General features: G+C 37.9%; 5 protein-coding genes across 14 annotated transcripts; 1 reads left to right on the top strand and 4 right to left on the bottom strand.

The window, feature by feature from the left end:
- The first annotated feature begins 40,428 nt into the window (after window positions 1–40,428).
- Window positions 40,429–53,629, top strand: LOC126752662 (ras suppressor protein 1). 2 transcript variants are annotated; one of them, XM_050463623.1, is made up of 4 exons: window positions 40,429–40,845; window positions 46,645–46,993; window positions 52,619–53,240; window positions 53,314–53,629. In XM_050463623.1, the coding sequence occupies exons 2-4, from the start codon at window positions 46,855–46,857 to the stop codon at window positions 53,399–53,401; spliced, it is 849 nt and encodes a 282-aa protein (XP_050319580.1). In that variant the 5' UTR covers window positions 40,429–40,845; window positions 46,645–46,854; the 3' UTR covers window positions 53,402–53,629. The 2 variants fall into 2 exon arrangements, with proteins under 2 accessions (XP_050319580.1, XP_050319579.1); XM_050463622.1 differs by having other exon boundaries at window positions 40,429–40,876.
- Window positions 53,630–61,797: 8,168 nt separating this feature from the next.
- On the bottom strand, window positions 61,798–426,690 carry LOC126752527 (disintegrin and metalloproteinase domain-containing protein 10). 6 transcript variants are annotated; one of them, XM_050463402.1, is made up of 14 exons: window positions 426,508–426,689; window positions 425,711–426,006; window positions 417,267–418,795; window positions 363,162–363,194; window positions 144,816–145,012; window positions 144,189–144,696; window positions 81,432–82,153; window positions 76,732–76,878; window positions 76,496–76,656; window positions 76,197–76,431; window positions 75,069–76,115; window positions 74,408–75,008; window positions 73,882–74,107; window positions 69,196–69,290 (listed from the first exon to the last, which is right to left on the bottom strand). In XM_050463402.1, exons 3-13 carry the CDS (start codon window positions 417,328–417,330, stop codon window positions 73,968–73,970), a joined length of 3,855 nt encoding a protein of 1,284 aa, XP_050319359.1. In that variant the 5' UTR covers window positions 417,331–418,795; window positions 425,711–426,006; window positions 426,508–426,689; the 3' UTR covers window positions 69,196–69,290; window positions 73,882–73,967. The 6 variants fall into 6 exon arrangements, with proteins under 6 accessions (XP_050319362.1, XP_050319363.1, XP_050319359.1 ...); XM_050463404.1 differs by having other exon boundaries at window positions 74,408–75,005; window positions 425,711–426,690; XM_050463401.1 differs by having other exon boundaries at window positions 425,711–426,689.
- Window positions 232,437–235,014, bottom strand: LOC126752580 (piggyBac transposable element-derived protein 3-like). Of its 2 annotated transcripts, XR_007666008.1 has the most exons (3): window positions 234,798–235,014; window positions 232,565–234,528; window positions 232,437–232,497 (listed from the first exon to the last, which is right to left on the bottom strand). XR_007666008.1 is itself a non-coding variant. In XM_050463494.1 (2 exons), exons 1-2 carry the CDS (start codon window positions 234,812–234,814, stop codon window positions 232,743–232,745), a joined length of 1,803 nt encoding a protein of 600 aa, XP_050319451.1. In that variant the 5' UTR covers window positions 234,815–235,014; the 3' UTR covers window positions 232,441–232,742. The 2 variants fall into 2 exon arrangements, 1 of the variants encoding a protein (XP_050319451.1); XM_050463494.1 differs by having other exon boundaries at window positions 232,441–234,528.
- Window positions 426,691–429,107: 2,417 nt separating the features above from the next.
- On the bottom strand, window positions 429,108–436,162 carry LOC126752529 (protein shuttle craft). 2 transcript variants are annotated; one of them, XM_050463408.1, is made up of 7 exons: window positions 436,074–436,162; window positions 434,909–435,932; window positions 433,504–434,577; window positions 431,317–432,942; window positions 431,074–431,255; window positions 430,109–430,460; window positions 429,108–430,026 (listed from the first exon to the last, which is right to left on the bottom strand). In XM_050463408.1, exons 2-7 carry the CDS (start codon window positions 435,422–435,424, stop codon window positions 429,925–429,927), a joined length of 3,852 nt encoding a protein of 1,283 aa, XP_050319365.1. In that variant the 5' UTR covers window positions 435,425–435,932; window positions 436,074–436,162; the 3' UTR covers window positions 429,108–429,924. The 2 variants fall into 2 exon arrangements, with proteins under 2 accessions (XP_050319365.1, XP_050319364.1); XM_050463407.1 differs by having other exon boundaries at window positions 436,022–436,092.
- Window positions 436,163–440,690: 4,528 nt separating this feature from the next.
- LOC126752575 (tyramine beta-hydroxylase) lies at window positions 440,691–514,725 on the bottom strand. 2 transcript variants are annotated; one of them, XM_050463488.1, is made up of 9 exons: window positions 514,138–514,725; window positions 488,894–489,249; window positions 453,205–453,563; window positions 445,581–445,729; window positions 445,129–445,520; window positions 444,884–445,050; window positions 444,618–444,800; window positions 444,371–444,558; window positions 440,691–442,055 (listed from the first exon to the last, which is right to left on the bottom strand). In XM_050463488.1, the coding sequence occupies exons 2-9, from the start codon at window positions 489,036–489,038 to the stop codon at window positions 441,755–441,757; spliced, it is 1,884 nt and encodes a 627-aa protein (XP_050319445.1). In that variant the 5' UTR covers window positions 489,039–489,249; window positions 514,138–514,725; the 3' UTR covers window positions 440,691–441,754. The 2 variants fall into 2 exon arrangements, with proteins under 2 accessions (XP_050319445.1, XP_050319446.1); XM_050463489.1 differs by having other exon boundaries at window positions 514,150–514,725.
- Window positions 514,726–527,272: the final 12,547 nt, after the last annotated feature.

The raw sequence follows: 527,272 nt of genomic DNA, 5'->3' as shown, positions 1-527,272 counted from the left end.
CACAACACGTGCGGGATGGGATAGATACCGAGAGTTGAAGAAGGAAGCGAGATGCATTTGTAGACAAAAAAGAGATAGAGGTCAAAATGCGTGAGTATGAAAAGCTTGACAAGCTGGCCGACAGGGGTAATGCTCGAAAATTCTACGGAAAAATGCGGCGACTAACAGAAGGTTTCAAAACCGAAGCATGCTCTTATAGAATCCCCACAGCAAACTAAAATTATGGAGGGAACACTTCAGCCTGATGAATGGATGTGAAAGTACAACGCCAGGAGAAAGCGAACCCGATTTCACAATCGATGACAATGGAGCAGACCTTCCATTGCCCGACCATGAAGAAGTTCGAATAGCAATGACCTGTCTGAAGAACAACAAAGCTACGGGGGCCGATGAATTGCCGGCCAAGCTATACAAACACGGCGGCGAAGAACTGATAAGAAGCATGCATCGTCTTCTTTGTAATATATGGTCGGACGAAAGCATGCCCAACGATTGGAATTTAAGTGTGGTCTGCGTATTGAGTGAAAGATTAAAGCCCATCGTCAACAAACTGATTGGACCTTATCAGTGTGGCTTTAGACCTGGCAAATCAACAACCGACCAGATATTCACCATATTCCAAATCTTTGAAAACGAGGTTTCAGACAAGGCGACTCTCATTCGTGTGACTTCTTCAACCTATTTCTGGAGAAAATAATTAGAGCTGCAGAACTTAATCGAGCAGATACAATCTTTTATAGGAGTGTATAGCTACTGGCGTATGCCGATGACACCCGCGCCGATAGTTCTGCTTTCTCCAGACTGAACAAGGAAGGAAAGCAAATGGGTCTGGCAGTGAACAAGGGCAGGGCAAAATATCTCCTGTCATCAAACAAACAGCCGTCGCACTCGCGACTAGGCTCTCACGTCACTGTTGACAGTTATAACTTTAAAGTCCTAGATAATTTCGTCTATCTTGGAACCATCATATACAACACCAAAAATGTCAGCCTGGAAATTCAACGTAGAATAACTCTTGCTAACAGGAGCTACTTCGGACTGTGTAGACAATTGAGAAGGTAAACTCTAAAAGTCAATCATTATTCCCGTTCTACTACATGGTACAGAGGCCTGGACGATGACAACAACTGATGCGTCGACGTTGCGAGTTTTCGAGAGAAAGGTTCTGCGAAAAATTTATGGTCCTTTGCGCATTGGCCACGGCGAATATCGCATTCGATGGAACGATGAGATACGAGATATACGACGACATTGACATAGTTCAGCGAATTAAAAGTCAAGGGCTATGTTGGCTAGGTCATGTTGTCCGAAAGGACGAAAACCGCCGGAGGAAGCAGAGGAAGAGGAAGACCTCCACTGCATTGGAAGGACCAAGTGGAGAAGGACCTGGCTTCGCCTTGAATATCCAATTGGCGCCACATAGCGAAAAGAAGAAACGACTGGCGTGCTGTTGTTAACTCGAATATAATCATGTAAGCGGTGTCGACGCCAGTACAGAAGAAGAAGGTCAAGGTGTTGAAAATTATTTCTACACAAAATACAAAAATTCTCAGCGACAGATTTGCTACAAGCACTGGCGTTGGAGCTTAATGTTATTGACGGCGTCACAACGAAACGCTTTATTCCCTAAAAGAAAATCAATAAAACATCAGGATTATTTTTATACTCTTCCACTCCCAGAAGTAAGCGTCGGAGGCCCTATAAAGTATATATATAAATGATCAGTATGTTGAGCTGAGTCGATTTAGCCAGGTTGCTGTCTGTCCGTCCGTCCGTCTGTATATATACAAACTAGTCCCTCAGTTTTTAAGATATCATTTTGAAATTTTGCAAACGTCATTTTCTCTTCAAGAAGCTGCTCATTTGTCAGAATTGCCGATATCGGACCACTATAACATATAGCTGGCATACAAACTGAACGATCGGAATCAAGTTATTGTATGGAAAACTTTCACATTTGACGTGGTATCTTCACAAAAGTTGGCGAAGGTTATTTTCTAAGATAATAATGTAGAAATTGTTCAGATCGGTTAACTATAGCATATAGCTGCCATACAAACTAAATGATCGGAATCTAATGCTTGCATAAGAAACTTCCTCATTTAGCGATATGGCTTCACGAAATTTGGTATGGGGTTCTGTTCATAGAAATAATGTAATATCGGAAAAAATTGTTCAGATCGGCTCACTATAGCATATAGTTGCCATACAAACTGAACGATCGGAATCAAGGGCTTGTATGGAACACTTTCGCATTTGACGTGGTATCTTCACGAAATTTGACATGGATTACTGCTTAAGGTAATAACATAATCTCCGAAAAATTGTTCAGATCGGCTTACTATAGCATATAGCTGCCATACAAACTCATCACGAAAGTTGACATTGATTACTGCTTAAGGTAATAACATAATCTCCGAAAAAATTTTTCAGATCGTATTACTATAGCATATAGCTTCCATACAAACTGAACACATAGTTACTAAAGTAAATGCACCTGTGAGGAGTATATTTTTATATATAACGTTTTTTCTTGTTTTGATATTCAATGCTTTGAAAATTAAAAAAAAAAAAACCAGAGTAGAGTTCGGTTGAAGAGAGAGTTCCAAGTCAGGCTTTTCAGGCGGTTAGGCCTTAAGTGTTTATTATACCATTCCTGTAAACAGTTCTATAAAACACTGACAGCCAAACAATTGAAAGTTATGGTATAGAGCTGTGGACCTGTCGGATATTGCTCAAATAATTTCGAGTTGATATTTTTCAATGGTAAAGATCTGATTTCATTTTATCAGCGGGTATGGGACTTTAGAGGTAGGAGCTTGCGAATACAATCAGTGCTCCACTGTCTTAACTTTTTCTACTTTTATTTGAAACACAAGATGTAAGTATCAGGCTACAGAAAAGAAGTTACACTTGAATAGAAAAGTTATCTAATTTCTGATAAATGTTATCAGATTGATAGAACCGTATTTTTCCGCCAGCTTACTTTCTCAAAATGTTTGTATCTTTGGCAAACTGCGTTGCTTTGTTTAGGAAATGAAGCTCCAATCGTATTACTCTTCTCATAGCAATATCCTCAATCATCACATGTTGCAGTTTACTAGATTTAAGATTGAATATCTCATGCCGTGTCAACTATTGCTCCAAGCTGCCTAGAAGCCAAGATCAACTGAGCTCTACTTTATGCAAACACGTGCATAGGTAAGCTGAAAATGCAACACTTCGAGCGAACTTAAACTTTGGTATTTGTTGCAGAGATAATACGAGCACTTAGATGCCACATGACGGACACATTACGATTGATGCTGGTTGCAACATTTTGCGGCAGCACCACATGAAGTGCACCAAAACAGCTACGAGTATCTCCGGTCACATTTGCAATTTGCAACGAATCCGAGCCAACGCCGGCCTATGAATGCTATTTACCACCGACGCATATACTTAAAAGCCAGGGGTCAGCCAACGTGGCAGATTGCCATTAACCGCATCGTCGCACATTAACACTTGCCAAATGAGTTGACTTGCAGGCGAGCACTGTTCTTTGAACTTAAATAGACACATTGGTCGCTTGCATGTACATCTAAAGCTGTGGCTGTAGAAGTAAAGAGTGTTCATGCACCGCTTTTATCAAGCACCTACACCATGAACGTGAGTTACACAACAACAGGGCACACCTACCGAGTGGCAAGTTAAGGTAAACAGTGAAATATGCAATCCTTAGCAGGAAAAGTCTTGCAACCAGTTCTGTATGGACGGTGCAGCTCGTCACTCAGCTAAATGCCTGCAATTTGCTTTTGCCAAATACAGACGAGGACTCCTAGTACTGCGAAATCTATGTCTGTAAATAACATGCTTTGAATCTTGATGAACGTACCAGCACCTACTTATTCAATCTTTTCGCAAATATATCACCTGAAAGTGAGTGAATGGTAGTTGCAATGAGTGATTATCGCTCAAAAGCCCTAGCCTCCTTCAGCTAAATTGAAGCCTGTGTGTATTTGAAGTTAATCCGTTTTTGACAATAACAGTTCTAAGCTTTCGAGACCTTTATACGGTTGTGGATTTTTCAGTATTCCATAAGCCGCATTAATTTATTAACTTATGGTTAGGAGTATGAGTTATTTTATTAGAATGAGAATGACTTTGGAGATGTCAATCTCTACACATCCAACATTAACACAGAAAAAAGGGCTAATATGTTAGTATGAATGTAAATTTCAGTCCAATCGTCAAATAGGTTCTTAACTTTGGGTTCTGGTCTTTGGTTCTTAACTATAGTCGCCTTTTCGATTAATTAACCGGCCTTTGCTTATTAAGGCGGTAATTTAGATGTATTTTCCACACAAAATCTTACTTTACCACATTAATTCTTAATTGAATTGAAAACGAATTGGAAATAAAATGCAACTCGCCGGGTTGTTGTCCGCACTGAAAATTTGGCTGCGTGTAAGTTTTTGGTTTTTGGTAAGGTTTGTGTCTAGGCTGTAGATTTGGTTGTGTGCATTGATAAAAGAGCAATCACGTGATGAATTTTAATCATTAGAAAAAGTACAAAAACACAAGTAAGTAAAACAGCTGATCGTCAATCGATTAGTCGGCTGTGCGAAAGGCAAAAACTGGTTTCTCAATTATAATTATTTTGTACTAAATTAGTGCGGCTGTACGAAAAGGCCATAAGGCTTTAAAGTAGTCATTTATCATATGGCAAATAAGGAAGAAAACTTAAGATCAGAACTAGAATCAAAACTAGACTATACTAAAGCCAGCTTCTTAAAAGTATAAATAAGGAAAATGAGGAAGTCGAAGACCATAATAAGAGTCATCACTATAAAACTGGATTAAAGATATTAAAGAAAAGGAGAGTAAAAGATAAAATTGGGTATAACATTACTTTAGGAGACGTTTTAAAATATACCTGATTAAGAATAGTCTGCTATCAATTCTTGCATTCAGCTAAGTTCTCGACGTCACGATTTCTAACCTTGTGGTCATCCGAAAAGTAAAACAGTAACATATTCTGGATTAGTATAAATGTATTTATCTTATGACGCAAAGTAAAAAATATGTAAGGTCTAGTAAAAAGAAATCAATTATTTTTGCATAAAATTAAAGGTTTTATTTAGCATAATAAGAGTGATCCGATTTAGGTCAAATATGCACCGTTTTATTTGATAATAAGATAGGAACAGGTACTAATCATTTGGTTCAAGGGCTGTAAGTTCGAGGCATAAGAATCGCCTAGAGGTTCAGGTGGGCCACTATCAAGGTATTTAGCTGAGGAAACACAAAGAGGAAAAACAAACGATTTTGTATCATGCTGAACTCCTAGAAAATCGAAAAAGCATTCATAAGACGGTCGGAATCCGCTATCGATACAAAAAATTATAGTTGTATCGATATTTTAATCAATTGGTTTTTCAGAGCATATTGCAGTTTTGACATGTTTAAGTGTGCTCTGCCCAATCCACAAAACGCAAGACACACCACAATTTGCGTCAACTACCGTGGGATAAGCCTCCTTAACATCGCATATACTAAGGTTCTATTGAGCGTTCTGTGTGAAAGATTAAAGCCCACCGTCAACAAACTGTTTGGACCTTATCAGTGTGGCTTTAGACCTGGCAAATCAACAACTGACCAGATATTCGCCAAATCTTGGAAAAGACCCGTAAAAAGAGAATCGACGCACGCCACTTCTTCGTCGATTTCAAAGCCGCTTTCGACAGCACGAAAAGGAGTTGCCTTTATGCCACGATGTCTGAATTTGGTATCCCCGCAAAACTAATACGACTGTGTAAATTGACGTTGAGCAATACCAAAAGCTTCGTCAGGATCTGGAAAGACCTCTCATCTTATCAAACAAACAATCGTCGCACTCGCGACTTGGCTCCTATGTCACTGTTGACAGTCATCACTTCGAAGTCGTAGATAATTTCGTCTAGCTTGGAACCTGTATTAACACCACCAACAATTTCATCCTGGAAATCCAACGCAGAATAACTCTTGCCAACAAGTACTACTTCGGACTGAGTAGGCAATTGAGAAGTAAAGTCCTCTCTCGACGAACAAAAACCAAACTCTATAAGTCACTCATTATTCCCGTCGTGCTACTAATATGGTGCAGACGTTTGGACGATGACAACAGCTGATGAGTCGACGTTGCCAGTGTTCAAGCGAATAGTTCTACGAAAGATTTATAGTCCTTTGCGCTGAAACGCTGACCTGTATGAGATATACAACGACATTGACATAGTTCAGCGAATTAAAAGACAGGGGCTACTCTGATTAGGTCATCTCGTCCGAATGGACGGAAACACTCCAGCTCTGAGAGGATTTGACGCAGTACCCGCCAGGGGAAGCAGGGCAAAAGGAGGACCTCCACTCTTTAAGAAAGACCAGTTGAAAAAGGATCTGGCTACACTTGAAATCTTTTATTGGCGTAAACAGCAAAAAGAAAGAACGAGTGGCGCGGATGTGAACTCAGCTAGAACCGAAATCGAAGGATAATAAAAAGATGCTAAGCCTCTTAGGAAAGGTTCTTTAAATAACACCTTTTTTGCAGTTTACCACCTTTTGACTGAGTGTAGCGTGAGATTGACGAGCACAGGATGATTAACCCTAGACAGCTAACCTTCGTCGATTCGACGAGTACGAGAAAGAATATTCGTTTCCTCTCTTGCCCGCGAGGTTTGATCATCCCAACGTTGCTTGTCAACTCAGTGTTCGCTGAGCTTTTCTGAGAGGCACACGTGTTTGGTGGGTAAGTACGATATTTTTTTAGATATTACGATAATGCTCGTCGTTTCGACGAATGGTTAGGGATTTAATGTAATATATGTTTTTTATTTTTTACAGTTTTAATCATGTATTCAAGGCGATTGCTGTGTGTGGAAAGTATAATGCGTTTATTAATGAACGAGGACGATGACGGGGCATTGGAGGAGTTATCCGATAGCGAAACTGAAGACACTGAATTGGTGGATAATGTTGAAAGTGATAATCAGTCAGAAGAGTCGTCATTACTTTCGGGCGATGAAGACATTCATGAGGGGGTTTCTGGTGCTTTGATGGATGATGTGCCGGGACTTGCAACACCTTCTGCTTCAAACGAATTAAGCTCAGGTAACGATCCTAGTATTTTGGCATTTGCAGCACTATCCGCAGTCGGTCCCGTCATGTTTGGGCTACGCGCAAAGGGCGAACTTCGAATAGAACTGCAGCAATAAATATAGTACGTGGAGCCAGGGGGCCAACTCGCGCAGTAAAGGATATTGTCGACCCGCTAATGTTATTTGAACAATTCATAACAAATCAGATAGTAGACGAGATTTTAAAATGGACAAACTTAGAGATTGAGATGAAAAGACAGAACTATGAGTCAATATCATCTACGCAAAAACACTAGCAAAAGGAGATCAGAGCCCTGTTGGGAATTATGGTGTTAACTGCAGCATTGAAAGACAACCATCTGACCCTTGATGAATTGTTCAATTCAGAGTATTGTGGTACAAGATATGTATCTTGTATGAGCAAAGACAGGTGCGAATTCCTTCTTCTATGTCTACGTTTTGATGATAGAGCAGTTCGCTTACAACGGCAAAAAAACGATCCTTTTACCCCCATAAGAGATATATGGGAAATGCTTATTGTCCAGTGCCGCCAAAACTACGTTCCCAGAACAAATGTTACTGTTGAAGAGCAGCTACTGGCTTTCCGCGGCAGGTGCAAGTTCAGAATGTTTATACCAAATAAACCCGACAAGTATGGGGTCAAGTTAAAAATGATGTGTGTTCCATATCTCGGAAAAGGAACCAATACAGGAGGGATGCCTTTGGGAGAGTACTTCGTAAAGGAACTTACTCGTAGTATTCACGGCACGAACAGAAACGTTACCATGGACTATTGGTTTACCTCAATACCACTAGCAAAGCAATTACTTCAGCAGCCTTATAAGCTGACAATTCTAGGAACATTACGTTCTAATAAAAGGGAAATTCCAGAAGAAATGAAGAACAAGAAAAGGAGTAACAGGAATAATCAAACCACCGAAGTCAATACATCCAGAAAGGTGAATACATCGATGTTCGTGTGTATGATGGACCCCTTACACTTCTTTCCTTCAAACCTAAACCATCAAAAATGGTTTACATGCTTTCCTCTTGTGATGAGGAAGCCTGTTAATCCAGATAATAAAAACCACGCATGATAGAACAATTCTACAAAAGGTGGTGTTGACACATTTGATCAAATGTGCTCTGTAATGTCATGCAGCAGAGAAACCAATCGATCGCCAATGTGCGTTTTCTATGGAATGATGAATATAGCATGCATCAACAGCTACATACTTTATTGCCACAATGTCTCGGTACAGGGTGAAAAAATACTGCCTAGGCGTGATTTTATGAAGAAGCTGCATTCGCAACTTGTAGAACCTTGGCTGAAAATCTGACATGAAATTCGTACCATGCCGACCCACACCAAAAACAAAATAACAGAGATATTATTTCCCAATAATGATGAAAATCAAGGTTAAAGCCAACCATCAGCCACCAATGACCTTCAACCAGCAGAGGCACCAACTAGTAATAAAAGGAAAGCTTGCGGTCTATGTTCCTATAAAGAAAGGCACATGACAAAGACGGTATGCGCAAAATGTAACACTGCAATTTGTGGTGAGCATAAAGTTGATTTTTGCATAAAATGCTCTTTAAAAAATTAGTTTTTATATCTTTTTCAAAATATTTATAGTGTTTTTATTAAAGTACGCCAAAGAAGAAATGTCTGTTATGTGTTTCTCTATTTTAAGTTTTTTTATAAATATGTTGTCTTCTCGGATCTTATTAAAACTAGTGCCTTAATTAAATATGTGTTCAACAAATACAATTTGAAATAGAATATAAAATGAATGTTTTATTTTGTACAATAGTTCCTGAAATACATATATTTGCAATTAAAATAATTAAAGATTGTTTAAATGCATGAAATAAAGACACTCTAACAATGCTCGTCGAATCGACGAATGGTTAGGGTTTATAGGGGGCTAGTGAAGGTTAGCTGTCTAGGGTTAAAAGTAAGTAAACACTCAGCAAAGTGGCGTTCACACACTTGGGTAAAATTTCAATGATACTACTCCTCGTTTTTGTATGTGTGTACGGCAAAATCTTATCAATACTTCCTTCTGGACTATCTTTGACTGATCTTTGTAAGGTCAAAACTAAAACTCATTCGATAGGATTTGTAATGAGTCGTGAGCAAAGCCAACTTCAATAGATTTCTGGCTTCACAAAAAATTGTCTTTTGTGTCGAAGCCTGATCGCGAACTCGAGAATTAGGCTTGAAATCTTTTTTAAAATAACCACTCCTAATCATATGTCTTTCGCTATGCTTTTTATTTGTCAATCTTATAGAACATACATTTATGTCAATATTTTAACAGTTTGTTTTCTAGTGTCTGTCAGTTTTCTAAATGGTTCTTTTAAGCTTCATACTCTTAGTTGAAATAGAAGTTCGCTTCTTCAACTTTTTTAGTTAACCAAATGTCCGCCCCACTACAATCTTCTTCTGCTTCTACGACGCACATAGTGCTCAACCTGGAAATGTATATATACATATGTATTCCTCAACTTCTAACACGTACTCTCACTAATCACAACGTTTATCATCATGCAACGCATGACATCATCTTGGCCAACTAGCTGGGACGTGTTGCCGATTTTATCCCTAGCTGACCTATAAGCGCATGGCGCAAACCACATTTCCCAGAGCGACAGAGCTTTTGATTGTTGTGGCAACTTTTTCATTACGCTCTACTCTTACTGCTTGCCGCCCTAATGTTAATTTCGCAAAAGGTTATTACTTACAACGAAGCCGAGAGCAAAGTGACGGAGATGAAACGGGTGCATAGCATATGAATTTGCTACTTAACACAGAGACAACTGTCACTGCGTGCCGTACGCCGCTTAGCCTTCATGACATGTACTCATCTACTCATCCACACTGAGTAGTTTCGATTATAGGGAAACTTTTCTGCTAATTTTATTGGCCAATATAATCATTTGTTAACTTATTGGTCATGTAATCAGTGGAATTGCATAGAGCCACATAATGTCAAACGAAAATGACAACAAAGCAAATGAGGGAAGAACGTCAAATAAACTGCTTCTTCGTGAGCTTCGTGCCGCTTGTCAACAGTCCGCTTTGCCTGATTTGCTCTGCTTTTGACTGCTGTTGACCAAATCCTCATCAATGACCAACTGATGATTGGCCCCAACGACTATGCCACAAAACTTATCAAAGTGATATTATCTAAGCAAAATAAAATCATAGAATAAGAAGCCATCAACAACATACAAATGATATTGTGCCTTGTAGACACTAGTTGCCTCTGCTGGAGAAATAGAAAGTATTATTTTATTTATTTATTTGTGTATTGAAATGTATTTCTATGTATTTGTGGCCGCCTAACAAGGAATCGAGAATGCAATCAAATAAAATAATTAAATGTCAAAACAAATCTTGTTGTAACCAACTGAAGAGCGTAGGTACTTACCCTCACACTCATATGATATATGTATACTTGTGAGCAAACGTATGGAAACCCCTCAACTGCAATTGAATTTGGTTGATATCTCTTAATAAACTAATACTTTTGCATACACCGACATTTATACATAACTATAAAGGGTGTGCCTTCAATTTTGTCGGTTCGAAAAACGTGAGTAATTTCAAGAAAAGATCTATTTTTCTATTTGAGTGTCGGCTTCCATAACTTGTTAAAGAACTTTAGGCAGTATAGCAATGGCTTTAGCTCGAAAAAGTGCCCGGAACTCGGCAGCGGTCTTAACAATGCAATCGCTACTTATCCACCAAAAGATCAACTCTGCCGATGTGGCTTCGTGAGTTTAGGTTCGACGGCTGATGCAGCGATCGCAGTTGTACTACCATATACAGTCTTTTGTAAAGTCATAAGAAATTGTATCGGATCTTATTAGTCGGCAAAGCACCTTAAGACCAAAAAAAAAATTTGCTAAGACCATTAATTTCTTTTCCCAACAGCTCGGTGTGATATCTGAATATATGAGCTGCGAAGTCTTTAAGCATTGATCTCGCAAACGCGGGACTATGAATAAGGAAGAGTTGAAATGTTTTCACCTCGTCTTCTGCCATACAACTTCTGCAGCTAGCGTTCGTTATTAACCTTATAGCGTGGACACCGCTAGACAAAGGACAGTTAGAACTCTCACAACTAGGGAGAGGCTAGCCTTGGTGAGGACAAAGAGCTAAGTGGATGTCTTACGATTGAATGGGTTGCCAAAAGGATCTTGCGACAGCGCTTGAACTTATGGTAGCTCAGCGCTGAACCAGCTCTGCAGTAGTAGAACATACAAGGCGAGTAGAGCAATGGCTCGTTCCCATCCTACTGACAGCGGGGCACCCTAGCATTTCCTTGCCAGCTTTATGTACGAGTACAGCTACCTATGATTCCGCTGGGGTCTTGTCTTGTCACAAAGTTCCTCGATGCCTTGAGTACGTGGTTAGGGATTAATCAGCCTTGAAGGCGCGATTAGTACAATTTGCCTGCACAGTCATTGTAACCCTTGTTTTTTCAGGTTTTTTTTTCGCTTTCAAAAACTAAAAGTTGGTTTGGTCCAACTCTGGACTTTGCAGTCACTTGTTTGTCATGCATTTTATGATCTTAAATGGATGAATGAAAAGATGGTCCACCCTGCATGTCCACTATGCATAAACCACTTTATTGTTACTTCTGTATTTTTGTTTAATTTGTTTCCAAATTGCATGTAGAAAATTCATTTCCATGACAAGAGTGAACTGCCCTCATCTCTTCGGACGTAAACGTACCTGACATCGCATTTTACCAGACAGTCAGTCACAGTCACAATCATTTGTGTGCTGACTGTCTACGTGACTTTTGTGATATTTTGCATGTAACTGAATATTTTAGAAGGTTTAATTGATGAGGTAAAAATTGCAGGGCAATCTTACAGACATACAAAAACATATTTAACATATACATATGTATGTATGCAAAAAAAATATGTTGCATGGTCGAAATAGAAATAGTTGTTCCAATGCTTTCAAATAATGAATTTGCATTTCGAGAGCTTTAAAGTTAGCATAGATGATTTCGTGTGTATGAGTTATGTTCCTTCACTGACAGCTTAACTCGTTTTGACGAAGTATTAAAATATGGTGCTTTGTAATTTGTGTGTATCCCTCGCACAACAAACACACGAATCAAATCTTTTCTGAGGAAAGTCGAAAGTTTAACTCGTTTAACACAGACTCGCATCCTCTACTAAATTACGATAACTAAGTACTGCGTTGTTTTAGAAGCTTTCAAATAGCTCTTACGGTATTAACGATCCACGTGAGTATTTCAAAGTTAGCTCCCAGAACTACTCACGGGTCAAAAATATTATTTTATTTCCTATCCTGGTCAATTGCGTGCTTTTTGAAGACCAACTGATCTTTGTTAAAAGAGTTTTTACATTCCATATCAGAGTCCTCAATCGTGTCAAAAGGCGTAAAACATTGTCTTATGAGTCTAGTTTTTGGCAAAAAAGTTGCGATGAACCAATGACAGTACGAGATAAGCAGCTTGATCCGGCCGTTTCAGATGAATAACTTGTCATAAATGACGTAAAACGTTCAAATAATATTTTTTGGGCCGGCAGAAGAAATTCATAGCGCACCAAACCACGTTAATCACCTCCAAATCCTCACCTTAATTTATGGTCACATTAATATTAGGTGGTCAAATATCTCCCTTCCGCCTTTTTATCTTTTGAATTTCGCGGCTATGCATAAAGCGCTACGGAGCTCGTATCTGGCAATACTATACATCTTTGAAAGGTCTTGACATAACCTACAAAACGACGCCATGCATACTTAGTTTGGATATTGCATTCAACAGTTATAGAGGTGTAAACATGGAGTTCACTAATGCCGAAATTCGCGCTATTTTAAAGTTTTCCTTCGTTAAAGAAAAATCCGCTAGAGAAACATTCCGTGAGATTAATGGTGTTTTGGGGGATGGTACTCTATCATTTCGAACTGCGGAGGCATGGTTTCGACGATTCCGAGCGGGTGAAAACGACACCATGGATAAGCCAGCCGGCGGAAGACCTGTGACGACGCATATCGATCAAATTATGGAAAACATCGAGTTAGACCGGCATGTGGCATCTCGCGACATCGCCCAGAAGATGGAAGGTAGTCACAAAACCATTTTAAACCATTTGCAGAAGGCTGGATACATAAAAACGCTTGATATTTGTGCGCCGCATGATTTGACGCAAAAAAACCTTCTGGACCGAATCAACGCCTGCGATATGGTGCTGAAACGGAACGAACTCGAGACATTTTTGGAGCGGATGGTGACTGGCGACAAAAAATGGATCACATAGTACAACATGAAGCGAAAACGGTCGTGATCGAAGGCCGGTGAATCATCCCAAACAGTGGCCAAGTCGGAATTGACGGCCAGGAAGGTTTTGCTGTGTGTTTGGTGGGATTCCGGGTGGCCGCTTTCATGTGGCCAGACGCTTAATTCTACCATCTACTGCGAACAACTGGACCGCTTGAAGCAGGCGATCGACCAGAAGCGTCCAGAATTGGCCAACAGGAAGGGTGTAGTGTTCCACCAAGACAACGCCAGACCACACACTTCGTTGATGACTTAACAGAAGCTACGTGAGCTCGGATGGGAGGTTTTAGCGCATCCACCATATAGCCCGGACACAGCGTCAAGTGATTACCGCTTGTTCCTGTTCATGGCGAACGCTCTTGTTGGTGTAAAGTTGAACTTGTGAAAAGTGGCTGTCCGAGTTCTTCGCAAGTAAGGAGAGGGGCTTCTACGAGAGGGGTATTATGAAGCTGCCGTCTAGATTATCGAACGAAACGGCGCATATTTGAACTTGTTTAAATGAGTTAAGCATTCCCCCACTCTACCCGGCAAAACTGGCGCACCCTAATAAGACAGCTTAATTCACCACAGCTAATGACACCAACACAACTCACCATACCTATGCACCCACTCATCAAAAAGGATGGACAACGGGAAGCAGATACAATTCGTTCGACACACTGCGCACATCAACATTCGTTTTTTCGACACCCGTCCCGCGCGCTACAGTTTGAACATCGACAGCAGCGATCTATATACATCTTCAACATTCGTCCACAAGAGATTACATGCTACTGCGCCGCGTCGACACCATCATTCGTTTTATATTCTTTCGTTTTCGACAACAATCCCGCGCGCTGCAGTTTTGTATTGTGACCACCGGGTTCAAACAATTGGAACATTCAATTTTGAAAGCCTTTAACGTATCATTTAACCTTAAATAAAAATTATACAAATTGAAAGACTTTCACAATACACTACATTGTTATTAAAACCTGGAGTGATACGGCTATTTATACTCTCGCAACAAAGTTGCTAAGGAGAGTATTATAGTTTTGTTCACATAATGGTTGTTTGTAATTCCTAAAACTAAAAGAGTCAGATATAGGGTTATATATACCAAAGTGATTAGGGTGACGAGTAGAGTTGAAATCCGGACGTCTGTCTGTCCGTCCGTCCGTGGAAGCTGTAACTTCAGTAAAAATTGAGATATCATGATGAAACTTGGTACACGTATTTCCTGGCTCCATAAGAAGGTTAAGTTCGAAGATGAGCAAAATCGGCCCACTGCCACGCCCACAAAATGGCGGAAACCGAAAACCTATAAAGTGTCATAACTAAGCCATAAATAAAGATATTAAAATGAAATTTGGCACTAAGGATCGCATTAGGGATGGGCATATGTGGACGTAATTTGTTTGGAAAAGTGGGCGTGGCCCCGGAAGAAATGGCAGAAGGAAGCTGCACTCAGGCTTTTTTTAAAAATTGAAAATGGGCGTGGCGTCGCTCACTTATGGACCAAAAACCATATCTCAGGAACTACTTAACCGATTTCAATGAAATTCGGTATATAATATTTTCTTGACACCCTGATGACATGTACGAAATATGGGTGAAATCGGTTCACAACCACGCCTTCTTCCAATATAAAGCTATTTTGAATTCCATCTGATGCCTTCTCTGTATAATATATACATTAGGATCCAATGATGATAGCGGAATAAAACTTTACACAAATACGGTATTTGAAAAATATGTAAATGACGGATAATGAAATCTCGATTATCACTTTATCATGCGAGAGTATAAAATGTTCGGTGACACCCGAACTTAGCCCTTCCTTACTTGTTTCAAATAATTATTGTGTGTTTCAAACACATAACATGCAAAAAATGGATTTGTTGTCATATAAGAACTATATCACCAATGAAAGCAGTTGGTATAACCGCATTTTGTGTGTAAAGAAAGAGTTTTTGTCTGTTTTTACCAAAATTGGAAACAATGGTGGCAACGTTGTTCACAGTGTTTATGACGCCATCATTTATTGTCAAAAAATACGAAATCTTTCAAACTGATAACACAAAAGAACATCCTGGTAAGTAGGTAACTGGGACTCAGAGAGATTGTACGGCTATATGCCAAACATAGGACATTTCTGTCTAAATTTAAATTTAGATACAGATATTTTGAGTTCTGTGTTCTGTTGAGAGAATATAAGTGATAGCACTCGGCGAAATCAACGACAAGAGTGAAGGAACTCGATGGAAAAATATTTGTGTGGAGACCTATCCGAACGTGTCCTTTAGAGTAGGTGAATGAATGTGAGTGATAGCACTCGGCGAAATCAACGTCAAGAAGTGTGAAAGCGGTTGGGCAGGTCGCGAGATAAGTAATTTCACCCAAAAGAGGGCGGCGATACGCCCGTCGCATAGTTTTTACCCGGTCTCCTATTCAGACTAGTTTTGGAAGCTATTGTGTTCAACTAAATCAGTAAATAGCTGAACGTCAATCACTGAATCGAGTGTAAGGTTGGACACTCCAAAGTTATGTACTCTTTCGCGCATGGTATTCAGAGGTGGCTTCTTCTTCATTTTTACACGCTTAAATTGTTTGCCTTTCAGAGAGGATATTTTTAGAGAAAAAAAAGATGATGAAAAACTTAGTACTCGTTGCAATGCGTAAACAACGAACGACTCTTATTACTAGGAAGTTGTTTGAAAGATGTCATGTTTTCCACTCAATTTCTGTTTCTTTGCTAAATGAAGGTAACAGGGATTCTAATTTTGATGATTAGGTAAGTATTTCTAAAAGATGATCAATTTTGAGATTCCCTAATCTTTTCAAGAAAAAACATAGAAACTTCAAATTTAATGGGGAAAATTTATTAAATATTTAAATATTATCTCTTTTAAATGTTGGTCGCGGCTATGTCTCATGTGGTCCATCCATTGAGTTCAATTCTCGAAGATTCGTTCGAGAATTTCGACTGGTAATTGGCCAATGACACGCGTCATGTTTTGCTTCAAGGCCTGAATCAAAGCGGGATTGTTCCCATAGATTTTAGACTTTACATATCCGTTCAGGAAAAAGGCTAACGGTGAAAATTATTTCCTCACCGAAAAACTCTCTCAATAATTCCATTGATTGATACGATACCGTATTTTTGAAACCAAATGTCGCCGAGATCACGAGCTTCAATTTCAAGCATCAAATAGTCGGTTATCATGGCCCATTAACTGTCGTCATTGACGGCTACGTTCTCACCGGCATCATTTATGAAGAAATATGGACCGATGATTACACTCGGCCACCCAACCGATGTTTTTTCTCAATCTCTTGTTGTTGTTTGTTCACAAACCCATTGAGCCTGAAATAGACCTCATCTTCTTTTTCTTCTTTACTGGCGTAGACACCGCTTACGCGATTATATCCGAGTTAACAACAGCGCGCCAGTCGTTTCTTCTTTTCGCTACGTGACGCCAATTGGAGGTTCTAAGCGAGGCCAGGTCCTTCTCCACTTGGTCCTTCCAACGGAGTGGAGGTCTTCCTCTTCCTCTGATTCCCCCCTAGGTACTGCGTCGAATACATTCAGAGCTGGAGTGTTTTCGCCCATTCGGACAACATGATCTAGCCAGCGTAGCTGCAGTCTTTTAAATACGCTGAACCATGTCAATGTCGTCTATCTCATACAGATCATCGTTCTATCGAATGCGATATTCGCCGTGGCCAACGCCACTGCCAGACTCATTTGCTTTGCTTCCTTGTCTAGTCTGGAGAAAGCAAAACTAACGGTGCGGGTGTTGAGGCCGATGATATCAATATCACTTTAGCTCGCCTTCAAATGGATGTTCTCAGGCTACCCAGAGGATACATGGTCGAAGACCGGAAGTCGTGAGCTGCTTGAGCCATATGTAAAAGAATTGTTTCTGGCCATTACCAAGTGAATGGCGATGGGAGAACTTTCCTCATTTGCGTGAACTTTTACAATGTCTACATCCTCCCGTCGTCGAATCTTCTTCGAACTTTTCAAGAGCCCACACAGCGCAGCGATGTCGTGTAGGACGGTCGAGCAGCGCCAGTTATTGCACAAGCTGTATTTTGCACGCTTCCATTTTAGAATCTCGACGTAAAATGCGCCAAGTCGTTCCATACGTCAGTCTGAGTTGCTGTGGATGGCGCCGAATCGACCTCCACGATTTGAACGATTTGTAAACGTTGATCAGGCGTACATGAGTCTTTCCATGATGATATGCCAAACCGTACTAAACAAAAATAACATGATAGCACGACTCACGCATGATCTGTCAAAAAAAGCTATTGAAAAAAGTACCTCTACTTGGATCCATTAATTTAAATCAAAAGCTATTTTACATTTAAGAAATAGCTTTGGAAACTCAAAATATACCTATTACCTTAAATGATTTCGAAATATACTGTTTCCATTACACTTAAAAAATATTATGGAAACGGCTTTAAAGAATTTAATGAAACATATGTTTTAGGTGTATGAAATAATATTATCTTTTCACTTCCAATTTAATTCACCAAATTTCAGCTAACCGTTATGTAAAGTAAAGATACGACAAATGTCACTTTTAGCTTTTTATTGTCTGCAGGAGTTTAAAGCAGCCCCTAGCTGTAAATATACTAACTGAAATTTTGCAGATGCCGTTTATTAAATATTTTCTTTCATTCGTGAGCTTACCGGCTACACATCATCCATGTCCTGTGGATTCAATTGCGGTCCTCACTAAGCATAAATATGCTTGAATGTTTTTGTTTTGGTTTGAAAATCAATTGCCAAAAAGATATATTGGTAAGCTGCTTTGTCACAGGATTAACCACCATAAGTTACGCTCAGCACCGCACAGAGCCACCACTCGAACTAAGACCATTAATGGCTCACTTTTCGCTCTTTAATGCTTGTTAGCACAGCACTCGCTTTGCTGGCCAAAAGCTACGCCTTTGTCCTTTCGCCAAAAATAAATATTGACGAATTTAAGAAAAGAAAAAAATGACAATTTCGGAACCAAAAACTGAATTACAGAGACCTTGCTAGCAAGTTAAGAGATTAAAATTGTGGTTGGCAACGATGCACGACGAGCCGTGAAGGTGGCAATGGACAACGTGGTCTCCGACAGCACACACATACGCGCATATGAAGACACAAAAACAAAAAAGAATAAAACCATCACGAATGAAGTGAATATGGATTGGCCAGAGTTCGACAGTTGGGACCGTTGTTTACCTCGTGTTGTTTACACTGCTACTGAGGAAAGAAAAACGTCGCAAACACGAAAATCAAAGCAAAACAAACTTCGAACAAGCAAAACACCGGACAATGAAGGACAAAAAGCGTTTTAGGTAAATAAATGGCTTCATTACCAAACGGACGAGCGCAACAGACGTGTTGCACGGATCTGTAGCTAAGCATTTCCTCGACTTTAAACCATATGAAAGAAGTAACTTCGAAAAAGCAACAGCAACAAAAAAATTTGTCACTTTAATCCGACTGATACTCGGGCATTACAGCTGCACTGTGCCGTCTTACGTCACTGCTGGTTCGAAGCGCGTGCAGCAGGACGTATAACTCAATGTTACAGAGAGAGTATGGAGAACAACAACAAGCATATGTGTATCATGCAACCTACAAAAAACAAACAGCATTTTTTCCAATTCTGGAAAATTTATTTTAGCTGAACGTATCCTTTACTTCTACGGTTTATTTTTCATATCAAGCCCATAAACGCTTTTTCGCATATCCCTTACTACTCAAAAAAGCAGCAATTTCAGCCTACAAACTTTTTTAATTTCTTTCAACGACGTTTTTTGGCCATATTATTTCACAAGCAATCGACCTATTTTATGTGATTCCCTTTCATTGTTACATATGAGCATGGAATGCTTTGATTTCAGTTGCGTACGCCATTTTTTCTGCCTCTCACTTTTCACTTTCTTTCCAATATACGTAACACATCTCTTTTAGGCGGCCATCAATTCTTTTTGAAAAATATCTGTGGCTTTAACCGCCTACTACTACAAGTTAACGAACGCTATATAATAAAGATAACTAAGTAAAATATCAGTAAGAGCAGGCAGTCGACTATTTCGTAAAAATATAAAAACTTCTATTCGAGTTTCGTGGCTACGGTTAATGGAAAGATGGAGGACCCGGTTAATGGAAGTCCTCTCGTAGCTAGTTCCCTCCATTTCTAATCACCTTATTAAGGGGGTATTCTACTCTAGAATTTCGAAAAATTCGATTTTTTTTGATATATTTAAAGTTTAGACCCTTAAAAACATATCCTCCAAAGGATTTTTAAAAATTAAAATTATTTTAAGGCCACTTGACGCAGTACCTAGCCCGGTTCGGCTTGACACACTTTTTTAAACGCGTTTTTCTCGAAACTACTTTTTTCCACACGGCACCGGCATTATCTCAAGTTCTATACAACCGATTTACTTGAAATTTTGTGTGAACCTTCTTTATATAATCCTTTATCGTTCCTACCAGCATCGTGCCAAAATTTTTGTTTTTAATATTTAAAAAAAATTCAGGAATTTCAAAAAAAAAGCGTAAAAAATGATTTTTTATTTTCAGGCAGTCGCCATTTTTCAAAAAAAAATTTTTTCGTGTTCCCTGAGGTAGGGACTATAACAGCATCCTTACTGATTAAGAATTTCTTTTGATTTTGTTCTTTTCAGACCCCCAGGAGAGTCAGTATCATTTTTTTGTACACCTGTCTCTACTAACTCACTTGATATTGTCGTATATGATCCATTTTTCGTCGCCAGTCACCGCTTCAAAAATGGTTCGAGTTCGTTCCGCTTCAGCAGCATATCGCAGGCGTTGATTCGGTCCAGCAGCAGATGGTTTAAAATGGTTTGGTGACCAACTCCCATCTTCTGGGCGATGTCGCGAGATGATACATGGAAAACTTTAAAATAGCGTGAATTTCGGCGTCAGTGAACTCCATGTTTACACGTCTATAACTGTGGAACGCAATATCCACACTAATCATGCATAGCGTCGTTTTGTAGGTTATGTCAAGACCTTTCAAAGATGTATAGTATTGCCAGATACGAGCTCTGTAGCACTTTATACATAGCCGCGAAATTCAAAAGACAAAAGGTGGAAGGGAGATATTTGACAACCTAATGCATATATTATAGTGTCTCCGACGTTTCCTTCTGGATGATACAGCATACAATATACCGTGTCTATGGTATAAAACTGGAACATCTCCTCTGAGGTATCCTGGTTATTTTCGTTTGAATTTTCCTTTTCCGTGAGGGGTGCCAAAATTGTCCGCCGCAGTAGATAAACCTTTTAACTATTCAAATTTCTGAAGCGGGGTCAAAGTGCTTCTATCTGACACCAATTAATTATTGTGATTTAAATAAGATCAAAAACTTATGTTTTTCTTATAGAGTATTCTTCTTAAAAGCTTATTGCGATGCTTCTAGTTTCCTTTATATCTGGTAACCCAGTAATATAAAAAAATGTTTTTCACAGCCATACTTTCGACTACAAGCGGTCGAAAACACCTCAAGCGTTTAATTAGTGAAACCTTTCATGCATTTTTTTTCTTAACTCGTTTCTTAAAAAAATTGAAATATGGCCTTCGCCACTTACTCTGAACTGCTCAAGGGTTAACTCAGAAAGGCGAGGAGAATGTGGCCGCCTATGAAAATTTCCACTATCACTGATTGCTCCACACAACTCGGACGATACATACGTGTATAGTAGTATGTAAGCGCATCACTTCTGTGAGTGCGTTAATTTGGAAGCTTTGCCGCTGGGCATTTGCTTCTTTTTGCGCTTTTGTAATGGAAATTGTAATTGATTCGGGTTCCCCACATTTTGAGAATGGTATTAAACAGCGAACTGAAAAACAGAAAGAACTGTGAACACTTCGACGTATACCTGCATAATATCGGATCACAGTCAAGCAGCAGAGGACATATTGAAACAGTCAGTCCTGGAGAAGTAGGTCTCAATGGGAAGTAAAAGTATTACTGCAAAATGTACATTCCCTCGCAAAACTTTTGATACAGAGCTCTTCGAAGCGGCCTTTAAACCCACAACTTAAACCGAGAATACGTTGTCAACTAATAGTTGCGCCTTCGTGATTATGGATCTATGACCCACCATAAGAGACCATTTGATGTATATATGTCTAAGCATCTACGACGCAACCATCATACACTAGGGATTCCACTGGGGACTGGTGAGCGACACAATTGCTCAACTGCGAAAAGAATCCCAGCAAGCAAGACTATTATATCACGTGGCTTCACTGAGAATACAAGGTTTGTCCGGAAAGTAAAAGGAAAAATGTATTGAACCAATAGTTATAATTCTTTAAAAAATTTCAAATTGGGAGGCACGGGAGGCATTCTCCAAAATAGCCTTGAGTGCTAAGGCGCATGGCTTGGATCCCTTCTATCGTCTCAAAATGCTTGCCTTTTATCTGCCTTTTCAGGCAAGAAAACAAAAAACAGTCCGCGGAGCCAAACTTGGGTTTGCGCAGCTGCGGAAGCCTAGGGATGCATGCTGCTTGGATCCCTTCTGTCGTCTCAAAATGCTTGCCTTTTATCGGCCTTTTCAGGCAAGAAAACAAAAAACAGTCCGCGGAGCCAAACTTGGATTTGCGCAGCTGCGGAAGCCTTGGGATGTCGGCTTTGGTTAGGTAGCTGTTCACAAGAAAGGCGGTGTGAGCAAGGGCGTTGCCGTGGTGCAACTTACAATCGGCTGTGATGTCTTGTCGGACCCGATTGACCCTTCGTGCTCCATTATGAACCAAAGATTTTGATATATTTAACATCTGGTCAATTAAATGAATACTTAGTCGACGGTCTGAGTTCCAAACTTTGCGCACACGAGTCACATTGCCGGTGTTTGTCGAAGTCGTAACATACTTGTTACTTTACATAGTCACTAGGTAGCTATAAAATAGGGAATGATTGGGCTTACATAAAAGCCAAAATATCAAAAAAAAAAAAAAATTTAAATCAACAAAAGATTTCATACCCCACAACACCCCACATATCTGGTGGTCACTTTTTGTGGAATATGCGGAAAATTTAGTCGCAAGTTGCCATCAAAGACTTCAGGCTATAGTTGGCGATGTGGGAGACTGGTTCATGTATTGAATAAATGTCAGCTGTAACAAAACCTTGTAATTTCTACAATTACACATGTTTCCCAATAAACGCTACCTACACTTTAGAAACCGAGAAATATATTATTTTTGCACGCACTGTGACGTATTTCATTCCCACTTTGAATCGCTTTCTCACAAACGTAGTAAGGTTTCTATCATCACGTTTAGTAGAAATTTCTTTGTAATTGTACCGTATAATATTTCTAAATTAGCCTAAAATAACACAAAGCCATGAAAAACGAAAATTTTCAAAACCACCCACCTTCACTTTTATTGTAGTGAGTCCCACAAGTCACAGAGTATTGCACATGACTTGTTACACAAAAGTACTCTATAAAAGCCACACAATTGGCATGTCCAAAAGCTTACTTTACTCTATAGAATATTTTGTGAAGTTGTACTTTTGCTGCAGTTTCAAAAAGGTATTTAAATAGCCCATCGCATGGGATTAATCTTCAACATGGGTTGCTTTGACGTACGCAAGTTTCATATGCACATCATTTATTACTTGGAACTCTTCGACTGATGATAGTTATTAACATATTACAGTTCTACTTATTTACTTCAAAGCAAAGGTAAAAACCATGAACTGTTTTACATATGTATGTACATATGTAGGGTATTTTTAGAGAAATATAATTTTATAGTGAAATAGTTGTCAAACCAGTTGTTAAAGTGGTGATACCATTTCACTATAAAATCCTATTCCTCTAAAAAGGCTGTTCTCTGTTTTCTGTTCTAGTGTTTGATATACTATATGTATATGATAATATATGTATGTATATACATACCTAGTAGTATAATATATCAGTTAGTCTGGCAAGCAACCGTGTGAAGGCGTAGACCGAAAAACTGATGTATTTTTTCCATTGTCGTGAAGGCTATATGGCTAAAGTTCTCTTTAATTTCATAATATTGTCGGAGTAGTAAAGTAAGAATATTGGAAATTTCAAATATTTCTCGGAATTGTGTTGAGTGAAAGCCTTTACATCAAAAACTCACCCTTTATGTGGATACATACTATAAGATGTAAAATTTTTAAAATATATCATAAGGTTACGTCCACGCGGTGTGTTCAAAAAATGCGACGAGTTTCAACATAAAATAATTTACAGCGTGAAAGCACTTCTGATAATCTATAAGCTTTTCCATGTATGCTCTATGTTTTTTCTCAATTGTATAAAGAAATTCTCAATTCCCATATCGTGGCTGACTTCCGTTTGGAAAGCATTGAGAAAACTCAGGGTGAAATATTTTGTTTTGCAGTATCTATGATTATATTTCACATGCTCGTTCATAGTTCACTAAATTTTGATGCCAAAAAGAATAGATCATAACTTAAAAATAAACGCTCAAATAGATATAGTTACACCATAACTATACAAATTAAATCAGGACGAGCCGAATAGAGTTCGGAAAAACATTCTTTCAAATCAAGCGACAAATGTGGCGGTGCCACGCCCATCGTCCAATTTTCACACCGGCTCGCATAAAGCCTTGTCATACCATCTCGGAGGTAAAATTGTTTATTGATTTATTGCGCCTAATAAGGGTAATGAGCGGAGTCATCTTCCGACGATTTCACACTGACGGTAGTATTTGCGCTCAGTAAATTTGGTTATTGTAGCTTTAGTAGTTTAGGAGATAAATATTTTAAAGTTATTAGAGAGCCGGGTCATGCTTACATTATATCTTAATTACAGATTTATATCCTAATTTAGTTATGACACTTTTATGTTTTAGGTTAATGGCGATTTGTGGGCGTGGCAGTGGTCCGATTACGCCCATCTACGAACTCGAAACATACCAAGTGTCATGGAGATATCTCAATTTTTACTCAAGTTACAGCTGGCACGGACGGACGGACGGACACCCTAATCTATCTCGCTTAGTTTTAGCTGATACGTAAAACCGTTAGGTAAACAAAACTATAATATTCTGTAGAAACTGGTTGCAAGAGTATAAAAAAGTAAGAAATGGAACAAACTGGTTTAAATAAAAAGATGCTAAAAAGAGAAAAGCCAAATAAAAAGTGCGGGAAGCTCAAGAAGTAAGTAAACATTTTTTTCAATTTCATCTTTTTCACACTATTGTAAGAAGTCTCGAAAGTATTTGTCAGTGTAAATTTGGGTGATTTCATTTGAATAATTTATGAGCTATATATTTTAGGCTTCTATTTTTAAAGTATTTTAGTCCAGAGGTGTTGGTTTTTTATTTTACTTTTCGGCTTAGTTATGGAAATTTATACATTTCCGGTTATTAGCGGTTTGTGGGCGTGTCAGTGGTCCGATTAAGCCCATATACAATACCTTGCTTCTAATCAAGGTACATATTAACAAGTTTCATCAAGATATCTTAATCTTTGCTCAAGTTACAGCTTACACGGACAGACGGACTGGACGGGAGTCAACTACGGAATTAACAATCACCAACACATTGATTTACCGCATTTTGACCGAACATTTGGGCTTATGAAAGGTGTGTGCACGGTTTCTTCCGCACAAATTCACTGACGACCAAAAATTGCTCAGAACGAACGACGCTTGTGACCGATTATTTGACCAAAAGTCACATTTTAACCATTAACCACTCCCCGTATTCACCTGATATGGCACCGTGCGACTTCTTCCTTTTCGAAAAATGCATTTGCCCATGAAAGGAAAGCGTTATGCAGACGCAGAGGCCATTCAAAATGCTTGCACCGGCATACTGGCGGCCATACCGGCCAACGAGCTGAAACACTCGTTCGACATGCTTTTGGACCGTGCAAAAAGCTGTATTGAAGCAGAAGGAGACTATTTTGAATAAAATAAATTGATTTTGCCGAAAAAACCATTTGTACTGTTTTTTTTTTTTTGTTTTTTAAGTCCTGTCTGCTTTGGAATGCACCTTGTACTATATACTGGTTTGATATCGGCGGTTCCGACTAATAAGAAGCTTCTTGTAGAGAAAAGGATATGTACAAAATTTCAGGTCAAGATTTCTAGAACAGAGGAACTAGTTCACGTATATACAGAGATGGACGGACGAACATGGCTTAACCGACTCAGCTCCTCATTCTGATCATTTATATATAGTTATTTTTTTTGAGTGTAAGAAACTTCGTGACAAAACTAATACCTTACCCTGTTCATTACATCAATTCGGTCCAGATGCTCCACTAGCGCCCAATATAGTTTATATTTCGTAAAATTATTATTTTATGGTTTATATATCTATTATTTTATTAAAATTGATTTATACTATTATATACTTTACGCAAAATTGGCCAAAATTGATGGTGCGAACAAACAAATTTAACCTGATATAAATTGCATGTGTCAAAAAAGAATGTTGGCGCTTTCAACTCACAGCTCTCTATTTGTTTTATTTGTTGCACATTAATGGTGTTATAATCGCCCTCTCAATTTAGCACTCCGAAATTTTGCATACTCCTACACTTTGACCTTTCACAGCACTCATTGCACTGAATTGCAAAGTTTTGCCAACACGAAATGAGCGCACGAGCTGCAATATTTAGAAATAATTGACAAAAACAAAGTTTTAATAGTGGCCCTCTCCCAATGCCCATTTAAAGCGACCCCCTGCCGACATCCACTCACCCTTTTGACAGATGCGCGGGGAAACCGCAACTGCGGCAGCTGGCAGCGGTTTGCCTTACATCTCGGTTGGTTAAGTTGCCGGTTTGGTTGGTTGTTTAGTTGGCTGAATGTTGAATGGTTTGTTGCCTGCCAGGTTGTTAGCGATTTAATGGTTTGTCAATAAATTTAGAGCAAAACGTAAAAGTTCTGATGAAAAATCACGGCACACCGCGCAACTTTGCCATTGTTTCTCTTATTTATATTTCGTATTGTGAATTTAGTTGGCGGTTTTTCACCGTAGGCGCAACTTGTTGGCCTTCAGCATATTTTATGCTATTTTTAAATGTCATGGAGCATGTTGGTGAAACATTACGAACGCCGAATTTCCAAACAGCAACAAATCTGTGATTAATTGGTTGTAATAAATTCCAATTGCACGCAATGAAATTTTCGAATGTTTGTTTTTGAAGCGCTCTCGGTGAACATAGGCGTAGAGCAATTGAAGTCGAATAAAGTTTGGAGGATTTTCAGTTAAAATTGATATATCGTACCACTCGGTGGTAGTGCGTTCATACACTAGTCATTCAAAAAATCAAAGCTTAATAGCAGTGATGATGCTAACTTTTTATACAAACGCTTTCGCGGTTTTAGCCGAGTTTTCAACAGCGCGTTCTTTTTTCTTCTTTTTCGCTGTTTGGCGCCTATTGGAGATTCCAAGTGTAGCCAAGCCCTTCTCCAATTGGTTTCACCAACGGAGTGGAGGTCTTCCTTTCCTCTGCTCCCCCGCCGGCTCTCGACACAGTGAGTACTCTCAGAGCTGGAGTGTTGTCATCGACCTAACCAGCGTAGCTGTTGTCTCTTAATTCGCTGAACTATATCAACATCGTCGTATATCTGATACAGCTGATCGTTCCATCGACTGCGGTATTCGTCGTTGCCATTGCGCCAAGGACCATAAGTCTTCCGCAAAGACTTCCTCTCGAAAACTCGTAACGTCAACTCATCAGATGTCATCGTCCATGCCTCTGTACCATACAGCAGGACGAGGATCATGAGTGACTTGTAGAACTTGGTCTTTGTTCGTCGATAGAGGACTTTACTTTTCAATCGTCTACTCAGTCCGAAGTAGCACTTGTTGAAAATAGTTATTCTGCGTTGGATTTCAAGGCTGACATCATTGTTGGTGTTAATAATAGTTCCACGTTAGAAGAAATTATCTCCAACTTCAAACTTCTGACTGTTAACAGTAACTTGGGAACCGATTCGCGAGAACTGCTTGTTCGACGACAGGAAATATTTCGTCTTGCCCTTGGTTACTACCGGATCCATTTGTTTCGCTTCTTTGTCCAACGTGGAGAACTAACGGCGCTAAGGTTATGGCCAATGATATCGATATCGTCGGCGTACGCCAGCTGTTGTACACTCTTATAGAAGTCCGCGGAATATTCCGTCATTGACAAATTTTTATTATTTTTTTATATTTGTTTATAATGTATGTTTATATAGTATATGTATATAAGTACATCATGCGATTTGATTCGTATGCACAACCAACCTCCTCAGACTAACAAGGAACATGTATATCAGGTTTCAAGTATATATCTATTTTTTTAACTTAAACAATCTTTTCACGGGAAGGTGTATAGGCCGACATCCGGAATTCAATCTCATTTTCCTGATCATTATCCCTGAAACCCTGTTCACGTTTGGTACAAAGCTTGCAACATTCTTAAGGAATTATCGGAAGCCCAACAAAGTATGTATGTATATAGTATACAAATGTTCAGCGTGATTATCTGTATGTAAATATGCGAACTACTCCTTAAATTTTTGAGATATCGATATTAAATTTTTCACACGACTTTTTCCTCCCCTAGAAGCTGTTCATTTGTCGGAAACGCCAGGTTGTTCAATAAGTTTTGCCGTTCAATAAGAGGGGACCGTGTTACTAAATTTTTTGTTTTGCTTTGTTAGAATACCCTTCATATGAACGTTTGTGAAGTTTCATTTCAATCTGTCAACTCATTCTTTGTTTACAAGCCATTTGGTGTCGCCGTGTCACAGTATTTTTTTTCAATGGAAAAATTTAAATACCGTGCAGTGATGAAGTTTTTATGTTTGAAAGGTGTAGCACCAACAGAAATTCACAAACGAATCTTGAAAGTGTATAAGGATTATTCACCTACAATTAGAACAGTAGAAAGATGGGTTGCTGAATTTAAACGTGGTCGTAGAAGCCTTGAAGGCGATCCATGTGAAGGATGTACCAGAAATCATAGCCAAAATACAGGATATGGTTTTGAACGATTGTCGATTGACTGAGAGAATTTAGTAGAGGCCCTACACATCGCATTAGGCAGTGTGAGCCAATTTTTAAGTGAAATTTTGGTTTTTAGAAGGCTATGTGCACAATGGATGCTAACAATGGAACAAAAACACATTCGAATGCGACTTTCTCAGCAACATTTGGAGCGTTTTAAAAAGAATAAAGTGGATTTTGTGCGTCGATTCATCACTATGGATGAGACTTGGGTCTATCACCGTGATCCTGAATCAAAACAAGAGGTTAAAGAGTGGTGTGAACCTGGTTGTTCGGCTTCGAAACGAGTTCGTATCCGAAAATCGGCCAGGAATGTTATGGCATCAGTTTTTTGAGATGCGAGCGAAATTTTGTTGTGGATTACTTGCAAACTGGTAAAACAATTAATTCTGCATATTATTGCAACCTTTTGGACCAGTTGAAAGAAAGAATTTCTGAAAAAAGATCCGGTTTGTAGAAGAAAAAAAACTTATTTTATCAGGACAATGCACCGTGTCACAAGAGCATTTTGACAATGGCTAAAATCCATGAATTAAAGTTCGAATTGTTGGAGCATCCACCTTTTTCACCAGATTTGGTCCCCAGCGGCTTTCATTTGTTTCCAGAACTCAAAAAATGTATGCGTGGCAAGCCTCTTTCATCAACAGAAGAGGTAAAACGGCTGTTGTTTTACGTACCTCCCGAATTCTCACTTCAGGGATGGGATCCACAGATTGTAGGATCGTTGGAGCAAGTTTATTAATGTTCAGAAAGATTATACAGAATAATAAAGTGTATTTTGAATCTTAAAATTGAGTTTTTCTTATCAAACGACAAAACTTATTGAACAACCTGGTATAGCTGCCATGGAAGCTGTTCAACTCAGTTTCAACCAAAAATTGACGAAGGACAGGATTTAAGAGATTTTAGTATTGGAAAATCAATTTCCTAAAAAGACAATATTAATTTTTATTTCAGATCACTCCCTTAACAGGCGTTACTATATTGTCCTTAAATATCGTATTTCAATACCAATTAATTTAGGTCATTAAAATAAATAATCGAATTCAAAACAATTTTTTTAGCAACGCCACTGTCATTGCCTAACAATTAATTTTTTCTCTGGATTTTGGTAGATTTAGCTGCAAATTTGTTGTTGACTTTTCTCGCGTATTGCGCATAAATCAGTTTGACACCACTTCTTATGCTTTCAGTGCTGATTAATTGCAAATCATTTTAGTTATCAGATTTACGGCAAGTTTTGGTTGAATAGCCGAGGACAAAAGTTGCGGCTGGCAATATTTAGTTTTCAAAAACTTAAATCGAACATTATCACCGCTATTAGCTATAAAACAGATTAAATATAATTTTAATTTTTACTTTAAACTAACATTGTATATAAGAAGTTTTCTTGGCACTGGACCTGCCCTCCGATGTGACCTGGGATGCGAACCCACGGAAGAGCTGTGGAAGATCACGGAGAACACGGAAAGAACTTATTATTGGAACTGATGTTAATTCCCACCATATAGCCTGAGGCAGCCCGGAATGTTAGGTTAGGGGATTTGCTTTTTTCGACTACATTAATTCTAAGGACCTACTCTCCAAAAATATAGGTAACTCACCCACCTTCATTAGTAGGCGTAGCAGAGAAGTCTAAGGCATAAACTACAAGTAGGGTAAACGTAGTATCGGATTAGAGTTCCTTTAGAGCATAGGTAAACCAACTTCAAAGGTAATATGGGCGGCCTAGAGCTACCCATATATTGTAGTAGGTCCAAAACAAACTTGAAGAAATTTAAAATTTTAAAATTATTATTATGTTCTTCAAAATCTACAACTTTGCCCCAGTAGATGTACCGAACTTTTTTCTAATCTTCGAAACAGTTGCTAATGTCACATTTCTATAATAGCCTTCAATGCGCGTAGCAATTCACGTTTAATGTCTTAACTTATCTTATCTATCCCGATTGCTTGAGTTTGCCGAATAGCCAGAAGTCACATGGAGATAAATCAGATAAATATGATGATTGTGGCACGATACTGGTTGAAAATTTGGCGAAAAACTCACGAAGACTCAAGCAGTATGCGACGGTGAATTATCGTGAAGCAAAAACCAAGAGTTGTCGGCCCATAACTCTGGCCTCTTTTTACCGAATAGCTTCGCGCAAATGACGCATAACACTTAAATAGTATTCTTTGTTGACAGTTTCGCCGGTCGAAAGGAATTCGGAGTGTCTCACACATCGATAATTCAATAAAACTGTCAACATTACCTTGATTTTTGACGTTTTGACGTGGTTTTTTTCGACTTCGACTCACCTTTGCCACGATATTCAGCGAATTGATTGTCTGTTGCGGACCGTAAGCATAAATCCAATACTCATTGCCAGAAATAGTACATTTCATGACATCCTGGTGATGATTTGGCAACCACTTTTCTTAGGCCCAAACGATCTTGGAAAATGGTTTTCACTGATCCTTCCGATAATCCTACGATGTTAGTAAGATCTCTGACTGTTAATCGTCGATTCTCAATCATCAATTCCTTTTTTTATTGACGTGTTGATCACGTCTTGGCTGTGTCCTGGACGGGATGTATGGTCAACGCGTTCTCGTTCCTCTTTGAATTTTTCAACATTCTGAATGTTTCGGCAATAGAAATTTGAATCCGAAAACAAAATTTAATGGAACTTCTTTGTTGAATAATTTCACTCATCGTACAAATTGCCTAATGCATTTTACGTACTTCAGAAAGACAAGCGTATACTAAACACTAATGATTAATTTGATATGGCATTTGGCACAGATGTCACTGACAGTCATACCAACCTAGAAAAATATATTTTTACCAATGATGGGATGCATACCAGACCGCGTTTCGTGAAACAAATGCAAACTCAGAATAGCAAGACCCAACTCATACAAAAGGTCTTTGAAATTTCCGCTAACTGGGCGGATGACCATGGCCTAACTGTCAATTCGCAGAAAACAAAAATCTGTCTTTTCGTAAGTAAGACAAAAATTGCACAAATCAACTTCACCTCTTTAAGGAAAAGAACTAATGGACCCAAGCTCTGTCCGATATCAAATTGCGAGCAGATCTTCCAAAGCTTTTCGAATCTGGAACTCCTGTAAAAGAGCCATCGACCCGATAAAGTGTACTGGCTTTCCACAACTGTCATCTGCCCCATACTAACATATGTTGTCATATTGGCCCTACACACTGAAAACTATGTCAACTAAAGCTTTGGATGTTATCCTTGACATCTGACGAATTCATATACAAGTGAAGTATGAAAGGACTACTTGCGGCCAGCCGGCTCATGATTTTAGGTCATTGGAGTCAGACTAGGTATCATCAAGGGTATAGTATAATATTCGGCCTTGTTAATGATTTCAGGTTAAACCAATGCGACCGAAAAAAGGTGATTGGGAATGAATATTATTCACGATCATCTCATGTTGTCTCTTTCGCGATACAGATTCCTCTGTAGGGGAACGGAATATGACAACTTTTATACGTTTATGAAAACATTGATGCAGGGGTATGGACGATGACAGCATCTGATGAGTCGACATCACAAGTTTTCGAGAAAAAAGTTCTGCGGAAGATTTATGGTCCTTTGCGCGTTGGCCACGGCGTGCTGCACAGCACACCGCACTTTCATTACTTCCAATACCTTCGAACATCAAATTAATTCATGCTTTCAATTTCCCATAAATTTCCAATAAATAAACTTCCCAACTTATTGCTTTCCAAACTAACTCGATCGAAAATAATTTCCGTAACAATTTGTGAATTTGCTGAATTATATGCACAACTTAGCACATCCTTGCCGACGCACACACACACAGTACTAGAGAACTCTTCGCAAGTGTAATGTGTCTAAATACAAGCTGTGGTTGTCTAAGCAGTTGGCAGCTGATTTTCATACGCAGAAATCTCAAACTTGACAAATGAAGCGTATAAATTCGCATAAACACGAACACAAAGTGTACAAACAAAGCGCTAAAAGCGCACTACGAAAAATACCGGAATAAAAAACAGGAGATAGAAGATCAAAAACTCTGTGAAACACTTAAACCAAAGCCAAATTGAGTCCGACCAAAAAGCGGAACCGAGCCAAATGCTGTCGCCGCTCGCCGTCGTCGCTCGCTGCTCGTTTATGTTTGCCATTTTTGTTGAAAGTGTTGGTTGATGGCGCTGGTAATACCACAAGCACCGCAACAAAGTCACAACGTTACCGCAACACCACACCGCCACTTGTACAGCGCTCCATAATCCTTGCGCTCCATCATGCCTGCCATTGTGTCTCGTACCACGGACCACTTGCTGTAGTTCAAAGCTTTTGTTGGATTTGTTGCAGTATTCTGCTCATGCGGTGTCACAGGTGGTAAAGTTTTGTCAACTATTCCCGGGCCCGCTGCCGGACACCGCCGCCGCATATTCTTTGCGTCGTGGTTGCGCTTCCATTTTACATCCTTTAGCACGACACGCGCAACATCTGCTTTGCTGCATGTAACTGCTCGCAGTCGCAGTCGTAGCGAAGCGGTGAATTCTATGCCATCGATTCGATGGCTGGTGTAATTTTCAATCGTCTATCAAAACGTTTTCGGGCGAGCATTATTGTGCTGCGGTCGCATGTCCGCTTGTTTTACAGACTAAAAGCCCCACCAGCACTTACATACCGGCTTACTTACCGTTACTCTTGGGCGCGCGTACTACACATTCATAGAAAGGATAATAGTTTTTGGTTTTGAATTTTATGGATTTCGATTCGAAAGTTGATTGTTACATTGGCGAGTCGTTTTTGTTTTCGTTTGCATACATTGCTGTAGCATTTGCGAGTGCTTTTTCGTAGCTTTTGGAATGAAAACATTTGCATGAGGCATTTCTGTGCGGTTAGCTGGAGTAAAAGTATTGCGTGCGAATCCAGAAAAAAACCCTTTGAATGTGATGTGAAGGTTTTTATTAACCAGTGCTGATCCGATTTCGTTTGAATCTTTTAAGCTTTTCTTTTGAATATCATATAATCACACTTTCTAATGAAAGATAGGTTAGTTTCATTGGTATAACTGCTCCATCAGTTTTACAGATATAAATCATACAGAGAGATGTAGTGATGAAAAACTTGGTATTGCCATATGAATAAGAATTCAACTCAGTTTATTCAAAAACGGAAATTTTTTTCATAAAACCGGGCAGCGCTTTGTATCCACTTTGTTGGTCTCTCTTTTGACAAAGGAACTAACTAAGAAGGAAAGGTAAAGTGCGTACTGACGCGAATATGGCGAACTCTCGTCGAGTTCCGCATATTCAGGTGAATTGCTATGCGCTCCAAAAACATAGTCAGATATTTCAAAAATTATTTTCTAGTCTGAATTTATGCAAAATGTACCTAGCACTGCATATTACTAGGCAATGTTGAAGAATTCCACTGTCGTGCACTGGCTCAAAACATAGACTGGTCGTCGATATTTTAATTCAAACACGAGATTACTGAACACGTAAAGACTGGCAATCATCTGAAGATCTACATGAGAATATTATCGTATATTATTATCACTCGATGTACATTTTAAAGTACTATCACTCAAATTTCATTTTAAGAGTTGTATACAATTATAAGGCCGAAAAAAGCGAATTTTTTAGAATTTTTTGGAGACAACCTTTAAATTTATTAATTCAAGCATTTGTACACATATTATGATATCTTTTGACTGTATTTTAAGACTTAGTATTAGTAAAAAAAATATTTATTTGGAAAGTAACCACAGCTGATATCGGGGATCACCATGTAGCGGTCGATTCTCTGAAACTAAAAAAAAAGGTTTCATTAAAGTAATGTTAAATCCAGTAATAAATCGAGGTTATAAGCAAAATAAAAATAAACAAGTAATGAAGGGCAAGTTCAGGTGCAACCGAACATTTTATACTCTTGCAACTTGCAAGAATCAAGGCCAGAAAAATACTTTAAGGTGTAAAGCCAATCATATAGGATAAAGTCAGCCGGATATTCGAAAATCCTGATATTAGTTATATAGGGGCTAGGCCAAGTTTTCGCTCAAATTTATCTATTTTAGGCACAAAGATACACTGTTAGGAGTAAAATAAGCTCTCTTATTTTCATTAGGATCACCCCGATATTGGCCGGTATATGCGGTACAAAGTCAACCGGAAGTCCGAAAATCTTTAACAGAAGTATTGCTCCGATTCAACCCATTTTTGACATACAGACATGCCATTACAAGAGAAGGTTTATGCCTTAGTTTCAGCTATATATCAAACCTTGACCGACATTTTCGATCAAAAGTCAACTATAGGTACCGGGGGTCTAAATATTCGGTACCTAGGGGCTTGAAGGTAGGTATCTTTTATGCAACAGTCGGTAAATTCAGCCTCCATGCGGAAACATCCACAAATGGGTTGAGGCTGATCGACTTCGCCGGGGCCCGAAATATGGTTATCTGTAATATTCGATTCCAGCATAAACAAATTCATCAAGCTACCTGGCTGTCTCCGGATCGAAAAGCCACCAACCAGTTCGATCATGTTGTGATAGACGGAAGACACCTCTCTAGTGTTCTAGCCGTGCGTACATTCTAAGGTACTAACATCGACTCGGACCACTATCTTGTTGCAGCCAAGATTCGCACCCCCTCTGTGCAGCGAAAAACGCACGTCAACAAACACAAGGAATGTTCGACGTCGAGAAGCTGCAATCACAACAGACAGCCGAACGATTTTCTACTCGGCTTACACTCCTGCTCTCTGAGAGCACTCGTCAATAACTCGGTATAAGGGAACTATGGGACGGCATTTCAAGCTCCTTACGTTCAGCTGCAACCGAAACCATTGGTTTTCGGAAAAGAACAGCTGTTACAATGAGGAGTGCCGTATCGCAGCGGAGAGAAAACAGGCTGCCTACCTCGCAACGTTACGATCGACCACTACACGTGCGGGATGGAATAGATACCGAGAGTTGAAGAGGGAAGCGAGACGCATTTGTAGACAGAAGAAGAAAGAGGCCGAAATGCGTGAGTACAAAGAGCTTGATAAGCTGGCCGTCGGGGGTAATGCTCGAAAATTCTACGAAAAATTGCGGCGGCTTACAGAAGGTTTCAAGACCGGAGCATACTCTTGTAAAACCCCCAAAGGAGATCTAGTCACTGATGCCCAGAGCATACTAATAATAGGTTGTCAAAAAAGCCTTGCGGTATTTTCGCTAGTTGGCGCTGAAAGCGCGTAGTTCTAGTTTTATTCGTCGCATCGGGTTATGCTATACCTTTTTGGAAAGCTCATTTCACGCGCTAACACGTGTTTGATTGATTGTCGTCTTTTAAGTCATTCGTGAGTTATAGCGTCGCAAACATGGAGCAAAATAAAGAGAAAATACGGCATATTTTTCAATACAGCTACGATAAAGGCAAAAATGCATCTCAAGCCGCCAATAAAATTTGTGCAGTTTATGGACCCGATACAGTTCCCATTTCCATCGCACAACTATGGTTTCAACGATTTCGTTCTGGTGTAGAGGTGGCCACGCTTCGGAAGGCCTGTGGTCGAAAATTGCGATAAAATCGCTGAATTGGTCGATAAAGACCGGCATAGTAGCAGCCGTAGCATCGGTCAAGAGATGGGCATGAGTCATCAAAAATTCATTTCAGTTTCAATAAAAAAAAAATTCAATAAAAATACCGCATGACTTTTTTGACAAACCATTATTATGGAGGAAACACTTCTCCAGCCTGTTGAATGGCAGTGAAAGTACAACGCCAGGAGAAAGCGAACCCGATTCCTCAATTGATGACGATGGAGCAGACGTTCCATTGCTCGACCATGAAGAAGTTCGAATAGCAATGACCTGTCTGAAGAACAACAAACACGGCAGCGAAGAACTGATACGGAGCATGCATCAGCTTCTTTGAAAAAATATGGTCGGACGAAAGCATGCCCAACGATTGGAATTTAAGTGTGCTATGCCCAATCCATAAAAACGGAGACCCCACAATCTGCGCCAACTACCGTCGGATAAGCCTCCTAAACATCGCCTATAAAGTTCTATCGATCGTATTATGTGAAATATTAAAGCCCACCGTCAACAAACTGATTGGACCTTATCAGTGTGGCTCTAGGCCTGCCAAATCAACAACCGACCAGATATTCACCATGCGCTAAATCTTGGAAAAGACCCGTGAAAGGAGAATCGACACACACCACCTCTTCGTCGATTTCAAAGCTGGCTTCAACAGCACGAAAAGGAACTGCCTTTATGCCGCAATGTCTGAATTTCGTATCCCCGCAAAACTAATATGGCTGTGTAAACTGACGTTGAGCAACACCAAAAGCTGCGTCAGGTTCGGGAAGGACCTCTCCGAGCCGTTCGATACGAAACGAGGTTTCATACAAGGCGACTCCCTATCGTGCGACTTGTTCAATCTGCTGCTGGAGAAAATAATTCGAGCTGCAGAACTTAATCGGCAGGTATAATCTTTTTTTAAGAGTGTACAGCTGCTGGCGTGTGCCGATGATATTGATATCATACCCTGTTCAGGGCATACATTTTTCTGGATAATTTTTGTGAACAGTGAGTACCACATAGACTTAGTAAACAATTTATTAGTCTGGAATAATATCTAACCGAATTTTTTACAGTGTAATTAGTACCCATGTCAAGAAATTAATACCCCAGTACAAGAATTAGACGTGAACCCTCGTGTTGAACTGAAATATACAATATACGAAAACAGTCCGATAATTACGCGCAGTGCTGCCACTATTAAAAGAGGTATTTAATATCGTGTTGTATATTCTCATAGAAAATTACTCTCAAAACTTCACCTCAATCGGACTCTTGTTTAAACTGAGAGTGGAAGAGAAAAAGAACAATATCGGTCGGTTCTTCGATTCTTATTTCATGGTGGAAAACTCGCGCAGTGAAATAAAAGAACCCTTAAATGTTGCAATAGACATCACAGTCGAATCTGCTCCGAACTGAGTTCCAGAAAGACGGCCTCATTTGACGAAGAAAAAGTAATTTCCTCAGCCGCCAGAATCAAATTTTTGGAATTAAACTGATGTCTCTCTAGATTTTCCCATGCAACTTCCTTTCCTCTTTATATATATATGTATATATGTATACCTTCTGTGGAATACATATATATATATATATATAACACATACTAATCATATGGAGTAACCTCATCCTAATGTTATATGTTTTTTATATGGGGGCTAGGTAAAGTCTTCGTCCAATTTTACACATTTTAGGCACTGTTATCAGTGAAACACGCTCTCATTTTTATAGAGATAATACACAAGTTGGCCGATATATGCAGCATAAAGTTACCTGGTAAAACGAAAATCGTTGTGTTAGATATATGGGAGCTTAGAGAAGTATTAACCAGATTCAACCCATTTTTTACCCTCAAACACACCATTGTCGGGAGAAGATTGTCCCTGAATTTCAATTCTATATCTCACACATTGACCTACTTGTATGCGGTTAAAAGTCAACTATAGCTAATGGGGTTCATATATTCGGTTCATAGGGGCTTGAACAGATTGGTTGGATTTCAACAATTTTTAGGTGGAATACTCTAAAGGGATTATGCGTACAAAGTTGTGTGTGTTATACTAATTTCTTCTTGATTTGTATACCGAAAGGTGAAAGATCAAATAAAATTTAAAATTGTGTTGTATGGGAAGTGGGCGTGGTTGCAATCAGATTTCGCGATTTGTGAATCTTGTGAAATAAGACTGTTAAGAAATCGGTTGAGCAGGTCCTGATATATTACCTAAAAGTGGGCGGGACCACGCCCATTTTCCAATTTTTACACTGGCTTTATTAAAAATCCTCTTACACTATCTCAGGGGTAACATTTAAATGTCTCTGGCGTATTTAGTTATTAATTCTTCGTTCTTTTTTATAGTTTTTAACAGTACCGTTATATGGGAGTGGACACTACTACCTCCCGATTTCCTGTCGGCAAAAGTTCTTATAAGAATTTTCCTAAGCGAATTTGACTATTGTAGAAGTTCACGCAAGTGAGGAAAGTTTTCTGATCTCCATTCACTTAGGAATGGCCAGAAACGATTCTTTTACATATGGCTCAAGCAGCTCACGACTTCCGGTCTTAGACCAAGTATCCTCTGGGTAGCCAAAGAACATCTGTTTGAAGGCGACTAAAATAAGAAGGCGAAACATCCCCTCCACAGACTTGTGCGTTGGGTTTGAGACCCGCCACGTAAACAAAAAACCGCGCCAAACGGAAAATTACCAACAGCCTCGGATGAGAAACTTCCCCGGAATGTCCGGTCTCTTAATTGGGAAGGTGCTGCTGCCCAGCTGCGAATTAAAAGACAGCGGCTACGCTGGCTACGTCATGTCGTCCAAATGGACGAAAACACTACAGCTCTGAAAGTATTCGACGCAGTACCCGTTGGGGGAAGCAGAGGAAGAGGTAGACCACCACTCCGTTGGAAAGACCAATTGGCGCCACCTTGCGATAAGAAGAAACGTCTGGCGCGCTGTTGTTAACTCAGCTATAACCGAGTAAGAGGTGTCAACACCAGTGAAGAAGAAGAAAAAGCTGTATTGGGCTATGGGGGCCCGCCCACTTTTTCAAAATTTTTAGCCCATAGGCGTCTATTAATTGGAAATGCTTTATATCGGGCTAAAGATTGTCCAATCGGCTTTTGAATTGCCAAAATTTTACAAACCTTCGCCTATTTAAAATCCTTTATCCAATCAAAGATCGACTAGATATTTGCAATTCTCGTTTGAATTTAAAAAAATTTAATTTCGTAAGAGTTCAAGTTTGCACTGCAATCGAACAGAAGAAATGTTCTCATTTCAATACAATTAAATTCGAAATAAAGTATTCAATAAAATTCATAATGAACTGTAAATGATTTTGTGCGTAAGTCATCAGCTTCATTTACGTTCACCCAAGAATGATAGAATACAAGATTACGACACTAGTTTACAGTTAGTTTTTTTCGGTTTAGCTCTTGACAATTCTACAAAAAATTTACATTGTGCAACAATTTCGTGACGTCACACTTATATTGAGACAGATGTAACCAGAAAAGTAAACACTTTTTTGAAATTCCCAAAATAAATTACGTATTTGCAGGAAAAATTTCAGTGGAATGTTTAGAATATTGTTGAGAGAAAATATGTATATAATGTTTTAACATCCACTAAGTAGCATGTGTGGAAATTGTTCAAATGAAGAAAACACTGTTGCTGCATAAATATATTAATTTTTTAAAATGAAAACTTGTTGTAATAATTAAATACGTTTTTTCCGTTTTTCATGCCCAAAAAATTGGTGTTATTTTGCAAAAGAAATGATATATTTAATACTCACAATTCTTTTATCATAATTTTTCATCTGATACATTGAACTTATAATATATGTATATATTTATATACAACACAAGAAACGTCTTCTCCATTTGAATCACAGCTAATAGACATTTTATTATCAATAGGCCGATATATTTCTTTAGAAATGATTCAAATCTTTTCACTCAACAATATTCAATCGCTTCACTAAAACTTTTTATTAAAATCGAAAGAATTAATAATATTTTGCGAATTTACAAAAGTGTTTACTTTTCTGTTTACAATTTGCAAGCCAAAATGTAATTATGGTTTCATAATGGCGGTTGTCGTAATCTTGTATTCTATGTCAGTATTTTCTGTAGCTATCAAATGATATTGAAACACACACACACACGCAAGAATCAAACATGTATATACATATGTATGTTCATCATCTGTCAATTAAATAGTGCGGTAACAACAACAAAGCAAGCAGTGGCAGCAATATTTAGTTGCTACTAACCAGTTTAGACGGCCAAGCAGCATATGTTGTAAGGGTGTCTGTGTTGTAGCGCTAATCCAATGTAGCCACTACCTCGGAGGTGGGTGTTAGTATGACACATTGCGCCGCCGATCGACCCACTGTGAAGTGACTGCGCCTGTCGCTGCTATTTCTGTGATAAATTATAGAAATTCTAAGACAACCGAAACTTGTAGTATGCGTTGATTTATCGAACGGATTGGACGACAACGGCTAAGAAAAGGCAAACCAAAATTCGCGGAAGGTGTAATTGCAGATGAATGTGTGTGCGTGTGTTATAGAAGTGAAGTGCATAAATGGGTGAAGTTCACAGTGGTCATAAGCAAAAACATGCAGAATCAATTGAAAATGTTGTAAATAGTGTAAAAACAACAAGCACCTGGGAAAAGCATAGCCGAAATTAGTTCAAAGTCAATTTGTCGTTTGTGCGCGTGTGTTGGTGCAACGGAAAATTTGTGCGCCGCGAAACCTGATTGATGAATTGCAGTGAAAAGTGTAGGCTTTTCAAAAGCATTACAAAACATATGTACATATATACCTATGTGCATAAAAATTTTACAACAGATGTACTAATACTATAGATACATACATATACATATACATAATATATATTGTGTGTATATAGTATTTCAAACATCTGTGTCTAATTGGAAAGCAGAAACTGTGAAATTGTTTTTTTGATTAATTCTACATATTATACATATACATAAATACACTATTACCTAGGAGTATATATTTACCATATATTTTCCTTTGCCAAAAGTTAAATTTTGAATATTTTTTATGAACTAAATAATATTATACATATGTATATGTAATAATCCAACCAGCTGTGACATATGTACTTGTTAAATGATTTGTGTGAATAATTCAAAATTTCCATATTTGAGTTACACTCGTGGCCACACAAACCTTACCACTATGCTTACTTAAATTTTTTTCTTCGGTGATTTTCTTCACTTTGTTTTTTTTATGTTTTTAGTAAGCAGAATTAAGCTAAATTCTACAAGTATTATCTAATTATAATTATAGTTTTTAATTTATTACGTTTAATGAGTAAAACACAAATTAGCTTTTCTGTGCTTATACAAAAGCGGCCGATTTTATTGTTGTTAAAGTGTTCCACCGACTAAACTTCGTGTTTCAATTAAAAAACAAAATAAATAAATATAAAATATTAATTTCTAATATAGTGTAAATGAAAATAAATTAAAAAAATAAAAAATATAATTTTTTCATCGAGCTCATTTTGTAAAGCTCACTATCTTTCACTTGATTTATCTATAGCTGAATGTGTTTTGCTTTTAATCTTTATTATTTTGATTAATAACATGTCATTCACTTATTTATAAATAAAAAATGCCTATACGTAGGTTGCTATATATATTTCTGGCCTAATAATGTAAATAGGCATATTTATCAACGAAAATGGTTTTTTTCCTTTTTTTTTTTTTTTTTTTTTTTTTTTTTTTTATTTTTTTTTTTTTGTCGATTGCTGTTTTGTTTCGGGCTCATACGCATAGATCCATGATTCGTCACCTGTGACGATCTTATAAACGTCTTTTGAAGCACCGCGATCGTATTTTTTCAGCATTTCTTTACACCAATCCACACGAGCCTTTTTTCAGCGATTGTCAAATTGTGCGGGATCCAACGAGAACAAACCTTTTTTACGGCCAGGTGTTCATGCAAATCGAATGTATGCTGGTGGGAGAAATAGGCATGCCTCTATCTGAAGGTATGTTACATGACGGTCTTGCATTATCAGTTCACGTACGGCATCGATGTTTTCTGGCACAACGGCTGTTTTTGGACGACCTTCACGGAATTCGTCTTTGAGCGAGCGTCGGCCACGATTGAATTCGTTGTACCAGTTTTTCACAGTGCTATAGGATGGTGCTTCATAGCCATACAAAGATTTTAGTTCATCGATCCACTCTTGTCGTGATAATCCACGTCGAAAGTTGTGAAAAATGATCGCACGAAAATGTTCACGAGTTAATTCCATTTTTTGGCCGAGATGAATTTTTTAATTCCCTGTAAATAAAACAATTCACGATTAAATGACAAAACGTTCTGAGTGATGTTATGCTAAAAAATGTCAAACTTTCCAATGGAAATGTCAGATTGCACCTGGCAACACTTAGTGTTGCCCTAGGCCAGAATATATATAGCAGCCCTCGTACCGCTATAAAATGTAGTCAAATATGCACAATACTTGAAAATTTTGAGTGGTAAGGTTTGCGTGGCCACGGGTGTACTTGATTGTAGCGTTGCCAGCTTAAAAGTGGTCAGAGCAATAAAACAAATTTTTATTTAAATAAAGTGCTCATGAATAAAACAAAAAAATAAAATTTCATACGTTTGCCAAAAAGTGTTGAATCAATTGTTAAGATGAAAGCAGTGTTTGGGGAAACAGGGGATTTTAGTATTAATTTATAAATCTCGAACCTTTTATATGTTGAAATAATATCACGTTATTTATAATTGTAATAAGTGATTACAAAGTACTCAACTAATCTTTTCAATTTTATTTTTTTATTTTTCATAACTAAATGCATACACATACACAGCTGTGGTCAAAGGTGCAAACAGGTGCTTGGAAAATATTTCAAAAGTGGTTGTTGCTCCGCCTCCTATTAGGTTTAATGTAAACATCTTTCAAACTAATAAACTTATATCAACCAAACTGAAAAATAAACTCTTTAACCCTTCTTACCATAGTCATATCAACTCACTATATAACGGTTGACTTAAAAACTACTAAAAGTGGATAAATCAATAACTAAATTCGTCAGAGTTATGATATTTTACAACTCCAGTGATAAATTTGGAAGATGGTCCTGGCACCGCCCATATTTAGGTGAAAGTTCATATCTCCGGACCTATTTTACCGATTTAACTAAATTTTATACTTTAGATTCTTCTAATAATAGGTTGTCAAAAAAGTCTTGCGGTATTTTCGCTAGTTGGCGCGCGTAGTTCCAGTTTTATTTCGCATCGGCTATACCCTTTGGAAAGCTCATTTCTAACACCTGTTTGATTGATTGTCGTTTCCTTTAAGTCGTTCGTGAGTTATAGCGCCGCAAACATGGAACTACGATAAAGGCTAAATTTAGCCGCCAATAAAATTTGTGAGTCCATTGACTTACAGTTTCCATTTCCACCTCATAACTTTGTTATAGTGCAAAAAAATAAAAGTCGAAAGAGACAGGCGAAATCGGTCATCAAAAATTCATTTCAATTTCAATTACTTTTTTGACAACCCATTAATCATGTTATACACAATTTCATCTGTTCTTTCATATTCCAGTATACAAATAAAGCACCAATTAATATAACGGAATAAAATATTCGGCGAATAATGTCTTTTAAGTATACCACCTTATGACTAAAAATTGTCCACATCCAACAAAAACTGTTCAAGCCCCAAGGCATCGAATATTTGTCTTCAGTAGCTATAGTTGACTTTATACAAAAAATATTGCCCAAAGTTTGAGAAATATAATTGGAATTCGGAGAGAATCATTTCATGTTAATAGTACGTCTGTGTGTCGAAAATCTAATATATAGATTTTCGAAGTTCCGGGGGACTTTATAACGCCTATATCGGCCAATATGTGAGGTATCTCAATGAAAATGAGATAGCTCTTTTGTTCCGAACAGAGAATCTGCGTGCCTAAATTGATAAAATCGGGTGTAAACTTGACCTAGCCGGTATATAGTATAACTAATATCAGGATTTTGAAACATCCAGCTGACTTTACTCCATATGATTGGTGACTGTTTGTGAGGTACCTTAATGAAACCCTGGCGACATTGATATGAAAATATATATGCTAAATTCAATTTCAATCCTCTTTTTGCAAATTGACGGTAAAGAAATAGTATGAGGTGTTAACAATACTTTTTCTACTTGGATTTTTATCCGGGAAACGACTGTCAACTCAGCACCATTCCTCAAAATTACTTCAAGGATGTTTTCTGTCGCTACAACAACAACAACATGTCATCAATACGAGTAAATTTGGACCTAACGAATAAAACAAATAATTGACATTAAACGCATAGACTGGCTTTCTCAAATAGAGAGAGCTCCTGATAACTTTGTTGTTGCTCTCATTAAAAATTCAAACTGAAACGAAAATATTGGGTAGTCGAAAAAGTCTTTTCGTGTTTCTAATCAGACTTCAACTTATTTTTTTTTTATATTTGTATTAATAAATAAATAAACTAATATGTACCATTTTGGTCGACCACTTTTTGCCATTTTTCCGCTAGAGACATACCATCAGTGTAAATCGAAACTTCGAAATATCCAGAACGGAAGCGAGCGAACCATTGCTGTGCTACACGAACTGATACAGCATCGTCTCCGCAAACTTCACAAATTTCATTGGTGGCTTGCGATGCATTCTTCTTTTTTTTATACAAAAATTTCAAAATATAGCGAATTTCTTCATTATTTTCACTCATTTTTGAACTGCTTTAACTTTTCTTCAACTTCCCGAGTTTAATTTTTTTTGGTTAAAGATTTAGTAGGGTAATATGTTTTAAATTTTTTTTTTTTGCATTTTTTGTTCTCTTATACCCTCAGAATTAATGTAGAAACCCATTTTACCATTGGAAGGTTTCGAAAAAGGCCCAAAATATTAATACCGCTCGACGTTCGGACACTCGGAGTTCGCTAGCCCTTTAAACGAGTTTTTCTCAAAACACACTTTTTTAAACTGGCGGACATGATTCCGGTCGAACTACTCAACCGATTTGCTTCATTTTTTTTTTTTTTAAATGTTCACAAAACGCCTGGCTATCGTCCCTACTAGATTCATAATTTTTTATAATTTATTGACAATGTTATGACAAAATTTATGTAAAAAAACATGGGGAAAAATTAAAAAAAAAAACGTGAATTACTTTTTTATTTATCAACATTTTTTCATGATTCTAGTAGGGACGAAAACCATTCACGTACATTTTAAAAATAAATTGGGTTTTTGTGTTTCAGATGATCCAAACATGAGAAATCGTGTCCGCCAGTGAAAAAACGCATCTCATTCACCCAGCCATTTCTCCGACAGATGTCATCAAAAAATTCCAAAAAAATTTGTTTATACACTCCACGATATACCTCATGGCATGTGAAAAAAGTTCTATTGTAGAATAAAAATTTCTATGAAAAAAAATGTCAAAAAAACAGGCCAGATTACCATACTGACCCCTTATATGAAGTTTAATATCTCACCTTTCGAACACTATATGGTATGACACAATGTGATTGGTAGCACTGGAGATATACGACTCCAACGACATCTAATGACAAAATGCGAAAAGACTTTTTCGACTACCCAATATATAAGTAATTTATTTAGGAATGAAATCAAATGCTTAGTGGAATTTCTTCCTAATGTTATCTTAAAATGAAGCCACTGTAAAGAAATGGTTTCGAGTCAAGATAGTAGAGAAATTAATTAATAACATACTTGAAATTAATTCTTAAGAGAAAATTAAGGACAGATATGAAAGAGATGAAAGTTGTTGTGGAACGTAAATTTCCTAATACCGTAGAAAAGTATATAGAAAGTTGCAATAAGAATTGAAAAAAAAAACGATACAAGAGAGTAACAGACTCTTTAGCTCGCAAACTATGTCAGTGATAATAAAGTACACAAATTATGCCAATCAAATATTTTGTGCCTTGGTACTCGTATATGAACTTGTGCTTAAACTTTTCGGAAAAAGTACTCATCGAATTATAATACTTCAATTATTACTATCAAGATCCAAAAATTGCCCAGCTATAGAACTAAATCTACAAAATTAATACAATATTTTCAAAAGCGACAGAAGTTATTTCTAGATATATAATCGTTTTTGTGCCGGAAAACCAATTAGATACGATTTATATTAAAGATGCTAGAATGAGTGTTAAAATTCTTGCAGAAAAAACTGGTCTTATATTACAACTCTTTAAAGTTTTTTTCATCAGTTTTGAAGGATAGGGAACAAAAAGACTTTCAAACCCCAAAAGAAAATATAAATTTAATTTAAGAAAAAAGAAATGAGATCGAAGTTGAGGATGATAATAGTTTAACCACACAAATATACATATATTATGGTAAATATACCTCTATGTTGGATAATAATATTCCATTAAAGGGAATATATATGTAGATAGCTATCATTATCAATATACATTAATTTTATTTAGCTAGCTGCTGTTATTTTGATCGCAACTGTAGTATATGTGTAAATTTTATAGATATTTTATATTTTCATTTCTTACAAACAAAGAGTGAAAATAAAGGAGAAAGAAATATATTTTAAAAATTTCTCACCGTAATAAAAAGTGCGAACGAAAATTAAAAAAAAAAACACACAAAATAAAATAAAAGCAGCAAAGTAAAAGTAAAAACAAACATCCAAGCAAAAGACAAGAGGAGAGAAAAAACTCACTCAAATACTAAACATTCTCTAACAGCGCAACGACCACCACCAGCTAAAATGAGTCAATCGTGTCTGCCAGTCAATGCCAAAATGTCGAAGGCGAAGAAAGTGTTGGATGAAGCGCGTGAAACGCAGAACCGTGAGCTCGATTTGGTCGACAAGGGCATTAGCTCCTTCGAGGAGCTGCCGGGATTGTGTAAGTGTAAACAAAAGAAGTGATTAACAATTGTGAACCAATTACTATAACAAAATGTTCGCAATAAATGCGACAAAGTATCACACATTGCCCCTCAAACTGTGCTGCCCACACGCATTTGACTATGCAATGACCTATAGAAGATATAAAATATTGCCTGGAAATTGTGTAAATAGTGTTCTTTAGTGCTTTTATGATTAATTGCAAATATTTTAATGCAAATTATGTGCCGTTATGTTATGATATTGCCTAAATATTAAATATGGTCTGATATTTGGCATACTCATACGGTTCGTGATAACTTCAATATGCTTATGAGATCATCACGACAGCTGTGTGATACATACAAGTACATACATACATATATGGTAGGCGTTTTCGTTGCCCTCAACTAAAGTAGTATGCAAACGCTAATTTTAACCGTGCTAAAATGAATCAAAGCAATTTTTGGAATATTAGAGTAACAAATTCTCATAATTGCCCATATAAGTTATCAAATATTATATCTAAAGTACCATAAAAATAGTTGTTTGTGCAAGAGAGAGTATCTCTATATACTTTAAGGGTTGTTACTTGTTGCTTTTCATACAGCACTTTACGCAGAGGTGATATTTTTGGGTTGAGAAAAACGTAAAACATTTTTGGCATTATAAAAAATTAAATTTCGATTTAAAAATAATATTATTAAGAAACATTTTTAAAATTAAAATTTTCTAATGATTTGACAATTTACTGTAAAAACATATCACTGATTAAAAAAAATAGCTGTAAACATAAAAAAAGGCTTTTCGCGTGATTCCATGAAGCCGAAGCTACCCAACCTATATACGATACCTTCGGCGTTCCTCTTAAAAAAAAGAATCCATAATGCCAAGAAAAAGTCAGCGACAGTAATAAACAATTATTTCATAATTTTTGACAAAAAAAAAAAATCATTATGATGGAAGGGTCGGATACACATACATATATATATGATTTGGAAATAAATAATTTTTGCTTTTTTGAGGACCACAAAAGTTAAAGTTTTGAAATAACTTTTATTTTGTAAGCGAAAAAATAAAAATCCAAATATAACGATTATTTTGTGTGGAACACAATATCGATTGCAAAAAAACTTATTAAATTTGATTTTTTGTTCATTTCCTCACAAATGTTACGGTCCCTGGAAAAAATTGTTTATTTTCCTCGTGAATTTTATTGATGATTTTTTGTGATTTACAATCAATTCTTATTCAGTTATTAAGAAAAACACAGTTTTATTGGTTGAAATCATGATTCAATTATATAAAATTGAATTGATAGGTCAACTCCAAAAACTTTCAAAATATTGTTTTACTCCTAATGTCAAAATTAGTCGTTTGGTTTTGTTTTCATGAATCAAAAATAAATTTTCGTATTCAGTTATCACTAAAAAAACACATTTCATTGTTTGAAATTTTTGAAAAATTCATATTTCTTTAGGAAGATCACTATAAAAATTATGAAATTACTTGCTAATTCAAAAAAAAAAATTCTTTAAAATTTTGTCTAAATATTCTATATGTAAGAAATTATTATTACAACATTAACTTATTATGAGTAATAAAATCACTATGCTAGTTTCAATCGGATTAATAAAATTTTCAATGCTCAAAAACTATGGTTTTCAAAAATATTCAGACATTTTTTTAAACTCAACCAACAAATAACAATTATTTTGAGACTTTGATTAGATTTTTTTGTTTTTGTAATTTTATACTACATTCACTACGTTGTTATGTAAATATGTTTGCAGAAGTATAGAAATACAACTGATCAGCACTACCTTTAACGGGTCAGTAGGGTAATATTTTTTCAAAAAAAAAAAAAATTGTGTGCATTTTCTGTTCCTTTATACGCTTAGAATTAATATAGAAACCCACTTTACCATTGTAAGGCTTCGTAAAAGGCCCAAAAATAATAATTAGGGGTATGTCAATTTTTCAACGTTTGTGTCCATCTTTGTATGCTTTTTCAGTAATTCAAATTTTAAACGCGTTTTTCTCAAAACACACTTTTTAAACTGACGGACATGATTCCGGTCAACCGATTTGCTTACTTTAAAATGTTCACAAAACGCCTGGCTAACGTCCCTATTAGATTCATAATTTTTTATAATTTATTGACAATGTTATGACAAAATTTATGTAAAAAAACATGGGAAAAATTAAAAAAAAAGTTAATTACTTTTTTATTTATCAACATTTTTTCATGATTCTAGGAGGGATGATAACCGTTCACATACTTTTCAAGAATAAATTGTGTTTCAGATGATCCAAACATGAGAAATCGTGTCCGCCAGTGAAAAAACACATCTCATTCACCTAGCCATTTCTCCGACAGATGTCATCAAAAAATTTGCTTATACACTCCACGATATACCTTATGATATGTGAAAAAAGTTCTATTGTAGAATAAAAATTTCTATGAAAAAAAAGCCAGAAAGACAGGCCAGATTACCCAACTGACGCCTTAAATGAAATATCTGTCTACCGAAATGAATGCATTTATAATAGTCATATTCCCCTTCATAGTACTTTTTTAGTATGATTAAAAATTTTGTCTCCTCGGCAACACCGGCTAGATTTAAAGAATGAATTAAGTAATTAACATGCACTATTTTTGTTTTCGTATGTACATATGTATAGTGTCGAATGCGTGACGACATATACTTATGCATTTGTTTCTCTGCGCGTACATACATAATTATTTTCTAAGAGCACAATTTAAGATACACTCGCGAGAGTACTATTTGAGTGTTATTAATGGAAGCAGCCGCTCTCTGTTGACATTAGCTATGTAAATATTAGCTATGCGCATTGGTACAGTTTGAAAACCACTGTAACCCCTTTAGTCTTTGTTTACTTTAGTAACCGGTTGGATTTAAGGGAAATTGTGCGAGGAAAACGTTTAAATTCTCAATATTGACTATTAGTTTCCAGGAGAGTATCTGTAATTGATAATTTAATCTTCAAGCCCTATCGATAAGCTATTTCATCTGTGTATATTAATTCTTTATGAGGCAGTGGCTTAATTTGTAGGCAAAAGGTATAAATACTTAAATCATGCAATTTTGGTCATTGTTGCCGGCATTTTACTCTCTTAAAGCACAGTGCATTAATGATATCATGCGTGTTGCGGATCACACTTGGCTGCAAAAAGGCGCTTTTTAAGAATTTTAAGGATATATTTATACATATGTCTTTTAGAAATAAACAGTAAAATTAAAAAGAAACAAGAAAAACGTTAACTTCGGCTGCACCGAAGCTAATATACCCTTCACAGGTGCATTTCTTTTAGTAACTATGTGTTCAGTTTGTATGGAAGCTATATGCTATAGTAATCCGATCTGAACAATTTTTTCGGAGATTATATTATTACCTTAAGCAGTAATCCATGTCAAATTTCGTGAAGATACCACGTCAAATGTGAAAGTTTTCCATACAATAACTTGATTCCGATCGTTCAGTTTGTATAGCAGCTATATGTTATAGTAGTCCGATATCGGCAGACGAGCTTCTTGAAGAGAAAATGACGTTTGCAAAATTTCAAAACCTTATCTTAAAAACTGAGGGACTAGTTCGTATATATACAGACAGATGGACAGACGGACAGACAGACGGACAGACAGACAGACAGACGAACATGGCTAAATCGACTCAGCTCAACATACTGATCATTTATATATCTACTTTATAGGGCCTCCGACGCTTCCTTCTGGGTGTTACAAACTTCGTGAAAACTTAATATACCCTGTTAAGGGTATACTCGTAAAAAAATAAATCTTTCCCGTGTTACGCACGGCCGGCGTTTTAAGAAAGTTAAATTTTACCAAAATTCTTTATTGATAATTCGAAAAATTTTGTTTCGAATTTTAATTAGTATGCAGTTTATCACTGAGGGGTTACATTATAAAAGGTGATCCATTTCTAGGTTTTTTAATTTTTTTAAGAAAAAATACAGAAACTTCGTACTAAATGGGGAAAGCTCATTATCATTCGAAAAAACATTATGTGGCATTTATTTTTTTAATCATGGCGTGATAACGATCGCCATTGATGATTAGGTACTCATCGGCATCATTTTTGAAGATAAAATAGACCTCTTAGAACTTTTCCGTAAACCGGAAATTTTACTTGTTTACATACCCATTGATCCAGAAATGGGTCTCATCTCTAAAAAAAAAATTTTGTTCGAAAACGTCGAATCTCTTGGAACTTTTAAAGAGCTCATAGAGCGAAGCGATATCGCTTAGGACGGTCTAACACAAGCTGCATTTTGTTACCCATTCACCATCTCAACGTAAAATGCCCCAAGTCGCTCCATACGTCAGTCCGAGTTACTGTGAACGGCGCCGATTCGACTCCCTACGGTCTGTACACGCTCTCAGCCTCGGTCGAATATTATCCAATACTGAATTTTGGGTCTCAAGATGGGTGATCATGTTGCGAATAGTACGATCAGTAGCCGATTATGTTGACTATAGCTTGAGCGAAGCGTGCGAAGCACCTACCATGATAAAATGCCAAGCAATACTGAACGAAAGTAGCATAAAATGCCAAACATTACTGAACGAAAGTAGCATGACAGCTGGAAACGACTCACGCGTGATCTGTCAAGAATCTGTCCTATTGTATCACCCGGTCCTTCTCCAACTGGCCTTTCCAACGGAGTGGAAGTCTTCTTCTTAATCTGCTTCCCCCGCCGGATACTGTGCCGAATACACTCAGACCTGAAGTGTTTTTGTCCGTTCGGACAACATAATTTAGCCAGCGTAGCCGTTATCTCTTGATTAACTATATTAATGTTGTCGTATAACTCAAACAGCTCATCGCTTCAACGAATGCGGTATTCGCCGTGGCCAATGCACAAAGGACCATAAATTTTCTGCAAAACTCGTAACGTCGACTCATCAGATGTTGTCATCGTCCATACCTCTGCACCATATAGCAGGATGGGAATAAAGAGTGACTTGTAGAATCTGGTCTTTGTTCGTCGAGAGTGGTCCTTACTTCTCAATTGCCTATTCAGTTCGAAGTAGCACCTGTTGGCAAGAGTTATGGAATTCGAGGCTGACGTTGTTGTTAATGCTGTTCGTGTTCACGACCGTATTACTTTTGAAAACTTTTTGTTAGTCGCCGCATCTTTTCGTTGAATTTTCAAGCATTACCCCTGGCGGTCAGCCCAATTAAGTTACATGAGAAAATTAATATACTCAATATGTTGTGGAATGTACCACCACCACCAAGCTCACCACTATGATGAACTTGTAAAGTGTTCATGTACAAAATTTTATAAATATTTGGACAAAATTTTGTACAAACAATTTTGCACGGTTTACAAATTAGAATGAAGTCAGATGGCCGATGGATTTTTTGAAAAATAACTCTAATGTCAGAAATACAGTTGGAGATCATGTATCTGTATCTACCGCTACTCGTATTATTTATTTGAACAACAATCTAATTGAATTTGCCATAACCGTCGTTATTTAATGGTTAACTATTACTTTCCCATTATCATTAAATGTAAGCCACCAGTGAAGTTCTCTACCTTCACTGTCTACAATTTTAATGGTATTAATTTACAATTTTCCTCTAATTTCAGTCAACATGTCCTACATCACGCGCCTCACACTGAGCCACAACAAGATCACCATGATCAGCCCGGGTATTGCCAACCTACTCAATTTGGAAATATTGAATTTATCCAATAACGGTTTGCGCGAGCTGCCCGTATCGCTATCGTCAATGCCGAAATTGCGCATACTAAATGTGTCGCTAAATCGTTTGGACAGCCTGCCACGCGGTTTCGGCGCTTTCCCCGTGCTAGAGGTATTGGACCTCTCCTACAACAATCTCAATGAAAATGTTTTGCCGGGAAATTTCTTTATGATCGAAACACTTCGCGCACTCTACTTGGGTGACAACGACTTCGAACACATTCCCAAGGAGTTGGGCAATTTGAAGAACCTGCAAATACTCGGCTTGCGCGACAATGATCTGCTCGATTTGCCGCGTGAAATTGGCGAACTGACGCGTCTGCGCGAATTGCATATTCAAAATAATCGGCTGCAGGTGCTGCCACCGGAAGTGGGTAATCTGGATTTGTTAGGCAGCAAATCGGTGATGAAGATGGAGGAGAATCCGTGGGTGGTGCCCATACAGGAGCAATATCTGCTCGGTATTAGTCACGTCATCGAGTACATAAAAACGGAAACATACAAAATGTGAGTTGAGTTGAATTCGGTGCTACGCATTATTGAGATTAAAATTTTTTATGCAAATACTTCTTCTTTGCAGTCTCTACAATCGCCACATAAAGAGCGAACGTGGCCCACCACCGCCAAAGGCCGATAAGAGCAAGAAGGCGTCACGTGTACGCGCCTAAGCTGACTCAGCCGAATTATCGCTGCATAAATTTCGAATTTGCCAGACCGTTGTGCCTTTGTGTGGAAAACAAAATGATTGAAACTAATGTTTTTCAAGTGTATTAACCATAAATGTTTTGTAATTGTATTTGCTGCCGGCACCAAAGTGCATTCGCATACATACTGATATAATTTTGTACTAATAATGTTAAGTAAATGTTAAATTATTTCAAAACCTCTAAACATAATATTTAATTTTTTTTTATAACGGCCAGGCTCAAAATATGCATTTCTTCTTAATTTCAGGGATTTTGATTGGAGAAACTTCAAATTTAATAGAGAATGCTTATTAACATTTGAAAAAATATTAGTTGGCATTTATTTTTTGAAGATTATCTCTTTCAAATGCTGGCCGCGGCTACGTGTTATATGGTCCATTCATTGAGTTAATTTTCGATGACTCATTGGAGAATTTCAACTGGTAATTGGTGAATGACATGCGTGATGTTTTACTCCAAGACCCGAATCGGAGCGGGATTGTTCGCATAGACCTTAGACTTTACATATCCCCACAGAAAAAAACCTAACGGTGTGATATCGTACAACCTTGGTGGCCTGCAGACCGGTTCAAAACATGAAATTATCTGCTCATTGAAGTGCTCTCAATAAATCCATTGATTGTTGCGATGTGTAGGAAGTGGCGCCGTGTTGGTTAAATCAAATGCCGCCGAGATCACGAGCATCAATTGCAGCCATCAAATAGTTGGTTGTCACGGCGCGATAAAGGTCGCCATTGACGGTTACTTTCTCACCGGCATAATTTTTAAAGAAATATCGACCGATGATTCCATCGACCCACAAATCACACCAAACCGTTGTTTTCTTCTGGACGAAATGTCATTTCTTGAATCTCTTCAGGTTGCTCTTCGTCCCAAGTTTCGCAATTTTGCTTGTTTACATACCCATTGAGTCAGAAATGGCCATCATTGCTGAACAAAATTTTACTTGAAAATGTCAGATCTTCTTTGAACTTTTCAAGAGCCCAAAGAGCAAAGCGATGTCGCTTAGGACGATCGAGCGATTTCAGTTCTTACGCTTTCAATTTAAGGGATCGTTTCAGGGTGAAATTTTCGAAAAAAAAATTAGATTTTTTGTTGTATTATCGGATATTAAACACTGTAATAAACATTCTCTCAAATTTTGTAATCGAAATTCAAATTATTACGGTCGCTATAGCTTTTCTTATAGAAAGGGAAAAGAGCGGGAAACGGAATGAGACAATTTTTAAACGCGTTTTTCTCAGAATGGTATTTTTCAAAACGGTTTCCACTCTCAAAGAAAGAGTTTTGCAGATATCAATAAATCTTCCTATTTTTTCTACGAAAAACTGTCGAAAGAAATGGGCCAAATTTGATACATTTTCTTGAAACCGCCGCCATTTTGTCAAATTAAAAAAAAAATTGCCATAGCGCAATACTGACTTTCCTACCGATTAATAATCATTTTGAAATTTTTGTTTTAGATCGAAATTGCGGTCGCAATCGTGAATATCGTACAGGACCTTTTTTTTACATGTCATTTCAACAATTTATTTAACTACTATATACCCAATAAATACACATAAAAAATTATTTTTTATTCGTCATGAATGTATTTGTTCATAAGAAAACCGGACCGATTAGTTAATTTCAACATAAAAAAAAATCGAGAAGATCTGTAATTTTTTGGAGGGTCACACTGAGACAATCCCTTAAGATCTCGACGTAAAATGACCCAGGTCATTCCGTCCGACAGTCAGAGTTGCTGCGAACGGCGCCGAATCGACTTTTCACGGTATTCGTGTAGACACCATGGATAAGCCAACCGTCTGAAGTCCTGTGACGACGCATACCGATCAAATAATGGAAAACATCGAGTGAGACCGGAATGTAGCATCTCGTGACATCGCCCAGAAAATGGCAGTTAGTCACAAAATCATTTTCAACCATCTGCAGAAGGCTGGATACACAAAAAAAGCTTGATGTTTAACGCAAAAAAACCTTCTGGACCGAATCAACGCCTGCGATAAGCTGATGAAACGGAACGAACTCGACTCATTTTTGAAGCGAATGGTGACAGGCGACGAAAAATTGATCACATACGACAATATCAAGCGAAAACGGTCCAAGCCGGGATTAACGGCCAGGAAGATTTTGCTGTGTGTTTGAAGGGATTAGAAGGGAATCATCCACTATGAGCAGCTCCCTTATGGCCAGACGCTTAATTCTACCATCTACTGCGAACAACTGGACCACTTGAAGCAGGCGATCGACCAGTAGCGTCCAGAATTGGCCAACAGGAAGGGTGTAGTGTTCCACCAGGACAATGCCAGACAACACACACTTCGTTGATGGCTCGTCAGAAGCTACGGGAGCTCGGAAGGGAGGTTTTATCCCATCTACCATATAGCCCGGACATAGCGTCAAGTGATTACCACCTGTTCCTGTCCATGGCGAACGTCCTTGTTGCTGTAAAGTTGAACTCAAAATAGGCTTGTGAAAAGTGGCTGTCCAAGTTCTTCGCAAATAAGGAGGGGTCATTCTTCTAGGGGGATTATTATGAAGTTGCTGTCTAAATGGAAACAGATTATCGAACGAAACGGCGCATATTTGAACTAAATCCGATCACTGTAACACTTTTTATAAAGCATTGAATAAAGAACAAAAAAGCGGAAGGGAGATATTTGGCAACCTTACATATATTTATATATTAGGGTGGCGAGAAAAGTTGAAATCCGGTTGACTGTCTATCTGACTGTCCGTCCGTTCATCAATGCAAGCTGTAACTTGAGTAAAAACTGAGATATCTTGATGAAACTTTGTATGTGTACAAATGATCGGACCACCGCCATGCCCACAAATCGGCTTAACCGAAAGCATATAAAGTGCCATAACTAGGCATTTAATCCAATATATAAAATTCTCGTGTCACGGTGTACGTTATTGAACTCCTCTGAAACCGCTCGACCGATTTTCGTGAATCTTAGCGTGCATATCGGCTAGGGTGGAGAATCGAACAACATCTATTTTTCATCCTCCTAAATGTTAAGGGAAATTAGAAAATTCCCAAAAAGTAACATTTTTCCATACAAATTTTTTTTTCAATTTTTGTTTGTTTTGTTTTTCAATATTTTTATTTGTCAAATATTTGAATCATTCAATTTCGGTCGCATGCTTTTTTTATTCCGGCTATTCAAAAGAAAAATTATTGAAAATTATTCAGTGAAAACGTTATGTTTCACATAAAGTGATCAATTACAGATTGAAATTTCGTACGAAGCTATTATCGATCGGCGTTCCTTTTGCCATCAACGTATGGCAGCCCAAGACGAACGAACGACTATTCCCAGGATGCGATGACATACATGTGGATTTATGGAACGCGGTCAATCAGCAAGCGATCGTCACGATGTCACAGCACGACTTTTCAAACAGCGATGTTTGATGGACTTTATCTTGAAGCAACATATGGTACATATGTACATATATATGGTGCTGTTAGATGCTGGATGTATTCTGTTGAGTAGCAAAAAAAGTTAGCCGCACACAGTAAGCCAGCAATTACAATTGCTGGAACATGTTAATCACTGGAATGAAAATGAAGTACGCACACTTTCCGCTATAAACATTTGGAAAAATCAGCCTTCAAATCCGCGTCTAAAAATTGGAGATGGATCAATTCCGGTGGTTCGATACCAATTCCATCTGTCGTTTATCTATTCACGAAAGATGAACTCATCACGAATGTTCGGACATTGGCCAAATTATTGTAACTATGATTCCTTAAGTGCACGCGCAATGTTAGCTGCCAAAAATACCGATGTTGTTCACTTAATCTAGAAGATTCAAAGTCAAATTCCGGGAGACTTGCGCTCATACAAATCGATCGATCGTCTTGACCATGAGACGAAGCCGCGAATTATCAAGTGGAATTTCTAAGTGCTTTGGAGAGGCTTGGTATGACACCGCATTATTTGCGTCTAAAAGTTGGATCTGTCGTTATTATGTTTCGCAATCTTCAAGCACCGAAGCTGTGTAATGCAACCTGACTGATTGTCAGTTTTCAAAGAGTTCTACAATTTTCCATATCAGTTCCAACGCATTCCGTTTCCAGTGAAAATTGCATTTGAGATAAGAATCAATAGGACACAAGGATAGTCGCTAGAAGTGTGTGGCATAAATTTGGAAATGCTATGTTTTTCACACGGCCGGATATACGTGGCGTGCTCACGAGTTGGAAAACCATCTTCTCTGTACATTTACGCACCGAAACAGAAACAAAAAAATATTGTTTATCAAGCTTCGTTACATTGAAAAAATTTGGAAAAATCGAAGATAAATGATTTTCAACACAATATAAAATCAACTTTCTTTTCATTTCAAAACACATAATTTCAGGCAGGACAACGGCTGCCGGGTCAGCTAGTTAAGATATAAAACTGTAATTTGGTACAAAGGTACAAAAATTTTGGAAAAGTGGGGGTGGCATAGCCCACTAATAAGTTTAATGTACGTATCTCCTAAGCCACTACCGCTACAACCAAATTCGCCCTGCACGAATATTATAAGAACTCCTACCGATAGTGTCAATGAACGAAATCGGATGAAAAACCCGCTCACTCTCCATATAACGGTACTTTTCAAAACTACGAAAATCTCGATAAGTCAATAATCAATGCGCTAGAAACATAAAAATTTGCCGTCGAGATTGTATGATGAGGGTTTATAGGGGCCGGTGGAAAAATTTGGCTTGAATTGTTGTGTTGGATTTTGTAAGCCCGCAATGAGCCTTTTCTAAAATCGTCCATAACATGGAAGGGCATAGCTCCAAATGTTGCGCGTGTTAGCGGACGGATTCATTCGGGTTTTCTGCGATAATCTGTTCCACAGCAACAATGGCGTCTTTAGTGCGCACTACTTGAATATGGCATTTCTGAGGATGCAAATTAATCAACAGTGTAAACATGATGAAAACTGATCCATAGTTGCTGAAATTAGAGATACCGTAGAACGATTACTATGACGATTACTATGATCCGAGTGGTTCTTTTCGTGGAAATAACGTGCCTTGGTACCGATGTAATAAAAAAAGAAGGTGAAACTGCGTGCGAGTTCTCTATCTGACCGAATTGAAAAGGAGTTTATGATTCCTCTGAGACGACAAGACGAGAAACGGTTGATCGATGTGAGATTCGTATAGGAAAGAAGATTATAATCGGCTGTGATGTTATCTTATGTGGTGATGGTACTCTATGATGGCGCCAAGTGTAGTGACATTGCTCTCAGTTGAGTGGTATTAGGTTGTGTCACTATTTTGCCGAGTGATAGAAAGGAAGGGGTAACAGTACTTTCAGAGAAATTTCATTTAGTCGCTTAACAATGTCGACAATATATGGCAATGTTTCTTTTCGTAGGATATTCTAGAAAACAAGAATATATTCGAGGAAATTGTTGACAAAGTTTAATATCTTTTTTTATTATTTATCATATATGCCATATAAAATACTTTGAACATTTTGCGTGATGAAAATGCTGTTTGACCTTAATTGCAAAAAATTTTGTGTGAAATCTGGTCAATCAGCCAAATCAACATAAAATCCGAATATCCTGTATTCGATGAGACCGGAAGGAGACGCTGTATTATGAACTTCTGAAACACCGTGAAAACATTAAGGAGGAATACAACTGACAAAACCTCATCAAACTAAAGCGAGCGATTGCCGAAAAATTCTCGAAATTTTCAACTAGATATATGAGACAAGAATTTTACATCATATTGTATAACGCTGGTCCTCATATTGCAAGACCGTTTAAAAGATGTTTGGGAAATAGCGGCTGATAAGTTATGTCTCAACCGCCTTATATCCAGACCTTGCCCCTTCTGATTATCAACACCTAGGTGACCTCCGAAGCAAATGCAATGGGTGCATAAACTGTCTTCTTCAATTTTTCTCCAAAATGAGTTTAGAACTGGCTAAGCAAAAGACAGAAGTCTTGCTCATAAGTACTAGAAAAGTGGAGGAAAGTATATCTCTTGCCATAGGGGAGTGTGAGATTTATCACAGCCACAACTAAAGTATCTGGAAGTAATAATACAATGGAATACAGGTAAAGTGAATAAAATCCTAAACGCCTTACGAAGAATGATGGCAAATAAAGGATGCGTGCGTTCCAGCCGGCGATGTTTACTCGCAAAGATAATGAGATCGGTTTTATTATACGCGGTCCCAATATGGATCCAGGCGATAAGCACAGTGATCGAACTGTCGGCACTAACAGTTATCAGTGCTTTCCGAAAAATGTCAAGGAATGTTGCTGAAGTAATAATCAGTATGATGCCCATTGACATCCAAGGTGACGAATACGAAAGGTTAAACAAGTTATCCGAGCCGTCTGTAGGAGCCAAAAGAGAGGAGAGAAACAATATGGCAGCAGCGGTGGCAAACCTCTCTCAAAGAACAGTGAACCCACAGACTGATACCTGACATCCATTTGTGGATAGACAGACCACATGCTGGCCACCTAACCCAAAAACTAAGTGGACATGAGTGCTTTAGAAGCTACCTGCCAAGATTCTAACATGACATTAGTCCAAATTGTTCGACGTGTTCAGAAAACTCGTGAAGACTCGTCCCCGCTTTTTAAGTACAAGAGCATAACTTTAAACTACACTCGATGGTAATTTTACCGTGGAAAATTTGACGACACTCATGTGTCAGATCAGATGACTCAATCAGGACAAAACTGAGTCTTATAGAGCAGATTAGACGTCCGTCAATCCGTGCCATAGACTTATCAAGTTGTTCAATAAGTTGTCCCAAAAAATTTTTAATTTGTTGGAACACCCTTCACATGAATGTATGTGAAGTTTCATTTCAATCTGTCAATTCATTCTTTCTTTAGAAGCCATTTGGTGTCGCCGTGTCACAGTATTTTTTACAATGGAAAAATTTGAATATCGTGCAGTGAAAAAGTTTTTATTTTTGAAAGGTGTAGCACCAACAGAAATTCACGAACGAATCTTGAAAGTGTATAATGATTATTCACCTGCAATTAGAACAGTAGAAAGATGGGTTGCTGAATTTAAACGTGGTCATAGAAGCCTTAAAGACGATCCTTGTGCTGTATGTACAAAAAGCGCATCAATACCAGAAATCATAGCCAAAATACAGGATATAGTTTTGGAAGATCGTCGATTGACTGAGAGAGATTTGGTAGAGGCTCTACATATTTTAAGCAATATTTTATATGAAATTTTGGGTTTTAGGAAGCTGTGTGCACAATGAGTGCCGCATTCGCTAACAATGGAACAAGAACGCATTCGAATGCGATTTTCTCAGCAACATTTAGAGCGTTTTAAAAAGGATAAAGTGGATTTTTTCATCGATTCATCACTCTTAATGAGACTGGGGTCTATTACCATGATCCTGAATCAAAACAAGAGGCTAAAGAGTGGTGTGAACCTGGTTGTTCGGCTTCGAAACGAGTTCGTATCCGAAAATCGGCCAGGAAGGTTATGGCATCAGTTTTTTGAGATGCGAGATAAATTTTGTTTGTGGATTACTTGCAAACTGGTAAAGCAATTAATTTTGCATATGATTGCAACCTTTTGGACCAGTTGAAAGAAAGAATTCGTGAAAAAAGATCCGGTTTGCGGAAGAAAAAAATCTTTTTTTATCAGGACAATGCACCGTGTCACAAGAGCATTTTGACAATGGCTAAAATCCATGAATGAAAGTTTGAATTGTTGGAGCATCCAACTTTTTCATCAGATTTGGCCCGCAGCGACTTTCATTTGTTTCCAGAACTCAAAAAATGTATGCGTGGCAAGCCTCTTTCATCAACAGAAGAGGTCACAACGGCTGTTGTTTTACGGACCTTCCGAATTCTCACTTCAGGGATGGGATCCACAGATTGTAGGATCGTTGGAGCAAGTGTATTAATGTTCAGAAAGATTATACAGAATAATAAAGTGTATTTTGAATCTTAAAATTGAGTTTTTCTTATCAAACGACAAAACTTTGTGAACAACCTAGTAAATGTCGTATCACTCCCAGGAAGTAATACTCAATCAGGATCAGTGGGATTGTCGGGAGTTGAGAGTAGGTTAGGTTTGGCGGTTTGAAGTTCCTCGCTCCCGCTATAGATGCGCCAAGAAGAGTTGTTTGAAAAATGAAAATTTGAGCATCAGACTACAAACCTTTGTAAACATTTCTGTTGCAAATATTTTTAAGTAGGGTTGTCACCACTTTGAAACATTTAATTACATTTACTGCCACAAAATTATTATTAGCGATACCTATGATTTAGACAGAATAATATTCGGTGGGAGCAAATGGTATCCGCAACAACAACGCCTTGCAAGAAAACACGAAAACTTCACATTTTTCAATATTTATTTTTATAAAATAGTAGTTTTTTTATTGTTATCCATTTCATGTTTACGACAAGCTTTTGTTTTGTAATATTTTTGTATTGATCTTTGTATCTTCTCTAATTAATTTGTTTTTACATTGTAATTCTTCAATAGCTTAAACGAATATTCACCTCAACTCGCTTTCCATTTAATACTAGTTTTGTTTTAAATTAATAGTATATGTTCTTTTGTTGTTGTTGCTATTTGAGAAATGAAAAACTAATATGTACCATAGTTAAATGTGCTTTCCTTTGTATTTGTAGTTCTCTTTTTATTCAATTTTATTAACTCCAAAACACACACATTCTCGTATTTCTGCTTGTACATATGTATGTATGCATGTAAGTATGTTTGCTTGTATGAATTGTTGCCAATAAATTTAAGTGTTGACTTTTATCTACATATATCTTGCCTTCGCTTACACTTAATTAGAGTTATTTATATATATATATATGTTTTTATTATTTTATTTAATAAGTTTCTTTAATTCGCACTTAGAGGCTAATATGCACTTACTACTTAGCTTTTATACGCATTCATATTTATTTGCATAATTATTTATATTCAAATATCTCTTTTGCTTTATTTATATTAAACTTACTATTTTTAGAGTTCAATATTTACAGTTAGAATATCTTTGCATATTTTCTTGAATTTATTTTTTCGCGACTTTATTTCTTTCTTATTCTTTAACACTTTGTAACTTTAAGTTTCATATTACTATACACTTTCTTAAGAATCTCTTCACGCGTTTTGTATTTGTTTGTTTACTTTCGGTGCTAACCTTACCTTATTTGCTTTTTACATTTTTCTTTGAGCAGAGTTGTTCAATATTTCCAGACAATCATTCATTCGTGTAGCAAAATTAAAAAGGTCATAAAGTTAGTACTGAAGAAGGTTTATTTGGTTCATATCTCTAAACACTTGTAAAAAAATAGAAGAACTTTGAATAACTTCATAAAGAAAATAGAGGGAAATATAAAAGATTATACTAAAAAAATATAATTTTATAGTTTTTTAACTTTCATCGATTGATGAAACTTGTTTTCATACTCCAATTCTTTATATATTTTAGATTTTTTTTTTAATTTTGAAGTTCCGAAAAGTCAAATAAATAATTATATGTACTTTTTTTATTTCTTTTTTCAATAAATAAATAATAATAAAAATAACTAACACTCTCAGTTGTTAAAATTAAAAAAAAATAGAATTTAAATAAATTTTGAAAGTAGGAAATATTCTTAATACATATAATATAAATGTTTTCTTGCTTTTTTTCGGCTTCTGCACATTATTTTTAAACAACTTTAATTGATCTGATGGAAATGTAAATTATTATTACCCAGAAATTGTAATTAAATTTTTTTAAGTTTTTTTTCAAAACCACAAGCCTACGAGTGGTCCAAAGCCTACAAAGACGGTCGAGGGATCGTTTAAGGCATGCCTCGTTCTGGACGACCTTCGACCTCTTCAACTGATGAAAATATTATAAAAGTGAAGGATTTTCTGCTTGAAAATCGTCAGACGAGTGCGATCGAATGATTTTAGTGGATTTTTTCGGTATGAACCCGTTCTGATTTTTAAAAAAAATACCGTAAACAGGTCTCTTTGGACATCGTTTCACTAACAAATTGAAAACGGAGAAAAGAGTAGAATCTAACATTTGAACACCTTGGAATTCCCAAGCATCCACTTACAAATTGGTACTGACAATTTAATGCAATTTTAGTGAAAAAATATGACCTTTGTCTTTATTATATCATGGTCAGAGGAAAATATTTAAAATTACTCATTGAATGAGCGAGTTTTACAATTTCAGTTGGTGGATATAGTGAAATTATTTACGGAAAAATTTAATTTGTTTTAATTCGGTAATATTGGAATCCAACCCTCCTTCAGTCCTCAGAAAACATTGCCTAGGGAGAAAACGCAACTTGGTTAGACATACCAGAAATCATAGAGTTCACGTACAATCTGTCAAATTTCGATATTAATTCAATACAATGCTTTTAACTTGTTTCGTTGAAGATCATTCTAATTCTAAAATTCCCAAGCGAAAATCATGTCAAAATTATGAATAACCATCAAAACAATGCTGTCAGATCAAAATTTGTTCAGAGTTTGCTTGATATCTGTTCATTCCCGCATTTGCGTGAATAAACGATTTAAAAATTACAAATAACGCGGGATCCAAGAAGTACTTTTTAGTACAATAGCCTAGACAAATCACGCGTGAGTCGTGTCAAGCTTGACTCAACTTATGGTCAACTTAAGCGTACTTTTCGCATCACATCACCCATATTGAGACCCAGCGTACATTATGTGATAATATTCAACCGAATAGACCACTTCTAGCATGCAGTGAAGAAAATATAGCTGAGAGTGTACATGAGTCAAATTTTTTTCAGCTATGAGGCCCATTTCTGGGCAAAACTGCCGCATTTGGGACAAACAGAAAACTGAAAAGATTCAAGATCTGTCATTTCATCTAGAAAAAACAACGGTCATTGGTCCCTATTTCTTCAAAAATGATGCCGACTGTTTTACGTGAGAAATTTAAGCTCGTGATCTCGGCGACATTTGGACTAATGGATTTTGTGCAGGCCGAGTGGCCACCAAGATCTTATGATATAACACCGTCAGACTTTTTCCTTCTAAAGTATACGCGGACAATCCCGCTTCGATTCAGGCCTTGGAGCAAAACATCTCGCGTGTTATTTGTCAGTTACCAGTCGAAATGCTCGAAAGGGTCATCAAAAATTATACTCAACGGATAGACCATCTGAGACGTCACCGCGGCCAAAGAGATAATCTTCAAAACATAAATGTCAACGTATGTTCTTGCGAATGATAATAAACATTCTCCATTATATTTGAGGTTTATGTATTTTTTCATTGAAAAGAATAAAAGTATTTCTTAAAATACCCTTTGAAAAGATACCACGATACCAAAGATTAAATAAAAATTTCAGTATTAAATCTAAGCTGCGAATATAAATAAAAAATTAATAAAACTTATTAAAATAAAAAAATTAATAAAAATTATTAAAATAAAAAAATACCGAAAGTGAAAGTTTAAAGAATTATGTAGGTATGTATTTTATACTTTAAGTTAATTAATTCATTTGAGAATTTTATATGAACTTTTCACAAACAATACATATCATTGTGAAATAGTACAAGTTTCCAAAACGTATATTTAAGCGATTCTGCTTATATACCGTTACCATTTAGTTGAAAGACATAAAATTTGCACAAAAACATTCCTCCATTAAAAATCAAATGTTAAGCCAAACGCATTTTTTTCGAAGATCAAAATACTTCACGCATAAAAAAGTAACTGAACAAAATAATATCAAGCGAGAGTTGTAAAATGTAAAAAATACAAAACATTATAAATTTCTATAATAAAAGCATATTTATTTACTACAATAACGGACAGTGATGAGCTACATAATTTCCAAAATAGGCTATCATAATATGAAATATTTATTTTTATATATGAAAACAAAGTTTTGCACAACTTCGCCGTTAGGTGGGTTTGAATACATTCATAAAATTTCATAAGCAGAGTTTTCTAGCATGCAAGGTAAAATATGATTGAATTTCATTACAATTTCATATGCAACACTTTGTAGCACTTTAATTTCATATGTTTATCGCTAAAAATACTAAAAACACTTTTTAACTATCGAAATGGAATTCAAAATAGCACTTAAAATACAAATGCGCTCATTTATCGCTCATATTGACACTTAACGCTTAGCTAATGTAAAGAAATAAGGCTAAAAAGTCTATGAGGTAAACATAAACACAAATTTACTTTTTTAGCATACAAAAATACTTTTTTTCTATTTAGCATAACAAAATGAGTAAAACGTTTACAATTTTGTTCGTAGTGCGGAAATTTTACTTTATAAAAAAGATAAGTATTAATATATACAACTCGTTTGAGTGCATAATTCATCTTTGTTCTTCTATTCTTAATGTAGAGTCGCACATGCTCACGAAACTTATAAGTAATAATTATTTTCTTTTTATAAAAATAATGAACGCATTAAAGCAAATTTTTTGTGGTATTTATGACTTTCTATGCTTTAAGATATATTATTTTATACATATATGTATTTAAGTGTATACAAACGTTAAGCATTTAATACTAAACTAAAATATATTTAAAATAATGAGGCATTCACGACGAAAATTTTAAGAAACAAGCTTATTTTAATTATTTATATGTATTTAATGCAGCAATGTAGCGTATTCTTTATAAGTAATCAGTGGTCAGAATATAGAGTAGAGCCGGGGCAGCAGCCAAGATACTTAGCGCTAAGAAAGTATTGTAGATTTTTCGAAATTCATTTTATATCTCTACATTTATTATAAAATATTTCACAAATTCTTGTAAATATTTAAAAACATATTTAAAATTATTTTCCCGATAATTACTATAGTTAGCTTTGTTTCTGAAGTGCTAGTAGCTCCCAGCCACCAGGAAGAAGAAGAATGCGAAAAAAGACAAGTTACTCTCACAAAGAGCGAGCTAACGTCAAAGTAAAGAAACGAAAAACTAGCAGGAATTAGTTAGAAAATATGAAAATGTTGTTCTTTATAATCACATCATATCAAAGCTTGTAAATTAATCAATGGAATTTTTATTTTCACAATTAAAAACTATTAAACTGATAAAATTAAAAAAAAATCAAACATACATAAATCGCTTCTTCACACATGTATTTAACAGCTGTTGCTTCGAAGGGTTATTTCCAGTTAGCAGCAATGTCACTGGCAGAAGTTAACAGCTCTCTCTGCTTTTACGCTCTCAATTTGTGCTCTCTTTTGCTAAATTCTTGGGTTAGGTAACGTTTTTCCAGCAGAAATTTGACGCGGTAGTGATAGTTAGCACTTGAAAATCAAATCGGATAAACCTATATTAATTTCTTTTGTGATTCCATGTGTTTTTGAAGTAAACAAATCATATATAATATTATAGTTTTCGATTTCTAAAACTTTAGATTTCAATTAATATAATACAATAATAATAATAGCATAACATTAGCATAAATAGCAACTAGATCCTTGGACAATTTATTGAAAATCCTCCGAGCATTATTATTTTTACAACAAACATAAATCAGTTTGCGCTCAAGGCAATCATTTTTCTTTAAGAAAATGTTTTTAAAAACAATAGCGGGTTTTCCACTTTCTCTCAGGATATAGTTAAAAAATATGAAATCATCATTAAAAATAAGAATAGAATTTTTTTAATAAAATATTAACGTATAACTTTTTCCAAATAGTTAATAAATTGAATTTTAAGTTCTCAAGCTTTAAGTTTTATGAAAATTTGCTGAAGCACTCTTTTGAAATACTAAATTATTTACTTTATTTATTTATTTTTTAAAAATAAATTATTTTCTTCATAATTTTTTTTTACTAATTGCAAATTTTTTCAAATTTTATTTTAGCACTAACTCTTTAATACTTTTTGCAAAATTTTATAATTTTTTAACTTGAAAGAAAATTTCAAAATTTTTATTATTTTTTCTAGTAAAAAATATTTTATTACTTTTTAATATTATTTTGCAAGATAAGTTCGGTTCGAAAGATAAGTCTTCAGCGAATTCGAAATGTTTTAAGATATTGGAATTTTAAAGTAAACTCTAATCTTCAGAATTTTTTTTTTAAGTTTTTAATTAACAATTTAATGTTTTATGATATTGACAATACATTTTTAGATATATGAAAGTTATAATTTTTATACCTAAACCGTTTTACATGTTTTTTGGCAAATTAAAATTTGTTGCTTTAAAATATTTTACATAAATTATTTTTTTTAGTTAAAACGCATATGAAATTGCTTTTCTTCCTCCTACATACTCTAGATCAAGGCTGCCTGCCCATTTAACGCCACTTTCCAGTAAAAATAAAAGTTAGTCATATAAAAGTCAAATTTTTACACTCACGTTTTTCTTGTTTTTTTGCTACTAAAATCGTTTTTTAACAAATGTGTGATGTAATTAAGATTGTAGTTTTTGAAAATATTAAAAAATTCGAACACTTTTCTTTTCATTATGCAAATTTTTGAGCTACTGCCACCCATCAAACACAACTACAATGAAAATTTGCAATTTATATACAACTTGGTTCACATTCAAGGTTCATCAGAGAAAAGATCACACCATTCTAAATTAAAAAAATAAAATTGTTGTGCGTTAGTAAGTCGCTGTTTGGGTAAAAAACTTATAGAAACCTTGACACAATATTTTTGGTAGGTAATCATAAAATTTAGGTATTAGTTTCGAACTGAGCGCTGACTATTCGATTATTTAACAGAAAGAAAAAATTGAAAAAGTAGTTGTCATGTAAATGTATTTAACAATCAGTTTTAAAAAAGTTTAAATAATTTTCAACTAATACAACTATATCAACACAGAAGTTATGAAGTGAATTTACTTATAAAAAAAATTATATATGAAGTATAAAAGAGATTTTTCTTTTCCTAACAAACAATCCGTCGGTGCAACTACGTCACAACGTGGCAAGCGGCGCAATCTTGTACCCTATGAACCTTGCTCCATACCCTTCATTAGTAGTAATATTGAACTTTACATATCTATTTGTTTTATCAGTGATGTGAAATTAAATTTATGTCTACAGTTTTTGTTATCAATATGCTTTATAGTCTTTTTAACGTGCTGGTGTTTGGTTTCTAAATATTTCTTTCAAACACACACATTGCTTACTATGCTTCTTAACTGTCTTACTTGTAATGTTCTGCACAAAATATCAATTTGTTGTTGTTTTTACTTTTAATTTACATCATAAATTGTATTAACTATATATTTTAGTATTATGCCTTTTTTCATCGCAATTTATTCAACTTCGAAATATACATTTTTACCTATGCTTACACACTTTTTCACTATTTACTTTAGTTTTCTTACTCTCAATTTATTATTTCATATATCTTTTAATTTTTTTGATTATTTTTATGTACTTTTTTGTGTATTTTGTATATCAATTAATTTAAAAAATATATATATGTATGTATATTTATGTATTTTATTTACTTTTTGTTGGTTTCTCTGTTGCCTTTGTATTGTATTTTTTTGTTTTTTTGTTTCTTGCTTTTTTATTCAATTTAATTTTTTTTTATTAATTTTTTGTGTTTACTTTATATAATAATAATTAGCGTAAAAAGTACATTTACATTTAATTTGAGTTCATTTGATTTTTGTGTTGTTTCTGCAGTGGTTTTTGTTGCTGTTGATTTTTGCTGTTGCTGCTGCTGCTGCTCTGCTGACTGCCGTTGCTGCTGTCAAACTTTGCTGTTGGGTGGGCGTGTGGTCGCCTCATACGCCCCCCGCCCCAGCGCGGCATAGGCATCCGCATACAGCTCGGGATTATGCAGCGATGGCGGCCGATTATAATTTGCTGGTTGCGGAACGACGGCTGTGCGTTGGCGTTGAGGAGAAAAGTAAAGCAAATTAGCATAATTATTATTAATTTTATTTGATGGAAAAATGTTCATAATGAATTTCGTTAACTTAAATTAGTAAAATAAATAATTGCACATACATACATACATACATTGCGGTTATTAAAATAAATTGGTTGCTTCAAATGAGTTGCTGGCACGCAGGTTAATTTTGTTATTTCTTGCAGGGTTGCGTTTTCAATATTTCAAATTTTCAGTATTTAAGGTAAAAGTTATTAAATTTTAAATTTATTTGCGCTCGTTTGATCTCAAAAATATGTTGACAAACTAGCAATGTTGAACTGTTTCTGGTTACATTATTTTGTTTACCACATGTGTGGGGAATAATGCTGCGTTGTGGTACTTTACATTTTGTCAAGATTGACATACAAGGTGCTTCCCAAAGTAAACAGGACTTTTTGAATCTAGCGCCCCCTGTTGGCGCCATCTATATGTCGACTGGTGCGTTAGAATCTGTTATCTTTATTGATTGGCCAGTGAGAATTTCATGACATTTCATTAATTCAAAGTGAAGTTATTGCGTTTTAAGTGTCAGTATGTTTGTGTTATCGGTGCGAAAATGAGCTTCGAATAAAGAGCCAACATTAAATTTTGTTTTAAAATTTGTAAAACTCTTACCGAAACGTTTCAATTGATGAAACAAGTTTATGCCGATGATACCGGCCAACGAGCTAAAACACTCGTTCGACATGCTTTTAGACCGTGGAAAAAGCTGTATTGAAGCAGAAGGAGACTATTTTGAATAAAATAAATTGATTTGCCGAAAAAGCCATTTGTTCTGTTTTTTTTTTTTAAAGTCCTGTTTATTTTGGAATGCACCTTGTAGAATAACAAACAGCTTTTGACCTCATAAAATCTTCATAAATAGTCAATATTTTGTTAATTTGTAATGTGCACAAAATAGAAGTGTAAAACAACAAACAGTGTTTTCATTTTATTTTATAAGCAGTTCAAAACTAATTTGAAGGGGGGTTAAGGTTTCGAAAAATCGATTTTTTTTCTCTTATCTTATTGTTTATCATACTATCAAGAATTAAATTAACTAAAACTTTAGGTCGATAGAAGCAATATTCTTATAGTTACTGTCTTCTTAATCTCCTGGCCTTTATTGCTCTAACTCTAACAGCTGCCGGCGGTCGGGACTGCAGTGCAGTTTTAGACGCGTTTTTTACAAAACTACTTTTTCAAAGTCTGCAGTCACTGTCATTTCAAAACTACTTGACCGATTCATTTCAACCTTTGTACACATTTTGACATATAAAATATCACCCCCACCTTTTAATCTCTTTTTTTACATTAAGTGTGTTTTCCACACATAAAATGGCGGAATTTGTAGTGGAAAATAACAGTTTTCACATACTATATGCCCCTTACATTTCAGCCACATGAATGATAGACAGTGGTTTAATAACATTAATAAACCATTTTGGAAAACACAAGCTTTTTTAGATGACGCGTTTATAGCCGAGTTAACAACAGCTCGCCAGTCGTTTCTTCTTTTCGCTACGTGGCGCCCTTTGGACAACATGACCTAGCCAGCGTAGCCGCTGTCTTTTAATTCGCTGAACTATGTCGATGTCGTCGTATATCTCGTACATCGTTCCATCGAATGCGATGTTCGCTGTGGCAAACGCTAAAAGGACCAGAATTTTTCTCTCGAAAACTCGCAACGTCGACTCATCAGTTGTTGTCATCGTCCAAGCCTCTGGACCATATAGCAGGACGGGAATTATGAGTGACTTATAGAGTTTGATTTTTGTTCGTCGTGAGAGGATGTTACTTCTCAATTGCCTACTTAGTCCGAAGTAGCACCTGTTGGCAAGAGTCATTCCGCGTTGGATTTCCAGTCTGACATTTTTGGTGGTGTTGATACTGGTTCCAAGGTAGACGAAATTATCTACGACTTCAAATTTATGACTGCCAACAGTGACGTGAGAGCCAGTTCGCGAGTGATATTAATATCATCGGCATACGTCAGCAGCTTTACACTCTTATAAAAGATTGTATCTGCTCGAATTATTTTCTCCAGCAGCAGATTGAAGAAGTTACACGATAGGGAGTCGCCTCGTCTGAAACCTCGTTTGGTATCGAACGGCTCGGAGAGGTCTTTCCCGATCCTGACAGAACTTTTGGTGTTGCTCAACGTCAGTTTACACAGCCGTATTAGTTTTGAGGGGATGCCAAATTCAAACATCACGGCATAAAGGCAGCTCCTTTCGTGCTGTCGAAAGCAGCTTTGAAATCGACGAAGAGGTGGTGTGTATCGATTTCACGAATATCTGGTCTGTTTTTGATTTGCTAGGTCTAAAGCCACACTGATAAGGTCCAATCATTTTGCTGATGGTGGGCTTTAATATTTCACACAATACGCTCGATAGAATCTTATACGCGATGTTGAGGAGGCTTATCCCATGGTAGTTGGCGCAGATTGTGGGGTCTCCCGTTTTGTGGATTGGGCAGACCACACTTAAATTCCAATCGTTGGGCATGCTTTCGTCCGATCATATTTTACAAAGAAGCTAATATATGCTCCATATCAGTTCTTCGCCGCTCGGTTGGCAATCCATCGGCCCCTGCTGCTGTGTTGTTCTTCAGACGAGTAATTGCTATTCGAACTCCTTCATGCTCTACCGTCATCGATTGGAAAATCGGGTTCGCCTTCTCCTATCGTTATGCTTACACTGCCATTCAGCAGGCTGGAGAAGTGTTCTCTCCATAATTTAAGTGCGCTCTGGGCATCGGTTACTAGATCAACTCTTTGGGTTCTACAAGAGTATGCTCCGGTCTTGAAACCTTCTGTTAGCCGCCGCATTTTTTCATAGAATTTTCGACCATCACCCCTTTCGACCAGTTTGTCAAGGTCTTCATACTGTTATACTGTATGCAAATGCGTCTCGCTTTCCTCTTCAACTCTCGGTATCTATCCCATCCCGCACGTGTTTTGATCGATCGTAACGTTGCGAGGGAGGCAGTTTATTTTCTCTCCTCTGCGACGGGGCACTCCTCGTCGTACCAGCTGTTCTTTTGCATTTTCCGAAATCCATTGGTTTCGGTTGCAGCTGTGCATAAGGAGCTTGAAATGCCTTCCCACACTTCCCGTATACCGAGTTTTTGACGAGTGCAATAGTGCAAGTCGATTGAAAATCGTTCGTCTGTCTGTTGTGTTTGTTGGCGTGCGTTTTTTGCTGCACAGAGGCGGATGCGAATCTTGGCTGCAACAAGATAGTGGTCCGAGTCGATGTCGAGCGCACGCACATCTAAAACACTGGATACGTGTCTTCCGTCTATCACAACATGTTCGATCTGGTTGGTGGTTTTTCGATGCGGAGATCAAGACAAAATCTACTCCCAGGTGCCGAAAAAAATATATATACACATGTATATATTGTGTTTTGGACTAGACATATATCACCAGTGATGCATTGGCAGCCAACGTGTTAAAGAAGAATTGTTTTGCACGAAAAAGAACAAATTTTTTAATGTAAGTTTTGGATGAAATGACCTATATATATGTACATTTTATAAGGTCTGCGATATTTCCTTCTGGGTGTTACAAACTTCGTAGCAAACTTAATATATTCTGTTCAGAGTAAAGAAAATCGTTGATAGAGGTATCATCTTCTTTTTTCAGTTTGATTTTACGATTTTGTGAACAGAAATATAATGTTGCCAAAGCCATATATAATTTGGGAGTCATATGTCATGCTCAATGTTTTTAATATCGAAGTTTTGTATAAACTTAAATTACTCCCAATCGGACACTTTCTGACCTAGCTTTTTTCTTAAGGCTTTGATTGTTATTGTGGTAACAAAATAATTGTTTATTTCTACAGAAAATTTTTTTTTTAGTGGCAGAAAATTATCCATAAGCAATTTCTTTCAACGCGAGAATGGAACTATCTTCAAATAACTGCATGTTCTTTTCTACTTAAATTTCCTTCAAGAATACTGAGAAAAAAGTCGATAATCTAGCCAATTTCTCTTTTGAAGAAAATTTTCTTTCTAGAAAATTTGTTCACATTTCTCTATTCTGGCACACAAACAAAAAACAAAAAAACATATCCGCAGTCATTCGTTAAATAAAATGTAGTAGTAAGTATGTACATATATATGATGTTTGTATATACATATGTATATATATATATATATAAAGTGATATTCATGCAATAAAGTGGTTAGTTGCGTTAGTACATTTACTTGTTAATAAAAAATCGCAAAAAAATAAACCGTTTTTTTTTTTTTTAATTTTTTCATAGTTGTATACAAAACCAAACGCTGGTACATGCTGAAACAAAACAACAACATTTAATAAAATAAGTACAAACAAACGACAACAACAAAATATTTGCTTGCAAAACAACTACACATTTCAATTTGTATTTTGCACAGGCAAAATGAATACAACAACGAAAAGAAGAAACAAAAACAACAAAAAATTTAAATCGCATATCGATTATTGAAGTTAATAAAAAGTGGCACAAACGCTAAAGAAGTGAAAGAGTTAATCGAAATAATTTGTAAGGGATTTGGAAAAGTGTGTCATACCAATTTGGTGAGAGTGAGAACGTGGAAAAATATCTATATAGAGCATTTGTTGTGGTGTGGAGATCTGTGGGTACACGTATATGGGTTCAGTAAACGACCTTGCGGGTTTTTTTGGCGACGGCCTGCTGTGCGCGCTGCGGCGACTCTTTGGAAGAGCGCCTAGCAGCGGCAGCCGAAGAGGTGTGTGCTGCTGGATTACGGGATTTATTTCGTTTGGCGGCCGGTGCTGTGTTTGATGATTTGAACATTTGTTTGTTTGTATAGTGTTGAAAGAAAGAAAATTAAATTATTTAAATAAAATTGGGTAAATTAACAAAAAATAAAAAAATAAAAGAAATTTAAAATATTATTGAATTTGTGCGCAAAAAAATTCAACGAATATTTAAAAGGCGCGCACGCAATAACAATAAAAAAGAAATAAACGGAAAAGTAGGCAAAAACTTGCACTGTAACTAAAACTACGCGCGCCGCTTCTTTGGCGCGCCAGAGCGTTTTGCCTTTTGTGCCGCTGGCGGCGGAAACACACCTTTCGGCGGCGCATAATATGCTTGCGAGAGCGTTGCCTGCACTTGTTGTTGCTGTTGTTGTTGTTGCGCTTGTACCGCGCCGGTTGGCGGCAGTGGCAACGGCATTTGCTGACGTGCTATCACACCAGCGCTGGGTCCTCCACCAACGCCGCCGCCACTACCACCGCTAACTAACAGCGCACCATTGGGCACACCACCACTAACGCCAACACCAACACCACCACCACTACTGACGCCAGTGGCTACACCACCGACTATAAGACCAGGTGGCGGCACATCTGCATACCCGCCATGTGTTGTGCTGCGTGTACCGCTCGTGGGGCGCGTTGACGGCCGCGAGCCACGTCCATTAGCTGGCGCACGCCCGCTTGCTGCTGCAGCTGTTGCGCCGCTTGCTGATGTACGCCCTGAAGCGTGATGGTGACTGTGTTGTGGACCGCCGGTAGGCAGTGGCACCACGGAGTGACCACCCTGATGACGGTCCCAATGATGCGGATGCGCGCTGCGATGATGGCTGTTGGTCGCCACGCCGCCGCGTTGTTCGTGCGCAGGCGGTGGTATGCTGCGTGGTCCGGCACCGCGCCCTTGGTGATGACGCTGCTGTGAATTGAAGATTTATTTTAGCGAAAAGTTTGAAAAATAAAAGTATCACGAACTCACCATGCGGCGTAGCGTATTCATAGGCGCGCGTAATGTTTCGCTAATGCGACGCGCGCGACGCTTCTTCGGATTCGAGCTGGGCGTGTGCACGGCGCAGCACTTAATGAATATGCCCATCACAATTATAAAGCCAACGCCCATTATAACTACATAGTACCAATACTCGGTGACCCACTGCGCAACGGTCAGTAAAGTTTCGCGATTCAGCAATAAATTCTTCAGTCGCACCAGCGGTCCATCCGCGTCAACGGCGCGACATTTGAGAAATACATCACAATAGCCCTGGAAGTTGTCGCATGGTGAACCAGGCCGCAGGTTAATGCCACCCTCTGGCAGTCCAAATTGATGCGCGAATTCACTAGTACTACGGCAGGTGCCAGTATCATTGCCATTCTGGCAGGCGAGTTCGCACAAGCGACGCTTGTCAACATGCGGCACCGCCTGCGAGGTGAGGAAACACTCGGTCATATTCCATAGCAGACAAATACTGCCAGAGCATTCACCGCGTATGCAGAGCGCAGTGCCGTTGTTGCATTTTGTTTTATCATCACGCGGCTTTGGCTCCGGACACTCGGCTGTGGTGCCATTGCATGTGCTCGACCAGGAACATTCCGTCTCTTCTTTGCATTTCTGGTGGTTGTTCGATGGCACAAACTGGCATGAGTTCGACAGACAACAAGGTCCCTGTGATGGTGAGCATTCCGTTTTGGCGCGACGCGTGCAACCCTTCGCCGAACTGTTCATCGATAGGTCGTATTCGCTGATGATACGTGGATAGCAGCAAATGTCCTTGCATTCCTCCTCGTTGAAACCACAATCGCACTCTTCGCCGGATTCGACGATCTTGTTTCCACAGAAAGCGCCCTCCGATACCTTGAAGCAGTCACGTTTCGTATTGCCCACCAAAACATCGAGTACATTGGAGATATTGCGTATGGAACACGGTGAGAATTTGGAATTATTCGGTCTGTCGCCAGAGGTCGCGCTAGCAAACATAATAAAGTTTCCGTTGAGACCGCCAGGACGACATTCCAGCGGATAGTCGTGCTGCAAATATATTGATTTTAAAAATTAAGGTTTGAAGAAAAGCGGAAAACAACAAAAAAAACACATGAAACTGCAACTCACCGGTGATCCGAAATTGTGACCGATCTCGTGCGCCAGCGTCAGTTGTGACACCTTCGGCGGCACACGACTATTATAGTTGACGAATGTTATGATACCCGTATTTAACGAGCGTTTTGTGCTTTGATATTGCCCACCGACGGTTTCGGTGTAAGTCTTGAATTTCTCACAAATGCCACCCGAAGCACCAGAGGCGCTGGCTACCCAAGCTAGGCCCAGCGTGCCGCCGGTAAAGTCTCTGTGTAAGCAAATTTTCACAATTACTATTTGTTTGTTAAATTTTTTTCCCCGGTTCTACTCACCTATAAGTGAACACATAGGCTAAACAAAAGTCAGAGTGATCCTCCAGCGAATGCAAATTCAAAAAGTTCGACACATCCATGTGCTCATTGCAGAAGGCATTGTGCGGACCATTGTATGAATTGCGACAAGCGGAGTCGTCATCGATTTTTATGCGTTGCACCTGTTGGTCGGTGTTGGAAAATGTCAACAATTAATTACATTTTAATCATCTTTGTTTGATCTACTCAAAACTAACCTCAAATCGTATGTTGCGGTGCTCGCTACGTCCATCGAATTTCGTATTGCGATATATATAATTAACGGCAGTTACATGATGTGCGATTAATGAAGTGATCTCTTCACGCGTCTTTACGTCAACCTCATATTTGCGGCCACGATCATGCTGTAAGTTCAAGAAAATTTATATAAACTTAGTAAACTCAATAATTTTTATATTTATAAATAAAAACAGAGGTTAACTGTGTACTCATAAATAAAAAAAAAGTTAAAAAAAGAACGATCGTTCAGTTCGTATGGTTGCTATATGCTATACATAGTGGTTCGATCTAAAAATTTTTTTCGAATATAGTACGGTTACCTTAGACTATATTCCACTATTGCGAATTTCGTGAAGATATCTTGTCAAATACAAACATTTTTTCATACAAGAACTTGATTTTGATCGTTCAGTTTGTATGGCAGGTATATGCTATAGTGATTCGATATCGATTCGAACAAATGAGGAGCTCGTTGAGCATAAAAGAACGTTAGCAAAATTTCAGAGCGGTATCTCAAAACGGAAGGAATTGTCCCGTATATGCGGACATTCAGACGACCATGACTAAGTCGGCTCAACTCTTCGCGCTTATCATTTATTTATATTTTATAAGGCCTTCTTTTGACTTCAAAGTGGTAAACTTAATATATCCCGTTCAGAGTAGAAAAATTCAAGTCGCAATTTTTGTAAAAAAATTTTACAAAACCAATAAATGCTCTGTTTGAAAAAAAGTAGGCAATCTTACGTCTTTAGAATATTGTCAATGGTAACAAAAGATGCTATTGTACCGAGTAATTGAAAAGCTTATGAGCTGGGTTTGCAGGCTGCATATATATCTCTATCTTAATGCAGTGTTAACAATATTTGCTTAGGAAGTCTCCACTTTTGGATCTAATTTTTAAACCTGAAAATCATTAAGGTAAGAGGAAATGAGGTTAAGAATTTGAAAAATCCGACGGTGTAAAATAGCAAATATCTGTTCTATTTTTCCCACGCAGAATATTTACATAAATCCATACACCGTTCATAAGTTTCTATAACCTTAAAGCTCAACTTGTTAATTTCGAGGCACCTCGGTTATATTCAACAGTTTCTATGAAAAGTTGATTCCAAAATATTAGTTAGGATAGCTTTCCTTCTAAACAGGTTACCTAATGAAATAATCGCGCTTGGTTGAGACCTTTTTGGCCTGTGTGCTTACTAATTTGAAAATAAATAGAGGAAATACCACCACTGAATTGACGTTCAACTTTATGTTTGATGAGTAAGTACTTAGTAAAAACTAAGTGTTGTTTTCTTCTGGTCCTGGATTAAAATGCATTTTGACATATGAGATTTGTTCAAAAAAGAACGGGAACTTTCGTTTTTTGTAAAAAATATTTATTACTTTGTCTACTTTAATGTTGTCGCTTTAGAACTAGCCGTCATTTGACATTACCAAACCAAAACCACTCAATTTTGATTTTAAAATTTTTGAAAACACCTCGTACTTAATTGTACTCTCAACTTTTAACTTCCTTTGGGCTCTACTTACAAGTATAAATATCTAAACGTTTCTTTTTGACAAAATACTCTTATTAATCACTTCTTTATAGGTATCAAAAAATATATTTTTATTTTTATTTTTATTTCTATTTTTTTTTTTAATTTTTTATTTTATTTCTATTTTTCCGTTTCTATCAAAAAAATTGTTACGACTGATGATGGTTCAGTATTAAAAATGTTTAAATCACGTCGCTTTCAGGTTGCATTTACCATTAACCCAACTCTCCCCTGCCTACAATTTTTTCCGCCACCCACTCAAGTTAATACACACCATATGCCTTTAAAACGCCGTTAAATCATTCCGCATACACAACGATTTTTTCACTTTACCCCACCATTTTATCCGACTACAGGTATCTACTGTCAATCGCATGAGCTGAACATCCGAGCGGGTAGTGAACTTATGCAAAAATTGCCGTTAAAAAAAAAAAGTAAACAAGCGGATATTTCGGAGTCAGCGTTTGAGGGATAAACAATTACAAAAACAAGGGAATTAGACAAGAGTGGAAACAAACAAACTTCTCGTAGGAGAACAAAAATTATTAAAAAGATGAGAGAGTAAAATGTCAAACAAAGTGTAATCTAAATGTTTCCAGTATTAATAGAAAACTAATTCAAAACTAGCACAATGAGTACTTAGTTTTCATGATCACCAGTTCTCCCAGTTAAGATAAAGAATGTAGGCGACTTCAGCACCGGTTCAGGTAAAATCTTAAAGGGTTTTTAAAGAATTTACTCTTCTTCACATAATATAAAAACTCCCGGTGCTACAGCAAAAGCTCAAATAATAATCCAGAAGCTATTTGAAGCATTCCATTTAACGGTTACTAAAAATAGGCGGTTATACTATAAGACTTCCAATCACCAATAGTAGAGTAAAAACTTTTCGAAAGTTATAGGAAAATGTTTACTAAAAAGTCTGCAAAAAGATTTACAAAAATTGAAGACGATGCCAATTAGTTTTATCGAAGGTGGAATAACCGTAAACTGACCAAAAAACTATCGAGTTTGGAGGTAATGTAGTTAAATGAATAAAATTTTTGTCATTCCCATTTTTCCTCGGAAGAGTACTAATTTGATAAAAAAGAGTGATCCAAGAAGAGTCGTGTCAAGCTGTCATGTTATTTTTGTTCACTATTTTTTGTCATTTCATCATGGAAGGACTTACGCCTGAACCACGTTTACAAATCGTTCAACTTTATTACGAAAATTCACGTTCTGTAAAGAATGTGTTTCGGGCGCTTCGCTCAACTTATGGTTAACATAAATTGGCCTACTGAGCGTACTATTCGCAACACTATCACCCATCTTGAGACCCAGCATTCGTTATTGGATAATATTCGACCGAATAGACGACGTCCAGCACGCAAAAAGAAAATATAGCAGCCGTAGCTGAGAGTATACATGAAGACCGTGGAACGACTTGGCGCATTTTATGTCGAGATCTTAAATTGAAAGCGTACAGCTTACAGCTTGTGCAAGAACTGAAGCCGCTCGACCAGCCCAAGCGACATCGCTTTGACTTATGGGCTTTTGAAAAGTTCCAAGAAGATCCAACGATTTCGAGTAAAATTTTGTTCAGCGATGGAGCCCATTCCTGTCTCAATGAGTATGTAAAAAAGCAAATCGTTATCGCGCCATTGTAACCGACTATTTGATGCCTGATATTGAAACTTGTGATCTCGGCGACATATGGTTACAAAAAGACGGCGCCACTTTTATTGAGAGAACACTGCGGTGAGAAGATAATTTCAAGTTTTGGGCCGGTCGATTGGCAACCAAGATAATACACTGTAAGACTTTTTCCTGTAACGATACGTAAAGTTTAAAGTCTATGTGGACAATCTCGCTTCGATGTAGGCCTTGGAGCAAACATCACGCGTGTCATTCGCTAGTTACCCGTCGAAATGCTCGAACGAGTCATTGAAGATTGAAACCAACAATCTTCAAAAATTAAATAACAAAGAATGTTCTTTCGAATGATAATAGACATTCTCCGTTATATTTGAAGTTTTTTTCTTTATAGATCACCCTATAGAAAGGACAATATGGTTATCAGAAACTACAAGTAAGTATCTTACAAATATTAAGTCAGTTATGTTCAATTCGTGGAATTATTATAAGAGTGTTATTTTTAGTTGTGTGGTTATCACCGAAGATCCGAATGTGTCAATCTGCTATCGTGCGCAGCAATCGGAGCTGTTCCCTGCACTTTATGGACGATTTTGTGGAAGGAACAGAAAAAGAAATTTATTGGGGGCTTACAAATTCCAACTCGTGCAAGAATTGAAGCCGAAATATCTAAAGGGCGTCACATGTTGGGTGAATGGGGACAAACAGAGACGGCCACCGATCCTGATTTCCACAAAAAAATTTTCCTCGGCGTTAATGAAAAAAATTGTCGTATACGAAGTGGTAATAAACCAGAAACTACTATTAACTCAGCCTTACAGCCTCAAAACGTCACTGCTTGGTGTGCTCTATGGGCAGAGAGAATCATTGGTCCATATTTCTTCATTACAGTGAATGAAGAATGCTATAGAGTCAATATTATTAACTTTTTTGTACCTGAATTGTAGGATGTTGATGCGGGTGCCCTTTGTGGTTCCAATACATACCACTCAATTTATTGAAGTAACGTCTTGGTGAGCTCAAAATCTCGCGTCATAGGCCTGTTCAGTGGCTTACAAGATGGTACGATTTAACACCGCTGGACTTAGTCAACAGATAAGCTCGAGGCTAATGCCGTCTCGGAAGAGAATATTCGGAGCGTCGTTGCTGACCTATGACCCAGTTGCTGCAAAAAGTGGTCGAAAATTGCGTCTAACGATTCGAATTTAGTCGAGCTAGCCGCGGTCGCTTGCCCGAAATTATTTTAAAGTATATCTCTTGTTTTTATAATATGAATTTAGGCCACAACATTAAATTATACGCGTTTGATTTATTCTTGAAAACAACTTGTCCAATGTGTACTTTTTGGAACAACCGTTTCTCATACGACAGGAAAAATATGCAAACTAGTAACCAATTTTATGCAGAACCAGTAGCTCCTCCACAGGGGTATATACCCATAAATTTGCACACCCTTGGAGTCACTTATGCAAAGTAAGTATTTACGTCTATTTTATACTTACATCAGCAATTCCTTCGCGTATGTGCCGCCAAATCAACGGATCCGTTTGTATGTACAGTGAACAGGTATTCTTGTTCTCATTCGGATTAGCGGCGGTAGCGCGACGCACACGTTCATGCACCTTCGCATGCCATTCGTCACGATCCATGTTTTGCGGCGTATACTTGCGCCCTGTTTCCGGGTCATAAAATGCGCCAGAGTAGCCGCTACCGCTGCCGCTTGGCAGGCCATAAATATCATCGGATTGTGCCTTCGGCGAAAATGGCCGCCACGCGTCACCGTCGTCATCGAAGCGGAAATTTGCAGCTTTGGAGTATTTTTGATAAGGATATTTGAAGTCATCCTCGCCAACGATGCTGCTGGCTGTCCTTGAGTTGCCGCCCGCTGTTGGCAACGACGACGTCGTTGAGGCTGTTGTAGGACTTGAGTATTTTTTCGGTGGACGCTGTTGCGCGTTTGTTCCGCCTGTTGCTGTTGCTGATGCGGCAGTAGGTTTTTTATGCTTCTTGCTTGTCGGCTGTGCAGCATTATCTCCGGCTTGTTCTGCAGCATCTTGCGTTTGTGTCATTCGCGCGCTGTTCGGTTTGATTAATTTGTGCTGTTGCTTTTGTTGGCTAACATCGTCCTTCGACATCGGTTCTGGCAACTCTTCGACGGCAGAATTTTGTATGCTCTCCATCCATTGGGAAACTTCCTCGGTAATGCCGCAACCACCAACATGCCCTGTTGATTACGAAAAAAGAAAAGAAACAAGAAAAGAGAATGCATATTAGAACAGATGCGTTGGCTAGAATAAAGTGTGGGATGAGGGAAGAAAAAATATTGCAAAGTAAGGCGTTAAATTTCACGAAGAGAATGAGATCCGGAATTTGCTGTAAGTGAGAATATTGCTGATATGAGAATTATTGTGTAGGGAGGTTCGAAATAAAGTCTTAATGTGTGGTATGAAACCCAATATGAACAGGTTAGATTAAATTGATATCTCTGCAAGAAAGAAGAGACTTCTATAAGACCCGCAACCCTGCTACGATAGCTGTCGTTTTATCAGCTTAAAAAATTCTCCTTACTTCTAACTTCCGAAATTTTGAAATATCATTTGAGTCTAAGAAAAGTGAGGTCACGATTGGTTCCAAAACTTTCTTTTCAAATTACGGATTCAAATACTTATCGCCAGCCGAACTCATCGCCATCGAAACCTTTTTTTGTCAAAGAAGGTCAAAACACGACAAACCACGTGTTGACGAAAACATCACGTCAAAGCGGGTCAAAAATCCTGGTTACGTTGAAAGTTATCTTCTATTATCCAAGTGTGGTGCGCTCCACTTTCCTTCCAACCGGCCAACCTGTCAACAAGGAATACTATTTGAGTGTTATGCGTCGTTTATGCGAAGCTATTCGTAAAAAAATACCGGAATTATGAGCCGGCAACTCTTAGTTTTTGCCACAATATTACATCGATTCTTCTTAATTTTTTCGCCAAATTTTCAACCAACATCGTCCGTGGTTGAGGGATTTTGACCTGCGGGCCTTCTGGCTATTCAGCAAACTGAAAGGATGGCTCCGGAGAAACCGATTTTAGTCAAATCAAGATACTAGTCGTGAATTGCTAGGCGCATTTAAGGCTATTGACTTTAACAGCTGTTTCGAGGATTGGAAAGTCAAGGGATCCATAGATTTTGAAGAATAAATTAAGAATTATAAAATTATGAACAAAGTATTACTACTTTTTGCTTATATTAGTAGTTTTAGAGATAGTTTAAAGCGTTTTTCTTATTTCAGGTTTACTAAAAATAGATCTTCATTAAATCGAGATTTTGTGTACATTTGAGGATAATCATATTGTATATCTATTTTCAGTACAAAATAAGAAATACATAATATGTGTCGAATATTAATTTAAGCAACAGAAACGAATTTGGTAGGCCAAGAACATGTTAAAGAACTTGGAAATTAGAATTATCTATGTATATATAAACCTCATTCTATCGAAATATTGGGTAGTCGAAAAAATATTTTCGTATTTTGTCAATAGATGTCGTAGCAGTCGTATATTTCCAGTGCTACCAATCACACTGTGGCATCCCATATAGTGGTTGAAAAAGGAAATTTTAAGCTTCATTTAACCAAAAAAAAAATTTAATTCCGGGAAGTTAACAAAAAAGTTACAGCTGTTCAAAAATGAGTGAATGAAGAAATTCGCTATATTTGAAATTTTTGTATAAACAAGGAAAGAATGCCACGCAAGGAACCAATGACATTTGTGAAGTTTACGGACACGATGCTGTATCAGTTCGTGTAGCACAACAATGGTGCGCTCGTTTTCGTTCTGGAAATTTCGATGTGAAAGATACACCTCGCTCTGGTCGACCTATAGTTGAAAAAGTCAATGATATTATGGAAAAGACTGACCAGGATCATCACATAAGCAGCCATGACATCGCTAAGGAATCTAACATTCATCATCAAACGGGTTTGAACCAATTAAAAAAGGCTGGTTACAACAAGAAGCTCGATGTTTGGGTACCACATGAATTGTCTATGAAAAATTTAATGGAACCGGATTACATCTGTGATTCTTTGCTGAAACGAAAAGAAATTGAATCATTTCTGAAGCGAATGGTAACAGGAGAAGAAAAGTGGATCAATCATGACAATAATATGCGAAACAGATCATGGTCCAAGCGTGGTAATGCTCAACAAATGGTCGCGAAGCTAGGACTGACGCCTCGAAAGGTTATGCTGAGTGTTTGGTGAGATTCGAAAGGAATCATCCGCTATGAGCTGCTTTAGCTTTGTCGAACGATTGATTCTCCATTTTAATGCATTTTATATTAAAGATTGTCAATTATTAAGTTCCATTCGCTTCTGTAGTAGTTTTTAATATAATTTTCAAGACCAGGGTAGATATGGTGAGCTTGTTGTTTCTTTCAAATTTCTTCCTCTTCACATACAAGTATATCGCCAATTTACAAGCATTAAAACGAGCCAATAGCTCACGATCAACCCTTTGTAAGATAAATAGTGTTATTCATGATGTGAAATGCAATAAATACCCATGAGTATTAATCTTTACCGCAGCATTTAAATAACAAAATAAAAGGTAACCATATCAAACAGCCAAAAGCTAAAATCAGTATTCCCTCACTCACTGACAAGCCAGCACACACCGAGGCGAAAAGCATTAAATACCGCATATAGTAGGAAAACACACCGGAGCCGGGCCGAAAAGCCTTCATCACTACATTTGCATGGGATTAATATGTGTGTAAATACTTAATTAAGCATTTCATTAAACCACACCGTTAAGTTGGCTGCTTGGCAAGTTGCCGAGCGGACGCTTCTTATGATTTTTAATGTACGACAATTATCCTTACCAAACCGGAAGATCAGCAACATGATACGCTATGCTATGCACATACATATGTACATATATGTAACTACTGGAGGGATTATGTGTGTTTGTATATACAATATATATGTGTGTGTGTGTGAGGTGAGCAGGTGTATTGTTGTTAATGATAGCGCCCCGAATCACGACAGTAAACAAATAAACGATAGGAAAATTGCGAAAAATGAGGAAAAATAGGTGAAAATGGGAAAAAATTATGACAAGCCGCTTGGAGGAAATAAAAATTAAGAGAAACAACGAACGAAATTCCCCCGTCAAATAAATAATCAAGGCGAAAGTGCTGTGCCGCATTGTACTGAGCGGCTGAAGCTGTGCTGTACGAGCGGTACTTGTGGGCAAGGAGTGGTCAATAACCAGCAGCAACAGGGCTAACACACTTTTACATATTTACAAGGTGCATTCCAAAGTAAAGAGGATTAAAAAAAAAACAGAACAAATGGTTTCTTTGGCTTTCCTTTCATGGGTAAATGGATTTTCCCGGAAAGGAAGAAGTCGCACGGTGCCTTATCAGGTGCATACGGGGAGTGGTTAATGGTTAAAATGTGATTTTTAGTCAAATAATCGGTTACAAGGTGTCCTTCGAATGTGTTGAATTCTGAGCAATTTTTGATCGTCAGTCAATTTGTGCGGAACGAACCGTGTACATACCTTTCGTAAGCCCAAATGTTCGGTCAAAATGCGATGAATCGAAGTTTTGGAGATGTTCGATTCCATTTCCATGAATTTCAGTGATGATTTTGGCTGATTTTGGCTGATTTTTGATGAATTCACGCACAGTTTCGATGGAATTTCCGGTGATCACGGATTTTGATTGGCCCACATGTTGATCGTCATTTATGTCCTCACGACCACTTTGAAAACGTTGAAACCACTCGTGCACTCTGGTACGGGATAGGCAATCATCGCCATAAATTTGTTTCATCAATTAAAACGTTTCGGTAAAAGTTTTAGCAATTTTAAAACTCTCTTTGTTCGAAGCTCATTTTCGCACCGATAGCACAAACATACTGACACTTAAAACGCAATAACTTCACTTCCAATCAATGAAATGTCATGAAATTCTCACCGGACAATCGATAAAGATAGCAGATTCTAACACACCAGTCGACATATAGATGGCGCCAGCAGGGGCGCTAGATTCAAAAAGTCCTGTTTACTTTGGAACGCACCTTGTATGTGCATGTATGTATATATATGTGTGCCAACTATATAAAAATGTGTAAATAAATTAAATAAAACTAAAAATGGGGAAAAGCCAATGCCTTGCTGCTGCACATATAAAATATACGTATATAGACTAATACATACGCATATATATTATAATATTACCAACGTATGTGCTGTTGATAGGAAATAGTGTTGACGCCGCTTTTATTTCATTTCGGCACTACTCCATTCCGGTGAGCCTTGGTTGCCTACCATTCGAAAAAACTATGACACACACACATACGCACATATCCACACACACATACCAACGAACGAACAAGTGTTTAAAGGTAAGTTATGCGCGCGAAATACCCGTTGGTAATTGCAGCGGAAATGCGTCGACGGATTGTAGTTGCATGCCTGGGAAAGGGAAATATCATCGCCAACGGTGGGTGGGTTTAATGTGGCATATTTGCAAGCGCGTGTGTGTATTTGAACAATACATGAATATGTGTGGTTATATGTATGTCGTTACAGTTTCCATTTTGCCCATAAGGCATACAAACATACATATACATATATATATACTCAAATTCTTGCATACTTAAATACATTAGCACATATCTGGCGCTTTTGGCGAGTTGATGTAATTTTTGCATTATATGCCCAAGTTTCCACGCATATAATACCTCCATATATAAGTACATACATATGTATATGAATTCACAATGGCTACATACATATTTATTTGTTAATTAAAATTCTCACTCATTTCTTTCCAAAGGCTGTGTGGCAATGTCGAATTCTTTTATAAAATACACTATTATATTTACAGCTGCGGTCAGAATAATAGGCGCGACTGCCAATAAAATGGAAAAACAACAAGATAACAGTTCTTCTGACCGATAAATAAAATTTCTTAGCAAACGAGTTTTACACTCAATCTCGGAATTGAGTGTTCCCAACTACTGGCGTGTGCTTTAAAGGATAAAAGCATGAAGAATTGGAGATTGAAAAATATTTTAAAAGTAAGCGTCTTCGATTCGTCATTTCTGCCCACGCTATTTTAGATATAAGAGAGTATCATCATTATTCAACTTGTTGTTCTAATTTTAGAACAGTTTTATTATCGCCAATGCCTTACGGGTTTACTATCTAAAATTAAATTATATTTACTTTTCTCATTGATATTATAATATTTAACAATATTTAAAAACAATATTTAAGATATAGCTGTTTAGGGGACACGTATTGATGGATGCTATTTAAAGTCAAGGGGTTATTAAAATCTTATTTTGCGCGGAATGAAACATTTTTTCGTCAAAGAGAGAAGTGGGACTGAATTGTGAATGTCTAAGAGAACATGTCAGCACAAATTTGCGATGAGTTTATTCAATTCTCAACTCTCAAACGCTTGGTGAATCGAATATACTTTAAAGGGAAACTTTTCTCTATACTATACTCTGTTTAATATTGGCACGAGGGAAGAAATGTACGCCTAAAGAGCAGAGAGTAACAAAAAGCGTGCGAAAATGATGAAAAAGGTTCAGTATAAGTTAGCTTAGGTAACGTGGCTGATTTACATGAAGTCAAAAAGAGTCCCATTTTCATATGTAGCTAAGAACGCCGGTCCTTTGTGTTGCCAAGAACTCAAAACTGTAGATGAAAGCACTTTGTCGGAAATTTTTCTATTCCAATCTTTGTTCGCCTAAGGTATGCTGAGATGCTTTAACTTCAGTCTGGTTTATGGTACAAAGTTTCTAGACATACTTGATATTGATAGAGTCTCGTAAAGAGCAAGTAAATCAGTGAACCTCTTACGTCTCTCTGGGACAGAAGGATCTCGTTGCTGCATTGGTGATGGTTGCTGATCAATGCTTATTGAGCTCGGGGTCCAGAAAATAGTAGTGAAGTCATTGCTACTAAGTGCTAATATTTAAAACTTGTGATACACGAAGAATATCTTTAATTTTTATGACTAAATAAACCGATCGGCTGCAAAAAAAGCACAGCATATTGTAGAAAATAGGTCAGCAGTTAAGAACATCGTGAACCAAGTCCGATCATAATCGAAAACAGTAAACATACTGGTGTTTATAATAATAAATTATATAATTCTGAAGGGAATGGTGACAGAAGACAGAAAGTGCATCAAATACGACAATAAAGTGCAAAAAAGATTACGGTTCAAGAGTGCTGAAGCTCAACAAATGGTCGCGAAGCTAGAACTGACGCCTCGAAATGTTATGCTGAGTTTTTGGTGAGATTGGAAAGGTATCATCCACTATGAGCTGCTGATCGAACGATTGATTCTACATTTTACTGTCAACAGCTGATGAGATTGAAGATAGCAATAGAAAAAAAACGGCCAGAACCGATCAACATAAAGGTCTTCGTCTTCCATCAGAAGAACGCTAGAGCACACACATTTTTGATGACTCGGCAAAAAATGGGAGAAGTTTTGAAGCATCCACCATATAGTCCTGACCTTGCACCATTGGAATACCATTTGTTTCAGTCAATGTAGAACTCTCTTAATGGAGTAATGTTCAAGAGAAGCCTGTGAAAATTACTTGTAGCAGTTTTTCGCCGAGAAACCAGAAAAGTTTTACACTGATGGTATAATGTCTCTAGCGGAAAATGGAAAAAGTGGTCGTCCAAAATGGTACATATTTGGTTCATTAAAGCTCATTATAAATATAAAAACAAAAAATAAATTGAATTTTGATTAGAAATATGAAAAGACTTTTTCGACTACCAATATAGAGGGGTTTTCAAGATGAGTGATATGATGTATCTTCATAAATACACACTAACTGTTAAGAAACTTAAAACTTTTTTATTTAAATTGAAGTAGAATTTATACAATTAAGTTCTAAATATAACAATCTTCAAATAACCTCAACGACTTCGTTTGCAGGAACAAATTCAATAAATAAAATGTTCGAGTACTTTTTGCAATTAAACAAGTCGTATGTCGTAAATACCACGTAAAATATTGACTTCTAAAGTTTTAAGAGAGTCTGGTTTATTGCTAAAGACCAATGACTTCAAATAACCCCACAAGATGTAGTCGAATAGTGCTAAATCACAACTTCTTGGAGGCCATTCAATGTCACAATTTCTTGAAATAATCGAATCTTCAAACTTTTCTCGCAATAATTCGGTTGTTGCAAGTACTATGTGACTTGTCTTGTTGGAACCAAATGTTGTCAGCATCAACGTCTTCCAACTGCGGCCATATGAAGTTGATTATCATCGATCTATACCGCTCTCCATTAACAGTAACGGCGTCACCAGCTTCATTTCGAAAGAAATACGGGCCGATGATTCCACCAGACCAAATATCACATCAAACTGATAATTTAGGTGAATGTAATGGTTGTTCATGAATAATTTGTGCATTTTTCCGCAACATAATCGACAGTTTTGTATATTTACCGCACCAATCAGATGAAACTGAGTCTCTTTGGAGAAGATGGTTTTCTTAAACTTAGTTTACGGCGATCCAATGGGTTCAGTTCTTGAGTGAGAACAATTTTATTTGAATACAAGTCCAAATCCTTTCCCTCAAAATTTGCCAGGTTGGCGTTTGAGACAGTCCCAATTCATAAGAACGTCTTGGAATCGGCAAATTGCGGTCTTTAGCAGTACTTTGGTCTAAAATATTTTTAATAACCGAATATGATATTAGCACAAGGAATTAAGCCAAAAGTATAAGTCGAAGAATTTTTGAGTTAATGCAACTCTTTCGAGACAAAATATCAAATTTTATTTTTAGGGTTGGTTCATTCATATTATTATAACCGCAGCTGTAAGTTGGCATGTGCTTTGGCATGTACACACTCGAATTTAATGCCGGCTTGAATGCAACAATGACGCTTTTTCCTTTCAAACAACTTTTTGAGTATTCTTATAAATATATAGGTACATATATGTACATATGTATACGTGGAAGTACATTCCGTACGTGGATATACATACTTATATGCTTTCATTGTATGCAATCAGTAGCGCATTTCGATGCCAACAACCACATGATCGTGTTAAAAGTGGGACAATACGCATCCGTATAAATAAATGCATAGCTGGCATTTTTTCACTTCGATTAAACGGTTGCATTTAAGGTGAGTTTGCGGTTTCATTTTGCGCTTCGCATTCAGCTATTGTGCGCTGAGAAAGGGATTTGCTGGCGTATGCTATGTGAACGGATGGAATTTGTTGAATGTTAAAGAATTCGAGAATTAAATACAAAATCTGCAATGTTTTGTGAGCAGCATTTTCATTTCTACAGCTCCTCTGGGTGTAATGAGAGACTGTCTACAAATAGGGTGCAACTACTTGGGTAGCGCCGTTTGAAGGGGTTATATAGTAAGTGTCCATTACTATTCATTGAGCATTTATTGCGAGTGAGTGAAAATGAGATTTCATATAACGGTGATTTTATATCCGAATGTGAATATATTGCAGTTATTTTTAGTTATTTAACAGTCGTTGATAGCATACATAAAATATACTCGAAAATGGGAGAATATCTTTTACTTAAAACTCGCTCCATCGATTTCAATAAATGGCAGTCCCGGAGTGTTCTACACAAGCTTAAGCCCTTTAGATGGCGCTGTGGTAGTTATTGGAAATACATACATACATATTAGTTAAGGTAAACAAATGCTTTCCAAATAGATAATAATAACGAGGATAATGTATGGTCGATTAATATTTTTGATCTTTTGTTTATCTATTCAATGGGAATGTATGTACTTTGACTTAAGCTTTATAGAATTCAAAGTCAAAGTTGCCGGAAACCCGAAATTAAAAAAAAAATATTGAACCAATCGTTCCAATTTATTTAAAAACTTTCAAAATAGGCTCTTTCTGCGTCGATGCAGCACTGCCAGCGCGATTTCTATGCATTTAAGGCGTCGCGGAAAGCGTTCTCCAGAATAGCCTTGACAGCCGAGGTGCATACTGCTTGGATCCCCTCTGTCGTCTCAAAAGAAAAGGTACATTGCCTCTTTCTTTCGGAATCATACTCAAAAATCCATGATTCATCACTTGTGATTATGTTATTCAAAAATTGTGGGTCAGTTTCACACATGTTCAAATTTTCTTGGCACACTTCCACTCGCCGCAATTTCTGGTCATCAGTGAGCACTTTTGGGACCATCTCCGCGCACACCTTGCGCATGTTCAAGTGCTCCGTCACAATGTCATGAACCACAGATTTTGATAAATTTAACATCTGGGCAATTAAACGAATACTTAGTCGATGGTCTGAGTTCAAAACTTTGCGCACACGAGTCACATTGTCGGTATTTGTCGAAGTCGTAGGTCTCCCAGCACGGTCTTCGCGAAACACACCATTTCTTGCTAAAGCAACATCTGGGTAAGCCTGCTTGATCATATCAAACGGCTCTGTCGCAGATTTACCGAGTTTCACACAAAATTTAATTGCGTACCTCTGCTCTAAGGCACGCTGCACTCACAGAAACACCTTGTTCTGACTCTTCAGGTGCTCAGAGATAACTGACCAGCCGCTCGTTCGTTAGCTAGGAACGCTGCGCGCGCTTCGGAGTACAGTCGCGGCGGAAGAAAATCAGTCCTATTACTTTCCGAACAAACCCTGTATAGCAGCCTTAGCTGAGAGTCTACACGAAGACTGTTGAGAGTCGATTCGGCGCCGTTCGTAAAAACTCGGACTGACGTATGGAACGACTTGGGGTATTTTACGTCGTGATCTTAAATTGCAAGCGTACAAAATACAGCTTGCGCAAGAACTGAAACCACTCGACCTTCCCAAGCGAAATTTTCGAGTACCAAATTCTGTCCAACGGTGCAGCCCATTTTTGGACCAAAAGATATGGAAGCAAGTAATATTGCCGCATTTGTGACGAAGAGTAACCTTAAGAGATTCAAAAGCTGTCATTTCATCCTGAAAAAACAAGAGTTTGGTGTGATTTGTGGGCCGGTGGAATCATCGGTCCATATTTCCTCAGAAATGATGCTGATGAGAACGTAACCGTCAATGGCGAAGGTTATCACGCCATGATAACCGCTTATTTGATGCCTGAAATTGAAGCTCGGTATCTGGGCGACATTTGGTTTCAACAAGATTTATTGCGAGAACACTTCGGTAAGCAGATAATTTCACGTTTTCGATGTAACTGTAGATGTCATCATCTATTTCTCTCCGAAGTCCAATCGACAGTCATCCGCTGTACACGATGAACCCGCCCCAAAGCGTAGAAAAACGCAACAGTCGCGTGGAATGGGCATGAAATAGTTTTTATTGATTAGCTTGAAAAAGGAAGGACCATAGCGTTATTGGATCGTATGAAGGACGAAATTGCCGAAAATCGGCCGCATTTCAAGAAAAAGAAAGTACTGTTTCACTAAGGCAATGCACCGTGTCAGAAATCAGTGAAAACGATGGCAAAAATCCATGAATTTGGCTTTGAATTGCTTCCGTATCCACCGTATTCTCAAGATCAGACTCCTGGTGACTAATTTTTGTTCTCAGATCACAAAATAATGCTCATTGGGAAGAAATCTTCGTCAACTGAAAATGTGATGACATATTTTGTAGTAAAGCAAAAATCGTACTACAGATAATGATATCGAAAAGTTGGATAGTCGCTATTATCAGTGTATCACCCTTGAGGGGAATTTTGTTTATTTCAAAAAAAGAATTTCGTCAAAAAAAAAATATGTTTTACAGTGTTAGGCCGAGGACTTTTAAATTGACCTATTAAACTTGAGATATTGCTCAATACTGAAGGCACGTTGTTCTATCGTAGAATGCTCTATTTTAAGCCAAACTGTCAGCTGTCGATTTGTTGTTTTTTTTAGGAATGCTGTCACTTTACTACATATGTAAATGACGTTAAATATGAAGCTTGCATTAATTTTGGGACAACCTTTAGCTGTCTTATAAACTGACAGATGAAAGTCAAATTTTTGTATTTTCAAAGGATATCATAACCTTGGTGCAACCGAAATTTGTGTGCTGTCTAGCTCAATATTTCATTTTAGGCAACATTGCTCAAATATCATACATTGGCTCTAATAAAGCGATTTTAACTCACGTGAGTGTGACGTTTTTAGGTTATAACATAATTATGATTTATCAAATAAAGCCATCTTTGAATACATTATAACTTGTAAAAGAAGCGAAGATAAATGTAACATCTATCCAACTTGGTGCATAAAGAACTTTAATGAACATTTCTGACTTTCAATTTCATATTGAAGCAACAGTCGTTACCAAAGAATACCAAACCTAAGCAAGCAGGAGTGGAAGAGTGCACTCTCAACTCAAATCGAATGTGACGCGGGCAAAGATGTAGAATGCATCCCTTGAAACTGTAAATCAGTGAGACAAAAGTGGCAAATTTAATGCGGCAAATAACAAAAACCAGGCGACAAGCTAGTTCAGTGTAAGAGCATATGCAGGAGTTTGAAGTTGAGGAGCTAGCAGTCAAGGGTGGAATCATGGCCTTTGCAACGTTGCAACTTTGAGCGCAGATAAGACAAGTACTCGTAAGTTAGGCGACGACAAAGTGTGGGCGGGTTATTACGAGTGTATTGAAGGGGCCATGAGGACTATGTTTCTGCAGTTGTAGAGGCGCCAAAGACGTGACTCAGCGACTGCAATATCCACACAACAACAAAGAAGCCAAAAAGTAAACGCGCCAAAGCGAAAAAATCAACTCGCCGGCACCTAAAAGCAGACTATAAACCCATAAAGATAACAATTGTGCGCCACGGCTTTTGTGAAAGGGAATAAAGTGCTTGAAGGGAAATCGAAAATAGAGAAATATTATAAGGTAAATGCATATAATGAAATAAAAAGGGGAGTAGCTGGAGTGAACAAAACAAAGCAATAACGAATCGATAAGCGCGCAGTTAAATGCTATTGTCAAAGCTTGGTGGGAAGGAAGCGCAACGCCAGCGAAGCCGTTGACAACGAAAGCGCGCACTGAAACAGGTCATTGATACAGAGTGAGTAGATAAAAAGGAAGAAAAGAAACAAAATGTATTAAAATAACTGAAAAAGAATAAAGAAATAAGTTTAAAAAATATTATATGCGCCAAAAAGTAGACTACAAAACACAACAAATACGAGTATCAGCACACAAAACGGAATGCTAAGTCGCTAAGCAATTGAGGCGGGAAGAAGACTACATACACATACGGAATCAAGAGGCAAAAGTTAGATGGTCTAGCGTAGTGCTGAATTTATGCACCCGAGAGCAATGTCGTAAGAACACAATCGGTATTGTAGTGGTGTGACCGCTTGTGGCAGCGCCACTAAATATTTGCAGTATTTGCTTTGTTGTTGCTTTTCTTTTCTAACTCGACCGATGACTAGCTGTATTGTTGCATCCTTTGCAATTCGAAACAAATTTTGCTTCAATGCGTTTGAAATGCAAATTAAAGAGTCTATGGAATCACGGCTGAGCGCCACTAGACATGGTAGAAAGAACGAAGTGAAAAAACTAGAAATCGCGGGAGGCATGGATACAGTGATAAATAATACTCTTCTAAATAAAAGTGACGTACGGTCCAGTGGGTTCACGGACGTCTGAAAGCCAAAGCACCTGAAAAATAAATTGGAAACTACTTAAACTTCAAGTAGATAATATAATTTTTCTTATTTCTCTAAAATGCTTTTTTTTTATATTTATCCAAGCCTTATTTGATAGAATCGTCATCAAAAGGGGGGTCTCTCATCCGAGGCTGATTGCTAATTTTCATTGGTAAGATTTTTTTACGTAGCGGGTCCCAAACCCAGCGCACAACCCTGCGGAGGGGATGTTTCGCCTTCAAACGGATGTTCTTAGGCTACCCAGAGGATACTTGGTCAAAGACCGGAAGTAGTGAGCTGCTTGAGTCATATGAATCGTTTCTGGCCACTCCCAAGTGAATGGCGATCAGAGAACTTTCCTCACTTGCGTGAACTTCTACATATGACTCCATCCTCCTCCAGAAGAAGAAGATTTGATAGAATCAAGTAGGTATTGTGAACGAAATCATCAAATGGAAAACACCGAGAACGAGCCTTTGCGAATGGTTAGAATGATACAGAGACTCATCGCATGCGATACTTTCATTAAACAGGTCAGAGTCAACTTCGTAGAAGTAGTGTTTAAATGTTCTAGAATATACGGAATCAATTGCACGACGCCAAAAAACAAGGACATCTACTAAAAACCAGGAGCTGCTACATGGTAATATATAGAAGTCGAAACTTTCCATTTTTAGAAAATAGTACCATAAAAGCCTCGATACGAGAGTCCTGCAATAAAGGATGAACTTAAAGGCTGTTTCAAAAGTGGATAACACTTGAGGAAAAATGAACGTTTTCAACTACATGTATTACATCTGGTACAAATAGACGCTTTCTTTGAAGGGAAGAAAGGGATTTATAAGAATATTGACAAATTATATCCCAAAATTCAACCAAACTACCGAAAAAAACTTAAAAACAGAGAGAAATCGTAACTTTAAAAACCCTTTTAATGCAGTGTGGTTTCCTATTTGCTATTGTCAGTCATGGCCCACAACAATTTAAACTATCAGTTGGCAGCTTCCTTCGTCTTCCTCACTCTTATTACAAAATCATAAGTTTCAAGGCATACTATTTTTTATAGTTAAAAAATTTCGCTACTTTTCCAAAAGTGCACACAAAACATTCATCTACAGCAAGCTCATTCGTTACCGCAGCCAACTTCGCTTACGAGGCACCCAACTCGCCTTCTTCATTTACGTTATTCTTGCTTTGTCTGGCGCTCTTCTATCAATGCCGCCAAATGTGGCCAACTCGTATATTTTTTAGTCAGTATTTCCCTAGCTCCCCACTTTCACCCGCCTTCGCCAGCATTTATTATTTTCTTACTTTTTACACTCGCTTTTATGCGTGTTCTTTTATTTGGTGCGCAAACAATTCGCTTAATCCGTAAGGCAACATTAATATTTACACAAGAAACAAACGAAAAATGCAAAATGCAACAGTTCATACACCAGCGCCTGCCATCAGGCCACACACCATACCATGCACATCGTGCTGGCCATCACTCTGCCATTCTGGCATCGCTGAGGCAGGATACAGTGCAAGGGATGTGCATAAGAAGTGCTGCTGCAAATAGAATTTATACGCTCTTCAATGGCCAGCGAGCTACCTGAGCGCGCCTGAAGCACTGCAACACTGCAGAGTTTGCCGTCGAGGAGCTGTGAGATTGCTGCACGCTTATCCGCGCAGGTGGGTGGGTCCAGCATTCGCTCGCTGGAACAATGTAAATAACTCGCTGCCAAGTCTTTTGCCACTCACTTTCACACATACATACATAAACACACACACACAATCGGACGAAATAAAGAAATTCACGAAAAAAAAATTTTATGTTATTTACGAAAAAGTTTGCATATGTATGCGTGAGTGCGAGTGTAACGGTAACTAACGCTGAAACTGTAAAATATGCACAAAAGTTAAAAGCTACTTGGTATGTGAATTGTAGAAAAATGCCAAGAATTTTTTTAGTTTTGCTTCATTTTTTAGCTGAAAGAATAAAATTTTAAGTGCTGAAATGCTTGTAAATATATAATTTTGTAAGGTTAAGCGGGAAATACGATTTGATGTCGGATAAAATTTGGAGCTATATTTATTCATGCTGACTCCTAGTTGTGAAATTGTATTTCCAGAGGTCTAATTTAAAAGAAATGACATGGAGAGTAACTGACTGATCCCTGCGTAAGTAGTAGCCCTAAGATATGAATCGGAGTTGGAGAAAATGTTGCTCTTATTGAAGATGTCGTATAACTAATGTAGCACCATTTTCGAGGTTGATTTGCTTTCTATTTTTCTATGTCTTCATTCTCTTTAAATGAAGGATTGATTTTTTCACGAATTTTATAATAACCTACCAACGTCGACTCGTTTGAAAAGCTTTACATATTGAGATTTTATCCCTTTTATATTCGTGTTTCTCACTTGTGAGTGGGAACCAAGGTAATATGTTGAGTTCGGATAACTATACTACCATAGAATATAGAAGTGATCGAACAAACTCACATTTTCGTACGGAAAATATTTTTAATTAAGATATCTTCACAAAATTTAACACAGATTAATACCCTACAGCGGTACAAACTCCGAAGAAATTGTTCCGATCAGATGACTTTAGCATACAGCTGCTAATAAATAAAAGTCATGGTACGATTTTTTTTATACACTTTTATGCTATATGTAAACAATGTTAACTTCTTTTCAGCAACTCACTATTTTACGAATAGCCTATAATGGATAAAACGCATAACTGATGACACCAGTCAACAAAAAAAAATTTGTTTCTAGATATTGAAAAACACTTAAAAATTAATCTTCTACATCGATAAGTATATTAAAATGAGGGAGCTCATATGAGCATAAAAGAAATACAAACAAGTAAGGAAGGGCTAAGTTCGGGTGTCACCGAACATTTTATACTCTCGCATGATAAAGTGATAATCGAGATTTCATTATCCGTCATTTACATATATTTCAAATACCATATTTGTGTAAAGTTTTATTCCGCTATCATCATTGGTTCCTAATGTATATATTATACAGAGAAGGCATCAGATGGAATTCAAAATAGCGTTATATTGGAAGAAGGCGTGGTTGTGAACCGATTTCAACCATATTTCGTACATGTCATCAGGGTGTCAAGAAAATATTATATACCAAATTTCATTGAAATCGGTTAAGTAGTTCCTGAGATATGGTTTTTGATCCATAAGTGGGCGACGCCACGCCCATTTTCAATTTTTAAAAAAAAGCCTGGGTGCAGCTTCCTTCTGCCATTTCTTTCGTAAAATTTAGTGTTTCTGACGATTTTCGTTAGTCGGTTAACGCACTTTTAGTGATTTTCAACTTAACCTTTGTATGGGAGGTGGGCGTGGTTATTATCCGATTTCTTCCATTTTTGAACTGTATATGGAAATGCCTGAAGGAAATGACCCGAGATATGTACAAAAAACTTAGTAGGGGCATACGTCCAAATATGCTCCTCCCTAATGCGATCCTTTGTGCCAAATTTCACTTAAATATCTTTATTTATGGCTTAGTTATGACACTTTATAGGTTTTCGGTTTTCGCCATTTTGTGGGCGTGGCAGTGGGCCGAATTTGCCCATCTTCGAACTTAACCTTCTTATAGGGCCAAGAAATACGTGTACCAAGTTTCATAATGATATCTCAATTTTCACTCAAGTTACAGCTTGCACGGACGGACGGACGGACGGACAGACAGACATCCGGATTTCGACTCTACTCGTCACCCTGATCACTTTGGTATACATAACCCTATATCTGACTTTTAAGTTTTAGGACTTACAAACAACTTATGTGAACAAAACTATAATACTCTCCTTAGCAACTTTGTTGCGAGAGTATAAAAATATTCACTTTTAGACTGTAATTTCTTGTTATTTTACATTTATATATTATTGTTTATCACACATCTTGAATAAAAACGACTCTTGTATCTAAAGAAAAAGTTTTCTAATTATAATCTATAGTGAAATTGTAGAAAAAATATAAAAATCAGTAATTGCTGCATAAAAATCGAAGAATTGCTCTAATTTCTACGAAAGCAAACTTTTTCTTTATTTTTGTTAAAGGAGAAACAAATATTTAACATGTAGATGTCAGACCCAAAAATCGTGTTGACTGGTGTGATTAAGCCAATGCATATATCGCAGTTGGGCAAGTTCATATAAAGCTGCAAAGGAAAATGAGCCTAATCTACAAGATGGTGTGTGGTGCCATAAGGTCCGCTCCACTGCCCGTGGACGTCACAGGTGTATGGTTGACTTCATACCAGATCACTTGGATCAACCGACCTCTGACGGCTCCTTCTCTACCCATATACCAGCGAGAGAGTTTTGGTTGGGAAGAAGCCGTTGGAGGAGAGGAGCAGTGAGCTTCTTCACGGATGGGTCAAAGCTTAGGGGGAAGGTTAGTGGATGGTTTTACTTACGGAAGCGCTCTATCAACTCTAGTTTCAGATTTTCTGACTATTGCAGTATCTTCCAGGCCGAGGTTATAGCCATTAAGGTAACAGTAGATCTACTGCTCCAGAGTGCAGCCTCCTTCAGAGAAGTGAACGTCTACTCAGATAGCAGAGCGACGATATTAGCTTTGAACTCACTAAAAGCACTTTCAGGGCTGGTCAAAGTATTCCCATCTTTGCTATCAGCAGGAAACTGTAAAGCTGATGATATAGCAAGAAAAGGCAACATAGAACCGCTATCGGTAAAATGGAAGCGAGTCGGTGCTCCCGTATCCTCTTGTGGTCTACTATTAGACAACTATGCTTCGTGGAAGCCTGGTCAGTTTTGGACTACCATCGGTACATGCGCTGCCGCAAAAGCCTTTTGGGCCTATGCTCTATTAGCGTCCACGCAGTAAGGTTGTAATCCTACCAGACGCCATCTGTATAAACTGTGTGGAAGAAGATGAGGTGGAGACAACTCAACACTTCCTTCTTGAGTGTCCCGCGTTTGGTAGGTCAAGACTTAAGCATTTGGGGCGCATACTTTCACACATCCATGCAAATTTCTTCTGGCTACTAAGTGTTTCTGCTAATTTGTAAGTTCGAACACTGGAGTTCCTCTTTTCTATGGCCTCACAAAGGATTACATATAGTAGTCCACGTGTGATCTTTGATCAGCTATCTAACCTAACCTAACTTACAAGATAGTATACAGTTTTCACTAAATATCCACCATTATTCAACGCCTAACCGAAACTATGAATCAGACGTAAGAAAACGGCCAAAAGCAAAGGGATCCCCAATGTGCTACCAAGAAATATGGGTTATCAGTTAGACGAACTTTTGACCCTACTCCGTCATCACAAATTACTCTATAATCAGGATTAATAATAAAAAAAATGGCTGGTTTGCTTCATTGACTATTTGCGGGGCTTGACTGTCACCTGAGTATCATACCGCAAAATTCCTGTGGTACATGTAACCTACATTATTGCAACAATAAACAACACCAAGATATGGTTGAGAATTCTACTAATATATTAACCACCAAATCAGCCTACCCTCAAGCTAGGTCAAATTGGTGTCAACTGAATCTACCATCTGGGGCAAAACTAAAACAACAACACGCGTTGCTTAGAAAACATAATTTCTGAAAAGTACTATACTTTCCGCGAAATTCCCGCAACTCGCAAATATTTCCAGCGCTGTAAATTCGCTATTGAATTTCGTGCTCCAGTTTTGTGCGATTATGATGCCTACAGATGCAACCCAACATTGCGTATTTTTTTTTTTCAGCCCGCATTTGGCTTTGAGTAAAGCAGTGCGCGAAATTCAATTGGTAAGAATTTCACAGGAAAGCGGAACACATATACAGAGATCAATAAAAAGAGAGTGGAGGAAGAGCTCATAATGCTTGTGCAACAATGTTGTTGCTGGCAAGGATGCCCTCCTTTATGCATATAGAATGCAGCTGTTGCATATTCCAGAGGCGACAGAGATTCTACTTTTTATTTTAACTTCTCCTTTTGTTTCTTACTCCTTTATTTCGCTCCATTGTTGCACTTTCTGGCTGCGGTAAAATGTAGGGTTGCTTCGGCTTAAACTCAGTTACATGTTTGTGCTTGTTGTTTTTTGTGAACTAAAATGTTTTTTTTTAAGGAAATATTTTGAAAGCTGGAAAGCGTTGCATGTGAACTGAGTAGTACGTTTTCTGTTTACAATAGCTTTTAATTTCTTAAAACATAATAATCTCGTGTTAGTAGGGCCATTCTGGCTAAAATGTAAATGAAATTTGATTTTGAGTTAAGAGGAGAACATGAGCAAGGATGCTCTTGTACATAATACATGTGTAGAAGATTATAAGGAAAAATTATTATAAGAATTGTCGCAGAAATATTCGTTAATATTTTGAGCCACCAGTAGTCATGCATCTATTCCAAATTGTTATCGCGAAGCTCCCAAATTATTTATGGAATACCATTTGTGTGATATAATATCCCCCAATAATCAGATGTAGCTAAGTGTACATACATACATCGAAAGAATAGAGAGAGCATAGAATACTAGCAAGAAGAAATAATTTTCTTACAATTGATCATTTCAGCTACTCAGTCAGTATATAAGTTACAGGTTCTGTATGTCTCTTTAGTTCAAAAGCACTATATTCTCATATGTACTTTCAATACAAGACCTTTATTTTGATCAATCAGTTTGTATACAGCATATACTTTCATATGCGATATTGGAGGTTCTGACAAACGAGCCGCTCCTCTTCTTAAAAAATCAGGGACGACATCGCGAATATACAGACGATCAGACACAGCTCAATTACCTCAGCTTGTCATGGTGATCAGTTATACATGTACTATTTATAACTAATAGGGTTTCAAACGTTTCCTTTTGGGTATATCAAACTTCGTGACAAACTTAATACATCGTTTTCAGGCTACAAAGACACAAGCAAGCATTGACTTACGCCACTTCTTACCAAGTATATTATAAGAGACTTAAGAGAGACTTAATTTTTGCTTTGCATTGACGATCTTTCGCTTCCCGGTATCAGATTTAATTAGTTTGGTTAACTTGCATTTTCATATGCGACTGTATCTTGATTAATTTTTTCAACAGTATGTTTATCACGCTGTTCAACCTAACGGGGATCCAATAAACCAATACGCATATGTTCTGCCACCTTTGATGCCGGTATTTTTTCCCCGGTTATTGGAGAAATCAAATACTCACCTGTATTTGCTGATATTAAGCTTAGTTTTTCATTACAAGAACAAAATTGTTTAAACTTGTATTGACATTTTTGTGAAGAGATCCCGTATGTTTAACTGTCAAGCCAGCTTCACAACTGATCCAGAATTTCATAAGGCAATATAATGGGTTGTCAAAAAAGTCTTGCGGTATTTTTATTGAACTTTTTTTTTTTATTGAGATTGAAATAAATTTTTTAAGACTCATGCCCAGCCCTTTGCCAATGCTACGGCTGCTACTATGCCGGTCTCTTTCGACCAATTCAGCGATTTTATCGCAATTTTCGACGACAGGCCTTCCGGAGCGTGACGCATCTTCGACCACCTCTACACCAGAACCAAAACGTTGAAACCATCATTGTGCGGTGGAAATGGAAACTGTATCGGGTCCATAAATTGCACAAATTTTATTGGCGGCTTGAGATGCATTTTTGCCTTTATCGTAGTAGTACTGTAAAATATGCCGTATTTTCTCTTTATTTTGCTCCATGTTTGCGACGCTATAACTCACGAACGACTTAAAAGAAACGACAATCAATCAAACACGTGTTAGCGCGTGAAATGAGCTTTCCAAAAAGGGAGAGGCATAACCCGATGCGACGAATAAAACTAGAACTACGAGCTTTTAGCGCCAACTAGCGAAAATACCGCAAGACTTTTTTTGACAATCTATACTAAGCGGTGAGACTCAAAACGTTTTAACATTAAACAAACTCTTCCATCTTCCATTCCCTCCTTCCTGAATCAATAATAAAATTATATATACGAATTAAGTGGAGAAAAGAATGACTATATCCAGAGCGGTATAACCGTTAGATAATCTGTTACTCATAAATTTTATGATTTAAACTAGTGGTTTTTACGTAATGACTGCTTTGCCATTATGTTAGAAAAAGCCATTGTATTACTGGGAGACAATTTTTATGAGAGCGACGGCTCTATAAAGAGTCTTGGTTTAACAACCAACCCTTCAATTATATTATCTCAAACCCGTTTATGTTTCTCACGGATTCAAAGTTAAGCCACTGGTTTGTAGAAATTACCCCCTAAATTTTAAGATATTGAAAAACTATTTTAATTTTGAGCCGATTTGAAAGAAAGAGTGAAGTATGATTTGCATTAAAAAAACATTTTAAGAGAGCTTTTAAATGTTTTACAGACATATTGTGCAGAGAGCAATAAGTTTTGCGATGCTCGATTCAGAAGGTTTAAATAAGAAATTTCAAAAAAAAGAGAACCGATGCGTTTTCGTAGATATAAAGCGATATTCTTGATTTGATGCAACATGAATTTATTGTGGAGGAACAGACGGTCAATAACGAGTTCTATTTGGCGTTATAAATATTATAAATATTAATAAATAGATAAGTTTTATTTAAATTAAAAACGCATTATGAAAAATTATTCAAAATTGTGACTTTAAAGATATGTCAGTAGAAAAGTTAATAAAAACCGCAAAACATTTTTTCCATCTCCCTCAAAACGAAAGAATTGGGCTTCAATTAAAAATATATCTCATTCCCATTTTAAGTACACAACACAAGTGAACCATTTAAGGAGATAGATTCACTATAGAAATGCATTGTTGTTGGCATTGTCCGTTTCGGTATTAACTTTTTCGCTTATGAGCAGCTATTATTTCCAGCAACCTACCTCACTAATAGAAAAGTAAGCGATGGTCAAAAGCTTATTATCTTCTATGCACATGCACACACACATACATAGATTAATTCTACAATCTTTTTCTGCACTTTCGTTGGACGCAAATTGAATTCTGCGGCAGTCATTCTGATTCTAACTATACGCACACTTCCCCGCATAATTACACACACACCCACACAAGTGGCAACGATAAGTTATACTTATCCAAATGTATCCACTTGACGTCCCGCTCTCCACACCAGGCAAGGCACTGATTTCGCCACTAATTACGCATTCAATATGCGTGCCACGAAGCGTTGCGTGCCGGCAACATAATCATCAGGCAGTTTGTAATCGCTCGCTTCCTTTCTACAATACTTACATACTTACGCACTTATACTTATGTGCGTCTGCATCGACTTAAGCTGATACGCCGCGCTTGGACGTTGTCAGTTAGTCAGCCGATAAATATTTTCGCTGCGGGTGGTTGACATTTCCAGTCTCCAGACGTCAGCATCAGGCCATTTCGAAATATGTATACATATATTCTAGTCAGTGTAAAGGAGTGCGCGTGTATGGAAATTTGCATAAGTGCGCATGCGCGTGTGTATTCTTTGTTAAGCAAATGGCTTTTAAATGACGACATCGAAAAAAATCATTAAGTACGCTCCGCACGTACGACTTTATGTACGCACATACTTTTATCAGTTTATATGAAATCTGATGGTTAGTTGTAAGTTAGTCCGCCCTGCGCCATGTGACCATTCGTTCCATTTCGTTTTGATTAATTAAATATTAAGAGTTCTACGAATAGCCTGTATATACACTTATTGTGTGGTTGGCATTTTCCTTAAAGAAGGTCCCTGGGTTGCTAAACTCTAAAACATATTTTTTGGTTTCGAAAATGATTCGATTTGTGGTAGATGAAAAGTATAAAAGTGTAAAAGAAAATATACCGGATAGAAAATTAAAATAAATACCAGTCAGACCGAAAAATTCGCAACGTTGTAAAAAAATATATCTTTTTGTCAAAATTCAACATAAAAAGTCACTCATTCAAGCCTAGCGCATTCTCTGAGGATCCATACAAACTATTTATCTGGTATAAGCTATAAACTCTTCAAACTTTTCAAATACCATAAATTCGGAAACACTATAAAACATATAAAAACAAGTAAGGAAGGGCTAAGTTCGGGTGTCACCGAACATTTTATACTCTCGCATGATAAAGTGATAATCGAGATTTCATTATCCGTCATTTACATATTTTTTTTATTTCGCTGTAAAATTAATTAGATTCGATCAATTTGTGTGATTTGAGTATTGAATTTTATTTTCATTTCTAATGTATATACATATTATACAGAGAAGGCATCAGATGGAATTCAAAATAGCGTTATATTGGAAGAAGGCGTGGTTGTGAACCGATTTCACCCATATTTCGCACATATCATCTAACACCCTGATAGAAAAAATATTATATACCGAATTGCAGTAAAAGCGGTCAAGTAGTTCCTGAGATATGGTTTTTGGCCCATAAGTGGGCGACGCCACGCCCATTTTCAATTTAAAAAAAAGGCCTGGGTGCAGCTTCCTTCTGCCACTTCTTCCGTAAAATTTAGTGTTTCTGACGTTTTTTGTTAGTCGGTTAACGCACTTTTAGTGATTTTAAACATAACCTTTGTATAGGAGGTGGGCGTGGTTATTATCCGATTTCTTCCATTTTTGAACTGCATATGGAAATGCCTGAAGGAAACGACCTTATAGAGTTTGGTTGACATAGCTATAGTAGTTTCTTAGTAGGGGGCGGGGCCACGCCCACTTTTCCAAAAAAACTGCGTCCAAATATGCCCCTCCCTAATGCGATCCTTTGCGCCAAATTTCACTTTAATATCTTTATTTATGGCTTAGTTATGACACTTTATAGGTTTTCGGTTTTCGCCATTTTGTGGGCGTGGCAGTAGGCCGATTTTGCCCATCTTCGAACTTAACCTTCTTATGGAGCCAAGGAATACGTGTACCAAGTTTCATCACGATATCTCAATTTTTACTCAAGTTACAGCTTGCACGGACGGACGGACAGACGGACAGACATCCGGATTTCGACTCTACTCGTCACCCTGATCACTATAACCCTATATCTGACTCTTTTAGTTTTAAGACTTACAAACAACCGTTATGTGAACAAAACTTAATACTCTCCTTAGCAACTTTGTTGCGAGAGTATAAAAATAGAGTGAACAGCTGATGTGCTGCTTCTTTTAGTTAAATCGGTCTGTCTGTATGCCAGTTCGTCTGTATATACGCAATTTGAACTTTTTTTTCACCAAGAAACTGCTCATTTGGAACCGCCAATATTGGACAACTAAAAAGCTTAATTTACCACAAAGTTGTCATGAAATTGACCGATCAAACTCAAGTCCACGTATGGACAACTTTTTTATTTGATAAGGTATCTTAACGAAATTCGGCATAGATTATTACGCAAATTATCGCTACAATCGCCGAGCAAATCAAAGCAATATATAAGGTTGTCAAATATCTCACTTCCGCTTTTTTGCTATTTATTCAATGCTTTATAAAAAGTGTTACAGTAATCGCATTTAGCTCAAATATGTGCCGCTTCGTTCGATAATCTGTTTCCATATAGATGGCGACTACATAATACTCCCCTCGTAGAAGCCCCCTCCTTATTTGCGAAGAACTCGGACAGACACTTTTCACAAGCCTCTTTTGAGTTCAACTTTACACCAAGAAGGGCGTTCGCCATGGACAGGAACAGGTGGTAATTTACTTGGCGCTATGTTCGGGCTATATGGTGGATGCAATAAAACCTCCCATCCGAGCTCCCGTAGTTTCTGACGAGTCATCAGCGTAGTGTGTGGTCTGTCGTTGTCCTGGTGGAACACTGCACTCTTCCTGTTGGCCAATTCTGGACGCTTCTGGTCGATCGCCTGCTTCAAGCGGTCCAGTTGTTCGCAGTAGATGGTAGAGTTAAGCGTCTGGCCATATGGGAGCAGCTCATAGTGGATGATTCCCTTCCAATCCCACCAAACACACAGCAAACCCTTCCTGGCCGACAATCTCTGCTTGGCCACTGTTTGGAACGATTCATCGGCCTTCGATCACCACCGTTTTCGTTTTATATTGTCGTATGTGATGCATTTTTCGTCGCCAGTCACCATCCGCTTCCAAAAATGGGTCGAGCTCGTCTCGTTTCAGCAGCAAATCGCAGGCGTTGATTCGGTCCAGAAGGTTTTTTTGTGTCAAATCATGCGGCGCCCAAACATCAAGCTTTTTTGTGTATCCAGTCTTCTGCAGATGGTTTAAAATGGTTTGGTGACTAACTCCCATCTTCTGGGCGATGTCACGAGATGCCACATGCCGGTCTAAGTCGATGTTTTCCATGATTTGAACGGTATTCGTCGTCACAGGTATTTCGCCGGCTGGCTTATCCATGGTGTTGTTTTCACCTGCTCTGAATCGTCGAAACCATTCCTCCGCAGTTCGAAGTGATAAAACTATTACCATCCACAAAAACGTTTCTTAGAACGTTTCAACGAAGGAAAACTTTAAAATAGCACGAATTTCGGCGACTCTGTGTTTACACGTATATAACTGTTGAACACAGTATCCAAACTAATATAGTGTCGTTTTGTATCAACACCTTTCAAAGATGTATATAAAAACGAGCTCTGTAGCGGATATTTGACAATATGTAGTTATTTCATATATATAACTGTCATTTAAACTAAACGTTAAAAATCAGAATAAAGACCTCTTTATACCCTTTTATGCTATAAAAAAATGCACATGCAAAAGGTATTATCACTTCGTTGCAGCCGAAGTTGACATTTTGGCTTGTTTTTAATTAACTACCGTAAATCTTAAATTGTTATAATGATCTGTCACAATTTCTGCAGATTTTTACTCAGCAGCAAAATTACAAATAGGCATTGCCAACTCAAAATTGTTATTAGCGACATAAATGGAAAGGCGATATAAGTATAGTAAGTCAACTTTCAAGGGAAAAATGGAAAAAGATAAATTGAATTTTCGAATATTATGTAATATCGCGCAAATATTTAAAATTTAAATTAAGGGTGACACTATTCGTTTTATGTAATTTTGGATACAGAGCAAAAAGAAAATAAGATCACACTAGTTGCTACGGACATTTATCAGTTACCGAACGACTTAAATGGCAGGGAAAGGCTCCAAAAATATTCCCCAAACCTGAGTTTAATTAGAAGTGAGAAGCAATTTGCGGTCAACAAAGATAAACAACCATGAAATGCAACCATGCAGCATGCAGACATACAACTGTAAACCCACACAGTACTCGGCTAAGCAATGTGGCAGCACAGGCTGAAACAAAAACCAGCTTAGATTTTGGAAAGGTAAACCATAAAAATCAAATTCGGATTCGAAAATGTGCTGTGGGCGAGAGGGTGGTGCCGCCGAGGTATTGACTAAAAAGCAATCGAATGAATTTGCAACTGCCGGTTGCCGGAGGAAAAAATGATAAACCGCAAGGTAGGTAGGTAGGCAGCGTTTGTAGACACACAGTGAACAGGCGAGGGGCTATGCAAATATGTGAGTGGTGGGACGAAAATAGGCAGCTAGTAGAGTAGTAGAAGTGGTGCGTGCATAGAAGAGTTAGCGGGCAGCACTCGGCAAATTGCATTTTTGAGGGTTTCGACAACGAAACCAATTCTCATAACAAAAATGAAAGCAACAAGATGGCGACAAAGTCATGCCGCATACAGTTATGATACAAAAACAAACATATATATTCGTATATCTTTGATAAAAAAAATTAGTTTGGACTGATTAGATAGCTGTTGCTATGGAAAACATGAAACTACCGACTGCTGCCGGCAGACCTGAGAGACAATAAGGCAAGTGGATTAGAGTATAAATTCAAGTTTCAGGTGAGCTTTTGTAATATTGAATAATATGATATACATATATCCGGTACAAGTATATATGGGTCAGTTATACAGTTTTCCTAAACGGTGGCGTTCTATTTGGAGTGGCTATGTGATTTGGCCACGAAGCAATCTAAAAATTGTGCTTAATGACGAGCGCTGACTTGCTGTTGATCTGTCGCTCACTCATAGACTCATTTCTGTATGTATATAAGTTTATAAAGGGTGATCCATTTCGAGGTTCACTACTTTTGTAAAGAAGAAAAATAGAAACTTTAAATTTAAGGGGAATGCTTATTACCATTCGAAAGAACATGCTTTCGCACTTATCTTTTGAACAAAATAAAACACATCTCAGATGGTTCATTCGTTGGGCCCAATTTTGAATTCGTTCGGACATTTCGACTATTAACTGGCTAATGACAATCGTGATGTTTTGCTCTAAGGTCTGAATTGAAGCGGGCTTGTCCGCATAGACTTTAGACTACACATATCCTCACAAGAAAAAGTCTAACAGTGTGACGTAACACGATCTTGGTGGCCAATCTGCCGGCCCATAACGTGAAATTATCTGCTCACTGAAGAGTTCTCTCAATAAATCCATTGATTGCTGCGATGTGTGGGAATTTGCACCGTCTTGTTGATCGCCGTCGAGATCACGAGCTTCAATTTCAGGCATCAAATAGTCGGTCATTATTGCGCGATAACGGTCGCCATTGCCGGTTACGTTATCACCGGCATCATTTGACATATGGACCGGTGTTTCGTCGGATCATCTTGGAACTTTTCGAGGCGAAGCGATTTCGCTTGGGAAGGTGGAACGGCTTCGTTTCTTGCATATTCAATTTAAAATTTCCACGTAAAATATGTAGCAAGTCGTTCCATACGTCAGTTCAAAATACGCGAGACATATTCTTTACTTAACGTGAATTTTCATAATAAAGTTGAACGACCTTGTTTAGGAGTAAGTCTTTCCATGATGAAATGCCAAACAATACGGAACAAAAATAACACGACTCACGGGTGCTTTGTCAAAAATAGGCTATCGAAAAAAGTATCTCCACTTGGATGACCCGTTGTGACCAATATAAGCATAAATACTTAAAACTGACCATACTCAAACAAGCCGGCTGCGAATTGCAATTGTGTTTTATTGACTCTGTTTTGAGAACACTAGTGGTTCTTTACAATGAACTCAATCCAAATCTAACATGGAGTACTGATCACTTGAGCATAATTCTTCTAAGGCTTGTAGAATTCGGGTATAGCACCCTTCCATAGCACAGTTAGCGTAGGACTTTAAAAAAACTCATTGACTGCTTTCTTCCCTTCATAATAATAGTTAAGTCATACGAGTATCTCCGAACTACAAGAATAATCGACTGACCGCTTTGATGTTTGTACCGTAGAATTTGCAAAGCAGAGAAAATTGGATTCAATGGATAAAGGAGAGAGGTTCAGCTACATCACAAATATTCAAATTAAGGCTGTCTAAGCACATACATATGTGTGACATTGCTGAAATCGTTCATTTGTTCATCGGTATGATGAGTGTATATGGACACATATTTACAAAACTTGTACCCTTCGTCATTGAAAATCCAATGACCCTTGTTGTCGTTGAATAGTTCGGTTGTTTGTTGCTGCTTTCGCAAAGTAGTTTATATTTTTGGAAACTTTCCGCAATTCGATTTCACATTCTGTCAATAATTTCACACAGTGCCAATAATTGTTGTTAGAGTTGATTGTACTTGTATGTATGTACAGCTACGGACAGAGATATAAGACACCTTTGCTCATGAAAGATTAATCATTTATTTTCAGTCAAACTTCAATAAAAAAGGTAAAATTTGCAAATAAAAGGTTTTAATCAAATTTTCAGTGACTCAAGAATTATGAGATTAGAATATTAGAAGGAAATTTAGAGTTAATAGCGACAAAAATTATACTCGCTATGAATCAATGTCATTGACAATTCACGCTTTTCTCTGTCTGAACAACTTATTCCGAAAATGTACTGTTTTATTGCACAATAATCCATTCTAATGGGAAGATATCTTGTTAAATAAAAATAGTTTTCCAGCAAGCTACCTACATATGTATGTATAATATAGGTTGTCTAATATCTCCCTTCCGCTTTTTTGCTATTTATTCAGTGCTTTATAAAAAGTGTTAAAGTGATCGGATTTAGTTCAAATATGCGCCGTTTCGTTCGATAATCTGTTTCCATCTAGACGGCAAGTTCATAAAACCCACCTCGTAGAAGCCCCCCTCCTTATTTGCGAAGAACTCGGACAGCCACTTTTCACAAGCCTCTTTTGAGTTCAACTTTGCACCAACAAGGGCGTTCGTCATGGACAGGAACAGGTGGTAATCACTTGGCGCTATGTCCGGGCTATATGGTGGATGCGATAAAACCTCCCATCCGAGCTCCCGTAGCTTCTGACGAGTCATCAACGAAGTGTGTGGTCTGGCGTTGTCCTGGTGGAACACCACACCCTTCCTGTTGGCCAATTCTGGACGCTACTGGTCGATCGCCTGCTTCAAGTGGTTCAGTTGTTCGCAGTGGATGGTAGAATTAAGCGTCCGGCCATATGGGAGCTGCTCATAGTGGATGATTCCCTTCTTATCCCACTTAACACACAGCAAAACCTTCCCGGCCGTCAATCTCGGCTTGCCCGCTGTTTGGAACGATTCACCGGCCTTCGTTCACCACCGTTTTCGTTTTATATTGTCGTATGTGAACCATTTTTCTTCGCCAGTGACCATCCTCTTCAAAAACGGGACGAGTTCGCATATCGCAGGCATTGATTCGGTCCAGAAGGTTTTTTTGCGTCAAATCATGCGGCACCCAAACATCAAGCTTTTTTGTGTATCCAGCCTTCTGCAGATGGTTTAAAAAGGTTTGGTGACTAACTCCCATCTTCTGGGCGATGTCACGAGATGCCAAATGCCGGTCTAACTCGATGTTTTCCATGATTTGATCGGTATTCGTCGTCACAGGTCTTTCGCCGGCTGGCTTATCCATGGTGTCGTTTTCACCCGCTCTGAATCGTCGCCCAAACACCAATACTCTCACGGAACGTTTCTATAGCGGATTTGCCTTTAACGAAGGAAAACTTAAAAATAACGCGAATTTCGGCGTTAGTGAATTCCATGTTTATACGTCTGTAATTGTTGAACGCAATATCCAAACTAATCAAGCATAGCGTCGTTTTGTAGGTTATGTCAAAACCTTTCAAAGATGTATAGTATTGCCAGATACGAGCTCTGTAGCGCTTTATACATAGCCCCGAATTTCAAAGGACGAAAAGGCGGAATGGAGATATTTGACAATTAAATTTATTGTTTCGATATCAGAGGCCCCGACAAATGAGCAGCTCCTTCGAGAGAAATATCGATATTTTAAAAACTAGTTTGCGTATACAAATATACAGACAGACGGAGTGACTGACGTGCTAAATCGACTCAGCTCGTCATGCTGATAATTTCCAAATATGTTTTATAGGTTATCCGACCGTTTCCTTTATCAATGAAATCAAGAAACTTTTAAAAAAAAACCATCGAACTCAGAAGCAACATAATAATTCGAAAAAAGGAGACTTAAGAGGCTTGAAGACTTAAGACTTATGAGGCTTGAGGCCTCAATGAATAGACATATAGTGAATACATGAAGTTCATTGTCATCGAATCTCTCAAATTTATTACAGAGAAACCATTCTCTAAGATAGTATTAACTAACTATGCGCTTACATTCTTTGAAATCGCCAGTGAAGGCAAAATTAATAGAACAAATTTGTGATAGACTAAAAGCGTTTTGTCGATTTGTAAGGGTCTTATGATCTATTATATAGCGGAATAAGAAAACACAATGGACCGGTGTTCTAAGCTGTCCAAATGAGATGTCTGTTGGGATCGATCTCATAACCTAACCTAGTTGTTACAGTGTCGTCTACTATTAAAAAATACGTATAGTTCTTGAACGATCTTATTCATTTGGTAACCAGCTTTTTATATACTTTTTGATATATTTGAACAGAAGTTATTAGAACGAATCCAACTCTTTTGAGCAAGAAGAAAAAAATTCTCTCAGCTAATGTTCTAAACAATATCCCGACCAGTTCTGTGAGCGGTTGAAAAATACATTAATAGGATTAAAGAGATCTGGCAACTATCCGCCATCAAAATTCAAATACCTACAACTACCAATGTCACATGGATTAAATTCCACCGCATAGACGATGTGTCTGTGGCAGCGCTGAGTGCAACGCCAAATGCATGTTAATGCGTTTTAGTTGGAAAACAACAACGACAACAACATCAACAAAGGATGAGTGTCGCTATGCAATTTAATTTGCCGACGAATGTTTATTAAAATTTAAAATCTCATTTGAATTTCACACCTGTTCGGATGGCGCAGCAACCAATTGAAGGTACGGCTACTGTTGCACAGCCGCAGCTGCATCCGCATGGCACCACTGTCATTGTCGGCACCTGAAGCGCTGATGTATGCGCTGTTTTAATGCCTCCGAATGACATAAATAGGAAAAATAACAAACATTGGGCAAGTGTGCGTTTTCACACACTTTAATTATGGTACACGCACACGAATTCGCCGGCACATGAGTTTTGCGTTCAAAGCGCAAAATTTAGATAGAAGCTTCTCTCTTTCATTCGTATTTGAATGGATCAGTGTTTAGCTGTTAGTGAGGAATTTGATGATAGCTGCATTCAAATATTTGTGCTTGTCATATAAATGATGAATGGTTTGAGAATTTGAAATGAAGGAACATATTTTGTTTTAGAGGTTATAGTGAGGACGTTATACTATATATGGACCAACCGAGTTTGCAGTCGAAGTAAATAACAATAAATTGCGGGTATCAACTCCTAATGAACACGAATTTTTGGGTCGACAAGTGTTATTGGATGAGAGCAGACTCCAAGATTTCAATCCGTAAACCGATCGATCCGAGTAGCATTTATGCAAAGAGTCGAATCAAAACTAACGCTAATATAACGTAATATTTTGTACGACCATCTGAAAAAGAGCAACTATTATATGGCATTGTTGGAACATTGGAAGCACAAAATCTCAAACCCAATTTGAGGAAGAAAATCCACGATTGCAGGTATAATAGTAAAATTTTATAAATTGGGTATTCAACCAGACGCTTCACAGCGATTTTTTCACTTTGCAAACCTCGATATCTTCTTCTTCTTCTTAATTGGCGTAGACACCGCTTACGCGATTATAGCCGAGTTAACAACAGCGCGCCAGTCGTTTCTCCTTTTCGCTACGTGGCGACAATTGGATATTCCAAGCATAGCCAGGTCCTTCTCCACTTCTTCCTTCCAACGAAGTGGAGGTCTTCCTCTTCCTCTGCTTCCCCCGGCGGGTACTGCATCGAATACCTTCAGAGCTAGAGTGTTTTCGTCCATCCGGACAACATGACCTAGCCAGCGTAGCCGCTGTCTTTTAATTCGCTTAACTATGTCAATTTCGTCGTATATCTCGTACAGCTCATCGTCCCATCGAATGCGATGTTCGCCGTGGCCAACGCGCAAAGGACCATAAATCTTTCGCAGAACTTTTCTCTCGAAAACTCGCAACGTCGACTCATCAGTTGTTGACATCGTCCAAGCCTCTGCACCATATAGCAGGACGGGAATTATGAGCGACTTATAGAGTTTGGTTTTTGTTCATCGAGAGAGGACTTTAGTTCTAAATTGCCTACTCAGTCCGAAGTAGCACCTGTTGGCAAGAGCTATTCTGCGCCAGATTTCCAGACTGACATTGTTGGTGGTGTTAATACTGGTTCCTAAATAGTCGAAATTATCTACAACTTCAAAGTTATGACTGTCAACAGTGACGTGAGTGCCAAGTCGCGAGTGCGGCGACTGTTTGTTTGATGACAGGAGATATTTCAGCTTGCCCTCGTTCACTGCCAGACCCATTTTCTGTGCTTCCTTGTCTAGTCTGGAGAAAGCAGAACTAACGGCGCGGGTGTTGAGGCCGATGATATCAATATCATCAGCATACGCCAGCAGCTGTACACTCTTATAAAAGATGGTACCTTCTCTACTAAGTTCTGCAGCTCGAACTATTTTACCTCGATATCTGCTCTGTGTTAAATAATCTAAACGAATTTATAAATGAAATTTGAACAATTTGCTTCGCTTTAAATTGGCAGCAGCCTAACCTGTCTGGTTTCGTGGTTAATATGTCTTTTGAACAATAGTTTCCTTAAATGAAATCTCTTCATATTTTTCGTCGTTTTATAAAGTATTTATTTTCAAACTCATGTTATTGATTATAACCATACAAATTATACACAATGTCTTCCACTCTTCCCTTATAGCCTATACTTGGTTGTGAATTTGCTTTTTATTGGACAAACTCAGTATTTGGTTTTCTTTATTGGAAAGAAAGCTCACTGACTTTTTCATTTTTATTGGTGTGGAGATCGCTTACGCGGTTATTGCCGAGTTTAGAACAACGCGCCAGTTGAGCTCACTGACCACTTCCAAGATTTATAATCACGTTTTAAACTTCTAGCTCACGCCAACAGTTTCAGGTTCACTTTTCAAAACTTTCAAACTTGTCCTTGGGTTTTAGCGAGTTAACTGCATAGCTTTTAAGGCCTTAATTCTATTAGGGACACTTGATATTGTGGAAGGAATTGCTTTAGATGCTTGGGGAAATATAGACTATTATCTCAAATTTGGAAAATATCTTGGCATCTGCTACATGAAATAAGCCACCATATTTCCTATAGTCCGGTGACTCGATAGTTTGTTGAAATGCTTGCGAGTTGCCAATAACTGGAGTGCAACATTTTCATCAAAAAATAATTATCTAAGTAATTTGTCCTTCTCTTCTCAAGAAGCTATTTTGTCGGAACCGACGATTTCGAACCATAATAGCCAGTAGTTGTTTTACAAACCGATCGATATGTTTTAGTTATATATGAATATCTTTACGAACTCTCGTGTGGATTATTGTCCAATTGTACATTTTCTGCCAACAGACTGGGTCTATAAGCAACTGGCAGCGAAGTCAACTTTTTGACTGACAGAATCCTCCTTATTAGCCTTTTGTAATAAAGGGTATTCTAAATTGATGTTTATATACAATGCCACGGATTTTCGAATTGACCTAAAATTCCGTCTCGAATACAGCCTTGCCTTTCAGAGAACTATAGGGACAGAGGGATAATCATGTATACTAAGGGATCCAATCTAACATAGATACGCGAATTGGAAGTGGTACCTTTAAAATTAGGTATCAGAATCGCCTTAAGCAGCGCTCCATAGCATGGGTGTAGCATAGAAAATCTGTTATATTCTGACATGTATCAAGATCGTTTTTGACAATGCCTTTCAATCATTTCATAAGACATATTTAAAGTTAGAGGTGGCTTAGTTATATCGCAGACTTGCCACATAATAATCTCAGTATAATCCTTGGTTTCGAAGTTGAACGTAGGTACTTTAAACGTTCGAAGTCTTTGAGCATTCTCTGACCTTGCTTTTACAAATCTTCGATATGCAAGATCTCTTATAATCTCTCCGTCATCACCAATCATGACGAAAGTATCCATTTCGTTGGATTACTTTGTCAACGCTTGTTTTCATATCGGAATTCAAACAACGACTTAGGTTAATGGTTTTCCACATATTTTTGGCTCCATTAATGCATGAAGAATTACATTTTACTGTAAACCACATTGGTCCATAAACTTTCATAACGTACGTGGCTAATACAACTAGCTTTTCTTCTGGGTCAGTTTTAGTGGCATACAATCTTAGAATTCGATTAGCTGTTGTTAGCCATCTCGAATGGTTAAGGGCACCAGCTTCCATATTAGGTAAATCCGAAGAAAATATACCATACTGATAGCGGCCATTACGTCGTATAAATACTTTTGATCGGTACTAAGCTCTTCCCTAGTTATTTTGGGTGATATTGTAGGTATAACGGTAAATTCGACTATCAGCATTTACTGACAAGTATGTAATTGAGATCCGATGGCGCCCGAAAAGCATTTAGGTTCTATAGTTTTTCCGTCTAAATGTAATAAAAGATGACGTAGTGTTAACTCATTTGAGTGCAATTGACAGATAAACCACTGTAATGGCCTGTTTAATTCCTGCTCCATCAGACGAATAACACCACCTTTGAAACCCGTATTCATTGCAGTTCCATTGCACCCAACAACAGCTAATTCACTGACATTTACCGACTTAGATTTCAAATATAATAATATAGTGCCTTGAATATTTTTAGCAGTCCCCGACTTACAGTTGACATGACCAAAATAGTTGCATCCTGCTTCCGATTAAATCACATAATGATCTTCTATTTGTCGTTTTCTGTAAAATTTCCCTTTTTTATCAATACGAACCAAAGTCATATCCTTCCTTCCATCAAAATACAAACCACGAAGTATTTTATTGCAGTAAGTTTGCCACGAGGTTTGTAAGTGAAGTTAGTTTTGTTGTTTTAAAGAAGGAAGCGTCGGAGACCCTATAAGCTATATAATAGGTTGTCAAAAAAGTCTTGCGGTATTTTCGCTAGCGACAGAACTAGAACTACGGTTTTATTCGTCGCATCGGGTCATGCTATACCTTTTTGGAAAGCTCATTTCACTCGCTAACACGTGTTTGAGTGATTGTCGTTTCTTTGAGGTCGTTCGTGAGTTATAGCGTGGCAAACATGGAGCAAAATAAGGGGAAAATACGGCATATTTTGCAGTACTACTACGATAAAGGCAAAAATGCATCTCAAGCCGCCAATAAAAAGTTTATGGCCCGATACAATTTCCATTTCACAACGATGGTTTCAACGTTTTCGTTCTGGTGTAGAGGTGGTCGAAGATGTGCCACGCTCCGGAAGGCCTTTCATCGAAAATTGCGATAAAATCGCTGAATTGGTCGAAAGAGACCGGCGTGGTAGCAGCCGTAGCATCGGTCAAGAGCTGGGCATGAGTCATCAAAAATTCATTTCAATTTCAATAAAAAAAAAAAAATTCAATAAAAATACCACAAGACCTTTTTGTTTTGTATTATATAAATAGTGAGTATATTGAGCTGAGTCGATTTAGCCATGTCCGCCTGTCCGTCCGTCTGGCCGTCTGTATATATACGAACTAGTCCTTCAGTTTTTAAGATATCGTTTTGAAATTTTGAAAACGTCATTTTCTCTTCAAGAAGCTGCTCATTTGTCGGAACTGCCGATATCGGACCACTATAACATAAAGCTGTCATACAACCGAACGATCGGAATCAAGGGATTGTAAGGAAAACTTTCGCATTTGACGTCGTATCTTCACGAAATTTGACATGGATTACTGCTTAAGGTAATAACATAATCTCCGAAAAAAATTGTTCAGATCGGATTACTATAGATTATAGCTTCCATACAAACTGAACACATAGTTACTAAAAGAAATGCTCCAGTGAAGGGTATATTGGCTTCTGTGCAGCCGAAGTTAACGTTTTTCTTGTTTTTTCTTATTCTTCACAGTTGAAACTATATCGACACCGCCTATCATCATTTGTCTGTCTAGGTCTCACTAATGCCCAAGGCATCAGTACAAATTTAGCCAATATGCAAAGGAAAATCATTATATGGAAATAATAACTTTATGTGAGTTGCATTTTGGTAAAGGAAGGAAATATAGAAATTATACCGTTAGATTCCTATGTGAGACCATACGCGACAAATGTTATTCAAGCATAATTTTCATAAGGGATTTAAAGCAAGAAATTTACTAATACTACTATATTTACGAAAATACTAATATGTACACATCTATATATACTTGTACGTACAAATTTATGTGTATATGAATATGCAAATTCATTAATGGCTGAGCATAAACATAACAAGGTGTTGTGAACGAAAATGCATGAGCTTGACCAACTGATTAGACAACGAACAAACAGCAATACCCATATACACACGCTCACCCAAACCTTCATTTAGTTATACATATGAGTGAAGGGAAATTGTAAAGTGTGAGGCTACGCCATTGCGCCGAGAATTAGTTTACCCTAATGGAGTAGTGCCACGGCGGAGCGAGGAGTTCATTTTCTACAAAAGAGTAGAGCAGTGGTTTGTGTGTTGCATGCAACTATGAGGTATTGATTTGCATTCAGGCTGGGCGTATGTTCAGCTGAAGGCCGATAGCAGGCAGCTCGTGTAACCACAAATGTTTGCAGCTCAATGAGCATTGGGAGTCTCACCTGCTCCGTACAACGCAACAGCACTGCAAGCATCACAGAAACATATGTACAAATGTATGTGTACGTGTGCACACTGCAATCAGCCGCCTAAGGGCTTGTCTTTAATGCTCACCAAAACCTCTAACAAACCACCTGTGCCTCAATCAACGTGTCCGACTTCATGCAAATTTTCACATCGCCAAGCCGATACGTCGGTGTGAGTGTGGTGTTTGTGTGTGGTATACACCGATATGCATGCACTACCCCATGCGGGTGTAGTATAATGTTGTTGTTGTTGATTTTAATGGCATATTCGAGTAATACAATATTATTGCGTCAATAATAGTATTTTGGTAAGTATCGCCAATGTTGGCCGGAGGCTATATTCAAATGTTGTTGTTTTGTTGTTGCTGTTGTTATATTTGTACTTGTTTTTGTTGTTATTTCTTCGCTGCTGCCCGTAATTGTTGTTGGTCAGTGTGAGATAAATTTTAATGGGTAATCTAAGCAGGAGCAGCCATTAAAAGGGAGTTAATATGCCGACGAAGGCCAATGACTTGCCTACACTGCGCGAAATAATTTTAAATATCGCAGTTTACTCACGTATTTGTATTCCTGATATTTGATTCCATGTTACAGTGCATCTCCAGTTTGACCGATAATGTCTTCATTTGCTGGAATTTTTTATAAATCGCAAACAGTTGAAGTGTAAGTGATTTTCGTCAACAAAAACTGGCTCGTATTTGTTCGACTGAAGCAAAAGTTGCAAATTACATTCCTTCAAATGTGGCATAAACTCGCACTAAGACGTGTCCAGGACTCACAGTCTTAGTGATGAACTGGACTTCCATAAATCGGTCTGGTAGCTTTTCTTCTTCTTCTTAATTGGCGTTGACACCGCTTACGCTCGGATTACAGCCGAGTTAACAACAGCGCGCCAGTCGTTTCTTCTTTTCGTTACGTGGCGCCAATTGGATATTCCAAGCGAAGTTAGGTCCTTCTCCACTTGGTCCTTCCAACGGAGTGGAGGTCTTCCTCTTCCTCTGCTTCCCCGGCGGGTACTGCGTCGAATACTTTCAGAGCTGGAGTTTTTTCGTCCATCCGGACAACATGACCTAGCCAGCGTAGCCACTGTCTTTTAATTCGCTGAACTATGTCAATGTCGTCGCATATCTCGTACAGCTCATCGTTCCATCGAATGCGATATTCGCCGTGACCATAAATCTTTTCGCCAAGTAGCGAGTGCGACGACTGTTTGTTTGATGACAGGAGATATTTCGTCTTGCCCTCGTTCACTGCCAGGCCCATTTTCTGTGCTTCAAGGTAGCTTTTAATCTAATATTTTCCCAGTTTGCAGAAGTCAATTTACTTCAGAAACATTTCAGACAGATCAGTTAGTTAATTCTTTGTCAATCTGTTTGCTAACTTTTAATTTAATTCTAACTATTTAGACATGGATGGCTTTGTGCGATGGTGCGTTATCGTGATGAAGAATCCACGAATTTTTGCCCACAAACTCCGTTTACGACGGATAACGTCTCGTAAGCGCCTCATAACACCAAGATAATACTCTTTGTTGACGGTTCGACCAGTTGAAACGTATTCATAGTGGACGACACCACGAATACCGAAGAAAACAATGAGCATTACCTTCACTTTCGATCGGCTTTGGCGCGCCTTTGGGTCGCCATTCGGATGATTGCTGGTTCGTAAGTGTGTCATATTCGAAGACTCATGTCTCGTCACCAGTAATTATGCGTTCCATGAAGGTGGGATCCAAATTGGCTCGATCCAGCATGTCTGCAGCTATCTGCTCTCGATACCTTTTTTGAATCAAATTCAGCTCTATCGGAACAAGACTTGCAGCAACGCGTTGCATGCCCAATTTTTCATACATAAGCGTACGTACGCTCTCGTGTGACATCTCCAATTTATGGGCAATCTCTCTCAAGCTCACATGGCTATTTTCGGCAACAATTTCCCTCACTTTGTCAACGTTATCTGCGTTCACAATCGTTGAAGGCCGTCCAGAACGAGCCATGTCTTCGACGGTCTCCCGACCCTCCTCGAATGCTCTGTACCACTCGTAAGTGCGAGTTTTTGATAGAGCAGATTCACCAAAAGCCTTCTGCAACATTTTCAATGTATCGGCACACGAAAACTCGTTCGCAACATAAAATTTAACGTTGATCAATATTTTCGGTCCAACATTCGACAAACACTACGGAGGTCGACTGACATAAACAGTTACTGTAAACACACTGGTTGACGGATCGCGCTAATTTTTGGCATCATAATTAAGGACAGTTGTACCAACCTGGAAAAGAGATTTACTTGCCTTCCATATAAGCGGGAGATTTAAATGATACTTTCTTGACAAGGTGTATGTACAATAATGTATTGTATCTTAAATCGAATTATGCATTAATGACATGTTTAAAGTCTCTGACGTCTGTCCACCTATTTTCAAGTACAATACCTTCAACTCTATTGGATTTAACAGAGGCGGATAAAAAATATACTGAAACTGACATACTCGGAACGAAGAGGTAGCCCACTCAAAACGGCGTACAGTTAGAAGCATCCTGTCACTACGTAGGGTCAGAGTCGATCTATATTCCGATCTAAATAAAAAAAGTCGAGGCAAAAATTCGGTAGCTGGTTTACCAATAAAAAGTAAGTAAGATTTGGTGAAGACGCTTTGCAGGCCTTTCATCATCATTTTCCTGCTCGCTGTATCAAAGCGTTGCTCTCTAATCATAAATTTTATATAAGAAACTTGAATTCGACACGGACTGGTCCCTTGAAGCTCGACGTGCAAATCGAATCGATACAACCTTGCTTCATACTGTAAAGACGATAATATCGAAAAAGGTTACGATACAGAGCTTGAAAATCGCCGTCTTGACATCAGAAAAAATAGCGACGTATATGAAAATCTCCTACGAATCAAAACTCAAAACACTTTGGTTAAAGTTTCGGGTACGAAGATTTCCAATGATAGATTTATATCAAAAAAACAGAATCTTTTGCAAAAACGATCTCGAGTAAATGTCGCAAAGTAGATTCGTCGCAATTTTGCCAAACACCCTGAGGAGGAGAGGTGGTTTTATGAATATGATGTTGCAACTTTCAATCAATATAGCGAAGGGTAATGCTAAATATATAAATGTGTTTTACAGTTTTTGGACCCGTTTTTATATTGTGAATGGCTTAAGTGACCTATAAGTATTAAAAATTATAAATTATATCTTTGTTGTAAGGATTTTATGATTTAAATAAGTTACAACTCTTTATAGAAAACTCAAGACATGCAGGTATTTGAAACCAAGGAGATACTAAAATGTTATTTTGCACGAAAAAGTATTTCTCCACCAAAAATTGGTGATCGGACAAAGACAACTGCCATAACTAGTTCGAATGGTTACTCACAAACGATTGGCCGGTTCAACAGTTGGACCCCCAACGTTGAAAATATCATCTCTATTACTAAAACCATACATTTATCATGTATTCTCATAAGCAGTAATCTCCAGCAGTCATTAGATCAAAATTCTAAATTATTGCTAATTAAGCTCTACCTCTAACTTTCTCAGTTGACTGCTTTTGAAAAGAGCTGTCCATCTTTTTCGCATCTGTTAGCCTTTCTGCAAATAGTTTTATCATCGTCTCAGTGTATGAGTTGTGCAATTTTCCTATCGATTTCGCAATACAAATTCAAATTGTTTACGTATTTCCCCAACGAACACATCAACATCTTCACTTTAATATTGTTGACTGTCGGTGTGCAATGCTTTTGCCTGCCACTCTGTCGATAACAAAGCAAAGTGAAGCGACAAATAAGGATAATAGCAGGATATGCTAAATTGAAATTTCTTTCCAGTCCGACCCACCGGCATCGTTGAGCCATGCACACAGACCCAACAAATACTAAACAACAACAAGTGCAGCAAATTAATATGAAAATGTAAATATTTGCACAAATACTCACACATACACATACATGGAATATAGATTATATGAAAGAGTCCCTACAGGAACAGTGTCAGTGAACTGACCGGTAATTTGACAGTCACAGCTGAAAAAACTTTATCAGCGCGCAGAATAGAGTTTCCATTGAGGACCTTGTGCAAAAACTGATGTAAGCAAACGTGTGAGTTTGAGAGTGAGTTTCCATCTCTCTTTAACGCATGGGTATTCGGACTTGATTCACTATATATCTGTGTATACTGCTCACACACATGCCTTTCTCTGAGTCATTGCTGACCATAAATCTATCAAAGCAGAAAATTGTCCGTAATTACTGAAAATCTTTAATAGCCGCAACTTGTCAATTATGATTATAAATCTATCCCAAATGAAAAATTCTTTAGCACAGTAGATACTATTTTTTTCTTTCTTTAATAAATTTATAAATTCTAATGAAATACGATATAACAAAAAAATTCAACAATATGTGGAATTAAATACTGAATTAGGAAAAAAAATTATCATCCCGACTATGTATAAAGCGCTACAGAGCTCGTATCTGGCATTGCTATAAATCTTTGAAAGGTCTTGACATAACCTACAAAATGACGCTATGCATGATTAGTGTGGATATTGCCTTCCACAGTTATAGAAGTGTAAACATGGAGTTTACTAACGCCGAAATTCGCGCTATTTTAAAGTTTTCCTTCGTTAAAGACAAATTCGCTTAAGAAACGTTCCGTGAGTTTAATGGTGTTTTGGGGAATGGTACTCTATCACTTCGAACTGCGGAGGAATGGTTTTTTTGAAGCGGATAGTGACCGGCGACGAAAAATGGTTCACATACGACAATATCAAGCGAAAACGGTAATGGTCGAAGGCCGGTGAATCGTCTCAAACAGTGGCCAAGCCGGGATTGACGGCCAGGAAGGTTTTGCTGTGTGTTTGGTGGGGTTGGAAGGGAATCATCCACTATGAGCTGCTCCCATTTGGCCAGACGCTTAATTCTACCATCTATTGCGAACAACCTGACCGCTTGAAGCAGGCGATCAACCAGAAGAGTCCAGAATTCGCCAACAGGAAGGGTGTAATGTTCCACCAGGACAACGCCAGATCACACACTTCGTTGATGACTCGTCTGAAGCTACAGGAGCTCGGATGGGAGGTTTTATCGTATCCACTACATAGCCCGAACACAGCGCCAAGTGATTACCACCTGTTTCTGTCCATGGCGAACACACTTGTTGGTGTAAAGTTGAACTCACAAGATGCTTGTGAAAAGTGGCTGTCCGAGTTCTTCGCAAATAATGAGGTGGGGGCTTCTACGAGGGGGGTATTATGAAGTTGCCGTCTAGATGGAAAGAGATTATCGAACGAAACGACGCATATTTGAACTAAATCCGATCACTGTAACACTTTTTATAAAGCATTGAATAAAGAGCAAAAAAGCGGAAGGGAGATATTTGACAACCTTATATAAGAATTAAAAAATGCCTAAATAAAAATGAAAATTTTGACATTTCAATTGAAAATCAATTAACTTATGTATATCATATATATTTGAAAACTCTTTTCTTTCAAAAACTTTATATTTTTAACACAAAACTCATAAGAGTAGTTGTAGAGAAGCATGCAAAACTTTTGGTTTATGCAAGGTATAAGCTTCAGAGGTGCTTCACAACTTCCATAAAATCTTATGGCAATGTGTGCTGTCTCTTTTTGGCGTATACAAAAATAGCTTTTGAAAAAACTGTAAACATTGTCAGTCATTTTACTGTCAGTGCTGACAGTACTAAAGAATTCAGCTATTTCATTCTTACATATACATACATTCATAGATGTAAGCATTATAAGTCGTAGCTATCTCTTTTTAGCGAAAACAGTGACAGTCAGCTGACAAGTAAACTGCCCGCCACGACTGACATAAAAAATATAATTACATTGGTGAATCCATCAGCTGTTCCTGTAGGGTTATGCTACACGTTGGCTACAAGAATTAAGTTGGAACGTAATATTTCGGTTGGTATATTTCAATTCTATGTAACGGTACTCGTAAAATGTTCGAACTGCATATTAGAAGAGTATCTGAATTTGTATTTATTATAGCAAACAAACAGCTAGATCTTTATTCGTGTGCTTTTACTGGTAAGAAAATGTATAATTCCTTACACAAATATACATATATGTATGTAAGCATGTGTATGAGTATCCATGTATGTATATGTTGAATACAATTTCTACTACTCAATATGCATTTAGAGCAGATATTAATTTATTTTTTGCTTTGTTTTGTATTTTAACCTGTTGGCTATGCATTTTCTTCCGCTTTATGGCCGATTGAAATCTTCAGATATTCAACAAAAATTTTAAATTTTACTTGGCACAGTAAGGCAAGGCTGATTTTACTGAGACCGCACATATTCTAACTTCATACTCAGACATTTTTTATACTCCGTTGTCAAAATCCATATATTCCAACATTTATTCCTAACTATGCCTTATTCAAATTCAATGTTATAAGGATGCGAAGAAGTATAAACATAAAGTATGGGTTAGAAAAGAGTTAAGTGGCTTGTTATTGTTGTTGACGTTGTTGATGCTTAACATAAAGTTAAGAGTTTATCAAACAAATACAGGCATTGCCCGGAAAAGTAATAGGACTGGGTTGATTTAAAAAAATTTATTGAACCAATCGTTACAATTCTTTAAAAACTTTCAAAATAGGCTCCTTCTGCGTTGATGCAGCGCTGTCAACGCGATTTCTAAGCATTGAAGGCGTCACGGAAGGCATTCTCCAGCCTTGAGAGCCGAGGGCATGCTGCTTGGAATCAGTCTGTCGTCTCAAAATGCTAAAATACTTGCCTTTCATCGGCCTTTTCAGGCAAGAAATCAAAAAAAGTATGGGGGGCTACATCTGGGCTGTAGGGCGGCCGGCCGGCATGCCAGCTTTGGTTAGGTAGCTGTTCACAAGAAAGGCGGTGTGAGACAGGGCGTTGTCGTGGTGCAACTCCCAATCGGCTGCGATGTCTTGTCGGACCCGATTGACCCTTCGTTTGAGTCTCTTGAGGACTTCTACGTAAACCTTGACGTTGACGATTTGTCCAGGAGTAACAAATTCATTGTGGACGATGTCTTTGATGTCAAAAAAGATTATGGGCATCGTTTCAACTTTGCATTGGCTCATTCATAAGCGACCTCTTCCCGCCCTCCAAAAAGGCATGGTACCCCCGAAACACACCACTTCTTGCTAAAGAAACATATGGGTAAGCCTTCTTGATCATATCAAACGTCTCTGTCACAGATTTACCGAGTTTCACACGGAATTTAATCGCGTACCTCTGCTCTAACGAACGCTGCATTTTCGGGTGCACCACTCGTTCGTTAGCTAGGAACGCCCTCTGCCACCTCTGCCAAATCCAGTCGGTGCGCGCACGCTGCGAAGTACAGTCGCGGCGAAAGAAAATCAATCCTATTACTTTTCGGACAAACCCTGTATATTGTAACCAAAGGATTCGCGGAGGAGAACAAAGAACACAAATGAAACTTTTCCATTTATTGCTGTCTTGTGCTAGCCTCTTGCTTTGACTACAGCCTTTTTGGACTTTAGATCCTTAGATACTTCGATGCTCAAATTTCCTTTACAGGTTAGAACAGACCAGCCTTTCCGTCGGCTGTCTTGTGTATTCCAGTCAATAGCTTTACGAGTGATAGCATATGGGCATCGTCTCAGAACATGCCCACCCAAGCCACATGTTTGTTTTTTTGCAAACTTCGCTTTTTTAGCTTATGTGTGACCATAAGTTCGCGTAAGAGACGTTGACGGGCCAGGAAAAACTTGCAGCTTTTAGATGTCAGAGCCCATGAATTGTCATGTTTAACAGCTTTATTGAAGTATGGACTTAACATTGGAGTTAATGCATTTTATTTTGGTATGTCGTGTTACTATTGAGGAGTTATAGATCGCTTTGAGGGCATTGAAAGATTGGCTTGTCCTTCTTTATACGGTCGGTGATGTCTTTCATTGATCCTCTGTTTTTAGATATAAAACTGCCCAAATAACAAGTCTGTTAACAAGAAATAACAAAAGAGACGACCACCTTTTAATTTCGTTGTTTTCTATTTAAGTGAGAAATTATTGGGTATAAGTTGCATCTCATCAATTTCATTTTACGAGATATGCAAAATATTCGACCATAACATTTAAATACCTCTCAACGCTATTGGATCCTTCTCGATTGAGAAATATAAACTTTTGTCTAAATTTCATTTTGTTCCAACTACGATTTGAGCGCCGGGTGAAAACTCACTTTTGTACACTGACCGCCATTATGCATAATAGGATCCCTACGGCGAAGGCCCTCAGAGCGCTGCAGCCAACAACTTTTCCATACATAAAGCGCTACTGTTACATGTTCATATCTATCTAAAGGGCTATGTATGCGTCTAGCTTTCTAATTATGCATTCATGTTGCACGTATGTATGTATGCACATTTCGATTTTTGAATTAAGAAAATTCCACTACAATTCAACAATTTCATTTTGGTTTAAACACGGGCCACAACAACTATTTGCATAAAACACGACAACAAACATATAAAGTTATCTTGTGAGGTATTTTTGCACAATCCTTTGGATATTTCGTAGATATTTAGATAACCTGGAGGGAAAATACTGGTTCCGATCTAGCAAAATAGTGAACTAGTTCACAAAGTATTTGATTTCAACTATGTTTTAGAAAGTTGCTTTCAAAAACTATAAAATACAACTTTTAGCTTAGATTAAATCTTAAGTTTCCAATTGATTAACGTTTCATAGTAGACGGTCGACTGTTTATTTCATATAAACGTCAGAAAATTGTTTATTTGTCAATTACTAGGCGCAGGTTCACTCCACTGTCTACTGGTAGGTCTTGTGGGTACTTATTAGTCGCAGTAATAACCACTTTGTTTTCCTACAGGGTGCGTAGGCATGTTTGTGGGTGTGTGGTTACTTCACTTTTCTCACATTTTCTAGGTGGATTGATAACAAACAGACAACAAAACAGGCAAATAAATTTTGTGTGTGTTTCCATTTGTGGATATTTCGTAATTTGCAATTTAATTACTATTTTTTGTTCGGAATGTGGAGGCATACATATGTATAAATCATAGTTAGTTAAACAAAAGCATGTGTGCTCGTAAGCATGTAGAATTTGCCTGCGGGCATTTGGAAATGCCAACGAATTAGAGAATTTACTGTTATTCTTATTAATTTTTCCATTATGCAAATTTGTGTAAAGTTGGAAATAAAAACAGAGTTTTTCAGTTTTTGTAGTTCATAGTAAAAACGGGCATAGTCTTCCCCAGTTGCGTTCTAAAATTAGAGATTTAACAGCGTTTTTATCTTGAAATAAGTGTGTTTAATAAATTTACAGTTCCTTTTTCCGATACACTTGATCCAAAATATAGCTTGTGGGTTCTGAAATTGTGCTTAAGAAACCTATATCTAGAATTTATGTATATATTGGTACCGAGGAATTGAGGAAAAACGACTCAGCTTAAAAATTCTATAATTCCAGCTCAGAGGCTGGAGTCATGTATAGAAGTTCACGCAAGTGAGAAAAGTTCTCTGATCGCCATTCATTTGGGAGTGGCCAGAAACGATTCTTTTACATATGGCTCAAGCAGCTCACGACTTCCGATCTTTGACCAAGTATCCTCTGGGTAGCCTAAGAACATCCGCTTGAAGGCGAGCTAAAGTGAGAAGGCGAAATATCCCATCCGCAGGGTTTTACGCTGGGTTTGAGACCCGACACGTAAAAAACGCACCCGATGAAAAAGTACAACAAGCCTCGGATGAAAACGAATTAGGGACTACGAATTGAGGGCATGCACCTGGAATGTCCGGTCCCTTAATTGGGATGGTGCCACTGCCCAGCTGGTTGATGTGCTCGTTAGAGAGAAGGCTGACATCCAAGAAATGCGATGGACGGGACAAGGACTGAAACGAGTAGATCCTTGTGGACATACTGACTGACCGCTTCTGCCCAAAACTTTTTAGGTAAAGCAGAATCAATTAACATACATCGCACTTTTTCAGTAATTGTTCTATTTAGTCTCTCAGCAACACCATTTTGCTCAGGTGTATACGGTGATGTTTTTTGATGTATAATTCCTTCTGAATCACAAAATTTTTTAAAATTTTCATTCACATACTCAGTGCCATTGTCTGATCTAAACAGCTTTATTTTTCGCGAACACTGATTTTCAATAATTTTTTTGAATTTTACAAATTCAGCAAACACTTCTGATTTGTGCTTGATTGGCATTACAAACAGCTTATGCGAGAAATCATCTACGAATGTCAACAGAAAACGAGCACCAGAAAACGATTTTACTGAAAATGGACCCATTACGTCCGAATGTATTAAATCAAGAAAGTTTTCTGCCCGAGTACCACTGTTTTTAAAGGATGCACGCGTTTGCTTTCCTTTTACACAGACTTCGCATTTCTCCGTATTAACTTTTCCAAAGTTTATACCATAAGAAGTACATTTTACTTTTTTCAAATATTCTTGACAAATGTGCCCCATTCTTCTATGCCATAAATTATAATAGTCACGAGTATAAAATGCATTTTGACTTGGCGAATCACGATTGTACTCAATATTACAATTTAAACGATACAGATCATTTACAACATTTGCGGTGGCTATCAATTTTTTATCATTGTTGTAAATTTTGCATTTATAGCCTTCAAACACTACTTTGTTTCCATTTTTCGTCATTTGTCGTACAGATAACAAATTTGCACATAACTCCGGCACATACTCAACGTTTTTTACAACAGCGTTTGTCTTTATTTTATTAGCAAATAAGCACATATTCACGTCACCTTTTGAGTTAACTTTAATTACTTCATTATTTGCAGTAAGAATGTTTTTATTGTCTATCTTCACTTCATTTACAATCATTTCACGATTTTTTGTCATATGTGAAGTAGCACCCGAATCAACAAACCAATCATCTTTATTACGAATGTCTTGTGAAAGTAAATATGCGAAAAGAGTATTCTTGTTTTTTGTATTGTTATAATTTTGCTTAGTCTTATTAGGACAATCCCGAGCAAAATGACCAATTTTCTTACAAGAATGACATCGAAGCTTATTCGAACTCACTTTCGAATTTGATTTTTCTTTCGAATATAGTACATTCTCACCATTCTTATTAGAATTATCAACTTGCAACAGAAGATTTTTTACGCTATCAATAGTGAGTTTCTCTTTCGTATTTTCAACAGCAAGTACGAGTGGGCGAAATTCGTCCGATAGACCTGCTAATATTAACGAAGCTGTTAGCTCATCGTCTATATTGAGACCAGCGTTTTTGACTTTTAGTGACGTCATCACAACCGCATTCACATATTCTTGCACTGATACATAGTCACTAAGCTTGCACTGCACTAATTGCTTTAAAAGCTCTACCTTCCGCGTAAGACCCGTGTCTTCGTACGCACAGAACAATGCATTCCACGCCTGATATGCCGTTTTAGCTGTGGCAATATGAGAAAAGTTATTAGGTTCTACCATTAAGGTTATTTCAGCCAATGCACGCTCATCACATTCTTTATCCTTGTCCGAAATTTCTGCAGGTAGCTCTTTTTCAACTACCCTCCAGCAGTTTTTTATGACTAAGTATGATTTCGCGTGGCGCTTCCAGATATCAAAATTTTCACGCCCCTTCAATTTTTCGAACGGGAAAGCTACCGCGTTTGTCGCCATTTTTTCAAGCAACAAAATCCGAAATTATTTCGTTAAAAATAATTAATCCGCGTTTAACAAATATCAAAACGTTTACTTTACACGATTCCCGAAATATTTACTATTATATTTTGTGTCATATAGGCCCATAACCTGTTAAAGTTTGATATATGTATTCCACTGTGTTATAATAAAACAGCCTGTTTAGCGTGAAGTACAAACCGGAAGAGAGAGGACATATTTATTCATTAATTCAGCATAAACATATGATATTACAGAGTTGTATTTATTAGTACAAAGGGTCGCTCTTTCTTTACTTCAACACTAACGTTGCGACGTTACCGTCCACCACAACACGTGCAGGATGGAATAGATACCAAGAGTTGAAGAGGGAAGCGAGACGCATTGGTAGACAGAAAAAGAAAGAGGCCGAAATGCGTGAGTATGAAGAGCTTGACAAACTGGCCGACAGGGGTAATGCTCGAAAATTCTATGAAAAAATGCGGTGACTAACAAAAGGATTCAATACCGGAGCATACTCTTGTAGAACCCCCAAAGGTGTTATAGTGACTGATGCCCAGAGCATACAAAAAATATGGAGGCAACACTTTGCCAGACTCTGTTGAATGGCAGTGAAAGCATAACACCAAGAGATGGTGAACTCGATTCCGCAATCGATGACGATGGAGCAGACGTTCCATTGCCCGACCATGAAGAAGTTCGAATTATTACCCTTTTGAAGAACAACAAAGCGGTTGGGCCGATGGATTGCCGGCCAAGCTATTCAAACATGGCTGCGAGCAACTGGTAAGGAGCATACATCAGCTTCTTTGTAAAATTTGGTCGGAGGAAAGCATGCCCAGTGATTGGAATTTAAGTGTGCTCTGCTCAATCCACAAAACGGGAGACCACACAATCTGCGCCAACTACGTTGAGATAAACGTGTAAGGTCTGGTTATCCAGCGAATTCACATGACCCCTACGAGGCCACCGTTTTGTCTCAATTGAGGATATAAAAGCTGAATCGAAGAAGGCTCTGATGGCCATCACGACGGAGGATTTTTCTAAGTGCTATGATGACTGGAAAATTCGTCGCTTGTGCTAAAAGCTTATGAACTGTATTTTGAGGTTAAAGTTGCTGACAAAGCATGGGCTTCCCCTCATATCTCTTTTAAAACTTGTGTAACAGTGTTAACAGCTTGGTTAAAAGGTTCAAATCGTAAAATGACTTTTGCAGTGCCAATGGTTTGGAGAGAACCTAAAGACCATGTTACAGACTCATGAATATGAAAGGTATCGAAGTCTAAACATACGGTGCAGTACTGTAATTTACCATCAGCTTTAAGACCTGTCAAACACTGAACACCGTCGTATTCCAAAAGCATCAAAATCTTGAAGTCTCGATGAAGAACTAGAATCGACTAGCTCTCCAACTGATGTTACAGAAACCGCAAAAGAAATTACAACCGATCCTTTATTTGATTTACCAGGATGCTCAACAGTGCCTCATCTAATTTCACAGGGTGAACTTAATGACTTAGTTCGAGATCAAAGTCTTTTAAGATCGCAGTCCGAACTTTTAGCATCCAGACTACAAGGTTGGAACCTTCTCCAAAGTGATGTAAATATTACTGTTTACAGAAAAAGACAGAAAGACCTCACAAATTACTTTCTTCAAGAAGGGGATCTAGTATCTGTTCAGAAGTTAACCTCTTGATTAACGCACTAGGGCAGAAACATGATTGACGTGATTGACGTCTATTCATTGATTCCTCTAAACTTAGTTTAAAGGCGGTATTGATTTTGTGACTGAACTACTTACTGCCTATAAAAAAATGGGTTGCAACATGTCGCTTAAAATTCACTTTCTGGACTCCCATCTGAATTATTTCCTCGAAACTTTAGAGGCCATAAGTGACGAACATGGGGAACCAAGACACTGCTGATATGGAGAAACGGTACCACGGCAAGTTGAGTGCCAGTGTGCTTGCCGATTATTGCTGGACATTGTTAAGGGATACTCCAAAAACAAAATATCGCCGAGAAACATCGACAGTAACATTTTAAGGTACTCTTTAGTTAATAAAATAATATAACAATAATATCTCTATCGCTGTTTGGCTTTAAGCAAAAATCCTCATAGCAAAAAAACTATAGGTGATAAAAGAAATCTGTAGCTATTTTCTGCATTTGTGACAATTTTTACATAACAAACACTTTGTTCTACTTATGTCACAAAAGACAAGTGGCATTTTGTTTACCAGTATTATCAGTGTGGGTTTAGGTCTGGAAAATCCCAAATCTTGGAAAAGACCCGTGAAAAAAGAATCGATACCACCACATATTCGTCGATTTCAAAGCACAGCCGCGATGCATGAATTTCGTATACCCGTAAAACTAATGCGGCTGTGTAAACTGACGTTGAGTAATAGCAAAAGCTCCGTCACGATCGGAAAGGACCTCTCCCAGCCATTCGATACCAAACGAGGTTTCTGACAAGGCGACTCCCTATCGTGCGACTTCTTCAATCTACTGCTGGAGAATATATTTCAGCTGCAGAGCTTAATCGAGAAAGTGCCATCTTCTATAAGAGTGTAAAGCTGCTGGCATATGCCGATGATATTGATATCATTGGCCTCAACAACCACGCCCCTAGTTTTGCAAGGCGAAATATCTCCTGTCATTACACGTCTCTCACGTCACTGTTGATACTTTGTCTATCTCGGAACCAGTATTAACACCTCCAACAACATCAGCTTCGAAAAAGTACTACTTCGAACTGAGTAAGCAATTGAGAAGTAAGGTCCTCTCGACGAACCGAAGATCGAATTCTACAATTCACTCGTCATCCTCGTCCTGCTATATGGTGCATAGATATGGACGATAACAACTGATGAGTGGGAGTTACGAGTGTTCGAGATAAAGTTTCTGCGTTGGCCACGGAGAATATCCCATTCGAAGGGACGATGAGTTGTATAATATATACGACGACATTGACATAGTTCAGCGAATTAAAAGACAACGGCAACGCTGGCTAGCTCTGAAAGTATTCGACGCAGTACCCGCCTGGGGGAGCAGAGAAAGAGGAAGACCTCCATTCCGTTGAAAAACCAGGTGGAAAAGGACCTGGCTTCGCTTGAAATCTCCAATTGGCGCCAAGCAGTGAAGAGAAAAACGACTGGCTCGTTGCTGTAAACTCGGCTATAACCGAAATTGAATAACCTTTTCTTTTTATTAGAAACTAACCTGTTTTAGGTATTTCTTTCTAGTTCCTGAACTTGTCAATTTGTCATATATTTAACAATTAACATTACTTTTGAACTTATGGTAGAGTGTTTCTCAATCTTTGAAACGTTGATACTTGTTAGAAGAACTATATCATTTTATCTTTGCAGATTCTCCAATAAAACGTTTCATGCGCAAAACCTTCTGCGTTTACAGAAACCCTAAATGACGGAGAGAAACAGGAGAGACCCGAAGATGAAAGTTATATTTCCTATTCAAAATGATGCACAAAGAGTTCAGCCGATATAAATTATTGCCATCAATAGTGGCATAATGGTCGAAAAACCCATAAATATGTAAGCCGAAACATGTCGAAAATAAAAATCTCAACTTTCTCATAAAAGATCATATACGAAAATTTCGCCACTGAAATATGTTCCTTCCAAATATATCAGACTTACACGCAACACACTGGGGGCCAAGTGATTAGCGAAGCGTTGCGAACAAAGTACCCAGTTCCCTTTAATACTGAAATTATGCAAATGAATCACTAAATGCGCGCACAAATAGCGTATGCAGGTGAGGCAACCAAACTGCATGTGGCAGCACATGCATGCAGACAAACGAACACTCATCTATGGAGAGCCAATTATATGTGTATGTACACTAACACTACTACAACAAGCTGTAAGCGGTTGTTGCTGACTAACGCTGTCCTCAAGGGACATTGCCAGCAATTAAAGTGTGCATAACTCACTGTTTGCGGGGAAAAGTCAATGACAAATTTCCATATAACGGGAAGCGATAATGCATGTGTGTGTATGTGCGGCAAGCGCGATATTGTGCAGTTATGAGTGCGATTACTTATGCAGAAATTATGAAAGGGCGCTGACTTCAATTTCAATAGGGCGCAAAATGTGCTCTTTTAATGCGTCCATATGTATGTATGTGTAGATAGTGCACATGAACATGCATTTATTCGCGCATTATTTTCGTTTTGGCCTTTTTTGCTGCATATTTGTAGGTATCTTATCGGTGCTTGTAATGTTGCAAGGACTTGTGACTGGTGCCCCAGGGTGGCAATCATTAAATGGAGCTTAGCGTAGTAAAGCGAAGTATTTATAGGACAGCGATATTAGATTCGTACGAATGTCCTTAGGGTTAACTTAAATATAGAATAATTACTGTATCCGTGACTATATTCTTCCGTTTTTATTCTCATGAAACATGTTGCTACAGAGTATAATAGTTTTTTTTTTACATAACGGCTGTATGTATCACCTAAAATTAAGCAATATATATACATATATGTATATTAGGTTGTCAAATATCTCTCTTCCGCTTTTTTGCTCTTTATTCAATGCCTAATAAAAAGTGTTACAGTGATTGGATTTAGTTCAAATATGCGCCGTTTCGTTCGATAACCTGTTTCCTCTAGACGGCAACTTCATAATACCCCCTCCTAGAAGCCCCCCTCCTTATTTGCGAAGAACTCGGACAGCCACTTTTCACAAGCCTCTTTTGAGTTCAACTTTACACCAACAAGGGCGTTCGCCATGGACAGGAACAGGTGGTAATCACTTGGTGCTATGTCCGGGCTATATGGTGGATGCGATAAAACCTCCCATCCGAGCTCCCGTAGCTTCTGACGAGCCATCAACGAAGTGTGTGTTGTCTGGCGTTGTCCTGGTGGAACACCACACCCTTCCTGTTGGCCAATTCTGGACGCTACTGGTCAATCGCCTACTTCAAGTGGTTCAGTTGTTCGCAGTAGATGGCAGAATTAAGCGTCTGGCCATATGGGTGCAGCTCATAGTGGATGATTCCCTTCTAATCCCACTTAACACACTGCAAAACCTTCCCGGCCGTCAATCCCGGCTTGGCCACTGTTTGGGACAATTCACCAGCCTTCGACCACAACCGCTTTCGCTTGATATTGTTGGATGTGATCAATTTTTTGTCGCCAGTCACCATCCTCTTCAAAAATGGGTCGAGTTCGTTCCGTTTCAGCAGCACATCGCAGGCGCTGGTTCGGTCCAGAAGGTTTTTTTTGCGTCAAATCGGCACCCAAACATTAAGCATTTTTGCGTGTCCGGCTTTATGCAGATGGTTTAAAATGGTTTGGCCATCATACGGGCGATGTCACGAGATGCCAAATGCCGGTCTAAATCGATGCTTTCCATGATTTGATCGGTATTCGTCGTCACAGACCTACCGCCGGCTGGCTTATCCATGGTGTCGTTTTCACCCGCTCTGAATCGTCGAAACCATTCCTCCGCAGTTCGAAGTGATAGAGTACCATCCCCCAAAACACCATTAATCTCACGGAACGTTTCTCCAGCGGATTTGTCTTTAACGAAGGAAACTTTTAAGATAGCGCGAATTTCGGCGTTAGTGAACTCCATGTCTACACGTCTATAACTGAACGCAATGTCCAAACTAATCATGCATACCGTCGTTTTGTAGGTTATGTCAAGACCTTTCAAAAATGTATAGTATTGCCAGATACGAGCTCTGTAGCGCTTTATACATACTCGCGAAATTGAAAAGACAAAAAGGCGGAAGGGAGATATTTGACAACTTAACATATATGTAAATGATCAGGGTGACGGGGCGAGTTGAAATCCGGGTGACTGTCTGTATGTCCGTCCGTCTGTCTGTTCTTGCAAGTCATAATTAACTTATCTTAATGAAAATCTGTCAGCTGCCATTACTAAGCACTTTGTTTCCTCTAAATTTTTCATTGGGACTAATATTAAACGTCAAGGCATCGAATGTAGGAATGACTTAGGACACTGAGTCCTCTCCTTCTCCTCCTTCTTGAATTGCTTATTTCAGCTGCGACAGTGGCGTCTACCTTTGTAGATTTGCTTGCTAAAAATGCTTCAGAGATTATACATTGCATCAAGGTCTGGACTAACTGCAAGCCATTTCAGCACAGGACGACGCGAAAAACTCCTTTATACACTTTGGATTGGAGCACTGTACTGTTGAAACGTCCAACACCCACAGTGATATTCTTCTGTAAAATTTAATAAAATATCATCCAATACTTCTACATAATTGTCTGCGTTCATGTTATGAAAAAAAAAACATATTGGTGGGTGCCACGTTAGCTAAAAGCAGCCAAGGTCGTAAGATAGTCACTTTGGAAATTTCGCGAGTGGCACATTTGTCGCGGTTCACGAATGCGGTCCATCCAAATAGATATTTTTTCATCGCTCAAAATTATGGATTCTCATTCATCATCTCAGAACTTATGTTTGCAAACTCGAGACGAACCGTTTTATGACGTCGAGTAAGCTTTGGCGTAGGCAGTCGCTTTTGGTATTTTAAATTTGTATCTCCGCTTCAAATTTGTTGAATTCTTCTCTTTGTAACACTAGGAGAAAGTTCACTTTTCACCTTGAGACGATGTTCACTTGGCATTTTCGGTTAAAATCAGTAAGAAAAAACTGTTTAATGTCATCTAAAAGCACTTTCACTTAATGCTTTGCAATATTTCCAGTACCTGTAAAAGGCATCATCTAATTTCCTATCAATAATAACACAATTTTCGCTTTCTTTCTTCCGCGCGTTGACTGCATTACGCTGTTGCATAATAACATTAAAATGCACATCACACCTACACACATACAGGCATACGTGAGAAAAAGAAAAAGGCTTTTAGCCGCGCTACATTAAAGAAACAAGGGGGAAAATGCTGTTAAGCGCCAGCAAGGACAAGCGCATTAAAATCGAGCCAAATGCCATCCAAGTGACTGCTGCAAGATCGTAGCCAACGCAACCATACAAGCGCATGCATAAGTACGCACACCCACACGTATTTTTATGAACAAATGCTGATGCGCAGAGGGACGGACGGACGAACCGCTAGCGGACCCTTTTCTCGCTTAAAGTGAGCAACAAACAATTTCTTTATGTGGCAACACTCTGTTTACTATGCATTGTTATTGCCCAAGTGTCGCTGACAGCAACAAATAACGTATAAACGCAATAACACCAACAAACAAAGCGGCGTAAATAACAAATAGTGCGTCTTTCAACCCCGACATTAACCGCAACTAAATTCCGCATGAAATAGTAGGAGGGTTGCATGAGTAATAAAAATGCGTGGGCGCTCTGATAACAGTAAGATGAGGGGGCATAAGAGCTGAAAAGCGGAGGGATATTATGTATGGCATGGCACACTAAATGCATTTCGTTGTCCATTCATTGCCCAGTCTCTTCGCCCTTTTCTGTATTTTTTTGTTTGTGTGATATCAGTTCGTTGGGGCGTATACGTAATATTTATTTCTGCAGCTATGAACGGGTGTGAAGCGCGTGGCGGGAGGAGAAACGTTTATTTGTATGAATTCGAGAATTTATTATGAAGTTTCAGATTTTAACTTTTATTTGTTAGCAACACTGTTGCTTGCACACGCGTTCGCTTTCTGCTTGAGTTGAGTTGAAGTGAGTGGCAGCTCAATGCGCGAGCTAAGATATCTGTCAAAGACGAAATATGACCAGTTCAAAGCGAGGGCGAAAAAGTTATGGCTTTCAAAAAAAGTATATAAAAAACCGAATTAATTTAAAATAGATTATTACATAAGTTAAGATTAAAAAAAAGGAAATATATTAAATAAATAGAAAATAACAAAACAATAAACACAAAATTTAATCATATATAATAACAATAATAATAATAAATTAAAATATAATAAACCAAAATCAAATAAAAACAAGAAAAAACGTTAACTTCGGCTGCACCAAAGCTAATATACCCTTCACAGGTGCATTTCTTTAGTAACTATGTGTTCAGTTTGTATGGAAGCTATATGCTATAGTAATCCGATCTGAACAATTTTTTCGGAGATTATATTATTACCTTAAGCAGTAATCCATGTCAAATTGCGTGAAGATACGACGTCAAATGCGAAAGTTTTCCATACAAACCCTTGATTCCGATCGTTCGGTTTATATGGCAGCTATATGCTATAGTTAGCCAATCTGAACAATTTCTTCGGAGATTACATTTTTGCCTTAGGAAATAGCCTGTGCCACCTTTTGTGAAGATATATCGATAAATGAGGAAGTTTCCCATGCAAGCATTTGATTCCGATCATTCAGTTTGTATGGCAGCTTTATGTTATAGTGGTCCGATATCGGCAGTTCCGACAAATGAGCAGCTTATTGAAGAGAAAATGACGTTTGCAAAATTTCAAAACGATATCTTAAAAACTGAAGGACTAGTTCATATATATACAGACAGACAAACGGACATAGCTAAATCGACTCAGCTCGACATACTGATCATTTATATATATATACTTTACAGGGTCTCCGACGCTTCATTCTGGGTGTTACAAACTTAGTGGCAAACTTAATATACTCTGTTCAGGGCATCATAACATAACAAAAAGTGCCGTCCAAATTAAATAATACCCAATACAAAAACCGATTAAAGGCAAATTGCAGTTATATAATAAATAATTAATATATTAAACCTAATTGCCTCCATTAACAGCAATATAAAATCTCAAAGTTCTCTAAGTGAACCGGATTTTCGCAAAAATTTATATTACCTATAAGGGGTCTAGGTAAAGTATAGACTCGATTTTACCAATTTTTGTTAATGTTGTTCTCTTAAAAATATTCTCTCTAAGTATGAATATTAAACATCTTATTTGCTGGTACGGGATAGTTTCGATATAAAGTCAGTCATTGCCAACCGGCTGCTCCAATTCGGTATTCCTAAAAAGCCCAATATGGAATATGGAGTAAGATTGGAACATCTGTAGAACATTACACACAAACTCTGGTTAAATTTGGTTTAACAGTTCCTGAGATACAGCATATCACTTTAAAGAACATAACTTAACTCAGCCGAATCAATAATTCCTAAACTTGAAAATTCTATTGCAAGTGGTGTGAAATTTTTAATTATCGCTACTATCGATAGGAAACTTGTCGATACGTTGCCACGCCCTTTGTGCAATTTCGATACAGAATCCAATGAAACTTCACACTATGTAAAATGTGATACTCAATGCATCTGCCGCAATTATTTGGTGATTTATCGCAGAATTTTTAGTCGTTTTCAACACAACCCACTTAAAGGCTGCTTTAGAAGCATCAAAAAATTTAATTTTTTTTGTTGCTTAAATCTTTTTAAAAATTATCTAAGAATATGTTCCCAAAGTTATAGATGAGAATTCGAAATATTGTCGAAGCTAGAAGAGAAATAGTGACCGAGCGTCTAGCGGATATATGAGGGCTTGGGCAGAAAGCGAAAACTTTGACGTGCGAGATCTCGGTTTTTCTTTTTTACGATTTTTCTTAATTGGCCGGCAGGATAGAATACAGATTGAACGTCGTATGGAATTGGGGCAAAGTTTATTATCTTTGGCATTAAATTATCTTCTATTAAAAAAATAAAAAAAAAAACTAAACAACTTAAAATAAAAAATTTTTTGGTCAGAAACCACTTTTTTTAAATTAGAAATAAAAAAATTGCAGAATTTTACACTTTTTTTGGAATTTTCTTAGTTTAACTAGAAGATAATGTTATTAACAAATATGAATTTGTTTGAATTTGCGACCTGCAGCCTGCCCGCCGTCCGACAAATGCACATGCGAGATGTATCGGGCAATTGCTTCCCAAAGGCAGAATATCAAAGATTTCGTATTCAATAAATTATCGGATAATACTTAAATTTATAACTATAAGCCCTGAAAATTTCGTTTTAATAAATTATTTCTTTCCCTACCAAAAAAATCCTCAAAAAAAAACTGATTTTTTGAATGGGCAGGGTTATTCGCCATGTTCACAGTGCTATATGAGCTGCCAAAAATATGTACTCAGTGTACTATATACATATATATATGTATATACTTTAAACTTTTATGAGATGCATAAATTAAACTTTTTAGAGGGGTGGTGCCACGCGCATTTGCCTCAAATTCTGTTAAGATTTGAGTCAAGCACAGGCGTCCTAAAGGATGACTACTCCTCATGGACCTAGTATCTGAACTCCATCTGACATCGCAAAGGACCAAAACTTGTCTATGAGTGGCTCATTGGTCTACCAGATTAACCTAACATAACTTAACTTTCGGTTTATTTAAAGGCTTTCTATAAACGGCATTCTGTGGGCGTTACAATGGTTCGATTATGCCCATCTGACCACTCACTCCATTTTCCTACGAACATATGCATAAGATTTCCTTACGAAGTCTCATTTTTTACTCAAGTTATAGCTTGTATGGACGGACAGTCAACTGGAACTCAACTCGTGTCGTCGGAATATAATATACAGCCCTACATATAACTGGATTAGTTTTTGCACAAAAAACACTTAGATGAACCAATCTGTAACAAAATGTTGCAAGAATAAAAAACTTAGTACAGACTTAAACTGATTTAATCGCAATTAAGCACAGTAAATTTAGATTTCACAAATCTGTCAAATAAAGTCACATTTGAACAACGGAGTTGTGCGCATTCATACCTTCCTTGAGAAGTAGAGTGTGAGCGCCTCTCTTTTGTGGCGCCACGCCAAGACTACGTAGTACACGTGAAGCTTTGACGCCAATACGACTGTAAGTACGCACTCAGGAAATGTCTGCATTTCAACGCTGTTGCAGTTGTTGTCGTCAATTTCTTTTCACGCTGACACCCTTTCTTGCAAATGTGTTGTTTAAACAACGCACCGGAAAATGAAAGGGTGCGAAAAGTGTGTACTTGGTACTTGGTAGAGAACTTTGAAGGACCAAATGACTGGCTAGCTACACACACACTCACATCCACACAAACATTAATGTCGATTCGGGTTAAGTAAGTCACATATTAGCATAAACAAGTATTATATTTGCTCGCTAACCCTATAAACATTCGCGTGTGTTTTTGCATATTTCCTTACAAGCTCGTTGCTTTGCCCTCGCTTGACATTTTAATGCGCGTGCACTTTTGTGCACTTTGCTGTGCAGCATTTATGCATAATAGCAACGAAAAAGCAGCAAAGTAAGTGCAAATATAATTATGCAAAAAGCGAAAATCGATAAAGCAGCGCATAGCCGCGTCGGCGATAAAATAAGCGGCGACTACCATTAAATCCATTGGGTAACAGCTATTAAAATGAGTGCCTGGAATGATGCGACTATTAAGTCAAATTATGCGTGAGCAAGGGGCGCATACTTTTCGAGGTTACGAATGAACTGCTTGAAAAGAAACTTTTATTTGATATTTACGGCATACTAAATTGTATAGCGGAAACAAATATTTCACCGCGAGTTCACTAGAGCAGTTATGTGGAAGTTGGAGCAGTTTGTTGAATACTATCGATAACTTTGTAATCGATATATTGAATAACATCGACAAGTTTGTAATCGATATATTGAATAATATCGATAACATTGTAATCAATATATTTAATAATATCGATAACTTTGTAATCGATATATTGAATAATATCGACAAGTTTAATTAAAAATTTCACACCACTTGTAACAGAGTTTTCAAGTTTAGGAAGTATTGATTAGGCTGAGTAAAGTTATGCTCTCTAAAGTCAAATAGTTATGTATGTGTAAGAAGGCGGCACATACTTTTCGAGTTTATGGTTATATTTTATGAATATAAACTTCTTTTAGTTTGAAAACATTAATTTCATGTGTTTACTTAATAATATCGATAAGTTTTGATCGATAGTAACGACAGTTCATAATTGCACAACACTGTCATTAGAAATTTGTCCCCCTGACAGATACATGTCGATACTAGAATTAAATTTTTAGTGTATAAACATCAAAAAAGTGAAGAATGACCAAAAAGTGAAGTTGTTCGAGATAGCAGGCACTTTAAAGGTATCAACAGAACGTGTGTGACAATGGATGAAATATGGCTTTCACTTCGATCGACGGTCAGCCGAGTGGTCTGCACACGATGAACCCGTTCCAAAGCGTAGAAAAACGCAACGGTCGGCTGGCAAGGTTCTGGCGACTGTATTTTGTGATACGTGCGGCAAAATCACTATTGACTACCCTGACAAAGGGACGACGACGTTATTGGATCGTTTGAAGGACGAAATGGCCGACAAACAACGGCATTTGAAGGAAAAAAATGCTGTTTCACCAAGAAAATACACAAGTCAGTGAAAACGTTGGCAAAAATCTATGAGTTGGGTATCGAATTGGTTCTGCATATACTGTACTCTCTTAATTTGAGCACCAGCGATTTCTTGGCCTCAGATCTCAAAAGACTGCTCACTGAGAAGACATTTTCGTCGAATGAAGAGGTGACCGCCGAAACTGAGGTCTATTTTAAAGGCGAAATCGTGCTACAAAAATGGTATCGAAAAGTTGGAGGGTCGCTGAAATCAATGTATCACTTTTGAAGTTAACTATGTTGAAAAAAAAAGAAATTTGCCCAAAAAATATGTTTTAATATGTATGGTAGACCAGGAACTTTTCAATTGACCTGTTTTAGGTCACAAATTTATTTCGGTGATTTATTTTTATTCCCGCTAGGAGGTTTTTAGCTCATAAAAGTTGGTTCAATCAAGATCAAAGTAGACCCGCAAATTCCACCCAACCAACTAGAGAAAGATGAACTTTGCTGAGAGCGAAGAGCCTACTGAACCTCATACAATTTACAGGGATCCAGCGACTGCGCAGGCCCTAGACCATATATTCAGTAGTAAACCGCAAAAAGATAGCGTTTACCATTCTACAAACAGAAGTGCCTAACTACGATTCAGCTTGAAAATCTAGAGCTAAGGGACACTTCCTGACAATTCACCAATCCAGCAACTTTTCCCGCAAGCTTTAATCTGTCTGTAAAATAGTCAATTGCTTCCCGCAGCACTTATTTCCCACACAGACTATATATAAGTTAGGCGAAGTTTGTGAACCACGTGCCATCGAACGGAACAAATAATTATCGGACGGTGCAATATCTGGGAAATATAGTGGGTGGGGTAGGAGGCAGGTTTTAACGGGCTTAGCAACGTGAGGTCGTGTGTTGTCATGAAACAGAATCACTTTTTGTGCCTCTCCTAGTATTGAGCCCATAAGGAAGCCAAGTTCTATTATTTATATTATTGATAGTATAGGTCCGAATTAAGAGTTGGCACGTAGGAGAGCAGTTCATGGTAAATCAGGAATCATCCCACCAATCACATAGCAAAACTTTTCTAAATTTGTTTCGATCCAGCAGGTTTAGCTCCGCAGCAATGGAAACAGTGCTTACGTGGCGTTCGGACTCGAACGTTTCCCTTATTTTATGGACATTTCGACTTGACCTTCCAGAGCGTGGTGCATCTTTGACAACTTTGAGCCGTGTTCAACTATCTAATTTTTAGTAAGAATCTTTCGTACACCATATAGTTATAACCCGATAACACTTTCACAACGCGAGATACAAATTATTAAAGACAATATTGAAAATAGGGGAGAAATTTTGAAGTGAACGCAACTCTTAAAAACATGCGAATACTATTCAACATAATATTGTCAATATCTAACCATTAAATTCCAATTCAGCGTCACTCTTCCTCCTTCGTCTCACTCATATAAACAAATTATAGTGCTTACTTGCAGTATATTGTGTTTATTCTACATTGGATTACTTACGAGTTGCTTGCGGTGTATAATAACAACAACATTATAAGTGAAAGCAAATAAATAAAAATGCTCCTTACCTTCACGCACGTCCTTGTAAGCATCGTCGACATGCGACTCCTTGTAAATAATGGAATGGAAGCCAGTATTCCGATTGTCATCAGTTTGTCCGTTTTTATGATTTCCTCCGGACGTTGGAGACGCTTTCACTGTTCTCTCAGACGTTGTCCGCATACGCGCCGTTGTTGTGGTGGTTGTTGTTTCTGGCGCTGGCGATGTTGTTGTTGTTGGGCTCGTCGCCGGCGACGTTGATGTTGTTGTTGTTGCTGCAAAATATTGTTCTGCAACGCGTCGCTGTGCCAATGGCATTTGTGCGCCATCCGCAGCTGCTGTTGTTGCATTTGTTGTTGTTGGAAAATATCGTTTGGCATGTTCGACATAATAGGCATCACGTTCTGTTATTATTTTACCCTCGAATACCCCGTCCAGTATGGAACCAAATACATAACTATTACGATCCCCTATCACTTCGCCCTCATAGATGTGATCGGTGGACACATCCAGGGGGAGATTGTTGCTATCATAAAACTGCGAGGAAAAGAGCCGGAAATTAATTTTTTTAGAATTTCAAGTAGATTTTCTTTCGATTTCTTTGAGAGTATCAAAATAAAAAATGAAAAAAATTTTCTTTCGAAATTCATACTCACCTCTAACTTATCACTAAATGTATTTAAATCACGCTTTAGCCTAAGATGGAAGTGTCTTCCGTGTGCTGAAAATTTTAAATCTACATGATGATCTTTGGTCACGGATCGTCTCGCTCTATTGTGACTAGTTCGGATGTGTTCATGATCATAGTTGAGTACTTCATAGTGCGATATGTATTCGTTGAGTCGACGATGATCTGAAAATGGAGGCGCATAAATTAATCAAATGTTACTACTTTAATATAATTTTGAGAAGAATATAGTAATATATTTTATTTGAATTAATCTTTAAGTTTACACTGAAAGCTATACGAAGCCAATGGAAAATGTCAAGAACTACTTTATGTAAGGCTAATTGGCAGTAAAAACGTATCCTAAAACTTTGGTTTAATGTACATAGTACATATGATAAATTTTTTTTATTAAAATAATTCTTTATTATGTGTACTTTTCTGAAATACGAGAAGTGAAAAGGCTTATATAAAATATGCCTTGGTAGATACAAAAACACCTTACAGAACAACGCACCATTGTGGGCAAAAAACAGTAAGAGTTCTTAATTAAAATTTCGAGCGTAAACCCATTCGTCGAAATATTTTTTTTCTAGGATGGTATGACTATCAGTGACATCTGTATCGAATGTCACATCAAAATAATTATTAGTCTTCAATATACACTTGTTTTTTTTTAAGAGTAATAAAGTGCATTCGGCGATTTTAACGATTAGTGAAACTATTCAACAAAGAAGTTCCATTAAATTTCGTACGCGGAATCAAATTTCGGGAGCCGAACCATTCAGAATGTTAGAAAACTCGAGATCTTCTTGGCATCGTTGAATTATCGGAATGATCAAAGAACGCCATTTTAAAAGATCATTTTGGCTTAAGAAAAACGCACGATTGGTATCAAAAACACAATTTTTTTTTTTTCGAAAAACAACGTTTGTGAAACAATGCATTCCGTTTACCATGTTATGAAAGATATTATTACTGGCGATGAGCCTTAGATCTGAAGAAGCAGAAGATCAATCGGCCGAACCTCGTGACAAAGGTGAGCCGAAGCCGAAAAAACCACATCAAAGCAGGTCAACAGAGGTTATGTTGACAGTTTTCTTCGATTAACGAGGTGTGGTAAACTCTGAATCCCTTCCGGCCGCCCAAACTGTCAACAAGGAAATCTATTTGAGTGTTGTGCATCATTTTCGCGAAGCTATTCGTAACAAGCGGCCGGAATTATGAGCCGAGCACTCTTAACTCTTGACTCCTGGCTATCCAGCAAACTCAAATGACCACTCCGGGAAATCAAAGACATTAGATGATTTCGGGGTCTTGATTTAGACAACGACTCGTCCGCTCGCCGTTCAACTCACATGCAACGGTTGCATTTACTTTTTTTTTACATACTTTATTGTAAAATAAGAAAATTTAGTTTTTTAAATAAAAATTTACAATAGGAAAACGATCGATTCTGTGTACACTTGCAGTTTAAGTGTACCGATCCGGGACCAGATGGGTATTCAATTTATATATCAGATCTAACTCACAAACCATATTTCTTTACTTCAGCACAGAGCATATATATATGATTAATTTAACTGACATATCTAACCTATGGCACAAAATCTCAACTATTTAATATTAGATTGTCAAATATCTCCCATCCGTCTTTTTGTTTTTTGAATTTCGCGGCTATGTATCGCGCTACAGAGCTCGTATCTGGCTATACTATACACCTTTGAAAGGACTTGACATAACCAACAAAACGACGCTATGCGTGATTAGTTTGCATATTCCGTTCAGTTATAGATGTGTAGAGTTCACTAACGCCGAAATTCGCGCTATCTTAAAGGTTTGACCGAAAAATACCTTTTGGACCGAATCAACGCCTGCGCTATGCTGTTGAAACGGAACGAACTCTACCCATTTTTGAAGCGGATGGCAACTAGTGAAGAAAAATGGATCATATACGACAATATCAGCGAAAACGGTCGTGGTCGAAGGCCGGCGAATCGTCTCAAACAGTGGCCAAGCCGGGATTGACGACCAGGAAGGTTTTGCTGTGTGTTTGGTGGGATTGGAAGGGAATCATCCACTATGAGCTGCTGCCATATGGCCAGACGGTTAATTAATATCATCTATTGCGAACAACTGGACCGCTTGAAGCAGGCGATCGACCAGAAGCGTCCAGAATTGGCCAACAGGAAGGGTGTAGTGTTCCACCAGGACAACGCCAGACCACACACTTCGTTGATGACTCGTCAGAAGCTACAGGAGCTCGGATGGGAAGTTTTAGCGCATCCACCATATAGCCCGGACGTAGAGCCAAGTGATTACCTCCTGTTCCTGTCTATGGCGAACGCCCTTGTTGGTGTAAAGTTGACCTCAAAAGAGGCTTGTGAGAAGTGGCAGTCCGAGTTCTTCGCAAATAAGGAGAGGGGCTTCTTCGATGGGGGTATTATGAAGTTGCCGTCTAGATGGAAACAGATTATAGAACGAAACGGCGCATATTTGGACTAAATCCGATCACTGTAACACTTTTTATAAAGCATTGAATAAAGAGCAAACAAGCGGAAGGGAAACGTAACGCCAAACTCACCATACCGAACAGACCACGTCCAGCACGCAGTGAAGAAAATACAGCAACCGTAACTGAAAGTGTACGTGAAGGCCGAAGAGTTGATTCGTCGCCGCTTTCAGCAACTCGGACTGACATATGGAACGACTTGGCGCATTTTACGTTGAGATCTTTTATTGGAAGCGTAGAAGGTCCAGCTCTTGAAAAGTTAGAAGAAGATCTGATTTTTTCGAGCGAAATTTTGTTCAGCGATGAGGCACATTTCTTGCTCAATGGGTAATGTAATCAAACACAATTACCGCATTTGGGACGAAGAGCAACCTGAAGAGATTTAAGAGCTGCCATTTCATCCAGAAAAAACAACAGTTTGGTGTGGTTTATGGGCCGATAGAATCATCGGTCCATATTACTTCAAAAATAAACATTAAATATTCCGCATTAAATTTGAATTCCATGTATTTTTTCTTTGAAAAAAGTAGGGACCTCGAAATGGATCACCTTTTATTATCACGTAACTTTCGGTATTATTGTTTAAAAATTTATGTGTTATTGCATTATGAGCTTCTAGTTGCTTGAAGATTACAAAACTACTTTTAAAGACGTCGATGATTGCGATAAACGCCAAAAAAAAAACATAAGTAAAAGATGTGGCACAAAGTATTGATGATTGAGCAAACAGAAAATTATAATTGCGAAGCAAAAAATTACGAAAAAAGTCTGGAATTATTATGACATAAGCGATTTTAGAGTGTAAGATAAAGCAATTCGCCGCTAAAATCAGAAATAGAGAGAATAGATGACGTTTCAGAAGTCTGAGTGGCGAACTATAATATATGGTGTTTTTAGCTTGTGAGAAGAGTAGTTCTTCGCATAAAAGGGCTTCTTCGATTTATGAAGTTGCCGTCTAGATGGAAACAGATTATAGAACGAAACGGCGCATATTTGGACATCGGATCACTGTAACAATTTTGGGCAACTTTTTGTATAAACGCCAAACTCAATAAAAACAGTGAAGAAAATAAGTAAAAGATTGCAGCAACTGGACTGACACGAATTGAAGCGTACATTGAAAAGATGATTTTTTGAGCGAAACAGTGATGAAATTCAACGGGTAATGTAAATAATTGACGAAAGCAAAAGATGACATTTCATCCAGAAAAAAAACAGTCTGGTCCATATTACTTCAAAAAATATTAAATATTCACGCATTAAATTTGAAGCGAAAAAAGTAGGGACCTCGAAATGGATCACCCTTTATTATCACGTAACTTTCGGTATTATTGTTTAAAAATTTAGATATGAAGCATTTTAAAGACGTCGACGACTGCAATAAACGCCAAAAAAAGAACAATAAAAGAGAATAGTTGATGTTGAGCAAACAGAAGTCTGAGTGTGATAAAGCAACTATAAAAATCAAAAAAATGGCGAACTATAATATATTTAGCCGAAGATACACACAGACATATTTATTTAGGTAACCGCAACGAATATTGGGTTAATGGGAAATAAGTGAATCTTGTGACTGCAAGACACATACTTATTGTATTGTAGTATTGGTCGGTATTTACTTGCACTTGCCGACACATGCACACATATATATATGTATGTACTTATATACATTTTCACATACCCACACTCATCTTGAGACAACCTGCTGATCGCTGAAGCATTTTGCCAACTCTTACATCGAGTTAGTTACTTAGTTGTTGCTAAGTTGCCACATGCCACATATTGCCACCGCAATACAATTTTGCCGCCCCAACCATACATTTACGCGCACAAACACACGCATGCTCGAGCGCGCCAAAGTGCCTAATCCAAAGTGCCTGGCTGTGGTTCAACAAGATTGCTGTTGTTGCACACATTTTTACTGTTGTTGTTGTTGTAGGCAATTGCAGGCGTTTCACTTATGCCCAAAGTTGTTGCCAGCTTCATATGCTGCTACCAGCACCACCACCACCACATACCGAACCTTCCGAACGCCGCACATGCCACTGCTGTGTTGGTCGTGCAACACTTTTATGATTTTGTTGCATTACCACATTTGTTGTTGCCAAAGCTGCCCATTTGTCCATTAGCTGCCTGCAACATTTGTCGATTGCACATTATTGTTTCGCTTACGCCAGTGTGGCTGTGTGTGTGTGTGTGTGCGGGTTTGCACCGCAGCTGATTGCCACACTTTTGGGGCGCCACTTAACAAGTTTTTGTGTTGCTGCTGTGATTGCTGTTGTTGTTGTTGCGCTTGGTTGCCCACTTGCTTGCTGGGCAATTTTCCGAGCGACTGCCGCAGTTGCAATCAGTTTTGCTGCAGTTGATTTCAATTTTACAACACGTTTTGGCAGTGCCTGACTTTACTCCCGCCACCGCTGTTGTTGTTGCTGTTGTGTCTTATTGCTTTCGCTGCCACAGCCGCTAACGTCAATAAATATGTTATTGCCGCTGATCTGGGGCACTTGCTTGTGGCCGGGGCCAGCGTACAGGTTCTCATGCGCCATCGCCTCTCCCACTGCCACAATTTATGCGCTATGCCACACCCTCTTGCCGCTTCTGCTTCAGCATGTTTTTCACGCTTTCCCATCTACTCTCCATCTACACTGGGGCTTCTAATTGAGTTTGACCACATTTGGCGCTTAAAAACCGCTTTTCGCCTCACTTATAAGTAAGTGCTCACTTTGTGGCAAGAATGCCAGTAACAACAACAAGGAAGAGCTTAAAGCACGTGCTGTAAAAACAACAAAGATAGGCATCTACATAAGCGTAGCTTTGCTCCAGACAACTTATAGCATTGGCTCTTTTTCTGATCTTACTTCTTCTTCCATCTGTCCTTCTATGGGGTCAGCTACTTTTTCTTCGGGGAAAACAATTTTCTGGAGCGCAAATAACAACAGCGGTGGAAAACTTTTATAATTTACATATTTAATGAGTTTTGTTGGTATTGGTAATTATCATTTGCGAAAGCAAAAGCGATCAGCTGCGCTCATGTCGCGATAGGAATTTGAAAACTCTAAGCAAGCGGAAGAAATTACCTTATTAACTCAGAAAATGACAGTTATTGTCTGTATTAGAAAAGTTTCAGTTTAACATGGCAAGCACCTGAGGTAAAAATTCTAAAGTGCAATTCAAAAACATTAAGCTTCTCTTTTTTTCGTTTTTAAAAACACCTTTCTGATTATTATTAGAACAGGAAAGAGAGGCATTATAAAGCGATATTGAAGAGTCTTTATCACAGCAGCGTCAATAATGAAAGAAATAGAGAAGTGTCGTGCCATCATGGAGCGAAAGTATAGTCGCGGATAAAGCGATTGAAGATGGCGAGCGATGAAAGAGAAAGCGGGTGTATTTATTGTCAAAAGTATATGAATACTGAGGGCTTACAACACAGAGAGGAAGAGAATACAAAATGTATATCAAAAACCTAGTCATCTGTAAGAATGAGACATCGGCTATCCATTATTATTAACAGATTTTGCTTCCAGTTTGCAATCCAAAGAAGATTCTAGATAAGTTACCAACAACTAATATTGCACTTGAGTAATACTCAAGCAATGGTTTCTGGTTAGTGCTTGTTTCAGAATATTCTGGTATTGAACTAATATGAACAAGGTAGACATGGTTCAATTCGCACTGTTGCATTCCAAAAAATCTTCAGACTCTTTATGTAACGGATTTCCCTTTTCAGCCAATTTGAGGTATAAGAGATATGTCTTTCAAACTTTTTCGTAACTGTAGACTAGAAACTGATAGGTCAACATCCACATTATGTATTTATCGATTCTTTAGTTTAGACTTAGAATGTTGTGATTAAGGTCAAATATAACCGTTTTGGTCCATATCAGTCTTCTTGTGGATCTCAATCGAAAGCGTTACGTTTCGGAAAACTTGCAGGTTTTTGATGCTAGAGGCGACTAGTTTTTATGTTACACAGCCGTAAAGAAGTGTGAACTTAACATTGGAGTATGAAAGCTTTATTGACCTTCTTTATATGGTCGGTGACGTCTTCCCTTCGTTAGCATATATAATACTGCCTATGTAAGCAGGAACATATACTCCATGATAATAAGTTAAAAAAGGTCACCCTTTTCAATAAAATACAATACTTGCCTTACGTATTGATTTAAAGACATTTTAAGTTAACATATAAAGCGGCTTCTATTTTTACAAGAAACAAGTCTTTAAATTGTGTTACATTGGTGTTTAACCTTGTTTGAAGTATTTGAGCGATAGAAGCGGCGGTGTATATCGCCTTTGAGTTCTTTTTCACAAAACCTTCAAAAAAAGTTCAAAAAAGAACTAAAAAATTATTGTTAATAACACAACGATTCCCGTTATTAGGTGTTGACTCGAACTATTTCATGCATACTAACATATCATCTTGCCGAAAACTGCGCATAAAATAATTTTCCCCCTCAACAAATCGCTTAGTTTGCGTTTCTTTCCCTCTGGTGTGAAATGGGAAATGAAGAAAAACAAATGATAATGTGCTGAGTAACACATAATTTAAACAAATTAGTATTAACAAAACTACTAACGTAGGCCAAAAAACACACATCTAACAAGCTAATGTATACACTAACAGCTTAACTGCTTTACGGGAATAATAATGGCGACACACATCATGATTATGGTTCGAGAATGCCCGAACCCAAGCTAATTTACATACTCAAGTGGAAATGTTATCCCAGCATAACCCAGCTGCGAATACCTTGAAGCACACACAACTTGGATGTAGATTTTAAGAAAAAATAATCCACACATAAAAAAATGGGGTTGGCTGGGTCGCGTGGGACTATAAATTAGGCGTACACACCTGTCACAATACGAACATGTCACGACACAGGTATGCGGCAATCCCTTCGGGTGTTGTTTTTCGGTGTTTAACTTTGCGATTAATATTCTCGCGCTGAAGGCAACAAGATAATAAAGACCGAAGACCTTTTGTGTGTAAGAAATCTTTTTATACCAAATTTTTGGCACACATTTGCGGTTTATTTGCTTTAAGTTACGTTAATTGTATTTAATTAGAATTAGAGTTTTGATAGAATGGAACCAGACGAAACTGATATTGACAGTTTACTGAAAAATACTATAACTCTGCCGATGAAATTTTAGTAATAAATTTTCTAACCATCCATAACGAAATATTTCAAGATTGATGTTGTTGAAAAATTGAGTTGGAAATTAGTTCTTAACACTAAATCGAGCAAGTGGCACAAGTAACATTCTCAGAGGGGACAGCAATTCCGGAATCGGAATTTCACTTATGTAGATTGATATAATAAGATAGTCCATTTATCTTCGGATTGCAGACGACAAGCAGTTATCATGACTTTTACAGTTTTCACTTCAGGCTTAACTCCAAAATAACTTGTAGAAGTATATTATGGAAAACGAGGTCCTCAATCTACACTACTGGGTCCAAAATTGACTTTATACTATGTTCCCATCAAAAATTTTAAATTATTAGATTACATTTAATCTCTTCACTAATCTAGCCGTTCTCACTGCCGTTGCACAAATGATAAAAGAGATGTTTTTGCCATTCAAGAATTCACATCGCTTAATATTTATTAAAAGAAAACATTGTTATATAGTATTTTGTTATAAAAGCCATCTTCTTTTAAATATTTTCCCTATAATGGAAATAATGGCCGCATTTTTTTCTTTGGGAAACCGATTTTCAGGTGAATTCAGATTCATTGCGTTTAATTCATTTGTTTGTTTACATTTTTTTTCTTTGTAGTGTCTAAATCAGCTGTGATAATGTAATAGATTTCCAATGCGAGTTACAAAGTAGTTAAAACGTCGGAGGAATTCTACTGAACAAAGAAGGGAGTAAGAGAAAGATATATATGTATGTAAGTAGCTAACAGCTATAGGCGTATAGTTAGATCTCTAATGTGGATTTTGGCCAATGTTGGAGTTCCTTCTCAAGATACTGAAGAATATACATGACCTTTAAAAATTAACTATATTCCGTTCGTAGACATATGTGATATGTGCTTTGTTAGGGAATTTAGTTCTCATTTTATTTAAAGTCGTTTAAAACCGCTGTAAGGCGTTCACGATGTAAACGTGAAATAAATTTTAGTGAAGTCTAAAGGAGTTTGTAAATGCTATGACATATTTTCTCCAAGTATATGCCAATTATTCCTATTGGCTGGATCTTCCGCGCGGGTGTCGCTGCTTAAAATGCGTGGTCTCCAGATGCCTCTGGGCTGGTTGAGTAATGACATTGCATAACGAGTAATGACATTGCATAACGAGTCATGTCATTGCATAACGAGTTATGACATTGCATAACGAGTCATGACATTGCAGGCGGACAGTACAAAACGCTAGACGTAGAACCTCCAAATATAAAATTCAATATGGAACCCAAAGAAGCATACGAAAATGAAAAGAGTTCAGCGGGTCAATGCGCTGTGCATAACGGGAGCTCGAAGAACCACCTCGTCTATAGGTCCTCTTTGCCGAAAAGTGTGCGTCAAAATCGGCGGGAATACTGGCTGCACGAGAATTTAAGCATAGTACCTTCGAGCATAGCTCGTTGGATAAAGGCGCTTTAGGGAGCACTAATTATAATAAAGGTATGATAGCGGCGCGCAATATATTAAACATGTATGCAGTGTTACGAAAATGGAGGACGGAGTAGGCATAAGGCAGTCTTCGAAGCTTTCGGAACATTGCAGCATATTTTAGGAAGAAGTCTTTGCTATTGGAAATGCGGCTAGCAACTCTGGAGTTAACATCTACATACGTAGACAGCCAAATCAAGACAATAACTTTGTTTCGCTTATCGGCCGAACTCCCTCAAAAAGAAAGGCAGCTAGGAACAAATGGGTGGCTGATTACAAAACTATAGAATAGTGAACGAGATTGCTAAGAGTGGTGTAGGCTGTAAATTGAAAACGTAATCGATATTGATAAACGCAAACATTGTCTATATAACGATCTGGACAGAAGCTTGGCTAAGAAAATCAAAACGCTATGGAATGATCTGCTAGAGTGCAAAACTGCAAAAGTCATGTGTAAAGTGCTAGATCAGAAATATACAAAGCTCATACTGTCACTCGATATATGGGACTGTAAGAACAAATTGGACTACTCACTGGCCACAGCCTGGTACCTGCACACGACTGTTGAATGGGGCTGAGAGACCGAGAGGGCTACAGGAAATATCAGGAGCAAAGCATCAAGGAAGCAATGGAGGGTCTCTTGTGCATCCCTTGTAACCTAACTATGCCATGATTTGTTTAAGACAGTACTAGTAATATTAGATTAGGTCTCGGTATTAATATCTACTTCGGTTTACGGCTGGATTCTCTTTATAGCAAACGAAAGAATTGCAGCCTTCATAGCATAAGCAAGTAATTGTGCATAGGTTCAAAGGGTTAGCAGAAATCCGCTAGTAAAGGTAGTGTTGTAAGCTCTAGTAATAGTCAAGAATCTAGAGATTTATCAAATTCTTTTGAGGGAATTTTCGCTATAGATTACATATTTCATAAAGGAGTTAAATCTAGACAAACTAGGAGTCAAAATGAGATGATCTTGAATTTTTAATAAGGCGCTTGACTCAGAAATTGAAATACTTTTATTCCAAGCATCACATATGAATTTCATTTTGAGAATATACATTATTCTCCGAGAGAGTACCATAGAGGTAATTCACATTACAAGCACAATTACATTGCCGTACTTCAATTACATTTGCGTTACTTTACTTGTATTTGAGTAAATCATAAATTTATGCGTAGAAAAAAATGATTACGCAAATGCACTTTTTATGAGAGTGTGCAGATAAATAAAATAAGTGCAATAACGGTGTGATAAAAGAAGGTAAACGAAGCTTGGAAAGAAAAACTTCGCCATGAAAATGAATATTCAGGGTGAGTGTGTATGAGTGCGCAGACACTTTCACTGATTACGGGAAGATAAAAGGTGCGCAGAGCGGCAGGAAGTGCGTCGGTAAAGTTGGAAAGTAATAATGAGCCCGCCGCTCTGCCGCCAGTGCGCTGAAGTCACCTTCGCGCGGAAGTAATAACAACAAAAGCCGTCGATGCCAAAAGATGACGAGGAATCTGAAAAGGATGTAACAAAGCAACATGCCAAGTATGCATACACAGCTGCAAAAACACTAAAAAAAAGCATGACAGCGCGCCAATGAATGGCGTAGATGCGAGAGACAAGACAACTCAACTGGTGGGCTGAAATTTATGTGCGCGTGGTTGAATGGCGGATATGTGTTCATGCGAAAATGCCTCAGTATAAGTGCGGGTTAGTAGATGTCTGTGGCGCGTATGGGCACCAAACGCATAGCACGCATGCTGCAAGGATATTTTCTTCACGCAATTTGTATGTGTGTGCGTTGTGCTAGCGCAAAATCACAAAATTTTGTTGAATAAAGAAAAATGCAAATTGTTAGTGGCACAAAATTGTATATAAATACAACAGACTACAAAAATACATATACACATCACTCATGCATACGCACACACAACAACAACTGTGGCAGAAAATTTCGAGTTTATTTGAAAATTCCATAGCCTTTTAGTTGATTTGCTGCCAGGCAGTCAGCCGAAAGCCCTGAAAAGGCGTCTGCATAAAAATAAATATCCACAATAATATACTCAGCATACATCGTCGCAAGCGTAGCAGCAGCGCGCGCGCAATAGAGCGGAAAATATTTAAAGAAATATTCGCAAGAAAATATGCATCCGTTTGCGTCCGTGGAAAATTTGATAAATCATAGCTAAAATGCTACGAAATGCACGAAATTGTGAAGCTTAAGTGATGATTGCTATGGCAAGTGGTGTACAAGGCATAACAAAAAGCGTAAATATAAAAAGGAAAATACTATTTGCTAGACGAAGAGCTGCAATGCCGCACATGTGTAACGGGAAATCAAAGCAAATTTGAGTGGCGGTACGTGATATTTGTCAAAACGAGTATTTGTTGGTATTTTGTATTTATTTTGAGAATGCAAAGCATTCAATTACAGTAACTGGCGAATGGAAATTAAATCTGATAAAACGCATGAAAGACTGGAGATATTTTCAAAGTAAATTAAAGGCAAAAGACGATAGAATGCTGCACCACCTCACTGAGAGAGCGTCATTGGGATGGTATCCAGAATCTTTACTTGAATCTCTTCTTCTTTACTGGCGTAGACACCGCTTACGCGATTATAGCCGAGTTAACAACAGCGCGCCAGTCGTTTCTTCTTTTCGCTACGTGGCGCCAATTGGATATTCCAAGCGTAGCCAGGTCCTTCTCCACTTGGTCCTTCCAACGGAGTGGAGGTCTTCCTCTTCCTCTGCTTCCACCGGCGGGTACTGCATCGAATACTTTCAGAGCTAGAGTGTTTTCGTCCATTCAGACTACATGACCTAGCCAGTGTAGCCGCTGTCTTTAAATTCGCTGAACTATGTCAAAGTCATCGTATAAATCATACAGCTCATCGTTCCATCGAGTGCGATATTCGCTGTGGGCAATGCGCAAAGGACCATAAATCTTTCGCAGAACCTTTCTCTCGAAAACTCGCAACGTCGACTCATCAGTTGTTGTCATCGTCCAAACCTCTGCACCATATAGCAGGACCGAAATTATGAGTGACTTATAGAGTTTGGTTTTTGTTCGTCGAGAGAAGACTTTGCTTCTCCATTGCCTACTCAGTCCGAAGTAGCACCTGTTGGCAAGAGTTATCCTGCGTTGGATTTCTAGGCTGACATTGTTGGTGGTGTTTACGCTGGTTCCAAGATAGGCGAAATTATCTACGACTTCAAAGTTATAACTGTCAACAGTGACGTGAGTGCCAAGTCGCGAGTGCGACGACTGTTTGTTTGATGACAGGAGATATTTCGTCTTGCCCTCGTTCACTGCCAGACCCATTTGTTTTGCTTCCTTGTCTAGTCTGGAGAAAGCAGAACTAACGGCGCGGGTGTTGAGCCGATGATATCTATATCAATATCGTCGGCATAGGCCAGCAGCTGTACACACTTATAAAAGATTGTACCTGCTCGATTAAGTTCTGCATCTCGAATAAATTTCTCCAGCAGCAGATTGATGAAGTCGCACGTTAGGGAGTCGCCTTGTCTGAAACCTCGTTTGGTATCGAACGGCTAGGAGAGGTCCTTCCCGATCCTGACTGAGCTTTTGGTGTTGTTCAACGTCGGTTTACAAGGCCGTATTAGTTTTGCGAGGATACCAAATTCAGACATCACACCATAAAGGCAGGTCCTTTTCGTGCTGTTGAAAGCAGCTTTGAAATCAACGAAGAGGTGGTGCGCGTCGATTCTCTTTTTACGGGTCTTTTCCAAGGTTTGGCGCAGGGTGAATATCTGGTCGGTTGTTGATTTTCCAGGTCTAAGGCCACACCGATTAGGTCCAATCAGTTTGTTGACGGTGAGCTTCAATCTTTCACACAATACGCTCGATAGAACCTCATACGCGATGTTTAGGAGGCTTATCTCACGGCGCAGATTGTGGGGTCCTCCTTTTTATGGATTGGGCATAGCACACTTAAATTCCAATCGTTGGCCATGTTTTCGTCCGACCATATTTTACAAAGAAGCTGATGCATGCTCCTTATTAGTTCTTCGCCGCCGTGTTGAAATAGCTCGGACGGCAACCCATCGGCCCCCGCCGCTTTGATGTTCTTCGGGCGGGTAATTACAAGGGTATGCTCCGGTCTTGAAACCTTCAGTAAGCCACCGCATTTTTTCGTAGAGTTTTCGAGCATTACAGCTGTCGGCCAGCTTGTCAAGCTCTTCATTCTTACGAATTTCGGCCTCTTTCTTTTTCTGTATACAAATGCGTCTCGCTTCCCTCTTCAACTCTCGGTATCTATCCCAACCCGCACGTGTTGTGGTTGATCGTAACGTTGCGAGGTAGGCAGTCTGTTTTCTCTCCGCTGCAACACGGCACTCCTCGTTGTACCAGCTGTTCTTTTTTTCGAAAACCAATGGTTTCGGTGGCAGCTGTACGTAAGGAGTTTGAAATGCCGTCCCACAGTTCTCTTATACCGAGTTGTTGATGAGTGCTCTCAGAGAGCAGGAGTGCAAGCCGAGTAGAAAATCGTTCGGCTGTCTGTTGTGATTGCAGCTTCTTAACGTCGAACCTTCCTTGTGTTTGTTGACGTGCGTTTTTTGCTGCACAGAGGCGGGTGCGAATCTTGGCTGCAACAAGATAGTGGTCCGAGTAGATGTTAGGACCTCGGAGCGTACGCACGTTTAAAACACTGGAGACGTGTCTTCCGTCTATCACAACATGATCGATCTGGTTGGTGACTTTTCGATCCGGAGACAGCCAGGTAGCTTGATGAATTTTCTTGTGCTGGGATCTAGTACTACAGATAACCATATTTCGGGCCCCGGTGAAGTCGATCAGCTTCAACCCATTTGGGGATGTTTCCTCGTGGAGGCTAAATTTACCGACCGTCGCCAAGCACGATTTTAACAACGTGACGGGGGCAGCTCTGATAGGTGCGCACCAAGCGCTCATAGAAGGCATCTTTGGTCACATTGTCCTTCTCTTCCGTCGGGGCATGGGCGCAAATCAGCGATATGTTGAAGAACCTCGCTTTGATGCGGATTGTGGCTAGACGTTCATTCACCGGATTGAATGATAGTACTCGGCGACGGAGTCTCTCCCCCACCACGAATCCCACACCAAACTTGCGCTCCTTTATATGGCCGTTGTAGTGAATGCCACAAGGAACTACTCGTCTCAGTCCTTGTCCCGTCCATCGCATTTCTTGAACGGCGGTGATGTCAGCCTTCACTCTAACGAGGACATCAACCAGCTGGACAGCGGCACCTTCCCAATTAAGGGACCGGACATTCCAGGTGCATGCCCTCAATTCGTAGTCCTTATTTCGTTTGCCATGGTCATCATCAAAAAGGGGGTCGTTCAGCCGAGGCTTGTTGTTGCTTTTGTTGTTCTTTACGTGAATACGCTCCGAAATTTCTTAACTGATTTGCAAAATTCTTTCAATTTCTAATCTTCTAATAAGAGCTCTTTATTTGTATCTAAGCATTTGTCCGTTTCAAACTTAATAACTTCATAAATTTTTAAACTATTCAATTCGGACATTCTATTCGAAAGATATATGAATTTAAAAAAGTGAGTATTAGAAAAAAAAAACTTAAAACGGATTTTCAAACATCTGGTTGACTTTACATTTTTTATATTGGTCAACATGGGGAGGCATCTTAATGAAACTCAGAAGGAGTTTTTGCTATTTTTTTAATTAAAACAAACCTTTAAGTCACAGGCGGCCAATAAGCTTATGAGTTTTGAGAGACTTAGCAAAGCAAGTTTTGATATTTTGAAAAAACTGAATAAAACGAAATATCGTGTGATCTTATTGTACGGACCAAATGAGGAAGAAACATCCGAACTGCTTCCTATTTATCGAATTCCACATTTTTGTTGAGCTTTTCTTAGTTCAATATAAGATCATTTCTGAACTTTTTTAAAATTGGTTGGATAATATTTGAACTGATAAGAAACTTTCAGAATTATTTCGCGATATCTTTCGGCCCATTTCGGTATGTTGCTACAGAGTATTATATTTAGTTTTGTTCACCCAACGGTTGTACGTATCACCTAAAACTAATCGAGATAGATATAAGGTTAAATACTAAATATAAATAATCAAGATGACGGAAAAAATGAAATCCGGTTGACTGTCTGTCCGTCCATCTGTCCGTCCGTCCGTGCAATGAATGAAAAATGAGCAATAAATCATAACTAAATAAGCCAAGGACATTAAATTTTTCTCAACGAGATGGTATGAGAGAGCTTTGAGAGATGAGATCCGGGCGTAATCTACCTACAACCACGCTTACTTCCCATATAGCATAATTTTAAATTCCACTTGATTCGTTCAGTTTCTTGTATATAAATCAAGAAGCAATTAATATAAAGGGATAAAACTTTGCACTAATAATGTCTTTAGTGTGTGTCACCTTATTACCAAAAATTGTTTAAATCCAATAAAAACTGTTCAAGGCCCGAGGTACCGAATATTTAGACCCCGGTACCCGTAGTTGACTTTTGATCCAAAATGTCGGTCAATGTGTGATATAATAACTGAAATTACGGGATAATCCTTCTCTTATATTGGTATGTCTGTATGTCAAAAACGGGTCGAATCGGACCAATACTTTTCTTACCCCCCATATACTTAAAATAAAGATTTTCCAACTTCCGGGTGACTTTACTCTATAAAAATGGTTTTGCACCAAGAGTATAAAATGTTCGGTTGCACCCGAACTTAGTTGTTACTTGTTACTTTTTATTATGTGTATCCGGGATCAAGATTTGTCGCGACTGTTTAAAGTTTGCGATTATATCGGAACTTTTTAAAATTATGAGGCATAAGTTTGAGTCCTGTTTTAGAGAGGTTTCTGTACTTTCTTGAATAAATTATTTTTAAGATTTTTACTTTTCCGGGAAAAATTTATTGTTAAACCTTTTAGCATAAATTATTAAGTCATATAATCACTTTTATAAAATAAATTACATAACATAACTATTATTTTATAATTTTTAAAATAACATCGAAGTTGGTACATTGTAGTCAAACATTTGGTGGACAAAGCTTCACCATATCCAAGTCAATAGAGTTCGCTATGGACGCCTATAATATCGAACTCATTTAAGGTTCTCAACGATTTAATCTTAATCTAATCTTTAATCTAAATCAGCTTAAAGTATAGTAGTTGTGCTTGCTCAGGTAAATTGTTAGTCTATATGTTGCTTAAAAGCAAATATTTCGTAATTCCTTCGCGTTTTGAATGTTCCATTTATCTGGCGCTGTCGGACAATCTGCAAGACAATATCAGAGAAATTAACTTCCGATGCAGTTAAAAAGGTGATGTTAAACACGCTTATGCGACAAAAATTGTATTATTTCGCAATCTTGTGTAGATTAGAAAGACTTTCTCGCCAAATATAAATTTTTAAAGTGCAATGTTTGTGTGTGCGCTCGCTACGAAATAAATCCTTCACCCTGCTCCTAACATAATTTACATAGAATTGCAATTTTTCGCATAAATTGAAAAAAACAAGAGTGAAGCAGGCAATGTAGTATAGCATCATGGCTGTACACATATTGTTTGTAAACAAGGACACTTGTGGCCAAGAAAAGAAAAAATAATGAGCATGTGTGCAAAATACGAGTAACATACATTTCCATACATATATATATACATATATGTATATGTGTGCCCAAAAAATAAGGCGACATTGTATTTATTTTGAAAATTCTTTATTTATTCTTCCCCTTCAAAGTAATCCCAACGGATTTTCCAATCTTCGAAACACTGGTTGTAGTCACTTTCCGGGATGGCCTTCAGTTCCGTCTTCGCTGCGGCTTGAATCTCCTCTATCGTATAAAAACGGTGTCCCCGGAGCGGTCTTTTGAGCTTGGTGAACAGCCAGAAGTCGCACGGCGCCAGATCAGGTGAATACGGTGGTTGCGGAACGATATGGGTTGAGTTTTTTGCGAAATGATCACGAATTACGAAGGCAGTATGGGATGGTGCATTATCGTGGTGTAAAAACCAAGAATTGTCTTTCCACAATTCCGGCCTTTTTAGGCGGATAGCGTTACGCAAACGACGCATAACGTTCAAATAATATTCCTTGTTGACTGTTTGACCGGTTGGAAGGAATTCATAATGCACAACATCACGATAATCGAAGAAAACAGTCAACATGACCTTGATTTTTGAGCGACTTTGGCGCGATTTTTTTGGTCTCGGCTTTCTTTTGGCACGATATTCGCTCGATTGATCGGTTGTTTTCGGTGGTTCGTAAGCATAGATCCAAGTCCCATCGCCAGTTATAATGCATTTCATGACACCCCGGTAGTCGGAAAGCATCGTTTCACACACTTCAACGCGACGCCTTTTTTCCAAAAAATTCAATGTTTTCGGTACCAGTCGAGATTTGACGCGCTTGAGGCCCAAAACATCCTTTAAAATGGTATTGGCTGAGCCTTTCGATATGCCAACTTCATCAGCTAGGTCTCTAATTGTTAATCGACGGTTTTTCAACACCAAATCTTTGATTTGTTGAACGTGAGCTTCGTCGGTTGAGGTTGATGGTCGCCCTGGACGCTCTTCGTCTTCGACACGTTCACGGCCAGCTTGGAACTCACTATACTCATCACCAAAGGCTTTCTGCACCATCCTCAACGTATCCGCAGCAGAATATTGATTCCGTAAACAAAATTTAATGCAAATTCTTTGCTCAACAAATTTCGACATCGCAAAAAACGAAAAGCTCACTTTTAGCAGCTGACAAAACGACACGTATCTCAAACACTGATGAATATTTTGACATGAAATTTTACATAAATGTGACTGACAGTACTACCAACCTAAAAAAAAAAATAATTCTCCAAATCCTTCGACGCGCGCAGTTTAAATTCAAATGTCACCTTATTTTTTGGGCACACACTGTTGGTTTCATAATTAAAGCGAAGCGAGGGTAAAAATTTAGTTTAAAGCTAATTTTTCACTTGTAAGAGTAGTGAAATGATCAAGTAATAATATCAATGAATCTTAGAGACTCGTGATAATTTCAACTTTATGATGCGCTTACCACCAAATTAAATCCAAATTTTACAAAATTTCTAAGAAGTTGGAATTTGAATTTTTTTGCTCTAAAAATTAAAATTTACGCTCCAAATTGCAAAACTCATTTGTGAAAGTTTATCTTGTTGTTCCTAATTATATGTCCACCGCTGTATATGCAGCTCCATTTCAAACATATGCTTTAAGATCTCATACTTTAAAACATTTTCTGTTGTCCTTAATTATATGCACACCACTGTAACTTTTTTTTCGCCCTTAACAGCTCGTAAATATTTCTATGTTGGCTTGTACCTATTTTGTTTTCTGCTTATAAATGAAATAACGCACACATGGAAAATGCATTTATGCGCACAAAACAAGCATAAATTGTTTAGCATACTTGCGGGCGTTGAAGCGTAGCAGGAACTAAGAAAAAACGTTGGCTGCATTTTATAAGTGCACACAAAGAGCAAAGCAAGTACATAATTGTAATTCACCATTGAGAAAAATGTGCTTCATGTTAAGCACTTTTAAATGCATTTGCATGTATATGTGTGCATGTATGTGTTAGTGCCGGTTTTTACTATTCACATATGTGCATAACTTATTGGGTGGGTGCATTGTTAAGGCAACAGATTCCGAATGCGCACAATGTTATTTATGTGGCATGATTTTTCAATTGTGTTCCAATTTCTATATAATTTAAAATAATACCTTCAATTATTGTATTTTTTGTATCTTTATCTTTACATTTGAATACCTTCACCAAGAAGTTCAAGGTTACTGTTAGCAGTAAGGCTGAATGTAATGATTCCACTTTCGAGCTACAGCTTAGGGATAATACAATCAAATGGTACACCGATTGATCGAAAACACCGGAAGGAATTGGAGTTGCAGCACCACGTACTAAACTCTCAATACTTTTTAGAAGTTTACAGAGCATTTTTCAAGCATAAGTTTTTGCCATAAGTAGATGCGTAGAAATAAACCTCCAAAGCAACTATCGTAACTAACGTATAATCATTCTTAGCGACAGTCAAGCGGCACTTAAAGCAATCTCTGCCTATGCGATCAAATGGCTACTGGAGCAGGAGTGTATAGAACGGTTAAACAGTCTATCGGATTGTAACCAAGTTCACCTTATCTGAGTGTACGGTCAAAAAGGTATAGCCGGGAATGAACTGGCTGATGAGCTCGCCAGCTGCGTAGCATACACTAACCTGATAGGACCTGAACCCTTCCGCTTTTTTGCTCTTTATTCAATGCTTTTTAAAAAGTATTACAATGATAGGATTTAGTTAAAATATACGCCGTTTTGTTCGATAATCTATTTACATTTAGACGGCAACTTCATAATACCCCCTTCGTAGAAGCCCACCCCTCCTCATTTGCGAAGAACTCGGACAGCCACTTTTCACAAGCCTCTTTTGTGTTCAACTTTACACCAAAAAGGGCGTTCGCCATGGACAGGAATAGGTGGTAATCACTTGGCGCTATGTCCGGGTTATATGGCGGATGCGATAAAACCTCCCATCCGAGCTCCCGTAGCTTATGACGAGTCATCAACGAAGTGTGTGGTCTGGCGTTGTCTTGGTGGAACACTACACCCTTCCTGTTTGCCAATTCTGGACGCTTCTAGATGGTAGAATTAAGCGTCTGGCTATATGGGAACAGCTCATAGTGGATGATTCCCTTCCAATCCCACCAAACACACAGCAAAACCTTCCTGGCCGTCAATCCCGGCTTAGCCAGTGTTTGGAACGATTCACCGGCCTTCGACGAGGACCGTTTTCACTTGATATTGTCGTATGTGATTAATTTTTCGTCGACAGACACCATCCGCTTCAAAAATGGGTCGAGTTCGTTCCGTTTCAGAAGAATATCGCAGGCGTTGATTCGACCCAGAATAATGCGGCACCCAAACATCAAACTTTTTTGTGTATCCAGCCTTCTGTGGATGGTTTAAAATGGTTTGATGACTAACTCCCATCTGCTGGGCGATGTCACGAGATGCCACGTGCCGGTCTAACACGATGTTTTCCATGATTTGATCGATATTCGTCGTCACAGGTCTTTTGCCGGCTGGCTATTCCATGGTGTCGTTTTCATCCGCTCTTAATCGTCGAAGCCATTCCTCCGCAGTTCGAAGTGATAGAGTACCATCCCCCAAAACACCATTAATCTCACGGAACGTTTCTCTAGCGGATTTGCCTTTAACGAAGGAAAACTTTAAAATAACGCGAATTTCGGCGTTAGTGAACTCCATGTTTACCCGTCTATAACTGTTGAACGAAATATCCAAACTAATCATGCATAGCGTGGTTTTGAGATTATGTCAAGACCTTTCTAAGATGCATAATATTGCCAGATAGGAGCTCTGTAGCGCTTTATACATAGCCGCGAAATTCAAAACACAAAAAGGCCAACCTAATGTAATCTAGCTGGTTCTGCAACAGGGAGCCTGATACTCTAGAACACCTGTTAACTGACTGCATAGCAATCTGCAGGCGCAAGATAAAGACCCTTGGATCCATATTTCCAAATAGAAATCACATCGCCTTGCTAGCATCTAGCAGTGTATTGGAATTTAGCAATATTCAGGGCCTAAGTGGATCGTTGTGACTTTGGAGAGGGTACAATAGACCTAAGGTCGCGGTGCAATCCTCATCTATTTATCTTATGTTATATTATCATTATATACAGCGATGGTCTTATGATTAGAAGCGTAGTATATAAAACTCCTAATGTTCTTATATTGAAGTTGGTCCATTATCCCTCGAACACGCTCAATTGGGTCAATATCACGACAAGTAAAGGTTCCCAAACCCATAACAAACCCGCCAAATTGAACTTAGATTCGTCATTCTAGAGTACTCTATTAGGGATATTTTTTAACATTTCCTCTGCAACCGGTTCTTAATATTCTTTTGATTGAAAGGTGTTTTTTTGGCCAATGCACCCATGAAGGAGCGACCACCATATAGCAGGACGGGAATAATGAGTGACTTATAGAGTTTTGTTTTTTTTTCGTCGAAAGAGGACTTTACTTCTCAATTGCCTACTCAGTCCGCAGTAGCAACTGTTGGGAAGAGAAATCCTGCGTTGGATTTCGAGGCTGACGTTGTTGTTGAAATTATTTACAACTTCGGAGTTATGACTGTCAACAGTGATGTGGGTGTCTTTGATTAAAGGAGATATTTCTTCTTGCCCTCGTTCGCCTCCTGACCCATTTGCTTCGCTGCCTTATTCATTCTGGAAAAAGCAGAACTAACGGCACTGTTGTTAAGGCCAATATCGATTACCAAAATTTCTAATTATCAACATAAACCCAAATTTTCCTTCTTCATTATCTTAGTTCATAGCAAAAAATATGATTCAATCTTTTCCACAACAATTAAATTTAAAAGAATTGAAATATCCTCAATACTTTAAGGTTCTTCCGATGATAATTGCGTAGATAATCATCTCTTCTTTTATTTCCGTGTATGTGAGTAATTTAATTTGCTTGTTTTCGGCTAAACTAGTTGAGTAAAGTTGACATCCAAATTAAAAGACAAAAACAAGTTTTCAACCATGAACATAAAGAACAGAATAAATTGGCTGTGTAAAAAATAAAGCAAATAAAAAAGTTGGCATAATCGCTGGCGCATATTTTATAGGAAGAGACACATGCTCCGGCAATATCCTCCACACACATATGCAACTAAAATAAGAAGATAGCTTTTATTTGCGTGAGGCTGATGCAAATCGGCAAGAAAAATTGTCGGCGACAGCGACGGCAACAAGCGGCGACACAAAGTAACTAATTTGCCTTAGTACTTGCGGCATGGCGGTGAGGGAAGCGTGAGCTTCTCGTAAGCAGACAAATTGCAAGTGATGGCCGCACTCATGGATGGTATATATGAGAGAGTGTAGAAAGTGTGTATGAATGTAGCCAGTAGGACTCTGAAAAATACGGCTTAGGAGGCGAGCTTTTGCTTATAAATATTAAACGAGGTCAAGTCATGAAGACGGGTAAGAAGTTTCCTTATGTTTTCACTAGGTGGAAAACCTATTTTGAAAAGTCCTACAGGCAATGCTTAGAAAGCTTCGTATTCACATGTATATATGTGCATTAATCCAACGCATTTCTGGGTTAGAAGTACTGATTAAGCTTGTTCCCAGTAGGAACTGATATGACACAAATCTAGAGGCACGCATTGGGGATTTTAGTATTTTTGATTTGGTTTTAATTTAGGTTACGGCTAACATAGCATAAACCACTGAAGTTACAGTGAAACTCAGAACGTGTACTTTTGAATGAAAGCCCGAAGCAATTTTTCTTATATACTTATAACAATCAGAGGTCATAGGTCAGAAAGTAATGGAAACATAATTTCCGGAATGAAATAATACCTGAACTACATAAAGCGGAAGAAGTTGGTCTTGTGGTGATCAAGGGTAGTTCAAATTATCTGGAGGCCGTACACAAAAACACTACCCGTGTTGCGAACTACTTCACTGTTGTTAGCTTTAAATTTGCTAAAGTAAAGGACTTTGCCTTTTTCGGAACCAAAATAAATACCAGCAAAATTCAATGCCTCAAGATCAAGCGCACAATAACGCTTGCTAACAGGTGATACTTTCTGATCGGTAGGCAATTGAGAAGCAGATTCCTCTCTCGACGGAACAAAAATGTATCTCTATAAGTCACTTATCAGTCCACTTCTATTATAAGGCGCAGAAATATGAACGTTGAAGTAGCGCGAAGATAAAGCAATTGGTGAATTTAAGAGAACCGATATTCGCAAGGTCTTTGGAGCCCTCTACATCATCGATGAGTACTCAAGCAGGTGAAACCACGAATTGTATGAGCTCACCCGCGACCCGCATATAATTAAGCGCAGAAAAATCTAACGGAGGCACTAGTTAGGCAAATACGTAATTATGGTAAAGAAAACTTCAATGAAAAGCTCCTTCGATTCGAGGTCCATTGGTGAACAACAGAACCAAAAGCGCCGACGCATTTAATGGCAGGTCTGAATGGGGATGGGTTATATAACTGTCGTATTATTATGTTTTGACCGACATTTATTCACAAACTTTAGGCTAATGAGTAAATTATCTTACTAAACTACAGGATTTGTCAAAAACAGCTGTTTTATAAATCTCCACCGGCAGTGAGAATAGTCTAGATTATTGAATAGATAAAACGGAATCTAATTACTAATAAATATTTGGTCGGACCCTGGTCTAACGTCGCAAAGGATAGTTACAGCTGGCGAACTTTCGTGTTCATGGCACAGACCGGGCGAACTGATGAAGTGTCAGAGGAGAAGAAGAAGTACATCAAATTTATTAATATGAATTCAGGAGTATTGTGGCGCTTTGTATGCTGTATGAATGTAACGAAATTTTGTTGCGTAATGCAATTTCGTTGCTGTGGGTGGATTATTATTCCCGTGGCTAAAGAAGTTTTGTTAAAATATTTCAAGCAACATACAGGAAATTATAAAAAATAAAAAAAAATAAATATTTTTATTTTTTAACACAAAATAAATTTTCTACACAGTCACCTACATTTTATCTGCCCGATTTGCTGCTGTTGCCCCAGTTAAGTAACAACGCCAAAACATATGGCCGTGGCAAGAAAATGAGTTCAGCACATGTCGGTAGAGAAGGGCAGACAAACACACAACGCAAGAGAAGGGAGCTAAATGCGTATATATGGAAATAAACAAGCCGCGCCAGAGGTAAGTAAACACAAAAACAAATATTTCTATATATATATGGTAAGTATAAGTACTTAAGTAGCAGGGTAATGAGCATAAGGTGGTTGCTGGCAGCCACAACGAGGAGCACACACGAAGCCGCTGCTAGAAAGCGAAAATAAAGGCAGAAAGAGGTGGAGAGTGGAGCATAACGAGTCACGGAAGTGGTGGCAATGAAGAAGCGAAAAAAATAACGGTAAGCAAGCAATGTGCGGTGATTATTGGCAACAGCAGACACAACAGCGAGGCGGCAGCAGCTGCTGCTCCCGCCGTCATTTGATGTTGGCTTAAAAATTTGCCTAAGCTTCCGCCGGCGACGCGCAGCACCCACAAAATAAAACGCACATCCCCACACACACAACCACATACGTGCATATGTAATTTGTACATACATGTAGCTAAGTAGCCGGATTTGCCAGCGTGTGCTACAACGAAAGTGATTACCGAAAAATCTTTGACAACCGCGCATTGGCAACAGACGGCGCATGAAGTTAAGGCAGAGCAAAGACGGCTAAATCAGTTATATTTAAATATTTATATATATATATATATATTTGTAAATGTGTCGGATATATAAAATTTTTCCTTTATTGAAGGTTGGCGCATGTAGCTTTGTTAAGCGTGGCCCGACAACGCAAGCGCGGCGCTTATAGTATATGCCACCTCTAACCACATTTTCAGCTGTCATTTGGCGCATATTTATGCGACCTATGTTTGTTGTAATTGCATGGCTGTAGACGCTCGATATTTGCGCTTGATTGCTTCTGTTTTTAATCGCTAACATACTTATAGGCGCTCATGCACTACTATCACGCGACCGCAGTTGTGCCGGTGACAGCGCAATCAAGTAGATAAATGCGACTGACACTTTGAATATAAATTGACGCTCGAGTGTGAAAGATTGCCCATCTGACACGAAATAAATAAATAAATAAATGTGCTAGTTTCAATGAATTAGCGAAATTCAGAATAGTTTCGATGTCGGCCGGAAAGTATTGAAACAATTTTATAAGTAAGATTCATAAAATGTATGGAGATCAAAAATTAACAACCCAATTTGAGATTTTTTAACAAAAATATTGAATAAAATTAATTTTGTTTTTGTAAAATTAACAGATTATTGTTTTACCGAGTAACAATAACCCAAACTGGCAAGCTTGATAATGTTTTCGGTATTTGTGAACATCAAAACGGCTTTCTGTTTTGCTTTGTTGCCTGAGAAGTTCATTTGATTCATTGCGAAAAAGTACATTTGCTGCTCGCTACGAAATAATTTTGACACATTTTTTGAAAGTAAGTATTTAATAAAACTTAGCTGGTTTAGAGCGAAATTTACCACAATTCGAGGTAATTATCAGATTAAGAAGTTCGCTCTGGATACCGCCAATGTTTTTCAATGAAGCATATATGTATATCCGCCTGAAATGAAAAATAAAAGTTTCATTTATGACTATCAACTCTAAGCCTACGAAGTCTTTGCTTACAACTTACCGGACCCAAATTTTAAGAGTAACCTCTTACTGGAAAATGTGAAGGCCGCCATGTACACTTAAGACACGAAAAAGTTTCTACAAAAATTAATCAATTGTCATGAGATGACTTAAAATCTACTGGCACCTTTATCCCATATTCATATTAAATGGACTAATGGTAATGAGAAACAAAAACAACGTTAATTTCGGCTGCTCCGAAGCTAATATACCCTTTACAGGTGCGTTTCTTTTAGTAACTATGTGATCAGTTTGTATGGAGGCTATATGCTGTAGTAATCCGATCGAAACAATTTTTTCGGAGACTATATTATTACCTTAAGCAGTAATCCATGTCAAATCTCGTGAAGATACCACGTCAAATGCAAAAGTTTTCCATACAGCCCTTGATTCCGATCGTTAGGTTTGTATGACAGCTATATGCTATAGTTAACCGATCTGAACAATTTCGTCGGAGATTACATTGTTGCCTTAGGAAATAACTTGTGCCAACTTTTGTGAAGATACATTGTCAAATGTGAAAGTTTTCCATACAAGAACTTGATTCCGATCGTTCAGTTTGTATGGCAGCTATATGTTATAGTGGTCCGATATCAGCAGTTCCGACAAATGAGAAGCTTCTTGAAGAGAAAATGATGTTTGCAAAATTTCAAAACGATTCATATATGTACAGACGGACAGATAGACAGACGGACAGACAGACAGACGGACATGGCTACATCGACTCAGCTCAACATTCTGATCATTTATATATATACTTTATTGCCACTTATTTTTATATATATAGATAGGGTATCAGACGCTTCCTTCTAGGTGTTACAAACTCCGTGGCAAACTTAATATACCCTGTTCAGGGTATAAAAAAATACTTAGAACGTTTATACCCTAGGGATCGATAGAAAAAAAATTGAAAATAAATAATTGAAGGGTGCGGTAAAACATTTGTTTTTTTTGGCAAAATTCGTTTTTGTTTTTATTCCACATAGTTCCCTTCAAGGGTGATACACTGATTATAGCGATCATCCTCTAACTTTCTGATACCATTTTTCCGGTACGATTTGCTTTAAAATAGCGCTTAGTTTCGGCGGTCACCTTTTCATGGCTACTAGATTTCTTTAGAGCGAGCATTCTTTTGAGTTCTGAGAACAAAAAATAGTCGCTAGGAGCAAGATCTGCAGAATACGGTGAATAAGGAAGCCATTCGAATACCAATTTATGAATTTTCGTCGTCGTATTCATTGATTTTATGACACGATGCTTTATCTTGATGAAACAGAACTTTCTTCTTCTTGAAGTGACCCCTTTTTTTTGCGATTTCCTTCCAACGGTCCAATAATGCAATATAATAGTCGCTGTTAAAAGATAGTCGATGAATATTATACCTTGCGTATCCTAATATTCTAATGCCATGACTTTGCCACCAGACTTTTGCGTCTTTCCACTCTTTGGAGCGGATTCAATGTGTGTAGTCCAAACGGTTGATTGTCGAATGGTCTGTGGAGTTAAATGATGGAGCCATGTTTCATCCACTGTCACATATCCACACAAGAAATCGGGTTTATTACGCTTGAACATCTCCCAACACTGCCCCCAATCATCAACTCGTCATTGTTTTTGGTTAAAAGTCAGCTCGGACGCACCCACTATGCACAGAGCTCTCTCATATTCAAATACAAATTACTGATTGATATTATGTGCACGTTCCGTTGATACCTTTGGGGTGCCTGCTATCACGAACAACTTAACTTTATCCCTTTAAAATCAATATTTTATTAAGACCCGAAATTCCTTTTAATCCTTTTTTCACAATAATAAAAGTTGATTCACTCAAAAAGATATAATTTACACAGTAACGATCCGACATCTGTCAAATTTATACACACGTCTTTTGAAAATGAGGGCTGATATGGTTTTAATTCTAGTATCGCCATCTATGAGTCATGTCGGAGGCTTTTCAATTGATCTGTTATATATACCTGGGTCTCCGATTACCACAGAGTGTTATAAACCTAATTATTAGGGCTCCAACTATGAAACAATTATCTTAAAGTACGATCTTTTGGTTTTCAGTGTTATTTAATGCTTATCTATATACTGTCATTTAAGTTGGTGCACCCTGTATATGAAGGGTATCTTCCAGCTAAATGTTTATATAAACGAAATAAATTATTAACGAATTCATTTGTTTCATTTCCGTTCAAGCAAGCTTAGGCCTTTAAGTCTTTTAATAATAATAACAATATTATTGCAGTCGTTAAAGTTATGACTCGTAATCATTAACGCGTAATTCATTTGAAAGAAATGTTATGGCAGGGAAACCAGCTCTGAGCGAATGAAAATGGGCGACAGCCAAAAAATTTCCGATGGCAAATGAAGGAAAACATAAAATAATAAAGCACCTTTTTCGACGGTTCTTAATATAGTTATGGCAAATTAACCCAAAAAGCAACAACAAAGACAAAGAATAAGAGTTTCTAAGCATAATATTGGCAAGAACCGAAAACACAACAAAGAATATGCGGATTTTACAAACAAAAAATTTTGTCATCCTTTAAACCTCTTTCGAACAATAAGAGAAATTACGAGCTAATTGTTTGTTTTTATAACTTTTTCTATGGCGTGGGGACTTTTTGCTGATGTAGAGGGGGGAAATATTTTACATCTGGTTGGCTTTTCTGTTTCGAGCATTTTTTCTAAATTATTAACCTTCTAGTTGATTCATTGCGCATCAAATATTTTCAACAAGTGAGGTGGCGAATTACGGTTATAGGAGAGTACAAGATTTATAAAAAATCTATCATAAATATAAGTAAATTTAGAGAACCTCGAAGTGAACGTCGAAGACACTATATACGGTTGTCCTCCCTTCCGCCTTTTTCTCTTTTGAATTTCGCGGCTATATATAAAGCGCTACAGAACTCGCATCTGGCAATACTATACACCTTTGAAAGGTCTTGACATAACCTACAAAACGACGCTATGCATGATTAGTTTGGATATTGTGTTCAACAGTTACAGACATGTAAACATGGCGTTCAGTAACGCCGAAATTCGCGCTATTTTAAAGATTTCCTTCGTTGAAGGCAAATCCGCTGGAGAAAAATGCCGTGAGATTAATGGTGTTTTTGGGGATGGTACTCTATCACTTCGAACTGCGTAGGAATGGTTTCGACGATTCAGAGCGGGTGAAAACGACACCATGGATAAGCCAGCCGGCGGAAGACCTGTGACGACAAATACCGATCAAATCATGGAAAACATCGAGTTAGACCGGCATGTGGCATCTCGTGACATCGCCCAGAAGATGGAAGTTAGTCACCAAACCATTTTAAAACATCTGCAGAAGGCTGGATACACAAAAAAGCTTGAAGTTTGGGTGCCGCATGATTTGACGCAAAAAAACCTTCTGGACCGAATCAACGCCTGCGATATGCTGCTGAAACGGAACGAACTCGAACATTTTTGAAGCGGATGGTGACTGGCGACGAAAAATGGATCACAAACGACAATAACAAGCGAAAACGGTCGTCGTCGAAGGCTGGTGAATCTTCCCAAACAATGGTCATGCTGAGATTGAGGGCCAGGATGGTTTTGGTAAGCAATCATCCACTACGAGCTGCTCTCATATGGCCAGCCGCTTAATTCTACCATCTACTGCGAACAACTGGACCGCCTGAAGCAGACGATTGACCAGAAGCGTCCAGACTTGGCCAACAGGAAGAGTGTAGTGTTCCACCAGAATAATGCCAGACCACACACTTCGTTGATGACTGGTCAGAAGCTATGGGAGCTCGGATGGGAGGTTTTATCGCATCCACCATATAGCCCGGACATAGCGCCAAGTGATTACCACCTGTTCCTGTTCATGGCGACTGCCCTTGTTGGTGTAACTCAAAAGAGACTTGTGAAAAGTGCTTCTACGAGGGGAAACTGATCGATCAAGGTCAAGATAAAAATATTTTTATACCCTTCGATGCTATAAGAAATGCACCTGTGAAGGGTGCCATAATGGCTTGTAACTTTCAAGCTGCTTTTTGACTATAAAAGTAGTTGCGTGGTGCCGCCTTTAACTAGACCAAGTGTTCAAGCTTGTGAATTCTGGTGTTTATTTGGCGTGAACTGTAAATTCAAATTATGATACTGCCAACTACATATACATACATACATACACTCGGCGAAAAAAACCCACGCACTCTACAGAGTGCTTTTATATAGCGCAAAACTTGGATTCGTATTATTCTAAGTTAAACATTTTTCTTTGAGGGTCAACCACTTTTATTTAGTTTATGTTTCAAGCATTTTTATATAAAAAACTTATAGTTTAACACTTGTTATAGTGAAAAATGTAAAAACACACATATAACAAACCACAGAAGTAAATTTCAACTTTACAATAATGTAATTTTTGAACAAGTTATTTACATATTTTTTGTTTTATACGATTTTTATTTAGCATTAGAATACATAACGAATCAAAATAATATATTTTGTATAAAAAAATAAAAAAAATTATTAGTATTTTGTAGAACTCCCCCTTTTCCTAATAACCTCGGATATTTGTTTAGGCATCGATTCAAAAAAGCGTTGAAGATTATTTTTATTGAATTATTCATTCCGCACAACTTCAATAATGTTTTCTATTTCTTTTAGACTTTTTGGACGCTTTTCTCTTATCATTTTGCCCATCATTTTTCCCAAATAATGCCAGCAGTTCTCAATTGGATTGAGATCTGGACTGTTTCCTGGCCACGTGAGAGACCCTATTCCATAAAAATCTTTTTGTTTTGAAACCTGTAAGTGTTTGTAATAAGTTATTGAAAAATCTATTTCAATATTTTTAGCTTTGGTTACCGCTTTGGCTCTATGAAAAGGGGCTGAAACACCCTGAAAATAAACTTTTTGGGCGTGTTCGGACAGCTGCTGTTCAATAGTTGGCAAAACGCCTTCTCTCAAAATTCCAATTTATATTTCGGCATTCCAGATCTTTTTAGAATATTTAGCGGTCCAACACCAAACTTGGTTACACCACCACCCACACCATTAAATAAGGCGAATGCTTTCCGGTGGGCCAAACACAGTTTTCCAAAAACGCTCCCCTTTCCTACGACACACTGTAGCATTTCCGTCGGGTTCCAACAAATTAAATTTCGATTCATCAGAAAAAATAACCTTTCCCCAATCTGATGTAGTCCATGTTTTGTGTAATTTTGCCTACTCTAGTCGCTGTTTCTTCATTCGCGTGTTGAGAAGTGGCTTTTTTGCTGGACGTCGCGGTCGAATTCCAAGATTATTCAGCATATTTTGCATAAAACTTGTAGTTAATTTAACCTCAGTGGTTTCATAAAATGTTGCATTGATTGCTCCAGCATATTGAAAGCGATCACTAATGCACATCCGTTTAATTTGTCGTTCCTGACGAGGTTTTACTGTTTTCGGACGTCCACTGCCCTTTTTTCGAGCTAATCAATTAAAATACGTACATATAATTTTTAATTATAATACGCACGTTCCAATCCCTTATGCCCATTTCACGAGTTATTTAACCTTTTCTTTTTTGTTGACCCCACCATTATTAACTTTACTTGTTTTCACAACTTATTCAAAAGAAAATACCGCAAATTCTGTAATAAACACGTGCGGACGCTAACGGTTTTAACAATAAAGGTAAAATAATGTAGTCACATGACAAAACAGCCAAATAAGACAAATAGTGAATTTTGAGCAAATAGTGACAGTTCAAAATAAGAATATTAGAAAATTTTCGACTGTGTGGGTTTCTTTTTCGCCGAGTGTACATATTACATTATATACCTAAATACTAACCAAAAAGCCTAACGGCAACTTAATGTTGCATGCATTTAATTTCTCCAGTGTGCTTGTGTTTTCATCCTTCCGATTATAGACTTGTTGCACCCGCTCCGTACTTTCATTTCTAATTTGGCGCACTTTGCTTTTGCGGTCGTTCCCTGTTAGCAAGAAACTTCTGTAGAATTCAAATAGTTGTTTTATATTATTTAAGTGTATCTTATAGTTTTTGTTGCGCCACTGACCCGCATAACCCACTTAACCCAAATATTATGCATATTAAGCAGCGAACCGCAGCAAGCATGGCCGAAGTGGCCAGCGTTGGCATTTACATCGTTTGAACCGAGTGAAAGTGGTTGTAGGTGTGTGTGTAGAGCTGCTAGCAGTGACCCATTCGTAATGGCAGATAATAAAAGTGCTAGTAAATGTGTGTGTGTGTGTGTGTTGGTTGAAACTGTCAAATGCCGCAGCTTGAATGCAGGCATATTTTTGACAGCATATAGAAATTTTCATTTCACTTTGTGACATACTTTTTGATTATGAAATTCGCACAATCAATGATGACAGCGGCGATTATGACAAAAGGAAAATGCAAAAATAATACGATTTGAATGAATTGCCACTTGCAACAACTGTGCAAATTGCGCTGTCAGTCGCTAGATATTGCAAGAAATCGAAATTAGCTTTCAATTCATTGTGATTTTGCCATTTAGCTGAAATTGTATAACACTGAATGCGAAAACAAAAGACATAACTGCCGTGAAAATCATAAATCACATTAAAATCTTTCTCAAATGACAGTTTCGCAAATTTCATCTAAAAAGCCACAACGAAACAAAGAAATTGAGTGATTTGAATGAAAAACAGTGACAATTTAAATTTCAAATAAAATAATTGTCATTTCACAGCCAAAGCAGCGACACAGTGGTAGAAGATGGCAAAAACTAAATTAATAGAAGCTTTAACACCAAAACCTAAACAATCTAAACTGTGCTCAACAAGAGGTGAGTTATGCTTACTTATTTCAACCGAATTACCGTTAGGCGGAGGACCTTCCCGTTACAATTAAAAACTCATATTTGGAGAGGCTTTCTTAGAGGTGTCTAGGAACCTATTTTTGCGAGTACCAATTGAAAAAAAAAAAAAAAAAAATTTTGAATCACCCTAATATACATATATTAAAGTTGTTAGAGGGCGGAGGTACGCCCACTTTTTCAAAAAAATTTTCACAAGTGCCCCTTATTACTGAGATGCTCTGTATTAAATTACAGTTTTATATCTCAATTTAGTGTTAAGTTATGGCACTTTATATGTTTTCGGTTAATGGCGATTTGTGGGCGTGACAGTGGTCCGATTACGCCCATCCACGAACTCGAACTTTTTTTTTGCACTAAGAAACCTGCATCCAAGTTTATTCAAGAAGACAGCTTGCAGGGACGGACGGCCATACAGACAGTCAACCGGATTTCATTGTTTCCGTCATCTTGATTATTTATATTATATATAGTATATCTCCAGCTCCAGCTCCAGCTCTGAAAGTATTCGACGCTTACCCGTCGGGGAAGCAGAGAAAGAGGAAGACTTCCACTCCGTTGGAAGGACCAAGTGGAGAAGGACCTGGCTACGCATGGAATATCCAATTGGCGCCACGTAGCGAAAAGAAGAAACGACTGGCGCGCTGTTGTTAACTCGGCTATAATCGCGTAAGCGGTGTCTACGCCAATTAAGAAGAAGAAGATATAGTATACATATATATAACCCTATATCTATATCGATTAGTTTTAGGCGATCCGTACAACCGTTAGATGAATAAAACTACTAGACTCTGTAGCAACTGGTTGGAAGGTTAAAAAAATGTACATTTACGGAATTCGAAGTGCTTCAAAAATACGCGATTAATTTTAAAAATTTTGAGTCACAAGGACCTTATAGCCGCTCTCCAGCATCACCCTCGAAAAAGTGTTTCTAGCGGTGGGGAAGAAAAAATCAAATAAATTATATCAATTCCAAAAACCACAAAAAAATGTATTATTACTAAAGACGAGAGTATAAAAACAACGAAAATTGTTTCAATAGGTTTGGGGGAACTTTAACGTTTAAGCCCGCACGTGGTGCGAAAATTCATATTTGAACTATTTTTTAGTTAGAAGCTTTAAATTTAAAATGGGTAAAACTCGATTTGTTTTGAAAGTAGCGTTTTTGTCAATTCTTGATTTTTAATCTAACAAAGATCACTGAATGGATGGATATAGGATATAGTAGGACTTCATATACGGAGAGTGCCGGAATCACTGCAATAGCGGAAGACCATTTTTAACACCGACGGAAATCGTGTTTTCTAAGGAATCGTAGACTATATTCTTAAAATATGTATAAATACACCGTTCGGTACAACTCATACAGTTTTTTTTTGAAAGGCTGTTACACCATGCCCCTTAAGCACTGAAAAGTACTTAGGCTACTAGATGAAAAAATTAAAGCTGCGACAAAGCTTATTTATCTCATGCGACATGGTGAAAGCTTCATGTGTAATACACGGATTCAATGAAACTCAAACAATCACGAATATATGGAGCTCAAATGTTATGGTTATGGAATAATTGCGATCACAGGGTGTTAAATTAGTCTTTTAGCAAAGAAGCTAAGTGCTCAATTCGTACTGGACAATTATAAAACTTTGCCCAAAAAATGTACGGAATCATTTAAATAAAGCTGGATACAAAAAAAACCTCAATTCCATTCGTGAAACGCTGCTGAATCTGAACGAAACTGATCCGTTTCTGAAGTATGTGGGTAATTACTAGTGATGAATCGCTTACGGAAACGTTTAAAGAAAACGGTCGTAGTCGGAGCGTGATTAGCCGGATTGCACGGTGGTCAGCCAGGATTGATGGTCAGGGATTCGGAATGACGCGATTTACAGGGATTATGTTCTATGAGTACAATGTCCGACTGCACACATGATAGTGGCTCGCCAGAATCTACGCAGAAATTCCAATACATTCAACTTTTATGTCGGCAGCACCAAATAATTATGGTTCCGGTCTATGACGAATAATTTTGCTGGTGAAAAATTCACCTCAAAAGAAGCTTGTGGAAATCGACTTCTCACCTTCACATCTTCAAAAATACTTCATTTGAATTGCTAAATTTTTCTGGCAACTATATGTTATAGTGATTCGATCCAAAAAACTTTACAAATACCGTCAAATAAAAAGATTTCAATACTAGCACTAGTATTCGATTGTTCAGTTTGATGAAAGCTACATATATTCTATAGTCCGATATTGGTTCCGACAAATGAGCAGCTTCTTATAGAGAAAAGTACGTGTGCAAAATTTCAAATGGAAATCGCGAAAACTGAGGGACTTGTTGGTGTCTATATAGACAGATGGACATACTGACTTGGATAAGTCGGAAGCTTCAATAAGTACTTTACGGGTTTTTAATAATTAACTTAAATGTTCGCTTCACAAAAAAGATGGCAACCCTTCCCAGAAATATTTTCAACTGCCAGCCTTCTAGTACTATAGATTTGTTTTAAGTCAGTATGTATAAAATTAAGAAAAGGATCTTCTCGGCAAATATCAGCTATAATTTACTGTAGCCACTCAACTATTGATCGTCTTCAAAAAAAAGAAGAGAATAGTGATGTTTCGGCGCGTAAAAACAAATGCAGGTTGTACTCAAAAGTCAACTGAGAGAACAGACAACTTACTACGGCAGATAAGATAAAGCGACCGCTTTAAGAGTACACTTTCTATAAAAGCGGAGATGCAAACCTTTGACCAATTGGATTTAAGTGTCGAAACCGTACGTAGACGGCTTAGAAATGTGGATTTATATGGAAAAAAATTAAGACTGTACGTCTTTTCTGCGCGAAAAAATACCAAAATTGGGAGCAAAATGATTGGCAACAGATTTACTACTGACAATTTTTGTAGATTCAGGTAGATGTACTTTTTTCATGTTAGTTTTATTCAGTATTGTTTGACATTTCATTATGGAAGGACTTACGTCTGAACAACGTTTACTAATCGTTCAGCTTTCTTACAAAAATTCACGTTCTGTAAAGAATATATTTCGCAAGCTTCGCTCAACTTATGATCAACATAGCACATGTATTCCCAACACCTTTACCCATATTGAGCCCCAGCATTCATTATTAGAAAATATTCGACCGACGTTCAGCACGCAGTGAAAAACTTATAGCAACCGAAACGGAGAGCGCGAACGAAGACGGTGGAGAGTCGATTCGGCGTCGTTCGCAGCAACTTGGACTGAGGTATGGAACGACTTGGCGCTTGTTGAGAACTTAAATTGAAAGCGTACAAAATAAAACTTATGCAAAATATAGGAAGATCTAACGTTTTCGAGCCAAATTTTGTACCTCGATGAGGCTCATTTCTGACAAAGTTGTCGTATTTGGGAGGAAAAGCAAGAAGAGATTCAACGGCTGCCATTTCATCCAGTTTGAAAAGTGAACTTTCTGAATATGTGATGGTTATTTTTGAGAAACGAAAATTAATTAGTGAAAATTTTAGTTTGAATGAAAAACGAAAATTCCTATGTTAAATGTATGGGAATCTAAAAAAAATAGCGACTCCTTAGAGTTAAGCTGAGGGAGGATTTTTTGTTTGTCAATCACTAGCATTTGAGGGGGTAAGAGTTGAAAAAAATCCCAAAATTATTTTTGAAGCCCCCTAATGCATATGCATGTACGAAAAGTAAGCAAAATGCCTAAGTAGTCCTTTCAAGTAATTATTTTTCGTTGCTGATAAAACAAACCAACCAGCATAACCGCTTCCGGTATTCTGTGGGGCATGCAAATGTGTGTGTAGGCCCGTACTCTCATCTGTATTTGTTAGCAAATTACCGCAGACCACAGCAGACAATTAGCAAATAGATAGGCGGGGGAAAAAGTGACGAAGCTGAAAACATAAAATGGTTAAATTGCAGCAGCAAATTGCATAGAGACACACACATACATACAAACACATTTTGGAAAACTAACTACAGAAAAAAATAATTTATTTGCGGCAAAAGCAGAAGCCAAAGTACAAGGACTGCAGCAATAGCACCACACAGCTAGTCCGGCGTCGTTTATTAGATTTGGGTACAACAAAAGCAAAAACAAAAATGTGTCTGCCCACAACAAACGACAGTAAATTAAGTGCATATCTGTGTGATTTGAGGCGAAAATTGAATATTTGCACAAAATTCGTGCAACAAAAATGTGGCATTGCATGCCACTTCGTGTGGCGCAGATGAATGCTCGTAAATTTTGTAGAAACTTTGCACTTAATGTAATAACAATTAGAATGCAATTTGAGCAATGATATTTTTCTGAAAGCAAATATTTACAATTACAGTTGAGCGAACGGCAGAAATTTAAACGAGTTGAAGGCAGTTGGATTTGTAATTTCCTATAAAATTCGCCACACACGACGCGCTGCTCCACACCGACGTTGGTGTGGGTGTGCTGCCCGTACTTTTGGCTCGGAAAACTGTGAGCTCAAACTTAAAACGGTATTTACAAGCGCGGTATGTATGTATGTGTGCGTATGTGTGTATTTGGGCGCGCTGAGTATAATCAACGACCTCTTACGTACAGTGCATGCAACACTGGGCGCGCGCTGCTTACAACAAAGTCAGACGCACACTGACCTAGTTTCCGGTTTAGTTTCAGTTGCAGTTTTCAACATTGACGCTCCTGAGTGGAAATGTATAGTAGCGCACAAGTGCACTTCGATGCAACAAATACATGCCGCACGCGTGCTCTTGTGCTTGTTGCAAGTGACAGTGGCAGTGTCAGCAGACAAGGCGAACAGCAACAGCGGCAACTTAGTGCAGCGCAAAAACGCCAAGAAAAAACACCAAACGAAAACAACAACAATTAACACGAAAGTACTATAGATTATGCACGTAAATGCACCACCAAACTACTGTGGCCTGATCCACTTGCGCACTCCCTCCCCAGCCCCACACGCCGGCGCGTGTGTAATGTGTTGCATTTATATTTCGCTTTTATTTCCACAGACTTGCACACATGTGCCTTTTGGAATATGCTTTTTCTCTGTTTTTGTTGTTGTTGTTTTCAACTGTTCCACTTATTTTTGGTTGTTGTTTTTGTTTTCTCCTCGTTGTTGCGTTTGTGCATGTGCTTTCGGCTTAAAAAGCGGCGTGGCACGAATGTCAGCTGGCGCTACGTAGATATTGACTTTTTGTAGCATGCTTTTCGGCGCATTTAGGCGCACTTTTATGATGTCTTCACGTTTCTGCTTGTGTTTGCGTATTTGTGAGTGCGTGTGTTTACCCCAAAAAGGCAACGTTCTATGCTAGCTCTTCCGGCAAACAGACAAAAATAAAACAACAACAACAACAACAACAAAAGTAAGAACAGAAAAAGCAAAATGTTGCGCCTTTAACTTTGCTTAAGTAGACGTCTAAAGAGCTTGTGTGGATTTGTGGAAGATTTAAGTACAAACTTTTCCTTGTCTTGCAGTCTTAAAGAAAATGTCTAAGTGGCTACGTATTGATTAGTGGTTTGGCAGAACAGTTGCGTTAATCGGAAGAAAGCACCGCTATGCTGTCTGTATTGTTGTTGTTTGCCTTGAGGCATTAAAATCGTTAGTCTTGGGGAGTAAATATTCAAAAAAGTAACTCAATCTAGAAAATAAAAACCTGACTGTATATATGTTACCACTGAGGTTTCTAACAAGTAAGAAAAATAGAAATTCCTAAAATATTTATGATTTTGAGATTTAATTCAAAATATTATTGTTAATTCAATTATTTTTGAATGCATCATTTGCAAGTTTAGATTAGGTGAGGTTAGACTGGTAGGCCAATGAGCCACGCATAGACCAGTTTTAGTCCCTTGCAATATCAGATTTGTTGCAGTTACTAGGTCCATGAGGAGTAGTCATCCTTTAGGATACCTCTTTCAATGTATCACACCTTGGGGATCCGAGAAGCTTGCAACAGTCTTGCAAATGCTGGACAAGAGCGCAAGGGATGCTCCATTGTTTCTCTGAGAGTCTCTAGAGTCTTCTCCATCTGTCAGCCCCATTCGCCACCCGACAGCCACCAGTTAGTATGTCGATCATATTGCTACAGTTTCTTCTATCGAAACCCAATAGCAATTTTGTGTAATTTCGTTCTACTGTTTACACATGACTTTTGCAGTTTTGCACGCAGTTAACTTGTTTTATCGGGTTTTGATTTTCTTTACCATGCTTCTGTCTAGATCGTCGTTTGGACAATGTATGTCTTTCTCAATGTACAAGGTGCGTTTCAAGGTAAACAGGAATTAAAAAAAAAACAGAACGAATGTTTTTTTCGGCAAAATCAATTTATTTTATTGAAAATAGTCTCTTTCTGCTTCTATACAGCTTTTTTCACGGTCTAAATGCCGCACATAGGTTTCTGCTAGTGCATACAGCTAAAAATATAATAAATTAAAAATCAAAATCACGCCCCTTTTACGCCCACCTCCCATATAAGGTGAAACTTAATTTTTGACCTACAGCACTGATTTTTGGTACATAGCATTTTTATGACATTATATATGTTGGTGTTAAATTTCAATAATATCCGCCCACTTTTACGCCCACCTCCCATACAAACTAAATTCTCTTTTATCAAGTCTCTTTTAGCAACTTTTTTACATCTTCGTGACATTCTAATTTTTTTAATTTTATTTTAGTAGTAGAAAAATGTTTATGTACGGACCCGAAGACATTAATAAGTGATGCATCACATCTTCGTTAGTGGATATGCGTCCAATTCTTCTGGAATGATACATCCTATAGTTCCTGTAATCCTTGTTATATATATATTGCATACTTTTGGGCGGTAACTTGCCATTTTAGAGTATCTTATTGTTTTTTTCAAGGGGGCAATTTGGGGCACTGCTGAATTTTTTTTTATCATTTCGCTGAGACTTCAGGCTTTAATTCGATGTATGTATGTCGACAGCGGTAGACAGCGCTAAAAAGATGCACCACTTTGAATTTGAAGAACATTGAAATTTTGAGGCCAAATTATGTTGTTCCACAATATTTTTTATGCATTATTTTTTTTAATGGATTTTGATGCAAATTTTTTCTTTGATACATATTATAAATGAAAAATAATAATAAAGTTGAATTTCAATAGTTGTTTTATTGTATCAATGATTTGACTTTTGAGTAAATTTTTTGCTAATTTTGATGTTTTCCACATTCACCAACTTCGGGCAGTTCTGGACAAAAAACTAATGCAGATAGAATCCTAATACTTTGGGAAAATAATGTAATGAAATTTTCATTAAAATCAGACATTATGCCATTTTTGAATTTCAGCCACGGAAATACCAATGTGTGCCGCCGAACGAGTGTTTTAGCTCGTTGGCCGGTATGGCCGGCAGTATGCCGGTGCAAGGCTTTTGAATGGCCTCTACGTCTGCATAACGCTTTTCTTTCATTAGCAAATGCATTTTCCCAAAAAGCAAGAAGTTGCACGGTGCCATGTCAGGTGAATACGGGGAGTGGTTAAATGTTAAAATGTGATTTTTGGTCAAATAATCGGTCACAAGCGTCGATCGAATGTTGGATTCTGAGCAATTTTTGGTCGTCAGCCAATTTGTGCGGAACAAACCGTGCACACATCTCTCGTAAGCACAAATATTCGGTCAAAACGCCATAAATCGAAGTTTTGGAGATGTTCATTTCAATTTCCATGAATTTCACTGATGATTTCGGCTGATTTTTGATGAATTCACGTACAGTTTCGATGGAATTTCCGGTGATCACAGATTTTGAATGGCCCACTTGCTGATCGTCATTTATGTCCTCACGACCACTTTGAAAACGTTGAAACCACTCGTGCACTCTGCGACGGGATAGGAAATCATCGACATAAACTTGTTTCATCAATTGAGACCTTTCGGTAAAAGTTTCACCAGTTTTAAAACAAAATTTAATATTGGCTCTTTGTTCGAAGCTCATTTTCGCACCGATAACACAAACATACTGACACTTAAAACGCTATAACTTCACTTCCAAACAATGAAATGCCATGCAATTCTCACTGGCCAATCGATCGAGATAGCAGATTCTAACGCACCAGTCGACATATAGATGGCGCCACCAGGGGGCGCTAGATTCAAAAAGTCCTGTTTACTTTAGAAAGCTCTTTGTATGTCGCGTTTTCGGGTGTTAGCCGTACACCATTCTTGGCAATCTCATTGGCTATTTCATTGCCCTCGATGCCTTTGACCTGGCACCCAGTAGAACAGAAGTTGCTTGCTTCTGGCAACAGTTTCCACCTCTACCCTGTTTCTGCGGCAATAGCAAAGACCTCAGCTTGAAATATAGTGCATGTATTAAAAATAGTAACAGAAATACTTAATATTTTTGAAAATATTTTGTGACCTTTTTAAATCAAGTTTCAAAGATCAGGAAAGAATTCCCGAAAAACAAGTCTGCAGCCCTGATGAACCTCTAATTGTCTTGCCATCGATTTAAAGGTATGTCATTCTAATATGACAATATGAACAGTTTACACAACACGCCTCGACGCAAACAATGATGTTTTCGTATTCAGTACGACCAGTACAAAAGTATTATCTTTCGCAGTATGAAGCAGGTAATGGAGGGTCTTGGCTACTGGGAGATTCTGCTTTTGGTAACGAACCATCTTACTAAATCCATAAAGAAACGACCCATGATCACCAGAACAAAGATTCAACTAACAACATACAAAGGCGCTTAACAACGTGAAGCGCGTTAAAGAAGATCTAAAAAGTCGGTTTGGCGTTGGTTAAGACTAAAGAGTATCCATCGCAATAAATTTGCTATTATCTCTGGTGTGGCCCTCAGCATATAGCAATGGGACTAGATCCTTCTTCTTTCTGCAACAATCACTATTTCGGCATTTGTGAAATTCCGTGCCGAATCTGCATGCGATTCCGTGGAATTTGCCGAATATTAAACGTGAAGAATATAAAGATTCCAATTTTCAAAACAGGGCGAGAAATCGATTTGCTGATGTTCGAGAAAACGGAAATAGAACGATTTACAGAACATGGCAAACGATTTGAAAACGGAAAGTTATGCCAGGTAATGCTATTTCTAAAGGGTTCACAGTAGGCAACTTTTACAAAATATCAGGCAAAAACAATTTTTGTATTCATAGAACCGTCTCGAAACAGTACCGATAGAAACAAAAGTTGGATCCGAAATGGGTTACAATCAAACCCAAAATTCTTCAAAAAAAAGTTGAAAAAAGAAATCATAGAAACTTTTTATTCTAAATTTCAGTATAAATATAATTTGTTTAAATATTTATATAATTATAGAAAATTATCTTAAAAATCAACGTAATCTTATATAAAACAATATGCCTTAAAAATATGTAAACTGTTTTCCAGTGGTGGATCTTAATATTAGGTTGTCAAATATCTCCCTTCCGCATTTTTGTCTTTTGAATTTCGAGGCTATATTTAAACGCTACAGAGCTCGTATCTGGCAATACTATACATCTCTGAAAGGTCTTAACATAACCTACAAAACGACGCTATGCATGACAAGTTTGGATATTACGTTCAACAGTTATAGACGTGTAAACATGGAGTTCACTAACGCCGAAATTCGCGCTATTTTAAAATTTTCTTTCAGTAAAGGCAAATCCGCTAGAAGAACGTTCAGTGAGATTATTGGTGCTTTGGGGGATGGTACTCTATCACTTCGAACTGCGGAGGAATGGTTTCGACGATTAAGAGCGGGTGAAAACGACACCGTGGATAAGCCAGCCAGCGGAAGACCTGTGATGACGAATACCGATCAAATCATGAAAAACATCGAGTTAGACCGGCATGTGGCATCTCGTGATATCGCACAGAAGATGGAAGTTAGTTACCAAACCATTTTAAACCATCTGCAGAAGGCTGGATACACAAAAAAGCTTAATGTTTGGGTGATGCATGATTAGACGCAAAAAAACCTTCTGGGCGGAATCAACGCTTGCGATATGCTGCTGAAACGGAACGAAATCGACACATTTTTGAAGCGGATGGTGACTGGCGACGAAAACTAGATCACATACGAAAATATCAAGCGAAAACGGTCGTCGTCGGAGGCCGGTGAATTGTCCCAAACAGTGGCCAAGCCGGGATTGACGGGCAGGAAAATTTTGCTGTGTGATTGGTGGGATTGGAAGAGAATCATCCACTATGAACTGCTCCCATATGGCCAGACGCTTATTTCTATCATCTACTGCAAACAACTGGACCGCTTGAAGCAGGCGATCGACCAGAAGAGTCCAGAATTGGCCAACAGGAAGGGCGTAGTTTTCCACCGGGACAACGCCAGACCACACACTTCGTTGATGACTCTTCAGAAGCTACGGGAGCTCGGATGGGAGGTTTTATCGCATCCACCATATAGCCCGGACATAGCGCCAAGTGATTACCACCTGTTCCTGTCCATGACGAACGCCCTTGTTGGTGCAAAGTTGAACTCAAAAGAGGCTTGTGAAAAGTGGCTGTCCGAGTTCTTCGCAAATAAGGAGGGGGCTTCTACGAGGTGGGTTTTATGAACTTGCCGTCTAGATGGAAACAGATTATCGAACGAAACGGCGCATATTTGAATAAAATTCGATCACTGCAACACTTTTTATAAAGCAATGAATAAAGAGCGAGATAGTCGTGTTAGTTACACCATTTATAACTCAAGAAAGGCTGAACCGATTTATCTGAAAATTGGTGGGGAGGTAGCTTAAAAACCGAGTAAGGACAAGGGATAATTTATATAAATTCAAAAATTTAAATTTTTTTAAATTTAAATCATAAGCACTTGTTCAATATTCATGTAAGAATCATTTGAAAATTTTAGTTATTCAAAAATGGAAAGAAATAAGTGAAAATTTGCATATCGATAAATGCTTATAATATGACTTATATTGATTTTGCTCTTGAACCAGGCAGTTTTTTGAGGACCTCAGATATATTTAATATCACAACAAATAATTGCATTGACATTTTCGTCGTCAAGGTATTGTGGATACTTTGCCAGATTATGGGCGAAGGACGCAAATGCATTCATAACAAACCAAACCCGATATCTAGCATAAAAATATAGCGGAGTAACTGGAGTGCTGATATAAAGGTGTATTATAATTTGAGATATACAGAATATTTTCGAAGCATTGTACAGAGCAGTGCAATATTTAAGCGGGAACGAAGAGGTGTATGCGTACAATTTCAAACTGATCCTTCTTAAAAATAATAAAAGTGCTAAATATTGGGAATGGTAGAATAAAACTGCAACCGAATACACAGTGCAATGAATTAAAAGTGGCTCAGTAATTATTCGATGAATACTAGACCACGTGCATCCCTATAGACTGATGCCATAATCTGATCTTTTTGTCTTTCCACGCTTGAGAGCCATTTCATAATATGCAGTCCACTGGCTGACTATCGATTGGACTGGGTTGATTTCACTGGTGCACAGCCCAAATTCAATAGTATTTTTCCACCAGAAACCAATGCTTTATTAACACACGAAATGATTTTTGATTAATTTTTTTGTAAACTAACAAAAATACACCAAAAATGCTATATCTCCTTAACTAATAGTCATAATCTAAATAATAGAAATCATATCTATGTAACAGCCACAGTAAAACGAGGACGGTTCCTCTAGTATATTATAAAATATACAAATATCAACATAAGCAGAACGGTAGCACTTTATCCAAAATAATTGAATTTCATATCGGGTATCCAATATGACCGTTTTTAGCAGCGCCGAGAATTTCTTTGTACCCAACTTAATTACAGACATTTTCTTGTTCAATTTAAGACTTGACTGATAGTGAAAGTCAAAGCAAAAAAAAATATGAAAAAGTGTACTCGAACAATTCTGCTTTACTCGTATTTTTCTAGTCTAATTAAAATGCCTAAAGGTTATAACTAACTCGGCAAAACAGAAAACGGTCGAGTAAAGCGAAAATGAGTTGTATTTCATAATTCAGCAAAGCAATTGAAAATAAAGTCCATTCATTAAAATTGAAGAAAACGAAAGTAAAGAAGAGAGCTAAAGGATGAGATACAAATATTCAGCGATTATTGGCAATAACAAGTGGTAAGTAATGATTAAATGACCAGATGAGCGAGGCAAGCCGACGGTTTACTGAATGAATGGCAAAGAAATTAGCTGAGGAATTCATAAATAAATGAAAACAGAAACTAAGATAAAAGTGTATAAACGAAGTAAATGAATTTACGATGAGCAACAGTTAGCTAATTAGCTTTCGGAAATAATGAGACACTTCTGTTTGCTAATTAACGGTTATGAATGAGTGGCACAAATTTCAAAACTGGGTTGGACTAATTGCTAAGTAAACAAAACGAAATATGCGAATGGGTATGAAAACGTAAATACTTTGGGGGATGAAAATATTCCCTAAAGAATTAATAAAAAAAACTTGTTCTCATTACTTTCGATTTCTTACAACTGAACAAAGGGAAAAACGGCCAATCTGGCGGCGCTTTGTTAATAATTACGGAAAAAATAACAAATTTTAGGTGCAATTTTATTTCTAAAATTAATTACTATTAACAAATACTTTATCAAATAGTTTCAAATATTCTTAGGCTGTTTTTTTATTAATACTCTGTAGGCGAAATGAATTATGCACACGAAACACCGTATACTAGCATGTAGTTTTGATAATCCATATTCCCTACAATTGTTCCGTGTATTGCCGTATCCGAACCAAAAGCTGGTTCGAGCAGGTGTGCCGTGTTGCAGTGGAGCGAAAACAGACTGTCTACCTCGCAACGTTACGATCGACCACAACACGTGCGGGATGGGATAGATACCGAGAGTTGAAAAGGGAAGCGAGACGCATTTGCAGACAGAAAAAGAAAGATGCCGAAATGCGTGAGTATGAAGAGCTTGATAAGCTGGCCGACAGGGGTAATGCTCGAAGATTCTACGTAAAAATGCGAAACAGAAGGTTTAACATACCGGAGCATACTCTTGTAGAACCCAAGGAAGTGATCTAGTAACCGATGCCCAGAGCATACTAAAATTATGGAGGAAACACTTCTCCAGCCTGCTGTATGACAGTAAAACCATAATGCCAGGAGAAGGCGAACCCGATTCCCCAATCGATGACTATGGAGCAGACGTTCCATTGCCCGACCAAGAAGAAGTTCGAATAGAAATTACCCGCCTGAAGAACAACAAAGCGGCAGTGTCCGATGGGTTGCCTGCCGAGCTATTCCAAGACGGCGGCAAAAAACTGATAAGGAGCATGCATCAGCTCTCTGTAGAATATGGTCGGACGAAAGCATGCCCGACGATTGGAAACTAAAATTCCGCCGTTTTTAATCCACAAAAAGGGAGTAAAAATAGTGTTTCTGGCGTATGCCGATGATATATGTACATAGATATCATTGCCCTCAACAAGCGCGTCTTTAGTTCCATGTGTGGTAATGCACGAGGTCATGGCGAAATGGCTCCTGTTCTCAAACAAACAGTCGCGACTTGGCTCCCAAGTCACTGTTGACAGTCACAACGGAGTCTACGCCAGTCAAGAAGAAGAAGATTGAGGATCCATTTTTTATTTGAAATGATACAATACATATCGCTAGCGAACGCTCATCAATTGATCCAATTTCAAGGTACACTAAAGCATTGCCGGTATGTGGAGTGGCTACCATTACACCCCCATTTTAAATATGTATTTTAAACAATAGTTCTGGTGAAAAGCCCTTTATTATGCGTGCAATAGTATGGTCAATCAAATATTTCAAATTTACTTCAGATGAACGGTCAGTTACGCGTATGCAATTGAAGTAAGACTCCAAAGTGTATGGTGATAATATGAAGCCCCCACAGGCATCTAAGGAATAGGGGTTCGTGTGTTAACATCTAAGCTTTTGATCATTTTTGAAGCTATTACAGATTCTGAACTCAACATTGAAACAACTTGCGAAACGTTCCTTTCTTGAGTCATGTAAAAACTTACTCACGTTGCTACCATTAAGTCTTTCTGCAGGGTCTCATCAACGACAGATGAATGTTTTTTGTTTGCGGCTTAGTTGAGCACTCTGAACAACGATTTTGTCTACGTCGATCAATGATCAGTTTTATTTTGTTAAATGTTTATTAGAAATAACAATTGTCAAAACCATCTTTAACCAGATTGAAACTAAAAGTTCTGGTGAAAAAAATTCTAATCGCCCTTCTCAATCATTTACCTGGGTAAGTTTTATTTCACGCATAAACATATATCCTTCCGAAACATACTTTCTACTGATTTCGGTCATTTCAGACTAATTTACCCAGTTCCTTTTTTGACGCTTTGAAGAGTCAAAAGAGTTGGGGAAGAGTTTTTAGCTGTCATTGGCCCAATTGTATAATCTTGAATTTTTATTATAACTTTTCGAAGAAAATATTGATTAACACCACCAACCTCCACCACTGTACATATTTATATACTCCATAATGACATATCAATCTACTAGAATCCCCTGCGACCTTTATGGTTCAACTCACAAATAAATGTTACAGTGAGTTACAATGAATGTTAAAGTTGAGAAACATCATTCCAAACACTATTATTGAATTCTTGTGCATATTGCATGCCTAATTAGGCTAATCATCTCCCGAAAGTTGAATTCCTGTTTATTTGTATGTAATGCGGTAGAATTCCCGTGGTTAAAAATTTGGCGCAACAACAATATTGGCTTTGCCGTGGTTTCGATTTCGGCATATTTTACAAATTATTTAAATTAATCAAATTTGGGAATTTACTTGTTAATGATTGAGGAGGGTATGATTACAAAATGTTTAGTAATGAACGACGTGGAATTTAACAAATAATATTTGCAGAGAGGAATCGCAGTAAAGAAGTGAAGAGGATATAGGTATAGAAACTAGGCGGATCTAAATAGGACGCGTTGACTGAACCCAGGACGGCCATCAAAATCAACTGATGACGTCAATAGGATAAAGAAACTGGTGCTTGATAATCGACGATAAACAGTTAGAGATCTTACCGGCATCGTTGGAATATCGGATGGATCAGTGAACACCATTTTGAAATATGATTTGGGCTTGAGAAAAGTGAAAGCACGATTGGTTGCAAAATCACTCAATTTTGCGAAACACAGCGTTATGTTAACGTCTGTGAAACAATGTTTTCCGACTACCAGGATGTTACGAAACGTATTATTACTGTCGATAAGTGTTGGATCTATGCTTACGAGCCATAAACAGACGATCAATCGGCCGAATATCGCGCCGCAACCACCGTATACGCCTGATACCCGTATAACTCCGTATGGCTTCTGGCCATTCAGCAAACTGAAACGATCGCTCCGCGAAAACCGTTTTGAGTAAATTGAGGACATTAAACGTAAATCGCTAATTGCTGAACGCATTGAAGGCTATTCCGGAAATTGATTTTAACAACTGTGAATTGGAAAAGACGTTGGCACAAGTGAATTGGGGCTAAGGAGGCTTTCTTTGAGGGGACTACATAGATTTCGAAGAATAAATTAAGAATTATAAAATTTTGAAAAAGTATCTCTATATTTTGCACTTAGTACTTAATATGATTTTTAGGCGCTCAGACGAATATTTATTGATTTGACGAGGCATCTTCACGAAATTTGGCATAATTTATAACGGAAGGAATTTCTGCAATCCTCGAAGAAATTTTTCAGTTTAATTGTCATACATCTGACCGATCAAACTCAAGTCCTTGTATGGAAAAATGTTTTATTTATTAACCTATCTTCATAAAATTTGCCGTAAATCATTAAATTGTTAAAGCATTACGACAATTCCCAAACATATTGTTCAGATCGAAACATTATGGCTATCAAAATTGTTAGGTTGTCAAATATCTCCCTTCCGCCTTTTTGTCTTTTAAATTTCGCGGCTATATATAAAGCGCTACAGAACTCGTATCTGGCAATACTATACATCTTTGAAAGGTCTTGACATAACCTACAAAACGACGCTATGCGTGATTAGTTTGAATATTGCGTTCGACAGTTATAGACGTGTAAACATGGAGTTCACTAACGTCGAAATCTGCGCTATTTTAAAGTTTTCCTTCATTAAAGGCAAATTCGCTAGAGAAACGTTCCGTGAGATTAATGGTGTTTCGGGGAATGGTACTCTATCACTTCGAACTGCGTAGGAATGGCTTCGACGATTCAGAGCGGGTGAAAACGACACCATGGATAAGACCTGTGGCGACGAAAACCGATCAAATAATGGAAAACATCGAGTTAGACCGGCTCCTAACATAGCCCAGAAGATGGGAGTTAGTCACCAAACCATTTTAAACCATCTGCAGAAGGCTGGATACACAAAAAAGCTTAATGTTTGGATGCCCCATGATTTGACGTAAAAAAACCTTTTAGACCGAATCAACGCTTGCGAAGCGGATGGTGACTGGCGACGAAAAATTAATCATATTATGCGAAAACGGTCGTTGTCGAAGGCCGGTGAATCGTCCCAAACAGTGGCCAAGCCGGGATTTACGGCCAGGAAAGTTTTGCGGTGTGCTTGGTGGGATTAGAAAGGAATCATCCACTATGAGCTGCTCTCATATGGCCAGACGCTTAATTCTATCATCTACTGCGAATAACTGGACCGCTTGAGGCAAGCGATCAAGCAGAAACGTCCAGAATTTGCCAACAGGAAGAGTGTAGTGTTCCACCAGTACAACGCCAGAGCACACACTTTATTGATTACTCGCCACAAGTTACGGGAGCTCGGATGGAAGGTTTTATCGCATTCACCAGATACGTTTCCCGGAGTTACCCGGACATAACGCCGAGTGATTACCATCAGTTCCTATCCATGGCGAACGCCCTTGTTGGTGTAAAGTTGAACTCAAAAGAGGCTTGTGAAAAGTGGCTGTCCGAGTTCTTCGCAAATAAGGAGGGGAGCTTCTACGAGGGGGGTATTATGAAGTTGCCGTAGAAGATGGTAAGAAATAATTGAAAGAAACGGCGCATATTTGAACTAAATCCGATCACTGTAACACTTTTTATAAAGCATTAAATAAAGAGCAAAAAGCGGAAGGGAGATATTTTTATACATATGTGAGACTATTATAGCTTCGAAACAGCCGATTTCAATATTTTTTCTTGTTATTACTTATAGCAGATCAGTACCATCTTAAATAGAACAATCGAAAAGTTAAGTATCAAAACCGTCCCGGTTTGAATAAATATTTACAGTTAATAATAAGTAAACATTACAAAGTACTTTGCACATTTATCAAGTAATTGCCCACATCAATTCTAATATTATTAGTCAGCCAAGAAATTATCGAACTATTGTTTTATGTAAATTTCAAACACAAAACATAAAATACTATTTACAATGATTAGTGAAACAATTAAAATAACTCAACCATGCGAAGCGGCCTGAAATGGCAACATTTTATTTATGCATTTATGCAACTGCCAATGAATTTCAACTCAACTCGTTAGTTTCACATATGATTACACATTTATTTGCGCATAAATTGATCGGAATATTGGTTTTGGCCATTATCGCATGAAATATGTATGCAGCTACCTGTATGTACATATGTTGGTGGGTTGTTGTGTGCCAGACTCGATGCAACTCTGTGAGCAATTTGAATATTAGCTAGCCATATGAGCTGTCAAACAAATTACACACTAATCAACTCGGCGCAATATGATTGATGTTGTAGCTGTTGTTGTTGTTATTATTATTATTGTTGCTGTTAGCATGTATAAATATATATGTATATATAAGTTAGTGCAAATTTGCACAGATGTCCACAATGGACGTTGCAAGCATTAGAAATTTGTTATTTTAAGTATTATTGAAAATTGTTGAGTTGTGCCGGGAGGGGGAGGAGCGGTGCGGCAGGGTTTTATGAATTATGCAAATAAAATAAGCCACTTCTATTTACTTGGTCAATATCAATAATGTTATTTATTAATTAAGGCCAAAACAATAGAATTAATCGATATATGCCGTTAGCTTTTGTGGTGAAATAATTTGAAAATTAGCAAAGTGAACCGAAACAGTTTCGAATTGGCTGACTATGTAGGGTAATAAATCAACTGATGCGTTGAATGATGAGCTAGTTTATTTAATTTCAATTTTCTAAATTTAAAAGCTGCAATTATAAAGAAAATATATGTGCTTATCGGTTTGAAATAAGAGCCTGTAGATGATACTTATATAGGCCTCTGTGAACGCCAAAGCAGAGCCAATATATTTTCAACACAGTTCCGGAATAAAACAATTTTTTGTCGCCAGTAAGTTTTTATGATTGGTACAAATTATTCAAAAAGGGTCGAGGACGCGTTAACTGAACCCAAGACGGCCATCAACATCAACTGATGACGTCAATAGGATAAAGAAACTGGTGCTTGATAATCTACGATAAACAGTCAGAGATCTTACCGGCATCGTTGGAATATCGGATGGATCAGTGAAAACCATTTTGAAATATCATTTGGGCATTGAGAAAAGTGAAAGCACGATTGGTTCCAAAATCACTCACTCACTATTGTCTAAAACAATAATGCATGATTCGAAGAAATTGTTCAGATCGGCTAAATTTACCTGAACAATCAGAATCAAGTACTCGTAAGGCATATTTATATTTGTATTATAGCTTGGGTGCAACCGAGTTTAGCGTTTTTTCTTCCTTTTTATTTTACTATGTATGGTATGAAAAAACAGTAAAGGTCCGATGAGTACCAAATGTACATTACGTATAGAAGCTCTCCATACATTGACAAGCCAGAAACTACCAATACTCACCGTAGGTCATTTTACTCACTTTTAGTAGAAAATATTATTTTAAGGTCTATACGCGGAAAGGACCGAAATTATTACAGCAGTGCGGGACTTTTTTAGCGCCGTCGGAAATATATGTTGTACTCAAAAAATATTTAATTTTTTTCTTTCGAAATTTTACAATCTATTCTGAAAATATGGAATTGTCAATTGTTTTATGTTGATATGCATGCCTCTTAAGTACGACAGAATTTTCAACTGTATTACATATGTGCTTGGCAATTTCCGTTATTTGTTCATGAGTTCTTGGCCATAAACCATACTGTAACCATGCTCCAACATTTATATTCATGTGACTTCCGTGTGACTTCTTCATATTTCCAGAAAAAAAGAGAATCTAAAAGGGCCGGCGTTTTACAAGATATGTGAAACGCGCTGAAAGTATTAGAGATCATCCCAAAATCGCTTTTGAGAAGTTTTTCGACGATTGGAAGCGCTGGCAAAATTCTTAATGTGCTCAAAATTTTTGTTTTTCAAAAAACTAACGGTCTTGTCTTTTTGTCGTTGATACACAGGGGTGGCACACTAATTAGCACACCCACCCATGTGCACTAAAATTAACAGAAAATTAAAGAAAAAATAAAGATATCGGGAAGGAATTGAAGTATAGGTACACAGCAACATTAATTAAATAATGTTTAAGGAAAACAAATCACTAATTATAAAAACAACATAATAGCAGCATAAGGCAGGCAAAATAACAATGTATTAAAATTAAAAAAAAAAAAAAGATTTCCTAAAATACCGTTACCTTAAATTTTCAAGCAATACTATTGGAATATGTAAGGGTGTGCTAATTAGTGTGCCACCGGTGTCATCAAAAGTTCTTTTGGGAATAAATATCTAAAATCTTCCTCAACAGAGTTGCCGCCTAAGGAAAAGAGGTAGCATTTCTACCTTTTTATTTAGCAAAAAAATTTCGTCTTTCGGCTTATTCTTTAAGTACAATTGAGCCAAAAGCTAATAGCATTCCATTTGTTGGGTTGAGAGTTTGTAAGCCGTCGTTTTTTATAACCGAATTGAACGTCGCCAATTTACCTGTAAGTAGAAAAAATTAAGAAAATTAGTTGGGATAATAGTAATAAGTTGAAGAAGAAGAAGAAGAAAAAGTGACTTATTGGATTACATATACAGGACATACTGTCTTTTAAGTCGATTTGTAGTTATTAAATAACATCATTCAAAAATTAGAAAAAAAACTCTTTTAATATTATTTAAGGGGGGAGCCTGCCTTAGAGGCTTCAAAAAATCGATTTTTGGGAGGGAAAGAAATAATTGATTGAAGCGAAATTTCAAGGGCTTATAGTTATATATTGGGTATTTCATACCAAATCGACCACTTTTGAACCCGACCCCTTTAGATTTTGCTAAAACTTATCCATCCTTTTCGACCCTTTCGGTTTTTTAAGTAAAATCGTCATTTTTTTGGAAATTCGCCATTTTTTTTTTTCCTCAAAAAAAAACTTCAATTAATTTGACAACTATCCTTGCTAATTCCGGAGTGGGCCGATTTTTTTATATATTTTTTTATTTATTTAAAAAAAAATTATCAAATTTTCAAAAATGAAAAAAATGCAAGAAAAAAAAGAGAAGAAAAAAAAGATCGTCAAATGAGGAAATTTCCCATGCAAGCATTTGATTCTGATCATTCAGTTTGTATGGCAGCGATATGTTATAGTTAACCGATCTGAAGAAGTTCTTCGCAGATTACATTGTTGCCTTAGAAAATAACCTGTGCCAACTTTTGTGAAGATACATTGTCAAATGCGAAAGTTTTCCATACAAGCCCTTGATTCCGATCGTTCAGTTTGTATGGCAGCTATATGTTATAGTGGTCCGATATCGGCAGTTACGACAAATGAGCAGTTTCTTGAAGAGAAAGTGGCGCTGGCAAAATTTCAAAACGATATCTTAAAAACTGAGGGACTAATTCGAATATATACAGACAGACAAACGGACATGGCTAAATCCACTCAGCTCAACATAGTGATCATTTATGTATGTACTTTATTCCTATTCTCTGCTCTGGGTATAAAAAAAATCGAAGAAGCAGGCTCCCCCCTTAAAATATTTCTATATAAATTGGTCCTTACAGTTTATTGTTGTTGGACTATTATTTGAAAGAAGTAAGGTGCTTTATTTTATTGCTGCCAAAAGAGTGCTTTTTGGATTTCCGTAACTCTATTGAGCATCTTCAGCAGTATACCCTAGACTTTAGCGCGAGTGTTTACCTATGTGTTCAACAATGGTTTAGGGCTTGCAGGGTTTCTAATAATTCGAAAAAAGTAGTTATGATCTGAGTGGGCAGTTTGTAGAATCTTTTTGAAATCAGAATCCTAAAGTTTGATTGCTTCCAAAAGCATCTGGTGGTTTGACATGAGTCAAACGCCTACTTTTATTAGCCGTTTTGAAGTTCCGTTTAGCTTGAAATGGCTTCCTGCTTCTTAAATATAGGAACCCGGATTATTAATGGGTTAAGCGATATGAATGTTGAGTCAACTTATCTAATCAACACGATCGATTAGGGATATTCGTAGCTATCCATTCCATATTACATATCCACTAAAAAAAAGGACGCATCCTGTATATATGCTAGAGTGGGTCAAAAAAAGGCAGCAAGATATGAATTTTTCTATCTGATAATAAGAAAAAAATAAAAACCCGTTAGCCGGAAAACCTTCCCATTACAATTAAGAGCTCAGGTGTCTATCAACCAATTTTTCAGAGTACAAACTGAAAAAAAGAGAACTCGGTTGTTTTGATCCACCCTAATATAAACACACATTTGATATACTCGCAATCAAAATACTTTAATGCAAATTACATGCGATTGCACCAGGGGATAATGCTAATTAAAAATATCTACCTCGACATTTATAAATTAAAGCCTGCTTTAAAACAAGAAGCCTATTACGTAATAAGCTCAAGGTTTTACATACATATATCATATATACGTGCATTAGGGTATTTTTTTTTTGAACCATTAATTTTATTCAGTCCAATCACAAGACTTCCTTGGGAATACCCTAAAAAAAATCCCTGAAAATTTATCCCTTAATATGATTTTTTATCTTTAAATTCCTACAGATCAGAGGTATTTTATGGCATCGCTTTGACTTTAGACGCATATTTCTCATAATTGTTCACTCTACAAAAGTGCCCAGTGCCACAAAGCCGTAACTTACACCGCCGAGGTAGTACAGGGCTCTAAAGCTGATTTTTCCATGAAATTCGCATTCTTTTGTATATATCTCGTAAATGACAAAATCTATAGAAACAAGTAAGGAAGGGATAAGTTCGGGTGTCACCGAACATTTTATACTCTCGCACGATAAAGTGATAATCGAGATTTCATTATACGTCGTTTACATATTTTTCAAATACCGTATTTGTGTAAAGTTTTATTCCGCTATCATCATTCGTTCCTAATGTATATACTCGTATTATACAGAGAAGGCATCAGATGGAATTCAAAATAGCGTTATATTAAAAAAAGGCGTGGTTCTTAACCGATAACCACCCATATTTTGTACATGTCATCAGGGTGTTAAGAAAATGTTACATACCGAATTTCATTGAAATCGGTCTTTTTAAAATTAGTTCCAGAGCAATTTTTTTATTTTGGAATTTCTAAGAAAATTTCGGTACGGGACTGAAAAAAAATTAACAGTTCCAAAAAAAAAACCACCCTAATGTACATAGTACCTATAAGTACTATCATGCACAAACGTCATAAATTGAGTATGCACAAACGAATCTGAATATATATAAATGTATGGGCGAAATTTGTAAGGCCACAAAGTGATATTGGCTTCGAATGCGATTGGGAATTATTTATACATACGTCAAATTGCATTGAACACTACTGACCGAATTGCCAGCATTTCACAATTTGGCTTCATAACGACAGTCACACAAATACAACAAAGAGTTGGGCAACTGGGAAATTAATTTTCCAAATAGTTTGGTTTTGGTTTTCAAATATGTCACTAGCAATATGAATTCATATCGTACAGTCTATAGTTAAAGAAATAATGGCAGTACTGATTTTAACCAAATGGCTTTTTAAAGGATGTGTAGTATTTAAAGAAATTATTATATGGGAAGACATACGATCAATTGAAAATTGTGAGTTCAAAGAGTAGAGAAATAAATTCTACGGAAATTCGACAGTTTATTTTGGAGTAAAATTTCGCGATTGTAGGTAGGTAGGTAAGAGTGCTGCCTCTTCGGACTCAATCAGCGCTGGTAGCGTCAATATGAATCGCTCTCACTTTATATTTTGATATCACATTCCATTTTTGTGTTCCAACTATTTGGTGGTTTACATGAAACTACTTATCTCCGTTATATTTTTGTAGATAGACATTCAAGGTTTGGTAACTGATGGTTTCCAAAAATGTATGATTTGTGATATAGCTAGGCACTCACAGAGGAAGGGTCTTTACTACCTTCAAGTTTGCAGTTACGGCAAGTGTTTTATAGAGTATAGTATATCCATTTTTAACCCATGACCTCCCAATGGTCAATGCCTCTTTATGGTAGCTATAAGTCTATATATTAGGTTGTCAAAAAAGTCTTGCGGTATTTTCGCTAGTTGGCGCTGAAAGCGCGTAGTTCTAGTTTTATTCGTCACATCGGGTCATGCTATACCTTTTTGGAAAGCTCATTTCACGCGCTAACACGTGTTTGATTGACTGTCGTTTCTTAAGTTTTAAGTCTTAAGTCGTTCGTGAGTTATAGCGTCGCAAACATGGAGCAAAATAAAGAGAAGAGACGGCATATTTTACAGTACTACTACGCTAAAGGCAAAAATGCATCTCAAGCCGCCAATAAAATTTGTGCAGTTTATGGACCCGATATAGTTTCCATTTCCACCGCATAACGATGGTTTCAACTTTTTCGTTCTGGTGTAGAGGTGGTCGAAGATGCGCCACGCTCCGGAAGGCCTGTCGTCGAAAATTGCGATAAAATCGCTGAATTGGTCGAAAGAGACCGGCATAGTAGCAGCCGTAGCATCGGTCAAGAGCTGGGCATGAGTCATCAAAAATTCATTTTCAATTTCAATAAAAAAAAAAAAAATCAATAAAAATACCGCAAGACTTTTTTGCCCTATTTGTTCAAATTGCTTACTAGTTCCCTCTTGATCGGGCCTGGCCTAGCAGACACGGTATTATCTCTGCCTCGGATCCGTCTAGAGAGACTCCTGACTTAGCCAACTCGCCTGCTCTTTCGTTGCTGAAAATGTTCCTGTGTAACCCAAACTAAGGTCAAGACGAATTAACCTGCCAGTCAGCTTTGGCGACCACAAGGCTAGGAGTGCCGCCAGGTTATTTGTGTAAATGGCTGCTTTCTGTATCTTCTCGTAGTTTTTCAGTAGATCTTTACAGCCTTCTCTAAGCCTACTACTTTCGCTTGGAAGATGCTAGTTGTGTTTGATACAAAGTGAGATATCTAGATTGGTAGTTGTAGATCAAGATAATGTTCTCCTCCCTTACTACACCGCTTCTCCATTCTCGACTAGATGGTATTCTCACTTGGAAGTCTCTATTGAAATTCAACTTTGGGAGAATATAGTCTGATTTATTTAGATTAGTTTTACTCTGGTTCAGAATTTCTATAGTTCTTCCTATTCAAAGCACCAATCTCCTTAATTCTTATAGTTGAATACTCACTATTCAATTTCCAGTTGTTTTGGTCTCTATCTCGACCTCCAAATATCAAACAGTGGGTGAGAGATAAATTATAGTACCACCGAGTGAGGGGAATTGTAATTGAGAGAGTTTGGTTTTATATGTGCATAGCATCAGTTCTGTCTTCGGAACTCGACACCGAGAACGTTATTCGCGGCCCATAGGAGTAACACGCTATTGCTACCATTCAGCGCCACTACCCATAGAAGTGGGGAAAGAACACATCCGTGAAAAGTCCCTTAAATAATTTGTTCGTGTCAGTGAACCATGTGATGCTATAAAAATTCAGTTTGTAAGCATAGAATACATCTACCATCATGTCACCTATGCCGTTCTGTGTCATAGATTCAGTGATCGTGCTTACGTCTATGCTGTTAAAACATCCTTCTATGTCCAGCCATTGTAGATTGCTTGAGTTCTAATGACTTTTAATTTACTCGAGAAAGACCGTTTCTGTTAATTGACCATTAATGTACGCATTGTGCAGCCGATAAGTTATCCGATATTACTGATCGTTGCGTATGCCCAACAGCCCCTAGGACCTTTGTCTCTCATCCGAGGCTGGTTGTTATTTTTCATTGGAGCGTTTTTTACGTGGCGGGTCCCAAACCCAGCGCACAACCCTGCGGAGGGGATGTTTCGCCTTCTCACTTTAGCTCGCCTTCAAACGGATGTTCTTAGGCTACCCAGAGGATACTTGGTCAAAGACCGGAAGTCGTGAGCTGCTTGGGCCATATGTAAAAAAACCGTTACTTGCCATCCCCAAATAAATGGCGATCAGAGAACTTGCCTCACGTGCGTGAACTTTTACACATGACTCCATCCTCCTAATACAAAATAATTCGAGCTTCAGAACTTTATCGAGCAGGTACAATCTTTTATAAGAGTGTACAGCTGCTGGCGTGTGCCGATCATATTGATACCATTAGCCTCAACACCCGCGCCGTTAGTTCTGCGTTTTTCAGAACGGATAAGGCAGGGAAGCAAATGGGCCTGGCAGTGAACGAGAGCAAGACAAAATACCTCCTGTTATCAGCCAAACAGTCGACGCATTCGCGGCTAGGCTCCCACGTCACTGTTGACAGTCCTAACTTCCAAGTCGTATATAATTTCGTCTATCTTGCAACCAGCACTAACAAAAAAAACAACGTCAGCCTCGAAATCCAACGCAGTTTATCTCTTGCCAACAGGGGCTACTTCGGTCTAAGTAGGCATTTGATCAGAAAAGATCATTCTCGACGAACAAAATAAAATTCTATAAGTCACTCATTATTCTCGTTCTGCTGTATGGTGCAGAGGCATGGACGATGACAACATCTGATGAGTTGACGTTGCGAGTTTTCGAGAGAAAAATTCTGCCAAAGATGTATGGTCCTTTGCGCGTTGGCCACGGCGAATATCGTGTTCGATGGAACGATGAGCTGTATGAGATATACGACGACATTGACATAGTTCAGCGAATTAAAAGACAGAGGCTACGCCAGAACGGACGAAAACACTACAGCTCTGAAAGTATTCGACGCAGTATCCGTCGGGAGAACAGAGGAAGAGAAAGACCCCAACTCCGTTGGAAGGACCAGGTGGAGCGGGACCTGGCTTCGCTTGGAATCACCAATTTGCGCCACTCTGCAAAAGGAAACGACTGGCGCGCTATTGTTAGCTCGGCTATAACCGCGTAAGCGGTTTCAACGCCAGTAAAGAAGAAGAAGAAGAAGAAGAAGTTTACTTTAATAGCTCGTTTAACAGTAATCGCATTATATATTACTATCATCTAAAAAGAAGCTTGTATATCTAAACAAAAAAACAACTGAAACTGCAAAAAAGTCTACGTAAGACGAAATGAAAGGCCACCGAAGATGACAGAAAATTGTGATACTTTCCTTTTAACTCAATCAAATGGTTCAAATTGCAGTCGACAAGACTTGAAGCGTTGCAATATAATGAAGTGATCATAATTTGGATTAATTTCATTAGTTATAGTTATGATAACAAGTCCTCCATATTAGCCCACAAAGCTACATAAATTTATTAAGCGAAGTCCTGATGATATGTAGGGAGTGCGGAAGTTTTAGTTTTTAAAAGAATTATTAAAATCGGTTAACAATTATTTTAACTTCAAATTGATTTCAGAATTTTTAGTCTTTATTGTGCCTTACAAGCTCATACAATTCTGAATGATAATCCTTATTAATAAATAGTACCAAAATCACAATACCACCGAAGTATTAATGGAACATAGCACAGACCAATTTTAAATAAGCAGATATACAAATCTTAAAGTCACAAAACAAACAATACCCTTATAATCCCCCTCTTCACGAACAATCTGCAAATAAATGGATCCATTCAGTGACCTGCATTTGTGTGCATTCAAGCATTCACAGAAAGGAAATACCACAAGGGAGATATGTTGCTATAATTTTTCTTCCATCAGCAGTTAGAGTTTAAAGAGAGCAAAAACTGCGAGGGCGGAGTAGAAAATATTGAAGAATTCAGAATACTGAGCGCTTCGCCGCCTGTTGCCAGGTCGCTGTTAACGAGAAAATGAAAGAAAAACAAAGTTATAGAATAATAATGCATGCAAACTGGAGAAAGGAAATTCATGTTTGATGCGACTGTCTGTCTGCAAGAAAAACTAAAACTTGTGCGACTGGCAATACACTGGGAAATACTGTATTTCGAAATGTTTCCTTATTTCAAAATTCCCAAACACTTTTTTTCCCATTGCTCAGCTTTTGCCAGACTGAGCTGAAACATCGTAGCAATTCTACTTTCGGCGAACTAGGAGAGATAACTGAATTTGATATTTATCACCTTAAGAAATTTGTGGCACGCTCAAAGCGCTTTTTCAAATTATGAAAATTGTTGGGATCGAAATATGTGAGTTTTAAGTATCACAGCGGAACGGCGTTATAGCCTAACCTAACCTAATTTTTGAAGTGGGCGAAGAGTTTTTATATATCATGCCAAGGAACTCATATAACGCTATCCGAGATTGGATTACTCTGATCAAATGTTGTTCTGGCCTATAGAACTTAACCGAAGATACGTGGCTGAAATCGCAAAACCACTAGAGAAGTCGATCGATACATACTTAAGTCGCCGAAAAGGATGCTAAAGCGTCATCTAGAGAAACAAAGAAGCATCTAGATCTTAGAATATAGTAGAATAAAAATAAATTAATGTTTTGCACTTCGACCTATGGTGTATTGTACCCTCTTCTTCATCGCATATGATCACAAAGGTCCAGCACTGTGATAAATTTTAAGAGCTTCCTGAACGCAATGGAAGTGTTGTGATCACTCTTCACGTAGATGGATCCAAGGGCTTTAAGACTGCTTCTAAAAATTGCTGGGCAATCTGGAATCAGGTGTTCCTGAGTTTTCGGTTCCATGTCGATTCAAAAACGGCAGTTTGCACAAGAGGTCAATGCAATAGGTGTTTCTAAATCTTGATATTAGTGATGTAACACTTGATAGACGTTATCTGGAAAACTATTTATTTTCGTCAGGCCCACAAAAAGCTCTATTATGGACAAGGAAACACATGGAAGCACGCCTGCAATTTACCAAAGGAACATGTCAATTGGCCAACGGAGATATGTAGAAATATTTTGTCGTACAACGGCATTAGACCTGTTTATCTCATAAAAGAAACCATGGATCAGCAAACGTATATGGAGATATGGGATAACTTTATACTGCTATGCGTCGAGTGTAATATGTCGTTAAAGTGGTTCTTTAAAAAAAATTCTTTTTTAATGGGTGGAAAATGGACATGAGTGCTGTAGTTACAGTGACGGTATGTGCCACTTGCAGGTCACTAAAAGCCCTTCCTCTAAGGCACCGTCGCCCACCCTGGGACCACATTTGCATTACTTCAAGGAACACCCGAAACATATTTACAAGTAAACCTGGTTTCGGTTGAAGAAAGTTCAGTTGACATCAAACAGAGAAAAACTGTATGGGTAGATATTAAAGAAGTTTTGCAGATCGTAGACCATCAATTACGAAGGAATTATGGAGCAAAGTTAACGAGGCATGGCAACAATCTCACAAAAAAGGTGTTGCGATCTGAAGGATAATTCTTTGCTATGTATGTATGTAGATGTACTGCAGTAAAAAAAATCGCGGTTTCTCAACTATGATTAGCATGACGAGTTGAGTCATATCCATGTGTGTACGCAAACGTTACCTAAATTTTTGAGATATCCTTATGAAATATTGCACACGTCTTTTTCTCTCCAAGAAAATGCTCATTTGTCGAAGCCCTGAGATCGGACTACCACAGTATATAGCTGCCATGCACACTGAACGATCGGAATAAATTACTTATGTGGAAAGCTTTTTTCATTTAACGAGATATTTTCTAAAAATTCGGCAAGGATTATTGCCTAAGAATATGCTGCAATCCCCGCAGAAATTATTCGGATCGTCAGAGCGTCAAAATCAAGTACTTGTAAGAAATATTTTGCATTTATGAAGAGAATTATTGCTTCGGTGCAACCGCAGATAACTTTTTTTATATTTAATTATGTTTGTATTTTGGCAAATTGACACAATTTTTTTATTATAATTTTTATATTCAAAGACAAATGTAAATTTCTAGCAGTGTGTTGTGAGAAGCACATTTTTTTGTAAAACTTACTGTTCTGCACTAACTTCATTTCATTAGCAAACTTGTCATATCGATTTCCCTTCAACAGTGTTCCGCTTTCATAAGCAAAGTCACACACACACACACAGACGTTTGACAGCACCCACATACAAACCAATGAAAATACGCACACTTCAGAGGGCAAAGCAAAAGAACTGCTTGCCAGTAGCGGCTGCAAGAGTGGTGAATGGAAAACGCACAGACGGCAGCATCATCAACAGGAAGATGTGGAGAAAACATACGGTAAGAAAATAGAAAGTAACTGGCACACGCATACAAAAACAACACAAATACAACTCGGGCACAAAGCGAAAATGAGTTAAAGAGTACCCACGCACACACCTACACACACACAGCGGTGAGTTAGCACATATAAAAGCGCACGCATACGCCCACCACGGCGGCGACAACTGCAATCGTTCGTCTGCACGGCTGCCCTACGGGGCGTATGCGTGACATTTGTCAACTGCGAGCAGAGAGCTGCGCAATGCGAAAAAAGAGCGATGATATGAATGCAGAAAGATGCTGGCTGAAAGAAATGGAAAGCCCCAAAGGGAGTCGTCGAGCGAAAAGGCAGAAAATACACGAGAATTGTGAACGCAAAAGAAATGGAAGAATGTACAAGATTGGCGAAATGGTGCGAGACAATGCGGTGTGTAGCATTCGGCATAAATGAGTTCAGTGGAGTAGAAAAAAGGTGCGTAAAAGAAATACAAGTGAAAATTAAAAGCGCACCACTTGAGCACTTGTGTGGCCGATAGATGTACATAGGTATGCATATAGCTTGTGACTGCACATGTGGGAAGAAGAGAAAAAATCGCATACAAAATTTAAATTTGCTTTCCATTTAAAAAAATGTTGTAACACACATTTGCGGTGAGTGGTTACTGAGGTAACCTGTGACCTGTGGGTTTCATATCGGTGTATGCGCACTTTCATAATTAACCGCAAAACTGTCGACTGCAACTTCAAATAAATATCCACTTATCTTATTTGTATGTATGTATATGTTTTGCCATATTTACCTACTTTAAATTGAAGACGAGACCATATTTGAAATACCACTTCAGTATGTGAATTTGTAGAGATGACATCTGGAGGAAAAAACAGCACTAATTTGTCAACTTTTCTACGAATGAGGAAAAAGGAATCGAATCAATTGCTCTGCGGCATTATTATAATCCATGGCAAATTTCGAGAAAATATTTTAATAAAGAAACAAAAAATCCATACAAAGACTTTAATCGTTGTTCGTATGACAGCTGTTGCTTTAGAATTGCGATCTGAACGATTTTTTCATCTATTGCTAAGGTATATTTTTTGCCCTTGTAAATTTGCTTTGGTATACAACACCTGGTATGGGAGTATAGTCCCCACTGCTATGGCTAATGAGGTACCTAGAGGTAGGCATAAAACGCTTGGGATACAAATTGCCTGAAAATAAAACTCGACATGGAGGAGAACAACAACGAAAAGCGGGTGGAGATATCAGCTCAAACGTCGGTGAAAGAAATGGCTGCTACCACCGGCGAGCGCAGTGAGCCTACTTGTTGTATCGCCAGGAGCTACACCTCTGCTGCCAAGGGTGCGGTTTACAGTGGTTGTAATGCTACTACCAACCCCACTTAACAATGCAGGTGTGGCACGTTCTATGAAAACTCGAACCAACATAACGTTAACACAACTAAAGAGGAAGCCTCCCCTCATTCTCCGGTGGATTTCAAGGGTGCTGGTTCGGCATTAGAGACTAAGCCAGCAATGGCGGATGAAGGTGAAAGCAATATACGAAGTCAAAGCCCATGAAAGTCTTCGAAAGGACTATTGTTCTTGATGGCCAAGCCACAGATGGCAACCAACTGGCATCAGACGCTAGGCATACGGGCATTCTAAGCGATGAGGCAGGTGTAAAAAGTGCAGGGAAGTAAGCATGAGAGAGACGCTGGAACACTTCCCCTGTTTATGTCCGACCTTACCTAGAGCTCGGCTTAGATATCTAGCAGCTTAACAGTTCAAGGAACTGAAAGAAGTGTCAAAATTAGATATTGAGTCTCTACAAAACTTCGTAAACAGCGTTGACGTTCTGTCCGACTGTAGCTCGCATTAATAACAAACCTCTATTTGCCTTTGCATAGGACCTATAGGTCTATGTATGCCGTGGAAGCCAGCTAGTGTAACCTAATCTAACCTACTGTTGCCTTGGGCAATAAACCATACTGGATCTCGTGAAGATATCTTATTAAAAAATAAGTTTTCCATACAAGAACGGAATTTCGATCGTTTAGTTTGAAAGGCAGCAATATGTTATAGTGGTTCGACATCGGCAGTTCTGACAAATGAGCAGCTTTCTGAGGAGAAAAGGACGGGTACAAAATTTAGTTCAATATCTCAAATCTTCCCACTTCTAAATGCACCCATAAGAAAGAAGAATTAAATAAATAAATGCAGCAATTGTGGAGGAAATCACACTGCTAACTACAGGGGTTGTCCTGTATATAAAGCTTTGAAATCGAAGTTGTCACAGGGCATTCAAGCACGTCATAACCAAATTTTACAAACACCCTGTTTTGAAATTATAGCAACCTCAGAAAAAAGTTCAAATCCTATTACTTCTAACAATAATAATATTCAAGGAAGCTATGCAAATGTGGTGAAAGGCAACACTGTGCAAATGCAAATGCACTGAGGTATTAAAACTATGATTATAAATCTTACACAGTGTATGACACAATTTATGTCTACCATGCAAAACATGATCCAAGATTTAATAATATCACAAAATCAAATGCTGCAAAATTTATTAAGAAAAAAATGAGCTTACTAAATACATGTACATATATGGAATGCTAACGGTGTTAACTAACATAAATTAGAGGTCATTAGATTTCTGTCTGAAAAAAATATAGATGTAATGCTTATTTCAGAAACTCATCTAACAAATAAGAACAATTTCAATATACCGGGATTTAGACCATATGTTACAAATCATCCGGATGGAAAAGCGCATGGTGGCACGGCAGTGTTGATTAGAAATCGTTTAAACCACTATGCTCTAGAACAGGCCTGTCCAACATACGGCCCCCGGGCCACCATCCGGCCCGCATAGGCCCTTCATCCGGCCCGCCATCTCTTATAGTCTTTGGGCATCCCAGTTGTATAGGCCTGAAACACGTGATGGATAAAGTAGTGCAGACAGTTAATTTTATACGCGCAAGAGGGCTTAACCACAGACAGTTCCAGGCTTTTCTGGCTGATGTCGGTTCAGATCACGAAGACATTGTATACTTCAGTCGCGTTCGCTGGCTCAGCAGAGCAGCCACACTAAAACGATTCTATTCCCTGCTGGACGACTTAAAGATTTTTCTTGGCAACGAAGACCAAGAAATTACTTTCCTTACTGATGAGGAGTGATTGGCTGATCTGGCTTTCCTGGTTGATATAACTAAATATCTTTCTGATCTTAACTTAAAACTACAAGGGAAAGACCAACTATGCACACAGTTATACGAACACGTTCTAGCTTTCACAAAAAAGCTTTTATTGTTGGAAAAGCAGCTGGAACAAAAGCAGTTGATTCATTGGGAGACCTTATCTACAAAAAAGCAAGATACCTTGGATTTTGACAAGTACGTGTTGATGTTACAAAGATTAAGGAACGAGTTTGACGACAGATTCGCAGACTTCAAATCACAAACTCCCTGCATCCATTTGATGTTGAAATTGAAGGCGCTGCGCTGAATTCACAGCTGGAGTTAATAGAATTGCAAAGCAGCTCTCATCTAAAAACAGCATATAATAATTGTCTTCCAAACTTAATTGAATTTTACAAAAAGTATATTACACCCAGTCAATACACAAACCTTACTAAGCTGGCTATTCAACATATTTCTTTATTTGGTAGTACATATGTTTGCGAGCAGCTGTTTTCTCGCATGAAATTTAACAAATCAAAAACCAGATCATCTTTATTAGATAGTCATCTTAAAGGCATTTTGCGCATAGCCACTTCTAAAACTCCAGCTGACATAGATGCGCTGTGCAAACAGAAAAAATTTCAGACATCTCATTAATTAGATTTAAAGAATAAGAATATCTTTATATGCTAAGGCCATAGTTACATTAATAATAATATATTAAGATATATGTGATGTTGCTTATTTAAATAAATAAATATACCAAAACTGAAGGTCATTTTTTTTTTTTTTTGGCCCGCTACGGTTATGAAAATGCTAAACTTGGCCCTTCACAAAATTATGTTGGACGGGCCTGCTCTAGAATCTCATGCTACACCACAGTTACAAGCTACAACAATATCAGTAAAAAATCGGGGTTGTGACTTAAACCTTACGGCTGTTTACTGTTCACCTCGTTTTAAAATTACAGATAGCGAATTTAAAGACTTCTTTGGAACACTAGGTCAAAGATTTCTAGCAGGTGGATATTACAACGCAAAACTCAAGTACTGGGGCTCACGTCTTATTAATCCGAAAGGACGACAGCTGTATCAAACTGTCACAAATAGGCACAATAACCATGAAATGATAACTCCTAGTAAGCCGACATATAGGTCTAGTGATCTTAAGAAAATACCAGATTTAATTGATTTTGCGGTAATCAAAAATATAGATAAATCGCTTATAACAGCTGATACATGTACTGATCTATCTTCTGATCACACTCCTGTACTGATAAAGTTATGTGAACAACCCATATTCGTTAATCCAAAAGTTGGTCTAACTTCTTATAAAACGAATTGGCTAAAGTATAAAAAATACGTGAGTAGCCACATTAATATTGAGTACAAAATAAATACAGGAAGAGATATTGACGAAAGCATAAGAGAAGTCAATGATATAATAACCAGCGCAGCTATAAGTCTTGGTCCCAGCAAAATCGCTAAAGAGAAATAGAAATGCTAGTAAATGAAAAAAGGCGTGCAAGACGTGAATGGCATATAAATCGCTCCCCTTCCACTCAGCTTCAATTGAAAGTTGCTGTACGTAAATTAAAAAAAAGCGCCTAAACGTGAGGAAGATTCAACACCGAAATGTATATAAAGAAGCTGTGTCCAAATTCTAACAAGCAATATTCCCTTTGGAAAGCCCAAAAGTCCATGGAGCCACCAACTAACTCCAACATGCCTATGCGAGACTTGGGTGCAAATTGGGCTCGAAGTGACGAGGAAAAGGCAAATTGTTTTGCAAATCACCTAGAAAAGGTATTTCAACCTAATTTGCCAAAGAACAACTTTAAGTTGTCAATCTTACCCAACACAGCTAAAGAGTCGCTAGAGTCTTTTAAGACTTCACCTTCTGAAATTATTGGAATCATCAAAGAACTTAATCCAAAAAAAGTCGCCGGGATATGATAATATTTCCCCAAAAATGCTAAATGAGTTACCAATTATTGCTGTAGAGGTGATCTCTTTGCTCTTCAATGCAATTCTTAGTTTCGGATACTATCCCATTTCATGGAAAAAGTCGCAGATTATCTTGATAGATAAACCTGCGAAAGACTTAACACAGCCGTCCTCATACAGACCAATCAGTCTTCTACCCTGTCTTTCTAAAGTATTTGAAAAAGTATTACTATCAAAGATGTCTCCTTTCCTCCACGAAAATAATACAAAACCAATGCATCGATTCGGATTTCGTGCGAAACATGGCACAATAGAGCAAGTAAATAACGAAATAAGGAAAGCATTTGAGCACAGGGAGTGCTGTTCAGCAATATTTCTAGATGTAGCTCAGGCGTTTGATAAGGTGTGGCACGAAGGTCTTTTATATAAGATTAAAAACATTCTACCTTTACAATTGTATAAAATATTGGAGACTTATTTAAATAATAGACAATTTATGGTGAAAGTAGGAGATTTCATATCTGATGAAAGACAGATAAGGGCTGGAGTACCACAGGGCAGCGTTTTAGGCCCAACTCTATACATCATATATACAGCAGATCTTCCAACAGCTAATAATGTATTAACTTCAACTTTTGCGGATGACACAGCTATAGTGAGCCGTAACAAATGCCACATTTTAGCATCAAGAATATTAGCCGAGCACTTAAGGTTTGTCGAAGAATGGTAGCGAACTGTCGTACAAATGTGAATGAACAGAAGTCTAAGCATGTTACATTTTCGCTTAGACCAAAGATGTGCCCGGCAGTAAAAATAAACTATATTTTAGTACCCGAAGCGAACGAAGTAACATATCTAGGTATACACCTAGATAGAAGGCTCACGTGGAGAAAACACATCTCTAGTAAAAGAACATGTATGAAGATTAGAGCTGAAAATTTAAATTGGCTTTTAAATAAAAACTCCAAACTTAGCCTAGACAACAAAGTGCTTTTATATAATGCGGTCATAAAGCCGATTTGGATGTATGGCTTTCAAATGTGGGGTACGACCTGTGCAACTAATATTGATATAATACAAAGGTTCCAATCGAAAATGCTTAGGACAATTACGTGCTCATCATGGTACATGCGTAGAGAAAATATCCACAAAGACCTTGGTATTCCTATGGTAAAGAAAGAAGTAAAAGATAGCAGAATTAAATATATGTCTAAACTTCGGGATCACCCAAACCCTTTGGCTAATGCTTTGGTACATTCCTGCGATCAAACACAACTTAAAAGAAGAGATATGTCTGCGTATTAAAGAGCGACGTATCACCAAAACAGCTCAACCACTTGCTTGAGTCTGTCTAGTTTCTAAATAGATTTAAGATTTTATAACTTTTTGTTAGGCTTTAAGAAAAAGCAGATACAATAAATAAAATAATTTTGAAAAAAACAAAAAAAAATATCTCAAATACTAAACGACTAGTTCTGCATATACAGACAGTCGGACATGGTTAAATCGGCTCAGCTTGCCCTGCTAATTATTTACATACATATTTAATGAATTCTGCTATAATTTCCTTTTGGTACTCAAATTAGGTATACCACGAATTAGTGTTACAATGTTTTAATAGAAATTAATAAAATGTTGAAATTTATAAAAAAGTCTTTACAGAATATTACGGCAATTTAAAGCTCCTTATAAAGCCCTTAATTCCCTGCAGCATTGCGTATTTTCTTTTACAAACACATATATGTAGTACATACATATTAACAGTTATTTATTTAGGACCCCGCAAACCTGTTTTGTATAGCATTCAGCCTAAAATGCAGTTATGTATGTATAAATGCTATAATTGAATGCATCAAATAGCTGCTAATACGCAAAATACCATGGTATGCGCCTGGAAGTATGCAGCCTGCAGCAAAGTAGCATCAAAGTGCATGTGTATGTGTTAAAGCAGTAGCTGTAAAAGCGTACTAGCACCCGCTGGCAGCAATGCACTAATTAAAATCCGCATTTCCCGTCGATTTTATAATTAAATGTGATTTATTAGATTTCCGCGAAAAAAATGCCGCCGGGGGGTCAGACAGTATAAGTGCTGGCGCAAATCTACATATGCATGCAATTATGAAATGGTTAATGCATGTAAGACTGCATATGAATGCATGTATGTGTGTGTGCTCATACCACCAAACCGCTGATTAAGCGGCCGGGCGCCATAAATCACAGTATTTTCCAGTTCAATTGGCTTGCAGCGATTTGTATTCATTTGGTTATGTATGTACATATATGTGTTTGAGTCCATATGGGGTGTGCCACAAAATAGAGCTTAAACTGGTAGACAGGCATTTGAATTCATGAGCTTCCCTTGATGGAATATGTATGCAATTGAGTATGTAGCGCAATCGCAGTGTAAATTTGGTTAAGAATTTAAAATAAATATTAGTATGGCAGCACATAAATGAGTGATTTGATTAAAATATGAGTACAATTTGAATATGCACCACAATTTATGACGAGATGTGAGTATGAGTATAAGTATATTTATGAGTATATTTATGAGTATTAAAATGAGTACAAGCACAAGTATGAGTAAAGTTGAGTATAAAAAGAGCATTCAAATACGAAAATTAATGAGAAACCAGTTTGCAAAATGCAGTTGCTACTTATTTTTGAGAGCATGAGTATGAATAAAAGTATAATGTTGTCAAATATCTCCTTTCCGCTTTTTTGCTCTTTATTCAATGCTTTATAAAAAGTGTTACAGTGATCGGACTTAGTTCAATTTATATGCGCCGTTTCGTTCGATGATCTGTTTCCATCTAGACGGCAACTTCATAATACCCCCCACGTAGAAGCCACCCTCCTTATGTGCGAAGAACTCGAACAGCCACTTTTCATAAGCCTCTTTTGCGTTCAACTTTACACGAACAAGCGCATTCGCCATGGACAGCAACAGGTGGAAATCACTTGGCACTATTTCCGGGCTATATGGTGGATGCGATAAAACCTCACATCCGAGCTCCCGTAGCTACACCCCTCCTGTTGGTCAATTCTGGACGCTTCTTGTCGATCGCCTGCTTCAAGTTGTCCAGTTGTTTGCCGTAGATAGTAGAATTAAGCGTCTGGCCATAAGGGAGCAGCTCATAGTGGATGATTCCATTCCAATTCCTCCAAACACACAGCAAAACCTTCCCGACCGTCAGTCCCGGCTTGGCCACTGTTTGGGACGATTCACCGGCCTTTGACCACGACCGTTTTCACAAGATATTGTCGTATGTTATCCATTTTTCGTCGCCAGTCACCATCTGCTTCAAAAATGGGTCGAGTTTGTTCCGTTTCAGCAGCATATCGCAGGCGTTGATTCGGTCCAGAAGGTTTTTTTTGCGTCAAATCATGTGGCACCCAAACATCAAGCTTTTTTGTGTATCCAGCCTTCTGCAGATGGTTTAAAATGGTTTGGTGACTAACTCCCATCTTCTGAGCGTTTCTCATGCTTAGCGTCGTTTTGTAGGTTATGTCAAGACCTTTCAAAGATGTGTAGTATTGCCAGATATGAGCTCTGTAGTGCTTTATACATAGCCGTGAAATTCAAAAGAGAAAAAGGCGGAATTACTAGTGTGAACCGTAATAGCAACATGAAGCAGGTTTAAAAAACAAGGATATATTAAAAAAATACGAGTGTATCTCTTTTTGGAAAAAATATTTATACCTTTGTCTACATTAATGTTTTCGCCTTCAAAACGATCCCTCATCGATATTATGCACTTCTGCCAGCGCATCTTCCAATCGCCAAAACACTTCTAAAACTTGATTTTGGGGATAGCCTTTAGCTCTTTCAGCGATGCGCTTCCAACGTCATCTATGCTTTTAAAAATTTCTCTTTATTTTTGGAAAAAGGAAAAAGTCAAACGGAGGTGACCTTGTTACAGTTTTATTTTTGGCTAAAACTCAGGAACGGGCAACGAAATGTGAGCAAATTTATTCGTGGTGTAAAAGCCATGAAATGTTTTTCCAAAAATGTGGGTGTTTTTTGACTTTGCTTCATGCCAACGGCGTTGGACTTGTAGTAGTACTGCTTACTGATGGTTTGATCTCGAGGTAAGAACACTTGATGCACTATAATATTAAAGTCGAAGTCGCACAGTAAGCAAAAACTTCACGTCAAACTGGCTTATCGACCTTGTTTCGGTCTTGGCGAGCGAGAATGTTTCCACTAAGATGAATGAGAGATTTGGTTGCAACGTCATATCCGTAAGCCCGTGTAACGTCACCTGTTATACCACGTTTCAGTAATTCTGCATTGTCGCTAATTTCATTTAGTGATTCCTGAGCAACTTACATTCACTGCAGTTTTTGTTCAAAATTCAGCAATTTTGTATGAAAACATTCGATTAGATTTCATGAAAGTTGTAAGAGTATAAAATGTTCGGTTGCACACGAACTTTAGTGCTTTCTTACTTGTTTTATTTATTTTTAGTATCACTGAAATGAGTTCGGTGTCAAAATATCTACAAAGAAAGTATTATTTAAGCATGTGGACAGTGCTGAATATGCAAAAATTCGACTAAAACCAAGCAAAATCCGTTCGAATATGAATATTTATAAGTACTCATTGAATACCCACTGAAAATATTAAAAGTTCAAAATGTCACAACTAATATGTCATGTGTGCCAATTTCATACCGCAACAGTTGCACAACCACCAACAAAAAATGCTTATCAAAAATCTTCGGTGCTTCCACCAACAAACCAACATTATTTGCTTGCCACGACCACTGCTTGCAGAGTTTTTCTGCTTCAGCAGCGGCTAATTACATGCGGGAGTAAGAACACAAAAACCGACATCAGTACAACAACAAAACAGACAGTAAATACGAGCACACTAAAAACAATAACAGGCGCTGCATGCAAAGCAACAAGAGTTCATGAAAGTACCGCTAGCAGACTGGCAAATAACTCATCACGTAATCAGTCAGCTAACCAACCAACGAGCCAAGTAACGCAGTCATGACATCAATGTTCTTCCGATTAACCCACTGACTGAGCGGAAGTCGCATTGTTGCACCACAGCATTTTCACAGCACATACGCGCTGCTTGGCGCTGCAACAACACAAACAGCAAATGTATTGAAAAACGAAGCAGCATGACAGCACAGCGTGCACGTTGCGCACTGAAAACCGCAAAACCCCATTAAATCACGCACACAAAATGCACATTTGATGGTGTCACGCGGCCGCCAGTAGGTGGCGCGGCGCACGTGCGCATCAATGGTTTTGAAAATTGCATTTGTTCGGCAACACTCATCATACCCACACCCACAGTTATGCAAGCAGTCATACGCGTAGGGAGCTAATGCAACGTCAACTCGTACTTACATTTGCCACATCGCCCACCTGTTCGTGCGCCCCTTCCCACTTGCCCACTTAGCTGAAGCGCGAGCACTTTCTCCACTATTTCCTTTGCGTGTTACTTGCAGTAAGCCCTCTCCAATGGAGTCCTGTCACCCACTAAACCTTTGCTGGCATTAAATACGTAACTAAGCATGCTAGTCTAAGCACCTAGTCTTCACCACTCACTCTCCCGCCGCGTTCTGGTTTTTACTCACCGAAGTTAACTTGAAATGACTTTCAGCTGGGTTCGAGTTGATTGAACTCTTGAGATTTCGCAATTTATTGCCACCAGCTGTGGCCCGCGTGCAAGTTTGTGTATCCTTCGCGGATTATCTTCGTCGATAAGTAGTTGCCGTGGAAGTTATTGCAAGCAATGTGGGGTGGTGCACTGATTGCAACCGTCTGCATGCAGTTGGGAAAGTCACAAAGTATCTGGGAAAATTACTTGAATATTCTAGTGAAAAATTTCTTGGAATTTGTAAAAATTTGTCGGTAACTTCGGTGAGTAAGATGTTTATGGAGGAGTATTAGTAAAATGTAAATATCACCTTATGCAACTTTCAGAATGGCAGTCGACTCTTCAGATTATTTTCGTTGAATACAGCAAGGCATACAACACGAAAGTATTTGGAAGGCGTTTGGATCTAAAGCAGTTCCTTGGAAGATCAGAGCTTTAATCAAAGTACAATATAAGTACTTGATATGCAGCGTACTTCGCAAGAGAGATGTGCGCCGAGTCAGGCAGAGTTGATTCAAAAATTGAACCAACCAAAATCAATGAATATGAACACAAAAGAAACGATCATTTAAAGCTACAAGGCAAAGGAATCGATCATTTCGAAGATAAGAAAGAATATTTTGCCTAAATAGAATAGATAACACAGTTGCACAGTTTCGCCAAATCTGTAACTCGACGCAAGTATACTTCCAAACAAAAATCGAACTATTTATATTCAACGGTCTATGTATTGCTTTCGGATGCGAAACCTGGATGGAACCAACCGCTTTCCTGAAAGATTCAGTGCTTTGTTAACAGGTGCCAACGGCGTATCCTAAGGATGTGGTGGCCCCGCCTTATGTCATCACCAATGAGGATCTAAAAAATAAAATTTAATTCATATGACACACCGTCAAAAGACGTTATAGAAATTTGCTGGCAAATTATAAATTGGAACCCCCAAAAAGTCGTGAGAGAGGCCTTTCTAAGAACACGTGAAAAACCTTAGAAAAAGAAGTCGATAAATACGGAAAATCGTGGAACGAACTGGACGCACGAGCAAAAAACGGGACCAGCTATATTCCCGAGAAAGCGACCTCCAGGTATATTGAAGTGGCCGAATGACGCCTTCTGTTGACTTTAAATATTTTGTTTGATTTTTTGGTTTTTGTTAGAGTGGGCAGAGTAAAACGCGTGTGAACTTCATGATAGCATCAAAAGGAAGAAAGTTTATTAAATCCAAGGAATATGCAGGGCGTTTATCAATAGTTCCCTTGAAATAGCACATGAACCGCTTTACTGCAGTCAAATGGGCCTTCCCTGGGTTCGTGCTGTATCAGCTTAATAAGTTGAAAGATATCAGATCGCGTGGCCTGAGCGACAAACAGCAGGCATCCAATAGCTTGGTTATTGGGAACGGTAGTCATTACCCTTTTGTCGTCATTATTAGTTGGGCATAACTGCGCGGACAGCTTTTGGTTCACGTCCAGAGGTGCCCTTAGATAATTGTATTCCTAATTGCCGAAATGTCGGATTACATCGACAATGTAGCAAGATTGGCCGATCCTCAGAGTTCCTTCTATAGAGCTTTATTTGAGCTATACGCATACTCAAAACCGATTATGCCGCACCCAGTTGCTTCATTTTGAAAGTTTCAGAGATCTCATTTTTTAGTTTGCTCAGTAGCGTTGTATCATTGGCGAAGAAGATGACATCAGCGCTGAAAACAGCGACGAGCAGTTCCATTCGGCTTTGTCATCTCTTCTTCAAGGTAAGTAGAAGCTTACGCGATTATACGCATAACAACAGCGCGGTCGACGTTGCGTGGCGCTGATATTCCAAGCGAAACTCACACTTGGTCCTTCCAACGGAGTGGAGCTCTTCCTCTGCTTACCACAGACCATCCGAGTAACGATTTTTGCAGCTTGGCGGGTCCCAAACCCAGCGCACATCCCTGGGAAGGGGATGTGTCGCCTTCTGACAGAGGATACTTGGTCAAAGATCGGACGTAGTGAGCTGCTTGAGCCATGTATAAAAGAGTGGCCACTCCCAAGTGAATGGCGATCAGAGAACTTTCCTCACTTGCGTGAATCTACACATGACTCATCCTCCATCTTCTTCAAGGTCGCTATATGAAAAAGCAGTTGCAGCATCCATTTGGTAAAAAAGCAAGATTATATTATTTCACCGAAAGGGCGAACAAAAAACGAGTTGAAGTATATCGCATAACTAGTGCGAAGTCTCATCATAATCGATGTGTTGCTTTTGGTTGAATCTATTCACCATAAGCCTGGCTTTATAATGAACAGGATCTCCTAAAAACCAATTTTGATGGGATGGTTTTCTTTCCCACAGGCAGGGCCGATAGTCGCCAAGTGCCGTTGAAATTATGAGATTCAATTTCTTCACACATTGCTGATTGCCAAAGATTATGTTCTTGACTTACCATCGCTTCTTCAACAGTGTTCGGATCTGATGTTACATATTCAGTTATGCAGCTTTTTTTCGTTCATTTATACATTTTATCATTGCCTTGACTTTACCATTGTGGTGTCTGCTGTACAGTAATTGGAACAAAGAAAAATCTTTATTGATGAGAATGCAAGCCTTTCGTCTACCTTCGTTTAGTTTGTAAACAATTTTGTAATTGCTGTTGTTCAGCCCTTTAACAGTATCGTCGCTGATCTTTTCGATGTCTACCTCATCCATGAGAGTTAACAGACTGTCTGTTGCACTTTTGCTGGAGACTTATCTAGTCGCATGTTATATGTTTGGATCTTTGATAACGACATTTTTCAGCAACTAGCTGTTGCTAACGACCTTGAAATATCTTCATCCTGGTCTTGCGTTTACCGAAGCTGATTTTGTTGTCAGCATCAGAGGTCTGCTTGCTTTGTTTTGCCTCTCCTTCTTAATAAGCTGCTCATGCCGGGAATAGATTTGTTTTGTAGCTTTATACATGAGAGGAGTTTTTTGCTCAACTTTAGGAATGTCCTTAGCTTATGAGCTTCAGTTTATGCCTTCAAAGGTGTCGCTGATTCCAGCAACGCTACTCGTTAAAAATTCCAAGGAGGCCTGCTCCGCGCATTTGATTACCTTACAGCCCCCATGAGTCTCCGAGGAGTCAAACTCTGTGTGGTGACCCACCGAATTATCGAGTACGTAGCTGAAAATTAGACTTGGCAGCCTGATGTCGATCTCCAACCATTTCTCCTGAATGCTGTTCGGTGAGACGGAGGTCTCGTCTATAATACGCGTTTGAAAACTGTCCCTGAGCACCTCTCCTCTGAAATGCTTTGCTTTTGCGTTCAACTCGGCTCCCCTGCTTTAGATTTTTTGCCACGGTTTTTAGCGAATCGTTGTGGGAACGGTTTCGCTGGTTTCTGTGAGCTGATCTCTTTTATGGTTTTTCGGAGGTGGTTACGATGATTCCATATTTAGGTTTTGTGTACTTTGGCTGCTACCATGTGTGTTTACTGCTGTCACTTCCGGTGTAATTTGGCTGGCACAACCGCTTTACTCTTCACTCTCTACCGTCTCCTGACTGAAGGAGAGACGATTCCTTTATAAGAATCCGATAGGTTGTAATATCAGTCGGTGTCCTTGTCGAAGTGTTAGTCGTCGAAGTGTCAATTGTTGTTGTTGTCGTTCATGTCTTGTCCCACGAGTTAGCCAGAGCTGGTTTGCGTAGAGTAAGTGTTTAGTACTTCCGAGCGTATCCGGATTCGGACTATATCCGATCAGATTAATAATTGCTCTATTCAACAATTCACTGCGACTGTGTCTTAACGGTAAATGCTAAACTCGAGTTTATGGACCGATCTGAATATTAAAATTAGTTTTCGTTCTGCCTGAATTCTCAGTCTTCATTTTTTAATTCATATTCATACACACAGCACTTCTTAGCCCAACTACTACCATAGGGCTGGAAGTGAAGCACATGTCTTAACTATAATTGAATGAAGAATCTTCTTTAAAAAGAAAAGTAGACAAATTGGATGCTCTCATTTGAAATCTTCATGCTATTTTCATACTGTCAGACCACTAGCACATATAAATCAAACGTCAGCTTATCGAAGCAACTTTGCTACGACCAATAACTTTTGTTGCTCGCTTTCGCAGCAAACTGCCAACTGCAACCAATTACCCTCGAGGAGATGCAATAAAAAACCGAAACAACTAGTAGCACAAATTGAAGAATTGAGAGGCGTTTGCCGCCTGAGCAGATAGCTGACCTTCTGGATTTCACTTCATTTGTCAACTGCTCGAAGCAATCAGCAATCATTGACGGTTAACCAGCTAACGCCCAACCCAAACACCAGCTTTGCCACCGCACAGCTTAGAGTGACCGCAAATTGCCACTTCACCTGCATAAGGTGGGCCGGTGGCGCCGCTCAAGTATAGGGCGTCCAGCAATAATAGCAATTGTTGTAGTTGGTTTTTTTTCCTTTTGCCAGCAAGCTCTAAAAGAGCAGTAAAAGAAAAAAAGAAATTTTCTGGAAATTGGAATTTCCTGGCAATTTCACAGTTTCAGCTTTCTCATCTCACCTGTAATTTGCTAGACTTTTTCACTCTCTCTCTCATTGTATACGTTATTTCGCAATCATCAGTTGTTCGCCTCAACTTATTTCCGAGTGGACTTCTTTGACGGCTCAATTTGACTTTTTCCAACAAGCAGCAATTGAGTGACGCCAGCGTCTGCATGTGTGTGCGTGTGTGTGTGTGTGCATGTGCATTTTAAGCTTCGATAATCTGCTAGTTCGATGCTTTACACTTCCCCCCTTCAGCGGCTTTCATTATGTGCGCATGTTTACCCACACGCCCCCCAGCCGTGTTGAAACTTTTTCCATTACTTGTTGTTGTTTGCTTTTGTTGTAGTCCGCAGTCGTAGCGATTCGCTTTTAAAGTTGGACTTCTGCTGCACTATTTCTACTTCATTTGCGAGTGCAGCCACATATGTCACCATGGCCGTTATGTTAGAATGTCGCCGCTGGTGCATGCCACAACCTTGCAAACTGTTGACTGCATACGTTTCGTATCTGTGGCATATGTCATCATATGTGTGCGTGTGTGTGTGAGTGCTTCAGCAGTTTGTGGCAAATAAAAGTTTTCTGCATTTCGTTACGGCCACACTCGATTGAACTTTGCCAATTTCTTGAGAAACTTGCACTATCGTGTCTGCCACATACATATGCACACAAGACCAAAGGCTTGCTGCCAGCAGCAAACTAAAAACAGCAAAGCAACAATATACCATGCAATAATAACAGCAATGTATGCAGCAACAGCTGAGCTGGCCGTGGTTTCTGGTGTCCGCATTGTGTTCGAAGCATAATATTTTATTTTCTTATTATTTGCAGTTTCTGTGTGGCGCAGTGACATTTTGTTGTTGTTATTATTATTGGTGTTTGTGTTGTGCTGCCGCAAACTAAAGTTTAGCATGTTGCGACAGCAATAACATGCTTTCTTTGTTTCAGTTCGAACATTAATCTCTGCCTCCTTAGCCAGACTCAACAATTCAAAGTTGTTTGAAGACAATTGAGCGCAGCGGTGAGCGTGGCGTATGAGTGATTTTCCTTGAGGCGACTTTGTGCGCTGAACATTAGAAAGGTATTTACATACGTTCAGCAACAATGTGAAAAATTATTATAAGGTATAAATGCGTGAGTATGAAGAGCTTGACAAGCTGGCCGACAGGGTAATGCTCGAAAACTCTACAAAAAAAATGCGCGGCTAACAGAAGGTTTCAAGACCGGAGCATACTCTTGTAGAACCCCCAAAGGTGATCTAGTGACCGATGCCCAGAGCATACTTAGATTATGGAGGCAACACTTCTCCATCCTGCTGGATGCCAGTGAAAGTACAACGCCAGGTGAAGGCGAACATTCTTCCATTGCCCGACCATGAAGAAGTTCGAATAGCAATTATTCGCCTGAAGAACAACAAAGCAGCGGGGGACTGGACAAGGCAGCAAAGCAAATGGGTCTGGCAGTGAACGCGGGCAAGACAAAATATCTTCTGTCATCAAAAAAACAGTCGTCGACAGTAATAACTTTGAAGTTGTAGATAATTTCGGCTATTTAGGAACCAGGATTAACACCACCAACAATGTCAGCCTGGAAATCCTACGCAGGAAAACTCTTGACAACAGGTGCTACTTCGGACTGAGTAGGCAATTGAGAAGCAAAGTCCTCTCTCGACGAACAAAAACAAAACTCGATAAGTCACTCATGCAGAGGCATGGACGATAACAACATTTGATGAGTCGACGTTGCGAGTTTTCGAGAAAAAGGTTCTGCGAAAGATTTATGGTCTTTTGCGCGTTGGCCACTGCGAATATCGCATTCGACATTTGACGACATTGACATAGTTCAGCGAATTAAAAGACAGCGGCTACGCTGGCTAGGTCATGTTGTCCGAATGGACGAAAACACACCAGCTCTAAAAGTATTCGACGCAGTACCCGCCGGGGGAAGTATAGAAAAAGGAAGACGTAGCGAAAAGAAGAAACAACCGGAGCGCTGTTGTTAACTCGGCTATAATCGCGTAAGCGGTGTCTCCGCCAGTAAAGAAGAAGATTAACAATATGTAACGGAAGGTTCCTAATTAAAAATTTAAACAAAAAACTAAGTTAGACTAAGCTAGCATACCTTTAGAAATAAAACAGTCTCTATACAAAAATTTACCATTGATATGTCAGTTTGTATGGCAACTATATGATATAGCTGTACGATCCAAAGAACTTATTCCGATATCGGCTGTTTCGACAAATGAGCAGAGGATGTGTGCAAAATTTCAGATCGATATCTCAAAAACTAAGGGACTAATTCGCGTACCGTTGGCTCACGGAAACAAAGATGTAGTTGGCCGGAGAAAAAATCACGAGCAAAAAAGACTAGAAACGGCCACCTTAAATATCGATAGATATAGCTTTACAACGCAAAACTCACTGAGGTACCTTGATGTCATGATTGATCCCAGGCTTAATTTCAAAGCGCATATTGAAAAAGCCTGTGGCAAGGCAGGTACAGGACTGCGGCCCTGTCAATAATAAAGCCGAACACTGGAGGCCCTAGCCAAAGTAAGAGAGCCAAATTGAATCAGTCAACACTGACAGCACTCCGTCAAAAAAACAAATGTCAATAAGACAAAGGCAAAGAACAGTCTCACATGAAGCGGACAGTATCATATCTGGTCTTTATGGCCTCAGAGCCAAGTAGAGTCTATCAAAAATCTAAAGCTGTAAATATACGTCTAACGACTAACGAGCGAAAGAGACGCGGAGAAACAGGCGAGCAAGAATAGTGCCAAAGACAATCGAATCCGACAGAAACATAGGCATAGGCACATTAAGAACGTACCAGCCTGGGTTGAGAGACAGCACAGCGCGACAGACTTTTATCTGTCGCAATATTTGACGGCCCATAGCTGTTTCAGGGAGTACCTAAACAGATTTGGCCACGGTGTTCTTTCTGCAACAGTGCCGAAGAAAACGTGGAGCATGTCGTTTCTCCTGCTCGAGGTATGTATGCAGTGGAGAGAACTACCATAGAACGAATAATAAACCAAAGGATGACGACGCCCGACAACATTATAAGAAACATGATGCAATCAAAGCTGGCATGGACAAAAATGAAAGAGTGGGCCACAATAGCGATCCAATTACTCGAAAAACAATATTTTTTTTTCGAATTTTATGCTATATGGTGGAGTTCTTTGATATGGAGAAAACCTCAGCCAAAAAGAAAATTGTAATCTGCTAGAAGTTTATGAGAAACGTGCGTTAACTGAGCGATAGTGCCAAAATAAGTTTGCACGATGCAAAAGTGGTGAATTTGTCGTGGAAGACGAAGAACGTTCAGTGCGACCAAAGAAATTTGCAAAAAAGAACCTGAAGTTTTAAAAGAAGTGCTCTCAAAATCTTTAGATGTCACTCAAGCACACGTTTCATATCGTTTGAGAAGCAATATATGAATTGAAGCTAAGAAACGTTGAAAGACGAAATGCTGCTTAAATGCTACAGAAAGAAGTATGATGATGAAAAATTGATCATTACCACAAATCTAAATGCAAAAAAATTATCTGTGAAACTTCACCTAATCAACGGCTAATCCGAATATCTATGATACTTAGGAAATGAACTTCTAAAACCGCGTGAAACCATTAATACGGAGAGCTAGCAACTTCTTTTTCTTCTTAATTGGCGTAGAAACCGCTTAAGCGATTATAGCCGAGTTAACAACAGCGCGCCAGTCGTTTCTTCTTTTCGCTACGTGGCGCCAATTGGATATTCCAAGCGAAGCCAGGTCCTTCTCCACTTGGTCCTTCCAACGGAGTAGAGGTCTTCCTCTTCCTCTGCTTCCCCCGGCGGGTACTGCGTCGAATATTTTCAGAGCTGGAGTGTTTTCGTCCATCCGGACAACATGACCTAGCCAGCGTAGCCGCTGTCTTTTAATTCGCTGAACTATGTCGATGTCGTCGTATATCTCGTACAGCTCATCGTTCCATCGAATGCGGTATTCGCCGTGGCTAACACGCAAAGGACCATAAATCTTTCGCAGAACTTTTCTCTCGAAAACTCGCAGCGTCGACTCATCCGTTGTTGACATCGTCCAAGACTCTGCACCATACAGCAGGACGGGAATTATGAGTGACTTATAGAGTTTGGTTTTTGTTTGTCGAGAGAGGACTTTGCTTCTCAATTGCCGAAGTAGCACCTGTTGGCAAGAGTTATCCTGCGTTGGATTTCAAGGCTGACATTGTTGGTGGTGTGTACGCTGGTTCCAAGATAGACGAAATTATCTACGACTTCAAAGTTATGACTGTCAACAGTGACGTGAGAGCCAAGTCGCGAATGCGACGACTGTTTGTTTGATGACAGGAGATATTTCGTCTTGCCCTCGTTCACTGCCAGACCCATTTTCTGTGCTTCCTTGTCCAGCCTGGAGAAAGCAGAACTAACGGCGCGGGTGTTGAGGCCGATGATATCAATATCATCGGCATACGCCAACAGCTGTACACTCTTATAGAAGATGGTACCTTCTCTATTTAGTTCTGCGGCTCGAACTATTTTCTCCAAAAGCAGGTTGAAAAAGTCGCACGATAGGGAATCGCCTTGTCTGAAACCTCGTTTGGTATCGAACGGCTCGGAGAGGTCCTTCCCGATCCTGACGGAGCTTTTGGTGTTACTCAACGTCAGTTTACACAGCCGTATTAGTTTTGCGGGGATACCAAATTCAGACATCGCGGCATAAAGGCAGCTCCTTTTCGTGCTGTCGAAAGCAGCTTTGAAATCGACGAAGAGGTGGTGTGTGTCGATTCTCCTTTCACGGGTCTTTTCCAAGATTTGGCGCATGATGAATATCTGGTCGGTTGTTGATTTGCCAGGTCTAAAGCCACACTGATAAGGTCCAATCAGTTTGTTGACGGTGGGCTTTAATCTTTCACACAGTACGCTCGATAGAACCTTATATGCGATGTTGAGGAGGCTAATCCCACGGTAGTTGGCGCAGATTGTGGGGTCTCCTTTTTTATGGATTGGGCATAGCACACTTAAATTCCAATCGGTGGGCATGCTTTCGTCCGACCATATTTTACAAAGAAGCTGATGCATGCACCTTATCAGTTCTTCGCCGCCGTATTTGAATAGCTCGGCCGGCAATCCGTCGGCTCCTGCCGCTTTGTTGTTCTTCAGGCGGGCAATTGCTATTCGAACTTCTTCATGGTCGGGTAATGGAACGTCTGCTCCATCGTCATCGATTGGGGAATCGGGTTCTCCTTCTCCTGGTGTTGTGCGTTCACTGCCATTCAGCAGGCTGGAGAAGTGTTCCCTCCATAATTTAAGTATGCTTTGGGCATCAGTGACTAGATCACCTTTGGGGGTTCTACAGGAATACGCTCCGGTCTTGAAACCTTCCGTAAGCCGCCGCATTTTTTCGTAGAATTTTCGAGCATTACCCCTGTCGGCCAGCTTATCAAGCTCTTCGTACTCACGCATTTCAGCCTCTTTCTTCTTCTGTCTACAAATGCGTCTCGCTTCCCTCTTCAACTCTCGGTATCTATCCCATCCCGCACGTGTAGTGGTCGATCGTAACGTTGCGAGGTTGCGAGCTAGCAACTGCAACCAATCAAATCAAATCGTCACTTTTTTCAGTTGGCAACGTCAATGAAACTTCAACTGAACTGAGTTGTAACCGAAAAGAAGTTGTTTTACAGTTGAAATACATTAATTTCAACAATTGTAGTCGATACTTAATGGATTTTGATATACGCTTGCATAGATCAGGTAAATAAGAAATTAAATTAAAGTAATTAGATAAGAGTTCAGCGCCTTCGGGATCTCTTAGCACTACATGCGCGATTTTAATACACTATCATAAGACCTTTGAATCTTGAAAAAAGTTTCATCGTTGTATTCAAACCATTTAGAGTAGGTAGAGATTCACGGTTTGATATCCGATGAATTCCAAGAATTCAATGTCATGTGTGATAGAGCTGGACACTCACAAAAGAAGTGGTTATTTTCATCCGTTTCCTTCTTTCGAGTCTGCAGCTGCGGCAAGTAGTTTTGTAGGGCATTCTAGGGCTTCGTAGGGCATGTAGGGCTTCGCTTCCTGCACTTGCTTAAAGATTTCCAGCTGTGCTGAGCTGGCTGTTCAAAATGCTTATTCAGCTATTTCCTGATCGTTCCAAGCGCACACGGTATTACCTCTGCCTCGAATTCATCCAGAGAAGCTTCTGATTTAGCTTGACTCGTCCGCTTTTTCATTACCGCCAATGTTCCTGTGACCGGGAACCCCCATTATGGCCAAGTAGACTTGACCAGCCAGTGAGATTAAGGGTGTATTCTGGTCTAGAAATTTAAAAAATCGATTTTTTTTTATATTTTCCCCCCCGCTACTATTCAGGAATATGTGTACAAGAGGATTTTTGAAAATTCAAATTATTTTCGGAGATATAGGCATTTTTCTGACCCGGCATCCAAACTGGTTCGGCCGGAACTAATCGAACAAAGGACTTTACGCGAAACTTTAAACGCGTTTTTCTCAAAACTGACTTTTTTGGAACGATACCCACGATATCTCAGGTTCCACTGGGCCGATTTACTTGAAATTTTTATAGGCTTGTCTTTGGTTGGAACTAGCCCCATCCCCAAATTTTTATTTTATTATTTTTAAAAAATTCGAAATAGTCAGAAAAAGTGATCCAAAAAAACTTTTTTTTCTGGCAGTCGCCATTTTGTGAAAAAATTTTTTTCCACTTTTCCGTAGTTCCGGCCATTGCGACATTATTCTGGATTAATGATCTTTTTTTTTGGTTTCAACTAGGAGGGTTGAAATCATGGGTATGGTCACGTGGAAATTTTTAGAGACCCCCCACTTCGTCAGCTCATAATATTTGAATTTTTTTAGTTTTTTTAGTTTTTAATTTTTTTCTTTACTCTTCTAAAATTAACAAATAACTAATAAAAAAATTGATGGTAAAATATGAATTGCCTTTGTTTTACGACACTTTAAAAATTACCTGAAATTCATGCATCTAGACCAGAATACCCCCTTAAAGTCTTCGTACAATTGTTAACTATGCTAGAATCAAACAAGGCTGGCAGTACCGCCTGGCTATCTGTGTATATAGTAGTTTTTTATCTCCTACCATAGGTACTCGGTAGAACTCCACAGGCCTTACCTATTAATATTTCTTCTGTTCGGAGGATGCTATCTAAGTTTGGAAGACGGATATATAGTATACAAGTATGTATATCAAGATTTCCGGAATATACCTCATTCCTATATAATTGACCTCTTTGGCCAAATCCGACATATGTCAAAATGTATCTACAGTATCGGGCAAAACATTTGCAACTGAAATATGACAATGAAAAAACTGTCGATTACACAGAAAATAATTGACGGATACTTACTATTTTAATTTTATTTTAAATACTGGATGTTAATTAAGGTAAAAGAAGCAAATTTAAAAGTATTTTTCAATTTATTTGTTTATATATATATAACCAAATATTTTCAATAAGACAAAACAATTGCAACTCAAAGAAAACGGTTCACTATCTTTAATAAAATAAAAGAAAAACTTAGTATTTTGTTTTCAAAATGGCACATCAAGTGCTAATTGAGCCCGATAGGGCTGCACTCCTACCTAGTATTTTGTAGCAAACTCGTTACTCTCAATAACTGCTTTTGCCACTCCATGACATCCACTTTAATCCTCTGTTACCACGATTTTAGGACCTATGCCATATGCTTCGAGTCGTTGTCCTGGTGGAAGACCCACTTAAGGGGCATTTCCCAACCAGCATGTGGCAACATTACGGATTCCATAATGTCTCTGTAAATGAATGAAGCCGATGAAGCGGCCCCAAACCAGAAGTAGAAAAGCATCCACAAACCATAACATAGAAACTATGTTTGACTGTTTTTGGACAATAGAAATTTATAAGATGGTTGTTTCGTGGGCGTCAAATTAAATTTGGACTCATCACTAAAAAGAATAGTTTTCCACTTGCTTATTGGCCATTCAACTGCAAATCAGCGTAAGCCAAGCTCCTTTACCAATTGCGGAGTGCATTAAAATTGATATTTTTTACCTCTCTTACAAATGAGATGTCACGTTTTTTCATCAGTTTTTCTTGGTCGGCAGTTTTATTCCTTATAAAGTGCGAAATTATTCGTAAGATTGATGACTTGTGAATTCTGTACTTTATAGAAATTTCTTTTTGAGAAGTTCCGTTATTATAATCATCAATAAAACGTGCTCGGAGTGCTTCACCGAATTTATTTAGAGCCATAACATTTTGTAAAAAAATTTAAAATAAAAACGTGTTTTAGCAAAAATTCAGAACAGAAATTATGCTCAGTAAATGTTCTAATTCATTCAAACTCGATACCGTTAGAAAAAAAAACGAGCAAAGGAGAAAAGAAAGGAACATAACAGAGTTGCATTTGTTTTGTCGCCGAGGATTGGCATACATTTGAAATTATTTTCAAATATAACCGGCAAAATAAAAAAGGTCGCGATAAACATTGCAAAATATGTAACTTCAATGCTGTAAATTAAAAAAACAAAAAAGAAACAAAAAGCAATTCGAAGGAAAAATGGCATTGTAAGACAAAAAAAATCTAGAACTTCGCTCTAGTTGCAAATGTTTTGTCCGATACTGTATGCATAAAAATTTACGAAAGATTGTTTACAATCCCGAAAAATTAAACATCACTTTAAAAATCGCTGGCTCGAAACCTGTTTTAGATCCAAATTCTCTTAGACAAAGTCGTTCAGAATGATCCGAGGAGTATTTCCCGCACTACCGATTTTTCCGCTTTTTTTGGCTGCTAGTAAATCAAACCGCTCTAGCACACATCCCCATGACTATATTCGGATTTTGGCTCTACATAGTTTCTGCTGAGTATTCTCCAAAAATAGAGATGAAATTCACCTCTAACCTTGACGTACATTCGAATACTTTATACGGTATACATATAAGGTTTTCAAATATTTTCTTCCGCCTCTTTGTTATTTATTCAATGCTTTATAAAAAGTGTTAAAGTGAACGGATTTAGTTCAAATATGCGATGTTTCGTACGATAATCTGTTTCCATCTAGACAGCAACTTCATAATACCCCCTCCTAGAAGCCCCCCTCCTTATTAGCGAAGAACTCGGATAGACACTTTTCACAAGCCTCTTTTGAGTTCAACTTTACACCAACAAAGGCGTTCGCCTTGGACAGAAACAGGTGGTAATCACTTGACGCTATGTCCGGCCCATATGGTGGATGCGATAAAACCTCCCATCCGAGCTCCCGTAGCTTCTGACGAGCCATCAACGAAGTGTGTGTTGTCTGTCGTTGTCCTGGTGGAACACCAAACCCTTCCTGTTGGCCAATTCTGGACGCTATCTGGTCGATCGCCTGCTTCAAGTGGTTCAGTTGTTCGCAGTAGATGGTAGAATTAAGCGTCTGGCCATATGGGAGCAGCTCATAGTGAATGATTCCCTTCTAATCCCACTTAACACACAGCAAAACCTTCCTGACCGTCAATCGCGGCTTGGGCACTGTTTGGTACGATTCACCGGCCTTCGACCACGACCGTGTTCACTTGATATTGTCGTATGTGATCCATTTTTCGTCGCCAGTCACCATCCGCTTCAAAAATGTGTCGAGTTCGTTCCGTTTCATCAGCTTATCGCAGGCGTTGATTCGGTCCAGAAGGTTTTTTTGCGTCAAATCATGCGGCACCCAAACTTCAAGCTTTTTTGTGTATTCAGCCTTCTGCAGATGTTTTAAAATGGTTTGGTGACCAACTCCCATCTTTTGGGCGATGTCACGAGATGCTACGTGCCGGTCTAACTCGATGTTTTTGCATGATTTGATTGGTATTCGTCGTCACAGGTCTTCCGCCGGCTGGCTTATCTATGTTGTCGTTTTCACCAGTTTTGAATCGTCGAAACCATTCCTCCGCAGTTCGAAGTGATAGAGTACCAACCCCCAAAACACCATTAATCTCACGGAACGTTTCTCTAGGGGAATTGCCTTTAATGAAGGAAAACTTTAAAATAGCGCGAATTTCGGCGTCAGTGAACTCCATGTTTTCACTTCTATAACTGTGGAACGCAATATCCACACTAATCATGCATAGCGTCGCTTTGTAGGTTATGTCAAGACCTTTCAAAGATGTATAGTATTGCCAGATACGAGCTCTGTAACGTTTTATACATACATAGCCGCGAAATTCAAAAGACAAAAAGAGAGATATTTGACAACCTAATATTTATATATATTTATACATACTCCACTTTAACATTGCCTACCGCGAAAAATTCAAATGATTTTAATGAAAATTGTTTTAATTCCATAAAACTGATAAGTGAGTTTTACATTTTCTGACAAAAAAATTGCATTCGGATCAAAATATTGAATTGCAATGAAAAATTCAAAATTTTAATGAAATCAGTTATTCATCGCATGCCACACACACATTATTACAAAGCTCACAGCGCGTGCATTTGCTATGGATTTGATATTTCTGAATAAAAAAAGTCAGCGACATGAATTTATTATAACTCACTGGATATTTAAGTACTTCGAGGGATAAATGAAATCATACACAAAAACCCAATTTAGCGCAAGCAGCTTTAATTCCGCTGAAAAAGCCGAAACAATAATAAATAAATTGACAAACAACAACAAAAACGGGCTCAAAACCTATAAATATTGAAAATTCGTGCATATTATCCCAAGGTGTGATATTACATAGAAAAATGTTTTTTTTCTATGTCTATCTAGTGAGTAGGCTCTAAATAACATGAAAATAAGCTTTTATCAAAAATATTTTCTATACTGGCTGAAATTCAGGACCGCACCTTAAATGGGGCGCTGGGAAAATATGCCTTCGGGTTTTGTATGCGAAGTCGGTTATTATTTTGAATGGTTTTTATTAGTAAATAAAGAATAAGTACACAAAAATTATGATAAATCACAATATATAAGATCAATTATAAACGTAAGCTAAAAATCAAAGTTGATATGAGAGAAAAAAAATTACTTTATGGTATGAAAAGCTTGAGAACAATGTTGATGGAGGCCAACTCCACATTTACTGCATTTGAATTTCGTATTCTTGTGACATTCGCGGCATCGAATTTGAGTTTCGTTTCTAATGATATAGTGTTCCTTCCCATCCAGCCTTACCGAATCTGGCAGCTTACTTTTCGTAGTTAACGGTGTCTTGCCTCCAATGCGTTTTGCTATGGATGTAGAAGGTTTGCCAAGTATCAAATAAGTCTGCACAATGTATCTTGTAAAAGACAAGAAATCATGAGCGTCTTTAGCTTGGCCTGCTGGTGAAACTCGGTATAACTGAAAAGCATTATTAGCACAGGCATTTATGGGGAACATTATCATTTGCCAATACCATCTCTTCAGTCTTATTGAAATTCTATATTTTCCAACATTTTGGTCGAGTCGATCGACTCCGCCCATATATTTGTTATATAATAGATAGCAATGCGGTTGATCTACGTCTACTCTTTTATTGCCGCACCATCTCTTCACCTTACCAATCGGATGAACACCGCTTTCCGTTGAGGCAATAGTTACGATGTTGTTGTCGTTGTAGCGCACTAAAGTTATGTTGGATGATAAATCCGTAATTTGGTGGTGCGAACCCCGTGATGTCTTTTTCATCTCCTTGATGTCTTTTAGCGGGGCACCTTCTGTTCTATTAGCACGTAATGTACCAGTGATAACATGACCCATCTGACTTACTTCGTCTAGTAAACGTAAAGAAGTGAAAAAATTATCAATATAGAAACTGTAGTGGTTATCACTTGGCAGTTTCGAAATCAAATTTGTCACTACAGAGCCTCCAACGCCTAGATTTGGATTGGTGTTACCAGTTTTAGCTCCTTGGTAAGGTTCTCCATAAATAAGATAACCCAATCGTGTACACAGTGACCAAATCTTATAGCCAAAACGTATTGGTTTACCGTGAATATGTTGTTTTGCGCCATGTTTTCCAAAATAAGGTACCATAGACTCATCGATAGACAAATGTTTGTCTCCGGGATAAAACTTTAGCCATCTCTCATTCATAAGATTCCACAGTGGCCTTACTTTTGCAAACTTATCGTCAGAAGGTAGGCGGTTGTTATCGCATGCATGAAAAAAACGTAAAAGCTCTTCAAAACGATTACGAGTCATGCATGATGCAACTCCTGGATGATGAGTGTCAATACTTTGATCCCAGTATAATCTATAGCGTGAAGCGCTATTGTAGCCTGACAAAAGCAAAATACCGATAAAGTTTTTAATTTCTTCAACAGTGACTCGAAAATTGACATGTCCTTTTGCAATTGCATTTTGTTCCGTGCTAGACCGCAGGAGCTCGAAAACTTCTTCGTCAAAAAACATCTCAAAAAAATCTAATGGATTATCCTTATCTAAAACGAAATCAGGTTGCATCGACTCCCTTTCAGGGTTTGCAGCTATATCTTTTTGTCTCCACTTCCTCGTGACAATAGTCTTAGATTTTTTTGCAGGTGGTTCATTTGACTGAGACGCGGACGGCTGTTGTTCCTGTTCATCCTGATTTATAAATGGAATTCCATCTACGGTTTCCAGGACCCCATCTGCTGATGGTAGCTGGCATCGCACCTCAGCTTCTGCTAGTAGTTGCCGACGCGTAAGATTACCTATTTCTCCCGCTTCTTCGCTTCCGCTGTCTTCATCGCTGAAGTCATTGTTTTCAGGTGGTGTGATAAATATATCTGCAGACAGTATATTATGATCATCTTCTAATGCCGATATAATTTCGTGAACGTTCAACCTGTAAATAACAAAACATATAAAAATACGGTAAAATAGTTCTAAATATAGTTTACTGAAGCTGGGAGTACAAGGGCCCGTAGCAAAAACCACGGTGCCTCCTATTCCCAGCGCACCTCAAATGGGGCGGTACACAAAACTTAGTAAAATGAACACATAAAAGCAAATTTTCGTCAAATTCATGATGTTAACTAATAGACTAGTTAAAACTTAAAAAAAAAAACGAAAACGGTAAAATTAATTATAAGTATAAAAAAAGTTTTTACTTACCCTCTCCTGGAATTCATGATGGCTGAAATTCACAGAGTTTAAATAATTCCTGAGAGATAACCGAAAACAATAATCACTTTCAACAAGTTTTAGGTGATAATGACATACGTCAAGAACCCAAATAAATTATAGCCTCTACCAACACAGAATAAAATTTGCGTAATCTGAAACAAAAAAGAAGTGCACCTTAAATGGAGCGCTGGGATAATATGGGTTAAAAAACTTTACTGGGTCAAAGTGTAAAAGGAGCAAAGCCAAAGCTTACACACGCTCGCGCGAGCACACAACAGCACCGCTGGGACACATGTAGCGCGCACAAGCAAAACAAGCGAACAACAACAGCACGAACAGAGCGGCAGCGAATGCAAAGCAAAGATCGTTGTCGCAAAAGTGGAACAAAATCAAATGCGGCAAATGAGCACGACAGTGTGTGGGCGGCTGGCAACCGCCACGCAAACGGCAGGCCGCGCCGCTTTTTCCGCTCAGCGCCCTGTTGTTGTTGCTATGCTGCTGTGCATACAAATAATTCAGCAGTTTAATTGCGCACAAATAATGCGCCCCAAAACGCGCGGGAGCACAACTGATATGAGCGGGCGCGCGGGCTTGCACACACACACAAAACCGCGAACGCGAACGCGACGGACAAACATACCAACAGATAAGAGCCATAAACGCGCACGCCTCAGGAGCGCGCAACCCACACATACATATGTACATATATTTTAAGCCCCCGGGTGCAGCTGGAGGAGGCGAGCGCGCGAGAAGTGCATTTGACAGCGGCGACATAAGGGCCGCGCTTCGGTCGGATGTGCGTGCGCTGCATATCTTCGCTACTTGCTGATGCTGATTAAGGACATTTTCCCCAGTGGACAGCGGGACATACGCACACATATTTAATGGGCGCGCTAACGGCAACCACAAACACTGTTAAGTCCAGAAATCACGCTTTAAAGCTTTAATTGATGGAAAAGGATTAAAATTCAGCTCTCAAGCGCGCGGTTGTGCAGTGCTTAAACATAAGCATAATGCTTATATGTGTGTAAGCATAATTTATTGGCATGTGTTTTCGGTATGCTCGCGAATGTGTGTGTGTTTGCCAAAATCCGCTACAAAAGCTGCTTACAAGTTGATGAACATCATTCGGCGTTGACGATGACCGCAAAAGATTCCAGCGATTGCGACATGTGGCAGGATGCTCGTAAATGTAATAAGTCCGCTTATATTTTGTGGGCATGCGGAAATTCCGATTTCATGATCGGAATGGGTTCTGAACTACCCACATGTACTTAACACATATAAATTTCAAATAAATATGTAAGCACGCGAGCCATAATGGTAAAAATTTTACCAGTTTTCGTGCGATTTGTGAATACCATTCCAATAGAAGTGTTCGCCTTTTGAAGCAACCCAATCAGACACCAAATTTTCGACTTCCGCCTAGGAATGCCTGCGCCATCGTTGCAAACAAATGGTAATCTGTTGGCGTCAAGTCTGGTGAATACGGCGTGTGGGGTAGCAGCACCCAGCCAAGTACTTTGATTGTATCCTGATCCGATTTTGCTTTCTGCGCAGGTGTATTATCGTATAACTAATTACTCTGCCGTGTCTTCTGGGTCATTCTGGATGTTTTTCGATAAATGCATGGTTCAAATTGATCATTTGTTGTCTGCGGCGCTTAGTATTAACAGCTTCACCAAGTTTTAGAAGCTCATGATATACCGCATCCTTCTGATCCCATCAAACACAGAGCATTGCCTTCTTACCGAATCGATCTGTTCTTGCGGTCCATGTGGAAAGGTTGCCCAGGATTAACCCATGATTTTCTCCATCTAGGATTCTTAAAACAAATCCATTTTTCATCGCCAGTGACAATTCGATGCAAAACTGATTCAGCCGGTGTCGTTGAAGCAAAATTTCACAAGAGTTTTTTCGGGTTTTCCATTTGTTTTTCATTCAATTCATGTGGCACCCATTTTCAACACTTTTGGATCTTTCCCATAGCTTTCAAACGGTCTAAGATTGTTTGTTGTGCAACATTTAACATGACTACCATTTGCTTTTGACTCAAAGTATCATCTACCTCCTATATTGCTTGCAGTTCGAAGTCTTCAAAATTTTTTGGTGGTCTTCGATGTTCTTCATTTCTCACTTCGAAATCATTACCTTTGAACCGTTAAACCCGTGTTTTACATATTGTTTCTGATAGACCATGATCACCTTATGCCTTGACAAGCATTCGATGCGACTCTGCAGAGCTTTTCTTCGAATGCAAACAAAAAAATTAATGCTTTCTGCAAATCATCACTTTTCGGTACAAAATTAGACATTTTCCACACAATGAACAAATATGATGTTTTTTATTCAATGACTGTAAAATATTCCATATCTGACAGATCAGGGCTTGTACACAACAAATGTTCCCTAAACACACAATTGGATCTTAACACTCACTTCATACCGGTATATTCATTATAAGAACTATAGTGATTAGATCTGAATAATTTCTCGGATATTGCACCGTTAACACGGGACCATAACCCAGGCAGAATTGAAAAAGTTTCCCATACAAGCACTTGATTCCGATCGTTCAGTTTGTGTGGCAACTATTTGCTATGGTGATTCGATCAAAAATATTTCTTCAGAGATTCTCAAGAATTGGGACTGCCTCAAACCACAACCTGGCGGTTTCTGAATAAGGATTTGGCCCTTCATCCATATAAAATTGTTCTTATTCAAGAAATGAAGGCATTGGACTACCATAAGGGTCGAGAATTTGTTGATTTTGCCTTGGCACAACTTGAAAATGATAACGACTTTTTAAGAAAATCATCTTCTCCGAAAAGGCTCACTTTCACCTGAATGGCGCGGAAAATTAACAAAACTGTCGATTCTGGTGCAAATAAAATAAAATCCACAAATTACTCATGAACAGCCATTACATTCATCTAAATTGATAGTTTGGTGTGGTTTTTGTATGGTGGTCTCATCGGTTCGTACTTCTTTCGTTGATGACATCGTTACTATCAATGGATAGCCGCATAGATCTATGATAACCAACTATTTATAGCCGCATTTGAAGGAGCTTGATCTTGACAACATCTGTTTCACACAGTACGTACAATAACCGAATTATTCGGAGAAAATTTTGGAGATTCGATTATTTCAAGATTCCATTGTGACATTGAATGGCCCCAAAGAAGTTGCGATTTAACACTATGTATTAGACTACTTCTTGTGCGGTTATTTGAAGTCATTGGTCTTTAGCAATAAACCAGATTCTTTTCAAGCTTTAGAAGTCAATATTTAACGTGCTATTCATGACATACGCCTTGATTTAGTGGAAAAAGTACTCCAAAATTTAGTTCATCAGATTTGAGTTTTGTTACATTCAGAAATATTGGGCTGTAGGATATTTATATCATTATTCAGTCCATCAGTTTCCATGAAACATTTCTCAGCGGTTCTGAAAATAGCGTTTCTGGAAAAACGTGTTTAAAGTTCCTGGAGTCTCTGGTGTCTGGATTACAAAAGGTTAAGAATTCTTACTAATACGCTCATGTAGGCTCTAAGCAACCATAACCACCAAATCTTTGTTATTTTCGCTCGTCTTGAAGCAAGCATAAAAAATCAATATTATTTGTGAAATCTGAGACGGTTTTGATAAAAGCCAGGATCTACTGTATGCTTGTAACTGGGCCGCCTGAATTTTTCGACCAGCAAATCATCGGTCGGCATAAGTTCTAGTTCCAGTATAGATTTTTTTATTAAAAGGTTTAAATACACCGTTTTGATTTTATACTCGTATATACAAATACATCTCTCGTCCTGTCATTATGGTAGAACATTTCAACGGAGTCAGATCATTACCTGAAAGTAAAAAAGGAAACGGAAATAGTTATTAAAATAAATTTCTCCAATTAAGTAAATTAATTTAAATAAAAAAAACACTATTGACAAGTAAGAAAAAGTCAACTACTTAAATACTATCAAATATTTCCCATTGGTAGTTCAAACTCATCTCTCTCGAGTCCACAAAGAGACATGCACACCAAGTTCACAACGCATCGGCGCATATGCTTGAGCTCATACGGTTCAATCAGCCAAAATTCAATCAGATAAATTTGCAAACATTTTACGCATACGCTTCGGAAATCCATCAGCGCCACAATCAGCTAAAATATCATTCCGAGTTAACGGAAATGTGAATGCAACTGAATGGATGTCAAACTCCCCAAAGACCATCAAAGTCGAAAGTGTGTAGAACCAGCGAAATGAAATGCAAGCGCTGCCATTGACTGATGCTAGGGTGCGTAGACAATTAACAGGATTCTTGAGTAGATGGTGTAGGAAGTGCTGCAATGTGGCAGCTTTTAGTTGGAAATAATTCCAAGTCACCTGCTAAAGGATACAGATTGATATTTAAAGGTTATGTTTTTCTAAAGGTCAAAGTACGTGATCGCTGTTAAATAAATTCTTTTAGAGTCGGTTTCTCAGGTCAAAAAGGTAGCGAAAAATCAAAGGATGTTGAACTAGAACTAACAATAATCCAGTTTCGAAAGGTCTATTGGCACTAAGTTCATAAAACATTACTATCTACAATCTGACATGGAACTTCTCATTAGCAGCGCTACTATTAGACGCACCCTCGTACGCATATAATAAGGATATGAACAGCAAAGCGGGCATAGGTATTAAGTACGTGAATAAGCGTACTCGTACTCTCGCAAGCACAAAGCATAAATCATGCTCACAAAAGAAAGCAAAAAGAGCACAGCAAAGTAAAATTGAATGCCGAAAGCGAAAGAAAAACGCCTGAAAATGAATGAGCATGATGAAAAGTGCGAAAGCGGCAATCGGAAAAAAGGTGATGGCAGCGGAAATAAACGCACCACCGGAGGCATTGAAAATTTCGGTAAGCGCTGCAGCATGCCATTCGAAAGGAAATATCGAGAGCGCGCTAGCAAGAGAAAATGTGCGAAGGGTCGCTGAGGAGCAGAGGCCATACCTTAGACGAAAGTGCGAATTGAAAGCACAGATGGAGACGACAAACGTGACTATGCGCTGGCTTTGTGACTTTTGACTAAATTTGCGTGTGAGTAATGGCCACCGAGATGCCAGCGGAAGAAGAACCGAACGCAAGGCAAAAAACCAAAAAAAAAAAAAACAAAAACGAAACGAGAAACTGCTCAGCATGTGTAGAAAGGATTCAATTTTATTACTTCGCCTTTTTTCCGCGGCAACTAAGGAACGCAGGAAATGTGCTGCACGTTGTGAAAATTACGAAAGTTTTGCTGTGCCAAAGCGCCTCAAAGGTGGCGAAATTTCTATGGCGTAGGTGGTGAGCACAAAGCGCGCCAGGCCAAAGAAATCGAATGCAGCCGGTGGCTATGTGTGCTGAGTTCATGCCGAAACGCCTGCCTGCAAAAGACTAATGGCATCAATGCGCGTGCATAGCTCAAATACACAGCATTACCAGCGCTGAATAGCGACTTTTCAGCGCCAATTTCAAAGCGGAAACGAAGGTGCAAGGTGTAAAAGCGCAAAAAGCGAACTCGAATTGGAGCGAAAGTGAAAGTAAGTCCAATCATAATTTGAGGCACAAATACACACACATACATATATATAAATGTATATATCTATGCATATCTGCGCTTTCATCGCTTCTTTCCCTTTGCTGAAATTTAATTGAAATGCAATTCGGAATTTTTGAAATCATTTTCCAAATGCTACCAACAGTATAATCCTTTTTCATATTTTACTTGAATGGGTTTTCCATAGAATAGAATAGAATAGAAAAGAAAAAATAATAATGAAAATATGTATGTATGTATATGCCACTGAAAAGTGGTGCAAGTCGGTCATTACTTGTGTGCGCGCCCTGAGCAAAAGTCAATCAAATTCTTCCAAATTTTCGGGTTATTAACGAGTCGCACAATAACAAAAGTGACGTAAGTCGTATAGGGCTATTCAAAAGTAGATCGATAGGGCCAGCAACTGAGCCATATGTAGTTCTTCCTGCTTTTTTCACGCTTCTTTTCAGTAAGGTTTGCAATTTTATTGTTGGAAGATATATGATCCAACAACGAGTCGAAATTATTAAAATTTACTACCGAAATTCGGAGTCTGTGGCCTCAACTTTGAGATCGGGTTTTTCAATAAGTTTTTTTTTAAGTAAAACAAAAACGGTTTGGGGTATTAATGGAATTATTTATTCACCTTTTCTAGCGCTCTTATTGAAACACACGTCATTAGAGGTGAACGAAGAGAGTGCTCAATTGCGAATTTTACGATAGCAACAAGCAGAACTGGGAATTACAACAAAATGCCTTCAGCTAAACTAAATATTTTTTAAGATTTTTATAATTTTTTTTTTTTTTAATTATTTAAATAATATTTGATTAAAATCTTCCATATATAGACCGAGTCATATGCTTTAAGGTCAGATAGAAAGTCAAAAGGATGACAATCACTACTTATTTAGCATATACTAGGGCTAGGAAGATATCTGAACTGATTTCATGATCTTTTGACATTACTCAAGAATATTCGGAAACATAGAATAATATATGTATGTATCGTGTATAATATACATCATTGGATTAGAAAGATAACACACAGATTGAACAATTTATATGGCATAACTAGATCTAAGCGGTCCGCTCGAAAGGAATTTGGGACTCAACTCAAATTATGATTGATCTTCTGAACACTGTAACTATATAGCAATTTTTTTTATGTTACATTGGTTGGTTTGTCGAAATAATATAACCCATTTCCATCCCCGAAGACCGTGGAGAGTTGATTCGACGCCGTTCGCAGCAACTCGGACTGACATATGGAACGAATTGGCGCATTTTACATCGAAAGCATATAAAATACAGCATGTGGAAGCACTGAAGCCGCTCCACCTCCCCACGCGACAACGCTTCGCTCTATGGGCTCATGAAAGGCTGCAAGAAGATACGACGTTTTCGAGCCAAATTTTGTTCAGCGATGAGGACCATTTCTGAATCAATAGGTATGTAAACAAACAAGAAGATGAGATCCAAGAACTGCCATTTAATTTAGAAAAAACAACGGATTTGTGTGGCTTGTGCGCCGATTATGTCGGTGAGAACGTAATCGTCAATGGCGACCGTTATCGCGCCATGATAACCGACTGTTTGATACTTGAAATTTAAGCTCGTGATCTTGACAACATTTGCTTTCAACAAGATGGCACCATTTCCAACACATCGTGTCAATCAATTGACTTATTGAGAGAAAACTTCGGCGAGCAAATAATTTCACGTTTTGGGCTGGTCGATTAGCCATCAAGATCGTGTGATATTGCACCGTTAGACTGTTTCCGTGGTGATATGCAAACACTAAAGACTATGCGAATAATGCCCCTTCGATTCAAGCTTTGAAGCAAAACATCACGCGTGTCATACCCTAATTTCCAATCGAAATGCTTGAACAAATCATCGAAAATTTGATTTAACGGATATACCATCTGAGACGTTGTCACCATCTGAGACGTAGTCGCGCCCAATATTTGAAAAAGATAATTTTCAAAAATTAAATGCCAAAGAATGTTCTTTCGAATGATAACAAACATTTCCCATGAAATTTGAAGCTTTTGTGTTTTTTCTTCAAAACCATAGGAAACTTCGAAATGGATCGCCCTTTATATTTACCTGCTGTGGCAGCGCCTGACTATTCTGGTTAAATTACATTGTTCTACGTTCACTTTTACTTTTATTTAAAGATCAGTTTTTTTCCAATCGACTGATCGTCTATTTCAAGGTCGTAAGTATAAATTCAAAACGGATAGACGATAAAAAACGCTTTAAACTATTTTTAAAACTACCTCTGAGCAAAAAAGTACTAAGGATTTTTCACAATCGTGAAAGTAAGTCAAAGTAATTCCGTTTCATCATTTAAGTTTGCTGAATAGCCCGAAGTCACACGCTAAATCAGACGCTCAGATGGTTGCGCCGCGATATTGGTTGAAAATTTAAATTTTGTCGATTTTCCAACGATACCAATAAGATCTCTGACAGCTAGTCGCCGATTTCCAAGTATTATTTTTTTTATCTTATTGACGTGTTGATCATTAGTTGGTGTTAATGGCCGTCCTGGACATAGTTCGTTTTCAACGAGTTCTCGATCCTCTTTGAATAATTTTTACCAAACAAAACACTGTCATCACACGAAATTTAATGGAACTTCTTTGTTGAATAATTTCACTCATCGTAAGAATCGCCGAATGTACTTTATGTACTTCAGAAAGTCAAGCGTATACTAATGATTATTTTGATGTGACATTCGGCAGAGATAGCACTGATCATCGTCGAATGAATTTTCTTGCGAAATTAAAATTATAAAGTCTTATGATTTTTAACAGCAGTAGTTGTTTAAGTAATACAATCATAACAAAAAACAAACAAGAAACATTTGAAGAAAATTTAGAAACAGTCACAAAGATCTTGAACAATAAATGTTACCATATGAACAGTAGACATAAAACCAAAACCATTTTAATTTTATAGTACGTGCAATAAGAAACTAAACTGCAACAGCAATATAAAAATTAATTTAAAATTTTAATTCCACAAATAATTTGTGCGGACATAACAAAATCATAAATTCCATAAATTTTCATTTCTATTTCGATGACATCTGTTTGTACAGAACATTACTCAGTGCAAATCTACCCTGGCAATGCAAGCACAAGCTGAATAGTGCTTGTCGAATAACGGTTTTTGCTGCGCCATATTTCATATGGCTGGTTGCCTGCTGCTGTTGTAGTTATTGTTGTTGTGCGGTTGTTGTGCAACAGCCATTTTTATTGCTGTCGCAATTGCTACCGCCAGCGCCGTTGTTTGCTGTTGCTACTGCCGTTGTAACGACGTTGACAGCTGTTCGCTACACGGCACACATACACACTTAGTGCATGTTGGCACGACAGGGCGTATGAGTGACGGCCGAAAGCATGGACTGCATAACGCCCCAGTTATGTGCGCAATTGTATTGTGCATTGCTGGCGTATAAGAAAAATGCATGAATGCTGAAATTGAGGGCAAGTGCCACGCACATGCGAGCTGTATACGTGCGATTAAGTGTGATTGTATGTGAATGTGTGTGACCTTGTTTTTTGCGCTTTTGAATGTGCGCAATGTTAAAAAGGCCACAGATTAAAAGAAAAGTAAAATAGTGGTACAGGAAGCGCTGGCAGTCAGTGGTAAGAGTGGAAATAAAAAATAAATGAGCTGCGAAAAGGCGAAACGGTAAAAAGCGTGTGAATAGCTAACGCGTTGACGGGTGATTTGTATATAAGAAGAGGACTTTTGCGGAAAGTGACATTTGTAGACAGATGAAATTCACCAAAAATGTGTAGTAATAAACAGGAAGAGAACAAGTACTGAGGAACAAAGCGCACAAGATACACACAAAAATCAAGCAAATCCGATTGCGAACAATGTCCTTTACAAAAGACGATTTAAACTGTGAGTCGCGTTATAAATGTGATGTGTACCTTATCGCGTATGCAGAAAATGTTCTATGGATCAATGTGAACAACTTTGCCAAAGAAATTATAAGTCTAAAGGCGGTTTCAATTGTTCTACGGATCAATGTAAACAACTTTATCTAAGAGACTATGAGTCTAAACCGGTTTCAAGCCAGCGATTTTTAAAAGGAGCCTTTTAGGGATTACAATATGAGAAGAAATTTATTCAGTTTTTGAGATATCCCAATTGAATTTAATACAGTTGCGTTTTGATTTTCTGTAGATCATTTGTCGGAATCGGCAAGATCGGGCAACTACGTCACATAGCTCCCATGCAACCGATTAACCAGAATTTGTAAACTTCGGCTTAAAAATTTATATTTTGTCAAAAGTTAAGCTTATCTGCATTACAAATTATTCTACGCATGAAGCGATTCAGTTGGCTGGTGAGCAAAAAGATAATGTTTAGGGTCTCCAAGAAATTATTTCAATTTATTTGGTGGCCACTTTATTTCTACATCACCATGGATATGAGGGCGAAGGCAAGACTTCCATACAGAGCTAGCTGCGTCATGGATATTGATTAAAAAACCCTCTTAAATGGACAAAGCGCTTTCAGCTTGTAACAAATTTATTAACGTGGCTAATATTAATTTCGGCTATTTTCTGCAAAACTTCCACAATGGAGAAGAAAGTGGCTTTACTACCACCTCAACTTTCGCCACAAAACTGTGACAATTTTCGTCCAATGAAACCTTTTGTCTTACCGTATGAATGACTCTAAGATAAGTATGTATTAACCAGATACTCCTAGAATTGCAGCAAGTTGTGGCCTTACTATGAGCAAGTAGTTCAATAGATCTCCGGCGTTCTACTCTACTTCAGAAAGATCTTATAGTAGCACAGGATCTGGTTTGTTGAACAACGTTCGCGCGAGTCTAGCGGAAGAATGCAAGAGAACAATGGAGATCTAGTTCGTTCTCAATCCAGTGCAGTTGAGAAAAAGTTTATCTCTCTTGCAAGCTCTTCAGCAGCTTACAAAATACAGCGAAGAAGAAGAGAATTTCAGAATGTACATTTTACAACCTCTTCATAAACCCATGAATCCTTTTCTGAGTCTTACAGTGGCCTTAGCAGCAAAGCACCTTGGAGACAGAACATCACCCTTAGTGAGAGTCCTAAATCTTTCCAATAGCTGCTATAGAGCAGTAAACCGCAACCGCCTTCCTTACTTTTTTTTCAATGTTTGGCCTCCATTAAAGATTTATATCGAGGATAAGCCAAAGGTTTTTAAGTAGTTGGAAGTGACATATGCATTTTCCTATCTGATTGCTGGAGAGAAAGCAGAACTAAGCACAAAAAAGAATAGACGTTATAAGAAATTGTCAATAAGACTAAGTGTTATAATACAAACTTAGGTTTAAGGGTCTCTAAAAATGTTTCTTCGTTCTGTCAAGTCGAATTAAATTATTTTTGGAACAAAAGATTTACTTAACTACACTCTTACAAAAAGTCATAGAAATAGATTTAACAAAACACACAAACGGTTGTACGTATCACCTAAAACTAATCGAGATGGATATAGGGTTATACATATAATAGGTTGTCAAAAAAGTCTTGCGGTATTTTCGCTAGTTGGCGCTGAAAGCGCGTAGTTCTAGTTTTATTCGTCGCATCGGTCTTTTTGGAAAGCTCATCACGCGCTAACACGTGTTTGACTGATTGTCGTTTCTTTTGAGTCGTTCGTGAGTTATAGCGTCGCAAACATGGAGCAAAATAAAGAGAAAAGACGGCATATTTTACAGTGCTACTACGATAAAGGCAAAAATGCATCTCAAGCCGCCAATAAAATTTGTGCAATTTATGGACCCGATACAGTTTCCATTTCCACCGCACAATGATGGTTTCAACGTTTTCGTTCTGGTGTAGAGATGGTCGAAGATGCGCCACGCTCCGGAAGGTCTGTCGTCAAAAATTGCGAGAAAATCACTGAATTGGTTGAAAGAGACCGGCATAGTAGCAGCCGTAGCATCGGTCAAGAGCTGGGCATGAGTCAATTTCAATAAAAAAAAATTCAATAAAAATACCGCAAGACTTTTTTGACAACCTATTATAAAGTGCCATAACTAAGCACTAAATTAAGATATAAAGCTATAATTTGGTAGATAGGATCACGGTAGCAAGGGGCACTTGTGGAATTTTTTTTTTAAGGGGGGTAAGGTTTGACAACTTTTTTTTCCATTTTTTTTTAATTTTTTTTTTATCTGAACCATCAACATCTCAAGAATATTGTGTTAAAGTTTTAGGTCATTCGGAGACGGTACGTCTAACTTAGGTTTGCGCGCCTTCCAGCTGCCTGCGCTGAGTGTACAAAACTTTGAATCGAACATCCAAATATGTCATTTTTAAAGTCGGTGACCAGCCTACAGAAAAACCTACTGCATCGATCGTTTTAAAATTTTATACAAATATTCTACATATATATAGCTCTAGAATGGCGTCGAGTTTTTCCAAAAATTTTAATTTCTAAGAATTTTACAATAACAAATAAGTCGATTTTTTCGTCTAAAATCGTCATTTTGGCTTGAAAATGGTACCAAAAATTGAAAAATTAAAAAAAAAAAACTCGACGTCAATTGAACGATAAACTAATAAACTAAAGAAAATATTTTGATTTTTTGGTTTCAGATGATCCACTGATGCTGTAGGCTGGTCAACACACAAAAACTTTTTTTCGAGGTGCTTGCAGAGATCGCCTATAAATCCGTCATTCCTCGCTATTTTTCGATAAAACTTTTTTAAGTATCCTTTAAATGTTGTACTTTCATAAAATAATAAGTAAAATAAACCTACAGCAATAATATTTTTTTTTTAATTCACGAAAAAAGGTCTTTTTTCGACGAAACAAACTTTACCCCCCTGAAATGGGCGTGGCCCCGTCCTCTAACAAGTTTAATATAAGTACATATCTCCTAAACCACCTAAGCTACAGCAACCAGATTTGCTGAATTTAAATCTTATAAAAACTTCTACCGACAGTGTGAAAATGGAATATAACCCCGCTCACTCCCCATATAACGGTACTGATACAAACTACTAAAATCACGATAAATCAATAACTAAATATGCCAGAAACATTAAATTTTACCACCGAGATGGTATGAAAGAACTTTATGGCAGCCGGTGTGCAAATTGGACGATGGGCGTGGCACCGCCCACTTTTTGGTGAAACCCCATATAATGGGACCCGTCCAACCGATTTCGACAAAATTTAGTACGTACCATTATTTTGATATTAGCATGTCATATTGTGAAAATGGACGGAAACGGACGACAACAACAACGTTTACTACCCATATAACAAATTTTAGATTCCACTTAATTCGTTCAGTTTCCAGTACACAAATCAAGAAGCAGTCAATATAACGGGATACAACTTTGCACGTATAATGTCTTTTATGTGTGTCACCTTATGACCAAAAATTGTTCAATTTCAATAAAAACTGTTAAAGCCCCTTAGTACTGAATATTTAGACCCCGGTACCTATGGTTGACTTTTGATGGAAAATGTCGGTCAATGTGCGATATATATAACTGAAATTAAAGGATAATCCTTCTCTTATAAAAGTATGTCTGTGCTTCAAAAATGGGTTGAATCGGACCAATACTTCCCTTCGCCCCCATATACTTAATATAAAGATTTTCGAAATTCGGGGTGACTTTGTAGGAGGAGGATAAAGGAGCAATATGTGTTTTATTTATAAAAGTGTATCTTTGTGCCTAAAATAGATAAATTTGAGCGAAAACGTGACCTAGCCAGCGTATCCGCTATCTTTCAATTCGCTGAACTATGTCAATGTCGTCATATAGTATATCTCATACAGCTCATCGTTCCATCCAATGCGATATTCGCCGTGGCCAACGCGCAAAGTGCCATAAATCTTTCGCACAACTTTTCTCTCGAAAAATCGCAACGTGGGCTACTATATTTAATCCTTTATGATGCCATAGAAAAGAAGAGCTGCTGTGTTTGAATTTTAATTTAGCAAAACGCTTAATAGCCAATACAAATTGTCTGAAGATCCCAAGTGCTTAAGTCTTGAACTCCCAAACGCCGTACAGTCAAGAAGGAAGTGTTGAGTTGTTTCTACCTCATTTCCTTCCATATAGCTTCTGTTAATGGCGTCTGGATCCCAAGCCTTCCTGGGCAATGGTCCTTTAAAAGCCCCACAATTAGGGAGAAGCTAGCCGTACTGAGGGCAACGAGATTATTAGATCTCTTGCGATCGATCTTGGGCCAAAATGCGTTTGCGACAGCGTATGTACCGATGGTGGCCCAGCGCTGATCAAGGTTTCGCGAAGCCCAACTATTTAGTAGTAGAACACAAGAGGATACGGGAGCACAGATCCGCTCCCAGTCTACAGATAGCAGTTCTTGGGTGTATTTTCTTGCTGGCTCATCAGTTTTACAGTTTCTTGCGATTCCGCTGTGGCCTGGCACCCTTACTAGTCTTATCACAAAGACGCTCGATGCTAGTGATTGCGAGCGTAGGCACTCTTCCACGCACACACTCCGAACGCACTGTTAATGAGTTCAGGACTAGTATCGCCGCTCTGCTGCCTGAGTGGATGGTCACTTCTCTGAAGGAGGCTGCAATCCGGAGCAGTATATCTACTTCTAAACCTACTGATACCTAGGCCTGGAAGACATTGCCATAATCAAGAAGTCTGAAATTTGTGTTGACAGAGACCTCCCGTAGTAGTTCCCTCCACCTGAGGGCAACGAGATTATTAGATCTCTTGCGGTCGATCTTGGGCCAAAATGCGTTTGCGACAGCGTAGGTACCGATGGTGGCCCAGCTCTGATCAAGGTTTCGCGAAGCCCAGCTATTTAGTAGTAGAACACAAGAGGATACGGGAGCACAGATCCGCTCCCAGTCAACAAATAGCAGCCCCGAACGCACAGTTAATGAGTTCAGGGCTAGTATCGCCGCTCTGCTGCCTGAGTGGATGGTCACTTCTCTGAAGGAGGCTGCAATCCGGAGCAGTATATCTACTTCTAAACCTACTGAAACCTCGGCCTGAAAGACATTGCAATAGTCAAGAAGTCTGAAATTTGTGTTGACAGAGACCTCCCGACAGTAGTTCCTTCCACCAACCTTCCCCTTAATCTTTGACTCATCCGTGAAGAAAACCACTGCCCACTCCTCTAACGTCTTCTTCCTACCTACAAATGCATCGCCGATATACAAGTAGAGAAGAAGCCGTCAGAGTTCGCTTTAACAACTCCATGATCCAAGTGAACTGGTATGAATTCAAAGTAAGTGAAGACATGAAGTCAAAGTAAGTGAGGATTTTTGAGTGTTGAGACCCGTGTTCTTTTAAGAACCCAGACTTTCCCAGTCTGATGGCAACTTTCGCAGCCATGTATTTGAAATTACCTTAAGCGATGCCCAAGGGCAAAAACAATTGCAGGTGAGGTTATTATAAAATTTTTGAAATAATTACTTTTCATGAATATATTATAACAGCCAATACAGGAAGTATTATTTTTGGAAAAATATAAATAAAAATATAAAGCAAATTGTTAAAAGTTCTCAAAAAAATATTTTATAAATAATAGTTTGAGATAACGTACCACCAAAATAAATTAAATTGTAAAAAAATTTACTTTCGACGTTTTTGAACGCTATAATACTACATTATTTTCTTGCTCGAGGAAATTATTTTGGACGCACATTTTACACTCACTAAAAGTCGCTATGTGTAGAAGGCTTGAATTTTTTTGGGTACTTACGTAAAAAACAATTATTAATAAAATTTTAAACCAATTTCCTTGCATTGCGTGATTTTCAAACAAACCTTCTTGCATTAAATGATTTTTTCAAAGCAGCTTTTTACATTCAGTGAACATTGAGTGGCCTAAGCAAGAAGGAAAGCACGCGCTAAGCCTAATAAAATTTGCTCCAATGTGCTAATACATAGGCACATACATATTTGCCTTCATAGCCAGCTTGGCTACCCTTTCATTTTTGCTTACAACAGCTCAACGCCAAGAGCATTTAATAAACCCTGACTTTGTCGACACTGTCGATATTCTCACAGCGACAGCAGCGCCAGCTAAGCAATTGGCTATTGAGACTGGTGGCTAATCTAATTAGCCAACGACGCCTGGCGGCCAAAGAGCAAATATGGAAGCAAAGAAAAAAGGCAGCGCATAGAAAAGAACGGCACACAAACACACACAAAGAGAGGGGGGAAATTAATGCAACGCAACTACAAAGTATTGGTGTTGCTGCAAGTAATAGTTCACGATATTTACCAGCTGCCAAGTCAAACAAGAAATCCTTGTGTATGTGTGTGTCGCGTGTGTGTGTGTGTGAATGCGTGTGGCGGAAAAGTGGGTTGGCGCACAAACCTAGCCAAAGTTGCCATCAACACACGCACATACACAGAATTACTTTCACTGGCGTGATACGCTTACGGGCTGACACTTTCAATTTTCCAACGGGCTTGAGGAAAAACACACAAATTGTAAGTATGCCTTTCAAGGAAAAGCGCTTGTATGTATGGGTGAGTATGTCGCATTTTGTATGCGAGCCAGAGTTTGCCTGCCAGTGACCGTTAAAAGCGCAGTTACAGCAATGTGGTGGCTTTAGTTATAGCTTGCTACTTGCTGACAGCAGCATAAAGCGTCTCTGCTGATGTGCTACTGCGCCTCCGCTCGCGCCGGCCGTTTGCTGCTGCAACGTAAATTGACACAATTACGTGCTGACGCCGTCGGTAATCAATATTTTCGCCTGCCCCACTAGTGATTGCCTTTGCTTTTGCTCGGCTTTTTCGCTTTTTGTTTCTCGCTACTGGAGCTGACATGCGAAAATATGTATAAAGCGTCGTATAACGGTGAATGGGTGAGTGTGGCTTTTCGAAATTTGGCAGCTCGCTTAAATTACGTCGCCTGTGACACTAACAAAGGCTGCCAATCTGCAATGGCGTTGCCAACAACAAATTGCCGATATCATTGCAGCAGCTTATAAGTAGCGTTTTGTTGTTGTTAGTTAAATGCGGGAAGCTTATGTATGCCTCCTTGCTGCTTTTTTCTTTTTTTCTGCATTGTTATTTGCTTTTGTTTTAGTTTTTACCTTGTCACATGCTAGACATGCTAGGTATCCCTTCATTTTTTTTGATTTTTGCTTTCCAAAATTATTCTAATTTTTCAGTGATTATAATATTTCCACGAAACTGCAAAATACAAGGTGGGCCATCTAACGTTTTAAATTTGAATTATCTATATTTCGACATTGGCAACGTCAAATACCATTCGGAAAGTGACAGATATTCAATAAAAAGTCTAAAATTTACGAAATGGGTCGCTATTCACTAGAAGAAAACTGGGAAATATTGAAAACTTGAAAAAAACCGAGGATAGTCAATTTTACCGAAAAATCATCTTTTCGGACGAAGCTCATTTCCACCTCGATGGTTACGTTAACAAGCAGAATTGTCGCATTTGGGGCACAGAAAACCCGCACGTAATCGTCGAGAAACCAATGCACCCAGCACGAATCACTGTATGGTGCGGATTTTGGTCTGGTGGAATCATTGGCCCATTTTTCTTCGAAAATGAAGAAGGAACCGCCATAACCATCAATGGTGAGCGATATCGCGCAATGTTAACCGAATTTTTCTTCAAGCAAATTGAAGAGGAAGACTTGGACAACATTTGGTTCCAGCAGGACGGCGCTACGTGCCATACAGCAAACGCTACACTCAATATTTTACGCCCTATCTTCGAAAATCGCATAATCAGCAAAAGAGGTGATGTGAATTGGCCTCCCAGAAGCTGCGATTTAACTCCGTTGGACTATTTTCTGTGGGGAGCTGTTAAAGATAAATGTTACGCCAACCATCCAGAAACAATTCAAGATCTAAAGTACGAGATTCAAGCTGCTGTAGCTGCCATAAGGCCTGAAACCATCGAGAAAGTACTCCAAAATTGGGTGGATCGGATAAGCTACTGTAAACTCAGCCGTGGTGGTCATTTGTCCGAAATTGTTTTCCACAAATAAATTTCATAAAACAACCTTTTAAATAAATGTTAGACCTTTGAAAAATATCACGCCGTTTTTTTCTTTATTGACTTTTTAAATTTAAAATTTTATATGGCCCACCCGTTATTTAAAGTTTTTCCGCTTTCTATTGTATTTACATATTCCTGCCTTTTTTATAAAAAATATTGTTTGCTGAGTTCAAAAATTTAAAGACCACAGATTCGTTTGCCTTAAATAAGTAATGTAATAATAACATTGTGACAAAAAGGTACCCGGAAATTGTAAATAAAACGCAAAATATCTAATTATTCATCAATATTTATTTTGTCGCCTTCAAAGTAATCCCCACCAAATGTAATACACTTATGCCAACGATTTTTCCAGTCATCGGAACACTTTCCATAATTCCATGGAGTGGCAATTTCAGTTTGGGGAACAAGAAGCAATCACACAGAGCCAAATCTGGTGAACATGGTGGTTGATCTATGTTATTCATTGCGTTTTTGGCTTTAAATTCGGTCACAATCGAGGCTCGATGCTATCATTTATCGATTATCATTTTGTAAAACCCATGAGTTTTTTTTTTCCACAATTGTGGTCGCTCAACGCCTCAATACGGCCAAATTGAATCTGTCCTTCCGGAACAAACTTATGCTCCTCCAAACCACGAATACTGAAAAACACAGTGAGCATCACTTTTGATTTTTGAGCGGCTTTGGCGTGGTTTTGTTGGCTTCGGCTCGTTTTTTTCCCGCCATTTTGACAATTGTTGACATGTTTGCATGTCAAACTCATAAACCCATGTCTCATTGGCAGTGATAATGCTTTTCATGAATGTGGGATCGGAATACGCACGATCAAGTATGTCCAAAGAGACCTGTTTACAGGGCTCTTTATGAAATAAATTCAGATCTATCGGGACGAGTAGAGCAAGAACGCGTATCAGTTGAAGAGGTCGAAGGTCGTCTAGAACGAGGCATGCCTTCAAAGATCTCTCGATAGTATTCTACCAAAAGTAATTTTGCTAGCGTATTTGTTTGTTTTTACTGGAACCCAGCTTTATTAACGTGTAGAGCGTGTTCGAATAATAGCTCCGGTCTTTCTTAGTTGCGGCTTTTCTTGTCAGATATTTTCAGCTCTCGTTTCCTCGTGTGTATTCAAGATGAAGATTTAAGTGATTCCTGTTTACCATACAGCTATTAAACTTTTTTTCTTGTGCTTTTCAAGGAGTGCTTTCATACAATGATAAATGGCGCTTAGCTGATTCATTATTTGAATGCTCGGAAAGCTACAAACCGCACTGATACTTAATTTGGGTATGGAATTCCTGTGAGTTATTTTCGTGTTTTCGACATACATATGTAGGTATACTATATAATGTAGTTTCTCAGAAAAATTTATTCAAAATGTACCCATTCCAATTACCTTTCCAGCCCAAAGTATTGTATTTCGTCCACTTGAAAACACGTCCCTAAAAATAGTTTTTATAGTATCTTCTTGCTACAATGCTTGCTTTTATTAATGTTAGGGAATTCTTAAAGCAGTGCGTTTGAAATTAAATAGAAATTTTTATACATCGGTTAAGGCATTAAAAGTGATTTTCGGATGAAGGCTTCTACCGACTAATACCCATTCTGTGAATTTGAAAAATTCAACATATTTCTAGTTTATCATGATTGACAATTTATCAAGTTTTTTTATTATGTGTCAGAACTAAAAGGCCTTGCTCTTGACAAATTTAATAGACTAATTAGATAGCACGAAAGGCAGTTGATCGATCGATAAAATTATGAAAGAAGGTGGATGACGCAAAAGCACGCGAATCACCAGCTGAATAATATAATATATATACACGGACGAATGAAGAATGGCTGATGTAGTGGGCGCCGGGAGCTGTTCCACGGAGTTGCAAGCTGCCGAAATATCGCAGTATTTTCCAAGGCGAAGTCTTTGCGGTCAGGAAAGCTGCTGAGGCAGCCAACAACGTAGGAAACGACTTAAAGAATATTATATCGATAGCTAAGCAGCAATTAAGGTAATATTCTCACACCGAATTTCGTCAGAGAAGATATAGTGGCTGCCGGAAAGTGGCCGCAGGCCACAAGGGCGTTCCGGGAAAAGAAATGAGATTGCCAAGAGTGACATTCGCTTGAGTAACGAAACAGCTCGGGATATACGTAAGTCGTTGGAAACGTTACGCAATGAAATTTCCGAAAGAACTAACAGACGGTTTAGGCTGAGTTGGAAACCGTTAGGAACATGCACGATCGCCAAGATAATGTGCAAAGGATGAGAAGAAAAACACGCAAGCTTTCTACTCACATGGTCTCAAAAAGACTGCTGTTGTTGGTAGCCTAATCATAGGTCACAACATACTGACATCACATGCAAGCCATATGCGAATTCTTAACGATGACACATGTAGAAAAAGCAGAGACGTTGAGAGATGCGGGAACACCTCCTCTGCTTATGCCATATCTAGACCATATCTAGAACTCGGCTTAAATATCTAGGGACTTCAAAGTTCAAGGGATGGAGAAACGAGTCAGAATTAGATATCAAGTATCTACTCACAAAAAACGTTGACATCCTGCAGGAGCAACACCTATTAACAGGAACCTCCATCTAGCGTTATAACGAACCTATAAGTATATGTGCGGCCTAAAAGCCAGTCAGTGTAAGCTAACATAACCTAATTTCATAAAATGGAATATCCTCTACTCTAATTGTTTTTTTTTTTTACGAAGAGAAAAATGAAAACATTTACCAGATTCTAGTGCTCCATTTTCTTTTTGCCGCTGTTTTATTGATGAATTAAGCCAACGTAATAACCGAACAACAAAAAAACTTTTACTTCGGCACCGAATTTCTTAGGAAGGAGTGTTTTCCTTAAAGTAGTTGGGGCAAGAATCGAAAGCCGAGTGCGGAACTTTAATCCACTAAACCTAACCTACGCCCATATCTCTCCCAAGGAAACACTGGACTAAGAATTATTTCATGAGGTGCAAGAGGAAGTGTGATAACCTGTCAATGCTGTGTACAACTATCAAACTTACTTCAATAAATTGCTGCCAACATCTTTGCAATATTCATGCTTTCTTATATATGTATAAGTTTCATGGTGTCTTTCGGCACTAAGGCCTATAATTATTGTTGCTTGCTTTCACTGAAACTACTTTTTTGTTGCCTTGACATGGGATTCAAAGTTGAAGGCTTATAGCAGTAAATATAAAGTCCGAGCTACTTTTGATTTTTTGCACGCTATATACGTTTCCAGTATAGCTACAGTAAATACTGTCCCACCCTTTGCCTCATACGCACAACCACGAATTGTCCTCGCATGCCTTATAAATCCAATTATAACTTTTAAAGTAGCTTGAAGCCCACAACTAGAAAATAAGAAACTGAAATAAAAAGCCGCAATATGAGCAACCTTCTCTCGCCAGTGCAAACATTGCTGAAGGGCTTTGTGGCATATCAAGCCAAACCTGAACCCCGCCAAGCAAAACTAAACGTACGAGTGGTTGGTTTGCTGTGGTCAAATGCGTATGTATGTAAGTTGTTGAAGGGCTAAGTGTAGCCACTATCTCAGCCCCTCTCTTCGTTTTGTGGTTCATGTTTGCGTTTGTCACTTTGTTACTCAAAGTTTATTATATTTAGCTTATTATTACTTTGACTTTGACGCTTACACTATATTTTTCTCTCCGCTGTGCCCACTTCACGCAGTAAAACCAGCAGCTGACATTAATTAAAATCTAATTTGTGGTTGTTATTAGTTGAGTTTTACTGCAAGTGTACAGCTGATGCGGTCAATGACAGCGCAGCGGGTGAAGCGGTTTTTCAAATGGCCACTTGACTGGGCATAAGGACCAACACAAACAATGCTGTGTGAAAATAGAGATGAAAATAGAGTATGTCTAAGCAGATAAGTGGATATGTTCTCTCGAAACCACTAAGCGAGATTTTCGGAAAGGATGTACACGTTTGAAAATAAACTACAGGTTTGCAAACTCTTATTCCACAATATGTGAGTATTAATAATATTTTTCCTATGATCAGTCACCCGCTCAGTGTACTCTAGAAATGAATACGAAACGATTTCAACATTGATAATACGATGACAAAGCATTTATAATTGCAGCACCAGAAATAATCAGGATTAATTTTGCAATCAAAAAAAAAGCATGGGAGATATTTCTTGGCTGTTCGAAAAACCATGCATGTTAGAGCAAATTAGTTCTAAAGGTTCGATCTATCGTCCTCAATTGAGGACAGAACATTAAAAAAAAACATAATTTCGTAAAATTAATACAGCTATGTTGATCTTAGATATACCCGGATGATCTTGAATACATTTCATTTTAAGTCAATACCAAATGATGAAAATAATCCTTCTAGGATAAGAAAAACGTTAACAAGAACTAGATTTTGATCGCTCAGTTTATATGGCTGTTATATGAAATAGCGGTCCAATATCGGCGGTTCCGACAAATCAGCAGCTCCTTAATCAATGGATACATATCTCAAACATTTTGGGGGCAACATCTCAAAAACTGAGAGAGTAAAGAGCGTATATAACAGGTAAATTGAAAAGTCCCCGGCCTACCATAGTAAAACACATTTTTGTGGCAATATTGGTTACTTGATTCAACATAGTTCTCTTCAAGGGTGATACACTTATTTGTCCTTTGCTTTATTCGAAGAAAATTTTTACCAGAAATCATTTTTTTGGGCTCCGAAAACAGGTAGTTTTCACTGGTGACCAGATCTGGAGAAAACGTTGGATTAGGAAGGCATTCGAAGCCTAATTCCTAGACTTTTGCGGTCGTTTTCATTGACTTGCGACACAGTGCTTTGTCCAAGTGAAACAAAACTATTTTTTTCTTCAAAAGCGGTCGTTTTTCGGCAATTTCGTCCTAATAACGCTATGTAATAGTCGCTGTTGAAATTATCCCATGCAAAATACAGACGCTATAAACTTGCCAGGCGACTGTTACGTTTCTCCATCCTTTGGAGTAGATTTATTGTATGCAGTCCGCTCAGATGACTGTCGATTGGACATCGAGGTGAAATGTTGGAGCCATGTTTCATTCATTGACAAATATAGACCCGAAAACCTGGGTTTATTACGCTTGAACAAAATTATTTTGTGTACTTTTTTGATATTTTCGTCGGTAACAACCACTTTTGGAAGTCTACTGCGCTCACCGTCTTCGGTGCTCATTTCAACACATTTAAGCTTAGCATACCGATCCTGGGCTGTAGATTTCGGGAGTCCGGAAGCTCGTCACCAAGCCAAGTTTTTGTTTAAACTATATTTTTTTCTTAAGGGGTCAGTAGGGTAATCTTTTTTAATTTTTTTTTACCTTTGGAAGGTTTCGAAAACGGCCTAAAAATAATAATATCTCTCGACGTTCGAAGCGCTCGGAGTGCGCAACTCAAACTTTGAACGCGTTTTTCTCAAAACACACTTTTTTAAACTGGCGGACATGATACTCAACCAATTTGCTTAATTTTTTTTTTAATGTTCACGCTTGGCTATCGTCCCTATATTTTTTATAATTTATTGACAATGTTATGACAAAATTTTTGTAAAAAAAATTGAGAAAAATTAAAAAAAAAAAGTTAATTACTTTTTATTTATCTAAATTTTTTCATGATTCTAATAGGGACGATAACCATTCACGTACTTTTTAAGAATAAATTGGGTTTTTGTGTTTCAGATGATCCAAACATGCGAAATCGTGTCCGCCAGTGAAAAAACGCATCTCATTCACCCAGCCTTTTCTCCGACAAATGTCATCAAAAAATTCCGAAAAAAATTGTTTATACACTCCACGGTATACCTCATGATATGTGAAAAAAGTTCAATTGTAGAATAAAAATTTCTATTAAAAAAACATGTCAAAACAAGTAAGGAAGGGCTAAGTTCGGGTGTCACCGAACATTTTATACTCTCGCATGATAAAGTGATAATCGAGATTTCATTATACGTCATTTACATATTTTTCAATTATCGTATTTGTGTAAAGTTTTATTCCGCTATCATCATTGGTTCCTAATGTATATATATTATACAGAGAAGGCATCAGATGGAATTCAAAATAGCGTTATATTGGAAGAAGGCGTGGTTGTGAACCGATTTCACCCATATTTTGTACATGTCATCAGGGTGTTAAGAAAATATTATATACCGAATTTCATTGAAATCGGTGTAGTAGTTCCTGAGATATGGTTTTTGGTCCATAAGTGGGCGAGGCCACGCCCATTTTCAATTTTTAAAAAAAGCCTGGGTGCAGCTTCCTTCTGAAATTTCTTCCATAAAATTTAGTGTTTCTGACGTTTTTTGTTAGTCCGTTAACGCACTTTTAGTGATTTTCAACATAACCTTTGTATGGGAGGTGGGCGTGGTTATTATCCGATTTCTTCCATTTTTGAACTGTATATGGAAATGCCTGAAGGAAACGACTCTGTAGAGTTTGGTTGACATAGCTATAGTAGTTTCCGAGATACGTACAAAAAACTTAGTAGGGGCGGGGCCACGCAAAAAGATTACTCCACTGACACCTTAAAAAAATAGTTGTTTTAAAAACGCGAAATTCATTTTTATTTATTTTATCACAATAACAAAAGTTGCTTCACTAAAAATGATGGAATTTACAAACTAATGATCCGACAGCTGTCAAATTTATACATGCCTTTTGAAGGTTAAGGGTAACTAATTACAGTAGCGCCATCTATGCGTCGAGTCGGGGACTTTTCAATTGACATGTTACAAGCGGACATCTGGTCTGACTCAAGGTGATCAGTTATATATATATATACTTTAAACTTTCCGCCACCTTCTTGGCGTTACAGTGGCAACCTTAATATGCCTTGTTCAGAGTATACAAATCTTGCCGACGGATTCACTGAGCTTTAGGTTTCCTTACTCATTATAAGTTGATTATACCAACAGTAACCAAACAAGGATTTTACCACCTTGAGAGGGGTGAACATGATTTCTGGACTCAAACTTTTCAGTTTCTAGAAAACTTAGTTAAATTGAATCTCGCTTATCAACTTATTAATAACTTATTGAACGTCAACTTAACTACGATTGATACATATTCTTTATTCAAGTAAATTATTTCTTTCGGACTCAATTACTATCACTATAATTAATATAAACATTTAGCCAAAAAATAAAAACAAATTTACAAAAAAAAACATATGTATGTTTTTCATGTTACATTATTTATTCTCCCCCCGCCTTTGTTTACATAAAAACACGGGCTTCCATTTCAATATTACACACGTTCGTGTTGTTTACCCTAATGAGCGTGTTGGCAACAGTATTTGCAAGATTTATGAAGCTAGCCTGCGCACAGGGCAACTTTAGCAATGCCGCTCACAATTGCATTTGTGCCTTTGGTAGATTTTCTCCCCGCAAACTTTATATGCACGTGCATTTCGTAGTCACAAATAGCATAAAAATAAAATTATGTGGCAAGTATAATTGGGTTATGTGCGTAAAATGAGTAATGCCAGGGAGGTCGGTGGAAATTGGGGGAAAAAACGTAAGCAAAAACACTTAAGCTAATAACATTAAAATCTTAAATAAATATAAAAGAATGCAGGTGCATTACAATGTACGAACAGTTATGTAGGTCATGGTTGCGTTGAAAGTGAATTGGAATTTATGAGTGTAAAGCTTTTCACCCTTCTTTGCTGTTTCTTTGCTAGCAGGTGCTTATTTGCGGTTTATTTGCAAAAAAAAAAGTTGATTATTTTTAATTATTCTAAGTTAGATAAATATATTAAGAATATTATTACAGCTTTTTAGGACTCTTAGAATCGAAAGGAGAGATACATATTTTAAGCGAATTACAACACCACACAGTGCCTCGACTGGGTCGGTATTAGCCGTCTCAATAGATTTGTGATTAGCTCAACCAACTGCGATTTATTAAGATGTCCTAAGCCATATATAAGTGGTTTTGTCGCCACAAAGAAACCGTATTTCAACTACCTAAGTGGATCGGACTTAAGTTGGCATGTCCCAAAAGCCATATCCACGTTTCAAAGCTTGACATCGTTAGTCCGCGATTTATATAAAAATATTATGTATACAAGTATATCCAATTTGATAAAGGAGGCTAAACTATACAAAAATTGAAGACTTTCAATTTCGAACCACTTTCTGGCCTTCAAGTTCCAGTTTAAATTTTCACGGCGTACCGAATGTAATTGTAAATTTTTATACTCCTGCAACATGTTGCTACAGAGTATAATAGTTTTACCTAACGGTTGTACTGTATATATCACCTAAAACTACTCGACTTAGAAGTAGCGTCATATACATAAAAAAGAAAAACACCAGAAACTCAAGTACAGGTATGTCCCAATGAGTGCAGATAGTTGGGCCAGAGAAGATTCAAAAGAATCGGAAGTATTTTCGGCTTATTTAGCCAAAAAATTCTCTCCATATGAAACACACTTGGATTATCCTACTGCTTCTAGTCAACAAAGCAAAGAAATCTCAAGTTGCACAAGCAGTGAGCTAAGTGGGGAAAACAAAAATCTGAAAAACAAAAAATCCCCCGGTTACGACCTGATTACCGCTGAGGTTCTAAAACAGCTTCCTTTAATAAGTATTGTAAAAATTACCAACATTATTAACGCGGATTTTCAGCCTAAATATGTACGTGCCAACTTATTGGAAAATTGCTGAAGTTATCATGAGTCAAAAGCCAGGAAAATCTTCTTACAGGCCCATATCACTTCTACCGATAATATCGAAGCTATCAGATAACTTCGAAAAAGCTTTTTGTGTGCCGTTACAAGCGGTGGAGTTCAGTATTCTGTCGTATACGCTTTTCCAAAGCTAAATGAAGAAAGACGAGGTGGAATCATCTTGCAACTTTGCTGCACTGATATTGAAATATCTCGGTGGACACACCTTTGGCTAACTCAAACAAGATGGTGAGATCGATATTAATCGCTTTAATAAGTTTGTTGTAAGCACAAAGCGATTCGTCGATCGAGGAAGATCTGACGATCTTTCTTTTAGGAGTTTTTGGATAACATCAAGGACGAATTTCTGTCCAGTGACATTCAAAAACTTTGGACCATAACCTAACCTAGCCTAGCATACATATGTGCCATTATTGACGTTACATTTCTAATGCAGATATGAGCGAAATAGGTTCCGAAATCGGCAAAGGAATGGATATTTTAATATATCTTAACTACAGCGCCATCGAGTAACTTATGTTACTACAAGTATAGACCGCTGAGAAACTGACATGCTGCAGACATTTATTTTCGAAAATTAGCATAAGTTGGCTCCATATTTGTTTTCCTTCTAAAGCCATATTTTCATAAACTTAGAGGCCCCCCAAACTTTTCTACACAAAATTCAAATATATATATGCTTAGAGTTGTCTCATTGGCAAAAAAGCTATTTATTTTGGCGCCAAAAAGTACGTAAAATTGTTGAAAAACTTTAAAGCTCCTTCAACTTGTCAAATAGGTCTCCACCAGGAGTATCAGGCTCTGCAACAAATACACAAACATTTGCTATTTCTTTGTTTTGCAGTGCTATTCATGCAAATGTGGGTGCCAAATAAATATGAAACCACTGCAACATGCCACAAAGCCTGCTGAGACATCCTCCATACCACAGGATCATGTGCGCCCACCACCACGCCTTCACCCCCACAACATGTTATTGTCATTAAAGTCGAGCATAGAAAATGTGCGAATGGCAACAACAAAATTGAAATGCGGCTTCAGGAGGAGCGAGTAGAAGAGATGCGCAAGAGAGCAGTATGAGCCAGCCACTTGTGTGTAAGTACTTGTGTGTATATGTAGGTACTTAAATAAGTTGCATGCCACCAAATGCCAACCCGCCAACTAACTAAAACAGCAACCAATTCAGCCGAACTGAGCTTGTTGTTAGAGTGCCAGTTTCTAGTTTGTTTTCATCGAAAATAAAGGGTGGTTTTTTTAAGATAGTTATTTTTCTCATTTCAAGTCTTTTTAAGGCAGTTTGTTATGCCGCCACTGTTGCCAATGTATGATAAAAGATAGCGAAAATGAAATATTATTATTTAAGGATCTGTTGGAATCAGTTTAGTCATTTAGACTATTGGCATTGACCAGGTAAACCTAAGCCTCCCAAATCAATTGCCTCCAGCGCTCACCATTAACGGCTCGTCTTGCGCACATTTATTTTATACAAGTAGGTCTTCTTTCAAACTAGTTCGACTTCTGACATGGCAATTTTGCCAGAGATGTGGCGACGCCTACTTGACAGTTAAAGTATACAGTTAAGTTCGTCGCAGGAACATAAGTTTTGGGAATAAATTTTAACCATTTTCCAACACTGTTTCGATGTGGGTCTGAGCATGGTAAATTTTTAAAATATACTGAAAACAAATTACAAACTCACACTGTTTGACAGCTATCCCTCTAGGAAATTCTTTTCATTCATACCAAGGACACCCTGTACCTACCCAGCTCCAAAAATATATACCTCTTTAAATCGCATGGGTTTGTTGTTGATGTGCCTTGTAGTTGGAAAACTTTGCCTATGCAATTCAAACAAAAAGCAACGGTTTTCTAAAACACACCACATACAATTAAATATCACGGCATTGCATGTGTAGGCAAATGAGCGCCTCGACCTAGCGACAGACAGTTAAACGAACAATAGTCGGCAGATGACGCCCGCATGCATGCATGTGTGTTTTATTGTCAGCGACAATAAAAGCTGAATATATATTTAATAGCTTAAGTTGAACAGAGTTGAGTTTGAGTAGTAGCATTGAGCCGAGCTGCGTTGCGTCGTGCAGCAGTGGCGCAATAAGCGATCACAATTTCTGCCAAAAACTTTACAGGCTACGCCTTTGAGGCCACTGAGCTGTGAGGCAAAGACTGCTGTTGTTCCAGCAGTGAGCCTGAATGTAGGCAACAGCTTATGAAGTGGCAGACATACGACGAATGTGGAGCTCGCTAAAACGTCGAAGTTGAATGAAGCTGAACTCAATTTGAACTCAGCCACGAAACTCAATTTAGTCAAAGTCGGATTCTTCTTCATCTTCTTCGACCGTCAACTTATTTACTATCACTGAGGGATACGAAGCAGCAATTGGTTGCCTACTTTTGCGGTTGATATTTAGTTGTATTGTGGTTTAGACTTTTTGTTTGCGGAATAGTGCTTGAAAGCAACAATGCGACAGCTGCCGAAAATAATAAAGATAATAATAATAATAATAAACACTAAAAAAGAACTTTAAATGTGTATGGGAAAAGTTGACGATAAACGACAGTCGAAAATGGTTAATGGGGAATTAGGGAGGAATTATTTGTTGTTGTCGTGAAAAACTCACAGTGAGTTAATGAGGTTACAAATAATCAAAGCTTTTATAAAAAATATTTTTTCAGTGAGATACTTCACAGTTTTATCTTAGCGTTCATAGTCCTACATATTTCGTACTTTCGGAGTTAAGCGGATCTTCGGGTTATCAATATCATTGACAAATTAAATAGACCGTGGCTAAGTACACACAGTGAGGAAGTTCAGAAATGTTAATAATTTTACAGAATTTTTTAGGCTACACCTATGGAATCGGCTTAGTTTTCCATTGCTTTAGATGCTTGGCCGATTTCAATTGTGGTGTGTGTCTTGGGTTTATCGAAGATATGTACTATTAATATATTTGAAGAGAAAAAGTTCTTACCTCAAATATAATCGAAGGTTCCCATTACCTATCGAGATAATTCGCTAAATATTATTTGAAAAAAAAAAACTGTTTTTCTCATAAATGTTTGATGTAATAGCAAAGTATGACTCTTTAGACTTAAGCGAATGACGAAATGTCTTCGAATCAATATTTTATCTTTTTCGCAGAACCAGAATATTCATTATTATTTAAAAAAGTTAAAAAACAATTAAAAGGTGAAAAAAGGGAAAAAAAATTCAAAAGTCCGAACCATTTTTTTTTTTTTATTGCACTTATCGATATGAACCAAACGGAAAATGTTACATTCAGATATTCATTATTATTTAAAAAAGTTAAAAACAATTAAAAGTGAAAAAAGGGCTAAAAAATTCAAAAGTCCGCCATTTTTTATTTTTTTTTCATTGAAAATGTTTCATTCTACTTGAGGCCATAGCTAATTCGATATAGAAGATGAAACCGTTTTGTTTTTTGCTTTCAGATAATTCTTTTCCAAGAAATGATGTCATTCATCTACGAATCGGATGAGTTTCAGCAGCCATTTTCAAGACCGCCATTTTGAAAAAAAAATTTAAAAAAAAATTTTTTCAAGTAATTTAATATATGTATGTACTTTCATATGTAAAAAAAAATGATTGCTCAACATGTTTTGTAATAAAGATAAATGTATTGAAAAAAATTACGTTTTTTAGAGGAACCTGGCCTTAATCGAATGAAGAAATTACTTGGATTCAATATCCCATCTTGTTCGTTTAGCGTTTAGTTATAAATCCATTCACGGTAAAAATCTTACTCATTACTTGTCCGCAAAAATCTACCTCTCTTGATCACCGAGTCGATGTTGCCTTGTACGTTTCGTCTGTTGTCTCTATATGCGAGAGCTGGTACTTCATTTTTCAAAATATCGATCCAAAGTTTTACATTTTTCCCAAGATACTGCTTATTTGTCAGGAGAGCCAATGTCGGACCACTTTAGCATGTAGCTGCCATATAAACTGAGCGTTCAAAATCAAGTTCTTGTATGGAAAACTATCCTCAGATATCTTCATGAAATTCGGCACAGATTATTGACGACGACGATATAACATCCGAACAAATTGTTATCGATCCACTATATCATAAAGCTCTCATACATTGAGTGTTCTATTGCTCTTTCTTAAGTCTAACAAAAAAATTTTTGAATTTGGTTGGCTTAAAATATAAAACAAATGGTTTACTTTGAAGGTATGTATAATTTTGGAAATATTCGTGTTTATATCTTCCTGATTTAAATCCCTGATAATGTTGAAAATTTCAAAGAGACATATTGTCGTTTTTTTGTTTCTTGATCTGGCCTATTTTTGGAAAGATTGTAATAATAAAGCAAATAAATATGAAAATAAGAAACAAAAACATTTCTGATCCTCAAGGCAATGTTGGTAATGCGATGCAAGAGTTGCAAGAGTTGTTCTAAAGCAAAATGATCGGAAAATAAGTTAATTTACGAGCTAAGTCGTAAGCACAAACTCTCAATATCGAGAAAACACTGAAGCCAACAAATATGAGAAGTCAAAAACAAAAACATATTTGCTGGCAATATGAACATATTTAAAGGTAGAAAAAGTAAAAAGGAAAAAATAAATAAGAAACTCAAGAAAAGAATGAATGACAAAGCAGCATATCCCCAAAAGCATACTTGATTTAAATATATCCGAACGTCGAACCGGTAGTCGGTTGTACGCCAGCTTTACATAATCCTATTCAAGCTCATACAAGAGGTGGTTTGGCATTTGCTGCGCAGTGCTTTGCTGAATTATACTACCTAGATGTATGCGTAGTTATGTAAATAACGGTGTAGTTTGGGTGCATTTTTGAAGAGCTCAGCATATGCTTAAAAGTATGATGGCACAGTCAGTTTATGATATACAGCAAGTAAATAAGTAAATACGCAGAAAAGCTGGGTGATACGATTACATATGGATTTTCTCCAAACAGATGATCCTAGCAATGAACTCACCAGAAAAATTATTTATATTATTTATTTTATATTTTTTTACATATTTTTTAGAATTCTCATTAAAAATCATTGCTTTTTCCGATTTTATTTCACACCATAACATGACTCACGCGCTCGAAAGTAGGCTATTTACTGATTTTAGATTAAAGCGCTACTAGTTATTGGTATTGAATTGGGGCCTCAGGGGTATGCAGTTGTCTGTAAACTTTGAAATTTCACGCCAACGGGGTGCACCTCCATTGACTAAGTTTTTTTAATTTTTTATCCCCATCAAAGAAGTGGCAAGTGTCCGCCCTCGCCGAGTTGTTGCAAAGTCACAGTGACACCCAAGTTTCCACTAGCAATGACAGTTGCAACAAAAGAAGGAAAGTGAAGGTAACTGCATGCAGCAACAACCGTTAGTGTCATACTATGTTGCTATTTATAAAAGTAGGTTAATAATGTTAGAAGTTTCCTTATAGCAAACAATGTAATGAGAATGCTTTCCAGCTAGTACCGATCTACAACTATTTACTACTTATATGCAAGTAAGAAAATAAAATGGAAATAAAATTCGAAAAGAACGGAAGTGAAATAAGTGCAAAAATCGCATTAGTGTTGTAATGAGATATAGATGGCATGTATTTAGTTGAAAATAGCAAATGAGCAGCAAAAAAGTATAAAGCTGCAAGAGAGATTGAGTTCTTGAGTTTTGTTACTGAATTATAAATAAGATGGCGTTTTGCTCGTTGTTATTGTGCACTTAGAGTAATAAGATTCTCACGGTTTTTAATTATATGCCAATTAGCTAATGAAATGTCAAGAGAAAATATATGCGTTAATACTTAAAAGTTGTTTGGAGGAAGCGCCAACGTTCTTTTTGTTGTATTATTCATATTATTTATATTTAATTCTAAAAATTATATTTAACTTGTTTAAATCACAATATACTTGAATTTTCCTCCTTATTTGCGAAGAACTCGGACAGCCACTTTTCACAAGCCTCTTTTGAGTTCAACTTTACACTAACAAGGGCGTTCGCCATGGACAGGAACAGGTGGTAATCACTTGGCGCTATGTCCGGGCTATATGGTGGATGCGATAAAACCTCCCATCCGAGCTCCCATAGCTTCTGACGAGTCATCAACGAAGTGTGTGGTCTGGCGTTGTCCTGGTGGAACACTACACCCTTCCTGTTGGCCAATTCTGGACGCTTCTGGTCGATCGCCTGCTTCAAGCGGTCCAATTGTTCACAGTACATGGTAGAATTAAGCGTCTGGCCATATAAGCGCTCATAGTGGATGATTCCCTTCCAATCCTACCAAACACACAGCAAGACCTTCCTGACCGTCAATCCCGGCTTGGCCACTGTTTGGGACGATTCACCGGCCTTCGACCATGACCGTTTTCGCTTGATATTGTCGTATGTGGTACATTTTTTGCGCCAGTCACCATCCGCTTCAAAAATGGGTCGAGTTCGTTCCGTTTCAGCAGCACATCGCAGGCGCTGATCCGGTCCAGAAGGTTTTTTTGCGTCAAATCATGCGGCACCCAAACATCAGGCTTTTTGGCGTGTCCAGCTTTCTGCAGGTGGTTTAAAATGGTTTGGTGACCAACTCCCATCTTCTGGGCGATGTCACGAGATACCACATGCCGGTCTAACTCGATGTTTTCCATGATTTGATCGGTATTCGTCGTCACAGATCTTCCGCCGGCTGGCTTATCCAAGGTGTCGGTTTTACCCGCTCTGAATCGTCAAAACCATTCCTCCGCAATTTGTAGTGATAGAACTAATAACCTCACGGAACGTTTCTCTAGCGGATTTGCCTTTAACGAAGGAAAACTTTAAAATAGCACGAATTTCGGCATTAGTGAACTAACCATGCATAGCGTCGTTTCTTAGGTTATGTCAAGACCTTTTAAAGATGTATAGTAATGCCAGATACGAGTTCTGTAGCGTTTTATATATAGCTCGAAATTCAAAAGACAAAAAGGCGGAAGGGAGATATTTGACAACCTATATTAACGTCGTAACTTTGGACAAAATACGTAGCTCTCTGTAGGTTTCAAATTAGGTGTTGAACAAAAGAAAAAAATATTGAGAAAGTAACCAGTGAAAACTTTTCGAGTCTAACTCCGCTTTTTAAAGCAAAAAGTATTTGATATTTACTTGTTACTTTCTCTTTTACCTAAAATACCATGATAAACCAATCATTTAAGGAAAAAAAATTTTAACTTTAATAGAATAGTTTCCGTTTGTCAATATTGGTCGATCTAATTTCAATCTCTGTATAGAAAAAAGTTTTTTGACGTAGTGTGTTATCGTCTGAAGTAACAGTATAATCGACTGTGCATATCGGAATACTAAAGCTTATAGCTGTCATACAAACCGATAAAAATCAAGACGTAGATTTTTTTACTCTAAGGAATCTGATAAAATAAACGATTTTATGTAGATATACGTAGGTTGCCTTTTACATTTCGAGATTAGAGAGCAAAAACAAATTTTTATCATCGAAAATCGATTTATTGTTTTTCAAAATATTCTCGATTAAGATCACTATACTATTGCTTGCATTTGAACTAATTTTCGAAGCACTTTTGCCATCAACGGCCTCTTCAAGTATCGAAAAATGTTGACCTATTAGTTTAGCTTTTACGTTCGTTAATAAAAATAAGTTATTCGGTCCCAGGTCAGGACTATATGGTGGAAGGCTCATCAAATTCAATGTCTAAGTGCCCAAAAATGCAAAATTTTTACCACTCAGAAGCTACTATTCTGCTCTATCCTAGTGATATATTTGTAATATATTCAGGTTTTCTAAAACAAAAAAAACAGGGAAGGATTTGCTTGGAAGTGCTCGACAAATGTTTCTCTGTGCTTAGTTTGTCTACTCTTCTGTATGAAAACGTTAAATTTTCCCATCTCTTCGACTCGACATGAGCACACTTTATGGTGTATTACAGCAAAACAATTAATTAACTTGAATGACCCCGCTTCCCATCCAATAATCGCCATCTGTAGTGGTCATACAACATTTAATTATTTTCTGAAATTCGCGGATTAAATACTTCTAATAACCAGATACTTATGGATTCACACATCCATACACATACTTGTTGCATATAATATACTGTGTATTTTCTACCCTTTTCTGAGGCGATGGGTGAATAGAGGGTAAGGAAACCGGTATGGTTTTATTAATATCGATGGAATCACTCAATGGGGACACCCACCGGTTGCGCATTTGAATGCAGTATGTACGGACATTCATAGTATATAACTGGATATATGTATATATCTAATACATATAGATATGTGTACTGTATGGTATGGAAGAAGGAGTCAAAAGGGGTTAATCTGGACATTGCCCAATCATTTGTTGTTCATAACACAATGCTAAGCAGAATTCGGAGAACCTACTCTCTATGGCATAAGTACTCCACAAATGCAAAGGTGTAAGGGGACGATATTACATACTTAACTGCCTATGTGCTGTGTATTCTAACGATCCATTATTGCAAAACAACGAAAGGCTTTTGTAATTTCGTACATTTGTAAAGGCGGTGGAAGGGTATAAAGGTCTGACAATAAGACAATGCGTCACTCCACCTCTCTTCTTTTCTCTCTCCTTTCTGTTGACCGTCCACCCACTCTTATTGCTGATTTACATAGGCACTTTAAAAGCTTTAACCTCGCACGCACTGTCTCAACCACTCACCGGCGCACACACTGACTACTTCAGTACTTATGAATACAGGCAGTCAGTCAAGGCAGACAAGGCTTGTGTCGCCTATACTAAAATTGCACCCTTTGACTGACTGTCTGACTGCCGCTTACCGGCGTGCACAACAACGCAGGGCGCAAAGTGATATCCGTAAAAAACAACAGGTATTGTGCGGCAGTATAATGGGCCTCCCTGTGTATACAAAGGCCGTATCGCTGCAAGCTAAAAAATCATAGCACACGCAAAAAGGAGTTAATTAAGCAGAACTTTGTGTACTTCCCATTCATCTGGCATAAATAAGTTGTTGCCATACAATAGAACAAAGGAAATAAAGTTACTTGATTAAAGACATATAAGTCCAAAAAACAACAAAAAATTTACACTACAAATATTTAATTAAGGAAACACTAAAATTCGCTGAGAAATTTGGAATTTCAGTAATGGAAAAATAAAAGGTTTTAGTCAAGGCGAAGTTTGGCTTAATCAGAATTCTATTAAAAACAAGAAAAAACGTTAACTTCAGCTGCACTGAAGCTAATATATCCTTCACAGGTGCATTTCTTTTAGTAACTATGTGTTCAGTTTGTACGGAAGCTATATGCTATAGTAATCCTACCGGAACAATTTTTTCGAAGATTACATTGTTCCCTTAGAAAATAATCTATACCAAATTTGGTGAAGATACATTGTCAAATGTGAAAGTTTTCCATACAAGAACTTGATTCCGATCATTCAGTTTATATGTTATAAGAGTCCGATATCGGCCGTTCCGACAAATGAATATCTTAAAAACTGAGGGACTAGTTGGTATATATACAGACTGTTAGACAGACAGACGGACACGGCTAAATCGACTCAGCTCAACATACTGATCATTTATATATATACTTTATAGGGTCTCCGACGCTTCTTTCTGGGTGTTACAAACATCGTGAAAAACCTAATATACCCTGTTCAGGGTATAACAAGCGCATTAACTCAAACATGATATACTTGTATACACATATGTAGGTGATAAAAATTTAACTAAAAGGGGTAAAAATAAATATATTGAATAGGTCAGGGAAAGCTTAATAATGAAATAGGAAAATGCCTATATTAGAAATAAGGGCTTTATATAAAAAGACAGACCGATTCCATTAGACAAAATTGACTTTATGGTTAAGAAAACAGTAAGTCATTGTAATATCAAACATGTTGACCAACATAAACGGTGGAAAGCCGGGTATATCGGGCTAGGTCTGGTCCGATTGAATTAACCTTTGGCATTAAATTTATATAAGCTTAAGATCATATAATATATGCACGCACTTAGATTACTCATAATGTCACTGATATAGAGTCAACTAAAATAACAATACAGTAGAGGCCCGCTAATCCGGACATGGCCTAATCCGGATTCCACTGTAATTCGGACAGGGTTAAAAAACTCAAAATTTCTATTATATCCCTCGACATTCTCTATCCGTATTCTCTAATCCGGATCACATGTTTATTATTCACTACATTCGCTTTTATGCTTTATTGGTTTAAGTTTTTTTTTGTTTTTTTGGAACATGTGTATTATTTGTTATAATAAGCAAACAGAAATTTATAAATATTTTTTCAAATACATAGTTCTGATATGTCTTTGGTAATCCGGACTTCCTTATATTCCGGATAGGGGCCGGTTTTAATTGATCCGGATTAGCGGGCCTCTACTGTATAGTCATTATATCAGCACCTCGAATACTGAATAACTTAAGGAGTTTTCCTCGGTTAAAAAACAGGCTTTTTTCAAAAATTTTTTGCTCATATAAAAAATTAAATATTTTATTAGAATTTTTATTGTTAGAAACATACACTATTAACAAAGAAATTCTAAAATTTTTGGAAAAAATATTTTAAGCTCGGCCATTGCGACGCCATTCCCGGTGACCACTCAAAAAAAAGATGCGCCCGCGTTGGCAGGATAACTCCTTACTGGATCATCTAAAGTGGAAAAATACGTGTTTTAATAAAAACCTTAACTTGGAACTTTGACGAAGAAAAAAAACTGAAAATTGGATTTTTGGCAGAAATTTTTACAAAAAATGAAAATTTCAGTGAAAAATTTGCAACATTTTTTTTCATATAGTTGTAATCGAAAAAATCCTTCTTCCAAGTCTTTAGGTATTGTATCTCAAAGTCCTATGTAAAATTTCATGAAGATCGGTTGAGTAGTTCTTGAGAAATCCTTCCAACCTATTTCAAAAAAACAGTTTCGACAAAAACGCGTTTAAAGATTTGAGTGACAATAAAAGTGACCTCGAGCGAACCAGTTCTCAAGGCTGTATCTCCGAAACTATTATTCGGATCAACTTGAAAATTTGGGACAAAATTCTAGCGGTGTTGTAGAATGACGATTAAAAATGAATTTTTGAAACCCGTAAACCCAAGCAACCCCTTAACATCACTTTTCATAAGGAATTTACAGGAGAAGGAATAAATAATATATAACGAGTTTCCTATAAATAATTGAACTTTTTGGATACAGAATACACAATGCACGTTACCATACATTATATTTTAAAGCTTTTATTTTTAAACTGGTTCTAACAGTCGCAATATTGGAATATTCTTCAACAACTCGGTTGCAAACTCGCTCTAGATACATATAACTAATAAACTATATGTACCTTGAGTTACTTCCCTGGCTTAAATCCTGGGAAGTTGCAAGAGTCGGTTATATTCGAACTTAGATATTCTTTTAAGGTATCATTCTTCAGATATCCATTATTTTCCACAAAAATTCAAAACACCTAAATAGTATTATTCATTAATAGTTCAACCCGAAGTTTTCAGCAATGGAAAGAATATTTTGCAATGCTCCACACGAGCGATTTTTTAAGTCTTAATTTAATTTATGTGCCACAAAACGTGCACAGATCTTTCTCTACCTAAATCTTCAGTTAAGAATACACAAATTATGTTTCTACTCTAATATAATCCTTAAGTCTGCATTGATACCAATAATTTCACGGACTTTTTCCAGCAATTCAGCACGATTTCTAGCTTTTGGACGATCTGGCTGTTTGGTCGTTATTAAAATCCTTACGACCATTCTTCGAGAGTATCATCCATCATGTTTGACACGAAATTTTATACTTCTAGTATTAAGTCAGTTGCAGACACTGAGTTCCACACATTCGGTAACTGGAGACATTCTATATTATGGTTTTTAACTGGGAGATGACATACCTTGTTTTATTTCGGTATATTCATTTGTCATTCATTTATGGTATATAATTTGAAGCGATAGAATCTGATGGAATATAAAATAGTGTAATGTGGGAAGTGTTCGTGAGTGTTGTACGATTTGTATTAAGGTTGTGAAAGGGATGTTATACTATACCAAAAATGGTTAAACAGTAGCTCAGCAGTTGCTTGTATAATACCTTTTTCATAAAAAGCTGGAAGAAATGTTTCCACGTAATTGTATTGATATAGCTTTAGTAGTTTGTGAGATACGTTTTTTAAAACTCTTAAAACCGACGTCACGCCCCTCTTACAAAAAATTAAAGCACATATGAGCTACTCTATGGTTCTCTGCTCTAAATCTACGTTATAATTTATGAGCTAGTTGTTCTATTTTGAGTTTGAGGAGCAGTCTAGTTAAATGTAGAAACAGGGTGGGTGTCCACAACTAAATAACAAATCGTTAGTTTCGGTGCAATTCTTCACAATAAAAAGTTTTCCATACAAAAACTTGTTTTTGATCGGCCAAAATGTATGGTAGCTATAATCTATAGAGCTCCGATAACGGCGATTTCGACAAATAAGCAGCTTCTTAAGGAGAAAAGGACGTGCGGAAAGTTTTGGAGCCATATCTCAAAAACTGAAGGACTAATTCGCGTAAATCCCAACAGATGGACGGATACACTATATACATTAGATCGGGTCGATTTTTTTACTATAAAATCTTGTATGCAGGCAGGAAATGTTCTATGGATCATTTTTAATACATTTTATCCAAGAGACTTTGGATCTAAACCCGCTTTCGAGAGATCCTACTTTTAATGCGAACTTTAAAAAATCTGAAAAATCGAGTGTATTGGTGTTTAAAAAAAGTTGTCCGATCTGACCGATTCCATACAAATGATCAATAGAATATCACAATGCACCTACGTAATAAATATCATTCGGATATCTCAAAAACTGACAACCATCTTTATAATACCTAAGAAACTTTCTCTTAAAAAATAGCTTGCTCGAAATCGGTTTTAAATCCTTAGAAAATTTCCCGAATTCCAAGATTTTTCCGTTCTTCTGGCTCTCTGTAAATTAACCCTGTATACGGATTTTCGTATATACATATATAGTTATAACCTTTATAGGTTCATCGATACTTCCTCCTTACTAACAAAGAAAACAGCTTACCAGATTACCTTTCTGCTCACTGTTAACCTTAGGCATTTTGTCGATTAAGATTAAGCAGACTGGAATGTGTACCATATGAATGTATAAATAACTACATACGCCATTGAAGGGAGTTTGTTAATAATTTTCTTTGTTGAGCTTGTTAACAAACTGATTACAGTAAACACACACACACATATTTATATGTACGTATATTCAAGCATATGTGTTGTAATTGGAAATAAAAAATTATGCAAACAAATGTCGACTTGTATGATGTGATTAATCTCACTGGTGGTGCACAATTCATTAATCTTAATGCAATCACTCAAACAAAGGACACGACAAGGAAATGTGAACAATGCAAATTGAAAGAAAAGCAAACGACGATGACGCCTACGAATGTTGCAACAGAAATGGAAGTGAAAGCAGAAGAAATTAATTCTTACACTTTCAATTAATGGTGACATTTGTCAGCTGGTAAATCTGTGCTAACTGTAAATTGCACTTACATTACATGGAAGTACATACATACATATATACATACTAATACTAACAACAAATGTTAAGATTGAGGCAGTACAATAGGCAGATTTGCATGAAAATGGCTTGAAGTGGTTCGATTCTCGGCAAAACTACGAGTACTATGGAAAAAATTAAGTAGCAATATTGTGGGTAATAAAAAAGCATTCACAACATTCGTAACAACACTATTTCACATAACCTCAAAACTCATATAAAAAAAAACTCCAATAACCAAGTTTTTCGGTGCATCGATGCAAGCGAAAAAAAAATCGAGGATTTTAACAAAAAACCCCGAGGGCTTGGGTATAAAATAGTGAAGGAAAAGCTCGGCGCTCGCAAAGCCGCCTAAATTAACCGCTGCCAAAATGGAGCTACCTTGGGAACAGAAAACTGCTGTACCAAACTTGAGAGGGATCACCACTGATAGCGGTCACATCAGGAGCACCACAAGAATCCATTCTAGGCCCAGACTTGTGGAACATCTATCACGAAGCTTTATTCAAATTTGAAAAGCCAGACGCATCGTACTTAATTGGCTATGCGAACGACATTTTAGCAGTAATTACAGCAAAGGGCACAGAAGAAGCGCAAAGAAAACTTAATCAGGTCATGATACGGAAGCAAGCATGGCTCGACTCGCACAACATCCAGCTCGCTACGGAAAAATCTAGCTACTACTGTTAACAAATGAACACATATCCCTGGAAATACGTATGCAAAAGACTACGGATATTCTTAGGACACAAAATGCAGTAAAGTACGTAGGCGCAAGACTGGACCCCAGACTAACCTCCTGGGTACAAATCCAGCATGCCGCAAGAAAGGTAGCGAATATCACCTCCAAACTGAGCAGTCTACTGACCCAGCTAAGAAAAGAGAAAGCTCCTAATGTCCGCGACAATTAGCGTCCTATTATACGGAGCTGGGATCTGGGCAGACGTGCTTAAAAAGTTAAAACCGGCGTAAGGTAGAGGCACAAATAAAGAAAAAAAAAAACTATAAGAACATCGCAACAAAGATGGGAGAATGGGAATCACGGCAGATGGACGGTCAGTAAGACGGTTTTAGTTTTAGTGGCCTACAAGTGGTTTCATAGCTTTATCACTAGACTATTTTCTATATATAACGATATGAACTTAGGCCTCCTTAAAATATTATTTATTTAAACAAACTAAAATTAATTAGTTGATTCGTTTTCTAAATAAAATTATACATATATCATACTAAAATATTTGTTTAAATAGAAGGCTTTATACCTACAAGAATAATAGGTCCCCAGTAACATAGTCAAAAGCCGTGTGATATTTCTTACCTGTAAAAAATAAAAGAAAATACATTAGTTAACGGCTTAAAATGTTTATTTTTTATTATTTAAAATATTAGAATAAAATATAAATGCATGGGAACTGCAAATGTTCTAGACATGGTGGCTAACTTCATCAATTGCAACAAAAAAGTGTAGAGCAATCTTATATATTTTTCTTAGAAGAACATTCGCAAAACAGTTGGCAACATCTTAAAGTGTGTTAAGTGTCTCAGAGTCGGGAGTTGGCCGAAACGGCTTGCACGATCGGCGATTTTCCTACGACATTCTTAGATTTAGTTGTCAGATATTGATCGAAGGAATAAGATTTTAACAATAATTTCGATTTTTTGAGCCAGTCTTAAATGCAAATTTTTTCACAAAAATGCGGTTTTTGGAAAATCATCATTTTTCAAACATCATAATTTTGAATAGTTCTTAAATCATTACGTGTATTCATCTTAAATAGGTAATAATTTTTTATTAGTTTTTAGATTTCAGATAAATTTAAGCAGAAAAATTCTCTTCGCCGTCAGAAAACTTTTTTTGGATGTCCTCCTGAAGCTCGAAGCTCGATTACGGGCAGAAGGAATATAAAATTTAAAAAAAAAAAAGGGTTTGTCATGAAGTCTTAACACCTAGAAGGAACGCCGAGGCCCTACAATAGATGCCGTTGCAGTCGTATATCTCCAGGTCTACCAATCACATTGTGCCAAATTATATAGTGTTGAAAATGTGTGGTTTTAAGCTTCATTTGACATTGAAAAAAAGTTACAGCTGTTCAAAAATGAGTGAAAATAATGAAGAAATTCCTCGCTCTGGTCGATTCCGTTACGGAAAATTCGATGTGTAAGATACACCTCGCTCTGGTCAACCCATCTTTGAAAAAGTCATTCATGGAAAAGTTTGTCAAAAAGGGTTTTTGAACATGAAATGTCTGTGAAAAATTTAATTTAACATTCTTTTGAAAAAATGCTGCCTACAGAAAAAAGTTCGATGTGAGAGATGTTCATGTGTGGCGAAGCTCAACAAATGGTCGCAAGGCCATGATTGAGGTCTCGAAAAGTTATGCTGAGTGTTTGGTGGGATTGGAAAGGAATCATCCACTATGAGCTGCTCCAACCCGGTCGAACGATTGATTATCCATTTTACTGTCAACAACTATGAGATTGAAGATAGCAATAGAAAAAAACGAATAGAACTAATCAACAGAAAGGGCTTCGTCTTCCATCAGGACAACGCTAGACCACACACATCTTTGATGACTCAGCGAAAACTGGTAGAGCTTGGCTAGGAAGTTTTGATGCAGCCACTATGTAGCCTTGACCTTGCACCATCGGACTACTATTTATTTATGGTCAATGCAATTGATTATTATTTCTTTTATGGAATCTTTTGTATTTGTGAAGGGTTTACAAATTTCAGAAAAAAAATTTTTTAGTTTAATAACTTTCAAATTCTATCTCTAGGGCCAAAAACTGTACACGTCACTGCGTGCATGTTTAGATATGGCATGACAACCGCAAGCAAGCAAGCAAGCATATTTGAGCATATAAACTTACACCTAATAACCGCTTGTGGCATTTTCATGCCCTTTTAAATATTAACATCTGCCATTCAATATGAAAAGCACTCATTTTTCATTATTTTCACACTCAATTTACAAATTTAAAATTTGTCCTCCTACACACATAAGAATTTACTCACCAAAGAGAGGCAGTGAGACTGCAATAACGGTATATAAAAGCAAATAAATAAATTATAATAACAACAAAGCATTTATGATACGCAAAGAAAGGCCAGTGAAAAGTGGAAAATCGACAAATTGTTTGCCTCATAAAAGGTGAGGAGCGAAGTGAATGAAGAGAGGCTGCTGATATAGCCAGCCGACGTCGCAGACCTAAACGACGAACTGGATGATAGCTGCACTACTGACAAACAACACAACACAAGCAGAATAGCAAAGGGGCATATTAAACCACTAACATTCACTTTAAAGCATACTTATAGGAGTTGCTGTGAAGCAGATGAAAGAAGCGGCTGGTTGCCAGCAAGGTATGCAGCCACTCAGGCGTTTAAACGTCAACGGTGTCATTCGCACAGCGCCGTTGGGTGCTATTCAAGTATTCGAGATGATCAGCGCAGATATGAGACCGGTCGTGCGGGATTGGAACAAAAATTGTGCTTTCGATTAGGAAATTCATGCTAGTGACACTAGCACACTGTCAGCGTTTATTGGACGACTTGTGATGCGCTTTAAGGTATGATGAGTTTCGGATTTTACAGATACAAAGTATGGATATTAAAGATAACCGTGTACAAATTATGTAGTCTTGAAGGATATTATATGACAAGAGATGAAGAGATTTTATGTATGAAAAATTTAGTTATCGAAGAGATGTCAGACCTTCTTAGAACTTGTAAAGAATTCTGGAATTTGTGCAAGATTTCTAATGATGCAAACCTGCATAAATACTTTATTTATATTTCTGCTATCTCCTCTGGATGCCTTAAAGAATGAGAATCGAAGGATCTTAACCTTTATCAGACAAAGGCGAGACCTTTGAGGAGGAGGTAATAAGACGTTTCCAACTCATTATCTTCTCAAATTTTAAACCTTACTGCATAAATGCCGATCTCAAAATGTCGACTTAGAACTCTTCTAATTATTGAATGGTGGACTTTGTTGAGAGCGAAGAGCTTATTAGTCCTCTTAAGACTTGAATATTTTATGACTTAGAATAGAAAACCTCTTACCCTCGATTTAGATTGGTGAAAATTATTAAAACTTTTGAATAAATTTTGTGCGACTATCAGGTATTCAACTGGAAGCTTGATGGCATATGATGTTAGGCATTCCCATCCATTATTGTCTGTGGAAAATGTAGAAACAAAAATTACCCTTTGAGTGGCAGCACTTGTACACGTAGCATATTTATGCCTATAAAAACCACATAAAATTTGACTGATGGCAGCACTTAGGTATCAAAACACCTCTTTGTAAGAGAATATTTCAGCAAAAGCTACAGAAAAGTTAACCGTTAAGTGTTGTGCGAGATGTTTTGTAAACGCTTCTATATATACTAATATTTATTTATACGTCTGTCAAGGCTATGGATTCACATCTTTATATTTGCAAACGCCTTCACACCCATTTTAGCTGTCATTTCTGTGCTTAATAATGCGTGTAAGACAACACACGCTTGCACGAATACATACACACATGTACCCCACCTTCATACGCCCAAACACACAAATGGCACTTAACTTTAGTTGCGTATACGCAGTGTTGTGCCGAAGGCCTTTGACTTTCCACAGCGCCACTTTGAAGGTATGTGTGCACACGCTCACATACATAGACACTGGGCGGTTGAGCGGAAGGTGTATCCTTAATTTAGTAGCATCAAGATATCGGAAATGTCAGCGGCGTGGAATGCCAAACGGACAGAAATGTGTACTGCCTCGGAATGAAAGTAAAACACAAATTTCTTTAACATTTCGAAGGTAGCCGAAATATTACTGAAATACATATCGTAGTAGTCACGTGGGTGGCGCTTACGGAACCAGGAATAAGTGGAAAAAAGCTAAAAAGGTTTCTCAACTACTGCTAGACCACTTTTATTAGTAGGCATTCTGAACCGAACTAGTTTCGAAAATAAAAAATTTGACAATAAATTTCTTTAGCACAACAAAAATCTGTCACATACACCACCTCAATAAAAGAAGAAATATATAATATGTACCGCTACAAACTCAAAACTTAAAAGCAGCCTCATAGCCAAAAATATTTTCAAGAAGTGCTGCCACCTATTAAAAATATTTATTATAAAAGAATACATACTTCAATAAATGAAATGTTGCAATATGTGTGTCAATATGAACAGGCTTACGGAAATTTTGTACTGCAGATATTTGTAAAAGGGTTGCCACCTGTTTCAACTTTTTTAGAAACAAATGAATAACACATACTCAATATTACAATTTTGGAATTATATATCTCAAAAAGAGGTTGCCACGCATAGCGATATATTTTCGAAAGGGGTTGCCACCTGTTTGAAAAACTTAATTCAAAAGAATGAGCAACATATATGAAATAAATGGATTCTCATACAAAGAATGTCACTCAAAACTAAATCTTTTTGAAAGGAGTTGCCACCTGTTTGAAATAGCTAACTCAATGGAACAAAAAATTAATTGATATAGTAAATATTATCACTTGTTGAATGGGAATAAATTCAATGAGAAAAAAATGCTGCTCAACAGAATTAGTAGAAATCTATTCACATCGGATGAAGCTTCAGTTTCTTAAAAAATACTTCTCGACAGCCTTACTTCTTCGTCTTTATTGGCGTAGACACCGATAACGCGGTTATAGCCGAGTTTTCAATAGCGCGGTAGTTTTCTCACTTCGACAGTCCTTGACCGGTTGAAATTTCTTGTCCATTCCAATTGCGTAAAACCGACTATACTGGGAGCTGCTTCTTAAAATGTCTTCGTGGATGCTGCTGGTTCTGAATTGCCAGCTATAGGTATACGCTACTCAACTGGTAAGAAGCTGGCGAGTTTTTACCGGTTTTAAAACAGAAATTTTCAAGTTTGACTATAGGGTTATATTCAAATCCAATCTGATCCAATAAATGTGTAGCCGCTTCTGCAGACACAATAACTGCCGCACTTTAGCAACCACAGGAATCTACGCCAACTATGCAAACACTGACGATAACATATTCATATACTATATATGTATCTAAAATCATAAAATATATATAATGTAATACTTAGATATATGTAATTGCTGCCGCGGGCGTGTTTAACGGCAATAAAATAATTTTGTTTGCCCACATTTTTCGATATTAAACACTTGAGTGACTTTAAAATCACATGTTGTTGTTGTTATTGACGTAGCTATAATTTTCGAGGGCTTTCCACTAATACCATTATGTTGTTGTTATTCACAAATTCACATAGTCAACACCCACTCTACTCCACACTTTGTTGCCATCACCTTTTCGTTAACGCTTTAATACATATATTTTCGGTTGCTGTTAATCGTCGCTGGTGTTGCTCTTTCTATTGTTTTTGTTGCTGCAACTCATTGTTATGCGCCCGTCAACACATTTTTGGCGAAAGGACAAACATTTCGAATTAACTAAGCGTGAGATTTGATTATAAACTGCAAATTCGACTGGCTCAACACAGTTAACAAGCGCCTGATAGAGATGCGGCATCGAAGAATACGCACACACACTCGCAAGACGGTAGTGAAAACAATGAATAAGCAACCATTGAACTAAGCCGCTAGGGTTTCCTATATGATATGGAAACCTGTGCTTGCTCACTTGTAGCAAATCTTCCGAAACAAAACCACTCAACGAGAAAAGCACTTACATAGCTTCCTTTTGAGGTTAGGTGAGGTTAGAGTAGTGTTGTAGAGCGATTGGTTTCTACATAGTTTATCCACACTGAATTTGTAAAATAATAAATATTTGTGATGTGTTGTGTTAAAGGTGAGAAAAGCCGACATATCGACATATTTCGACATATTTTAATATGAATTAAGAAGGTTGTATTGAGTATGTTCATGATGATATAGCCAACATCTGTTTTCGTACATATTTTTGATGACAATGACGTTAGATTGAGCTCTGGATTACATGTAATTTTATAGTGTTTAGAATTCAGCTGATTAGAGTGAAGGAGCAACAACAATATTTTGCCTCTGTTAGAGATTAAAACCGTGCACGGTACGATATAAACATCATTGAACTTTTTTTTCTTCCACAAATTGTTTTTTTCATTGGCTGAATGGTATTTAGTGTCGTCTAGTTGGAACCAAAGGTCGTCAACATCCGTCAATTCAGGCTCAAAACAGTTATTTATCATGATTGTATAAAATGATAACAAACAGTAACTTTTTGAGGATGCAACGGCGTCTCAACAGTGGCTTGCGGCTTATCATCATTCCAAACGCGACAATTTTTTCACTTTAACCAAAAATGATCTTCATCGTTAAGCTAAGCAAAATTTTCTCGTGAAAATCGGGATCCGTAATCATCTCGTTTTGGGTCCATTCCAGGCAAGTGCTTGATGAATGTTCGGCTTTAATTCTTGTACGAGTTGGATTTTGTAATGCTGCAAACCAAAACCAAAATCCTCCCAAAAAATCGTCTATAAAATGAATGGGCACAGCTCCGAATGCTGCGCGCGATGACAGATGAACGCATTTGGGTATTCTTCGAAATTATGCTCTACAGCAGCATTCTTTGAGAATGCGGATTATCCACCTGAGTCAACTCTGTTCGGAGTAAGTCTGTTCATTATAAAATTGGAAGCCAACAGAGAGAGAGTATAAGGAAACAACTGTTAAAAAGACTGACACCGTAAAAGCATTGTCCAATTGAAAAACACCCGTTATGATTTTTTGTTAAGTAAATCTGTGAGTAAAGGTGATTGAGAATGCTTTAACGAAGGAAGTTGCAATTATTATGGTGTTGAAACACTCAGAATGGAGCGCTCGTTATTTTCATCATTCTTCGAATCTTTTCGGTAGTACCACTAATTAAAAGCAAGAATATGAATAAAAATAATTTTTGTTTACAATTCAGATCTAAGTCTCTCCGAAACACCAATTAAACACAATAGTACTGCTCTACATATTTCTTCATTCTTCAGTATATACAATACAGTAGCGTTTCTCACCAAAAGCGGAGAAAAACCAAATGAACAGCATAAGAGGGAACTCGCCGATCATGAACAAGCAAAGGTAAATCAAAGTATTGCCATTGACTAAGATGTCGCATTGATTTTGCATTTGAAAATAATACCACTTAAAAGTGGAGAAAGAAATTTCTCATGGCAATGTGTTCATCAAGCTGTTCATTATATTGGAAATCGCCTTGTTCTGTTTCCAGAATTATCTTGTCCAGACAACAGAACTAATGAGAAAGACTCAATACAAACATTTTGCGAATCTCTTCAGAGAGCCCTGGTATCCGGTAACATTTATAAAAGCTTGTTGACCAAATGACATTTTAATTTAAACTGCGCGCGTCGAAGGATTTGAAGAATTATTTTTTTTTTAGGTTGGTAGTACTGTCAGTCACATTTATGTCAAATTTCATGTCAAAATATTCATTAGTGTTTGAGATACGAGTCGTTTTGTGAGCTGCTAAAAGTGAGTTTTTCGTTTTTTGCGATGTCGAAATTTGTTGAGCAAAGAATTTGCATTAAATTTTGTTTACGGAATCAATTTTCTGCTGCGGATACGTTGAGGATGGTGCAGAAAGCCTTTGGTGATGAGGCTATGTCTAAAAAAAATGTTTACAAGTGGTATAGTGAGTTCCAAGCCGGCCGTGAACGTGTCGAAGACGAAGAGCGTCCAGGGCGACCATCAACCTCAACCGACGAAGCTCACGTTCAACAAATCAAAAATTTGGTGTTGAAAAACCGTCGATTAACAATTAGAGACCTTGCTGATGAAGTTGGCATATCGAAAGGCTCAGCCAATACCATTTTGAAGGATGTTTTGGGCCTCAAGCGCGTCAAATCTCGACTGGTACCGAAAACATTGAATTTTTTGTAAAAAAGGCGTCGCGTTGAAGTGTGTGAAACGATGCTTTCCGACTACCAGGGTGTCATGAAATGCATTATAACTGGCGATGAGACTTGGATCTATGCTTACGACCCCGAAACAACCGACCAATCGAGCGAATATCGTGCCAAAAGAAAGCCGAGACCAAAAAAATCGCGCCAAAGTCGCTCAAAAATCAAGGTCATGTTGACTGTTTTCTTCGATTATCGTGGTGTTGTGCATTATGAATTCCTTCCAACCGGTCAAACAGTCAACAAGGAATATTCTTTGAACGTTATGCGTCGTTTGCGTAACGCTATCCGCCTAAAAAGGCCGGAAATGTGGAAAGACAATTCTTGATTTTTACAGCACTACCCTCGTAATTCGTGATCATTTCGCCAAAAACTCAACCCATATCGTTCCGCAACCACCGTATTCACCTGATCTGGCGCCGTGCGACTTCTGGCTGTTCACCAAGCTCAAAAGACCGCTCCGGGGACACCGTTTTTATACGATAGAGGAGATTCAAGCCGCAGCGAAGACGGAACTGAAGGCCATCCCGGAAAGTGACTACAACCAGTGTTTCGAAGATTGGAAAATCCGTTAGCATAAGTGCATTGCATCGGGAGGGGATTACTTTGAAGGGGATGAAATTGATTTGGAAGAATAAATAAAGAATTTTCAAAATAAATACAATGTCACCTTATTTTTTGGGCACAGTGGTATATAATTTTATTCGAGAATATACACATTTATTCGAGCTAGCAAGGGCACAACACGCCTTTATTTTTGAGACATTCTCTCAAAAACGAGAAACAACGTAATGAGAAAATTACAATGAATTGGCTCACGCTGAGAGCAAAAGGATACATATGTACTTATATTCTTCCGATGCGAAACTGAATGAAAACCACTTAACTTACTTACAACTTAATGCTTAAACACTGGTTGCCACGAATGTGATGATCTAATAATTCATTACCGATTCGGAAGGAAATTGAAATCTGCAAATATATATAACAAAAACAAGTCTCTCGTTCGAACTCTATAAATAATAGAAAATAATAATAAAACAACCATTTCGTTCATTTTAAAAGCATTTTAAATAATAATTTTTCATTCACTTAAAGCTGCAATGCAACACAAAACGAACAAAACAAAAACAAACGCAAAAAGTTAAAGGCAAATAAAACTGACAAGTAAGCGAAGGTCACGGGTGCGAAGGGGTCAGATGGTCGTCACTTATTTATTTGTATTTTGTCTTTTTTTGAGGGGCATTTGTCATTCGGAAAGCGAACACTTTGCATATCAAACGAAATTAAATGATAAATTCATGAAATTGTAATTGAAAAAGTGTCCAAAAGCAAAGCACACACACATATATGTATATATGTGTACATACTAAATTGATGGCTGGCAGTGAAAAGAACAAGGCTGTGACAGTAAATTTTCAGCGAAGCTTTAAATTGCTTATTTTTATTACCCTTATAGGTGCGCAGGTGCGCTGAAAAGTTCGTAGACTGTTACATAGATGACAGTGCTAATATTAAATCCTATTGATTTTAAGTCAGCACCTACCTCTAAAAGATGCGTGAACAAATTTGACAGCTGTTGAACTATTAGTCTATGATATATAGCATTCAGAAAGAAGCAACTGGTATTAGTTCATAATAAATTTATCAAAAGGAATTTCGTGTATTAATAAAGCTATGCTTTTGGGGGGAAAAATTCCTAAGGTTTGGCTTGATGACCATTACTTGGACTCGGCACCAGGAAATTCAGCCGTTGAGAAGTGGTTTGCTAAGTTTAAACGAGGCAAAATGAGCGCCGAGAACAAAGCAGGCAGAAAACGACGTAAAAAGTATGTTACTGACAGAAATACCAAAAAAGTCCCAAAAAGTTTGGATGACCTTAAAGTGAAGCTGTTCGAGAAATCTGAGACTCTGAAGATATCAGAGGAACGTGTTGGATATATTGCGAATGAATATTTGAGTAAGTAAAACCTCAGTGTAACACACCCATCAAACTATCAAAAAGAAAACAAAAAAAAACGAATTGCGGATTCTGACGTGCATTTGTAACTATCGTAATAGAACAGAATTTTTACATCGACATGTGACAATGGATGAAACATGACTCCATTATTTCATACCGAAGTCTAATCAATAGTCAGCCGAGTGGACTGCACGCGATGAACCTGCTCCAAAGCATGGAAAATCATAGCAGTCGGCAGGAAAAGTTATAGCATCCCAATTTCAGGGTATGCATGCTGTAATATTCAGCGACTATCTTCAAAAGCGAAATCCATTAACTGGGACTATTACATAGCGTTATTGGACAGGACCAAATGACGAAAAACGCTCCCATTTAAAGAAGAAGAAAGTGCTGTTTCATCAAGATAGAGTACGGCGCCAAGATTTCATGCATTGGACTTCGAATAACTTCCCTAAGCTAAAGAAATCTAACAACAATGTAAAGGTAACCACAGAAACTGAGGCTTATTTTGAGACAAATGTATTACAAAAATGGTATTGAAAAATTTTATGACCGCTATAATCGTTGTATCGCCATCGAAAGCTATTAAATAATAAAATTAAATTTTATAAAAAAAAAAAATAATTTCTCTGTTAGCCTACGAACTTTTCAGCTCATCTGTTATTTAACATTCCAACTTCAACCAAACGTCATTATTTTAAGTAAAATTGAAAGAGAAAAGCTTTTACGCAGTTAAATGTTGCATTACATATTTATTTTTTTGAGAAAAGAAAGTCTCAAGGGTTACTTAGAAAAATTAAGGGCAGAAACCTGATTTTCTGGACATATTATTATTTTAGAAGTATAAAAAAGAGCGGAAAAAATAATGTTTTGTTTTTGGCATAAAAAATGTAGAAGGATAATGGTTTTTGTTTTTGGTTTTAAGCATATGAGAATGAAACAGAGCGATACCAGAAACTCTTTAAATTAATGCACACAAACTGAAATTTTAAGCGTGCAAGAATCAGTTAAATTGTGATCAGGAACACTAAGGGGCTGCAAGTTCGATGTACTACTTTCTTACTCGCAATTACTTAAGGATGAGCAAACCTGGGATGCTCAACAAAACACGTTTTGTTAAATATATTTAAGTTCCCTGAGCTGATTCAACGCCTGCCATATATCATTTATCCAATGTCTGAACGCCTTGGTATAAAAACTTATTGGACCTTCGAAATATTGAGCACTTTATGAACTCATTATTGGAATCAACTTGTTTTAGCGTTCTTACTTTTCATTGCAGAATCTATTCGACATAAAAGGTGACTAAAAATAACGGAAGCTTTGAATAAAACGTGTCTTGAATATTGAAAAACATTTCAAAAAATTTCATACCAAATATGGTCTGAATAGTGTTTTAACTTCGTCAACTGTAAAGAAATTTTGAAATGGCAGCAAAGTTAAATCTTGCGTTAATTTTGAAAAACTCAGTATGTATTATGTTATTATTAGCCAATATGCTTTCACAATTTAGATTGGTGAGTTACTTTTTACAATGTTGGTTTGTTTCTTCTCCGCATTTGGTGAGAAACACTACTGTTATGAATGATGAAGGGATATACTATATACTATATAGTAATATGCTAATTCTATTGGTATTTGTGAGAGTCTCAAAGCTGCATTGATAACGAAAACTTATGTTAATCCAGTTACTGGTATTAAGGCGTCGAAAAGCTTCGAAGAATGATGAAAAACGAACAGCTCTATTATAAGATTTTCAGTGCCAAACTTCTTCCGAAAAAGTACTTACAATCAATTAACTGGGAGCTGTGTTTTGCTCTTACATAACAAATTTTGAAGTTTAGATATTCTAAAAATTTTAAACGAACTGTTATACCGGTAGTGTTCCTCAAAACAATGTCAACATATTTTTGTAGCTAAAATAATAACAACAAAATCAAGGTGAGGCATTTGGAGATCTTGCAAGCAAATATACTTGTATTGCTGGTCATAAAATCAAAGCTATCGAAGAAAACGAGATGAAACCATTTAGATTGCGAAGTTAACAAACCACTTATTTTTTGAGATAACGATCTGAACTTTTTCCCAAGTTCTTGTCTCGCCAAGAAGCTGCTGTCGGAATCACCAATATTGTTTCACTATAGCATATAGCAGCATTAACCACTGAACGAACGGAGTCAAGCGTTGTATGGAAAACCTGAATGAGATATTTTCACAAAATTTGACATGTTTTACTGTCTGAAGCAACAAAGCGATCTCCCAGGAAATACTTCAAATCAGATAACTATGGCCTACACTTGTCACACAAACTGAACAATCGAAATGAAGTGGTTGTATGAAATCTTGCATTTTTATGAAGAATACTATGACTTAGAAGTTAATGATATTTCATTTTTTCCAAATTTTGCGCATTTGTTTTCTTAACATTCTCAGATTGCAGTCTGAATGGATAAAATTTTACTATGGGTGTGATACCCACTTAACAAATAAAAAAATATCAAATTCACACTAAACTCCAATGAAAAATTATTGAAGAGATCGAAAGATCACAGAACAAACTCATATGGTGCAACTTTGATCTATGAACTTCCATCTAAAAGCAACGAAATCGGACTAATCGGTAATCGGTTGCTTCAAAACTATGTTCTTCCTTGCTTGCTGTTAGTATAGGCGTAATGAGAGAGGGGTAATTTTCAATACTTTTCTGTTCGTTAAAGCAAAGATGTCTATGTGACTATATAAACAGAAAAATATCTAATCCCAAATGAAAACTAATCGTTTTTATTTATATTTTTCCAAACAAAATAAATGTTTAGTTGGAGTAAATGCACTTTTACTGTTAATCCTAATCTCAATTTAATAGAAAGAAAAATGTATTGCCATGAAATGCATATGCACAAATATCAAATTCTCTAAAATTTACAACAACAAATATTTGTGTGCATGCATGTGTCCATAAATATTAAAAATTCATTTAAAATAAAAAAAGACATGAAAGTCAACGCAAATTGCGGTTTGACATGAACTCTAATCTAAAGCACTGAACAGACTTTAACGATATAAATAGATACACTTATGTATATAATATTATATAGGGATATACTTTATATACACTTTGCATATATAAGTAGGGATTTGTGTGCAAACCACTAGCTTTTAGTGTCTAAGCCGCAAAAGCTGGTAATTAAAATGTGGATAAAAGTGGATTTGCCAATAGGAATATCAATAGCAAATAAATAAAAGCTTAATGGCGATCCACAAACAAACAAGGTGATGCAAAAAAGCTATGGAAGAGAGAGTAAGACTGTTTACGTAATTAAAGCTGAGTACTAAATCCTCGGTACTTATGGTGTAGTCGGTATGAAATTGTGGAGGGGGGCTCACGCAATTAGCGACAATTATTATGCAAATGTGAAAAGCCATAAAAGCCCGCAGTCAAATAAACCAACAAGCAGACATACGAGGGCGGCCGAATAAGTACTTAATCTAGCAAAATTCTTTAATTGTGGGAAAATGCTGATGTACAGTCTGTCAAGTAAGAGCGTGGTCGTGTTAATTTATAAAAAAAAATATTTTATGAAACTTCATATTTAAATATATGTATGTACATTGTACACATTACAAACAATGATGTAATTTGGTCAATAATATATCCAGTCACCACCGGCGTCGATAATTGCCTGACATCTCCGAGGCATGCTTTCTACTAATTTGACGGCGTATTCTAGTGGCAAGGATCTCCAGATCCGACGTATTTCGTAAGACAACTGTTTCAAAGTGTATGTGCGTGATCCACGAAGCTTCTGTTTAATATACGCCCACACATTTTCAATAGGGTTTGCATCGGGCGACTTCGACGGCTAATCCAATGTAACAATGCCAGATTGAGTTTTCCACTGAGTACAGAGCTTGCTGCGGTGTTTAGGATCGTTGTCCTCCTGCAGAATCCAATCTTCATTTTTTCTGATGAACCATCGTTTGGCAGATGGCAGTAAAACCTTTTTTGTAGATTTTTATCATTTTCTCGGCATTTAGGTTGTCAGTAAAGAGGTACAAAGTGCCGAATCCCTGCTTTGAGAAGCAGCCCCAAAGATGCACCTTTATTCCATGTTTTACGGTCTGCTGAACAAGCCTATTGGTGGAAGTTGACCAGGCTCCGCGAGAACAGAACGTGCCGATATAGAACATTTATCAGTAAAAATCACATTTTCAAAATCTCTATCAATATTCTCATGCGCCCAAGCGAGTCGCTTTGTCACAAGTTTTTCAGTCAACAGAGGCTTCTTCATTGTGTTGTGCCATTTCAGATTATGAGTATGAAGAAGGGTTCGGATAGTTTCGTAGGATATATCTTAACCTTTTGGCATTAATTTTGCTTGTCCTTGCCGCAGTGTTAAAGCAGGATTCCGCGAAAACAGATTCACTATTCTTTTTTCATCTTTTTTGTTCACTTTTCCTATCGAACCATGTTCTGGTAAATCATCGACATTTTTAGCCACTACATATCGCTGTATCCACTTCTGTACAAATGCCTTCGACTTTCCCATATATTTAGCAGCCGCTGATTGCGACATTTTGGGATCTTTCGAGTGGATGCAAAGGAACACAGCTTCGTAGCGCGACGCGTACTTAGCACTCATGGCGTTTAACGTGATTCTCTTTCAAAAGATCAACGACAACTGAACCTTTGTTGACAATGCATCACGGACAAAGCTTCCCTCTATCGGCTCGCGAAGGAATTAGAGCGAAATCATTCATTAACTGTCGGTAAAGTCGACTACGCTCTTACTTGACAGACTGTACAAGTATTTGACAAAAAAGCTTGCTAAACTTGATTCAAGGACTTTCAGATTTTTTTAACCCGTCTGGAAAATACGTTTTATGGTGGTCAAAGTAGGCACCCGTTAGGGCGAATATAGTAGGACTTCATTCGACTCAAACTCCTTGCCTGAGGACTGATTTTTCCACGTTAGTAGTCGCAAATCTGCAGGATACGTTAGATAAGGTACCAATTCACACCTAATTTCGCTAATTTGGCCAATTTGGCCGAACCGACGACGGAAGAGCGGGCCCGTGTGTTGTCGCTTCACGAAATGGAATCGTTTTTTCTGCAATTAGACTCGAATTGACTCAATAACTCGATGCAGTAGAGCCCTGTGACCGTTTTTTTTCTTTTCGTGAGGTAATCGATGTAGATCACACGTTATAAATGCCAAAAAACGGTGTCTATCATCTGTCCGAATATACAGGTTTCGCTTTCATCGAACAAGGTTCGTAATTGAGGTTCACTGTTTCATCATTTCCTGAGCCTCTGGTGTGCGTTAGTGGATCCACGTTCAACAAAAGATATAGAAACACTCTTGAATTTCGTGTAAACAATGTCGCAAATCGCTGAGTAGTGACTTCGCGGTTGCGTATTCTATCCGGCAAAAATCCTATGCTCAATAATTTATAAAGGGTACGAACCAGGCAGGCTTTTGACATGTCCGGAATGTGTAAACACGTATTCGCCGATAAATTTTCCAATCGCAATGCATCATGCAGGATATGAATTACGCGAGCTTTTGAGATGCTTCAAAGTCTCCGTTCACCACTTCCCAACACTGGCTAAAAAAATTGAACTTTAGTCGTCCAGGAGAATGTCGCACACGATGATAAACATCTCTTGCTATAGTCGCACCATCCGGCGAATAAGTACAAGTAGTTATCGGACCGCACTCGTTAATAAATACTTTCGTACAAACTTATTTTGCTGTGTAATAAAGCAAACAAGTTGAGATTTATGCAGACACAAACGACAGACGGACATTTCCAAAGACCTGCACCGGCGCAGAGCGTTAATGGCTGGAGAAGGGCACAAAACGCTACCTTTGTAGTCAGAAACTGACTGACTCAGCAGCAGCCAAAATGGTTTATTCATATCCACTTTTGCGCTTTATGTCCCATAATCTAATTTCTTGTTCTTTTTTTTTAATACATCCACTTGCACACACACACACACAAACACTTACATATTTAATTTCTCATCGTTTAACAGCGGTGAGTTGGCAGAATTGAAATTCGTCAACATGACCGTAATGCCAGAAATTACTTGAACCCGACGAACGAAAGCGAAATACATCAATAGAAGTGCAAGAAAAAAGTGTATTACTGAGCTGGAAAAAATACAATATAATACCGTTATAATAATGTTCGGCAAAAAATCAGCGTCCCTCCGACTTGGCTGAGCGTCAGCCGTCAGCCTACAATATTTTGTCATTTAACGATTATGACAACGGCGCGGCAGACTGAAGCCGCATGAGCTTTACAGATATTCGTACGACAAGTTCAAGGTGGCGACAAAAGCTGACATGCAAATAGCAAGGAAAACTGGTCAAGTAAAAAACGTTGTGACATAAAAAGCGCAACAATAACAATAAAAAAAACTGTCAACAAATTTGACAGACATACCATTTAGGAGCTTCAAAGCTTATTCGATTGGACATAAACTCCACAAAAATGTGTAAACAAGGGAGGAGAATGAAAGTGAAAGTAATTAAAAGCAAAAAAACGAAGAACGTTGCACTGAAGCTTTAATAACTTTACAAACAAAAAAGTTTTCCATACAAAAATTTGATTTCGATGGTTCAGTTTGTATGGCAACTATAGCTAAAGTTGTCCGATATCGACGGTTCCAACAAATTAGCAACTTTTTGGAGGGAAAAGGACGAATGCAAAATTTCAGTTCGGTATCTCAACAACTAAGGGGCTAACACGCGTATATACGGCGGACGGACCTGGCTAAATCGACTCAGCTTACCCTGTTCAGAGTATAGTATAACCAAATACAAATTACTGAATCAAGCATAAAAAAAATAAAATCACGTAAATAAATATTTATATCTATAATTCGGAGGTAACTTGCAGAGTTTTTCTATTTGTGTTGTGAGTCTCTCTTGTTGCTGTCATTCGTTGGACTTACAAATTTCGCCTTCGCCACTGCTGATTGATTTTTACAAATTGATTATTTAATCTTTTTATAAGGTAAGAGATATGAAAATGTGTATCAGTTACTGGCAAAACTGTCATCGAAAGAAAAAGTGCGTAGAGTTCAACCGAAAGTTATCAAGAAGTTTTGCAAAAGTAAACTGCAAAAAACAACTTTACTGATTAATATCTTAAGCACAGTGTCACTAAGCGCAAGTTTTTGATTAAACATTTCCTTAAGAGTGAAATAATAACAATCACGGAAAAGAAACTGCGACTCCACATTCATTCCACCGTCCTTCATATGACCTGCACGAATGGTAAAATAAGCGTAAATTCCTAAGAAGCAACAGGGCTTCACAACTCAGAGGAAGAAATAGACAAATAAAGAGTAGTAGTCATACTCCTATATTTAAACATAGGCAAAACAAACTCAGGACATGAGAAATTTAATTGAAAGATTAATTGGCCGTAATAGAGATGAAAATGAGAAAATTGAAAATGAATGGGAAAATCAAGCGTAAAATATTGTGACGGAGAATTATGAAAAAAATAATATAAAGAGTTTGAGGTGGAGGAACACGGGTCCACCCGTTGGCGACACTGCTTGGAAAGAAGAACTAGTTTGTCAAACATTTCACCAAATCTTCTATTGCAGATTCTTTATCAATACTTTGCTTTGAAAAAATCAAAGAGGCTATTCATATAAATCATAATACTTAACAGCTTGAACGTGGATCAAGTAATTGCGAAAAACTTTATAAAATACTTCCAATGAAGGAGAAATGCAACAAAATAGACCAGGAAGAACATCAAAGCATTGATGAACAAATTACTAAATATAAAGGGGGCAACAGTCTAAAACAATATCTTTCAATGAACAGCAGTAGTGAATAGTTGGCTGTTGTATAGACGTCACCTCAAGGGTCAAAACGGAAATACAAAGCATATGTCGTTGTTAGATTTCCAATTGAGTATTGCAAACGAGCTCCCACACTCGTCTAATATTAAACAAATGAGCGTCTCCAGCATTACCAGCATCATCTTCAGTGACAGACGTTTCATCTACATACGTCAACATCGATTGTACATTTTTGAACTGCCAAAATCCAAGCGTCTCGATAGAAACGATCATTGGGCAGAATGGGGAGGAAAAGAAAGGTGCAGACTTCGTCAAACCGACATTTCGAATTCGAAATGCTCAAAATGTAAGATGCACTCATGTTGGAACCTCCAAAAAAACCATTTTGTTTTTTGAAAATTAATGAAGAAAATAAATCAAATCAATAGTAACTTGTGTCTTAAAAAGTTACTATCTTATAAACATTTCATAATGCTAAAACCAGCAGAGATAGAAGTTTAAAATTGATACCAGTCCATACTCAAGATTCAACTAATAACCCTGTACCCTAAAAATTTTTGAAAAATATAACAGGACTAGTTGGACAATTATTATAGGTTACAATTATGTACAATTATTAATTCATAAAAAATATAACATTAGTTACATATGCTTCCGAGATACAAAATTTTAAATAAAAAACTTTTCAAATGTATAAATTGAGTGGACAAAACAAAAGCACCACTTATCTGACTCTTTAGTTTTGTCATAAACAACCGTTATGTAAACAAAACTAATATTTGTAATAGAAAAAATAGTACCACGCTAATGTAAAATTACGTTATTCGTTGAAGACGTTATCAATAGACCGTTACATATATTATTGAGACATTTTGTAAAGAAATTTTTGACGTCATCACTCTTCAGTTGCGATTTAGAGTTTAAGAATCAAAATTGGCGGAAAATCCTTATTCAGCCGACTTTACAAATAAAATAATAAGTGATTGGCAAAACGGTTTATCTCAACATAAAATTAGTTAAAAATGTTCGGTGAATAGATCAGTGGTGCCCCGATTAATGAATAAATTTCAGCAAACTGGCAATGTACCTTCTCGGCACAGCTGAGGAAAACAGAGAAAAACTACATAAAGACGATTCATTGATCAAAAGGGTTACCCAAATTTATCCCACAGTCTTTTCCAATCAAATACAGAAACACTTTTGTTTACTTGTTAATGTACGAACAATTAGAAGACGCGCTGTTGAGGCCGGGTTGTTCTGTTGGCGTCCAGCTAGAAAGTCCTTTACTTCAGCAAAAAATTTAAGGCCAAACTCATATTTGCGACAACTCATCTTAATTGGTGCATTCAGAAATTGAATACCATTTTATTCTCAGACGAATCGAAATATAATACTAAAGATTCGGATGGCATAAGATGTGTGAGAAGGCCGAAAGCAAAAGGATTCAAACCTAAGTATTATGTTCCGACCATTAAATATGACGGTGGTAATGTTATGGTCTGCAGTTCTTCTCTGGGCACGGGACTGGACCTATTCATATAATATATGGAATATGGTGTCGGTTTGTTTATACCAACATTTTAAAAAACGCAATGTTACAGTATGCTGAAAAGGATATGGTGGTTGCAGCAAGACAATGATCCTAAGCATAACTCTAGGCATTGAAAAACTTGGCTGTAAAGTTACAAAGATATATTTTAGATTTGCCGGCGTAATTCTTCGATGTCAAATCCATCGAGAACTTATGTCACATCGTTAATTCCAAAATAAATATGGAAAACTGTAAAACCAAGGATCAACCTTTAGAACCTAAGCAAATTCCTTGGAATAGCCTACCACATGATATATGTATAATAAATTATTTAATTTCTTCCATGCCTAAAATATGCGTTTCAGTATTTATGTATATACTTACATATATATATATATAATTGTTTTCTTTTAATTTTGCGGTTGAGTCTCGTTTTTTTCAAGCAACGAGACTTGAAGAAACGGACTTTGGCGAGTCTGATGCTTTTTTGAATTTGGTGAGCATACTCCGATCCGGCGAAGCATTCTTCTTTTACACATTCCACAAAAAAAGTTGAAACCGTGTGTAGTTATAAATTTGAAGCTATGTCCTTCAATGATAAAAACTTACCAAATAGTAACACATTAAAGTGCTTAAGTTTCTTTAACAATTTTTTGCCCTTCACACCCAAGTAATTATATTCCAGTAACAATTCGACTGCTACAATTTTATGGAGTGATTTTTTGTGACATAAGTATCAGGTCTTGTATTATATGCATCTGCAATAAATTTTTTTTAAATTAAAATGTGACACTGAGTGTAGTATTTTTATTTCAACTCACATATTTGCTTTTCAATTCTGTGTCAAGTTCTTTCAATCTATTCTCCGACTGCATTATTTTTAACAAATCATCGAAGCTCCTTGTAACGTTGTGACGCACAGTCTGCATTTTCAATTTTTCAATAAATTTGTCACAATTAGTTTTTTGTGAACTTTCTTTTTTCCAATAAATTTCACTTGAGCATCAATATTGTCAAAACCGCAATTTACCGCAGAATCACCTTCAACATTTATGTTTTCAGCTATTCCGTAAAATTAACTTTCTTAATTTTTTTATTAGTCTTTTCATATGCTTTTTCGAGAACATTGCAGCTCACCTGAAATGCTTTACGATTTGACGAAATAATGAAAATATTTACTTTTAAATTTTATTCCATCAACTTGTATTTGTTGTTTACATACATATTGTATTGTAACGTTTTTCATATACTTACTTGATTGTAAACATGAACGCAGTAGAATTTAGCCGGATAGCTTACTTTTATGCATTACCTGCTATCGAAGAATTCTACATAGAGTTTTCTTCACAGCATTCTTCAAAGAAAATGGTAAGCAGTGAACCATTATCCTGCTGTGGAGTAATGCCTTATATTCGAGTAGTTTATTCTTCAGACTGATATTTAGAGATAAAAATGTGTGGCAACCCCAAAGTAATGTGGCAACCCCAAATGCAACTCTGCAAAAAGCATAGATATGGCAACCCAAAAACTGGATAAGCTGTCAGCTTGACGAACCGCCATCTTTCCTTCTTCTTGGCGCATCATCCCGACTGCTAGCACGCTTCATCATTTTCGCTCTCCATTTCATTTTCATTTTCAATCATCAACTTTGTATCAGTATTTTATATTTTAATACATCTAAAATTATTGTGGACATCCCACAAATGAAATCATTTGTTAAACGGATACGTAACCAATATTAACGTGTTTGAAGTGCGTACAATCCTGAAGGGACTTAACAGGCCTTATCGCAACCAAAGAATGTTATAAGTAACATAGTTAGATTTCTTTGCTTGCCGGCATTGTTGGTCCTTACTTTTATTAACCGAAAATGTTATCAATGGGCTGATCTTCTTCTTTGCTGGCGTAGACACCGCTTACGCGATTATAGACGAGTTAACAATAGCGCGCCAGTCGTTTTTTCTTTTCGTACTGCGTCGAATACTTTCAGAGCTGGAGTGTTTTTGTCCATTCGGGCGACATAACCTAGCAGGCGCAGCCTCTGTCTTTTAATTCGCTGAACTATGTCAATGTCATCGTATATCTCATACAGCTCATCGTTCCATCGAATGCGATATTCGCCGTGGCCAATGCGCAAAGGACCATAAATCTTTCGCAGAACTTTTCTCTCGAAAACTCGCAACGTCGACTAATCAGTTGTTGACATCGTCCAAGCCTCTGCACCATATAGCAGGACGGGAATAATGAGTGACTTATACAGTTTTGTTTTTGTTCGTAGAGAGTGGACTTTACTTATCAATTGCCTACTCAGTCCGAAGTAGCATCTGTTGGCAAGAGATATCCTGCGTTGGATTTCCAGGCTGACATTGTTGGTGGTGTTTATACTGGTTCCTAAATAGACGAAATTATCTACGACTTCAAAGTTATGACTGTCAACAGTGACGTGGGAGCCAAGTCGCGAGTGTGACGAATGTTTGTTTAATGAAAGGAGATATTTCGTCTTGCCCTCGTTCACTACCAGACCCATTTGCTTTGCTTCCTTGTCCAGTCTGGAAAAAGCAGAACTAACGGCGCGGCGAAGATAGTACCTTGTCTATTTAGTTCTGCAGCTCGAACTATTTTCTCCAGCAGGAGGTTGAAGAAGTCGCACGATAGGGGATCGCCTTGTCTGAAACCTCGTTTGGTATCGAACGGCTCGGAGAGGACCTTCCCGATTCTGACGGAGCTTTTCGTGTTGCTCAACGTCAGCTTACACAGCCTTATTAGTTTTGCGGGGATACCAAATTCAGATAAAGGCAGCTCCTTTTCGTGCTGTCAAAAGCAGCTTTGAAATCGACGAAGAAGTGGTGTGTGTCGATTCTTTTTTGTTTTGTAAGCACTGATTCTTAAATTTTTCGATAAATATGGTCCTCATTAATGGCGATGAAAGGGCGACTAATATGAGCAAGTTTTCGATGATTTCAAGACCTTCACAGAACGCTTTGTGCCACCGACATGCTTGTGTTCGTGATAAAGTAAACTCTCCAAAACACTTCTGGAGCATTTTCAACGATTCCATAGCCGTGAATCCAAAGGAAATAGGAAATTTCAAGTAAACAAGTTGTTCAAATTCTCTCTCCATGGTAAAAATCGCCAGACAAATTTAGTAATTTTTTATTGATTCGGTTTGAGTGCTCTGTTTTCATGGACTTATTGATCAGGTGGTAAATAGTAGCTATAGTATACATCTTAGAAGAATCATCCTTCATCATATCAGAGCAAATGAGTGCAGCATTATTTCTATAAAATTTCTGAGTAATAATCAAAACTAAAATTGTACTACGTCTATTTATCTTTTAATTAAAACTGAGATTGAAACAGAGCATAAACTGGAGACGAGAAAACTTCAGTACTCAATAAAACTGAACTAGAAAACAACGGTTATAAATTGCACTAAAAACAAGATGAATAAAGAAACTAATCATTTCTGTTGCAAGTGCGCCGAACTCCGCGAAAGGAAAATGAAAACAAAAGTGCTGAATATAGAAATGGCAAACTAAAAAACGCGAAGACAAAGCAGAATACCGAAGCAAAGAAAAGCAAATGAAATTGAAAAACCATTAACGCGAGAACAAGAAGCAAAACAATTACACTAAAACGGATGTTGTTGTGATGAAAACAACAGCAACGGTGATTATTGAAAAAGAAGCGCCAGCGACAGCCATAATCAACGGCATCGCCAACACCACAGCATAGACCAAACATCAACACCAGCAATATTTCAACACCAACAACAACAACAGCTGCAACGCGGCAAAACAATCAAACATATTACAAACAAAATGCACACACACACACACACACACATACATACATGTATGCATAGATGATTTGCGCGACTGGGTTCGTGTGTGAGTTGTTGCATGTTTGTTTGTGTTTTGCGCCGCTTTGATGTTTTCCCGAATAACGCTGACGCAGCGGTGGCGAATTTTCACGCATCTGCGCTTCTATGCCTGAAAGAGTGTTTGTGTGTATGTGTGTATATGTGTTTGTTTGGATGTTGCTTTTCATTATGTTAATTGCTTTTGGCAAGAGTTGCCACACATGTGACCCCCTAACCCCGCTTCTAATGTAATGGAAATATGTTCCCAGCGGGAAATTGTTGTCAGTTGCCAGACCAGATATTTCAAATACATAGATCGCTGTGGAGGCGTTAATGTTGTAGTTTTCTAAATGCTATGAACTAAAATAACAGTTAGTTCAGTTGAGAAAAACTTACTAATATACATATGTATATTGTTGACGACAATAGGTCTAATAGACATATTTTGCCGATTATATTCAAATATTTAAATAAACGGTCCGAATAAGGAGCTATTGCCATGACAGGACCCTTAATTTACTGCAGCGACCTTTCACATATACGAAGACCGACGGATAAGTACAACAAAAAACAAAACTTATGGATTGAAATAGTGACTTACTCAGCTTTATTTTTATACCCTGATTAGGGTATATTAAGTTTGCCCCGAAGTTTGAAACACCCAGAAGGAAGCGTCGGAGACGTTATAAAGTATATATATATGCATATATAAATGATCAGTATGTTGAGCTGAGTCGATTTAGCCATGTCCGTCTGTCTGTCTGTCCGTCTGTATATACTTATATGAACTAGTCCCTCATTTTTAAGATATCGTTTTGAAATTTTGCAAACGATTTGTCGAAACTGCCTTTATCGGACCGTTATGGGACCACTATAACATATAGCTGCCATACAAACTGAATGATCGGAATCAAGTTCTTGTATGGAAAACTTCCTCATTTAACGATATATCTTCACGAAATTTGGTATGAGTTATTGTTCATAGAAATAATGTAATATCGGAAGAAATTGTTCAGATCGGCTCACTATAGCAAACCGAAGTTCGGAATCAAGGGCTTGTATGGAAAATTTTCGCATTTCACGTGGTATCTTCACGAAATTTGACATGGATTACTGCTTAAGATAATAACATAATCCCCGAAAAAATTGTTCAGATCGGATTACTATAGCATATAGCTTCCATACAAACGTAACACATAGTTACTAAAGAAATGCACCTGTGAAAGGTATATTAGCTTTGGTGCAGCCGAAGTTAACGTTTTTTCTTGTTTTTCTAATCCATTTAGCAATGCGTCTTTGTTCCCAAAGCGACGCAACAACTCTTTCAAATGCGCTCAAAACATGGTCATAAACTGTGAAGAAGTAGTTCACAATAATGATTATCCGCAGAGAGCAAACGCGACACGCATCGTTCTGACAGCAGTTCAAGCATAATAAGTGTTTCGGAAAGGTTAGCCACGTAGTCTTTTGAAACATCACCAGCGAAGTACTTGTCGGAACACCCTCGTAGATGTAACATCTACAATAACACATGATGACCTATAAATGAATGGAAATTGTTTTTTGATTGAAGAGAGATTAAACTCTTTCTCGGATCTCATCATTGTGAAAGGTTAGCATGCGTGACATTTTTTATTGTTTGCCATAAATTTTGCATGAAAAGTAAAAATATCTTATATGTCTATCAAGCTATAAATATTAATAGCAAAAGCGTGAGAGATCATAATCTAGATATGAATATATGTATGTCGCATATAAATTAAAGTAAAGGGAAATGGAGGGGGAAATATAGAACACAATTCTTGTATTTATAGGAACATTGAAAACCAATTTGCTTCACGAAAAAGGCGACAAACGAGAGTTACTGGCTTTCGACTTGAACTCTACTGAATGAACTTCATCAGAAGCACGGAGAGGTTCAGAGAGGAGACAATGGTGTGAAAGAGTATACTTAGTCCCGGTGGTATCACAATGATACTAAAGGCCTAGGTGTGTCGTCAGACAGCCGCTCTACCTACCTACTTACTAGCTGTAGTCCAATATTACCCATATATAAGCATGTTGGGTTTCAAATATTTTTCTACAAAGGTAATTAATACCTGGAGTGGAACACAGTTTGTTAAAAAGCTTTGGAAATACGGGTAAATAAACCACGCAGAAAAGGGGTCCTAAAAGCTAAACTATCTATATACATATCTAAGCTTTAAAGACCAAAGTAAAACGTAAATAGAATAAAGAGGCTTGACACAAAAGAATAAAATTGTAGAAATAAAGACTGATAGAGAGTGAGTAAGAGAGGTAGCTCACGAAGCTGAAATTATAAAAGTGTTTACGCCACTAAAGCTACTTCTTCTTTCTATCTATTGTTAAAATTCTATTGAATTAAGTTTTCGTATATATGCATGTAATATGTATGTATGTCTAACTAGATTAATTGGTCAATAAACCTTCAAGTTATTCAATAGTTATGCAGCGACGTAAAAAGTTGCCTCGCCATGTAAGATTTTTCAGATATGGGGAGACAATTTTTTACTTAGTTTTCGACAATCAGAGACGGCAAAAAAACAAAATATTAGAATCCATTTTGGTTTTTTGAATTGAATAATTTGTTAACTCCGATGCCACAGCAACAGAAATTCATAGACTAGAAATTTAAAAGTAATCAGCGATTGCTCAACTGAATGACTGATGAAGTTTTAGAGAAAAAATTACAAAACACAAGTATGATAGAGAAAACCTTAAGACGATTATGAAAGGGAAATTGAGAAGTAGTTGCAATTGTGAGACACAAGTAGATCCATGATTAAGCAAAGTGAAAGTGAGCGTTGGATGGGCGACAACCGTTTTAATTTTTTGTGAATCTTCCAGTTTGCCAACATAGTACTGTTAATTACCGAGGAAAACATATAAATCTGTACTTTTACTTGTATAAAACACATAATTTATTATGTTTTTAAACTAATTTAATTTTGTTTTATATATTTCTTTGAATTACAAATTTCGCTTTTGTGTGTTAAAATTTTTTATTTATTTTTTAATTTTCGCTTTTTGTAATTAAGTTCAATTAACCGCATTTTCAATTACATGAAAGTGATTATGGCACATTGATAAGTAAATTGAAAAGTTCCCTGCCTGTTACATACTTATGTAGATGTCGCAACTAGAATTAAATATGTGGCAACTCTGCCTTCAACAATTTTCATCACAGCACCATTGCAGAGTATTAGATGATGAGGTGAATTCTTTCTACAGTCTCGTCGTCGAGCACTGAACGATTATTAATCCAGAAACTTCTGACGCTACAACTTGAAAACTTGCTTGATTGATTTTTTGATAGAGTTAAATAAAGAATAAATATTGTATTTATCACAAGAATTGGATGTTGTAAGGGGAATATATATGTATATAAACGCTAAAACTGCACATTGTTTTTGGATAGCCCAAACCTTCAAAGGGCGCATATGTTAATTTGAAAGCCGTTGGATCATTGTTTGTAAATTCGATCATTTTGAGTGAAACAACTTTTGTTATTGTTAAAAACATGGATAAATCGAAATTTCGCGTGTTGATAAAATATTACTTTTAAAGGGAAAACATACAGTTGAAGCAAAAACTTAATTTCATGACGAGTTCCCGAACACTGTCTCAGTAAAATCAATCATCAAGAATTGGTATGTTAAGTTTAATCGTGAGAAAGTGAGCGCTGAAGGCGGTGAACGCAGTGGTTGTCCACAAGAGGTTGTTTCCAACGAAGACATCAAAATCGGTAAAGTCCACACAATAATTTTGGATGACTGTAAAGTGAAGTTGAACGAGTTAGAGAGAGATAGAGAGAGATAAAGAGTTGGTGATTCAGAGCAGTGTTTTCAGATGTTCAAACGTAATAAAACTAAGTTTTTGCGTCATTATGTGAGAATAGATGAAACAAAACTTCATAATTTCACGAAGTCCAATTGACAGTCATCCGAGAGGAATACATACGATAAATCTGCTCCAAAGCGTGAAAAAACGCAACAGATGTCCGGCAAAGCCACTATTTTCAGATACGTATGGAATAATTTTTATTGATTTTCTGGAAAAAAGAAGGACCAGCAACAGCAAAATCGCTAAAAAACGGCTGCACTTCAAGAAAAAGAAAATACTGTTTCACCAAGCCAATGCACTGCGTCACAAGTCAGTGAAAACGATGACAAAAATCCATGATTTGGGCTTCGGATAACTTCCGCATCTTCCCTATTCTCCAGATAAGGGCCCCAGAAACTATTTGCACTTCTCAGGTATCAAAAGAATGCTAGGTGGGAAGAAATTTTCGTCGAATGAAGAGGTGATCGCCGAAACTGAGACCTATTTCGAAGCAAAAGACTACAAAGGTGGAAAAAAAGTTGGAGTGTCTCTATAATCGGTGTATCACCCTTGAAGGGAACTATGTTGGACAAAACAAACACGAAGTTTAAAAAAAATGTGTTTGACTATAGTAGAGCGGGGTCTTTTCAATTGACCTGTTATATATTCATGTTATAATTTTTTTTTAATATGTACTATATTTATTAAGTTTCCCACGATGTTTGGAAGACTCTGAATGAAATGTCGGAGACCATATGAAAATATAAATAAATGATTTAGCATTTCTGGTGTGACTGTCTCTATATACACGCGAACTATTACCTTACATTTTGAGTTCTGGTATTTTGCAATCCAAATTTACCTTCTAAGACAAAAATATATTTCTACGGTCGTAATATTTTTGCCTCAAAGTGCTTATATTCACTGCCATTGCACTTTAGATCCTATACATATATACATACATACTTAAGAGCGCTCATCAAATGCATTGATCCTACCCGAAATGCTAATAATAATAACAATAAAAGGTGAGATAGAGACGCACGTGTAATAAAATTGCCAACACAAATGCCAGAAAAAAGGTCATAATAATAAATAAAACTGCCGACTGAATGAAGAAATGCTCAACTGACAGTCAAGCGAAATTGGCAACGCAGCGTAAACACACACACCTACAAACGCACTTTGGATCAGACGAAAGTGACAAAGTTTTCTACAACAACACAAGCAATGCCAAGAGTCATGTCTGAGACTTGTGATATTTGTTTAGGCGAAATTTCGATGATTGTATGTAAAGACAGTTACATTTACATATAGACACATATTTGTACTGATATACATATGTATGACAGTTATATACTTATATGCCATTACAGTTATTCACGCAAATATACGCACAAAAACGACGCAGCGGAGCACAAGCACGAAACGACTGTCGGCAGTGTTTGGTAGAAGGATCCCTCCCGATTTCGACACTTCTCAAGCGAAATTGAAAGCACAAAGCGAATGATGCGCTGATAAATTCGAGTACATACAAACATACACACATGGGTATTTACATATGCACATATGTGCGAAATTGCATTATTATGAAGGTTTCTATTTAAATTGCCACTCAACGCTCGGTTGCACCTGCAGCACGCACAATAAGCTCACACACACACACACGCACACGAACATATATATGTACATGCACATTCGGCATTCAAATTTCATCTAAATGAGACATTAAGCATTTAGCACGAGCGCAAATATGCCAATTAGATTGTGTGGATAAGCATACAAGGCACGCCTGACACACAAATACGCACACACGACACACACACACATACACACATGTGGCGCATACTTTTGTATATTTAATAAAGTTGAGCGACTAACGTGCTTTTTCGACAGCTTTTCCCATGCTCTCAAAGGGTTGAACGGTTGAATGCATTGTTGCTACTTGAGTACTATGAGTACTGTGTGTGGCTGCGTTAGACTTGGTTGCACAATCAGTGCAGCGGTATTCATTTTCTAATTAGACTCGTTATTAAATTTGCAATTTTTAATTAAACTGTTGGCAATTAGCTAGTAGTGTGGCAAGCGATAATGCACATTAGCTGTTGATGAGTAGTGCGCCACAAGTTGCTGCGTTGTTTGGAGTGCACAGTGTTGCCAGCTGTCTTATATGTATAAAGTTGATTTCAATATTTATATACACAACGTATAGTTATATTTTAAGAGACAATTGCATAAACTAGTGAAGAACAGTCATAGAAAAATTAACCTATAACTGAGTTGCCACCTGTATAAAACTTAAATTCATTTTAAAATGTTAACAAAATATTTAGTAGAATTTGCAAAACATAGTTGGGAATTATTTGAACAAATTTTTAATCAGCCAGAGTTGCCAGACCTTTTAATAAAAAAAATTAAAATTAATTAATTATTGTCTATTTTACATTAAATGCTATAGTACAAGGCATTTCAGAGGGCTTTATTAAAAATAAAAACATAAATTATAAAATTAAAGCAAAGTTGCCGCCTGCCGAAAAAATTAATATAACAAGTGAACAAAATATTTAATAATATTTGGCAAATACATTTAGGAACTATTTTAACAAAATTTTAATAATCAAGAGTTGCCGTATTTTTAACAAAAAATATTAAAATTAAGTAATTATTGTCTATTTTACATTAAATACTATAGTAGAGTGTATTTGAAAAGATTTTAATATTTGGTGCATAGTTACATATGTACATATAATGCATATCATCATGCCTTTTAACTTCTGTAAATCAGTGTTGCCATAATCCTACATTTGTATAATACATATATACTAATAACACTGTACTGCTAAAAAGACTTTGTTCATACTATTGGACAAAACCAATGTTTTCGGGAGATTAAATCATAAGTAAAATAAAGTGCATTCATTTTCCATTTTTCGAAAATAAAATATTTGCCTCCGAATTTTGTAATTGAGCTTATTGAAAACATCATTTATTAACTATATATGTTAAGGAAGAAGTGAAAATATGGGCATCATGAATTATTTTCCACTTATTTCAAGAAGTATAATATTTTTCTGTCAGACGCTTTAGATGCTATGAGAGACAATACTTATTATATATTTATAACATTTTATAATATTTTATACATATTTCATTAATTACTCAATATCTTGCATATTATGCTTCGGTCCAATACTCATCCGAATATATGACTGAATTTTTAAATATAATACCACAAGACAAAAACAAATTCCATTTCGGGTAGTATCAGTATTTTTCTTGGACTAAGCAACGAGCATTCGCTCTGTGTTTACCGAACTTTCAGAGATAAAAACATGACAAAATATTAGAATCATATAGTAAAAAACGACATACCTAATAAATATAATCGGCTGCAATTATAGTTTTCGAAATAAAAATAAAAGCTGGACTAATTCTAAACAAAAAAAATTAAACTTACAGAAAATTCCAGTATACAACTCCGAAATATTACGTTAATTCTGGTTTTATATTACAAAAAAGGCATTCTATGTACGCATATTTTATGTAAATAATAACGAAATTTTTATTATTACGTAACAAAAATCTCAAAAATTTTCTCTCGAATGTTCGATGACCGAAGTGTTCGAATTTTTTTATATTTAATTTCGAAAAAGGAAGAAGAGATCTCTAAGGGTTAAGTTGTCTCAGAAATCGGAACTATTCTTCACAGAATACCGCTTTACTAGTATATCAGCATTTAAGATATTGACATATCTGAAACTTTAAACACGTCCTTCTCTCACCAAGAAACTGCTCATTTGTCGAAACCACCAATATCACCGATTCATTATAGCATATAGTTGCCATACAACTGACCGATCAAACTCAAGTTCTTGTATGAAAAACGAACGATCGATCTTTACGAAATTTCGCAAAGATCTTTATCCAAGGTATTGCTACAATCACCGAAGAATCGGAGCACTTTAACATGTGGATGCCATTCAACAGATCGATCAAACTCCAGTCCTTGCATGAAAAACTCTTTTATCCTCGACAATAAAAGAGTTTTTCATATTCACGAAATTTGGCATATATTGGGTAGTCGAAAAAGTCTTTTCGTACTTTGTCAATAGATGTCGTTGCAGTCGTATATCTGCAGTGCTACCAATCACATTTTGTCATACCATATAGTCTGGAAAGGTGAGATTTTAAGCTTAATTTAGCTAAAAAAAAATAGTAAATTCGGGAAAATTGAAAAAAAGTTACAGCTGTTCAAAAATGAGTGAAATAATGAAGAAATTCGCTATATTTTGAAATTTTTGTATAAAAATCAAAGAATGCTATGCAAGCCACCAATGAAATTTATGAAGTTTATGGAGACGATGCTGTATGAGTTCATGTAGCAGAACAATGGTTCGCTCGCCTCCGTTCTGGAAATTTCGATGTGAAAGATGCACCTCGCTCTGGTCGACCCATCGTTAAAAAAGTCAATGAAATTCATGGAGAAGATTGACCAGAACCGTCACATAAGCAGCCATGACATCGCTAAGGAACTTAGCATTCATCATCAACAAATGGTCGCAAAGCCAGGATTGACGCCTCGAAAGGTTATGCTGAGTGTTAGGTGGTATTGGAAAGTAATCATCCACTATGAGCTGCTCCAGCCTTGTCGAATGGTTGATACCACATTTTACTGTCAACAACTGATGAGATTGAAGCAAGCAATCGAAAAAAAACGGCCAGAACTGATCAACAGAAAGGTCTTCGTCTTCCATCATATTTGTTTCGGTCAAAGCAGAACTCCGTTAATGGAGTAAAGTTGGCTTCAAGAGAAGCCTGTGAAAATTACTTGTCGCAGCTTTTCGTCGAGAAACCAGAAAAGTTTTGCACTGAAGCTTTCAGTCTATATATTATTAAATAAAAACAAATGAACTCAATAAAAACATTCAATCAACAAGTCGAAGTTCGAAAACAATATTACAACGTCTGGAAATTAAAGCGAAGCAAATTAAACTCTTTATATGCCCATAGGTTTCTAATGTTGAATACCAAACGGAAACGAAATTTTTATTACACTTTATATGCTTATACAATATAAGAGCAAGTGTACACATACTAAACCAACAAACATTTGTACTTGTATAGAGCAGATCTCCACAAAATGCGAGAGCTTATATGGGAATTTGTGGTATGTGTTTTGTGCACACAATGGTCTATACCACAGGTGTATCATTTATACAACACATAAATAAGAGAACATACCGTGCAACAGGAGCGGTGCAATTTGAAATAGAGCAATCCAGAGGTTGGTGGCTGAAAGCAAAGGGCAGCAAGCGGCAGCAAAGCTGAGTCATGCAGTTGTTTCGTCGACCAAGTTGAGCTTAGAGCATTGATGCCGACATGCAAGTGTGCGAGCATTCAGGCATTCACTCATTCATTCATTTATTCACTTACACATTCATTCATTTGGCGATGGGTCTTACGTACGAATGGTTGCGCCAACATGCAGACGTAACCCTCACTCATAAACAAACACAAACACACACATCTACATATATACAAACACAGAAAAGCATGAACTCTGTGGGGCTCAAACATATCGGTATCCTTACGTGAGGATATAAAATATTTGTGCACAATTTTTATGTATAACAAAAGTATGTGTGTGTGTGTGTGTGTATGAGAGTGTGTTTGCTCGGGTAGTTGGCTATGTCCGTTATTTGAGATTGGCACAATACTCTACAAATACATAGACATAAATAAATAAAGCAAATCACCTGTTTATAGGTGAGTGTGTGTGCGTGTGTGTATCCTGGCAGTAACTTCGAAATTAATATACGTTCCGAATTCATAGAAGCATGCCATTTTTTATTAGAATTGAAATGGAATAACATTTGCCAGTCTCCATTTACACAGACACAGTGGCGCTGTCAGCGGAGGGGACCAGGGTTAATGTAGGCAAATGCAATGATTTAAAAGTATTATAGTTCTAAGACACCAAACACCATTGCTAGTAACAGCACTTGGTCTTTTCAGTATCTGTAAGTGTTGTACTTAAGCAGATCTCTCCTACGCTGGGGGTCAGCTAACCCTTTCAGCATACCAGAGTTAGTGTAGCCAAATGCAATGATTTAAAATTATGTATTATAGTTCTAAGACACCAAACACCATCGCTAGTTCCAGCACTTGGTCTTTTCAGTATCTCTAAGTGTTGTACTTAAGCAGATCTCTCCTACGCTGGGTCAGCTAACCCCCTCAACATACATTTTTTAAGGTTACGAATAAGTACGAAGTAGACAAACCTTTTACAGTTGACCAATACGATCGTAAATATACCAAATTTTTCCTTGATTTGGGATCTCAATTCAAAGTGAGATTTCCTCTTATTTTTGATATTTCGATTTAAGTGTGGAAAAGCAAAAACACGCAAACGCAAATGCGAATATATTAGAGTGCCATAGTTCTCGACCAGTTTCCAAGTATACCTACTGAGACATTATGCACAAATATTTTTGTTAGATAATTTCAACATTTTCTACTGGGATTGATCTTACGGCCTTCTAGCTTTTCTCTCTCAGAATCATCTAGTTCACAAACAATATTTTCCAAGAAATAATTATCGATTTTGCTATATGTTTTAATTGACTAATTTCAATTTACAAAACAAAAATCACTTACAACTGAAACGTTCTCAAATGAGTTGTAACTGCTTAACCTGGAAAAAGTGGAACTATCAACATAGTAGAATTTTTCAAGAAAACTACAAAACCTTTCCTATCTAAGGCTATATAACCTTCCGCCCGCATTCACAATAAAATACTACATAAGTCCAACTGTATATTATGTCTCTTAATGGATAGGTTCTCAGGCTATTAGTTCTACATACCATCAAACTTTTTTCGACCAAGAAAAGTTATGACGGCAGCTTCTTAAAAACAATTTAGAGAAGACTCCATCTTCTCAGTATAACAAAAACTAGCCGTCAAATTCTACTCACCTCCAACTTATCGCTACACTCTTCTACCACATCCCCTCTTCCTATGTATTGTCTACGCCACTGTTTGACAACAACACAAAAAACCGTAGAGGAATGTAAAACTATAAGCGTGTGTGTAATAGCTTTTTGCAAAACTTGCAACGAATGCCGTAATAGTCAACTTGGGGTGCAAAAATAGTTCAAAATAGCAATGAATAGCAATTAGATATTTTAAATTATATACAAATGCACACACATTTCTATGGTTATTTGGTTTCAACGACAATTCTTCTGCACTTTTATAATATCACGGATATTTTTGTGATGTCACACATAGATGAACTGAAAGCTTCCTAGCTGTCATTAAATCATTTAATGTTGGAAGCAATTAGGGCACAGAGAAAGCCTAAATATTCGCTAACAAAAAGTTACGTTTCAAAATAAGCAGCTTTTTATCAGCAATTTGTTTGTAGAAGTTGAAGGACTTCTAGTGGAATATGACTTAAGAGAAGTTTGTGTATCACTGCTACTTCAGAAATGTGGGGCTAAAGAGAAGTTTATATACCCCTGCTTCTTCGTAAATTTACGATAAATTTACGATATAGTCTTAGGTAAAAGACTCTTCTTTAAACTGTAGGGACTTTAGTTGCTGAGAAGAGTCATTTTGGAAACTTAAAAGGTTGTAGTTCTTGAGATTTCAAAATTTCGATCTGAAACTTGGCACACATTCTTTGCTCCTCAAGAAGCAGATGGATAATTTGTTGGAACTGCTGATATTGAACTATTGTAACGTACAGCTGCCATACAAACTGTACGATCAAACTCACGTTGTTGTATGTAAAACTATTTCACGGATTTTTATCTAAAAGCAATGGTACAATATTCGAAAAAATTGATTAGGTCGGACCACTAAAGGATATAGCTGTATACAAAACTGACCGCACAAAATCCATTTCATGTATGGAATCTTTTGTATTTGTGAATGGTTTCGGTGCAACGGAAATTGACGTTTTTTCTTCATGTTTTTCATTTGAGGCTAAGGTTGTTGAGGACTGAGTTTTCGAGTTAAAATAGGTTCGTATGTTGATACAGAATATTTTAAATATTTGCCAAAACATATACTACTTGAATCAAGGTGCATACTCAGGAGGATTTTAATCTTTTCCTTTATATTTTTGCTTGGCACAAATGAATTTTTTACGCAATATTACAAATATTTTCATGCATCCTTCTCATAACCTATGAAATAAGCATTTTCAAGGAAATTCAGGCATTGAACTGTTTAACGAAAGGTGAGGTAACAGTGTGATTTGATCTGCAAAAGGGGTATCCAAGTAACAACTTCATTTGAAAATACACTAACGCGCTATACACAACACTCCCTATATCTATATCAACCACCAATCGGGCTACCGACGCGCCAAACGCATTTACACTCCTTTCTACAAGCCGTAAAAGCTTATAACCCGCTGTCGTGCTCCAAAGCCACTCACTGGCTAGCGGGTTTTTGAACTCATTACTGCTATCGCGCAGCATGCCGCTTTGACTGTTTCTACAAATTATCGCAAGACTCCCTCACAGCCACGGTGCCTGCAATAGGTTACTCATACGACCTGTTGGTCCGCATTACACGAAAATAGCAGAGCTTTAGCTTTAACGAGCAAACATCAAAATGCAAACATTCAACAGTGATACGCTGATAGCGTAAATGTTTGTTGTCTTTTTGTTGTTGTACTTGTTGTTTTTGCATCAGCAAGAGATGCATAGAATGTTGAATGCGATTTGGTTTGAATGCCGAATGAGTGTGGCAAAAATCAAACTATGGCGAACTTCACAGCACTGCAACGTCTACGTTACTCTGAGTACACATACACACATATGTATATTTGTACATCGACAACACCAACAACAACTGTAAACTGCTGCAATTTTTTTTAGTGCTACTCATGCAAGGTATGACGGCTGCGCGCCGAATTAGAAGGTTTTAAGCAAATGTGCTTACGTGGCAGATAGCGCCGCTGTAAAGGAGGTGACCCGAGTCTTGCGTGTGTGTGTGCGTGTGCGTGCGGTAGATGGGTTGAGCGTAAAGCTTAACGTTGCAACAACAAAATTTTTGTGTGGAGCAATGTTGTGGCCTGTTCCGTTTCGTTGTATGCATGCTGTTTTATTTTATTTTATTTGTTTTGTCTTTGTTTGTTGTTTGTGTTTTTGTGGTGTTTATGAAGTTCGTTCGTACTTTGGTAGTTTTGTTGTTGCTCTTTGTGGGCACTTTAAATATCATGCTTAATTGTTTTAATGGAAAAAGTTTAAAATTACACAAGCAACTATGATGTGTAGGGAGTTACAAGGCTGCGCTACGGAGACGACAGGCAGCAAAGCCGTATACGATGACTCTTTTCCTTCGATGGGGACCGTCAAATTTGGAATGAATGTGACGCTTGCTCACTCAACACAGCTGGATATCGCTAGGTCTAGTGTAGGGACCTTAAAAAAGATGTTGAGAATTAAGTCGCCATTTTTCATAGGCATTCTTTTTTTCTCATAGTCCATTTTTTCATTAACTTTGTTTTTCTTGTAGTTTAAGTATAGATCATTTCGCACCCTCTACTTCTATGACATTTGAAGATGACCTTCCTGCCTGGACCGTACCATTTCCACTGCGAGATGATCTTTTCATTTCGAGTCTTTGGAGCATTTGATCAATGTATAATTCATAAAATATTAATAAAATATATCCCTCCCGCCTTTTTCTCTTTTGCAATTCGCGGCTATTTATTAAGCGCTACAGAGCTCGTACCTGACAATATTAAACATCTTTGAAAGGTCCTTACATAACCTACAAAACGACGCTATGCATGATTAGTTTGGATATTGCGTTCAACAGTTGTAGACGTGTAAACATGGAGTTCACTAACGCCGAAATTAGCGCTATTTTAAAGTTTTCCTTCGTTAAAGGCAAATCCGCTAGAGAAACGTTCCGTGAGATTAATAGTTTTTTGGGGTATGGTACTTTATCACTTCGAACTGCGGAGGAATCGTTTCGACGATCGACGATCGAAAAGCCAGCCGGCGGAACACCTGTGACGACGAATACCGAGCAAATCTTGGAAAACATCGAGTTAGACCGGCATGTGGCATCTCGTGACATCGCCCAGAAGATGGGAGTTAGTCACCAAATCATTTTAAACCATCTGCAGAAGGCTGGATACACAAAAAAGCTTGATGTTTGGGTGCGGCATGATTTGATGCAAAATAACCTTCTGGACCGAATCTGAAACGGAACGAACTCGACACACTTTTGAAGCGGATGGTGACTGGCGACGAAAAATGTATCACATAAAACAACATCAAGCGAAAACGGCCGTGGTCGAAGGCCAGTAAATCGTCCCAAACATTGGCCAAGCCGGGATTGACGGCCAAGAAGGTTTTGCTGTGTGTTTGGTGGGATTGGAAGGGAATCATCCACTATGAGCTGCTCCCATATGGCCAGACGCTTAATTCTACCATCTACTGCGAACAACTGGACTGCTTGAGGCAGGCGATCGACCAGAAGCGTCCAGAATTGGCCAACATGAAGTTTGTAGTGTTCCACCAGGACAACGCCAGACCAGACACTTCGTTGATGACTCGTCAGAAGCTATGGGAGCTCGGACGGGAGATTTTATTGCATCCACCATATAGCCCGGACATAACGCCATGTGATTATCACCTGTTTCTTTCTTACAGCATGGCGAACGCCCTTGTTGGTGTAAAGCTGAACTCAAAAGAGGCTTGTGAAAAATGGCTGGCCGAGTTCTTCGCTAATAAGAAGGAGGCCTTCTATGAAGGGGGTATTATGAAGTTGCCGTGTTGATGGAAACGAAACGACGCATATTTTAACTAAATCCGATCACTGTAACACTTTTTATAAAGCATGGAATAAAGAGCAAAAAAGCGGATTTGACAATCTAATATATTAAACCTCCCAATATTATGTAAGTCCGACCTATGTTACAGTCAAATTTCCACAAACGAAACCACTTTACAGCCCATCAAGTCTAGACACAGCATAACCGATATTTTTAAATAAAAAATGCATCGACGTATGTATATATACCACACATGCCACAACATCCGCCTCTGCCACAGAGTTAATTTGATATTTTTAAAACCAACTACCAATCATCCCGCATACATTCTCATATACTATGTATATGTAGATATGTATATTGGACAACGTTTGACAATGTTTTGCGGTCTTTATACTTGTATGCGTGTATAACATGAGCAAAATGTAAATGGTTTAAATCATTTATTAACTTAATTATAAACTACATTGTTCTACTTGCGGTCGAAACGAGACAAATTGTGCAACATTTATCGACCCCCTACATATATACATACATATACACACATTTACCGTCTACTATGCAAATACCATAGTCATCACTTATTTACTTGTATTTAATATATTCATGCGTAAGCTGCATGCAGCTTTTGGGCTTTCCGCTACGAACAGTTAAATTATACCATAAACTATTCGCTGACTTTAATTTTTTTATGATAGAGACAAGATACCTCTACAAGAGATTCAATTTCAAACCGTTTGAAAGCTATGGAAGAGATCCAAAAGTGTGAAAAATAGGTGCCACATAAATTGAATGAAAGACGAATGGCAAACTGAAAAAAGGCGCTTGTGAAATTTTGCCTCAAAAGCACAAGAGAAAATCTGTTTAGCATCGAATTGTCACTGGGAATGAAAAGTAGAATTATTTTAAGAATCATAAACGGAGAAAATCATGAGTTAAACCGGGACAACCATCTATATCGGCTGCAAAAACAAATATAATCGGTAAGAAGGCAATGCTCTGAGGTTGGTGGGATCAGGAGGGTGTAGTATATCCTGAGCTTCAGTTAATACTAATCGTTTTAGCCAACAAATGATCAATTTGAACCAAGCTTTAATCGAAAAACTACCAGAATGAGCCAGAAGACAACGCCAAGTAATTTTGTTACACGACAATGCATCAGCACCTGCACACAAAGCAAAAGAGCGGTTCTGGATACAATCAAATAGAAATAAAACAGTAGTGATAGAGACCTCCGAATCACAAAACTCAATAAGGAGATCAACAATGTAACGACACGAACTGGGACATCAGTAAAACGAAACGTTGGTGGGAGACAAGAGGAAAAAGAAGAACTTCTTCGCTCTCTTTAGCAGGTGACCGAGGGTTCCTACTCAAGCAACAAGAGAGAACCCCGAGAGAAGCCAAGCAAGAAGGGGTTGACAGCAAAATCTACGTACAAGGCGCCGGTTGAAATATGCAATTCGAGTCGACTCGAAGGCATGTTCAACCTGAAGAAAGAGAAGGTGAAACGTTTGGCTTGGGTCAGAGAGGATGTGAGGAGTAGCCGCGCACAGTTCGCTATTCGCAACTATTCGATGTAGCCGAAAAGCTATACGTCAACAACATTTGATCTTAGCACTTATACATCCTTCAGATCAATAAGACGGCAGATAACATTCTGCACGCGAGGTTCGAGAAAATGGCATGAGGCGTTAGAGGCATGTTGCTTTGCCTCAACTACCGCCACCCCGCTAGACGCTAGCCACGCTTGAGAAAGGAGAAGTGGAGAAGTATCTCGACATATAACATATCATGACGACTCCACTTGACTTACACGAGGTGGAGAGAAAAGCTATTAAGCATTCTGAGGCCCCAAAACCCTTAGAGGTGAAGAACCCCAGAAGCACAAATTGAGATCTCTACAAGCAGATACTAGTAGACAAGAGAGTTAGACCTTGCGTGTATAACTCTTATGGAGAGCTTAAAAGGGGCATGATGGTATTTACGAATGCCCTTAGTACAGTCTTTCACCACGTTTGGCCTACGATGAGACTCAAGCATAATACGAAACCCCATTGGTGCTTTTGCATATGCAGGTTTTGCTTTCTGGAAATTTTCATCTGAGCCAAGCTAGCAGGAAGCGAGGACTATTGGAAGTAACGGAAATACGCAGTACAAAACCAGTAAAAGCTTCTGTAGCAGCAGTGAAAATGCCAACGAGCTAAGGCTCAGAAAACTATTATGCAAAAGCCCCGCTCTTCGCTAGGTATAAATTGCAAGAGTTGCGGGGAGTGGACAGACAACTGTAAGGACTTCATTAGAAGACTTAATCAGTATGCTCTTTCTGGCTGTAAGGTCGCGGTAAGTCCTAGCTATGAAGGGAAAAGCGAAAACATCATTACAGAGAATAAAATAGAATGAACAATCCGCTCCTTCGACTCAGGTAGCTTTGTGCTACACTCGAATAAGTTTTAGGCTTTTAAGCTTAACTTCTCTCCTGCTGAAAATGTTAGAGGAAAACTTACAGATGCACATCAAGGCCGCATCGGCTTCTCGAAGTACCGACTCAAAATTGTTTGGGCATAAGCTAGGGAACCAACATTGAACAAACGCAACTTTACTGGTGACGAGAAGTAGGTTTATGAATATGAGGTCGCGAATGTTCAAAAACTTATCGAATGGCAGAAACCGAAAAAAAAACAAAATACATATCCTGAACTGATAGGGTAATCTCATATACGACTTTCCGTTTTTAATCTGAACTATCATATCTAGAATTTTACCATCTGATATTCGAGTTTTTAAATTTTTTGTTAAGGTCTCCGAGATTCGTGATATTTGGTTAACCAGCATACTTAAAAACTCCACGCGAAATTGCTGCCCTAATATACTTGAGTTGTAATTTCCGGAATGCTGGAATTCCCGGAGGTAATGCCTATAGCATTTCATTCGCTTCTGCATATGGTTTTAAATTTCATCAAGTCCTGAAAGTTCCGATCTCAGGGTAAAATGTATTGTTATGAGGCGGTCATATTACAAAGATCTCTCCTTCCAATAGTTAGAGACTACAAGTGCTCTTTCTGGACCTAATGTGGGACCTAATCATTCCTCTCAGTTAGCGAATATCTTTTGCGATGATCAAGGAAAGTGTTCTTGCTGCATACTTCAGTTACAAAGCACTTGAGTTTATACTTTCACTAAGAAATTCATCTCAGTGTCCTACTCTGCTTTTAGTGCCGCTTTGTTAAGTGAGCTAAACTACCGGTCTTCAAAGGGTTCATGATTTCTCTGTATCGTAATTCCACTGTAAATCAAAATCTGGGACCTCTTTTTTGACGATTTCTTTACGCACAATTATACTCAAAGGATTGTAAACGTGTGTATTAGAGAAATCCAACTTCCATATTAACTGCGACTTTATTAAAACGAAAAGTACTGTTAAATTTAAGCAAGCTGATGTGTGTCCCAGAGGCTTCCATCTACCTACTATACGTACTTTACATTTTTCGATGATTTTCTTTCCTTTTTTGAGACACACACACTCGCGTACAGTTTTATTTTCATGTTAACTCGGATGTTGTGAGAACTCCGTAAGTAATTTGAATTAAATGATGCGTTCACGGTTTAATGATGCGCATTTATGAACGAGTGCTGCCATTCCCAATGAGATATGTACATATGTACGAATATATACACTTGTACATATATGTTCTAGTACGTATTTATGTATGTATTCATACACGATATTTAGTGTAAACAAGGAAGAAAAATTATGAAGGCAAATTTTTCAGATATTTTTTTTTTACGATATACTTATATTTAGTCAATCGACAGAGATACGAAAGGTAGTACATTAATTAGTGTGCGGAAGAATGATAAATATTTGCAAAGCCTTGTCAGCCTAAACTGGAGTCCATTTTTTGGTAAAATCTATTTATTTTTACAAATCTACAATCAGATATATATAATGTTGCATGCGTGCAGCAAATAAACTCACTGTGCCCGCCGGAAGTAGCAGCCACTTCCCACACCAACTTTTGCGTTAACATCCAATCCCGTTTGTGTTGAAAGCTGGTTTCTTAGATCAATGCGAAATTCATTACTTATTTAATTCTATATAAAATTTATGTTAGCAAATTACATGCATATGACAATGATCTATTAAAATTCTAAACATTATTTAACTAAAAAATCAGAAATCCGTCGATAAGGAGATCACAATTGATATCAAGCAAACCACTTAGGTCCTAAAGGATCATTATAGAGCACCACCTGATGACTTCAGGTGGGTGGTGATAGACAAACTAAAGAGCATCTGCTTTTATGCAAACACCATTGATGAGAGAAGTTAACATACATATTTTTCAGATCTCATTTTCCGAAATTAGTATTGTGGATAGAGCAAACTGCTGAGCATGCACTAAAGTTGAGGTTGCCCAGCCGACCGGCGGTAAAGACGGAATGTTTTCAATAGCTTTAAATGTTGTAATTGTGGCTAAGCCAATTTTGGGAAAATATACCAATAAATATTTTATTTGTATTCACTGTATAAGTATATATTAATAAAAGCGAGTACCACAAAAATAATATCTTGCTTGGATTGTTCACGGTCCAACTGGTATCACAAATAATACACTTGCAGTCAATAAAAACGCACCACCAAAAATAATTGCAATAAGATCACATGAACAATTTGTTTATAAAGTTAGAACATTAGTGTAAATTAGTTATGTATACACAAAAATTTTTCTCGAAAATAGTTTTTATAAGTCAATTGCTTAAAAAATTTAACAAAAATGTAAAAAGATACCAATGAGAATTTAATTTAAAGCGACTAAATAACTTTCACCTCTAACATTAAAAAATAGGCTTCACAATATCCCTCTCTTTAGCCCCAGTAACTGCCCTAATTCTTGAAGGCGTTTACTAAGACATTAATTGATTTCCTTATAATGGAACCGTACGAAGCCAGTTCAAAGATCTTTGTCAATAGGATTTTATTTGTTAGTTTCTGTTTAGCATCATTACACTTCACTATGTGCCACAAGTGCTCAAAAAGGCCTAAATAGGGCGAGTTTCCAGAGCAATCTAAGCGCTGAATATTTAGATCGTTAAATGTATTGGCCAAATAAAAATAAAACAAGAAAAAACGTTAACTTCGGGTGTACCGAAGCTAATATACCCTTCACAGGAGTATTTCTTTTAGTAGCTATGTGTTCAGTTTGTATGGAAGCTATATGCTATAGTAAGCCGATCTGAACAATTTTTTCGGAGATTATATTGTTACCTCAAGCAGTAATCCAAGTCAAATTTCGTGAAGATACCACGTCCATACGAGCCCTTGATTCCGGTCGTTCGGTTTGTATGGCAGCTATAGCTATAGTGAGCCGATCTGAATAATTTCTTCCGATATTACATTATTTCTATGAACAATAACTCATACCAAATTTCGTGAAGATATATCGTCAAATGAGGAAGTTTCGCCGCTTTTATAGAAAGTTTCAAAGCGATCCCTGAAACTTTTCGCGGCAGTAAGTTGCCTGTTCTCTCAGTTCATTTTCGAGAACGACCTTATTCCTTTTTCCGGTTCAAAACAACACTATTCCTGTCTGAGCAAAAGGTTTACGACTACAACCAATTCTAGCTACTATTTGCCAAGAAAATTACTTTTCTGCATCTTATCTATGTTCCCACCAAGAATTTTTAATGATTAGATTACATTTAATCTCTTCACTAATCTAGACCGTTCTTACTGCCGTTGCACAGATGATAAAACAGATGTTTTTGCCATTCAAGCATTCACATCGCTTTATATTTATTAAAAGAAAACATTGTTATATAGTATTTTGTTAAAAAAGGCGTCTCTTTATTTAAAATTTCCCAATAATAGAAATAATTGACGCGTTTTTTTATTTGGGAAATCGATTTTCAGGTGAATTTAGATTCGTTGCGTTTAATTCATTTGTTTGTTTACATTTTTTTCTCTTTGTAGTGCCTAAATCAGCTGTGATAATGTAATAGATTTCCATTTCTGACAAGTGGATGGTGCTAAATCAGAGTCGCACAGAGAGTTTTCGCGTAAATTAGATTCAAATCACTACGGAGACGAGGTTAGGAACTGTAATTTTTGTATGGCGAAATCTTGTTAAATTTATAAGATTAGTGGGATAAACTACTCAACAGCCGAAATCTTGCGATTAAGTGACGGTCTGAACATGGTATTATGCTTTACATAATATATATACATGGTGAGTATCGGCAAGTATAGCAAAGGAAGCTTGAGCTAGGATTTCTTTTTTGAATTGGACATTTAGAGTTCTTAAAATACATGATCGTGACATTTTATCATGATAGAATACAATATCAATCATTAGCAAAACTTAATTTTTTAAATTATTGTATAAGCTGTTACTTCCTTCCGGAATAGCTCGGAACTCAAGTGAGTCCTGTTTGCCATCGCTTCAATTTTCGAGACAATGCTGGCTTTCACTGGTGTAAAATGAAATTCACAAAGCAACTTAATCGAGACAATTTTTACAATTTGTATATAAAATACGACTAATTAATTCTCATATCAGGAAAGCAATTACTTAGTTAAATTATTGGTAAAAGCAGCACTAGCCGGAAGCTTGTAATTAATAGTACATATAATAAAATTGCGAAAAAGTTAAAATTAAATGAATTTCACAAATTTGCAGACTTTTGAAAGCTCTTAAATCATATCTATGGAATTGTAATTATATGCTAATTGTAAAGTAATTTAATAAATAACACTACTAATTTTCGCGCAATAAATTAGCTGCAACAAAGGCGCGATTTTCCAGCCTATTTGTGCACCATTTAACTCACCATTTGCCATAGACATACCATTTGGACAGCCATATATGCTAGTGCGCGCATTAACTAACCGGCACCTTTACCTCATTAAAAAACTCCTTCAATAGTGCACTGAAGTGCATATTAAATAATGGCATAATTACATTACCTGCAAAGAGAAAAAGATAGAGAGAGAGTGAGTAAGGTGGTATAATAAATTTATTGCTGCACTTTTCATACTTGTGTAACTAATGTTGGCATAAACTGGAAAAACACTTTAACCTCGGTTGAACCGAAGCTAAAATACCCTTCACAAATAAAAATATTTTCCATAGAAAATGGATTTTGCTAGCTCGATCTGGATACTAGCTCGATCTTAACAATTTCTTGCCAGATAGCATCATTGCTTTGGACATGGATTCATGTGAAATTTCGTGAAGCTATCTCATTAAGTAAAAAAGTTTTCCATGCAAGGAGGTCATTGTACCCTGAACAGGTTATATTCAGTTTCCCAATATGTTTGTAACACCCAATAGATAACATAGTAGGACCTATAGAATACTATACATATATAAAAAATCAGCATGACAAGCTAAGTCGATTTAGCTATGTCCCTTTGTCTGTAGAATGTCAAATATCTCACTTCCGCCTTTTTGTCTTTTGAATTTCGCGGCTATGTATAAAGCGCTATAGAGCGCGTATCTGGCAATACTATACATCTTTAAAAGGTCTTGACATAACCTACGAAACGACGCTATGCATGGTTAGTTCACTAACGCCGAAATTCGTGCTATTTTAAAGTTTTGCTTTGTTAAAGGTAAATCCGCTAGAGAAACGTTCCGTGAAATTAATGGTGTTTTGGGGGATGGTACTCTATCACTTCGAACTGCGGAGGAATGGTTTCGACGATTCAGAGCGGGTGAAAACGACAACATGGATAAGCCAGCCGGCGGAAAACGAATACCGATCAAATCATGGAAAGCATCGAGCTAGACCGGCATCGTGACATCGCCCAGAAGATGGGAGTTAGTCACCAAACCATTTTAAACCATCTGCAGAAGGCTGGATACACAAAAAAGCTTGAAGTTTGGGTGCCGCATGATTTGATGCAAAAAAACCTTCTGGACAGAATCAACGCCTGAGATATGCTGCTGAAACGGAACGAACTCGACTCATTTTTGAAGCGGATGGTAACCGGCGACGAAAAATGGATCACATACGACAATATCAAGCGAAAATGGTGGTGGACGCTTAATTCTACCATCCTCTGCGAACAACTGGATCGCTTGAAGCAGGCGATCGACCAGAAGCGTACAGAATTGGCCAACATGAAGTTTGTAGTGTTCCACCAGGACAACGCCAGACCACACACTTCGTTGATGACTCGTCAGAAGCTACGGGAGCTCGGACGGGAGATTTTATTGCATCCACCATATAGCCCGGACATAACGCCATGTGATTATCACCTGTTTCTTTCTTACAGCATGGCGAACGCCCTTGTTGGGGTAAAGTTGAACTCAAAATAGGCTTGTGAAAAGTGGCTGTCCAAGTTCTTCGCAAATAAGGAGGGGGACTTCAACGAGGAGTTATTATGAAGTTGCCGTCTAGATGAAAACATATTATCGAACGAAGCGGCGCATATTTGAATTAAGTACGATCACTGTAACACTTTTTATAAAGCATTGAATAAAGAGCAAAAAAGCGGAAGGGAGATATTTGACAACTTAATATATGCTGACAAGTCCTACAGTTTTAGAGATATTGATCAAAAATTTTGCACACGTCTTTTTCTCTCCAAGAAGATGCTCAGTTGGGACAACTGTAGCATATACTTAGCTGCCATAAAAACTGAAAGATGGCAATAAAGTGCTTGTATGGACAACTTTTGTATATGACGAGATATCTTTAAAATAAAACGAGTGTAAAAACTTTCAGATCGATATCTTGAAAACTGAGTGACTATTTCGCTTGTACAAAGACGAAAAAAAAAACAAATCATCAGGCTTTTAAAGAGTCTCCGACGTTTCCAAACTACCTGGCAAACTTAGTATGGTAACCCTGTGCAGGGTATAAATATGTATTTGTATGTATGCAGAATAATAAATTCAATAAATTACAAAGCGACGCCATAAAAACTTGTTGAACCTGGAGTAAGGTGGTGCGAAGCGGAGCGCTCGGTTCGACATGACAAATTATAAGTTTATGCATTTTTCATTTCGTAACTAGTTAATTGGAAAATTAAAAGCGGCAGCGGCAGCAACAACACACCGACAATATGGCAACCACAACAACAAGTGCGCCTACAACAAAGCTGGCAGAAATAATGTGCAAATTAAATGGGTTCATTGACTTGCACCGGCGCGCGGCAACGGCGATTGCAGCTCAACACAAAATGCGCACACTAATGGCCGCAAATGCCACCCACCGACTAAGCGTGTTGCACAAACTACCGCTGCTTTACTCGCCATGCATAGCCACCACGAACGCCAGCGCTCAACTACTTCAGCTGCCATAAGGGGCTGTCCAACAAGTGGCTAGTGATAGTGGAAGCAATAATAACAACAATACAGCGTGTCGTTGGCTCTAATGGACGCCATAACGACGGACACCCACTGGCCAAGTTCGGTGGCGGCAGACCAGGCAGCTTAATGTGTGAGTGGAACAGTCGCCAAAGCCAATTTTAAAGTCGCTGCCAAACAGACTGTCTTATGAGCCGACGAGTGCGCGAAGTAAAGGGGTACGAAATCGATGGGAAAGGGCAGCTGTTTAGAAAGTGGTGTGGTGAGTATGGGTTGATTGTATTCGACTGACTTCGCTAGTGTGGCGCGCTTGTTGCGCTCGTCGTATTGTCACCGTGCTCGTGCTTTTGCTACTGTTTGTTGTTTTTGTCGGATATGCCACTACTCGCCCAAGGGTAATTGACCTCATAAAGAAATCAGTATAGAATGGAGCGACTTGCAGCAACGCCAACTTTAAAGCGTTGCCGTACGTTTTTGCATTTTTGTTGCATTTGTCACATTTTCCATGTCAGCCAAAGTCCACCGTAGTACCCATAGTACCGTCCCGCTACGCCCGCTTACACGCCTGTCACTAGCTGTAAAAGCTAGTGCCAGGAAGTTTTCCGTTTTGGGCGCTAAGCCAACAGGCAGGCAGACATTAGTGACAGCTGCAAGAAATATGGCACGACTTATGAACATATATTTGTTGCTATACAAACACACTGTCCGTCAAAAGTATGTAGACACTGCGATAAATACAAACATACACACACTTAGATTAGTAGGTATATGTACACATGGAAATTCATTGAAAATTGCCAACGATTTTGCATGCTCGTACAATTGCAAGCAGAAATTCCTAACCACATTTTCCTCCATATGAATGACATACATATGAGTGCATTTATGCATATATATGCATGTGTGTATGTATTTGCTAAGCCCTTCCTTGCTTAACAAGGATTAACTGTTTACTCGCCACAAAGATCCCACTCCACACTCCGCCCACTCGTGCACCTCACCGTTGTTTTTCGCGCATGTCAAGCTCTATTTATTTATTTTTAGCTGCTGTTGCTGTTCATGCTTTTCCTATCCTTCAATAGTATTCGCTTTCAAAACAAAGCATATGACAAAGACAAGCACAGCGTTTCCGGTTTGCAAGGGAAGTAGTCGACATTATTTGATAAGTTCTAAGGACGAACATTTTTGCTGCTAGATATTGTGCTACATACTGTGCAAATAAATTTAAAGTAGCCTTCAACTGATAGCTAAAAACAATAAGTAACAATGAATGTCGAGATAATAAGCTTTGACTAGGAGCTGTCAATATGAAGCGCTCTTTAAAGGTTACGTTGATAAACAATTTCAGTTTGGGTTTGAGTGGTATTAGGTTGTCAATCTCCCTTCCGGTTTTTTGGTCTTTATTCAATGCTTTATAAAACGTGTTACAGCGATCGGATTTAGATAAAATATGCGCCGTTTTGTTTCCATCAAGACGGCAACTTCATAATACCCCCCTCGTATTGCCAAGCTGAGAAAGCTCTGTCACTCAGCCCGACGTCGCATACAACGCAATCAAAGTGGCGAAAACGAGACCCGTCTCAAAGAAGCTTTTAAAAACCATAAGAAGCTTCTAAAGTCAGCTATAACCCGTAGCAAGAGAAACTGTTTTGAAAAGATCTGTAAAGAAGAGAATATAGACCTCTGGGGGACTGCTTATAAAATCTGTATGTCTAAATTCAAAAATAAGCGGCAGCAACCCAAATGCGCCCCGTTTATGAAGAAAGTCGTCGAGGCATTATTTCCGACGCACGCCCCAATTACTAGCGCTGTGCGACGAAACGAAGCTGCTGAATCACCCACACTGATTACGGAAGAGTAACTATTGGCGGATGGAGTCATGTGTAGAAGTTCACGCAAGTGAGGAAAGTTCTCTGATCGCCATTCACTTGGGAGTGGCCAGAAACGATTCTTTTACACATGGCTCAAGCAGCTCACTACTTCCGGTCTTTGACCAAGTATCCTCTGGGTAGCCTAAGAACATCCGTTCGAAGGCGAGCTAATGTGAGAAGGCGAAACATCCCCTGCTTAGGGTTGTGCGCTGGGTTTGGGACCCGCCACGTAAAAAACACCCCCAATGAAAAGAAAGCGACAGCCTCGGAAGAGAAACCCCCTTTTGATGACGACCATGGCAAACGAAATAAGGACTACGAGATAAGGGCATGCACCTGGAATGTCCGGACCCTTAATTGGGAAGGTGCCGCTGCCCAGCTGGTTGATGTCCTCGCGAAAATAAAGGCTGACATCACCGCCGTCCAAGAAATGCGATGGACGGGACAAGGACAGAGAAGAGTAGGTCCTTGTGACATTTACTACAGTGGCCATATAAAGGAGCGCAAGTTTGGTGTTGGATTCGTGGTGGGAGAGAGACTCCGTCGCCGAGTACTATCATTCACTCCGGTGAATGAACGTCTAGCCACAATCCGCATCAAAGCGAGATTCTTCAACACATCGCTGATTTGCGCCCACGCCCCGACGGAAGAGAAGGACGATGTGACCAAAGATGCTTTCTATGAGCGCTTGGAGCGCGCTTATGAGAGCTGCCCCCGCCACGATGTCAAAATCGTGCTTGGCGACTTTAACGCCAGGGTGGGCAAAGAAGGTATATTTGGCACTACGGTCGGTAAATTCAGCCTCCACGACGAAACATCCCCAAATGGGTTGAGGCTGATCGACTTCGCCGGGGCCCGAAATATGGTTATCTGTGGTACTAGATTCCAGCACAAGAAGATACATCAAGTCAAGGCAGTCTCCGGATCGAAAAGCCACCAACCAGATCGATCATGTTGTGATAGATGGAAGACACGTCTCCAGTGTTCTAGACGTGCGTACGCTCCGAGGTCCTAACATCGACTCGGATCACTATCTTGTTGCAGCCAAGATACGCACCCGCCTCTGTGCAGCAAAAAACGCACGTCAACAAACACAAGGAAGGTTCGACGTCGAGAAGCTGCAATCACAACAGACAGCCGAACGATTTTCTACTCGGCTTGCACTCCTGCTCTCTGAGAGCACTCGTCAACAACTCGGTATAAGGGAACTGTGGGACGGCATTTCAAACTCCTTACGTACAGCTGCAACCGAAACCATTGGTTTTCGGAAAGTGCAAAAGAACAGCTGGTACGACGAGGAGTGCCGTGTCGCAGCGGAGAGAAAACAGGCTGCCTACCTCGCAACGTTACGATCGACCACTACACGTGCGGGATGGGATAGATACCGAGAGTTGAAGAGGGAAGCGAGACGCATTTGCAGACAGAAGAAGAAAGAGGCCGAAATGCGTGAGTACGAAGAGCTTAATAAGCTGGCCGACAGGGGTAATGCTCGAAAATTCTACGAAAAAATGCGGCGGCTTACAGAAGGTTTCAAGACCGGAGCATACTCTTGTAGAACCCCCAAAGGTGATCTAGTCACTGATGCCCAGAGCATACTTAAATTATGGAGGGAACACTTCTCCAGCCTGCTGAATGGCAGTGAACGCACAACACCAGGAGAAGAAGAACCCGATTCCCCAATCGATGACGATGGAGCAGACGTTCCATTACCCGACCATGAAGAAGTTCGAATAGCAATTGCCCGCCTCAAAAACAACAAAGCGGCAGGGGCCGACGGACTACCGGCCGAGCTATTCAAACACGGCGGCGAAGAACTAATAGGGTGCATGCATCAGCTTCTTTGTAAAATATGGTCGGACGAAAGCATGCCCAACGATTGGAATTTAAGTGTGCTATGCCCAATCCATAAAAAAGGAGACCCCACAATCTGCGCCAACTACCGTGGGATTAGCCTCCTGAACATCGCATATAAGGTTCTATCGAGCGTATTGTGTGAAAGATTAAAGCCCTCCGTCAACAAACTGATTGGACCTTATCAGTGGGACAATGGGCCTGGGAAATCAAGAACCGACCAGATATTCACCACGCGCCAAATCTTGGAAAAGACCTGTGAAAGAAGAATCGACAGCACGAAAAGGAGCTGCCTTTATGCCGCGATGTCTGAATTTGGTATCCCCGCAAAACTAATACGGCTGTGTAAGTTGACGCTGAGCAACACGAAAAGCTCCGTCAGGATCGGGAAGGACCTCTCCGAGCCGTTCGATACCAAACGAGGTTTCAGACAAGGCGACTCCCTATCGTGTGACTTCTTCAACCTGCTTCTGGAGAAAATAGTTCGAGCTGCAGAACTAAACAGAGAAGGTACCATCTTCTATAAGAGTGTACAGCTGCTGGCGTATGCCGACGATATTGATATCATCGGCCTCAACACCCGCGCCGTTAGTTCTGCTTTCTCCAGGCTGGACAAGGAAGCACAGAAAATGGGTCTGGCAGTGAACGAGGGCAAAACGAAATATCTCCTGTCATCAAACAAACAGTCGTCGCATTCGCGACTTGGCTCTCACGTCACTGTTGACAGTCATAACTTTGAAGTTGTAGATAATTTCGTCTACTTAGGAACCAGTATTAACACCACGAACAATGTCAGCCTGGAAATCCAACGCAGGATTGCTCTTGCCAACAGGTGCTACTTCGGACTGAGTAGGCAATTGAAAAGTAAAGTCCTCTCTCGACGAACAAAAACTAAACTCTATAAGTCCCTCATAATTCCCGTCCTGCTATATGGTGCAGAGGCTTGGGCGATGACAGCAACCGATGAGTCGACGTTACGAGTTTTCGAGAGAAAAATTCTGCGAAAGATTTATGGTCCTTTGCGCATTGACCACGGCGAATATCGCATTCGATGGAACGATGAGCTGTACGAGATATACGACGACATTGACATAGTTCAGCGAATTAAAAGACAGCGGCTACGCTGGCTAGGTCATGTTGTCCGGATGGATGAAAACACTCCAGCTCTGAAAGTATTCGACGCAGTACCCGCCGGGGGAAGCAGAGGAAGAGGAAGACCTCCACTCCGTTGGAAGGACCAAGTGGAGAAGGACCTGGCTTCGCTTGGAATATCCAATTGGCGCCACGTAGCGAAAAGAAGAAACGACTGGCGCGCTGTTGTTAACTCGGCTATAATCGCGTAAGCGGTGTCTACGCCAATTAAGAAGAAGAAGAACTATTGGCCATAGCTAAAAGAATCAAAAACAACAAAGAGCCTGGTATCGATGGCATACCAAACAGAGCTCTAAAGGTAGCCATAATCTCAAAGCCCACTCTTTTCGCAAAAATGTACAACGCATGTATAAAAGAAGGGATGTTCCCCGATCCCTGGAAAATTCAGCGCCTGGTTTTAATCCCAAAACCAAAAAAACCACCGGATGAACCTTCTTCGTATCGACCTCTGTGTATGCTCGACACAATGGGCAAAGTGTACGAAAGCATAATAAGAAACCGCTTGGAGATTGCAATCCAGGAGGCCGGCGGACTATCAGAAAGACAATACGGCTTCAGAAAGCAGAGGTCTACTATCGATGCACTGAAAGAAGTTATCGACACTGCGAAAAGAGCAGTAAGTGGCAAAAGATGGAAAGGTGGCACAAAAAAATATTGTGCGCTGATCACCCTGGATGTGAAGAATGCATTCAACTCTGCTAAATGGGAAAATATATTCGAAGCCCTATATGGAATACGCGCCCCTCAGTACCTCATAAATATCGTTATGAGTTATTTTAAAAATAGAAGGCTGATCTACGACACCACCGAAGGCATCAAGAGCTACCCTATTACAAGCGGAGTACCACAAGGATCTGTTTTAGGCCCTCTCTTATGGAATCTAGTGTATGATGGGGTGCTAAGAATTCCACAGCCTAAAAACGTTAAGCTAATCGCATACGCGGACGACCTTATAGTGGTAGCAGTAGATAAACAACTTGAAGACCTACAAGATAAATATAATGAATGCATAAATGGTCTGCGCCAATGGTTTTCTTCCAAGAGTTTGGAACTGGCTGAGCACAAAACAGAGGTACTGCTCATAAGCACCAGGAAAATTGAGGAAAAAATAACTCTCACTATAGGAGAGTGTATGATTACTTCACAACCACAGTTGAAGTATTTAGGGGTAATATTGGACTCCAAACTGAAATTCAAGCAGCACTTGGCAAACATAGCAAATAAAGCAAATAAGATTTATAACGCGTTATCAAGAATGATGGCAAATAGAGGCTGTGTGCGCTCCAGCCGCCGACTTCTAATCGCAAAAGCTATAAGCTCAGTTATGCTATATGCAGCTCCAGTATGGATACAGGCACTAAACATAAACGCGTATGCCAAACCAATAAATGCGGTGCACAGACTCATAGCAATAAGAGTAACAAGTGCTTTCCGAACTATTTCCAGCGAAGCATCTGAAGTACTAGCTGGTATGCCGCCCATAGACATCCAGGGTGACGAGCTCACGAGATTATATGAGCTATCAGCGCCAATTACCGAAATCCAAAAGAGAGAAGAGAGAAAGAAGAGCATAACTATATGGCAGCAACGGTGGCAAACCTCAACTAAAGGACGGTGGACCCACAGACTTATACCTGACATACATACGTGGATAAGTAGAAAACATGGGGACCTGGATTTCCACCTGACCCAAGTATTAAGCGGGCATGGGTGCTTCAGAGGCTATCTACATAAATTTCAAAACGACGTCAGTCCGTATTGCTCGATGTGTACGGAGTCAATAGAAGACTCTGAGCACGTGTTCTTCCATTGTCCTCGGTTTCTAAACATAAGGGAAAAGTTAGAAACAACACTAGGTGATAGTTTAACGGTGGAAAGTTTGACTGCACTTATGTGTCAGTCCTCTGAAAAGTGAAAAGCTGTTCGCGAAGCGGACATTAAGACAGATACAACAGAATAGGCGTCAGTCCGTCTGTGCTATAGAGGAGACGTAAAATGTCTTGTCACTCCCATGAAGTAATACCTTATCTGGTTTAGCGGATTAAAGTCCCGCACTCCGGCTTTCGATGCTATAAAAAAAAAAAAAAAAAAAAAAAAAAAAAAAAAAAAAAAAAAACCCCCTCGTAGAAGCCCTCTTCCTTATTTGCGAAGAACTCAGACAGCCATTTTTCAAAAGCCTCTTTTGGGTTCAACTTTACCCCAACAAGGGCGTTCGCCATGGACGGAAACAGGTGGTAATCACTTGGCGCTATGTCCGAGCTATATGGTGGATGCGATAAAACCTCCCATCAAAGCTGCCGTAGCTTCTGACAAGTCATCAACGAAGTGTGTGGTCTGGCGTTGTCCTGATGGAATACTACACCCTTCCTGTTGGCCAATTCTCGACGCTTCTGGTCGATCGCCTGCTTCAAGCGGTCCAGTTGTCCGCAGTACATGGTAGAATTAAGCGTCTGGCCATATGGGAGCAGCTCATAGTGGATGATTCCCTTCCAATCCCACCAAACACACAGCAAAACCTTTCTGGCCGTCAATCCCGGCTTGGCCACTGTTGGGCACGATTCACCGGCCTGCGACCATGACCGTTTCCGCTTTATATTGTCGTATGTGATCTATTTTTCGTCCCCAGTCACCATCCGCTTCAAAAATGGGTCGGGTTCGTTCCGTTTCAGCAGCATATCTCAGGCGTTGATTCGGTCCAGAAGGTTTTTTTGCGTCAAATCATGCGGCAGATGATTTAAAATGGTTTGATAATTAACTCCGTTTTCACCCGCTCTGAATCGTCGAATCCATTCCTTCGCAGTTCGAAGTGATAGAGTACCATCCCCCAAAACACCATTAATCTCATGGCTGGTTTCTCCAGCGGATTTGCCTTTAACGAAGGAAATCTTTAAAATAGCGCGAATTTCGGCGTTAGTGAACTCCATTATACGTCCATAACTGTTGAAAGCAATATCCAATTATGTCAAGACCTTTCAAAGATGTATAGTATTGACAGATAAGAGCTCTGTAGCGCTTTTACATAGCCGCGAAATTCAAAAGACAAAAAGGTGGAAGTGAGATATCTGACAATCTAAAATAATCGGAACGCAGAACGAGGACGTGCCAACCCTGGGTAATGCATCTCTTCAAGTTAAGTTTAGAATCTTCAATAAAGGGCCACGAACCGACGTTTTGCACCCGAAAAAGTTTTAACTACCGCGCAAAGGAATATTTGCATGAAAAAACTGGACAAATTTATAACTTGATTTTTCCAAATTAATTTGTTTAAAAACCATGAGAAATAATCAAAATTTCAATTAAAGGGTGATCCATTTCGAGGTTCCTACTTTTTTAAAGAAAACACTCAGAATCTTCAAATTTAATGAATAATTATATAATTATAATTATTATCCTTTTAAAGTACATTCTTTGGTATATCTTTTTTAAAGATTATCGCTTTCAAATTTTGGCCGCGCCTACGTCTCTGATGGTCCACCCATTGAGCGCAATTTTCGATGACTCGTACGACCATTTCGACTGGTAACTGGCGAATCGCACGCGTGGTGTTTTTCGCCTAAATCGAAGCAGGATTGTCCGCATAGATTTAGATGTTACATATCCCCACAGGAAAAAGTATAACGCTGTGATCTCACAAGATCCTAATGGTCAATTGACCGGCCAAAAACGTGAAATTATCTGCTCACCAAAGTGTTCTCTCAATAAATTCATTGATTGATGCGAAGGGTGGGAAGTGGCCCCGCCTTTTTGAAACATAACGTCGCTGAGATCACGAGTTGCAATTTAAAGCAACAAATAGTCAGTTATCATAGTGAGATAACGGTCGCCATTGACGGTTACGTCCTCACCAGCATCATTTTTGAAGAAATATGAACCGATAATTCCACCGGCCCACAAACCACACCACACCAAACCGTTGTTCTTTCTGGATGAAATAACAGCTCTTAAATCTCTCCATCCCAAATGCGGCCAGTTTGCTTGTTTACATACCTATTGAACCAGAAATGGGGCTCATGGCTCAACAAAATTTGTCTCGAAAACGTCGGTTCTTCTTGGAAGCGATGTCGCTTGGAAAGGTCGAGCGGCATCAGTACTTGCACAAGCTGTATTTTGTACGCATGCAATTTCATCATTAAATGCACCAAGTTGTTCCATACGTTAGTCAGAGTTGTTGGGAACGGCGCCGAGCCGACTTTCCGCGGTCTACGAGGACACTCTCAACTACGGCTGCTATACTTTCTTCACTGCGTGCTATTCGGTCGAATATTATCCAATAATGAGTAATGAGTCTCAAGATGGATGATGGTGCTGCGATTAGTAATCTCAGTAGGCCGATTATGTTGACCATAAGACCGAAGCGCACGAAACACATTATCTAAAGACCGTGCATTTTCGTAATAAAGTTGAACGATTTGTAAACAAACAGTACTGAACAACAATACGTGACAATATGACACAACTCACGCATGATCTGTCAAAAAAGGCTACCTCTGCTTGGATCACCCGTTACATACAAAATTATGTCACAACAGTACGAAAATATACGTGTTTATTATTCAGTACTTGAAGTCAGAGCACTGGAATCGCAACCAAACTAGCATTTGCCTCTTCAGAAAATGATTTCCCTTTTGCTTCAGTTTTCTGTTTCCTGAAGAACCTCAAGAATGGGTCAGATGTTAATGGTCTTATTTTATAATTTCTCGGTTACTATCCACTCCAGAAAATTTTTTTGGGAATAATTGAAGCGGTATAATCGGAGAGGTTGTTTCTGGTCTGTGGAATTATTTAAAACTTTGTGAAATTTAGGAGAAATTGGGTGCCAGTGAGGAAAACTTGTGTAACTTTTAATTGTGATTTTAGCCACTTGAGATAACTTCAAGAATAACTTTGAAACACTTTATCGGATCTCGAATAACTGTAATTCGAGAAAGGGTTTTCATACAAATCATTGATTCGTTTATTAACTGAAAGAACCAATCCTATCGCTACGACTAAACTTGAAAAAAAAATTGGAGCCACTATTTACACTGTTTTCAAATTTTTTTCCATATTGCTTCGACCCTTCAGCCTCACTTCGAAATTATGAGGAGTTCCGGAGGACTTTAGGCTTTTGGCAACTAATAAAACGAATATTTGGCGTCAAGGGAATTCTTTATATTAGTCTGGATGTTATTTAAAATAGTGCAAATGCTTCACTATAAGAAATTTGGACATTCACCATGTAAAACAAGGTATAAAATCAATGCTTTTACAGAAACCGAATTAAATGTCAAAGCTTACTTAGACGACACTGTTGAAGTAAAAATTTACTATCTGATTCATACCGACTAAGTTCCAGTCCTTAAAATCACACAGTGCTTTTAATTGCATATTTGTCCAGTTATATTTCGCTCGAACCTCGGAACAACCAAGTTGGAGTCGGACTACCTGCTCAAGGCACCATTCACAGGAGGGACTAGGAAAGTTCTGACAGAAGGAAAGCAGGACTGTTGAGCAACATAGCAATATAATATAAGAATGAGTGAGCAAATTCGCTCAATAAGTATACATGCATTACATACGGAAGTTTAAATTCTATAATTAGTAATATTACATTGTAAGAAGAATGTCTTGATATAAGAATCACTAAAGGAGGTTGTTTTCTTATTAGATAACAAAACAAGAAAAAACGTTAACTTCGGCTGCACCGCAGCTAATATACCCTTCATAGGTGCATTTCTTTTAGTAAGTCCAGTTTGTATGGAAGCTATATGCTATAGCAATCCGATCTGAACAATTTTTCCGGAGATTATGTTATTATCTTCAGCAGTAATCCATGTCAAATTTCGTGAAGATACCACGTCAAATGCGAGAATTTTCCATACAAGCCCTTGATTCCGATCGTTCGATTTGTATGGCAGCTATATGCTATAGTGAGCCGATCTGAACAATTTCTTACGATATTACATTATTTCTAAGAACAATAACTCATACCAAATTTCGTGAAGATATATCGTCAAATGAGGAAGTTTCTCATGCAAGCATCTGATTCCGATCATTCAGTTTGTATGGCAGCTATATGCTATAGTTAACCGATCTAAACAATTTCTTCGGAGATTACATTGTTGCCTTAGCAAATAATCTGTGCCAACTTTTGTGAAGATACATTGTCAAACAACAACTTATTTTCTTGTTTTCCATACAAGAACTTGATTCCGATCGTTCAGTTTGCATGGCAGCTATATGTTATAGTTGTTCGATATCGGCAGTTCCGACAAATGAGCAGCTTCTTGAAGAGAAAATGACGTTTGCAAAATTTCAAAACGATATCTTAAAAACTGAGGACTAGTTCGTATATATACAGACGGACATATACAGACAGGATGGAAAAACGGACAGACAGACGGACATGGCTAAATCGACTCAGCTCAACATACTGATCATATTATATATATACTTTATAGAGTCTCCGACACTTCCCTCTGGGTGTTACAAACTTAATATACCCTGTTCAGGGTATAAAGATCACAGGTTCCAGTTATTAAATATATTCTAATTCGATCAGTTAATTCCATTGAAAGTAACATCAAAATAATTTTGGATTAACTCGAGATCTATCTAAAACTCGCCAATCTTAAATTCGCGAAGATAAGAAGTTATTATTTGACAACGATAATGAAAAATACGAGGTTAAATCTATTTAAATAAGGAAAGCAAAATATTCCAATGAAAAGCAATCATTTTTAGCGACATATTAGAGATGTCTGGAAAAGAACAAAAAGTAAAGAACACCTTGAACCAATTACCAGGTTGTCGGGGCTCATTCTAGCAAATATTGAGTGTGCGGAGATTACTCCAAGGGTGCGTGGAAAGACTCAATAGCCCCTTAGCTTATATGCAAACCGTTCTATTAAATTTGATTATCGGAAAAAGCAAAAAATTACCAAAATCTTTTCCCATTATTACCACAAGAAAGGAAGTTTCCGCGACAGTCAGATCTACGTAATCGGAACGTATCAGAAAAAACTATCAAACTGCAGCATTCCTCGAAAAAACTTAATAAATTAGCGACAGCAACAACATTACCGCAAAGAAGAAGGATAAGAAGGATGGAGAGAGACTCGCTCTGGCTGCAAAGTTCAGATCTCCACCAGCAATAGGCTGGCAGTGTTTAATCTGAAAACTGACCTGCCTTCAAACAATAAATCAGCCGGTTGAAACGTACATTCGCATAATATGAGAGTCACAAATTACTGTCGTTTCTGCCGAATGGAAACGGAAACACTGGAACATCTGCGTCTAGAATGCATTAAGCCCAATTTCGAAGAATTCGAGTCCTCGAATCTTTAAATCCTAATAGGAAATACTTAGTACCTCAGGCCTTAAGTAGCATTTTTGGGTCTGTTACACTATTGAAGCGGAGTAGAGTATATGTATAGACCACAGGTGGCAGTTGGTCAATCGAGGCAACATTAATTCGTCTGATAGAGCACAATATTTTAAGTTAAAGATAGAGTCGAAAAACAAAAGTTTAGATTTTATAAAGCAACGATGGTAAGTTCAATTACAAAAGTTTATCGGCCACAAATTTGAGAAAAACTATTGGAAAATTATTGGAACAAAATATACAAACCTTTCGCTTAAAAACACCAATCGAAGTTTAAACTTTTATGGTGATAGGGAAGAAACGAAAGTCAGCCAATTAAATACATTTACTTATAACTGAATATTATCGAAATACAGACTCAGCGCCATAATGGAACAAATGAATACACAAATATGTAAGTAGAAGAGTAAGCTTCACACATCTCCACTCATATATTTGTGTCTGCGGATCCATATATTTCTGTGCGGCTGGACATGCAGACACATAACCATTAACGAAATTGCACACTGAATACACACAATCACATAAACGATGCAAAAACAAATAAAAACACATAACTGCATATACTTATGTATGTATATACTGTCATATAGAAATGAAGAGAAATGTGGGGGACGACTCCACAGTCAGAAGAGGAGTTCAGAGGCCAAGAGTATGCAAATGAAAGAAATGAAATGCAAAGAATGGCGAAGGCAGAGGATGCAAAAACGATCATACATTAAATTGCACGAGTCTAGGCTTGCAGATGTGTGTGCGTGTGAGCGCGACACGAATTTGCGTATGCTGTGTTGAGTGCTCAGAGCAAAACGGCAATGAAAGTCAAGTGGGCCATTCGAAGAGCAGTGCAATGCAGTTCAGCGCAATGCGAAGGGAGGAGGGTACTTTAGAGATTGAATAAAGCGTTTGTAAGTATGTAAGTGCAAGTTTGGTATGCAATTTAATGTGTACTCTCATTTATAAATACATATAGTATATTTGTACACCTAGCAGTAAAAACAACTAATTTTCATAAGAGCGAAAAACTTATTTCGAAAATAAGAGTTTCTACAATTCGATTAATAAAGAAAAAATGACAATAAAAAACTGGAAGACAAATATGAAAAAATGCAGCTAAGATAACTAACCTAATTTTTTTTTGATAAACATTTTGAAGGTTTTTTTTTATCCAAATAGGTACCTTGAAATTTATTCCACTGTACCACTGGGTTCATTTTCTGTCATCTCCGAAACCGCACGAACTATGCATGCAGTTTTAGATTCCCATCGAGAGAAGAATTAGATAAATAAAGACATATTTTAAGAGTAAGTTTTTTTACTGATTCATGATTCCACGCAAATTATGTTAATGTACTATGTATATCCTCTGTTCCATTTTGAGATATAGGACATTTATAGGACATCAAATAAGTGTAGCTGTTGTTCACTTAGATTTCTCTTCCTAGCCACAGATGGACTCAATGTAAACATTTATGGAGCAATGAATACAAAAAGAGTTAAGTGGTGATTCTAAACTGGCCTAAGCTTCAGTGATAACGCCTTCATTATACCCTGAACAGGGAATATTAAGTTTGTCACGAAGTTTGCAACACCCAGAAGGAAGCGTCGGAGACCCTATAAAGTATGTACATAAGTATATAAATGATCAGTATGTTGAGCTGAGTCGATTTAGCCATGTCCGTCTGTCTGTCCGTCCGTCTGTATATATACGAACTAGTCCCTCAGTTTTTAAGATATCGTTTTGAAATTTTACAAACGTCATTTTCTCTTTAAGAAGCTGCTCATTTGTCGGAACTGCCGATATCGGACCACTATAACATATAGCTGCCATATAAACCGAACGATCGGAATCAAGTTCTTGTATGGAAAACATTCACATTTGACAATTTATCTTAACGAAATTTGGTACAGATTATTTCCTAAGGCAACAATGTAATCTTCGAAGAAATTGTTCAGATCGGTTAACTATAGCATATAACTGCCATACAAACTGAATGATCGGAATCAAATGCTTGTATGGAAAACTTTCGCATTTGACGATATATCTTCACGAAATTTGACATGGATTTTTGTTTATAGAAATAATGTAAAATCGGAAAAATTGTTCAGATGGATCACTATAGCATATAGCTTCCATACAAACTGGACACGATCGGAATCCTAAAAGAAATGCACCTGTGAAGGGTATATTCGCATTTGACGGTGCTTCCGAAATTAGAAATTTTACTGTTTAAGGTAATAACATAATGCTACTAAAAATTGTTCAGATATTTTATATTTTAATGGTTATCATTGCGAAATTTCATCCTTCAAACATTCTAACAACAATGTGGGTAAGTAGGATGGATACCTGACGACCCACCTAGGCCTTTCAGAAACCCATTGTGAAACAAATGGAACAAATATTTCCTCACGCTATTATTATATTCTCAATGATCCACCCTATGCTACTCATGAAGCAACCCTGGACGGATACTTATGATATTCTCTAGTTACCTTTTCTACTACCCATTGACAGCTTCTACAATAGTCATTTTAAGGTATTCTCACTCTGTTGGCATGCCAGCAAATTAGACAGTGACCTTCTAGTATCACTACTAGTGTTCTTATATCATTCATTTTGAATTCCGTCATGCCACATTTGTCCGCTTGTTGAGCAAGTTAGGTATTCACACCGCCACGACTCAGTTACATCTATAACATTCGATTAAATATATACAAAAGGTTAGAGGTACATATGTATATTCCCTCTTTATCGGAGTCTAATTGTGGCGTGGTTCCTGCTCTGGCTATTTCACAGTTGTGTTCTGGAACCCATTGCAGGTTTATCGTGAAATATGATGCTTGATTCACTAAGAGATCAATGCATTATTTCATTAGCTTCGAGGAGACCTTAAGAACTTTAGTGATTTGAAAGCGCTATCTGTGATCTCCGCTTGGAAGACTCTGCAGTAGTTTCGTAGTCGGAATGTGATTCTGGTACCTAAATTTGACAACGCCACCTACCACTCTGTTTTCTAGTTTGGACCCATCTATATAGATACTTATCTCTGTGTTCCTATAGCCATATTTTACTCCTCTATGGAAGAGAAAGCAAACTTGCTAAGTATCTTAGAAAGACACTTATTACAGACGCTGATAGAGATGGTTCCCTCAGCCTAAGAGCTGACTTTAAAGCTAATTGAACCAGAACCAGTAAGCAGTTAAGCGTCTGACTTGACATTATACTTTCCATACGTCATACTGAATACCGAACTGTCATAAACAGTCTTACAACTGTTTGGTAGAGCCACGAGACGTTAGTTCCCTTTAGACTCCACCATACTTTTATAGGTGTAAAGTTTTTCCGCTAGCGTCTAAGTTTTGTTTCCATGAAAGCTCTGTCTAAAAGTGTCTGTCGTGCTGGCATTTAAGTTTAGTCTGCACGATACGGCTCATTGATTTATGTCGTTTAATACTATTTGCTTAAGGTTAGGGAAGATGTCTACCTATAACAGAAAGCGATATACCATCACCGTAAGTCACATGTTCCCCAACCTTATTTCGAGGATTCCCAGTTAAAATTTCGGAAACCGACGAGAGGATTCTAGAAGTTTCTATCGTTCGGAGCCGATAGGGGGTGATGTTAGACTCTTTTTTTTAATGACTACCCGATCTAACATTAAGAAGCACTCTGGATCCAATAGATCTTAGGACAATGAAAATTAAATTCATTAATACAAATTATATCATTCAATTTATGCCTGTTTCGAAGAATCAAGCGTTCTTCTTATAATTTAGAAACTATTTAAAAGCCTAAATCGCTTTAGAATGTCTTTAAAACGGCTTTGACTATAATATCTAACGGCATAACCGAGGCTGCCGCTAGACCAGAAACAGTGCAATTTATTACAGGGAACATGAGCAAATACACACAGTTTCCATAAAAGCAATCAAATGAGCATACAAGAGTATGCAATTGGTCAAACGAAGCTTAGGCGGTGGGCCAAAAGGGCAAAATTGCGCTATGAATTGAAGCCTCTGTCCACATGACCTGTGTGTGTAAGTGTGTGTCCGGCCGTGTGAACGCAACGGCAAAATGTACTGAATAAACATTTGCACAAATAACCGCCATTCGAGAGTCTACAGAGTTCACAGCTGATGTCTACAGGCGGAGCGAGTAATAAGTGAGAATAGAAGGGACAGCTAGAGCAATTGCAACTGCTGCAGTGCAATAGCAAATGCAATGTCTACAGCAGGCTGGTTCGCTGGACATGCAACTACATGGCAAATTAATGTACACACCCATACTCACAGCCGGCTCTACAAATACGCAAAAGTCTTTTAATTACGCGCCATTAAAGCAGCAGCGTCGTTCCCGCAATCACCAATTCAACATTTCAGAAAAGACGAGGGCAGCAGCAGCGCTGCCAGAGAAAAGTATGCAAAGTTTTGAACAAGTGGAGTGCCACAAGAGTAACTGCGTGGCAAGAGCCTGATTCTGAATACCAGACTCATATGCAAATGCACACGAACTTGAAGGACTTGGGGAGGAGCTCGGCTTTGGTGCACGAAAATTGCCTCTCCCGCAGTTGTAAAATTTTCCGTTTGTTATCAGCAACTAATTAACTGTCCGAAATTTTTCGTGTAATTTAAATTTGCGTTTCTCTTAGATCATTGAAAAGAACACGTATGTATTTTGTGAGTAAGAGGCATTTTGGCAGTCTGAAAGATTGCGAATTTTTTAAATCCCACTTTCAGCCAAAGTATGCAATTCGTCTTAACAAGGCAGATAGGTCTTATTTTGCGCCTCGAGAGCTATGAGAATCCGTGAATATCCAGGTAAACTTTATACAATAACAGTATGGAAGGTACTCGTATGAAGAACACCAGATCCAGCAGCCTTCGAATAATTTCAGCTTTCGACATCTGGTGATTATCTACCATAACGTTGGGGTTTCTTTCATACAAATTTAAATATGATTCTGCGAATAATGTTGTACATAGCTTTCACTTTAACATAGGATTAGTCGAGAGTTGCTCACATAAACGTTAAGACCATTAAATTGGTCGAAACAATTACCATATAAGTTCTTTTTGGTACTCACAAGGTGGGATTTACACCGATTCCAGAGTCCCACCATGTCCAATTTTTGGATGATTTGACAGCATCTAAATACGCTGCCTCCGCTGTCATCATGGCCAAATTAGGTTACGAACTAATTATATCGGTCCTTTCATCGTAATATTCAGATTTTCCCTGCGACTTCTTTTTGCTTCCAAATGTGACGCGCAAAGGACCATAAATCTTTCGCAGAACTTTTCTCTCGAAAACTCGTAACGTCGACTCATCAGTTGTTGTCATCGTCCAAGCCTCTGTACCATATAGCAGGACGGGAATTATGAGTGGCTTATAGAGTTTGGTTTTTGTTCGTCGAGAGAGGACTTTACTTCTCAATTGCTTACTCAGCCCGAAATAGCACCTATTAGCAAGAGTTATCCTGCGTTGGATTTCCAGACTGACGTTGTTGGTGGTGTTTATACTGGTTCCTAAATAGACGAAGCTATCTCCAAATTCAAAGTTATGACTGTCAACAGTGACGTGAGAGCCAAGTCGTGAGTGCGACGACTGGTTGTTTGATGACAGGATATATTTCGTCTTTCCCTCGTTTACTGCCAGACCCATTTTCTGTGCTTCCTTGTCCAGTCTGGAGAAAGCAGAACTAACGGCACGGATGTTGAGGCCAATAATATCAATATAATCGGTGTGCGCCAGCAGCTGTACACTGTTATAAAAGATTGTACCTGTTCGATTAAGTTCTGCAGCTCGAATTATTTTCTCCAGCAGCAGATTGGAGAAGTCGCACGACAACCTCTTTTGGAGAAGTCCTTCCCGATCCTGACGGAGCTTTTGGTGTTGCTCAACGTCTGTTTACACAGCCGTATTAGTTTTGCGAAAATACCAAATTCAGACATCGCGGCATAAAGACAGCTCCTTTTCGTGCTGTCGAAAGTAGCTTTGAAATCGACGAAGAGGTGGTGTGTGTCGATTCTCCTTTCACGGGTTTTTTTCCAAGATTTGGCGCATAGTGAATATCTGGTCGGTTGTTGATTTTCCAGATCTAAAGCAACACTGATAAGGTTCAATCAGTTTGTTGTCCCTTTTTGTGGATTGAGCAGAGCACTTAAATTCCAATTGTTGGGCATGCTTTCGTCCGACAATCCATCGGCCCCGCCGCTTTGTTGCTCTTCAGACGGATAATTGCTATTCGAACTTCTTCATGGTCAGGCAATGGAACGTGTGCTCCATCGTCGTCGATTGGGGAATCGGGTTCGCCTTCTCCTGGCGTTGTACTTTCACTACCATTCAGCAGGCTGGAGAAGTGTTCCCTCCGTAATTTTAGTATGCTCTTGGGCATCGGTCGCTAGATCACCTTTGGGGGTTATTCAAGAGTATACTGCGGTCTTCAAACCTTCTGTTAGCCGCCGCATCTTTTCATAGAATTTCAAGCATTACCCCTGTCGGCCAACTTGTCAAGCTCTTCTTCTTTAAAGAAAATTTTCTGAAGTAAACATATTAGCTTTTAACGAAATAAACGAACTTCCGTTCATAGATATTATATTACGTCCGACTAGAGGACATGAATAGCCTGTAGAAAACTAACGTACAAAAAGTAATAATTTGGAAAATGATTTGGAAATATTACGCTTCTTTTTAATGAGCAACTTTCGTTAATTTCTAGAACATGAAAAAGCAGTAAGCATTTACCGTGTGATTGATAAGTCATGACTAGGGGAAATTTCTTCAGTGGCTTCTCCTCAAATTCAGTTCTTGGGCGAGATGTTCTAAGATATACTTTGCTTGTAGGAATGAGTTTATTACATTTGGTATTCACTTGAGAACAAATTTGACTGGGACTGGTCCGATTAAACTGTGGTACATACGGTACACATACCCCCTCTTTATCGTAGTCTAAATGTATGGTGATGCCTGTTCTGACTAGTGCATCTGTCTCACAGTTGACATGAATATCACTGCTTTCTGAAACCCATTGCAGGTTTATCTTGAAATAGGATGTTAGATCCACTAAGAGAGCAATGCATTATTTTACTTACTTCGATGAGAACCTAAGAGACTTGAGTCATTTCACATTCCGCTACCTGTGATCTCCCCTTGGAAGACTCTGCCGTAGTCTGGTAGTTGGAATGCGATACAGGTATCTAAATTTTCTGAAACGACACCGACTTCTACTCGGTTTTCAAGTTTGCACGCGTCTGTTTAGATACATATCCCTATGTCCTTGTACTCCTTACTCTTAATTCACTTTTCTATAAAACGGAAGGCAATATTGGGACCGAATTCAAGTTTACTTCAAAATAATTTCGAAAATAACTAGGGCGTTGGGTAAAAACGGGAACTTTCATAGTATCTTAGAATGCCCGTTATTATAGACGACTGGTAGAGACGGTTCCTTCAACTAAGAGCTGACTCTGTATTAATCTAGAAAAAAAATGTGTCAGGTCTGATCTTGTAGTATATTCGAAGGCTGCTTCGCACTACTTTCTTTTCAAAATTTATTCCATAATCAAATCATGAGACACCCGTTATTAATTCTTCACGTACTTTTTTCGCGACAATTATTTTTACAGCCAGCGTTATCAGTGGCACGAAATGTATGTGCAACAACATAAATTGTACGGAATTACCCCCGCCTAGCAGCAGCAGTTGGCAGCAGCTGTAAGCACGATTTGTTGTGGCGCTGTCATAAAATGTACATGTAAACTGCAGGAGCAGCTTGACAACAATAACAACATTACAAACAAATTAAAAAAGGCATTACTGTTACAATAATAATAATAAATGACGGAGAATGTGATTGCTAACAATGGCACTTAAAACCAGAATACACCGCGAGCGGTGGGAGGTGGAGAAACTTACGATTTTTACACTAATAAAAACTCTGCCGAACGTGACCGAGCACTATGAAGTGCTGAAGAAGGAAGCGTTAAGTGATAAAATTACAAATGCGCAGAGTTGTATGGAGGGAAGAATATATGTAGGTAGTTTTACAAGGCGCCGACAGAACAGTAGCTAAAACAGAATATTGGGTAATCAGAAGGTTACTTAAATTTGGTTCAAAATATGGTATGAAGCACAGTTGTCAATGAATGAATTCACATTCTATAATACAAACATAATAATTGTATTTGATGAGCTACATATGTACATGTTTTGAAAGCACTTCGCCAGTAAACTTTTAGTTCGAAGTCTTACAGAGATATTCCCCGAGCGTTCGGTGACGGGTGCAGCGACTGTCCAGGGGGCCTATTCTGTAACTCGATTCGAAAAACAATTTACTCGAATTCGGATTTTTTATATTCTGTAACTCGATTTTCGGATTTTCAAGCAAATTTTCGAATAAAATATTCGTTAGCGTTTGAGTTGTGGAAAGCAAAAACGAAAATTGTACGTATTTGTTCTGGCACAGGGTGGCACAACTTTCGCGTAATGATAAAGTAGATCCGAATTTCGAATAGAACACATTTTCGAATCGAGTTACAGAATAGGCCCCCAGGAAGCTTTATCAAGTTTCCGCTTGGATAATTGCGTTGATCTTTTGTCGTCAGCAGAGCTCTCCAACTTCTTAAAACTACTACGCCAGAAGCGATCCGTTGACATCTTGCGTTCAAGCACTGAACGTATGGGCCTCGCGAGCGCTTAGTTTCTGTGCCACTGTGATATTACTTTGGTCTAGATTAAGTATAGAACGTCGGAGATGTATTGAACTAATTTCGAACGAACCAGAAGACAGCCGAAACTGATATTAGCCGCTTTAAAACATTTGTGATATGATCTAAGCGCTCTGTCGATACAAGAGGGTCTTATGATCAATTGGATCAGGTTGGGTACCAAGCGGTTTGGACGAAAACAGTCGTCAGGTGCCAAGCATCATCAAAATGCCTTGAAAACTTAACCAATTTTTTGTGCAGATATAAGCATACCCATAAACTATTATCAATGGTTTCATGTCGCATAGCACAAAGGCGGGACAACCATGACAACCTTGAATGTCGAACAACCACTGCCGTACGATTTCGTACGAAATGGCACCTCATGAATTTTCGTTTGTCGTACGGAAACATGCGACATGCCAACCGGGTGTGATATTGGAGTTTTAGATATCACAACGAACCGCCGTTCCTGTTAGGTTCGACCTCTTAACTTAACCTAACCTTATCTAACAGTTTCATTAACATAACTTTGCATAGTAAAAAAGACTTTTAACCCCAAGTTTGAGCATTTAATTTTGCCACCTAGCATCAAATGCTAAAAAACCTTCCTGGGGTTTATTGCAACAGAAATACAGTTAGTTCATCTAAGATAATTATGAGTATCCGAGGAATAAGGAAATATTAAGTAACCACATTGCTAAATAAACAGTTAAGTACGCTGTAAACTCACTTTTGACAGCCACTGTATGAACACACATACATACATAAATACATTTATTCAACAATATACAGTTTATGGGCAAATTATTACAGGGTAATGAATACGCAATAAAACCTTGCAACTCTGTAAAATCACTCACGGTCATGTTGGCATAAGCGCACACGCCAACACAACCACTATAAAAAGTAAAACGGGGAAAATATTTAAAAGTTCAAAAAAAAAAAATACTAAAAAGAATGCTTTAAGACGACAAAGCTATCGTGTTTGACATGTGTCGAAGCAATAACATAGAAAATGGCGCAGAGTGGGATGAAGCAGGGACTGATGTAAGTAGAGCCATTAAAATATAGGTATGTATGTAAGTTTGAGCTTTTCTAAGAGAGCGCTGACATTACATAGTGGCGCCATCCCTCTCAAATTACGTCGTCGCCATTGTCCACTGAAGGGCATTCACTGAAATGGCGTGAGTCATTACGAATACACATTCTCACATACTTATGTATGTATTTATTTGGAGATCCATCTGTATAAACATCAAATGCACATAAAAAGAAAGAAAAATGGTTTGCTTCCTTTCATATTTCGATTCGCATGTCTTCGCTGGCGAACTCTTACTTTTGTTGAAGCACCAAGTGGTCCCTGACCTCGTAGCCACAAACAACAAGTCAACTGTGCAGTCGCCATCACTGCAGCCGAGCCAGACGCAGTGGGAGCCATTATGTGTTGACATCACGTGCATATATAGTACGTAGTATATATAAACACATATATATATGTATTTACTGTATATGTAGATGTGCATACTATACACATAGAGTTGTATGGACATGCGGATTGGGTCCCGATTGGCACTGAAAGATCGCCAAAGTGCCAATATACCATATACTATATGCATACTATATGCAGCGAAGCGGAGAATAGATAGGTAAAGAAAAACACAAAAATTGCAAACTGAGAAAATGTACACATTCATATACGATTTCGATAAATTTGTTTAATTAAAATCAATTTCGCAACCATTTATGTTTTTTAATCATTCATCGACGAATAAGTAGAGCAGAGACATGGCAGAGAAGCTTGTCACACATTCCTTAAGACAAATTTGGATAATATTTATGGGAAAGCTTTCATTCCGAATTTCCACTTTCCACAGTGATATGATTTGAATCAAAAAAAAAAAATACAAATATACACACATATTTACTTTTTAGTGCCAAAATCACAAAAAAAATTTAATTTAAGATGTTATTTTAAGAAAATTAAATTATAACTTTTTAAGGGGTACATGGGTTTACGTGTTTCAAAAAATTAAAATTTCTATGATCTTATTAAATTCTAAAATCCCTCTAGAATATTGACCTAAATTTTCAAGTTGATCCAAGTAATAGTTTCTGAGGTACAGCCTTGAGAACTTGTGCGCTCGAGGCTAGCTTTTATTGTCACTCAACTCTTTAAACGCGTTTTTCTCGAAACTATGTTTTTAAAGTCAGTTGGCAAGATTTCTCGAGAACAACTCAACCGATCTTCTTGATCTTCATGAAATTTTACAAAGTTCTTTGAGATACAATTCTTAAAGACTTGGACGAAGGATCTTTTTTCGATTAAAACTTTCATTCTTAATTTGGTTGTAAAAATGTCTGGCAAAAATCCAATTTTCAGTTCGTTTTTCCTTCGTCACCGGAAATGGCGTCACAATGGTCGAGTTTAAAATATTAAAAAAAAAAATAATGTTTCAGAATTTCTATGTTAATAGCGTATGTTTGTAGCACTAAATAATTCTAATAAAATATTTCATTTTTATATGAGAAAAAAATTTTTCAAATAAGGCTGTTTTTTGTCCGAGGAAACCTATGTAACCCTTTAATTGCGATTTGAGACCAAGTCAAATCATTAATTCAAAAAATTCTAATTAAAACATTCGGAACCCTGTACGTTCCATCGTCAATCCGATAGATTTAGAAGAACAATTTACTTGGTGAAGAAGCTATACGATATTGATATTTATCAACGGTAATCGAAAAATTTACAAGAAAATCAGAAGCACTTGTAATATTCTACTATGCAACGAGGGCTCAGCACGATAATCTTTACATGATGATTGTTTGACAAACCGCATGGTCGGCTCAAAATCTTCAACAAACCGCTTGCTTTGGGAGATATGTATATCTTTTTATCCCTCACAGGACTAGTTAGTTTGGTTAACAACAAGGACGCTGGCTCAGCTTATCTCCGTTGCGAAAAACACTAAATTTGAAATATTCACCGAAAAATATATCTATGATGACTGATTCGCATTGTTCAGTTAAGTTAATCAATTTGGTTTCGGGTTTTCCTCCCTTGTGTGATTTCCTTTCGCTCCCTTGCACATGATTTTGGCGATTCTGTATGCCCTTAAGGCATTCCATCTCACCCTGATCCGTCTGTCAAGTCTTTCGACAATTTTATTATGTATGGTTTTTAGCGACTTTCATATTTCCTGAACTGGTTCGGTTGCCAAGCAGATGGCAATCTGATCAACTATTTCGTTTCCCGGAACGGCCTTGTGGACTGAAACACAGTACAAATACAGTCGCTTTTCTGCAACCATTGCTGCGGTATTCAGGGAGTTTGAAGGATGGCCTTGGATCTATCGTGGAGGTAGCGTAGATCTCGGTACCGCTCGTGGGCCGCGGACCCCGGCGTCATGCACCCTCTTTTGGTATGACTGGAAACCTTCTCTCCCAGGCAAAGCATATCCATTCAAAACAAACAGTTCAAGAATTGATCGTTCTCTCTCCTCAAAGTCACTCAAATATACACTCATTTTAGGTAAATATGATTTCGATTTATGAATTGTAAACAAATTCCTGATAATAAAAGCGCAGATGGAACGGAATGCTGTTCGGATAATATGCAATCAGTTTGATTAAAGAGGATTTCGATATCTTCGACGATATGCAGATAGTCTCAGGCTATCATTATCAAATCTCAACAGCTGGAAAGCTTTGGTGGATAGCTGATTATTATTTCAAACCTTTTTAACATTTTAAGCTTAAACGCATAAGCAAAAGGGGAGGAGGACTAATCATCCTTTAGAACGCCAACGCACGACACTTGACAATAGGTTCTGTGGTCTTACTAACGATACCTCTTCTAGTGTCTCATACCGTGGAGCACCCAAATGCTTGAAGCGCAGCCTTACCAATGCGGGACAAATTCACATGATTTGGTTCATTTATTCCAATTCGGTAGGCGTATGTCGCCACTAGACAGTGACCAGTTAGTATTCCAATTATTATATCCTATTATTGTAACTCCGTTAGTAACTAAAACTGTTTTCTCCTTTTGCTACGTTTTATTTATTTCTATAAATATTTTTTTCCTATTTGTGTTTTTAAGAAGCGGATGAGAGCAAGTTGTAAAACTTTCGAACGGAATGCAGGTCAAAGAGACTTCCCGCTGGGTCTATATTTATTATACTCCACTTACCTATTAGACCTATTTTCAAATTGCCGAAAATTCCCAGAAAAAGTTAACTTATGAAATCATCGCAAGCGCCCGCTGTGTGATTGCCGCTTGCACGCAGCGGGCACTATTTTTAGGTTAGAAATAATTCATATCCACGCAGTGCCATGCCGTATATTCGATTGAATACTTATTTAAAAGGAACAACTAGTGGTTGTTGTTGTTAACGGTGCATTTGAAGGGGTGACAAGGGCAAAACAAGGAAGTGCTTTTAAATGAAGACCAGCTTGATACGTTGAATACACCTGCCTTTAGTCGCTACTAGCTTTAGGTGTAATTTTGTATTATTAAAGCGTACAAGAAGCCACGGAAACGTCACTTCAGCTGCGATGAAAATTATAGTGTTTTATAATAATATCAAAAGGTGGCCACTCTTGCGAACGGCAAGTCTTTAAATATCAGCGTTTTGCCATGCCATTGCTGCCAGCGGTTGGTTAAAAAATGGTAATTGCATTAATTGATGACAGCAAATTACAGTCACGACTCTGAGGCAGGCAAGCCGAGTAGAAATTATTGTTGCTTTCGCTTTGTCGTGTTGTTGTCAACAGCAGGCGCTGACAGTTAAACAGACAGAGATAGAGAAAGACAAATGGACACGCGCACAGGCGACGGAGAGTTGGACAGACAGATGCGAGGTACTTAGTTAGGGCAAGCTCAAAGAACATATTAAAATGTCAACGACACTTGTGTGTGACAACAACTTTCATGTTGCACATGCCGTGTGACACATGTGGAAGGAGCGATATGAACAACTTATGGTAAAGGCGTTGGACTGGTTGTCGCTCCGATGGTTCGTCAAATGCATACATTAGGAATGATACACACAAATACTATATGTAGATTTGTAGGCATATGGTATTACGGTTGTGGTATATATGGGACATTATTTGACAACTCGAATGGAATCGTTGACAAAATAATTTACTTCAACGAAGTTCAGAGACGTAGACGTTATGTGATGGATCTTCGTGGTTAACTATTGTACAGAAACTAAGTAGCCGGTAAGTCTAAGAAGCAAGGGACAATGCTTAACTAATTTCCAATTGACTTCGGCTGTATCCATTTTTCTTTAATCACTTATGAGAGTACAGATATATATTCTACAAAGAGGAATAACAACGTGGTGACTTTGACAGTCACATTATCACAATCCAAAGAATAATGAACCCAGATCCATCTTCCAGAAAATATACACTTGCCAAAATTTTCTCCCGATGGACGAAGCCAAACTTCGGAGTATATTTCTAACATACCGAGATAAGAAAGGATTGGGACCAAATTGATTGAGAACTGTATTAATATTTGAATAGTTTTGGAATAACATCCTGGGTAACCCAATATCCACAATCTATATTCTATATACCAACAAACACAAGCCTCTGAAAAAAATTCCAAAAAATTTCTACAAACGAGATAACTTTAAGACGCGACCTAGAAATAAAAGGAGAATATCCGTTGAATAAATTGCCGACAAGAATGTCTAAAATCTGGAAAAGCTTAAGCCGCGGCCTAAAAGTGGGAGACTAATCTAGGTTTATCAATACTTCAGCTTCTCTTTGGCATTATACAGAAGGAAGGAGCTGCTTGACATGTGTAAAAGAATCGTTTCTGACCATTCCCAAATAGAGAACTTTCCTCGCTTGCGTGAACTTCTACACATGACTCCAACCTCCCCAGAAATTATACACTTGCCAAAATTTTCTCCCGATGGAATCATTGGGACCAAATTGAATGAGCTGAATATAGAGATCAGCCTAGTCAAATCTATATTCTATTCGTTCTGAAAAATATTCCAAAACAATTTCTACAAACGAGATAACTTTAAGACGCGACCTAGAAATAAAAGGAGAATATCCGTTGAATAAATTGCCGAAAAAATGTCTAAAATTGGAAAAGCCAAAACTAATCTAGGTTTATCAATACTTCAGCTCTTTGGCATTAACAGAAGGGAGGGCTTAGCTGGATTGGAATCAATGAGCTGACTATAGAGATCAGCCTAGTCAAAAATTCATTCTCTTCGTTATCGAAACCATAACGTGACGTATAAAAAAAATTTATATTAGCAAGAAAAACTTTGCGACAGGCTAACAGTCGTGACAAGCCTCCTTTTTTGTTCTCGACTACATAGGCTGAAGTTGTGGATTGAAATATAGACATCGTGTAAGCTTTTGGTTTGTCATTATTAGTAGAAACATTTAGGTTGTCGAGATATTTAAAAACGCCAAGACGAATTCCTAGCTTTCATTGCTCAATAATGTGTATCTTCGAATCAAATGTGAATTCCTCATAATATTGGCTCAAGTTTCTCGATTAAAAATCTACTTTTAATAAATTATGAGGTATAAAACGGTATAGAGTTGTTAAGTACCATAAACGCAAGTGATAATATGTGACATTAAAGCAGCAAAATAAAGTCTAATAATAATACCTTACAATTCCAATAATTTAAAATTTGCGTGACATGTGAAGTGTTCGGCTTCACAAAAGAAGGACTTGTAATTCCATACATACATATAACATATTATAGTTATGTTTGGTATCTCTTTCATGCATCAATGCAAGTAGCATGTGTTGCCACATGTTGCATTTGAGAGGAATGTAGCATACTCATGGTTTGAAAATTTCAGACACAACCAATTCAGCAGTAATGTTTACGAACAAGAAAATAGTCATACTAATTCTTGAAGTAATATTAGTGAAGAGTAAAAATGTGTAATATGTTAATATGCTGTTGGCAGCAATGTCATATACAAATTTGTTGTATGACTCAACCGATAATATCAATTACTAAATCAAAGTTTTAGGAATTTGTGATAAATATATAAAGAGAAAATCCTTTAATTGTATAAATTCGTGATGCCGCAAACCATCTCACTTGGACAGGTAGAGACTCTTGTCCGTTGTGATGCACAGAACTTCTAGGTATGGAGCCTGCCTACTAATTATTGAGGCGACTAATATCAATACCAGCCAATTCGCTAAGTTTGTAAAGAATATGGCAACCGAGATGATTCAACTTCAGTCTTGTGAAAGCTGAATGGTGAAGGAAAAAGATGTTCCACCACATCTTCATCCTTACAAATCTGACTAGATGTCTCGCGAATATGACAGTGTACAATCGGGACACCCGATCATTTCGGCGATAAGAACCCTTCTAAGGACTAGTAGTTCCACTCTGGGCCTGAAATCTTTCACAACCCCACAAGAATTGCTTGCTGAAAAATGTTTACTGAGCACGCCCGAAACACCTGCTCGTTTTCATTCTATTGAAATTTGGGTAAGGGTGCCCTTTCCTGTAGGCTCAACGGCTTTACAGTTCCCAACGTTTCCAGGCCCCCTAAAAGAAGCCACACTTTGAAGAAGTAGCTGAAGCTGCCACTTCAACTTGAAACACACTACAGTGGTCTAGTAGTCTGCACCAAGAGTTCTGGAAAGCTCTTGACAGAAGACATCCTCTCAAAGCTTCCTCAGGCTCACTGCGCCTCTTCTCCAGCGACTTCACCCACACAGCACTCGAAGAATATGCACGAAGTAGGTAGACTGTGAGAGACAGTAAGAGTAAAGTTTTTCTAATCTCAGAAAACCATGATAATTTTTGATGAAATTAGGTTGGTTAAGATGTCCGGTAAACTAACATTGTTTGTTTCCATGAGCCGTAAAGTCCATAAACAGAAAGTAATGATAAATAGAGAACGCTGTTGGAGATTTAAATGTATCCTATTTTTCACGTGAAAAATCCGACTGTAGATAGCTGATAGATAGATGTGAGGTTATTCAATGACATGGTTGCCTTCGTGTCTGGATATATATTAAATTCAGCGAATTTAATTAAATTGATATAACTACTTGAACAATTAACCAGAACAAATTTAATATTTCGAGTAATGTAGCAATAATTCAATATTATGGGTATTCTGGTCGAAAGATTAGCAAATTTTCAAGACCTATATTATTTGCTTCTGAATATGAAAAAATTTTCCACATACGAATTCGGCAAAAAATATTCAGAATTTGACTAAAAAACTTTCTGATTTAGTATAGCTACAAAAATATCAAACTTGACGACTACAGAGAAATATTTGACGGACTCAAAGCAATATTGCCATCTATCGGTACTTAACATTCCAAACACGACTAGTTAAAACTGCTACCAAGTGCTAAACAGTTAACTAATCTGGCCAATCTGAATTCGCCAATTTCACTATTTAAAACTCTTTACTGCGCTAAGTTTCCCGTAAAAATTTGATGCTTAAATCCACTGCATTATTTCGGCAATATAAAACCGCAAGCATCTTATAGCAGACAACTGCAATTTTCGGGTTCCCAACTGACTAGTATTGCACACAATAAGCAATTATTTCAGCTGTCATGCAACAATCTTGTAATCCCGCGCCCACACACACCCCGTCACACAATCAACTGCCAAACTCCTTACATGCCAGTCTGTAACGGTATTTGCTATAATACAAAAGAATAATTAAATCCGCCAGAAATTTACTACTTAAACCATTGGACATACATCCTTTTGCGGGCGCCATTCTCATCTTCATCTGTGGCTTACAAGCGTTCGAGAGTTTTATTTACGACTCTAAAGCTGGAGACGTGAAAGCCGAAATCCCTTCGCCCAAGAGCATAAACTACATCAAGGGGATTTTAGTTTAAAGCAAAATTTTATATATTAAAAGTATAACAACCGACTCTTGCTTGCATTCGTGCATTCATCTCTACTGGTTCGTCATGCCTGCCCCCGCCATAGAGTTCTCTCTATCCGTCTGTCAGTTTGTCGGATTTTTCAATGTAGTTTATCTTTGGTTAGCTGCGTGGCGGGAATAAGCAAAACGAAAGCAATAAAGAAGTCGGCACGAAGTAGGAGTGTAAATAAAACTGCAAGAAGTCCCCAAAATCTCATAGCTGGTGTCATTGTTTTCTGCTATCAAAGAGGAAACGCTTTAATACTTGTACATAGTAGCGACCACATTGCACTGGAGCACAAAGTATGAAACGGTGAATAACGAAGAAATGCGAAGAATATAAAAAAGGAGAACACTCAGCGTTCCATGAAACAGCCGAACCATTCAGCAGGACTTACTGCTTCAGTCATTCGCATTCAAACTGCAACAAGTAAAGACTGGTCCTTATAGTGGTTTAACTTGTATGTTTCTACAAACAAGAGCAATTTTAATATTAATATTTTGATCGATATTGTATTTTCACGGACCAAAATGAATAGAAGTCCCAACACAACTTTGGCTGAAGCAAAATTTTTGGACAAAAAAAATATGTGAAACTGTCTTCAAAAGTAGTTTTGACTACGTAGTCTTGCATTTTTGAGAGTATCGCGATGGTTGTGGTTTAGGACGCGAACTCGGGAAGAACGGACATGATTTTAGTTCCACGTGGAGTTGCATTTCAACTAAACACCGGACCCAAAGTACGGCAGATTTTTTATAAGGGCTTCGAACCTTACCAAGTTGGTTATTGATACTGATCAACGCATTGATTTCAAGCGATGTGCTATTGTGCGCCGTAGGGTAAGGCTGTTGTCAGCAGGTACCTCCATTAAACCCACGAAATGTTGTCTTGCTAGTGCTTTATATTTCCAACTGATGGTGTTGAGGTGATGAGCATGTTGCCAAATACTGCATAATCACAAGACTCCCGAAGCCGAAAGTCCGAAATTCGGTCTGTGGACGTCAGTTTGTCATTTATCCAAAAACCTCAATATTTCGGGAATGAGTCCGAAATTCAGTCTGTGGACGTCAGTTTGTCATTTATCCAAAAACCTCAATATTTCGGGAATGAGTCGGATGATTTCAAGTCATTACTGCGAAGTAAGATTCTCACAATTTTTTGTAAGATTGACAAGCCAGTGGCTAAACCACGCGGTCCCGCATGGTATATCGTATAGTGCAAGCCTACAAAAGTATGTGCAACACTATCAGAGGACTTTGGCTCAATAACTTTACATTTCGTACATCTTACTGATGCGAAATATAGGAAAACAAAGAGATTACGACAATGTGCTTCAAAACCACTTCAAAATTTTGTACCTTAGAGATCAACAGACTTCTCTATGATAGCCGAGAAGCCTTCTAATTCCCTAATAGAGACAGTTTGTCCCGCATTTGAAAATATTAGATTATGGTTGATGAAAATTGAGATGACCAAGTAGAGTCATGTACTAAAAGGAACGTAAGCTGTCATGTGAGTGACTCTACTGGTTCGATGGGTCTCTGTTATGACAAATTCGATGAACGCATTTTTTAACCTGTCGCCATTGTCAAACGGCCACATCGCCGATACTATGTTACTGGATCCTACATTAATTTGAGTCATGCCTTGAAAATCCGATGTTTCGTTAATTACTCATTAAAGATTTGGGCTTTTATGGTAAATACCGAACCAGCTATTTGCGAAATAGAGCCAAACACTACAACGAAGTTATTAAAAAACCGGTTGACGCCATTACTGCGAGACCAACCCTAGCTGCCAGATCATGGAGATTGGTATATCTAGTGTTACGAACAAACTTACAACACATCGCATGAAATATATGTAAGACTTTATTGGAATTTCAAAACGAAGCGACCTGGTGAACCACCCAGTAAGAAGTGGTCTTATCAGAGACCAGACAGACAGACAGGCATTGCAACTAAAGTTGATGCCACAAGCATTTCTGAATACAGCCGACTGCACCCGTCGTCCACACGAATTAACGGTACGTTTGCAATATGCGTGCATCACTGGTATCGAGAAGAAAACAAAGAAAAATATTGTATATACAATAACATGGCAGCACATCCGGTAAAGACAACGGATATGAATATGCCTTGAAGCCATCAGACAGCGCAAATGAGCGTATAGTTATTGAGATGAAAATTGCAAAATGAACAGCGCAACACGAAGCCGGCAACAATAACATGACAAAGAACAAAGCAAAACAAAAAATGAGAGACAAAAACAAACAACGAAAAAAACTAGAAATACAAAGTCGGATATGATTGGACAACGCAACGCTATGAAACAAAAGCGTAAAAAGTTTACAACAAGAACAACAATAACAGTGTAATGTGTGTATAAAAGTATCGACTCGGTTATACAGCAAAGACTTTTTACAAACTCCTATGTAGTGGTAGCTGTAAAATGTTACGTATACGCCGTGTCGCACAAACAGTAAATGCCAGCCGCAAAACAACAAAAAATTACAGTTGTATAAAAACTCATTCAAATGGCAGTTATTGCGCAGTTTTTGTGTTCCCTCTTTTATGCTGGAAAAAAGAATTTACTGCGTTTCATTTGCGGCCGAAGTCGTTCGGCGTTGATGGGCCCGCGTCGTGATGTGGGACATGTACTCAAATGGTAATTATTACTGTACTTTTATGTGTGTTGCAAGTGCACGCTTTAAAATTGCAATAATTTCTTTTAAAGTAATAGTAATCATTCAAATTACTCGGAACTTAAACACATTTTTTATATTTCACATTCCTTTAGGTTGTCAAATATCTCCCTTCCGCCTTTTTGTCTTTTAAATTTCGCTGCTATGTATAAAGCGCTACCGAGCTCGTTTCTGGCAATACTAGAAATCTTTGAAAGGCCTTGACATAACCTACAAACCCGCGCTATGCATGATTAGTTTGGATATTGCGTTCCACAGTTATAGACTTGTAAACATGGAGTTCACTAACGCCGAAATTCGCGCTATTTTAAAGTTGTCCTTCGTTAAAGGAAAATCCGCTAGAGAAACGTTCCGTGATTAATGGTGTTTTCAGGTATGGTACTCTATCACTTCGAACTGCGGAGGAATGATTTAGACGATTCAGAGCGGGTGAAAACGACACCATGGACAAGCTAGCCTACGGAAGACCTGTGACGATGAATACCGATCAAATCATGGAAAACATCGAGTTATACCGGCATGTGGCATCTCGTGACATCGCCAAGAAGATGGGAGTTAGTCATCAAACCATTTTATACCATCTCCAGGCTGGATATACGAAAAAGCTTAACGTTTGTGTGCCGCATGATTTGACACAAAAAAACCTTCTGGACCGAATCAACGCCTGCGATATGCTGCTGAAACAGAACGAACTCGACCCGTTTTTGAAGCGGATGGTGACTGACGACGAAAAATGGATAACATACGGACTATATCAAGCGAAAACGGCACTAGTCGTAAGCCGGTGAATCGCCCCAAACAGTGGCCAAGCCGGGAAGCCCCACTGACTGTCAGGAAGGTTTTGCTGTGTGTTTGGTGGGATTGGAAGGGAATCATCCACTATGAGCTGCCCCCATATGGCCAGACGCTTAATTCTACCATCTACTGCGAACAATTGGACCGCTTGAAGCAGCCGATTGACCATAAGCGTCCAGAATTGGCCAACAGGAAGGGTGTAGTGTTCCACCAGGACAACGCCAGACCACACACTTCGTTGATGACTCGTCAGAAGCTACGGAAGCTCGGATGGGAGGTTTTATCGCATCCACCATATAGCACAGGTATAGCGCCAAATGATTACCACCTGTTTCTGTCCATAGCGAACGCATTTGTTGGTGTAAAGTTGAACTCAAACGAGGCTTGTGAAAAGTGGCTGACCGAGTTCTTCGCAAATAAGGAGGGGGGCTTCAATAAGGGGCGTATTATGAAGTGAAACAGATTATCGAACGAAACGGTGCATACTTGGACTAAATCCGATCACTATAACACTTTTTATAAAGCATTGAATAAAGAGCAATAAAGTGGAAGAGAGATACCTAATACATTAGTTTGCTAAACAAAAAAACTTGGCAATAATTGCCATTACGCCTGATAACATTATTGACTGATCACTCAAAGTGCATATTACAGGTCAAAGAAATGCTGGCAAAACCCGATGCGAACTCTTAAACAACGCTTATGCGGAACCCCTATAATTTTGGGTTCTGCTCAAGATACCTCAGTTCGACAGTGTTTGTCCACTAATAGGAGAAGGTGAAGATTATCTTCGAGCTAGTGAGTTGTTTTATAAATATATCGAAAATTTTATAAATACATATTTATACTTTCCATTGAAGGTAGTTCATTGAAACCCATTCTTTCAAGCCGGATGGCTGTTAAGGATAGTTCGTATAAACTCTTGGTAAAATTGGTATTACACATCAGTAAAAGAGATGACTTTGGGCGACTGATTGATATCTTAAATTCTATAACTGTCAGTTAAGCCACTTTTAAGGCTTTGGAGACTATGAATTTATCCGATCGTGCAATTTATGACTTACTTTGAGATTATAACCTCTAAAACTACGACGATCAAAAATATATAAAAAAAATGTGTATCTGATGATATTATAAAGATATATTTCATATATACATTTATTGGTCTAAGTATGGTTAACTTGGTAGAATGATTTCATAGAGTTCAACAATATTTCACGACTCACTGGTCCGAATCTGGATAAATTCTTAGGATGTTGTGTATGATACCGAAGCAAATACAACAATTAACATCTTCAAGCCAAATCAATATTAACACTAATTTATAGCGCAACTGTAAGATGCAAGAGAGAGAAGACTACAGAGTAGAGAGAGCAAAAGAGAAAACAAACATCGATAAAGAAGGGGAAGATGAGAAAATATAAATAGTGGGAGAAAGAGAGGGCTAGAAAAGAAATAGGAGAGAAGACATCGACATATAATATATTCACTGAGGGGTTAGAGATACCGAAAGGAAACAGAGAGAAATGGTAGTAGGATATCACAGGAAAGCCCATAACAATTAAATAATATTTATTTGGGAGAAGTATTAAAATAAATTATTTTACCATCTTTCGATTAAACAGAGCTCTGAAGAATCCTAGTAGTAGGTCCTTGTGGCATTTACTGCAGTGGCCATATAAAGGAGCGCACGTTTGGTATGGGATTCTTGGTGGGAGAGAGACTCCGTCGCCGAGTACTATCATTCACTCCGGTGAATGAACGTCTAGCCACAATTCGCATCAAAGCGAGGTTCTTCAACGTATCGCTGATTTGGCCCACGCCGCGACGGAAGAGAAGGACGATATGACCAAAGATGCCTTCTATGAGCGCTTGGAGCACACCTATGAGCTCTGCCCCCGCCACGATGTCAAAATCGTTCTTGGCGACTTTAACGCCAGGGAAGGCTAACAAGGCATTTTTGGCACGACGGTCGGTAAATTCAGCCTCCACGAGGAAACATCCCCAAATGGGTTGAGGCTGACCGACTTCACCGGGGCCCGAAATATGGTTATCTGTAGTACTAGATTCCAGCACATGAAAATTCATCCGGCCACCTGGCTGTCTCCGGATCGAAAAACCACCAACCACATCGATCATGTTGTGATAGATGGTGGTCCAGTATTTTAGATGTGCGTGCACTCCGAGGTCTTAACATCGACTCGAACCACTATCTTGTTGCAGCCAAGATTCGCACCCGCCTTTGTGCAGCAAAAGAACGCACGCCAACAAACACAAGGAAGGTTCGACGTCGAGAAGCTGCAATCACAACAGACAGCCGAACGATTTTCTACTCGGCTTGCACTCCTGCTCTCTGAGAGCACGCGTCAACAACTCGGTATAAGGGAACTGTGGGACGGCATTTCAAGCTCCTTACGTACATCTGCAACCGAAACAATTGGTTTTCGGAAAATGCAAAAGAACAGGTGGTACGACGAGGTGTGCCGTGTTGCAGCGGAGAGAAAACATATTGCCTACCTCGCAACGTTACTATCGACTACAACACGTGCGGGATGGGATAGACAGCGAGAGTTGAAGAGGGAAGCGAGACGCATTTGCAGACAGAAAAAGACAGAGGCCGAAATGCGTCGGTTTGTAGAGCTTGATAAGCTGGCCGACAGGGGTAATGCTCGAAAATTCTACGAAAAGATGCGGAGGCTAACTGAAGGTTTCAAGACCGGAGCATACTCTTGTAGAACCTCCAAAGGCGATCTAGTCACCGATGCCCAGAGCATACTTAAATTATGGAGGGAAGACTTCTCCAGCCTGCTGAATGGCAGTGAACGCACAATGCCAGGAGAAGGCGAACCCGATTCCCCAATCGATGACGATGGAGCAGACGTTCCATTGCCTGTCCATGAAGAAGTTCTAATAGCAATTATCCGTCTGAAGAGCAACAAAGCGGCGGGGCCGATGGATTGCCGGCCGAGCTATTTATTCAAACACGGAGGCGAAGAACTGATAAGGAGCATGCATCAGCTTCTTTGTAAAATATGGTAGGACGAAAGCGTGCCCAACGATTGGAATTTAAGTGTGCTCTGCCCAATCCATAAAAAGGGAGACCCCAGAATCTGCGCCAACTACCGTGGGATAAGCCTCCTCAACATCGCATCGAGCGATAACCTTATCAGTGTGACTTTAGACCTGGAAAATCAACAACCGACCAGATATTCACCATGCGCCAAATTTTAGAAAAGATCCGTGAAAGGAGAATCGACACACACCACCTCTTCGTCGATTTCGAGCTGCAGAACTTAATCGAACAGGTACAATCTTTTATAAGAGCATCGTGGCGTATGACGATGATATTGATATCATCGGCCTCAACACCCGCGCCGTTAGTTCTGCTTTCTCCAGACTGAACAAGGAAGCAAAGCAAATGGGTCTGGCAGTGAACAAGGACAAGACGAAATAAGTATCTCCTGTCATCATACAAACAGTTGTCGCACTCACGACTTGGCACTCACTGTTGACAGTCATAACTTTGAAGTCGTAAATTATTTCGACTATCTAGGAACCAGCATTAACACCAACAACAATGTCAGCCTGGAAATGCAACGCAGGATAACTCTTGCCAAGAGGTGCTACTTCGGACTGAGTAGGCAATTGAGAAGTAAAGTCATCTCTCGACGAACAAAAACCAAACTCTATAAGTCACTCATAATTTCCGTCCTGCTATATGGTGCAGAGGCTTGGACGATGACAACTACTGATGAGTTGACGTTGCGAGTTTTCAAGAGAAAAGTTCTGCGAAAGATTTACTGTCCTCGGCGCTTGGCCACAGCGAATATTGCATTCGATGGAACGATGACCTGTATGATGACATTGACATAGTTCAGCGAATTAAAAGACAGCGGCTACGCTGGCTAGGTCATGTTGTCCGAATGGGCAAAAACACTCCAGCTTTGAAAGTATTCGACGCCGCACCCGCCGGGGGAAGCCAATTAAGAAGAAGAAGATTGAAGTAGAGGTACTTTTTTTAAAAGCCTTTCCTTGACAGATCGCGCCTGAGTCGTGTGAAGCAGTCATGTTATTTTGTTCAGTATTGTCCGGCATTTCATCATGAACCGCCTGAACAACGTTTACGGATCGTTCACCTTTATTACGAAACTTCACGTTCTGCAAAGAATGTGTTTTGTGCGCTTCTCTGAATTTATGCTCACATAGTCGGCCTACTGGATGTATTCTTCGCAACACCATCACCCATCTTGAGACTCAGTATTCATTATTGGATAATATTCCAGCCCGCAGTGAAGAAAATATAGCAGCCATAGCTGAGAGTGCACACGAAGACGTCGGCGTCGTTCGCAGCAACTCGACTTGTGCCAGAACTGAAGCTGCTCTATGGTATTTTGTAAAATTCCAAAAGATCCGACGTTCAGAGATGAGGTCCATTTCTGGCTAAACACATATGTAAACAAGCAAAAAAAAACCTAGCATGGCGTATCGCGTTATGATAACCGGCTATATGATGTCTGAAATTGAAGCTCGTGATCTCGGCGACATTTAGTTTCAACAAGACGGCGCCACTTCCCATACATGGCATAAATCAATAGATTTATTGCGAGAACACTTCGGTGAGCAGATAATTTTACGTTTTGGGCCGGTCGATTGACCACCAAGATCGTGTGATATCACACCACTAAATATTTTCCTGCTGGGATATGTAAAGTCGTGTGTTATTCAGCTGTTACCACTCGAAATGCTCGAACGAGTCATCGCAAATTGGACTCTTCGGATGGACCATCTGAGACGTAGCCGCGACCAATATTTGAAAGAGAGAATCTTCCAAAAATAAATTCCAAGAAATGTTCTTTCGATTGATAATAAACATTCCTCATTAAGTTTGAAATTTCTGTGTTTTTTTCTTTAAAAAAGTAGGGAACCTTGAAATGACCTTGCAGTGACGAAAATTCTATTTAAAATATTACAAATGAAATGGAGCTTTACGTATTGTGGTCGAATAGAACATTTGGGTAGCGCAGAGCTTGTGAATTTATTTTAAATCACACAAAAATCTTTCGTGCCCATTTCAGTTACACAAGCATCTCATGTGGCCATGAACTTTCCGCCAAAGCCACAAGCAGAATTTTGCTAAACCCTAACTTTATTGCTATTTGTTTACAAATTGAGCAATGAGAAATCGATTTGCAAGACTAACTTCCGGTGATCTCTTTTGTGCTGTCATTGTTTTTTTTTTTTTTTAAATGAGTAGACAACTCGGCGCAGCCAGCAGACGTCTGCCGACGGCACGAGTAACCAACATGTCAACGGCCAAACGAAGCACAATAAAAACACAGTTATTTTGTTATAACAACCATAACGAAGCCGGAAGATGGAACGGTAGTGTGGCAATATAAAAAAGGTCAGAGAAGGTGGACGCTAAGGCAAACAGCAATGGGCATGTGAATGAGAGCAGACGACACATAGCAAAAGCCGCGCTGTAGATTTAACTTGGGCTGTAGATATTGGAAATTCATAAGCTCAAACTGAAAGCCAGAATTTGTGGCAAGCAAATATGAAGTATTGAGAAACCGGCACGCAGACGAAAGTTAACGCAATCGTACCACGGCTCACACATTGCGGCCCACCAATGGCACTGGAAAAATACCCGCTGGCCATTCTTAAGTATCCCAACTGGCGTGTACAGCAAATAGTGAAGCTTTACCTTGTAAAGATGTGTTGCGCAAAACACACAACATCAACCGCAGTGCAAATGCAAGTGGCACAAGTGAAAGAGCGCGACGCGGCGGCCCAAAGTGGCAATGCAATGGATATGCAGCACGCAGCCGTGCCAACATGCTGTACGAACGGTAGAGCGGAAAGGCAAGAGATGCAATAAAAGTGCGCCAGGAGACCGCCAAGCCACTGAGGTAAGGACATAGCGGCAAACGAGGCGGCGCAGTTACGGTAGCTGTATGCATGTCACGCGACAGCCAGAGGCGGCCCAACATACTTAGATACATATATCCACAGCGCGCGGTGAGGAGACAAGGTGTAGCGTGCTTATTATAAATTGCACTGGTTTTTACGGGCGCGCGCGCACTCTTACATATTTTCCGGGTTTGGCGATGACGTGACGGGTTCGCGACGGCAACGGCGGCGGCGAACGAAAACGAAGAAAACAGAAAACTTGCTGTGAACGAGTAAATAGTAAAAGTTTTTCCAACGCTAACTGAACTGGCACGCCAGCAGGCAAAACTGGAATGGCGGCAAATAAATGCGCACGAGAGTGCATAGAAATGAAAAACTGAACGAGCTGAGAAAATGCGAAAATGTGAAGAGGCGAAAATGGGTAATATGTTCAGAAAAAAGGCCACCCAGCTGATGTGCAGCGCCTGAGCGACGGAGTGGGTAAAGTGCTGGAGAAATAGTTTGCCATTTTGGGCGTTGAGGCGGTGAGTGGAGAGCGACGGCCAGCCACCCAGCCGGCTGAAGTAGTGCACGCCGCGCTGTTGACGTTGAAAAGGTCTTTATCCTTTTGCCAATTGTGCATTTGTATGCGACGCTGCGCTCGAAAATCGCCCGCACACATATACATACATACATATGTACATACGTAGGTTTGTGGCAACCTCAACGGGTGCGTCTGTCTGAGTGCCTGCATTTAGATTTTAATATTATTTTTTCATTTGGCATTTTCTTCCACACCACCACATTAAGTTTCTCATATTTTCTCATTTACTTTTGCTTTTCACATTTTTCCGCAGCGCTATCCAACTATTTTTCATCCCACGAAATTTTCTTTAATTTTCATTTTATTTTCTTTGAACGAGTTGCGGTTGCTGTGGGAGCATGTATGTATGTAGCTCTGGTAGAATTCGCCCGCATTTATTTTGCTCATTCATTGCTGCTGTTTGAATTTATTTCTATTTTTTGTTGTTAGTTTTGCAGTCGATTTTTGTATTTGCGTTTTTGTTGTTGTTTTGTTTTCTTTTTTTTGTTTTTTATATTCTTTCATTGCGCTAAAGCGCTGGGGGCGCACTTCATTCATTCATTCACTCCTCCGTTCATTCATTCATTCGACAAAACTTACCTCTTTCAATTCCGGAAATGTCTTTTGCGTAGCCTGAAATTAAATAAGAAGAAGAAAAAAGAATTAGGTAAATTACTGTTTTAGTTGTGCGCTTCGGGAGTTGGGGTCTCGCGCAGATTTCCGCAACACCTCCCGCAATCATTAATTATAAAAAATACCACTATATTATCTAATAGAGAAATGCGCGAAATCGCGCGGGTTGAGGCGGAAATTACTCTTAAATTAATTAAATCTGTGTGGGTAAAGTTTGCAATACACTTGAAATGAATTATGACCCGCCAAGCGCTGGCGCGGACTTAAATAAACTTTTGCAGAGTTGATTTGACTGTACATCTTCCATACATATACTCAAATATATCTAGTATGAGCGCTTGCAGAGAGTTCATTTAACTATGCGGCGCTTTAAACACTTGGTGTACTTAAAGTTAGACAGTCTACAGAAGCACTTCTAATTGACAAGGAGTATTAGCGTTGTCTTCTAACATGTTTGGCTGCCAAGTCTGATAATTTAAAAAGTATTATAAAAGGTATTTTGAAGATTAAGTATTAACTAGCATTAAAATAAGGACATAAAAGGAAGAAAAATGAAAGCAACACATTTAGGTAAGTTCCATAAACGGAAAAAAATTGATGCGATATCATTTTTACAAACCGCATGATTTCATTGATTTCGATTTTTTTATTTCATATGAACACAGCTGCTGTAAGCAAATGACATTTGTTCTAAACTGATTTGTAAATATTTTATTTTCGCAAACTTTAATTTTCTCGAATAAACGTGAGTGCTGAGTGAGAGTATTCCAAAATAATGAGTTCATGTTACAAAGGAACAGAAGTACACTTTTAAGGCATAATTCAAATTCTCTCTCGAATCAAAGAGTTTCGTATGATGTCCTTCTTGGTATACAAGGTGCGTTCCAAAGTAAATAGGATTTGACTGTAGCGCCTCCTGGTGGCGCCATCTATATGACGACTGGTGCGTTAGAATCTGCTATCTTTATCGATTGTCCAGTGAGAATTTCATGTTTCATAGATTGGAAGTGAAGTTATCGCGTGTTAAGTGTCAGTATGTTTGTGTTATCGGTGCGAAAATGAGCTTCAAACAAAGAGCCAATATTAAATTTTGTTTTAAAATTGGTAAAACTTTTACCGAAACGTTTCAATTGATGAAACAAGCTTATGGCGATGATTGCCTATCCCATAGCAGAGTGCACGAGTGGTTTCAACGTTTTCAAAATGGTCGTGAGGACATACTATACATATATGACGATCAACATGTGGGCCAATCAAAATCCGTGATCACCGGAAACTCCATCGAAACTGTGCGTGAATTCATCAAAAATCAGCCGAAATCATCATTGAAATTAATGGAAATGGAATTGAACATCTCCAAAACATCGATTTATCGCATTTTGACCGAAAATTTGGGCTTACGAAAGGTGTGTGCACGGTTTGTTCCGCACAAATTGGCTGACGACCAAAAATTGCTCAGAATCCAACATTCAAAGTACGATTATTTGACCAAAAATCACATTTTAACCATAAACAACTCCCCAAAGTCACCTGATATGGCACCGTGCGATTTCTTACTTTTCGGAAAAATGCATTTGCCCATGAAAGGAAAGCGTTATGCAGACGTAGAGGCCATTCAAAAGGCTTGTACGGCATACTGGCGGCCATACCGGCCAACGAGCTAAAACACTCGTTCGACATGCTTTTGGACCGTGCAAAAAGCTGTATTGAAGCAGAAGGAGACTATTTTGAATAAAATATATTGATTTTTGCGAAAAAACCATGAGTTCTGGGTTTTTTTTAAGTCCTGTTTACTTTGGAACGCACCTTGTATAGAAGTTTCGAAGAATGCATAGATTTTTCTTAAAAGTGTGATATCATTTCTTAAAAAAAACTCAGTAATTGTTAAGAAAATTCAATGTGAAGTAACAACCGATAGAATGAAGTTCTGCATATGACATCTTTCAAATGGCCTTCACGACCGTGACCGTATATCATAAATAGCACGTTAGGTATTGACTTATAATCCTTGAAGAGAATCTGCTTCATTGCTAAAGAACAACGACTTCAAATAACCCCTTAAAAAATATTTAAACCATAACCCTGCCCGAAATCATATCATCCCTATTGGACAACCCGGTATATTTGTCAAGTGGCTTCATCCTTATTTTAGCAGAATTTAGTCAGTGGAAGAAAATTAAACAGATGTTTCCACCACACCTTCCTCAGCTTTACCAATTTACGGCCTAAAAAACCGTAAACCTCATCTTCGATAGGGCAGTGTCCAGTTATATTTATCATAGCGGTGATATGAACCATTGTAAGTGCAAGTAATTCAAAAACAGCAAGGAAAAAATTCTCAATGCTGGTTGTTGGTAACTAACATTTACAGTCCACAGAACTAATACTAGAGTGCAAAACACCAGCGGAGCACAGACCCAGCCTGATGAAATTGGGCTAATGGTGATCTTTCTCACCTCGTCAGCTTTACCGTTTCCAGCGATTTCACTATGACCAGAAACATTATGATAACGAAGTAACTTAAGGCTATCAGACACTCCTTGACTAATCTTGAACCACATGGACCAAAGTAAAAGTCAAAGCAATTATCTCACAGGAAAACTACTTTGTGGTTTAGAGTTAAATTAAATATTTTCAAACTATCTTTTTAGTTTTTAGTCTATGGACGAGACATAGACTTATCCTTTGAAGCTCTAGATCGCATGTAAATCCATTATCAAAATGAAAGGAATGGTTTTCATATTATGCCTCTATTTTCGGTGCGAGCATTGATAAGACTGACATACAACAGTCGTTGTGTTTTTACGTGAGTACCTGCCGACGACGGCCTTACCCCGCGATACTTAAAAGCACATACATAGATCAAAATAATGCGTGGATCAGCGCCCCTAATAATATATGATTTTTGCAAGTATTATTTGGTTCCAATTGGTCAGGTGAAAAGAACACCTTTAGCACCTTGGTCGGGTTCGAGGCCAACCTTAAACCTCTGCCGTGCTGTAGGTGCGGCAACCGGTCGCAGTGCGGCTCCACAATGAACTGAATTTCAAATTCTACCTGCCTTTAGATGTAAACCACAGCCACTACGAATCTCCAGAAAGGGCCAAACCCATTGAGCAGATTGGAGCGAACTCCAAGGGCTAACTGCTAACTTATTTAAGTCTCCGGTCAGATCTAATAGCTTTTGCTACTACCTCAATGACTGGTGACATTTGTCGCTTGAACTTTAAATGTCTTTTCATTAGAAGAAATCGCTTTCAAAGTCAATAATATCAGTTCAAGCTGAGTATTATATCACTATTCTGACAAGACTAAGCTGAAATTTTGAGGCAAGCCAAGTAACAGACATAGTGCATATTGGAGTTTAGTCGCCTCATTGAAGCTAATATACCCTTCACAGGTGCATATCTTTTAGTAACTATGTATATGTTTAGTTTGTGTGGAAGCTATATGCCATAGTAATCCGATCTGAACAATTTTTTCGGAGATTATGTTATAACCTTAAGCAGTAATCCATGTCAAATTTTGTGAATATATCACGTCAAATATAAAAGTTTTCCATACAATTTGGATCGTTCGGTTTGTATGACAGCTTTATGCTATAGTGAGCCGATCTGAACAATTTCTTCGGAGATTACATTGTTGCCTTAGAAAATAATCTATATCAAATTCCGTGAATAAATCTTGTCAAATGCAAAACTTTTCAATACCACCACCAGATTCCGATCATTCAGTTTGTATGGCAGCTATATGTTATAGTGGTCCGATATCGGCAGTTCTGACAAATGACCAGCTTCTTAAAGAGAAAATGACGTTTGCAAAATTTCAAAACGATATCTTAAAAACTGAGGGACTAGTTCGTATATATGTATACAGACGGACAGACAGGCTAAATCGACTCAGCTCAACATACTGATTTATACGAGTATACATATATACTTTATCCGACGCTTCCTTCTGAGTGTAACAAACTTCGTGACAAACTTAATATACCCTGTTCAGGGTATAAAGATAATATTGTGTAAATAAATATATGTACATATGAATATGGTCTAGAAAAAAGTTCGCTTGGAAAACCAAGTAAGTGCTAGCAACGAATATTAGGTCAGACTAAGTGAAGTGAGTGGAGCAGGGTGACTTCTCCAAATGTATTCCTTTATCTAAGAGTATTGTTCTCTTTCGGCTACCTCCCTTCTAGTTTTTCGATATTTTACTAGTTATAGCTTCAATTCAGGTGATAATTATCAAGTTGCAAGCTGTAGAATATGAGCCACACGCACATGTTTTCTTACTACAACTGGTATTCTCAGGAACCGCTACAGACAGACAGCCAGCCCACCTGATAAACTGTGAAAGCAAATAGCTCAGTGGAAATTTTCATACCTGTTTCGTTTTCTAGCTGCTCAGAGCAGAAGCAAGCAAATCAGGCGTATCAACAGCAGCGATAAGTGTGCAAAAACTAAGCATGTTGCGGAAAAAGCAGTGAAAACGCAAAATCAAAGGAGACAAAGCCAACTCCAACTGGTCGACGGTGCTGCAATTCATGCGCCTGGCTTACACCATAATTGTTTTGCTTTGCTTTGACTACCACGTCTCACTGATATTCTTGTTTTTCCCACTTTGTTTTTGTTGTTGTTGCGCTGTGGTTGTTATTCGAGCAACTCGCTATCTATTACAACTTTTTCCTTTCATACTGTCCACCTGCCTGCCAGTCAGTCAGTCAGCCAATTGCCTACTGCCAGCGCCACTACCCCCTCTGCGCCGTCTCTTTCCCCCCATATGCTCAGCGCTGCCAACGTTTAAAGTCTGCCGCGCATTTATGCATTCACTGACGTTTTCAATTCGTTTGATTTTCATGCTTCAATCCATCCCTCGAAGTGTTTTGCACTCCACAAGCTATTTGTTTGCCTTAACGGCGCGGCTTGCAGCACATAAACAGTTGCTAAATTAATTTTTCCACTTCCGTTTTGCATATATGCAACGTGCAACGGCATTGTGGCAGGTTGCAGGTGGGGTTGATACACACACATACATGTACATATGTATGTATGTAGGTGATTGCATATGCATAAGTTGCTTGCCTCCCCGGCAGTCGCGCTTGGCCGCACATACATACATAGATATGTATGTACACTATACACACATACACTCTTACACACACACATACGCGAGTATTTACTTGCAAAACAAAACGCCTGTGTAATCATATGTAAATAGGAAAATCCATTTATTTGTAACGAGCAAAAAACTTGCGCAAAACGTTTGCAGCTGCCACATCTAACGGCACATCGGAGCGCCCTAAACACATTTGCATACATTCATTTTTCATTAAACGATCTGCCAAACGTACAAATTACTATTCAAATGACTTTGAAGTGATTTTCCGGTATCACATTAGCTTTCTTATATTGCTTTTCTTGTTGTTTTCGTCTTCATGTCGCTTTGCTTCGCTGCGCTAAATGCCTGACACTCTGCTCTATGGGTGATTCAATGCAATTTGCGCTCATTAAATCTAAAAGTGTCTGCTGTCTAAGCAAATTTGATAAGCTTCGCGACGAGACAACACGTTCGGGCGTGAGAGACGTTGAAACGTGACTTATTTGTTGGTTTTGTATTTTGAAACGTTACTAAAATCTGCTTGCTTTTATTTATTTATTTATGTATGTTAGCTTTATTACAATTAATGAGTAATAATAATAATTATATATGTATGTATCTGTGCTTAAGTATTTAAGTATGTATATAAGTAGGTAGTATGTACATACAGAAGTATGTGAATTTCACAGAACTTGTCAGACTGGTTCCCCATTACTTCTCTTATCTGTGAATTGCGCATAACCACATATTGAGATTCTGATAAGAAGCTTATACCGAAGTGTCATCGTTTAATAAGAAGTTAATCATTTCATAGGAATTTCTAAGCACATATGTACATACATACATATGTATACATTGTGACAAAAAATTAACCGGAAATTTTAAATAAAACGCAAAATATTTAATTATTTATCAAAATTTATTTCGTCAAAGTAATCCCCACAGCGGCTACGCTGACTAGGTCATGTCGTACGTATGTATGGACGAAAACACTACAGGAAGAGGAAGACTTCCCCTCCGTTGGAACGACCAGGTGGAGAAGGACCTGGCTTCGCTTGGTATCTCCAATTGGTGCCACGTTGCGAAAAGAAGAAACGATTGGCGCGATGTTGTTAACTCGGCTATAATCGCGTATGCGGTGTCTACCCCAGTAAAGAAGTAAAATCCTCACCAGATGTAATAAGCTTATGCCAACGATTTTTCGAAATGCTTTTCATAAGCCATTTTTGGGTTGGCCTCAGCTTTCTCAGTGAATTTCGTTTCATCTCTTCGATCGACTGAAAACGGGTTCCATGGAGCGACAATTTCAGCTTGGGTATAAAAATCGGTAGGAGCCAAAATGGGAGTGCCACAAAATCCCCAAAAAAAAAATCCCCAAACACATAATCCCCAAAATCAAAATCCCCAAAATTAAAGTCCCCTAACACGAAATCCCCACCTTTTTGTTGAGGTAGTGTCACAAAATCCCCATTTTTTTATTTTTATTAAATATTATTAGAGATCATATAAAAGTAGTAAAACCGCTCTTTAGTTGAGTTTTAAATCGTAGTTACATATATTTGTACCCATATATGACAATATATAGACATAGACGAGAACGCATGACGGATTTAGAGGAAAAAAATAATTATTTCATCAATTTAGCGACTAAAAAGCTAAAAAAATAGTATTTAAAAAAGCGGCCCAGACCCGGATTTGAACCCAAAGCCCTTGCATGACAGCTGTAGACTCTAACCACTGAGCTATTGCTGCATGTAACAAAGGTTGACAAAATTAACAATATATGCATGGAACAAGAAAACTTTGGTTTTCAGCAGCATTGTTATCGAGAAGAAAACAAAAGAATATAGAAAATCAGAGCATAATATAACATTGTCATCCATTAACCAATATACATATGTATGTCTTAAAATTCAAATAGTACCGTTACCTTTTCTACAATTATTTTACCATATGCATTTTTTCATATTATTTATCACATTGCATTTTCTTTAATTTATCACATTGCATTTAATTTAATATTCGTGAAACCATTAAACACAGCGGCTACGCTGGCTAGGTCACGTTTCCGGATGGACGAAAACACTCCAGCTCTGAAAGATTATTCGACGTTTACCCGCCGGGGGAAGCAGAGGAAGAGGAAGACCAAAATTTTATATGATATGTTGGAAGGACCAAGTTTGGTTTACTCAAATCACAAATTTGGAGAAGGACCTGGTTTCGCTTAGAATATCCAATTGGCGCCACGTAGCGAAAAGAAGAAACGGCTGGCGCGCTGTTGTTAACTCGGCTATAATCGCGTAAGCGGTGTCTACGCCAATTAAGAAGAAGAAGAAACCATTAAACATAAAATATCTCGTGAACTTCAACCTTAGATATAATATTGAGTATAGAATTCCCTTTTTCTGTGTGAAATACATTGACATTAGGTTTAAAATCGCGGCGATTTTGATTTTGATTTTGGGGATTATGATTTTGGGGATTTTGATTTTGGGGATTTTGATTTGGGGATTTTGATTTGGGGATTTTGATTTTGGGGATTATGTGGTACACCCAGCCACGAATACGGTATTCATTGCGCCTTTGGCTTTAAATTCGGTCACAATCGACGCTCGATGCAATGGTGCATTATCATCGTGTAAAATGCGTGAATGCGTGATCTCTGTCGCTCCGGAACAAATTCTTGATGCCCCATGCTACGAATATCGAAAAAAAAACAATGAGCTTCACCTTGATTTTTGAGCGGCTTTGGCGTGGTTCTTTGGGTGGGCTCGTTTTTTTCCTTCATTCCGATGATTGTTGACTTTTTTGAATAGATGTTTGTTAAAATCATAAATCCATGTTCAAGCATGTACAAAGAGACCAGACCAGAGAGTAATCAGCTGACACGTTTCTAAGGGAAAAATCCAAATCGTGGGGAATTCTACGGTAGCATATGGTTTTCAAGCACCACATCGTTCACTTTTTTAATCTTTTCATCAGTTGAAGAGGTCGAAGGTCGTACAGAACGCGGCATTTCTTCAACGATCTCTCGATCGTCTTTGTAGTCATTGTACAACTCGTAGGCTTTCCAACATTCTCAAAGATTCCGTCAACAAAATTTTGTTAGAAATACAAAATTTGGGACAAATTCTTTGCTCGATATTTTTATCCACTTTAAAAATCGCAAGGCACTACTGAGGTGTACCGACTTAAGCAGCTGCTGTAAACAACAAAATTCGATTTTTCTAAGGTCATTTTCTTCTCTTTAAGATTCTTACTTTACAAATATATCTTCTCTATCGCTATTAGATACCACAGTTCACGAAGTTAAAAAAAAAACTAGCTAAGTATATCGAATCGTGTTATTAGTTTATATACATATGTATGTTATATTATGGAGTCTGGCACGAGATAAATAGACTTAAGGTAGATGAAATTACTATTTTCGTAGTAATTGTAACAAAAACATTCTACTCCACTTTTACCATGACGAGAACGATTCTACTTGTCGGTAATGTGCATTTCAAAACGGAACGAAACTGTCTAATCTCTATTTCTATGATTCTTGTCCCAGCTTCTCAAATCGTTTAAGTGTAGAATATTAATGTGAAGAACAAAGGTACTTAGGGTGAGCGAACGGGGGCACCCTGAAAGTTTGGGTGTTTACCCTACTGCACTGGATCTTGATGGTAGATGACCTGCCAAAAAACTCGAGAACGGGATTGTCGGATCATAGTATACGCTAGCTAACAACGTTACTCTTATGATAAAAGGAAAACATCTAACTACCGTCTACGAGCTTAGCCAAGGGTACATCTGCGTGGTATATTCGTACAACTGAACAAATATAAGCGATCTTGGAGTCAACCCAAAAATCTGATTTACAACGACGTAAAATTCTAAACGTCCCTCCCCCTCATTTGGAGACTCATACCTTCAACATATTGATAAGGCAACTTATATTTCATAGAAAACTACTATGAAAGCCAAATTTTGAGGAGAGAGCAAGGAAGGCATCGCTTGCTTTATTCTGATGTGGAGAAGTTATAGACAAGAGTTATGTACGTACTCTCATCAAATGTCGACGAAACCGTAGTGAAGCCAATAACCCGATGGAAGAATCTATCGCTAAGAAGATTGAACGTGAACGTCCGTAGAACGGCTCTCATCGGCATCTGTTAAGCATTACTAACTACATATACCCACAATAAAATTCTATACATAGCACCCGTGGATATTGCCGGAAACAGAGACAAATTCTATAAGAAGCAAGGTTTGTAAAGAATTTTTCCTTAAGGATATCTCTGACAAGTCAAGTCAGTGGCTTTCAGACAGAAGTGGCTGCTATTGGATAGCAGTAGGCTCCAACAGCGATACAATACGGGGTAGCTGTGCATTCAAAGTTAGTCTGGGAGTTCCTATCCTTACCAGAATTAGCATCAAGCTACTTCATTATCAGACTCGTTCAACGGACCGGCGATCTAAGCTCTTCAACTGAAATCGCCTGTTAGAATCGATCCCTTAATGTAACCTACTACAAGTATAGTGCAAACTACCTCAGCATACCTTTATCTAAGTAGATCCTTCGACTAGTGTGAACAGATCCAAAACGACTATGATTTCACTTTATTTGTACATATACTTACATACTTAAATACTTAAGAAAATTTGGATCACTTGAGATTGAGACATTTTTGGCACTTAATGTTTCATATTGTTTACACACAACTTAAACTTGAAAGTCCAAATGAAGAAACTTTTTCGTAGCAAAATAGACCAGCTTTTTTAGAGGAATCTCATATTCACTCCTATCGAAATATACACAAGATGAAAACAATTTACGCTTTAAATACTTAAACACACAACTTATGAATAATCAGAAAAGTAATTATAGTTTGCAGCGCACAACAAAAGCGCATTTATCATTATTACAGCTTTTGCAACAAATATCTTGTTAGTTAATTATCACATCAACAATTTCCATAATGTGATATACAAATTTGCACAGCGAACTAAAAGTACCCAGCAAAAGAAAGAGAGAGAGAGAAAGAAAACGCGTACAGCCGCGCGATGAGTAATCAAAGTCAATTAAGAAACTGTGTCGACTAAATTCAACCGGCAATAAGTAAAAGTGAGCCGAGGTGAGAAAACGAAATGGAAAAACATGAAAACAAGTAAGCAAAAAAGTAAAAGTGAAAATCTACAGTAATGCGTTACAAAAGGAGACAAAAACACGTCGGCCAATAATAGTAATGAATTAAATAATGCAACTCACTACGTGAGATTTTCGTGAAATAGTTTAATTTCTTGTTGCTATTGTAGTTGTCCACATTGTTCAATGCCTTATTATGTACAGTTAAGCGTGTTTTAAGAGCTTTGGCAGACTTAACTAAGTGTATCGAGTCAACGGCAGGCGGCTCGTAAGCGCGTGCCACGAAGCCGCACTCTGCACACAATACAACAAGTCAGTGTACTGGCGGGGTATCTACAAACATACATCTGTATATATGTATGTACATATGTATATATAGTATATATAGTAAGTACATACTTATGTATGTATGTATGCAAGGCGGCTTAGGTAACCAACACTTTTTGTAGCACGAAAAATTAGCAACAGACTGAATTATGTAGAAAAAATTAGAAAAAACAAATGTAAATTATAGCAAAAATGTTATGTAACTAGTAAAAATGGGTGGCTAATTGGTAGAGCAAGCTCAATAAGTTTACCACAGGCTAAGCAGCTAATAAAAAAGTTATAAAGCAGTCAAATTATAAATTGAAAAAAATGTTGAGGAGAACGTGAGCAATTTGAACTTAAAAGTACTCTGATCTCAGCCTTTAAGTGTATCTACAAGTATTACGTTGGAAAATATCTCCCTTCCGCTTTTTAGCTATTTATTCAATGCTTTATAAAAAGTGTTACAGTGATCGGATTTAGTTCAAGTATGCGCCGTTTCACTTGATAATCTGTTTCCATCTAGACGACAACTTCATAATACCCCTCTCGTAGAAGCCCCCTCCTTAATTACGAAGAACTCGGACAGCCACTTTCCACAAGCCTCTTTTGAGTTCAACTTTACACCAACAAAGACGTTCGCCATGGACAGCAACAGGTGGTAATCACTTGGCGCTATGTCCGGGCTATATGGTGGATGCGATAAAACCTCCCATCCGAGCTTCCGTAGCTTCTGACGAGTCATCAACGAACTGTGTGGTCTGGCGTTATCCTGGTGGAACACTACACCCTTCCTGTTGGCCAATTTTGGACGCTTCTGGTCGATCGCGTGCTTCAACCGATCCAGTTGTTCGCAGTAGATGGTAAAATTAAGCGTCTGGCCATATGGGAGCAGCTCATAGTGGATGATTCCCTTCCAATCCCACCAAACACACAGCAAAACCTTCTTGGCCGTCAATCCCGGCTTGGCCACTGTTTGGGACGATTCACCGGCCTTCGATTACGACCGTTTTCGTTTAATATAGTCGTATGCAATCCATTTTTCGTCGCCAGTCACCATCCGCTTCAAAAATGGGTCGAATTCGTTCCGTTTCAGTAGCATATCGCAGGCATTGATTCGGTTCAGAAGGTTTTTTTGCGTCAAATCAAGCGGCATCCAAACATCAAGCTTTTTTGTGTATCCAGCCTTCTGCAGATGGTTTAAAATGGTTTGGTGACACAAGATGCCACATGCCGGTCTAACTAACGGTATTCGTCGTCAAAGGTCTTCCGCCGGCTGGCTTATCCATGGTGTCTTTTTCACCCGCTCTAAATCGTCGAAACCATTCCTCCGCAGTTCGAAGTGATAGAGCACCATCCCCCAAAACACCGTTAATCTCACAGAACGTTTCTCCTGCGGATATGCCTTTAACGAAGGAAAACTTTAAAATAGCGCGAATTTCGGCGTTAGTGAACTCCATGTTTTCACGTCTATAACTGTTGAACGCAATATCCAAACTAATCATGCATAACGTCGTTTTGTAGGTTATGTCAAGGTCTTTCAAAGGTGTATAGTATTGTCAGATACGAGCTCTATAGCCGCGAAATTCAAAAGACAAAAAGGCGGACAACCAATTTTACAACCAATAGTTTTACAAAGCACCTATTTTCACTTCTTAAGCTTGTATTTAAGTAGTCTTGTCATAAGTTCTATTACAAATCCAAATATTGAATGCGACATGAAAGAAAAATTCGAAAAGATCACCACTTGCTTTCACACAAGTATTTTAGAGATTTTCTAACACTCTCCAAATTTCAGTGGGTTATTCGACATATTTTCCAGCTCTAACCGCAAACTTTAGTCCAATGGATTCATATTTGAACTTAAAGGCGGTCAGTAATCTGTAACTATGAATCCAGGTACTTATACTGCTTTTAAGCCACTACTAGGTGGTTATTGCCTTATGTGCTAAAGCAGAATCTTGCTGGAAGATCCAATACTCTCTACCTAAGCGAATATTGCAAACCTACTCTAATGCAGCTCCTAAAGCATTCTGCAGTTGCAGCCCTTTTTTCATTAAAGTGAAGTGAGTGAGCAGGTGTAACGCTTTTACAGGAGGCTCCTAATAACCATTACAAACCTGGATGGTGACCACGTTTAACCCTTAGAATAACATTTTTTTGGGTTGAAGTTTTTGCGAAGATTTTATGGTTTTGCTTAAAATCAATTAAAAGTTTTTCAACAATAAAAAATATTTTGACCTATAAAATGGACACTTTCATGGCTGTTGACCGCGTTCCACTGAAAAAGCCGCTTGGATATGTTGAGCCCAATTTTACTCAGGCACGTTGTTAAGAGATAGCCAATTGATCGACGGTAGGATTTCATTTGGAAACCATATCGAATAAGCCCTTGACATTAATCTGGTCGATCTATCCATTTTCCTTGACTCGCCCTGAACTCCTCATTCGTTTGTTAATAAGACTACATAGTATGTATGTATATCGACTCGATGACTCTTTTTGTCGCCCATAAAGGCATTCCTTTTTATTTTCAAATTATTTCCCTGGTGTAATCACGTTCGGTTTCAAATGATTATTTACAATAAACTCGGAATTTTGACAATAATCTATTTTTTTAGGTAATGCGCTGAAATGCATAATATACCACAAAATTTTAGAAAAGCAAAATTAGTTAATCAAAAATATTTTTGTTCACCGTGCAACATTTTGAGAATGTGGTATTGAAGGGAATGCAGAAAATCGTCGGACTCAAATTTTCAGTCTAGTGCTACTCGTTTAAATACAATGAGTTACACTAAAAGAGAATTTCCCGATAATGAGTGACAAAAAGATGCATCTGTAAACCCCGACTTTCTGGTCAGCACCCATTCTACATTATTTTACAACTAGCTGACCGAAGAAAACCTCGTATTAGAAGCATAACAGTCGATTAGATTAAACAACGAGAAGCGAAATATCAAAGCAACCCGAAGAGACGATTAGAAACCAATTTCAGAAGGTTTCGTTATACAGTAGACAAGCCGATTTTCTTTCAAATTTTTTTTTTTTAATTTCAAGTATTTAATTTTTATATTTCCAAGCCATCCCTCCACCTTACTTAACCAATCGCGGTCATACGTAGTAAAATTGCTGACTCTACTCATTGCGAAATGCTGAAACGCTGCCGTGTTTGTATGCCAGTACAATTCTCGATCAGGTTTCTGCTGCAGCCAGCTGCTTGGCCGTGTTTATATTACAATTTCGTAATCCATTGTCTCGCACACCTGTCCGGCAGCTTTGCGGCGTCTGACAATCCAATAAAAGTAGCAGCTGTGGCACCTCACCCCCCTCGCGATTTATTTAGGTGAGTTTTTCTCACTACGGCAATTTGTTATTCTTAGCTGCTTTTTTGCATTTGTTGTTGTACTTTTTTTCATTTTTGTCTGCAATGCAAACACGTTGCGAGCGCACAATTCGCAAAGCTGGTGATTTAGCTGTCCCATAGCTATTTGTTTATTTATTTATCTAAAAACATGTGCGTACGTGTGTGTGTGTGTGTGTGTGTACTCGTTTCGCTAATGCAAACGTTTACCGTGTTATTTACAGCACTGTAATGTTTACATTATAACAACAACAACAGCAACAACAACAATGAACTGTACATTGTATGAAACAACAGGAATAACAGTAAAAATTAAGAAAATAAATAACCTTCATACACATTCATTCACATAACCTCACTCCAGTACACAAATACATACACACACACGCACGTTAAGCGGTTGAGTAACCGGTTTTGTGCATTATTTATTTACTTATTTGGCTGTGCTCGTTCATTACGCTCAGCACCGAGCGCACCATAAATATACTAGATATAGATGTCGTACGTTCTAGCTTTGTTTCCATGAGAAAATCTGCGTTTCGTGTTTCGCGTGCGCCGCTGCTGAGAAAATATTCACACGATCGACCAACACCCGCTTCGCGCTAAACTGTAAGCATTGATCTGGTTTCGAGTTGCAAATTGTTGCTAATTAAAGTACCTAGTATACTTTAAATGCCACAGTAATCTCGTTCGTTTGTGATTAGTGTAATTAAGTTGTGATCGTGTGGGCATTTAATGATTTGTTTTCAGCGCGGAATGTGTAAACTGAGCCAACGGATACTGTGTGGAGTCAATTATAGGAGTAATGATATGATTCATCAGCAGGTGTTCACCATGACACATAAATATAGTGTTGGAACAATACTGCTTAGATAAGAGATGTGTTATATACATACATATGTATCTATGTATGTATGTATGTATGTAGATTCAAATAAAAGGCAGTGAAATATGATTAAAATTATTGCGCTTTCAGATATTCTTCTAGCATTTCATCGCTTGCCCTGTGATAGTTTTTCCTTCGAAATAATGTGCCGTTACTTTTAGACTCATAGCTAGATCGCCAGCCTCGGCCAAAAAGTATTAATGCTAGTATACCATGTGACATTCTCATTCGCAGTTATTTCAACATCCCTAAGTATAATTATTTTACTTCAAGCCAAAATTTTAAGCATTGGTAGAGCAACTCACGGAATAACTGATATCTGGATTGTTTCCGAGCTTCAAAAATTCTTCATTCGAAAGAATGGTACGATACTTTTAGACTCATAATAATAACAAAGTAATAATGGATCACGATATAATCTTTAGTAATTTCAACTACCCAAAATATAATTTTGACAGTTTCAACCAAAATTTCAAAAGAGCTTTTCATGACATTATCGAATCGGTTATGAGCATCATTTGCTAATGGTAAGTTGTCAAATTATACCACGTACGGCGTCAAGTTGTTTCGTATATGCAGTTCTATCAAGCGAGTCGATATCCATTAATCCTCAGTCTTAATAGGAAATGATAATCAAATTCATGATGAACCAAAACACATCAGAGATACGATTTTTGTTAAGAAGTTGAATCTAGCGTCAACTTTTGTGGATTTCATAACCTATAACCTTCCCCTGAGAGTAAACAACAAGTTAACAAAATAGGTAAAAAAAAAATCGGAAAAACTGGGTATATACAGGGTATATCCAGAAAGTAATAGGATCGATTTTTTTCCGCCGCGATTGTGGATGGCTAAAGAACGAGCCATCAGCTGTCACCGAGTAACTGGAGAGTCAGGACAAACATTTTCGCGCGACGTGTTTCTGTGAGTGGTGCAAGCTTAAAACGCAGCGTTCGTTAGAGCAGAGGTACGCGATTAAATTCTGTGGGAAACTCAGTAAATCTGCAACAGAGACGTTTGATCAAGCAGGCTCACCCAAATGTTGCTTTAGCAAGAAGTGGTGTGTTTCGGTGGCACTAGGCCTTTTTGCAGGGCCGGGAAGAGGTCGCTGATTAAGACCGGAAAAATGAGCAAATCCAAAGTGAAAACGATGCTCATTGTCTTTTTTGACATCAAAGGCATCGTCCACCATGAATTTGTTCCTCCTGGACAAACCGTCAACGCCAAGTTTTACGTGGAAGTCCTCAAGAGACTCAAGTCAATCGGATCCGACAAGACTTCGAAGCCGATTGGAAGTTGCACCACGACAACGCCCCAGCTCTCACCGCCTTTCTTGTGAACAGCTACCTAACCAAGGCCGGCATTCCAACGCTTTCCCAGCCGCCCTACAACCCAGATGTAGCCCCTCCTTGTTGCCTGAAAAACCGATGAAAGGGGAGCCAAGCAGCATGCACCTCGGCTCTCAAGGCTATTCCGGAGAATGCCTTTCGTGACGCCTGTATCGACGCAGAAGGAGCATTGATTCAATAATTTTTTTTGAATCGACTCAGTCCTATTACTTTCCGGACAAACCTTGTATCTCCGGCCTATTTAGTTTTTATACCCTGAACAGGGTATATTAAGTTTGTCGCGAAGTTTGTAACACCCAGAAGGAAGCGTCGGAGACCCTAGAAAGTATATATATAAATGATCAGTACGTTGGGCAGAGTCGATTTAGCCATGTCCGCCTGTCTGTCTGTCCGTCCGTCTGTCTGTATATATACGAACTAGTCCCTCAGCTTTTAAGTTATCGTTTTGAAATTTTGTAAACGTCATTTTCTCTTCAAGAAGCTGCTCATTCGTCGGAACGGCCGATAAGATCACTATAACATATAGCTGCCATACAAATTGAACGATCGGAATCAAGTTCTTGTATGGAAAACTTTCACATTTGACAATGTATCTTCACGAAATTTGGTATAAATTATTTTCTAAAGCAACAATGTAATCTCCGAAGAAATTATTCAGATCGGATTAGTATAGCATATACTTAGCTGTCATACAAACTGAATGATCGGAATCAAGTTCTTGTATGGAAAACTTTCACACTTGACAAGATATATTCACGAAATTTGGAATGGATTATTTTCTAAAGAAACAATGTAGTCTCCGAGGAAATTGTTCAGATCTGATTACTATAGCACATAGCTGCCATACAAACTGAAAGATAGGAATGTAGTGCTGGTATGGAAAACTTTTGCATTTGACGTGGTATCTTCATGAAATTTGTACTGCTTCAAGGTAACAATACGATCTCCAAAAAAAATTGTTCAGAACGAATTACTATTATATAGCTTCCATACAAACTGAACACATTAGTTACTAAGAGAAATGCACCTGTGAAGGTTATTTAGCTTCGGTGCAACCGAAGTTAATGTTTTTTCTTGTTTTATTTATCGCCCTTTTTTCGGTAGGTGTTCTCATAATATTTGTTCTAGAAGAATTTGGTTGTTGTAGCTTTAGGGGTTTAGGAGATACATATATGTATATATACATTAAACATATTAGAGGATGGGGCCACGATCACTTTTGCAATATTTTTAGCACTTTATAGGTTTTCATTTAATGGCGTTTAGTGAGCGTGGCAATGTTCTGATTACGCCCATCTAGTACCTAGTACCTGTACCTGTACCAAGTTTTATTACGATATCTAAATTTTTATTCAAGTTACAAGTTGCACAGACAGACGGATGCCCAGACAGACATCCGCATTTTAACTCGGTATTCAATTTTATTGTTTTGCAAATTTCAAACAGGTGGCAGCCTTACACAAAAATAATTTCAACTGTAATCTCTCTTTAAAACACAAAAGAGAAAATTGGTGATTACTAAAAGAAAATTCTGAATTATTATTTTCAAATAGGTGGCAATATCCAAACTTTGTTTTTTTAAGCTATACATACATATAGTTGCTTAACTGTACCACAGAATCGTGCGTCTTTAAAAATAACATTTCCAGCAGAATTGAACGAATGAGTTAACACACGATGAGTTTTGTCGCCCAAACTGGGTTTTTTATGACTGATTTCAGACGAGGCCTCTTTTTGTCGCTCATTAATTCTCGAATTTTCTTCTTATTCACCCTTTTTTAAAACATTTAATTTGCATACATATGAGAATCAAAGAGAACATCCCAATAATGAGCGTCAAAAGTTTCCGTGTGTAAACCCACACTAAGTAACGCGATAAGGAATGTTGATAGGGCTAACCTTTTTTTATTGTTAAATATAAGTATATTAAATATGTATATATTTTCTTATGTACATTTAACAATAAATGCGAATTTGTGTGCATATATGTATGTGTATATAATATAAATGTACAAACACATTTACATATGTATACATAAAACAGGGTTTTCCAATGTGAGAGGTACGAATTCTTAAAAAAACACGAATTGTTAAGAAAATGCATATGTTTTTTGTTTAATTTTGAGTACAATCGATACAATTAAGATCTGAATATAGAATCGTTCAAATGGCCTCCACGACTTCTTTCGCAGAACCGAATGCGATGAGCACAATTTTCGAGTTCTTTTTCCACTAAATCAAATCGTATGTCATGAATAGAACGTTCAATACTGACTTCTAAAGCTTGAAGAGAGTCTGGTTTGTTTTTTAAAAACCAAAGACTTCAAATTACTTTACTAAAAGTAGACTAAAGGCGTTAAATCATAACTTCTTGGAGGCCATTCAATGTCACAATTACTTGAAATAATTAAATCTCCAAACTTTTCTCGCAATAATTCGATTGTTGCACGTGCTGTGGTTGGAACCAGATGTTGTCAAGATCAACTTCTACCAATTTCGGCCATAAAAAGTTGGTTATTATCGATCTATACCGCTCTCCATTGACAGTTACGGTGTCACCGGCTTCATTTCGAAAGAAGCACGGACCGATGATTCCACCAGACCAAAAGCCACACCAAATCCAGTGTATGTTAGGTGAATTTTCTTTGCATCAGAATCAACAATTTTTCTTATTTACTCCACTGCTCAGATGAAAGTTAGTCTAATCGAAAAATATAATTTTTTTTTAATCTAACGTTTTCAAGTTGTTCCAAGTCAAATCAGCAAATTCACGGTGTTTACAATGAGAACAATTTAAACGGATGCAAGCCCAATCCTAAAAATCCGCCAGGTTGTGGTTTGAGGCAGTCCCAATTCTTGAGAACGCCTTGGAATCGACAAATTGCGGTATTCAGCAACACTTGCCTGAACGACAGCTGCTACATATGTACATAAGTATACATATTTTCATTACTTCGAGTGGTTATTTGCCTTAATGGCACTTGTAGATTAGGTAAACAAAATGTACGGTCGAAATTTTCAACAATTCGACGAATAGTGAGCGCGGATGGATGATTACTATGATCATAAAATGATAAAAGGACACGAAAAGTTGCAATTGGAAAACGATTATTTTCATAAGAAAAAAATTTAATGATTTGTAAACGTTTTTCTTGCGTACATATAGTATATATGTATGTATGTATATCTTTCCACGATGAAATTGTAAACATTTCTGAATACAATGAAAAATGAAATCATCATATTAAAAATGGCCGAAACGACACTTAGAAATCATTTGATCCCTATTGGAAAACCCGGTATATACTACTATGTACATATAGTTGCTTTGCACCGGAAATACGAAACCATAAAATCTTCATGATATTTCGCGTAATGTTATTGTATATGAACATAGCATGTTTTATATATGTACATACATATGTATGTGCTTCTGTATATCTTGTATGCTCTGACCCCACTTGTGGCTGAACTTGCGTACATATACTTATTATGTATGTACATACATATATACATTTGTATATTCATACTTATGTATGTTGTAATCAGTTTTGCGAAAAACAAGCATTTGCTTCCACTCTTGATACTATAAAAATGCTCTTGGCATATGTACATACATATGTATGTATGTATATTGGTTTCTCAAAAAAGTCTTGCGGTATTTATATTGAATTTTTTTTTTATTGAAATTGAAATGAATTTTTGATGACTCATGCCCAGCTCTTGACCGATGCTACGGCTGCTACTATGCCGGTCTCTTTCGACCAATTCAGCGATTTTATCGCAATTTTCGACGACAGGCCTTCGGAGCGTGGCGCATCTTCGACCACCTCTACACCAGAACGAAAACGTTGAAACCATCGTTGTGCGGTGGAAATGGAAACTGTATCGGGTCCATAAACTGCACAAATTTTATTGGCGGCTTGAGATGCATTTTTGCCTTTATCGTAGTAGTACTGTAAAATATGCCGTATTTTCTCTTTATTTTGCTCCATGTTTGCGACGCTATAACTCACGAACGACTTAAAAGAAACGACAGTCAATCAAACACGTGTTAGCGCGTGAAATGAGCTTTCCAAAAAGGTATGACCCGATGCGACGAATAAAATTAGAACTACGCGCTTTCAGCGCCAACTAGCGAAAATACCGCAAGACTTTTTTGACAACCTATTAGGTTTATATACATATATAGTATAGTACCTACGTATTATACATTGGTATGTTTGTATACATTTTTCTGTACACTCATGTCAATTTATTTGCAGAAATCAGTAAAATCCAAGTAGTTATTAGCACGTTACTACCATTTAATATAATTATTCCGCTGTACAAAAACTAAAATAATTGCAGAAGTTCGTATATGTGGCGCATATGTTTCTAGAATAATGAAAGTAATTGAAATGTTATTAGGTTTTTGCTTTGGTCATAGAAATTTGCTTTTTATGGCTGAAATTTAATGTATTGGAAAATTACAACACAAATTGGACTAAATTGAATCGAGTCAAATAAAACTTTAATGGACAACTGAAATATATATTTATATGTACATATGTACGTACTTATATAAACATACATACATACATATGTGTCTATACATACATACATATGTAACATATGTTCATTTTCATAAGATTTTTACGAGCCCGAGGAGAAGGTAATTAAGTGCAGATTTCAAACAGAGAAACTGGATATTTTTTTGCATGCAAAAAAGTGAAGTGTTAGTTGGGAAAAAGGTTAGGCTTTTTTCAAATATAACAAGAGTTTATAGTCATTATATATAAGTACATACATACAAACTAGTATAATATTCATATGATACTATTATATACATATGTATGTTATATATACATATATGTATAACATACGAGTGCAAGGTATACTAATTAGTTACATAATAATTGCAAACGGCTCCATTTACTTTTCGTGACTTAATAACCTTTAGAGTAAACCTACTTATCAATTATCACTTATCTCTTATATGTACATACATATATAGTACATCAATATACTCATATGTATGTACATATATACACAACAAACATGCAAAAATGATTTTCATATTGCAAGACAAGAAATTGTTAATAGTTAATTGCAAGGTAATACCAAATCCAACTAAGCAAATCTTGCTAATGTAGTAACTGCTTTATCATGAAAATAAGCAACATGACTAATTACAGCAACACAGTACAAAATCTGTACTGTTGCTAGTAATTAAAATAATAATCGCCAATAATCATGTAAAATCTTTGTCAATACGAGTAGTAAATGTGTATATAAAGGTGGGCCAAGAAAAACTTCAAAGGGAAAATCCTTAGTTGATGTGACAATGTTGTCCGAAATTATAAAAAACAAAACTATTCGAGAAAATTTGAGCTTTAAATTTTAATATCATTGAACATCATATATTCCTGTGTTATTTAACAGGGTAATCGATTTAAAATTACAGTGTGCCTTCTGTTAATATTAACATTAAGAGCTCAGACTTTAACAGAATGTATTTTTTTAGCAAATTCGGTATTTTCATGGTATCTAAGAAACAACTTTAAAAAAAAAGTCCACCCTAATAGATATACATATATGTACGTATGAAGTACGAATGTAAGACAATAACAATCGTTTATTGGAATATAAATCATTAGAAATATGAGCGAAAATGGCAACAAAAGATAAGTCGAGTAGTCTTAGTTTTTGGCTATATGTATCTGCATTACAGTAATCAATCTCTCACGTCTAAATTTTTTCTACTGCTACACATGTTCTAAGTATCTCCACCGACCTTGAGATCACCATTTGGTTAACGGCATTTAGTTTATACTTAGAACATAAAGGTCACAAAAACATTCTCTTTTCAAATTGGTGGGAAGAGAATTTGTACTATTTCTTTAACAACTGAAAATACTACAATGATCAAAAAACTTTGTTTGTAGTTTCACAATTATTAATTTATTCTTCAAAATCCATGTCGTCCCTCTCAAAGTAACCCCCGTGTTCCCAAAACACTTGTGCCAACGTTTTTTCAATCCTCGAAACTATGATTAAAGACACTTAAACCCTCAATTAGTATTCCTTGTTGAAAGTTTGGCCGGAAGGAATTCAGAGTACACAACGCCTCGATAATCGAAGAAAGCTGTCAACATAACCTCGATTTCTGACCTTCGTGGGCGTGGTTTTTTCGATTTCGTATAACCTTTGCCATGACATTCGGTCGAATGATCGTCGCTTTCCGAGATCGAATACGCATCGCTCGTAACAATACGTTTCATGACATCCTGATAGTCGGAAAGCATTGTTTGACAGACGATAACGGTGTCACCAGCTTCATTTCGAAAGAAGCACGGATCGATGATTCCACCAGACCAAAAGCCACACCAAATCAGGTGTATGTCAGGTGAATTTTCTTTGCATCAGAATCAACAATTTTGCCTATTTACTCCACTGCTCGGCATACGCCAGCAGCTGTACACTCTTATAGAAGATGGTACCTTCTCTATTTAGTTCTGCAGCTCGAACTATTTTCTCCAGAAGCAGGTTGAAGAAGTCGCACGATAGGGAGTAGCCTTGTCTGAAACCTCGTTTGGTATCGAACGGCTCGGAGAGGTCCTTCCCGATCCTGACGGAGCTCTTCGTGTTACTCAACGTCAGTTTACACAGCCGTATTAGTTTTGCGGGGATACCGAATTCAGACATCGCGGCATAAAGGCAGCTCCTTTTCGTGCTGTCGAAAGCAGCTTTGAAATCGACGAAGAGGTGGTGTGTGTCGATTCTCCTTTCACGGGTCTTTTCCAAGATTTGGCGCATGGTGAATATCTGGTCGGTTGTTGATTTGCCAGGTCTAAAGCCACACTGATAAGGTCCAATCAGTTTGTTGACGGTGGGCTTTAATCTTTCACACAATACGCTCGATAGAACCTTATATGCGATGTTGAGGAGGCTAATCCCACGGTAGTTGGCGCAGATTGTGGGGTCTCCTCTTTATGGATTAGGCATAGCACACTTAAATTCCAATCGTTGGGCATGCTTTCGTCCGACCATATTTTACAAAGAAGCTGATGCATGCCCCTTATCAGTTCTTCGCCGCCGTGTTTGAATAGCTCGGCCGGCAATCCATCGGCCCCCGCCGCTTTGTTGTTCTTCAGGCGGGTAATTGCTATTCGAACTTCTTCATGGTCGGGCAATGGAACGTCTGCTCCATCGTCATCGATTGGGGAATCGGGTTCGCCTTCTCCTGGCGTTGTGCGTTCACTGCCATTCAGCAGGCTGGAGAAGTGTTCCCTCCATAATTTAAGTATGCTCTGGGCATCGGTCACTAGATCGCCTTTGGGGGTTCTACAAGAGTATGCTCCGGTCTTGAAACCTTCTGTAAGCCGCGACAATTCCCATACTGTATGATTAAAGCCCACACTTGCTCGACTACCACATCACATTGCCGCAGAATTAACAGACAATGTTCGACTTCTATTCAAGACTTACATATATAACTGTGTATGTAAAATAACAGAGGCAGATCCGATAAAATCGGAAGATAACTTCTTTAGATTAGATGACTGGTAGATTAGATGGCTCATAAAATATTTGAGAGAGAGAGAGAGAGAGAGAGAGAGGGAGAAGGAGAGAGAGAGAGAAAAGAAAGGGAGAGCTCTCTGATAGCACCGATATGGTTCGGCGTTTACTCCGTCTGTGTCGATTGGTTCGACCGGGCGCAGACTCCGAAGCACTACAAGTATTTAATTGGTCTTCAGCGAGTTATGGAGAAGAAGCATGAAGTTGTCTCGCCAACTTTTGACGCGGAATAACGATTACCGTGTTAAAGTGGACTTGAACGAAACACAAAGATCTTAGAAATCCGTGAATTGAAATGAGAAGCTGCAAATTGAGAAATGAAAACTAACAAACCATTGTATGAGACCTTTGGCATGGACTTAAAACAACCATATTGTAAAGCTGCAGCGCATGGTTATGTGTACCAAATAAGGTATTTGTCATATTTGAAGGGTAAGTGTTTCCAGATCATTGAGTATTGTACAAAGATCGTAAAAATATGTAGGCTCACAACAACTGATTGGCTTTTTTATAAACTCCGGGGGCAAGAATATTACAATATATTAAAAATAAACAAAAGAATGTTCAACTTGGAATAAATTTCCCTAGCTAACCAAACCAAACTCTATAAGTCACTCATAATTCCCGTCCTGCTATATGGTGCGGAGTCTTGGACGATGTCAACAACGGATGAGTCGACGTTGCGAGTTTTCGAGAGAAAAGTTCTGAGAAAGATTTATGGTTCTTTGCGCGTTAGCCACAGCGAATACCGCATTCGATGGAACGATGAGCTGTACGAGATATACGACGACATCGACATAATTCAGCGAATTTAAAGACAGCGGCTACGCTGGCTAGGTCATGCTGTCCGGATGGACGAAACACTCCAGCTCTGAAAGTATTCGACGCAGTACCTGCCGGGGGAAGCAGAGGAAGAGGAAGACCTCCACTCCGTTGAAAGGACCAAGTGGAGAAGGACCTGGCTTCGCTTGGAATATCCAATTGGCGCCAGGTAGCGAAAAGAAGAAACGACTGGCGCGCTGTTGTTAACTCGGCTATAATCGCGTAAGCGGTGTCTACGCCAATTAAGAAGAAGAAGAAGCTAACGAGGCTATCACAACCCACTTTACCTCTGGTCCGTTATTAAATGGATTCTCGTATATCTTACAAGCCACATGTAGCTACATATGTATATCTTAAAGGGTGAATTAGATTAACTGAGGATTTTGTTGTTTATATACATATGTATATATATAATAAAATATATACATATATATAGTATATGTATGTATGCTTTCTTTGTTTTGATCCTATTCATGTGCATTAAGGCTGTTAATTTTCATGTCCAACAGTAAATTGTCGAACGTGTGTAATTGCTAATGCATTCGTGTGGTAATTACCTACACGATTACAGTGCACAATACTCTAACGAGAAACGCGCATTAATTTTGTAATTAAAGTGTACAGTTTGTGGCATTACTACAAACATATAATAGACATACATATGTCTAGTACATAAATATTTGATTAGTAATGCGTTAGAGCGTATGTATGTACATCACTTGCGAATTACAATTACATTATTAGTAAGAGAATATGAGGAAGAGACAGTTATATTTTCTTTAAATTACATAACAATGTTTGAAATGCCACAAAATGGACTGAACTTATTCTTGGAAAAATGTACAGCTTAGAAAAACTATTTGACGGAAATAGCGGCGATAACGTTATATAACCTGTTTATTTTTAATTGTATGACAATATAATTGGTTAAAAATCATTAAACTAGTCACTGCGCTAGTCACAACGGATATTTGTTATTTAGACACTCTTTTTTTCAAATAAAGCTCAGACCAGTATTTTTGACTTACAGGGTCAGATATTTCCTATCGTTTGTTATTTAATTTTAATTTCTGACATATGGCCACTTTGAGAGCATATTATGACGACCATAATGTCGGGCAACATAAATGTCGAATTTGCACTCAAGATCAAATTTGACCCGGACTGGAAAATATGTATAGAAACGCAAACCAAATTGAAACATATTATTTACATATGTTATGGTCATCATGGGAAGTAGATAGTCGACTTGACTTCTTAAATCGGTTTGAGCGCGCAGTTTATATGGATCAGTTCAGATAAATTTGAGCTTAGGTATAAACGTATTATTGGAGTGCTAGTTTGACCGCTGTCCCTCTATATACTAAAATATAACTACCCTATATATACTATTAATACAATACTATTTAAATTTTATATATTTTTTGATTTAAAAATAGTTACAAAACTTTAATAACACGAGATTACGATAATTTATTTACCAAATGTTAGTTTAATGACCCCAATCACTATTATTTAAAAAAAAAAAGATGTCGCAACAAATGTGACCATAATCAAGTGGTGAAAGTTCGATGACCACTGCTAAATAGGATTTTTTTGGTTGAAAAAAAAGACTAAAATGATAATAAATAATGGATGCTATAAGCAATGAGTGATATTGGATAATCTACAAAAGGGAAGCAAACTCATCAGCCATGGCATATTTTCTGGATTCCCATTTGTATGAATATATAAGTATATATAAAAAATAAGTTTGTAAAATATTTATGAACAAATAACTATACACACAAGCTATTAAAGCATAGCGTGCGCTAATCCCAGTAAGCATTTTATTTTCGACTGACACGCCACATCAAAATCGAACTTAGCACACATTGCCCTTGAAAGAGGAAGTGCCGATAATCATTCTGTTTTGTAGTAAAAATTATTTTCAGTTTGAAAATCGTTTCATTATAGACTAATGTCTTTAGACTAGCACATATTACCAATAAAAGCTGTCTTCGATTCGCAATTTCTCTGCTCGATATCTTTCATATTTTAGATCAGTTTTACTATTGTGAATGACTCAAGTGACAAATTCATATACAAATTTCTTTTTTCAATCAATCAATCGTTTTTTGCAGCGGAAAAAGTATTTCTCCACCAAAAAGGTATCGTATCACAACTATACATACATATATGTATGTCAGAAAACAAGTTAGCGCAAGGTTGCACCATAAGTTTGCTCGTTTGTCTGAACATCTGGTATAGTTTGTTCGATTCACTACTCTCAAACGCTTGGCGAATCGAAGAAAGCATTGAGCATGAGCAACTTCTTGGAGTGAAAAGAACGTATGCAAAATTTTTAATCGATATCTGCAAAACTGAGGGACGATTTCACGTAGTTACAGACAGGCGAGCGGACAAACGGGCATGGCTAAATCGATTCAGATCGGCATGCTGATCATTTATATATATATATATGTAACGGGTAAATCGAAAAGTTCCCGGCCTGACACATAAATAGCGCTACCAAAGTTGAATTATTATGATTTTTAGTTTGCCTCAACCCTCAAAAGGTGAGTTTGACAGCAGTCGGATCATTGGTTTGTGAATCATTTTGAGTGAAGAAAGAAGTTGTTACCGACGTAAAAATAAAAAAAGTCTGCAAAATAATTTTAGAGGACCGTAAATTGAAGTCGTTCACCCCTGAAGATATCAACTCAACGTGTGCATCATATCATTAACGAGTGTTTGGGTATGAGAGCTCTGTGGATGCCGCGCAAACTCACTTTTGATACAAAAAAAACGATGAGTTGATGATGCGGAGCAGTGTTTGGATATTTTCAAGCGAAATAAGCCCGAGGTTTTTCATTGATTTGTTACATTGGATGATACATGGCTCCAACATTCCAATCCGAAGTCCAATCGGGAGTCATTTCCACGATAAACCCGCTCCAAAGCGTGAAAAAACGCAACAGTCGGCTGGCAAGGTTATGGCGTCTGTACTTCCGTATTACCGTTTTCTCTATATCTGACCCTCAGCGAATATTTCCTGTTCTCAGATCTGAAAATAATCCTCACTGGGAAGAAATTTTTGTGGAATGAAAAGATGATCGTCGAAACTGAGGCCTATTTTAAAAGCAAAGGGCAAAACGTATAACAACAAGTAAGGAAGGGCTAAGTTCGGGTGTCACCGAACATTTTATACTCTCGCATGATAAAGTGATAATCGAGATTTCATTATCAGTCATTTACATATTTTTCAAATACCGTATTTGTGTAAAGTTTTACTCCGCTATCATCATTGGTTCAAAATAGCGTTATATTGGAAGAAGGCGTGGTTGTGAACCGATTTCACCTATATTTCGTACATGTCATCAGGGTGTTAAGAAAGTATTATATACCGAATTTCATTGAAATCGGTCTAGTAGTTCCTGAGATATGGTTCTTGGTCCATAAGTGGGCGGCGCCACGCCCATTTTCAATTTTTAAAAAATGCCTGGGTGCAGCTTCCTTCTGCATTTCTTCCGTAAAATTTTGTGTTTCTGACGTTTTTTGTTAGTCGGTTAACGCACTTTTAGTGATTTTGAACATAACCTTTGTATGGGAGGTGGGCGTGGTTATTATCCGATTTTTTCCATTTTTGAACTGTATATGGAAATGCCTGAAGAAAACGACTCTGTAGACTTTGGTTGACATATCTATAGTAGTTTCCGAGATATGTACAAAAAACTTAGTAGGGGGCGGGGCCACGCCCAAAAATTTTCAAATATGCTCAATGCGATCCTTTTAAAATTTCTTGGTTTATGACTTAGTTATGACACTTTATAGGTTTTCGGTTTCCGCCAATTTGTGGGCGTGGCAGTGGGCCGATTTTTCCCATCTTCGAACTTAACCTTCTTATGGAGCCAAGTGTACCAAGTTTCATCATGATATCTCAATTTTTACTCAAGTTATAGCTTGCACGGACGGACGGACGGACAGACGGACATCCGGATTTCAACTCTACTCGTCACCCTGATCACTTTGGGTATATAACTTTATATCTGACTCTTTTAGTTTTAGGACTTACAAACAACCGTTATGTGAACAAAACTATAATACTCTCCTTAGCAACTTGTTGCGAGAGTATAAAAATTGTATCTAAAACCCTCCAACTTTTCGCCAAAAAAAAAGTTGTTTACTATACTAAGCAGGGGGCTTTTTAATTGACTTGTTATTTCTGAAGAATCTGCAAAACATGGCTTCCAGTAGAAATTATTAAAGCTCTGAGAAAAATGTTGACTGCATCACAGATTAATTTGTATGTAAATATGTATATATCAGATAATATTTATATGTGTATAATTAAGCATGTGGACACTCCGTCCTATTTGTGAATCCCAACTGTAGCGAACAAATGCAATTTCATTAATTGCCCAATTTCTATAATCGCACACTCATCGTTCGACTCCACTGAGCAGCGAGTGAGCGGCCGGCGAAACGAGTCATCGAACAACCATGGCGCGTGCATGCGTAATAAGCGCATGAGCACACACACTATCTACCACATATACTTATACATATGCATAAGCACAGACACACATATATTTATATGTACATATGTACTATATCGGTGCTGCAGCAAAAAAACGCTGAAGCAATGCATTTTTTGGGCGGGAAACGCGTTGCATTAAGCGCATTTTATGACTAATTTATGTGGGAATAACATTTGCTTGCGCGCACGTGTGTGTGTGTGTGTTGGATGGCGCGAATGTTGCATGTGTCCATGCTTTCCATCTTTTTATGCACATACTTAGTTGTCGCGCTGCAGTTGTTGTGGCTCTGGCTCTACTCGAATGCGCTCATGCGCGGTTAGCCACCAAGCTGGCCATAATGTTTGCAGCTGTTGTGTGTGTGGCCGACGTTATCAGAGTAATGTTGCATTTGCTTTTTTACTTTCGGGTTTTGCTTAATTTTTCCTTTTCTATTTACAACGGCCATAAGCATTTCAGCATTTTCCCGACCTCACCGCAACACGCACGCACTGGCACATAATTAAAATTGCAATCGCCGGCGTTCGGTGGTGATGTCGATCGCGCAACCACCCGGCCCGCTATATTTGGTGGAGTTGCTCAGTCCGGCAGTCAATCATTTCAATTTTCCAACAATTGCAATATGTGAATGTTGGCTGCGAGATGTTTGTATGTCGCCATGTTTGCACCGGGTTGTTTAATGGAAAGTGGTATGTGGCACACTGGTTGTGGCCCGGTTTGCTGATTGCATTTCGGAGCATCATAAACAGCAAAACCAATAATCACAATGTTGGACGCATCAATAAAACCGAAATATGTTTTTTTCCAACGGTCTACACGAAGAGTCCTGCGCAACTCATAACCTTTTTTATAAGCACAACATAATAAGGATGCGCACAGATATTTTCATGACACTACACGAATATACATACATACATATGTAGGTATTTTTACGGCTGTATATACAAAGCTAGACTGCCGGTAGACTCTTGTTCGATAGCTTTAAAATACATTTATTATTGAGTTAATGGAAACTTTGCTTTTAAAACTTATTTTTTTGTCTTTGACTATTTTACTATGAAATCCAATAATCCAGTCCAATTAACGTGAAGAAATTGAGACCTCGTTGCAAAAATATTGTGAAAAATGCAATGTCAATAAAAAAGGTGAAGAAGGTGTGAAGAGTAAAACAACTTTTCAACAGCAAATATTTTAAATAATTACATAACACGAAAATAATATCGGTGTATTGCATATATGTAAACATATATAGGTATAAGTACTAAAATAATATCGACTAAAATATAAGGTAAATATCTCCCTTCCGCTTTTTTGCTCTTTATTCAATGCTTTATAAAAAGTGTTACAGTGATCGTACTTAATTCAAATATGCGCCGTTTCGTTCGATAATCTATTTTCGTCTAGACAGCAACTTCATAATACCCCACCCGTAGAAGCCCCTCCTTATTTGCGAAGAACTCGACAGCCTCTTTTGAGTTCAACTTTACACCAACAAAGGCGATCGCCATGCTGTAAGACAGGAACAGGTGGTAATCACTTGGCGCTATGTCCTGGCTATGTGGTGGATGCGATAAAACCTCCCAAGCGAGCTCTCGCAGCTTCTGACGAGTCATCAACGAAGTATGTGGTCGGGCGTTGTCTTAGTTTAACACTACACCCTTCCTGTTGGCCAATTCTGGACGCTTCTGAGCTTCAAGCGGTCTAGTTGTTCGCAGTAGATGGTAGAATTAAGCGTCTTAAGCGTCATAATGGATGCCTTCCAAACCCATCAAACACACCGAAACCTTCTTGGCCGTCCATCGGCTTGGCCACTGCTTGGGACGATTGAGCGGCCTTCGACCACGACCGTTTTCACTTGATATTGTCGTATGTGATCCATTTTTCGTCGCCAGTTACCATCCGCTTCAAAAATGGGTCGAGTTCGTTCCGTTTCAGCAGCATATCGCAGGCGTTGATTCGGTCCAGAAGGTTTTTTTGCGTCAAATCATGCGGCACCCAAACATCAAGCTTTTTTGTGTATCCAGCCTTCTGCAGATGTTTTAAAATGGTTTTGGTGACTAACTCCCATCTTCTGGGCGATGTCACGAGATGCCACATGCCGGTATAACTCTATGTTTTCCAAGATTTGATCGGTATTCGTCGTCACAGGTCTTCCGCCGGCTGGCTTATCCATGGTGTCGTTTTCACCCGCTCTGAATCGTCGAAACCATTCCTCCGCAGTTCGAAGTGATAGAGTACCATCCCCCAAAACACCATTAATTAAAAATAAAATTACTTTAAGAACTAATCTCAAGTTCGCTAGAATTCAATATATTTCCAAATGTTGACCTTGACGTAAAATGTCCCCACCTAGTACATACATAAGTAAATACATACATACATATGGTAGGTACTTACATCAATGTCAACTTTCTTCTACAAGTTAAATATGCGACAAACCCCAACCTGAACAGTAAAGATAGTGAAATCCATTGTTTTTTAAACAACAGTTATTTACATAGTACATGATCTCATATAAAAGTGTATACTTATACATATATGTATATAATTTCTATGCTTGAAAATTACGGTACGCCTTTTAAATTACGGTTGCATATTACGAGTAGCAATGAAGCATGTAACTAATATTTAAGTGAAGTATGTTTATGTATGTAGCAGATATGACATAGATACTTAGACTGCGTTCACACACGAAAAGTTTAGTTGAAAATACATAGTAATTTGTAAAGAGGCCGACGAGCAAAAAGAAGGGACTCCATCAGGTCCGTGCTCGGACAACACATTTTGTATTTTTATTCGCAACAGTTGGCTGCTACGTATTTCGCCATTGTTTTTCATTTTGAAAGTCTCTTTTTGACTGCTGTTGTACTCGGCTGGCTATAAATATTATCATTTATGTTTGAGAATTTAAATTTTGTCCCATATTTTTCTTTATGTACTATGAGAATCTGTATACAAATATGTATAATATACTCGTATTAGAAATATTTAAAGACCTGTGAAAAGAGAATCGACACACACCACATCTTCGTCGATTTCAAAGCTGCCTTTGACAGCACGAAAAGGAGCTGACTATGTCGCGATGAATGAATTTGGTATCCCCGTAAAACTAATACGGCTGTGTATGCTGACGTTGAGCAACGCCAAAGGCTCCGTCAGGATCGGGAAGGACCTCTCCCAGCCGTTCGATACCAAATGAGGTGACAAGGCGACTCTCTTTAGTGTGACTTCCTCAACCTACTTCTGGAGAAAATAATTCGAGCTGCAGAACTAAAGCGAGAAGTTACAATCTTCTATAAGAGTGTACAGCTGCTGGCGTATGCTGATGATATTGATATCATTATCCTAGACTGGATATCATTATCCTAGACAGGATAGGGAAGTGAAGCAGATGGGTTTGACAGTCAACGAGGGCAAAACGAAATATTCCTATCATCAAACAAACAGTCGTCGCACTCGCGACTAGGATCCCAAGTCACCGTTGACAGTCATAACTTCGAAGTCCTAGATAATTTCGTCTACCTTGGAACCAGTTTAAACGCCACTAACAATGTCAGCCTGGAAATCCAACACAGAATAACTCTTGCCAACAGGTGCTACTTCCGACTGAGTAGGCAATTGAGAAGTAAATTCCTCTCTCGACGAACAAAAACAAAACTATATAAGTCACTCATTATTCCCGTCCTGCTATATGGTGCAGAGGCTTGGACGATGACAACAATCGACGCAGTACCAGCCGAGGGAAGCAGAGAAAGAGGAAAACTTCCACTCCGTTGAAAGGACCAGGTGGAGAAGGATCTGACTTCGCTAGCAAACTCTAATTGGCGCCACCTTGCGAAAAGAAGAAACAACTGGCGCGCTGTTGTTAACTCGGCTATAACCGCGTAAGCGGTTTCCATGTCAGAAAGAAGAAGAATTAGAAATATTTTAGAAAAATGCAGAAGTAGCTAAACAAAAATATTTTCTTGTATCACTAAAATCAGGCGTACTTGAGATTGTGAAAGGAATGCAAAAAATTGTTCCACACAGGTTGCCACAAATTTTTCCGATAATGAGCAACAAAAGTGTTCAAGTGTAAACGCGGTCTTAGATACAAGTAGCTCCATGGCTAATAGAAAAATTATTATTACTTTATGCGAGCAAATAAAGTAGTAGTTATTGTGTTTGTATTCTCAAGCTGCTCTTCTGTTTGCGTCTACGCATTTCGGTCATTTTCATTGAACATTTCCCATTTTAATGTTTTCATGCTTTTTTTACAACATTTATGTGCGCACAATAAATATGCGTTATGTTTCTTCAGTTTTATTATAGCTTTTGTCTGTTTGCTTTCATTTTAGCATTTGAAATTATTTTAGTTTGGTTTTTGGTTTTCATTACTGGGTGCATTAGGGGGAACAACGCGTGACCCAAAATGTTAGCGAAGCTGAAAAAACATTATTTTCATAAGTGAAATTTCGAAACATTTTCTCTTGCAAATATAATATATGTATGTTTGTACATGCACAACAACAAAATGCATTGTTTACGAAATGAGGACTGTTGTATGTGTAAATGTTAATTTTTACTGTTATGGATTGTGTAACTGATGTTGATATTTCTTGTGTTTTTGAAAAATATTTTGTTTTGTAACTTTATGCATATACATACACTTTCTATACTCTTGCAACATGTTGTTACAGAGTATATTAGTTTTGTTTGGTTGTTTGTATCACTTTTAACGAATCGATATAGATATCGAGCTATATACATACATATACATATGTACATATGTATATAAATGATCAGAAAACGAATTGAATTCTGAGTGACTGTCTGTCCATGTCAAATAAAACTTGGTGCTAATATGTATTGCTTGGCACCCAAGGAAGGAGATGGTCCGATTTTGACCATTGCCACGCTCACAAAACCCCATTAAGAGGCCATAACAAAGCACTAAGTTAAGATGCGGTTTCGTACAGGAGATCGAAGTTGGAGATATTTGACAACCTTTAAAAGGTTATAACTAAGCACTAAATGAATATGAGGTTTCATACAGGAGATCGAAATAGCCAGGACACCTGTGCATGTTTTCCAAACCGCTAAAGATATATCAACCAAACTTGCAGAGAAGAAAGATTAGCACTTCTTCAAACTATGTGAGAATGGGTAAAATCACATAACAACCACGCCCACTCCCCATATGACGTGTATACATATGTATAAAAGCCACTAAAAGTGCCTTAACCTACTAAATACTCTACATGCATTAAATTTCACAGCCATGATGGCAGGAAGCATTTGGAAAATTGGACAATGGGCTCGGCACCGCCCACCTGAAAATCTATGTCTTAGGAACTATTCGACCGATTTTACCCAAATATGATATAAAATAGCACACAATACATAAGAGCGTCCAAACATTCTTATTAGAACCTGTGAAAGTGGACGCCTCGTTCCCATATAACAAACATTTATATTCCATCTGATTCTTTCACTTTACAGTATATAAATTAAACATCAAAGGTTCAACACTTCCCTTAGTTATCAGAATAAAACGTTGCATAAATTTTGAATTTCGCGGCTATGTATAAAGCGCTATCGAGCTCGTATCTGCCAATACTATACGTCTTTGAATGGTCTTGACATAACCTACAAAACGACGCTATGCATGATTAGTTTGGATATTGAGTTCAACAGTTATAGACGTGTAAACATGGAGTTCACTAACGCCGAAACTCGAGCTATTTTAAAGTTTTCCTTCGTTAAAAGCAAATCCGCTAGAGAAACGTTCCGTGAGATTAATGGTGTTTTGGGGGAAAACTATACCTATCATTTCGAACTGTGGAGGAATGGTTTCGACGATTCAGAGCGAGTGAAAACGGCACCATGGATAAGCCAGCCGGCGGAAGACCTGTAACGACGAATACCGATTAAATCATGGAAAACATAGAGTTAGACCGGCATGTGCCATCTCGTGACATCGCCTAGAAGATGGGAGTTAGTCACCAAACCATTTTAAACCATCTGCAGAAGGTTGGATACACAAAAAAGCTTGATGTTTGGGTGCCGCATGATTTGACGCAAAAAAACCTTCTGGACCGAATCAACGCCTGCGATATGCTGCTGAAACGGAACGAACTCGACACATTTTTGAAGCGGATGGTGACTGGCGACGAAAAATGGATCACAATGGAATCGTCCCACGCAGTAGCCAAGCCGGGATTGACGGCCAAGAAGGTTTTGCTGTGTGTTTGGTGGGATTGGAAGGGAATCATCCACTATGAGCTGCTCCCATATGGCCAGACGCTTAATTCTACCATCTACTGCGAATAACTGGACCGCTTGAAGCAGGTGATCGGCCAGAAGCGTCCAGAATTGGCTAACAGGAAAGGTGTAGTGTTCCACCAGGACAACGCCAGACCACACACTTCGTTGATGACTCGTCAGAAGCTACGGGAGCTCGGATGGGAGGTTTTATCGCATCCACCATATAGGTCAGACATAGCGCCAAGTGATTATCACCAGTTCCTGTAGATGGCGAACGGCCTTGATGGTGTAAAGTTGAACTCAAAAGAGCCTTGTGAAAAGTGGTCTACGAGGGGATATTATGAAGTTGCCGTCTAGATGGAACACTTTTTGTAAAGCATTGAATAAAATGCGGAAGGGATATTTGACAACCTTATATTTTCGTAGATTTATTGAATTAATGTCGGGAGTCTGTTTAAAAAAAAAAGTGGAGTTTTTGAAAATACAACTAGGTCTTATAACGGTTTACTTTAACTCCCACTATTTTGCATTTCTTTTGACAAGCTAACTTTTTTTTCGTTTTCATAGGGCATTTTGTTAAAAAAAAAGGCGAAAATCAAATTTATCAAGTAGAGAAGTGGTGAACTGAAGATGGTTAGTGACAGAATATACAACAAAGAAGAAAGAATCGGAAGCAAAATTCAATAGACTGACAAAGTTTAAAAGAGATACAAAAATAAGCATCATCTAGCTATTCAAATAGTCTCTTCCATTGAATTCAACTAGGCAATTTTTACGTTTTCTTGAACAAGTAGAATAACTCAAACCTGGGCAGGAGAAGAATGGCGATTCGAACGCGGTTTATAAAAAAAATTAAATACTTACTTTTGTTTACCCGTTTGAGGCACAAAGTTACTTAGTTTCCATCGAATTTCTGAACAAACTACTTTGCTCTTAGATAATAAGGGTCTGGCAGTATTTGTGATTTTAAAGTGATTTTAAAGCAGAAACTCGATACTTTTAAAAATATCTTATCCTCAAATATACGCGATACTTTTCAGCTTTAATTATTACCATATGGATGTACATATGTACAAGAAAGCATAATGTTTTCTCAAATATCACACCAGCGCTTACAATTCTCTTTGCAAGTCAGATGCTCAACACATGCAGTCATGATTTTGTAAGTATAACCACACATGTCTTCATCGCCTACATTGTGAAACAAAGACGCTGTTGTTTGAAATTAAGGACGGCTTTATCGGTACGAAGTGCTAGCATATGGGACGGTATCAATATTCAGCACAAAAACAAAATGTATGATATACATACATGTAGTACATGTGGAGGTATGAGGAATTGTATTTTCTTAAAAGTGGAAGGGGCGTTGCTAGTATTGAAGGAATTTGAAATTGAGGACATATTTAATGCGTTTATTTGTGCTTGCATATACGTACATATGTAAGTATGTCTCTAAATATGTCTATATTTATGTACATGTATGTAATATGTATATATGTACGAGTATATATAAAAAACAATGTTTAAGAGAACCATATTTGAGGTTATGAACTAGGCTCAATTGCACGAAGAATTATTGAAAACTAATATTTCTTCACAGACATTAATTTCCATTTTGTTTCGTAAAAAACTTAAAAAACTAAATTTTTTGATATTCAAATATATCACATAAACATACTTATATAAAGTGCGAAAACAGAACTACATAATTGGTTAGGTGAGCTGCCATCGTGTGTACCGTGGATCCTACACTCGCGGGAACTTTTAAAGTTTGAAAAGTGAACTTTTTGAATATGTGTGGTTATTTTTGAGACACGAAAATTAGTTGGTGAAATTTTAGTTTGAATGAAAAACCGTAAATTCCTATATTAAATGTATGGGAACATAAAAACAAATAGCGACCCCTTAGAGTTAAGCTACGGCGCCTGGCTTGAGGGAGGATTTTTATACTCTCGCAACAATGTTGCTAACGAGAGTATTATAGTTTTGTTCACATAACGGTTGTTTGTAAGTCCTAAAACTAAAAGAGTCAGATATAGGGTTATATATACCAAAGTGATCAGGGCGACGAGTAGAGTCGAAATCCGGATGTCTGTCTGTCCGTCCGTCTGTCCGTCCGTCTGTCCGTCCGTCCGTCCGTCTGTCCGTCCGTCCGTGCAAGCTGTAACTTGAGTAAAAATTGAGATATCATGATGAAACTTGGTACACGTATTCCTTGGCTCCATAAGAAGGTTAAGTTCGAAGATGGGCAAAATCGGCCCACTGCCACGCCCACAAAATGGCGGAAACCGAAAACCTATAAAGTGTAATAACTAAGCCATAAATAAAGATATTAAAGTGAAATTTGGCACAAAGGATCGCATTAGGGAGGGACATATTTGGAAGTAATTTTTTTGGAAAAGTGGGCGTGGCCCCGCCCCCTACTAAGTTTTTTGTACATATCTCGGAAACTATTATAGCTATGTCAACCAAACTCTACAGAGTCGTTTTCTTCAGGTATTTCCATATACAGTTCAAAAATGGAAGAAATCGGATAATAACCACGCCCACCTCCCATACAAAGGTTATGTTCAAAATCACTAAAAGTGCGTTAACCGACTAACAAAAAACGTCAGAAACACTAAATTTTACGGAAGAAGTGGCAGAAGGAAGCTGCCCCCAGGCTTTTTTTAAAAATTGAAAATGGGCGTGGCGCCGCCCACTTATGGACCAAGAAGCATATCTCAGGAGCTACTAGACCGATTTCAATGAAATTCGGTATATAATGTTTTCCTAACACCCTGATGACATGTACGAAATATGGCTGAAATCGGTTCACAACCACGCCTTCTTCCAATATAAAGCTATTTTGAATTCCATCTGATGCCTTCTTTGTATAATACGAGTATAAACATTAGGAACCAATGATGATAGCGGAATAAAACTTTACAAAAATACGGTATTTGAAAAATATGTAAATGACGGATAATGAAATCTCGATTATCACTTTACCATGCGAGAGTATAAAATGTTCGGTGACACCCGAACTTAGCCCTTCCTTACTTGTTTGTTAGTCAATCACTAACATTTAAGGAGGTGAGCGTTGAAAACAAAATTTAAAAAAATTTTTGAAGCACCCTAATAAACACTATATATGTATGTATATAAAAATAAAGGAGAAAGAAGGGAAGTGAACATCTGAGTTTCAACACCAGCTTGACATTGCCATATTTCTGTCATAATATTTATTCATTTATCTAGTTGAGTTCAACCACAGATCCATAAGAATGCTTTGTCTAAGCCCGTTGTCAGCCTTTTTCTGCCTGTACTGCCTCACAAATGTGCAACGAGTCTGTCTGTCTGCTTGATAATTTCAATAAATAAATATTGAATTAAGTGCGTGTATGTGTAATTCAGTATACGTTGTTATTAATATTATTATTATATTATATATAAATTTATTTTCCAGTGTGTGCACGCAGCCGAAGACCACGAGGATAGCAGACAAGGTTTTTTGTGTTCATAAATTTAATTTACTAAAAGTCTCGTGTTTGTTGCTTTACTCTATTTTATCATAGACATCGAATCTTTTACTAGCGTCACGTTGCATAACTACGGCATTGGTGGTAGTTTTCATTCACACAATGTTAAGATATTTACTATTATGCTTTGTTTGTTTTCTAAATAAATTATAATGCGTTTTTAACCTTTTTGCGCTTTTCGTCTGTCTTGTGTTGTTGGTAAGTGGTTTTCTTTTCGTTTTCTGAAACTGTTTGCGATGTTATCTTTGTGTCTGGGTACACAACTTTTGTTTTGACTTGTATTGGTCTTCTTCTCTACACATTTTCATTGAGTTTTTTCATAAATTATAAATAATAGTGGAAGTAGTAGCTTCTCAATGGAATCAAAAAATAAAATTCATGACAAAAATAATCGTAGAAAAGAAAGATGAAATTTAATTTCAACTTAAAAAAGTTGTTATTTGCCGTTTTCGATTCGCTAACCTTCAATAGCTAGTTTGAGCTCTGCTTTTTATTTATCCAAACTCACATTTTTGTAGCCAAAAAAATGTAATACCAGAAGGTGTGTGCGTTAAAGAAGTACAAACTCTTCTTCTATCTGCTCTTTATTTGAAATATTGCATTTACAGCAGTTGGGTGTTCGATCTATCTTGGATCTACGCTTACGATCTCGAAACAACCCATCAATCGAGCGAATATCGTGCTATAGGCGAGCCAAAACCGAAAAAACACGTCAAATTCGCTCAAAAATCAAAGTCATGTTGACAGTTTTCTTCGATTATCCTTGTGTGGTGCATTATGAATTCCTTCAGTCGGGCCTAACTGTCAACAAGGAATATTATTTGAGCGTTATGCGCCGTTTACGTGAAGCTATTCGCCACAAGAGGCCAGAATTGTGGGGTAAGACCAATAAAAGCAGTGCATAGGCTTTCTGCAATCCGAATAATAAGTGCTTTCGGAACGATATCAAGCGATGCTGCTGAATACCAGTGATAGACCCGCTTTCAGAGTCATCTACGAGGCGAGAAAAAGCAGAGACAACCAAGAGCCTTACAATGTGGCGGCAGTGGTAGCAAACCTCATTCAAAGGACGTTTGGACCCACAAACTGATCCCAGACATTCATTCGTGGATAGACAGCCGACTTGGGGACCTGAATTTCTACCTAACCCAAATGCTGAGTGGCCATGGATGCTTCAGAAAGTATCTGTTCCAAATGAATCACGACGTTAATCCGACCCCGAGCACGTATTCTTTTTAGTATCTCCGTTTTTTAAACATAAGGGAAAAGCTAAAATCTACACTCGGCTGTAGTGTAACGGTGGAAAATTTTACAAAACATAAGTGTCAGTTCTCTGATGGAAAGCTGTCAGCGAAGCGTCAGCCTACTTATGACAAAATTTAAAAACTTACAATAGATTAGGCTTCAGTTAGTCCGAACAGTTGAAGAGACTTAAATGTAGTTTTCTCTCCCATGCAGTAACACCTAATACTGTGGTTCTATTGGAGAGACATGAGTTGGGAGTAGATTAGGTTTAGCGGATTAAATTTCCGCACTCCGGCTTTTGATGCTTCCCCCTACAATAAAAAAAGCCGAACTCGGCAGAAATGAAGTAGAAAATGACGAAGTTTCGGAACACCAGGCTAAAAAGCCCTAATGTAGTTTTAAAAGGGGCCATTTTAAATAAATAGCTATTTATAAATGGTTCCAGAGATGCAAGGTCTTCTAATGTATTATGTAAATACTTTAACTATGCAAAGTTAACATCTTGCAAGCTTCTAATACTATATTATGCATTTCTGAATAAATTTTAGTAGTAATCTAATCTACTCAAATACAACAAATATTGGATTTATTTTAAAAGCAATTAGCTTATTATTGCACTGCTGCTCCGTCAAACAACTAAATTTTGTCTCCACAAACCCTGCGCTACCTCACGGCCTTATGCGTTGCAGAGCATTACATGGCAGACTATGGACTCCAACTCCGTCTTTCTTTGTGTTTGTCGAATTCAATTTAATGAAATTGCATGCTATGAGCATTGTTGCTCAGCTGGAATTTCGGTATATCAATTTCTCATTCACTGACAGCGCAAAGTCAGCCAACTGCACCCCACCATCCCTCTCGTCACATGCGTAGACATGGCGTACATATTTGAAAATGCGTTTGCGAGGACAACGACTTGCTTATTTTGGAAATTCCATTGAAAACCAACGAACCATGTTCGATTTGTAGAATTTATTTTATGGGACATTCACATACATACATATACACATATGTATGTATATGTATATTTAACATTCACTTTTTGCATTTTTCTATTATTTTCGCATTTATTTGGTTTGTGATAGGGAGAGAACACTGTGTGCGTTGCTGATAAAAACATTTGCTTCGGCAATGAGTCATTTGTGTAGTCAACAGAGGTGCCGTGAAGGGCATACGAACACATACCACATATGCACATACTATATCTTTGTATGTTCGTATTTATTTGACGCTTGTGCGCAATTTTCTATTGTCCCAACACTGACAACAGTAGATAACAAATGTTGCATGTTGCAGCAAATGTGGCGCGACGCATTAACAACACAGCAACAACAACAGTGAGAGAGAACTATCCCAATGTATAGTATACATATGTATATGTATCTGCACTTTGACGACGGCGGAGGCCATAATAGCGGTGGCAAGACAGCAAAACGCTTTTGATATCGGCGTCTATGACAGCTTTATGGATGTTGTCGAAGGCACCGTGGTGCTGACGGGTGACAGGATCCGACATTAGAGGGTGAATAAACTGTAATCGGACTGAGAAAACAAAACTAAAAAAAAAAAAACAAATTATATAAATAAATGAACTTTAAGGTGAACTGCTCCATTGAACTCATTGCATCTGCTTCGACAAGAGATGGCAAGGGTAAGTAATGTTTGCTATCTTACGGGTCGCTCTACTAGAGTTATTAATGTAATAAAGAGCAATTTGGCTTCCAAGAGAAGTCAAAACAATGGTCTAATCGCAATAAAAAATAAAATAATATATTGAGTGAAGGTCAATTGAAAGGAGTTGATGTTTTCATGATCTAATAACCAATCCTGTAATAAATTATTTTTAGCAGAATCGCAATATCGAATATAAAACAGTACATTCTCCACTTTCCTTCTCTTCTTAGTACATACATATGTATAGTATATTTTTTTCAAGATCTACAACCTCTTAAGTATCGACTCTTGGCCTCATGTACTTGTGTTATCCCTTGTCTGCTGGTGTGTCAGCACCCTGACAATGACCTGTTAGCACTAATGCTAGAGTTATGTCATCTCTTTTGAATTTCAGTAGTCGAACAAGTTATGAATTGTTTCCACCGAGACTCAGTTGTATCTATGACATGTTTGTCGATTAACTTTCTAGAAGTAACGAGAACCATATAAGTAGACACGTATATTCCATCTTCATCGGAGCCTAATTGTAAGGCATGTTCTGACGAGTTCATCTATTTCTCAGTTAACTGGAATATCACTGTGTCCAGAAACCGCCAATTGCAGGTTTATCGTGAAATAGAATGTTAGATCCACTAATAGATCAAGACATTATTTCACTATTTTCGATGAAACCCTAAGAGACTTTAGTGATTTCAAAACCACTTGGCTATCAGTGAACATAAATATATTTCTTCTTGTAAACACACAATTTGTCAGTCAAAGAAAACTTTTTTTCATCGCTGTGATCTTCGCTTGGAAGACATTGCAGTGAGCTGGTAGTCGGAAGGCGATTCTGGTATCTAATTTTGCTGAAAATATACCACATTCCATTCATTTATCCAGTTTGGACCCATCCGTCAAGATTTATCCATAATTAATGGTTATTCCTTTTTCATTTTCTTTTATAAAACAGAGAGGACCAATTTTTTTTCCGCTGGCGTCGAATATTTTCACAGCTAGACATTTTGCAGACGGGTCAGTTCTCTGAAGATTTCTTATTAAGTTTACCATGAAGTTTTTTTTTCAGAAGAAACGATAGACTCTAAAAGTATATGTGTATATAAATGGCCAGTATCACTCAGTCCCCCAATCGATATCGATTAGAAAATTTGCATTCGAAAAGCTGCTCATTTGCAGGAATTGCCGATAGCGGACCCCTATAGCATATAACTGTCATACAAGCTGTACCATCGGAGCCAAGCACTTGTAAAGTTTCATTTGACGAGATGTCCTCACGAAATTAGACAAGCGTCATAGTCTAAAGCCATAGTGCAATCTCTGAAAAAAATTGTTCATATCGGACTATAATACGTTATATAGCTGTGATAGAAACTGATCGATCAAAACCAAGTACTTGTAAGGAAAACTTGAACCTGTGAAGGGTATAAAATTTACGATATAACCGAAGTTAACTTTTTTTCTTTTACTTCTTTACTTTACTTTTTTACTTCTACTTTTTTAAGAATAGGTTTTCCATACCTCTAGAGCAAAATTCTCGAGGTGGAGGGAGAAATTTTGACGCAAGTTTTATAAAATTATTTTTCACAATGCACGTAGAGAAGTTTGTTTCAGTGAAGTAGCATTGCCTATGTATGTATGGTAGATAGCCAACCGTTAAAGGTAATCTTGAAGATCATAACTGCGAGAATTGTTTCGGCGTATTTTGCTATCAAGTGAATCAACCGGATCTACGGCTTCAAGAATTCATTACGATATCCATTTTTGCAATAAAATCGTTTCTCCATATTTCCGTTCCAATGGCTATGGTTCAACAAAGAACTTACTACTCCGCTATGAGTTAATGTTTCAACCACTGTCAGTGTCCATCTCGGCAACGGAATTCTTTTGCCGCTGTCATTATTGCTGATAGTCAGTGTGCTGAATGCTCATTCATTGCCTTTACAATGTTGATTGTTGGCTGTTTGCTGTCGGCTGTCAGGGACAGGAAATGTGGCAATGACTGCACTTGTCACGTACAGCGAATAATGCTCAAAAGATGCGCACTCATCCGCTAGCATGTTGCACGCAACAGCAACATTAATGGCAGCGCCACTGTGCGATGTAGAACGATGGTAAAGAACGCAATATACATATGTATGTGTGTGTGTGTGTGTGTTTACATACGTTGTAACGGTACAAACGTATGTGCATTGTGTGGGTGAGTTGTACGTGTTTGCGGGGCAGCCTTGATTCCTAGTGGGGTGTTGCACGAGTGTCGCGTATTTCGCTGATTGATTTGTTTTAATGTGTGTGCGTGTGTGTTGAAATATATGTATGTATGTACGAAATCTTTTATTTACTGTTTGCGCGCTTGATTAAATTAAATTTATTTTACTTTATTTTATTCATTTGATCGCTACTACCATGCGGCAGGCAATGGCCGGCATAATAACTGCAAAGAGTGGAGGGTGTAAAGCACATCGAAGGCAGAATCAGTTAGACGATTAGCGAATACATGTTGGTTTGCTTACGCGCACCAAATTCGAGTGTGTACATTTGAAGTTACGCTTTGGCGAGTTTGTCAGCGGAAATTGGCGAAACAAAAGTTATCGCCATCCCCATGGCTTGCGAAATATCCGCTCAGCAATCGGGGTCAAAGGGCATGACGGCACGCAATCAAATTCGCACACAAAATCGTGGCAATTCGATACCGGCAGACAGGAAGAGTTAGATCAATCAGTTAATCGTTAATATGACATCAGCCCCGCTCTCTTGTGAGCAAATACCAAAGGAACAGTCGCTGAAAAACACCACATGAAGCCATAATACATCGCTTACAACCGTTAGTTTAATGTGATTGATTAAAAAATAAGTGACTTGAGAAATATCTAGTATCAACTAAAAGACGGAAGATCACGAAATTTTCTAACAATCACAGCTCAATATACAAGGTGTGTCCTAAAAGGACCCTAACTTTGAGATATAGATGAAAATAGATTATATTATTTCGAAAATGCTATAATAAGATGCAGCGATTAACAGAAGGTTTCAAGACCGGAGCATACTCTTGTCGAATCCCCTGTGGTGATCTAGTGACTGATGCGCAGAGCATACTAAAATTATGAAGGGAACACTTCTCCAGACTACTGAATGGCAGTGAAAGTATAACACCGGGATATGGTGAAATCGATTCCCCAATCGATGACGATGGATCAGACGTTCCATTGCCCAACCATGAAGAAGTTCGAATAGCCATTACCCGTCGGAAGAACAACAAAGCGCCGAGCCGATGGATTCCCGGCCACGCTACTCATATACGGCGTCGAAGAATTGATAAGGAGCATGAATCAGCTTCTCTGCAGAATATGGTCGGACGAAAGCTTGCCCGACGATTGGAATTTAAGTGTGCTCTTTCAATTCACAAACAAAGCAGACCACATAATCTGCGCCAACTGCCGTGGGATAAGACTCCTCAACATTGCATATAAGCTTCTATCAAGCGTACTGTGTGAAAGACTGAAGCCCACCGTCAAAAAACAGTTTGGACCTTAACAGTGCGGCTTTAGACCTGGAAATACCCGTGAAAGGAAGACCGACACACACCACCTCTTCGTCGTTTTTAAAATCGCCTTCGACAGCAATAAAAGTAACTACCTCCATGCCGTTATGTCTGAACTCTGATCACAAAATGCTCCGTCACAATCGGAAAGGCCCTCTAAGAGCCGTTCGATACCAAGCGAGGTTTCAAACAAGGAGACTCCCTATCGTGTGCCTTCTTCAATCTATTAATAGTGAAATAATATGAGCTGTAGATCTAAATAGAGATGTACAATCTTCTATAACAGTGTAGTATAGCTGCTGGCGTACGCCGATGATATTGATATCATTGGCCTCAACAACCTCAGCGTTAGTTCTGCTTTCTCCACACTGAATAAGGAAGCGAAGCGTATGTATCTGGTTGTGAACGAGGACAAGAGAAAATATCTGTTGACAGTCATAACTTCGAAGTTGTAGATAATTTCGTTTATCTTGTAATCAGCATCAACACCAACAATAATGTCAGAATCGAAATCCAGCGCAAAATAACTGTTGCCAACAGGTGCTACTTCGGACTGAGTAGGCAATTACAAAGTAAAGTCCTCTCTCGACGAACAAAGATCAACTCTTATAAGTCACTAATTATTCCCGTCCTGCTATATGGTGCGGAGTCATGGACGATGACAGAATCTGATGATGGGTTTTCGAGAGAAATATTCTGCGGAAGATTTATGGTCCATTGCGCATTGGCAATGGCGTATATCGCATTCAATGGAACAATGAGCTGTATGAGATATACGACGACATTGACGTAGTTCAGCGAATTAAAGGACAGCGGCTACGAAGGGGGAAGCAGATGAAGAAAAAGACCTCCACTCCGCACAAATCTTGAAAATCCACTCCATTGAAAAGACTAGGTGAAGAAGGACCTCCTTGGAATCTCTAAAAACAGCGAAAAGGAAGAAGCGATGTCTACGCCAATACAAAAAAGAAGATATAAAAGATCCGCGTGACGAGCTGAGTCTATTTACCTATGTATGTCCGTCTGTATATACGCGCAACAGTCCCTTAGGTTTCGAGATATCGACCTGACATTTTTCACATGTCCGTTTCTCACTGCTGAACTTCTCATTTGCCAGAACTATTATAGCAGAAAGCTGCCTTACAACTGAATGATCGAAATCAAGTCCTTATATGGAAAACTATTTTATTTGACAAGATATCTTCATGAAATTTTACATATATTATAATCCAAGGCATCGCTTCAAACTACACAGACATTTTTTAGATCGGCCTACTATAGCATAGAGCTGTTATTTAAACTCACCGATCAAAAACAAGATTAATGTCTGTTTATTTCCTTTTACATTATAAAAATGCACCCATTGAAGAGTATTTTAGCTTCGATAAAGCTGAAGTTAACGGTCTTTCTTGTTTTTGAGATGTTGTTTTGTATTTATGAGAATGCGAATGTGTGCAAATATTAGTTTTCTAAAAATTTATGGCTAATGATCAACAGAAAATAAATCAAAGCAAACCATCTACCGCAGCGGAAGTATATTATTAAAATATTATAGGCAAATATTTTTTCATGGTTCAAAATAAACTATAATTATCTGCGCTTTCCATTTTTACGTGAATGCAAATATTTACACATTTGTCCTACGCATGTCTACACACTTTGTTTTGAATTTGTATGTACCGTGTGTGTGTTGTGTATTTGTCAGGTAGTAATCAGATCGGCGTGGCTATCTCGTACACTCCAGTGAGCAGACATAGCCCAGCAACTCACAAATTATGCACATTACGAGCTATAACTACACAGACACACACACATACATACTCACAAGCATACGCACACAAATGTTTGTTGATATTCCGCGAACTGTCAAAGCGTCAGACAGGTTGCTTATTTGAATGCTTGGCTGATTGCCTGCTCACTTGGCCGGCAACAAGCTCGTTTGCACTGCCGACATCCAACCGGCAAGCAGAACAACAACATCAACAACAAACCGTCAACAGCAAACAATACACCCGAGGTCAATGTCTCGATCTTGTGGTGCTCTCGGAAAAGCTACGAACACTTCTATGCAAGCAAATATGAGTAATGTAAATAAATATATGTATGTATGTATGTATGCATGTACAGGTGTAAATAAGTATGTGTGCTAAGTCGGGCTTGTAGTTGAGCTTGTAAATTAGTTGTATTTGTTGTGTGCTTGCATGCTTTATGAGCATTATCTACTTTGAAACCTCATATACACACATCTATCGATGTATGAGTGTGCGATGCCCCATACAATTTGAGCCAAAAGGCATTTGGCCGTAAAGTGATAGGTTAAACAGTTGGCCCATCACAACGTTTCACAACCGGTTATGTGAAATTTTTGGTTTTTCGCAAAATTCTGTTAGCTACACACACGCAAACCTGTACGTATGTACATAAGTTAGGAGTTGTGAATATGTGTGGCAGTAAAACAACTGTAAAGTGTTGACCTCGGCAGCAATTAAGTGAAGCTTGAACTTAATTTATAGAGGCATTGCGTAGGTTCGGTGATTTGAAACCTTCGTAGGTGGCTGGAAGCCAAATAGAGAAGGGTTCGTTAGAAATTTAACAGGGAAACTACTGAGTATGCAATTTCCTATTTCTACAGAGACATGTCAACATGATTGCGAGTTACAAAATATTTCTGAGGACTCTCGTCAGAAACAAATCTATTATAGAGTAGTATAGTAGACCTTTTAGAAGACCCAAAAATTAAATAAAAACAAGAAAAAACGTTAATTTCGGCTGCACCGAAGCTAATATACCCTTCACAGGAAATGTCATATACAAATTTAACGTTGGCTCGTTGTTCGAAGCTCATTTTCGCACCGATAACACAACCATAATGACACTTAAAATGCAATAACTTCACTTCCAATCGATGAAATGTCATGAAATTCTCACTGGACAATCGATAAAGATTGCAGATTCTAACGCACCAATCGACATATAGATGGCGCCACCAGGGAACGCTAGATTCAGAAAGTCCTGTTCCGCTGCTTGTAATTTACGGGCGATCTAAGGTCGGTAAAAGAACTGGGAGGGCAATAGTTAATTTTTTAAGGGAAAAAGGGAAAAGCGAGGTAAAGCTTTTCGCCAAACCACGAGTCCCGTATTAAAAAATTATATGAGCATATAGTCTTAAACTTTTGTATTTACAAATTTGACACATAACCTCAAAATGCATGTAAAAAATTCAATTTCGATTTTTTTATTTTCATCTTGTCAGAATTCTGTTCACGAAATATGGAGGAAGGAAACATTCTACTTGACATCGACAAAAATAACCCAAACTTATAATAAAATGAACTCCTCACGTCAAATATCAGACTTTTTATAAAGTCAGTAGGCTTGTGTTGAAATCTCTCTGATGACATTTTTTCACTTTTAACTTTTACTTTTTATGAAATTTTTTATTATTTTGCTGAATGCTTGAGTTCAATAGAATAAAGTGCCTTTCCGGTTCGAATACGGATCAACTCTTCTACAGTTTTCTTCGTATCATCTTTGTAAATTTACTAATCTACTCTTATTTTTTATCTCTTTACCGTTATCTAATTCGAATACCACAATTGACAGCATCAATGCCTCCATAACCTCACTTGAAGGAAAATTTTATGAGAATGAAGGAGTTATTTCGAGTCAAAAAAAGGTATTTTTATTGACTTTTTTTTTATTTTGATAAAAAATATTACTATATAATACAAGTATTTTACATATACATCGATATTGAGAGATTGTATAGCCTTCCAAAAATTGCCTTTTTAACATTTTCTCGATGTTTGATTGAAGACTTAAAAGAAGACTTAAACTGCAATACGTGAAAAACCATAGGTTATTTCATAGAACCTAATTAACAACATTGAACACAGGAAATTTTTTTTCCAATTCGAATTTTGAAATTTTTTTGCTCATGTCCCCTATCTTTTCTTATTATCTTCTACAAAATATGAAATAGTTCATCCATCCCAGGTAAAATTTCCATCATTTACGAAGTTTTCTGTACCTCAGAAATTTTGAGTAATTTTTTTGTGGAGATTTATTTTTTAAGAAGCAAAAGAATAGAAATTTTAAATAAAATTAATTCCAAATTCTATACAACTTTATCGCGCTTTAAACATTTTCCTTGCCATAATCAAGAAATGACATCTTCCTGCAGCAAGCAAATGCGAGCTTTATAAATTTCCGCCATCAATGACTCACAGCTAATTTGACATATATTTTATACAAGCACATTTTTCATTTTTATTTTTTCATTTTATTCGTTTTATCTCTACTTGTGCCTAGAGTGTAGAAAGTGGTGTTGCTGTTGTATGCAGTGATGAAAATCCATCTATTGATCGGAAAGACGACAATAAAGCTACTTCCAAGCAACTGCGCCAACGCCACTTCGCATCTCCTTCAGCCTACAGACAGCTGAGCGCTCTTAACCTGTTTGTGGTGTTGCCAATAATTGTGCCAATGTGCCTACATAAACATATGTACATACGCTCACATACATACAAGTGCAAGTAATCTCACACTATTCTTGAGATAAAGAAACAACACTCAAGTTAACCCACAAAATACAGATTCTTCTTGCTTTTCCTTCCTTAACGAAAAGCTATTGTTTTGAAATTTACGCTTCAAGGGGGTTCACAACACAAACGCTGTTTATGCCTGCATCTGTATATGTGCACGAATGTGAGACCGAGTCATCCATCTGCCATCTGTGTGTGGTTTCTTTTGTCCACTCTACGGTTAGCCCGTTTCTTGCTCTTTCCCATCTTTCGTAAGCCTTCTCTTCGAGGGGAGATATGCTTTTTATTTTCATTTTCGTTTATTCACATTTCGTATGATTCATGTTATTGTTTCGGTATACTACGCTTGCCAACAGAAAACTGAACAAAAAATCGGTATATGGTTCTCAAAGAGACGGTTACGCCTTCGAAACCGGTTTTCCATTAACATTTTGGATACTATTTATTTGCTATTACTTTTTTGTGATTTTTAGATGGTTAGTGTGTCGTTTTCTTTTATTTGTTTTTAGAGATAAAAGTGCGAAATATTATTTTAAATATTTGTAAAACTGTGATAAGTCAGCTTTAGTGATACAAAATCAGTAGATGGTATTTTTAGCGAGCAAAAAAGTGTCGGATAAAACAAGCAACTGATAAAAAAAAATATGAATGACATGGATGCTCTAGTAAAGAGAGTGTGCGGAAGTTTTAAAAGTAAAAAAATTTATTCGAATAATGCGTAGCAAAATTTAGTCTTCTTCTTTACTGGCATAGCGCCAGTCGTTTCTTCTTTTCGCTACGTGGCGCCAATTGGATATTCCAAGCGAAGCCAGGTCCTTCTCCATCTGGTCCTTCCAAAGTAGTGGAGGTCTTCCTCTTTCTCTGCTTCCCCCGGCGGGTACTGCGTCGAATACTTTCAGAGCTGGAGCGACATTCGGACGACATGACCAAGCCAGCGTAGCCGCTGTTTTTTAATTCGCTGGACTATGTCAATGTCGTCGTTTATCTCATACAGCTCATCGTTCCATCAAATGCGATATTCGGCGTGGCCAATACGCAAGGGACCATAAATATTCCGCAGAACCTTTCTCTAGAAAACTCGTAAGTCGAGTCATCAGATGTTGTCTCGGTTTAGTTTTTAGTCTGCGTTAGATATCAAGGCTGACATTATTGTTGGCGTTGATACTGGTTCCAAAATAGACTAAATTATCAACGACTTCGAAGTAATGACTATCAACAGTGACATGACAGCGAGTGCGACGACTGTTTGTTTGATGACAGGAGATATTTCGTCTTGCCCTCGTTCACCAATAGACCCATTTGCTTCGCTGCCTTAACTATTTTGGAAAGCAGAGCTAACGGCGAGGGTGTTGAGGCCAATGATATCAATGTCATCGGCGTACGCCAGCAGCTGTACACTCTTATAGAAGATGGTACCTTCTCTATTTTGTTCCGCAGATCGAATTATTTTCTCCACGAGTAGATTGAAGAAAACGCACGAAACGGAGTCGCCTTGTCAGAAAACTCGTGTGGTATCGAACGGCTCGGAGAGGTTCTTCCCGATCTTGACGGTGTTTTTGGTATTGCTCAACGTCAGTTTACACAGCCATATTAGTTTTGCGGGGCTACCAAATTCAAACATAGCGGCATAAGGGCAGCTCCTTTTTGTGCTGTCAAAAGCAGCAGTTTTGAAATTGACGAAGAGCACCACCTCGATTCACTTTTTACGGGTCTTTTCCAAGATTTGGCGCATGGTGTATATCTAGCAAATTGTTGATTTTCAAAGTCTAAAGTCACACTGATAAGGCCCAATCAGTTTGTCGACGGTGGACTTTAATCTTTCACACAATACGCTCGATAGAACCGTATGTGATGTTGAGGAGGCTTATCTGACGGTAGTTGGCGCAGTTTGTGGGGTCTACCTTTTTGTGGATTGGGCAGAGCACACATAAATTCAAATCGTCAAAGAAGCTGATGTATGCTTCTTATCAGCTCTTCGAGGCGTTTTTGCATAGCTCGGTCTGCAATCGATCGCCCCCCGCCGCTTTTTTATTCTTCAGACGAGTAATTATTATTCGAAGTTCTTCATGGTCGGGAAATGGAACGTCTGCTCCATCGTCATCGATTGGGGTATCGGGTTCGCCTTCTCCAGGCGTTATACTTTCACTGCCATTCAGCATGCTGGAGAAGTGTTCCCTCCATAATTTTAGTATGCTCTGCGCATCAGTCACTAGATCACCTCTGGGGGTTCTACAAGAGTATGCTCCGGTCTTGATCCCTTTTAGGCCCAAAGTAAGTATTTCATAGAGCAAAGTGATCATACCTTCTGCAACATGATTATCGGTAAAATTATTGATATAAAATAATCGATAGCTTGGAATCTATTAAAGTGTCATTGCTAAAATAAAACTATATTCAACTAATATCGCTATTAATAGTACTTTTATTATGTAAAATATGTATTCTCTCTCTTTTTAAATCTACGTTTCAGGCTGTGCTTCGTTTACATACATATACATATGTACAGGCTTTGTGTTAATTGATAAATAAAATATACAGCTAATTGCAAATAACCACGGAAAAGTGTAGAAAATCTAATGCAAATGCAAATAAATATAGGCATATGGATTTATAGACTTGCTTTAACAATATACTTGTTGGGTATTTGTTAGATAAGAGCTGTGTATTTTATATACTTTATACTTATTAATATTTCTTATTAAAGATTATTTTTTGCGCATTCCGGTTATTATAAAAATTCGAAGCTTAAATACAATAACCACTTATAAATAGTTGAGTTTATTTTTACAGAATTTATTATTTCCAAAGCACAATAGCAAAATGGGTTGGCTGAACATTTTTCCAAGTCGTGTTTGGGTGCACTTTCATATATTTATATATATAAAAAAATTTGCATGATATTGGCGGAGACTAGAGAAGTCCGTGTCATTTGAAATTTTAATAACTCTTCGTAAAAATAATAGATATAATGCTTTTAAATCAGGTCTCAGATTTCGAAATAATTTGAAGAACGGTGGTGAAATGTATGTATGTATTTAATAAAATATAATAACGCTTTCATTTCCGTAACATAAGTCAGACTGTCGTGGAACGTGAGTCCCACATAGCAGTAACTATAAGAAAGACGAAAACATTTTCCTGTAAAGTAATTATGTCAGAATTTTCCTAATGATGTTTTAGCACAATTCTGTTTACTGAAATTATATAATAAGTCATTCATTACTCATCAATAGTTTCGGAACAACAACTGATCTTGGACGAACTTCACGAAATTCGTCTTGGAGCGATCTACGACCTTGTAACAAAATAATCGCGCACAACTGTTCGCGATCTAGTTCCTGTTTTTGAAGGAGTTGAATACTTCAAGTTACTGTAAATAACACCAATAGCAGTCGTGTTTCAAAACATTCTCAGTATTTATAACACCAAAAATGTCAAACCTAAAGATAAAGCTGTGAGTTGTCACATTGCAATACAACGGTTGCCAAGTCTCGAAACAAAAAGGCAACCTACATATAGGATAAGTGGGACCAGCATACATTCAATATTGCATGGACATTGAAAAATGTGTTAACGTTGGACCAAAGAAATGTCACGTATAGTACTGGCCTGACACCAAATGACTTCTTTCGAGAAATCATTCGAGAACCATTCGTGATTGCCTAAATTAGCTAGAGTCCATATAAGCACCAAAGACAATGAACGTGTTAATGAACGCTATAGACGTCTCGGTATCCATAAAATGTTATTGGAAGACAGTAAAATGAAATTCATCGAGATCAAAGGGTGTATGAGTTGAGTATGGGAAATCTCTATGCAGAATGGGTGCCACCAAAGCTCAATATCAACCGAATACAACATCGAATTTATACTTCTGAGCGGATTTAGAACTATTCTGTCGTAAGAAACCCGAATTTGTGCATCGATAAGTGACAATAGTTTCAACATTACTGCATTACTTCACTTCGGTGTCCAACCGACAAACATTCGAGCGGTCTGCAGGCGATGAACGGAACGCAAAATGGAAAAAACATAGCAGTCAGTTATGACTTTTTTATTGGTGACGGTTGGATCCCATTGGTAGAAGAGGATGTTGTGGCAAATTAATTAAAACTTTGGAAAATTGCATTATTTCAGGTAGGAAATGTTTTTGTGCTCATACCGTATTCTACCGATCTGGCCCACAGCAACTTTTTTCTTCTCTTTCTCTCTTTTTCTCTCTCTATGAAATGTAAATATTAGACGTGTGCAAATACGATTCCAACTTACCATTTACGATGATAATGAAAATGATCGACACGAAAATCAGGTTTAATCCACATTTTGATGACATTATTGTTTAACAACAGCAACAACAGAAAAGTATTTGAGCGTTAATACTAAATTGCAGTTCATCAACACGTTTTACCGCGACGCGTTAGAGGGCACAGCGGAAACACCGCGACACACTGTAAAACTTAGTTACTTCGCCTGCCAAGATTCAATTGAATGGTAGAGGCGCGATACGCCGTTGATTACAGCAATCCGTTACAAACGTTGAGTACGTAAATTTTAATGCGCTTGTTTGCTGGTAAACGCCAACAGTTAAGCGACCTTAAACCGACTGCACTATTCAATGCGATTCAAGCGTTCTTTATACATACGGGTATGTGAAATGCCGAACGCCCGATTGTGTGCTATGCGGTTTCAAGGCTAAAGTGCGCACCGTTGCGCCTGTGAAATTGCCAAATTTCCACAACAAACACGACGGCGACGACGCACCGAAAATTCCGCAGCCACACAAACGCAGCGACACACGGCAGGCGACTAGGCAGTGAGCCTTAAACGGTTGCGTCTGCTGTGTGGCGTAAAATCATGAAATCGGGATTGTAGTGTGGCGTTTACCGGCAGCCGTTCGGTCGCGGTTACAGTGGGTTTTTTCGCTAGGTATGCCTTTCGGTTGGCAATGTGCAGCAACGAAATTTTCCGCACGTTTCGCGGCGCAGTTTGCCAGTTGTTATTGTTATTGTTAAACTAGTCGGCGGGTATTTCCATAAAAGGCATGCGAGTATTCGATTTCGTTCTTAGGCGCGTTTACGTATTTAGATGGCGCATATGAGGCGGAGGACACACATCGGTTGTACCGTATTTGAATTTGTCGAGAGCTTATGATTTCAATTTATTTTTTTTTTTTTTATTTTTGTGCGCCTGTGTAGTTGCCAGCTTTGGCCGGAAAGCCAAAGTGAAAACAAAGGATTTTCCGCAACGTATCAACCCGATCAACCGTCGCAGCCACAAGCCACTATTTCGCTCCCCGCGTAACACCCGTCACTGTCGTACATTCGCTTTGCACTTCACGTTGTGCATTCGCTCGTCGTTTTGCTCGTCACTTTTTATTTTGGCTTCGCATTTGACACTTTTTTATCCACTGCCAATTATTTTTTACACTTTTCGCTTTGACTTCACTCACTGCAAGGCAATGCGATTTGTGTGCTTTTAACGGGGTTCCCACTTCGCATTTACGTATTTTCCATTGAAAATTGCTTTTATTTAGATATTTTTCCGACGCATTTCGTATTTTTCACCGCTGATTGGCGCAGTTTTTCGCTGGCTTTCCCTGCTTTTTTCTGCGTTTTGCTCTATTTGTTCGGTGAAATTTACAATTTGCATTTGATTTTCAATATTTTATTTGCAAATCCTTTTTATTCTAGCTCTTCACCGTAACATTTGAAGTGTGGTTGTTGTAATTTGCAAGCAGTTAGTAAGCAGCGTGTGTAGTTTGCGTTGGTTTGTTGTGTAGACGTGCTATTGTTTACGTCCTGAAATGAGAATGAGAAAAAGTCGGAACTATTATTATAGAAAATTTAATTGCAAGTAACTTTTTAATTAAATTTGATTTACAATAGCAAGAATGTTTTCTAATTTTTTATGCATTACATATGTAGGTATGTACATACATATATCGCTTTTATAACATAAGGGTATGTATGGTGAAATGAACGCTGCATTTGGCTGCGGTAGCGTCAAAGCTTAGATAATTCAAAATTATGGCTGGGAAATCCAAATGTACGACCTTAGCACTGAAGAGCAGAAAACGGTCGGTTTTTGAAAATAATGTTTTTTTTTCTCGGCATCTTTCGACCGTCTTTTCCCTCGACGGTAATCAATGATGCTTCCATACAATTAATGGTTGTAGTGACCAACAATAATGATATTATATATTGTCTACTAAAGGGCTTTTAACATGGACGAGCATATACAGACAGGTATTGAAAATAAAATTGCTTTATTATCAAATAATTGGTGCGGCTCAAAATCGTTAGAAATATAATGCTGAAGATCATTGGCAAAATGGGTTTTCAGAATTTAAAACTATGATAAGTCCTCCGGTCCGGTCACTGATACCGGAGTTATCTGCGACTGGCGAGCTGTAGTCAGTTTGAGGAGTAACAAGTTGCGGATACTGAAAGACTTTTATATAGGAGGGTTAGCTGAGTTTCTATATTCTCTCTAGCAACATGTGTCGGTAGCTCATGCCATGGCAGCGGAGGAACTCCCAAGTGAGCCAACGTTATCGTCCACAGACTTCGAATGAGTTTACTACTATTTTGTATTTGGTCATCAAATAACGGTAGTTCTGCTAAACTCCCTTTTGAAATTCCTCTGCTTCGGCGACCACTACAAGGTATTTGGACGTACTCAACATTAACTAGAATTTTATAGCAACAACCACAATAATATATGACAAAAAATTATGGAGAGATAATAGTTAAGAGATAATATTTAAATAGACTCTAGGAGCCGATATGAGTGCGAAGTTAGGATATACAGGGTTTGTCTGATAAGTAATAGGACTGATTTTCTTCCGCCGGCGTTTCTAGCTAACGAACGAGGGTCAGTTGTCTCCGAGCATCTGGAAGTCAGGACAAATACTTTCGCGCGACGTGTTTCGGTGAGTGGTGCAAGCCGAAATTACAGCGTTCGTTCAGCAGAGGTACGCGATTAAATTCTGTGTAAAATTCGGTAAATTTACGACAGAGACGTTTGATATATATTTTTTTTTTTATTTCAATGCCATTGTAACTAGTTAACATAAAATAAACTAACGAACAATTTGTTTTGCTTAATGTATAATACAAAATAATTAATGGTGCTCTGCGTATAAATTGCAGAGAATCTGGTTACTGTATAAGGTGATACGGTTTTTTGCGCTTAAGCCTTTCTTTCCATTCACTTCGAGTGACAAGAGCCCTGGCTTCAGTGTTCACATGGTCAGAAAGTCTTTCCATATGAGACTTTGCACATTTTTTAATTGATGCAGCAACTGAGTCAATTCCTAGATCGCGTTCAAGATCGTGACTGCGAACATACCAAGGCGCATTGACGGCGCATCTTAAAACTTTGTTTTGAAATCGCTGGATTTGTGCAACAATGCTAGGGCTTGAGCAGCCCCAAAGTTGTATCCCATAAGTCCAAACTGGTCTGAACACCTGCTTGTAGACTAGAATTTTGTTATATGTGGATAATGCAGAGTTTCTACCCAATAGCCAATACAAGTTTCTGAATTTTATTTCTAATTCTTCTTTTTTTTTTTTTGACATGTGCACTCCATCTAAGTTTTGTGTCCAGGGTCATTCCTAGGTATTTCGCGGTATTGTGATATGGTATTTGCACACCGTTTAAGTACAGAGGCATATATCTAGTATTGTTGTATGTGAAATCAATGTGTACTGATTTAGTCTCGTTTAATTTTATTCGCCATTTAGCTGTCCATTCAAATATTTTGTTTAAATGTTCCTGCAATCTTGCAATTGATGCAGTTTGTGTTTTGCCGACAGACAGAACCGCAGTATCATCTGCAAATGTTGCTGTAATACAATTGTCGTCATGTGGTAGATCGCACGTAAAGAGTAGGTAAAGAATGGGTCCTAACACACTACCCTGAGGAACACCAGCCTTTATTTCCTTTAAATCAGAGTACATATCTCCATGTTTAATTCGAAAAAAACGGTCCGAAAGGTATGATTTTAAAATATTGTAATATTTTTTTGGTAAAAGCATTTTAATTTTGTTTAGGAGCCCGCCATGGCAAACTTTATCAAAGGCTTTAGACACATCGAGAAAAACGGCCGAGCAAACTTTTTGTCTTCGAATGCATTTTCAATGACTCGAGTTATTCTATGTACTTGGTCAATAGTGGAGTGATTTTTTCGAAAGCCAAACTGATGCGCTGGTATCAGCTTCCTCTCTTCAATTATGTTGTTAATACGTACAGCAAGCAGTTTTTCCAATAGTTTTGAGAGTATTGGCAGGAGAGATATGGGCCGATACGAAGTAATTTCATGCGCTGGCTTACCAGGTTTATTGAACATAATCACCTCTGCAGTTTTCCAATAAATGGAAACGTATTGAAGATTTATGGTAGCATTCATTATGACAGTAATTTTACATATAACGTTGTGAGGAAGCTGTTTTAATATTTCACTGGTAATAAGATCAAACCCAGGCGATTTCTTAGACTTCAGTTTTTTTTATTTCTTCACATACCTCATCGTTAGTTATTAGAGGAATTTCGGTATAATTCTCGTAAGTATGAGTTTCCATTTCTGCTGCATTGGATGTGTCATATGGTTTGAAGACACCTTCAAGGTATGCCGAAAAAACATTTGCTTTCTCGATATCGCTCTTGGCCCATGTCTGGTCTGCTTTTCTGATTGGATGATGCTGAGTTACGGGTCGAGAAAATTTTTTTGTACACTTCCAAAGTGAATAATCATTCCTATGGTCGTTAGATAAACTTTTCAGATAATTGCTTAGGGTTAAATTTTTAAATGCCTTTATCTTATTGGTAAGTTTTTTACACAATTTGTTAAGACAACTTTTGTCGGATGGAGATCTTGTTTGTTGCCACTTTCGGCGTAATCGGCGTTTTTCTGCTACCATTTCTTTAATTTCTTTGGTATACTTATGACCTGCTGTGACGTTTCTTTTAGTTGGTGTGCTACTCCAGGCTGCACGTTTGATATGATCAAGCAGGCTTACCCAGAAGTTGGTTTAGCAAGAAGTGGTGTGTTTCGGTGGCACCAGGCCACCGGGCCGGGAAGAGGTCCCTGATGAATGAGCACATCCAAAGTGAAAACGATACTCATTGTCTTTTTTGACATCAAAGGCATCGTCTACTATGAAGTTGTTTCTCCTGTCCTCGAGAGACTCAGCCAGCATCCCAACGCTTCCGCAGCCGCCCTATAGCCCAAATGTGGCCCCACCGTACGTTTTTGGTTTCCTTGCCTGAATAGGCCGATGAAAGGCAAGTATTTTGAGACGACAGAGAGGACCCCAGCAGCACTGCATCGACGCAGAAGGACCTTTTTTGAAAGTTTTTAAAGAATTATAACGATTGGTTCAATACATTTTTTTTTATCGACTCAGTCCTATTACTTTCTGGACAAACCTTGTATATTCGGATAATTTAGAATATTATAGTGAGGAACAGGTAAAGAGATTTTACCAAGACCTTAAAGTGATGGAAGGAGAGTGTCAAACTTGATGGCATCTTTACATGAGCACAGATTACTGCTGGCCCTTGAAGAGAGATTGTCAAGACAAAGGGTTCGTGCCGCTGTTAATCGGGTGACACGTTTGGTTTCTTGCTTCTAGGTGTAGCAGTTCGCTGCTACGAAATTCAGTATTTTTTGAAAGATTACTGAAAGTTGTCAAACTCGAGTTGCTCGAATAAACAGAATATGCAAGACCAAAATAGAAGTATTCTAATAGTGAATAGCAAAAGTTGTCACTTCTGAACTCAGACGCACATGTCCTTCGAAACTTAACTAATCAAGCTAAATACATACGAACAATAGCTATGCACTTTCTCTATCTGTACACATTCATATCCTTTGTGCGCTCCCTGTGCAACGCTCTTCATCATTATTATCTGTTATCCTTTGTCACAAACGGAGTCTAATTTGCTTGGTGGTATTCCCAAGGTGTAGCATATTGTGATAAATGGCGCTCTGAGCAACACAATGAGAGTAAAGTACAATAAGAAAAGTCACTCACTCGTTGTTGCGAATTAGTGCGCAGCGCAAAAGAAGAATTGTTGCAGGGAGACATCCATAGCAGTGGTCATAGTTATTTTTTTTTTGCATATAAAAACAAATGCAACAGCATTATTGTTTTGAATGTTGGAAAAAGTGAAGGCATAAGGCAAAAGCAGGTGATGAATAAAGTGCATGAACCTGAGAAATTAGATTTTTTCGAAGTACTCGTACTATAACCGTTGTTTTTCATTTTGATGGGCGCTTTAAAAGTCAAAATGTCGCCATTTATAATTATATATCTACGAACATCGGATTAAGATTAAGACCTTAGCCATTCTAATTCATCAATATTTGCGGTATATACATATATAACCAATCCTTTCTGTCCTAACTGTGTGTTTCGGATATATGTATAACATGCATGAGTTTCCAATTTATAGGCATTGATTCAAAATAAGAATGGCTCTGTTGTTTCTTACCACGAAAACGCACATCAAAAATTCCCTCAATGAGTCTTAACTAAAGTACGTATGTTGCCTTTTATATTTCGGGATTTGACGACTTTCTACGTGAATAATTTCAGCAGCAGTGCATCGAAGAACTTAATTCGATCAAGCTGCATCAAGGACCAGTGGTTATTGATGGTACGGTGAATCTAATCGAGGTCGTAAAGATCAATCCAAGATGAATTTCTTGCAAGTAATTTAAAATAAATTTTTGTGCATCGACGGATTCAACAGCTTTTTTGAACACGTACATAAATCATCGACTTGATGAGTAAAGCACCGAAAAGTCCTGCCATTGAACGACTTCTTTTTATTCACGTCCAAACAAAATAACCTAAGAGGTCAACAAAATTAGAATTTCAGATCGCATTTTGTTTGTTTATCAATATCGTTAATGAGCTATTATTTTACTTGTCCAAAAAATCACGATTATTGTGTTTATGTATATAAATTCAAATAGAGCATCAATTTTAAATAAAAAATCACTCTTGAATATCCAAAAATGGAAAAAACTCTTTATATGCTTTTGAAACTAATGCGAAGCATTAATGCGGTTCTATTTCGCGAGCGAACACTGTATATATGTATATGCTTACCATATATTTTACATAAACCGATAACCAAATTCTTTTGTCAGTGTTTCCAATTAGTTATCAGAGGGGGTATTTACATGATTATGTACAACTATCCTTGCTGCTAGGTGTACATAAATACTTTACATATATACATAGTATGTATGGCATTTGTATAGTAAATGTTCAAAAATATATACATACATACATATACTACATATGTATGTACATATGTACAATATGTATGTATGTGGATATCCAACATCACTTCCTATTTATATTAACTCCAGCTGTATAGTATACCTACTATATACATATATACATACATATGTACATATGTATTTATTTATATCAATACTACACATTCTAATATTTGCTTATCTTGAATGCTACTGCATAAACGTTAAACAACAAAACATCTGGCTTAATCAACGAGAACCCTCCATTCATTGCTACTGTTGTCAGTGGTGAGGCTAATCAACTTACTGTCGAAGGGTTGCCAAATAAAAGCGAATAAATTGTAATGAGTATTCATAACAAATAACAAATATTTTATTTTCCATTTTCCAATCTAATTCACAACAAAACAACACCAATAAATATAAAATTGAGGAGCCGTCTTTTTCATTCGCAGATAAAATAACCATAGAGTTAAAGAAAGCAAGAGAGGCATAGAGGAGGGAATACCGTGAGAGAGAAAGAGCGCACATTAGCTGATAGCGCAAATGTGAGTTTACATCTGTTGTCACTGAGAACTAATATTTATCAAATACAGACGGAGATCCAGCAACAGCCAAGCAGCGCTGCAACAAACAAATGTAATAATGTTTGATTACGAAAAAATGTTGTATCAAGTTGGATTTAACTATACATTTACTCATAAATACAGTAGAATGTCATATTATAATAAAAAGTAATCTACTACTTTTTGGGTTTAAAAGTATTCATACTCTATTAAATAAGAGTAACTGCTGCGATGCCAACGTCGAAGTCACAACTGACAGCGCTGCTGCCAGAGCAGATTACAGCGCAAATGTGCATTGCTGCAGCGTTAACAGACTCTGTTATCGCAATGGCGAAGTTGCAGAGCACGATAATGCACACAATGCAGCACCGAACGACTGTTGACTGCGGACGAAGTCGATATGACGAATATACAACAGAGCCACTCGTATGTACATACATAGCACATATGTACATGCATACATATGTACAACATAAATGCGCATGTAAACATGTTTTTGTCTGATTTCAAAAAAAAAATATACCGCAGGAACAAGAGATAAACACAAATTTCAGCGAATTAGCAAAGGAAGTCAATAAAGTTTACATATAAGAGATTATTTAAAATGTTACAACTATTAATATGTATGTGCAGACGCTGTGAAAATGTTTCTCATGTAAGAAATTTCACCAAACATTGTTGTGCTAATTATTGTTAATACCGCAGCTCTTGAATGTAGTTTTTTCTTTTTTATTTATTTTTATGGCAATTGCCTATCTATGCGCATGTCTCAGCGTTATGTTTGAAGGCCCCCAACCAGCTGAATAGTGGAAAGAGTAAAACTAAGATGAAAACAAATTGGTATAAGCTGAGAAAATGTTTAGACACTCACTTCTCGACAGTTTGCACAATTAGGTATTCTTCGTGTTGTTTATTACCAAAATCTAATCAGGATATTTGTGAGGCTTTTCGTTCCTTTATTTCTTTTGATTTTGCTTGAAATATTTTATATCAACATTATTTATTTAGATTTAGAAGAATTCTTATTCACTGTTATGCACTTATTTTCCATTTACTCCTTTTTAATACAATTTTGGGCACTCTGACTGCTTCAAGTTGCGTACGATTTCACAATCATTAGCTGCATTTTCAACACAAATTCATTTTTTGGATACTTGTCATAACTTTCTATTGAGAAAATATATGTTTTTCATTAGAATCCTGCTTAGCACACGCATTTAATTATACACAAAAAATGCAGCTCCAGCTGGTGCCAATTACTGCATGTGATTGGTAAAGCTGTTGTATCTAAAAAACCAAAATTCACACACGTTCTAGCCAGATATTTTATTTTCAAAACTTTTGTCTGGCGACAATTCACATTTAATCAATTGCTTGAAAGAGAAATCTCATGCAGAAATTCGACGAAATGGATCCTAAGAAAAATCAACACGAAAAAAATGTTTGGACGCACGCACACAAACCGTCGCGACCAACGAGAGACACAAGCAGACATACATACATATATGCATGCGTTTATCCAATTGTGTACGTCCGCTACAGTTCTTGCTCCTCACTAATGCACATGTACATACACACAATACTCTTTTAATTTATTCTTATTGTTACTATTGCTTATATTGCATCGACGCCGCTTTACACATGCACTGGCGTTCACTGTTTACCCACCGTTTACCACCGACGACGTCGTCTTCGTCTACGTCCCCGTTAAAACTCGGCAAAACCTTTCTTTCGCACAAAACCGCACACTTTGCGCTCTAAACACTAGCGAACGCTTTCAATTTTCCGAAACAACTGAGATTTTCTTGCCTCTGCTCAGATCAGCGCCAGCTCAGAACGACACCGATGCACTTCGGTTCCCACTGCCCGTGTACGTTTTTAATCAACAATATTTTGCACACTTGTGGATACACTCTTCTTCCTGGAAAGCGGCAACAGCTCCAGCATGAGATATTTATGTATTTTTCTCGTAACAGTGTCGCTGGCGTAAGTGAGATAGCTAGTGTTGCTCGCTGGAATTACATTGGCATTTAGCGTGTGTGTTGTGTCGTGTTGTCGCAGTTGGGTGTTCGTAGGCTTGTGGAAAAGTATCTACGAGATACACATATTAACCCGTTGGGGGCTATGTTAATTGTATACAAATATGTATTTTGTTAAATGAGTTGTTAATTTAATTGTAACTGATTTAATTAAATTAATTTTTAGTGTTATTTAAAGAATGAAAAAGTAATTTTCTTCGAAGTATGAAAATTACACAGACGAAAAAGAAAAATGTTTACAGATTTGAAAATTCACATTCATACATACATACATATGTACATACGTACCTACATATATACAGGCAATCCACATGCCAATTCTCCATCCAAGTTATCGTCTCGTTTACTGCATTAGGTTGATTTGAAATTATTAGAAACAAGAAAAAACGTTACCTACGGTTGCACCGAAGCTATGACAACATTCACAAATACTACAAGAACTAGATTTTGATCGGTCAGTTTGTTAGGTGCTATATGCTACAGTAGTCTGATATTGTCTCTTCCGACCATAAAACATATACATACATACATATGTATGTATGTATGTATGCATCTGCGTATGTTTTAAAGAGTGCAGTGTCATAACGGTAATTTTTGCTTTGCATGCTATTTCATTATTCCTGAAGTATTACACATACACTACATATGGCATTGATCTTTCAGTGAGAAATTTACTTAAGAATGACTCGGTTTTATAAATTTTATCCCATTTGATTTTCTTTGCAAATTAATAAAAAATAAAGCGAATTTAATATTCCTTACTGCAATTTCCTTTAGTGAAAACGACACAAACTTTTCGAAAATTGTACTGCAAGAGACCGGGTTGATAGGACATTAGGTTGTCAACAAATAACCATCCATTTTCTGTTCCACTGCATAACGAAAAAACAGTTCACCTCGATTAGGTGAGACACCTTCGACAGGTATGGAAAAGACCCTTAGTAAAGACATCGCAACGAAAGCGTCGAATTTCATTTGCTCAAGAGAACATATCATTAAATCAAAATCAGCGGTTTTGCATTTTATTCAGCAATGAAAGAAAAATAAATAGAGTTGATCCAGATTGGTAGAAAGTACCTGTAGTGGCAAAAACGAGCTGGGTTCGATTCCAAGTTTGTCTGTATTCATCGCATTCAATGTGAAATAGAGGCGATAAAGTACGTTGAGATACTCCAAATGTATGTATTGCTGTCATACGCGGAAGAGAATTTGAAAAAAACTGTTTTCTTACATCAAAAGACAAGTTTTCTATATAACGGAAGAACCTTGGCAGGGAATAATATCTCTTTCATCGACAAACTCACTTATAAAAATGTATGTTTTGAGACGACGTACAACTTGCAGATCCTACGAATTGATGGACAATATAAATGTTCATGTCTCAGAGAGTAAAAAAGTTTGGCCAAGCATTAAGCAAAGATTAAAGCTCCCAATATGAAACTAGCCACCCTTAAAAGAATAACACTGAAAGACCATAACAGCTTGTCTACTCTCTACTACCACCGGAACCAGTGAAGAAGAGATGTGAAAGATGAGGGCAATCCTTCCCGGGCTTGGAGTTGTCAGGGGGCCCCGTGCTCAGCCAATAAAATTTTCTAGATTGCTTTTACCAACAATTCACTTGAATCATACCCGGACCCCGGATTTCCCTCTACGGCCCTGCTCTAAACAGGATATATTATGTTTGCCACGAAGTTTGTATATATGTCTGTCTGTATATACGCGGACTAGTCCCTCAGTTTTTGAGATATCGATATGAAATTTGCACACATTATTTTCTCTGCAAGTTCCCTTGCCGGAACCGCTGATTTCGAACCACTATAGCATATAACTGCCACACAAACTGTTTGATCGAAATGAAATGCTTGTATAGAAAACTTTTTCATTCAAAGCTATCCCCACGAAATTGGGTAAGGATTATTGTCCACACCAACGGAAAGGAATATTTTGTATAAGTGAAGAGTGCAACCAACGTTAACGTTTTTTCATTCCCATATTTGTGTTAATAATCCGGTATTTGGGATTTTTTTTTTAATCTGGTATTAGGGATTTAAAATGATTTTACATAAAAATGTTTGGGATTTAAAAAAAAGTAATAATAATTCAATGTTATTATTCTATAATGTAACCCTGACGATGGCCAAATCTCTCGTCCAAAGCTGTAAATTTAACTCCACGATATGGAGAATGCAAAAATAAAACGCATTTTTTTATTATGTTCGCAATTCATACATATTAATAAACAACTTTATTCAATTTGATTTCTCATTACATTCAGGAATATATTATGGATTCATACGGCCGATTCATTCACAATTTACTCATATTTATTTCTTTTTGTTTTGTTTTGTGTACAAATCTTTCACAAGTATTTCGCTGAAGAATTTTTTATTATTAACTCACATTCTACTTCCACCGTATTTTATGTATTTAATGTATATGTATGTATTTTGTAATGTAGTATTGTCTCGTAAATAAAAGTAGTGATTATACTCAAAATCAAATTACTGATATTATTGTAAATAAAGAGAAAATTATAAGATATCCATATGCAGGTTTATAGAAGCAAAATTAAAGATGAGATAGTTGCCAGACAGTAGCGCAAAAAATTAGGAGGTACGATAGTAGTTCAAAAAATATTTTGTTTTTTTTTTTTTCTTTGGAAATATATTACGAGCAAATTAGATAGACATACATTTAATTGTAAATTATTTCTTTTTGTTTTTTTCAATATTTTTTTTAACTTTAATGTATAAACAATTTAAAGTGGTATTTTGCAATTTGTATGTTTAGTGCAGCATTTTTTGTTTTCGTTTAAATTTTTATGTTGTAATTTTAGAATAGAATATTTATGTTTTCAATGTTTTTTTTTTGTTTTAGATAAATGTCTAATTTTTTGTTTTTGCTTTATTTTCTCTGTATGTTGTATGTTTATTTTTTATATTTTGTATTTGTTTAGTGTATTTCAGCATACATTCAAACGATTTATTCAACGTTACACTTGTTGCATACGCATTCACTACACATTTGTTAATAGGAAAAAATTCTATCTCTTAATGCCCCAGGCATTGTTGCTCGGTACCGGCACACGACGCTGACCGGATTCGCGCTGCATAACCTCCATAATGCTGGTGGCCGGCAACCAGGACTGAACGGGTGAAAAAAAAAATTGTTGAAATTTTAGTTGACTTCAATCATAAAAAATAATAAATATTAATCATCACACTCACCCTGTCTTTGTAGGCAGTAGCTACAACATTGCGATTGGGTTCTGCATCGTAGGCAACCGATTCGACGCCGAACATTTCGCACATTTCATGCACCAGCTGCCGCTTCTCTCGATTCATTGTCGGGAACGAATGACTACGTGATTTCTGCTTGCTTTCCTTGGCGAGCTTCACCAACGTGGTTAGAGCATCATGTATGGACTTGACCAAAGTGGGGTCACGTTTAGCAAAATTGCGTATGAAATCAGAATATTTGGTTTGTAATTTCTGCGGCACATCGGGGTTGCGGATTTGCAGGCCAATAGCTAGGCGACGATTGCGTTCGAGCAAACGGCACTCTTCATTGCAATCCAGGCTGTGTTTGAAAATATATAGAAAATGAAAGAAAATACATAAATAAGATATTATAATACAAATATTTGTGCATTATAACCAGGGTTGTAAATTTTTTCATACAAAACTTGGATATTAAATTTTCTACTCCGATTTAAGATTACAAATTTTAAGTTTTATACACATTTTACTTTAATGTTACCTAACATTATTGAGTGCAGATGTCAAAAGCTAGAGCGATTACTTTTGAGTTATTTATCATCGGTATTTCGGTTAAATAAACTTTAAGATGATTAACAAATAATTTTTACTGCTCAGTTCAGAGTTTCTAAGTAGAAAAACTTAGCAGGAGTAGGGAGAAAATACCGGACCGCAGAACAATTTGTTTATTTTTAATTTAAAAATTTGACCTTGCGATCTTTGGTTTCGTTGCCAAAGACCTTGCTTGACGACCGAGCCAATAACAGCAACTATTTTGTCTGTTATCGAATGTCAGCAAGCTTTCATGCAGATTTCAAGAAGTCATGGAATACATCCTCTTTTCACTCCCCCTCTCAGTGAACCTTAACTATTTGTACATAAATCAATTAGCTCAATAATTCACATGACCCCTAGTTGAACTTTCATTTACTTACGTTTTATTTGTCTTATTGATTTTAACGGGAGCGAGTATTTCGCTCAGTTCCATGTAATTGCCGCGCTGCATTTCGGCCATTGACGAGGCCAGTTGGGCAGTGGCAATGCGACTAAATTCACGTGCCAAATCGTGGCATAAACGCATCTGCTTACGATTTCCGCATTCACATTGGACTTCAACCTACATAAAGGACAAAGAAAGTTATAGAAATGTGCTTTAATATTTTACTAACCACACTTACCATTTCCTTGCACGGTGTATCCGGGCAATCACCATCGTGACAAGGCGACATGCATTTGTGGCCACAAGTGGTACGCAACTTGGTACAATGTTGTTTACACACCTCGCCGGCAGCCTGGCATGCACCCTCGTGGCATGTTTTGATGCACTTGTGGCGACCACATGGCAACGCCTTGCCACATGCCAAGCCACAACTGAAACTCTCTTGCGAGCACGGAATGGTCTTGCGTTGCTCATGCTGACCAAAGCACCATTTGGTGGTGAACATCATGCACGGTGGGCAATTGGCAGCTGAGTGACAGTTGTGCTGTGGTGGATGCTGACAAGGATGCGTGCGTGAGCAAGGGCGCTTGCAGGCTGGCTTCTTGGTGCCGCAAGGCACTGGCGGATAGATGACTTCGGCACCACATTCACAGTACAGCTCCTCGAAGGAGCTACGATAACAAGGCGGACAGTTGCCGCGGTGGCAGGGTTGATCGCATTTGTGTTTGCCGCACGATAGCGTATAGTTGCAAGGCATTGGGCAGATGTGATCGATGTCGATACAGCATTCCTGGTTGCATTTGTGCTTACCACACGAGCGTTTCTTTACGCAGCGCTTCTTGCAACGTGCATCGTCGGCGCGTGTCGATAGTTGACGGCACTTAATTAGCTGATCCATGTGACCGCAGCGGCACTTGACGGCGGTCTGTTTGTTGCATGGTGGACAATTACCCAGATGACATTTGCTCGTGCAATGATGAGGATGTGCTGGCTTGCCACAGCGTAAAGTCTTGCCGCATACGCCCTCACATACTGGTATTGGGTCCAAACAGGACTTTCGCTGACCATTGACTATGGGCATTTTGCCGCAAGGACACGAGGTAACCACTTCAGGGCTAAGCTTGCATGTGCGGCACTCGCCGGGATGACAGCAATCCTTGCACTTGTGATTGCCACAGACCAAATCCTTGCCACATTGTTTGCCGCAAGAGTAGTTGTGCTTATCATGGGAGTCGCGTGTGCACGCAACTTGACGCTCCTGTTTAGTGCAGTGGCACTGTTGATCAACCTTCTCAGCGCATGGAGCGCACTTGCCATCGTGACACTTAGCCGGGCATTTGTGCACTTCACAGTTCAATTGCTTACCACAAATGGATTCGCACTCAATTGGATCTTTGAGACAGCACTGCATTGTTTTGGTTGTCTTGCCGCAGCCACACTCACGCTTCACTGTAGCCTGACACGGAGGACATGGCCCGGGATGACAGAGAAGTGTACAAGCGTGCGTACAACCTTCAATGCGTCCACAGGTGTCTCCACATGTATGAGCAATGTCATGACGCGTATATGGTGGATTTTTCACCTTACCACAGAAACAGTAATAGTCACGTGGCACATCCTTGACTACATTCTGACATGCAGGGCAACGCCAGCCATCCTCCGATTTCGATGACGAAGCCCACTTAATGATACACTGCAAATGGAGTATGTGATAACAATTATTGCACGACCAGACGCCATGATGAGCTTTGATGGGTTCAACGCAAACCAAACACTCCAAACGTCTCGTCTCAATGTCGCGTATGAGTTTTTCACGCTGCGATAGTTTCTCATTCTCCGGGTAGACTTTCTTCGGTGAAGACTTCTGAAAAATTGAGAATATTTAGTCAAAAGACAAAGACAAGAAATACTAAATAAATGTAAAATTTATTTATACTCTGGGCAGGGTATATATGTAGTTTGATACGATCCCGTTAAATGTTTAATATAAACATTTATTATTACACATTAGCAGAGTGAAGAGTTTTTGAGATATCGTTCTGAAAGTGTGCACACGTACTTTTATTCCCAAGTATCTGTTCGTTTGACGTAACCGCCAATATTAGCTATAGCGTATAGCGAACATACAAACTGAACGATCAAAATAAAAACATTAAAACTTTTGTATTGACACGGATGTTCACATAATTTGGAAAAAATCCCTCCCCCACACTACTACACCATCAGTACCAATTTTTCAGATCGACCACTTTGCCATATAGCTGACAAACTGATCGATCAAATTTAATTCTTGTAGAAAAACTTTTTTTATTTGTGAAGGTTATTCTAGTTTCTATGCAAGCGAAGTTGTTTTTTTGATAATTCGTTTTTCGTTTTGTAATCAAAAGAGAAAAATTATGTTAGTTGTTAATTAACAAATGTTTACCTTTTCTGGTGAAGGTAATGGGCTATCTTTGCCATTATCTGTTGAGTATTTCTCTTCCACACGAAAACCATTTATACGATCGCGATTACGATTCCAATCATCGCGACGCTTATTGCTGCGATGGTAGTCAACAGAGCGACGCCCGTTCTGATAACGACGAGCATCTCGATCGCGTTCACGCTCACGCTCAGCGCGAGCTGAAGGTTTCTCCGACTTATCTATGATGTCATTGTGCTTGTTGCCACCACCGCTGCCATTACCATTACGTTCTTGGTTGTGTGGTGAACCGGAATAGTCATTACGATTACGGGAAAAACCATTTGATGACGAACCTCTCGAGACACTGCCGCCCGATGATTGTTGCTTATTTGTCGTCCCGGTATAACGCGATACAGCGCCGCCACCGCTTGATGATATTGTACCAGTTACATTAGGATTAAACATGTTGGGATGAACTGTTACGTGGCCGCCATTATTTTGGCTCTTGGTGCCATAAATTCCTTGACCAATATCACTTTTTGTGCTAACGTTCTCTTGTCGTTGTGCAGCCTTTGAAGTAATGGCTGTTGCGGTGTCAACGTTTCCTCCGTTCGTTGTTGTATTGTTGTTTGTTGCAGTTTTTTTGTCAACACCACTACCATCACCCGCTACAGCGGAAATTGCGCCGCTGTTAACACCATTCAAAAGATTATTATCATTATTTGCTATGCCTTGTACTTTCTGCTCGCCGATTTGAAAATTATTTTGATCAACCCTAGTGACGTTACTAGCTGTTTCATAATCGTTTTGCTTGTTATGCTCTCGATTTTCTTCATTCAAACTGAGATTATTAAATCGTGGCACAAATTCAGGTGCTGAAGCTTGCAAGTTCGAAGCACTAAAATCGAAACCAGTGGCAAAAGGATTCATATAATAGCCACCGGCATTGCCAAAGGGTGTGTAAACATTGTCAAAATAACCAACACTTGTATTTGTATCATTGTATGTGTTGTAACCGCCGTTGGCATTTTGACTGCCGCTTGAATATAGGCTACTAAAATTGTTGAATGGGGAAAACAGGCTGTTGGAATAAAGCTAAAGTAAAACAAAGTTAGATTAGAATAACGGCGGAAAAGAACATTTAACACTATCAATTACAAAGCAGTTCAAAATTAAAATTGACAAGTCAAATTGTATTTTATCTAATTCAGTTAGCTTTGAAGGAAATAAAGATGACTCATACCGATGTTGAGAATTGTTTATATGTTTAAAAGTTTTGAATGTTATATACATACATAAGCACAAAATAACCAAAAAATTAAGTTGGTTCTTTGTTAAAGTTTTTACCACTTATATTTCTATTAGGAACGTTATTTGTTTGCTAACAAACAATTTTGCTATGTACAATACACAGATTTTTACTTACATTTGCTTGCTGTGGCATGTGCTCCGGAATCTGCTTATCCCCAGCAGAATCATTACTTGCTTTATGATTCATTGCGTCGACAAAATTAAAATAATCATTAGTGGCCCCAATTTGATCGTGAACACCACCGCCTCCGTTAACTTGCGAGGCAGCTGTATTTGTTGCACTACCAACTGCACCATTTTCATTGACGTTAGCTTGGTTTATACTTTCACCACCTCCCCCATCTCCAGAGAGTCCAAAACCATTGTTGTTACCCAAAAAATTGTGCTGCATGATGAACTGGGTAAAATTAACATAATTATTATTTGTTCCTTCTGAAGCTTCACTGACTTGTGCAATGTTGTTATTGTTTCTATTCATTGTTGTAGAGTTTTGAAAATTATTACTATTTTGCTGGGTACTTCTCTGCGTTTGGTGTTGTTGGTCAGTACCATTTGTTATTAAAGCACTTAAACCACTTCCAAAACCTCCTTGCCAAATTTGAGATATGGGCGGTTGTGGATTTGCCGACATATCCAAATATTCAATCACCAAAACCACGTTTTTAGCGTTACAATAGGCTAACACTGCCTTGTAGTTTGGCTTGTTAGAATTACAAAAACAAAACGGCACTAGACGCTTTTTCTTCTGTACTTTCAAGTTTTCTTTTACTAACTTAGCCTGGACCCCTCTTGTAACGTCTTGTTGTACTTCTAATGCTTCGTCACTTTCACGTCTGCTTTTGATTTCTTCTCTTGCGTAGTTTCTCTATCTGCGCGTATACTACGATTGCCAATACCTAAATCACTTATCTATACGGTTCCCCGTCGCCGCCTACTATTCCCAAAGATCCGTATACTCAGTACACGCGGCGTTTGCTGTTATCCCTCCGGCCAAAATTGGCCACAAAACCCGCTTTTGTGCTCAGTATCAGGTACTTTTTACATGAATTCTGCCCTCACTGGCGAAAATAATTTCCAAAAAATTAAAAGGAACTAAAAAATTCCACGTCGTGTCACGCACGCGAAGCCTTGGTTGTCGTCTGTAATTAGAAGACCAAAAATGCACCCAAAATGTTAGTTTAAACTTGCACTGCACGTAAGTCGAATGTCGATAGTCCAATAAATTTACATTTTCCGTTGTTTAAATGCAATTAAGCTATGAAATTTTCGCACGTAATTACCGAATCTTTGATGTTCTGCTAACAATTTCACAAATCAGGTAAATGGAAGTTTCGCAATGGACTTCGAAGATTAACTTCGAAAATGCCAGACCAAACGAAAGAGAAATCAGAATATGGCCGATAACAGGGTTGCAAAAAGTGATTCTTTAGCATTCGATGTGCTTTGATCAGAGAACGTATAATACGTATTATACGTTCTCTGGCTTTGATGATAACGGAACTAAGCGTAAATTTTTACATGAAATGGTAGGAAATCTGGTTTATAATTTGGAAACTTAAGAAAACTCCTCATGAGCCTAGCACGGATACTTAGTAAGAATTGTGGCATGGCTGTAGAAACAATTTTTCTCCAGCAAATTCTCACGTACCTATAGATCACCCTGTGCCAAGTCAAATTTATCGATACGACTGAATAAAATCGTAATGTTTCGCAAGGGGTGAAAAAAAATGCGGGCTTTCATTTCAAATAAGTGTATAATATTATGTATAAACAATTAATTTTCAAAATTAAAAAAAAAATCAATTATTAATATACATATTATGTGTTTTGGTGTTGTCTTTATTGTATTGGCAATATAAAAGCAAGGAGATATATGTTATGAACCTAATTTGTAACTCTGTACAGTAGTGGCAAACGAACTAAGGCCATGGATAAGATGATACGAAACTCTTTGATTCGACAGAGAGAGCTGTTAAAACTCACATTTTTTATAACATTTGCCAATGAAACCACTGCTGAAAAATATTAGATTGGGTATTTTAAAAATAACTTTTGGGTATTTTGCAATTTTCCCACTACTGTATTAATAAATATGAGAAACAAAAACAATTCATAAAAATATCACAATTGGTATGCTAGTACAGTGAAACTTCGATAATTCGTAACCTCGATAAGCGAAAAACCTTGATATTTCATAGTATTTCTTAAAATAATAAATAAACGCGAAAAATGCAATTTTCATAAAAAACATCACATATTCAAGAGACATGTATTCAATACATACATACATGTATGTACTTATATGCTATAACTTAAAGTAATATTTACATATACATATTAGATATATATTTCGACCACACATTTCTATATTTTTGGAATTTCGATTTATTTTATTTATAAAATAAATACAGTTGTACAATCACTTCTTGTTTTTTCAATTAATCTATAATTCGTATATTCTGTATGTTGCCTCTATAAGTTGTATAACTTTATAACTTGAAAAACTCCATAACTCGCATTTAAATTGTGGTCCCTTGTTAATACGAGTTATCGAAGTTTCACTGTACTAATAAGTAGATAAGTAAATATATTTTTTATAATTATTGAGACAAAAAATAATAAATAAACGAAAACAAAACAATTCGTATAAAAAACATCACATATTCAAGAGAAATGTATTCAATACATACATATATGTATGTACTTATATGCTATAACTTAAAGTAATATTTACATACATACATATATGTACATATATTAGATATATATTTCGACCCCACATTTCTTTATTTTTGGCATTTTCGATAAATTATATAAAACACTGATTAAACAATTTGAAAATACATTGTATATAAATGTTAAAATGGGGAATATTATATCCATTATAAATCGTTCAGAGCTTATGGCCGTCCGAGGAATTTCGGGCCCGATAGAAATTGTCTCCGAACCGTCACTCATTCATTCGATTGGAGTTTGTTTCATTCGTCAAAGTCCATCTGAGGTTCATAATAACTATATAAGTAGGTTTTAGAATAAGAGCCAACGCGAGGTTTACGATCATTTTATCGCTAAGGCGTAATGATTACAAGCTCGCGTCGGATATCATTTCTTAATTTTGGCGTCAGCAAGTTTCGCTTACGCGATTATAGACGAGTTTTCTCTCATCAGTAACTGTTTTTTTTTTCATTGGGGTGAGCTTTTTCGGGCATGGCGGGTCCCAAACCCAGCGCACAACCCTATGCAGGGGTGTATCGCCTTCTCACTTTAGCTCACCTTCGAACGGATGTTCTTAGGCTACCCAGAGGATACTTGGTCAAAGACCGGAAGTCGTGAGCTGCTTGAGTCATATGTAAAAGAATCGTTTCATATTACACTATATAAGTGAATGGCGATTGAAGAACTTTCCTGGGTTTACGAACTTAATTACACATGACCCCATACCTAATGTGAACACTTTGGATACCAAAATATATGACGATTACGATTATATATACCATATAAATGATCACAATAAGATTAATTGAATTCCGATTGGCTGTCTGTATTTTGATGAAATTCGATAAATGTATTCCTTGAACTACCATACTCAATCTCTGTTTCTGGGTCCGAGTCGAGCACCTCGGGCAATGTGACAACTTTGAGTGAGATCCAATAACCAACTTGTGTGGATCTCAGGGTCGCTAAGAAAGAGGTAGCCTTGATGGGGCCACTCTGAGATAATCCGTTTAAGAGCTCGGATGACACGTCTCCAGTGATTTAGAACTACGTACGCTCCGAGATCCTAACATCGACTCAGAAAACTCTTTTGTTGCAGCCAAGATACGCACTCGCCTCTGTGCAGCAAAAAACGCACGTCAACGACATCAAAAAGCTGCAATCACAACGGATAGCCGAACGATTTTCTACTCGATGAATTGGTTTTCGGAAAATGCAAAAGAACAGCTGGTACGATGAGGAGTGCCTTGTCGTGGTGGAGAGAAAGCAGACTGCCTACCTCACAACGTTACAATTGATCACAACACGTGCGGGATAGGACAGATACCGAGAGATGAAGAGCGAAGCGAGACGCATTTACAGACAAAACAAGACAGAAGCCGAAATGCATGAGTACGAAGAGCTTGACAAGCTGGCCGACAAGGGCAATGCACGAAAATTCTACGAAAATATGCGGCGACTAACAGAAGGTTTCAAGAACGGAGCATACTCTTGTGAGAAAACTCTTCCAACCTGCTGAATGGCAGTGAAAGCATAGCACCAGGAGATGGCGAACCCGATTCCCCAGCGATGACGATGGAGCAGAAGTTCCATTGACCGGCCACGAAGAAGTTCGAATAGCAATTATCCGTTTGAAGAACAACAAAGCGGCGGGGGCCGATGGATTGCCGGCCGAGCTATTCAAACACGGCGGTGAAGAACTGATAAAGAGCATGCATCAGATTCTTTGTAAAATATGGTCGGACGAAAGCATGCCCAACGATTGGAATTTAAGTGTGCTCTGCCCAATCCATAAAAAAGGTGACCCCACAATCTGCGCCAACTACCGTGGGATAAGCCTCCTCAACATCGCATATAAGGTTCTATCGAGCGTATTGTTTGAAAGATTAAAGCCCACCGTCAACGAATTGATTGGACCTTATCAGTGTGGCTTTAGACCTGGCAAATCAACAACCGACCAGATATTCACCATGCGCCAAATCTTGGAAAAGACCCGTGAAAGGAGAATCGACACACACCACCTCTTCGTCGATTTCAAAGCTTCTTTCGACAGCACGAAAAGGAGCTGCCTTTATGCCGCGATGTCTGAATTTGGTATCCCCGCAAAACTAATACGGCTGTGTAAACTGACGTTGAGCAATACCAAAAGCTCCTTCAGGATCGGGAAGGACCTCACCAAGCCGTTCGTTACCAAACGAGTTTTCAGAAAAGACGACTCCCTATGGTGCGACTTCTTCAATCCACTGCTGAAGAAAATAATTCGAGCTACAGAGCTTTATCAAGCAGGTATACGCTGGCGTACGCCGATAATATTGATATTATTGGCCTCCACATCCGTGCCGTTAGTTCTTCTTTCTCCAGACTGGATGGGCAAGCGAAGCAGATGGGTTTGGTAGTGAACGAGGGCAAGACGAAATATCTCCTGTCATCAAACAGACAGTCGTCGCACTCGCGACTTGGCTCTCACGTCACTGTTGACAATCATAACTTTGAAATCGTAGATAATTGTCTATCTTGGAACCACTTAGTTCCATCAACACCAACAACAATGTCAGCCTGAGTAGGAAATGGAGAAGTCCTTTTTCGCCGAACAGAAACCAACTCTATAAGGCACTCATTATCCCTGTCCTGCTATATGGTGCAGAGGTATGGATGATGATAACATTTGATGAGTCGATGTTACGAGTTTTCGAGAGAAAGGCTCTGCGGAAGATTTATGGTACTTTGCGCATAGGTCACGGTGAATATCGCATTCGGTGGAACGTTGAGCTGTTTGAGATATACGACGACATTGACATAGTTCAGCGAATTAAAAGACAGCGGCTACGCTGGCTAGGTCATGTCGTCCGAATGGACGAAAACACTCCATCTCTGAAAGTATTCTACGCAGTACCCGCCGGAAGAAGAAGAGGAAGGTCCCCACTCCGTTGGATATACCAGGCGGAGAAGAACCTGGCTTCGCTTGGAATCTCCAATTAGCGCCACCTTGCGAAAAGAAGAAATGTCTGTTGTTAACTCGGCTATAACCGCGTAAAAGCGGTGTCTACGCCAGTAAAAAAGAAGAAGAATCTGGACATTTAAAAGCATATAAATTTGCGATGATACCCAGGACAACAAAGGTTTTTTTTTGTGGAGCTGCGATAGCTTTGGTGTCATTTTTTATTGAAATAAAACAAGAAATGTTGCTGCTGGTATGGTGATCCATTTAATACTAAATTGTAATTCATTTACTTACATTTCGCTTCACTTTAATGGTTGTATGTATGTAAGTGTATATTATTTATATATATTTATATGCATTTAGGTATACAATATTATTATCACATCTTATATACGTCTAAAATATTTATGTTCCTAGTGCATGTATATGTATGTGTATATATCTGGTATGTACAATACATAAAATATATATGTATATTTGTCATTGGTGATTTTACATAGCTACATATACAGTTAGTTTTGTGCATGGTATGATTTAAATCTTACATGCAATGCTGTTTGGGTTTCATAATAATACTGAGTGCACTTCTACTTGCCGCATGACATTAACGGTAAATATGAATTGCAGTTTTAAGTACATAAATATATGTTTGTATGTATGCATTTACGTTTTCTAAATCTCTTGTGCATCGGTTGTTTGCAACCATGTAACAATGCCAAAATATTTTTATGGTCACCTCGATCACCTGGCTGGAATCTAGTGTTTGGAACGTTCTATGGAAGCGTGCTTAAGAATCAATTACTTTTTTGTTTGTATTCAGCATAAATTCAGCAAATCTGGCTTAATTCCTGAAGGGTTAATTCTGCTGTCAATAAACGCAATCATTAGTAAAACTCAAATCTTTCGTAACAACTATAAAATATTTTATTTCAGACACTTTCTATTCCTTCTGCTTCACAACGATCTGGAGATCGTAAATCTTTTCAGTTGTTTGGGCATTTTTTTACAAAAAAATCTCTTTTTTTTCCTAGTACATACATATGTATTTCTAACGCCTCAAATATTCTATTCTTTTCGCTATCTACATACATGCATAAGATCTTCATAGTTGTTTTTTTTTGTTGTAATACAAACTAGTCTAAAATGTCTGGTTTACTCCATAAAGCTTTTGCGCGGCAGCTGTACTGCTCATTGTATTTAAAAGTTTACATTTTTCTCAAATTTGCGTCCATAAAATATTTAACTTTCAAATGTTATAGGTATGAACTATGAAGAACGCCGTTACGCCTGCAACATGTTGAAGTTTTAATAGATACATTCGCCCAGTAAGTCGCACGCACCCTTTTCCAGCGGTTTCAACCATAACGGGTTGTAGTTGGGACATAGTTTGCTGTGCATGGGTATTTTGATTGCCACTGGCGTCACTGGTGCTCCCTCCCAATTGTAGCCCTCGTAGCGATAACCATCCGATTTGTTGCACTGCATGCTGAGTGGTTCCTGGATGTACATGGTGTAAAGTTGATCCACACGTGGTTCCGTCCATTTGATGCTGCGATAATTCTTCGAACGTGCTCCACTTAGTCTTATGCCGCGTTGATGTTCTTTCCTAAAGTACAATATATATAAGTCAAATACTGAAACTGTTTCTGAGTAAGGCACTCCGTGGTTTAAATATTAGGTCTAGTAATAAGAAATCATCATTTAGTTTCCCAATGCATGGGTTTAGTTATCTGTATCTGTTATTGTAGAAGTAAGATTGGGTTATACAATATGGAATTGTAAAGATACTAATTTTCGTATTCAGACAGTTTTGTGATTGTTTGGTTCAGTATTGTTTGAACAGGCGTCAAAGATGGCGACATCAAAGAGAAAATATCCCATACTTTAGCGTTTTTCTCTTCAAAGACGTGAGCTAAGTGGCTAAGGGATGAAAATATGAATACTGTTTATGGTCCTGATACTGCAGGAGTAGATCATGCACTATTCCGGCTTCGTCGATTTCGTTGGAAAAAAATTGTATGTCAAAGATACTCCACGAAAGGAGTTGTTGTGGAAAATATCTAAAAAAGAATGAAAATCATCAGGTCCGACCAGCACCAGTTTGATTGTCAAAGGCTGGTCACACGGTTAACGCAAAACACCTCATGGGCGAATTTCCATTGGAGAACGGAAGGTTACTGATGCTGAAAAGCGGAAATCAACTACTATGGCCTGCTCTCTGACGGTCGAACTCATAAATCAGACCTGTACTGTCAATAATTGGTACGTCGGAAACAAAAAGTCCCTCAAAAGTGGCCAGCATTAACTAAAAGGAAAGAAATTGTGATAAATCAGAATAACGCCAGGCCGGACACATACAGTGGAACTTGTCAGAAGTTCCGGGAGGTTGGTAAGGATATTCTTATGCATCCATCTTATAGTTTGCAATTGCCATCGAATTGTTATTTTCTATTCCTGACTATGGCGAATAATTTTGACCGTAGCCGCAGATCGCTTCACCATCGTGCTGGCAGCTACCAGATGGGTGAAATTTGTTCAGCCATCCATTGCGTCTCGTTTGCATTCGTTAAATCGTATCAACAAATAGCATGATAGCATTATTATAGCAAACATGACGACCTACTCAAACTTCTACGTCCTTCATTAAGTAGATTAAACGTGGATCAGGATTGCTCATATCATATTATAGGCCATGGTTTCGGTCATCACACTCGCGACTTGGCCTACGTCACTGTTGACAGTCATAACTTCGAAGTCGTAGATAATTTTGCCTATCTTGGAATCAGTATTAACAGAAGCAGCAACAATGATGACCTCGAAATCCAACGCAGAATAGCTCTTGCCAATAAGTGCAACTTGGGACTGCTCAGGCAACTAAGAAGTAAAGTCCTCTCTCGACGAACAAAAACCAAATTCTATAAGCCACTCATTATTCCCATCCTGCTGTATGGTATAGAGGCATGGATGATGACAACATTTGATGAGTCGACGTTACGAGTTTTCGAGAGAAAAGTTCTGCCGAAGATTTATGGTTCTTTGCGCGTTGGCCGCGGCGAATATCGCATTCGATGGAACGATGAGCTGTATGAGATATACGACGACATTGACAAAGTTCAGCGAATTAAAAGACAGCGGCTACGCTGACTAGGTCATGTCGTCCGAATTGATGAAAAAACTCCAGCTCTGAGACTATTCGACGCAGTACACGCCGGGGGAAGCAGATGAAGAGAAAGATCTGCACTCTGTTGGAAATACCAGGTGGAGAGGGACCTGGCTTCGCTGGGAATCTCCAACTGGCGCCAAGTAGCGACAAGAAAAAACGACTGGCGCGCTGTTGCTAACTCGGCTATCATCAAAAAGGTTTCAGGGACCAAAATTTGGAATATGCGTTAGGTATGGTATCCCTTAATCGAAAAAGAGGATTTTTTGATCCTTTCGATGTTCTCGGTAAAAATTTAATTAGCACAAGGGCGATGTAAAGACAAAGTAGGTCTCATTTTGAGGCTTAAAAACGGAGTGTATTTTGCGACAACTGTAAACACCGATTTTGGAAAAACTCGGTCTCCGAGGCAAAATTCTTGCTTGGCGAACTAAGAGTGACCAGAAAGGAATTTGTGATCCTATGGTTGAAAGTTTCAACAACGACCTAAATCTGATATTCTTCACAACAGTTTTGAATAAACATCCATTATAAATGTTTGGTCGATCAAATTAGCCTAAAAAACTAAACTCTTCTCGAGTAAAGAAGGAGGAGAAAGGCAGTGTGAAATTTTCGATTGCCAAATAAACCTTTTTCCATTTTCATCATCGGAAGGTTGTTACACTTAATGAGTAGTTATAAAGTAGAACTACCTCGAAATAAACTGTTGAGCTTATATTTGTGAATACACACATCCAGTCTTCTTAAATCATTTGACTTACTTTTTCATATAAATGAAATAATTTTCCAGCGTGTCTTCGGAGACAGAACTCTTGCAAACCTCCAATTTGGTAGCCGGATAATAATGAATATAGTTCACACACATCTCGTCGCTGATTGAAAAACCGCCCAGTGTTGCATTCTCATAGCCCAGAGTATTATAATAGCAAGTTGTGACCAAAGCGTCACCCTACAAAATCGATACCGAAAATTTAGATAGTTTAAAAATTATAAATAGCAGCATCCTACCGGTAGCACATGAGGTTTATAATGCAGGTTGCGCATTTCTTGAAAATGATGCGAGTAATAGTCATCTCGATTGACTTCGCGCAGTTCCTCGTTATCGCGAAAATGACGTGTCAGAATACGAACGCCACGAAGATGTGTATGCAGTTGAGAACCAAATATGATAATACCACTGGACGGAAGGGCCTTTACAGATTAGAGGAATGATTAAAAAAGCAAAAATTATTCTTGGGTAATTCCTAAATTTATGAGCGAGGATAAGAACTCACCACTTCAGTGCATTCGGCGATGCAATAACCACTTAGCGGGAAGCCCACTTGACCGGGTGGTATAGCCATCTTATCGGTGTATTCCAAGCCTAATTCCATTACGCCCGCATCGAACTGTCTTAGCTTCGAAGCCAACTTTATTCTCATGCCAGAGCTATCAATGCGACCTATTAAATATACGAAATATATGAATTGGTAAAAGGAAATGCTATTTAGACTACTGAAACTCGTTCCAGCACATGTACCTGCTTTCAATTCGGGATTGTTAAAATGCACTTCTAGGCGTACGAACGGATTATAGTCCTTGCCTCCTACTGGTAAGCCAGTTTCTGGTGGATACGTGAACGTGCTAGCGCCCATAGCCCACAGTGATATGACTTTGGAGCACACTTTAGCTTCTGCCGGCATTTTCTCACAGTCTCCATTGTATAACGGAATTTCTACTTGTGGATCTGTTTCGCAGTGAAAAACTTCCAGATGATGCACCAAATCTGGAGAGGTAATGAGAGGCTCGAATTGCACTATGTGCTGTTTCGTCGCAAATGATTCGTCCAGTTTTTGTATGTGACACCAGTAGGTTGTCTCCTTTGTTGGTACGGTCACATTTTCGAGTGTGACTTGAATTGTTTTCAAATTGCTGAAGGAAAATGTAACAACAATATATCTACCAAGTTTTAAGTGGGTAGGAAATACTTACGTTTCTGGTATGAGAATTTTATCTGCGCGAAGTAATTGCATCATTTTTATGCCAGATTCATGTGAGGAAATATTAGGAAAGGGAAACTGATAATCTTCCAGTGCCAAGCGACTTTCACCTCTGGCCCACATAATGTACATTGTACCCTCCTGTAAAGATAGTGCGATATTAGATTATAGATTAAGCAATATTTAGTAATTGTAGATCAGTATAGTTAGCTTGAATTGCGGGGAGGTTTGTAAAGTAATTTTTCAAACAGAATTGGCCAATGTCTTCCTTGAAACGACTGATCTTTGAGTGTCAGATTCGAAAATAGCTGGACTTCTATTGAGTTTTAAATGAATTAATCTCTAATTGATGATACCTAAGAATTACATTGAAGGGTCTGCTGTCTATAGCATATTATTTATATATACTATATATTATGCAAAGAGAAAACTTCTTTGGATATATGGAAGATTTAATTCTAAACAGTTTTAATAAAAAAACGAATTCGAGTACATAATTTTATTTGGCAAGTTCAAAATCGCAAAAGGACCGACTTGAATTAAGTTTAATAGTCTATACTTGATATGTTGGAGGTTTTCGTTTTATGTTCTCGTAACGTGTTGCTAAAGAGCTGTTGCTTGTATCACTTAAAATTAATCGAAATACATATAGAGTTACCTACTTTATATATACATATAGGGTTTGTCCGAAAAGTAATAGAACTGAGTCGATTTACAAAAAAATTATTGGACCAATCTTTACAATTCTTTAAAAACTTTCAAAATAGGCTCCTTTTGCGTCGATGCAGTGCTGCCAGCGCGATTTTCAAGCATTGAAGGCGACACGGAAGGCATTCTCCGGAATAGCCTTGAGAGCTGAGGTGCATGCTACTTGGATCCCTCTGTGGTATCAAAATGCTTGCCTTTCATCGGCCTTTTTAGGCAAGGAAACACAAAAAGGTCCGGGGGGCCACATCTGGGCAGTAGGGTTGTAGGGCGGCTGCAGAAGCCTTGAGATGCCGGCCTTGCTTAGGTAGTTGTTCACAAGAAAGGCGGTGTGAGCCGGGCGTTGTCATGGTGCAACTTCCAATCGGCTGCGATGTCTTGTCGGACTCGACTGACATTTTACGTTTCAATTTGAGTCTCTTGATGACTTCCTTCGTCAAACTTGGCATTGACCGTTTGTCCAGGAGAAACAAAGTCATAGTGGACGATACTTTTGACGTCAAAAAAGACAATGAACATCGTTTTCCCTTTGGATTTGCTCATTCATCAGGCCTGGTGCCACCGAAACACACCACTTCCTGCTAAAGCAAGATCTGACTAAGCCTGCTTGATCATATCAAACGTCTCTGCCGCAGATTTACCGAGTTTCACACAGAATTTAATCACGTACCTTTGCTCTAACGAACGCTGCATTTTCGGCTTGCATTACTCACAGAAACACGTCGCGCAAAAATGTTTGTCCTGACTCTCCAGGTGCTCGGTGACAGCTGACCAGCCGCTAGGAATGCCTCTACCGAATTCAGTCGGTGCGCGCACGCTCCGAAGTACAGTCGCGGCGGAAGAAAATCAGTCCTATTACTTTCCGGACAAACCCTGTATATGGTATATAAATGATCAAAAGACTTGTAATCAGGATGACTGTCTGTCCTTCCGTTCACTGACTTTGTTGCATGTGGAGTTGCATTGCAACAGGGTGCCGGACCCAAAGCACGATAGAGGTTTTATATGGGCCTCGACCCCGACCAATGTGATTAGTGTGTCCATTCCACACTGCCAATTGGTACTGAAAATGCCTAGCATTCTCAGGGCGCTGATCAACGCATTGATTCCCTGAAATTTTTAGCCCTTAATATTAACATTAAGGACTGGACCAAGGCATGTAAAAATTTTCCATAGAAAATCACTACAATCGTGATTTTTATCTTTAAATTCCTAGAGATCAGGGGTGTTTTATGGCATCGCTTTGACTTTAAACGTATATTTTTCAGAATTGTTCACTTTACAAAAGTGCCCAGTGCAACAAAGTCGTAACTCACACCGGCGAGGTAGTACGGGGCTCTAAACCCGATTTTTCCACGAAATTCGCATTTTTTGTATTTATCTCGTAAATGACAAGAGTTATAGTAAAAATGTATCTGACAAACTTGTAGAAAATTTTGTTAGCTACAAGAAAGATCCTAGGGCAAAATAGCTATACTTCTCGAGATATTCGGCTTTTTAAGTAATTTTTTTCATTTTGCATCTGGGGTCCTCACGGTATGATACACTGGAGGATGTATTGATAGTGAGTGCGCAGATTCTGTTAAAATTTGCGTCAAGCGCAGGCATCCTAAAGGTTGACTACTTCTCTTCTACCTAGCAATTGAACTCCATCTGGTATCGCAAAGGACCAAAACTGGTCTATGCATTACAGATTCACTTAATCTAACCTAACCGAGATGTCCAAATGAAATGTAGAACATAAGGTACATTTTGAAGTACTATTGATCATTTGTTGGAATCGGCCAGATCGATATATCACATATGTTCTCATACAACCGATCATTCAGTTGTTTTATGTTCCGGTTGCTTGCTTTTAATTAAAAAGCTCAATTTTGCAGAATTGTCCTTAAATACACACTTAACAATGACGGTGTAAATAAGGAAAATCAAGTGACCAGACTTCAGTGCCTAACGGTGTTTTTCTACGAAAATATCCATAAAACCAGGGATAATGGGATGCCCAACTTATTCCAGTGTCAGTGCGAATCAAAATAAGGGTTTTTTATAACATTTTCCATTGAGGCCAGAGCGAACAAAATAAGAATTTTTAGGCATTGAAATTAAAACACCCAACATTTATTACGATTGCAAATTATTTAGGGGTTTCACATAGTCTCATAAAGTTATAAGTTATAACGATCCGAAAACATAGCGTTCAGAGTTGTATTTGCGTAAACTTTTTTTAGTATGCAATCCAACAAATTTTTTAAACTGGTATAAAAATTTATGATTTTATGATTTTACGATGCTTTATGACACGTTGTGAGTACCCCAATTATATATTGGACTTTTAATATATGGGGAAACTACTTAAATCCTTTTTTATGATTTTATAGTATATTAAAACAACTGACGTTTGATCTTTCAATACTTAATATGGAGAATTAAGCCTGCTAGTTCTCAATTAATAAATGTTTTTAATCATTGGTAACTGAAAATTAATGGTACTATGCATCAAATTGCAAAACGTTTCATGAAATATATTTACTTGTAAATTTCGCATAATCTTTGATTTTCATTCTTTTACGTTTTTTATAACTGATCTTGAACGACGGCAACAAACTCCTCCTCTCACATATATTTTGGTATAATTTCAATCTGGTCGTTTCAGTCATTCCAATTGCAAAACGTTAAAACCTACCCAATCCAGTCAACTGTCAAAGTTCGGTAGGTGAGCGGCTCTCACATTTCCATTGACAGCAGAGTTGGGGATCTCTTTATCTCTGAATAAAACTTTGAGATATATTTTTGAAATTAGGAGAGAATATTTTCCTGATTTAAGTGTGTTCTACAGTCTCAAATGGGTGAAGTCGACCTAGTGCCCATATTTCTAATATATGTAGGGATTTTCGAAACGCTGGTTGACTTGATACCCAATATATGAGTTATCTTAAAGGAATTCATAGAGCGTATTTGTTTAATAACAGTTTGCTTCTTTGCCTAAAATGGAGAAAACCTTATGAATACTTCCCCGAATAAAAGGAATTTTAAACATCCAGTTGGCTTCATAGGAGGATGAGTCATGTGTAGAAGTTCGCGCAAGTGAGGAAAGTTCTCTGATCACAATTCACTTGGGAGTGTCCAGAAACGATTCTTTTACATATGTCTCAAGCTGTTTACGACTTCCGCTCTTAGATCAAGTATCCTCCGGGTAGCCAAAGAACATCCGTTTGAAGGCGAGCTAAAGTGAGAAGGCGAGCTAAAGTGACAAGGCGAACCAGCGTTGTGCGCTGGGTTTGGGACCTGCCACGTGAAAAACGCCCCCAATGAAAAGGATAACTCGACTATAATCGCGTTAGCGGTGTCCATGCAAGTAAAGATGAAGAAGAAGTTGGCTTTCTATCGTATATGTATTTGATCGAAACTCAGAGCATATTTTCCAGCCAAAAAGAATCAAATCTGGTTAATGCCAAACTTCTGGGTGGATTTACATATACCGTACATATCGGTCAATATGTAAGATGGCTGAACAAAATTAAGTAAATCACATATTAGATATAATATAGTTTTATGGTGAAGAAAGTGAAAATCGGTCCAACAACTAACTCATGTCTCATATATTGTTTAAACTCAACAAAGATTTTGTCAACCTTTCCACTGGTGGGGAAATGAACAAGTCTTTTGTCGAGTGAGAAATCTTTCATTCTTCTTGGCTTTTAGAATCAGTACTGCAACTTCCGCTGTCATACCTCCATCGTCAGCGACTTTAATTGTCTTGTCTTCATTTGGCTCTTCATCAGGCGGGTCAAGATCCATTGTTGCGTCTGTAACAAGATAACCAGCCTCCCTACTTCCTCCGAAGTGAGGACTCTCCTGGTGAATAAAAGGCATCTTAAAGTCTTCTCTTCCCGTAGGTGATAAAATCCCTTGTTTAAAGTCATTATCCAAAATTTTAGCTCTCCAAGATTCCTTTTGCTCTTCAGTTTTCTTCGTTTTTGCCAGGTTACATAGTTTTTGATCGCATTTAGTTGTCGACTTGTTGTTAGCTACCGTTAAGTCGTGCTCTTCCGTTGTGTCATCAACACAATGCTTTTCGAAACGTATATCTTCTACGCGCAGCTTGCGTTCCTTCAATATGTCATTAACGCAATGCTTCTCGAAGGTTATAGTTATTAAACTGTTTGCGCGCGTTATCATACCCGCGTGCCAGTAATTCCCAAGTAGTGTTGTAATTTGCACCTGATCTCGTTATCAGGTGACTAACCATTAGTCTAGCATCTTTTTGAAGACAAGATTTTAAAAAGCTCATCCTTTCGGTGTCACTAATGTCCTTATTATTATGGACATACTCCTCGAAGAGCTCTTTAAATGGTTGCCATTCTCGGAATTCGCCTGAGAATTTTTGTAATTTTATTTTTGGTAATTCCAATTTCTCAATTGTTTTTTTTTTAAGTTGATTTCTTTTTGTTTTTTCAATACTCGCAAAGTATCAGTGACTTCAAAAGAAAGATCTTCTATTTCGAAATTATTACACGACTTGTTATATTTCATTGTTAATTCGTCGATATTTTTCTCCATGCGGCTCCAATAGTTCTTGAGATGTTCTTAGTATCTTTCGATTTCAGTTTCGTCTCTGTTATTTAGATTTATTTTTGCCTCTGCAATAAAAAATCGAAATTTTTCTGCTCTTTTTTCAATTGCCTGCTCTATGAGGTCTATCATTTTATCAGTTGGGCTTATTGCCCTTACTCCTACCTCCATCTCTTTGGATGCAAGTTCCATTTTGAGCTGCTCGATGCGCTTCCTATAATCTTCGGCTCTCCTCCCTTTATTTTCTAGATTTATTTCCTCAAATCTAATATCTTCTACGCGCAGCTTCTTCTCAAAAGTGATCCCGTCTACGCGTAGATCGCCTTTCCTTTGTATCAAGTCCGCAGTGTTCGACATTTTTAACTATTTTTTTTTAATAAACTGTTTTTATTCTTTAAAAAAATAGTTTGAGGTAATTGTTTTGGTCGCCTGGTTGACCTTGCTGTGCCTCGATTCAAACCGCTGAATATTTTTTATACTCTCGCAACAAAGTTGCTAATGAGAGTATTATAGTTTTGTTCACATAACGGTTATTTGTAAGTCCTAAAACTAAAAGAGTCAGATATAGGGTTATATATACCAAACTGATCAGGGTGACGAGTAGAGTTGAAATCCGGATGTCTGTCTGTCTGTCCGTCCGTCCGTGCAAGTTGTAACTTGAGTAAACACGTATTTCTTGGCTAAGTATTTCTATAAGATGGTTAAGTTCGAAGATGGGCAAAATCAGCACACTGCCACGCCCACAAAATGGCGAAAACCGAAAACCTATAAAGTGTCATAAATAAAGATATTAAAGTGAAATTTTACACAAAGGATCATTAGGGAGGGGCATATTTGGACGTAATTTTTTTGGAAAAGTGGGAGTGGCCGCGCCCCCTACTAAGTTTTTTGTATACATCTCGGAAACTACCAAACTCTTTAGAGTCGTTTCCTTCAGGCATTTCTATATACAGTTCAAAAATGGAAGAAATCGGATAATAACCACGCCCACCTCCCATACAAAGGTTATGTTGAAAATCACTAAAAGTGCGTTAACCGACTAACAACAAACGTCAGAAACACTAAATTTTACGGAAGAAATGGCAGAAGGAAGCTGCACCCAGGTTTTTTTTTTAAATTGAAAATGGGCGTGGCGTGGCGTGGCGGCCCACTAATGGAGCAAAAATCATATCTCAGGAACTACTCCACCGATTTAAATGAAATTCGGTATATAATATTTTCTTAGCACCCTGATGACATGTACGAAATATGGGTGAAATCGGTTCACATCACGCCTTCTTCCAATATAACGCTATTTTGAATTCCATCTGATGCCTTCTCTGTATATATATATATACATTAGAAACCAATGATGATAGCGGAATAAAACTTTAAAAAAATTCGGCATTTGAAAAATATGTAAATGACGGATAATGAAATCTCGATTATCACTTTATCATGCAAGAGTATAAAATGTTCGGTGACACCCGAACTTAGCCCTTCCTTACTTGATACCAATATCTTCGCACAAACGACGCATAACGCTCAAATAATATTCCCTGTCGACAGTTTGACCCGTCGGAAGAAATTCGGAGTGCACTACACCTCTATAATCGAAGAAAACTCTCACAATACGTTTCTTGACATCCTGGTAGTCTTAAAGCATTGTTTCACAGAAGTGAACGCGGCGCAGTTTTGCAAAAAAATTTAATGATTTTTGATTTTCGTGCATTTACTTTTCTTAGGCCCAAATGATCTTTCAAAATAGTTTTCGCTTATTCTTCCGATATTCGAACAATGCGAGTAAGGTCTCAGACTGTTAATTGTCTATTCTCAAGCCTCAATTCCGAAGATCTTATAAAGATTACGCCATTGTCTGCTTAATTGTTTTCGCAGAAATAACGCCTATAGAGCTCTACATTAATAACTACCCGAAAAGATCTAAAGATCATTCGACATGAATGCTTTTAAAACCTTTTCTAACTCTGTTCGCATTAATGATATTCTGGCAGCCGCATTGATACCCTAGCTTTACTTAACATTTCCAGAATTATGGTCTAGATATTCAGCAAGTTAAACTAGTATCTATTCACACCACACCCTGACACACCAAATTTATGGCCACCTTTTTTACTTCCCAATCAAGTTAACATCTTTGAGTTTCTTCCACTTTATTTTGGCAAACAATTATCGAATCAGTGTGAACAAACACTTTCAACATAAACAAAGCTGTAAAATTATGTTATAAACTCATTGAGGTACTTATGAAGAATTGAAGTAAATGACAAAAATTCCAAACATAATATCTCACACAGCCAACTACACATAATTATACTCGTCAACAATACAACAACACTTACATGCATCCTCAAGTCCAGCGGATCGCAGGTGTCGAATTTTCGCTTAAATGCCAACGTGTATTCATCCATTTTGAAAAGTTCGCAATCTTGTTGATAGTCTTTTTGCACAAATTTACCATCTGGACTGGTATAAGTGTCGGTGACAATGTTGAAAAATCCATTTTGATTCTCAAAGAAACAGATGTCAGCATCGCCCACATCGCCACGCTTCGAAAAGCCCAAATAGAACCAGCGGTGATTTTCGTTAAAGGCATTTTGTAGATGAAAGAGCACCTCCTGTTTATACCAATCCACCATCCAGCTTAGCTTTATTTCGGAGTTGTCTAGATATACTTCATGGAGTTTGGTGTCCGATAAACCTGTTTAATTATTAAAAAATTGTTTGGGTTGAAAGTTATTATATTGAATATTGATAAAGGTAACTTTAGAATAATTTTCGTTTTTAAATCAAATTTAAAACCTTATCATACTTCTTCTATAAAACTTCATTCTTTTTCAAACGGCTACGCTTCAGTCTCATTTCTACGAGGCTTAAAATTAAACTGACCAGAGTAAGATGAATTTTTTGTGAACCTGAACTATACCCAAAAGCTCCCATGAACTGGTGTGCTGATAGAAGAATGTATACTTCCACTCAATTATAAATTTGGTTTGGTCAGCTGATTAATCTTAAATAGGCCACATCACGATATTTACTTTCACAAGATGTTCTTTCAGTTAGTCAAGGTTTTCAAGCCAACCCTTTAAATAAATCATAGGACAACGTGGGGGACAATGATTATTTTGGCTACGAAGGCTCTTAGTAATTAGGCTTATACACTGTTCCAAATACACTTACGGTTAATCCAAACAATTTCAAGTGATTTCGAAATTTCAGAGCACTCATGGTAAAGAGCGTGGTTTCAAGCTACTGACGTTGACTGACTCTTACGTGAGTATTAAAAGAAGGAGTCGAATCACATTTTAGTGCCATCAGAAATTTTTGAGCTACGATTTTGGATTTATCCGAGCCCAAAATGTGTTTCGGTCTAATAAAAAATTTCGACATAAGGAAATGCACCCGCTAATCAATAAAATGGTCACAGTTTAAACATAATCCATTTAGAGAAGTATTGCTACTCCAATATAACAGGCTGAGACTCCATAAATATTTGCGAAAGATTGTGAATAAATCCTCAAGATGTTGGATTTCAACAATTGACAATTGATTTTGAGGAAGTTTGAGTAGTAAGACCAAGAGTGAAGAACAATGAACGGTATTATTGAATTATCAATTACGATATATTTTTCGACCGTAAAACCGCTTTCGACATCCCGAACATTCGTCTTCCTTTATGCAGCTATGTAAGTTTGAGTTTGGTACTCATAAATAATTAAACAATTGTGTAAAATTACATTTATCTCAGCCAGAGTAAAAATAATCGTCGCTGCAATTTAGAAACAATATTCTCCTTCGAAATGCTAAAATAATACTTCTTCTTCTACTTAATTTCTTGTCTTTATGGGTGCTTCAGCATTTATAGAAGAAGAGAAATCTATTTTTAAAGTAATGGTTCGAAACTTTTTTTTTGTAATTTAGAGATTTCTCTATTTTTAAAGAAAACACTCAAAAACCACCAATTGAATGGGAAATGTTTATTATCATTCGAAAGAACACTCTTTGGCATTTATTTTTTAAAGATTATATCTTTAAATTTTGGCCGCGGCTACGTCTTAGATGGTCCATCCATTGCGTACAACAATTGTTGCGATTTACGTGAGTACCTGCCGACGACGGCCTAACCTCACGGTGCTTTCTATGAAGCACATATATCAATACTCGTACTCGTACAATGCGTTGATCAGCGCCCCAAAGTATAAATGTATTTTGCACGTATACTTTGGTTCCAATTGGCTGAAGTCGATAGGGACACCTTAGCCGCCTTGGTCGGGTACGAGGCCGATCTAAAATCTCTGCCGTACTTTGGGTCCGGCACCTGCCCGCAATGTGACTCCACATTGGATTGAACTTTTCAACCCTGCCTGCCTTTAGGTTTCAACCACAGCCACCACGAATCTCCACAAAGGGCCAAAACCAATGACCAGGGCCAATGACTCCAACGGCTAACTGCTCCCCGTGATACCAGGTTAAAGTCTCTGGTAAGACCTTGCAGCTTTTGCTACTACCAGTTGAGCCCCCAAAACTCAATGACTGGTGACATTTGTCGCTTGAACAACAAGTGTCTTTATATTAGGAACTAGCTGACCCCGCAGCCATTGTCCTGCGTGAAATTATGTGTTTGAAATGAAAAGAAAGTTAAATTTATCATTTAATTTATTTCAGTGTATCGCAGCTTGATAAACAACATTTTTTGGTTTCTGTTTCGGTGTGCAGAAAAGATGGTTTTTCAACTCGTGAGCATGCCACGTACATTTGGCCGTGTGAAAAACATAGCATTTCCACATTTATGCCACACACTATGCGACTATCCTTGTGTCCTGTTGATTGTCATCTCAAATGCAATTTTCACTGGAAACGGAATTGGTTTGAACTGAAATGGCAAATCGTTAGAACTCAAAGGAATTCGTAGAATCAAATGCACGCAAATGATGCGGTGGCATACCAAGCCTCTCCAAAGAATTTAGAAATTCCACTGTATAATTCGCGGCGTCGTTTTCATTGTCAAGACGATCGATCGATTTGTATGAACGCAAGTCTCCTGGAATTTGACTTTGAATCTTCCAGTTTATGTCAACAACATCGGTATTTTTGGCAGCTAACATTGCGCGTGCACTTAAGGAATCGTAGTTACGATAATTTGGCCTATGCCCGACCATTCGTGATGAGTTCATCTTTCGTGAATTGATAAACGGCGGATGGAATTGATATCAAACCACCGGAAGTATCAACCGGAACTGTACTGCATTGTTCGTAAACCATAATTGGCGCGGATTTGAAGGTTGATATGTCGAAATGTTTATCGCGAAAAGTGTGCGAACTTCATTTTCATTCCAGTGATTAACATGTGATTGTAATGGTTACTTGGCCTTGCTTTCTGCGTAATCATTTCTTCGACGATGCAATCCATGTATGTCAAGGTATTTCCGAATAGAGCAATGTTCTCGCAAACGGATCACTGACGAAAATTGAGAAAAAACTCGTAAATGTTAATTTTGTTGCTGGCGGTATTTCCACTGGCTGTACTCTATTCTCTGGGTGGAAATACACTCTTTGGCCATTCTCCAAAATAACTGCGAGACGCACAACAGTCGGAAAACGTTCATGAACTACAAAAATAAATATGGTACAAAGCGCTTTATTGCAGTTCCGGTATCGACCTTACCGTTCAAGACCAATAACAGTCATGTTGCTTCCTTTGGTGACGTAATTACAAACGTATTTTATCGATTACACCAAACTGCAATACTCAACATTGATATGAGTTTTGAATGTGAATTAGACAATAATGGTGAATATAGTACGATCCGTGTGTTGTCAACTACGATATTCACTATTCTAAATTCAATGCTGAATGTTCTGTCATTGCCGTTTGGTGAGCGACGCCGATAGAGTGGATATCCATCATTTCTAGTTTGTCTTTCCGAAAGAAAAGCACGTGGATAGTGTTTCGTGCATTTATTGTCAGACATTCAAACCGAAAAGATGAACCATATTGGTTTCCACCAGTTCGTATAATACTGGATCTTTCTCTGCATCAGGAATTTCAGCAGAAATGATTTCATCAATTTGATCTGGTGTAACCATCATCAAAAGAAGAATGCGGAAAACATCTCTTTTGCCACTCAACAAAGTACATCTAGCATCCAACAGCACCACATATAGTATACGTTGCTTCAAGATAAAGTCAATCAAACATCGTAACTGTTGTTTGAAAAGCCGTGCTGTGACATCGTGACGATCGCTTGGTGATTGACCGCGATCCATAATTCCGAACGTATGTCTCCGCATCCTGGGAGTACTTCTTGCCTTGCCTGCCGTACGTTGATGGCATAAATAAGGCCGACCGATATTAGCGCGACCTCTTCGTGGCTTCGTAAAAAATTTCAATCTGTAATTGATCACTTTGTGTGAAACACATAAAGTTTTCACTGAATAATTTTCAATAATTTTTCTTTTGAATAGCCGGAATAAAATAGCAAGCGACAGAAATTGAACGATTCAAATAATTTACAAATCAAAATATTGAAAAACAAAACAAACAAAAATTTAAAAAAGTTTGTATGGAAAAAAGTTACTTTTTGAAATTATCCAATTTTCCGACTTTTCCTCATGAAAAGTATAAGGTATTTTTATTTCTAAACCTTCCCTGATCCGCAACGAACAACCCCTGAAAATTTCATCAAAATTGGTGCAGCCGTTCTCTTAGCGTTACTAACAAACAAACAATCATTCGTTTGTATGGGAAAAAGAAAGGGGCTGTTTTTAGGGGTTTTCCGGCAATTATTCGAATTTTTCTTGCCGTAAAAACCATCCTTGAACCTCAACGAACATTTTAAAAAAAGAATTGGCAAAATTGGTCCAGGCGTTGTTGAGTTATGCGCTTACCAACACATTTTGCGATCCATTTTTATATACAGTGCCGCAAAACTCATCAATATTTTTTTTAATTTTTTTTTTTTTAAGAAAATTTTATTTGCCACGAAAAACTAACAAAAACTATTCAAGATCGTAAAAATTGAGTAATTCAATCTAACTAAAAACTAAGGAACTTTGTTTCATTATTTGGGAAATATATAAAAAATATTAGTGTAACTCCATATATATGCACCGCAAAAGTAAGGGCACACCTATAAAAATAATAGACATTTATTAAAAAAAAATCAAAATTATTTAAAAATTTAACAACCTTAATATTTGGTAGGGTATCATTTATTGTTTAAGACAGCTTTTAACCGATTAGCCATTGAATCTACCAATGTTTTTGTGGAGCGTGGCGCTTATTTTGTTCGAATTTCGTGTTTTCGCAACACCGAATTTCGTGTTTTCGCACATTTCTTTCTAAAATTTCCCATATGTGCTCAATGGGAAGGTCTGGGCCATTTTCACATTGTGGGCTGTGTGCTTCGGATCATTATCTTGTTGGAAGTAGTTCAGCTAAACCCAATTTTGAAGCACTTTCCTGTAGATTGTGTTTTAATATATCCAAATAAACGTACTGGTTCATTGTTTTTTCAATAAATTATACAGCCCCACACCATGACACTCCCACTCCATGTTTAACGGTCTTCACTGTATTTTTTGGATTTAAAGCTTCTCCTTCTCTACGCCACACTTTTAAAATATCGGATCCAAATATGTTATATTTGGATTCGTCAGAGAATATAACTTTGTTCCAGAACTCTTGTGGCTTATTTATATAGGTTTTTGCAAACTCGATGCGCTTTGCTCTGTTTACCTTGTTTATAAGCGGCTTCTTTCATCTTCTAACAGTATCGGACGAAACTTTAACGTTTTGATATTTCTCTAGCTCTGCTGCAATTTTTGGGGCGCTGGTAAATGGATTTTTTTCAACGGTACGCTTTATAAGTCGCTTATCTTTCTCTTTCTTACAGGTATATTTTCGATCCAGTTCTCCTTTATTTTGCGCTATGACTTTTCTAACCGTAAAGCGACTACGAGACACTATTTTACCTATTTCACCTCATTCTCGTACAAATTTATTATAATTTGCCTCTCCTCGAGAGTGAGCTGCTTACGCGGCATACTTTCAATTTTTGACAACTTATATATAAGAATAAATATGAAGCCTATAATATCATTTCAAGCTGCCCAGAAGGCATGCCCAGATTTTAGTCGCCTCTTACGACAGACAAGCCTTACCACGGGTAAATTCTAACCCCTACCCGCATCCACTGAGTACAATTTTCTATGACTCGTTCGAGGTTTTCGATTGGTAACTGGCGAACGACATGCGTGATTATCGGTTATCATGGCGCAAAAGCGGTCGCCATTGAAGGTTACGTTCTCAACGGCATTATTTTTGAAGAAATATAGACTGATGCCTCTACCGGTTCACAAGCCACACCAAACCGTAGTTTTCTCTAGATGAAATGACAGCTCTTGGTTCCTCTTTGCCCCAAAAGCGGATATTTTGCTGTTTATATACTCATTGAGCCAGAAATGAGTCTCATCGCTGAACTAAATTTGGCTCGAAACTGTCTGATCTTCTTGGAACTTTTCAATATATTGTACGACGTTCTATACGTCAGACCGAGTAGCTACGAACGGCGTCGAATTGAGCCTTCACGGTCTCCGTGTACGATATCAGCTACGGCTGGTATATTTTATTCACTGAGTGCTGGACGTGGTCTATTCGGTCAAATATTATTCAATAATGAATACTGGGTTTCGAGATGGGATATGGTTTTGCGATCAGTAAGCTCAGTAGGTCGATTATGTTGACCATAAGTTGAGCGGAGCGCGCGAAACACATTCTTTACAGAGCGTGATTTTTCGTAATAAAGTTGAACGATTTATAAAAGTTGTTTAAATGTAAGTTTTCCATGATGAAATGCCAAACAATACTGAACAAAAATAACATGACAGCTTGATAACACTCACGCGTGATATGTCAAAAAAAGGCTATAGAAAAAAGTAGCTCTACTTGGATCAACCTATAGAAAAGACAGTAGAAGTACCTAATTATCATATATTAAAGTTTCTTGTTATAAAAAAGTGTAAACGAGTAACTTTTATAACAATTTTTATACTCTCGCATTGCTTTGAATTGGAGTATAATTGCTTTGTAGAGAGTATCATAAGTATATTTCGATATCAGCTTTTGTACTTTTTTAATCAAGATGATGCACAGATAATTCTTCGCATGAGGCGTAATTAGTTGTTTTGTAATGTCTGAGACGATTCGAGATAGATTAGTTATATCAAAATGATCAGGATGGTGAGAAGAGTTGAATTCCAAATGTCAGTCTCTCCGTCCGTGCCAGCGATAACTTGAATAGAAATTGATATATTTTCATGAAAGGTGTATCGTATTCTTTACGTTTAAAGTTCATATCTAACAAACTACTAAAGCTAAGTCGTGCAGTAGCAGTTAGTTTGCACTTAATCACACGGTATGAATTAAATCGAATGATAACCATATCCTCTCACTATATAATAATTATGTATAAAATCACTATAAATTCAATAACTCAAACTAAAAATGGTATAAGGTAAGGTACGCAATCTATAACCTGTCGAAATTGGACTTCAAATTTACAAGCCCCCAAATACCGACTATGTGAATCTTATTGCCTATGGCTATATCGGTTAATCTGTGGAATATTTTAATAAAATTCCTTGGGAATCTTTTTCTGTTAATACTATGCGCCAAACTTTCAGTTGGTTTCCATGCCGTATTTATCAAACAGTATGTTAGATATCTCAGCAACATCAAGTGTACAATACGTACTATATATAATAGTTTAATGCAGAGAATTTGTAAAAGGGATTCATTAACCCTAGCTTCCTTTACCATATATGTTCGCCGATGTCTCTACTGAAATGTTTGAACCCCAGTGTGGCAAAAGCTGGTCAGTTGAGAATAAAGTGTATATATGATTCCACCTCGCCCTCTTGCAGCTTTGGCAATTTGTGTCCGACAAGATATGTAACCAGTCAGAACGCCTAGAATGGCGGTGAGATGAGCCTTGCTAAGGGCAAGTAGTTAAAAGTGTCTCGTAAAAGTTTTGTAAATTCAACCTCAGATTGCAAGAGGACAGCGGAATACTGAGTCGTTGTCAGTTTGATGAATTTGGGGCAAAGGATATCATTCTCTAGCAAGCTCAATGACTTTGCAGTTTCCTCCGATTCTGGGAGTACATCTACTGCTACTTTAATGGAAGTCATCTACGTAAATATTTTATAACGAAATAAAATGTAATACATGAATTTATGACCTACATATAATATAAATTATTAAAATACCGAATATGATTGTTGATGGTCCCTCCTTTTCAAGATAATCTTGGCAGCCGACTTTTGCGTTTTTTCACGTGTTGGAGCGGGTTCATCGTGTGCAGTCCACTCGGATACTGCGGACTTCAAATGTTCGCGAATGATATGGTGTACACGTTCAGTTGATATCTCCAAAGCGCCTGCTATCTCGAATAACTTCACTTTGCGGTCCTCCAAAATTATTTCGGGAACTTTTTTGACGTTTTTGTCGGTAACAGATTGTTTAGGGGGTCCACTGTCTTCATCGTGCTCGGTGCTCATATCGCTTCGTTTAAACTTAGCAAACTTCTTTTTCACCGATTGATTTCCCTCGTGCAGAGTCCAAATAATGTCGATCAATCCAAACCTTGGCTTCAACAGTATATTTTCCCCCCAAAAAGCAATGCTTTGTTAACACACGAAATTCCTTTTCATCCATTTTTCGTAAACTAAAACATGTTGCCTCAATCAAATTTCCATATTTTATAAACTAATAGTTCAAAAGTTGTCAAATTTATACACCCGCCTTTTGGAGGTTAGAGCTAACTAGGAATCATATGGATTAAAATATAATAGCGTCATCTATGTGTCAACTAAACTGTTAAAGTTTTGCTAAAACTGAAAATGTTTCACTGCCTTTGACCCTCACATATTGCGAGTGTGAGAAAAGTTTGGTGACACCCAAACTTAGCGCTTCCTTACTTGCTTTCGTTAATAATGGTGTAATACTTCATTATGTGAAACTGAGCGAGGAGCGTGGAGGAATCAGCGAATCGCGATCGTTGCGAATTAACATAAGAGGTATATTTATATAGATATGTATTTACAAGCTAAAATATTCCTTATTTCAGTTTAATTATAAAACAGGTAATTTTAAATTCTCCGAAATTTAAGGTATCTCTCAGCTGAGCTCATACAAAATGCAAATAAGGTGCTGTAAATTTTGCATTTTGCTTTCCAGGAGCCCTGCCAGGTACCTTTAAAGGTATATAAGAAGTAGATATGCACATATGTGGTATTAAAAAGCATATGCCGTTTAATCAAAATGGAAGCGTACACACATACCCAAATATACATGTACAATATATTCCGAGTAATCCATCATAAACCTGTAAAAAGTTCATTCGAATTTGGTAAAGCGGCAAACAGCCAGCTTTTAATGAACGCGAATATATCTGTGCGCACGTACGTAAGCCACAGCGGAAATTTTATGCATAAATGAAGATGTACGTATATATATTGACATTGCACTCATTTTCATGCCATACACACACACACTTCCAATGCCCATTAATATATAATTTCGCTTAAATACCATCATAATCGGTGTGAAACGTGTAATGATCTCAAGCGCAAAGTAATGACAAGTCGTATTAGCGAGTATGGAAATGTATTCCTTTGAACAACCATTCACAGCGCCAGCTATGTATGGCGGAGGCGGAACCGCCGACAATTGCTTTGCTGTTTCGGAGTATGCACTACTTGCGCCGTTGACGTTGACGCTGCTGATGATGATGAAGTCGTTTGGAATGCGATGCTATGCGATGCCAAGAAATTCCTTCGTCCTTTATTATGGCATTGACGTTTTCATCAAACCCACCCTTATCAATGAGCATTTGCCCGGTTGATACCCACACTCTACACTCCAAACGTCGTCATTTGCCAGTCATGCTGTCGGTACAGCGAAGAAGCACAGAGTTGTTGAGCGGTGTGCAGTGTGGGGGGCGGTTTAAGGTCAAACTCAAGAACACGTAATGCTGGTGGATAAAATTGTTGAACATTTCTCATAAACGTTGGATCAAGTGACATGTTGGCATTTTATGAATTCTTGATGTTATTTCCGCCTTTCTCTTGTATTATTGAATGTTCTTCGTTATCTTCTGGCATATTATTGTGTTGTACTCGTAAACTGCTGTGTTTCATTTATGCAGTGGATAATTTGTAAGGGCGTGCTGATGTTTATTACGCACACTCTTAAATTCATAACAAATTCCGTATTATATTAACGGCTTGTAATTATAATGGCATTACTTCTTATACTCATATTATATATACATAATTATAGCCATATCAATAATGAGCAAGAGGAAGAGGACTCAGAAACTCCTTCGAAAGAAAACCAATTCGCTCAACTTATATTTTCATGCAGGCGCAAGTAGTTGCCGAATTAGTAAGAAAATAACGACTGAAGGGTTGACTGTGACAGCTTCCGCGATGTTTCAAAAATTGCATTCTGAATTGTACAAATTCTTAGAGAGAAGGCTTCTAAGTTAGGAAAATAAACAATAATATTTGAGCGCATTTTGATTGTGCGCTGGCCAACCACAAGCAGTTGCGATGTTGTAAAATCGCAAGCAGTTCATTAAGGGGTCCTAACCGGTCACTGTTCAACAGCATCCATTTATGTTAAATATTTTACAGCATGTCAATGGTCGAAGTAGTCTAGGTAGACGGGTAGATGTCCTTTTGAACTGTGCAGCATTCACAAGATTAAAGTTGGAACCTCTTGGATCTTATACCTTAAGTATCCAGACGAACTAGCTGTAGTCACCATGTTTGACCTCAACAGATATGTTTTTTGTGCAAATATGAAAGGTTTGATTCATCTTTAGGAGCTGTACCGATGCTAAACTATCCTTTTCATGTTCCTCTTCTTTTCTACTGACGCAGATACCGTTTACGCAATTATAGCCGAGTTAAGGACAGCGCACCAGTCGTTTCTTCTTCTCGCAACGTGGCGCCAATTGGTGATACCAAGCGAAGCAAGGTCTTTTCCATCTGGTATTCCAACGGGGTGGAGGTCTTCCTCTGCCTCTGCTTTCCCCGACGGGTATTGCGTCGAATGCTTTCAGAGCTGGTGTGTTTTCGTACATACGTACGGCATGACCTAGCCAGTGTAGCCATACCATCGAATGCGATATTCGCCGTGGCCAACGCGCAAATTACCATAAATCTTTTGCAGAAGGAGATATTTCGTCTTGCCCTCGTTCACTGCAAGACATATTTGCTTTGCTTCCTTATCGAGTCTGAAGAAAGCAGAACTAACGACGCGGGTGTTGAGGCCAATGATATCAATATCATCGGCATACGCCAGCAGCTCTACTCTTATAAAAGATTGTACCTGCTCGTTTAAGCAGTTCGAATTATTTTCTCCAGCAGCAGATTGAAGAAGTCGCACCATAGGGAGTCGCCTTGTATGAAACCTCGTTTGGTATCGAACGGCTCGGAGAGGTCCTTCCCGATCCTGACGGAGCTTTTGGTGTTGCTCAACGTCAGTTTACACAGCCGTATTAGTTTTGCGGGGATACCAAATTCAGACATCGCGGCATAAAGACAGTTACTTTTTGTGTTGTCAAAAGCAGCTTTGAAATCGACGACATTTGGCGCATGGTGAATATCTCTGGTCGGTTGTTGATTTGCCAGGTGTAAAGCCACACTGATAAGGTCCAATCAGTTTGTTGACGGTGGGCGTTATACGTAATGTCGAGAAACATATCCCACGGTAGTTGGCGCATATTGTGGGGTCTCCTTTTTTGTGGATTGGGCAGAGCACACTTAAATTCCAATCGTTAGGCATGCTTTCGTCTGACCATATAAAGAAGCTGATGCATTCTCCTTATCAGTTCTTCGCCGCCGTATTTGAATAGTGCGGCTGGCAAATCATAGGACACTGCCGCTTTGTTGTTATTCAGGCGGGTAATTGCTATTCGAACTTCTTCTTGGTCGGGCAATGGATTTGCTCCATCGTCATCGATTGGGGTATCGGGTTCGCCTTCTCCTGGCGTTATGCTTTCACTACCATTCAGCAGGCTGGAGTGGTGTTCCCTCTATCCTTCTCAGCTTCATTTCTTATAATAAGCAGATAATTTCACGTAAATGCAAAAGAATGTTCTTTTGAACGATAGGAAACTTCTCCTTTAAATTTGAAGTATCTGTGTTTGTCTTTAAAAAAGTAGGGACCTTCGAATTGGATCAGCCTTTATATATAAATATATTCTACGTGTCCTACTGGATGTTACAAACTTCTTGGCAAACTTAATATCACCAGTTCAGAGTATAAAAATGGGTTTACTTAATAGCTAGAAAGAATCAACTTAAACGAAAATACTGTTACCACAAGCCAAGAAAATGAGAAACATGACAATTCAGAACTTGTTAACGCATGTACGCTGCCTCTACAACAACAAAAATATAAACTAAATAATAAGAGTCACGGTGTAATTGTGATAAGGTGATAGCAGTAATTTGATCACTCTCTTTCAGCAATTATAATGCTTTATTAGTATTGGTTATAGTATGAAAATAGAGAAAAATTTGCCGATATACTATATATCTGCAAGTACAACTAACTGGCTATCAAATTTTCATTATACAAGTATGTTTGTTTTATGTTAAAAGTCAAAACACTGCACAACATCTAACATTGTGAAAATAATATTCGCAATTTAATTCCACTTTTTCACCAATATGAATATTTTAAGTGACTGTAAACAACATAAATAGTTTTCGTATGTCAAAACGTTCTGAGTGATACATACCATCTAACATGTCAAACTTTACGATAAAATTGTGAGTTTCCAGATTGAAACACTAAGATTGACAAATCCTGAAATATAAAGGCAACCTACGCACGTTGATTGAGAGTATTGCATGGACTATCATACAAAATACCACATACTACTTAGGTTTATATGCACATTCGAATCGGAAACTGCAGCAGTTTGCTTGAAAAACAGAATAAAAAAAAACAGTTCAGTTAGAAAGGAATACTTTTTATCCCTTTATGTTAAAAGTCAAAACACTTGGCCGATTGAGACAATTCGCATTGCTAAGCAACATTTTAAAATTAATTTCTGTTTTACCATTATTGATACTGCATTGTCTTCAATCGATGAAAAATACGATCAGTTGAAGTAAGCTACTAAAACTTTCGGATTTTTACTTAATATTGATCAGTTGAAAAATAACATTAACTAAAGGTGGATTTACAGATATACTTGTACAGTCATAGTCAGATTAAACGCATTTGCATTGTTGTTTTTTTTTAGTTTTTAATCTTACATAATTTTTTGTTGCAATGCCAATTATCACTAATTTAAAAATCAATCATAGTTTTTAATTAATTCACTCAAATTTTTTTCTCAAAATAATATATTTGGAAAAAATAAAAATAGAAATTTGATTTAGGGGTTAGAGGTAGTCAGAGGCACGAAAAAATGAGAGTTTTCAGTATTTTTTTTTGCTATTAAATGATATTATTATACAAAAGTAGTAATATGGCATTATTATAGGATGTATGGACTTGAAGTCACGAAAATTTCAAAAAAAAAAAATTATTTCCAAAGTTATAGTTGTTTGTGTTGACCCTGTTTCAAAAAAAGGTACTTGCGGTGACAAGCATAAGTCCTTGGAGATTCATCTAAAATCAATCGGTCAAAAAAATAGTTTTATAACTGGATAATCCTGGGCCTGATCGAAGGATTTTTTTTTTCAAAATTAACAAAATGGCGGCCTCAGGAAATTTTTTTCTAAATTTTTGCGAAAAAATCAACAGTTAATTGGTCTTAAAAAATCGAAATTTTCGAAAAAATAAAAATCCTTTTATCAGGCCCGAGTTTATTATGTATTCTAAAAGCTGTATAAATTTCATTAAAATCTACTGAATGGTTTTTGAGTTACAGTTGTCACCGGTTCAAAAAAGATAGAAAAACGCGTTTAAAGTTTCACACTAGCGCTTTGAAGTGCCCGAGCTCTCTTTGTTATTTCTCGAATAACTCCAAAACTAATTATTGGATCAACGTGAAATTTTCAGGGAATATTTTTAAAATATTAGACTTAACGAAAATGCAAAAAAAAATTAATTTTTTGAAAATTCTAATTACACCTAACCCCTTAACTCATTTTGAAAGGATTAAGAGCGGAAATGTATTTTTTGGTGAATAGTGAGTACTTTAATGTAATATAATATGTGTGGGAAGTGTTTGGAACAAAAATAGTAAACAAGTAAAAGTAAAAAACTCATGAATTTGCTACAAACCTTATTTAAAAGCCATTTAATTGTCAATAAAACGTTGGCTTACTTAATCACAAGGAGTTTAAGTGGATTTGACTGTGTTTTTCTTATGCGTTTTCAGCTTTGGTTTCCTAAGCTTTAAGTTTGGCAACGCCTATGAAACATTGACTGAAATGAGTTGAAGTTCTTAATACCAAAAAAGAGTTGGGTCGATCTGAAGTTGACTTGCTTCAACTTCAATTTCAATTCAACTGAGTGGAGTTGAAAACCATAATAAGCACATACATATGTTAAACTTTTGGAACATGAGTGTTTATTTTTTAATAAAGTGACTTTAATAGTTTTCAAAAGTTTTAAATTTTGTGGTTAAGGCAAATTAAGCTTAGAAGGGGCGCAAAGTTTGTTTAGGGCGGTAAATTGTCTCGGCCCGGCCCTGTCGCGTATATACAAACAAAGAGATGGTTGGTTGAATCGATTCAACTTGTTTCTTTCTGGGTATTACAAACTTACTGACAGACAAATTATACTAAGTTCAGGATATAAATATTCTTTAACGAAGAACTGATTTACTGACCATCAGAATATATTACTACATGACCAAATAATTACAATTTTCTTTTTTACTCGCGTTGAATTTCAAGCATTTTTTAAGATTTAAGAACTATCTGAACTATTACATAAAATTATACTATAAATATTTTTATATGTTCATGGCTCATAAAGTGCTGGCTACCTGTGCAATTCGCGGTTTATGTTTTAACTTTTACTTTCATCAGAAATACCCACACACAGAGAAGCACAAAAACATTTGCTTAAGGAACTCGTTGCAAGGTCTGCAATGTCAGCATGTGTTTGTGGCAGTCACCGTCGATTTCCTGACAACTACACACATTTTAAATCGCATTCGTGTACAAGAATCCTCACACACACACGCGCGCACACTCACGCAAATACATACAATATGCATGCACTTGGTAAAGCACTCATACGCCGTGTTGATCATAAGTTGATTTTTCCTTTTATTTCAGCTTCTTTGCGCTTTCATGAATTATTCACAACATTTTCCGTGTTATTTTATTTTTTAAAGTTTTCCACTCAGCAATCACGATCGCGGCATGAATAAATATTTTATTTTTTTACACAATTAGTTATTGACCCGTAGAACGTGCACCATTTTTTGTCTAATTAAAAAAATATCCATTGTTGTTGCAGTGATGTTGCACTTTGTTGGGAACTATTGTAAGTATGAGTTAGAGTATGAGAATGAGTGGAGTACAAGCGTAAAACTTGTACCTGTCAAAGCATATTGCATGTATTTTTGTTTGTGCCAATCTGCTTGTGTATGTCAAAATAAGTTTTGCTCGAACTTTTTAAGTGTCACAACCAACTTTAATGAAAACGAAGTTACTTTACTGCTTACTGATGCAGAATGCGCTGCATGATAAACAAAATTTGTTGTGTTTGTAATATGTGCATACGAGGGTGAATGTAATATGAAGGGAATTTTTACATTGTCGAACATATTGGAAGGACTTGAAGTTTCTTTATGAAATGGACAAAGGCTGATGACGAGTTTTTGGTATTATATGCACTTGCAGAAAAGTGAAAATTTTTTTGAAGAGTAATTTTATTTAAGGAATATTCAAAAATTATGTTCATTTGCAGAATTGAATACTCTCTAATTAATATCGATTAATTTTGAAACATTCTGGATTCCCTTGATTCCATAGCCGATTCCCAGGAACAAAGTCTTGGGTGGTGAGTAAAATTGTTTTGCTTATAACTTTTTCAAAGGCAAAAATTTATTATTAGTACAGATAAATACAGGTAATGATCGAAGTACTAAAATTTTTGAATTTAGACAAAATGGCGGCGATGCAAAAAAAAAAAATTATTTTTATGACAAAATTACACTTCAGAGTGATTTAAGAAATCTAAATTATTGCTAAAAATCGTATTCCTTCAATTATTACCTGTCAAATATATCTAAGAAAGTCGTTAGGTCGTGTGGAAATTTCAAGTCGTTCGCTGTAGTCATTTCGGAGAAATTTTTCTCACCGACTCTGAGAACATCGTTTCGAGAAAAATGCATTGCTCAAAGTTTAGAAATTAGATCTTAGAACTATGCTCACACTTACTAAAATATTTATTTGCCGGATCAAATTTCGGGAAATATCTCAAATATATGGTAGTCGAAAAAGACTTTTCGTATTTCTAATCAAACTTCAATTTATTTTTTTATATTTATGCTAATAAAAAACAAATATGTACCATTTTGGTCGACCACTTTTTGCCATTTTCCCGCTAGAGACATTATTCCATCAGTTTAAATCTAAATTTCGAAATTTCAAGAACGGACGCGAGCAAACCATTATTGTGCTACACGAACTGATATAGCATCGTCTCCGTCTTTACTTCACAAATTTCATTGGTGGCTTGCGTGGCGTTCTTCCCTTTTTTATACAAAAATTTCAAAATATAGCGGATTTCTTTATTATTTTCATCATTTTTGAACAGCTGCAAGTTTTTTTCAACTTCTCCGAATTTAATTTTTTTGGTTAAATGAAGCTTCAAATCTCACCTTTTCAACACTATATGGTATGACACAGTGTGATTGGTAGCACTGAAGATATACGACTGCAACGACATCTATTGACAAAATACGAAAATACGTTTTCTTATTTAAATTCGATATATGTACATACAAAACATGAATTTTTTGAAAACCACAAGTGGATATGACCCCTCAATATTGGAATTAAAACGCAGGAAAAAGTTCTAAGGCCGATTCTTAGTGAATAACATTGCTTTATTTGGACGACCGCAAAGTGCAATTTCTTGTAATAGCTAACACTTTGAAGACATTAAAGAAAAGTGTAGAACATATGGTTCATAAATATTTGGGTTTACGAAAACTGTGTGCAAAGTGGGATTTCCACTACTTGACAACGATAAAAAAATCGGACTGAATTGTTTCCGCATCCACGGAATTCTTAGATCTGGCCTGTACTAAGGTTTTAAACTCAAGTAGAAGATCTCTGGAAAGCAGTTTAACGATAATGAAAAAAGTAATTACCGAAAAAGAGGCGTGCTTACAGTGATCGGATTTAGTTCAAATATGCGCCGTTTCATTCAATAATCTGTTTCCATCTAGACGGCAACTTCATAAGACCCCCCTTGTAGAAACCCCCTCTTTAATTACGAAGAACTCGGACAGCCACTTTTCACAAACCTCTTTTGAGTTCAATTTTACACCAACAAGGGTGTTCGCCATGGAATCACTTGGCGCTATGTCCGTGGTCTGGCTTTGTCTTGGTGGAACACTACACCCTTACTTTTGGAAAATTCTGGACGCTTCTGGTCGATCGCCTGCGTCAAGCGGTCCAGTTGTTCGCAGTGGATGGTAGAATTAAGCGTCTGGCCATATGGGAGCAGCTCAAAGCGGATGATTCCTTCATGGCCGTAAATCCCGGCTTGGCCACTGTTTGGGACGATTCACCGGGATTCGACTATGACCGTTTTCGCTTGATATTGTCGTATTTGATCCATTTTTCGTCGCTAGTTACCATCCGCTTCAAAAATGGGTCGAGTTCTTTCCGTTTCAGTAGCATATCGCAGGCGGCACCCAAACATCAAGCTTTTTTGTATATCCAGCCTTCTGCAGATGGTTTAAAATGGTTTTGGTGACTAACTCACATCTTCTGGGCGATGTCACGAGATGCCACATACCGTTCTAACTCTATGTTTTCCAAGATTTGAGCGGTATTCGTCGTCACAGGTCTTCCACCGGCTGGCTTATTCATGGTGTTGTTTTCACCCGCTCTGAATCGTCGAAACCATTCCTCTGCAGTTCGAAGTGATAGAGTACCATCCCCCAAAACACCACTAATCTCACGGAACGTTTCTCTAGCGGATTTGCCTTTAACGAAGGAAAACTTTAAAATAGCGCGAATTTCGGCGTGAGTGAACTCCAATCATGAATAGCGTCGTTTTGTAGGTTATATCAAGACCTTTCAAAGATGTATAGTATTATAGTATAGTATTGCCAGATACAGATACGAGCTCTGTAGCACTTTATACATAGCCGCGAAATTAAAAAGACAATTATTTGACAACCTAATATCTGTTAAAGTTTAAAACACCCTCGTATAAAGTAAAATATTATACAAGTAATTACTCGCATAGCCTTTTAACCAGTTTGTCCAACCTTAGTGTTCGTGTTTAAGCATATAACCTTGAAGTTAGATTAGTATTTAAAGAAACTAATATTTTACGTGGAAAATACAAAAAAATATCTATACAGGTATATACCGGATAAGTTTTAATCAAGTGAAATCGCCGCTTTGAGCTTTTGGTAACAACATCGCTGAACTTGGTATAATACCTTGCCTGAATAGACTTCTAAAATTAAAGACATTTTGTCAATAGACAATTATTAGTTCATCTTACAGTACAGTAATTACGTCACACATTGGGATTTCCGTGGCTGAAATTCAAAAATGGCATGTTGTCTGATTTGAATGAAAATTTCACAGTTTGTTACCAACTATCTATACATTATTTTCCCAAAGTATTAGGATTCTATCTGCATTACTTTTTTGTCCAGAACTGCCCAAAGTTGGTGAATGTGGAGAACATCAAAATTAGCAAAAAATTTACTCAAAAGTCAAATCATTGATACAATAAAACAACTGAAATTCAATTTTATTATTATTTTTCATTTATAATATGTATCAAAGAAAATATTTGCATCAAAATCCATTGAAAAAAATAATGCATAAAAAATATTGTGGAACAATATAATTTGGACGTCAAAATTTCAATGTTCTTCGAATTCAAAGTGGTGCATCTTTTTAGCGCTGTCTACCGCTGTCGACATACATACACCGAATTAAAGCCTGAAGTCTCAGCTAAGCGATAAAAAATTCAGTTGCCCCAAATTGCCCCCCCTTGAAAAAAACAATGAGATACTCTAAAATGGCAAGTTACCGCCCAAAAGTATGCAATATATATATAACAAGGATTACAGGAACTATCATTCCAGAAGAATGACGCATATCCACTAACGAAGATGTGATGCATCACTTATTAAAGTCTTCGGATCCGTACATAAACATTTTTCGTACTAAAATAAAATTAAAAAAATTAAATTGTCACGAAGATGTAAAAAAGTTGCTAAAAGAACTTGATAAAAGAGAATTTACTTTGTATGGGAAAAAGTGGGCGGATATTATTGAAATTTAACACCAACATATATAATGTCATAAAAATGCTGTGTACAAAAAATCAGTGCTGTAGGTCAAAAATTAAGTTTCACCTTATATGGGAGGTGGGCGTAAAAAAGGGGGCGTGATTTTGATTTTTTTCATTTTTTTCTTGATTGGAATCCAAAACAATGATGTACCAAATGTCATTGTCCTGCGACAACTCCTTATATTTTTAGCCGCAGTATGTACTAGCAGAAACCTATGTGCGTCATTGCTTCGTTAGCATTTAAATACTTAAAAGTGGCGCTGTGCAACCTTTTGGAGCGTGTTCAATGAGAGGAAAAAAGCAAATGTCTAATAAGAAAACGAAATGTCATCGAAACAAATAACAGAACAACAAAATCGGGTTAATATTGAATGAGACAAGTAAGAAAGGCATAAATTTGGGTGTTACCGACCATTTTATACTCTCGTAAGTATCGAAGGGGAAATACTTTCAGGTGTTGGCAAAACTTTAGAATAAAAGATTTTGCACGATGGATTACGAACCAATTATTCGGACAAATTGCACACATCTTCGGAAAATGTCATAATATATCCAATATCATACGTCCCCTTACTTTTGGTAAGGCTTCATAATTATTGACCGATACATACGCTATAAATTCAACCCGAAATTAGGTATACGGGGTAACTTAGATATATTGATCCGATTTTACATACTTATATATGTTTTAGGCATAAGGGCACAATGTTATTAGAAAGAGAGAGAAACATTTTTTCCTAATTTATTTATGTTATGAAGTCAACCAAATGTTCGAAAATGTTTCCGTTAGGTATATGGGGGCTAGTGGAAGTATTGAACAAATGTTATCCATCTTATTTCCAGATAAGTATGCTCTCTGACCTTCATTAAGATACCTGATAGATTGAACGATATTTTCGGTAAGAAGTCCGCCATAGGCATTGTGATCTATATAATCCATATTTGGGAACTTGAAAAGTAATGGCTCTCTTTTAGTATAACGTGAAATAGTATTCTTTCTGTGAAGTAGTCGTTATACACTAAATTTGATTGATATTAGTCAATTAGTTCCCGAGATAAAGGATTTCACCTAAAGGTGGACGGTATCACGTCAATTGTCCAATTTTAGTTGAAATAGATATAACAGTCTTTGAAATAGATTTAGTGGATTCTAGGAATGTACATTTAACCTAATAGAAGACGAAGCCATGCCAATTTTTTTAAAAGTTTTCAACCTCGTTCATATTTCAATGTTGTATACTAATTTAAAGTTTTGTATCTTAATTTGTGGCTTAGTTATGGGACTTCATACGCCGATTTTTGACCTTCCCAAGTGACAACTTTTCGCTCTATAGGCTGAAAAAAAGTTTCTGGAAGATCCGAAGTTTTCGAGCCAAATTTTGTTCAGCGTTTGGGATGAATAGCAACCTGAAGAGATTCAAGAAAATGGTTTGTAGGTCGATGTAATCATTTTCGGGAGAACACTTTGGTGAGCAGATAATTTCACTTTTGGGCCGGTCGATTGGCCATTAAGAACTTGTGACATCACACCTTTAGAGTTTTTCCTTGAGGGAACACGTAAAATCTAAAGTTTATGTGGACAAACCCGCTTCGATTCAAGCCTTGGAGCAAAACATCATCCGGGGCATTCGCAAGTTACCAATCGAAATGCTCGAACAAATCATCGAAAATTGGGCGGAAGAACCATTTGAGATGTAGACGCGGCGGGCATTTGAGATAGATAATCTTCAAAAATATATATCAAAGATTGTTCTTTCAAATGATAATAAACATTCCCCATTAAAGTTTCTGTGTTTTTTCTTTAAAAAAGAAGCGTAGAGGTTCTCTGGATCACCTATTACATATAACTCTATATCGATCTCGTTAAGATTTAGGTTTTATAAACAACCGTTAGGTGAATAAAAATATCGAACTCTATGTTGCAAGAGTATAAAAATATATTACGTCCTAAATCAGTATTGACTATATAAATGTGTATAACTGTAACCGATTACTAACCAATTAAATATGTGAACCACATCCAACAGAACCCCTTATTAAAAATATATTGGCTATACAAATTAATAAAATTATATATACATATTTATTACCGATAGGCCTCTCAAACCTTCTTTACTGCTTACCTATAGTAAATACACAGCCTGTCACTGCAAGAATAACTAATGCTAACCAACTAGTAAGTGGACAATCCTTTACATCCTAAAAAAGCTTTGGTGTGTGTCTACTGATAATTAGCAAGTGTGCAGAGGAATATGTTAAATTTAGTTTGATGAAGAAAGTTAGCTAAGTTCTGACCTTAACCGAAAAACCACTTGACGGAAATGCGAGAACTTGTGTACAAAAGTAGTATATGTAGTTAATAGCCAAAAAAGGTAGTGAAAGTCAAATCAGTGGAGCTGGTTTCCATGAATTAGATTACACATCACTTAAATGGTATTTGAAGCTTGTCTATGCATCTACATATGAAATTTGAAACTTTTTACCAGCATGTGTGTTTAATATTATATGTACATGGATACATATCTACCACTATACATATATATATATGTATATACATATATGTATATTACATTGCACGTATGTACGTACACGTATGTCATACAATTTTTCACAAAATTTAACTTAACTGGATTTATGGAATTTTATTTAACTGCTCGAAATAATCCATATATCAATATTCTGCTATTTCATGCATGAAAATATTTTCCTAGAAATTTTTTCCACGCGCTATGACTAATTTTTTAAATACAATGGACTGCATGGTCTGGGTGCTGTCTCCTCCACGTCTATATTATACATACAAATATGTGTACATATGTAAAGATATTGTTCGAAAAAATATTCGACATTGTACATATAATATGGCGTTGCTATCTTTATATATTTTTACATGTGTGTGTGTGTGTGGACTTAATATATTCATATATTATCTGCATAAATACATACACTCTGAGAAACAAGTTCTGAGCATTATTATTGTATGTGTTTGCAGCCCGAGTGATTATCTGCCTGTCCTTCCGTCGTCCGTGCAGGCAATAACTTGAGTAAAAATTGAGATATCTTAATGAAACGTGGTACACATGTGCCTTGGCACCCAAGTAGGATTGGTATTGTGGAATCGGGTCATTGCCACGCCCACAAAACGCCATTATTTAGTACAACAAAATTGCATTAGGGAGGAGCATCTAAGGTTGACTTTTTTTTTTAAAGTGAACATCGACCCGCTTTCTGATAAGTTTAATACAAGTATACATATCACAACCGCCCTCTTTCCACATAACGATTTTGTCAAAAATTACTAAAAGTGCGATAAATTTATAAATAAACAAGAAAAAACGTTAACTTCGGCTGCACCGAAGCTAATATACCCTTCACACGTGCATTTCTTTTAGTAACTATGTGTTCAGTTTATATGGAAGCTATATGCTATAGTAATCCGATCTGAACAATTTCTTCGAAGATTACATTGTTGCTTAAGAACATAATCCATACCAAATGTCGTGAATATATCTTGCCAAATGCAAAAGTTTTCCATACAAAAACTTTTTTTCCGATCGTTCAGTTTGTATGGCAGCTATATGCTATAGTTGATCGATCTGAACAATTTCTTCGGAGATTACATTGTTGCCTTAGAAAATAACCTGTGCCAACTTTTGTGAAGATACATTGTCAAATGCAAAAGTTTTCCATACAAGAACTTGATTCCGATCGTTCAGTTTGTATGGCAGCTATATGTTACAGTGGTCCGATATCGGCAGTTCCGACAAATGAGCAGCTTCTTGAAGAGAAAATGACGTTGGCAAAACGATATCTTAAAAACTGAGGGACTAGTTCGTATATATACAGACAGACGGACATGACTAAATCGACTCAGCTCAACATACTGATCATTTATATAAGTATATCTATATGTACTTTATAGGGTCTCCGACGCTTCCTTCTGAGTGTTACAGACTTCGTGACAAACTTAATATACCCTGTTCTGAGTATAATAATAATTTATACTCGAGATTATGCGAAACGGTTTTAGAGGTCTCTAATTTCGGGTAAGAGCATGACACCGCCCATATTTAAGTGAAACCACCAGTATTACCGACTCGACCAATTCCAACAAAACTTTTTCATGTGCCCAAATAGTATATTTAGGCGTGTCACCTTATGATTAAAAATGTATCAAATAGTAACAAATTTGTTCAACGCTCATTTCCTATTGTGAACTTTTTATCGAAAATTTAACAAATACCGGACAAACCCTGTATGTCAGTTATATTAATAAAATTGAAAGTTATATAGTTTATTTCAAAAATTGCTTGAAAATATGTTAAGGAGTTAAGCTAAGTAATGTCAAAATATACCCTATATAGAAATTTCCGACTTCCCACCCTATAAATGAAACGGAAACCGAATTTGGGAAGTATTCAAGGATAGGTAACTACATTATAAGTGCTTCACATGGGTGCCTAAAGGTATGTATGTGATCCAAGCGAAAGCTAGACAGTACAGAGGAACAGAGGAAAGTGTCGAAATGATTCTAATCAAGTCTTTTTCCAAATTATCTCAAAAAAAGAGAAAGTGGTTAAATACATATATCTCTTGCAAGTTACTCTGATCCAGAAGTATATTGCCGTGGAGTCACCCACTGTCAAATCGCATGAAGACTGGGGAACTCCACTTCATTGCCGGGCTGATAACATTGATAAGAAAATATTCTTCCTGCAAGTTTACCTTCTAAATTTATTACAAAACATTATATTACAATCTGCTGCCATTAACTATGAATTATCAAAAAAATAATTTTTTTTCGCTCTAGTCAATTGAAAAACTATTCAAAAATAGTTTCATTGGCTTACTCCGAATATTTTCGTAGAAATAGGGCGTACAACCTCTGCATATCAAGCAGCGGGTGCATAGATAACAAACATTTACTGCCCAGGAGTGCAACCTCCTTCAGCGAAGCGATCGTCCACTCAGATAGCCGAACGGCGATACTGACCTTGAACTCATTAACAATGTGTTGAGGGCTGGTCAAGGAGTGCCTAATCTCGCTATCAACAGCATGAGTGTCTTTGTGATAAGACAGGTATGGGTGACAGGCCAGGAAAAGGCACCCTGCAACCACTATCGGTAGAATGGGAACTGAACCGCATTCACGTATCCTTTTGTGTTCTACTACTAGATGGCTGGGCTTCGCGGAAGCTTGGCAAGAGCTTAGCTCGACTTGGCTTTTGACCCAAGACCGATCGCAAGACACCTAGCGATCTCTTTGCCCTCAGTAAGGTTATTCTCTCCCTAATTTTCGGGCTTTTAACAGTCCACTGGCATCCACGCAGTGTGACCGTGAATACTACCAGACGTCATCGGTAGAAGCTGTATGGAAGAGGATGAGACTAAAACACTTGGGAGCGCATACTTTTAGACATCCCACCGAATTGGCGGGAATGTAAATTAGACGTCTGTGTAAATTTGTTCTGGCTACTAAGTGCATTGCTAATTAATAAGTTCGAACACAGAAGTTCTTCATTTCTAAGACTTCACAAAGGGCTACATATAGCAGTCCAACTTTATAATCAACGCTGGCCCTTTCTACGGTCCATTGTGAGATTTCCTTCGGGTCAAAATAAATGGAATTTGGATCATTGGAAATATTTCGCGCATTTCTGCCATTTTGGAAGCTGCTACTTTATTTCACCATTCAGAAGTGACATTTTAGTTTTGTATTACGCTCACAGTTCGAGTATATGATAATATTTTGGTAATTGTCCTCGATATCGCTTCTTATTTATACGGAAAAAGTTTCATTGAAAGTTGCATTTATACTTCCAGCATAGTGGTGAGTACAATCTGTGCAGTAGCTACGATTGTGATAACACGAAAGCAAATGCTCAACCATGAAAAAGTTCGAATAGCAATTACCAGTCTGAAGAAAAACAAAGCGGCGGTGGCCGATGGATTGCCGGCCGAGCTATTCAAACACGGCGGCGAAGATCAACAACCGACCAGATATTCTCCATGCGCCAAATTTTGGAACAGATCCGTGAAAAGAGAATCGACACACACCACCTCTTCGTCGATTTCAAAGCTGCTTTCGACAGCACGAAAAGGAGCTAAACTACCAACCAAAACTAATACGGCTGTGTAAACTGACATTGAGTAACACCAAAAGCTCCGTCAAGATCGGGAAGGACCTCTCCAAGCCGTTCGATACCACGGTACGAAGTTTCAGACAAGGTCTTCAATCTGCTGCTGGAGAAAATAATTCGAGCTGCAGGTGCAATATTTTATAAGAGTGTACAGCTGTTGGCGTATGCCGATGATATTGATATTATCGGCCTCAACACCCGCGCCGTTAGTTCTGCTTTCTCCAGGCTGGACAAGGAATCACAGAAAATGGGTCTGGCAGTGAACGAGGGCAAGACGAAATACTTATCTCCTGTCATCATACAAACAGCCGTCGCACTCGCGACTTGGCGTCACTGTTGACAGTCATAACTTTGAAGTCGTAGATAATTTCGTCTATTTTGGAACCAGTATAATCACCACCAATAATATCAGCCTGGAAATCCTACGTAGAATAACTCTTGAGAAGTAAAGTCCTCTCTCGACGAACAACAACAAAACTTTATAAGTCACCCATAATTCCCGTCCTGCTATATGGTGCAGAGGCTTGGACGATGACAGCAACTGATGAGTCGTCGTTGCGAGTTTTCGAGAGAAATGTTCTGCGAAAGATTTATGGTCCTTTGCGCGTTAGCTACGACGAATATTGCATTCGATGGAACGATGAGATGTACGAGATATACGACGACATTGACATAGTTCAGCGAATTAAAAGACAGCGGCTACGCTGGCTAGGTCATGTTGTCCGAATGGACGGAAACACTCCAGCTCTGAAAGTATTCGACGCTGTAGCCGCCGGGGGAAGCAGAGGAAGAGGAAGACCTCCGCTCCGTTGGAAAGACCAGGTGGAGAAGGACCTGGCTACGCTTGGAATATCCAATTGGCGCCACGTAGAGAAAAGAAGAAACGACTGTCGCGCTGTTGTTAACTCGGCTATAATCGCGTAAGCGGTATCTTCGCCAGTAAAGAAGATGAATATAGTTAACTGATAAAGTAATGTGAATTGGACTACATGAACGTTTGGAAGAATCATGATTTTTTAGAATAAAATTCAGGAAGCCTTATAATTGTACCATAATTTTTTCGCTGAGTGTACATAGTCAAGCACATATGCAAATATGAATAATATTATTTCTCGTTTAGCAATCGATTGTAAAATATTTAATGCAATCAAAAGCACGTGTGAGTAAAGCTCAAATAAGAATAAGTAAATAAAAAATAATTAAAAACATTGACAATTTCCACGAATTTCGCGAATTTCATTTTGCACGAGTATGTGTGTGTATGGATTGTAGTATATGAAGGTTCATCGCTTTAATCACATATAAATATTTGAGTAAGGATTACGTCGTTAAAGTGGATATACACGTACATATTTACGTTTGTAAGTGCTTGATTCGATTCACACAGGCTCGAAACGATGTACAGTACATATGTATACGCATGTGCATGTGTAAGCGCAAGAGTGAGTAATATGTTTACATAACTATGTAAATACATACATATGTATGTATGTATGGCTTTATTATATGATATTTGGGCGTGTATATCAGATTTCGACTTTAACAAATCACTTTCAGTGGCGCACAAATCTGCGTACTAACTGTCATCCATTCTATTGCATAATGCACGTTATATAACAAATGTCGAACATAAATGTTAATAACGGCAGTGCAGCAGCAAAACAAAAACAAACGCCATCATTCGTTAAAGCCAAAGCAATTAAAAATGAAATTGACCATAGCAAACGTGATGAAACGCGAAAGACGCGTTATAAATTCACAGCGCGGCACAGTGGTCCGACATTACAGCCGAAGTGATTAGCGTTGGAGAGTCACGAGAGGCGTGAAATGGAAGCTGAATTCGCATTTTTTCTCAATACTAAAATTCTAATGGAAGTTTCTTCGTAAACTGGACACATTTTCAATTACAAAAAGATATGGAAATCAAATTCTATATCCTCTGAATCAGTAATTAAACTTTAAAATTATTAAAAAATGTCAAAACCATAACAATATGAACATCATGTATAATCAAATGTAAGACTGCGTTCACAAACGAACTTTTTTGTCGCCCGTGCTCGACCGGCACGCTTTGTCTTCGTAACAATTTGCTGTTAACCAATTTGCCGATAATGAATGACAAAAAGATCCTTGTGTGAGACCAGTCTCTAACAAAGTGGCAGAGCACTGATCGAAATTGAAAAAAATGGAAAAAAATCACTACAAAAGTCGGCACATACGATGATTTAATAAAATAAAGATCTCTTTATCTATATATAATGGTTTGTCAAAATAGTCTTGCGGTATTTTTATTAAATTTTTTTTTTTATTGAAATTGAAATGAATTTTTGATGACTCATGCCCAGCTCTTGACCAATGCTACGGCTGCTACTACATATGCCGGTCTCTTTCGACCAATTCAGCGATTTCATCGCAATTTTCGACGACAGGCCTTCCGGAGCATGGCGCATCTTCGACCACCTCTACACCAAAACGAAAACGTTGAAATCATCGTTGTGCGGTGGAAATGGAAACTGTATCGGGTCCATAAACTGCACAAATTTTATTGGCGGCTTGAGATGCATTTTTGCCTTTAGCGTAGTAGTACTGTAAAATATGCCGTATTTTCTCTTTATTTTGCTCCATGTTTGCGACGCTATAACTCACGAACGACTTAAAAGAAACGACAATCAATCAAACACGTGTTAAAGCATGAAACGAGCTTTCCAAAAAGGTATAGCATGACCCGATGCGACGAATAAAACTAGAACTACGCGCTTTCAGCGCCAACTAGCGAAAATACCGCAAGACTTTTTTGACAACCTATATTAATGATAAATGCGAATAGGTTTTTGAGTATATTTATTTGATTTATAAAAGGAATATTTCTACAATTGTTTGATGTTCAGAGAACCCCTAAAACCGTCGGAGAGCTCTGATAAAGTACATACATATGTGTAAAGCTGCTCATTTGTCGCAACCTCAATATCAGAAGCACTTCATTAAATAGCTGTCATACAAGCAGAGACTTACTCTGTATGGACAACTCTTTTCGGCACACATTTTTGCCGAAGGCAACGCTACAATATCCGAACATATTGTTCAGATCAGACTACGACAACTGTCATTAAAGCTGATCTCGCTTAAATAGCTTTTGAAATATTTCATATATTTTCAATACTCAAGTGCCGAAGCCAAGTCAGGTCAATCAAATGTGGACATGTCGTTCCATCTAATGAATGGCAAAAGCCGTTTTTGCAGCACTCCTGGATGCATAAATCAGTGTTGATAGTTCCAGCTGCAATAAAAGAGCTGCTTCCTTTACCACGGCTACAAATTGCTTGCCAAACCAAAAATTTCTTTGGAAGCTTTGTCTTTTTTGTGTTTTGAACTCCTCTTGGACATTCCTTCTATGATCTGCAATATAAAAATTCACAAGCACATATGTATCATCCGTAATGCAGCAGTAAAAATTTTCGGAGAAATCAAAATGGAGCCGTTTGGTTCGATATTTTGCCAAGCTGTTAGAGCTTCTGTCTGGAACTTTCTGAACTTTGTAAGATTGAAGCTTTGCCTTCTTTTTAACTTTTCAAACAAAAAATTATAAACTGTATTTTTTCCGGTACTTTTCTACCCGATATGATGGGGTTTTTCGTAAAAAGAACTGTTAATAGTGTCACGGTTCTTAAAACGTCAGGGTTTTTAAAACCTTTCTTTCTACCACTTCCTTATCTCCCATTGCAAGTCAGGTCTTTGCTGACCATTTCAACAACACGCGAGACGTTATTTCAAGAAACATTTGCTTTTGTAGCAGTTGTTTTCATAGTCCAATTCGGTTTTTTGTTATACTAAAATCGAATAATTTTTTCGCATACTTCTAGGTTGACTACTCATTTAGAAAGCAAGTTTATGTTTTTTTTTATTGAAAGGTTTGTATCACAATCAAGGTTAATTACCGCATCGTCAGAGTCTTCAAGGTAAGAAATATTCCGAGTAAGAGATCAAAAACTGTTCTTAAGCTGTGTGAAGCTAATGTCTTGCTTTGGGCTTGCCAAAGCTATCTTCGAAGAGATATTAACAAAGTGTTCAGTTTTTGGAAATTATGAGTGAAATTTTATTGACATCTGCCATAAACGCGCTTTATGAATTGGCGAATCTTAGAATTTTGAAGTCTCTGAATTTTGAAAGAATTGAAAAAAAAGAGACGCTGTTTCATCTATAAATAAATTCAACATGACCTTTTTTATATTCCGAAACAAAGCCCATGTGTTCACAGCACCATTTTAGAGTCTGTCAAAAGTTATATCAGACACTGAATCGATGAAAAATTCGAATATATTTGGAATAACAGCTATTCCTGTTTTAAATGAAGAATTGTTTATTGTAGTGCTCATAACTTTAATTAAAATGGCTTAAATAATTGAACCCTAAATAGGGTATATTCAGTATGTCACACAGTTTCAACACCTACAAGTGTCCTAGAAGGAAACGTCGGAGACTCTACAATATCTATATTTACATATGTATATATACATACATATATGTATATACATTAAAGTAGAGGTATGCACTTGAATTTTTGTTGACAGATCACGCGTGAGTTGTGTCGAGCTGTCATGTTATTTTTGTTCAGTATTATTGGTCATTTCATCATGGGAAAACTTACGTCTGAACAACTTTTGCAAATCGTTCAACTTTATTACGAAAATACACTTTCTGTAAAGAATGTGTTTCGCGGGCTTAGCTTAACTTCGCTTCGTTTAACTTCGCTTAACTGCGCTTACGGGCTCAGTGGGTCGATTACTACTGAGCCTACTATTCGCAACATCATCACCTATCTTGAGATCCAGCATTAATTATTGGATAATATTCGACCGAATACAACACGTCCAGCACGCAGTGAAGAAAATATAGCAGGCGTAGCTGAGAGAGTACACGAAGACCGTGGAGAGTCGTTTTGGCGGCGTTCGCAGCAAATCGGACTGACGCATGGAATGCCTTGGCGCATGAAGAGATTCAACAGCTGTCATTTTATCCAGAAAAACAACGGTTTAGTGTGGTTTGTGGGCGATATCGGAACTTTATAGCTAATATCTGATTTCGAACTGAACTATGAAAATCAATTTCTTGCATGGGAAACTATTTTTATACCCTGAACAGGGTATATTAAGTTTGTCACGAAGTCTGTAACACCCAGAAAGAAGCGTCGGAGACACTATAAAGTATATGTATAAATGATCATAGTCGGAGACCCTATAAAGTATACATATAAATGATCAGTATGTTGAGCTGAGTCGATTTAGCCATGTCCGTCTGTTTGTCTGTCCGTCCGTCCGTCCGTCTGTCTGTATATATACGAACTAGTCCCTCAGTTTTTAAGTTATCGCTTTGAAATTTTGCAAACGTCATTTTCTCTTCAAGAAGCTACTCATTTGTCGAAATTGCCGATGTCGGACACCTATAACATATAGCTGCCATACAAACTGAACGATTGGAATCAAGTTCTGGAAAGCTTTCACATTTGACAGTGTATCTTCACAAAAGTTGGCACGGGTTATTTTCTAGGGCAAAAATGTAATCTCCGAAGAAATTGTTCAGATCGGTTTACTATAGTATATAGCTGCCATACAACTGAACGATCGGAAAAAGTTCTTGTATGGAAAACTTTTGCATTTGACAAGATATATTCACGAAATTTGGTAAAGATTATTTTCTAAAGCAACAATGTAATCTCCGAAGAAAGTGTTCAGATCGCTTTACCATAGCATATACCATATCGAACGATCGGAATCAAGGGCTTGTATGGAAAACTTTCGCATTTGAGGTGGTATTTTCACGAAATTTGACATGGATTACTGCTTAAAGTAATAATATAATCTCCGAAAAAATTGTTCAGATCGGATTACTATAGCATATAGCTGCCATATAAACTGCCAATTAAAAGCAATGCACCTGTGAAGGGTATATTAGCTTCGATGCAGCCGAAGTTAACGTTTTTTCTTGTTTTATTTGACAAGATGTTTTCATAAAACTTTGCTTGGATTATTGCTTTAAAGTAACGCTACAAACTCCGAGCAATTTTTTTTAGAACGGACCACTAGCATATACATAGCTGGTATATAAAACTGATCGATCAAAACCAAGTTCTTCTATGGAAACTTTTTTATTTGTGAATAATATTATTGCTTCGGTCCAACCGAAGTTAACATTTTTATTGCTTTTCAATAGTTTAAGGGCATATTCCTCCTTTAATCAAATATAAGTCGGATTCCGTTTTAATACCTTAGCGTCATTGCGATGAGAGTGATTTGAGCTTACACCGGCCATGAGTATGAGCGATGAAGACCTGATTGTCCAAGAAACATCACCGCAAAACTGAAATTCTGAAAGCTTAACGAATTTTTCGAAACATGCACGTAACGTCTAGATTTATTTGGTCTTGGACTTGGATTTATGAGTGTCAAAGCATTAAACGCATTTTTGGTATATATAAGTTTATTACAAGAATAAATCAGTCGCTTGTAATTAGCTTGTAGCTTGTATTTCTTTGCATAAGCATATCCACATATAAGTAAGTAAGTTCTTGAACCTTACACAAGTTTGTTTTATAAATAATTAAGCTGCTGAAATGACAACAAATGTGCCACCACGTGACCATTCATTTAATCAATTTATATTAAGAGCATATCAGCAGCAATTACTCGTGGCATCTGGACTTAGGTGATCACACAAACATACATATGTATGTATATGCAAACATATTTGTTCACACACACATGCATAAATATTTATTACAAACACACCCACAATTAATTTTCAGTGGAAATGGCGAGTCTGCGACCACTGTGCATGCCACCCCTGAGCACAAACGATCTGGTACGCTTACATGACCATACATATACATATACATACATATACTCGTATATTCATAGAGCGATGGATGTGCAAACAAACAAGCGCAAATACAAATACTTTAAGAATACAAGAGAAAGCGAACGTAACATCGTTAATGGCCACAGTTATAGGAGCAAAATCACAATGTTCGCGCACATATACATACATATGCATGGCATGTTGGTAAGAGAAGACAGGGAAGGAAACTGGTAAAAAAAAACGGTTACAACGTAACAAAACGTAGCAACAAAAGCAATTAACTTGTTTACTTTAGTGGAGGGAAGAGAGAAGTCTCATTTATTTAACTTAGTTAATTGCTTCATCATGAAGAACCTGGCACAGTTCGTTGACAGCGCCACAAGCGTAACGGTGTTTATGGGCGAACACACGCCTACACACACACGCGCGCACCTACAAATGTATGTATACAATATGCATAAGAACACACCTACATACATACGTTTTATATTGAATGCTCCAAGCAGCAGTTTTAATTGTGCCGAAGTGCGAGCTAAACGCAATTTTCCGCGCCCCGTTGCCCAATAGCAATGTGGTCAGTGGAAATTGTTAGAAGACGTTGAGTTAAATTTGAAAAATTACAATTTGTTTTTCACATATACACGCGCACTGAGAGATAGAGGGAAGTCGAAAAGAAAGGATTACACAATTATGCTTGTAGATAGGTTTGCAAGGATATGCTTGCACGTACGTATATATGTACGTCTGCAAGCACTTAAAAACTCCAATGACGAGGGAAATCTAATAAGTACATAGCTTGACGGAGAAGCACGAAAATTGTGGAAAAATGACAGTTTATAACTCAGCATAATCCTACTTTCCTAATCCTACTCGATACGTTTAATTTAGGGATGCTCTTCATTGCGGTTGGCTGACGGATGCTGATTTTTTAACCTGCATGAAGATTACATTTTTTAGTGGTCTGAAAAGTAGGCCTCTATGAGGTGTTAGGGTCGACGCATATTTCTACCCGGCAAGTGGATTTTTCACCTTGTCGACGAAGGTGTGTGCTGATGCGATGTCATGGCACGGTTTCCTTCGCTAAATGAATGCTTATCCTGCAATTCGGCTTCGTGTTATACTAAAAAATATTGCGTTTGTTTTTCGGATCCATACGGAGCTAACACATGTTGTTGGCAGGTAAAGCAGCCAAGTGAGGTATGGCGTGAGCACCGCTGATGTTGTATATAAGAAAACTGTGACGATCACCTTTCCTACCGTTAGGACAATTTTCGTCTCCTTCGGAGCACGAAGTACTTTTTTGGACTGCCCTTTGGTCTCTGGTGTGTACCAGTGGATCCATGTTTTGTTGTTAGTCAAGAAACAATACAGAAATTCCTTTCCATTGCGATTAAAAAGTATGAAACCGTGGTTCCAAAGGAGCCCATCTTGTCTAGCTTGAACACAGGTACTACCCATTTCGCACACAGTTTGCTTATGCCTAATATTTCGTGCAGAATATGATCCATGAGGTTTTGAAATGCTTGTGAGAGTTTCTAATTTTTTGGTGTGTACCAGTGGATCCATGCCACGCCCAAAGTGAGCAAGCGCGGCCCCCATCGCATCGACAGAAGGATATGATCCAAAAGGTCGCGACGTAGACTACTAAATGTAGTTCTTTGTGAGTTCACAGAAAATAAGAATTCCTGTGTTCGAACTTATAGATTAGTAAAACGCTTAGTAGGCAATACAAATTAGGACAGGTGTCTTACTTCCATTCCCATCAGCTAGGTGGGATATCTGAAAATATGCGTTCGCAAGTACCGATGGTGGTCCTGCGCTGGTCAAGCTTCCGCGAAGCCCAGCTGTCTAGTAGTAGAACACAAGAAGATACGAGAGCACCGATGCGCTCCTATTCTACCGATAGCGGTTATAGGGTGCCTTTCTTTGTTAGCTCATCAACTTTACAGTTTCCTGCGATTCCGGTGTGGCCTGGCACCCATACCAGTCTGATCACAAAGACACTCGATGCTATTGATATCGAGATTAGGTATTCTTTGATCAGCCCTTAACGCACTATTAAAGAGTTCAAGGCTAGTATCGTCGCGTTGCTATCTGAGTGGATGGTCACTTCTACTGAAGGAGGCAGCACTCTGGAGCGGTAAATCAGTGAGAATTTCCTATTGTTCAGTCACGTGTTCTTTTAGGAACCTAGACTCTCTGAGTCTGGTGGCAACTTTCGCAGCCATACACCTTCCGTGGAAGTCCTCGGGCAACTTGTGTGCTTATGAGCGCCGCCCGTTAAACGCTCTCGAGTTTCTTTGCAATTGTGGTCTTTTCTAGAGTCCTGCACCACATTACCACTCCATAGAATGTAATGAGTTTGACTATGGCGTCGTAGAGACAGAGGACCACTTGCGGTGAGAGACCCCACCTTCTGCCAATGGCTCCTCTACAGCAGTACAAGGCAATCGATGCCTGTATTCGGCTTCCATGAAAACTTCCTATCCAGGATGAGCTCTAAATATTTTACTGTATTCGCTGGTTGTAGACGGATGTAGCCCATTGTATCTTCTAGTGATTAAAACCATCTCGGTTTTGTGTTTATGGCGGGACCGTGTACGACTGCCCAGTTTGTTACGAATCTGTGATAGCCCTGCGTCAATTCATAAACGGTACTCAGGAACTTTCCTTTGACCATAAGCGCTACATCGCCTGCATAGGCAATCACCCGTCAGCCACGATCTTCAAGCTTTGTAAGCAGTTTGTTAACGACCAGAATCCATAGAAGAGGAGAGTGAACTCCATCTTGAGGGATTCCTCTACTCAAATTTCGTCGAGCACGCGCGTTTCCCCATTCCGTTTCAATCGCTCAGTCGCACAGAAGACTGAAAATGGGGTGTTTCAAGGTGTCTTAGTCATTTAGGTCACCTTCAATATCCGGCTCGACAATACGATATCGTGAGCTTTTGTTATGTTATCGTTAGTGTTAGTAGTTTTCATCCTACCTCGTGATATCTGAGTGTAGCTCATCAAAAACCGACATGGGACCCCAATGATAATTTTTAAAATATTTTGATTATATTATAATATCGAAAGATTTGCCTTGACTGCGCGGGCCCTATTCCGAAAATAAGATTTGAATCACCAACCATTGCTCTGATTTCATGGTCTTTTAAAGCATCAGACACACCCGTTTCCATACTCGTGCAAAAAGTAACTTTGGGGCCATTTCAGCTGAAATTTCGTCTAAGAGAAAGCATGTAATATTGACGAACGCCGACACGCAGTAAGGCTACGCGTACTTATAGGATCGCCCTCGTACATATTATATTTGTTTGAAAGAGTACAAGGACTTTGTGGCTGCCACAATTTGCATACACAAACAGTCCAAAAGGCGGTTGTAAAATCGAATAAATCAAATTTCTGCTACACACAGCCAAACATGTTGTAAATAAATAAAGATACAAACATATTTCAAATATAATAAATCGCTTATTGAGTGATTGAACTTACGATTAGCTGTTGTGAAGAACGGCAGCGGCAGAGCGCAGAGCAGGCAAAAGGCGAAACAAGCCATGCGCGATATGTAGGACGTGGTGCCGACTCTGGAGGACGTCCAACTGCCGTGAGCGCTTGATAGCTTGCCTTTTACAGCCATTTTATTAACAAATATGCTAGTATGAGAGTAGTTGATGGCTGGACCGTTACCGTTTACCGTTATATAGTATCCTTATGTTTGCAAGTATATGTGTGTGTGCGTTTTGTAGCCTTTGGTTATGCTAGCAAAGAATGAAGCCGGTGTCGGAAGCACATTGAGCAATTGATTGGACCTTCTTCAGTAGTATTTGCCGTCGCACGGTTTCCAAGAACTAAGAAAAACAATGAGAAGACGTAGACTTAGTTATAAACGCACTGAAAAGCAAACAATTAATAATGCAAATGGTTTCATTATAACGGAAAGAAAAAGTTTACAATTATTTGTCAGTTGAAGTTTTTGGTGTTCTGTTTCATTGTTTCAATAAAATATTACATAAAAGCCAAGCTATATGTGTGTGTGTGTGTGAAAGCTGAAGTGAAATGGTACAGACTGTGATGTGCTTTCTGTTGGTGCGCACATCCGCCAGCTTAGTTTGCGTCCCCTCAAGGGCATTTGGAAAGTGGAATATGTCGCCGTTCACTTTAGGGGTTACCAAGTGATGTGTTAATTCGCAAGCAACTAACATCAAAAGAAAACTGCGAACTGCGAACCGCGAAACCGTTAAAAACGAATTCGTCAAACGACCCAACGTGGGTATGCCTTTAAAGAGGGGATTTTTTCGTTTAATCAGCGCTACAAATGTGCGTGATATTTAAGAAAATTTTGCTGAATCTAATAAAATTGCTTCACGTTTCCTGAAAAATAAAGGTTCTTCTTCTTCTTCTTCTTAATTGGCGTAGACACCGCTTACGCGATTATAGCCGAGTTAACAACAGCAAGGCTGTCGCTTACTTTTCATTGGTATTGTTTTTTACGTGGCGGGTCCCAATCCCAGCGCACAACCCTATGTAGGAGATGTTTCGCCTTCTCACATTAGCTCGCCTTCGAACGGATGTTCTTAGGCTACCCAGAGATACTTGGTCAAAGACCGGAAGTAGTGAGCTGCTTGAGCCATGTGTAAAAGAATCGTTTCTTGCCACTCCCAAGTGAATGGCGATCAGAGAACTTTCCTCACTTGCGTGAACTTCTACACATGACTCCATCCTTCCCTTAAGAAAAGAACTGAAATATTTTTTAGCTTACGATACAGAATTTAGATTTGAACCACGAATGAAAGGGACTGGCTTTATGGCGAAACTAACTGTCAGGCTTTCAAAGCAATTGTAAATATGCTTATCTTTCCCGTTGTTCATGACGTTACAGAGTATTGTATTTTTGCTTAAGAAATCAGTGGAAGGATAAACCTGTAATCTTTGAATTTTATTAATTGAAATATTTTCTATTGAGATATGTGATACATAAACTCAACCAAATTTAAATTTAATATTAATATATTGGATGAAGGAAGGGAAAGTAACAGAAATATAATTATGTTAGGGATATATGTATATAGGGTTTAGATCAAGAACTTACCGACCAACCGATCTGAGGCTTCAACAAATAAATTCCGATTGCGACAACTTTTGGAGATAACATAATTTAAAGGAACTATATACAGGGTTTGTCCGGCGGAAAGTAATAGGACTGAATTACTTCCGCCGCGACTGTGTTTCGGAGCGTGCGCGCACCGACTGGATTTTGAGGGCTGCGAAGAGGTCGCTGATGAAGACCGAAAGAATGAGCAAGTCCAAAGTGAAAACGATGCTCATTGCCTTTTTTGACATCAAAGGCTTCGTTCACCATGAATTTGTATCTCCTGAAAAAATCGTCAACGCCAAGTTTTACGTGGAAGCCCTCATGAGAGACTCAAAAAGACATCGCAGCCGAATGTAAGTTGCACCACGACAATGCCCCGCCCACTCACACCGCCTTTCTTGTGAGCAGCTATTTAACCAAGGCCTGTGTCCCAACGCTTCTGCGGCCGCCCTACAGCCCAGATGTGGTTCCCCAGACCTGAAAAGGTCAATGAAATGCAAGCATTTTGAGACGACAGAAGGGATCCAAGCATGATGGACCTCGGCACTCAAGACTATTCCGGAGAATGTGTCCCAACGCTTCTGCAGCCGCCCTACAGCCCAGATGTGGTTCCCCAGACCTGAAAAGGTCAATGAAATGCAAGCATTTTGAGACGACAGAAGGGATCCAAGCATGATGCACCTCGGCTCTCAAGACTATTCCGGAGAATGTCTTCCGTGACGTCTTCAGTGCTTGGAAATCGCACTGGCAGCGCTGCATGGAAGCAGTAGGCGCCTATTTTGAATGTTTTATCGATTTATCGCATTTTGACCGAACATTTGGGCTTACGAAAGGTGTGTGCACCGCTTGTTTCGCACAAATTGACTGACGACAAAAATTGCTCAGAATTAAACATTCGAAGGACGATTATTTGACCAAAAATCACATTTTAACCATTAACCACTCCCCGTAGTCACCTGATATGGCACCGTGCGACTTCTTCATTTTCGGAAAAATGCATTTGTTCATGAAAGGAAAGCGTTATGCAGACGTAGCGGCCATTCAAAAGGCTTGCACCGGCATACTGGCGGCCATACCGGCCAACGAGCTAAAACACTCGTTTGACATGCTTTTGGACCGTGCAAAAAGCTGTATTGAAGCAGAAGGAGATTGTTTTGGATAAAATAAATTGATGTTGCCGAAAAAACCATTTGTTCTGGCTTTTTTTGTAAGTCCTGTTTATTTTTTAAATTACATCTGACTCTTGCAGTCTACTTGTACAACTACAAAATATATAGACTATTATACTTTTAAATAATTTAGTAGTACTTAATGAATGCGGAGTGATGCTAGATTTATCTCCTAATAGCTTACTCATTGACATTTTGGAATTTTCTCAGATTACAGTGACATACCCCATTACGGACAGACAGCCCATAGCCGGGCATCTCCCATAACGGCACAATTTTCCAGAACATGTCCTATAACCGGACATTAGTACGTTAAAATGACCCGACACTATTTTGATAATAGTTTGTTCAAATTATCTCTGATAAACCAACAAGATGTAATAAAATTTGTCAAAAAAATTGTATACAATTTATAGTTCCCGCTTTTTTAATTAACATATTGGTTGACAAATATCTCCCTTCCGCTTTATTGCTCTTTATTCAATGCTTTATAAAAAGTGTTACAGTGATCGGATTTAGTTCAAATATGCGCCATTTCGTTCGATAATCTGTTTCCATCTAGACGGCAACTTCATAATACCCCCTCGTAGAAGCCACCCTGCTTATTTGCGAAGAACTAAGACAAACACTTTTCACAAGCCTCTTTTGAGTTCAACTTTACACCAACAACAGGAACAGGTGGTAATCACTTGGCGCAATGTCCGGGCTATATGGTGGATGCGATAAAACCTCTTATCCGTGCTCCCGTAGCTTCTGACGAGTCATCAACGAAGTTTGTGGTCTGGCGTTGTCATGGCGGAACACTACACCCTTCCTGTTGGCCAATTCTGGACGTTTCTGGCCGATCGCCTGCTTCAAGCGGTCCAGTTGTTCGCAGTAGATGGTAGAATTAAGCGTTTGGCCATATGGGAGCATTTCATAGTGGATGATTCCCTTCCAATCCCACCAAACACACACGAATACCTTCCTGGCCGTCAATCGTGGCTTGGCTACTGTTTGGGACGATTCACCAGCCTTCGACCATGAACGTTTTCGCTTGATGTTGTCGTATGTGATGCATTTTCTGTCGCCAGTCACCATCCACTTCAAAAATGGGTCGAGTTCGTTCCGTTTTAGCAGCATATCGCAGGCGTTGATTCGGTCCAGAAGGTTTTTTGTGTCAAATTATGAGGCACCCAAACATCAAGCTTTTTTGTGTATCCAGCCTTCTGCAGATGATTTAAAATAGTTTGGCCACTAACTTCATCTTTTGGGCGATATCACGAGATGCCACATGCCGGTCTAACTCGATATTTTCATTGATTTGATTCGTCGTCACAGGTTTTCTGCCGGCTGGTTTTCGATGGTGTTGTTTCTACCTGCTCTTAATCGTCGAAACCATTCCTCTGCAGTTCGAAGTGATAGAGTACCATTCCCCAAAACACCATTAATCTAATGGAATGTTTTTCTAGCGGATTTGCCTTTAACGAAGGAAAACTTTAAAATAGCGCGATTTTCGGTGTTAGTGAACTCCATGTTTACATGTCTATAACTGTTGAACACAATATTCAAACTAATCATGCATAGCGTAGTTTTGTAGGTTATGTCAAGACCTTTCAAAGACGTATAGTATTGCCAGATAAGAGCTCTGTGGCGCTTTATATATAGCCGTGAAATTCAAAAGACAAAAAGGCGGAAGGGAGATATTTGGCAACCTAAATATAAATATTTTTACTAGCATTATATATATGTATATGTAATGCAACACAATTCACAATATTTCTTAATATTGGGTACTCGAAAAAGTCTTTTCGTATTTTGTGAATAGATGTCGTACGAGAAAGAAAATCTATCGAAATCATGCAATCCTTTACTATACTATGAAATGAATGCCAACTATAGAAATGCATTTTCTCTCCGTGGCAACACTACTTACAAAAATGTTTATTTTCTACAGGCATTACGTTTCTTATTTTATAGACATACTTGTACATATAATTTCATTGTTCTATGTAATTAGATTATTATGTATGTATAATATATAATTAAATAGTACTTAAGTGATGGGCATAAAAACAAATATTGCAGATGTTATGTTGCGTTGCAAAAGAAGTACCTTTTGATATTGCAAATATGAAATACATACAAACATCTCGACGTTTTGTAGTGGAAGATTAAGAGTATTACATTAAAGTAAGTCATATGGAATTTCAATTATAGTGCATGAGGTTTTGGTTTTTGCAACATTCAAAAAAAAAAAAAAACAAGAAAAACCGTTAACTTCGGCTACACCGAAGCTAATATACCCTTCACAGGTGCATTTCTTTTAGTAACTATGTGTAGTAGCATATAGTTTGTATGGAAGCTATATGCTAAAGTAAGCCCATCTGAACAATTTCTTCGTATATTACATTATTATCTTAGAAAAGAACCTGTGCCAACTTTTGTGAAGATACATAGCCAAATGTGAAAGTTTTCCATACAAGAACTTGATTCCGATCGTTCAGTTAGTAGGCAGCTATATGTTATAGTGGTCCGAAATCGGCATTTCCGACAAATTAGCAGCTTCTTGAAGAGAAAATTACGTTTGCAAGATTTCAAAAGGATATCTTAAAACCTAAGGGACTAGTTCGTATTCATACGGACAGACAGACAGACGGGCATGGCTAAATCGACTCAGCTCAACATACTAATCATTTATATATATACTTTATAGGGTCTCCGACGCTTTCCTCTGGGTGTTACAAACCTCGTGGCAAACTTAATATACCCTGTTCTGTGTGTTACTTAAGGACGTACGAGAGAGTAAATATTATCTCCAAATAAGATGTTCAGAATCGCCACAGTCATAGTTGATTTGTTGCTTAGGGCCGCTAATCTTAGCTCCAATGAGCGCTAGAAGCAAAAATACATGTAGCTTGTCATAGTGTATCTCTGCGATTTATGATCAGCTCTTTCATTACAATACATGTTCCAATGACGAAGAACACATATGTAAATCAGAGTTGCCGAGTTGTCTCGTCGAGACCCATCCATTCCACATAAGAATTGCTTCATTCACTTCAGTTTGTTCAGTTTAATACTCGTACTATTACACACACTTTTCTGTTTCGAACAACACATTTTTCTAAATCAGATTTTCGAAGTTGTCCTAACAACTTCTCGAGACTTAATAATCTATATAAGATATCAGGGTTACACAAACAAAGAACAAGATTTAATGCAACAGTTGTATATATACACAAGACTATATTTGATTTCAATTCTCAGTTTTAACTAAGATATATCAAACGTGTGTACTAAGCCATATCGTAATTATACTCTATATATATGTATATTTAGTTTGCCACGAAGTTTGTAACGCCCAGAAGGAAGCATCGGAGACCCTATAAAGTAGATATATTAATGAACAGTATGTTGAGCTGAGTTGATTTAGCCGTGTCCGTCTGTCTGTCTGACCGTCTGTATATATACGAATTAGTCCCTCAGTTTTTAAGATATAGTTTTGAAATTTTGCAAACGTCATTTTCTCTTCTAGAAGCTGCTATTTGTCGGAACTGCCGACTTAGGACCATTATAACATATAGCTACCATACAAACTGAACGATCAGAATCAAATGCTTGCATGGAAAACTTTTGCATTAGACTATATATCTTCACGAAACTTGACATGGATTACTGCTTAAAGTAATAATATAATCACCGAAAAAATTGTTCAGATCGGATTACTTTAGCATATAGATTCCATACAAACTGAACACATAGTTACTAAAAGAAATGCACCTGTGAAGGGTATATTAGCTTCAGTGCAGCCGTAGTTAACGTTTTTTCTTGCTTTTATTTCACTTTGGGATATACGTCTTCTGAAAAAAGGTTTGGTCCATTTCACTAATATTTTTGAAGAAAAATATACCATGCTTCCGAAAACATCGTGAAGTATTGTCCGATTATTCCGATACAAGTAGACGAATTTTTAAAACAGAGTTGGCAGAGTGGGAATACTTGTTTCGCCAATTTATTTTTCAATACCTTCTTCATGGGTTACATGGGTTTACGGGTTTCAAAAAATCGATTTTTTTTATTGTTTTATTAAATTATACAACAACTCCAGAATATTTTCCTAAAGATTCAAGTTATTCCGAGCAATAGTTTCGGAGATACAGCCTTGAAATTTTGTGCGGTAGCTGGGCTAAGAGCGCCGGCTTTGAACGCGTTTTTGTCGAAACGTCGGTTGGCAAGTTTTCTCGAGAACTATTCAACCGATCTTCATGAAATTTTACACAGGTCTTTGAGATAAAAAGGATTTTTTTCGATTATATCTATTTGAAAAAAAAATTGCGAAATTTTGATTTTTTTGTAAAAGTGTCTGCCGAAAATCCAATTTTCCATTTTTTTTCCTTCGTCCAAATTCTAAGTTAAAGTTTTAACAAAAACACGTATTTTTTCACTTTATATGATCCTGTATGAAGTTATCCTGCCAACGCGTCTTTTTGCCAAGGGGTTACCGGAAATGCCAAAAATTTCAGAATTTCTTTGTAAATTGTGTATGTTTGTAACAATAAAAAGTTCTAATAAAATATTTAATTTTTTGTATGAGAAAATTTTTTTTGAAAAAAAGCTGATTTTTCCCGAGGATACCTACATAACTCCTTAAGATTTCTCTGGCCTTATTTGTTGAAACTTGTTTATTTTGTGCTCATCGCAAATGTTACTCCTCCATACAGCTATAATGAAAACAAGAAAGGAAGGACTAAGTTCGGGTGTCACCGAACATTTTATACTCTCGCATGAGAAAGTAATAATCGAGGTTTCATTATCCGTCATTTACATATTTTTTTGTTTTGCTGTAAAATTAATTAGATTAGTAGTTCCTGAGATATGGTTTTTGGTCCATAAGTGGGCGACGCAACGCCCATTTTCAATTAAAAAAAAAGCCTGGGTGCAGCTTCCTTCTGCCATTTCTTCCGTAAAATTTAGTGTTTCTGACGTTTTTTGTTAGTCGGTTAACGCACTTTTAGTGATTTTCAACATAACCTTTGTATGGGAGGTGGGCGTGGTTATTATCCGAATTCTTCCATTTTGGAACTGTATATGGAAATGCCTGAAGGAAACGACTCTATAGAGGTTGGTTGACATAGCTATAGCAGTTTCCGAGATATGTACAAAAAACTTAGTAGGGGGCGGGGCCACGCCCACTTTTCCAAAAAAATGACTTCCAAATATGCCCCATCCTAATGCAATCCTTCATGCCTTGCACGGACGGACGGACGGACAGACGGACGGACGGAAAGACAGACATCCGGATTTCAACTCTACTCGTCACCCTGATCACTTTGGTATACATAACCCTATATCTGACTCTTTTAGTTTTAGAACTTACAAACAACCGTTATGTGAACAAAACTATAATACTCTCCTTAGCAACTTTGTTGCGAGAGTATAAAAGTTATTATGAATGATGAAACTCATAGTTTTATAGGAAATTTACTGCTCTATAAAAATGATCTCCTATGATTTTTCGATTAAGTTAAGCGTTTACGAGATATTCATCGTCAAACATCAATGCATATTAAGGTGGATCAAAAAATTTCTATTGAATTTTATAACTCAATGAAAAAAATCATTATGAATGCTGAAACTCATAGGTATTTGGAGAGACTTTCTTAGAGGTGTCTAGGAACCTATTTTTCCGAGTACCAAACGAAAAAAAATGTTTTTTTGAATCACCCTAATAGCTATACATATAATATTTAATTGAATGATAAGATTGGTTATAATATTGGAGCTTTCCATTGCACTAAAACTGCTGTTGAAATAGGGTGTTAAGTAAATCGATGTTGCATAGTATGAACAAATAATCCCATGCAGTTTTTCTTAATGTCATGTTCATAAGGGCAACCTAGTGTAACAAACCTTCAAAAGTTATATGTATGATTTTAAATTAATATTTGAAATAGTTTTTGAGTTACGGATTTCTGAATTGTAGCCGCTTAGCTCAGTCAGCTTTATTAGTTTAAAAAACTTAGTTCGGCAGACCAAAAACGACCGCAACGTATTGTAAAATTGAACTTTATTCATCTAGTCTGATTTTTTTTTACTTTCTTTTCGCGGAGCATACCCAATTCGCTTCTTTTAACGCTGACAGTAGTTTTTTTTTAATTCCTAAAAATTGCCTTTTTGATGAGGGACCACATAGAGGTATTAAGCGTAGTTAGCTAAAAATATGTGTATAACGCTAGTCTATTATTTTATTAATTCGCTAAAACTATTCAATATGTTGGAAGTGTTTGTAAATGTATGTGAAGAATTCACACAATTGTTTCCATCTACATTAAAAATACATAGCGCCTCAATTAATTGCTATTTTGCTAATTTATTTATAGGAATTTTCCCGCAAACGAACGCAACGCAACGAGCCATGAAGATGCAACCAAACTTTTCCGAAAAATATTTTACAACTGAAATTCAGAATCAGCAAAACCACTGGAATCGAGTTCATTTGCAGCTCTGCTATTTCGGAAGCAATTTCATTTAATTTCGCATCGACACAAAATGCATGCCGGAAGCTTTAAAAGCTGTAAAGTTTGCTGTGATTTTGAATATAAATACTACAACTTTTTGGGCAATTCATATAAACAACCACTACAAGCACGCCACATGATTAACACTAAACACGGACACTTATATATATATAAATATATATTCGTATATGTATAGGTACATATATGTATATTTTTATTTTATTTGTCTACTTTTTATGTTCTTGTAGGCTGTGTGGATCGCGTTGGATTCCGTCAACACGCAAACCCATTGAAATTCCATGCGGCGAAATAAAATTAAGTCTGCTTTGCCAGTCAATATCTTAAATCATTGTTGCATGTAAGAATTAAATTACGACTAAGAGAGCAGAGCTTACAACATATTTATCAAAGTCAAGCCGCTCAAGCACTCAATTGAATTACGGGCATTGTGGCATCTTCATGTGAGTTCTTAAACATTTCAGCAGATGCCTTCGTTGTATGCAGCATACACGCATCTTCATACATATTTTCATTTGTAGACACAAGTACCTCTATATCTCTTTATCACGCCGGATTGTGCTGGAGTGTGCGGGTATTCTATCGACCAGAAATGCAAAGACCGTGAATTAACCATTTCAGACACATGTACATACGCATCCGCATATATATGTGTGTGCAAATATATGTAAATGATGAAGTAATAGGCTTGTAATAGTGGTTCCCCCGGGAGAGCTGAAGAAAGTGAGTTCATTTGTATTGAAAAAATAACAGCATAAAACGCATTTGTTGTTGTCTGTGAGCAAAAACAACAATAATCCTTAATAATTTCGGCTTATTTTGTGTTCATATTTGTTGCGTGCATCTTTATCTAGTGTGGTCCCTCAATCTTCATGCAATCTTTAACAAGCAACCTTGTAGGAAAGTAAGTAAAGTCTTCTTTATTGGCGTAGACACCGCTTACGCGATTATAGCCGTGTTAACAACAGCGCGCCAGTCGTTTCTCCTTTTCGCAACGTGGCGCCAATTGGAGATTCCAAGCGAAGCCAGGTCTTTCTCCACCTGGTCTTTCCAACGGAGTGGAGGTCTTCCTCTTCCTCTGCTTCCCCCGGCGGGTACTGCTTCGAATAGTTTCAGAGCTGGAGTGTTTTCGTCCATTCGGATAACATGACCTAGCCAGCGTAGCCACTGTCTTTTAAGGTAGTAGTCTGGTAACTTACGCCTATTTTCATGACTGCTTTGGAGGGTGGTTTTTTATAGGAAAATAAAAAGGAATTATCTTGAATATTTAGAGTGTTTTTATTTACGTATTGAAAATATAAAAATAATGTATTTGAAAAAATTGAATACTTTATTACTATTATTATTGTCACTCGAAGTTGGAACCTCAAAAAAAATGCACGTGGGTGGCCCGGGTGATTTTGGCTCTTGATGTTAACTGAAATCAAATATTCTTGATTATTCTTAATCTATAGACATGTCATTCCAATCGGAACTAATGAAGTTAAATTTCAAGGGTAAATAACAAAATGGCGGACTTTGAAAAAAAAGTCCTTTTATTTTAGCAAAGAAAGGGTTGTAAAATAAAAAGTTAAGGGTGAAAAAAATTCTCGTTAGTACCGACGAGAACTATAAGTGTGTAAAACAGCCAGTTAAAATTTGAAAGCAATCGGTTTAGTGGAAAAAAAGTTAGGACCCGGGCCGACCAGAAAAACAATGCTTTGAAAAAAAACGCGTTTAAAGTTCAATAACTCCGGGAGAGATGATGAGGCGCTCAAAGAAACTCGTTTTAACTCCCGAAATAGAGTCTGAAATATTTGTATTCTCAAAATATTTTACTTTCAAATTAAGCACACAAAATTTTTCAATTTTTTGAACCCAAGTTACCAGACTACTACCTTAATTCGCTGAACTATGTCAATGTCGTCGTAGGCTCATATAGCTCATCGTTCCATCGAATGCGATATTCGCCGTGGCCAACGCGCAAATGACCATAAATCTTTCTCTCGAAAACTCGACTAATCAGATGTTGTCATCATTCATGCCTCTGCACCAGATAGCAGACGGGAATAATGATTATCTACGACTTCAAAGTTATGACTGTCAACAGTGACGTGAGAGCCAAGTCGCGAGTGCGACAACTGTTTGTTTGATAACAGGAGATATTTCGTCTTGCCCGCGTTCACTGCCAGACCCATTTGCTTTGCTTCCTTGTCCATTCTGGAGAAAGCAGAACTAACGGCACGGATGTAGAGGCCAATAATATCAATATAATCGGTGTGCGCCAGCAGCTGTACACTGTTATAAAAGATTGTACCTGTTCGATTAAGCTCTGCACTTTGAACAATTTTCTCCAGCAGTAGATTGAAGAAGAGAGAGTCGCCTTCCCGATCCTGACGGAGCTTTTGGTGTTGCTCAACGTCAGTTTACACAGCCGTATTAGTTTTGCGGGATAACCAAATTCAGACATAGCATTATGCCACTCCTTTTCGTGCTGTCAAAAGCAGCTTTTAAATGGACAAAAATACACCACTTCTTCGTTGATTTTAGAGCTGCTTTAGAGGATTCGATCCAATTTTCACACGTCATTTCCAAAATTTGACGCATGGTGAATATCTGTCCAATCAGTTTGTTGACAATGGGCTTTAATCTTTCCACAATACGCTCGATAGAACATTATATGCGATGTTGAGGAGGCTTATCCCACGGTAGTTGGCGCAGATTGTCTGCCGTATCAGGTATGATTTGGGCATCAGTCACTAGATCACCTCTGGGGGTTCTACAATAGTATGTTTCTCTCGTTTTTGTCTGCAAATGCGTCTCGCTTTCCTCTTCAGCTTTCGGTATCTTTTCAGTCACGCACGTGTTGTGGTCGATTGTAACTTTGCGAGGTCTCTTTTCCCAACGTTGCGACACGGCAGTCCTCATCGTTCCAGCTGTTCTTTTGCATTTTCCGAAGTTTAATGGTTTCGTTTGCAGCTGAGCTTGAAATGCCGTCGCACAGTTACTTTATACCGAGTTGCTGATGAGTGCTCTCGGAGAGCCGGAATGCAGGTCGAGTAGAAAATTGTTCGGCTGCCTGTTGTGATTGCAGCTTCCTTGTTTTTGTTGACGTGCGTTTTTTGCTGCACAGAGGCGGTGCGTTTCTTGGCTGCAACAGAATAGTGTTTCGAGTCGATGTCCGGACCTTGGAGTGTACGCACTTCTATAACAGTGGATACGTGCTGGAATCTACTACTATAGATAACCATATTTCGGGAACCGGCGATTTTACCAACCGTAGTACCAAAGATAACTTCTTTCCCCATCCTTGTTAAAGTCGCCAAGCGCGATTTTGGCATCGTTGCTTGGAATCTCTCTCATTTGCGCTCCACGTGCTCAAAGAAGATATTTCGTTACATGGCGCGCTTTGTTCCGTCGTGGCGCATAATCAGCTTAAGTTGGTTTCTACGCCAATTAAGAGAAGAAGCGGATTATGTGTGATTGTTCATCCACCGGAACGATTGCCAGTACTCGGCGACAAAGTCTCTTTGCCACTACGAAAACCACACCAAATTTGCGCTCCTTTATATGTCCAGTGTAGTAATTGCCGTAAGGACCTACTTGTCTCAGTCCTTGTCCCGTACATCGCGTTTCCCGAACGGCGGTGATGTCAGCCTTTACTCTAACGAGGACATCAACCCTCCCAATTAATCATTATCCTTAACAAGTTTGCAGGGGACTTGATTAGAGCTTTTCCGCCATCTTGCTGGCGGTACAACTTTTCAGATTTTGTGTCGACATTGTTTTGAACCTCCAGCTCTTCACACCCATGTAAATATGCGCACCAATATCTGTTAGTAGTCATATATCTGAAGAGCTATGAGTGACTGTTGTTAAATTATGTTTCCCGTTATATCACCCATTATACTTAATGAATTAATATTATTATTTAGTTGGAATTTAACAATAAACATATTAATGAGCAACTTTCCGAACTAATTTATTTTTATTTTCGTCTTTCTCTCTCCTACCTATAAATAATTCTGTAATTATTGCACTTTTAAAATTAGGTTTTATTTCGAGCTGTGTTCACAATCCAGTTAAGGCATTGAAAAAGCTTAAGCTCATACATAATTGTCAAGCCACACCTTCGGAATGCATTGGACACTGATAGAGTACTGCGTGCAGTGAAACCCAACCACATTCTTATTATTCAAGTGAGCCAACAACCGATAAATGCTCATCCGCTAATCAAACTAATGAGCTGAGGGAATACTTTTGAGCTAAAGCTGTGAAATGCTTGACTTAAAGCTGTTATACCTCAGACACATTGTGCAAACCTAACCAAATACAATTACATTTCCTTATATTGTTATGCAACAACTGTTCTCGGCAATTACTAAATGAATAATTATGGCTGTCAATATAATTTTGTATATTATTGTGTAAACTTAAACATCAATACAGATATTACAAACTGATAAGAGTTGAGTGAAGTAAGAAAGGTAATAACCTTCGGACCACATAAAGGGTGTTTTCACAGACATGTGGTTTCCAATAAGAAATAAAACGTACATAGTTTAATGTTATGTCCAAGAATTTAGCTTTATTACAAAGAAAAGGGCTTTGCCATTATATCTTGAAATTTATTTTGGACAAATGAATAAATTACAGCCCAGAATACCAAATTTTGACCACTTTTTGCAACAACTGGAGCCGTATGTCAGCAATAACGAGCCAAATATTCTCTTCCAAGGCGTCAATGGTCTCGAATTTGTCTGTGGAGACACTCTACTTCACATAACCTCACAAAAATAGACCAACGTTGTTAATTTGGACGATCTTGGAGATCAGGCCATAGGTCCACGACATTCTCCAATTCAGTTACAAAAAAGTCACTAATCATGGCTCTATAGCGTTCCGCATTGAATGTAACATTATGGCCGGTTTCATTTTGGAAGATCAATGACTCCATCTGCCCAAACATTGACTTTTTGAGAATGTAACAGCGTCTTAATAATGACTTGTGGATTATCGTCACTCCAAACGCTACAATTTTGTTTATTAATATCCGTTCAATAAAAGTAACCTTCATTGCTGAAGCAAAAAAAAAAATCTTGTGAAAATCGGATCGCTTTTTCCATCTCGTTTTGCACCCTTTCAACAAACGTGCGCCTGGTGGTGGTTCGGCTTAAATGTTTTTACGAATTAATTTTTTAATCCCTCAATCCAATATCCTTCCGCAAAATCGTTCATGAAGTGCATGAGCATAGCTGCAATTGTTGCGTGTGATAGCGGGTGGATTCATTCGGGTTTTCGGTCAGAAGATAATGGATACCAAGAAAGAACTTTATATCTGTCACTTGACAGTCATTTAAGCCATTTAGAGATAACTTTGGCACGAGTCGTCGCCTTGTTAAAATAAAACGTGCGCCTTTTGTAGCCGAAATTTAGTCAATAATATTCAATATTTATCGTTCTCACCATTTTATCAAGGAACCCACCACTTTGTGTCATCATACAGTCCTACACCATTATGTTACCACCATAAAACATAAGAGTTGGTTTAACCAATTAATTACCACTGACGGTCATCAGATTTATTTTAGATTCATCTCACTCTATTACATTCGCTCATTCCTCTTGGGTCCAATTCGCAGTTTGCCAAGATGACCTCAGTTGTTGATGCCGTGAACAGTGGCTTTTCACTTTTGTTCATACTTTTAGGTCGGTAGATCTTAATACATACATACATATACACTCAGTCCTTTTTTTACGCGATTTTTGGTTCTGCCACTAATCGCGTAAAAATGGTTAGATTTCCAGTATTAACTGGCGAATTGGTTCCGCTCAAAAAAATATTCAAAAACAATACAATAAGTTTCAAATTTTAGACTTAAGATTTATTCATTCATAACAAAATAAAAAATACAAAACAAAAACCATATATAAAAGAGAAGAAAATAGAAAATAGGTAGATTTCTTGAAAAAACCGTTGAATGCTGTTTAATCACTGTCATTATCCGTAGTGGAAATTATTCTTAGCCGCTTATTTTGATGGCCGGCACTGATATCACTAGAATTTGTATCAGAATCAATAGTAAGAACTATGGATTGATGTTCTGATTGACTTAGCATCTCCGACTGAGCTTACACCATAAATTCAGTTTATTTTGTTTGAATGCTTCTTTTTGGACCCAATAAATTCCGATGTAGATCTTTATATCTTAACATGCAGAGACTCAATTCTTTTTGAAAAATTCGTGCACGTTCGGCATCAGTCCCATTTGCTACAAAATAATTTTCCAATTCTGCTGCAAGTTTATGACCAAACAAAAAACGAAAAAAAGCAATCGCGTTAAAGTGAGAAATTCGCGTAAAAAAAGGAATTTGCGCAAATTTGCAAAAATAACCGCGTTAAAGTGAAATAGCGTAAAAAGAGATCGCGTAAAAAAAGGACTGAGTGTATACATTTTCAACAGAAACGTTACTATTATTTTTAATTAACGACTTGTGTAATCGAACTGCATGTTCATACTTTAAACTCCTCAGATAGCACATGTTTTCTACCGTTTTCATTATTACTTGGTGGACCAGCTATATTTTTGAGTATGTTGGCCTCACTTACACAGTCATTTGTGTAATAAATTTTTGACATCTCTTACCTTTCTGCACAAGAAACATACCCCTTTAAAGAGCGAAATGGAGAAAGCATTTTTCATTGCAGATAAAAAGATTTCACGACTCACACTTTCGCATTTTAACAGCTAAGTAATATTGCGTCTGTAATATTGATATAAGTTTGTCACTTTGTTCCTCCGAATGCTCAAACTGAAATGAACACAATAAACTGCTCAAATGAGTAGTAAAGGTTACCACCAACAGCTACTAAAAATAAATATTGACCCCGTTAGAGGATCTGTTTTAAAAACATGTGAATACTTATTTGTGTGATTGTATGTTACTTAAAACAAAAAAAAAAAAATACTTCCACTGCACCGAAGTATTAATAATCTTCGCAGGTGAATTTCTTATAGTATAAAAAAATATAAGAAGATCTGACGTATGGAAAGACTTAGCGCATTTTACGTCGAGATCTTAAATTGAAAGCGTACAAAATACAGGTGGTGCAAGAACTGAAGCCGCTCGACCTTACCAAGTGACATCGCTTCGCTTTATGGGCTCTTGAAAATTTCCAAGAACATCCGACGTTTTCGGGCCAAATTTTGATTAGCGATGAGTCCCATTTCTAGTTCATGCGTATGTAAACAAGCAAAATTGCTGCAGTTGGGATGAAGAGCAACCTGAAGAGATTCAAGAGCTTACATTTCATCTAGAAAAAAACAACGATTTGGTGTGGTTTATAAACCGGTGAATATTTCTTCAAAAATGATGCCGGTGAGAACGTTACCGTCAATAGCGACCCTTATCGCGCCATGATAACCGACTATTTGATGGCTGAAATTGACGCTCGTGATTTCGGCGACATTTGGTTTCAACAAGACGGCGCCATTTCCCACACATCGCATCAATCAAAGAATTTATTGAGAGAATACTTCGGTGAGTAGATAATTTCACGTTTTGGGCCGGTCGATTGGCTACCAAGATCGTGTGATACCACACAGTTAGACATTTTCCTATAGGAATATGTAAATTCTAGAGTCTATGCGGACAATTTCGCTTCGATTCATGTCTTGGAGCAAAACATCACGCATGTCATTTGCCAGTTACCAGTCGAAATGCTCGAACGCGTAATCGAAAGTTGGACTCAGTGAATGGACCAACTGAGACAGAGCCGTGGCCAACATTGGATAGATGTAATCTTCAAAAAATAAATGCTATAGGATGTTTTTTCGAATGATAATAAACTTTCATTATTAAATTTGAAGTTTCTGTGTTTTTTTTTAAAGTAGAGCACCTGAAAATGGATCAATGGATAAAAATATGTTAAAGCTCTCATTTCGCATAATAATGATTTTAGTTTTGTCCTAAGAAATCTTCCTCCTTTGTACTCTAAGATGGTGGAATCGGGTTATCGCCACGGGACAAAATGTTCATGGTTACCCTTAGCAGCAAGGCCGAATGGAATGATTCCACTCTCAACCTAGAGCTTAAGGAGAGTACAATTAAGTGGTACACCTATAGCTCGGCAACGTCGGAGGGAATTGGTGCTGAAGTCGCAGGACCACTCATCAAACTATCCATACCTATGGAAAGTTTTCCAAGCATTTTTCAAGCGGAAGTCTTTGTCATAAGTCGGTGCGTAGATGAAAACATCTAACGCAACTATTGCAACAAAAGAATCGACTTCAAGGCATGCGTCATTAAAAATTGCTATAAGGGGGTTGGTTTTGGTTGCGACAGAAGGCCTTAAACTACCGAGCATCTTCTAATTGATTGTGCATAGCAGCCTGCAGACGCAGTATAAAGACCCTGCGATCTATGTTTCCAAATAGGGATCCCGACGCCTCACCAGCACCTAGCAGTATAATGGAGTTTATCAATATGTAAGGTCTAAGTGGGTCGTTGTGACTTAGGAGAGGGCACAATGGACCTTAGATCGCGATGCAATCCTTATTCATTTATCTTATCTTATCTTATTAGAGTCAGTCCAATAGAAAGGTGTTGAAACTTTTTAAAAAGCATACCTTTTTACAGTCTTATTCGAGCTTAGTACTTACTTGTACTTACTTGTTATAAATGACATTGATACTATTAAATAGAGAGATGTAAAATTATAAAAAAACCGAAAGGGTTAAGATATCCTTCTAATTGAATGTCGAAAAATAATTGCTCAAGTCGTATGAGGAATTGAATCAAAATCAATCACAAGAAGAATAAATACTCTTTCCTCTATTAAACTAACTTTTGTTCGGTTAATTACTTCCTTTTTCAGTTAGTTATTTTTACTATATAAAAAATAAATAGAACGCAACCAAAATTAAAATTAAGAACAAACATGAAATTAATTGAAATTTATTTTAAAATATTTCTCATAGAAGACGTTGTGCAATTGCTGCTTCAATTCAATTAAAAATCTTCTTATTATCTGCTGCTAAAGTAAGCAATGGAAAATATTGGCTGTGTTGTGTCCTGTCATCTTCCTAAAATATCAATTTCTACACTTTCACTTGACCAGCTGGGTAAACCAAATTTCAATTATAAAATTTACGAAATTTGGCGCATGATATTAGAATAAAATATTTAAATGCATGTGCATGTAGTTGTGCAACATAATAATATATACTATATTTTATAGTTAGCCATTACAATTTTGGCATTGCTGCATTAACCACACCGCCAATTGAGTTGTGCCACATGCAGGGAATTGCTTGACAGAACTCAATGAAATAACGATTTCGAAAGCGTGCCAGGCTCTGTGGTGTGGTGTAGTGTGCTGTGGTGCGGTGTGGTTAAGCAATTTCAAGCCAATGACCGATGAACAATACATTACTGTCAATCTATTATCAGTTTTAATTGCATAGATTACACACACACATTTGTAAGGATTTAGCTAATGCTTTAATAGTAGCGTACATGGCGGGTGGGGCGTATGAGTGATTTATAATGCGATTGCAGCTGGTGCGAAACAATAGGAGTGGCGGTTTTAAATGTGTTCCGTTAATATTGAAATTGATCAAATGTTCCAATTTTCTTTCCATAATGAAGCGTAAGGTATTCTTCTGCAACAGCCTCCTTTAGAAATACTCTATAAATAAAAAATGTGGACTGAATTGGACTTTTGCCATCAGATCTTTAATGAAGTTCGTAAATTTCATACATTTCGCCTAATGTGCTAGTGGTATGAGAGAAAAGTGATATGCATGTATTCTTTAGTATGAAATGTTTTTTTTCCACAAGCGAGCTTATACGTTCTCATGTGGTGTCTAATTTGCATTCCATAAATAGTTTCAGCAGCCAGGACACTAAAATTATTAAAATAACATCACCTAAAAATGTTTCTCAAGTATGACCTATGCGCCAATTAACTTAATTTAATAAAGGCCTAAAACATTGTGTAGCTAGACGACATATTCCGTTACTTAGACAGCAATATTCACATGTGTATATTATAATTAAATAAGCTTTTGGCCGGAAGGGTCACGTTGTGTTCGTGAAAATGTGTGTATAAGCAGCGGATAAGTGTGCAAAAGCTCTTGTAAACGAAATTTAATTAAGTTGTGGTCGTGATAACCCTAGTCCCACTTGCTTTCCGCACTGGAATTTGGCAATGGCAGTTAGCACCTCGGCCTGAACTAGAATAAGCTGAGAAAAATGTTCTACCACGAAGTGGAGGATTTGATATTAGCTGCCGAAAATTTGATTTTCTGAAAAATTTAAGGAGATCTGCATATCTGACGTTGTAGACTATGAATTGGCGTAATGTAATTATTTTAGGAGTAAGAAGTAAGTACTTCCACTTAGCGTAAATTACAGAAATATGTATAAAATTTGTTTGTGCTAGAATATGGTGGACAAAAGGTGATATTTCCGAAAAATTAGCAAAATTTCAAATTGGTATCTCAAAAACTGATACACTAGGGTATAGGTCTTCCAATATTTCCTTCTGGGTGTTACAAACTTGGCGTCTGAATACGCTTCGTTCAGGGTATAATGATTATAATAGATTAAGCAAATAAGGTGCATCTTCAAAGACTTTAAAAACACGGAAAAAATCTAATTTTGCACAAGCTGAACAAATGAAAAGTAGGAAAAAGAGGCAGAACAAATTTTTACTATAAGAATCCTTCTTACTGGATGTTTTAAAACACAAAACTTTCCGTTAGGGCCATGAACTTTTACAAATCGTTGACCCAAGAAAAGAAAGAAAAGGAAATTTCATAAGGTTAGACAGATATTAGCTGTTGATTAACAGAAAAGACTTTTAACAAGTTGTTCCGATAGCGTTTCTCAGCTCAACTCGTACCAAAAGGATAAGTAAAGGAAACCAACGGAATATTTTGTAAACAAACTACAAATATTAGTCAACTTATTCATGGCATGTGACTCCCCGTGAATCCGTTTTTCTAAACTTATAGATAGTTTTCATGGAAACAAACTTATGACTAAAGAAAGTGAAATTTGAAAGAAAAACCTTTATTGGTTAAGTGCAGCCTGCAAGCAAAACGCGGCATGAAAGTTAAAGAAAGTTTTGAATAAAAATTGCAAACATGCTTTAGATTAAAGGAAAATGCTTCAGAGCATATGTATATGTGTAACACTCGTTACCGCAAATTATGCTATATAAAACTGCCATTTGTTTTATGATTTTCCGAGGCTTTCTATATTTTAGTTGTGACGGCTTCATGTAATGCAAAAAATAGAAGAACAAGCATTTTAATTAAATTATGAAGCTTTTTCTTTTAGGCGCGGAATTTGTAACAACCAGAAGGAAACGTCGGACATCCCACAAAATAGGTAAATAAATAATCAGGGTTATGAGAATTAGCCGTGTCCGTCTGTATATACGTGAACTAGTTGCTCACATTTTGAGATCTTATTTTCAAATTTATCTCCTGACTTTTCAGAACAGTCGATACTAGACAACTATATGTAGTATTATGTTATCAATTTCAAATGAAACTTAAGTTGGCTATATTCATTATGTACCTCATATATACGAAATCTGGCGAAGCTCTCTGGCAAAGCTATTAGTCACAACAGCAGTTGTATACACCACAGTTAGACAATGTACGCCAAAACCTAGATTACCTTTATAATTTGGGATATGGTAACCGTAGTGTTGAAATCTGGAAACTCACAACTTTAATGTAAAATTTGAAATTTTTGATGTTATAAACATTCAGAACGTATTGACATATCAGCGCTGATTGTGTTATTTACAGTAACTTAAAATATTCATTTCGGCCAATTCGCGTAATTATATTTATCTACTTTCGACGTGAATTATCTCAGCAGCCGTACATCGATGAACTTAATTCGATCAAGCTTCATCAAGGACCATTGGTTATTGTTTGTACATTGTACGATATATCAAATCGAGGTCGTAGAAGTGAAGTGCGCATGCTGATATTGTAAAATCGTCATGTGACCTATAGTGAGATGGAGAAATTAACATTTTATTGCAGAAAAAGTTTTTTTCACGTTGGACATTCACGTTGGACCCCACACAACTTGTTGTTTGATCAAAAAGGGACTTGTGTCGATTGAGAAATGTTTCGAAACACCTCTATGACATCGTGACAGCTGACATCGTGGATTTACATGTATGAGACCAAAAGTAAACAGTAGTCGACTACATACGAGGGCTGCTATATATATTCTGGCCTAGGGCAACACTAAGTGTCTGACATTTCCATTGGATAGTTTGACATTTTTTAGCATAACATCACTCAGAACGTTTTGTCATTTAATCGTGAATTGTTTTATTTACAGGGAATTAAAAAATTCATCTCGGACAAAAAATGGAATTAACTCGTGAACATTTTCGTGCGATCATTTTTCACAACTTTCGACGTGGATTATCACGACAAGAGTGCATCGATGAACTAAAATCTTTGTATGGCTATGAAGCACCATCCTATAGCACTGTGAAAAACTGGTACAACGAATTCAATCGTGGCCGACGCTCGCTCAAAGACGAATTCCGTGAAGGTCGTCCAAAAAAAGCCGTTGTGCCAGAAAACATCGATGCCGTACGTGAACTGATAATGCAAGACCGTCATGTAACATACCTTCAGATAGAGGCATGCCTATGCATTTCTCCCACCAGCATACATTTGGTATTGCATGAACGCCTGGCCGTAGAAAAGGTTTGTTCTCGTTGGATAACGCACAGTTTGACAATCGCTCAAAAAAAGGCTCGTGTGGATTGGTGTAATGAAATGCTGAAAAAATACGATCGCGGTGCTTCAAAAGACGTTTATAAGATCGTCACAGGTGACGAATCATGGATCTATGCGTATGAGCCCGAAACAAAACAGCAATCGACAAAAAAAAATTTAAAAAAAATTAAAAAAAAAAAAAAACAAAACAAAAAAATATAGCAACCTACGTATATGGGTATTTTAAAATGAGCTTAATCTAGCAAAAGTTGTTCGCGCACGAAGAACATTTTTGGCTGTTTTATAGAACACTCTCCACCACAATAATGCGAGCTCTCACACATCGACTGAAATAACTGCATTTTTGAGCACTTATAACATCAATTTGATGAGTAATGCACCATAAAGACTTAACTTGGCACCGAATGACTCCTTTTTCATTTAAGAAGTCAACGTTTTTCAACACCAGAAAGGCGGTTGATGCGCTGAGAACCATTTTTTGAGATACCACGATCTGAGTCGCAAGAGTGCTTTAACAATTGGTTCAAACGCAAGCGAGAATATAGAGATCTTAATTGATAATATTGTGAAAAACAATAAAGCGAATTTCGATGATTAATATTTTCTTTTGTTTTCTAATCTCGTAAAGCAAATCTATTTTTTCAAATCAATCAATAAAACTTTTTCACTAAAATAGGTTTGATTTTCATACCGTGGCGTATAGCGACTGTGATCATTTGCGCCTTCGTTCATAAATATTGTTTGACATTATTAATGTAATTAATACCTTGAAAATGAGTAATATTATTTGACTAATAATTAAAAGAAAAAATATTTTCCTTCCCCTGATATTGATACAACCACTTAACGTGTGTGCTGCAGCAGTTCGTTTATGAGCCGAAAGGTTTGTCTGGCGATTTTTGCCATGAAACAAAAAATTTAACAAGGAGTTTGTGAGGAATCATTTGTACAGAAATCATTGTAAATGTTGCAGAAGTGTTTTGCGGAGTCTACTTGATCATGAACATAACTATATGAGAGGCGCAAAGCATTCAGTGAAGGTCGTGAAGTCATCAAACATCGAGTGAATGCCTGAATCTTTTGCGAAAATGACATCGAGTATAGCTCGAAAAAGAGATGCTTGGATGACCATTAGTGTACGGAATGATCGAACAAATCAAAATTCGCTGAAGGTACTGAATGCATATCTGAAGCTTATAACAAGTGTATAGAAGATTCGATTAAGCGTTGGCATGCTTGTATTGTTTCAAGAGCCTATTTTGAAGGCGATAATAAAGTTTCACATTGAATTTGAAAATAAGTTTTTTAATAGTGAGAGTCAATTTTGATATGATTTTTATACCCTGAACAGGGTATATTAAGTTTGCCACGAAGTTTGTAACACCCAGAAGGTATCGTCGCACACGCTATAAGTATATATATAAATGATCAGTATGTTGAGCTGAGTCGATTTAGCCATAGTCCCTCAGTTTTTAGGATATCGTTTTGAATTTTTGCAAACGTAATTTTCTTTTCAAGAAGCTGCTCAATTGTCGGAACTGCCGGTATCGGACCACTATAACATATATGTAGCTGTAATACAGGCTGAACGATCGGAATCAAGTTACTGTATGGCATAGATTATTTTCCAAGGCAACAATGTAATCTCTAAAGAAATGGTTCAGATCGGTTAACTATAGCATATAGAGGCCATACAAAATGAATGATCGGAATCAAATGTTTGCATGGAAAACTTTTGCATTTGACGTGGTGTCTTCACGTAAATTTGACATGGATTAATCTCCGAAAAAATTGTTTAGATCGAATTACTGTACCACATTGCTTCCATACAAACTGAACACATAGTTACTAAAAGAAATGCACCTGTGTAGCCGAAGTTAACGTTTTTTCTTGTTTTTTTTTTTGATTTTTGAGAGTTAAGTTAGCATAGCATATTTGATATCGATTCAATCCATATGGCAGCATTATTAGTTCTAAAATCCGAAAAGAGTTCATGGTTAAGTTTTAAGCTTATTCAGATTAGAAAATTCTTTTTGCTTTTATATTTGGTATGTGTGTCTTCAATTTTCAAAGTCACCGTTCGTTTAGAAAAATACCAACATTTTAAACACACAGTTTATTAAGATTCCTCATTGAATCAAAAAACATTAGTGCCTCAGGGTCATCATCACGTGTTTTCATTCGAAATCCAATTGCGCTGTGCGACGTCTTTTATAACCAATGGAGCCCTACAAAGCCTTACAAAGGCAAGCTAATATCAGCCAAGTTTTTTTGTCTTTAATTTATCCTCTCGTGTAATAACAAGATGGAGCACATTTTTGTGGAGCAGCAGGATTTGCATATCCCTCAATTATGCATGCCTCGCGCTATTTTTGCTACAGTAATTGGCTCAATGTGACAGCGACGTAGCAAGAGAGCGCTTTCATGCTGCATAATGCATTGTAACTACAAAGCATTGTTGTTTGGTGCAACATGGCGTATGAGTGACATTTTTGTTTGTGAATAAGTCACAACTCATAAGCAGTGGAAGCGCAACAAAACTGCTTCATAAGCATGTATTAGCTAATAAATTCACTTAAAGCAAGTTATCAATCAATCAATCTACCGTTAAGAAAGAAAGAAATATTTACAGTTATGTGCGCGAGCATAAAAATATTGACGAAAAGCCTCACACTGCTTTTACGCGCATTCTTAAAAAGTATCTCACATACAAATATGTGTGTATTAAATTCGCTCCGAATAAGCACAGTTGCTGCACACTGTCCCTCGTGCATTGGCATAGCTATAGCTATTGGCCAACAGCCAGACAAACAGACGCGCAGAATCGTTTGTCAGGTTGAACATCAAAAATTGCGCAAATAAGTAAGTTGTCACTTGTTTGTGCTTATGTGCTTATGTCCTAAAATCCACACGCTCGCAAACACACACCCACACACACGCGCACACACAGATACTACGACTACAAATGCTTGCGTTGTTATTGTTTATTTGTGGATATGCGCGCATGGGTGTGAGTGTGAGTGCGAGTATTTGCCAGTTCGTTGCCATTCCGGCTAACTGTGTGCACACGAGCACTTGCCATATATATTTCATTATTTATTAACATATCAAATATGTATGTACATATACAAGTATGTATGTGTACGTTTGGGTGTAAGCAAACAGACAATGTTGGCATTTACATATTTACCTATGCACCCACATATAAGTATGCGCGCAAGTGCTGGTATAATAGCTGCTGGTATGCTGAACTTAGTATTGAAGTTTCATGTTTTCATTTGTATCTTTCATTTTACGCGCGCCCGTGCACCAACACACTCAAGTGGTAGCAAACAAACAAACAAACAAAGTTCGTTGTAAGCGCACAGCCAACGAATTGTTGTTATTTATTTGACCGTTTAGCAACTTCCACCTCACTGCCACCTGCCAGTTATTATTGTTTTTTAATGATTTTTTACTTTGTTCTTTGCTTCTGCTAACTAACTGCAAACACACTTTTACACAGCCGTACCGTTACAGCCGAAAACTTAATCAGGATATCCGTCGAAGCGTGTGTTTATTTTGCGCTTAGCACTTTCCGCTTCCTACTTTCCCTTTTGAAATTTTTAATTCGCCTGTAATGCGGCGTGTTTGTAGTTATTATTGTTTATGTTACGCTTTAATTCCGTTTCGTGTTCTCGTTCTACACCATCACAATTTATTGTGGCACACCAAAGTCATAACGTTCGCGTGGCGCGTGTTGGAGCAATTGCCGGTCCGTTTGTTCTCGTCGCGTTGACGGCTGTGGAATACTGGTGCAAGCGCAAGTCGGTCTCGTTTTTATATCCGGCACATTGTTGCGGCATTCCATACGAGGCGAGCCGAGCTAGACGCGACTGTGTGGCAGTGTTCGCATTGCGCCACAAATGTCTGCTGCTACTTTCCCTTTTTTCCGTACGCTTTTCTGCTTTTCTATGTAAATGGCATGGACATTGCTGCACATACAATTGTTAACTGTGAAAGTGGAAGGAAATGTGCTTTAAAGTGCACTCGGATAGTGTAGTAAGTAAATATACAAACTTAAAAAAACTGAATAAATATAAAAACAAGTTAACACGTTAACTTCTGTTGTAGATTAGACTATAGCCTTCGCAAATAAAAAAATTGCTATATAAGAATTCGTCAGTCAGTTTGTATGGCAGCTATATGCTATAGTGGTCCGATCTGAACAATTTCTTCGGAGAGTGAGTCGCTGTCTTCAAAAATATTCTCAACCAAATCTTTTGAAAATAACTCGACAAATAGAAAAGTTTTCCCTATAAGGTTTGGATTTTTATCGACCAGGTAGTATGACAGCTATATGTGACCTGGTCTACGGAAAGGGGGCTTAGGTGTCAAAAAATCAATTTTCACTTTTTAGTTGATTCGGATGGAAGATGAGATGCTTTTTCACGTGATAGAATCCAAAAAGTCATAACTTGTTTGAAAGTTTCCTAAAAATGTACAGAAAGAAGAGTAAAAATACGAAAAAATATAACAGCAGCTGCGCGGTATGAGAGTAAACGTCACTTCTTCAGTGTTACTTTTTTAAATGTTCCACACTAGCAACTTACACGATGAACTATAATAATATTCCGACCAAAAACAACACTTACTGGATGTCCTTGAAGCCTCTGGAAAGGAGAACAATTAATGAGATAACGAGAAACTGACGAAACGAGTGGTTTATTTTTAACAGCTGTTTCCCAGAAAACTAGTTTTCGCACGTTAGCTCCCTTTTCGTAGACCAGGTCACATACATATACACTAGTAACGTTATCTTAAAATTTTTGGAGATAGTATCGTTGTCCTAGATAATAAACCATGCCAAATTTTATGAAGATATTTCATTAAATATAAAAGTTTTCCAATATTTTAACGGAAAAGCTTATATGACTGTTCTATGCTATAGTTCCATATCGACGGTTCTGCCAAATAAGCAACTTCATGAAGAAATAAAGACGTGTGCAAAATTTCAAATTCAAATTTGGTTAAACGGACATGGCCAAATCTACTCAGTTCGTGGTTGTTGTAGTAACGGTTATCTAGTCCCCGTTAAGGTGGTAAGGTTCAGATAAGTTAACATCGAGGTTATCCAACGGTAGGCTCAGGGAACGTGCTGTTTCGATGGGGTCGGACCATAGGGAGAGGGGTGTCAGATGTATAGGGTGAGCTGGGCGTGCAAAGAAGCGGTTAGTATCATGCGGGGACTAGTCGCACGCTGGACATATATGCATATTTGATATGTGAGGGTCGATTCTAAATAAGTAGGAGTTTAACCTCCTACATTATAGAGAACAAGCCTGCGCAAGGTTCACTCTCGATTCTCGCGGCAACCCGAGCTCTTCGTCGGTCATGAGTGGTGATTTGACTCCAAGTACGCCATACACTGAGGGTGAGTCGGTGAAGGTGTTTATGGCTCCACTGTGAATGGCGGTCAGTGTATGTCTAAAATTTGTCGCGTCTGAAGTCTGGTCGACGTATTGTTTTATATCGTCGACGTAAGTGAGGAAGGACCTTTTGAAACTTCTAGGAGGCAGTTACGCTATAAGCAGATGACTGCAGTGATTATTTCTACGAAAGCAAGCCAGCAAAAACTGATTGCAGGGAGTTCATTATGCTCCTTAACTGTGAGCATGCGGGCCTCACTGTGCAGATGTTGGATGGGTGACAGCAAGAGGCATCCCGTTGTAGTCTAGAGTGCAGTTTTCTGACATGTCTGTAGCTTCCCCATCTGCGTTTCAGTGTATCGAAGCGCCCAGTTAAGGGCTAGTTAAGGACCAGCCGACCGATTGCCTTGTATGGTGCCAACAACTTTATCTACTTTGTCTCTTTCCCATGTGCTGCCGGCTAGCGATCATGTTTAATAATTCAAGCACTCTTACCCACTAAAATCCGGATTTGGGAAAAATTTTAGCATTTTCCCACAAAAAGTTCGGAAGAAGCAGTTCACTTTTAACCCAAGCTTTTTAAGCTACATAAGAAGATTGTGTGAAATGAAAGATGTTTTTACTACATTCTTATACGTAGTAAATTTTAAATTTATTTGAGTAAAGTTTGCTGTTTTGAAAGCCATGTATTACTACTGTTATGAAAGTATATAATTTTTGCAAATGCTTCAATCAGTCCGACAGCTTTTCGTTAATCCAAATATCCTCGGGCTTGTGTAAGTACTCGGAAGCAACGTTATTGAAAATAAACAAATTACGATGACGTCACTTTAGGATTTACTCTTTACGTGTATTGTTTACCAAGAGTGATAAGCTTGTGAGTGGTTAAGCTTTCAAGCAAGCGTGTTGCTTCTTAAGTTTCAACATCGCACAGTAGATATTGCGTTGCAATATTGGTTTTAGTTTAAGACTCACGCAGAAAAAAAGTGAAATGGAAACTTAGTATAACCCTTTAAAGTTGAGCAAACGAATAGAATATGAGGAATTGAGGAAATCAGAAAAGGCGCTTTGAATGTCTTATGATTCTGCCCAGCGCCAAGTGATTTGCTTATAACCAGTCATGTGGACGACAGATAAGTTGAGGTGAATCACTCTGCTAGGATTCACGAATGATAGCATACAATAGTTGTATTATTTTTTCCTTGAGCAATATGTACGTTGAATAGTCAAAACGGTGTTGGTGAACTGTCAAAATGCAACAAAAAACCAAAAACTTGTATTAAGCACCTCTACGGTTGATTAATATTACGTCTAGTAATAAGACATACATTATTCTTCAAATAGATGGCTAGTCTGTATTTCGCTTTGTATAAGTGTGATTGGGTTGTACTATATGCATTAGAAATATTTTCAGACAGTTTTGTGATTGCTTGACTCAGTATTGTTTGAACACTTGTCAAAAATGGATCCCAGAAGTAAGCGATTGTCCAAAAGTAGGCTGAGTTGGCCAATAAGTGGGGCTGGATTCCGTAGAGGGCCTTCCTAGCTAACGAACGACCGGCTGGTCAGTTGTCACCGAGCACTTGGAAAGTCAGGACAAACATTTTCGCGCGAAGTGTTTCTGTGAGTGGTGCAAGCCGAAAATGCAGCGTTCGTTAGAGCAGAGGTACGCGATTAAATTCTGTGTGAAACTCAGTAAATCTGCAACAGAGAGTTTGATATAATCAAGCAGGCTTACCCAGATGTTGTTTTAGTAAGAAGTGGAGTGTTTCGGTGGCACCAGGCCTGTTTGGGTGACCGGGAAGAGGTCGCTGATGAATGAGCAAATCCAAAGTGAAAATGATGCTCATTGTCTTTTTTGACATCAAATGCATCATCAGCCATGAATTTGTTTCTCCTGGACAAACCGTCAACCGTCACGTGGAAGTCCTCAAGAGTCTCAAGCGAAGGGTCAATCGGGTCCGACAGACATAGCAGCCGATTGGAAGTTGCACCACGATAACGGCCCGGCCCACACCGAATTTCTTGTGAACAGCTACCTAATCAAGGCCGGCATCCCAACGCTTGCAACGGGAACATGCATCTCGGCTCTCAAGAGTATTCCGAAGAATGCCTTCCGTGACGCCTTAAATACTTGGAAATCGCGCTGGCAGTGCTGCATTGAAGCAGAAGGAGCCTATTTTGAAAGTTTTTAAAGAATTGTAACGATTGGTCCAATACATTTTTTTTAAATCGACTCAGTCCTATTACTTTCCGGACAAACCCTGTATTTCGATTTTCTCTTCAAGATACTTGAGAGATAGGTTAGGAAGTCGGTCATAACAGGGACTTGGACAGCTTGAACTTCAGTCCATTGTGGTACCTAAAACTCAAATATAATTGATCATCGCTTTGAATCTATCACAAAGTTGTCAAGGCTGCCATTGTCAGTTTCGGTTATGTCTCCTGGTTTCTCGAAGCTATGACTTCCGAGATGTTTCAATGCCGGTCTTGCATAGGCTGAACAATAGGGGAGATAGTGCTTGATTGATTTCACCTCACCTTCTTACATTCAACTTGCTTCAAAAAGATTTTTAGCCTTATCATAGGAATGCCTCTTGCAGTATGTCTAGTAAAAAGTCCTCCGTTTGCGGCAAGGCACTTTGTTAAGTAGACAGTAGATATTCTGTGTTGTATTCTAGACCAAAGAATCCGATGTAAGCTGTACAAGAGTGCCTCTCTTGCTAGTTCATCGTTTTTGCCTCTGGCATACAAATGTGCCTGATTATGAAGTAGCTTGATGTTATTACTAGTTGTGACAGACGCTTTTTGATAAATTTTGAGCGAGCTCAGCGCTAATATTCCGTTGTCGGAGTGAATGTTCTTCACCCTCTTAAAGGAGCTGACTTTAGAAGCTATATTTGAAAAATCGATTTTTTTGAAGTCTTGAAAGGGTGGTGAGTTAAATTTTAAAAACTTTAATTTTACGAAATATCTGGGGTTTATAGCTATATATTTAAACATCATTCTCACATTGTTTGAATACAAAATTGAATTATATTCGGTGACATGCTTTTTCAACAAGAAGCAATTTCTCTCAAATCGCATCAATAAATGGACATGTTGAGAGAACACTACGGTGAGCAGATAATTTCATATTTTGGAGGTCGCAGATCGTTGATATCACCGTAAAGACTTTTTCAAACAAGTTCTTGATATTTAAATAAATCTTTTTCAAATACTTTGCTCTTATAATAACAAAAAAAAGTTCGCGGCAAAAAAAGTATAAAATTCTAAACAATACGAAAAAAAAAAAAATGAGGTTTTTGCCAAAAATATTCCACTTTATTTTGTTTAAAAATATGTTCCAAAATGACTTTTCGTTAGACTTTTTTTTTGGGGATTTAAATATAAGATAATTTAACGCCGAAGATAATAAATTTGGATTCACTCCGATGAGCAGATAATTTCATATTTTGGGCTAGTCGACTGGCCACCCAGATCGTGTGATATCACACCGTAAAGACTTTTTCCATCACAAATTCTTGATATTTTTGTTCAGAATCTTTTGAAAAATTACTTTGCTCTTATTATACAAAATTCGTAGTTTTTTTGTGTACATTTATGTAAATGGATCACAATTAAAAAAACATTAACGTCGAGAGTGAGTTGATAGTATATTGTCAGATATTTTTGTATACCAAAGAGCTGGCTGTGAATAATAGGTAGAGGTAATGTTAAAAGTAGTTGCTAACAAAGATATACCCCTTTTGGAAACTCGGCGCTAAGATATTATTCTTATCTGTGAAGTAATATTCAAAAACATTTTTCAATTACAGTTATGAATGGAAATGCGAAGCATTTCAATTTCATATTTTATACCGCTCACTGAATTCCGGGCAGTGTTAAATTCAAAGTTAAATGCTTAAGAGCATCGCTTGCGCAACTTTCATTCTTCATCGCAAAATATGATGCACAGCGTGATGAATGCAAGCAGGTGGAGCGTAAGTTTTGCTCAACTTTCACTGGGTACTTTAAGTAAGAAGTGTTGGTAAGTTGTCCAACTAGTCTCTTGCCAGTGTTTTGAGGGCTTCTAATCGCCTCAGCTAATAGCGAAATATTTATGAAACTCGCAGAGCTTCGGTGCGAAATATTTAAATATGTATGAGTGAAGGTTGCTTGCATAACTTTCGCAACTATGTTGAAATGCATTTTAAGTTTCAAATTTTGTGCTGCTTCTACTTCTGCTATAAGATCTAATGATATATTTAAAAATCCTTTATACATATTTAAAAAATCTTATAATGATAATTAACTTATAGTCAACTATTTCTCATTAGTTTTTAGTGTTGTGTTTATTGTTGTTGTAGAAATATATGATGCACAAATAAAAATAAAATTGTTGTTGTGCATAAGTGGTTACGAAATTTTGTTGCGACCCATAACCTTTAATGCCGCTAATTGAATGGCATAACAGCCACAACAACCGCTAGATAAACATACATAAATATATTGATATATGAACTCAAATGCATTTGGTTTATTTGTATGTATGTATTTGATATATGATAGCTGTCTAAGTTTGCTAAATGAGTGACTCTCATTTTGAGGGTTGTGGATTCAAATTTAGAATTTTGTTTTGGTATTGATTTTCTTGTTTGTTTAATAAATTTGCAGAAAATAAGAGAATGGAGAGAGAAATAACTGACCTTTCACTTAAAAAAATGAAAATAACAAGTAAGGAAGGAAATTCGAAGTTCGGGTGCGACCAAATATTTTATACTCTCGCAATTTACAAAGTTCAAAGGCAGGGAATTGGATTAACAAAGTTCAAAGCTTTTAGGTGTTGGCAAAAATTTCTATTCAAAAATGTTGCGAAAGAATTTATGGTATCTTAGGTAACCTATGATCTATACTCAGGTCATTTAAACACTTAGTTTCATTATTATAGCTTCCACAGGCCTAAAACGAAATATGAAGCAATGTTTTCTCATTATTGTTTTTCAAAATCTGGATCCCTTATTAATACAATGTATTTTATAGATACTACTTTTGATATCGTTTCCGACCTTGGAGGGATTTTTCGATAGCTAATTCTACTTCATAACCCTTCGAACTATGTCATACTCTATATTTCCTTTTGTTGACGTTTTAGCTAAATATCGGTATCCATATGTGTTGAAATTATAAATTGGAACACTTGTCCATACAACTCAGCTTGATTCCGATGTATTCATTCACATAACATAAATCCACCTTATGCATTCAAATGAAATTTATGCGAAATCAACTCAACCAAAGAAACCGGATGAAAAATACATTATGGTTATATGCATTCAAATGAAATTTATATTAAGAAATCAAGTGGTTTTAAACTAAAAACCAAAGAAACCGGATGAAAAATACATTATGGTTATATATATATGAAGTCTATTGAAAAAGGCTTAGATCATCCATTGTTCCGGCTTCTTTTTCGAATCTGGCAACCTGTTTCTACAGAGTACTATAGTTTCGTTCACCTAACGGTTGTACGTATCACCTAAAAACTAAGTGAGTTAGACATAGGGTTATATATATATATATATATATATATATATATATATATACTAGAGGACCCGCCCACGTTTATCACTACTAATACCATCTATATGATTTCTATTAGTTAGATTATAAGTATTATTTAAGGAATAATCGCATTTTGGTGAAGCAACAAAAATGAATCAAAAAGCATTTCGTGCGTTAAGAAAGAATTGGTTTTTGAGGTAAAAATACTATTGAAGTTGGGGCATCAGTGAAATCAATCGAGTCCAATCGATTGTCAGCCTGGTGGACTGCATACTAAGAAACGGTGGAAAGACAAAACAATCGGCTGGCAAGGTTATGGCATCAGTATTGCAATGCTTCGAAAAGATTTCTGCATATCTCAAATTTTAATAGACCTTTTTATCAACACTTCAGTTACGCCGCTATTTTTTTATGCCAGATCTTTTGCAATTTGAAATTACCTGTCAAGATACCCCCTTTCATAGCAGGTATGAAAAACATGTTATAGCTACCCATAGATGTATTGCATCACCCAATTTATTACTTAAGAACGAAAAACTCTGTCCACGTTATGAAAACTTGTCTACAGATGTCGCTTCTTACTTTGGCATCGTTTTGTTTATTGCACGCTTACGCCAATTTAAGGTTCGAATATTGGATACTGCGATGGTAGCGCAATCTATCGGTCAAACATTCCAAAATTAGCAATTCATTACAAATGAAAAATTAATTAAAAAAAACATTTTCCAGTGGACCACATTGTGAATCTGAACCATTCTCGAATCTCCTTGAACACACACAAAAAATTTCATCGAAATCGGTCCAGCCGTTTAGGAGCAGTTCAATTACAAACACACGGTCAGAAGATTTATATATATAAAGATATAAATGATCAGGATGACGAGAAAAGTTGAAATCCGGAAGACTGCCTGTCTGTCCGTCCGTCCGTCTGTGCAAGCTATAACTTGAGTAAACACTGAGATATCTTGATGAATCTTGGGACGGCACCCTCGTAGTACAAAAAAAAATGACGAGTTCATTGATAGACGTAATCGAACAACTGCTACGCCCACAAAACGTCATTATCAAAAAATCTATAAAACAACCATAACTAAGTATTAAATTAAGATATAAAACTGTACAGGGGATCGCAGTATAAAGGGGCACCTGTGGGCCCTCTAAACAATTTAATGAACATATCTCTTAAACCACTAAAGCTACAAAAACCAAATTTGCTGAGCGCATTTATTATAAGCACTCCTATCAACAGTGTGAAATTGGTAGATAACCCCGCTCACTCCCCATATAACGGTACTATTAAAAACTACTAAAAGTTCAATAAATCAATAACTAAATACGTCAAAGACACTAAATTTTACCGCCGGGATCATATGAGAGGACTTTATGGGAGCCGGTGTAAAAACTGGACGATGGGCGTGGCATTTTGGGACCCGACCAAACCAATTCCGACAAAATTTAGTACATGCAATTCCAAAAACCAAACTCTATAAGTCACTCATTATTCCTGTCCTGCTATATGATGCGGAGGCTTGGACGATAACAACTGATCTGATTAGTCGACCTTACGAGTTTCTTTCTTTGCGCATTGGCCACGGCGAATATGACATCCCATGGAACGATTAGCTGTGTGAGATATACGACGACATTGACATAGTTCAGCGAATTAAAAGACAGCGGACACGCTGGCTAGGTCATGTCGTCGGAATGAACGAAAACACTCCAGCTCTGAAAGTAATCGACGCATTACCCGCCTGGGGAAGCAGAGGAAGAGGAAGACCTCCACTCCCTTGAAAAGACCAAGTGGAGAAGGATCTGGCTTCGCTTGGAATCTCCAATTGCGCCACTTTGCAAAAAAGAAGAAACGACTGGCGCGCTGTTGTTAACTCGGCTATAATCACGTAAGTGGTTTATTTGCCAGTAAAGTAAAAGAATGTAACGGTATGTCTGTGTGTCAAAAATGGTTGAAATTGGTTGGATTTCGATTCTCTGGTTGACGTTTTACACCTTAAAGTATTTCCTGGCGTTGATTCTTGCATGTGGCGAGTATAAAACTTAGCGCTTCTTTACTTGTTATGAATAGCTTTGCGCAAACGGCATATAACACTCAAGTAGTATTCCTTGTTGGCAGTTTGGGCGGTTGGAAGGAATTCGGAGTCCAGAACCCGTTGAAATCGAAGATAACTGTCAATATAATCTTTATTTTTCACCTGCTTTGACAATTTTTTTTCGGCTTCGGCTCACCTTTGCCGCGTCATTCGGGCGATTGATCGTCTGTTTTCAGATCCTAAGCATAGATCCAAGACTCATCGCCAGTAATAATACGTTTCATGACATCATGGTAATCGGAAATCATTGTTTCAAAGAATATAACGTGACGCAGTTTTTCGAAAAAAAGTGAGTGAATCGTACTTCCTTAGGCCCAAATGATCTTTCAAAATGGTTTTGACTGATCCTTCCTATATTTCCACGATGCCACCAAGATCTCTGATTGTTAATCGTCGATTCTCAAACACCAATTCCTTTATTTTCTTATTTTATTGACGTGTTGATCGTCAGTTGATGTTGATGGCCGTCCTGAACGTGGTTCGTCGTCCACGCGTTCTCGACCCTATTTGAGTAATTTGTGTCAATCAAAAATACTTGCTTATGACAAACATTTATCACCCAAAAATCTTTTCCAACATTCTGAATGTTTCGGCACCGGAAATTTTACTCCGCACACAATATTTAATACAACTTCGTTGTTGAGTAATTTCACTCATCATAAAAATCGCCAAATACATTTTATGTACTTCTGAAAGACGAGCGTAGAGTAAACACTAATGATTACTTTGATGTGTGAGATTTGGCGCAGATGTCAGTGATAGTCATACCAACAAAGACCAAAAATATTTCGACGAATGAGTTTTCATGCGAAATTTAAGGGGGTCTTCTAGTCTAGAAATGCTATTTAACGGCATTTTTTAAAGTCCATTAAAAAAAAAACTCAGAACATTTTTACTATACAATTTTTTATCAGATATTTATTGATATTTTAAGAATACAAAAAAAAAAAAAATTGTGATAATTTGATTAATTGCGGCGTGGTGGTGTGGCGGGGGTTGAAAATAAGGGTGCGCCCTTCCTGATACGATTTCAACACTTTGGGTGATCTGAAAAAAAAAATAAACAGTAAAAATGCCGCTATCGTCTGAACTAGGATAAATAAAAAAAAAAATTTTCAGTAAATGGCGACTGTTTGAATTTTTTGCCCGTTTTTTGGCAAAGATCAAAATTTTTTAAAAATAGTAAAAACCAAAATTTTTTAATAATCCTAGTTCCAACCATAGAGAGATATATAAAGGTCCACACCAAATTTCAAGTTAATCGGTCCATTAGAACTTGAAAAATCATGTCAGAAGTGTTGAAAATAGTACTTTCGAGAAAATCGCGATTCAAGATTTGAGTCTAACTGCAGGCAGTCTATACTTACGTCACTAAAATAGCTGTAAGTCGGTAAATAATAGGAATTTTAAAAATTCCTTTGGGGAATATTTTCTTAAAGGTCCAGTCTTTAAGAATATGCAAAAAATCGATTTTTTCTAAATTCTGGACTAGAATACCCCCTTAAATTAAAAATTCTTATTATTTTTATCCACAGTAGTTTTTAATATATATACATATATAAGTTGGTCGTATATAGAATATATTTCATTAACCTCTTATACGAACTTGCATATACTAATAGCTCTTAAAATACTCTCCACGTAATCGCAATTTTAATCAGTTCATTGTAGCAGTGATTAAATCACGTATTGTTTTCCATAATTCAGCCATCTTATGACACCGTTTGCTGAAAGCGGTAAAGCATCTTAATACGAAAATATCTCATGTTTTTCCTTAAAGAGAAGTAATAGTTAATTGATGGAGAGAAATTTCGCATTCTACATTCTACAATTTCGATACGCTTCGTGCTCGAAACATCACCTAAAATACATATGATTATTTTTGAACATGATCTTCTTCAGTGTTTCGTTTTTTTTTTGTTTGTTATATACAGCCTTACGATTATCATTAAATATTCTGTTCTATCCATTACATGTAACATAATGGCTAATAAAATAAAAAAATAAAATTCCAATGCTTTTTCAGTTTCTATAGAGGCATTAAATTTCAAACAAAAGATCGGAAAGTCTGGTTTAATTAAATAGTTTTCGATTTTACACAATTTCATCAAACCTTCTGAAGTCTGCTCCGAAGAGAACAAATATCCTGCTATAGGGCGGAATAGTGATGGTTACCGTTTTCTGGAATTCGGCAAGTTTCTCAAGTGAGTTAAGTCAGATGGTCTGATGCGAAGGTTAGCAGAGGACACCAGGCTACACTAATTACACAGTACAACAGCTAGTCTGGGGTCTGAGAAATTACAAGTCAGGGTCATAGTACTAGGTCAGTATAGTAAAAAAAAACTGACACATACTTACTCCAAACCCTTTGAGGGTTTTACTATACTGACCTAGTACTATCACCCTGACTTGGAATTTCTCACCCCCCAGACAATAATCCCAAAAATGTTCCACAGTGTTATTAGACCTCCCATAATCATGATAATATGTACATGTGCTCATAGTTCTGGCGAAGGCTTCGTCATATCATGCGTAAATATCGTGGACCTCCTAAAGTCGCCTAGCACCAAACAGTTTTGCCACAAACCAGCGCAACTATATTCGGGTGATATCTTTCGGAGTAATACATATGTAACAGAGTGTTGTACATGGTAAGGTCTATTGAATATTTCGATTTCCATATCGTCTTATCTGACAGCCTGGGACTGATTTTCTAGGATAATATCCCTGTGGTCGATTTTGCCATCGATTAGAAGATATTGCACATGGGTATGACGGCTAGACCCCCAGCCACGTTTTACCTAGAAATCGTCAAAAATTAGAATGTCTGAGCGGCTATTTGACTTGGTTTCTGTGAACGCAGTTTTTAAACAAGGTGCGTTCCAAAGTAAACAGTACTTAAAAAAAAAGAACAAATGTTTTTTTTCGGCAAAATCATTTTACTTTATTAAAAATAGTCTCTTTCTGCTTCAATACAGCTTTTGCACGGCCCAAAAGCATGTCGAACGAGTGTTTTAGCTCGTTGGCCGGTATGGCCGCCAGTATGCCGGTGCAAGCCTACTGAATGGCCGCTACGTCTGCATAACGCTTTTTTTCATGGGCAAATGCATTTTGCCGAAAAGAAAGTAGTCGCACGGGGCCATATCAGGTTATTACGGGGAGTGGTTAATGGTTAAAATGTGATTTTTGGTCCAATAATCGTCCTTAAAATGTTGGATTCTGAACAATTTTTGGTCGTCAGTCAATTTGTGTCAAACAAACCGTGCGC

This window comes from Bactrocera neohumeralis, chromosome 3 (assembly GCF_024586455.1).
Source record: "Bactrocera neohumeralis isolate Rockhampton chromosome 3, APGP_CSIRO_Bneo_wtdbg2-racon-allhic-juicebox.fasta_v2, whole genome shotgun sequence".
In the NCBI taxonomy this organism is placed as follows: Eukaryota; Metazoa; Arthropoda; class Insecta; order Diptera; family Tephritidae; genus Bactrocera; species Bactrocera neohumeralis.
The sequence above is the reverse complement of the archived record's forward strand: the minus strand, read 5'-3'. Positions and strand labels throughout refer to the sequence as shown.

Bases quoted from the DNA above. Each gene is read 5' to 3' on its own strand.
- LOC126752575 (XM_050463488.1), bottom strand. From the start codon at position 489,038: ATGGCTGTAAAAGGCAAGCTATCAAGCGCTCACGGCAGTTGGACGTCC. The intron at 445,521-445,580 runs GTAAGTATTTCC...ATTTTCCTTCAG, and splicing joins AAAATTCTCATACCAGAAAC to CAATTTGAAAACAATTCAAG. The intron at 442,056-444,370 runs GTAAGTCAAATG...ATTGTACTTTAG, and splicing joins TATTTCATTTATATGAAAAA to GAAAGAACATCAACGCGGCA.
- LOC126752527 (XM_050463401.1), bottom strand. From the start codon at position 417,330: ATGTCATCAAAATGTGGATTAAACCTGATTTTCGTGTCGATCATTTTC. The intron at 144,697-144,815 runs GTGAGTATGAAT...TTTTCCTCGCAG, and splicing joins CATTTAGTGATAAGTTAGAG to TTTTATGATAGCAACAATCT. The intron at 76,116-76,196 runs GTGAGTTGCAGT...ATATATTTGCAG, and splicing joins GTCACAATTTCGGATCACCG to CACGACTATCCGCTGGAATG.
- LOC126752529 (XM_050463408.1), bottom strand. From the start codon at position 435,424: ATGTCGGCAAATCCACAACCGCCCATATCTCAAATTTGGCAAGGAGGT. The intron at 434,578-434,908 runs GTAAGTAAAAAT...GTTTTACTTTAG, and splicing joins ACATGCCACAGCAAGCAAAT to CTTTATTCCAACAGCCTGTT. The intron at 432,943-433,503 runs GTAAACATTTGT...TCAATTTTTCAG, and splicing joins CATTACCTTCACCAGAAAAG to AAGTCTTCACCGAAGAAAGT.
- LOC126752662 (XM_050463623.1), top strand. From the start codon at position 46,855: ATGAGTCAATCGTGTCTGCCAGTCAATGCCAAAATGTCGAAGGCGAAG. The intron at 46,994-52,618 runs GTAAGTGTAAAC...CTCTAATTTCAG, and splicing joins CGAGGAGCTGCCGGGATTGT to TCAACATGTCCTACATCACG. The intron at 53,241-53,313 runs GTGAGTTGAGTT...TCTTCTTTGCAG, and splicing joins AAAACGGAAACATACAAAAT to TCTCTACAATCGCCACATAA.